The sequence below is a fragment of the Doryrhamphus excisus genome, linkage group LG11 (genome assembly GCF_037039965.1).
Source record: "Doryrhamphus excisus strain RoL-2023G ecotype Guam linkage group LG11, RoL_Dexc_Guam_v1.1, whole genome shotgun sequence".
Taxonomy (NCBI): domain Eukaryota; kingdom Metazoa; phylum Chordata; class Actinopteri; order Syngnathiformes; family Syngnathidae; genus Doryrhamphus; species Doryrhamphus excisus.
This window is the reverse complement of record NC_136367.1, coordinates 1,401,694-1,941,750: the sequence shown is the minus strand read 5'-3', so window position 1 is coordinate 1,941,750 and position 540,057 is coordinate 1,401,694. Positions and strand designations below refer to the sequence as shown.

Below are 540,057 nucleotides of genomic sequence, written 5' to 3'. Positions count from 1 at the left end.
AGTACAATGCCTTATTATGTAGAATCATTTTTATATACTGGGGATGTACAGTTAATATGGAAAGACGTACAAACCAAAAAAAGAGCAGTGCTATTTCTGTCCACTTGGTGGCAGCAGTGAGTCTCAAACAACAGAAATGATGATACATTATCTTGAAGCTATATTAGATTGCTATATTAGATTCATCCTTGATGGATATTGTATTACATTGATGGGGGGGGGGCTTTGACATTTGGCCAACCCCTACGAATGCCAGAAAACAATTCCCAAGCTTTTAATAAAGGTTTCTATATCTGTACAATGTTATGACCACTTCCTCCCACGGTTGCTATAAACCCTGTGAGTTTTCCAAGGTATGCCCGGAAGAACCGGACAATAATCTCCCTGAAGTGAGTGTTTCCTTTTGTTGCCAGGATTATTACACTCTTTCTCACTTTTTCCATAGAAATACAGTAAAACAACAGGATATGTGTGTGAAAGTGGAAAAATATTGCTCTTGTTGATTATTTGTATCCCGGAACACAAAGGTTAAGGATAAAGCTAAAATACACTATAATCATTCCAAGACTGGACGAAGGGAAAAACTGGCAATACGGAGTTATTCCAACAAGTGAAAGAAAAACTCAAGGAAGTCGGTATCACGTGATGTTGGTGTTTACGTTTTACTGGGCATGCCCCGTTGACTATTCTGGTTGATTATAGCGGCGCATGTAGACACGCGATTGGAATATTCCTTTCCATGGATACCATTACTTTCGGAAAGGTCATTCGGAAAGAGAAAAACTCATGTAAACGTGGCTAAAAAAACAGCATTTCCTGTTTTGACTGTGATGTAGTTTCACATGCCAAGACAACATGAATGTACATGTCTGCTGGTAGTGGTTCTTTTGCCCCCCCCCCCAAAAAAGACTGTGATGCAATGGTGATAAAACAGATGTGTCTTTACCCCCAAAGCTACAACAGCGATCCTAAGACCTTGTTGGAGTTAACATCTGCTTTGGTTTAACGGCGAGAGAACGGCTAACCTTGTTGTCAGTGGAAATCTGATAGATTAAACTACGTCAGTAGATTAATCAGTCCATATAACGTGGACATGATCTGCTTTGCATTACGCCAAAAACATTCCAGAGTAGATCTCCGAACACATAACACTTCTTCTCGACTACATGTGCATTTAATGAGACGGTCATGGTGCCTCATGCATTCCTTTTTCGTGTTCCTGGGTGGGTTGGTGGGTGGATCTCAATTGAGCTCATTCGCTGAAGTCAGTACCGCACTGTCAAAACACGCAACGTTCCTCCGTGTCCATGTGTGGTTTTGTAAAAGACTTCAAGACGGTAAATTAGGAATGACAAAAGATTCCGAGCCAATGAAAGTCCAGAATGGGTAAACAAAAGTGAAACTTATTACATAAACACGGCACACAATGGAAACACTAATATTTATACCAACGAACACAACACAAGCTGGTCCACGCCCCCTCCCAGAACATGAGATTGGGTACCTCTTTGTGGGGTTCTCATGTTCTCCCCGTGCATGCGTGGGTTTTATCCGGGTACTCCAGTTTCCTCCCACATTCCAAAAACATGCTAGGTTAATTAGCGACTCCAAATTGTCCATAGGTATGAATGTGAGTGTGAATGGTTGTTTGTCTATATGTGCCCTGTGATTGGCTGGCCACCAAGTCCAGGGTGTACCCCGCCTCCAGCACACACCCGCGACCTTAGAGAGGATATAAGTGTCATAGCAAATCTATATCTGTGTAACAGTCTGACTCACGCTGTCATCTTACTAAGAACACTATATTCATCACACAGCAACTTTACACTCAAAGGGTAGCTAAGAAATATTCACAAAACATTTTAATTTTCCCATAATGCATTTCATCCCAGAAAACTATTTCATTGGTTATGGCTGAGGCCTGCACAGTGGACGAGTGGTTAGCGTGCTAGGTTAATTAGCCACTCCAAATTGTCCATAGGTATGAATGTGAGTGTGAATGGTTGTTTGTCTATATGTGCCCTGTGATTGGCTGGCCACCAGTCCAGGGTGTACCCCGCCTCTCGCCATGAAGACAGCTGGGATAGGCTCCAGCACCCCCCCCGTGACCCTTGTGAGGATAAGCAGTAGAAAATGAATTAATGAATGAATTTTAGAGCCCTCTAGACATGAAGTAACACCCCTATAGTGAACTTTATACTCATATTACCCAATATAGTAGACATAAGAGAAAATTAGATGTTTTTACGCTGCATGGTGTGCGAGTGATTAGCATGAGAGCCTCACAGCTAGGAGACCCGAGTTCAATTCCATCCTCGGCCATCTCTGTGTGGAGTTTGCATGTTCTCCCCGTGTATGCGTGGGTTTTCTCCGGGTACTCCGGTTTCCTTATCCCACATTCCAAAAACATGCTAGGTTAATTAGCCACTCCAAATTGTCCATAGGTATGAATGTGAGTGTGAATGGTTGTTTGTCTATATGTGCAATGTGATTGGCTGGCCACCAGTCTAGTGTGAACCCTGCCTTTTTTCTGAAGTCAGCTGGGATAGGCTCCAGCATACCCTAGTGAGGATAAGCGGAATAGAAAAAAAAAAATCCCAGGAAGGTTCCCGTGTGGACAGGGCCTTAGTGGTTCCACGAGAGGTTGTGAAGCACATGAGTGGGTGACACGTGTATAACGACTGTAACTGAATGCTGCTTTAGCGAGGGAGCGTAGAGGTCCACATTTGGTCAGCTCAGCTTCGACAGCCACTTGAGCTGTTTTGTCAGGGTCTTGACGTTCACGTGGCGAGAAGTAAGTAAAAACAGATGAGAGCGTGCTGGTCATGTTCAAACGTCCCCATGTGACACCTTAGGCTGTCTTTCATGGCCGGGAAAACGCGGGCCTGTTCTGGTGCAGGGCTGTGTACACAGGGTGTCTGATAAGATTAGCGTTTGTGTCCCAACAAGGGATGACTTCACATAAAAAGTTGTTACCATAAGACTACTTCCAAGTCGCTTTAAATCAGGGGTCTCAAACACGCGGCCCGCGGGCCAAATGTGGCCCGCAGGACACCAGTTTGAGGCCCACGCCTTGATATGGAAGTTTAATGTTAGTTTGATACGGATGCTGTATGGTATCATGTACCCAGAAAAAATTATTACGTTTGATTAATGTTCATGTTAAAGGTTAAATAACTGTAAATAATTATCCTCCTATCCGTGTGGAAGTGGTAAATTTTTGGCTTTTTTAAGTTTAAAGGAAATAACTTGGAGGCTACCGTTTAGGTCGCTAGCGCTCTAGTTTGCGAGTTAGCATGTGTCTCAAGACCCTGCAGTTGCGCAATATGTTGTAAATAAAAAGATTGATTGATATTCTTGATTTGTTTTTTCATTCATTCATTTTCTACCGCTTTTTCCTCACGAGGGTTGCGGGGGTGCTGGAGCCTATCCCAGCTGTCTTTGAGCGAGAGGCGGGGTACACCCCGGACTGCTCGCCAGCCAATCACAGGGCACATATAGACAAACAACCATTCACACTCACATTCATACCTATGGACAATTTGGAGTGGCTAATTAACCTAGCATGTTTTTGGAATGTGGGAGGAAACCGGAGTACCCGGAGAAAACCCACGCATGCACGGGGAGAACATGCAAACTCCACACAGAGATGGCCGAGGGTGGAATTGAACCCTGGTTTCCTAGCTGTGAGGCATGCACGCTAACCACTCGACCACCGTGCCGCCTGATTTGTTTATTTTTCATCTTATTTTGTGCAGAAAAATAAAAATTACAATTTTTGAGAACAGTTGAATGTTTTATCAGAGCTTTTATTGTGGAAAATCGGAACCAAAGCACTGAAAAAGTTTGTATATTTTTCTCTTTTTAATAAATGCGTTTTTGTTTTGGTTTTTTTTTGGAAAACCTGATGTGGCCCAGTCTCACCCAGACCCTAGCTCCATTGGCCCCCCCAAGTAAATTGAGTTTGAGACCCCTGCATTAAATCATTCTTGAACCTTGCCAAGAATGTTTAGTGAAAGTCTTGCGGGGGGGGGGGGGGGGGGGGGGGGGGGGGGATCTGCGTGGGAGGTTAAATAGTTCACTCCTTTACAAATTCCAAAGTCCTTTGGAAGAAGATGAGGTTTGTAAACAAGGATTTCTGATCCGTTATCACAACTCACAGGGGAAGCCGTGTTTGATGATACGTTAACGAGTGACGCAAAAACCCAAAATGGTTCGATTTTGGAAACCGTGTGGGCTTTGTGGGTTTGTCTCAGGTTAGTGTTTCTCTGCAGGGTACGATTCCAAGCTTGTGTAACAGAAGCTCTACATCTGGTTGGTTGGTCTTTGGGATCCTACCCAAGAGGACTACAGGCTTCGTGCCATTAATGGACAGACAGCTGTAAGATGAAGAGCTGTTGAACTGTACCCGAGTTCTGTTCAGGCGCAGCGGAGAAGAATGTTTGGAACAAAATGGAGTGTGATTGATGGCGGTGGAGTAGGCTCCAGGAAGGATTGGTGGTGATGGGAAAAGGGGGGGAGGATGTTGGAGGAACATTGAAGACCAACACTTGAGGTTTAAAACCGTGTCCGAGTATTTTGAATATGACTTTTGTAATATTACCTCATAGCCTGTGCAATGAAATTACGTCTATCGGGACAAAAGCCATTTTCAGACATTGTTGCCAAGCTGGGTGTGTGGACAAAAGCAACATTTCCTTCTGAAATCATCAGCTAATAAAGACAAAAATCTACTTTGTTCAGAGCAGAGGACATTCCACATGTTGACAAACAAGCATTGAAAAATGATGACAAATCGCTTTTTGTTCAGATTACATCTGATAAAATTTCAAGGCTACTTCGAAGGAGCCACTGCTAAAGGGCAGGCACAGGCACACCCTACTTTTTCCTAATTTAGGGTTTCATTTGTTCACAAAACAAACAAAACAAAACGTCATGCATGTTGGAAACTTGTTTTTCAGTTATTCTCATTGAATAGTATAGCATATAGTATCATATATAGGGTTGGGCATCAGGTCTCTCGAACATTGTTTTTATTCCGATTCCTACTTCCTATGCTCATTTCGCCGACTGGAAGAAAGAGCCGCAAACACCAACAAAGAAGAAGCACTGAAAAAATGTGGTCTAACTTCATCGTTGCAGGGGGTCCTACATTCCAAAAACATGCTAGGTTAATTAGCCACTCCAAGTTGTCCATAGGTATGAATGTGAGTGTGAATGGTTGTTTGTCTATATGTGCCCTGTGATTGGCTGGCCACCAGTCCAGGGTGTACCTGACAGCTGGGATAGGCTCCAGCATACCCCACGACCCTCGTGAGGATAAGCGGTAGAAAACGAATGAATGAATGACTTTTGTTGCCTATGTGATCAACAATATGATGAATAAATTGTGTGTTAGCGCATATGGTCTTAGTTGGGTTTTGTGTTTCTGCATGATAAGTGAAGGATCTGGTGTGTGTGCAAAATTTATTGTGTTTCCACCATTGGTGGTTGTGGAAAAACTAAAACCCGGAAACTTGAAACAATAACACGGTGGAGTTTGAGTTGAAAAAAATTAATGTGTGTGTGTGTGTGTGTGTGTGCATACGACTTTCTGAAGGGTGTTTGTTGTTCGGGTCAATGCAAGTTCAGAAAACTCTTGTCAGCCAGCCAAGATTCCTTCCTCGAGGGACATATCTTATTTACCACTGAAGGAGAAAGAACAGCAAAGCAGCGTTCCTGTCCACGGATCCGTCTGTCAGTCGTTGGCAGTCGGTTTACAGGTGGGACTTCTGGAAAGCCAAAAGGGAAACATTACTATTCCTGGGTTTTGTAACGGGACACAAGGGAAGATCGTTTTATGCTACAGTTAACACAACAAAAAAGGAATTTGTCAACAACTATTTTCGAGACAAATATCGTACCAAGTACTGTGATCTTTCGGGATTTGGCTGAACTGCAAATGAAGAATATTTAAAGTTTTTTTACAATTTGGAATTCCACCAAATTTGATTACCACAATGTTTTTCTTAATTTGGAATTTCACCAAGCCCTTGTACTTAGCCTCTGGCCAAAAGTCAGCTGGGATAGGCTCCAGCTCACCCATGACCCTAATGAAGTAATTCAGAAAATGGATGCAATTCCACCCAATTTGATTGACCCAATAGTTTTCCCATTTGGAATTCCAACAACATTGATTTCACTTCAACCAAATTTTATTGCTAATTAACCTAGCATGTTTTTGGAATGTGGGAGGAAACTGGAGTACCCGGAGAAAACCCACGCATGCACGGGGAGAACATGCAAACTCCACACAGAGATGACCAAGGGTGGACTCGAACTCAGGTCTCCTTGCTGTGAGGCCCTCGCGCTAATCACTCGTTCGCCATGCAGCGTAAAAACATCTTATTTTCTCTTATTATGTCTACTATATTGGGTAATATGAGTATAAAGTTCACTATAGGGGTGTTACTTCATGTCTAGAGGCTCTAAAATTCATTCATTCATTTTCTACCGCTTATCCTCACCAGGGTCGTGGGGGGTGCTGGAGCCTATCCCAGCTGTCTTCGGGTGAGAGGCGGGGTACACCCCGGACTGGTGGCCAGCCAATCACAGGGCACATATAGACAAACAACCATTCACACTCACATTCATACCTATGGACAATTTGGAGTCGCTAATTAACCTAGCATGTTTTTGGAATGTAGGAGGAAACCGGAATACCCGGAGAAAACCCACAGAGAACATGCAAGCTCCACACAGAGATGGTGGGATTGAACTCGGGTCTCCTAGCTGTGAGGTCTGTGTGCTAACCACTCGCCCCAAATTTGATTACCAAATGTAAACATTTTTTTGTTAATTTATTTAAATTCTGGAAAAACTGATTGCATTTTTTTTCATTTAGAAATTCCAACAAATTTCAATACTCCAATTGGCTTTTAATTTGGAATTCCACTGAATGAGAACGGAATTTCACTAAACTGCATTGCACCAGTGTTTTTTCAGAATTCCTCTAGAATTGATTGTCGCCATGTAAATGTTAAATTTCACCAAATTTGGAATTGGAATTCCATCGAAACCTCCAGAAAAACTACTTTTTTTGTTTTTAATTCTGGTAAAAATTAATTGTACACTACCTTCTATCAAATTTCTAACAAATTTGAGTACTCCAATAGATTTTTTGATTTGAAATTCCACTAGATTTGATTACCCCAAATGGTTGTTCCACCAAAACCTCCAGAACATTTTGAAGTAAACTGCAAAGACCAACAGAAAGTCAAATCTATCCAGTTGACCGAAGGTAGCCATGAGTGAGCAGACTGAGAGAAGAACGTGGGGCTTAAGAGACTCGTTGTAACCCGAGGCACTAGTAATTAATGTAGCTACCGACTAGCTGGCCGCTACTGTATAAGCACCGGGACTTCTCATCCGAAGCAAAAGTGCTTTATTTACATTTTTTTATCCAAGTGCCTTGTAATTTACTGTTTGTTGTTTGGGTTGACATCCAGCTGCAATGACACAGCCCATCCCATCTGATTTGTATCTACACACACACTCAAGGTCTGATTTGGATCTGAGGATATCCTTTTCCATCTTATACCGTCATGACACATATCCCGATTGGCATGAGAAGCGGGGAGTACTTTCTTGCCAACGTGGACACATTTATCACACTCAACGTGCAATGGACTCTTGAATTTGCTTTATGTCATGTTCAGTTGGGTTCAGTCTGTACAGTACATATAAATAAGTAGCTATGATGAGTTTCTCAATAGTACTTCAAATCGTGGGGAGCCAAAACAAAGTATACAGTAGCGTTGATATGCACAGAACAGATTTAGTCCAAATAGTGGATGTGGGCCCAATCATTACATTACAACATGACAGCCGAGCATTAACTATTGATTTTCTGTTCTGTGCTATTGGTCCCTCGTTGTGGCTTTACTGTATCATGATATTTCAAAAACAGAGCAGGAGGGGATAGAAAAGGAGAAATAAAGGAAACAGAATATACAAACAAACAAATTATACACTAGCGTTGACATGCACAGAACAGATTTAGTCCAAATAGATGTGGGCTGGACGGATGTGGGCCCAACCATTACATTTTTGTAGTGTTCCTTCAATTTAATGGTAATGGTTTTTTTCATTTGAACATGCATCAGATTACAATTGAATGCATCACATAATCAGTTCACCGTTCCACATGTCCAAAAGGAGTAGGAAGAAGCAAAGCTTATTAAATCCTACCCCTCCATCTGGTACTTTTACAATCAGTAACTGTTACATTTGTTCACTTCCTGCTTTCCTTTTTTTTCCAGTTTTTTTAATTTTTCTATTTTTATGGGAACATTATTCATGTTGATCGTGCACCGTCCTTTCGCATGATATCATGTGTTGCAAATGTTGCATTGAGCATTTTTTTTCGGTGCTTCTTCTTCGTTGGTGTTTGCGGCTATTTCTTCCAGTCGGCGAAGTGAGCATCGGAACTAGGAATCGGAATAAAAACAATGTTTGAGAGACCTGATGCCCAACCCTATCCATGATACTATATGCTATGAGAATAACTGAAAAACTAGTTTCCAACATGTATGACGTTTTGTTTTGTTTGTTTTGAACAAATGAAACCCTAAATTAGGAAAAAATGTTTTTTTAAACTTAATTAAATTAAATTAAATGTCAATATAGTGATATATATAGCACCTCATGACTGGTTCAAGACTCTTCATCCTTGTATTTAGCAAACATCAACTGTTACATTTGTTCACTTCCTGCTTTCCGAATATAATTTTTTAATTAACTTTTTTTAAATGAATTTTTAGTTTTACTTTATGTTTTATTTTTTGTCACGTATCGAAGTACTCGGTGATATGAGCATCCAACACCATAGTGGGTACCATAGTAAGTGTCAATATAGTGATATATATAGCACATCATGACTGGTTCAAGACTCTTCATCCTTGTATTTAGCAAACATCAACTGCTTGTATTGTTTCTTGAATTGGCTCATCGTTGTGCATTGTTTGATTTCCTTACTCGATCCATTCCATAGTTTGATTCCACATACTGAAATGCTATGGCTAGCATAACGTAGTCCTAGCATAGAAGTGTTTCAAATGTACTTCTTCCCTGAGATCATATTTCTCCTCTCTTATAGAGAAATATTGGATGACATTTTTAGCTAATTGGTTATTTTTTAGCCTTATGCATTATTTTAGCTGTTTGAAGATGAACTATAATAGCAAGTTGAAGTATTTGTGATTTTAGAAATAAGGACTTAATATGTTCTCTGTAGGCGGCATTATGAATTATCCTTACAAGGAGGATTTAGATTACAATTGAGATCGTCCACATCAATTAACCCACACTACTAGGAGTGACAGTTTTATGTGTGTACTAGATTAGTTTTATTGTGGTTTTTTTATCTATCAGTTTTCTAATTTGGCTTATAATCTTTCTGACTGTGTTCATTACCTGCTGACTGATAAGCAACACAATGGCAGGAAGTGGAGCCCGCACTGACGTGCCAATAAATCCACTTTGTGTTCCTTGTGTCTGCGCGGTTCTCTCCAATGTTTACCGAGCAGCGAATAAAAACAGACAATATAATAAAACATTTTGCTGCTATTTCCTGTCAGAGGAGGCTAGAGGGACACAAACCAGAGGAGAGGAAAATAGAAGCATCCATTTGCCCCATCATTCTCGTGCCAAGACATACAAACGGTAAATGTGTTGGCTTAAGGGGAGACAAAGGAACCTCAATCCACAAAAATTCCTGAAATTAGTTGCGGCATGAAGAGAACGCGGCTTGTGTGCTTCTAGCAGTGATAGAAAATCACATGACAGCCGACCATTAAGTATTGATTTTCTGTTCTGTGCTATTGGTCCCTTGTCTTTACTGTATCATGATATTTCAAAAACAGAGCAGGAGGGGATAGAAAAGAAGAAATAAAGGAAACAGACGGTGGAGAACAGCAACAACCACAATTACAATAACGGAACAACAGAAACAAACAGTACTACATCAGAAAATGTCTATGATGGTTATCATAGTGATATTACTGAAATAGTCACACATATTACTGGTAATATTAGTATTGAGAATATTATTATGATTATAGGTTTGAATGATCTCACAACAGGTACAGTAATCCATATTTTATGTCTAGACTTCTCTAATAATGCTAAACACCATTTTCAGAAGGTTGTAATATGAGATTATAAATAAAGAATACTTCTTTGCAGAAATTAATTTATCACGGTTCGGTCTTGAACCAATTAATTGTGGTAAACGAGGGATTACTGTAGATTAGGGTTGGAAATTATTTGAATTTTTAACATTTTTAATATCAACATCACAACTTGAATAGTATGGCGTTTTTTTTTCAAAAATGATTTATGTATAATTTATAAATTGTCACAGTTTTGTGGTCGAATATGGCCTATAATTAGCAAAAAAATATGGAAATGCAAGTTATGGGGTCTGGCCACGAGGCGTCAGTAGTAACACAAAACATTGATGAGACATGACATTACATCACATCACAAGTTCTCCTATTCTGTGTGGAAGTGGTAATTATTTGGTTTCATTTTTTAAATTTATTTAATTATTTGGCTTCTTAAATTTACGTCTTTACCCCCCCCCACTCCATTTGAAAAACTTTCTGAAGTCTAGAAGAAATAAATTGGGCGCTAACGAGTCAGCTCGCTAGCATGCTATGCTGTCACCTTGTGTCCCTGCAGTGATCCCAAAGCCTGCAGCCTGCGCATTAGCAACTCAAAATAATAATAGGCGTGTAAAGGTGAATATAGGGGTGCTATTTTATGCCTACATGGCTCTAATAGTCGGAAAACTGTGTGAAACTGATGAACCCATTTTCCTTACATCTCTGGCTGATGTCACAAGCTTATGCTATCTACCGCTAAAAATAATAATAGGCGTGTAAAGGTGAATATAGGGGTGCTATTTCATGCCTACATGGCTCTAATAGTTGGAAAACTATTGTGAAACTGATGAACCCATTTTCCTTATGTCTCTGGCCAATGTCGCAAGCTTATGCTATCTACCGCTAAGGTCAAGTGCGTCGGTTAATCCAACGGATATTGACTTAGTAACATGAATTATGCAACATGAAAGATGTACCAAAAAGATTTTATATAATATTCCCAGATATTCTGATATTCTTCAACCTCACACGACGGAAGAACTCTTGGCCCGCTTTCACACTTGAACGATTCCCTTGAGATCCACTGATGGATATCTCATCTTTCATCCGATAGATGTTACGGGATTTACCCAAAACTACAATCCACAAAGCTGTCTTAGTTCTGGCAGGGATTGACACTGGAGGAATGAATTATTTGATCCCCTGCCGACTTTGGAAGTTTACCTTATCAAGACAAGAACAGTCCAGAATCCAAAGTTTTTGATCTCCAAAACAAAGCAAGGCTTAGTACGTGGTTCTTGGCAATCACAGAGGTCAGATGTTTTTTGGAATTGGTCATCAGGGTTTTTTGGTTACTCTTCTTTACATACAAGTCCAAATACTGAATGTTTAAAGCTTCTAAGACTAAGTTCCAAGACTGGCTAGCCCACTGCAGTATTCTCTCAAGCCTTGTCTGAGTTTCAGGTGCTTGCTGGTGTCTATGAGAAGGACATTGTGGGCACTCTAGGACCTCAATCTTGCTGACTGTTTTCCCAACTGAATGTAATTCTGGACTCGTCTTTACCCAAAAATCTTGCATGAGTTCCAGAGCAAAGGTGTGTTTTCGCATATTTTATAAATTTTTCAAATGATCGCTTTGGATTTTTTGTCATTAAGCTACAAACAATATTCATTCATCTTCTACCGCTTATCGTCACAAAGGTCGCGGGGGTGCTGGAGCCTATCCCAGCTGTCTTCAGGTGAAAGGCGGGGTACACCCTGGACTGGTGGCCAGCCAATCACAGGGCACATATAGACAAACAACCATTCACACTCACAATTTGGAGTGGCTAATTAACCTAGCATGTTTTTGGAATGTGGGAGGAAACCGGAGAAAACCCACGCATGTACGGGGAGAACATGCAAACTCCACACAGAGATACAAACAATATTCCTACCAGTAAGTCTCAGTAAGACTACAGAGTGTCTTTGAATGCCTCATTTCGGCAAAAATACATAAACGTAAGAAAAAAAATTTGGACTAAAAATCAGCAACTTAGTAGAAACCTACTTATCTTCCATCGTCAGACCCTCAGACAAATATTCAGTGTACATCACGCCCTGCTCTGAGGTGCAGGGGCGGGGACGTTAGATGTGGGGCCTCAATGGCAGGAAGTGCCCCCTCACGGCTCCTGAGCGATATCACAAGGTTTTAGGTTAAACAAGCAGAACATTTAAAAACTTTGTCCTTGATGATGTAAACATCCTTATCCACACTTTTTAGGACAGAAATATGTCATTTTTACTTTATATAAGGTTGTTATGCACCTTAACCTAGTAGTATGAAGTAATTAGAACCTCCAACAGATAGCAACAAATAGTATATTTATTTAGTATAAAAATATGCCATAGTTTTATATGTTTTTTAACATTAGAGCCCTCTCAACATGACATAACACCCCTATGTCACTTTTACACTTGTATTACCTAATATAATAGTCATAATAAGATAAACAACATAAATATAATTCATGTATGTTGCTGGAATTGTGTTCCGGTACTATGGCCGCTGAGTGGGGAGCGGACAGGAAGTGAGCCGGGGGTTCAGAGTTGAGTTTTAGCTTGACGTGGGTTACTAAAAATGCTATCCAATACTTCTCTACAAGAGAGGAGAAATATGTTCTCAGGGAAGAAGTACATTTGAAACACTTCTATGCTAGGACTACGTTATGCTAGCCATAGCATTTCAGTATGTGGAATCAAACTATGGAATGGATTGAGTAAGGAAATCAAACAATGCACAACGATGAGCTAATTCAAGAAACAATACAAGCAGTTGATGTTTGCTAAATACAAGGATGAAGAGTCTTGAACCAGTCATGATGTGCTATATATATCACTATATTGACACTTACTATGGTACCCATTGTGGCATTGGATGCTCATATCACCGAGTACTTCGGTACGTGACAAAAAATAAAATATAAAATAAAACTAAAAAAATAAAAATTCATTAAAAAATGTAATAAAAATTATATTAGGAAAGCAGGAAGTGAACAAATGCAACAGTTGATGTTTGCTAAATACAAGGATGAAGAGTCTTGAACCAGTCATGATGTGCTATATATATCACTATATTGACACTTACTATGGTACCCATTATGGCATTGGATGCTCATATCACCGAGTACTTCGGTACGTGACAAAAAATAAAAAATCAAATAAAACTAAAAAAAAAGAAAATTCATAAAATATATATTTTTTTAATTAAAAAATGATATTATGAAAGCAGGAAGTGAACAAATGCAACAGTTGATGTTTGCTAAATACAAGGATGAAGAGTCTTGAACCAGTCATGATGTGCTATATATATCACTATATTGACACTTACTATGGTACCCATTATGGCATTGGATGCTCATATCACCGAGTACTTCGTTACGTGACAAAAAATAAAAAATCAAATAAAACTAAAAAAAAAGAAAATTCATTTAAAAAAAATTAATAAAAAAAAATTAATTAAAAAAATTAATTAAAAAAATATATTATGAAAGCAGGAAGTGAACAAATGTAACAGTTACTGATTGTAAAAGTACCAGATGGAGGGGTAGGATTTAATAAGCTTTGCTTCTTCCTACTCCTTTTGGACATGTGGAACTGGGAACTGATTATGTGATGCATTCAATTGTAATCTGATGCATGTTCAAATGAAATAAAACCATTACCATTACCATAAATATGCAGATGTTTTATTCGTGAATCATCCCATCTGTAAAGCATATGTAGAGTTGTATGTATGTGCAACTATGAGTGAGAGGGTGCGCGCATCCTTTGATCCTCACACTCGACATGGAAAAAGCATTCTCTAGTTTTCCTGTACCATCGCTCTCACACTTTGAAATCTACGGCAGTATCTTCACGCTTTGGGAGTTGCCGTCGAGCCGACGGTGGAAGTGATGGGTTGAAGGTTAAGAAAACACTGCTTTCATGCCAGTAGAGTCACACACACGCACGGTCATGTTATTGTTGGACAGTCTGGTAGTGGTCGCCGGGTTAACATGTACGCCTATGTCAAAGACATCGAAAAAAATGGATAGAAGCACATTCATTTATTATATATATATATATATCGCTTGTGCTCACTAGGGTCGCCAGAGCCTATCCCAGGTTGACTTTAGGCAAGAGGTGGGTCCACTCTGGGCTGGTTGCCAGCCTTACTCTGTCTATAAGTCACATTTGGGCCTGGTCTTATGTCTCATTTCCATAATCCTGATTTATGAATGGAATATTTTCATAGAGCATAAATCTTTTTAACATTATTTGAGCCCTCTAGACATGAAATAAAACTCATTTTACCCAATATAGTAAACATAAGAGAAAATAAGACATAAACAAGACTTGTGTTGCTATAAATGTGTGCTGGTGTTGGAGAGGAAGTGACATCAGCGGTTCAGAGTGGAAGTTTGCCGTGGGTTATGGCCACAACAGTAGCATATGTTATGCTTATTAGAGCCCTCTCAACTTGACCTAACACCCCTATAGTCACCTTTACACTCGTATTACCCAATATAATAGACATAATAAGATAAAAAATACTTAAAAATAATATTGATGCTTGTGTATGTTGTTGAGAATGTGTTCCAGTGCTCGGGTGAGGGGCAGACAGGAAGTGACGTCGGGGGTTCAGAGTTGAGTTTTAGCTTGGCGTGGGTTATGGCCACAACAGTTGCTTATGTTATGCTTATTGAAATAATCATTTTAGTGCTTATAAAAATATAGTAACCAGCTGCCATAGTTATATAATATTATATTAGAGCCCTCTCAATGTGACCTAACACCCCTATAGTCACCTTTACACTCGTATTACTCAATATGATAGACATAATAAGATAAAAAAAATACTTAAAAATAAAATTGATGCTTGTGTATGTTGCTGAGAATGTGTTCCAGTGCTCGGGTGAGGGGCGGACAGGAAGTGACATCGGGGGTTCAGAGTTGAGTTTTAGCTTGCCGTGGGTTATGGCCACAACAGTTGCTTATGTTATGCTTATTGAAATAATCATTTTAGTGCTTATAAAAATATAGTAACCAGCTGCCATAGTTATATAATATTATATTAGAGCCCTCTCAATGTGACCTAACACCCCTATAGTCACCTTTACACTCGTATTACTCAATATGATAGACATAATAAGATAAAAAAAATACTTAAAAATAAAATTGATGCTTGTGTATGTTGCTGAGAATGTGTTCCAGCGCTCGGGTGAGGGGCGGACAGGAAGTGATGTCGGGGGTTCAGAGTTGAGTTTTAGCTTGGCGTGGGTTATGGCCACAACAGTTGCTTATGTTATGCTTATTGAAATAATCATTTTAGTGCTTATAAAAATATAGTAACCAGCTGCCATAGTTATATAATATTATATTAGAGCCCTCTCAATGTGACCTAACACCCCTATAGTCACCTTTACACTCGTATTACTCAATATGATAGACATAATAAGATAAAAAAAATACTTAAAAATAAAATTGATGCTTGTGTATGTTGCTGAGAATGTGTTCCAGTGCTCGGGTGAGGGGCGGACAGGAAGTGACGTCGGGGGTTCAGAGTTGAGTTTTAGCTTGGCGTGGGTTATGGCCACAACAGTTGCTTATGTTATGCTTATTGAAATAATCATTTTAGTGCTTATAAAAATATAGTAACCAGCTGCCATAGTTATATAATATTATATTAGAGCCCTCTCTATGTGACCTAACACCCCTATAGTCACCTTTACACTCGTATTACCCAATATGATAGACATAATAAGATAAAAAATACTTAAAAATAATATTGATGCTTGTGTATGTTGCTGAGAATGTGTTCCAGCGCTCGGGTGAGTGGCGGACAGGAAGTGACGTCGGGGGTTCAGAGTTGAGTTTTAGCTTGGCGTGGGTTACGCCCACAAAAGTAGCTCATATTATGTATTATTGCGCCGGTTGTTACATAACTCCAACTTGCAGTAAAAGCCTGTTGTCCCAGCGATCGAGGCTGGTGCTTGTGTGTCACTGAATAATTTTAATTTAAATGTGTCTTATTGCAAATGTTGATCGGAAATCACAGGAGAACAAGCTAGCGGGAGATGGGTGCGTCATTTATTCATGTTGATGTACTGCACCCGTTTTTGACTAGATACTTGCGTTTGTGTTTTGCTTGTTAGCTTTTAGCCAATTGTGGCTCCGTTGACATCCGTCACCTATTATGTTGGTTTGGCTCCATCCATGTTTTTTTTCCAAGTGGAAAAAAATACTCAGTTTTCTGTCTCTGCTGTCGTAGATTCACCAGTGCTGACACACAACAAGAATTCCACAGAATAACACGGTATCTGCCAAGTGTGGTCAATTTTCAACAGAACTTTATGTTTTTCTTGAAGCACCATGTGCTCCAGGATGTATAGCATTTTATCATTTTCTGATGAAAGTGTTATGGTGCCATATACTTAATATAAGCAGAGAACACATAACCTAAAGTGGAATATATGAATCACTGTAAAAACACATTACAGGCACAAGGTTTGGTGTGCGAATTTGGGAACGCCTGGAACTGGCAAAACTCAGTGTGGGTGTGGAACAAACGTCACGTTGAATCATTGCTTTTTTTCTGTTAGCACGTTACCGGTTCAAATTTTGAACTTTGTCATGATTAATACGACAACACACAGTGTTCTATACTGTCACGTATACTGTATAATGTATGGTTAGATTTAGTGATGAGTGAAGTATTTACTTGGCATATAACCGATTGTCGGGCTGCACGGTGGACGAGTGGTTAGCGCGCAGACTTCACAGCTAGGAGACCAGGGTTCAATTCCACCCTCGGCTATCTCTGTGTGGAGTTTGCATGTTCTCCCCGTGCATGCGTGGGTTTTCTCCGGGTACTCCGGTTGGAATTGAACTCGGGTCTCCACGCTGTGAGGCCCTCGTGCTAATCACTAATCTCTAATTATGTCTACTATATTGGGTAATATGAGTATAAAGTTCACTATAGGGGTGTTACTTCATGTCAAGAGGGCTCTAAAATTCATTAATTCATTTTCTACCGCTTATCCTCACGAGGGTCTGGAGCCTATCCCAGCTGTCTTCGGGCAAGAGGCAGGGTACACCCTGGACTGGTGGCCAGCCAATCACAGGGCACATATAGACAAACAACCATTCACACTCACATTCATACCTATGGACAATTTGGAGTGGCCAATTAACCTAGCATGTTTTTGGAATGTGGGAGGAAACCGGAGTACCCGGAGAAAACCCACGCATGCACGGGGAGAACATGCAAACTCCACACAGAGATGGCCGAGGGTGGAATTGAACTCGGGTTTCCTAGCTGTGAGGCTCTCGTGCTAATCACTCGTCCGCCGTGCAGCGTAAAAACATCTTATTTTCTCTTATTATGTCTACTATATCGGGTAATATGAGTATAAAGTTCACTATAGGGGTGTTACTTCATGTCTTGAGGGCTCTAAAATTCCGGTTATCCTCAAGAGGGTTGCGGGGGTGCTGGAGCCTATCCCATAGAATTGATTGTTGGTGAATTTAGCTTAAATGGACCAGCTCGCCATTGAGTTCTGTGTAATGGTAATGGGAATGGTTTTATTTCATTTGAACATGAACCAGATTGCAATTGAATGCATCACATAATCAGTTCACAGTTCCACATGTCCAAAAGGAGTAGGAAGAAGCAAAGCTTATTAAATCCTACCGCTCCATCTGGTACTTTTACAATCAGTAACTGTTACATTTGTTCACTTCCTGCTTTCCTAATATAGTTTAAGTATTTAAGTTTCCTACGTCTCAAAACTCAACACAATTTAACCATGGAATTTTTTTTGCTATGGAAACGGCGAACACAACACAGTGACGAGCCGAACTGCTGTCGAAACACAAGATAACGTTTGGCGTGGGCGATACCAACTCTGGTTACGCCTGGAACTGGCTAAGCTCAGCGTGGGCATTCACGATAGATATCGGTCAAAATATTTACCGAGACCAACCGGGTCTGCGTTTGTGTCGCCAGGCTGGTTTCCAGTTTAGATTCAAAACAGAGCCACTGGGGCTGCTGGGCAACGCTCCATTCAGCAGCCATGACTCGAATACAAACATTGAAGTGGTTATTTTGTTTGCGACGTGTGAACAAAGAATTCTCTTCCCTGCACGGCGGGGTCACATCCCCTCCACCCTATTGCATCCCACCACACCCACTTTTTACAACAGGGCGGCATTAAAATAGCATTGAGTCTCTTAGGGCGGGTACTGGTTCAGAATGACAGTCATGTTCCAAATATGTTTCAGGTATCTTAGCCAATCACATTTGGAGAATTAGTATGGAGAATGGCGGCCATCCAAAACATGTATACTATATTATTTTGTTCTCATCATATTGTCTTTCTATAACCTTCGGAATGTAGGAAGTGAGTCCATTGTATTTTTCTTACTTCCACTTCCAGGTTCAGTCACTTGAAGAAGGCTTCCTTCTCCAACCTTCACCGCAAAGACACAAAACACCCCAACAATGAAAAAAAATGACTCCCTGTTTCCCTGGTTATTAATATTACTACGGAAATAAGTGGTTACTGTAAATGTGTTATTCATGCTATAATTATCAGGAATTGAACAAAGAGCTATGTGAGAATACAAAAATAGAAATATCCTTTGAATTTCTGAAACTCTTAAAAAAATATAAATAAATCCTGCTGTGTTACAGGTGACTAGACTACTAAAATTTAAGCAAAAACATGTTTTTTTTTTGTAAAAATCAAATCCAAAATGACTAAATGAAGCAAAATACAAATAGAAGGCATGCAGAAGACGCATTCAAAGACCTTGTGATACAGTATGTAGTATTCTTAACGGGTCATTAGGTGCCAGTGAGACACACAAGCACCAGACCTGAGCGCCCAGAACAACAATCTTTTGTTGCGGGTTCGAATGAGCTCCCAAGAGTCGCAACAATCGGGCGATAACTCATGGCAAGCTAAAACCCAGGCGGTGACCCACAGCACCGGAAGAGATTTACGGCAACACACAAGTCTTATTTATGACTTATTTTTTCCTATTATATCTATTACATTTTCTAATATAATTTTAAAAGTGACTATAGGGATGTTATTTCATGCATAGAGAGCTCTAATAATATTTTTTTTAATTATCACAGTCATGTCTGGAACTAATTAGCAACATGAACGGATGTAAACAAGGTTACTGGCACACTAGAATACATGTCGTGTTTGCAGTTTTAGCATTTCCCATACGGTCATGTACTTAAATCTTAGTTACCTCAGGGATGGAAGACCACACTTCTTCTTTTAAATGTACCGAAACAATCTAAAAGGAATTTTCTTGAACAAAACCGGGTACAGTTTTATATTACAAAATACTCAGAGTGAGAATCTTTTTTATGCCGCTACAAGGACAAAGAGTTCCGCAGAATTGATTGTCCTACAAAAGGAATAGGAAGAAACAAAGCTTATTAAATCCTACCCCTCCATCTGGTACTTTTACAATCAGTAACTGTTACATTTGTTCACTTCCTGCTTTCCTAATATCATTTTTTAATTAAAAAATATATATTTTATGAATTTTTATTTTTTTAGTTTTAGTTGATTTTTTTTTTTTGTCACGTACCAAAGTAGGAGGTGATATGAGCATCCAGTGACATAATGGGTACCATAGTAAGTGTCAATATAGTGATATATATAGCACATCATGACTGGTTCAAGACTCTTCATCCTTGTATTTAGCAAACATCAACTGCTTGTATTGTTTCTTGAATTGGCTCATCGTTGTGCATTGTTTGATTTCCTTACTCGATCCATTCCGTAGTTTGATTCCACATACTGAAATGCTATGGCTAGCATAACGTAGTCCTAGCATAGAAATGTACTTCTTCCCTGAGATCATATTTCTCCTCTCTTCTAGAGAAGTATTGGATGCCATGTTTAGCTAATTGGTTATTTTTAGCCTTATGCATTATTTTAGCTGTTTGAAGATGAACTATAATCAGCAAGTTGAAGTATTTGTGATTTTAGAAATAAGGAGTTACTATGTTCTCTGTAGGCGGCATTATGAATTATCCTTACTGACCTTTTTTGCAGTACATTTGCATGGCTTGTTTAGCCAATCCCTAGCCAAGAATGGATCATTCCTATATTCTGATATGTGGAAATTGGTTCTCATTGTTTACTTGCCAAGGCCGGCCAAAACAGTTTATGAGCGAGTGGGTAGTAATATCGTATTGCTAACACGTGCCATATATATCTGGATTGCAAGAGAGTAAATGGGGAGGGATCAGTGTTGCTAAATTCATCAAGTATTCAGACCCCCGTTCAACAACCTTTTTTTGTCCTTGACCCTCGGTCCGGCTTGTGACATTTCAGCGTTTTACTCACCTTTTGTTCCTCCATAACAGCGTCCATAAAAACGGATAGATGCAAACAATTAGCTGGATGTGAAGAAGGAGGCTGTCCAGGAAGACGCTGAAAGCAAAAGGAAGTAGTAAAAACACAATACTTAAATACTACAAAAAAACAAGCTTGAAAAATAAGAATGACCTGGAAAAGCAGTGGGGGGGGGGGGGTTATATTACTCCTACCGTGGTCGCACCATTTATCAATGGAGTTGATATCCTCCACCTGCCTTGTGGCTCCGCCCACCACAGGTCACCAAACCAAGTTACCTGAAAAAAACAGAAGACCGAAAACAGGAAATTAACAAAATAAAAGCAACCCATGACATTTTTTTTTACGAACTTTACAAACTTTCTTCTCATAATTTTTTTATTGTAATACTATAGCTTTATTTTTATAATATTTTGACTTCATCTGCATTTTTTTCATATAAAAGTAAAACAATTACATACATATTTTAGTCCTTAATATTTATATTTTATGAATATTATGATTTTATTCTCCTAATATTTTGTGTTTATTCTTGTAAAATTAATGTTTTTTTTCCATTTTTTATGTGGATTTTAGTTTTCTTGTTTAATTGCCAAGGGTCCAAAAAGGTCTCTAACCTGACAACTGGCTACATGGGCCGCATATTGGACACCCTTTTTTTTTACATAGTGTAAAAATAAGAAGGCTAGTATTCTGATATTTTACTATCAGAATTTCAACTTTTTCTCCTTAAAGTACTGATTTTTTTTAGCTGTTTTTTTATTTTTGTGGAGATGCAGCCTCCAAATGGCCCCAGGGTCACACTTTGGACACCCTGGCTCTAGTGTCTATTTCTGTTGGCATGTGTGTGTGTGTGTGTGTGTGTGTGTGTTAATGAGCCTGAGTGTGATAAGCTTCAGAACATAGCTGGTGGGGGGAGGAGGGGGGAGGGTTGAGCAAGCGGACCCACCAGAACGGAACTTCCTTCCTGTGCTGATCCAACACGAGCTCCTAGTTTTTATAAATGGACGCTATGAGGAGCTTCCAGTCTCTTCTGCAGCTTCATATCGTCGATCCCAGCCTTCCATCCTCCTCATCATCTTCCTCGCCGTCATGATTGCCTTTTTCATTTGCGCACTTTGCTTGTGCGGGTTCCTGGAAAGTGTGCACTCTCAGCGCGGACGCTGCGTCGCTAATCAGTGCTTTGCGCTGCTTCTGGACACCAAAGACTACCAAGGGGCGCGGGAAAGCTGCCGAAACGCGAGTGGGGAACTGTCTTCGTCCGTGGATGTGAAGAATCAGGAGTATTTAATGAATGGCATCAGTGGGAGTTTTTGGGTGGGTTCGCCGGACCAGTGCACGTCGTTCACAGCGGGGATGGGAGGAATGACTCTCCGAAACACGCCATGCGGTCAGAAACTGGACGGATATGTTTGCCAGTATTCCATCGTGGAGCCTTGCAGCGCGGTCTCCACGGGAAGGGGCGCCGATGTGCGCTACACGGCGCCGATGGGGATTGCGCTAAATCACACATTTCCGCAAGGAACCGTTGCAGTGGTGGGAAAAACCGGTGCCGTCCACCCGGATGAGAAGTTCTTGTGCTTCGATCGACATTGGCTCCAAGCTCCGTGGATCTGCGAGGTCATGGAAGGCGGGTGCGAGCACTCCTGCAACAGAACATCCGGTTGCACGTGCCCGTTCGGACAGCATCTCCACGCCAACCGCATCACCTGCACGGAGCCGCAGCAGGAGTCGGACAACCGCACGGTGACTTGCCAGGCCGGGTACGAGCCGTCCCGGGACGGGAGCAGCTGCGTGGATGTGGATGAGTGCGCTCTGCGAGACGAGTGCGCGGAGGAAGGAGAGGAGTGCGTCAACACCCGCGGTGCGTTCGAGTGCGTGTGTAAAGACGGCTTCGTGGACGAAGACGGGGTGTGCGTGGATGTGAGGATCTGCGAGAAGTGCGAGCACATGATGTGTGACAAATCCGACGGGGTTTACGTGTGTGTGTGTCATAAGGGTTTTAGGGTGTCTGCGCGTGACCCCACTCGGTGCGAGATGCACTGTGACCAAGCGGACTGTCCGGCGAATTGCGTCACCAACACGGATGTGGACTCGCAGGACATGCATCAGTGTTTCTGCCCTGAAGGTTACATTCAAGACCTCCACAACAACACCCCGTATTGCACGGACATCAACGAGTGCGAGATTCAAATGCAGTGCGAGCACACGTGCACGAACCTCTTCGGGGGGTTCGAGTGTTCGTGCAATGAGGGGTACACGTTATTCGATGGGTACATGTGTGTCCACCCTGAGGAGGACTACGCGTGGGACGCGACCCGGCCGCAGCCTACGCCGGCTAAGTCGTACCCCGCCGCCGTGCCGTCGTACATAAAAACAGGCAGCGTTTTGGGCATCAGCGTGTTTGTGTTGCTGTGCCTGGTGATGCTCTACTTCCTGGTCAGGAACATGGCCAAACGCTGCGGGAGTCTCGACCTTTCCTCCATCAAAAGGCCCGATATGGATATTTTCTACCTGCAGCAGGTCACCACGGAGACGTACAAGAGGCTGTCTTTTGATAAACAGTTGAAAAGTGACTCGCAAAGATTTTAACCACAAGAGGAGGGTGTAGCGACAAGAGAGATGTCTTCATGGCTCTGCTGGAACTAAATTGAGCGACCATGGTTGCATGATAATTAAAATACTCATTTTTGATAACAATTCCTTTATAATGATCATCATGTAAGGCTAACTCCAACCCTGTTAAGGCAAAACCATAGTCCCGAAACCTTCATGAATTCATTCATTTTTCTACTGCTTATCCTCACAGGGGTCGGGGGTGATGGAGCCTATCCCAGCTGTCTTTGGGCGAGAGGCGGGGTACACCCTGGACTGGTCACCAGCCAATCACAGGGCACATGTAGACTAGGAATAACAGGAATCAGGTTTAGGGACTGATTCCTGTTATAAAGCAAACCCTAATCTTAAACCATGACAACAAACCAAGGCCTAATAGTTCATTCATTCATTTTCTATCGCTTATGGGGTAGAAAAACGCGAGGGTGCTGGAGCCTATCGCAGCTGTCTCCGGGCAAGAGGCGGGGTACACCTTAGACTGGTCGCCAGCCAATCACAGGTCACATATAGACAAACAACCATTCACACTCACATTCATACCTATGGACAATTTGGAGTGGCTAATTAAGCTAGCATGTTTTTTACCGCTAATCCTCACGAGGGTCGCGGGGGGTGCTGGAGCCTATCCCAGCTGTCTCCGGGCGAGAGGCGGGATACACCTTAGACTGGTCGCCAGCCAATCACAGGGCACATATAAGTCCCTAAACCTGATTCCTGTTATAAAGCAAACCCTAATCTTAAACCATGACAACAAACCAAGGCCTAATAGTTCATTCATTCATTTTCTTTCTACTGCTAATCCTCACAAGGGTCGTGGAGCCTATCCCAGCTGTCTTCGGGCGAGAGGCGGGGTACACCTTAGACTGGTCCCCAGCCAATCACAGGGCACATATAAGTCCTTAAACCTGATTCCTGTTATAAAGCAAACCCTAATCTTAAACCATGACAACAAACCACAAGGCCTAATAGTTATGGTACTTAAAAAAAGAGGCATTATCACAGTAAAATAACACTAAATGAAGTCTAGGCTGAGGAATTCTCATTAGGGTCGAGTTGTCGACAATGACAATGACAAAAAAACACACTCACACACAACCTGCACATACACAAACAACCCATTTCATCCATAAATTCTATAATATTTTTTTTATAAGTATGATCAATCATTTGTGACACACTGGACAAATGTATGAATGTCGTGTTTGAAGCTGAATCAGATTATTGATTCAACAAAATCATCACAACACTGCAAATATACCCGGGTCAGTATCAGCATCCTGTCAGATATACTGTGTTAATGCTGTGTTTACTGTAAAAAAAAAAAAAAAAAACCATATACTGATCACTTCATGGAGTTGTACACCACCGCAAAGTACAATACATATAAGCATATTTATGACCTGAAATCAAATCAGATCAACTGTACAGGTGTATCAATTGTCATGACCAGTGAGTGTTTTTTATACTGTATATTTATATTGAAGATATATAAAATATACATTCATTCACTGTAGGAAAGACCTTGAATGTAAAACCACTGTGTGCTGCTATGAGCTCATACGTACTAACAATGACGCCCCACTATTATTTTTACTAATAAGGGAACATTAAATATTGAATGAATTCATGTGCCATTTCTGATTTATTTTTTCTGAAAGATGAGTAATCTGCTCTGTTATGACTGCAAATTGTCGCTAGCGTCTCTGAGTCAGTGTGTGTGTGTGTGTGTGTGTGTGCGAACTGACAGTCAGTAACGCCGCTCCCACTTTTTTCAATAAAGGTAATGCTTTTAGTTTATCATTTTCATCGTATTATTAGTAAGAAACAATAATCATATTTAAACTAATATTCATTCATTTTCTACTGCTTGTCCTCACAAGGGTCATGGGGGGTGCTGGAGCCTATCCCAGCTGTCTACGGGCGAGAGGCAGGGTACACCCTGGACTGGTGGCCAGCCAATCACAGGGCACATATAGACAAACAACCATTCACACTCACATTCATACCTATGGACAATTTAGAGTGGCTAATTAACCTAGCGTGTTTTTTTGACACACAGAGATGGCCCAGGGTGGAATTGAACTCGGATCTTCTCCTGAGGATTCTAAGTGGGTTTCAAATAGAGGGTATGGGCATCTTAAAGAACCAAATCCTAGAATGAGAACCAGATTGTAGCTAATACAGACGTCCCGGCTTATTTGCAGTCCCTGTATGCCTTCAAGTAAGCAGGCTTTATGACAGCGCATCTGCAAAAAAAAGCACCCTTCCTTTCCCTGCCCGGCCTTTTTTTATACATCCAAGACTGTGGATCCAAGACTGGAGTCACAGACCAATCAGCTTTCGCCACTGCCCTTTCTTCAACCGCTTCTGCTGTCCTTTGTTTGCAAGTGCATCAAGGTGTCTGGAACATTCTGTGATTTACTTTGTTGCAAAGCTATGATACACACGCCGGATGTTTCCACCTTAACTGTCAGTTGTCACCTTAGTCCTTTTATCTGTATTTGTGAGACTATGTGTTTGTATTTAACCGAGTTCAAGCGATTAAGTGTGACAAAGAAAACCTTGTGCTTGTTTTAGCTTTTATCTTTAGCTAGCAAGAATGAGCAAACACCTTCAGTGGCCCGCATGAACCACACCGTGTAGCCTTTGAATTAATATTCATTCATTCATTCATTCATTTTCTACCGCTTATCCTCACATATAGACAAACAACCATTCACACTCACATTCATACCTATGGACAATTTGGAGTCGCTAATTAACCTAGCATGTTTTTGGAATGTGGGAGGAAACCGGAGTACCCGGAGAAAACCCACGCATGCACGGGGAGAACATGCAAACTCCACACTCTTGATGATCCCCAAGACCCATTACATCAAAATATGCAATACAGCAAAATATGGTGGTGGTAGTGTGGTGGTCTGTGGCTTTTCTGGAAGACTTGCTGTGATAAATAAATTCATTCATTCATTTTCAACAACTTATCCTCACGAGGGTCACAGGGGTGCGAGAGGTGAGCTAAACCCTGGACTGGTGGCCAGCCAATCACAGGGCACATATAGACAAACAACCATTCACACTCACATTCATACCTATGGACAATTTGGAGTCGCTAATTAACCTAGCATGTTTTTGGAATGTGGGAGGAAACCGGAGTACCCGGAGAAAACCTACGCAAACTCCACACAGAAGGTGGAATTGAACCCTGGGCTCCTAGAACCTTAGGTCTGCGCGCTAACCACTTGACTGCCTAAACTAATATAATTATTTGTATTATTATTAAATATATTGTGTTTTTTTTAATTTATTACTATACATAATACAAATAATGACAAATAATGTCATTATCTCAGAATTAGTTGTAATGTTAACGCCCCCAAATCCTGGCACGCAAATCCTCCTTTGTGATTGACAGCTAGGCCCCTCGTGGGAGGGGCTACTTCAACGCGTAGGCGTGCCTAGCGGGCGTTCGTGCATGGAACATCCTAACAATCCGAGGTTGTTGTTCTCCCTTGGAGAAGAAGTCATGTTTGGATGAACAAGAAGGCTGCTTAAGAGCCACTTCCTTCCTTACTCGGCGGGCCAGTATGGAATCAGAAGATTATAAATTCGCGCCGAGCACTTTGTCCAACAAACCCGCTTCAAGGCTGCAGGGACGCACGACCACTTGAACATGGAGGATGTTACCGGACTGCTTGTGGCTGTGCTGCTTGTCCTGGCGGGGAGGCTCGCTGGGACGGAGCCGAACGGCGGCTCCTGCTTTGGGAAGCAGTGTTACGCCGTGCATAGAACCGCGGGTGACTTTACGAGCGCGCAGAATCAATGCAAAGAACAAAACGGCCACTTAATGACCGTGGGCTCGCAATCGACACACGATGCGCTCGTTGCGCTTTTGGGGAACGCTTCTGGTCACTTTTGGATCGGTCTGCACCGCCCCATCAGGTGCCCCGATGCAACACTTGGCCTTAAGGGCTACGAGTGGGTGACGGAAGACGGTGAAAGTGTTTTTAACAACTGGGCTGAAACTTTTGACCGCAGCTGCTCCTCACCGCGATGCGTCACTGTATCCGCGGAGGATGGGTTCCGGTGGACGCAAAAGCGCTGCGACGCGAGGGTGAGCGGCTTTCTGTGCGCGTACAGCTTCGACTACGCGTGCACACGCCTGGACGAGGAGGCGTCGGCGGCGGGGGAGTATGTCATCTACACCAACCCCCTGGGGTTAGGGGAGGAGGGTCTGCATTCCCTGCCCCCCGGAAGCACCGCCATACGGATGCCGAGCGAGCTCAAGTACGTCTGCTTCTTCCAGAAGTGGCTGCAGGCTCCGTGGAGCTGCGAGATCTTCCAGGGGGGTTGCGAGCACAAGTGCATCGCCGGTCCGGACCACCAACCTTCCTGCTACTGCCCGCCCGGACTCTCCATACACCCCGTCAACAAAGTCACATGCGAGGAGGACCCGGATGGCCCGTGCACCCGTTTGGGGTGCGAGCACGCCTGCTTGGAGGACCCCAACGGCGCCCACTTGTGCATGTGCGGCCACGGGTTCGAATTGGCGTCGGACGGGCGGTCGTGCGTGGACTTCAACGACTGCTCAGACGAACGCCAGTGTCCCGGGGAGAACTTCCGCTGCGTGGACACGGCGGGCGGGTACAGGTGCGTCTGCGAGGATGGCTTCAAGCTGACCGGCGGCGTGTGCGTGGATCAGGACGAGTGCGCGTCCGCCCCTTGCGAGCACATTTGTCACAACACCCCGGGAAGCTACAGATGCTCATGTTATGAAGGTTACATAGAGGACACCCACTCTGCAAACACGTGTAAGCTGCATTGTGGCAAGGAGGAGTGCAAAGCAGAGTGTGACCCAAACGACCAGTACCAGTGCTTCTGTCCGGACGGTTACATCGCAGAGGAGCGGCTCGACGGCACCGTGTGCATCGACATGGACGAGTGCGCCTTCGCTTACTGTGAGCATCGCTGCAAGAACACCTACGGCAGCTTTAAGTGCTCCTGCCGCAAAGGTTTCGCTCTGGTGGATGAGGTCTTCTGCAAACGCAAAAGCGAGGACGAGGATGAAGAATGGGAGGGCTCGGGGGAGGCTTTGACGAGCCCGAGCGCCCCCACTCTAACCCCACACGTGGGTCCAACCGGGCAGCCCTCGGCGGTGACGGTGGGAGGCCTGGTGGGCATCATTGTGGGCTGCGTGTTTGTGGTGGTGCTGGTGGTCTTCCTGGCTCAGCACCTCCTCAAGAAAAGAGGGAAAATGGAGAGAGAAGCCACGTTGAAAGCCTCGGGAGGAGGCGGAGGGGAGGCGCACAGTTTACACAAGATGGAGGTTGTAATGTAACAAAACGACAACGGAAAGTTTTCAACACGAATAAATTATACAAGAAAACCGTGTTTGTTTTTCCTGCCACCCAGTGGAAATAAAGTGTATTGCAACTGAAAGGACAAGCTGACAAAGGTGATGATCGATAAAAGTATTATTCATAATACTAATATGAATTAATATCATTAAATGTTTATATTTATTAGTTAATACTAATGATGATGTTATTATATTATTATAATAATAAAATAATTTTATGAAATCAATAATCAACTAAACCCCAACATTTAATTAAATACATGAATCACAATATGAATGCTGATATTGATACCCATATTCATGTTATCCTGTAATATATCCAATCATATAAAAATATTGTATATACAACAAAATATCAATAGTGATATTTACAATAAATGATCAATGCAACTATTAATATGAATGATGAATAACGGAACAACAAATGCTGTAAGCGCAACACTCTTTAAGGCCCATTGTGCCACCAAGTGGAAGAAAAGTGTACTGCAACTTAAATTGACTCCTTTTAGAGGCAGACGTTATGAAGCAATACAATCACTATTACTAATACTGATTAAGAAATTAATATTATTCGATATTGATATGAATTAATTCATAGTATGAGTAATAGGTTTTATCAGTATACAAATTAATGCTAATGTTAATATATATACTATATATACACAATATGAATACATATTAATATACTAATCATTAATCATAATAGTAGTTCATCAGACTATTGATTGAAATGTATTATCGATATTACACTAAATATTACCATGTAATTCTAAATATTAATTTACATATTCATGTAATAATTCACTCATTCATTTTCTACCGCATTCTACCGCCTATCCCAGCTGTCTTATAGGCGCGATACACCCTGGACTGGTGGCCAGCCAATCACAGGGCACATATAGACAAACAACCATTCACACTCACATTCATACCTATGGACAATTTGGAGTGGCTAATTAACCTAGCATGTTTTTGGAATGTGGGAGGAAACCGGAGTACCCGGAGAAAACCCACGCATGCACGGGGAGAACATGCAAACTCCACACAGAGAGTGGAATTGAACCCTGGTCTCCTAGCTGTGAGGTCTGCACGCTAACCACTCGACCGCCGTGCCGCCCATTCATGTAACTAAAGTCATATAATTAAAAATAATAAAGTCTGTAAACTGATGCACAATGAACACCTCATCCAATGTACACAGAACATTTCCAATAAAACCATCAAAGGCTCGTCATTGGGAAGTGGGAGGCTGAAGTGTTGATGTGTAAAGTAGGATATTCCAAAACGTCACCGTTTGACTTCCAGTCGGGGGCAGAGGAAATCCCTGAAGGTTACTCCGAATATGAAAAGTGTTGCTTTCGCATCTCACGGTAACTACGGTGCGTTCATGAGCCGCCAAAGAACGTGGGAAGTATCAGCACCTAAGAAATAAACATCATCAGTGAAGCATAAAGACATCAACATGTGACAATAGTATAGTATAATAGAATAGTGTTATCATAATGTTGAAGTAATAACAGCATACATATGTAATATTTTTTCTCATCAGATGTCATATTAAATGTGCAATGAAATATTCAATGCTGACATAAAAAAGCCATGCAGCAGTCGGAACAACAGCGGTTATTACTGTAATTATGATACTTTGTTAGCTATCAGCTAGAAGCTCAAACATTGCTGAATGAAGCTTCATTAGAGGAAGTCATTGTTAGCCTCTACGGTGAACTATGTACCCGTGCAAAGCAAATAGCCTTACACAATTTCCTCCTGTGTTATATGTGCCGCTCATGCACCGTGCTTGTAGTTGCATTAACGCAGCAACTGCGACAGCATCAGCTTTTAGCGTCCACGGAGGCGCCCAACAGGATGTTCAATTGCAGGAAGAGCAGCATGTGGACCCCGGTTCTTCAGCTGGCTTCCGTGGGCATGTACGTGCAGGTAGGTCGGTGTAATGAGTGGATTTCATTAGAAGAACCGGTGTATGGTTCTGGAGAAGATGCTTATGTTTGTGTAGTGGAGATGTAAGAGAAATTAGTCATTCCTTACTCGGGAAATGGTAATGGTTTTATTTTATTTGAACGTGCATCAGATTACAATTGAATGCATCCCATAATCAGAAGAAGCAAAGCTCATTAAATCCTACCCCTCCATCTGGTACTTTTACAATCACTAACTGTTACATTTGTTCACTTCCTGCTTTCCTAATATAGTTTTTGGGTTTTTTTTTGTCAACAAATACAAATTGTTTCTAGGGCTGCACGGCGGTCGAATGGTTAGCGGGTTACCTCACAGCTAGGAGACCGGGATTCAATTCCACCCGCGGACATGTCTGTGTGGAGTTTGCATGTTCCCCCCGTGCACGTGTTTTCTCCGGGTACTCCGGGTTCCTCTCACATTCCAAAAACATGCTAGGTTAATTAGCGACTCCAAATTGTCCATAGGTATGAATGTGAGTGTGAATGGTTGTTTGTCTATATGTGTCCTGTGATTGGCTGGCGACCAGTCCAGGGTGTACCCCGCCTCCAGCACACACCCGCGACCTTAGAGAGGATAAGTGGCATAGCAAATCTATATCTGCATAACAGTCTGACTCACGCTGTCATCTTACTAAGAACACTATATTCATCACACAGCAACTTTACACTCAAAGGGTAGCTAAGAAATATATGAGTTAAAAAAAGAAACTATTTTATTTTTTTAACTCATGACCCTCATGAGGATAAGCGGTAGAAAATGAATGAATGAAATTTGTTTGTAGCTTGATGAAAAAATTACAATGCGATAATTTGAAAAATTGATAAAATATGCGGAAACACACCCTCGCTATGGAACTCATGCAAGATTCTTGGGTAAAGACGAGTCCAGCCCAGAATTACATTCAGTTGGGAAAACAGTCAGCAAAGAAAATGATTATTAAGCACTTTGTCGCAATGGATTGAGGTCCTAGAGTGCCCACAATGTCCTTCTCATCGACACCAAAAAGCACCTGAAACTCAGACAAGGTTTGGGAGAATACTGCATAGCTGTCATAGCTGGGATATAGAGAAATAAATAAAACTTAAATGTCTGTCAACTTCAATAGTTTTATGTAAAATATGTGCTACGGCTCAATAATTACATTAACATCAGTCAGCCAGTCCAAGGGGCTCAGACATAAGAGGGGTTCTACTGTACATGTAGTGAAGTTTGTTTCTCTACAGGTCCTCACATCTTGCAAAATATACGGCCCTGTTGCTGCTTGTCATGGACAGAATTACCAGTGGGTTCCCACTCTTCCTCCAACAATCACCTCCCTCTACTTGGAGAGGAACCGCATCAGTGAGATCAACAGCACATCATTCAAAAATCTGGAGCAGCTTCTGGAAATAGATCTCACTCAGCAGTACGTGCCGCTCATCATTCGGAACAACGCTTTTCTCAGGCAGACTAAGTTGGTTCGCTTGGTTCTGGGTAGCAATCTTGACCTTCAGCTGGAGCTAAGAGCATTTGCAGGGCTGGTCAATTTAAAACATCTCTTCATCGACCACTGCCGCTTGACAGACACAATAATGTCTCACAGCTATTTCGAACCACTCTTGTCCTTAGAATTGCTTAATCTTTTTGGAAACAATATACGAAGGCTCGAACCTGGATTTTTCTTTTTCAAACTGATAAAGCTGACACAGGTGAACCTGATGTTGAACAACATTGAACGACTATGTGAAGAGGATCTTATCGGTTTCAGGGGGAAGTACTTCACACATTTCAACTTGGACTCTAATGACTTGTACAAAATGGGAAATGTCCATTTTGATTGGGAAAAATGCGGAAACCCTTTTCGAGGAATGGCCTTCAATGTCCTCGACTTATCCACCAGCGGGTTCAACGTGAACACAACTGAACTGTTCTTCAAAGCGATACAAGGGACTCCCATTGTACACCTCATATTCTCCGGACACTTGGGGAAAGGTTTCTCACATGACAACCTACCCGATCCGGACAGGCACACATTTGAAGGTCTGGCAAAGAGTAACTTGAACATTTTCGATTTGTCGAACAATCGAATATTTGCCTTACAGCAGGCTGTTTTTAGTCCTCTAACCAATGCAATAATTATTGACGTTTCGAAAAACAAAATCAATCAAATTAACAACAACGCCTTCAGTGGTCTGCAGGGAAATGTAAGAATGGTTAACTTGTCATTCAACATACTCGGAGAAGTGTATTCCCACACATTTCGCAATCTGGCCGAACTTCGGGTTTTGGATTTGTCTTTTAATAACATCGGTGTACTGGGTGATTACGTTTTTGAAGGGCTTCCTAAATTACGAGCGTTATATCTGACAGGGAACTCCCTGCGGAACTTGGGTTTTCCGGCGGCATTACCAAACTTGGAATTTCTCCTTCTGGGTGATAATCGGTTGGTAGATGTTTACAATATAGATAAACTCGGCATCAACTCTACCCACGTGGATCTGACAAACAATAGATTAACAAACCTGGAGGATGTTTATCGCATTTTAACCGCTTTCAAGAATCTTCAGAATTTCTTCTTTGGTGGTAATTTTATCAAGTGGTGTATTCTTGGTCAAAATATATCAGTGCCTCTTAATCATAGCCTACAAGTTCTGGATCTTCATGATAGTTCCTTGCAGTTGGTTTGGGCTCGGGGGACATGCCTTGATGTATTTAATCATCTGAACAATCTGGTCGGTCTAAATTTAAGCTTCAACTCCCTCACGAGTCTCCCACAAGGGATTTTCAACGGTCTCAGCTCCATCATAGAGATTGACCTCTCATCCAATGCTTTGACTTATCTTGAACCCGATGTTTTTCCCAACAGCCTTAAAAGACTTGACATTTCCAGTAACTTCCTGGCCTACCCGGATCCCAGAAACTTTGAGTCCCTTCTCTTTCTCAATCTGATGGGAAATCGTTTTTACTGTGACTGTAATCTTGAGGGTTTCTTGAAGTGGATGGATGTGACAAATGTAACCTTCTTGAGCCCGGTCAAGGAGTACCGATGCAAATTTCCGGCTGTTCACTACGATCTTCCATTGCTGAACTATTCCCGGATTGTCGAGCCATGTGAGGTAGATGATGAGTTGGCGGTCCAAGAGCTAAAGTTTGCGCTGTTCATCGCCTCTGCCCTCCTTGTCCTCATTGTCATCCAGTGCGGAATTGCCTACGCCCGTCTCCGTGGCCGCGTCTACATCTTCTACAAAAAAATTGTTGGTAGGGTTCTTGAAGGTCCCAAAGCGCCGCCTCCTTTGGAGGACGTGCAGTACGATGCCTACCTCTGCTTCAGCAACATTGACTACAGGTGGGTGGAGGCGGCTTTACTCAAGAAGTTGGACAACAAGTTTTCAGAAGAGAACATCCTGCGCTGTTGTTTTGAGGCCAGAGACTTCCTGCCCGGTGAGGACTACCTCTCCAACATCAGAGATGCCATCTGGAGCAGTCGGAAGACTGTGTGCGTTGTCTCCAAGGAGTTCCTTAAAGGTATTTTTTTTTCTAAATTGCAATTTTGACTACCCTGATTGGTTGGGTTAAGGTTTTGAGTTGACTGTTAAAGAGAGAGGGTGTCTGCCTCCCCGGATTGAGTTCCATGAGTGTCCTCTACAAAATGTACAAGCAAGTGCTGGTTTCGGTTTTAGTTACGTTGACAAATGCTTTTGTTGACGCCAGTTGGCCAGTACAAGCGATTAAAAACCAAATGTTTCCTGTTCCCTCTTCAGATGGCTGGTGCTTGGAGGCATTCACTTTGGCTCAGGGTCGCATGCTGAACGAGCTCAAAAATGTTCTGATCATGCTGGTGGTTGGGAAGGTAAGTTCCTTGTCAAAATGTTAATTTTAGAAAGGAAAGAATGGAAAGAATACACCTAGGGGTGGGTGAAATGTTGGTATCCGGCCAATACCAAATAAATACACGGCCAGTTTTGCCAATGCCAATACGTTTTACATAGAATTATTCTGGGGTTTTTTCATGTAATATCTAATGCAGGGGTCTCAAACTCAAAAATCAATCAGTAATAAATAAATAAATATAATAATAAAACGGCAAATAATAAAAACTTAAGAAACCACATATAGTTGGTGGGTACACAAATAATTTTTTTCAGATTAAAATTAACAAAGCATTATTAGAGCCCTGTAGACATGACTAAACTCGACTATAGTCACATTTATACTCTTTTTATTTAAAAACATATTGCGCAACTGCAGGGTCTTGAGACACATGCTAACTCGCAAACTAGAGAGCTAGCGACCTAAACGGTAGCCTTCAAGTTATTTCCTTTAAACTTAAATCGCCAAAAACTTACCACTTCCACACGGATAGGGAGGATAACTATTAACGGTTATTTAACCTTTAACATGAACATTAATCAAACGTAATAATTTTTTCTGGGTACATGATACCATACAGCATCCATATCAAACTTGCGCGGGCGGCACTAACATTAAACTTTCATATCAAGGCGGGGTCCTCAAACTAGTGTCCTGCGGGCCAAAGGCCGCGTGTTTGAGACCCCTGATCTAATGAAAACTCTTGCCGCACCATGGACAACTTTACGGTGTTTCTTTTCAGGAATGTGTGACAGTAACAGTGAAAATTATTCTGTTACAGACGTGGATTCGGCTAGCCACGAATAATAACATTAATAATGACTATTCTGATGTCATCCAATCAAGGTGCCCCACTACCAGCTGATGAAGTACAACGCAGTCAGAGCGTTCGTCCAGAGGAAAGAATACCTGATCTGGCCAGAGGACCCTCAGGACCTGGAGTGGTTTTACGAGCGCCTTGTTTCGCAAATCCTCAAAGATACTGCAGTGAAGAAGATGGCCGACGTTCAGCCCGAGAATGGCATTCAACTTGAGAACATTGACGCACACTAGTGAACTCTGAAACCAGAAAAAAGGAAAAGTCCTCCACAAAGACGGCGGTGAGGTTACAGAAATTCTGTAAAAGATTATAGAAGTCAATGATTCGTGTACTTCATAGAGTGTAATCTGAGCTGGTTTCCTTCTTCCGTGAACCATATTGGATGTCAGTAAGCTTCGGTCTTTATTGTATTGTATATTGACTATACCAGTTGACTTTGGGAGAGAGGCGGGGTACACCCTGAACTGGTCGCCATTCAATCACAGGGCACATATAGACAAGCAACCATTCATTCACATTCATTTTGACAACAGTTCTCCTTGCTTATGGATTACTTGGGTGTAGCTTTCATGATCAAGAGCAAACTGTGTCTAGTAAAAGATAATGAAAATACACAACGTTATGAATCACATTAGTTGCACAGTTGTAGGAAATCTGAATGGAAAGGAGGACCAATAAGCATACTTTCACTTCCTCCTATGGAGGTAAATCTCCTCTCCTGCCACGTCCTCCTTTGCTGAGGTTGTGGGTATAAAAAAGAAGTGTGTGGTGAAAGGGACCCAAACGGACAGTATAAAAAAATATATGTAGAAAATACTAATAACATCAATAATAATTTGTTATAAATTTTTTAAATAATTAATTAATACATTGATCTTTTTCACAATTATATTTACATATTAATGTGGATTATATATTCCTTAATAAATGCGAATAAGAAAACCATTGTGATCATTCAAGTTTTGTCCACTAAGTGGCGACAGAAGACATATTTATTTTAAAGGTTTACAGTATGAAAATGTTCTGTATATTCTTTCTATTAATTACCAAATTTGGTCATCTCTATTCGACTTTATTCATAAATATACTACAACCTCATGGCGTTGCGACACTAACGGTGATGAAAAAGGTCCGGTTTGTGAGTTGCAAGCATATTGCTAGGGTCAATGTGTGTGTGTGTGTGTGTGTGTGTGAAAACAGGAAGCTACTGGGAAGAGGAAAGCTTCCTGTTGCCTATGCTGCTGCTTCCTGTGAGCTTTTACGAGGCGTGACATTATACAGCGCACTGACCCTGCTTCTGCTGACACGCTGCATTCAACAGAGAATAACACAAATCCAGCATTTGGACTATTTTTAGTTTTTTTTTTTCATAATTGGTACTCCTTCTGAAATTTTATTTTTATATTAACTACTTTTTTGTATTGTAAACAATTATTTTATATATATTAAAATATATATAATAAAATATTTAATTACTAAATGATATTTGACAAAAATAAAAATAGATTTACTAATTTAAATTATATTTTTAGAATGTTTAAATACAAAATATTAATTAAATATGCACTTAATATATATTTTTAAATGTTAATTACTTATATATCATATGTAATGTTAATTTAACATTTTAAAGTATTTTTTAATAATTGTTTAGTTAATTGTTTTTATTTTATTTTACTCAATATTTATTATTAATTTAATAGCATCTTGAGGAAAATAATACAACTTTTCTTTTTAAAGGCAAAAGATATAGTAGGATGTTTACATGATATGAAAGCGTAATGGCAATCAAACAGCAGTAAAGAACATCCTGTTTCATCTCCGTCGGTCTCGCCTCCACTAAGATCTAATTTGAAAAGTGCAGGCAAATGTTGACCAAGTCAACACGCTCTGCGTCTCTGTAACCTCTTCACAGTTATTTCCAGCTTGGTGGAATATACAACATGCTTCTGAGAAGACATCCTCGCAGGGAAATGTAATAACCCGCCCCGCCGCCCCCCCACCAGCCACAGCTAATATTTGACCTGTGTTTAAGTCAATATAATTACAGAGCTCATCTTCAGTACAGCTACTAAGTAGAGAAGAAAAGCAGTCATGGTGGAGCTGCCAAAATAAGATCTTGAATGCAAACGATGTGGGAGGTTTTGTGTGTTGAATGCAGCTTGTTTGGTGTAGTATGTGCACATGGTTAGAAAGGTTGGAGGGGGAATGTGAGGGAAGAGCCACATTTCCATGGCAAGTCATGGTACTCCATGATGTACTTCACTGGTGCATTTTACAGTGAAGTACAAACTGGCTATTCACATGGCTTACACTCCAACACCCCCCCCGGGGAGTAATGGATGCATCCATAAAATGTCTATTTTTAAACCTATAAACCCTATATGTCTCTCAGTCGTTAAACCAATTTTAAATAACTTTTACACATTGAGAAACAATTAGGAGCATACAAAAGTACTTACAGAAGTTGCAGTTACGCGGCATCCCATCTTGTCAAAGCATCTTCCTGCTGGAAATGGAAAATGTTGAGTGAATTGACTTGTAGAGACAGCACTCTCCTCGCAGACTTACCATTTTCTATTTAAGTTCCATAAAAAAAACGAATTAGTTACAATTTAAAGCAAAGGAAATAATGTAGTGTACCCAAAGGTTGGGGTGACAACTGTATTTTGTTGCTACTGTTACATTGTTAACAAATACGTTAGTTACAGTAAATACACCATGTATTTTTTTCGTCTAGAAACTTGGTTCTGTGCTGTAGCTATGCTGTTAATCATGGGGAACAAATTAAAGGTAGAATGACTACATCTTTCCATGATGTTAACACATTTCACGCAAAAACTTATTAATTTTGTATCAAATTGAGATCATATAAGTATTATTGCCTACCGCGACAAGCGAAGCCATCACTTCCTGTTTATTTTGGCGCCTCGTACAACCAACCAATCACTGACGTTTGTCTTTGGATCAATAGTTGTCAGACATCATAGTAACTCCCGCAGCCATTGGCTGCCGAAATAAACCGAAAAGTAACGAGTTAGCAACGATGCTCATTGGAAACCAGTCGAGTAGAAGTCACCATTTTATTTGGAAAATATCGTCAAATAAAAGTCGGTCCAGACATTAAACTTTAAAAAAATGACTTAAGTGCACGAATGAAGGACTGATAAACTGTGACTACTTCATTAACTGCAGTAAAATAGGACCAGAGCAATCACAGGTAGCGTTGTTAAATATGCATCCAATGTAAACACATCAACCAATATGGCGTCATACACAAAAAACGTTGCGCTTGAGTGTAAATCAGTGTAAATCAGAACCCCTGTTTGAATAATAACTAAATATCTGCTGCCAGCTTATCTGTACTGTGTTTACTGTGCAAGTATTGTAATTGTACAAGGCGGGTGGGCACTATGCACTGAATTATTTTACAACCACATTCGGACATGCTCCCTTATTGACTGAGCTGCTGTGATATAAAATCTGATGGTGTGTAAATCAACCTAAGTAAAGTGGAGCAACGCTCCTAATCCTGGCGATGACTTGAGGCCAGACACGTGGCAAAGAAGGCGCCGGCGTTTATGAGGCAATTTTATACTTATACTATGTATATTTTGAATTACAGAATCCAGCCGGGATGCATTTTATGGTCTGTGGTGTCTGCTGTAACTGTGAGTACATCAAAGTTATAAATTTCATTGACTGAAATAAGTGTTACCAAAGCAAAACAGGACTTTGGACTTGGTGTTGTCTTGTAGTTCCAGTCTTGTGTTGGGTCTACAGCATGGGTCTCTAACACACGGCCCGTGGGCCAAATGTGGCCCGCAGGACACTACTTTGAGGCCCCCGCCTTGATATGAAAGTTTAATGTTAGTTTGATATGGATGCTGTATGGTATCATGTACCCAGAAAAAATTATTACGTTTTAATTAATGTTCATGTTAAAGGTTAAATAACTGTTAATAGTTATCCTCCCTATCCGTGTGGAAGTGGTAAGTTTTTGGCTATTTAAGTTGAAAGGAAATAACTTGAAGGCTACCGTTTAGGTCGCTAGCTCTCTAGTTTGCGAGTTAGCATGTGTCTCAAGACCCTGCAGTTGCGCAATATGTTGTAAATAAAAAGAGTATAAATGTGACTATAGTCGTGTTTTGTCATGTCTACAGGTCACAATGCTTTCTGGTTGGTCAGGGATCAAATACTTCATTCCCTCAATCACATACAAAGTCCTTTATAACAAGGAGGCAACAGGGGATGAAATATTTCTTTTCAGCACATTACATATCTGTAATCGATGATTAGTTATTTCATTCAATCATTTATTGATATTTCATAGCAAAGAAGCTGTACAATGGTTTCCTGCCTGTGCAAATATCTGCAAAATATTGAACACTAGCCACGTATACACGGACCCAAATATTCCAATTCCATTCGGGTTATTTGCTCAAACGGAAAGAATGTAACCTTTTTATACACCTCATTCCGAAAAGTGCCAATCCGAATGAACATATAATGGGATTCCCAGGGCCAAATGTGGCCCGCAGGACACTACTTTGAGGCCCCCGCCTTGATATGAAAGTTTGATATGGATGATGGTATCATGTATCCAGAAAAAATTATTACGTTTGATTAATGTTCATGTTAAAGGTTAAATAACTGTTAATAGTTATCCTCCCTATCCGTGTGGAAGTGGTATGTTTTTGGCTATTTAAGTTTAAAGGAAATAACTTGAAGGCATGTAGACACGCGATTGGAATATTCCTTTCCATGCATACCAGGGGTCTCAAATATGCGGCCCGCTGGCCAAATGTGGCCCGCAGGACACTAGTTTGAGGCCCCCGCCTTGATATGAAAGTTTAATGTTAGTGCGGCCCGCACAAGTTTGATATGGATGCTGTATGGTATCATGTATCCAGAAAAAAATATTACGTTTGATTAATGTTCATGTTAAAGGTTAAATAACTGTTAATAGTTATCCTCCCTATCCGTGTGGAAGTGGTATGTTTTTGGCTATTTAAGTTTAAAGGAAATAACTTGAAGGCATGTAGACACGCGATTGGAATATTCCTTTGCATGCATACCAGGGGTCGCAAATATGCGGCCCGCTGGCCAAATGTGGCCCGCAGGACACTAGTTTGAGGCCCCCGCCTTGATATGAAAGTTTAATGTTAGTGCGGCCCACACAAGTTTGATATGGATGCTGTATGGTATCATGTACCCAGAAAAAGTTATTACGTTTGATTAATGTTCATGTTAAAGGTTAAATAACTGTTAATAGTTATCCTCCCTATCCGTGTGGAAGTGGTATGTTTTTGGCTATTTAAGTTTAAAGGAAATAACTTGAAGGCATGTACACACGTGATTGGAATATTCCTTTCCATGAATACCATTGTTTTCGGAAAGGTCCTTCGGAAAGATTCCATTCAGAAAGAGAAAAACTCGTCATGTAAACGTGGCTAATGTTAGCAAAAGTGTGTATGGGTCAATGAAAGTGAAAGTGAAACCATTATTGTGGATTTTTGTGCGTATTATCCTTAGCATAAGCTTTCAGAAGAGCGACTGTTGTTTATTGCAACTGGAGTCGTTTCACTTTTTGGGACGTTAAACTCCGAAACCGAGTTGCACTTGACTTTCAAGGCCCGGTTAAAACAGTAGAGTTTTTTCCCCCGTTTCAAGTTCTGCTTGTACTTTTTGAGACTTTCCCCCCGAGCGGCGGTGACGAGATCACAATCGCCAGGGGTTTGACTCTGTATTGTCGGGGTTTGCGGGGTAATAATGGATGTATGGTTACAGTGACCAGGGTCTGTGGGTTTTAGTCCTTGATGAGGGGAGTACAGAGTCCGTCTTGGGGTGCTTGGCACTTCTAGATTCTGATCTGTCTCTCGTGTTTTAGGCTCCGAGCCGTTCACAGAGCCAGGAGATTGGGTTGTGTGCTGGTTGGAGGTTAAGGGTCTATGTTCTGGAACGGTCTGCGTATTTGCGGTGTGGACGCAGTACTTCTTGATATGGCAGCAGAGTCCAGGTGCTTGTCTGGGGTACAGTTCTCTTCTCGGGGTGCAGCGGTGCAAATGTGGACAAGGAACGTAGTGCATGCAACAATTCATGTGCGCGCAAACCGGATCCGGGATTGTTGCTAAGAGTTTGTTTGGATGCTTTCCTGCAACCGGGACCGGGTTCGAGTCTTGTAGTGTCCACTGCGGAGGGGGTTCCCCGCATGAGCAGTTTGTGTTTTGTGGGTACCGGCACCTTGAGGTGACTAGACCGTTTTCAGTCTTTGTATTCCCGTTATTCTGAGTTTGTTGGGGTATTCCATTGCAAAGCTGGGAACAAACCTCGTGGTCCTCTTGAGTGTTATCTTCGGTTTTATCGCCCGACGCCAATGGCTCCAACTCGTAATGCTCAGCGTTCCCGTCCCTGCCGTCCAGCTGATATTTCCCCAGGCCGGAGTTCTTCCCTTGGGATGAAGGACCCGTGTTTTGGCCCTCAGAAAAAGCCTGACACTGCAGCTTTTTGGGTAGAGGAATCTGACCACAGGTGCCCTGCGGTCCCAGGCAGCGGCACAGGCACTGGAAAAAGAAAGTAGCGAAAGCCCAGCTAATGCACATGATCAGCATCATGAACGTACCCAGCTGGGTGTACGCTAGGACAGTTGACGGCATCATCATGGCCCCGGCAACGAATGTGGTCAGGGCGGCCATAGCGATGGCAGATCCCATTCGGCTGAGTGAGAAAATAACCTTCCCTTCACGATCCGGCTCCGGAGCGAGCCTGTAGGCTACGCCGTAATGGACGGCGAAGTCCACCGAGAGCCCGACTGCCACGGAAATAGTGACAGATTCCAAAACGTTCAACTCCCAACCAAGAAGCACCAGGGACCCCACGGTGACAAAAATGGTGCCGGCAATGGACAAGATGGCGTATAGACTGATGATCACGTTCCAGGTGGTCAGGAGCATGACGCTGAACGCCACAGCCACCGAAAGTGCCATGGCGATAAGAGTACCATCGGACAGACTGTCCTGAAGGTCGAAGAACTCCAGGTTGCTGACAAACCAGCCGTGACTTAGGCCGGCTGGGGCGTGGCGCAGTTCCTCTGCGATCCAAGCGTCCACCTGAAAAAAAATTATAATCATTGGAAAAACTCTACAAGGACAATTTGAACAGAAGCTTGGTTGGTTTGATTACTCAACTACAGTGATTAGTAGGGATCTAACAAGGTGAGCAGATCAAGGTCATGGTGGGAACGGCGGACCAGGACTCAATGAGTTGTTGACTTAACCCTTAGATGCATGAGTGGGTCAAAAATGACCCGGTCAGGTTGTTTTCTTGAAATATCTTTGTAATGAAAATTTTTTATCATTTCATATTCCAGGTATTCCGCGAAAAACATGTTTTTGATATCATACCATTCACATTTTTAACTTTTATACATTTTAAGAAATTTGTGTTCCTACCCCAACCTTCCATAAGTGGGTCAAAAATGACCCGGTCAGGTTGTTTTCTTGAAATATCTTTGTATGAAATTTTTTTTATCATTTCATATTCCAGGTATTCCTCAAAAAACATGTTTTTGATATCATGCCGTTCACATTCTTAACTTACCTTTTATACATTTTAAGAAATTTTAGTTTTTGTGTTACTACCCCAACCTTCCATAAGTGGGTCAAAAATGACCTGGTCAGGTTGTTTTCTTGAAATATCTTTGTAATGAAAATTTTTATAATTTCATATTCTCGGTATTCCTAAAAAAACATGTTTTTGATATCATGCCATTCACATTTTTAACTAACTTTTATACATTTTAAGAAATTTTAGTTTTTGTGTTACTACCCCAACCTTCCATAAGTGGGTCAAAAATGACCCAGTCAGGTTGTTTTCTTGAAATATCTTCATAATGAAATTTTTTTATCATTTCATATTCCAGGTATTCCGCGAAAAACATGTTTTTGATATCATGGCATTCACATTTTTAACTTTTATACATTTTAAGAAATTTGTGTTACTACCCCAACCTTCCATAAGTGGGTCAAAAATGACCTGCATGCATTTTCTATGGAATCCAATAGGAACTTTTGATTCTTATCAACTCCTAAATATAATACTAAATATCATACAAGTGATTATTCCTAACCAAAATTGCAAAATTGGCATAAAAACACATTGATTCTAGTATGGGTCATTTTTGACCCACTTATGGAAGACTGTAGGGTCCAGTCACTCGTGCATCTAAGGGTTAAATTAATTCCACTGTACATACAGTAATCCCTCATTTACCGCGATGAAGTCAAACAACCAGCACTGACCTCATAGTAGAACTGATGCATCTTCTCATAGGCCAACGTGAAGGGGAAGGTGCTCTGAAACTTCAAAACAATGGCCTTGATGGTGTCGTTGATGTCGAATCGGGGTCCTGGGGTGTTGCTGTCCAGGTGGTAGCTGGTACTGCGGTCCAGTTCCATGATGGCCCTCTTGATGCACAGCTCAAAGACGTCCTGCTTGTAAGGGAAGATGGACTGACTGCAGCAAGGGTAGACAGACGCTTCCTCGCAGTCTTGGTTTTCCATCCACTGTTGGGGAAAAAGGTTGACATAAGCGGTTGTCTGCATAACCAAAAAAACTTCCATTTTGTTTTATATTGATTTTGACATAACCACAAATCACAATACTACAACACGTCGATGTAAACAAAAGATTTTTCATAGAAATGACCCCATTGGGTGGCACGGTGGTCATGTGGTTAGCGCGCAGACCTCACAGCTAGGAGACCAGGGTTCAATTCCACCCTCGACCATCTCTGTGTAGAGTTTGCATGTTCTCCCCGTGCATGCGTGGCTTTTCTCCGGGTACTCCGGTTTCCTCCCACATTCCAAAAACATGCTAGGTTAATTAGCCACTCCAAATTGTCCATAGGTATGAATGTGAGTGTGAATGGTTGTTTGTCTATATGTGCCCTGTGATTGGCTGGCCACCAGTCCAGGGTCGCCAGTCGCCCGAAGACAGCTGGGATAGGCTCCAGCACCCCGCGACCCTTGCGAGGACAAGCAGTAGAAAATGAATGAATGAATGAATTTTAGAGCCCTCTAGACATGAAGTAACACCCCTATAGTGAGCTTTATACTCATATTACCCAATATAGTAGACATAATAAGAGAAAATAAGATGTTTTTACGCTGCATGGTGTACAAGTGATTAGCGCGAGAGCCTCACAGCTAGGAGACCCAAGTTCGATTCCACTCTCGGCCATCTCTGTGTGGAGTTTGCATGTTCTCCCCGTGCATGCGTGGGTTTTCTCCGGGTACTCCAGTTTCCTCCCACATTCCAAAAACATGCTAGGTTAATTAGCCACTCCAAATTGTCCATAGGTATGAATGTGAGTGTGAATGGTTGTTTGTCTATATGTGCCCTGTGATTGGCTGGCCACCAGTCCAGGGTGTACCCCGCCTCTCGCATGAAGACAGCTGGGATAGGCTCCAGCACCCTTTCCACCCTCGTGAGGATAAGCGGTAGAAAATGAATGAATGAATTTTAGAGCCCTCTAGACATGAAGTAACACCCCTATAGTGAACTTTATACTCATATTACCCAATATAGTTGACATAATAAGAGAAAATAAGATGTTTTTACGCTGCATGGTGTACGAGTGATTAGCGCGAGAGCCTCGCAGCTAGGAGACCCAAGTTCGATTCCACCCTCGGCCATCTCTGTGTAGAGTTTGCATGTTCTCCCCGTGCATGCGTGGGTTTTCTCCGGGTACTCCGGTTTCCTCCCACATTCCAAAAACATGCTAGGTTAATTAGCCACTCCAAATTGTCCATAGGTATGAATGTGAGTGTGAATGGTTGTTTGTCCAAATGTGCCCTGTGATTGGCTGGCCACCAGTCCAGGGTGTACCCCGCCTCTCGCATGAAGACAGCTGGGATAGGCTCCAGCACCCTTGCGACCCTCGTGAGGATAAGTGGTAGAAAACATAAACATGTCGACATATTTGATGAGTTAGTTGACTTAGATGTGTTCCCCTATCATAAATCGGACCATCGGTGTCCGAGAAGAACTGACCTGCTTGAACGTCTCAATGAAGCAGCTGGTGAAGTCCTGCTCGTCAGACTGAAAGACAAAACTCTGATTCCGAAGCTTCTGGCAGAAATTGAGGATCCACAGCTGAGATGCGGGACTGGCAATATTAAAGCTGCTGTCCAGCATCAACTTCCCCTTGTTTTTGGGATTCAACGGGTCCCCGTTGTCCACGGCCGTGACGCCCCAGATGATAGCGATCGGCATGTGGAGATCCTCTCCGTGATGCACCCTCTCAAACATGAAAAGTTTCTTGTACTCTGCGTCGTAGCGCTCAAAAGGATGCGATGAACGGAACACTTGAAACTCGGCCAGTTCCAGCGACGGCAGCTTCATTTTCGGGTTCACGCAAACCACATAGGCTCCGCCCACGGTCAGAGCGAGGAACCAAAAGAGCCAGAAGTAACGCAGCTTGATCACAATGCAGGGTAGAACTTTCTCAAAGAAGATTCTGGAAGCTTCCGAGATACTAAATAAACATTTGTTAATCTTCTCACAAAGACCCGCAACAAACATCTGGATCCCGTACCCAGTTTCCTGATGTGTCGGTTTGGCGCACGGTAACACGGTTGGTAGGTAGCGCTCATGTAGCACCACCACGGCCGGTAACCACGTCACCATTAGGATATAATTGACTAAGATGGCTGTTCCGGCGTATACGCCGAAACAACGTATGGCGGTGATATTGCTAACATAGTTAGCGTAAAAAGCAGCGGCGGTGGTGAAGCTAGTAACGAACATCGACAAAGCGGCGTGTTGCAAAGTCACACCGACCGTCTCCGCCAGTTCTGCGTGGGGTTTATCTAACTTGGCGTAATTCCATACATCGCAAAGCACGAATGCATCGTCGGCGCCGATACCAACTAGTATAATCAGAGCCGTGAGGTTCATGAAAGGGAAAAACTCAAAATCGAAAACCATGCGGTAAAGGAAATAGGAAACGATAAGCGAGCTAATGATGGCGATGATCGTCATGAGAGTGATGAAAACCGAACGCGTGTAAACGCACATGACTAGCAGTACTATCACAATAGCGATCGCAGGGTACACCGTATCCGTGAGGAGGTAGTCCTGAAAAAGGTCGTGCTTGATACCGAACTCGATACCGGACACCTTTGTGATACCGTCTGAGGAGTTCCAGTTCTCGAAATTATCCAAGTAAATATTCATCATGGATTCCCCTTTCTCAGTTGGCGAGAAGAGCATACTGTGCTTGAGCACGGGGGGCGGATACTCCAGGCTCTTGGCGCTGAGGAAGTCCTTATCCACCAAAAAGTGCATTATTTGGTAAACGGCGTTGTACTTGGTGCACTTCCGAGGCACGTTGCCGCACTTGAGTTGGTCCTTGCGTTTCAGCGTCATGTCCCAGCAATCCGGTCCCAGTGTGCCGTTGTGGTAGTACTTGGCACACGAGCGTAAGATCTTCAGCGTGTGCGATACGTCGCGTTCGGTGATCACCTGGCAGGACGACCGATTCGCTAGGACGGCGATGTAGTTACCCAGGGTCCAACTGGGGCAACATGAAGCGTCGTTGGTGCGCTGACAGAGGCTCCAGTAGTCACGGTGAGAGCGCACCTGCGGACGGGAAAAAGAAAAAAATTATTAAACATGTACTTGACACTTGTATTGTGGACATGAGGTGCAGTGACCGACCACAGCCACCAGAGGGAGTAGATGAGGTCTGTATTCTACCATTGCTATTGTTATGACACATACTGTATACCAGGGGTCTCAAATTCAATTTACTTGGGGGCCACTGGAGCTCGGGTCTGGGTGAGACTGGGCCGCATCAGGTTTTCCCAAAAAAAAAAAAAAATAAAAAAATTAAAAGCTTTTTTGTATCCACCACTAAAATATGGTGGTGGTAGTGTGATGGTCTGGGGTTGTTTTTCTGCTTCGAGAAGATAGGTCACAATAAATTAAGTGACTTGTGCATATTTAATTCCTCTGATTGTGGTTTATTCTGTCGCAGTCAGACTGTAGCTTTTGTTGTGTCCACCACTAAAATATGGTGGTGGTAGTGTGATGGTCTGGGGCTGTTTTGCTGCTTCAGGAAGATAGGACAAAAGAAATCAAGTGACTCGCGCATATTTAATTCCTATGACTGTGGCTTATCCTGCCGCATTTAGACTGTAGCTTTTAAAATATGGTGGTGGTAGTGTGATGGTCTGGGGCTGTTTTGCTGCTTTAAGAAGATAGGACACAAGAAATTAAGTGGCTCGCGCATATTTAATTCCTATGATTGTGCCTTATCCTGCCGTAGTTAGAACGCAGCTTTTGTGTATCCACCACTAAAATATGGTGGTGGTAGTGTGATGGTCTGGGGCTATTTTGCTGCTTCAAGAAGATAGGACACAAGAAATTAAGTGAATCACACATAATTCATTCCTATGATTGTGGTTTATCCTGCCGCAGTTAGACTGTAGCTTTTTTTGTAGCTTTTTTTGTATCCACCACTAAAATATGGTGGTGGTAGTGTGATGGTCTGAGGCTGTTTTGCTGCTTCAAGAAGATAGGACACAAGAAATTAAGTGAATCACGCATATTTCATTCCTATGATTGTGGTTTATCCTGCCACAGTCAGGCTGTAGCTTTTTTGTATCCACCACTAAAATATGGTGGTGGTAGTGTGATGGTCTGAGGCTGTTTTGCTGCTTCAAGAAGATAGGACAAAAGAAATTAAGTGAATCACGCATATTTCATTCCTATGATTGTGGTTTATCCTGCCGCAGTTAGACTGTACCTTTTTTTGTATCCACCACTAAAATATGGTGGTGGCAGTGTGATAGTCTGAGGCTGTTTTGCTGCTTCAAGAAGATAGGACACAAGAAATTAAGTGAATCACACATAATTCATTCCTATGATTGTGGTTTATCCTGCCGCAGTTAGACTGTAGCTTTTTTTGTAGCTTTTTTTGTATCCACCACTAAAATATGGTGGTGGTAGTGTGATGGTCTGAGGCTGTTTTGCTGCTTCAAGAAGATAGGACACAAGAAATTAAGTGAATCACGCATATTTCATTCCTATGATTGTGGTTTATCCTGCCACAGTCAGGCTGTAGCTTTTTTGTATCCACCACTAAAATATGGTGGTGGTAGTGTGATGGTCTGAGGCTGTTTTGCTGCTTCAAGAAGATAGGACACAAGAAATTCAGTGAATCACGCATATTTCATTCCTATGATTGTGGTTTATCCTGCCGCAGTTAGACTGTACCTTTTTTTGTATCCACCACTAAAATATGGTGGTGGTAGTGTGATAGTCTGAGGCTGTTTTGCTGCTTCAAGAAGATGGGACACAAGAAATTAAGTTAATCACACATATTTCATTCCTATGATTGTGGTTTATCCTGCCGCAGTTAGACTGTACCTTTTTTTGTATCCACCACTAAAATATGGTGGTGGTAGTGTGATAGTCTGAGGCTGTTTTGCTGCTTCAAGAAGATAGGACACAAGAAATTAAGTGAATCACGCATATTTCATTCCTATGATTGTGGTTTATCCTGCCGCAGTTAGACTGTAGCTTTTCCACTACTAAAATATGGTGGTGGTAGTGTGATGGTCTGGGACTGTTTTGCTGCTTCAGGACCATGGAAGATCCCGGAGGCGCTCATTGCAAGTTCTTTACACTTGTTCACACCAGTATATGAATTTGAAGACGGCGTCTTTAAGCATGCTGGTCTACCAGCTTGATGTCATCCACTTTTGCGGAGGAACTGCGGTGCACGTGCGGATCTTCGTAGTCTGGTTCGGTGCAATTATCTTTCAGTCAGACTCACCCAATAATTAAGACTCTCTCAAACAGTATGTAAAATATGTCATCCCTGCGAGGCACTCACTAATTACCAGTAGTTAAAAACAGAACTACCAGTAACAGAAACAAGACAAGAAAACCTTAAAATGACGACAGTGTCTCACAAACGTACCCGAGTGTTGTCCAGATTGCACATGGATTTGATGGCCTGAACATTCCACAGGTTCTTCCCTTCAGCTGAGGAGAACACCAGCCTCGCGTAGCTGGCACCTGCATGAAGCAAAATGGATCAATAAAACTGATTTATTTATATTTATTTATGATTAGGACTCCATAAAGATTAGGCTAAATAAAGGAAAATCTTACCAGGCACATCGCAGAAAAACTCCTTACTGAAGTCCCACTCTGCATTCCGTTTCTCTCGGTCAAAGTGGTCTTCGGGCCACTTGGGCTCTTGGTGACTAGAAGGAAAAACAAGTCATCACAATTATTGATTATTCAGTTGGACATCTGAAGAATTGGACAGTTGGACAGCCACGTTTTTTCTGAAAATTATACTTGAAATTTAGCTTTTCCCACAAAAAAAAGAAAAAAAAAAGTTTTTAGTTGGGAGCTGATATTTTCCTGAAACATACGTATGTTCTACTTCTGATTACTAAAGAACAGAGAAAGGCAGAAACATACTTTTTTTCATGAGAGAAAATTATGCTTGAAATGTAGCTTTTCCCACAAAAAAAAATTGTTTCTAGTTGGGAACTGATATTTTCCTTAATCATACGTATGTTCTACTTTTGATTACTAAAGAACAGAGAAAGGCAGAAACAAACTTTTTTTTTCATGAGAGAAAATGATGCTCGAAATGTAGCTTTTCTCTAAAAAAAAAAATTGTTTTTAGTTGGGAACTGATATTTTCCTGAAACGTACGTATGTTCTACTTCTGATTACTAAAGAACAGAGAAAGGCAGAAACAAACTTTTTTTTTCATGAGAGAAAATGATGCTCGAAATGTAGCTTTTCTCTAAAAAAAAAAATTGTTTTTAGTTGGGAACTGATATTTTCCTGAAACGTACGTATGTTCTACTTCTGATTACTAAAGAACAGAGAAAGGCAGAAACAAACTTTTTTTTTCATGAGAGAAAATGATGCTCGAAATGTAGCTTTTCTCTAAAAAAAAAAAATTGTTTTTAGTTGGGAACTGATATTTTCCTGAAACGTACGTATGTTCTACTTCTGATTACTAAAGAACAGAGAAAGGCAGAAACAAACTTTTTTTTTCATGAGAGAAAATGATGCTTGAAATGTAGCTTTTCTCTAAAAAAAAAAATGTTTTTAGTTGGGAACTGATATTTTCCTGAAACGTACGTATGTTCTACTTCTGATTACTAAAGAACAGAGAAAGGCAGAAACAAACTTTTTTTTCATGAGAGAAAATGATGCTTGAAATGTAGCTTTTCTCTAAAAAAAAAATGTTTTTAGTTGGGAACTGATATTTTCCTGAAACGTACGTATGTTCTACTTCTGATTACTAAAGAACAGAGAAAGGCAGAAACAAACTTTTTTTTTCATGAGAGAAAATGATGCTCGAAATGTAGCTTTTCTCTAAAAAAAAAAATTGTTTTTAGTTGGGAACTGATATTTTCCTGAAACGTACGTATGTTCTACTTCTGATTACTAAAGAACAGAGAAAGGCAGAAACAAACTTTTTTTTTCATGAGAGAAAATGATGCTTGAAATGTAGCTTTTCTCTAAAAAAAATTGTTTTTAGTTGGGAACTAATATTTTCCTGAAACATACGTATGTTCTACTTCTGATTACTAAAGAACAGAGAAAGGCAGAAACAAACTTTTTTTTCATGAGAGAAAATTATGCTTGAAATGTAGCTTTTCCCACAAAAAAAAAAGTTTTTAGTTGGGAACTGATATTTTCCTTAATCGTACGTATGTTCTACTTCTGATGACTAAAGAACAGAGAAAGGCAGAAACAAACTTTTTTTTCGCTAAAGAAAATTATGCTTGAAATGTAGATTTTCCCACAAAAAAAAAAAATTTAGTTGGGAACTGATATTTTCCTGAAACGTATGTATGTTCTACTTCTGATTACTGAAGAACAGAGAAAGGCAGAAACAAACTGTTTTTTTTTCATGAGAGAAAATTATGTAGCTTTTCCCACAAAAAAATGTTTTTAGTTGGGAACTGATATTTTCCTGAATCGTGGGTATGTTCTACTTCTGATTACTGAAGAACAGAGAAAGGCAGAAACAAACTTTTTTTTTCATGAGAGAAAATTATGCTTGAAATGTAGCTTTTCCCACAAAAAAAAATTGTTTTTAGTTGGGAACTGATATTTTCCTGAAAGGCAGAAACAAACTTTTTTTTTCACGAGAGAAAAGATTCTGGAAAATCTCGAAAGTTTTCTGTGCTGGTTATCGTGCGTAGTTGCTCTATCCGCAACTCAATACAAACGGCCGAAAAATGAGCATAATAAGTCCCCTTTAATGACAACATTTTTCTGCAGAAGTTACTTTTTCGCCTGCTCGTCAGCGTATTTGAAGGGGTAGTTGGCCAGTGTGGCTTTGTAGCCCGTGTTCTTCACCATATTGTTCCACGTGACCAACCGTTGGCCGATGGCGGTTCCTCGAGGCTCAAAACCCTTTGGAGACAAACAACAAAACCGGTTATAGACCGGGATAAATATGTAAACAATCACAATCTGTACTCACCAACAGCGGGTCAGAGAAATCCGGAAGGTCAGGAACCAGGATACCCACCAGGGCACACACCACAATTAGCACCGTGCAAACACCGAGCACCACCACCGGCCAATCAGCTATCAGCTCAGAATAACTGCAAAGAAGACGGATGCTCAAAATGAGGTCCATTCCGGCACCAACCAAACTGACTTTGACTATAAATGGAAATCATCTGAAAGCTAATTCTTCTGTAGACCAGATCCATTCTAACATGATTCATGTTAAGTACACACTGTTCATAAACTAAAAAAAACTGCATTTATTAAGCCAGAATGTGTTTCTGCATGAGAAATAATGAGATTGAAGTTGCTGCTTTCCAAAGGCCAGGTAGAGACAAACACGAGATAGCACTCCCACAAGATAACTCGTGACTCACTACTGAGGAATGACAGCAGTGATGGATGGATGACAGGAATAATGGAGGGAAGAGGAGGAGGAGGAAGAGAGCGCTTGGCAATCCAGAATATGAACAGGAGACAGGAGTTTTTGGCAGGCCTTACCTTTTGGGGAATCGAAAAGGCCGTGCTGGACTGGAAAAAACAAAACAAAAACAGATAAAGTTTACATTTTCATGTCAAAGCAGCAGCCAATCCAAAAAAATATTTAACTCGGGTTCATAGCGTAGTTATTTACCAGGCTGTGTGACCTTTTTTTTAAATGGCTGAATTCTAATTTGGTTTCAGGACTACCACTTCCACACTACTCGTTCTGCTCGCACTGCACTCACAACAAGCTTGTCAACCCATTGGAAATTGCAGGATGTATATAACAGAATAAAACAATAAAACAGTCTGACTCACGGTGTCTTACTATAACAACAAAAAAATTCATCAAACAGCAACTTAACACCCAAAAAGTGTAGCTCACAAATCTAAAAATATGTACCAAAATGAGTTTGAAATAGAAAACAAAAATTATCCTGTAAGCCATCGCATCTGAGAAATGCATTCACTGGAGCGCTGCAATGACGTCAGCCTCCCTCTGGGCTCTGGGTCCTATGACTCTCTGTGGTGGGCACAGGCAGCATTTCAGCGCCATCCACCATTTTCTATGCTGCTGTTTATTATCAACTACAACTAAATTGGGTTCGGCAGCTATCCGGAAGTCCTCGTGAGCACTTGGGAGTGTGACCAACCACAGCGGAGTGGGCGTGCCCGGAGGTGGGCCGTGGGTGGAATCAATTAAAATAGACCATTTTTGCAGGAAGCACAAAATCCAAACAAAATACAGCTGAATAGGTGCAGATTCTGGAAAATCTAGAAAGTTTTCTGTTAAAAAACATGTTTTATGCTAATATTTTTAGATTCCTGGAACTGATTAAATGGATTTACATGACTTCTTATGAGAGAAAATTGATTCGGTTAGGGTAGGTTTTGGTTAGAGTCCGACCTGGTACAAATGAATGACGCTAACCAAGGTTCCACTGTACTTTGGTACAGTAAAATCAATGATGGTGACATAACTTTGGCCTATTTAAACTGTTAGTAATGCATTGAGATTGCTGGAAGTCAGTCTCTCGGCCCAACCTGCTCTGATCCATGGCTAACCAGAAAACGCTAAAATGCTAAACGCTAATCACAATTCAGAGACGTCTTGAAGTACAGTAACCTCTTTTCTTGAGAAACTTCCGACTGTCCAGTCTCTACTTCCGGATCGGATTAAGGTTCCAACACATATGGCTGTATGTTAAAGGCGGACATTTTAAAAAAAGATTAATGGCTATCAACGACTAGTAAATTGGGTTCGGCAGCTATCCAGAAGTCCTCGTGAGCACTTGGGAGTGTGACCAACCACAGCGGAGTGGGCGTGCCCGGAGGTGGGCCGTGGGTGGAATCAATTAAAATAGACCATTTTTGCAGGAAGCACAAAATCCAAACAAAATACAGCTGAATAGGTGCAGATTCTGGAAAATCTAGAAAGTTTTCTGTTAAAAAACATGTTTTATGCTAATATTTTTAGATTCCTGGAACTGATTAAATGGATTTACATGACTTCTTATGAGAGAAAATTGATTCGGTTAGGGTAGGTTTTGGTTAGAGTCCGACCTGGTACAAATGAATGACGCTAACCAAGGTTCCACTGTACTTTGGTACAGTAAAATCATTGATGGTGACATAACTGACATAACCTGGAAGTCAGTCTCTCAGCCCAACCTGCTCTGATCCATGGCTAACCAGAAAACGCTAAAATGCTAAACGCTAATCACAATTCAGAGACGTCTTGAAGTACAGTAACCTCTTTTCTTGAGAAACTTCCGACTGTCCAGTCTCTACTTCCGGATCGGATTAAGGTTCCAACACATATGGCTGTATGTTAAAGGCGGACATTTTAAAAAAAGATTAATGGCTATCAACGACTAGTAAATTGGGTTCGGCAGCTATCCGGAAGTCCTCGTGAGCACTTGGGAGTGTGACCAACCACAGCGGAGTGGGCGTGCCCGGAGGTGGGCCGTGTGTGTAATAAATTAAAATAGACAATTTTTGCAGGAAGCACGGAATCCGAAGAAATACATCTGAATAGGTGCAGATTCTGGAAAATCTAGAAAGCTTTCTGTTTAAACTGTTAGTAATGCATTGAGATTGCTGGAAGTCAGTCTCTCGGCCCAACCTGCTACCTCTGACCGCCTATCCGTGGCTTCTGTCTTATTTTCTTTCCCCTACGTAACCTTTCACTGTTTTTCTATTTACCTGAGGGACCGGTTCTGGATCAGCGGCTTAATTAATAAGGTAAACACCAGCACCAGACCCTCACTCAACGCTGTGCTGACAGAGTAAAGAAACTAAAAACTGTTGGGGGAAGGGAGATCTTTCAGTGTGGGGGACTATGAGGGTGTGCAGGCTCACTGACAGCAGTGAGAGAATTGGATAGTAGGTAGTGACTGTGGTAGAATTCTGCTTAATAATCATTTTGAACCTTATTTTGCATTGAACAGGAAGTCAATACTGTGTAACTACACTGTGAAACTAAGTTTCTTAGTTGTGTTTATAAGTTGATACGTTATAAATATTCCATGAAACATGCCTTTCTTCAGTATAATGTCCGCCTCCGGGACAGGGCCGCATCAGGTTTTAAAAAAAAAACACAAAAAAAAACAAAAAAAACGCATTTATTAAAAACAAAAAAATTAAAAAAATTTGCTTTGGTTCCGATTTTCTACAAGAAAAGCTCTGATAAAACATTCCACTGTTCTCAAATATCTTACTTTTTATTTTTCTACACAAAATAAGATGAAAAATAAATAAACAAATCAAGAATAAAGAAAATCAATCAATCAGTAATAAATAAATAATATAATAATAATAATAAAACAGCAAATAATAAAAAATTAAGAAACCACATATAGTTGGTGGGTAGACAAATTATTTTTTTTCAGATTAAAATAAACAAAGCATTATTAGAGCCCTGTAGACATGACAAAACACGACTATAGTCACATTTATACTCTTTTTATTTACAACATATTGCGCAACTGCAGGGTCTCGAGACACATGCTAACTCGCAAACTAGAGAGCTAGCGACCTAAACGGTAGCCTTCAAGTTATTTCCTTTCAACTTAAATAGCCAAAAACTTACCACTTCCACACGGATAGGGAGGATAACTATTAACAGTTATTTAACCTTTAACATGAACATTAATCAAACGTAATAATTTTTTCTGGGTACATGATACCATACAGCATCCATATCAAACTAACATTAAACTTTCATATCAAGGCGGGAGCCTCAAACTAGTGTCCTGCGGGCCACATTTGGACCGCGGGCCGCGTGTTTGAGACCCCTGACCTAAACGGTAGCCTCCAAGTTATTTCCTTTCAACTTAAATAGCCAAAAACTTACCACTTCCACACGGATAGGGAGGATAACTATTAACAGTTATTTAACCTTTAACATGAACATTAATCAAACGTAATAATTTTTTCTGGGTACATGATACCATACAGCATCCATATCAAACTAACATTAAACTTTCATATCAAGGCGGGGTCCTCAAACTAGTGTCCTGCGGGCCACATTTGGCCCGCGGGGCCGCATGTTTGAGACCCCTGGTATAAGAGGTTAAATCATAATAAAGGTTTTATGACGGCAACAGTTTAACTCTGGATTATGACTTGTGCCTTTGCCTCGGCTTTATGTTCACCCCTACCAGCGGCGAGTGTTTACACTTTTGTCTGTTTTGACATTTTCCAGCATTCCTGACACCGTGATTCCTCTCCCTGTCTTAGCAGAGCCTGTAAAGATAGCGATCCGAGATTAAAGGCCCGGTGCTGTCCCGTAAATGCAGCATCAAAGCGTGATGTACGGCCAACATTCTCATCAGTTCTCAGCAGCTAGCCATGCCTCAGCGGGATTTAAAAAAAAAAAAAAAAAAAAAAAAGAGAGAGCTTGCAGCTTCTGGCTGTTTAAGACGGTTACTGCATTCCGGTGAGCATTTGGCACATAATGCGAGAAGTGACACCCTGCAATTAGCACTAAACCCACTTGGTTAGGGTAACTTTCATTTGATTTGACACATGCAGTATGGCTTACAGCGATAATTATCAGCATATATTTATATATATTGTGTGGAAATATGGGCTAATAACTATAAAAAAGCAATCTTCACTCACTAAATGTACTGCAAAAAAGGCCAGTAAGGATAATTCATAATGCTGCCTACAGAGAACATACTAACTCCTTATGTCTAAAAATGACAAATACTTCAACTTGCTGATATAGTTCATCTTCAAACAGCTAAAATAATGCATAAGGCTAAAAATAAACAATTAGCTAAAAAATGTCATCCAATACTTCTCTACAAGAGAGGAGAAATATGATCTCAGGGAAGAAGTACATTTGAAACACTTCTATGCTAGGACTAAAATTATGAATTATTGTGCCTGTTTTGATGAGGTCATCCGAAACCAAGTCTGGTGCTTGTGTGTCTCACAGAACATGTTTTTGGAATGAGGGAGGAAACCGGAGTACCCAGAGAAAACCCACGCATGCACAAGGAGAACATGCAAACTCCACACAGAGATGCCCGAGGGTGGAATCGAACTCGGGTCTCCTAGCTGTGAGGCCTGTGCGCTAGACGGTTAATCAGCTCTAGTATTTATAAATGTAATATTTCAGTAGTTAGAGCATAGAAAACCTGTTTACGACCTTCTAAATTGATTTTTTTTTTGCATTATTAGAGCCCTCTGGACAAGAAATAACACCCCTACAGTAACCTTTACACTCCTATTACCCAATATAGTCGCCATAATACAAAAAAAGGACGTCTCTGTTGCTGTAAATGTGTTCTGGAGCAGACAGGAAGTGACGTCAAGTTGAGTTTTAGCTTGCCGTGGGTGGGGAATTATTGTGCCTGTTTTGATGAGGTCATCCGAAACCAAGTCTGGTGCTTGTGTGTCTCACAGAACATGTTTTTGGAACGTGGGAGGAAACCGGAGTACCCAGAGAAAACCCACGCATGCACGGGGAGAACATGCAAACTCCACACAGACATGGCCGAGGGTGGAATCGAACTCGGGTCTTCTAGCTGTGAGGCCCCTCGCTAGGCGCATAATCAGCTCTAGTATTTATAAATGTAATATTTCAGTAGTTAGAGCATAGAAAAAACTGTTTACGACCTTCTAAAATGATTTTTTTTTGCATTATTAGAGCCTTCTGGACAAGAAATAACACCCCTACAGTAACCTTTACACTCCTATTACCCAATATAGTCGCCATAATACAAAAAAAGGACGTCTCTGTTGCTGTAAATGTGTTCTGGAAGAGACAGGAAGTGACGTCAAGTTGTGTTTTAGCTTGCCGTGGGTGGGGAATTATTGTGCCTGTTTTGATGAGGTCATCCGAAACCAAGTCTGGTGCTTGTGTGTCTCACAGAACATGTTTTTGGAACGTGGGAGGAAACCGTAGTACCCGGAGAAAACCCACGCATGCACGGGGAGAACATGCAAACTCCACACAGAGATGCCCGAGGGTGGAATCGAACTCGGGTCTCCTAGCTGTGAGACCCCTCGCTAGGCGCATAATCAGCTCTAGTATTTATAAATGTAATATTTCAGTAGTTAGAGCATAGAAAAAACTGTTTACGACCTTCTAAAATGAAATTTTTTTGCATTATTAGAGCCTTCTGGACAAGAAATAACACCCCTACAGTAACCTTTACACTCCTATTACCCAATATAGTCGCCATAATACAAAATGATTATGAATTATGAAATAGAAAAAAACCAGCACATTCCATACCTGATAACAGCCGGATGTGTTGAACTCTGGAGGTGCTCCTGCCAGGGCTGGTGATGACGATGCAGACAAAGTGCGGTGGGCGGATGCGAACAACGGGGGTGCGAGTAAGTGCAGGAAGGCGGGCAACAAGAGCAGGTCGGGGGGCTCCCCGTGTGAGCAACCACGCCAGGCCCGTGTCCCGTACCGGGGCCGGGGAAAAGAGGGCAGTCCTGCTGAACACACGGGCAGCACAAAGTGGAGCGGAAGTGACACTGCTGGCAGCAGAGTGGTGGGGGCTGAATGGGAGGGGCGGATGAGGGTGGGAGTTGGTGCGGCGTCCGGGTCCGGAGGGAACCGTTCTGTTTCACGACTCCACCGTTTTGAGTTGGTTTGTTTGCTTTCTGGGGGACATGTGATCTGGGCGTCTTGTGCAGCTGTCCACATTCGCCGTCTCGGGGGCCGGTAAGGCCTTCTTCCCCACAGGGGGCGGCTGTGGTAACTTCCTGGTTGTTGCTATCTGCTGGACCGGTGCTTGACGGTGCGTTTCCATGGGCGTTGACAGGATGATGTCCTTCACTGATGGGCGCCAGAAGGTCATCGCTGGCGTCGCTCAGGGCCATTGTCCCCTCTCAATGGACCTGGCTGGAACACTGCGGGACAAAAGGGACAAAAATATTATTCAGCTACTTAATAATATTAATAATAATATTAATTATTAATTATAATATTATTATTATATTATTCATTCATTTTCTACCGCTTTTCCTCACGAGGGTCGTGGAGGGTGCTGGAGCCTATCCCAGCTGTCTTCGGGCGAGAGGCGGGGTACACCAATCACACTCACATTCATGATATAATATTATTATTATTATATTATATAATAATATTATTATAATTATTATTGTTTTTCTGTGTTTACACAAGAACATCCGACCTAATAACTAATAATAATTATATTATATATATTATAATTATAATAAATAATACAATTAACAATAGTATTATTATAATAATATTATTATAAATAATAATAATTATTTTCCTGTGTTTTCCCAGACCACGCTAAAACGTCCGTGTTCGAGTCCAAATACTGTTTCTGTTGCCCATCTGCTTATTTGGCTTCGGTTTGATTCAGCCTTGACTTGCAGGGTCAGACGTCCAAGTTTAAAATATACAATGTATTTAAAAATTGTCATTAAAAATTATATTAAAAATATAATGCTTGTTATTTACATTTATTTACAAAATCTCCATGGAAACCAGATATGCATCATCATCCAGGACTCCAGTTGTTTACGCTATGGTTAAGATTCTCCACACCAATCATTTTAAACATAATTTTTCAAAAATATATGAATTAATGAATAATGGTTATCACCTCTTATTAGTTAAAAAATAAACTAAAATAAACTAAAATAAAAAATATATAAGGCATTCAGATGACCCATTCAAAGAAGTAGTGATATACAGTATGCGGTACTCTACAATGATCACTTGGTATCAGTGTTATGTTCGATGAGACGCACAAGCACCAGACTCGGTTTCGGATGACCTCATCAAAACAGGCACAATAATTCCCCACCCACGGCAAGCTAAAACTCAACTTGACGTCACTTCCTGTCTGCTCCAGAACACATTTACAGCAACAGAGATGTCCTTTTTTTGTATTATGGCTACAATATTGGGTAATAAGAGTGTAAAGGTTACTGTAGGGGTGTTATTTCTTGTCCAGAGGGCTCTAATAATGCAAAACAATTTAATTTAGAAGGTCGGTATTGGGTAATAGGAGTGTAAAGGTTACTGTAGGGGTGTTATTTCTTGTCCGGAGAGCTCTAATATTGCAAAAAAATTCAATTTAGAAGGTTTAAACAGGTTTTCTATGCTCTAACTACTGAAGTATTCAATTTATAAATACTAGAGCTGTTTAACCGCCTTGTGCGCAGGCCTCACAACTAGGAGACACAAGTTCAATTCCACCCTCGGCCATCTCTGTGTGGAGTTTGCATGTTCTCCCCGTACATGCGTGGGTTTTCTCCGGGTACTCCGGTTTCCTACCACATTCCAAAAACATGCTAGGTTAATTGGCGACTCCAAATTGTCCATAGGTATGAATGTGAGTGTGAATGGTTGTTTGTCTATATGTGCCCTGTGATTAGCTCATCAAATATCCCAATCTCTCAATAGCTCAATCAAATATATATATTATTTCAGGACAATTTCAACCCCCATAAAATAAATGGATGAGTGCTAAGTGAAACACGAGTACGACTGTCGGCCAATTTGGGGTAAAGGAGGGAAGAGAATTTGTTACTCTTGAGGAGCCTGAGGCTGGAAAAGCAGACGGTGAAGAGGGAAACCCAGATTAAGTCATTTGTCCGCCTTTCACAGCTGTCAAGAGTGAAATGTAGCTTTTCCCACAAAAAAAAAATGTTTTTAGTTGGGAACTGATATTTTCCTGAAACGTACGTATGTTCTACTTCTGATTACTAAAGAACGGAGAAGGGCAGAAACAAACTTTTTTTTTCATGAGAGAAAATGATGCTTGAAATGTAGCTTTTCCCACTAAAAAAAAAATTGTTTTTAGTTGGTAACTGATATTTTCCTGAATCGTACACATGTTCTACTTCTGATTACTAAAGAACGGAGAAAGGCAGAAACAAACTTTTTTTTTCATGAGAGAAAATTATGGTTGAAATGTAGCTTTCCCACAAAAAAAATAGTTTTTAGTTGGTAACTGATATTTTCCTGAATCGTACATATGTTCTACTTCTGATTACTAAAGAACGGAGAAAGGCAGAAACAAACTTTTTTTTTCATGAGAGAAAATTATGCTTGAAATGTAGCTTTTCCCACAAAAAAAATGTTTTTAGTTGGTAACTGATATTTTCCTGAATCGTACGTATGTTCTACTTCTGATTACTAAAGAACGGAGAAAGGCAGAAACAAACTTTTTTTTTCATGAGAGAAAATTATGCTTGAAATGTAGCTTTTCCCACAAAAAAAAAAAAAGTTTTTAGTTGGGAACTGATATTTTCCTGAAACGTATGTATGTTCTACTTCTGATTAGTAAAGAACGGAGAAAGGCAGAAACAAATTTTTTTTCCTGAGAGAAAATTATGCTTGAAATGTAGCTTTTCCCACAAAAAAATGTTTTTAGTTGGGAACTAATATTTTCCTGAAACGTACGTATGTTCTACTTCTGATTACTAAAGAACAGAAAAAAACAGATATACATACTCCTTGATGCACTCTTTGACATGTTTCTAGTTGTCAGGAGAGACTATAGACATATTTGACCCCCAACCCACCCCCAAGGGGTCTCCTCTCACAGCTGGGCCGCATACCGATCTGGCTGTGGCACTGACACTTAACGTAAACGAGGCACACAACCGCAACGCAATCATCTCTGTTTTCATTCCTCGTTTATAGATTATTTTGATTATTTTTTGCATGTAAAACTGTCATTATTTCTATGGAAGGTTGTTTACTTGCCGATTCTTAACGTAGCATCTCCCGTTTATCGTGTTTAATCGATTCCAGACCCAATCGTGAAAAATTAATTTCTGCAAAATAGGCTTCTGTATTCATAAACCACATATTTTCACATTTAGAGGATTTTACAACCTTCTAAATATGATATATTTATATATATTTATATATATATATAAATATGATAATTTTAGACATTAATAAGACCCCAATAGTCACATATTACCAAATATAGTAAGCAAAGTAATAGAAAATATGACATATTAGATTTAAATAAGCTAAATTGACGGCACTTACAACTTTCCTTGGCCCCGTGGCAGGTTATTTAGTAGTCACATGCAATAAAATTATACGGCAGCAACATATATAGAATACCTTCTGCACTAGATTTTAAAGGACAGGGGAAAATTCATTAGTTTGTTACGTGCAATAGTGTATGTAAAACAATGTGAATATTTTCAACATAAAATTATAAAATACAAAATAAAGTTTGAATGGCGTTAGCTTGGCGCCTTGCCTGAATAAAAGTTGTGTAGAGAAGCTTTGAAACAATGAAAAACCTCTGGGAAACCAGATATATAAATATGGGGATGGTTCAAAAGCCGCATAGATTTAAATGCAACATTGAGTCCTTCAAGTACTGTCGTTTTTCTTGATTTTCTTCAGGATTAAGAAAAAGTGTCCTTCCATCGTAATAACACACAAAGATAAATACAGTTTATAAAGCCACACTGCGCTTCTGAGCACAGTAACTAACTTAAAACTGAGCCGCGACACACTAAAAGCAGCCCCGGAGCAGACAAAACCGTTTCGTAGTATCCTACCGTGCGTGGTGCGTTTGCGTGTTTCCGATCTCCGTGCAACCGCGAAGCAGGCAGCAGCAGCAGCACAAACCACCGCAGACAAGACCGAACGACGACAGCAGCGAAACACACAAGCATGTCAGACGAGTCGGAGAAGCGTTTCCACACACGGACGCTCTCTCCGGAGGGACCGAGGTAAGGAGGCGGTGGGCTGGGGTGGGGTGGGCTGGACCTGCCCGGACCGCAACTCACTGATAGGACAGACACGGCGGCGGCTTTAACCCGCTCGCTGCCATTATACAGTATAGTGGCGGGTAAAAGCCGCCGCCATCTTGCTAGTTTACATTGTTCATATTGTTAGATTTATGTATTGTTTACAAACTCGGCAGCGTTTTTACCAAGTAATATAAAAGAGCCAATAGAAGTTTTTGCTTTTGTTTACTTGTTGTAAACTACAAACTTTATTTCGCCGCATAACTCGCTACCATCTTGCTAGTTTACCACAAACACATGCGCATTACATTGTTCATATTGTTACATTTATGTATTGTTTACAAACTCAGCAGAGTTTTTACCAAGTAATATAAAAGAGCCAATAACAGTTTTTGCTTTTGTTTACTTGTTGTACACTTTTTCTCATGTTTTAACTGTGTATTAACGAATTAATGTTGTATTTTAACGTATCTTTTACTCTGTTTACTTGCTTTTATTCAACTCCATTCTTCTGTAAAGTGTCTTTGAGTATTTTGAAAAGCACTATACAAATAAAAAGTATTATTATTATTATTATTATTATTATTATGAGCTTTATTTAGCTCAAAACAGCTGTATGTGATAAATAGGAATAATTGTATGACGTTAACATTGTTACATTGTCTTATATCAACTACTGTGTTTGTCGCAGCCCGCCAAGAATCCCATTGGACCGCCACAGATACATTGGTAACTACTTTTATTTTAATTTTTCAATATTTGTTTAAAAGCACAGTCATCTCTTGTCACGTTGCAGTTTGAATTTTCCAGCTTCATGCTAATTATGATTTTATATTAGCGTTTTGTGCCAAAATTAGTCATTTTCCAGCCTAAAAACGCATAATTAATAAACTACAGTGTATATACAGTATATAAGGCATTCATAAGATGCATTCAAAGTCGCTGTGACTATGTAGTATTCGCCACCGGTCACTAGGTGTCAGTAATGTGACTGTAAATGTTCGATGAAGAACCAGACTTGATTGATGGAACAACAGGCTTGACATCAGTATAATAAACACAACTCACGGCAAGCTAAAACTCAACTCTGAACCCCCAACATCACTTCCTGTCCGCCCGCTAGTCACATTTATAGCAACACACAAATACAAGTCTTATCTTAAAAGATTTGTTTTCTCTTAGTACACGTGTAAAAGTGACTATAGGGGTGTTATATCATGTGTAGAGGGCTCTAATAATGTTGTAAATAGTTTTTCTATGCTCTTACTATGGAAATATTCTATTTATAATTAAGAAATCTCACTCTCATGGAAATTCCCTTATCAGGGTTTGGTCTGAAACCAATTAATCACGATTGAAATAAATAACAAATAACACAAAATACAAGCATACCATGAATAGAAGGTTCAAGAGGACTACAAAAATATGATTATGACAATGCCAAAAACTGCAATAGATTATTTTTTTTTTGACTGGATACTTCAGGGCACGCTGCAGAAATCAAATTAAGCATAATCAGCACATTTCATCTTTCATTTCCGTCAGTGTCACACACACGTCTTTAAAAGAAACCTCATGGACTGTATACATGAATTTCAAAAAAGAAAAAAAACCCAGCAGGGGAGAGGTTTTATCACAGAGAATTCGGGGAAAGGCAGAGGGTCGTACCTGGCTTTAATTTCAGCTGTCTGCCAGGATTAAGGCGCAGTTCATATAGCAAAGCGGTAATCATCTGCAGTGGTGAGGCACTCGTGCACGGCTGGCTGGCTGGCCCCCGGGGGTTAAAAAAAAAAAAAAAAAACTCGAGTCATTTCGTGCTTTGTGATCTTCTCTAATAATTATTATTATAACAACCATGCATTTGCACTGATGCAACATCCAAAACATGTTCAAATGGAGTAGAAAGTCAGGACTAGTTTGCTGCATCGTGTACATTATTAAACCCACCACCTTCCAGCTGATTCCAAACCACTGGAGAAGCTTTTCAGCACGGAGGATATATGTGGAGGTTAGTCTGCATGGAGCCCAAGCTGCTAACCACATCAAAGCATGCACCACTGCGGTGGGGAGGAACCAAGCCCAAAAGGAAAGCCCAAAGTCCCTTGAGCGGACTGCACACACATGACAAGTTTAGTTGACAAAGACGAAATCTGTTTATCAGAAAGTAAAAGTGATCTATTGTGTGTTATAAATAATTAAGAAATAATTAATTGGAGCCAATATCTCGTCATAAATGGGGTTATATGTGCCGGGGCAACCGATCAATGGTTAAAATCCGCACAAAATCAAGTGTCTATTTTGATACTGAAACCAAAAACACGGGTGTCCCAGAAAAAGGCAGATTTGTACATATATAAGCCGTACCGGACACTCGCTATGACGATCTTTCAAAAAAACACTAAAATCATCGCACATAAACTTAACACTCAAAGGGTAGCTAAGAAACATACAGTACAAGTACCAATAGTTTGAAAGTAGTTTCTTCCCATAATGCATTTCATATACTGAAGACTTATTTAACGCCCGATGAAAGACAGAAATCGAAACTTTTTTTGGTAGATATAAATTTTATATAGACATAGAACACAATAATCTGTGTGCCTTGAAAGATCAGTCAAAATCGTCTAAAATGGCCGGTACTGAATGGGTTTTCTTTTGAAAAATGGCTTGGATTGAATGAGTTTTGGTCCAATATCAGACCAAAAACAGTATCGGATTATATCATCCGACATCTAAAATTTCCGATATTGGCACTCCAACATGAGCAGTCAAAATTTGCTTACAACCTACATACGATTTTACATTATTAGAAACCTCTAGATATGAAATAACACCCCTATAGTCATCTTTTATACTTGTCCTATACAATAACAAAAAATAATATACAGCGTTAGCAAGACATTATACAGTAGATCACATGTTAGCATCCTGAGTTTTTTTGGTTTTGTTTTTTACAACCTACATACGATTTTACAATATTAGAAACCTCTAGATATGAAATAACACCCCTATAGTCATTTTTTATACTCGTCCTATACAATAACAAAAAATAAGACATAGTATACAGTAGATCACATGTTAGCATCCAGAGTTTTTTGTTGTTTTTTTTAAACATTTAAATGCATCTTCAGAATAACTTTAGATTTTTGGTAATTTTGCCATTTTTATTGCTTAATTTAGGGGGAAAAAACATGTCAAATTGTCTTAAATATGCATATTTTCTTAATATATTTTTGAAAAACTGTGATAGAGTGAATCTGCGAAATTTGAAGTGCGAAGTGGCGTAGGATTACTGTATTGCGGAATAAAAACAAAGCTGATCCCAGGCAGCTTTGCTCACATTGCTCCCAGGCTTCTGGAGATCTAAGAGTCGGAAACTCAGGAAACCCGATCTCTTTGACACCTTGGCAGTGAGAACGGACGTCTGCCACCTTATTAATGCTAACACCCGCCGACAAGGACCCAAGGGGGGCAAAGGAGTGACTTAAGGTACATGAAGAAATAAGGGCTACGTTACACTGACACAGTTAGACCCGAGCATGGAAGCTGGTTCAGTTGTCTGCTTCTGATCAGGGTTTTATGCTGCCGATTACTCACAATTACTACTACTACTACTTACTCACTATTTTAACTTCTTCCCATAATGCATTTCATTCGGAGCATTACAAAGCTGATACATTGTACATGCTAATAACCGGCCTTTACTACCATCTCAGCGATACTGTATGGCTGTCCTCAGCTATGCCTGATAATCTATCATCATCTAGATTGACCAAATTGGTTACAAAAAACACTAAAATCGTCGCACAGAAACTTAACACTCAAAGGGTAGCTAAGAAACATACAATACAAGTACCAATACAAGTTTAAAATGAACTATTTTAACTTCTTCCGATACCAGTCATCCATGAGTGCGATCGTCTGATACCGAACTGTGCATTTTGCAATTTATTATGAGTGTTATTGGCCGGGGGGCGCCATCAGACAATTCCAAGTTTGCCAGTTGCAAATAGGTAAATATAAAAAAGTAAACATTTGTCTTTGGATTGTGTTTTTTTTATCGTTCTTTGTGTGATATGATTTTTGGACTATTTGACACAAGCTCTATACGAGACATGTCATTTTGGTCAGTTTTTGTTATCCGCCTACACCGATCACGATTTTTTTTACAGAAATCATCTGATATTGATCGGTGGACGATCAATCGGAGCATCCCCAGACAATATATCCAGGTGGTTGATATTAATAGATTTGATTACCATTTAAAAAAGCAAAACAGTCTGAAAAACACATCAGGTGTCCAGATGGTCCACCCGTCTGGTTCTTATCATTTTATACACAGCATACACAGATAAAAGAAAAAGACAGACGCGGGACGTGAAGACAGTTAAATCACTCGGCGCAGACTTGAAGAGATTAGCGGAGCAGCGGAACTTCTCGTCAACATTCTTCTCTCATGTGTTGACTGGCACCTGAGGGGTGACAATGACATCACATTCCCATATGGGCTGGCATGTGCAAAAGCCCAAGGCATGGCTATCATCATCGAGAATGACCAAATTGGTTATGATTTCAATAGAAGTCACAGTCGCGAGACCAATGCCGCTGCTCACTTCAAAACAGTCGAGTCCTACTATTTGTGGGGGTTACAGAAAAAGGACACCGGACACTTGATATGACTCATGGTGTCATCTTACAAAAAAAAACACTAAAATCATCACACAGAAACTTAACACTCAAAGGTTAGCTAAGAAACATACAGTACAAGTACCAATACGAGTTTAAAATGAACTATTTTAACTTCTTCCCATAATGCATTTCATTCAGAGCATTACTAACCTGATACATTGTGCATTAACACAAATGCTAATAAATGGCCATTGAAGAATAACGCTAATTCCCTTGACTACCATCTCAGTGATACTGTATGGCTGTCCTCGGTTATGCCTGCCCCAAAGTAGGAGCTCGTAACCCACATCTTAGCTTGCAGTTCATAGCAAAATAACAGCGAAGAGGCGGCTATATGCTAACGGATATGCATTCTCTCTTCTCCCTGATGTTTGAGTGCGACAGTCCGTGATTAGTCAACTCACAACTTCAGCAGATACAAATAACTTGGGTCTTTAGTCTTTCGTTATTTACCGGGGCTTTGAAATGAAACTTAACCATTCAAAATACATTTTTCTTCAACGTTAACAAAGTGTCACTAAGAAAACTATGAGTGAAAAGGTATCTTCTTGCTAATGTTTAGCATAACAACTTTCCTCAAAGACTCAAAATATGCTCAAAGTTACAGACCTCGCAACTGTCAAAAACAGGACGCTTACCAATATAAAGATTCATTTGATTAGCATAAAGAATCAATGGCTACCCTTTATTATTTTAGCAGCTGAACAACAGCATGCATAGAAACTAAAAACCAGACATGTCAGATTTTTTTTTACTTCAAGTCCTTGTAATTCCTTTCCCGCATCACTCCTGTCTTTCAGGGACCTGAGCAACTTCCTTGTCTGGGAAAGGACGTACTCTTCTTTCTGTTGTCTTCTAAAAAGGAGAGGAGTGCAGGAGGGGGGGGTGACCCAAAAGAGAACACAGAAGAGGTGGTATGCAAACAGAAGGTCCTTATCAAGTGGAAGCAGCACACCAAGAGCCTTGCAAATGAGGGCTGCTTGCAAACCACAGACCAAAGTGTGTGGGGGGGGGGGGGGTGAAGAGATCTTAATTTGTTTGAACAGAGTCCCGGGATTTGATCAAACTACAAACACGCCGATGGGGAAGTTTGGTAAAAATGAGACTGGAAAAAAAAAGACAAGCACTGCGGTATTGACTCACAGTCTTGTTTGATTTATTAGTTACAACGCCTCCCTGGGGACGTGTTCAAGACATGTCCCACCGTAGGAGGCATCGGGAAAGACCCAGAACACGTTGGAGAGACTATGTCTCTCAACTGGCCTGGGAATTATTAACAATTATTTTCTGTCATATCATACCCCCACTCGTGGACAAAAATTTGCCAATGAAACATAATTTATCTGTACTGTACAGACTGAATTTGAGACTGAATCAATGAAATGCAACAAAACGGAGAGCAGTGAAGTATACAAAATAAGATGAAATATAAATAAACAAATCAAGAATAAAGAAAATCAATCAGTAATAAATAAATATAATAATAATAATAATAAAACGGCAAATAATAAAAACTTAAGAAACCACATATAGTTGGTGGGTAAACAAATTATTTTTTTCAGATTAAAATTAACAACACATTATTAGAGCCCTGTAGACATGACAAAACACGACTATAGTCACATTTATACTTTTTTTATTTACATATTGCGCAACTGCAGGGTCTTGAGACACATGCTAACTCGCAAACTAGAGAGCTAGCGACCTGAACGGTAGCCTTCAGGTTATTTCCTTTCAACTTAAATAGCCAAAAACTTACCACTTCCACACGGATAGGGAGGATAACTATTAACAGTTATTTAACCTTTAACATGAACATTAATCAAACGTAATAATTTTTTCTGGGTACATGATACCATACAGCATCCATATCAAACTTTCATATCAAGGAGGGGGCCTCAAACTACTGTTCTGCGGGCCACATTTGGCCCGCGGGCCGCATGTTTGAGACCCCTGGTGTAGGGGTTAGCGTTCTTTGGAGCGGACGCCGGGTTCGGGTTCGAATCTCCACTAGTAAGCACCATCGGTATTCATCAGGAAGGGCATCCGGAATATAAAGGGCTCAAGCCAAAAATCAGTATGCGGATCATCTGTGGCGACTCCGTAATCAGGAAAAAGTCGAAAGAAACAAACAAGTAGTCTTTGTTTTTATACTTTCAGTGAGAAAACAGTATATAAAATATTAGAGAAGAGACAGAATAGGAAAGGTTGATCCCAGGAATATAATTTGGTTAGCACAGGATGTCCAACAATATGAATTGGCTAACATTGCACTGGAGGAAAAACTTGATAATACTTGAGAGATCGCATCCGCGTGTCAAATTTCTCTGCAGGCCTCTGAGGTTGGAGGACTGGACAGAGTTGGGAAGGACATTTTTTTGTGTGGTTGAAAATGTTGGAGGAAGTATGAGATCACATCCTGCTGTCAGAAAACCTTTCGGGTGTCTGACACTAAGGCATCGGTGAAAAACGTAAGCGAAAGGGAAGCGAGGGAAGTGTTTTGACGATTGAAAGGTCATTAGGGGTGACATGATGGGAGTGGAGGGGGGAAAAGATCACGGAAGAAGACTCAAAACATTCGAGCTAACGTGTTTCTGGAATATAGACACTTCAAAAGGTCTTTCTTCATCTGTTCTCGAAGGATCTCTTAGGTTCTCTAAGACCTCATTGTGGACACATGAGCTTAAAATACAACTTTACTTCACAGGATGTTTGGCCTGAGAATGAACATTCATGCCGTACTGACCACGACCAACAGGACTTATTAGCACTGTGGAACCTGTTTAAGTTGGACCCGTTTATGTTGACCAATTCATGGCTCCTTAAGTCAACATACACGCCTGAGACCATGGGCACTACCAGTCAAAAGTCCAAACCTTTGACTGGTAGCGTACATGGTTAGACGCTTCTGTCAAAAATGAGTCTATTCTATTTCAGTACATCACAATTTCAGTCATTTTGTCTTTTTACTTTTGTTTTTTACAGCCATGAACATGTCAGACTCGGCGTGTTGTGAGAACACAGCCTCTTCTAGCACACAACCGCAGCGTCTGAAACAAAATCTGACTTCATCGTGTGTCATTTCGCAGGAGGACAAGTGGGCTGTTAAGGGGCCCTCGGAGGGTTGGGTGAGTTGCAGAGTTGGCTGCACATTGAAAGCCTGATTGAATGTAAATGTGCTGAAAAATAATTACGGTATTTTCCACCCTCGTGTTACACAAAGACTAAACTTTACGATGCACAGTGGTCTTGCTTGTATCCTTAAAAGCTCAACATGAAGTTCATTTTGATTTTAAAATGTTTGCAATATTGAGCACCGGGTGTTATCTGACATCCATAGTTCTAAAAATAACATATTAAAGTGAACAGATGGAGGATAACAATTCTATGTGAATAGCAGTGTGGTATTGAATGCATTTATTTGTATATTGTTATGATTACTTTTCTGTTTTCCTTCTGTTTTGACCATAAAATTTAGAGTACTGATTCATCAATTTAGGAAATCCACCGACCAACTGCATACCAGTTCTATACACAGACATAGAGTACAAGAAGATACAAATAAGGGATACATACAGCTAAAGAGGACAGCGAAATGAGTGAAAACTACAGGGAGTGATGTAAACAGATAAAGAGGACGGCGAGATGGAAATGAGGGATAGACATGGCTAAAGAGTACAGTGAAAAAAGTGAAACTTATGTGGAAAGAAAACAGAAACGAGTGATAGATACGGCTAAAGAAGATAGCAAAAGAAGACAGCAGGGTAGTGATAGATACGGATAAAGAGGACAGCGAGACCAAAGGGATTTATGGGTAAACAACATAAAAATGAGTCATATGAAGCTAAAAAAAAAAGACAAGATGAGTGAAAGTTACAGGTAAAGAAGGCAGAAACTAGGGATAAAGAGGCTAAAGGGGAAAGCGAGAGGAGTCAAACTTCTGAAGGGAAACAGCAGAAACGAGAGATAAATACAGTTAAATAAGATAGCGAGATGAGTCAAAGTCACCAGAAGTGATAGATACGGATAAAGAGGACAGCGAGTCAAGAAAAAATTACAGGAAAAGAAGACGAGTGATAGATACGGCTAAAGAAGATAGCGAAAGAAGACAGCAGGGTCAGCCAAAGTTACGGGTAGTGACAGATAAGGATAAAGAAGTGATAGATATGGATAAAGAGGACAGTGAGTCGAGAGAAAATTCCGGGGAAAGAAGACAGAAACGAGTGATAGATACGGCTAAAGAAGACAGCGAAAGAAGACAGCGGGGTGAGCCAAAGTTACGGGCAGTTATACGTAGATACAGATAAAGAGGACAGCGAGACCAAAGGGCTTTATGGGTAAAGAAGATAAAAACGAGTGATATACAGCTAAAAAAAAGACAAGAAGAGTAAAAGTTCGAGAGATAAATACGGCAAAGTAAGATAGTGAGATGAGTCAAAGTCACCAGAAGTGATAGATACAGATAAAGAGGACAGCGAGACCAAAGGGATTTATGGGGAAAGAAGACAGCTAAACAGCTAAAAAAAAAGGGGATAAATACTGCTAAATAAGATAAAGTCACCAGGAGTGATAGATACGGATAAAGAGGACAGCGAGTCGAGAAAAAGTTACGGGGAAAGACGATCGAAATGAGGAATGGATACGGATAAAGAGGACAGCGAGAGTAGTGAATGTTATGGGGGAAAGACAATAGAGATTAAATTAATATTCCTTTATAAATATTTAGTGTACCACCTGTTACTAATGAGAAAATATATATTTTCAAATGATTTCCCCTGATTGGCGCATCCCTACATTTAACAACCGAGACTGCCTTAAAAGTACTGTACATCGTTTTCAGCGCCTTGTAGTGAAACTAACCCAAAATATTTATTTATGATGCAAAATGGCTGTAAAAGCAGGGTTCCACGCCATGAAAATCATGGAGCCAAAGTTATGGTCTGGCATTAATCTTAAGAGTCATTAAAAACGAGAGGGAAATTATTAGTGACAGGCTTAAGGCATTACATCATGCTTCGGGGTTCAAGAGCCTCTCCCCCCTGAAACTAATAATAAATGGTAGGAGCAAAACTGCTATTGGCAGTTTTAGTGCAGTCCCAACACTGGAATGTTAAACCTGGCAGTGAACCAGAGCTGAAATTAAAACTGATAGGTTTTTTGGTCACCAAAAAAAAAAAAAATCGGGCTATAAAGTAGTCGGGTTTACTCAATGCCGCATTGTGTGCAGCTGGGTAAAAACATTAGTTTGTGGTTTTTAAATCAAGGATTTGTTGGACATTTCCTGAGTACCTGTGCAGTGTTATTTCCACCATGGGGGAGGGGAGGAGGGGGAGGACTGTTTTCCAAATAAATTCCAGGAATCTAATGGCAAGATTCACAAGGTGAGGAGCGAGGTCAGTTGGCCCGCGACATGCAACTTGCAACTACTCCTCAGGCGATACAAGACTGAAGGAAATTGCACAAGCAACCTTACTAAGGATGTCAACATTAAATGTACTGCATTACTTTAACTATTACAACAAGTATCAATTTCAAACAGAACGCATTGACAAAAATGCACATTTCCAACCCACAACAAATGAAATTATATTGGTATGTTCCGATCCTGGCAATGTGCGTGCGGGGGAAGCCGGATAAAAGGAATACTTTTTACAAAAATGATTTAACCAGTTATTTTGGTTAAGATGGTTTTAAAGTTTTCAATACAATATACAATTGTTCAAAATTTCACAACAAATATTAAGAATGGGCTGCACGGTGGTCGAGTGGTTAGCGCACAGCTAGGAGACCCAAGTTCAATTCCACCCTCGGCTATCTCTGCATGTTCTCCCCGTGCATGCGTGGGTTTTCTCTGGGTACTCCGGTTTCCTCCCAATTGTCCATAGGTATGAATGTGAGTGTGAATGGTTGTTTGTCTATATGTGCCCTGTGATTGGCTGGCCACCAGTCCAGGGTGTACCCCTCCTCTCGACAGAAGACAGCTGGGATAGGCTCCAGCACCCCCCACGACCTTAGTGAATGTTTAATAAGTGGGTGAGGAAAATTTAGGGCTAGGTGATCGGGTTCCTATATTCGAAAAAAAAACAATCAATCAATTAAAAAAAATTTAAAAATTAAATATTCAAAATATTAAAAAAATTCAGACATGCCCACCACCCTCGTGAGGATTTTCTTCCAGAAAAGCCACAGACCATCACACTACCACCACCAACATGCTAGGTTAATTAGCCACTCCAAATTGTCCATAGGTATGAATGTGAGTGTGAATGGTTGTTTGTCTATATGTGCCCTGTGATTGGCTGGCCACCAGTCCAGGGTGTGCCCCACCTCTCGTCCGAAGACAGCTGGGATAGGCTCCAGCACCCCCACAACCCTTGTGAGTATAAGCGGTAGAGAACGAATGAATGAGTGAGTATTTTACTCCAATTATATATGTTAATGATGTACTATATTCATACTCTTGTGTAGGTTCTTTCTTAATTTGCCCAACTGTAATTTTGGGGTCTAGAATGTGATCTAACCCTTCCAACAAGCCATCCTCAGCCACTGACTGACGCCAGCTTTTGCATGAGCACTGGTCAAAGACTCTTTCCCCTTTGAGATGGTCATTGTTGTTGGGGGGGGCGGGGGGCTGATAAATATTTACTCTTCCCAGCTTGGCAGGGAAATGAGTGGGAGGGGACGGGGGTGGTCGGGGGAAAGGGACTTATTGTGACAAGAGGGGGTCAGAGACGCTGACAAGCCAGCGGGGTCTTTCCTTCCCCGCTGGCATCTAAAATCCCAATACACGACTGGCCCAGCACCAGTACACCCAATAGCGCTAACGGCTTAGAGTGGAAAGAAGCAGCCAGACGAGACTCTATCAAAAAGACAAGAAAAGAAAGAAAGGATCCTGAAAAAGAAAAGCAGGGATGCTAACCCTTATTTACTTGCGAGACCACCAGCGGAAATCAGAAGACAATTGTGCAAAGATGATCCACAACACTAAATGTAATTAAGTGTTTTGTGGTTAATGGCTGAAATTCCATGGAGGAAAACCATGTCAACAAAATGCCGTAGGTTGAGCAATCCTTTAGATGAGGAAACACATCATCAACATATCATAAACTTAAAACCAACATCTAATGACACAAACAACATGATTGCCAGAGGCACTTAGATGGGCATAAACATCCCCGACCATTCATTAGGCAAATAAAGCCTGGTGGAGAACCCGAGGCCTTGGAAGGCAGAGGTGCGTCGTTTATTAAGTCCACATGATCAAAGTTAAGGATGTGTTTTGTGTATATGTGTGTGTGTGTGTGTGTGTGTGTATGGTTGACGAACAATGAGCTGGCAACCCGGCTTACCGCAGTTGTACAGTCAGCCTAGTAATCAAGGGTTCACATGCACAAGGCAGACACACACAACACAGCTGCTAGCAGAGTACTGACAGGGTGGGGGGGGGGGTCCATGACTCGATAATACACATTCCAAAATACTATTTGAATCAGCAAACTTCATGACATACACACTACAATAGCCTAGATGCTGATAATCCGTGCAATTTACATGTAAATATACAGGACGGGTCAAAAGTTGGCTGCACGGTAGTGAGTGGTTAGCACGCAGGTCTCGCAGCTAGGAGACACAAGTTCAATTCCGGTCATCCCCATACATGCGGGGACTCCGGTTTACTCCCCCATTCCAAAAAAACATGCTAGGTTAATTGGCGACTCCATATTGTCCATAGGTATGAATGTGAGTGTGAATGGTTGTTTGTCTATATGTGCCCTGTGATTGGCTGGCCGAAGACAGCTGGGATAGGCTCCAGCACCCCCCCCCCCGCGACTCACGTGAGGATAAGCGTTAGAAAATGAATGAATGAATGGATTTGTTGCAAAGATATTTAGGGCAACATGGCTCAGGTGATTGAGTAGTCGTTGCTGGTTTGATTCCCGAGTCCCCCCCGTAAGCATGTTGAAGTATCCTTGGGTAAGATACTGAACCTCTGGCAGAGTACCTCCCATTGTCAAAGTCGAAAACCACTTGAATGATTGCCGTTTTAAGCTAGGAGAGCCGAGTTCAATTTTGCCATTCTTCAGTAATCAGCAACAGAACATAGGTAACTTTCAGGAAAATATCAGTTCCTAACTAAAAACGGGAGGAAAAACAACTTTTTGTGAAAATATTTCAAGCATAACTTTCACTTTAACACAAATATTGTTTAGTAACATAAACACAAAAATGGGTTATTTTACATTAAAAGTGCTCATGCTAAAAATATCCATATCATACTTTTTAATATCGATACAGTATCGTGGAACAAAGTATTGCGATATATCGCCGAAACGATATTTTCTTACACCCCTATTTGTTTCTACATTTTGCCATTCTTCAGTAATCAGCAATAGAACATAGGTAACTTTCAGGAAAATATCAGTTCCTAACTAAAAACGGGAGAAAAACTAATTTTTTGTGAAAATATTTCAAACATAACATTCACTTTAACACAAATATTGTTTAGTAACAATCACAAAAATGGGTTGTTTTACATTAAAAGTGCTCTGAAGTGTTAATGCATTAATGGAGAGTTGCATCATTACCTCTTTTTGCTTGTTGCGCAAAAAACATCAAAGTGTTTAAAAGTGTTTTTAAAGCCTGAATAATATTGTTTGAATGCGTTTACTTTCAGCATAGAGGATGATCAAACACAGCAGCTACCGGTTTTAGAAGACAAGGGCTGAGCGATATGGGTCAACATGACAAATTCCTACCTTTCCACAATTCCCTTTAAGTCTGGGAAGACACAAACAATCTGTTGATTCAATGGTGGAATCCTTTCCCTTAAGCCGCTATTTGCTTTAGCAGTAATGACACAAGGAGAGGAATTTGAGAAATGCCCGAGTATAGCAGACTCACTTCCTCCAGACAGACAAGACAGCAATGAAGTCTCCTTCAGCTGTGAAGCTCCGATTCCATCTAAGAGGACTACAGACGACATATTCTGGTCTTTGTTTACAGGTGATTTTCCTGAAATAAGAGACCATTGCTTTACCGTGTTTCTATTAATCAATAATAATATCAATCAAACATTGACCAAGTACATTCCCTCGTTTATCACAGTTAACTACTTCCAGGCCCGACCGTGATTAGTGAATTTTCATGAAGTACGCTTGGAATATTAATATTAGACAACTCAATTACAACCTTGTAAATATGGTTCTCAAAATTATTAGAGCACTCTAGACGGAATATAACACCCCCATAATCAACTTTACACCCATCGCTCAATATAGTAGTCATAATAAGAGAAAGTAAGACATAATATAGACTCACAGATACACAAACAAACCCTAGCCTAACCCCTAACCTGGACTGGTGGCCAGCCAATCACAGGGCACATATAGACAAACAACCATTCACACTCACATTCATACCTATGGACAATTTGGAGTGGCTAATTAACCTAGCATGTTTTTGGAATGTGGGAGGAAACCGGAGTACCCGGAGAAAACCCAGGAATGCACAGGGAGAACATGCAAACTCCACACAGAGATGGCCGAGGGTGGAATCGAACTCGGGTCTCCACGCTGTGTGGCCTGCGTACTAACCACTCGACCGCCGTGCAGCCTAATTAGGTACATTCATTCATTTTCTAATGCTTATCCTCACGAGGGTCGCGGGTGTGCTGGAGCCTATCCCAGCTGTCTTCGGGCGAGAGGCGGGGTACACCCTGGACTGGTGGCCAGCCAATCACAGGGCACATATAGGCAAACAACCATTCACACTCACATTCATACCTATGGACAATTTGGAGTCACCAAGCAGGAGTTCGATTCCACCCTCGGCCAATTTTGGAATTTGGATTTTTTGTTTTCTAAACAACAAAAAAACTAAAAAAAAAGAAAAAAAATGTTTTTAAAAAAGTAATCACAAAAGAAATGGTGCTCTTTAATGCAGCTGAAAAGCCAACATTTCACGAAATGCTGCAAATGTTCGACAGTAAGAATTGAATTAGAATTTTGGAATTTGTTCAATTCCACCCTGGTGGAGTTTGCATGTTCTCCCCGTGCATGCGTGGGTTTTCTCCGGGTACTCCGGTTTCCTCCCACATTCCATAATGACCTCCCATGCCAAAGCTTACTTAGGGAAAAGAAGGATGAGAGTGACCCTTACTTCCACTTATCCACATCATCCATCTTTGGGTTTCCCAAACATACATTCCCATTTAATTTGTATTCCATTCCATGGAACAAAAAAAAAAACCACAGTTCTCTCCTGTAACTTGTTAGACAGATTGGCATTTGTCACAAACTCGGTTGAATTCCTGTCCGTGGGTACAGGTCTTAGATCAGTGGAGCTCATTAGGTCTTGCCTGCTGTTGCACTCACTCAAACCAGACATGATGGGGTGGAAATTCAAAGAAACTGATACGTTTCCTTGGATAAGGCGGAGCATATTAATGACTTCCTGTATTTGCCTGGAAAACAGATGCACCGAGGAAAGAAAATCCGATCCACGAGGCAACAAAAGGCACGTTACACATGACACAGAGCTAGAACCGTTCTCGTCATACATCAGCGAAAACCAACCCAACCCAAACCCAGGCCTGCGTTTTAAGTTGAAATCTACGAACATCCTGTCCCTGTCAAACGTAATTATGCAGTGCAGACCACAGAGACCATATAATGGGGGACTGGGGATCTGCCAACACCACAGCAAGTGCCATTAGTAAATATACTCCAAGACAGAAGGCAGAACCTCATGCCAGGAGGCTCAACCTTCAGCTGCCAACCAGAGAGACGAGACATTACATTGTCCTCCTTTCTTTCTCTACGTGTATTTTAAGCTGGGTACTGGGTCCTCCACAGGCGGTCCTATATGTGCCACACAGCTAGAGGACCCGAGTTCAATTCCACCCTCGGCCATCTCTGTGTGGAGTTTGCATGTTCTCCCCGTGCATGCGTGGGTTTTCTCCCACATTCCAAAAACATGCTAGGTTAATTAGCTACTCCAAATTGTATTGTAATAGGTATGAATGTGAGTGTGAATGGTTGTTTGTCTATATGTGCCCTGTGATTGGCTGGCCACCAATCCAGGGTGTACCCCGCCTCTCGCCCCAAGACAGCTGGGATAGGCTCCAGCCCCCCCCCACGCGACCCTTGTGAGGATAAGCGGTAGAAAATGAATGAATGAATATTGGAAGGAAGCTAAATGTGACTATAGGGGTGTTATTTTATGTCTAGAGGGCTCTAATAATGTTTTACTGAAAAAAAAATCATTAATTCAACTTTTTTCTCTGAATATTTTGACTTTATTCTGTTAAAATTACAGCAGTTTTTATTTTCATTTATGCCTTTTTTAAACTATTTCAGCTTTTTTCTGGTAAATGGTCATGTCATGAATATAACTTTATTGCCATAATATTTTGACTTATTCGCTTTTTCAGCTAACTAATTTTCCCAAATTGACAACTTTCTCATAATATTACATCTTTGTAAAAATAATATTTAACCTACTAAAATACAGCTATTTTCCCTCATAATGTTAAACCATTATTCTCAAAAAAATAAAACCTTTTTTCTGAATATTTTAACTTTATTCTTGGAAATTTACTAGTGATTTTTTAAAAGGTTTTGTGGTTAAATTCTATTTTTAGAAGAGTGCCAATACCAAAACAACCATGGGCCACAAATAGCTCCTGGGCCACACTTTGGATAACCCCAGCTGAAACCCTTTTAACAAGGCACGCTTTAGTTGCGTAAGACAGTGAGAGTGTCAGCGAACTGGTTGCTTCGCTGCATCTTCCCTTGCTTGTTTAGCTCTTCAGATAAATCCCCAAAGATGGGGGCCTGTTCCCCCCATAGGGCGCAGCCTCATTAGGATGTGTTGTACAAACACTGGAATGTTGACTGGCTGAGGAAGGGGGGGGGGGGGGGGGGCAACAGGGGCTTTTCCTCCCGGGGACACATGTTCTTTGCTGCAGCCTGACCCTGGTAGTTCTGGACCTTGTCGAATTGCATTTGGCTCATTTGCCGCACTCCTGGACTAAAACCTAATGTTACCGAAATGAGGTCTGCAGGCGAGAGGTGCAGCTTTTAATAAAATTGAATGCGTGTTGAGGCAACACAGGGAACTTATGTTTCCAGACTTCCGCCTAGTGACATTGGTCCTTACTTATTGTGATTTACACCATATTTATTTTATCGACTTAGATTCCTTGACAATGGAAACATACAATAGAAGGGTTGGAATGACTAAAAAAATTATAACATTAGCATGCTAACACTTAGCATAATAGCACTAAGTGTTTACGGAAGTGTCTCACTCTGAAAATGCTAAAAATTTTACGCTAACATGCTAATGCTAGCATGCTAACACGCTACTGATAGCATGTTCACTTTACTTAACATAAAGCTAAGTGTCCGTTTAAGTTCATATTCATGAAAATCGCAAAAAAAAATGCTAGTATGCTCATGCCATGCTAACCTAATATAGTCGTGTCTACCTATGAAAATGGTTAAAAATGCTACGATGCTAATGTTGGCATGCTAGCAATGCTAACAGGCTAATGCTATACAAAAATATAGCATGATAGTGCCAAGTGTTCATATAGGTGTCTACCCATGAAAACAGCTAAAAATGCTACTATGCTAATATTAACATCCTAGCACTGTTAACATGCTAACACCTAGCATGATAAGTGGTATTAAACACTTACCACTTACATGGTACGTGTTTATATATGTGTCTACCCAAATAGCACAAAAATGCTAGTATGCTCCATTAGCATGCTAGCAATGCTATATAATGCTATATATATTAAAAAATTTTTCCCTTCTGTAAAACATTCAGAGACCTTTGTTATTATCCGTCCATGCAATCAAGATCCAACACAAGAGGAAAAAAAAAGTCTTTACATTTCACAATTAAAGTGTCAAAACAGTCAAAACATTTGGTTATGTTTTTAAACAATTTTTAAACTTCGAGGATTAAAAACAAAGCATGAGGAGGACCCACAGAGCTGATGTTGTGTTATACCAAGAGCAACACTGCCCTCTAGTGGCCTTTATGTATCATGTCAGCCAGTGGTGTCCAAACTTTCCCAGCTTAAGGCCCCATAGCGAAAAATGAAAGGATACAAATTATATCACATTCGCCTTAGTGGTAGACGCACACTGATGACGTCACAATCAAGCCTTCCTGTGTAATCACAGCTGGCCCCCTCAAAGCTAATGCTAGTCCGTGCTAACCCGGAACACTTTGCTGTCAGATAAATGCTTATCTTTAGTCACGTCACGTTTAAAACCGGTCTTAACACGCGTGTTATACGGGTAAAAAAAAAACAAACCGCTAACGGTGACGCTTTACCAGCCCGGCACCGCGTTAGCTTAGTGACGCTGCTAGCCAGTAAAACAGCTGGCTGAACAAGAGCGGATGTAACGTGTGCTTTGTTTTGGAACAGAAGAGGCTCACGTACTCACATTCATGAGGGGAAATCACATCTTAGGCTTGAATGTTGGATGATAAAAGCATCACCGGTCCTGCGATAAAAGTTGTTGCCGGATGATGAGGGACCGTATTCACTTTCCAGGAATCAAACCACCAACGCATGTTAGGGTGGGCGGATCGATCCAAGGATCGATATAATCGATACCAAATGTAATATTTGTATCGGACATGTGTTCATATTGTGTTTTTTTTATTTCCCTGTTATTTTGATAATTTTATTATTGTATGGATAGTCACATTGTCTTATATTGTTGCATTTATATATTGTTACATTGATGCATTATATTTACTTGGTATCAGATCGATACCAAAATGTACTAAATCACCCACAGTGCTACTGAGTTTGTTTCCCATACATCAGGGTTCTCAAAGCATTATTAGAGCCCTGTAGACATGACAAAACACGACTATAGTCACATTTATACTCTTTTTATTTACAACATATTGCGCAACTGCAGGGTCTTGAGAAACATGCTAACTCGCAAACCAGCGCGCTAGCGACCTAAACGGTAGCCTTCAAGTTATTTCCTTTAAACTTAAATAGACAAAAACTTACCACTTCCACACGGATAGGGAGGATAACTATTAACAGTTATTTAACCTTTAACATGAACATTAATCAAACGTAATAATTTTTTCTGGGTACATGATACCATACAGCATCCATATCAAACTAACATTAAACTTTCATATCAAGGCGGGGGCCTCAAACTAGTGTCCTAGTGTGCCACATTTGGCCCGCGGGCCGTGTGTTTGAGACCCCTGCCATACATAGTGACTTGTAAAAAGAGCAAAGTACCAAACTATTAATGAATAAACAAACACACACCAAAAGATACAATAAAAAAAACAATGATTTATTACAAAAAATATCACATTTAATGAATGACTCCATTGTATTGTTCCTTCTCGGTTGTGCATCACATCCATGCTTTGCCAAGCATGAGGCGTTCAAAAAATGTCCTCCATGATTCATCAGCGTTACAAAAGGCATGTCACATAAAAAAAACTATATTTTAGGTTTTACTTAGTTAGTGAATTACATTCTTTATATCACACAAACAAACGTACAAAAATACATATAAATATTATAAATCAGGGGGAGCCTATTCCAGCCGTCCTTCGGGCGAGAGGCGGGGCACGCCCTTGGACTGGTGGTCAGCCAATCACAGGGCACATATAGACAAACAACCATTCACACTCAAATCATTCGCCGTTCAATATCAACCACATCGAAAAGTGCATCGTTTGTCATTTAACCGGTATATGCTAAGCATTAGCATAAGCATAGCATAAGCACTGACCCACCAGGTTCAACAGAACAACATTGATACGCTAATAAACATTATATGTTATTAATATTGGTATTAATGTCAATAATTCAACTTTTTGTCATATATTTTGTGTTTTTTTTTTTTTTTGAAGGGCCAATAGAAAACAAACTGCAGGCAGTAAACAGAGCTAGTGCCTCACTTTGGACACCCCTGATGTAGATCTTTGGGACTTCGTCAAAAGTTTCAACATCAGAGTTGGACTAAATGGAGTATTTAAGTGCAATATGAGTAATAATTGATTTGATTCAGGTGTTGGAGAAGGACTGAGAGCTGCTTGAGTTTGCTGTGTTTGACACACGGTAGACATCTGAAGGACAAAAAAAAAAAAAAAAAAAAAAAAACGCAAAAAGAAGTGTTAATGACAAAACGTACTCAAATAAGCAAGTAATCGTTAAAAGTAAGTAAATCAAAACCTACTTCTTTTTCCACGCAGTCTGTAAAACCATTTTGGTCCACTGGAAGAAGTGCCGCCGCTTGTACTCTAATAGAAATAATAAAATAAAAAAAATACACGTAGAATTCAACCCGACTGAAATAACGTGACAACTTCAAACACACACAAAAAAAAGACTTACCGCAGTTTGATTGGAGCTGGAGCCGGTGCTGGTTGAGGGATGCTTCCTGGAAAGGATGGCTTGGATCTACAAGCGGAAGCAAATTCAACGTCAACTGGGGGTGCAATAAATGGTAATGGTAATGGTAATGGTTTTATTTCATTTGAACATGCATCAGATTACAATTGAATGCATCACATAATCAGTTCCCAGTTCCACATGTCCGAAAGGAGTAGGAAGAAGCAAAGCTTATTAAATCCTACCCCTCCATCTGGTACTTTTACAATCAGAAACTGTTACATTTGTTCACTTCCTGCTTTCATAATATAATTTAAGTTTGTTTTTTTTTTTTTACTTTATTTTATTAATTTTTTATTTTATTTTATTTTTTGTCACATACAGAAGTACTCGGTGATATGAGCATCCAATGCCATAATGGGTACCATAGTAAGTGTCAATATAGTGATATATATAGCACATCATGACTGGTTCAAGACTCTTCATCCTTGTGTTTAGCAAACATCAACTGTTACATTTGTTCACTTCCTGCTTTCGTAATATAATTTAATTTTTTTGTTTGTTTTTTAATTTTATTTAATTTAATTTTGTTTAATTTCGTTTAATTTAATTTAGTTTAATTTAATTTAATTTAATTAAAATTTATTTTATTTTATTCACGTACCGAAGTACTCGGTGATATGAGCATCCAATGCCATAATGGGTACCATAGTAAGTGTCAATATAGTGATATATATAGCACATCATGACTGGTTCAAGACTCTTCATCCTTGTATTTAGCAAACATCAACTGTTACATTTGTTCACTTCCTGCTTTCCTAATATAATTTATTTTTTTGTTTTTTTTTTTAAATTTAATTTAATTTAATTTAATTCACGTACCGAAGTACTCGGTGATATGAGCATCCAATGCCATAATGGGTACCATAGTAAGTGTCAATATAGTGATATATACGTATAGCACATCATGACTGGTTCAAGACTCTTCATCCTTGTATTTAGCAAACATCAACTGTTACATTTGTTCACTTCCTGCTTTCCTAATATAATTTATTTTTTTGTTTTTTTTTTTAATTTAATTTAATTTAATTTAATTCACGTACCGAAGTACTCGGTGATATGAGCATCCAATGCCATAATGGGTACCATAGTAAGTGTCAATATAGTGATATATACGTATAGCACATCATGACTGGTTCAAGACTCTTCATCCTTGTATTTAGCAAACATCAACTGCTACATTTGTTCACTTGAATACGCTTATGTGACGTTACGTGAAACCCAATAATATCAAAGTAGCCCAATTACTGCATGTGGTTCTCAGTGGTTTTAGGATAATTGAAGTCAAATTACCTTTGAATCCCAGAGTGTCCCAAACACTAAAATGAAGAATCCCTAAGAAATGGAAATCAAACACAGAATACATCACATAAAATGTATAAGCGTTAAAAAATAGAGTTGTTGGCAAATACCTGTAGTGAATTGAAGAAAGCAAACGCAATGTGGATGGCCTCATTCGTGGACGATACCATGGTCCCAACTCCCAAAGACCACGTCAGTCCGAACAATGGAGTCAAAATGATCACACATCTGGCAACGACAACCAGCGTGTGCTTTTCATCGGTCGGGTTCGCCTCCCTCACGCCTCTTTTCAGCATTTTAAACAAGACCACGATTATGATCAAAATGTTTATAAGGACGATGGTCAGAGCCGGTATCACTAAGGCCAGCAGGGCTTTGGTCTTCAACCAGTTCAGCCAACATGCGTCATTCTCCCTGATGTATCCATCCTGCGGGGCGGTGACGGCGACGGTGACGACCGCTATGATCAGAGGGCACACGTAGCCTAACATGAAGCCAATTGCCAACATGGCCGACTTGGACATATGGGAGAAGACCATAACGGTGCGGTACAGGAGTAGAAGTCCCGACACGAGCATCCAGAAGAATAAAGCCAGGTAGAAAAAGTGCATGAAAAAAGTAGCGGCGCTACATGGTCCTATCGGGACCTTGTGGTCCTCGTCCGGGTTTTCAAGCGGGTTCTTGGCATAGGAGGCGGCGATAATGAAGCAAATGTCGGCGATCAGCAAAGACAGGGCGGTGTTCACGATGGAAACATGGCGCATGAACGCCGTGCTGTTTCTGGTCACGGCTTTCCAAACGTATCCCTCGATGATGAGACAGATGACGAGACTCGCCAGAGATATTCCGACTCCGACGTATGTGATCACGTCCAACGCAACCCGAATCGACTCGGGGATGTCGATGGCCATGAGAATTGAGAACGAAGTCAGGTGGTCGCAGTTACAAGTCACCGTGTCGTTCATATCCGAAACTAATACGCAGCCATCATCGTCCCAGGCGCCCAAGTTATCGAAACGTGTAAAATTCCAGAAGACGCATTGTGCGCTCTCAGTCAGGGAGTCGTTTAGTTTTTGGAAACTCAGAGTAATATTTCGGATCTCTGCGTTTACCCTGACTAGCGCCACCGCGGCGTTGATTGTGTCGTTCGAGGACACAGATTGGTTGGTTCCGGGATCGCTGTTGTTAAAGCTGGAATTCCGTGATGGCAGGACATTATTAAGCGTGGCGAAGATAATAGTGGTGATGGAGACATTCTCGCTGTTGGTGTCGGGAATATCGATGACGACGCTGGAGTTGAGTTCTGCCACAAAGGAGTCGTTGAACGACGTTCTGTTGAGCAGAATCAACGCAGTCGTGATTGTGAACTCTCCGACCAAGACGTCAGAGAGAGTCTCCATGGAACCCAGCAGCTCTGAGCTAGCGTTGCGGGTGACATTTTCTCGAAGAATTTCCCAGGACTGTCTTGCGTCGTCGCCGATGATGACATCAACCGCCTCCAGGACATTCTGCAAAAAATAACCACAGACGTCAGAGCGAGGTTCGTTACTCGGGGTTTTATGGCGGCGATGACACTGCAGTACGGTGGAACCGGTTTAAAGCTGAATGATCGCTTGTCATTCACCGTTCAGTGTTCAAAGACTGTATACCAGGGGTCTCAAACTCAATTTACTTGGGGGGCCACTGGAGCTAGGGTCTAGGTGAGACTAGGCTGCATCAGGTCCCCCCCTCAGAACAGAACAGAAAAATATACAAACTTTTTCAGTGCTTTGGTTCCGATTTTCGACAATAAAAGCTCAGATAAAACATTCCACTGTTCTCAAATATCTTAATTATTATTTTTCTGCACAAAATAAGATGAAAAATAAATTAATCAAGAATAAAGAAAATCAATCAGTAATAAATAAATATAATAATAATAATAAAAAATTAAGAAACCACATATAGTTGGTGGGTAGACAAATTATTTTTTCAGATTAAAACGAACAAAGCATTATTAGAGCCCTGTAGACATGACAAAACACGACTATAGTCACACTTATACTCTTTTTATTTACAACATATTGCGCAACTGCAGGGTCTTGAGACACATGCTAACTCGCAAACTAGACAGCTAGCGACCTAAACGGTAGCCTTCAAGTTATTTCCTTTCAACTTAAATCGCCAAAAACTTACCACTTCCACACGGATAGGGAGGATAACTATTAACAGTTATTTAACCTTTAACATGAACATTAATCAAACGTAATAATTTTTTCTGGGTACATGATACCATACAGCATCCATATCAAACTAACATTAAACTTTCATATCAAGGCGGGGGCCTCAAACTAGTGTCCTGCGGGCCACATTTGGACCGCGGGCCGCGTGTTTGAGACCCCTGACCTAAACGGTAGCCTCCAAGTTATTTCCTTTCAACTTAAATAGCCAAAAACTTACCACTTCCACACGGATAGGGAGGATAACTATTAACAGTTATTTAACCTTTAACATGAACATTAATCAAACGTAATAATTTTTTCTGGGTACATGATACCATACAGCATCCATATCAAACTAACATTAAACTTTCATACCAAGGCGGGGGCCTCAAACTAGTGTCCTGCGGGCCACATATAGACAAGGGGGGGTTGTACTGTATAATATGTACGTTGATCTTACCTCCATGACCGCTTTATTCACTTCATTGGAAATGTTTGCAATGGTGCTCAGGATATCGACGATGGCTGATATGGTTGCGGATGAAGTCACAATGTCTTCTTTTTCTTCCTGGACAACTTCACTCAGGTTTGCAGCAAATTGTGACACATCCTCTTCAACTAAATCCTAGAAATGGAACATTTGGAAACTGTATTATTCAACCATGTTGTACTGTATCAATCGACAAGTTGATACAACCAGGGATTGCTATTGGATAATTCATATTTCATTGATTCATTTATTTCCAGGATCATGAGCAAGCATATCCTGGGTGACTATTGGTGATAATCTGGGTTCACCCTGGATTAGTTAGCGGTTAATCACAGGGAAAATACAGACAATCACCCACGGTATTATTTTGGATCGTGGGAGAAAACCCACGCTGGGTGGGACCGAATGTCGCAGATACAAAGGTCCTGAATCGAACTTCCGTCTCAGGGTGTCTGGGTTCAGTAGTCAAACCGTGCCTTGGTCCACTTCATTAGTGGTAGACAAAACTGTTCATTCCGGTTCATTCAGTAAAAAGATCCGTTCATTTCGGTCAATTGGTCGTTAGCCTGTGATCCCCCCCCCCCTGTGCATAGACCCGGTCAGTTGTGTCAAATCAGTCCGTTCACTCATGTTCATGTTCGTTCCGATTCAACAGCGCAACAACACACGATGACTACTGGTGTGTCAGTCATGAACGAACGAGTCAAAAGAACTAGTTCTTTTTTGTGAACAGAATGAAAGAGGTCATAGACAGTGTCGGTCAATGTCTCGGTCTCGGTCTTTCAGTCAGCTAACCCACCCGCCCACAGAGCGAGGCGCGATTTGCAACTGAACGGACTGAACGGGTATTTTAAGGGCGGTGACCTCGTTCATTCCGTTCGTTCATGACCGACACACCACTACGACTTCATGCTTTGGCTAATGCGAGTGCACTGATTCCCTGAGGCAAATTGACGTATGAATAACTACGGTACGTTCCAATTAGATCACCTACCTCCGAAACAAGTAGCAAGTCCTTGATTTCTGTAACAATGCAATTGTCTTCCAAAAGACTCCATTCTCCTGTATCTCTACATACTGCAGTGCGGCTCCCCTCTTGACCAGCATCGCACGCTATTGTTGACACGTCGTCCAGTCGTCCACTCCCGTAGAGCGGATCGGTACATAAAACATCTATAAGGTGAAATTAGAAGTTATTGTTACACAAACGACTATAAAACTAAAAAAAACTGATCTTACTGTCATTGAAAATGATCATTGTTGTCCTGTCTTCAAACCCAACTGGTTCATCGACTCGGCATATAAAACCTAACGTTAGTGTTTGGAAATCGCTGCAGTCATTTAGATTGTATCCGTGCGTGGCGCAGAAGCTTTCTCCGTCAAGACTGGTCTCTGTGAAGATTTCTTTTAAATATCATTTATAAAAATGGTAAAGACGTGAACTTCCCATTCCCAGGCTCGCACTTACCCGAAGTCAAAACAGTGTTATCCAGAAACCACCTGACAACATAGTCGGACTGCACACAGCACTGTATAGGCACCGTTAGTCCATCCGAACATTTAACGTTGAGTTGGCTCGGTAGTCGTATATTTGGAGCTTGGATGATGTTGGGTCGTCCCTTTTGCACAAAATTCAGAACGCTGCTCATCAGATTACATTCGTAAGAACCTGTTAAGAAGACAAACACTTTTAATACAGATTCAACTCCGGCATTTACGGTGGAACTCGTTTATGTCATTCATTCATTCATTTTCTGGAGCCTATCCCAGCTGTCGTCGGGCGAGAGGCGGGGTAAACCCTGGACTGGTTGCCAGCCAATCACAGATGTCAACAACCTTCTCATTACTATTAAGTTGCCAAAGTTCCACAAATACCATGGCCAAGTCATATACCCAGCTAAAGTAATAAGGCTGTGTACTTTTTCATAGACAAACTACCTGACATTAACACTAGCTTCAGCCAGGAAGTTGACCATTCCCCAATCGGAATCGGAACTGGAATGACTCAAATTCAAACGATGCCCAACCACACTCATGGGTATGCATTGTCACCAATATTTCCCGCATCCGTGAAGCAGCCACGGCAGGGAATGGTAGGGAATGTGCAAAGAGTAGGAATTAACTGCAAAACAGATAGCGACATGGATAACTGACCGGAAGACTTCTTTGGCCATTATTAGTTATTATTAGAAATTACTAAGAAATTACTAAGGAATTGCTCCGGTGGTCGAGTGTTCAGCCCGCAGGCCACACAGCTAGAGTACCCGAGTTCAATTCCACCCTCGGCCATCTCTGTGTGGAGTTTGCATGTTCTCCCCGTGCATGCGTGGGTTTTCTCCGGGTACTCCGGTTTCCTCCCACATTCCAAAGACATGCTAGGTTAATTAGCCACTCCAAATTGTCCATAGGTATGAATGTGAGTGTGAATGGTTGTTTGTCTATATGTGCCCTGTGATTGGCTGGCCACCAGTCCAGGTGTGTACCCCGCCTCTCGCCCGAAGACAGCTGGGATAGGCTCCAGCATACCCGTGACCCTCGTGAGGATAAGTAGTAGAAAATGAATGACTGACGCAGGTACTTCCCGCATTGTTTGCACATGTAAACAAGGCTTTAAACCGGTTCCACTGTATTATAATGAATCCATAAATGTCGCAAGTTTTGCTTACCTGCATCAGCTAAAATCACGTTCCCAATCGTCAGCTCAGAATGTCGAGCAAATGTAGTTATTTGAATTCGTCCGCCACTTTTAATCTCCTGTCCTTTTAATTTCCACTTAGACTCTGTGATCTCTCCCAGGTCGATGTTAGCTGGAGGAGCGCCACATCTCAGTGTCATGGACCTTCCGGTATACGTCACTGCCGGAGATGCGATTAGATTCCGGCCTGAGGTTGGACACGCATGAAGCGGGAGTTACTTGCATGATGACGCTAATAACAGTCTTATTATTAGTACTTACTATTGTAGCTTGCAGTAACGGGGCCATTGACAGGGGCGATTTCCTGCATTGCTTCAGGGAGTCTTTGATTTACCACGGCGAGTTCGTCAGGTTTCATTTGAGTCGCTCGCACAACAAAGTCTGCAATGACACTTCCTGGCCTGCAGGAAGAAACACAAACCACCATTGAGATGAATGATGCTGACCCGATGCCATCATGTTTACCTAAAAGCCTTCACAGCAACGTCCTGGAATCCTGTTATTTCTCCATACTGCTCTCTTAACTGTGGAGGAGACACAAAAGTAGGACTCGAACATCTAAAAATACTCGCGCCTATCGAACTTACCACGGGAAAGATCTGAGCTTTGAAGTCTTTGTAAGCAGTGCTCGTTGAATCCCCCAATTCTTCGGTGTACTCTTTATCAAATCTGATGGACATGTCGAAATCGAATACTGTTGAGACAAAAATAAAGATGGCATTCATTCATTTTCTACCGCTAATTACACTCCGATTATTCTTTGTTTACATCACATTGCAACTCTTATGCTGCAGAGACTCCAGATGGCCACTAGCTAGCAACCTAGAGAGCTGACCAGTTCGCCTCGCATTTATTTCTTCAGTCTACATCCAGTAAGACTTTTCACACGAGATGGGAGAAGAACTTCTTTTCAGTTTGACACTCTGTGGCTGAATTAATGCAGTGTTAAGGTAATGTAATATAAGGTAATATCTTAATGTTTTGTGTCATTACTGGTGGCTACTGACCGGAATACAACATATCACTTGTATTTCAATATGTTTTGACTAATAGATTAATTAATTATGAATTAATTCATTGTTACCTGTGTTTTTGCTTCACTGGTATTATTGTCCTGCTCGAGTGCATTGTTGTTTTTCCACCTCCCATGGTGACTTTACATTATGTTAGCCCCAGCAGTGCCTCCTAGCCTACTTTGTGTGTTACCATGTGCCGCGTTTCTCTCTGTGTGAGCTTTGAAATTGTAATATCAGGAAGCGGGCAAACACTTTTTCACACACTGTACTTGTTTCATGTGTGTAATAGCAGATATAGATATGAAGGCCTTTGACATAATATAAAAGACTTACTGTGACTAACAGTAATAACAAAATCCATAGTATGTAAAAATCAGTTCTTACTTGTTGGTGGAGTTGTCGTACTGTTCGTTACTGTTGTCGGTGCTGCTGTTGTACTGTTCGTTAGTGTCGTCGGTTCTGGAGTTGTCGTACCGTTTGTTGCTGTTGTCGGTTCTGGAGTTGTCGTACCGTTTGTTGCTGTCGTCGGTTCTGGAGTTGTCGTACCGTTTGTTGCTGTCGTCGGTTCTGGAGTTGTCGTACCGTTTGTTACTGTCGTCGGTTCTGGAGTTGTCGTACCGTTTGTTACTGTCGTCGGTTCTGGAGTTGTTGTAGTGTTTGTAACTGGAGGCGTCGTAGAAAGTGTTGTGTCTGAAAAAAAGATTCTGATTTTTTTCAGGTTTACTTTATTTATCAAAAAAATCAAAAATACAAGCTCCTGGATCCTGTATGTCAGTGGTACCCCTTTAGACATCTGACTGGAAGTCATGTACCCTCACACTTAAAAAACCTAAACCACACAGTCAGACGTGCTTTTCTGCACTATACAGGTGTCTGTCATTAGTCGCAGTACATTGCTGTGAATGAATGAATTCAGCATTGAGTCCTCACGCTAAATCTACCGCTAATTTCGAGACTGCGTCATTCATTCATTCAGGGTCCCTGGGGTGCTGGAGCCTACCCCAGCTGTCTTCGGGCGAGATGTGGGGTTCACCCTGGACTGGTGGCCAGCCAATCACAGGGCACATATAGACAAACAACCATTCACACTCACATTCATACCTATGGACAATTTGGAGTGGCTAATTAACCTAGCATGTTTTTGGAATGTGGGAGGAAACCGGAGTACCCGGAGAAAACCCACGCATGCATGGGGAGAACATGCAAACTCCACACAGAGATGGCCGAGGGTGGAATCGAACTCAGGTCTCCTAGCTGTGAGACTGTGTCACATTTCCTTTCATTTGGCTCGACTTGCTTTGCAGTGCATAATGCGAGCGCGGTTGACATTCACTGTGACATCATGAGTACATGTTGGAGGACATGTCCCAGGTATCTTTATCTTAACGGCCCGTCTCATAGCAATGACTGGTATGCTTTGTTGTGGCAACAGGTGCTGGATCTGAAAGATGGAATCTTGGAATCTTTCTTTCGACAACTTGAACTCCCATGATGTGGTGTGCGGAAACAAGTTCAGCGGTAAGTTTTAGTCAACCGTCATATCAGCTACACTGTATCAAAACAATACAGTAAATCCACACTTCTGCTTTAAATTCTAAATACAGTAATCCCTCGTTTATGGCAGTTCTTTGGTTCCAGACGCGAACGTGATCAGTCAATTTCTGTGAATATTTTTGCAGAGCATCAAAAACCTGTTTCCGACCTTCTAAATATATTTTTTTACATTATTAGAGACCCCCAGACATGAAATAGCACCCCTATAGTCACCTATATAGTACACTCATATTACCCAATATAGCCGACATGCATAGCAAAGATTCCGCATGCATCCATCCATTTACAATGCTGCTTATCCTCACTAGGTTTGCGGGTGTGCTGAAGCCTACCCCAGCTCACCCTGGACTGGTGGCCAGCCAATCACAGGGCACATATAGACCAACAACCATTCACACTCACATTCATACCTACGGACAATTTGGAGTGGCCAATTAACCTAGCATGTTTTTGGAATGTGGGAGGAAACCGGAGTACCCGGAGAAAACATGCAAACCCAAGCGGCGAATCGAACCCGGGTCTCCTGACTGTGTGGCCAACATGCAGGTTCCGCATACAGTCACCATTTAACAACTACAGTTCATCATTCAACTCATCCAAAAGCTGCGACAATAACCAAAACATATGAAAACCGAGTACATTTTTCCCATAAAAATGATGTAGATCCATTCCACAGCCCTAAAAATATGAACAAATTAAAGGAAAACCACACTTTGTTATGGAATTTTGCTCATCATCCACAATTCCCGATATGTAGCGATACTTTAAGGTAGTGGTCTGCACGGGGTGCTAGTAGCCAGCTAGTAGCTAGCTGGTGTGGTGTTGCGAGGTGTCACTACGCCTGTAAAGTAGTTCTTCGGTGTAACAATGTTAATTGCGATAGTATTAACAATGTCGCTGTAGTTTGGTAGACTTACTTGGTGTTGGGGTTACTGTTGTGTTTATTGTCGTACTGGAAAGTGTCGTATCTGAAAAGAAATTATGATTATTACATTTAAAAGGCTTTTTGTGAGAAGATAGATTTCAAGCATAACTTTCACTTTGACACAAATTTAGGCAAAATGTCTACACAATGAAGCAACAACATAAAGTAATGGTTGTTTCATGTGAAAAACGTGTTTGAGCATGCGTGTGAATGCATTCAAATTTCCTCTCCATGCTGTTTTTTGTGGGAAAGTCGCAGGTAGAGTTCTTATAAAATGCACTTTTGCAGTTTTTTTTTAAACACATGACATTAGGTACTTACTCGGTGTTGGGGTTACTGTTGTGTTTATTGTCGTACTGGCCGGTGTTGTATCTGAAAAGAACATATGATTACCGGTTTTAGTCATTTGCAAGAAAGCATCAAAAGCATCAAAGCCGAATTATTGTCATTATTAATATTATTGGACAAATGACCCTGCCTCTAACACAAAGTCAGCTGGGATAGACTCCAGCATACTCCCGCGACACTGAGGATAATGAGGATAGGTGTCAATGGATGGATTGATTATTGTACAAATTGGCCATCTTTTTTGAAAAAAACGAATACAAAAAGTACAAAAATTGCAACAATTTACATTTTTGGATCTAAAGGAGGTTCTAAATCGAGCTTGCAAAAAGAAGAAATAGGAGTGGGGGCTTGAAAGAACAAATAAATAACAAATAAATTGATTAATCAATCACATGATAAAGGAAAAATTTACTTGCAAATTTTGCCGGCTTCCATAAATTGCCATGTGCATGCGTGTCTGTTTTTGTTTTCGAAAAATTAATGTTAAAATATTTTCTCGATATCGCCACCCCAATCTCGTCCAGCAAGTTGTCTCTTGAGTTGAGTGTCTTGTGACAAATGTTCAAAAAAAGGACTCATGGAAGGATTCAAGATGGCTTCATGGAGGGCATCCACTGTCCAAAGAGTTCAGTCAGTAGGGATGCCCATTGCAACATCCACACATAGCTAACCACCGTTTGACGCCCCTGCACAACCTGACGTTCTATTAAAATGTTCATCGGGAGTGTAAGCAACTGTCAACTTAAAGCGCAATTTAATATTGATAAAAACAAATATATCTTCTTCACTCACATGTAGAAACGGTGCTGGTGGTGGGGCAAACAGCAGTGTCTTCAAATAATAAACAAAAAGCAGAACAGATGAGATTTCACAAGAACAGGTCAAAAAGACGTACAGCACCAGTCAAAAGTTTAGAGACACTGGCACTGTATCTGAAACACTTGGGGACAGCTTACTGTGTTGCTCAACGGACTGACAATATCGGCCATCAAGAGGAATGGCTTTGATGCATCCACATGTGTCATCCGTCATGCTGTCGCAGAATTCGTACAAGAAACACTGGTCACACGCCCAACGAAACTGGTCCTCACATATGCACTGATATTCATCGCTCTTTGGACTGCAAACTGGAGACAAAAATAAACCGTTACTGATTCATTTTAGTGCAGATTAGCTGACATTTTGCAGAGACAATAAATGAAATTCCAAAAAAGTTCACGAGCGCCTTCTTTAATACTTCATAGATGTCATACCGTTAATGACGAAGAAGCTTCAAAGATCGTATTTACCCGTAGTCATGTTGATGTCCAAGATTTGTGAGTAGCTGTTAATGCCGATGGGGTAACTGGTGTTTCTCAGGATGTTCCTCAGTAGGTTTACCACATTCATATCTGTGGTGTTCAGCTCAATAGAGATGATGTATTCATGAACAAATGGAGGAGCTGTTAAAAGGAAACACAATGAAAGATGTCAATTTCAATCAACAATGATAACCACTTATTTTTGTCTTGTGAATCTTACGTGTTGTAACGGGACACGGTGTAAAATCTGGAAGAAAGTCGTTCGAGGTTAGATGTTTTAACATAAAACCAACTGTGTGTGTGGATATCATTGGATGAAAGCTGGTTACCATGGTGATAAACAGATTGACAATATTGTCCATCAATGGGAATGGCATTGATGCATCCACACGTGTCATCTGTGATGGCGTCACATGATCCATAGAAGAAACACTGGTCACATGACCAACGATGCTGATCCTCACATATGCAATCAAAACCATCAGGGCTTGGATTGCAAACTACAAATAAAGCACAGAAAATACAACAGATTGATATCACACCTACGTCTAGGTCATACAGTTGCAACCCAACAATACAGCAGCAACATTAAAATAAACATTAGTAATATACCATAAGCATATTGTATTTACCTGTAGTCATGTTGATGTCCAAGATTTGTGAGTAGCTGTTAATGCCGATGGGGTAACTGGTGTTTCTCAGGATGTTCCTCAGTAGGTTTACCACATTCATATCTGTGGTGTTCAGCTCAATAGAGATGATGTATTCATGGACAAATGGAGGAGCTGTTAAAAGGAAACACAATGAAAGATGTCAACTTCAGTGAACAAAGATAACATTTATTGTTATCTTGTGATTCTTACGTGTTGTAACGGGACACGGTGTAAAATCTGGAAGAACGTCGGTAGAGGTTAGATGTTTTAACATAAAACCAACTGTGTGTGTGGATATCATTGGATGAAAGCTGGTTACCATGGTGATAAACAGATTGACAATATTGTCCATCCATGGGAATGGCATTGATGCATCCACATGTGTCATCTGTGATGACGTCACATGATCCATAGAAGAAACACTGGTCACATGACCAACGATGCTGATCCTCACATATGCAATCAAAACCATCAGGGCTTGGATTGCAAACTACAAATAAAGCACAGAAAATACAACAGATTGATATCACACCTACTTCTAGGTCATACAGTTGCAACCCAACAATACAGCAGCAACATTAAAATAAACATTAGTAATATACCATAAGCAAATTGTATTTACCTGTAGTCATGTTGATGTCCAAGATTTGTGAGTAGCTGTTAATGCCGATGGGGTAACTGGTGTTTCTCAGGATGTTCCTCAGTAGGTTTACCACATTCATATCTGTGGTGTTCAGCTCAATAGAGATGATGTATTCATGAACAAATGGAGGAGCTGTTAAAAGGAAACACAATGAAAGACGTCAACTTCAGTGAACAATGATAACTATTTATTTTTGTCGTGTGCCTCTTACGTGTTGTAACGGGACATGGTGTAAAATCTGGAAGAAAGTAATTCGAGGTTAGATGTTTTAACATAAAACCAACTGTGCATGTGGATATCATTGGATGAAGGCTGGTTACCATGGTGATAAACAGATTGACAATATTGTCCATCAATGGGAATGGCATTGATGCATCCACATGTGTCATTTGTGATGGCGTCACATGATCCATAGAAGAAACACAGGTCACATGACCAACGATGCTGATCCTCACATATGCAATCAAAACCATTAGGGCTTGGAGAGCAAACTACAAATGATAACATAGAAGATTAAACAGATTGATATCACATCTACTTCAAGATCACATGGTTGCAACCCAACAATACAGTAGCAACATTAAAATAAACATTAATAATATACCATAACCATATTGTATTTACCCGTAGTCATGTTGATGTCCAAGATTTGTGAGTAGCTGTTAATGCCGATGGGGTAACTGGTGTTTCTCAGGATGTTCCTCAGTAGGTTTACCACATTCATATCTGTGGTGTTCAGCTCAATAGAGATGATGTATTCATGAACAAATGGAGGAGCTGTTAAAAGGAAACACAATGAAAGATGTCAACTTCAGTGAACAAAGATAACCATTTATTGTTATCTTGTGATTCTTACGTGTTGTAACGGGACACGGCGTAAAATCTGGAAGAAAGTCGGTATAGATTAGATGTTTTAACATAAAACCAACTGTGCATGTGGATATCATTGGATGAAAGCTGGTTACCATGGTGATAAACAGATTGACAATATTGTCCATCAATGGGAATGGCATTGATGCATCCACACGTGTCAGCTGTGATGTCGTCACATGATCCATAGAAGAAACACTGGTCACATGACCAACGATGCTGATCCTCACATATGCAATCAAAACCATTAGGGCTTGGATTGCAAACTACAGGTAATAAGAGAGAAGATAAAACAGATTGATATCACATCTACTTCAAGATCACATGGTTGCAACCCAACAATACAGTAGCAACATTAAAATAAACATAATAATATACCATAACCATATTGTATTTACCTGTAGTCATGTTGATGTCCAAGATTTGTGAGTAGCTGTTAATGCCGATGGGGTAACTGGTGTTTCTCAGGATGTTCCTCAGTAGGTTAACCACATTCATATCTGTGGTGTTCAGCTCAATAGAGATGATGTATTCATGAACAAATGGAGGAGCTGTTAAAAGGAAACACAATGAAAGATGTCAATTTCAATCAACAATGATAACCATTTATTGTTATCTTGTGATTCTTACGTGTTGTAACGGGACATTGCGTAAAATCTGGAAGAAAGTCGGAAGGTAGAGGTTAGATGTTTTAACATAAAACCAACTGTGTGTGTGGATATCATTGGATGAAAGCTGGTTACCATGGTGATAAACAGATTGGCAATATTGTCCATCCATGGGAATGGCATTGATGCATCCACACGTGTCAGTTGTGATGTCGTCACATGATCCATAGAAGAAACACTGGTCACATGACCAACGATGCTGATCCTCACATATGCAATCATAACCATTAGGGCTTGGAGAGCAAACTACAAATAATAACACAGAAAATAAAAAAGATTGATATCACACCTACTTCTAGGTCACATGGTTGCAACCCAACAATATAGCAGCAACATTAAAATAAACATTAGTAATATACCATAACCATATTGTATTTACCTGTAGTCATGTTGATGTCCAAGATTTGTGAGTAGCTGTTAATGCCGATGGGATAACTGGTGTTTCTCAGGATGTTCCTCAGTAGGTTTACCACATTCATATCTGTGGTGTTCAGCTCAATAGAGATGATGTATTCATGAACAAATGGAGGAGCTGTTAAAAGGAAACACAATGAAAGATGTCAACTTCAGTGAACAAAGATAACATTTATTGTTATCTTGTGATTCTTACGTGTTGTAACGGGACACGGTGTAAAATCTGGAAGAAAGTCGGTAGAGGTTAGATGTTTTAACATAAAACCAACTGTGTGTGTGGATATCATTGGATGAAGGCTGGTTACCATGGTGATAAACAGATTGACAATATTGTCCATCAATGGGAATGGCATTGATGCATCCACACGTGTTATCTGTGATGGCGTCACATGATCCATAGAAGAAACACTGGTCACATGACCAACGATGCTGATCCTCACATATGCAATCAAAACCATCAGGGCTTGGATTGCAAACTACAAATAATAACACAGAAAATACAACAGATTGATATCACACCTACTTCTAGGTGACATGGTTGCAACCCAACAATACAGCAGCAACATTAAAATAAACATTAGTAATATACCATAACCATATTGTATTTACCTGTAGTCATGTTGATGTCCAAGATTTGTGAGTAGCTGTTAATGCCGATGGGGTAACTGGTATTTCTCAGGATGTTCCTCAGTAGGTTAACCACATTCATATCTGTGGTGTTCAGCTCAATAGAGATGATGTATTCATGAACAAATGGAGGAGCTGTTAAAAGGAAACACAATGAAAGATGTCAACTTCACTGAACAATGATAACCATTTATTGTTATCTTGTGATTCTTACGTGTTGTAACGGGACACGGTGCAAAATCTGGAAGAACGTCGGTAGAGGTTAGATGTTTTAACATAAAACCAACTGTGTGTGTGGATATCATTGGATGAAAGCTGGTTACCATGGTGATAAGCAGATTGACAATATTGTCCATCAATGGGAATGGCATTGATGCATCCACACGTGTCAGCTGTGATGTCGTCACATGATCCATAGAAGAAACACTGGTCACATGACCAACGATGCTGATTCTCACATATGCAATCAAAACCATTAGGGCTTGGAGAGCAAACTACAAATGATAACATAGAAGATTAAACACATTGATATCACATCCATTTCTAGGTCACACAGTGACTAGCAATATAGCAGCAACATCAATAATCAACATAGTAATATACCATAACCATATTGTATTTACCTGTAGTCATGTTGATGTCCAAGATTTGTGAGTAGCTGTTAATGCCGATGGGGTAACTGGTGTTTCTCAGGATGTTCCTCAGTAGGTTTACCACATTCATATCTGTGGTGTTCAGCTCAATAGAGATGATGTATTCATGAACAAATGGAGGAGCTGTTAAAAGGAAACACAATGAAAGATGTCAACTTCAGTGAACAAAGATAACATTTATTGTTATCTTGTGATTCTTACGTGTTGTAACGGGACACGGTGCAAAATCTGGAAGAACATCGGTAGAGGTTAGATGTTTTAACATAAAACCAACTGTGTGTGTGGATATCATTGGATGAAAGCTGGTTACCATGGTGATAAACAGATTGACAATATTGTCCATCAATGGGAATGGCATTGATGCATCCACACGTGTCAGCTGTGATGGCGTCACATGATCCATAGAAGAAACACTGGTCACATGACCAACGATGCTGATCCTCACATATGCAATCAAAACCATTAGGGCTTGGATTGCAAACTACAGGTAATAAGAGAAAAGATAAAACAGATTGATATCACATCTACTTCAAGATCACGTGGTTGCAACCCAGCAGCAACATTAATAATAAACATTAAAAACATACCATAACCATATTGTATTTACCTGTAGTCATGTTGATGTCCAAGATTTGTGAGTAGCTGTTAATGCCGATGGGGTAACTGGTGTTTCTCAGGATGTTCCTCAGTAGGTTTACCACATTCATATCTGTGGTGTTCAGCTCAATAGAGATGATGTATTCATGAACAAATGGAGGAGCTGTTAAAAGGAAACACAATGAAAGATGTCAACTTCACTGAACAATGATAACCATTTATTTTTGTATTGTTCCTCTTACGTGTTGTAACGGGACACGGTGCAAAATCTGGAAGAACGTCGGTAGAGGTTAGATGTTTTAACATAAAACCAACTGTGTGTGCGGATATCATTGGATGAAAGATGGTTACCATGGTGATAAGCAGATTGACAATATTGTCCATCAATGGGAATGGCATTGATGCATCCACACGTGTTATCTGTGATGGCGTCACATGATCCATAGAAGAAACACTGGTCACATGACCAACGATGCTGATTCTCACATATGCAATCAAAACCATCAGGGCTTGGAGAGCAAACTACAAATAATAACACAGAAAATACAACAAATTGATATTACACCTACTTCTAGGTCATACAGTTGCAACCCAACAATACAGCAGCAACATTAAAATAAACATTAGTAATATACCATAAGCATATTGTATTTACCTGTAGTCATGTTGATGTCCAAGATTTGTGAGTAGCTGTTAATGCCGATGGGGTAACTGGTGTTTCTCAGGATGTTCCTCAGTAGGTTTACCACATTCATATCTGTGGTGTTCAGCTCAATAGAGATGATGTATTCATGAACAAATGGAGGAGCTGTTAAAAGGAAACAATGAAAGATGTCAACTTCAGTGGGCAATGGTAACCATTTCTCTTTCATTAAAAAACCTTGTGCCTCTTACGTGTTGTAACGGGACATGGCGTAAAATCTGGAAGGAGGTCGGTAGAGGTTAGATGTTTTAACATAAAACCAACTGTGTGTGTGGATATCATTGGATGAAGGCTGGTTACCATGGTGATAAGCAGATTGACAATATTGTCCATCAATGGGAATGGCATTGATGCATCCACACGTGTCATCTGTGATGTAGTCACATGATCCATAGAATAAACACTGGTCACATGACCAACGATGCTGATCCTCACATATGCATTCAAAACCATCAGGGCTTGGAGAGCAAACTACAAATAATAAGAGACAAGTTAAAACACATTGATATCATTCCCAGTCATTTATCTTCCTGGATCCTGGGTTCTGTTGAAGGTTACAGGGAGTTTTCCCTTGCATCCGTCACCAAGTGCTTGACCTTACTGACACCGAGTGACCAGTTTTGAACACCACACGTCCTAACATGTCTTTGAATGCATCTTTTGAATGCCTTTTTTTTTTTTTTTTTAGATGAGATGATTAATAGCCAACACTGAACTGGCAGTGAGCTTTTCACACAGTAAAATGATCGGGAGAAAAGACAGCAAACACATACGATGAAGAATAATAAACAACAACTGTGTGAATAATAAATACAGAACGTATTTACCTGTAGTCATGCTGATTGCAGAGATTTCACTGAAGCTGTTGATCATAATGGGGTAGCTTGTGGACCACAGAATGTTCCTCAGTAGGTATACTACACTCGCATCCGTTGTATTCAGCTCAATAGACACGGTGTACTCATAACCAAATGGAGGCCGTGCTGAAATGTTTAATAGGAATAAAAGGCACAATAAATGAATTTGATGAATACTGTAGATACTTAATTCAGTCATTCGCTACCAAAGTCGAATTTATACGTTTTTTTTAAACCCCACCACTCACTCCCAAAAACATGTATTGATATGTCTTTTATGTTGACAAAACGTTTTATAAGAACTCAGCCTGCATCTCTTCCATTGAAATACAGGCTGCACAGCAACCAGGAAGTGAAAAGGTTTTTTTTTTATTTAATCAAAGTACCTTCAACATAGCAATATGCAGTACTGTCATTATTGGGTGGACTTACTTGTGGTTGATATTGGTGATTGACTTGTACTGCTGGTAAGCAGTGTTGTGTCTGTAAGAAAAAATAATGTCGTAGTATAATCACTCCACTGAACAAACATCATCGAGAAAAAAAAAATAAAAACGTTACAATTTTATTCTCGTAAAATTCCGACTTTATTTTTGTGAATTTACAACCTTATTCATGGAAAATTATTACTTTTTCTTTTGAAATAACGACTTCATTTGCGTACATTTACGACTTTTTTCTCTCTCATTTTTACTTGTAAATTTATGAGAAAAAGTTGTAATGTTATGGGAAAAATTTCATAACTTTATGAGACAAATTAACTCGTAAATTAGAAAAATTTAAAAAGCCAGAATTGTACACTCTTTTACGCTCATAAAATTAAGTTTTAATTTACTTTTTCTAATAAATTTACGATTCTCTGAAAGTTATGACTTTAGGGTTTTGTGTGTAGAATAAAAAAAAAAAAACATGAATATATTACATTTTGTGGGAAAAATACCTTACCTGTATTCTTACCTGTGGTTGATATCGGTGCTTCCATGGTACTGCCGGTAATCAGCGGTGTGCCTGAATAAAAATACACAAAAAAGGATTCATGTATTAATATAATCATTTCAAAAGGAGGACATTTGTGTAAAACATCTGCTGCAGTCCTAACATGCCCAACTGCAAGTTACCCAGCATACCTTGTGGGTTATACGTAGGTATAAAATAGCATTGTTTTGCATGTAAGCATTTATTTTGATAACCGTATACCCACGTGTTACTAGTTGTTATGATTTGGTTGCACCGTGAGCGAGGGAGGCGTTTGGTTTGAGTGATGTCACCATCACGTAAATGTACCTGTCCGAGCCAGGCAATATTGGCCATCGGAGGGAATACGGTTGATACAAGTGCAGGTGTCATTGACGATCTCATCGCAGGATCCGTATGTCTCACAGCGGTCCACCGACCAAAAGAAGTCCTCCTCGCACCTGCACTGGAAGTTGCTCTCGTCGGAGGAGCAAACTAAACAAGAAAGAGAATTGGGAGCAAAGTCAAGTCGAGGGTGTTTGCACAGGCACATGCCAGACGTGGTGATTCATGGAATGTCCTAAGAACTCTTTTATTACAATAATGTCATAAAATCAATCATTGACTACCCTAAGAAGCATTTCCACACTTTTTATTGAACGTTAATCCTTTCAAGGGCACTCATTTGTAAGCATTATGAACCCCTTCTAATACATTTAATTGTAATAATACTATAAAATGGCACACTACTATACATATACTACTCCTAATAATAGTAATAATGTAAGTACAGTGATTCCAAAAAGCCAGACATGTAATATTTCCACCCTTTGTATTGAGTTGTGGTCTCCTATAGAGCAGCTCCACACAATAACCCGCACAGGAAACTTTTTAGATTTTCCAGAATCTGCACCTATTCCACTGGGCATCCAGTGTGATGACATTTTACTTGAATAATACAATGTGTGTTTCATTCATTCATTCATTTTCAACCGGTTATCCTCACGAGGGTTGCCGGGGTGCTGGAGCCTATCCCAGCTGTCTTCGGGCGAGAGGCGGGGTACACCCTGGACTGGTCGCCAGCCAATCACAGGGCACATATAGACAAACAACCATTCACACTCACATTCATACCTATGGACAATTCGGAGTCAACAATTAACCTAGCATGTTTTTGGAATGTGGGAGGAAACCGGAGTACCCGGAGAAAACCCACGCATGCACGGGGAGAACATGCTATCTCCACACAGAGATGCCCGAGTGTGGAATTGAACTCGGGTCTCCTAGCTGTGAGGCCCTCGTGTTAATCACTCGTCCGCCATGCAGTGTAAAAACATCTGATTTGCTCTTATTATGTCTACTATATTGGGTAATATGAGTATAAAGTTCACTATAGGGGTGTTACTTCATGTCGAGAGGGCTCTAAAATTCATTCATTTTCTACCACTTATCCTAAAACTACAGCAGTCAGTCATCTTCCAAAGGTTGACAGAACTTGACAAGTGATTTAAAACATTGTCAGACAGATAAGATCTTGTGATTATATCATTTTCATGAGTATTTCTCCAAGCAAACGAAAGCGTTTGGAGACATACTTTTCTTTGTCAATCGCAGATTAAAATAAGCCAGTGGTTTTTGGTGAGGTATGCACTGATGGCGTCACGTGGAAGCGATGCCAAACGAGTCTGCAACATTGCAGACTGTGAATATTTGGGATGCAAAATAGGTTTTGGTTTTTTCCTGTATTATCATTTGGATTGGATCATTATTTATTAGCTGATTAATGTTGTTAATGCTGTCTGTTTTGTTCCATATCAATTATATATATGGACAGGATATGACGGCAGTACACAATGTACACAAACTTTGCTTAAGGCCAGGGGTCTCACAGTTCCCAACATGCCTTGCGGCACCTTTTTAAACATAATGCAGTAGTTGCTCTGTTATTATCCTCTGAGCGGGCCTTGGGTGGAATAAATTAAAACAGAAATTCTAGGAACTTTTCTGTGCGGGTTATTGTGTGTAGCTGCTCTATAGGGGACCACGACTCAATACAAAGGGTGGAAAAAAACCCATTCAAGGCTTAAGGCACCATGATTCTCAGTGGCAGACGTTCCAAAACATGATTCCAGTTGAGTGCCTACCTGTGGTGATGGAAATGCTCGTCACCTCCGCAGAGGGAGTCACAGCAATCACTAAGCTGTGGTTGGCCAGCAGGCTGCGAAGTAAGTCTACTGTCTGGAGACTGGTCACATTCAGCTCTATGGAGACGTCGTACTCATAGAATTCAAGCTGCGCTGTATGGGGAGAAACCAAATGTCAGCTAAAGCAATACACAAACAATAGTATACACATTTTTAAGTATTTACAGCACTATCATCTACAAAAAGTCTTACATGCATTCAAAGACATGTTGCAATATGTGGAATTCTACACTGGTAAGGTGTCAGTAATGTTACATTGATAAGAAAATAGCCACTGCAGGAAGTACTGTCCACAACAGGAAGTTTAAAAAAAAAGGAACTCTCCCAATGCTAACATGTGTGAGTCTTATTTTCTTTTATTATGTCTACAATATTGGGTAATAGGGGTGTAAAGGTTACTATAGGGGTGTTACTTCATGTCAAGAGGGCTCTAATCATGTCCAAAAAGCATGATTGTAAATGTAAAAAAAAAGAATACATTTTTAAATAAGGAATCCTACTTTACAGTCATGGTCGGCTCTGGAACCAATAAACAGTGTTAAACGCGGGATTACTGTTAATATTACCAACAGTAATGCACCCCCCCCCCGATATATGTATCATTTTTATCCACGGCGCAATTGTGAAAGATAAATCAGCGATGAAAGAGCAAATATTTTTCTTCAAAATCAAACACAATCGGTCTGAACCAAAAGCTACTCAAATATAATTGTGAACATGACCCCCCCCCACATACACTAAATAAAATGGTACCAAATACCACCCAGAAGTACATCCAATTTTACACAAGCACAGCACACAAAACATACATCTTTCCCCGAGTTGTCTTGAACGCTGCTTAATCGTAGGATTGGACAGTAGCGGTTTTGAGGGGGAGGGGCTTGGTAATGGCTGCGTCCGTTGGTCATATTGAAACGCCTGCAATTGGTAACCGGAATCGGGAATGCAAGACACTTGACCTCACATTCAAAGGTCATAGTGAAACGTGAAATAACATCAAAGTGCTTTTTTTTTTTTTTCCAGCAGCTTCTCTTTACAAGTGCATGACGTGTAAGAATGTTAACAAGCCAGATGCCTGAGATGCATCCGAGACCATGTCTGCACGAACATAGATGTGGAAAATATGCTCAAGAAATCTGCATATAGTATATTCATCTGTTTGTCCTCTCTAAATACACCGAGAGACTTCATCTTTTTGTCCTCCCTTCTTCTCCTCCCTGGCAACTCCACGTCCAGCATCCTTCTACCGATACCATCATAATCCCTGCAGTCCAGTTGGCAATTATTTGATTGGTTAAGATTGTGTTAAACTCTGTCAAGCCGTCTCTCTTTGCTCTTTGTCCCTGGGAGGGACGGAGGCGTGGGTGCGCCGAGGTGCGCTGCTCATGAAAATTTAAATGTGGGCGCCTCACACCTCGGCCTACAAAAATAGAGCCCTTATTGGTCAGAAAAGTGGAATAAGATTAATAGGTCCCCTTTAAAAAAAGATGACATTTAAAAACAATGTAAATGAGCATTGGTAAATATGAAATATTTTGCAAACCCCGGGGTGTAGACCATGTATTGTGGTTTTGATGGTACAGTTGATCGCCGTTATTTGCGTTCTGGGGCCCATTTGCGGACCTCAACATATTGTAGAAAGAAAATTAAACCATAAAAACTGCAAAGTGTACAAAGAAAAAACTAACGTTGATAAAAATAATAATGATAGATATTCATTAAATCATTTTCTACTGTGTCGCGGGGGTGCTGGAGCCTATCCCAGCTGTCTTCGGGCGAGAGGCGAGGTACACCCTGGACTGGTGACCAGCCAATCACAGGGCACATATAGACAAAGACTAACCTAGCATGTTTTTGGAATGTGGGAGGAAACCGGAGAAAACCCACGCATGCACGGGGAGAACATGCAAACTCCATACAGAGATGCTTGAATGCTCGGAATCGAACTTGGGTCTCCTAGCTATGTGAGTCACTCATCCAACCCTTACCACCATGCAGCCTACAAATAACTAATAATAACAAAAAACATTGTATGTACAAAGTATGTAACTTCTTTTTTTCCATCCAACTCACCAGCCCTTTTCACCCTCTTGACGTGTTCTTCTTCTGAACGGACCTGAGTATTTAAGAAATTTAAAAAAGACACATAAATGACACGTTTGTACATGGCGTGAAAAAGCACAGCGAGCCTACTTTGGTGACGTTCCCTGTTTTCAGGATACCGAGTGTCGCCAGAAGGAGAGTGATGATCAGGCCATTCTTCGATATTGCCATTCCTACAGTAGATATCAATCACAAAGAGAATTCATCATGTACCCTCTCAAGGAGCTGCTTCCTATATTAGTCCATTATCTGTTATCTGTATTACCAAAAGCAGCTTCGCTGGGGTCAAATGAGTCCCGTCAGCAATGCTTATCAACGCATTCACAGCAATGTTGACAATGACGACTATGTATGAAAATAATGTCTCTATTCTCTTTATAAGTATATTATAGAAGCTTTTTGTCAAGTCCACAATGGTAGACTAGCAGAACATAAAAATAACCGACATATTCAGACATCATTTGCATTTGTAATGTTTATGTTATATAAGACTAGCTGCTGCATGTTATCATCAATATTTGTATGCAAACCAAAATAATCCTTGGTTTGTAGTATTCTAAACTGTAATGTACACTCATGAAGACAATAACCACCACAAAAATGGTCTACATTTTCTATTATTATGTTGTTTTGGTGACTATAGGGGTGTTATTTCATGTCTAGAGGGCTCTAATAATGTTAAAGGGCCTATTTAGAAGATCGTAAACAGGCTTTCTAAGCTCCAAGTATGAAAACGTGTACCAACTGTGTATCAAAGTGAAAGTTATGCTTTAGTGGGGAACTGATATTTACCTGAAAGTCACCAATGGTCTACCGCTGATTTACTAAAGAGTACAGTACAAAAAGTACTGTACAGAAAGTCTATATTGTCTTATTTTCTATTATTATGTCTACAATATTAGGTAATAGGAGTGTTTAGGTGACTATAGGGGTGTTATTTCATGTCTACAGAGCTCTAATAATGTTAAAGGGCCTATTTAGAAGATCGTAAACAGGTTTTCTAAGCTCCATCTATGAAAACGTGTATCAACTGTGTTTCAAAGTGAAAGTTATGTTTTAGTGGGGAACTGCTATTTACCTGAAAGTCACATATGTTCTACCACTGATTTACTAAAGAATGAACAAACCTTTTGGTAGGTTCCATGTTTATATAGAAGACAATATTCTGTGTATCTACTTGTAAAATTATATGCATTACTATCTGTATTATATGTACATATGTCCTCTTTTCCAATGTACACACCTTTAACTTGTCTTTAAAATATTTTTCAACATCCAGAAAAGCGTCTGCATAGTGTCTGTAGTGCGGCCATGAACTCCAGCACAATGGAAGTGACGTCACCGGACTATAGATCTGCAGAAACAAGAAATAGACTCGTTAATTTGGGTAGTCATGAATACTGTAAAATACCATAAATACATTCATCATTTGAACCCTTGTACAAAGACATGTACTGCGTGTACTTTGGTTTCACATTGTCGCCTTCTGTTTGTCTTCTTGGTCTTCCACATTTTTCCCAACTAATGTACAGTAGTCCTCACTTTTGAACCTAAGCATCTTATGCAATACGATGCTACAAGGGGTTAATTGTTATGCAGTAACTTCTTATGAGTATGAACAGACTTTTTCACCTATATAATAATACATTTTATTTATTTTCACTATGTGTTCCTCAGCGGAGAAGGTTACAACCCCCCCCCACCGTTTAAAAGTATTCAAGCAGATAATGCTGTTCAACCCCAGCAACACCTTGTCTGTCATTTTAGAGACACAGTCATGGATCATTGCTTGAGAAGAATAAGATGTAGCAAGATAGCCAAGTGAGTCACTCCTCACCCAAACACCAAATCTATTGTAATGCTTTTAAAAGCACCAGTTAACCGCTCACTGATTAGCCAGCAAACATGCTGTCGACCGTGTAGTTTTCTGAGCTGAGCTACAACAAGTAGAAAAATGTCAGTACTCGAGCAGAATAGTAGTAGAAAAACAAAAACAAAGTCAGCCCCCAAAACCGTTGTCGACATCTGTACGCGTCCGCGTGGTCTTAAAGCTGTACAGCACGTTTAAACTCAGATGCAAGAAAGGCTAAGGCCATGACACTCTGTCTCCGCAACACACATCAGCTTCGCCCTGACATCATCATGCGTACAAATATACGCCTCCCTAAAATACACGCCGGGCATTCTGTGGTAAATAAACGCCCAAGGCCACTGTTTGAGATGTTCTCTTCGAGCGTGCGTGGGTTTCCTCCCACATTCCCTAATTGTCCATAGGTATGAATGTGAGTGTGAATGGTTGTTTGTCTATATGTGTCCTGTGATTGGCCGGTCCAGGGTGTACACTGCCTCTCCCCCCAAAGACAGCTGAGATAGGCTCCAGCATACCTGCGACCATATACTGTATGTATGCACTTTATACTCTGAAATATGAATATAAAAGTTATGAATTAGAGGTTAATTATCAGGATACTGTACAATGAATAATGTAAGTTAGCGAGTCACTTATTTGGATTAGTGTTTCAGATGCAATCCTGATGAGGGACCGGCACTGGGGAACTCAGATGCATACCCATCAACCCTCCCGTTTCCGCCAGATGGAATTTCCAATATCCATAAAATGAAAATTGCAAAAATATATTATGTAACTAAATTACAGAATGTAAGATCCATATGAACCAACTATACACTCAAATTCAACACAACCCCAATTATATCATCATTGTCACGGTGTAATATGGAAAAGATGTGTTCAGGAAATAGGTCATACCCACACAACCCGTGATACTGGTACTTACTGGTTTTCACAACATAAAGAAATATATCAAAAATGTCATTTTCTTACCGTAGTTCACATTTCATCCCTCCCCTGCTGATATTGCGCCTTCTGAGTCTGGCAGTGAACGCATCTCAAGGTAGAAGCTTTCAGCTTGTTAAAAGGCTGCCAAACCCGTATGCTGAACTATGGGAAACATGCTGCTTGAAATATGGTAAGGTTCTCTCTCTCTTTCTCTCACACACACACACACACACACGCAACATTTTCCACTCTACTTCCTTGAGTATTGTTTCTCGGTGTGAGCAAGTCCCCCCCCCCCTCAGATTAAAGATTAATCATTTAGCCATATACAATTCCATATTGACATAATAATAATTAGTACACTGGAAAGATCAAACACAAGTTTTGGCTCAAGCTGTAAACCTTTACTTCCTTTTAACAATCATAACCTGTGGCATTCAAAAATAATGACTAATACACACACGTAACCAAGTCCTTCATTTATAGTTGTCACTTAACAGGTCATCGACACACGACAAAATCTCAGACTATTTCGGTTGTGGACTCCTATAGAGCAGCTATACATGATAACCAGAACAGAGAACTTCCTAGATCTTCCAGAATCTGCACCTATTTCAGCTGTATTTCCTCGGACTTTGTGCTTCCTGTGAGTTTTAATATATTCCACCCATGGCCCGCCTCCAGGCACGCCCACTCTGCTGTGGTTGGTCAAATCGCTCATCTTGATGCATTGTTTCTCAATCCGTTAGTATATGTCATATACTCATTCATTCATTAAGGGGGCTGGAGTCTACCCCAGGTGTCTTCGGGCAGGACTGGTGGACTGGACTGGTGGCCAGCCAATCACAGGGCACATATAGACAAACAACCATTCACACTCACATTCATACCTATGGACAATTTAGAGTGGCTAATTAACCTAGCATGTTTTTGGAATGTGGGAGGAAACCGGAGTTTGCACGGGGACAACATGCAAACTCTGCAAAGAGATGGCCGAGGGTGGAATCGAACTCGGGTCTCCTAGCTGTGTGGCCACCGTGCTGCCCCGTTCAAAGCATTGTTTGAGAAATAGGTTACCAACGCCCGGTACTCAAAGCCCTTTGAATGCAACACTTATGCTACGTTTACTGTGCCATGTATGACAGACGCTAACATGGTCTTAGGGGAGGAATGTCTGAAATACAGGTCAAAAAAAGGGCAACAGGAAGGAAGAAGCCAGCTCTTGTATTTTTAATATGGGTGATAAACTCATAAGATAAGATATTGTCAAATTTCCGTGTACAATGAACTTCTTCCTTTGCGTTCCAAAATGAATGCCAGTTACAAAACGAGTAATATGATAGGTAAAAAAAAAAAAGTGTGCAAAGTATAACATGTCCGAAAAGTATTGTAATAGTGAGGTCAATTGCTTTATTTGTACTTTACATTGAAAACATTTGAAAGATGAATATGAAAGCTCATTGGCAACACTTGAGCTTTTATTTCCAGGCATTGTCATCAGGATGGGATCCACAAATTAGACCAGGAGTGTACAAAGTGTGGCCCAGGGACCATTTGTGGCCCAGGAACGCCTGGTCTACAAAAACAAAAGTGTTTTTTTTTTTTTATTCATATTGATTTGGTCCATCTAGGCTTAGGTCTAGATTCTAGGGCCTAACCCATTATTCAATTACTCAAAACAAGAAGAAAAAAAATCTTAGCAGTACAGTGGATTAGCATTTTTAGAAAATTAAACATATCCAAATTGCCCTTGTGTCCTTTGTAAAGTTTACTGTGTTTGATCGATCTGACTGAGTAGCAAAAAGACTGACATTGGGAACTGCCGCAAGAACACTTGCTCTGCAGGTTTCACAGCACTGGCGCTAAGAGCCTGTACTTTTAAGCCCCTCCAGATACCTTTTCAGTTTTTTGTTAGCTGAGAAATTTGAAACTGGTGTTTTAAAAGTCATCATGGCGGCTTTGGGGACTTTCGAGAAAATACCAGTTTGGTTGGGTTGATTTTTGAAGTAGCTCTTTCTTTGGCAGGAGCCAATCGCGAGCTACCGGTGAACTCATGAAGAGCTTGTCAGCCCACTGGTAATGGCAGGAGGTCATTATGCAGTATAGCAGTATGACAACGTTGACAGTTTGACTCGGGATGTCATCTTGCAAAGAACACAATGTATACCTAATAATGATACAAACATGTACCAATATGAAAACAAATATTTGAAAGTTTTTCGATAATGCATTACATCTGAGCAACACATTCATTGGTGCCTACCGGGGTGCTGCAATGACGTCAGCCTCCCGCTGGACTCCTTTGTCTGCCTATGGTGGACAGAGGCAGCATCCATTTTCTTTGCTGCTTGGCCTCAAATTAAATTCATTCATTTTCTACCGCTTATCCTCATGCTGGAGTCTATCCCAGAAGGTTTACTTTTTTATTAATTGGCAAAAACTAAGAATTTTCAAATGTATTACTCCCTACAAGAGAAAGGTGTCTCTACAATGTATGTTAAAAGTAGGAGGGGGAAAAGATGCCAGTGTTTGTCGGCACTGCTGCCGCCTGTCTGCCATGTGTTGCAGTACACTGTCGTTCCTGCTGGGGCGGAGCCACCGGTACACACCTACGAGCAATCCCATCACCTGTTGCATTTAAGCCAGGTGCCAGATCGTCCCCGCTCATGCTCATTCGTGTTTTCGATGCTGCCTCGTGCAGCTCTCACCTGTTTCCTTTTTGTCTGGGATGTATTTTCACTCTCACGTGTCATTTTCTGCTTTGGGATCCAACCCCGGCTTCGACTGTTTAATAACAGAAAATATGTAAGAGACTGTACACTACATCCAGCAGCACAGGGATTATGAGGGTATAAATACTCACATCAGGGGTGGTGCCAAAGTTTTGAATCTCGCCGCAGTGCATCGATACAGGTGTTGGCAACACTGCGTGACAAAGCAGACAAAAAATTTTAATATGAACAGAATAATAGAATAATAATAACGGCATGAGCAGAGTGAGACCTTTTGTCACTTGTACAGTCTCTGTCTCAATGGGTGCAGCAAGGCCGCTAGCATACAGAATACGCAGAAGAGCGTAGCCTCGTGAGGAGCAATGTAAGGTATCATAGTAGAAATTAATTTAGTCGATCACAATTTCATTGGTGCCTACCGGGGTGCTGCAATGACGTCAGCCTCCCTCTGGACTCCTTTGCCTGCCTATGGTGGACAGAGGCAGCATCCATTTTCTTTGCTGCTTGGCCTCAAATAAATTAATTATAACATATTTTGGTACATGTTTGTATATTTATTTGTCACTTGTACAGTCTCTGTCTCAATAGGTGGAGCAAGGCCGCTAGCATACAGAATATGCAGAAGAGTGTAGCCTCGTGAGGAGCAATGTAAGGTATCATATTAGAAATTAATTTAGTCGATCACAATATTTTGTCATACATTTGTTTACATTTCTTCATTGTTAAGTCAAAATCACCCCAACTGTATAGTAATAAAGACGTACAGGCTATACTGCATGATAAACAATACCTGAATAGTGAGTAATACCAAGATGGCTCACTGCATGAAAAATAAACACAGGCTCAATTAATTCATGCTTGCATTGACTGGCATTCAAATGATCCAATACAAGCAGCAACATTGCATTAGTGGCTTTATAATCACTATAAACAATAATGTGACTGGCTTTTCTTGCATGACAGGTTCACAGCTTGACATATCAAGAATGTCACAGAGTCAGAATGACGAGACCTGTTAGCTTTTGCAACTGTTTGTTTGGATCATCCCCAGACTGCTCATAGTCAGCATTAAATTAAGTCTACCATAGTTTTGATTGGCTGTCAGATTTGGAGAAAAGTTTCAACTTTATGGGATCGCTAGCATGTGCGCAAGGAGGAGCACTCATTGTCGCACACACTTTGTGAAAGGCACCGCCGTGGAGATGAGGAGAACCGGGCCATTTGGCCGCTACCTCGGACTCCACCTGACTGAGGAGGAGCACTCATTGTCGGATACACTTTGTCATAGTGTGTCTGACATGAATGCACCTTTCCTGTCGAGAGCGCTCTGCTTCTGGCTTCAGAAACAGTTTACTGGATATTTCACATTCATGTTCACAAAAACAGTCCCGTGTGAAATGGCGTTGACAGACGACCTTCTGCCTGAACTTGCCTGTAAACAAAGAAGCAGAGCTTGAAGGAGAGCTCATTTAAAAAATGGTGAAATCATAAAAGGAAACACAAACTACAAGAACTATTTATATTTAAGTTAATTTAGCCATTTTTATGCTTGAAAATGCTTAATTTAGGCAAAAATATGTATATTCGGGTAGATATTTTTGCAACTAATAGGCTGTATTCCATCACGAAACAGCATGATTTTTTAATGTATATTTATTACTTTTTTTTTGTAATAATTTGAGTCCGAAACACAGACTTGCCTTGCTCAAGAACCAAACCAAGTTCTGCTCTTGTGACTTAAGTGTTGTGCTTCCAACATGGCAGCATCGGCATCACTTCCAAAATGACACACCCTCTCTGTTCCACCCACTAAATTCTGTTGTGTAAATTCACAATTGTCTTTTGTGTGTTGTTGGGCAATCAAAGGCACCTTTGTGTTGGCAACTTTGAGCGGGTCCTTATTGTGGTGATGTTGACTAGCACACACCCACACATGCCCACAACAGTCTCATTGCAAAGCTCCACAATTGTGTAACTAGAGACACACAGACCCACACTGCTGCTCATTGTGGCTTTTGGAGGAGAACAAAAAGACGTTTAAAATCACATCAGACCAGTAGGATGATGAGATAAGAGACTACTATGAACTGAAACAGCTTAGAATCAGTCAAAATCATTGAAACCGTATTTATTAGCATTAGCAGTTTTGCTAACAGGCTGTCCGCAGCCATTTCATAATTATAAATATCTTCCAAGCATGTTCTACATGGAATAATTTCAGCTATAGTAAGAACAGATTAAGTTTAATACCGTATGTGGTACCCTACTACATTTTTAACGGCTTAATAATGAGCATTTGAATGAGCAAGCTTACCTGACACACCACACGCCATATTGGGATTGTCAATAAAATGAAAAAAAATCATCCAGGACAGCAACACGAGTAACCATAACATACACATTTTAACAAACATTGAGCTATAATTGGTTAATTTTGAAGGCTACAAAGTAAACATAGTGGTTATGCTTGTGAATTAATACCGTATGCGGCACCCTATGACATTATTAACGGCTTAATAATGAGCATTTGAATGAGCTAGCTTACCTGACACACTGCCACTTTGGTGACGTCATATTGGGATTGTCAATAAAATGAAAAAAAACAGCAACACGAGTAGGCCATAACATACACATTTTAACAAATATTGAGCTATAATTGGTTTATTTTGAAGGCTACATAGTAAACATAGTGGTTATGCTTGTGAATTAATACCGTATGTGGCACTCTTTTACATTTTTAACGGTTTAATAATGAGCATTTGAATGAGCTAGCTTACCTGACACCCTCCCATTTTGGTGACGTCATATTGGGATTGTCAATAAAATTGAAAAAAAAATTTTTCTCCAGGACAGCCACACGAGTAACCATAACACACACATTTTAACAAATATTGAGCTTTAATTTGTTTATTTTGAAGGTTACATAGTGGTTATGCTTGTGAATCAATAAACCCTTCCACATGTTTAACACATCACCTTCATTCTTTCAGACATTGCTTTACCGTCATTAAAAAAAAGGAGTCAGGATATCCTCTTTTTGTTGTGCTGCAGCTATAAATCCAGCAGAGGGTGCTGTTTCACAAGTCAATTAACTCAACTTTTTCCAGTAGGGAGACGATTCCTACAATACAGTATAATACTGTACACAGTGTGCCTATATTAGTGTATTAAATATGTAAGACTGACTCTAAATGTGCTTAATAGCCGTGAGAGGTGTATTATAGGTTTTTTTTTTACTGTTTTTCTGCACTTGAATAGCAGATATAACTGTATCTGGCATCCCAACTAGCATGTATGCAAGTCATGCCAAGCAGGGGTGAAATTACACAACAATGCCCATTCAGAAAAAAACACAATACAAAAAAATATGCTACACAAACTGAAGGAATTAAAAAAAAAAGTAGAAAACAGGAAGTTAACTTACTCACGTTCTCTGATTTCATTATCCCTGTCACAATCCAAGGAGTTTGACTCATGTTGACATTGTATATATTGTTTATAAACACATTAAATGTGAATATATGTGCTTCGGACATGCACAAAACCAGGAAATGAAGTCAATATTGCATTATAGCACGCTACATGTGTAGTGTGTACGGTGAATACATGGCTTTCATTCCACACAAAGCAGACTGGAGATGTTTTTAACATATTGTATATACCGGTCCTATACAAACAGCCAAAGCCACATAGTGCATGATATCATAATGCATGTATCCATGTATCGCAATGCTACATCCATCCAGGCAGCTAGCAGAGAGTGGAAACGATGAGTACATGGATGCGTTCAGGCACATAAGTTGAGTTGGTCAAACTACAACTGGGAAAAATGGATCCAGAAATGTTCAATTTGAAGCCAAAAAGTGCAGTATCATCCGTGAAAGGTGTCGTCTGTTTACGATAAAAGTGCTGTTGTTTATGTAGCAACAACGTGCAGTGGAACCTGCTTATGTCGACACCCCGAATGTCATCGAAGTAAGCGATTGTCGACATAACAAAACACTAAACCAGCAATTGTTTGCATATTTACTCATGACGCTGGTCAACATAAACGGGTTGTCGACATAAACGGTCCCATTTTTTATAGAGACGTCAACGAAATCAATCGGCTGTGTATGTCAAACGTAAGTAATCAATTTTTAGTCATAAAAAAAACACGGTGGACCAGGACTTGATTGGTTGTCATCTTTACTACTTTCACCTTTATTTTGGTGACCATCATCTAACATCTTTACTTCCTGCAATAATCTTTACTACTTTGACCTTTACTCTCCTCTTATTTTGGTGACCATCATCTAACATCTTTACTTCCTGCAATCATCTTTACTACTTTGACCTGTACTCTCCTCTTATTTTGGTGACCATCATCTAACATCTTTACTTCCTGCAATCATCTTTACTACTTTGACCTTTACTCTCCTTTTATTTTGGTGACCATCATCTAACATCTTTACTTCCTGCAATCATCTTTACTACTTTCACCTTTACTCTCCTCTTATTTTGGTGACCATTATTATTATTCATCCAACATCATACTAATGTAAAGATGATGGTCACCAAAATAAAGGTGAAAGTAGTAAAGATGATTGCAGGAAGTAAAGATGTTGGATGATGGTCACCAAAATAAGAGGAGAGTAAAGGTGAAAGTAGTAAAGATGATTGCATGATTGCAGGAAGTGAAGATGTTGGATGATGGTCACCAAAATAAGAGGAGAGTAAAGGTGAAAGTAGTAAAGATGATTGCAGGAAGTAAAGATGTTGGATGATGGTCACCAAAATAAGAGGAGAGTAAAGGTGAAAGTAGTAAAGATGATTGCATGATTGCAGGAAGTGAAGATGTTGGATGATGGTCACCAAAATAAGAGGCGAGTAAAGGTGAAAGTAGTAAAGATGATTGCAGGAAGTAAAGATGTTGGATGATGGTCACCAAAATAAGAGGAGAGTAAAGGTGAAAGTAGTAAAGATGATTGCAGGAAGTAAAGATGTTGGATGATGGTCACCAAAATAAGAGGAGAGTAAAGGTGAAAGTAGTAAAGATGATTGCAGGAAGTAAAGATGTTAGATGATGGTCACCAAAATAAAGGTGAAAGTAGTAAAGATGATTGCAGGAAGTAAAGATGTTGGATGATGGTCACCAAAATAAGAGAGTAAAGGTGAAAGTAGTAAAGATGATTGCAGGAAGTGAAGATGTGCCATCCTGTCAATCATACCTCTGACGTTACTTCATGACTTTGTGCTGCTTCTATCTTCTCCTTTTCATCTTCCTCTACAAAAGGTCTGGGAGGTGGCTGTAGACCGAGTCCAGCAGCGTCTGACTGGCCTCCTGACTTTTGACCCCCGCGATTTCAAAAAGCTGGTCCAGCTTGTCCTCGGCGTTGGGGATCTCCTCGATGACGTGGAGCTCTTCGGGGGTGAGAATGTGCAGCATGTCGTCAAAAATGGGCTGGAGGTCACATGGGTCGAGGCGGACTTGACGAAGCACCGTGTCTTTCTTCTCTGTGTTGGGGGGAGGGTGGGGGGTTGATGACACAGGTAAAACCAAAACCACAATTAGTATCCATGTCCCCATTCAGACTCCTTATCCTTGCAACCTGTATTGCCTGGATTACTACTACCCTCTAGTGGCCAACATGTGAAGTACAGGAGATTTACTGTTAAAACTGGTCTTGGTTTGAAGACCGCAGTCACCTTTGGTGATGAACGAGCCATTCCTGCTGAGGGCAGAGTCCTTGCTGGAGGTGGAGTCGCAACGGAGTAGTGGTTCCGATTCGTCGTGGAAGAAGCTTTTGGTGCGGTCCACGGGCGACTGCTCCACCGCACCCCCCACGCTGCCGGGAGACTCCGGAGGCTTGTGGATGGGACTTAGGCTTTGGCTTACGTTGACTGATGTCATCAGCTGGTTGATGTCAAACTGTGGGGGCACGTTAGGCATGGATGAAGGGATGAAGGATAAAAGATATCAGTCAGTGTGGCATTAATTCAATAATAATACATTGAGAATAAACACTGTAGTATTATGTAAATCATAAACAAATTAGTTCACAATAAATGATATCAGGCATGGTGGCATTATTAAATGAATGAATTAAGGACAAATGATATCAGAAACTAGCATTCAGTCAATCATCACTGAATACATAGAGAATAAACACTGTAGTATTATGTAAATCAGAAACAAATTAATTCAAAATAAATGATATCAGGCACGGTGGTATTATTAAATGAATGAATGAATGAAGGATAATTGATATCAGACACTAGTATTCAGTAAATCATCAATGAATACATAGAGAATAAACACTGTGGTATTATGTAAATCATAAACAAATTAATTCAAAATAAATGATATCAGGTATGGTGGTATTATTAAATGAATAAATGAAGGATAATGATATCAGACACCAGTATTCAGTAAATCATCACTGAATACATAGAGAATAAACACTGTAGTATTATGTAAATCATTAACAAATTAATTCAAAATAAATGATATCAGGCACGGTGGTATTATTAAATGAATAAATGAAGGATAATTGATATCAGAAACGAGTTTCAGTAAATCATCAATGAATACATAGAGAATAAACACTGTCATCATAAACAAATTAATTCAAAATAAATGATATCAGGTATGGTGGTATTATTAAATGAATGAATGATGGATAAATGATATCAGACACTAGTATTCAGTAAATCATCAATGAATACATTGAGAAAAAAAATGTATTATTATGTAAATCATGAACTAATTAATTCAAAATAAATGATATCAGGTACGGTGGTATTATTAAATGAATGAATTACGGATAAATGATATCAGACACTAGTATTCAGTAAATCATCAATGAATACATAGAGAATAAAAACTGTAGTATTATGTAAATCATAAAGAAATAAATTCCAAATAAATGATATCAGGTATGGTGGTATTATTAAATGAATGAATTACGGATAAATGATATCAGACACTGGAGTATTCAGTCAAATTCATACATGAATACATTGAGAATAAACTATATCAAGCACTGTGGTATCGTTAAATGAATGAATGAAGGATCAATGATATCAGACGATGGGGTTTCTTCCACATACCTTATAACAACCATATGTGTCTTAAACTGGTTGCTAGTGGTACGCCGCATTGCTAGCTAGCTTGTATATACTGTATGTAAATATGTAAATAGTATTATTGTAATACTATACACAATAAATAATACATTTTAGTTGAAGATGTTTTTCCTCGCTCTCTTCACTGTCCTCTGTCTCTTGTCCTTCTCCCCATGACCCCAACCCCCCCCCCCCCCTCACGTGTGTGTGTCTGTGGAGTGGTAATGAACGTGCAGTTGAAACCAGTAAGGACTGGTTTGGAGATGAGCTCATGAGAGGAGCTCTTGTTGTTCCCAGCGAGGGCCCTAAAGGTAGCAGCGGAGAGGCTCACTGTGAGGCAGATTGGAGATACGAGTGAAATGTACGCATCGATGATGTAACCGCTCAAAAAAAAAAAAAAACACACACGCATGCACCTCATTGGAGAGCAGATGCAGAAACCCTAACATTGACCCACAAGAGACGCAACACATTTACGAAGCTCAGGGGACAGGAAGTTAGTGGCTTCATCATTGGGGAGAATTATGCAGCATTAGCCACGTATACATGGACCCAGAAAACAGTTTATCCCGGGTGCGTTCTTTCAGGAAAATATCAGTTCCCAACTAAAAAAAATTTTTTTTGTGGGAAAAGCTACATTTCAAGCATAATTTTCTCTCATGACAAAAAAGTTTGTTTCTGCCTTTCTCCGTTCATTAGTAATCAGAAGTAGAACATACGTATGTTTCATGAAAATATCAGTTCCCAACTAAAAAAATTTTTTTTGTGGGAAAAGCTACACATCAAGCATGATTTTCTCACATGAAAAAAAAGTTTGTTTCTGCCTTTCTCTGTTCATTAGTAATCAGAAGTAGAACATACATAAGTTTCAGGAAAATATCAGTTCCCAACTAAAAGCATTTTTTTTGTGGGAAAAGCTACATTTCAAGCATAATTTTCTCTCATGAAAAAAAAAGTTTGTTTCTGCCTTTCTCCGTTCTTTAGTAATCAGAAGTAGAACATACGTACGTTTTCCGGAAAAAATCCGTTCCCAACTAAAAGCATTTTTTTTGTGGGAAAAGCTACATTTGAAGCATGATTTTCTCACATGAAAAAAAAAGTTTGTTTCTGCCTTTCTCCGTTATTTAGTAATCAGAAGTAGAACATACGTACGTTTTCCGGAAAAAATCAGTTCCCAAGTAAAAGCATTTTTTTTTGTGGGAAAAGCTACATTTCAAGCATAATTTTCTCTCATGAAAAAAAAAGTTTGTTTCTGCCTTTCTCCGTTCTCTAGTAATCAGAAGTAGAACATACGTACGTTTCAGGAAAATATCAGTTCCCAACTAAAAGCATTTTTATTGTGGGAAAAGCTACATTTCAAGCATGATTTTCTCACATGAAAAAAAAGTTTGTTTCTGCCTTTCTCCGTTCTTTAGTAATCAGAAGTAGAACATACGTACGTCTTCCGGAAAAAATCAGTTCCCAACTAAAAGCATTTTTTTGTGGGAAAAGCTACATTTCAAGCATAATTTTCTCTCATGAAAAAAAAAGTTTGTTTCTGCCTTTCTCCGTTCTTTAGTAATCAGAAGTAGAACATACGTACGTCTTCCGGAAAAAATCAGTTCCCAACTAAAAGCATTTTTTTGTGGGAAAAGCTACATTTCAAGCATAATTTTCTCTCATGAAAAAAAAAGTTTGTTTCTGCCTTTCTCCGTTCTTTAGTAATCAGAAGTAGAACATACGTACGTTTCAGGAGAATATCAGTTCCCAACTAAAAGCATTTTTATTGTGGGAAAAGCTACATTTCAAGCATAATTTTCTCTCATGAAAAAAAAAGTTTGTTTCTGCCTTTCTCCGTTCATTAGTAATCAGAAGTAGAACATACGTACGTTTCATGAAAATATCAGTTCCCAACTAAAAAAATTTTTTTTGTGGGAAAAGCTACATTTCAAGCATAATTTTCTCTCATGAAAAAAAGTTTGTTTCTGCCTTTCTCCGTTCATTAGTAATCAGAATTAGAACATACGTACGTTTCAGGAAAATATCAGTTCCCAACTAAAAGCATTTTTTTTGTGGGAAAAGCTACATTTCAAGCATAATTTTCTCTCATGAAAAAAAAAGTTTGTTTCTGCCTTTCTCCGTTCTTTAGTGATTAGCAGTAGAACATAGGTACGTTTCAGGAAAACATCAGTTCCTGACTAATTCCTGAATTAATTTCCTAAATTTGATCTTTTCCTGTTTAAATTTATCTCGGGTACGTTCTTTCAGCGAATGCTTTTTTAATTCTTCGATTAAAAAAAATGGAGGAGACCAATCGGCACTGGACTGCTGTGGAAAGTTTGTTTTTGATCCAAACTAAATTTCAAGACTGGACAAAAGAAAAACTGGCAATACGGAGATGCAGCCATGTCAAGTACCAATATTGTTAATACTGTGTCTTCATCCAATAGTGTAGTTTTCGGTATTGTACAACTCATCTTCATGCTGGAAAATGTTGACTGAATTGACTTCACAAACAGCATCAAACCACTTTTGGAAGACCATTAAAAGAATATAGAATTATCTTTCTTGAAAATGTATTATCTTGTTCACTTGTATTACCTTATTCACTTGCTGATACTGTAGTGTGTGTAGATTACGGCATAATATTCATATTACTATGATCAGTAATTCTTCATGTGTCATATTTTAGTCAAAATGTGATGATCAATTGTCCAGCTGACGGTTGTTCCATTGAAGCTGGGAAGCTTTTAAATAGTCAATAAGAGTTGGCTGTTATGTAACGAGCACATTCCTGTCAATCATATCGGCTTTGTTGAACTCATTCATGAACATGGAATCTATTGTACCTAAAAAACGATTCATCAGCAAAGTTTCTCAAAGGACTAATCACATTTGAGGTCAATTTGAGACTACAAATCTGCGTTCTCACTTAAGTTATCATATTACTACGACATCGGAATCGGAATGGATCTTATGTGAAACAGTTTTGTCTTTCCCTGAACCGAATCCCTCTGAAGTAGAGTAATTCCCTGGCTGGAAATATGCATTTGGCATTTGATGGTCATTCCTAGCAGCATGAATCCCTCAATGAATCATGTATGACCTTCAATAAAAGTCAGTGATGAATGAAACACTTGGAGAATGGAATGAACTGCTGATGATTAAGCTTTGATGAAAGGTCTGCACTGACGGAAAACGAGAACAAATCCTTTAACTGTGAGAGGTCTGACCTTGGATCAGTTGATCAGGGCTAGTCTTTTTTTAAGTGGATGGTGATAAAAGATGGAGACTGTACCTGGGCGGGTTGTGTTTACATGAGGAATTTTTCTTCTTTCTTAACGGAATCTTTCCAAATGGCTTTTCCAAACAATGGTATGCATGGAAAAGGAATATTCCAATCTCTTGTCTACATGCGCCGCTATAATCAACCAGAATAGTCAATGGGGCATGCCCAGTAAAACGTAAACCCCAACATCACGTGATACCGACTTCCTCCAGTTTTTCTTTCACTTGTTGGAATAACGAGAACGAAAAAAGGCAGAAACAAACTTTTTTTTTCTGATGAAAGAAAATTATGCTTGAAATGTAGCTTTTCCCACAAAAAAAAAGCTTTTAGTTGGGAGCTGATATTTCCCTGAAACGTACATATGTTCTACTTCTGATTAGTAAAGAAAGGAGAAAGGCAGAAACAAACTTTTTTTTTCAGGAGAGAAAATTGTGCTTCAAATGTAGCTTTTCCCACAAAAAAAATTTTTTAGTTGGGAACTGATATTTTCCTGAAACGTATGTATGTTCTACTGCTGATCACTAAAGAACGAAAAAAGGCAGAAACAAACAATTTTTTTCTGATTAAAGAAAATTATGCTTGAAATGTAGCTTTTCCCACAAAAAAAATGCTTTTAGTTGGGAACTGATATTTTCCTGAAACTTATGTATGTTCTACTTCTGATTACTAAAGAACAGAGAAAGGCAGAAACAAACTTTTTTTTTTCATGAGACAAAACGATGCTTGAAATGTAGCTTTTCCCACAAAAAAAATGCTTTTAGTTGGGAACTGATATTTTCCTGAAACGTATGTATGTTCTACTGCTGATCACTAAAGAACGAAAAAAGGCAGAAACAAACTTTTTTTTTCTGATTAAAGAAAATTATGCTTGAAATGTAGCTTTTCCCACAAAAAAAATGCTTTTAGTTGGGAACTGATATTTTCCTGAAACGTACATATGTTCTACTTCTGATTAGTAAAGAAAGGAGAAAGGCAGAAACAAACTTTTTTTTTTTCAGGAGAGAAAATTGTGCTTGAAATGTAGCTTTTCCCACAAAAAAAATGTTTTTAGTTGGGAACTGATATTTTCCTGAAACGTATGTATGTTCTACTGCTGATCACTAAAGAACGAAAAAAGGCAGAAACAAACAATTTTTTTCTGATTAAAGAAAATTATGCTTGAAATGTAGCTTTTCCCACAAAAAAAATGCTTTTAGTTGGGAACTGATATTTTCCTGAAATGTACATATGTTCTACTTCTGATTACTAAAGAACAGAGAAAGGCAGAAACAAACTTTTTTTTTTCATGACACAAAATTATGCTTGAAATGTAGCTTTTCCCACAAAAAAAATGCTTTTAGTTGGGAACTGATATTTTCCTGAAAGAACGTACCCGGGATAAACTGCCAAACGATACAATCTTACAGAAAAAGATCTAAGACAACTGATCACGCTCCATCTTTCCTACCTGTGGGTTGTCCTCCATGACCAGCCGGATCTTCTCCACCACGTCGATGCGGCGCTGCCGATGCAAGGCATTGATCAGTTTTGCCAGATTGGCGTCGCCGTCTCGAATGGTCCAGTGCTGCAGCGCGGCATACGCTCGCTCGTGATCCGACGAGTAGCCGTTGGAGAAGGCAGCCACTTCACGTTCAGTGGCGTTGGCTAGCGACTGGTAGATATCGATCCACAAGGGACCAATGTGTGCTGCGACTAGTTTTAAGATGTCCACCCCTAAAAAAAAAAAAAACGGAATTCATCATCTTTATAGTGGGTTTAATCCTTAATCATTGAAAGGGGACTTGAACAAGAAAACCAGGGCTAGTTTTCATCCTGAAGTCAAGTGTTATCACCAGTCAATTCAAAGAGTTCATTGAGTTTAAGTACAGCAAATGTGACAGACTAATGGATCTGTCGTCACCCGCCTCGGACAGAGCTGCCACTGCATGTTGTCAACATTTTATTTATAAATAGCATCCAGCTAACACCAGGCTTTGGGGTTCACCACTTTGTCCAGTTGTTGTTTTGACCACTTGGCAAATTCCTCGTGTTCGGTCACCGACTCTCCTTAGTATTTTTCAAGTGCCAGCATATGATGATATTCAAACAGAATTCTTTCCTGATACAAATAGCCTTGGGCGTCTGGGCATGTGAGTCTACCCTTCGTAGACCCTTCCTGAATAAGAAGACGGAGGACCAGGACTTGATGAGTTGGTCGACATTAACTATTCATTCATTCAGTTTCTATTGCTTATTTCTCACGAGGGTCGCAGGGGGTGCTGGAGCCTATCCCAGCTGTCTTTGTACGAGAGGCGGGGTACACCCTGGACTGGTGGCCAGCCAATCACAGGGCACATATAGACAAACAACCATTCACACTCACATTCATACCTATGGACAATTTGGAGTGGCTAATTAACCTAGCATGTTGGTGGTGGTAGTGTGATGGTCTGTGGCTTTTCTGGAAGAAAATCCTCACGAGGGTGGTCGGCATTTGAGAATTATTAAAAATTTTGGAATATTAATTTTAAATTTTAAATTTTAAATTTTAAATTTTAAATTTTAAATTTTAAATTTTAAATTTTAAATTTTAAATTTTAAATTTTAAATTTTAAATTTTTTTTATTGAATTTACAGATTCAATTGTGTTTTTTCAAATCTACAAACCCGATCACCTAGCCCTAAATTTTCCTCACCCACTTATTAAACATTCACTAGGGTCGTGTGGGGGTGCTGGAGCCTATCCCAGCTGTCTTCGGGGGCGACAGGCGGGGTACACCCTGGACTGGTGGCCAGCCAATCACAGGGCACATATAGACAAACAACCATTCACACTCACATTCATACCTATGGACAATTTGGAGTCACCATGCTAATTAACCTAGCATGTTTTTGGAACGTGGGAGGAAACCGGAGTACCCGTATAAAAAACCCACGCATGCACGAGGAGAACATGCAAACTCCACACAGAGATAACCGAGGGTGGAAATGAACCCCGGTCTCCTATCTGTGAGGTCTGCGCGCTAACCACTCGACCGCCGTGCAGCTGAGCAAAGAATTATTTCTCAACTTTGATGCACATCATGTTGATCCCTGATTGGTTTAAACGGTGGCAAACATGCTAAATGCACAAATCTCGGATGATTCTGAGAGATTAAATGGATAAGCCACTGCTGCGGGATATATGTCACACACACACACACACACACATAAACATGTACATGAAAATACACACAAACAGCACCAGAGGCTAATATAATCAGACACGTGAGTAGCGTGCACATGCTTACATTTGCATTAAAATCAATGCTTACTATGGGAACCTACATATCACAACTTTCCATAAGCAACCATGACTAATCCTGACCCCCCCAAAAAAAACACCATTTCTCAAACTCAATCCATTATTTACCCAAAGATTAATAAACTCGAGTGGATCCTGAAGGACCTCGCGTGCCAGCCTTGTGGGTCAAACGCCTGCCGCCTGGCCGGGAATAACATGCAGTGACAGCAGAACCCCCCCCCCCCCCCCCCCCCCCCCGCTCTGTATGCCTCACTGTCCCTGTTAGTCGGACACTTTTGGATGGCCTATATAAGTCTGGTGATGATTCAGCGTGCCAGTCAGCAGATGTGTTTATGTCTTTACATGAGGAAGTTTGTGTGTCACGCTATATATGATTTGTTGATGCAGAGTACTTTGTTCATGAAGCTCCCAGGAGGGGAAGCCGTCCCATGGGTAACAGCACAGATGGAGACATTTGTATTGTTGGTGAAAAAAGCAACGCTGGAGTGACAAAGTGTGTGTAGACAATGACTCATCGGCTCTTCAGTGCTAAGTCATTGCACACGGGACACTGGATGTGTTTTCATAGATTAAGAAAATGCACATGGCGTCACTTTTTTTAATATTAAGAAAACAAATGGCGTGCAAATATTTTACAGCTACACGGTGGTCTAGTGGTGAGCGCGCAGACCGACTCAACAGCGCAACAACACGTGATGACGTACCTTGAAATCTGAAGTCACTCGTAAGCCAGTCCGGCGTTACGACACCACAACCCGTCGCACCTCACCCGATGCTGTGACCGCTGCGCTAACCCCCCCCACCCCCACACACACATATTCACCATTCATTTTCTACCGCTTATCCTCCGAGGGTGGAATTGAACCCTGGTCTCCTAGCTGTGAGGTCTGAGCGCTAATCACTCGTCCGCCACGCAGCGTAAAAACATCTTATTTTCTCTTATTATGTCTACTATATTGGGTAATATGAGTATAAAGTTCACTATAGGGGTGTTACTTCATGTCTAGAGGGCTCTAAAATTAATTAATTAATTCATTCGTTTTCTACCGCTTATCCTCACGAGGGTCGCGGGGGTGCTGGAGCCTATCCCAGCTGTCTTCAAGGGCGAGAGGCGGGGTACAGTCTGGACTGGGGGCCAGCCAATCACAGGGCACATATAGACAAACAACCATTCACACTCACATTCATACCTATGGACAATTTGGAGTCGCTAATTAACCTAGCATGTTTTTGGAATGTGGGAGGAAACCGGAGTACCCGGAGAAAACCCACGCATGCACGAGGAGAACATGGAAACTCCACACAAAAATGGCCGAGGGTGGAATTGAACTCGGGTCTCCTAGCTGTGAGGCCCTTGTGCTAACCACTCACCCACCATGCAGCGTAAAAACATCTATTTTCTCTTATTATGTCTACTATATTGGGTAATATGAGTATAAAGTTCACTATAGGGGTGTTACTTCATGTCGAGAGGGCTCTAAAATTCATTCATTAATTTTCTACCACTTATCCTCACGAGGGTCGCCGGGTTGCTGGAGCCTATCCCAGCTGTCTTCAAGGGCGAGAGGTGGGGTACACCTTGGTCTGGTGGCCAGCCAATCACAGGGCACATATAGACAAACAACCATTCACACTCACATTCATACCTATGGACAATTTGGAGTGGCTAATTAACCTAGCATGTTTTTGGAATGGGAGGAAACCGGAGTACCCGGAGAAAAAACCCACGCATGCACGGGGAAAACATGCAAACTCCACACAGAGATGCCCGAGGATGGAATTGAACCCTGGTCTGTTATCATTTTATCATATATCATTTTATACATTTTAGACATACTTTTTCATGTTGTTCAGCATGATGTCCACACGTATGTCACATTTTGTGAATTCCACTGCATTTATACCCAAGTGGAGAACACATAACTTTAAATGTGAGAGTGTGTGGGTGTACCACCCAATGGAAACCTGCTCTAAACACCGGCCCACCCTGGTACTGCAGCCCGCAAGAGTTTCTAACACTTGGCACCCTGCTGTGCCCCAGTACAGAACTTGGCATTATTAAGCGTGTTTAACAAGGAAGAATGGCGGGCAGGTACTATTTGTTTATCGGAATTTCTGCATCTCACTTTGGAAATACAGTATATGTTGTGAGTTATATGAGCGAGCATGGAATACTACTTGTGTGGTTCTTTTCCCATGTTTTCCTCACGCGTGTACATGACGTCATAGACATGCATTTTCGTTAAGACTGTAACATTTTTCTTGAAATAACTTCTCGGCAGGGCTGTACGGTGGTCTAGTGGTTAGCACGCAGGCCTTACAGCTAGGAGACCCATGTTCGATTCCAGCCTCGGCCATCTCTGTGTGGAGTTTGCATGTTCTCCCCGTGCATGCGTGGGTTTTCTCCGGGTACTCCGGTTTCCTCCCACATTCCAAAAACATGCTAGGTTAATTAGCCACTCCAAATTGTCCATAGGTATCAATGTGAGTGTGAATGGTTGTTTGTCTATATGTGCCCTGTGATTGGCTGGCCACCAGTCCAGGGTGCCTGAAGACAGCTGGGATAGGCTCCAGCACCCCTGCGACCCTTGTGAGGATAAGCGGTAGAAAATGAATGAATGAATGAATGAATGTTTAGACCATAGAAAACCTGTTTTAATGTCATTAGAGACCTCTAGTCATGAAATAACACCCCTACAGTCACTTTTACATTCGTATTCCCCAACATAGTTGACCTAATAACAAAAAATAAGCCATTCTGAGGGCTGCACGGTGAGCAGGTGGTTAGCGCGCAGGCCTCACAGCTAGGACACTCGAGTTCAATTCCACCCTCGGCCATTTCTGCATGGAGTTTGCATGTTCTCCCTGTGCATGCGACAGCAGGGATAGGCTCCAGCACCCGCCGCAACCCTAATGAGAATAAGCGATATAGAAAATGGTTGATGTATTTACAATTCTCACATTTAGAACTAGCTGCACGGTGGTACAGTGGTTAGCGTGCTGGGCTCACAGCTAGGAGACCCAAGTTCAATTCCACTCTCGGCATGTTTTCCCCGTGCATGCGTGGGTTTTCTCCGGGTACTCCGGTTTCCTCCCACATTCCAAAAACATGCTAGGTTAATTAGCGACTCCAAATTGTCCATAGGTATGAATGTGAGTGTGAATGGTTGTTTGTCTATATGTGCCCTGTGATTGGCTGGCCACCAGTCCAGGGCGTACCCCGCCTCTCGCACGATTTTTTTTTTAACCCAAAAATGTTTAAATTAATGTGTTCAGATACAGTGCTGCACGGCGGTCGAGTGGTTAGCGCGCAGACCTCACAGCTAGGAGACCAGGGTTCTCAAGGATGAAGAGTCTTGAACCAGTCGTTGCATCCACCGCCATCAACTGAAAACTGTACAGAAGCTTACTGATCCAAGTCTGGGAACACATGCCTACATCCCAATAAGTCAGGGGTTACTTAGCAATACGGAGAATTCCTGATTTTTCCCGATCAGCGAAGCACCGGCCATCCCTAATGGCTAGTGTCCGGGCCCCGGCCGGGCATGGAACTTGCAGCTAGCATACAAAGGGAATAACTTAATTGGCTCTCAACTAAATGCTAAGCTATGCACGTGGGAGCTCTTTTCTCTTCCCCTTTCTTTCGCCCTTTATTGTTTTTGTTGTAAACAGGTATTACAACCTCCAAGGGGAGTCGGCCACGCACACTGAAAGGATTAAAAAGCTGTTGTATTTATTGTTCCACAAGGTAAATGGCAGTGTAAAATGTCTTTTTGCGTGTATCTCCAATTTAAATGCATACACATGGGCGCAAGCAGTAGTCATAAAGTCGGAAGAACATCCGTGCACACAATGTACCAACGCTGGAAAGTACCTTTTATATATTTCAGGGATTTGGCAAGTTGACCTCGATAAGGAATCACTTTTACTGAATGTGAATTCAGTCCATAGGTATGAATGTGAGTGTGAATGGTTGTTTGTCTATATGTGCCCTGTGATTGGCTGGCCACCAGTCCACAGGGTGTACCCCGCCTCTCGCCCAAAGACAGCTGGGATAGGCTCCAGCACCCCCGCGACCCTTGTGAGGATAAGCGGTAGAAAATGAATAAATTTTAGAGCCCTCTAGACATGAAGTAACACCCCTATAGTGAACTTTATACTCATATTACCCAATATAGTAGACATAATAAGAGAAAATAAGATGTTTTTACACTGCATGGTGTGCAAGGGATTAGCGCGAAGGACTCACAGCTAGGAGACCCGAGTTCGATTCCACCCTCGGCCATCTCTGAGTGGAGTTTGCATGTTCTCCCTGTGCATGCGTGGGTTTTTCTCCGGGTACTCCGGTTTCCTCCCACATTCCAAAAACATGCTAGGTTAATTAGCCACTCCAAATTGTCCATAGGTATGAATGTGAGTGTGAATGGTTGTTTGTCTATATGTGTCCTGTGATTGGCTGGCCACCAGTCCACAGGGTGTACCCCGCCTCTCGCCCAAAGACAGCTGGGATAGGCTCCAGCACCCCCGCAACCCTCGTGAGGATAAGCGGTAGAAAATGAATGAATTTTAGAGCCCTCTAGACATGAAGTAACACCCCTATAGTGAACTTTATACTCATATTACCCAATATAGTAGACATAATAAGAGAAAATAAGATGTTTTTACACTGCATGGTGTGCAAGGGATTAGCACGAGGGACTCACAGCTAGGAGACCCGAGTTCGATTCCATGTTTTTAGTTGGGAACTGATATTTACCTTTACTTCTCTACAAGAGAGGAGAAATATGATCTCAGGGAAGAAGTACATTTGAAGAAGTACATTGGGTATTATGAGCATAAAGTTCACTATAGGGGTGTTACTTCATGTGTAGAGGGCTCTAAAATTCATTTTCAACCGCTTATCCTCACGAGGGTTGCTGGGGGTGCTGGAGCCTATCCCAGCTGTCTTCAGGACAGAGGCAGGGTACACCCTGAACTGGTGGCCAGCCAATCATAGGGCACATATAGACAGAGATAGATTATTTTTTTAATAATATTTCATTCATTCATTCATTTTCTACCGCTTTTTCCTCATGAGGGTCGCGGGGGTGCTGGAGCCTATCCCAGCTGTCTTTGAGGTGGGGTACACCCTGGACTGGTCAGAGATAGATTATTTTTTGAATAATATTTTAAATTTTAAATTTTAAATTTTAAATTTTAAATTTTAAATTTTAAATTTTAAATTTTAAATTTTAAATTTTAAATTTTAAATTTTAAATTTTAAATTTTAAATTTTAAATTTTAAATTTTAAATTAAAAATTTAATTTTTTTTTTAAATTGAACCCGGAGAAAAACCCATGCATGCACGGGGAAAACATGTAGAGGGTGGAATTGAACTCGGGTCTCCTAGCTGTGAGCCCAGCACACTAACCTCTGGTCCACCGTGCAGGTAGCTCTAAATGTGAGAATTGTAAATACATCAACCATTTTCTATATCGCTTATTCTCATTAGGGTCGCGGTGGGTGCTGGGATAGGCTCCAGCACCCGCCAGCTGTCTTCCGGCCAGAGGCGGGGTACACCCTGGACTGGTGGCCAGCCAATCACAGGGCACATATAGACAAACAACCATTCACACTCACATTCATACCTATGGACAATTTGGAGTGGCTAATTAACCTAGCATGCTATTTTATATACTTTCATCGTAAACAATCATTTTGCATGAAAAAACAAAGACAATATAAAACAATATAAAACCCTCGGATGTGTTGAACTGTCAATCAAATGTCACCAGTATGTATTCCGTAAAGTAACTTATTCATAAATACTACATCAATCTATTTCACTTGATTCCGTCCATCTCCCGTTTGACCCCGTGAATGCTGCATGCAGCTGAAACCAGATCATTCCAGTTCCCTGGTGGTCGATCCCGGAGCTTCACTGCAGCGAACACGCAACCTGCTTTAAAGTTCAACGTGTCTTTGGTTGGTTCCGTGTGAAACTGAACTCTCCACCTGTTACTTCTTGTTACTTCTTGCTATTGTGTCAACAGGAATGAGACACAGAGAGAAAGAAAAGCTCACCCAGAAACAGGAAGTTATTGCTGCAAACGTAAGAATTGATAAGAGACACAATGCAAAGAAAGAAAGCAGAAACAGGAATGCTTAAGAAAACAGCATGAAGAAGGGGGGGGTGGGGGGGGTTGAACATAGGAGGCGAGAATAGAAGACAGGCAGAAAGGCATGACTGCTGAAACTTGAGAATTGTGTATGTGGTGCCGTGACGGGTCCTTCTTGTGTAACCGCTGCTCTCCTCACCTCGGGGACGGTATTGATCAACGGTTCTACAGTGGTGACGTCACTCAAAACACTAAAAACACCCTGGACTGGTGGCCAGCCAATCACAGGGCACATATAGACAAACAACCATTCACACTCACATTCATACCTATGGACAATTTGGAGTGGCTAATTAACCTAGCATGTTTTTGGAATGTGGGAGGAAACCGGAGTACCCGGAGAAAACCCACGCATGCACGAGGAGAACATGCAAACTCCACACATAGATGCCCGAGGGTGGAATTGAACTCGAGTGGCCGAGCTGTGAGGCCTGCGCGCTAACCACCCGCTCACCGTGCAGCCCTCAGGATGGCTTATTTTTTCGTTATTAGGTCAACTATGTTGGGGAATACAAATGTAAAAGTGACTGTAGGGGTGTTATTTCATGACTAGAGGTCTCTAATGACATTACAACAGGTTTTTTATGGTCTAAACATTCATTCATTCATTCATTTTCTATTGCTTATCCTCATAAGGGTCGCAAGGGTGCTGGAGCCTATCCCAGCTGTCTTCAGGGTGAGTCGCCAATTAACCTAGCATGTTTTTGGAATGTGGGAGGAAACCGGAGTACCAGAGAAAACCCACGCATGCACGGGGAGAACATGCAAACTCCACACAGAGATGGCCGAATGTGGAATTGAACTCGGGTCTCCTCGCTGTGAGGCCCTTGTGCTAATCACTCGTCTGCCATGCAAAAAACATCTTATTTTCTCTTATTATGTCTACTATATTGGGTAATATGAGTATAAAGTTCACTATAGGGGTGTTACTTTTTGTCGAGAGGGCTCTAAAATTCATTCATTTTCTACCGCTTATCCTCACGAGGGTCGCCGGGGCGCTGGAGCCTATCCCAGCTGTCTTCGGGTGAGAGGCGGGGTACACCCTGGACTGGTGGCCAGCCAATCACAGGGCACATATAGACAAACAACCATTCACACTCACATTCATACCTATGGACAATTTGGAGTGGCTAATTAACCTAGCATGTTTTTGGAATGTGGGAGGAAACCGGAGTACCCGGAGAAAACCCAAGCATGCACGGGGAGAACATGCTAACTCCACACATAGATGCCCGAGGGTGGAATTGAACTCGAGTCTCCTAGCTGTGAGGCCCTTGTGCTCATCACTCATCCACCATGCAGCATAAAAACATCTTATTTTCTCTTATTATGTCTACTATATTGGGTAATATGAGTATAAAGTTCACTATAGGGGTGTTACTTTTTGTCGAGAGGGCTCTAAAATGCGGAGTAATATGGTGTAACGCACTAACCTTGTCCATTGGAGTAGTACAGCCACTTCTCTTTGACCGGAACCGGAGGCACAGACGGTTTCTTGTGGAGCGCTTTCTCCATGATGCTACTCGGGTCCTGCATCGGGCCTTTCTTGAGCACACGGGAACTCTGCTTCACGCTGCACATCACAATCACCACCAGGACGAGCAGAAGCAGCAGAACGATCATCCAGGGTAGGTGCTCGTTGATGTCGAAGGTATCGTGGGTGCTCGGCCGCGGGGATCCTCTTCGAATGTTTCTGTTGTAGTTGGACACCCAAGCTCCACCGCCTCTGTTCAACTCCACAGCGATCTTACTGATACCCGTACCGACCCTGATGTCTGAACCTTCTAATCCTTCTGCGGTCCTCTTTTTAGGTCCATGCAAAAGGTTAGGATCTGTTTGGTCCCATTGGTGAGTATGATCCACGTGTTGTTTGAGAGCCGTGGGAGGAAATGACGTCGGCTCCCGAGTGGGTGGAATAGTGTGGATGTCTGGTTTCCCATCTTGGCTTTTTCTCAGTTGAATGGCTGCTGAGTGACTCTTGAAACCTTGAATGAGATATTCATGAAAAGGAAACAGATGTATGATAAAGATCATGGGTCTCAAACATGCGGCCCGCGGGCCACATTTGACACTAGTTTCAGGCCCCCGCCTTGATATGAAAGTCTAATGTTAGTTTGATATGGATGCTGTATGGTATCATGTACCCAGAAAAAATGATTACGTTTGATTCATGTTCATGTTAAAGGTTAAATAACTGTTAATAGTTATCCTCCCTATCCGTGTGGAAGTGGTAAGTTTTTGGCTATTTAAGTTTAAAGGAAATAACTTGAAGGCTACCGTTTAGGTCGCTAGCTTGATTTGACTAATAAATAAACAAATCAAGAATAAAGAAAATCAATCAGTAATAAATAAATAAATATAATAATAATAATAAAACGGCAAATAATAAAAACTTAAGAAACCACATATAGTTGGTGGGTAGACAAATTATTATTTCATATTAAAATGAACAAAGCATTATTAGAGCCCTGTAGACATGACAAAACACGACTATAGTCACATTTATACTCTTTTTATTTACAACATATTGCGCAACTGCAGGGTCTTGAGACACATGCTAACTCGCAAACTAGAGAGCTAGCGACCTAAACGGTAGCCTTCGAGTTATTTCCTTTCAACTTAAACAGCCAAAAACTTACCACTTCCACACGGATAGGGAGGATAACTATTAACAGTTATTTAACCTTTAACGTGAACATTAATCAAACGTAATAATTTTTTCTGGGTACATGATACCATACAGCATCCATATCAAACTTGCGCGGGCCGCATGTTTGAGACCCCTGTGTTAAAGGTTAAATAACTGTTAATAGTTAACCTCCCTATCTGTGTGGAAGTGGTACGTTTTTGGCTATTTAAGTTGAAGGTTTTTCATCTTATTTTGTGCAGAAAAATACAAATTAAGATATTTGATAACAGTGGAATGTTTTATCAGAGCTTTTCTTGTAGAAAATCGAAACCAAAGCAAAGTTTATTCATTTTTTTGTTTTTTTTTTGAAAACCTGATACGGCCCAGTCTCGTCCAGACCCTAGCTCCAGTGGCCCCCAAGTAAATTGAGTTTGAGATAATGTATACTATACTATATACTATAATGTATACTATTGACATAATGGCTATTGACATAATATTTACAAATGATTTTTAATAAATGTTAATTATAAAAAGTGATATTGGATAATTCCTCACGGCACACCAGACGGTTTCTCAAGGTACACTAGTGTGCTGCGGCACAGTGGTTGAAAATCACTCATGTAAATGACCATTGTGTTTTTTTTTTTACCAAAAATACCACCAATTTTATCCATATATTGTGTGACATTTTAAAAAGCCTATCAAAATTTAATGCATGACATTCATCTTTTTCCTGGTATGATTCCATGCTTTAGTTGTTGTTGAATGTTAAGATCTACAACCACTCTTTGTTGGACATGACGTGAGATTTATGACGCTTTAAAAACTGCAATACATTCTTAAAATAGCAATAACTATAAAATATATTTTGACTTTTAACACAATTCAATTCTTTGTTGTTGAGTCTTTACTCTTTCCCACCGAAATGTGATGACGTAACAGAGTCATCGATCCCATGCCAACACAAATAGTAGTGACAGTATTATAGGTGTGAGGGTCCGCGGAGGGGCGCGGGGGTGGAGTGGATACCAGGCACAGACGGTTGATTCCCAGAAATGACCCGCTGACTAACAAGAGAAATGACGAGGAGGGTGACGGATAGAGAAAATAAAAATGGAGAGGGTAGAATTGCTCATGTTTCCCCATCCAACGTGAAACTGAGGATGACCTCCTAATGACCGCTAGTAGTAGCATTCCTGAAGCTAGGAGAAGCTAACAGCTTGTTACCATGCCGAAGAATGTTATTCCCTTGAAAGAGTGTTTGGGTTGAAGTAGTTTCATGAATGGATGGAGTGTTCCTCACCTTTGTGATGTTCCGGTACCAGCAATGAAGATGTAGATGGAGTGGGGGAAGATGTAAACGGGGGTCCACAGATGTTATCAGTTTCTCTTGTCCCCGCTGTGAGCAACGTGAGCCCCCGCGCTCGGCAGTCCACGTGGGCTTGGCATTTGAGTGCGCTCGATTCCCCCCCCCCACGGGAGAAAGTTCCTTTGGTGCACGGTTTGCAAAGCACATCTTCTGTTTCGCTACCCCGTTTTTTCACTCTTGTACCCGGGGGGCACTTGGAGTGGGGTTTACACTCTGTGTTTCCTTCCCCAGACAGGAAGCTATCAGAGGGGCATGTACACACACGGTCCTGGGTGGCACTGCAGGGTTCTTTCTCAATGAGGCCTTCAGGACATGGAGTCCGGCAACGATGGCATTGGGCGACACCGTTTTCACCGCGTGTGAAGGTGCCAGCTGGGCACGGGTTGCATTCCCGAATAGACGTTGGGGAACAGTGGATAGACACATAAGTACCGGCCGGGCATTTGTCGCAGACCAGCTGGGCGCCCGAGTCTGGGTCTATGTACTGATAGTGACGAGGGGAGAGGATGGGCGGGTCAGCTGTAGTCAAAACCCGGGTTGAGATTTCAACTACCAACGTCCACAGGACCTGAAGAAGAGAGAAGGATATCACCAATTAGAGATGTTGTTGATGTGGACAGTAAAACCTCAGTTTATCAATATTTTTATTTTTTTATATATGTAAATTTATATTATTTTTATATTTATATTTGTATATTTTTATATTTATATAAATTTATATTTAGATTTTTATATTTTTATATTTATATTTGTATATTTTTATATTTATATAAATTTATTTTTATATTTTTATATTTTTATATTTTTATATTTTTATATTTTTATATTTTTATATTTTTATATTTTTATATTTTTATATTTTTTATATTTTTATATTTTTATATTTTTATATTTTTATATTTTTATATTTATTCCCCCCCCCTAAACTTGAACAAAAACTGACCATGGTCACGGATTGGGTAATATGAGTATAAAGTTCACTATAGGGGTGTTACTTCATGTCCAGAGGGCTCTAAAATTCATTCATTCATTCATTTTCTACCGCTTATCCTCACGACGGTCGCGGGGGTGCTGGAGCCTATCCCAGCTGTCTTCAGGGTTGCTGGAGCCTATCCCAGCTGTCTTGTGGGGTTGCAGGAGCCTATCCCAACTGTCTTTGTGGCTGCTGGAGGCTATCCCAGCTGTCTTGAGGGGTTGCTGGAACCTATCCCAGCTGTCTTCCGGGGTTGCTGGAGCCTATCCCAGCTGTCTTCGGGGGGCGAGAGGCGGGGTACACCCTGGACTGGTGGCCAGCCAATCACAGGGCACATAAAGACAAACAACCATTCACACTCACATTCATACCTATGGACAATTTGGAGTGGCTAATTAACCTAGCATGTTTTTGGAATGTGGAAGGAAACCGGAGTACCCGGATAAAAAAACACACGCATGCAAACTCCACATGGACGAGGGTGGAATTGAGCTTGGGTCTTCTAGCTGTGAGACATGCGCGCTCACCACTCGTCCACCGTGCAGCCCTGACATTAATTAATTTATTCATTTTCCGCTGCTTATCTTATATATTCCTTTCCATGTATACCATTGCTTTCGGAAAGGTCATTCGGAAAGATTCAATTCGGAAAGAGAAAAACTCATGTAAACGTGGCTAGTGTCTGGATTAGTTCGGGACACCCCTAAACAAAAATTTGTGAAATGTATAAAAAAATAATCTTATCGGCGTCTAATGGATCCTCCCCAATGCAGCCCTGGTCTGATGTTATAATGTCAATAATTGATATCGGGGTGGTAGACAAAAGCTGTGCTGGTATCAAACAGGATGTCTCTTTCAGAACACAACAGGTATTCCCACACATAGCGCCAACACTTTTGGAGCTAGTTCAACATGGATGCATTTTTGCATGACACAACCTGTCCAAATAAAGGGACCGCACCTCTTGTGGGTTCACTTGCAGTTCGATATTTTTAACACCAATTGCTGGACAGCCTGTCCATCCGGGAAGCTCAACGGGAGCAGACAGACCTCAGACAGTCTGGTTCTGTCTGCAGCCATGGTTTTAAGGTAATGAGGTTACTGTGACAGCTGTCCAGTATGTCATGAAGGGAGTTCTGTATTCAGTCTAGAAAAAATAGCGCATGGAAGCCACCGTCCTTGCTTTTCAAGATTCACATTGCAAACTTTCGAACCGCTGAAAAAGATGACTGATCCGTCGAATCATCAACGTAATTGGTTCACTATGTCATCACTGAGCTAGTAAAATTAATAAGCTCAACCACAGAGTATTTTTTAGTATATTTCACCTTCCACTGTCAGAAGTTGTAAAGGTAACAAAACCAAAAACATTCATTCATTCATTCATTTTCTACCGCTTATCCTCACGAGGGTCACGAAGCCTATCCCAACTGTCTTCGGGCAAGAGGTGGGGTACACCCTTGGACTGGACTGGTGTCCAGCCAATCACAGGGCACATATAGACAAACAACCATTCACACTCACATTCATACCTATGGACAATTTGGAGAGGCTAATTAACCTAGCATGTTTTTGGAATGTGGGAGGAAACCCATGCATGAGAACATGCCAACTCCACAAATTAAATTAAATTAAATTAAATTAAATTAAATTAAATTAAATTAAATTAAATTAAATTAAATTAAATTAAATTAAATTAAATTAAATTAAATTAAATTAAATTAAATTAAATTAAATTAAATTAAATTAAATTAAATTAAATTAAAAATTAAAAATTAAAAAATGAAAATAAAAAATTAAAAATTAAAAATTAAAAATTAAAAATTAAAAATTAAAAATTAAAAATTAAAAATAATTAAATTAAATTAAATTAAATTAAATTAAATTAAATTAAATTAAATTAAATTAAATTAAATTAAATTAAATTAAATTAAATTAAATTAAAATTAAAATTAAAATTAAAATTAAAATTAAAATTAAAATTAAAATTAAAATTAAAATTAATTGAATTGAATTGAATTGATTTGAATTAAATTGAATTGAATTAAATTAAATTAAATTAAATTAAATTAAATTAAATTAAATTAAATTAAATTAAATTAAATTAAATTAAATTAAATTAAATTAAATTAAATTAAATTAAATTAAATTAAATTAAATTAAATTACGGGGAACCAGGGTTTGATTCCACCCTCGGCCATCTCTGTGTGGAGTTTGCATGTTCTCCCCGTGCATGTGTGGGTTTTCTCCGGGTACTCCGGTTTCCTCCCACATTCCAAAAAACATGCTAGGTTAATTAGCCACTCCAAATTGTCCATAGGTATGAACAATAGACAAACCTATCAGAAAGGCAGCCAGCCTTCATCAGCAGAAATGTCTGCTGATATTGTGACTCACTAACAGGAAGGACGAATGGGGAAGCGAGACGTCTGAGGGTGTGGTCAACGAACAGTCCAGCGGATCATGTGGGCACCACAGAGACACTCTTCATACCCCTGAACCTGGGATTCACAGACAAGATGGTTGGGCAGAGTGGCCTGTAAGCGGATCTCTGGCGCCGGCTATTAAACATATCCCTAAATCAATGTACTTTCACTTAAAACTGCTTTGCATGTACAGTACTTTGTTTTGTTATCAGACACCGTTTGCTTGCCCAAACACAGGACCAGGTCTTTGGTTGGTCAACATTTTTCTTTCCAAAAAGCCCAAACCCTATAGCCCTAAAAATCAAGTGCATATTATATTAAATATTAAATGTGTTTTTTTCAATAAAAAAATAAAATACTCAACTTCAGTGCAAAAAAATATGAAAAAAACATTTGCAACTGAACGAACTGAACGGATATTTTAGGGGCGGTTGTTCATTCCGTTCACAAAAAAGAACCATTTCTTTTGACCCGTTCATTCATTTTACCAGCCAATTTTTCAGCCATTTTACCACTGCGCAGGATGCGCTTCACCTGCGCCAAAAATAGACCGGGTCGGAGCTGGTGAGTTTTGAGCGCACCATCTGCAAATTATTTTGTCATGAAGTCGTCACTGCGCCAAGCTGGTGATGGTGCGCCGCCACGCCCATCTCGGCGCAGCCCAGCCTACCAAATTGGTTGCGCATAGAAGTGCACTGTGTGGGATGCGCCTTAGAGCCCTTTATGTCAAAACTCTAGACACTCAATACAACAGTGTCATCTCGTGGTGTAATCTTACAAAGAACAGTAAACTCATCACATCAAAAGGTATAACTTTGAAATATACAAACATGTACCAATACGAGCTATTACAACCCCGACTATTTTTAAGTTTTTTCATAACTACATCAAATTATAGGCAGAAAATGAATACAGACTCACTCGTGGTACAAGCTAGGAGTTTGTTTTTCTTGAGAGTTTGTTACCGAACAAAATACCGACACTAGCGCTCAACAAAGAAATGTGCAATGCATGTATCCATGTATCAATCCATGTTATGTACATGTAGCGACTTCGGAGCCATGCGCCTGAGGCCGTGAGAAATGTCGACAAAGCCTTTTGAAGTCTTTTAAGAGCATTTTAAAGTGTTTAGGGTGTGTTGTGAATGCAAACAATCTGTTTTGTGTTTACCTAATGAGGTGTGTGCATATGAATGTGTGGGGGTGGGGGTGGGGGTGGGGGTGACACCCAAACATAACATTATTAAAGCAAGGTTTAGGATGAAGCTAGAATACACAGTCACGTGTGACACTACCCCCCCCAATGGTTACTGGCGCAACCGCCCAACACACTTGTTCACGCCAAGAAGCACCTGTTGTTGCCCCCCCCCCCCCCCCAGACACTGTTTGGATTCACTGGGGGTGAATTTATCACTGACAAAAGCTAATGATGACTATTTGCTTGGTCACATCAGAGCTGGGTCATCTGAGTTTCAACAAGTTACCCAGCACAGTGACTTCCTGTTCAGTGCAAAAGAAGCTTCAAAATAAAAAAAATAAAACAATGGCAGTATTACCACTTATTATCCTGGCAACTCTTCTACGTGTTTTAGTATTGCTAACGTCATCATTATCGCAAAGCAGCATGAAACCACAACAGCAACCAAATTACCCAGCACAGTGACTTCCTGTTCAGTGCAAAAGAAGCTTCAAAATAAAATAAAACAACGGCAGTATTACCACCTATTATCCTAGCAACTGTTCTACGTGTTTTAGTATTGCTAACTTCATCATTATCGCAAAGCAGCATGAAAGCAAAACAGCAACCAAATTACCCAGCACAGTGACTTCCTGTTCAGTGCAAAAGAAGCTTCAAAATAAAATAAAACAACGGCAGTATTACCACTCATTATTCTGGCAACTCTTCTACATGTTTTAGTATTGCTAATGTCATCATTATCGCTTAGCAGCATGAAACCAAAACAGCAACCAAATTCCCCAGCACAGTGACTTCCTGTTCAGTGCAAAAAAATCTTAAAAATAAAACGGCAGTATTACCACCCATTATCCTGGCAACTCTTCTACATGTTTTAGTATTGCTAACGTCATCATTATCGCAAAGCAGCATGAAACCACAACAGCAACCTAATTACCCAGCACAGTGACTTCCTGTTCAGTGCAAAAGAAGCTTCAAAATAAAATAAAACAACGGCAGTATTACCACTCATTATTCTGGCAACTCTTCTACATGTTTTAGTATTGCTAATGTCATCATTATCGCTTAGCAGCATGAAACCAAAACAGCAACCAAATTCCCCAGCACAGTGACTTCCTGTTCAGTGCAAAAAAATCTTAAAAATAAAACGGCAGTATTACCACCCATTATCCTGGCAACTCTTCTACATGTTTTAGTATTGCTAACGTCATCATTATCGCAAAGCAGCATGAAACCACAACAGCAACCTAATTACCCAGCACAGTGACTTCCTGTTCAGTGCAAAAGAAGCTTCAAAATAAAATAAAACAACGGCAGTATTACCACTCATTATTCTGGCAACTCTTCTACATGTTTTAGTATTGCTAATGTCATCATTATCGCTTAGCAGCATGAAACCAAAACAGCAACCAAATTCCCCAGCACAGTGACTTCCTGTTCAGTGCAAAAAAATCTTAAAAATAAAACGGCAGTATTACCACCCATTATCCTGGCAACTCTTCTACATGTTTTAGTATTGCTAACGTCATCATTATCGCAAAGCAGCATGAAACCAAAACAGCAACCTAATTACCCAGCACAGTGACTTCCTGTTCAGTGCAAAAAAAGCTTCAAAATAAAACAACGGCAGTATTACCACCCATTATTATCGCCCGTATGGCTAGTTTTGGATATATCGACAACAGCTTTTGTCAACAACGGTCCAATGGGCGTCAACATAAGCGGGTTCCACTGTACAAAAACAACTGAAATGTGAATTAATGGCCTCAGAGACCATTCTAGATGGTTTAACTCTACAGTCAGCATCATACAAGCGCACCAACAACAACATATGTATTATACTGAGGCCGTGCTGCTTTGTGAGGAGACAAAGAAAAACAACACACTCGTATCCTAAAATCACTGACCATAATACAGTGTGTATGTGTGTTTTTCAGGAAGTAATATTTCATTGCAGAATACATTTCCTGGACTCATATTGTTTTTTTTATGTGTGGACAGTCTTTGTTGTGACAGGAATCTAATGATAACAATATGACTGACTTGTTTAGTCAGCACAAGTGCAACATAGTCAACAAATATGAATAACTAGATACTATATATAACATAGAGCGTTGTAATAAACATTCATTGTGATTGAAAATGTATGAAAACTGGAGCTGAAGTTCAGTCTGGGACGGACTGAAGAGGATGTAATTAAAAAAAAAGGACACTGCCCCTTTAAATCTGCTGAAGGAATCCATAGAATAAACAAAAAAGCCAATCCATGACAATCGAATAACAGCACTCACCACTGAAGAAACAAACATGGCGGACATTGTGTGTGGATGAGTTCAATAACAATAAATGTCCTTGTCCAAGTTGACAGGACCAACACGTCTCATCTCTGGATGTGTCATCCTCTTCCTCAGTTTACTGGAGGAGAGACGCGGGCTCAGATGGAGGTCTCCAGATGGAAAGGTTTAAGGCAGTACGGGATAAGGGCTTGTCTCACAAAAGAACCTTATGCTAGTTCCCATCGGCGGTGATGACTGAGGACGACGCCGGGACCACCGCCTCGTCCCGGGCACGCTTGTTGAGTGAGCGGAGCGACCTCGCTGCGGAGACTAGCACTGACGCTGTGACGTTGACACGAGGGCGGGGCTACTGTGGGGCCTCAGCCAATCGCTGCCCACATGGAGACATGCACGTGCACTGAGCTGTGTGTAAAGGATGATTGTTGAGTCAATGCTGATGCAAGCGTTCATGCTTTTATGTATTTAAAAATTGATTTTTTTTTTCATTCGTTTTAAATTTGAAAATTGTATTCCCGTTCTTAATAACGCCATTTGTCAGCCATTTTCCGTGATTCAGTCACATTTTAGTAATATAGTGGCTATAATGGATTACAGTCAGTTGAACTCAAGTCTTTTTGGAGTACCCATGAGTCATTGAGTCAGTGAAACTCATTGAAAACTCATTCACCCATGAATCATGAATCAGTAAAACTCAAGTATTTCTTGAACACCCATGAGTATTTTGTCGAGCACAGGTGAGTCAGTGAAACTCGAGTCTTCATCCAGTACCCGTGAGTCACAGAATAATGAGTCATTGTCAAGCACCTGTGAGTCAATCAAACCCCGGTCTTTGTCGAAAACACCTGTGAGTCACTGAAACTCAAGTTTTGATCAAGTACCTGTGAGTCAGTGAAACTCGAGTCTTGTCGAGCACCCGTGAGTCAGTGAAATTTGAGTTTTCGTCGAGCATCTATGAGTCGGTGAAACTGGAGTTTTCATTGATCATCCGTCAGTTGATCCTGAGCCTTTGTCGAGCACTCGTGAGTCGGTGAAACTCGAGTCTTCATCCAGTACCCGTGAGTCATTGTCAAGCACCCGTGAGTCAGTTGAACTCCGGTCTTTGTCGAAACACCGGCGAGTCACTGAAACTCAAGTTTTCATCAAGTACCCGTGAGTCAGTGAAACTCGAGTCTTTGTCAAGCACAGGTGAGTCAGTGAAAATCAAGCGTTCATCAAGAACCTTTGCGTCAGTGAAACTGGAGTTTTCATTGATCATCGGTCAGTTGACCCTGAGCCTTTGTCGGGCACTCATGAGTTAGTAAAACTCAAGTTTTCATCCAGTACCCATGAGTCACAGAAGCATGAGTCATTGTCAAGCACTGTGGGTCAGTTGAACCCGGGTCTTTGTCGAAACAGCTGTGAGACAGTGAAACTCGAGTCTTCGGCGAGCACTCGTGAGTCAGTGAAACTCGAGTCTTGTCAAGCACCCGTGAGTCAGTGAAACTCGAGTCTTCATCAAGAACCTTTGAGTCAGTGAAACTGGAGTTTTCATTGATCATCTGTCGGTTGATCCTGAGCATTTTGTCGAGCACCCGTGAGTCAGTTGATCCCTGGTCTCGGTCGAAACACCCGTGAGTCACTGAAACTCTAGTTTTAATCAAGTACTTGTGAATCAGTGAAACGCGAGTCTTGTCAAGCACCCGTGAGTCGGTGAAACTCGAGTCTTTGTCAAGCACAGGTGAGTCAGTGAAAATCAAGCGTTGATCAAGAACCTTTGCGTCAGTGAAACTGGAGTTTTCATTGATCATCGGTCAGTTGATCCTGAGCCTTTGTCGGGCACTCATGAGTCAGTAAAACTCAAGTTTTCATCCAGTACCCATGAGTCACAGAAGCATGAGTCATTTTCAAGCACTGTGGGTCAGTTGAACCCGGGTCTTTGTCGAAACACCTGTGAGTCAGTGAAACTCGAGTCTTGTCAAGCACCTGTGAGTCAGTGAAACTCGAGTCTTCGTCGAGCACCGGTGAGTCAGTGAAACTCGAGTCTTTGTCAAGCACAGGTGAGTCAGTGAAACTCGAGTCTTCATCAAGAACCTTTGAGTCAGTGAAACTGGAGTTTTCATTGATCATCTGTCGGTTGATCCTGAGCCTTTTGTCGAGCACCCGTGAGTCAGTTGATGCCTGGTCTTGGTCGAAACACCCGTGAGTCACTGAAACTCAAGTTTTAATCAAGTACCCGTGAGTCAGTGAAACTCGAGTCTTGTCAAGCACCCGTGAGTCGGTGAAACTCGAGTCTTTGTCGAGCACCCATGAGTCAGTGAAACTCAAGCCTTTGTCCATTAAGTTGAAGTCTTTGTTGAGCACCCTTGAGTCAGTGAAACTTGAGTCTTCACTGAGCACCCGTGAGTCAGCAAAACTCATAAGTCTACACATACAGATACCCTTGAGTCCTGATTCAGTAAAAAAAAAAACAAGTAACTCACACATCTCTAGCTGGTTGTTTATTGTTATTGTGTAACATTTATGTTACAATAAGTAAGAATATAAAAAAAACTCTGTACTCAGTATAATAAATTTATAATGACAGAATATAAAAATTGGAACAAATCAACTGAAATTGTTGATGGTTAGAGTGGGCACATTTTGATATAAATATTGTCATAATCCATACAAAATGATGGATTTAGTGCATTGAGAGGAAGGCTAAAGCAAAGGTCCGATATGTGTCAGTAGAGCAAACATGCCGGCTTGATCCAGCCACTCATCTGTTCCGTGCAGCCTGCCATCCAGCTACCATCCTGCTGCCTCGTATCCAAACATGACTCGTGCAGCATATTAGCCCCGTGGCTAACAACTGTCAGCACACACACAAGCTGCAGTGCCTAAAGCCCTTGGGCATTACTGCAAATAGCAGCAGCTGATAAGAGTCCAGCACCATCTGCCCTACACGTGGAGGCAAAGCGAGTGGACGCAGGATGGATGCATGGGGTGGGGGGGGGGGGTTGGAGATCAGGGGATGAAGCGTAATTCTTTGCTTCTGTTCGTGAGGGAAGAAGTGGCTGGAAAGTAGGTCAAATTCAAAAAATTAAGGAATAATACTATAGCCCAAACTTCTTCCAGCGAGAGCCATAGACTGAAAAATGAAAGGATATCACTTTTATATTTTGTTCAGATATGCTTAAAAGTGTTTGTTTTCATGAGTATTTGTTCTAAATACAGAGTATGGTTAGTATATGAGGCCTTGGATCTATTTTTGGGTGTACTAAATGTAGTGTGTGAGCCTTTGGAGCTCTTATGTGTAATTTTTCTCAAAGGAGCTTTTGACAAGAAACACAAGTGAAACACAGAGTGGAACGACACCAAGGCATACTTCCAGGTTTCCCAGCATACCTTGCGGGTTAATAATGACTGTAAAATAGTATATAGCATCACACATCCCGACTGCATTGGCCTCATCACAAGCCAGCAATGTTAATGAACAGCCAGGGATTTTAGGTAAGTGCGACATCTGCTGGTGAAATGATGTCATTACATGTATTCTCTTGTCCTGTGAATGGTCGAAACAGCGAATTGGCTGAAATAGTACACAGTATTCGAAGTATTTTAAGGTTTTGAAGTGTTTGGTGTCCATGTACGGCTTTATGTATGTTCATATTTCAGCCACAAGATGGCAGTCACATTCTTTACCCATTAGAAGTTTATTTATAAATGATGGCCAGATCCATCCGATTAGGATAGTGTTGATATCAATGGTATCATCAATATCAGATTGATACAAGGTATTTTTTTTTATCAAATACTGTAAAACTACAAAGTGGTATTTGATTGGTTGGATTTAAATATGGATCGCATCGATACCTTGGGTAGTATCGAACTGATCCTCAGTTGTTATTGTTTTAAAATACAACTATAAACTGTGAAGGAGCAATTCAAATATTGATAGAATTGATACCAAGGGTAGTGTCAATATAGGATCGATACCCAATTGGTATTTTTTTCCCAAATAAAACTATAAAATGGGGAGATTCATTCATTTTCTACCGCTTATCCTCACAAGGGTCGTGGAGGTGCTGGAGCCTATCCCAGCTGAGAGAAGGTGATGTAGCAAGGTAAGGTACCATAACAAAGTACTAGGATGCCATTCTTCTGATACTAATGCGTTTTACTTGAAAATGCCTTGAAAATGTCATTGACTGATTTTGTAATTTGGCCTTTAATTTATTGATTATGATTATAGTCATAAGTAAAAAAAAATACTGTAAAAAGATTTTTATGTGCCAGTGACATAATGTTTATTTCAATGTGTTTAATTGGGTGTAAAAAAAAACATGATTATTTTTGCTGAGTGGATCAAAAATACTGTATAAACTCGCTGAAATCCCAACGTTTGATCTCAACGTTTGATCTCAACGTTCATCTCGCGATAACCTCCCGCCCACAGCTTTGAAACCTCGCGAAGTTTCCCGTTGTTTTGTAGTTTTTTGGTGGCAACCGGTAGCCTCTAGCGAGCAACCCAAGAAAGGTGGAGACTCCTGCCCAACTTCCTGCACAATACTCTTAAAGCACCGCCAGGAGAGAAGAAGGACGGACGAATGGATCTACGGCTCACTTGACCGCTCTCTTTTTTCCCCCCTCCTGAAAAAAAAATCACCTTGTCGTCGTTAATCTGCCATCCGCCATATCTACCTGGCTTTTAGCTAGCTAACTGGATCAACCATTGGCGACATTCGATTAGTAAAGGACGGGCGAAAGACAGGAATGGGTGAGTTTTCCATGATGTGGCGTTTATGTGTGTGTGTTTTCTCCCTTTTTTAAAAAAAATTATTTCCCTCACAACGTACACAAGTCAACAGCTTCATAGAGCATTCTTAACGAGCGTGGGTGTGTTAAATAACGCAGCGGGCGTCTGTCGGAAGTTGAAAGTTAGCAATCCACTTTGGTTAGCTTAGCCTACCTTGCTAGCGCACCCAGGCTAACTGGATGAACGTCTCCGCCTCCTTTACTGGAGTTGTTGCTCGTGTTGACGGAAATAATGTCAATGAATACTGTCACTATATAACCAATGATATAATACGTACTTTTATTCGACACTCTTTAATCACGAGTGCGTGTGAAATAACTTTAAAACTCTTAACACCGGAAGTGAAAAACGTTTTTCAAAACAAAATCTTGACATTGACTTATATACATGTCAACACACGGTGTGATTGATTTATTAATAACCGACAAGGAGAAAATGTCCGGATAAATTATCCCTGCTCCTTTTCGGGGCTGTGCTTGTTAGAGTTAGTGTGTTTTTATAAGCAGTTTTTATTGTCATTTACCACACAACTCGTAAATTTCCTGAACGGTTCGGTCGGAAGACTTCCCATCGAGGGGGCGTGTCTGTGCAGCTCTGAGGACTGACAGGGGCTCGTGGGGGCTGGACAACTGACCAATCAGAACAGAATAGGCGTGGTGATTGACATGTTTACTGTACTTACTATAGTGCTTCACTGGGATCCAATATAATTTTGAAAGGTTGTCAATTAAATTGATCAGTTATTGAGATGGTGTGTTTTGGTGTGGCTACGTAACAATGGCAGGTATATAGAATAACGTACCTGACGATGAACCAACCAAATTTGGGGAATAAGTACCCTGTTGTTTAATGTGAGTATTCTAACTTAAACAGGCCTTGTTTCTAATGCACTGCATTATGAAACCTACCTGCTGCATCTCTTGAGGTGTGTTGTGTTTGTGTGCTTCGGCGCATGTGGTGGTGTGCGGTTCAAGATCTCTGCTATGTTGCAAAACAGGTTAGAAACCTGACATGGCAGGCAATGGGGACTTGCTTCATTTCAGGTATTCTTGGTAACTTTGTGAGTGATTGCATGCATCTTTGTGCTACTGGTATGTTAAAATGTGGTAATTAATCACTGTATGTTAGTAATACCATGTTTAATTTTGATTTATAAATGCAAACACTTTATATGGGTAACCATAATGGCGCTAACATAACAGCGCTGTAGTAGCAGCTGTACGTCTGTAAAGCGTACTTTGCTTAAGTAGCTCATTATTTAGTATAAGTCTTTATACTAAAATCCCATATAAGGTGATACAGGGTGTTCAAGCCAGTTGCAGTAGCCACGTATACATGGACCTAAATAGTCCAATTCCATTCGGGTTATTTGCTCAAACGGAAAGAATGTAACCTTTTTATACACCTCATTCCGAAAGAAAAGTGCCAATCCGAATGAATATATAACGGGATTCCCAGGGGTGGAATATTCCTTTCCCCAATCCGATTGAGGTATCGTGTACCTGCTCAATCGGAAAGTTGTCAGACTGCGTTCTTCTTCGTGGTGTTTTTCTTCTTCTGTTGTTTATATGACATAACACGCAGATCGAGACGTTCTTTGATTTAAAAAAAAAAAAAAAAAATGGAGGCGAGCAATCGGCACTGGACTGCTAAGGAAAGTTTGTTTTTGATTCAAACTAAATTTCAAGACCGGACAAAGGAAAAACTGGCAATACGGAGTTATTCCAACAAGTGAAAGAAAAACCAAAGGAAGTCTGTATCACGTGATGTTGGTGTTTACGTTTTACTGGGCATGCCCCATTGACTATTCTGGTTGATTATAGCGGCGCATGTAGACACGCGATTGGAATATTCCTTTCCATGTATACCATTGCTTTCGGAAAGAGAAAAAACTCCTCGTGTAAATGTGGCTATTTGTTGTGTACGAGTGTAGTGTTGTCACTTCCTACTGACCGGGTACGCATCGCTGTTTTTGTACAGTACTTCTTGTGAACGATTGCCGTTTTGACAACGTCTGTGCTTTTCAAAAACATAATATACTACAGTAGTTGTAGTGTTGTGTTCCTACCAGCCTAGATTTCTAGATTGCACTTCCCGCTGAGGTATGCCTTTACTCAGTTTGCAAATGGCCGAGGATGTTTCAGCTGTGTTTGAACATGTCTGAGGTGTACATGTATGTGTGGCTGTCTTGTATTGTGCGCTGTGTGCAGACAGCATTCCTTCCACTAATGTCTACAATGTAGTCAACTGCAGTGTGGCTTTGTTGCAAAATGATCACGTTTACAGTGAAAATACTTTTAATTTGTGTCATCGGTATGTGATTTTTCTTTTTAACACACAAAGGAAACATGAAAAAGTGTCTCCTCTGTGGACTGAACTGGTTTAGTTTGCGTTTTAAATAGTATTATTAAACACACTGGATAGTATGTAGAACTAAATGTCAACCTAACTCACCTCAAGCTGCTCCGTGGGAAACAAAAACAAGGAAAGCTTTGTTGTCTTTGACAACAAGGGTTTGAGTGCTTCTTTGGCAAAACAATTCTTAAGGCTGTAAGGAAAATAGTATTGCAATCCTAATGGTAGTATATAACTATTATTCTTGTGAACTGTCCAAATTACTCCACACTCTTTATTGCTCTCCGGTTCTACCATATCTTACTTATTGTGTGGAAATATATGGGCTAATAACTATAAAAGCAATCTTAACTCGCTAAATGTACTGCAAAAAAGGCCAGTAAGGATAATTCATAATGCCGCCTACAGAGAACATACTAACTCCTTATTTCTAAAATCACAAATACTTCAACTTGCTGATATAGTTCATCTTCAAACAGCTATAATAATGCATAAGGCTAAAAACAACCAATTAGCTAAAAATGTCATCCAATACTTCTCTACAAGAGAGGAGAAATATTATCTCAGGGAAGAAGTACATTTGAAGAAGTACATTGGGTAATATGAGTATAAAGTTCACTATAGGGGTGTTACTTCAAGTCTAGAGGGCTCTAAAATTCATTAATTCATTCATTTTCTACCGCTTATCCTCATGACGGTCGCGGGGGGTGCTGGAGCCTATCCCAGCTGTCTTTGCGCGAGAGGCGGGGTGCACCCTGGACTGGTGGCCAGCCAATCACAGGGCACATATAGACAAACAACCATTCACACTCACATTCATACCTATGGACAATTTGGAGTCGCTAATTAACCTAGCATGTTTTTTGGAATGTGGGAGGAAACCGGAGTACAAACTCCACACAGAGATGGCCGATTGTGGGATTGAACCCCGATCTCCTAGCTGTGAGGTCTGCGCGCTAACCACACGACCACCGTGCAGCCCGGCAAATATTTTATTGAAATGTAAACACGAACACAGTAGGATTGAGCTTTCTTAAACACGCATACGCCGATACCGATTCAAGTAAAGAACGCAAATATCGTCCCGATATATTCCGGCCGGCCCTGAGTAGAAACACATACAGCAAACTTCATTTCTGTACACACACAGAAAATTATACTTGTGTAATTAGTTTGTCAGAACAATTACCGAAGGTCACAAATAACCCCAAGGTAACTCGAGATGAGGTGAGATTGCTATTTTTGGTCGGCAGTCCCAAGTTGCTGCCGGGTATATTTAATTAGTGCCATCGACTGTCACATTTAGTAATTAGCTAAACATATCATGATAATAGCTTTGATTGGAAGTTGAATGAATCGTTGTTACTTGATGAGATCGACTGTGGAGCACCTTCGTTTTTCCACAGCACCGTTTCCGCTTATCGTGCTGGTGTTTGCTCTGCAAAGCAGCGTAAATGGGATGCCGTTCACTCATTGTGTGTGTGTGTGTGTGTGTGTGTGTGTGTGAGCTTTCAGTCAAAGCCCTGAAGTTGTTTTGTGGGATATCTGCCAGCGCTAATGCGCAAAGTAATCCTCTAACTTTCCAAGCCACCAGTGGGTAAACTTGTAATTAAAGCCTTTTGTGTCATCAGACCTTGAATAGTCCCTGTTGCTATAGGGAGGGTTTTTTTTCATTGTGGGTTCAAAAACATATTTGGGGTCAAAGCGTCCCGTCTGCCACCTGACTGCCGTAAGCTGGCAGGAAACGTGCCTCAGACCGTTGTCGGCTGTGTTTAATGTATTTCCAGAGGTATTTCCTCCTGAAGAACAAATACCTGGCACGGGGAGAACATGCAATCTCCACACAGAATCGAATCAGAATATGGAATCGAACTTGGGTCACCTACTCACTAACACCGTGCAGCCCCTTTGCAATGTGTTGCAAGCTCAAATACCTACTATGTGTGTGTAGCTGTTTTAAAAAAAAAAAAAAAACAATTTTTTTTTTTTTTTTAATTTGCTGGACTTTATCCCTTTTCTCTTTCTACCCTCGACCCCCTTTGTGTCCGGAGCAGAGGTTTTGGTGGAGTATGACTACGAAGCGCTCCATGAAGATGAGCTGACCTTGCGGCAGGGTGACATCATCAAGAACGTGTGCTGCATTCAAGAAGATGGCTGGATGGAAGGAGATCTCAACGGTAAAAGAGGACTCTTCCCTGACAACTTTGTAAAGGTGAGAGCGGGTATTTTTGTTTTGTTTTATAAATAAAAATATATATATACATATATAATATGTATATGAATACAATTATCTTTTGGATTTGAGGTAGATACTGGGATAGTATAGATCAGGGGTCTCAAACTCAATTTACCTGGGGGCCACTGGAGCTAGGGTCTGGGTGAGACTGGGCCGCATCAGGTTTTCCAAAAAAAAACAACGCATATATTAAAAACAGAAAAATGAATAAACTTTGCGTTGGTTCCGATTTTCTACAATAAAAGCTCTGTTCACTGAATAAGATTAAAAATAAATAAACAAATAAAAAATAAAGAAAATCAATGAATCAGTAATAAATAAATATAATAATAATAATAAAAACTTAAGAAACCACATATAGTTGGTGGGTAGACAAATTTTTTTTTCGAATTAAAATGAACAAAGCATTATTAGAGCCCTGTAGACATGACAAAACACGACTATAGTCACATTTATACTCTTTATTGCGCAACTGCAGGGTCTTGAGACACATGCTAACTCGCAAACTGGAGCGCTAGCGACCTAAACGGTAGCCTCCAAGTTATTTCCTTTAAACTTAAATAGCCAAAAACTTACCACTTCCACACGGATAGGGAGGAAAACTATTAACAGTTATTTAACCTTTAACATGAACATTAATCAAACGTAATAATTTTTTCCGGGTACATGATACCATACAGCATCCATATCAAACTTGCACGGGCCGCACTAACATTAAACTTTCATATCAAGGCGGGGGCCTCAAACTAGTGTCCTGCGGACCACATTTGGCCCGCGGGCCGCGTGTTTGAGACCCCTGGTATAGATGATTCTCTGCTACAGTAGAAAGCCATCAAGCAGTTTTTGCGATGGGTTCTGTCGATGACTATTAGAAAAGAGTGGCACTAATGCAGGTGGCTGTCGCCAACACCGACAAAATCAGCCGCCTGTTTTTCAGGTTTGTTAGGAACCAGATAAATTGCTAAAAATAGAAACAGTAGCTGGTACCAGATTTAGAATTCCCCCTTCGCCGACTGTGATCTCTTCTCGTTGAAACCCACGCAAGTCAAACCTCACCCCCAGCACAATTTAACGATGCCTTCAGTGTAGAACCGTGCGTCCTTTTCGTAAACCCCAAAAGGCCTCTGCCGTTTCGGTGAGGGAGTCCTCGCGTTATCTCGATTTTCGATGGGTGAGGTGTATTCAGCTCAAAGTTCAAACGCCAACAGTCTTTCCCCGCTAACTCGCGCGCGACATCCGTGTCCTTTTGTATTGTTTGCAGTTGACTGATGGGAGGCCTTTTACGACTTAATCACTGTTGTCACCTGACAAAGCAAAGTACAGTAAACGCACCATCCTCTCCTACCGGGTGTTCCGTCTCTCTACCTAAGCCTCTAAAACCCCCATGATAGCAAGATGGGTAATCGTCTCACCAAAAGCGGGTCTGTCACAGGGATCGGGTCGTTAATACACTTAAGAGCAGCGCCGGTTCTTGAACTTTGATCTGAACATGTGCTCGCGTCCCCTGATAAACAACACGAGCCATGCCTTGGATTGAAATGGTGCAACCGACCAGGATGAGTTGACGGTAGCCTTCCTAAGGTATCCTCTCGGGGAATGGGACTGCTGCCCCTTGAGAGCATGGCGGACAAGTCATTGACCGATTATTTATGCACGCAATACATTCATGTGCTATCTAATCAATATCTAATGTGCATCATATACAATATGTACTGTATATAGACAACCTGGCGGACTTGAACTCTCTGTATCAACTCACTAGCAGCCAGCCCCGCCTCCACCTAGTGGGGACAAAGAGGCTCAATGGCTACATTACAACTTTTTTTTCTCATAATATGTTGACTTTAATCTGGTAAAATTACTTAAAAAAAAAAAAAGTTTTCTTAAATATATTTTTAGAATATGCCGGGGGCCCAAAAAAAATCCAGCCATGGGCCTTAAATGGCCCCTTGGCTGCAGTTTGGACACCCCTGCTGTAATCATTGCATTGCATTGCAACTGTCACTCTAAAATACCAGTGGAAACTAACACAGGAGGTCACCAAGCCAAACACCAACCTCACTCACGGTGCGGACAACAATAACAAAATAAACGCAAAACACAAATACACGCTAAATTACACCCCATCAATACACCACAAGGCATGCTGAGTAATCTGCGGTACTCTTTCCCAACATACTACCCTATATTTAGCAAGTCTTCAGACCCCTCTTTGTTTTTTTTATGCTCGGTTTCACGTGACTTCACATCCAAGTTGTCAGCCCTGCTTCAAAGAGATGGGGGGGGGCAAGAAGCTTATTTATAACTAGACGTCAGAACAGAAAACGGTTCAAGAGTGGGGTTGACTAAACACGCTCCACAACAACAAACGCATTGTTGAAACTTGAAAATGGGAAATGGAGCCACCTGGAAGAACGTCCAGCGATGCTCCACGGCTGGCATGGAAGTGGGACTCGCTAGCTCTTGGTAGCTAGCAGCTAGCTGCTAGAACTTTTTCACACCATAACCAATGGTATAACCACCATAACGAGCAGCTGGCTAGCTCCTAGAAGCTAGCTACCAAGAGATAGCTTCTAGCAGCTAGCTACCTAGAGCTTGCTACCTAGCTAGCGAGCCACAATAGCTAGCTTCTAGCAGCCCAGAAATCGTGCGTGAAATACGACTAACAATTGGTTATGGTGTGAAAAAGTTCTAGCTAGCTAGCTAGCTAGCTAGCTATTGTGGCTCACTAGCTTGGTAGCTAGCAGCTGCCTACCAAGCTAGCAAGCCGGGCTGCTAGAAGCTAGCTAGTGTGGCTTGCTAGCTTGGTAGGAGCCACACTAGCTAGCTTCTAGCAGCCCGGAAATCGCTAGCTAGTTCTTGGTAGCTAGCTGCTCGAACCTTTTCACACCATAACCAATTGTTAGCTGTATTTCACTGCTAGAAGCTAGCTAGTGTGGCTCGCTAGCTTGGTAGCTAGCTCTTGGTAGCTTAGCTGCTAGAAGCTAGCTCTTGGTAGCTTAGCTGCTAAAAGCTAGCTAGCTCTTGGTAGCTTAGCTGCTAGAAGCTAGCTAGCTCTTGGTAGCTTGGCTGCTAGAAGCTAGCTAGCTCTTGGTAGCTTGGCTGCTAGAAGCTAGCTAGCTCTTGGTAGCTTGGCTGCTAGAAGCTAGCTAGCTCTTGGTAGCTTAGCTGCTAGAAGCTAGCTAGCTCTTGGTAGCTTAGCTGCTAGAAGCTAGCTAGCTCTTGGTAGCTTAGCTGCTACAAGCTAGTAATGAATATATTTTCCTCACAAAAATGTTTATTCCCACTTTTGTTCTCAAAGGAAGTAAAAAAGGAGGCCAAGGAAGCAAAACATGAACCCAAGGAGGAATCTTCTCAGCCCGTGAAGAGAGAGAAATCTGCAGGCACGGTGGCCAACTTGGTTCAGAGGATGAGCACCATCGGCATCCCCACTGGGGGCTTCCAGCCACGACCCGCAGCACCCATAAAGAGTAAGCAATATCATTCATCAAACGATGAATTCCGGAATCAATCAGCACATAATTATCACACGTTGCAGTGCATCGGGACTACCTAATGTTTTTTTTTTTTAATGACTTTGTTTTTTATTGAGAGTAATTGGTCATTGGTGTGTGCATGTTTTACACACCCATGTCGCACCACGTAGAATGTTGCCATGTCCTGGGGGGGGGATACAGAGTATTGGCTAACTGACAAATGTGAGTACACCCTTCACATTTCTACTAATATTTTATTATGTCTGACTTACTCAAGAAATGACATTAATGTGTTTTTTTTCATTTTCCTTTGTTCATGTTAGACTTTACTTTCTGTATCACATCCTGGTCCTCATCCCGCCCTCTTTTTTTTTTTTATTTAATCCCAGAGGATGTACCTGCGCGTATGAACATGTAAAGCGCATACAACCTGAAGCCATAGAGCCGGTTGGTTGACAAACATAATCTTTTTTTTTTTTTTTTTACCACAGAACCGAAGAAGAGACAGTGCAGAGTGTTGTTTGACTACCAGCCGCAGAACGAAGATGAGCTGGAGCTGAAAGTCGGCGACATCGTCGACATCACCGAAGAGGTATTGTCAACTTCCGACGTAGTCTATAGGATTCAGGCGGGAGTCGTATGCAACGTACCCGATCATATACGCTTCACCGGGAAAGGCTGACTGAAACAATTTAGATGAACTACCAAAGTCTCTAAAAATGTTGTTTATTTCCGTCTTTACTTGCCTTTTTAGTATTCTGACTAAACCAGGTAGAGTGACAGTTCTGGAGAATATTGGCTGTTGACATAATTCGTTGTCAAAGGGGTCACTGACATGATTTATCGACTTTGCTTAACTTTGTTCTATACGTTGTTTGTTTTCTGAAAGCGAACAGTAAAGTCACAAAAACGATCTTTAATTGTTCATAATCAGCCAGCAGCCGCAACGAACTCCAGGCGTGTTTCCCAAGTGACGTCAGCGCAGTCGAACTTCACGAGTAAATATTAGTTTTTAGAGGAGCAAGAAACATTTGGAGATGAAATCCAGAAGTTGCAGAGCAGGGGATTAAGCCGTGTTTATTCAAACCACCGACGGTGAAACTAGCGTGTCTGATGCGGAGGCGTTCAATGACCAAGACATGGAGATGAAGACTTGGTCGGCTTCAGAACACAGAATGGTAAACGTAAAATTACATTGGTGTTGCTTATTGTTTTAAATCGGCATCTTAATGACCGTAAAGCGGTTTTTAGAGAATTTAGCATTTCGTCACTTTTGGCCCCCAGCCCACTGTTATGCTTTGAATGCTTGTCGCTATGGTGGCATAGTGTTTACAATACAGTGTGTAAATAAGACATGACTTACTCTGTTCTGTGGCAACTTTGATGTTGATTTTAGCATCCTAAAAGCAAGCCAAAAGTCAGTGTGCATCTGTCTCTGCACTTGCGTCGTCCATTGTCGTCTTCAACCTTCATCACTTGCAAAAGAAAACAAACTTAGTGTCACCAGAAGATAGTGAACATCCAGCAGCAACACAATGTTTTGGCATGGCTATTTTGATGAGAAATATACCGAACCAAGTGGTGATCTACCTCTGAGAAGCGTTTATTTACTCTGCTTTAGCTTTAGCTGCTTTACCCTGATGACATCACACCTGGAAATGGGGCTGAGCACCATGAACGTGTTGAACGTCATGAGGCGGGGGCCTCAAACTAGTGTCCTGCGGGCCACACTTGGCCCGCGGGCCGCTTGTTTGAGACCCCTGATTTATAGGATACAAAATAACAGCTTGTTTGCTTAGTGAAATGATCCATTTTTTTGTCAGCCGCAGTTGTAATGTTTGTGTGTGTGTGTGTGTGTGTGTGTGTGTGTGCAGGTTGAAGAGGGCTGGTGGAGCGGAGCCTTAAACGGCAAATCGGGGCTCTTCCCGTCCAACTTTGTCAAAGAAATGGATGCCACGAAAGACGAGGGAGACTCAAACGACACCACACCAGATGAGGCTGGTACGGGTCCGACAGCAGTTGTTTATGTTCTATTAGGCCTCTAGCAGTAGGTCTCAGTAGAGTGTTCATCTCAGTAATGTATTCAAATGGTTCATTCCTAATTGTCGACCATTCTTAGTGGCATCACGGAAGGAAAGCAGGAAGACATGCCGCATTTATGAATAAATTTTGTCATGTCTCTTATCCTCCACAGATGGAAACGGTGTCGAAACGACCCAGTCGTCTCCCCAATCTGCCTCAGGCAACGGCGCCATCGTCCAGCCCAAGAAAGTCCAGCGCATCGGTTACGGAAATATTTTCAAGGAAGGGTCGGTCAAATCAAGGATCCGAATTCCCAACCTGGAAACGGAAGAGAAAAAGGACAACGTGAGTGCGATGACAAAATCCCTTGAGATATTGCCGATATTGGTTTCTTTTTGTGTGGCCGCACGAGTGCTGCCAGCAGCACTGCGGTTCATTGAGGGGAAACATGCACTGAGACATACATGATGAAAGCTCTCACTATGCGCCGAATACGATAAAAGAAGACCACATGAATGCGCTTTACCATTACGAAGACGAGTCAAAGTAGAAGTAGTTTCTATCGGAGGCCTGTTCTGACACGCCGCCCTCTTTTTCTGTCTCTTCTTCACAACAGCTCTCACAATATGTTTCACCACTAACTCAGCTTCTGTCACTCTCTGCTCCTCACATACCACCGCCTCCCCTCATCGTGCACCTCTTTATGTTTGTTTTTAGCCAAGGAGTCGTACTTTATTTCAGAACTTTCTGGCATTATTTCCTGTTCGGTGCTTTTATTTTGTTACATCCGGTTACTGTTTGGACTGTCGTGAATTGGTAATTAGGGTTCCATTGAGTTCAGTGGATGCCAGCGAAGTGCGGCTACGCTAAATCTCACTTGGCTTGCAGCACCGCGCCGGGTGACGAGTTAACAGCTAGTGCTGCTCAACTCATCTGCGGACCCATGATCGATCCCCGGTCTCATGTGGAGCGGAACTGGTCCTTTTTTTTTCCACCTCCACAACTACCAACTTTGAATGTTAAAAAATAACAACAACAAACCCTTGTTATACAAGGTCAGGCAAAATGATCGGACACATTTGTAGGTTAAATAAAAGGCAAATAAAGTAAAAGTGTTTATATTTTCGAAAAGTACAAATAATGCCATTCTGTTTCATGATATTTAAAAAAATTAAATCAGTTCTGGCGGTGCGAGGTCGGCCGCTTGATTTTGGCCGGGTGACGAGTTAACAGCTAGTGCTGCTCAACTCATTTGCGGACCCATGATCGATCCCCGGTCTCGTGTGGAGCGGAACTGTTCCTTTTTTTTCCCACCTCCACAACTACCAACTTTATCTCCCAGCCTTGTAATTAATGTGAATGTTAAAAAAATAACAACAACAAACCCTTGTCATTCAGGGTCAGGCAAATAAAGCAAAATGATCGGACACATTTGTAGGTTAAATAAAAGGCAAATAAAGTAAAAGTGTTTTTATTTTTGAAAAGTACATATAATGCCATTCTGTTTCATGATATTTGAAAAATTAAATCAGTTCTGGCGGTGCGAGGTCGGCCGCTTGATTTTGGTTTCAATATAGATCCAGTAGCTCTGAATTTGGTAACCCATAACAAGATGGCGTTTGGATCTGGTACGGGATCATGTCTACCAAGATCGAAGTCCAAACGGAACGCTCGTTGTGTTGCAGTTACACATTTCTTTGTTTTGATAAACGTTTCCGCAACGAAAGCACCATACTCACCAGTCCAATTCATGGCAGCAACTGAAAAAGAAAAGTAAAAAAAAAAAAGGCATTATAAAGAAACAAAGCAAAATGGCATTATATGTACTTTTAAAAAATAAAAACACTTTTTTTGTTTCTTTGCTTTATTTGCCTTTTATTTAACCTACAAATGTGTCAGCTCATTTTGCTTTATTTGCCTTTTATTTAACCTACAAATGTGTCAGATCATTTTTGCTTTATTTGCCTTTTATTTAACCTACAAATGTGTCAGCTCATTTTTGCTTTATTTGCCTTTTATTTAACCTACAAATGTGTCAGATAATTTTTGCTTTATTTGCCTTTTATTTAACCTACAAATTTGTCAGATCATTTTTGCTTCATTTGCCTTTTATTTAACCTACAAATGTGTCAGATCATTTTTGCTTTATTTGCCTTTTATTTAACCTACAAATGTGTCAGCTCATTTTTGCTTTATTTGCCTTTTATTTAACCTACAAATGTGTCAGATAATTTTTGCTTTATTTGCCTTTTATTTAACCTACAAATGTGTCAGATCATTTTTGCTTTATTTGCCTTTTATTTAACCTACAAATGCGTCAGATCATTTTTGCTTTATTTGCCTTTTATTTAACCTACAAATGCGTCAGATAATTTTTGCTTTATTTGCCTTTTATTTAACCTACAAATGCGTCAGATCATTTTTGCTTTATTTGCCTTTTATTTAACCTACAAATGTGTCAGATCATTTTACCCGACCCGCTGCTACTTTATAGGACTTCTCCGCATGGAACCACGTGTCCATCCGTGTCCTATAAATCATTTCCATCTTTTTGTTTTGCTTCATTTCAGCCAACCCCTTCATTCCCATCAGTCGCAAAGCCCGCCTTTCCCAACATCACAGACTTGCAGCGAGGAGACGGAGAGAGCAACGTCAAAGGTAAACAACGTCGTCGGTTGTAGGAACCTCAAAAAATAACACATTCTGCTTCCACTTCCAAATAACAACATTCATTCTGAAGTGCCCATTATTGTATGTTTACTGTTTGAATGGCATATAATAAATACTTCTGATTCTCCATTGTTTTTTTTTTTCATTTTATCCAAAGCTAAAGAGCTCTGTAAAGTCACCTTTGCGTTTGAGTCCACCAATGAGGATGAGCTGACCTTGCACGAGGACGACATCATCACTATTATAAGCAAGGTAAGGTAAATATTACTACCACTGAGGCCCACACGGTGAAATATGAAAGGATGCAAGGGCCACTTTGATGTTTTGTAAAGCAATACTGGGCATGCTCTGATCTAGGTTTTATGCTGCCGATACCATGGAAATGATTATATGTACTATTACTACTATTACCATTATTTTTTGTAGTTTTATTGTTACACTACATTTTGGGGCCGCATTTTGGACACCCCTGATCTCTGTCATCTATTAACTTTTCTTCTGATTGACTCGGTAAATAAGTTGAGGGCGCGCAGGCCTCACAGCTAGGAGACCCGAGTTCGATTCCACCCTCTGCCATCTCTGTGTGGAGTTTCCATGTTCTCTCCGAGCATGCGTGGGTTTTCTCCGGGTACTCCAAATTGTCCATAGGTTTGAATGTGAGTGTGAGTGTGAACCTACTTAAACTGGTTTGGTCAACCTTTGCAGGTTATGCAAGTAAAATATGACGCAAATGTTCCAAGTGTGTCACAGGACAGGTCTAGTGACAAAAAGATGATACATGTTCATCATACAAAGTCATATTTGAAACCTTATGAGGTCGAAAAGGTCATTTATCGTCATTGTCAATCAAGTCCCCTCAAAGATTTGACTCTATTTGTCCATTTTTATGTTATTTATTTATTTAGTTAGTTATTTTTTCTTCCTTAATTGTATCTTTAGAATGTGCCACAGGTCCTAAATGCCCCCCCCCCCTGGCTGCGCTTTGGACACCCCAGTTTAGATTGAATAATAAGGCTTAGTTTGGAAAGGTGCTGCCACCAAGTGGAGATTTTTATATTTTTCTGGACTACATTCAACTCCTATTGTTTATGGTTGGTTTAATCTGCAGTGAGATATTTATTTGGTAAAAGTGTTCATATTGCATTTCTTAAATCACATAATTACAAATATTTTTGACAAAAAGTTAAAAAGTAAAAATAAAATTAAAATTTGAATTTTAATTAAATCATTATAATTATATTATATATATATATATATATATATAATAGTAATTATATAATAATAATAATTTATATTTAAAATTAAAATAATTAAGTAAACAATTAAATAATCAAATAATCAAATAATTAAATTATTATAATTAAAATTAAAAAGTGACTGTTTTTCCAGCATCATGTAGACAATTAAATACAAAAACTGAAATCATTTCCACATTTGAGCGGTGACTCTAACATCCTCCCCCCACATCTTACTAATAGGACACAGGAGAGCCCGGGTGGTGGCGAGGGGAGATCGCAGGCAGAGAAGGCGTCTTTCCTGACAATTTTGTCGTCATGCTATCTGAGTCAGAGAAAGAGGTGAGATCACAACACCAGTTTTTTTTGGTAAGAACTTGTCGACAAACCCGAGTACCAATTTAACAACACACAGAACATCCTTGATCAGTGTGTCGCCCGATATCAATATTTGTCAATATGTCTAAAACACAAAGATAATAGGTTTGCTTTTTGTGGATGACAAATATTTCACAATATTCACAATGTAGAGTCTGAAAGCAGTATATTTATACTTTATAGTTGTCAATTACATTATGGATCAGTTGTTGCAGCATTAGATTACACAACACAAGCTACATTCACTCCCAGTATGTCTATCTATATAAGACAGCTTCAAATGTATCTGTGGCGGTCCTACATTATGGATCAGTTGTTGCAGCGTTAGATGACACAACACAAGCTACATTCACTCCCAGTATGTCTATCTATATAAGACAGCTTCAAATGTATCTGTGGCAGTCCTACATTATGGATCAGTTGTTGCAGCGTTAGATGACACAACACAAGCTACATTCACTCCCAGTATGTCTATCTATATAAGACAGCTTCAAATGTATCTGTGGCAGTCCTACATTATGGATCAGTTGTTGCAGCATTAGCTGACACAACACAAGCTACATTCACTCCCAGTATGTCTATCTATATAAGACAGCTTCAAATGTATCTGTGGCGGTCCTACATTATGGATCAGTTGTTGCAGCGTTAGATGACACAACACAAGCTACATTCACTCCCGGTATGTCTATCTATATAAGACAGTTTCAAATGTATCTGTGGCGGTCCTACATTATGGATCAGTTGTTGCAGCGTTAGATGACACAACACAAGCTACATTCACTCCCAGTATGTCTATCTATATAAGACAGCTTCAAATGTATCTGTGGCGGTCCTACATTATGGATCAGTTGTTGCAGCGTTAGATGACACAACACAAGCTACATTCACTCCTAGTATGTCTGTCTATATAAGACAGTTTCAAATGTATCTGTGGCGGTCCTACATTATGGATCAGTTGTTGCAGCGTTAGATGACACAACACAAGCTACATTCACTCCCAGTATGTCTATCTATATAAGACAGCTTCAAATGTATCTGTGGCGGTCCTACATTATGGATCAGTTGTTGCAGCGTTAGATGACACAACACAAGCTACATTCACTCCCAGTATGTCTATCTATATAAGACAGCTTCAAATGTATCTGTGGCGGTCCTACATTATGGATCAGTTGTTGCAGCGTTAGATGACACAACACAAGCTACATTCACTCCCGGTATGTCTATCTATATAAGACAGCTTCAAATGTATCTGTGGCGGTCCTACATTATGGATCAGTTGTTGCAGCATTAGATGACACAACATAAGCTACATTCACTCCCAGTATGTCTATCTATATAAGACAGCTTCAAATGTATCTGTGGCGGTCCTACATTATGGATCAGTTGTTGCAGCGTTAGATGACACAACAGAAGCTACATTCACTCCCAGTATGTCTATCTATATAAGACAGTTTCAAATGTATCTGTGGCGGTCCTACATTATGGATCAGTTGTTGCAACGTTAGATGACACAACACAAGCTACATTCACTCCCAGTATGTCTATCTATATAAGACAGCTTCAAATGTATCTGTGGCGGTCCTACATTATGGATCAGTTGTTGCAGCGTTAGATGACACAACAGAAACTACATTCACTCCCAGTATGTCTATCTATATAAGACAGTTTCAAATGTATCTGTGGCGGTCCTACATTATGGATCAGTTGTTGCAACGTTAGATGACACAACACAAGCTACATTCACTCCCAGTATGTCTATCTATATAAGACAGCTTCAAATGTATCTGTGGCGGTCCTACATTATGGATCAGTTGTTGCAGCATTAGATGACACAACATAAGCTACATTCACTCCCAGTATGTCTATCTATATAAGACAGCTTCAAATGTATCTGTGGCGGTCCTAATGCATCCATGGCGGGCTGCCACAAATAGATAGATAAATAGTTTAATAACAATAAACCCACCATGAAAAATTCCGTACTGTCAGGGTTAAAATATAAAATACGTGTTCTCCATCGCTGTACCTAATGAAAATGAGGATCAGCAATCGTCAAGATCTATTCTGGACTAAAGCGCTTACGAGCTTGCAAAAAAAAGACGAGATCCAGATCATCCATGTTTGAAAAGGATATGCCGGCCCTTTAATTGGATTGGTGTGTGGTATTACACTGCGTTGATTGCGCCGCTTGTGTTTTAGGCTCACATCGGGAGAGGGTCACGTAAATCCTCACTGAAGCAAGACTCTGAAGACGTAAGTTACCACCCCGCCACGTCCCTCATGAAATATAATCAAGTAAGTTTTTTGTGATGGCGCATGAAATCACGTAACTAGACGTCGTTAACATCATTTCCCACAAAATCTAATGTGCTGTTTTGGCATTTATGGTAGGAGTCTGCATCGCCTAATGAGTGGCCGTGACCTTTTTAAACACTCTTGCTTACCTTTTCACCTTTTTTTTTCCCCCCATTTCAGAAACCCAAGAAACCTCCTCCACCATCAAAAACCATCGGTAAGGAAGTCATCACTTTATATTATAAATCCCTACTTCATTATACACTAGAATGTGCTCGTCTTTCCACTTGTCGGACCTCTGACCACACGGTTCTTTTGCAGCTCTCAAACCAGAGGTCCCCAGTGCTGACAAAAAGCCACATATCAGGCCCGAGGACAAAGGTAACACTCGTATATATGCACCGCCTTGGGATTTTAACACGACACAAGGCATTGCGTTTGAGAAATCGATTCGATGTTTGCACTGCAATGACGTCAGCTTCCCTCTTTTTAACACGGTTTTTTCAATCTGTATTATTAATCTTCATGAAAAGCCCTGCATTAAAGTAACACCAATTACTCGACAGTAACGATGGCAATAATAAGCGGAGGTGAAGGTGTGTTCTGACATCAGTGGGATTTTTAATTAGCAGGAGACCATTTGTTCTGCTTACCTATTGTAATTTCATGCACGGTTAAATTAAGATAAAAACGTTCAGGTTATTCCATCCATCCATTTTCTATGACGCGTATCCTCACTGGGGTTGTTTGGGGTATGCCGCTTACCTCAGCTAACTTCGGGCGAGAGGCAGGGTACACCCCTTTATGGCCTTCCAGTCAATTTCTCCGCCATTAGCGCCGTCTTTCAATGTTTTTTCTCCGTCGCAGTCGACAAGCCGCTGCCAGACCCAAAACCATCCAAGCCTGTGGCGCCACTCCCGCCCAAAAAGCCGGTGCCCCTTCCGGTCAAAGGCAAACAGGCAAACCTCCCACCAAAGAGGCCGGACAAACCTCTCACGCCATCTCCAAATCTCAAGTGAGTCTTCCGTGGGGTCTCTCGGGTTGTCTCCTACCACGACCACTAAGCATTTCCATTCTGTATAAATGCATTCCTCGTTCGTTCTTCATTTCAGACACAATGGAGAGGTGCCTTCGTCTCGTCCAAAGCCAGACTTGGAGCTATCGCTTCACCCCAAACCCAAACCCTCGGGGGACACCGGAGACAAAGAGTCAAGTATGTATAACTTTATTTGCAACTAGTGGGGATTCATTCAGTCATTCATTTTCTACCGCTTATCCTCACAAGGGGTGCGAGAGGCGGCGTACACCCTGGACTGGTGGCCAGCCAATCACAGGGCACATATAGACAAACAACCATTCACACTCACATTCATACCTGTGGACAATTAAACTAGCATGTTTTTGGAATGTGGGAGGAAACCGGAGTACCCGGAGAAAACCCACGCATGCACGGGGAGAACATGCAAACTCCACACAGAGATAGCCGAGGGTGGAATTGAACCTGGGTCTCCTAGCTGTGAGGTCTGTGCGCTAACCACTCGACCACCGTGCAGCCCGTCTATAAAATTAAATTTAAAAAAAATCCTAAATTTATTACAACTATCATGATGAAAATGGTAATATTAATGATGATTATAATAATAGTAATAATGATAAAGATTATAACAATAATAATAATATTAATAATATAAATAAAATAATAATAAAATGTAATAATATTACAATGATAATAATAACGGGAAAACAAGACTATGGCATGAACATGATTATATCTTGCAAAAAGGGGTAAACATATATAAGCTTTTGCTTCAGCCTACTTCTTTTGGGCTTGTGATCAGATAGTTGAATACAAATGTAAATAACGGAAAGTTATATTTTGATTGATGTAAAAAATGCACTGTAATGTTTCATATATTTGCCCAAATAAAATAAAAAATAAAAAATTGCAATTTTCACACAGAGATGGCCGTGAGTGGAATTGAACTCGGGTCTCCTAGCTGTGAGTCCTCTGTGCTAACCACTCGTCCGCCGTGCAGCCCTCCAGGGGGGGCTAGACAATCCAAATTCCACTGTCATATATTAGCGCCTGCCTCTTCAGGCGCCACTCGGCTAAGACGGAGAGTTATTTAATCGGCTGGTCTGCCTCTTCATGGTGTGGTGATTGTGGCAGCAGCACAAGTGCTAAAAAGTCCACGGCCTCTCGTCTGACACGTCGCCCCCGATGCACGAAAAATGCAATCTTTTTCGACAATCACAGCCCATCCTCATTTGAACAAATAAAGCAATTTAGTGCGATGCAAAGTGCTGTTACACAACACTTGCCAAAGTCGCACACTACGTTTCATTGCCATCCATTTCCTCATGTTCTCCATCTATACAGACGGTACAGGTCAGTCATTCTTACTTACAGCTGTTCTTACTTTCTCAACAGACCTTATGAGTTTTGATGAGGTGTCGTCCAGCTCGGAAAAGCTCTCTCACCCCACCGTTAACAGACCAAAGATTATCGGCCGGAGGTTGCCTGCCCAATTTGGCGGAGGACAGTCGGTGAGCATCTTCAAGTACTTTGTGTGTGTGTGTGTGTGTGTCAGTAGAGTAGCCACGTTTACGTGAGGAGTTTTTATCTTTCCGATTGGAATCTTTCCGAATGACCTTCCCGAAAGCAATGGTATACATGGAAAGGAATATTCCAATCGCGTGACTACATGCGCAGAATAGTCAATGGGGTATGCCCAGTAAAACGTAAACATCAACATCACGTGATACCGATTTTTTTTATTAAATTTATTACATTTATTAAAAACAGAAAAATGAATAAACTTTGCTTTGGTTTCGATTTTCTACAAGAAAAGCTCTGATAAAACATTCCACTGTTCTCAAATATCTTAATTTTTATTTTTCTGCGCAAAATAAGATGAAAAATAAATAAACAAATCAAGAATAAAGACAATCAATCAGTAATAAATAAATATAATAATAATAATAAAACGGCAAATAATAAAAATAAACCACATATAGTTGGTGGGTAGACAAATTTTTCAGATTAAAATGAACAAAGCATTATTAGAGCCCTGTAGACATGACAAAACACGACTATAGTCACATTTATACTCTTTTTATTTACAACATATTGCGCAACTGCAGGGTCTTGAGACACATGCTAACTCGCAAACTAGAGAGCTAGCGGCCTAAACGGTAGCCTTCAAGTTATTTCCTTTCAACTTAAATCGCCAAAAACTTACCACTTCCACACGGATAGGGAGGATAACTATTAACAGTTATTTAACCTTTAACGTGAACATTAATCAAACGTAATAATTTTTTCTGGGTACACGATACCATACAGCATCCATATCAAACTTGCGCGGGCCGCACTAACGTTAAACTTTCATATCAAGGCGGAGGGCCTCAAACTAGTGTCCTGCGGGCCACATTTGAGCAAATAACCCGAATGGAATTGGAATATTTGGGTCCATGTATACGTGGCTAATGACAACAACATTGCCGGTGCTCATTGTGTAGTTGTATTTTATTGTGTGAAGTCAGTATTAGTTACCACTGGAAGAAGAAGAAGAAGTCATTGATTGTCAATGACTTCCACTCTGTGGCCCCGTTGTGAACCACCCGCTCAATGGCAGCCATCTTTCAGTCATCTTTCATTCAGAGCACATAATTGCGTCTAGACTAGATTCGTCACTTCAGTTTTTTAGACGGCCGACGTCTCGGCCAGCCTTTTATCACTGTCATTTGACGTTCCAGTTGCGTCTGCTGCCACTTTGCACGTAAACTCCCACTGATTCAACAGAGAATGAGACGTATAATAAAAGCAATCTTCCTCTGCAGCCCAACAAGGATGTCGTTGCGGAGAAATCCTTCAAGATGGATGAGGAAGACTCCGCCAAACTAAAGCCCGCAGAATCCAGGAAGGTAATATTGATCGCAGCTCCGACTTTTAATGACTACAAATACTACAAATTCCTCTCTTTGCACAACAAAGTTTTTTTTTAATCAACAAATGTTCTGTAGGGTAGGTAATCTGAAATAGTCTTATCTCGTCTCGTTTTATTTCCTTTTACTGAGGCTATGTCAACATTATATTTAACACAGATGTGTTCCAAAACACACACCCCCCCACCTCTGGTGTCATTTGCATTTTGGCCAATCACAAGCTTGGAAAACGCTGTACACAGAACACATGACCGGCATATAAAATAGTCATAGAAAATACAAGAATGAAATGAAATGCTTCCTTCCTTATCTCTCATGATGGTCGCCGCGTTCCAGCCGCTTGGAAACGGGGCCTTCAGCGAGCATCCTATGATGTCTAATTTTACTTTCACTTTCACTTGGATCTGGATCTGCAGCCAAAGTTTCTCCAGAAGTTCAATATAAGACAAAAGCCTCTATGTGGATGAGACGCATGGAATATAGAGATTGATAATATCTGTAAGGGGGGGGGGGCGGCACGGCGGTCGAGTGGTTAGCGCGCAGACCTCACAGCTAGGAGACCAGCGTTCAATTCCACCCTCGGCCATCTCTGTGTGGAGTTTCCCGTGCATGCGTCGGTTTCCTCCCACATTCCAAAAACATGCTAGGTTAATTAGCCACTCCAAATTGTCCATAGGTATGAATGTGAGTGTGAATGGTTGTTTGTCTATATGTGCCCTGTGATTGGCTGGCCACCAGTCCAGGGTGTACCCCGCCTCTCGCCCGAAGACAGCTGGGATAGGCTCCAGCATACACCGCGACCCTCATGAGGATAAGCGGTACAAAATGAATGAATGAGCGAATGAATTTTAGAGCCCTCTAGACATGAAGTAACACCCCTATAGTGAACTTTATACTCATATTACCCAATATAGTTGACATAATAAGAGAAAATAAGATGTTTTTACGCTGCATGGTGTACGAGTGATTAGCGCAAGGGCCTCACAGCTAGGAGACCCAAGTTCGATTCCACCCTCGGCCATCTCTGTGTGGAGTTTGCATGTGGAGTTTCTTGTGCATGCATGGGTTTTCTCCGGGTACTCCGGTTTCCTCCCACATTCCAAAAACATGCTAGGTTAATTAGCCACTCCAAATTGTCCATAGGTATGAATGTGAGTGTGAATGGTTGTTTGTCTATATGTGCCCTGTGATTGGCTGGCCACCAGTCCAGGGTGTCTTCCGCCTCTCGCCCCAAGACAGCTGGGATAGGCTCCAGCGTACCTCCCGACCCTCCTTGAGGGAAAGCGGTAGAAAATGAATGAATGTCACCTTCATGCAAGTTCCTCTTCCTGAGGAACAACTTCTGTCCTGTTTAAAGTCCTAACTGTCGTGGTGGAACCTCTCAGACGAGTTCTTTCCAGACTCTTTTCATGCCTCGTTGTCACCATCCGCCGGCCAGTCCACTTTGCAGTTCTTTCCTGACAGTGAAGCGACCGTCGTGTACTCTTTCATACCCCTTTCGTCACACTCGCACGACTCCTGAAATGGATGCATCTTCTGGTGACAGATGCTCCCTTAAAGGTGATAAAAGGATGGGAGCAACTGGAGTTTCTTCCGGCATGGCCCGTTGGACGGGTGTCAGGTCTAGTTTTGTCAAATTCTGACATTGCGGTTGGGAAAAGGCTGTGAAGTTAGAACTGGGGTGTCCAAAGTGAGGCCCGGGGCATATTTTGTACGGCGAGCTGAGACCTACCTAAGTCTGAAGAGTTTTGCTGTATTTTTTAAAATCAATGTTATGTTATATATCACAAAAAAATAAAATAAAATTAAAAGTGTTAAACAACACTGGACTTTTGCGCTTTTGGTTAACATCACATAGCCTGCAGCCATACTTGCTAACACGGCGACAAGTCCCAATTAACACATACGACTTCCTGGAACAATTAGGCGCATACAATTTGATGCATCACAATTACAAGCCGCTTTGGTTCCAGCCTTTTCCCAATTCACTCCCAATTACACCAATAAACCACGTCATGATGTCGACGGAAATCTTTAATCTTTAATTTCTATTCTATTCTACTATGGTGCTCGATGTCACAAGAGACTTAAGTGTTCCGCCCCGCGGGCTGGCATGTTGGTCGTAAGATGCTATCTCTTACAGATTGGTCATGGTCAACCATAACTAATTGCACTTGCTTATTTAGTCCGGGGGGGCTCCACACCACACCACACCACCTGACTGTAGCGTAGAAGCCTCTACACGGGGTAAATGTAACCCTCTACAATGTAACATTGTTTACCCTTCACACACACTTGTGAATCATTCATCATTACCGCATGCTGCATTGATCGCACTTGTCCCCTGAAAGCATCACAATAAGTTTTTCACATGTACTGTGCATTTATTTCAGTTTAAGATCGTATCAAGAATGCGATCACAATCACACGCAGTACTTCTATTACTGCATATTAGGATCGGGTGGTGTTTTCATGTAATCTGATATAATATAATTTTGAGGTAGTTCACAGCATCTCATAAAAAAAAAATTATACTGCTTCACACTCGTTTAATTGGTCTTTGTCTTTGAATTGAACCCAAATCAAATACATTTTACACAATAAAATGTGGAAATATGGGCTAATAACTATAAAAGCAATCTTCACTCGCTAAATGTACTGCAAAAAAAGGTCAGTCAGGATAATTCATAATGCCGCCTACAGAGAACATACTAACTCCTTTTTTCTAAAATCACAAATACTTCAACTCGCTGATTATAGTTCATCTTCAAACAGCTAAAATAATGCATAAGGCTAAAAATAAACAATTAGCTAAAAAATGTCATCCAATACTTCTCTACAAGAGAGGAGAAATATGATCGCAGGGAAGAAGTACATTTGAAACACTTCTATGCTAGGACTACGTTATGCTAGCCATAGCATTTCAGTATGTGGAATCAAACTATGGAATGGATTGAGTAAGGGAATCAAACAATGCACAACGATGAGCCAATTCAAGAAACAATACAAGCAGTTGATGTTTGCTAAATACAAGGATGAAGAGTCTTGAACCAGTCATGATGTGCTATATATATATCACTATATTGACACTTACTATGGTACCCATTATGGCATTGGATGCTCATATCACCGAGTACTTCGGTACGTGACAAAAAATAAAAAATCAAATAAAACTAAAAAAAATAAAAATTCATAAAATATTTTTTTTTTTATTAAAAAATTATATTAGGAAAGCAGGAAGTGAACAAATGTAACAGTGACTGATTGTAAAAGTACCAGATGGAGGGGTAGGATTTAATAAGCTTTGCTTCTTCCTACTCCTTTTGGACATGTGGAACTGGGAACTGATTACGTGATGCGTTCAATTGTAATCTGATGCATGTTCAAATGAAATAACACCATTACATTACAATATTCAAATTTGGTTTTCTGTGTTAGTGTTTCTGTTTCTCACCCCCCCCCCCCCCCCCCCCCCACACACTTTTCTCTTCACAGCCTTCCACACACCTCTCCCCTTCGCCGTCATTCCATAAGCCCAACGTTGAGTCCAAACCCAGCCCATCATCCTCCACCTTAAATTCGGACAGCGGTGCTCCGGGAAAAGAGGATCCAAAATCCCAGATGGAAGATCTTCGGAGCCAGATGAAGGACCTGCTGTTGTCAGTGGAGCTGTTCAAGGCCCAGCAAATGTAAAATGGAAAACACACCGTTTCATAACCTTGAACACTTTTGGAATGTTTTGGAATCTCATACACATTCATTTGTGCGTGTTTCCAGGAAAGAGATAGCCGAGCTGCGTGGGGAGCTGGATGAGGAGAAGCTAAAGCGTCTGGCTCTGCAGGTAATATGCTAGGCTGTCTCCGTGCATCCCTTCAGAATGGAAAGGGACCGTTTTGGATTATTGATGTATTTTTCTAATTGGGTGTTTTATGTGCGCTTGAACCTCAGCGGTGGTTCCTTCCTTCGATTGTTACATGCGGTCTCCCGGCTCTCTTGTGACCTGTAATTAGTGTCGTGACAGTAAGATGTGTACCGCTTCAGTCAGCTGCCACTGATGTCCTTCACGGAAGGTCCCCTGCGGGCGGTTTCGAGCTTATATGCTGTAAATAGAACCACTTGGGAGCGAAAAATAGTACCGTATAGTCATGCAAGTATTAATAATATTAAATATAGTAATGAACTGGCTGCACGGCGGGCGAGTGGTTAGCACGCAGGCCTCACAGCTAGGTGAGCCGAGTTCAATTCCACCCTCGGCTATGGAGTTTGCATGTTCACGTGTGGATTCTCTCCGGTTACTCCGGCTTCCTCCCACATTCCAAAAACATGCTAGGTTAATTGGCGACTCCAAATTGTCCATAGGTATGAATGTGAGTGTGAATGGTTGTTTGTCTAGGCTCCAGCACACCCCGCGAGCCTCGTGAGGAAAAGCGGTAGAAAATGAATGAAGGAATTATAAATTAAATTTGAAATTAAATTTAAATTTAAATTAAATTTTAAATTAAATTTTAAATTAAATAATAAATTACATTAAATTAAAAAACAAACAAAAAATTAAATTATATTAGGAAAGCAGGAAGTGAACAAATGTAGCAAAATGTTGCTAAATACAAGGATGAAGAGTCTTGAACCAGTCATGATGCGCTATATATATCACTATATTGACACTTACTATGGTACCCATTATGGCATTGGATGCTCATATCACCGAGTACTTTGGTACGTGACAAAAAATAAAAACTAAAATAAAACTAAAAAAAAAAAAAATTCATAAAATATATATTTTTTGAATTAAAAAATTATATTAGGAAAGCAGGAAGTGAACAAATGTTACAGTTACTGATTGTATAAGTACCAGATGGAGGGGTAGGATTTAATAAGCTTTGCTTCTTCCTACTCCTTTCGGACATGTGGAACTGGGAACTGATTACGTGATGCGTTCAATTGTAATCTGATGCATGTTCAAAAATAACAACTATTTATATCTTCAACGCTGGCAACATAAGTGAGCACACCCTTATGTTAAACTGTACTAATCAGGCCCAATTAGGCACCCCCCCCCTTCCCCCGGGTCAAGTGTTAGGTGTGAATGGGGAGCTTTCACTCTCATGCACTCTCTCGCTCCCTCGTACCGGCCACTCGAAGTCCGACATGGCACTCTTGAACGCACACCGTGTAACCTTGACTCTGCGTGTTGCATCATCGTGTGTCCTTGCAGATGGAGCTCGATAAATTAAAGATGGCCGTCCACTCGACGTGAATATGAGCGCACAAAGCGGAGCGCCTCGAGGCGAGGGGCGGGGAGATGACCAGCGGACAGTTGAATGGACAAGAGGGTGCAATCGTTTTTCACATCTATGAAATTAAACTCCCCCTCGTAAGTTTTTTTTTTTTTTTGCACATATATATTTTTGTTTCATGTAATTAAATTACAGATGTATATGATTTTTTTTTTTTTTTTTTTTTTTTTTGCCAACACACAAACGAAAACAGAGGCCTTACTTCAAACTGCTGTGCTGCGTCTTCACGCTCTCAAACGCCTCACGGCGGAGGGCCGCTCTCTCAGTACTACTGACTTACTACAAACTTTCATGCTGTTATTTTAAGACGAAACTTTTAAAAAAAAATGTCTGTCATTTCACCCGGCATCTTAACTTTTTTTTTTTTTTTTTTCTTTGCTGCAAAAGGCGTTGCTGCTTTAGCTGTAATTGAAACATTCCTTGCAGCGCCTCCGAGTAAGCTCGACTTGTTTATTATTATTTTTTTATACGTGTTTTCTAGCATTCCTATCCAGGGAAACACTACTGTGCCTGTTTAAAAAGTTCTATTAAATGTTCTTCGGGGAAGGAAGTTCTAACATTTTTACCACAATGGTGTCTGAAAGTATCTTTTTGTATTTAGCGTAGCTAGATTTTCAAGCGCTACTGACGTAATTCTCACTCGGGAAGTTCAAAACGGGAAGATGAATTGCAGCCGTTGCGTTTCTAAGAAAGGCAGTCCGGTCTCTCCGAGTCCGGCCACAATCCATCAAATCCTCCATAATGGCCTTCCTCCGCTATTGCATTGTTACGTTTAGAGCAGAAAAAAAAAATGTCATCTCGCTGGAACGTACCAACCAAGGAGTCACGGGGCCAAACCATTGAAGGACAAAAGGCGTAAAATGACTAAAAATGCAAGAAATTTGCATGATTTTAACTTCCGACGATGGAACCCGCGGAAATCCGCCAAGTTTGTCGGCATAAAATTCGAGGGTCATTTTCTCGATGTCGATATGTACCGTGGAATACGCTTTACATTAGCATGTAAGAACGGCAACAAAAAAAAAAAAAAAACTGCATTAAAACATGCGCACAGTGACTTAGCATAGCAGCACGGGCAAATGCACAAGCGAAGGCTAGTTTTGGCTCCCGGTTTTATTTAAATTACCACTTGTACGATTTATAAATTTAACACGTCGACATTGCTGGGAAAATTATCGGAAATTCAAGATCCGCGACAGTCATAGCATAACATAGGGTATCCAAAGGGCAGCCCGGGGGCCATTCGCAGCCTCGTAGCAAATTATACATGAAATATTCTTGGAGGTGGGTTTTGTAGTTGAAATATTTCATATTCGAAGATTGACACGAGTGGTTTTAGCAGAATTTTTGTTGCTCCCGATGCTAAAAATTTGGACACCTTTCACGTAACATAAAATGTTTACGCCTGTTTGTGTGGCCGTCGATTTTTTTTTTTTTTTTTTAAATCTCACATTCCAAGTCACATGTTTAACGCAACTGGAAAAGAAACGGAAAGTAGCAATAAAAAAAAAAAATTTTTACTTGTTTGTCGGGGAATCGCTGCGATATTTTACGCCGTTTATAGCGTAAAATCTTTTTTGAAGACAATCCATTTGACCACTCCACGTGCAATCCTTTTTTTCAGTGCTTGTTGAATATTCTCTTTAGCTTTGGCTAGCGCTAACCACGTTAGCACACAAACAACACCCTGCTAATCTGCTAATGTGTACGTTCCACATATGCAGGTACTTTATTATTATTATTATTATTATTATCACACATATGTCACCAGTGTCTTAAAAAAAAGTGACTTCCAGGTGATGTGTGTTGCTAGCATACACTTGTACGCGCACACACACTTTTAAAAATCAATAATAAATTCTGTTTTGTAAATGTGAAAGCATTAGCATTGCATGCTATACAATTATTTTGAAGCCTTTGGACAACATGGCTGCTCTATTTAATAATCACATTGTGTGTGTGTGTGTTGGGGTGGGGGGGTAATGAGGTTATTTTTTTTTTTTTTCACATCTGTAATGTGGCTTTACTTTTATATACTGTACATTCCGGAGATTGACACACCCAGAAAAAAAAAAGAAGAAATCTGTGCACATTTATTGATTTGAATTTGTAAATGGTTTTGTTTACAAAAGCTGTATCCTTGCATGAGCTGAGATTCTTTAAGAAAGAAAGAATAAATATCTTTATTTACTGTCAAAGTGTGTTTGCTCGGAAGATGTTAGCTTCCAGTTCGTCATGCTAGGAGCGTGTCGTTAACAACACAAATACTTAATGGGATCTTTATTAGCGTGACAGCTGATTTAAATCTACATCGTTTTTTTTTTATTTTTTTTTTTATCATTCGCCGTCACACGTGTCATGCTGAGATGCGCGACTCGCCTTTCTAAATGTGATTGTTGTTGGTTACCATGGAAACACTTAAGGACCGACAATGACTCTATGAGGATTCGGTTGAGAATACCCAGGTGGACTAGTCCAAGTGAAATGTCATGCAGGTGTCGACACTATCCAGAAATCTGATGTCGAAATTTATTGGCTGTCTGACTATCGCTCCAAAATCTTATATATAATACTTATATTAATACTTATATACTGTATTTTTTATTTGGACCCTGTGTATGCAAATAAAGTTGAATAATTATGACTATTATTAGCATATTTTTCCTTGTAAACCTGATTCTTGTAAATTTACGACTTTATTGCTGTAATATTTTGACTTAAGTCGGAAATTTACAAGAAAATAAACTTACAAGAGAAAAGTACATTTTTACGACTTTGTTGTCGTAATGTAAATTCATATATTTACATACTCGAGAATTGTTTTTTTTCTCATTTGTCAACTTTTTCTCGTAAATTTGATTCTCGTAAATTTACAACTTTATTCCTGTGATATTTTGACTTAAGTTGTAAATTTACAAGAAAATAAATTTATAAGTGAAAAGTACATTTTTACGACTTTGTTGTCGTAATGTAAACTCATACATTTACATACTCGAGAATTGTTTTTTTCTCATAATTTGTCAACTTTTCTCGTAAATTTACAACTTTATTCCTGTAATATTTTGACTTCAGTCGTAAATTTACAAGAAAATAAATTTACAAGAGAAAAGTACATTTTTACGACTTTATCGTAATGTAAACTCATACATTTACATACTCGAGAATAGTATTTTTTCTCATAATTTGTCAACTATTCTCGTAAATTTGATTCTCGTAAATTTACAACTTTATTCCTGTAATATTTTCACTTCAGTCGTAAATTTACAAGAAAATAAATTTACAAGAGAAAAGTACATTTTTACAACTTTATCGTAATGTAAACTCATACATTTCCATACTCGAGAATAGTTTTTTTTCTCATAATTTGTCAACTTTTTCTCGTAAATTTGATTCTCGTAAATTTACAACTTTATTCCTGTGATATTTTGACTTCAGTCGTAAATTTACAAGAGAAAAGTACATTTTTACGACTTTATCGTAATGTAACCTCATACATTTCCATACTCGAGAATTGTTTTTTCCTCATGATTTGTCAGCTTTTCTCGTAAATTTGATTCTCGTGAATTTACAACTTTATTCCTGTGATATTTTGACTTCAGTTGTAAATTTACAAGAAAATAAATTTACTTTATCGTAATGTAAACTCATACATTTACATAGTCGAGAATAGTTTTTTTTCTCATAATTTGTCAACTTTTCTCGTAAATTTGATTCTCGTAAATTTCCAACTTTATTCCTGTGATATTTTGACTTAAGTTGTAAATTTACAAGAAAATAAATTTATAAGAGAAAAGTACATTTTTACGACTTCGTTGTCGTAATGTAAACTCATACATTTACATACTCGAGAATAGTTTTTTTTCTCATAATTTGTCAACTTTTCTCGTAAATTTCCAACTTTATTCCTGTGATATTTTGACTTAAGTCGTAAAATTTACAAGAAAATAAATTTACAAGAGAAAAGTACATTTTTACGACTTTATCGTAATGTAAACTCATACATTTACATAGTCGAGAATAGTTTTTTTTCTCATAATTTGTCAACTTTTCTCGTAAATTTGATTCTCGTAAATTTCCAACTTTATTCCTGTGATATTTTGACTTAAGTTGTAAATTTACAAGAAAATAAATTTATAAGAGAAAAGTACATTTTTACGACTTCGTTGTCGTAATGTAAACTCATACATTTACATACTCGAGAATAGTTTTTTTTCTCATAATTTGTCAACTTTTCTCGTAAATTTCCAACTTTATTCCTGTGATATTTTGACTTAAGTCGTAAAATTTACAAGAAAATAAATTTACAAGAGAAAAGTACATTTTTACGACTTTATCGTAATGTAAACTCATACATTTACATAGTCGAGAATAGTTTTTTTTCTCATAATTTGTCAACTTTTCTCGTAAATTTGATTCTCGTAAATTTCCAACTTTATTCCTGTGATATTTTGACTTAAGTTGTAAATTTACAAGAAAATAAATTTATAAGAGAAAAGTACATTTTTACGACTTCGTTGTCGTAATGTAAACTCATACATTTACATACTCGAGAATAGTTTTTTTCTCATAATTTGTCAACTTTTCTCGTAAATTTCCAACTTTATTCCTGTGATATTTTGACTTAAGTCGTAAAATTTACAAGAAAATAAATTTACAAGAGAAAAGTACATTTTTACGACTTTATCGTAATGTAAACTCATACATTTACATACTCGAGAATAGTTTTTTTTTCTCATAATTTGTCAACTTTTCTTGTAAATTTGATTCTCGTAAATTTCCAACTTTATTCCTGTAATATTTTGACTTAAGTTGAAAATTTACAAGAGAAAAGTACATTTTTACGACTTTGTTGTCGTTATGTAACCTCATACATTTACATACTCGAGAATAGTATTTTTTCTCATAATTTGTCAACTATTCTCGTAAATTTACGACTTTATTCCCATAATATTACAAGTTTTGTCGTACATTTACAAGAAGAAAGTACATTTCGGAGAGGGGGGAAAAAAACGCAAGAAGAAGAAAGGAAATTTCTGAGAAAAAAAGTTTTTATGACTTTGTCGTAGTGTTACGACTTTAGTCATGAATTTACGAGAAATGAATACAGTCAAGAATAGTCGTGGATTGACTTTTTTTTCTCGTAAATGTACAACTTTTTTTTCTCATAAATTGCCGACTTTTTTTTTTCTCTGAAACTTGTTACGACTTTAGTTGAACATTTACAGGAAGAAAGGAAATTTCCGAGAGAAAAAAAAAGTTTTTATAAATTTGTTGTAATGTTATGACTTTAGTCGAGTATACATTCACAAGAAAATAGAATAGTCAAGAATAGACGAATTTTTTTTTTCCCGTAAATCGATGATTATTATAAATTAAAAACAATTTTCCTCATAAATTACTGACGTTACAAGCAAAAATGTACGACTTGTCATTTTTTTTCTCTAAAACTTTGGCAAGCGTTGGTTACGCTTACCAATGCATCACCTGTCTTAGTCATCGCTCAATTCCAATGATTCTAATCAACCGTTGTACTGTAAGCGATTGTTTGTTAGTATTCACACCGTGTGTGTACATCCTCTTCCATCTCGTGTCACCCAGACTTCCGTGTCAATACACACGTGTCCCAGCCTACCGTGCTTCACATCAGGGGTGACGCCCCGAGGAATAATGAGTCTCAGGTATTGATGACAAAGATCAGGGTCTCGCAGATGAGAATCCAAGCAACCGTTGCTAACGTAACCTCGGGTATATTTCAGGCCACAGCACACTCACTTTCATTCCCAGAATCTCAGAACATTCCGAGGAGTGTTGCCTTCGTGTTTGCTAAAAGGAACTGAATCGACATCTCTGGTGAGTACATCCATTCATTCATTCATTCATTCATTCATTCATTCATTCATTCATTTTCTATCACTTATCCTCACCAGGGTCGCAGGGATGCACATATAGACAAACAACCATTCACACTCACATTCATACCTATGGACAATTTGGAGTGGCTAATTAACTTAGCATGTTTTTGGAATGTGGGAGGAAACCGGAGTACCCGGAGAAAACCCACGCATGCACGGGGAGAACATGCAAACTCCACACAGAGATGCCCCGAGAGTGGAATCGAACTCGGGTCTCCTAGCTGTGAGTCCTGCGTGCTAACTGGTGAGTACCTATACATTTTAATATTTTGAATTTGTTTACTAAGTGGGCTACACGGTAGTTGAGTGGTTAGGTGACCCCAAGTTCAATTCCACCCTCGGCCATCTCTGTGTGGAGTTTGCATGTTCTCCCTGCCGTGCATGCGTGGGTTTTCTCCGGGTACTCCGGTTTCCTCATCCCACATTCCAAAAACATGCTAGGTTAATTAGCGACTCCAAATTGTCCATAGGTATGAATGTGAGTGTGAATGGTTGTTTGTCTATATGTGCCCTGTGATTGGCTGGCCACCAGTCCAGGGTGTACCCCGCCTCTCGGTCGAAGACAGCTGGGATAGGCTCCAGCAGCCCCACGATCCTAGTGAATGTTTAATAAGTGGGTGAGGAAAATTTAGTGCTAGGTGATGGGGTTTGTATATTCGAAAAAACACAATTGAATCTGTAAATTCAATAAAAAAAAATTAAAATGAAAAAAAAAACTCGACACTAACTTGACACTTTGGTATGTGACAAAAAATAAAAAATAAAATAAAAGTAAAAAAATAAAAATTCATAATTTTTTTTTATTAAAAATTATATTATGAAAGCAGGAAGTGAACAAATGTAACAGTTACTGATTGTAAAAGTACCAGATGGAGGGGTAGGATTTAATAAGCTTTGCTTCTTCCTACTCCTTTTGGACATGTGGAACTGGGAACTGATTATGTGATGCATTCAATTGTAATCTGATGCATGTTCAAATGAAATAAAACCATTACCATAAATTCTTGTTGAATTCGGAAAATTATATCAGCCTATTGAAAATAAAAAAATAAGTGCACAAAAAACCAAGTGAGGTGTGGGTGTGGAATCATGACACATCTGAACACCTGACCCTATAATGGTACTTTCAGGGAGCGTAGGAATTGACAAAATCGGTACTTGGGTTTTTCCAACGGTCCTTTCGGCCAATTGTCCAATTTGTCGTGCCAGACATATTTTTTCGACGCCACCTGCAAAAATTCCATTTTCTGTTGGAAGTGGACCAGGCAGATTAGGAGTCTAGGAAATGGAGTAGCAAAAGTCATCATTTACTTTACGTTAATGTTCAGGAAATTGCCATTGTCAACCCAGTAGTACTTTCCATAGGTTCTCAAACCAATCATCTTTTTTTTTATGACACTCCACTCTAGCCAAGACATTTTGGATAATATGTGAATGTCTCTCGACTGGAAATCTCTGATTAGACCGGCATGAAAGTTGCTTCAGGGTTTACACGGATGAAAAGGACTTCTTTCAAACCGTGTCAGATTGAAAAGTAATTACATTTTCTTTTCTTATTTATCTTCATTTTCCGTTCCAGCAAGGATTCAGGGTTTCTTTGAGAATGAAATGGATCTAACCTGTTCTATCAACAGGCGTGTCATGCACACTGGACAGTTCACAAAGTCAATCAAAAAATATCAGTTCCCAACTAAAAACTTATTTGTGGGAAAAGCTTCATTTCAAGCATCATTTTTTTTCATCAAAAAAAAAGTTTGTTTTTGCCTTTCTTCGTTCTTTAGTAATCAGCAGTAGAACATACATACGTTTCAGGAAAATATTAGCTCCCAACTAAAAACGTATTTGTGGGGAATGCTACATTTCAAGCATCATTTTTTTCTCATCAAAAAAACGTTTGTTTTTGCCTTTCTTCGTTCTTTAGTAATCAGCAGTAGAACATACATACGTTTCAGGAAAATATCAGTTCCCAACTAAAATCTTATTTGTGGGAAAAGCTTCATTTCAAGCATCATTTTTTCTCATCAAAAAAAAAGTTTGTTTTTGCCTTTCTTCGTTCTTTAGTAATCAGCAGTAGAACATACATACGTTTCAGGAAAATATTAGCTCCCAACTAAAAACGTATTTGTGGGAAAAGCTACATTTCAAGCATCATTTTTTTCTCATCAAAAAGTTTGTTTCTGCCTTTCTTCGTTCTTTAGTAAACATCAGTAGAACATACATACGTTTCAGGAAAATATCAGTTCCCAGCTAAAAACTTATTTGTGGGAAAAGCTACATTTCAAGCATCTTTTTTTCTCATCAAAAAAAAAGTTTGTTTCTGCCTTTCTTTGTTCTTTAGTAATCAGCAGTAGAACATACATACGTTTCAGGAAAATATCAGTTCCCAACTAAAAACGTATTTGTGGGAAAAGCTACATTTCAAGCATCATTTTTTTCTCATCAAAAAGTTTTTTTCTGCCTTTCTTCGTTCTTTAGTAAACATCAGGAGAACATACATACGTTTCAGGAAAATATCAGTTCCCAACTAAAAAACTTATTTGTGGGAAAAACTACATTTCAAGCATCTTTTTTTCTCATCAAAAAAAAAGTTTGTTTCTGCCTTTCTTCGTTCTTTAGTAATCAGCAGTAGAACATACATATGTTTCAGGAAAATATCAGTTCCCAACTAAAAACGTATTTGTGGGAAAAGCTACATTTCAAGCATCATTTTTTTCTCATCAAAAAAAAAAGTTTGTTTCTGCCTTTCTTCGTTCTTTAGTAAACATCAGTAGAACATACATACGTTTCAGGAAAATATCAGTTCCCAACTAAAAAACTTATTTGTGGGAAAAACTACATTTCAAGCATCTTTTTTTCTCATCAAAAAAAAAGTTTGTTTCTGCCTTTCTTCGTTCTTTAGTAATCAGCAGTAGAACATACATATGTTTCAGGAAAATATCAGTTCCCAACTAAAAACGTATTTGTGGGAAAAGCTACATTTCAAGCATCATTTTTTCTCATCAAAAAAAAAGTTTGTTTCTGCCTTTCTTTGTTTTTTAGTAATCAGCAGTAGAACATATGTATGTTTCAGGAAAATATCAGTTCCCAACTAAAAACTTATTTGTGGACAATGTGTCAAATAGTGTTATTTTGTATGGGAACATAGTTGATACAAACATTTGCTGCTATAATTAGGCATCTATTTCTGTAAACAATAATCAGGCTTCACACTTTCCCACTTATTAGTTTTTAAAGTCACGGTGTTATTGTGTTAATCTGCAAGCAACACTTTGTCACAGGCAATCTGTTCTCTTCCACCCTGGACTGGTGGCCAGCCAATCACGGGGCGCATATAGACAAACAACCATTCACACTCACATTCATACCTATGGACAATTTGGAGTCGCTAATTAGCCTAGCATGTTTTTGGAATCATTTGAAATCATCACACAGCAACCTAACACTGAAAAGGTAGACATTACAAATACATAAACATAAAAAAAACAAGTATTTAAATATTTTCCGACAATGGATTGCGTCTGAGCAATGTATTCATTGGGCTGCTGCAATGACGTCAGCCTCCCTCTGGGTTAGTAAATTGATTACATTTTTTCTTTATTTATGTAACGGTGATCGGTTTTGACTCTAGAGCCACGTCTTAGTCCCGGTCCCATCCCATGTCTTAGCCTGTGGCTCCACTGGGACTTCACGTCATCCTGGTCATGAAGAATCGTTTCTGTCATGTGCGTTCATACATGAAATAATCTCCGTTCTTTAATTAATAGCTTGTTCTGCCGCAAGGAAAGCAAAACATCTGTAAGAAGCAGGAAACTGCATTAGAGAACATTTCCCCGCAAGGAAGGACAACAAGGGATAACTGGAGGACATGACGGCTCCTCTTTGCCATCTTGGAAAAAGAAAAAAAAAAAAAATTCATCCCTTAAGTCCGTCTGTGATGTTTTTAGTCAGCCAATAAATCTCAGCGCAAACTCATTGGTCTCAAGGCGAAAGCTAATCTGGATCTGATAGAACCGAAGCCGCAAATCCGTTGCCGCAAAGCGCCGTTTTGTCAATACAAATAAAAGTGGTTGTAAACACAGGAAATGTAAACAAAGGCAATTGTGTTTGGGATTGATATTTGTTTTCCTCTTAATCCGCCTTCTTGTTGTCGCAGGATTCCAACACGGGATTCAATCCAAGGTTGGTTACAAGTGAGAAAACATAGGAAAAAAAATAGAGATGTTGAGAAAATGACGTTTTTTTTTTTTATTATCCTCCTGTCAAAAACATCGAATGCTATCATGCTGCTGGGAGTTGGAAACCGGAAACGGTATTTTGTGAACGGAACCGATCAGAATCAGTTTTAGCGGTTTCAGGATAGGCAGTTTTGCGTAAGACTCGAGTTCAGGGTTGAATCGAGGTTCAGATCCGGGGAAGGAGATTTTAGTGGGTGACATCCAGAATTGTAAAGGTCAAGCAAGCCATTAGCAGCCATTAGCCATTAGCAACTGTCAAGAGTATGACAGTTGGTTAATGATGTGTCAACAAGATATTTACGTACGTTTGGGGACACATTTGACTACCGAAAATGATGATGATGATGATGATGATTTACCGAAATTTGATTGGTATGACGTCAACGTTGCAAAATCCTAGATCAGGGGTCTCAAACTCAATTTACTTGGGGGCCACTGGAGCTCGGGTCTGGGTGAGACTGGGCCGCATCAGGTTTTCCAAAAAAAACAAACAAAAAAAAAACGCATTTATTTAAAAGAAAAATTTAAAAAAAAATTTAAAAGAAAAGCTCTGATAAAACATTCCACTGTTCTCAAATATCTTACTTTTTATTTTTCTGCACAAAATAAGATGAAAAATAAATAAATCAAGAATAAAGAAAATCAATCAGTAATAAATAAATATAATAATAATAATAAAACAGCAAATAATAAAAACTTAAGAAACCACATATAGTTGGTGGGTAGACAAATTATTTTTTTTCAGATTAAAATAAACAAAGCATTATTAGAGCCCTGTAGACATGACAAAACACAACTATAGTCACATTTATACTCTTTTTATTTACAACATATTGCGCAACTGCAGGGTCTTGAGGCACATGCTAACTCGCAAACTAGAGCGCTAGCGACCTAAACGGTAGCCTTTGAGTTATTTCCTTTCAACTTAAATAGCCAAAAACTTACCACTTCCACACTAATAGGGAGGATAACTATTAACAGTTATTTAACCTTTAACATGAACATTAATTAAAACGTAATAATTTTTTTCCGGGTACATGATACCATACAGCATCCATATCATACTTTAAACATTAAACTTTCATATAAAGGCGGGGGCCTCAAACTAGTGTCCTGCGGGCCACATTTGGCCCGCGGGCCGCGTGTTTGAGACCCCTGCTCTAAGCCACAACTCTCCCTTCCAATGAAAATTGATGCATTATCAGTACCAATTGTTTCTCAAGTTCTCTTCAATCCTTATTACTGCTTTGGTAACTTCTCGCCTCCATTATACTGCAATACCTTTTAGTGTATTTTTTCAAAATATTTCTTCACAGTGAATGAATAAGCGGCCGAGCGTTTTTCTTGTGTTAAACATCAGAGGCTGCAGACATTCTTATTAGGACTAAAGTCCATTTTCATCCAGGTCACCTTCCTTCTTATGCATGGCTGAGGCTGTAAATGAGGGGGCATCATGCTGGGAAGCTTAGACGGGGATCGCCCTCCATCTTGTGACTGTATCGGCCTTCATCATGATGAGCCGCTTCACTCGTGATGATGGGAAAAGTCATCCCTCACCTCAGTGGGCTTCGTTGCACTTTCCTCCTCTCACGTTGCCTCCTAAAATGAATCCAGTCTCTTCCCTAATCCTGATATTTATGGGAGTACTTTACTGTTCATCACGTGTATGACTCAGTACCGACGCTTCGAAGCTAATGATACCAAGTTTAGAATAGAAACGGTGTGAAACATGTTTACACATAAAGGTACCACGTAGAGTTGCCCGCTAACGGCAGGCCATATGTTTGGTATGCTAAGCGAACGCAACATCTGTGCTTCCCTTTTTCAGGTGCTTTGTTGACGTCACGTTGAATAGAAGTCGTCGGCAACTCGACCACCAAGTAAAAATAGACGGCAACGGCATGTAACGGGGACGTCGTGTGAGCAGGTAAGCGCTAACACCAAAACGTGTCAACTTTTGCTGTGTTTTCGAGCGCCCGCAAGGTATGCTGGGTCATGCAGCAACTCCCTCTATCAGGGGTCCCCAACGACGGGGCTAAAAACAAAACGTTAAGTGCAGGGAAAATATAACTCACCCGCTGAATCAGTGAGAGGCTTGAGCTTGTTTTGTTGTTTTGACGAGATGGTCCCATCTACGTAGGTGTGATTATTTTTATTTTTATTTTTATTTTTATTTTTATTTTTATTTTTAGTTTTAGTTTTATTTTTATTTTTATTTTTATTTTTATTTTTATTTTTATTTTTATTTTTATTTTTATTTTTATTTTTATTTTTAGTTTTAGTTTTAGTTTTATTTTTATTTTTATTTTTATTTTTATTTTTATTTTAGATACTAAAATTTTAAATACTAATAAATTACAAATTTTAATTTTAGAGACTAATAAATTTTAGATACTAAAATTTTAAATACTAATTTAAATACTAATAAATTACAAATTTTAATTTTAGATACTAATAAATTTTAAATACTAATTTAAATACTAATAAATTATTTTTTTTAATTTTAGATACTAATAAATTTTAAATACTAATTTAAATACAAATTAATTTTAATTTTAATTTTAATTTTAATTTTAATTTTAATTTTAATTTTAATTTTAATTTTAATTTTAATAAATTTTAGATACTAATAAATTTTAAATACTAATTTGAATACTAAATAAAAAAAATTATTTTAATTTTAAGTTACATTTTAATTAAATTTAAATTTAAATTAACATTCACGGTGTCCCTCAAGGTTCAGTCTTCGGTCCCCTACTTTTTTATTATTTAGCTTTTTCCCCTTAAATTAACATGAACATTAACATTCCAAAAACATGCTAGGTTAATTAGCCACTCCAAATTGTCCATAGGTATGAATGTGAGTGTGAATGGTTGTTTGTCTATATGTGCCCTGTGATTGGCTGGCCACCAGTCCAGGGTGTACCCCGCCTCTCGCCCCAAGACAGCTGGGATAGGCTCCAGCACCCCCCGCGACCCTCGTGAGGATAAGCGGTAGAAAATGAATAATTATGTCTGCATCATTGATAATATTTTTTTAATAAGAAATTCCTCCATTTGCATTGTACGGTCCTTGAACGCACCACAGTTGCTGTGAGATGCGAAGCGTGAAACCAGTACTTTAAAAGGTGTCACGAGTGAACTCTGACAAACGAAGAGGTCTGGCAAAGAATCTAATCTCATAATTACAACAATCCGGCTCGGGAATGTGTGGAAAACGTCAATATGAAGCTAGGAAGAGGATTTGGACCTGAAAATCCATCCAGCTGACCCTTGACTGTACCTCTGTAGACCGCCATTAAAGACGCCATTAAAGGCGTTAAAGCTTTCACGCGCGTGAGGTGACGGCAACAAATGCTATGAGTTGCTTCCAGCGCTAAGCATCTGGTGAAGGAAATGGCTGGGTGATGTAACACTTTGCTGTGGTGGCATCGAACCCTGCAACCGTGTCAACACTCAACAAAACTGTCACATTGAACTCATTCACCACCATTTCATCAGAAACAACTCAATGTTTTCTACCTTTTTCAGTTCTTTAGTTAAAAAAAAGCAGTTTAACATAGGTAAGTTTCAGGGAAAAATCAGTTCCCAACTACAAAACAACTTTTTGTGAAGATACATTTGAAGTATATGAAGTTCATTTGGAGACAAATATTCAATATTTCACTGCTGAGTTATGGTGCAATCACAATAAAGGAAGTCTTTTATTCTCTCTATCCATCCATCTATCCATCCATCCATCCATCCATCTCTCTATCCATCTTGCTCAATCTCTCTATCCATCTCTCTCTCTATCCATCTCTCTCTATTTCTCTCTCTATCCATCTCTCTCTTTCTCTCTATCATCTCTCTCTAGCTCTCTCTCTATCCATCACTCTCTTTCTCTCTATCCATCTCTCTCTATCTCTCTTTCTCTCTATCCATCTCTATCCATCTCTTTTTCTCTCTATCCATCTCTCTCTATGCATCTCTCTATCCATCTCTCTCTCCATCCATCTCTCTCTCTATCCATCTCGCTCTATCTTTCTCTATCCATCTCTTTCTCTCTCTATCTCTCTCTCTATCCATCTCTCTCTAACTCTCTCTCTCTCTATCACTCTCTCTATCTATCTCTCTCTGTCACTCTCTCTACCCATTGCTCTCTCTCTCTCTAACATCTCTCTCTCTATCCATCTCTCTCTCTATCTCTCTATCCATCTCTCTCTAACTCTCTCTCTCTCTATCACTCTCTCTCTCTGTCTATCCATCTCTCTCTCTCTATATCTCTCTCACTATCATCTCTCTCTCGATCCATCTCTCTCTCGATCCATCTCTCTCTCTATCTCTCTCTCTATCCATCGCTCTCTATCATCTCTCTCTGTCTCTGTCTATCCATCTCTCTCTCTCTCTCTATCTCTCTCTCTATCATCTCTCTCTCGATCCATCTCTCTCTCTATCTCTCTCTCTATCATCTCTCTCTCGATCCATCTCTCTCTCTATCTCTCTATCCATCGCTCTTTCTCTCTATCCATCTCTCTCTAACTCTCTCTCTTTCTATCACTCTCTCTATCTATCTCTCTCTGTCACTCTCTCTATCCATTGCTCTCTCTCTCTCTCTATCCATCTCTCTCTCTATCCATCGCTCTCTATCCATCGCTCTCTCTCTAACTCTCTCTCTCTATCACTCTCTCTATCTATCTCTCTCTATCACTCTCTCTATCCATTGCTCTCTCTCTCTATCATCTCTCTCTATCCATCTCTTTCTATCTCTCTCTCTATCCATATCTCTATCATCTCTCTCTATCATCTCTCTCTATCCATCTCTCTCTATCATCTCTCTCTCTATCCATCTTTCTCTATGCATCTCTCTATGTCTCTGTCATCTCTCTATCTATCTCTCTGTCTATCTGTCTATCTGTTGCTTTTGTCACAGGTCTAAAATGTAAAGAAGTATACCAACATGAACAACAACAAAATGGTCGTTTTACATCAAAAATAATCATTCATTTACAACTTTCACATTTGGGACTTAATTGTTTGCATTGAAATTTATATTTTCTATTTTTATGTTTTAAAATTGCCCTGCAAATATATCCATTAGTGGGGAGTTGTTCGCCTTAAAACCGTACTACTTTGTTGGAATCGTCCGTATGTGGAAATACGACTTTGGCATTGATTCCGTGTAAGGGAGCCCCCAACACCCCCACACTGAACCCTTTTATTTGATTGAATTCCTCTTAAAGGGAATGAACGCCCCTTTGGCAAACACAGATCTTGACCACAATTACAGGATTGCTTGCTGATACCCTCGGAATATTGTCTCCTGTCAAGGAGCCATTGGTTGAAAATAAAGGAGTTAGCCAAGCAAAGCAATTGCCAAGACATTATTTGTTCTAGCACCGAGGAACCGAAGGTGTTTCAGACAAAACCTTCTAATAAATGGAGATGCTTGAGATGTTGATGGAACAACCATGAGAAGACCATCAGAACAACGGACACAGAATTTGGGAGCAGTGAAAGGAAATGGATTAATGGAAGGAGAATCAAACACATTCATTCGTTTTCTACCGCTTATCCTCACGAGGGAGCCTCACCCTGGACTGGTGGCCAGCCAATCACAGGGCACATATAGACAAACAACCATTCACACTCACATTCATACCTATGGACAATTTGGAGTGGCTAATTAACCTAGCATGTTGGTGGTGGTAGTGTGATGGTCTGTGGCTTTTCTGGAAGAAAATCCTCACGAGGGTGGCGGGCATGTGAGAATTATTTAAATTTTTTAATTTTTTTTTATTTTTTAATTTTTTTTTAATTTTTTTTTTTTAATTCTTAATTTTTGAATTTTTTAAATAGAATTTACAGATTCAATTGTGTTTTTTTTTTGAATATACGAACCCGATCACCTAGCCCTAAATTTTCCTCACCCACTTATTAAACATTCAATGGGGTCGTGGGGGGGGGCTGGAGCCTATCCCAGCTGTCTTCAAGGGCAAGAGGTGGGGTACACCCTGGACTGGTGGCCAGCCAATCACAGGGCACATATAGACAAACAACCATTCACACTCACATTCATACCTATGGACAATTTGGAGTGGCTAATTAACCTAGCATGTTTTTGGAATGTTAATGTTCATGTTAATTTAAGGGGAAAAAGCTAAATAATAAAAAAGTAGGGGACCGAAGACTGAACCTTGAGGGACACCGTGAATGTTAATTTAAATTAAAATTTAGTTAAAATGTAATTTAAAATTAATTTTTTTTTATTTATTAGTATTCAAATTAGTATTTAAAATTTATTAGTATCTAAAATTTATTAAAATTAAAAGTGGCTAATTAACGTAGCATGTTTTTGGAATGTGGGAGGAAACCGGAGTACCCGGAGAAAACCCACGCATGCACGGGGAGAACATGCAAACTCCACACAGAGATGGCCGAAGGTGGAATTGAACCCTGGTCTCCTAGCTGTGAGGTCTGCGCGCTAACCACTCGTCCGCCGTGCCACCCGCATATGTATCTCCATGCCCGAGTCGAGAATCAAACCCAGGTCTTCCAAACCAACACTGCAATAGTTGTTCTTTACTGTGACTTTAAATTGGGAGCTCCACAGAGACTCCATGAAATCAAATCTCCACAAAGCAACTTGAATCAGTCTAATTGGCAATTAAAGCGCCGCTGAAACGTATTGAAAGCAGATTCTTCAAAGGTCACTTCAATCAGGAACAAAGTGTAAGGCCAGCGTTGCCAAATCTAATCAAGATGACGTACCTGAGAGAAGCACAAGCGGGCAATGACTAGATGACTCATTCTCCACTATAGACCGGATAAACCTCAAGACATGCTAGGTAGCCTCCTGTTGGGGAAGTGTGTGTATATGGTGTTGGGGGTTAGAAATGCTAATTTGCATGTTCTCCCCGTGCATGCGTGGGTTTTTATTCCGGGTACTCCGGTTTCCTCCCACATTCCAAAAACATGCTAGGTTAATTAGCCACTCCAAATTGTCCATAGGTATGAATGTGAGTGTGAATGGTTGTTTGTCTATATGTGCCCTGTGATTGGCTGGCCACCAGTCCACGGTGTACCCCGCCTCTCGCCCGAAGACAGCTGGGATAGGCTCCAGCACCCCCGACCCTCGTGAGGAAAAGCGGTAGAAAATGAATGAATGAATTAAAAAAAATTAAAATTTCAAAAAAATTCAAAATTCAAAAAAATTAAAAATAATAATAATAATTCTCACATGCCCGCCACCCTTGAGAGGATTTTCTTCCAGAAAAGCCACAGACCATCACACTACCACCACCAACATGCTAGGTTAATTAGCCACTCCAAATTGTCCATAGGTATAGATGTGAGTGTGAATGGTTGTTTGTCTATATGTGCCCTGTGATTGGCTGGCCACCAGTCCAGGGTGTACCCCGCCTCTCGACCCCGAAGACAGCTGGGATAGGCTCCAGCACCCCCCCGACCCTCGTGAGGAAAAGCGGTAGAAAATGAATGAATGAATTAAAAAAATTAAAAATTCAAAAAAATTAAAAATTCAAAAAAAATTAAAATACAAAAAAAATAAATAATTCTCACATGCCCGTCACCCTCGTGAGGATTTTCTTCCAGAAAAGCCACAGACCATCACACTACCACCACCAACATGCTAGGTTAATTAGCCGCTCCAAATTGTCCATAGGTATGAATGTGAGTGTGAATGGTTGTTTGTCTATATGTGTCCTGTGATTGGCTGGCCACCAGTCCAGGGTGTACCCCGCCTCTCGCCCCCCAAAGACAGCTGGGATAGGCTCCAGCACCCCCTCCATCCTATATTTAATAAGTTGGTGAGGAAAAATGTAGGGCTAGGTGATCGGGTTCGTATATTCGAAAAAAACACAATCAAAAATTCAAAAAAATTCAAAAAGTACAAAATAAAATATTCAAAAATTTAAAATAATTCTCGCACACCCGCCACCCTCGTGAGGACAAGTGATAGAAAATTAATTAATGAATTTATCACAGCAATTCTTCCAGAAAAGCCACAGACCACCACACTACCACCACCATATTTTACTGTATTGCATATTTTGATGTAATGGGTCTTGGGGATCATCAAGATGTTTTCTGGCAAAATGGAATCGAACCTTAATGTTTTTTTTTTTTTTGTTCAGCAGTGGTTTTGGTCTTGGAACTCTGCCATGCAGGCCATTTTTGCCCCATTGTCATGAACACTGAGGCCTGCAGTTTTTTGACATGTTGTTGTGGGGTCTTTTGCGACCCTCTTGGATGAATCTTCGCTTCGTTATTGGGATCATTTTGATTGGCCGGCAACTCTTGGAAAGTTTCACCACTTTTCCATGTTTTCGGCATTTGTGTATAATGGCTCTCACTGTGGTTGGCTGGAGTCCCAAAGCTTTAGAAATAGCTTTTTCATAACGATAGATTTTTAACAGGTTTTATGTTTATGTCTTATTGTTTTGTTTGTACTTTGTGGGAAATGTGGGCTGCAAAATGTGTACAGTATTTTTTATTTTTTATGCGGTAGTAAACTAATAGTACTTACTAATGGTAGTAAACCTTTGCTCTCTGTTGTGTCCAGCACACACACACACACATAGTTCGGCCTTAGGCTTAAATACTTCACAGCCTCTAATCAGTGTGTCATTGCTGGCTTTAAGAGATTTATATATATTTCCTGTACGGGAAAAAAAAAAAAACATTTTTCAGCCATCCACTATCACTTTCCGTGTATTTATTGCGGAGTGTCCTTATTTGTTCCACATTCGTTTTTACAGTTTTCTACCCACAAATTAGTATCTTTAGTAGTGTGAGCCGACGTGAATGAAAGCGTTGTTGCTGTGCTGGTTTGGTGTGTGTGTGACGCAGAATGCAGTTTTATAACACAAACACCCCCTCACCCCCCCCGGGGATGCACCACCACCACCACCACCACCACCACCACCTCGACATAGATTTTCTCTTCTTGAGCTGAGTTAGGAAAAAAAATGACATTTGATCAGACTTTCTAGCATACATCTTTCAGGAATATACATTTTTTTCATAATATTTGTAACATATTACTGTTATTCTATCTTGTCACATTTATACTGTGCATACTGTTTATAATGTGCAATAGCCATACTATAGTCATTTATATTCCTGTATATATCCACAGTGCCTGTTATAGTTTGTACATATATCTGTCCATTTACAGCTCTATTCTATTTCTACGTTTACTTACTAATAAGGTATTTATACATTTGCACTTCTGGTTGGATGCTAACTGCATTTTGTTGCCCTGTACCAGTGACACCAGCAATAACAATAACATTGAATCTAATCTAATCTAATATTGTATATATGTGTGTAATGTTTGTATGTTTATGTATATATGTGTGTGTATTTATATAGATAAATATGTAATATTATATAATTATAATAATATAATATGTATAATAATTTTTTTAATTAAATTTACAGATTCTGATTCAATTTACAGATACAGAATATTTATATAATATTATATAAACAATTATATACAATAAATAAATATATTAATATAATGTAAAGATATCAACAGAATGATTTCATTTAATTCAAATCATCCTGTGTACAATAATTAAAATTATTAAAATAAAAGAATTAAAAAAGATTTTGTAAACATGAAGATATAATTAATAATACCAACACTGTAATAAACAGCATAAAAACACAGACTGTGAAATCTAATATTTCTAATATAATCTAATATTGTATATATGTGTATAATGTTTGTATGTTTATGTATATATGTGTGTGTATTTATATATAGATAAATATATAATATTATATAATTATAATAATATAATATTTTTTTATTTACAGATTCAGATTAAATTTACAGATATAATAATATTATAATATTATATAATGTTATATATAACAATTATATACAATAAATAAATATATTAATACAATATTATATAATTATTATAATATAATATTTTTTTTTAATTTACAGATTCAGATTAAATTTACAGATATAATCATATTATAATATTATATAATGTTATATATATAACAATTCTATACAATAAATAAATATATTAATACAATGTAAAAATATCAACAGAATGATTTCATTCAATTCAAATCATCCTGTGTCCAATAATTAAAATTATTAAAATAAAAGAATGAAAAAAAGATTTTGTAAACAACATGAATATATAATTAATAATACCAACACTGTAATAAACCAACATAAAAACACAGACTGAGAAAATAAACAATTAATATAACTGAGAAGTAAACAAAATTACTTACACGCACCGGAATATGATTTACTTTGAAAGTACCAACCGGAAGTAGTTGCGTCGCCCTCCCCCCACGCGCTAACTTAACAGCTGGAAGAAGAAGCTGCCGATCCGCTGCGGGGATTCAGAGCAGACTTCAGATGAGGGGAGAGAAACGTCACGGGACTATTTGACTTTTATCCGCAACACCGCTGCCCCTTTTTATTCTAGAACTTTCCCACTTTAATTGTAGTTCCGTAAAAAAACTAACAGGGATTTAACTCCGGAGTGACTGATGTTCAAAAAGGTAAGGAATCTGGAATCGTCACTTTTGTTATGATGTCGAGTGTTCGAAGTCACTTTCTTTTGAAGCGTAATTCATGTGTGTGTATTTTTTAAAGGGTAGTAGCTACTATTGTTATTTTTTTAGTGATAATTTACATTTTAGTTTTAGTTTTAGTTAAATAGATTCTCAATTTTAATCTGAATCTAATGAGACTGTGGTACTATGGTATTGAATGGCAGCCTATGCGATGGTAATAATGCTATGTTTTGGTATGAATGTAAACATATTGTTGTTGTATTGGTTTAAAACCACAGTTAAAGACATCCTGGCAAAAACATAGTAAACAAAATACCATATTTTTTATGGCAATAGTGATATTTTTGTTTGGGGCAGATAGTATAATTGAGCTAAATACCCTTATATGCTAAACAGATTGTAATATATGGAGTATTATTTGGCTTTATTTGATGTTTGGTTGTTCCCGGAGCAGGAGGGGATAGAAAAGAAGAAAAAAGAAAAGGGGACAAAAACAACAACAATAGATACTTTTACGTGTACTATGTAACTGGCTGTGTCCTGAAAGCTAACAGTTCGTAGAAACGATCCTCCGCCGACAAATTTCAAAATGGCCAATAAGATAAAAAAAAAAAAAAAGATGCCATCATCAGGTTGGCCAATTCCCATCACATGGATACACAACTGTGCATGCCTCGCTTTATTTACGTAATGTCCACTTGTAGCTTACTCGTGGGACAAAAACGAGCTCAGAACTAACCGCATTGTTTGTTTGTTTTGCTGAGTTAGGAATAAATGACTTTTTATAAGATATATCTTTTAGGAATATACATTTTTCATAATAATATTTGGAATATACTGTATATATGTGTGTAATATTTGTATGTTTATGTATATATGTGTGTGTATTTATATATAGATGTATAAATGTTTTGGTTTTAGTGAGTGACATGTTAAGACATCTGGCAAAAACATAGTAAACAAAATACCATATTTATTATGGCAATAGTGATATTTTTGTTTGGGGCAGATAGTATAATTGAGCTAAATACCCTTACATGCTAATCAGATTGCTAGCTACACCTTCCCTGTTATATGGAGTATTATTTGGCTTTATTTGATGTTTGGTTGTTATGCAAATTTGGAGCGGCTGGACCGGAGCAGGAGGGGATAGAAAAGGAAAAAAAAAGAAAAGGGGACAAGAACAACAATAGATACTTTTACATGTACTATGAAGCTGGCTGTGTACTACAAGAGTGCTGAAAGCTAACAGCTCGTAGAAACGATTCTCCGCCTACAAATTTCAAAATGGCCAATAAGATTTAAAAAAAAAAAAAGTAATAGGAAGATGCCGTCATCAGGTCAGCCAATTCCCATCAAATGGATACACAACTGTGCAGGCCTCAGTTTATTTACTTGTAGATTACTCGTGGGACAAAAACGAGCTCAGAACTAACCGCATTGTTTGTTTGTTTTGTGGTAAACAAAGTCACATTCGGAGTCCAAAGACCAGAGGCATGTTCTAGGAATCATGTTTAACTTATCCAAGATCTTGTCTGTTGTTTTCGGGCTTAACAAATTCAAACATTGCATAGTGCTTACTTCACTCGGAAGCACGATCTATTATGTTAAAGTATGAAAATTATGAAGATATTAATAATTGATCAAGGAAACACAGGAACACAAAAAACTGATTTATAGATGTTAATTTTTGTTTACTTCTTTCATTTGCAACTTGAGCTGCAACAATTAATCGATTAATCCATGACCCAGTTAATTTTTTAACATTTAAATATGCGTCTCAATTGTGAATATTTTTTAATTTAGTCATCCATGACTTCATGTTTTAGCCAAAAGACGATATTCACACATATTAGCTTTGATTTTGGAAAATATTCATGAGAATTTTTGCCTTTTTTTTGATACAGTACATTACGGACCCAACCACTGCCTATGCTATGGTGGAACCGGCTAACTCTGTTAGCTTATTCAAAATACATCAAGCTATTTTTGACGATTTTTGCTGAATTTTTCAAAGCACACAGAATATTTTTTTCTACCTTTTTCCGTTCTTTAGTAATCAGCAGGTAAGTTTCGGGGAAATATCAGTTTTCAACAAAAAATAAAATTTAGCTATGTATATGTATGTTTTGCCAAAAATCTACACAATGGTGACACAACATTAACTAAAATCATTGTTTGGCATGAAAATACCCATGCAGTTATACTCGCGTAGTATTTGAAATACTGTGTTCATATGTGAAATGTAGCATTTGTTGCCATTTGTTAAGTCTCTATCAATTGTAATTACCGAATCTCCGCAAAACTACAAAAGCCAGAACCACAATATGTATTCATTTACGTGTTAAAAACGCCAAAAAAAACATAATTTTGCATTTCTATTATTAATATATTGTGATTGATTGCACTCACGTGGCTTTTTTTATTCAACAGATCTCAATTTTCTTTCCTCTTATTTGCATTTTTTGCGCTCCCAACAGCACCATCATAGCAATAATAACTTATTCACACCACCAACAATTATCTTGACTCATACATTTGCAATGTAATGATCTATCCGTGCACGGCCAGGGATAATAGATTCACCGTAGTCGTGTTTTCTTGTGTGTAATGACGTGATGGCATTGTTGTTCTAACAAGCCTCTTCATTTCACATGTCGCTAGCTCATCCTGTTGACAATTAGCTAGCTTCATTTTCATATCTCTGCATTTCTGAACGCCGCATGTTTTCCCCCAGAGGTGAACTTGAAATTATTATTATTTAGTCCAAATTATTTAAATTATTTGACCAAATTACTGTTTACGATGTACGTTGTTCAGATTTGATGTCATCTGTTTATTCTCCACGTTATTATTATGATTATTTATTATTATGCTGGAGCCAGGCAACGACGTCTATCCGTCTATCTATCCGTCTATCTATCCGTATGTCTATCCGTATGTCTATCCGTCTATCTGTCCGTCTGTCTATCCATCTGTCTATCCGTCCGTCTATCCGTCCGTCTATCTGTCCGTCTATCTGTCCGTCTATCCGTATGTCTATCCGTATGTCTATCCGTCCGTCTATCCGTCCGTCTATCCGTCCGTGTATCCGTCCGTCTATCCGTCCGTCTATCCGTCCGTCTATCCGTCCGTCTATCCGTCCGTCTATCCGTCCGTCTATCCATCCGTCTATCCATCCGTCTATCCGTCCGTCTATCCGTCCGTCTATCCGTCCGTCTATCCGTCCGTCTATCCGTCCGTCTATCCGTCCGTCTATCCGTCCGTCTATCCGTCCGTCTATCCGTCCGTCTATCCGTCCGTCTATCCGTCCGTCTATCCGTCCGTCTGTCCGTCCGTCTGTCCGTCCGTCTGTCCGTCCGTCTGTCCGTCCGTCTGTCCGTCTGTCCGTCTATCTGTCCGTCTATCTGTCCGTCTATCTGTCCGTCTATCTGTCCGTCTGTCTGTCCGTCTGTCTGTCAGTCTGTCTGTCAGTCTGTCTGTCAGTCTGTCTGTCAGTCTGTCTGTCAGTCTGTCTGTCAGTCTGTCTGTCAGTCTGTCTGTCAGTCCGTCTGTCAGTCCGTCTGTCCGTCCGTCTGTCCGTCCGTCTGTCCGTCCGTCTGTCTGTCCGTCTGTCTGTCCGTCTGTCTGTCCGTCCGTCTGTCCGTCCGTCTGTCCGTCCGTCTGTCCGTCCGTCTATCCGTCCGTCTATCCGTCCGTCTATCCGTCCGTCTATCCGTCCGTCTATCCGTCCGTCTATCCGTCCGTCTATCCGTCCGTCTATCCGTCCGTCTATCCGTCCGTCTATCCGTCAGTCTGTCAGTCTGTCTGTCTGTCTGTCAGTCTGTCTGTCCGTCTGTCCGTCCGTCTATCCGTCCGTCTATCCGTCCGTCTATCCGTCCGTCTATCCGTCCGTCTATCCGTCCGTCTATCCGTCCGTCTGTCCGTCCGTCTGTCCGTCCGTCTGTCCGTCCGTCTGTCCGTCTATCTGTCCATCTATCTGTCCGTCTATCTGTCCGTCTATCTGTCCGTCCGTCTATCCGTCCGTCTATCTGTCTATCTTGACATATTGGACAACAATTAAGATTAATTCATTCATTAATTTTATGCCACGTTTCCCCTGGTAGTTCTTCCGATTTCATTCTTTCTTCCGGACGAAAACATTTCATTTCAAGATGGTGTCGGATGCTCACTACTAATTAATTTAATTTAACACGACACCTCGCTAACCCGTTCGTTGATACCTAGCTCTCAATTTGAACACTTTGAACGCCTTTGGTGGAGGTATTTGTTTGTTACATAAAACGTCACAAATGACACTCATAAGATTCCCGTGCAGATTCATTCATACTGTGACTCGATCCCCTGCTGGGAGGGAAATCTTCCATTTTAGGCAAAAGGCACGCACGGCAGTAGATGGGAGAATTCCTTGCCATTCTATCTGAAACTGTAAGAAGTGATTATGACTGTGTCCCTTTGGCTTTCATGGCGTTACATTTTTGTTTAGTTGATCAGTTGAAGAGCAAAGAGCATAGAATAAAACCTGTTTAGGACCATCTAAGTACATTATTAGAGCTCTCTACACATGAAATAACACCCCTATAGTCACTTTTTATACTAATAAAATTTGTGTGTATTGCTGTAAATATATTCAAGTAGCCCGTGTTAGTTGCTGTTCCTTTTGAGAGATTGTTCAAACCCATAATAAATGCCTGTTATCTGGTGCTTGTGTGTCTCGCTGAACATGAAGGTAGAATTACTGAGCATTAGTGAACACTACATGTTATCACAAAGTTCCTGAAAGCATCTTCTGAATGTCTTATATTTATATTCTAGTTCATTTATTATTAACTATTTTTTATGCTTGAAGATGATTAATATAATTAATTTAATTAATTAAAAAATTAATAGTCCGTATTCAACCACAAAACAGCATGATTTATTGACTAATATATTAGATTAAAATTAAAACAATATAAATTCAAGTCTTCAGTCTTCGGAATGCTTGAAGATGTACGTAATATAATTAATTAAATTAATTTTAAAAAATATGTACAATTAATAGTCCGTATTCAAACACAAAACAGCACGATTTATTGACTAATATATTAGATTAAAATTAAAACAATATAAATTCAAGTCTTCAGTCTTCGGAATGCTTGAAGATGTACGTAATATAATTAATTCAATTAATTTAAAAAAATATGTACAATTAATAGTCCGTATTCAAACACAAAACAGCACGATTTATTGACTAATATATTAGATTAAAATTAAAACAATATAAATGAAAATATCAAAATGACAGGGGGGTGGGTACTTTCTTGCACAGGTTGGCAGGTCAGAGTTTTACAGTGAAGGAACGCCAAATATGTAAGCGTGTGCACTGATTTGAACGCTATGTATGACGTAACAGCACCGACGCGTTATAATCAGTTTGTCCAGCTAATCAGCAAGTTGCCTTTTTTTCAGGTTTCTGATTGTCCAAAATGGGCATGAGAGTCTGTGGATGTGTTTTAATGTGGAAAACACATTCCGATAGAGTACTGAACAGTAGCCTTTACTGACATTGATCCTTTGCATCATGGCGGCGGGGGGGGGGGGGGGGATACAGTATGATTAGAACGCTAGACTTAAAGGGCATGAGTTGTAATTATCTGTCAACAAGTAATTTTCCGGGAAATGGTTTTCCCTTTGGAGTGGTGCGATAATAACCGAAAGGGGAATGATCGCAAACAGCCTAGTCGTTGTTCTCTCAGGGTGAAGTATTCTCACTGACCATTTGTTCTAGTACATGGTGCTATATATACCATAAAAATAGATAGTACTTGGTTAATCATGCTAGTATATCCTTATACAAATTATGCTTTCATTCATTCATTTTCTACCGCTTTTCCTCACGAGGGTCGCCGAGGGGGGTATGCTGGAGCCTATCCCAGCTGTCTTCGGGCGAGAGGCGGCGTACACCCTGGACTGGTGGCCAGCCAATCACAGGGCACATATAGACAAACAACCATTCACACTCGCATTCATACCTATGGACAATTATGTTGGTGGTGGTAGTGTGATGGTCTGTGGCTTTTTGTTGTCAGAGGGTTTGTGGAGGAGGTTCTAGTCCCATTCATGTAAGTGAATTTCTGTGATTGCTTAGTTAGAAATTGAAAATTTTTTGTAGTGAGAACATTGAAAATCTGTTTACAACCTTTTAATTATGTTTTTTTTTATTATCATTGGAGCCGTCGAGATATGAAATAACACCCATATAGTCACATAAGACTTGTACCATTATTATTACAGTAAAGTCTCGTTATATCGAGATCGGTTATATTGAAGTACTGCTTATTATGATACTATTTTCATTTCCCGGCAAATTTCTAGTCTTTTATAATATAATTAGTTCAGTTAGTACGATACCTGGTTATTATGATAATCCGGTTACTACGATGCCCTTTTCATCTCCCGCCAGCCAATTTGGTCTGCTTATATCGTTATATCGACTCCCGACAATATCGATATAACGAGACTTTACTGTATTTTAATGCATCGTTTACATTGTTTTTTACTCTGTAAAGCGTCTTTGAGTACTCTGAAAAGCGTTATACAAATAAAATATATTATTATTATTCATTCATTCATTTTCTACCGCTTAACCTCACGCGGGTCGTGGGGGTTGCTGGAGCCTATCCCAGCTGTCTTCGGGCGAGAATCGGGGTACACCCTGGAGATGGTGGCCAGCCAATCACAGGGCACATATAGACAAACAACCATTCACACTCACATTCATACCTATGGACAATTTGGAGTCGCTAATTAACCTAGCATGTTTTTGGAATGTGGGAGGAAACCGGAGTACCCGGAGAAAACCCACAGGGAGAACATGCAAACTCCACACAGAGGGTGGAATTGAACCCTGGTCTCCTAGCTGTGAGGTCCGCGCGCTAACCACTCGACCACCGTGCCGCCCACTATGTTTTCAAATATCATAATATCATCCTTTCCCTTGTTTTCCCACAGAAAAGTCCCCACAGCTGGCAGTGATGGTGAATGCGACGTGGCCATATTCCTCCTACGTGCCCCATTATCTCCTCCGTGGCGATCCGTTTGCTTCGAGACTCTCTAAGGAGGCAGACATTGTTGCAGCTTTTTACATCTGCATCATAGGTCAGTGATGTTATTGTGGCACATAAAAGCATATTAGCAAAGTGTTTGATTAAAACAAAAATTATGTATGTCCTGCATTTATGGTATAGTACAGGGGTGGGCAAACTACGGCCCGGGGGCCACATCCGGCCCGCCAAGTGTTTGAATACGGCCCGCCCAATCTTTCCAAAGTATTTCGTTTAAACTCAACATACAACCTGGCATCATGGCCTGAGCCAACCTTTTGATGGTTTTATCAATTTCGTTTTTTGACATGGTCTGTTGTTTACAAAGTGCTCCTGAAAACAGGGACACAAGCACATAATAATAATAATAATAATAATAATAATAATAATAATAATAATTATTATTATTATTATTATTATTATTATTATTATTATAATAATTATTTGAACTATTATGATTATTATAATTATTATATTAATGACAATTTTACAGATACAATAATACCAGGTGGACTGTTACGTGTAAATATATAGTCTGCCCCCCCCCCCCCCGTGAATTTTGTCATATCAATGCGGCCTGCAAGTCAAAAAGTTTGCCCACCCCTGGTATAGTATGATATAGGGGTATAAGAAAATATCATTTCGGCGATATATATTGCGATACTTTGTTCCACGATACTGTATCGACAAGATATTTATCATAATGTTGGTTTGAGTGGATGCTTATGCAACATTTATCACTCTTTCTCTTTTATAGGTATTATGTCTGCAACAGGGAACGGATACGTTTTGTACATGACCATCAAACGCAAAACCAAACTGAAGCCTCCGGAGCTCATGACTGTCAACTTAGCCATCTTTGACTTTGGCATATCAGGTACCTTTTATAACTTTTATCAAAACACACAGTTTTATTTAAAAAAAAACAATGAGAAATATTTCCAACTCCACCAATTGTTCATGATAAAACACTGGTAGATTATATTACAGTAGATGCGAGACTCGAGAAAGTATAAGTACAAATAAACGTCACACAAAATTTTTTTATCGATAAATACAACGTTAAAATGACCGATATCTGCTGATGTTAGATTAGCATCTACTGGTAACACGTTTGGTAGCATTTACTATAACAAATCATGTACAGTACCGAATGCTGCATTAGTTTACTGTCAATTTTACGCTGTATTATAAATTCTTTTGAGTTAACTTTATGAGTGAATAAGGTGGGTTTTCTGGAAGAAAAAAAAATTAACTCTACTTTAGATAAGAAAATCTGTAAAAATCTGTAAAAAAAATATAGAAAACTAATTAGCTCAAAATGCTCGGTTTGAGAAGGTGTGGTAAAACTGGTCCTTTGTGATGTCACAGAGGAGCGGACTGGGCGTGGCTGTAGGCTTCTGTTTACTAGGCAAGCTCAGGCAAGTGAAATATATTTTCTGTCAAAACTGGACGGTTAATAAAACACACAGTTTTATTAAAAAAAAAAACAAGAAATATTTCCAACTCCAACGCTGGTAGATTATATTACAACAGATGCGAGACTCGAGAAAGTATAGGTACAGATAAACGAGCTCTACTTTACACCAAAAATTGCAGTACTGTATTTCATCGATAAATACAACATAAAAATGACTAATTATTAATTAAAACTAATTAGCTCGAAAATGCTCGGTTTGAGAAGGCAAGGTAAATCCTTGCTAAAGCTAGAAGCGGCGCCATCACGTCCGGCATCTGAGCTACACGGAACAAACGGTGGCCCTGACAAAGTGTGTCCGACAATGAGTGCTGACAATCTCGGGCAGATATTTATCTTCTCCTGAGCTCCACCGCAACATCGGCGCTACGTTACCACTCTTGAGTTCATACACAGGAAGTCAGGGGTCTCCACCCAGTAGCTCCTAAACACTTAGCTACTTCAATTAGCTCTCCGAAGACTTTTTCAACTGGCCTTAAAATTTTGGTAAGGGTTATCTAATGCAATTAAACTTCTGCAATTAAAAACAAATAATGTTTAGAATATAAACATACCAATCTACTGTACATTTTTGTGGGCCATTAAAAATGATAAAATGTATAGCTTATTTTTTATAAACTGGCTCGGAATGCCTCAAAGCCATATTTTCATTTACGGTTCTGTTCATGTGCCCTGAATCTGTGAGAGAAAAATATTGAAAAGCTAATAACAATTACATTCCCGCAGGCGTTGACACTCAAATAATGAGCTTTGCATTAATTGTCCTTTGCTTTTCCGTTTTACCTATCGTACTTTGACTCATTAATTCATTCCCTACGAGCACGTCCGTGTTTTACTGATGAGCATCCGTGTTTTCGATTAAACGTGGACTAGCGTCATGAGTTTGTAGTACTCACTTATGAGGACAATGTTTGCATGACCTTGTTGTAAATATGCTAACCCACTTGGCCACCGTATGGCCGTAGAACACGACAGAGAAATGATGCTGAAATTCCCAAAGAGGGTTAGAGTCCGGGGTCACTAATGAATGCCAAAATTGGGATACCCATTAAATTTTGTTTTATTTTGATATTTTTCTACTGTTGGCTTGGCCTTGAGAGGAGTTTAAGTACCTTTTGGTTTTGTTCACGATTGAGCGAAGCCTGGAATTCAAGATAAACGGGCGAATTGTTGCGATGTCTGCATCGGTCCCTTACCTATAGTCGTGAACTTTGGGTTGTGACTGAAAGGACAAGGTCGCGGGTACAAGGCTGAAATTTGGTTTTCTCCATAGTGTGGCTCTGGCATCTGGTCAAGATGCTTCCCTGAGTGAGGTGTTCAGAGAACATCCGACTGATAGACGACCCAGAATATGTTGGAGAGACTATGGCTGTGTTCGATACCGCATACTTACATACTAACTCTTTGAGTATGCAGTGTGTCTACACTGGCAGTATGCGAGAAGTTGCCGGATGCGTACTGTATTCACCAGAGATGTTGATTATGTATCATCAGCTTACTACTCACACTAACTTGAAGGCTACCGTTTAGGTCGCTAGCTCTCTAGTTTGCGAGTTAGCATGTGTCTCAAGACCCCGCAGTTGCGCAATATGTTGTAAATAAAAAGAGTATAAATGTGACTATAGTCGTGTTTTGTCATGTCTACAGGGCTCTAATAATGCTTTGTTCATTTTAATCTGAAAAAAATCATTTGTCTACCCACCAACTATATGTGGTTTCTTAAGTTTTTATTATTATTATTATATTTATTTATTACTGATTGATTGATTTTCTTTATTCTTGATTTGTTTATTTATTTTTCATCTTATTTTTGTCGAACAAAGCCAATGTCTCTCAAATGGCCTGGGACAAAGTAGCTTTGGAGAGGAATGTCTGGGCTTCCCTGCTTAGGGTGACGTCGCCATGACCCGACTTCCTGGTCTGATGACAGTCAGGCAGCGGCACACGTGGCGTTCAGTAGAATAATAATAATATTCATCACATTTCATCAGAAAACAAAAGCCCATGTGTGTGCCCCCGGAGATGTTTTTGCAGAAATGAGTTTAAGCAGTAAACAGTTCTCCTGTCGTTCCATGTGACTGAATTTTAATGTCAGTATAGCCAAAATAACAATAATAATAACCATTAACAGAAGAACCAGTTATAAAAACATAAGGGATTTAGTGTCGTACCATGTCTCCCTCTAATTGACGAGTTCTCCCCAATCTCATCATCAATATAAGCTGAGGGAAGAAAATTGACCACATCCTATCCAGACATGGGCTGCAGCATATTTCCCCACAGCCGCAGCCTGAGATGGTATCAGTCAGGCAATCACTGTCACTGATTGGCAACGATGAAGACTCTACTTTCATGCAGCCTATGACAGGTGACCAAGCCAAATGTCGACGTGTCAATCGTCTGTGTACCCGCATTGTTTTTATAGCTTTAGTGTTCTCTAAAAGTGCGTTCCTATGTACTTTAAAAAAAATAATAAAAAATTGTGGCCTGTCTGGTTGATAAGATCGCGATGTGACCCAGACGCACAAATAAAGAAAGATACTGTTTCCGACCACCAGTTTGCCCCACGGATACTTTCCTAGTACTTCCTGCTGACAATGAACGCCTTTCAAACGTTTTACCTTGTGACTTAATGACAGAAGAAATCATAATTGTTTGTTGTCTGTAAAATCAAGGCCAAAAATGCATAATTAGGTAGAAAAAAATATATACATAAGTCGCACTGGAGTATAAGTCGCATTTTTTGCAGGTAATTTATTTTAACTACTTGACCAAAACAGACATTACGTCATCTTGGAAGGCAAGTACTAACAATAAAAAATAAGAGAACAGGCTGAATAGGTGTAAGATATGCTAACATAATGTTTTTTTTTATGGTAACACAACAGTTTTTTCATTTATAAGTCACTCTGGAGTATAAGTGGCAGAAACAGCCAACCTATGAAAAAAGTGTGAATTATAGTCTCGAAAATACGGTAATTACGTAGAAAAAAAACATACATAAGTCGCACTGGAGTATAAGTCGCATTTTTCGCAGGTAATTTATTTTAACTACTTGACCAAAACAGACATTACGTCATCTTGGAAGGCAAGTACTAACAATAAAAAATAAGAGAACAGGCTGAATAGGTGTAAGATATGCTAACATAATGTTTTTTTTTATGGTAACACAACAGTTTTTTCATTTATAAGTCACTCTGGAGTATAAGTGGCAGAAACAGCCAACCTATGAAAAAAGTGCGAGTTATAGTCTGGAAAATACGGTAATTACGTAGAAAAAAAAAAACATTACATAAGTCGCACTGGAGTATAAGTTGCAGGAACAGCCAACCTATGAAAAAAAGTGTGACTTATAGTCCGGAAAATACGGTAGGAAAATGAATGAATGGTTTCACACCCAACCATGATAAATGAATTAAGGACTTTTAGAGCCCTCCAGACATCAACTAACACCCCTATAGTCTCCTTTACACTCGTATTACCCAATATAATCGACATAATAAGAGTAAACAAGCCATACTAGTGCTGACGTGTGTTGAAATAAAAGTCTTCTCGATGGGGAGATCAGTGACGGTCGGACAGGAAGTGACATCAGGGGTTGCGTTTAGCTTGGCGTGGGTTAGTGTAGCAACTGTAGCATGTATTTTCATTAGGGATTATTGTTTCCAGTGTGAGATATTTCAAACCTGCAATAAAAACCTGTTGTTTTGGCGATCAAGTCTGGTGCTTGTGTGTGCTTATGTTGGTATTTTAGTTTATTAAGTCACTTTAATGGAAAAAAGTGAGCTTCTGTAAACTCCTCAAATGCAGAGCGGAGTGGCTAATGTTTGAGCCCCCTGCTCCCCTAAGGCTCTAAACCCCAGGGAAAACACTCATGTTGTTCTCATTCATATTATAAAAAACTGGAAACTAATCTTATTTCCCGCATTTTTTATTCTGTCCCACCCTACTCCCCTTTTGTCCTCTTGCATTATACCGCCATTATCCTCATCAAAACACCTTTCTATCCTTTCTCCCCATTACCTTTTTTTGTGTTTGTTTGTGATCTTCTGTTATTCTGTTGCGTCCCTTATTCCGCTACCCCCCTGTCCTTAGTGACAGGAAAGCCCTTTTTTGTTGTTTCTAGCTTTTCCCATCGCTGGTTGTTTGGTTGGGAGGGCTGTCAGTTCTACGGTTGGGCAGGCTTCTTCTTTGGATGCGGGAGCCTCACCACGATGACTGTGGTCAGCCTGGACAGATACCTCAAAATCTGTCATCTGAGATATGGTACGTAAAGTTACTCTTAAACCTTTGGTACAGGTTTGGACTTATTCAACGTGCACACACAAAATGACGATAATTTATAGGATCTGGAATCTGTCTATAGTGTCCCAACTCTCAAAGAACCACTCTCAGTTCAGTCACCAACATGTGGACGGTTTGTTTGGACACTCTTTGACCGAATGATAACTCAGACAGTGTACAAAAATGTTCAACAGTATGAGTCAATCGCAATTCGTTGTTTTACCCCTTAGCTTGCGGGTACAAAACCCTAGAAATCAAGACAAACCCTGTACCTCACTTGAAAGGGTATGACGATTCAGTGAGTTTTAATAGTACATTTAAATGATTATGGGTTATTTTTGGTTTTGTTGGGCTTTTGGCTGAAGTTCTTTCGGGGTAATAACTATAAAAGCAATCTTCATTCGCTAAATGTACTGCAAAAAAAGGTCAGTAAGGATAATTCATAATGCCGCCTCTAGAGAACATACTAACTCCTTATTTCTAAAATCACCTAACTTGCTGATATAGTTAATTTTAAAACAGTTAAAATAATGCATAAGGCTAAAAATAACCAATTCGCTAAAAATGTCATCCAATACTTCTCTACAAGAAAGCACTTGATGTTTGCTAAATACAAGGATGAAGAGTCTTGAACCAGTCATGATGTGCTATATATATCACTATATTGACACTTACTATGGTACACATTATGTCGTTGGATGCTCATATCACCTCCTACTTCGGTATGTGACAAAAAATGAAAAATTAAATAAAACTAAAAAAATAAAAATTCATAAAATATTCTTTTTAATTAAAAAAATATATTGGGAAAGCAGGAAGTGAACAAATGTAACAGTTACTGATTGTAAAAGTACCAGATGGAGGGGTAGGATTTAATAAGCTTTGCTTCTTCCTACTCCTTTCGGACATGTGGAACTGGGAACTGATTATGTGATGCATTCAATTGTAATCTGATGCATGTTCAAATGAAATATTACCATTACCATTACGTGGATGTACAGCATGTGTGTATTACCACAGCAACACAAATGCAACCAGTCAGTACCACAGTCCAGCGATTTTACAAGGTTAACTAGTACCAATATCGGTAATACAGTATTTTTGGTATTGTCCCTTGACACGTTCTTCTTTCTTTCATTCTTAGGAACGTGGTTAAAACGGCACCACGCCTTCTTGTGCTTATGCTTTGTGTGGATGTATGCAGCCTTCTGGGCCACCATGCCCCTGGTAGGTTGGGGAAGCTACGCCCCAGAACCATTTGGGACCTCCTGCACGCTGGACTGGTGGTTGGCACAAGCTTCTGTATCGGGCCAGACCTTTGTCATGGCTATCCTCTTCTTCTGTCTTGTCCTACCGACTGGCATCATAGTCTTTTCCTATGTGATGATCATCTATAAAGTCAAGTCTTCTGCAAAAGAAATCTCGCACTTTGATGCCCGAATCAATAACAACCAAAACCTGGAGATGAAACTCACAAAGGTGTGTAAATGAAATCGTAAAATATCATTATGTATTTGGTTTTATCACATAAAGACTGAGAAAGTTGTATTTGTTCACATTTAGGTGGCGATGCTGATCTGCGCAGGCTTCTTGATAGCCTGGATCCCGTATGCAGTCGTGTCGGTGATATCCGCATTCGGGGAGCCGGATTCGGTTCCCATCCCTGTGTCTGTTATTCCTACCCTGCTTGCCAAGTCCTCAGCGATGTACAACCCAATCATCTACCAGGTGGCCGACCTGAAGAACTCCTGTTCGTCTGCCTGTTTGAAGGTCATGGGGAAACGCAAGCATTTTCGGAAGTCCAGGTATGGTGGCTATGATTGATGGATTTGAAGGCTGTTTTACCCCTTAGCTTGGGGGTACAAAACCCTAGAAATGAAGACAAACCCTTGACCTCACTTGAAAGGGTATGACGATTTAGCGAGTTTTAATAGTACATTTAAAAGATTATGGGTTATTTTTGGTTTTGTTGGGCTTTTGGCAGAAGTTCTTTCGGGGTAATAACTATAAAAGCAATCTTCACTTGCTAAATGTACTGCAAAAAAAGTCAGTAAGGATAATTCATAATGCCGCCTACGGAGAACATACTAACTCCTTATTTCTAAAATCACAAATACTTCAACTTGCTGATATACAGTAAAGTCTCGTTATATCGATATTCTCGGGAGTCGGAAAAAATACCGATATAACCGGACTATCCATATATCCGATCCTGCGCCGAACTGCATTAAAAGTGGGCGGATCTTTGATATGGCATGTAATTTTCTTTTCTTTGCTAAGAAAGGTACCGCTACTTAAATTCCACGTATGACAGAAATTAAATGGGTTCCAGTACGGAACTCTGTGGAATTCCATACACTAAATAGGATTTTTATCCAGATGATAACTTTAGCAAAGACATAAAAATATATCAGTTCAGCAAGTCATTTCAAAAATTCAAATTGCTATTATTGAAGTCATGAATTATATTTTGCGATTTTATCTTGACAAAAACGGTCATGTCGACCCCCCCAACCCCCCAAAGTAAAACGTTCAAACAGAACCTGGCCTTTCGGCAATCACAGCCGTTAAATGGAAAAATGACATGCCAATAAGCACTTGTGTTTGACAAATTAATTCCACTTGTCATAAAATGTCAAGCATGTCCATCCTTGGCCACTGGATTGCAATCTATTTGTAGATTGTGGGTACATTATGTTAGCATGTCATTTGCATGTCATTTTTTATGAACGCTGTCGGAGACAAGTGAGCAGAAAACATGAAAAGCAAAACAAATGTGTTCAGAAATACAAATGAACTTTATTCTGTTTTCTTTTTGTTGTTTTTTTATGTCAAAAACAAGACAGGCGATGGGTGTCCTTACAAGTCCTTCCTTTTATCCCTGTCGTTGTTTTGGATGCTGGAAAGGGGAGTTGCTGTTGTTGATGTTTGCTAAATACAAGGATGAAGAGTCTTGAACCAGTCATGATGTGCTATATATATCACTATATTGACACTTACTATGGTACCCATTATGTCATTGGATGCTCATATCACCGAGTACTTCGGTACGTAAATTAAATTAAATTAAATTAAATTAAATTAAATTAAATTAAATTAAATTAAATTAAATTAAATTAAATTAAATTAAATTAAATTAAAAACAAAAAAACTTAAATTATATTAGGAAAGCAGGAAGTGAACAAATGTAGCAGTTGATGTTTGCTAAATACAAGGATGAAGAGTCTTGAACCAGTCATGATGTGCTATATATATCACTATATTGACACTTACTATGGTACCCATTATGTCGATACTAGATAGGTACTAGATCGGTACTAGATAGGTACTAGATAGATTGATAGATAGATGCTAGATAGATTGATACTAGATACTACATAGATACTACATACTACATACTAGATTAGATAGATAGATGGATACTCAATGGATACTCAATGGATACTAGATGGATACTAGATGGATACTAGATGGATACTAGATGGATAGATACTACATAGATACTAGATGGATAGATAGATACTAGATGGATAGATAGATAGATACTACTACATAGATACTACTACATAGATACTAGATGGATAGATAGATAGATACTACATAGATACTAGATGGATAGATAGATACTACATAGATACTAGATCCTGTATAATAATAATAATAATGTGGAGAATAAATAGATGGCATTAAATATGAACAACAAAAATAATTTAAATAAATAATAATAAAATAATGTGAGAGTAATTTAATGAAATAATAATTAAATAAGTAATTTAAAGCCAGACTTTTAATTTTTTTTTTAATTTTTTAAATTTTAATTTTTTTAATTTTTTTAATTTTTTTAATTTTTTTAAAATTACTGGAAGATGTGGGTTTTTTGGGGTTTTTTTTTGCCCATCATATTACTTATCAATCAATACGCTCAGTTTAAAACTATGTTTTGTCTGTGTAGACCGTATTTAGATTTTTACCGTTTATTGTTCCTGCAGGTTGTACGCAATCTCTGGCACGTTAAAGGACACGCCAGCAACCAAAGAAACTCGCATGGAGATGTGAGACAAGACTGTTTCCTGCTTGCCTCTTTGACTTGGACCGTTTGCCTTCTCCCCTTTCCCGATCACACGCTGCCTCGCCATCTACGTTGACACCACCGACTGCTTGACAACCTATACTCAATCTCTTCCTGCAACTCCTCACCTTCCAACTTCCGAAGTGGTTTCAGTGTTGTACAATGTTTGACTCCGTTTTTTTTTTCCCCGATTGTAGGCGTGTTGAGTCCTTAAATTATTATTCTTGAACAAATCATGACTCAGGTTGGAAAAAGTTTAGCAAATATCAGAACGTTTCACCTAAAGTGTGAATTCAAATGAAAAGTAAGTGTATATAAATATATGGTTTCCCTTTTGTTACACCAAAACTGTACTTTAAATGGTTTGTACAGGCTATTGTCTTTATGTGGCTTCTGTACCAGCGTATATTTTAAAACGCCACTGCATGCCAGCAGATGAATGTGAGTCCAATCGGTGAAACCGAGACTTCTCGACTTGAGAGGGTACCGGGGGGTTATTGTCCCAATGCAGCACTGATGAGACTGAGAGAGCGCGACAGTACCGGTAAACGGCCTTCACCGGGAAACCAACATGTGAGTGCACTTTATTTGCAAAACCACTTAGTATGCATTGGAAACTGTCTGGTTTCACCCGTAGATGTTGTGGGTTGTCACGGTGACTGACAAAACAACTCGACGACGGCACGCTACAAAAAGTGGAAATCTAAACAAGATTGGATATCTGAAATCAAAGCAAGGTAAGCTAATGTGTAGTATGTATAGTAGTTGATCCATTTTATAGCAAATGGTAATTGATATACCAACCTTCAAGCTTCCGCATCAACGTTTGCAATAGAAGCGACTGTCGGAATTATTAACCTTTCCCGTCTCCGCTAATCATTAGCCACGTTTACATGAGGAGTTTTTCTCTTTCCGAATGACCTTTCCGAAAGCAATGGTATACATTCATTCATTTTCTACCGCTTTTCCTCACAAGGGTCGCAGGGGGTGCTGGAGCCTATCCCAGCTGTCTTTGGGCGAGAGGCAGAGGGTCGCCAGCCAATCACAGGGCACATATAGACAAACAACCATTCACACTCACATTCATACCTATGGACAATTTGGAGTGGCCAATTAACCTAGCATGTTTTTGGAATGTGGGAGGAAACCGGAGAATACCGGGGAGAACATGCAAACTCCACACAGAGGGTGGAATCGAACCCTCGTCTCCTAGCTGTGAGGTCTGCGCGCTAACCACTCGACCGCCGGGCTGCCAATGGTATATGGAAACACATGGAAAGGAATATTCCAATCGCGTGTCTACGTTTGCCGCTATTATCAACCAGAATAGTCAATGGGGGCATGCCCAGTAAAACGCAAACACCAATAGTTTTTCTTCTTTACGAATGGAATCTTTCCGAATGACTTTTCCTAAAACAATGTTATACATGGAAAGGAATATTCCAATCTCTTGTCTACATGCGTCGCTATGATCAAACTGAATAGTCAATGGGGCATGCCCAGTAAAACGTAAACACCAATAGTTTTTCTTCTTTACGAATGGAATCTTTCCGAATGACTTTTCCTAAAACAATGTTATACATGGAAAGGAATATTCCAATCTCTTGTCTACATGCGTCGCTATGATCAAACTGAATAGTCAATGGGGCATGCCCAGTAAAACGTGAACACCAACAGTTTTTCTTCTTTCCCAATGGAATCTTTCGCTGAAAAACGCACCCGGGAACAGGAAAAGATAAAGTTCAATCTTGCTAATATTTTATAATTAAGCTCGGCACATGTTTTATATTGATATGTATTTTCTTTTTTGAATAAAAGTGGACTTGTGAATGGCGTATAGAAGGGTTTAGATTCTGTTCCACAGATGGCGCTAATGCACACTGAAAGCTGCTTGCCAACCGCCAATAAACAACAAAAGAAGAAGAACGCAGTCGGACAACTTTCCGTTTGAGCGGGTACAAGATACCTCAATCGGATTGGGGAAAGGAATATTCCACCCCTGGGAATCCCATTATATATTCATTCGGATTGGCACTTTTCTTTGGGAATCAGGTGTATACAAAGGTTACATTCTTTCCGTTTGAGCAAATAACCCAAATGGAATTGGAATATTTGGGTCCATGTAAACGTGGCTAATGTCGGGTCTAGAACCAATTAACCGCAATAAGCTAGAAATGACCGTCAAATCAAACTTGTTCATACGAGTGTAAAATAGAAAGTGCCTGATATAAACACGGGGACCTTGATAGCAGATATTTAATTTAGTTTACATTTCCACTTCAGTACCTGTTTCATTTCACGGGAATGGGTACAATTGTCACTTTACTTTCCTATGTGGATCACATACGTTTGTTTGTATCATGTTTATTCAATGTATGTGCTTAATTGCTTTTCTTTGTGATGTTTTTAGCCTAACGTCGGTGTGTTACGCATTAGGGCTAAAGCCTGCAAAACAAATGGAATCCCTAAAAAAAATTGGGATTGAGAAGTTGGTAATACATTAAAGTCTCGTTATATCGATATCGTTTAAAACGAATTACTACTTATTACGATACTATTTTCATTTCCCGGCAAATTTCTAGTCTTTTGTGATATAATTAGCTCCGTTAGTACGATACACGGTTATTATGATAATCCGGTTACTAGGATGCCCTTTTCATCTCCCGCCAGCCAATTTGGTCTGCTTATATCGATACAAAAGCAGCTTAAATCAATCTTTGCTTAAGGATTTCAATACCAAAAAAGAACACGGCGAACGGCTGCTTCCAGTCAACTTTATTTTTCACACTTCCACCACCAGAGTGCAGCACACACAGCGGAAAACACCCGTCCCTCGCGCCTACCCCTCCGGGTGGCAACACCTTCCCTATCGATAGTTCCGGGGTGAATTATGTCCCGGTAACCGGTAATCACTACAGCGTAAGTTTATTTTTATTTACTGTAGTACAAAATTTATTGTAGTACAAAAGCATGCTAGATACGCAATCCATGAACTCAAGGAGAAAATTACATCCATATCAAAGATCCGCCCACTTTTAATGCAGTTCGGCGCAGGATCGGATATATGGATAGTCCGGTTATATCGGTATTTTTTCCGACTCCCGAGAATATCGATATAACGAGACTTTACTGTATTTACATTATTCTTACAGTTGCACAAGTGCAATGATCAAACCTTCAGGAAAAAAAAAAAAGTCTGAAGGATAATCGACAGATATTTTATATGACAGATGCATTCCGGTATGTTGCATTGAAACGTGTTTTTTTTTTTTGTCTATACAGTACTTACATGCACTGACAATCATTGAGGCCAAACATTTTAATGTAGATATTTATGAAAGAAATATAAAGTATGGGCACATTTGAAGCTGCGAAATTGAATTACTATGTTGAGTAAGCAATAACTGGACTGCAATGTTTATAAATCATTGTCATCCGCAACACATACAGTATGATTCATGTTGGCGTGACAAACTGGATAATAAATGAATTATCGTGTAAAATAAGACGGATGACCTTATTAAATAAAACAGGGTAGCTGCTTTTAATGCTGATTGTGTAAATAAAAATGTTACTTTAGCAGGGCTGCTTGTTTTTCTCGTCATAAAATGCTCGTGATGAAGATACACGAGGATGGAGATGTTCTCCCCTCCCTTGTTGGTTTGTTAACTTGCATGCCCATGATGCGTTTACTGTCTGTATGGAACAATATACGCTTTTGTGCTGTTACGGTGAGGCTTGGGTTAGGGTTCAGGGAAAGGCTATGGGCGAGAGTTATGGATTTGGGTTTAGGTTGCAAAATGTCGCTGTTATACTACCTAGTTGATCTTAAGGTACAAGGTTAGGGTTACCAAATGTCACTGTTATACTACCTAGTTGATCTTAAGGTACATGGTTAGGATTACCAAATGTCACTGTTATACTACCTAGTTGATCTTAAGGTACATGGTTAGGATTACCAAATGTCGCTGTTATACTACCTAGTTGATCTTAAGGTACATGGTTAGGATTACCAAATGTCGCTGTTATACTACTTAGTTGATCTTAAGGTACATGGTTAGGATTACCAAATGTCGCTGTTATACTACCTAGTTGATCTTAAGGTACATGGTTAGGATTACCAAATGTCGCTGTTATACTACCTAGTTGATCTTAAGGTACATGGTTAGGATTACCAAATGTCACTGTTATACTACCTAGTTGATCTTAAGGTACATGGTTAGGATTACCAAATGTCACTGTTATACTACCTAGTTGATCTTAAGGTACATGGTTAGGGTTACCAAATGTCACTGTTATACTACAGTAAAGTCTCGTTATATCGATATTGTCGGGAGTCGGAAAAAATATCGATATAACCGGACTGTCGATATATGGTTAGGATTACCAAATGTCACTGTTATACTACCTAGTTGATCTTAAGGTACAAGGTTAGGATTACCAAACGTCACTGTTATACTACCTAGTTGATCTTAAGGTACAAGGTTAGGATTACCAAATGTCACTGTTATACTACCTAGTTGATCTTAAGGTACATGGTTAGGATTACCAAACGTCACTGTTATACTACCTAGTTGATCTTAAGGTACATGGTTAGGATTACCAAATGTCACTGTTATACTACCTAGTTGATCTTAAGGTACATGGTTAGGATTACCAAATGTCACTGTTATACTACCTAGTTGATCTTAAGGTACAAGGTTAGGATTACCAAATGTCACTGTTATACTACCTAGTTGATCTTAAGGTACATGGTTAGGATTACCAAATGTCGCTGTTATACTACCTAGTTGATCTTCAGGTACATGGTTAGGATTACCAAATGTCACTGTTATACTACCTAGTTGATCTTAAGGTACATGGTTAGGATTACCAAATGTCGCTGTTATACTACCTAGTTGATCTTAAGGTACATGGTTAGGATTACCAAATGTCACTGTTATACTACCTAGTTGATCTTAAGGTACATGGTTAGGATTACCAAATGTCGCTGTTATACTACCTAGTTGATCTTAAGGTACAGGGTTAGGATTACCTAATGTCATTCAATGCTTAAATCTCCTGAGAGGAAAAAAAACACCAAAGGGAGAAGTCATTGAAAAGGTTAAAAATCCTCTCAGCTATTGTTAACCTTAATTCCTGGCTCGGCTGAGTAATTGATCAGGGTATATAGCCAATCAATATGGGCCATTGGAGACACAATCCCGATTGTTAATTGAATACACTGAATGACCAAGTATTTAACTGTAATCTACCTAATGTCACACTTCCAGTTTTGCTTTTCTCTGTCTCTTGTTGGGCCTGGAATGCTTAAATGTGTGTACTGTGACGTGGAGCCGAAAGAGGGTGGCATTTAAACGTCCCCCTCGTGGCTACGTACCGGAAGAGGAGGGACTAACTTGAAATAATGGCGGCTGAGGAGCAACCACAGAAATCAAAACAAGTAAGCTAACACCCGGACACAACACAAACAGAGCTCGGTGTCGCCGCCATCTTGTGTAGCACAACTTTGCAGCTTGTGTATAGGCATATATATGTATATGTAGATATGTATGTAGTTTACAGCCGCATTTTAATGCCTTATAATTTCATAAACCATCAGTAAAAACGTATACAGTCGCAAACAAACAAGGTAAGTGCTACACAAGATGGCGGGCTCGCGGCGACAAAAACGTACCTAGTTTTCTACGTAATGTAGTTCTGTGGGAGCAACTGGTGACGGATGTAATACGTAAACTACATTTATAATTTCCGCTAACTTTACACAGGATACCTGTTGAAATGTTACGGACGACACACGACACACCGGAAGTGTAGAGCTCGAATTGAAATAGCCATTGCTTTACTAAGGTAACGCTTTCTTTTAACCGCTAGAGGGCGACATTACTCCGTTTTTACATTTGGACACCACTATGCAGCTCTGACGTGAATTTATTAATTATAATTACATAAGTTAATCTGTTTTTTTTTATTAGTTAAATGTTTTACTTGTGAATGTATTATATACTGATTGTAATACTTCAAAGGCACGCCATGCTCTATACTTTTATACTAAAACCCTCTTTGCACAACAAGCTCCTTAACTAAATAGTGTGAAGGGGCGATGCAGGCACCGCTAGTGGGGGATTGTGTCTATGGTGATGATGGTAGCTTCACTGCTGTGGAGGTGAAGATAACACCAGCAGCAACGCGGCCGCAGGCTGGCAGGGCGATAGCATACGTGTCGGCGAGAGCTTCGTTTTCTTGAAAAAGGCATTGATTTTTCCACAACAACGCTTGATTTTGTGTTTTGTCACCCTTTTCTCAATCAGGTTTTTTTCTAAATATATTCATTCATAAATTATTGTTTATGGTTGACTATAACCTATTGTACCTAATGTACACATTTTGGACCTATATTTGTGTCTTATTTTCTTCAGTTATGTCTACTATATTTGGTAATGGCAGTGTCAAGGTGATATAGGGGTGTTACGTCATGCACAGAGGGCTCTAATAATGTTAAAAACATAATTAGAAGGTTGCAAAATTCCCTGACGCAGAAAATATTTTTATACTTTTATAAATAAGGAATCCTACTTCATGGAAATTCGCTTATCACAGCCCGGTCTGGAAGCAATTACCCGTGATAAACGAGGGATTACTATAGACTGGAACCTGTGAAGCCTAATTTACTAACATTTATTCTATTAGTGCAGATATTTTTTTCTTCTTTCGGTATTTTTGCACTGAATCCCGTTAAGCTAAAGTGTGCAAGTTTTAAGGTCATGTTACTACAACAAAAAAAAAAGGATTTATTTATGAAAATAAACTGGAAAAACGTCGATCTGGTCGCATTTGTATCGATCCGACACTGACACTTTATTTATATTCTAGCACCCCCTCATCGAGATTCCAGTAGTTTAGCTTCTTTTTCTGTATTGTTCATGTATATATTCATTACCATAAGACTCCAAAACTCATTTAAGGTGCAGAAAGAGTGAAAGAAGTAGTTCAATGGAAGTAATTATCGCAGCAGCCCCCCCCCAGCAGGGAATCAATGAAGAGAAGAAAAGGACGAGAGCAGCGAGGAAACACATTGGAGGGTGATTAGGTTCTTTTCTACTTGTATACACGGAGGATGTGTGCAGAAGAAGGCAGATGCTCTGATTAGGTACATCTTTGCGTTACTATGGCATAAAAGAAACGTGGAAAAAAGATTGAGCCGAAGCGGCATAGACAATAAAGAGGGAGGAAGCACCGATAATCCATCGCAGCGCCACGACAGGATTAAGAAGCGGTGGGAGCTAAAAATATTTCCTGGCCAAGATGTGTTGGCGCAATAACCAAGCAACAGAAAAACAACATGACAGCAGCTACTCCTGCTGACAGTCTGTGTCTGCACAGGAAGTTCAACAGAATGCAGCATCTACATTATTAACACTTGCAGCTAGGGGAGGATGAATCTTTCCAAATATCCATAGGGTATCAATCGGGCTGCATCTAACCATTATATTCTTAGTCGGTTAATCTGAAGCCTGCAGTTTCCATTAATAGATTAATTGCTTAGGCTCTAGATGGATCAAATCGATATGAAGCAAACACCAACAGTTAGTGATCCTCCTAAGATCCTCCCATATTGTGATTCACAACATACTAAATAATAATCTTACATTTATTTTACCTACATATTTACCTACATATACAAGGGTTTCAATGACTTCACAGGAATGCCGACAATGTTAGCATGCTAACACCTAGCGCCATAGCGTTAAATGTTTGTATAAGTGCCTACCTTTTGAGAATGCTAAAATTGTTATGCTAACATGCCGATGTTAGCATGCTAACACCTAAGTATATTAGTGTCTACTTATTCATGAAAATTGCAAAAAATGTTAGTATGCTAATTTTAACAATGCTAACATTTGGCATGATAGTACTAAGTGTTCATATAAGTGTCTACCTATGAAAATGGCAGAAAATGCTACTATGCTAATATAAGCATGCTAGCAATGCTAATGTTAGCATGTTAACACCGAGCATAATAGTACAATATACCAGGAAGGAAAAATGAGAATGCTAAAATTGTTATGCTAACATGCCGATGTTAGCATGCTAACACCTAAGTATAATAGTGTCTACTTATTCATGAAAATTGCAAAAAATGTTAGTATGCTAATTTTAACAATGCTAACATTTAGCATGATAGTGCTAAGTGTTCATAAGTGTCTACCTATGAAAATGGCACAAAATGCTACTATGCTAATATAAGCATGCTAGCAATGCTAATGTTAGCATGTTAACACCGAGCATAATAGTACAATATACCAGGAAGGAAAAATGAGAATGCTAAAATTGTTATGCTAACATGCCGGTGTTAGCATGCTAACACTTAAGTATAATAGTGTCTGCTTATTCATGAAAATTGCAAAAAATGCTAGTATGCTCATTTTAACGATAACATTTAGCATGATAGTGCTAAGTGTTCATATAAGTGTCTACCTTTGAAAATGTCAGAAAATGCTACTATGCTAATATAAGCATGCTAGCAATGCTAATATGCTAATGTTAGCATGTTAACACCAAGCATAATAGTACAATATACCAGGAAGGAAAAATGAGAATGCTAAAATTGTTATGCTAACATGCCGATGTTAGCATGCTAACACCTAAGTATAAAAGTGTCTGCTTATTCATGAAAATTGCAAAAAATGCTAGTATGCTCATTTGAGCAAAGCTAACATGGTAAGCATGCTAACATTTAACATGATAGTGCTAAGTATTCATATAAGTGTCTACCCATGAAAATGGAAAAAATGCTGCTATGCTAATGTAAGCATGCTAGCAACGTTAACATGCTAAAGTTAGCATACTAACACCCAGCATGATAGCGCAATGTACCTTGAAGGCTAAATGACAACGCTCGGCAAAAATATAACTTTAACACTGTGCTTTCAAGGTTGATGTGATTATTACTAGCAACAAGCTAGCTAAGCTAAATGTGCTACCAAACAAACAGGACACCACCATCTTGCACTGACTGTACATGGTTTAACATATAGGCTGTCAATGTTATGATGTATTATCACGTATTTCTTTGACATAGATGAGTTATTTACATAAGCTGGACCGACTCAATGGAAAAATAAAAAAATAAGCTAACTTTGGGTAATTATCGAACCAATGAATTGGGTACTCACCTGAATTGGTACATTCCAGTCTTGTACTTGATGTTGACACGTTGCTGTTTTTGCCTAAGCTTCGAAAAAAAGTAACATTTTCAGTTCTAGTCACGGAAAACAAAGGATTGAAATCCTTGAATCCTTCTGGTATTGTGTGGTGTACCTTGCTTATATTCCATTCTGAGGTTGTTCCACTTGTGTTGCTCGTATTTGATGAATGGGTCCAATTCCCGAGTGTCCGTGATGGATGGAAGTGGATCGTAACAGATTAATCAAAAAGCTCAATTCTTTTTGTTTAATTTTGTTTCTGATTTTGGGTTGTGGGTTCAATATCACTAATTAGGTAACCGGGTCCAATCAGATGAGGTTATTGATTATTAGGTTATTGAATATTGTTGTGTTCATCAAACACACTCATTTTGCAACCCATGTACGTGGTTAGCACTGGTAATGCTACATTTGGGTTCTTAGTTCAGACCTTTAGGGTTCCGGGTTGGGGTAGGGTAAGGTTTGGGGTCAGATTTAGGGTTAGAGGATTAGGTGTTGGGTGAACACTTCTGGTAAATTGGTTAGCACTGGTAATGCTACATTTGGGTTCTTAGTTCAGGCCTTTAAGGTTCGGTGTTGGGGTTGTAGGATAGGTTTAAGGTTAGATCAGGGTAAGGTTTGGCTCAGGTTTAGGGTTGGAAGGTTGGGTGAGCACTTCTGGTAAATTGGTTAGCACTGGTAATGCTACATTTGGATTCTCAGTTCAGGCCTTTAAAGTTCGGTGTTTGGGGTAGGTTTGGGGTTGTAGGATAGGTTTAAGGTTAGATTAGGGTACGGTAAGGTTTGGGTCAGGTTTAGGGTTGGGTGAACACTTCTGGTAAATTGGTTAGCACTGGTAATGCTACATTTGGATTCTCAGTTCAGGCCTTTAAAGTTCGGTGTTTGGGGTAGGTTTGGGGTTGTAGGATAGGTTTAAGGTTAGATTAGGGTACGGTAAGGTTTGGGTCAGGTTTAGGGTTGGGTGAACACTTCTGGTAAATTGGTTAGCACTGGTAATGCTACATTTGGATTCTCAGTTCAGGCCTTTAAGGTTCGGTGTTGGGGTTGTAGGATAGGTTTAAGGTTAGATCAGGGTAAGGTTTGGCTCAGGTTTAGGGTTGGAAGGTTGGGTGAGCACTTCTGGTAAATTGGTTAGCACTGGTAATGCTACATTTGGATTCTCAGTTCAGGCCTTTAAAGTTCGGTGTTTGGGTTTGGGGTAGGTTTGGGGTTGTAGGATAGGTTTAAGGTTAGATTAGGGTACGGTAAGGTTTGGGTCAGGTTTAGGGTTGGGTGAACACTTCTGGTAAATTGGTTAGCACTGGTAATGCTACATTTGGATTCTCAGTTCAGGCCTTTAAGGTTCGGTGTTGGGGTTGTAGGATAGGTTTAAGGTTAGATCAGGGTAAGGTTTGGCTCAGGTTTAGGGTTGGAAGGTTGGGTGAGCACTTCTGGTAAATTGGTTAGCACTGGTAATGCTACATTTGGATTCTCAGTTCAGGCCTTTAAAGTTCGGTGTTTGGGGTAGGTTTGGGGTTGTAGGATAGGTTTAAGGTTAGATTAGGGTACGGTAAGGTTTGGGTCAGGTTTAGGGTTGGGTGAACACTTCTGGTAAATTGGTTAGCACTGGTAATGCTACATTTGGATTCTCACTGCAGGCCTTTAAAGTTCGGTGTTTGGGTTTGGGGTAGGTTTGGGGTTTTAGGATAGGTTTAAGGTTAGATTAGGGTACGGTAAGGTTTGGGTCAGGTTTAGGGTTGGATGAACACTTCTGTTAAATTGGTTAGCCCTGGTAATGCTACATTTGGATTTTCAGTTCAGGCCTTTAAGGGTCGGTGTTGGGGTTAGGGTAGGTTTGGGGTTGTAGGATAGGTTTAAGGTTAGATTAGGGTAGGGTAAGGTTTGGGTCGGGTTTAGGGTTGGATGAACACTTCTGTTAAATTGGTTAGCACTGGTAATGCTACATTTGGATTTTCAGTTCAGGCCTTTAAGGGTCGGTGTTGGGGTAGGTTTGGGGTTGTAGGATAGGTTTAAGGTTAGATTAGGGTAGGGTAAGGTTTGGGTCAGGTTTAGGGTTGGGTGAACACTTCTGTTAAATTGGTTAGCCCTGGTAATGCTACATTTGGATTTTCAGTTCAGGCCTTTAAGGGTCGGTGTTGGGGTAGGTTTGGGGTTGTAGGATAGGTTTAAGGTTAGATTAGGGTAGGGTAAGGTTTGGGTCAGGTTTAGGGTTGGGTGAACACTTCTGGTGAATTGGTTAGCACTGGTAATGCTACATTTGGATTCTCAGTTCAGGCCTTTTAGGGTCGGGATTGGGGTAGGGGGTAAGTTTGGGGTTGCAGGATAGGTTTAAGGTTAGATTAGGGTAGGGTAAGGTTTGGGTCAGGTTTAGGGTTGGGTGAACACTTCTGGTAAATTGGTTAGCACTAGTAATGCTACATTTGGATTCTCAGTTCAGGCCTTTAAGGGTCGGGATTGGGGTAGGGGTAAGTTTGGGGTTGCAGGATAGGTTTAAGGTTAGATTAGGGTAAGGTTTGGGTCAGGTTTAGGGTTGGATTGTTAGGTGAACACTTCTGGTACATTGATTAGCACCACTGATTCTACATTTGGGTAGTATAGGTTTTGGGGTACGGGTTAGTAGTTGGAGCTTAGGGTCCGGTTTAGGATTAGGGGGTTAGAGGTAGGGCTTTGTAAAGCGAACCAGGACCGAATGTGAGATTTAGAACAGTACGGTACTATGGTGTCTTTCTATTGATCTGTAGAGTCTGGATTACTCCCAAAAAACCCCAAAACCGTTACTCTAGTTCCGTTAGCTAACAGATAAAGAACAAAATGGAGTCAAGACACACAAACAAACAAAAACGTTGGCCACTGTTTCCCATTTAAATGTGAATGAACAACAAACATTGACAGTGCACTGTGTAAGGAATAAGATCTAGTATACTGGTAACATTCCACTGTTTATTACTGCTCTACTTTTTCCCCGTTTTCATTCACTTATTATTATTATTATTTTTTTTAAGAAAATCCAGTCAATAAAAATCTTTCTCTAGTATATATATTTTCTTAGAAAATATACAAAAAAGTATTGTACAGTTATTTTACACATGAAACATCCTCCGGCTTTCGATTTGGATCGTACATGATTCATGTTGTCGTTTACTTCGTGATGTTACAGAATATGCATCGAAACAACAAACATACGCCAAAAAAGAGATTTTTGCAAAAAAATATAAAAAAGTGCCATACATGCATACATACAATGCAGTGCCATGCAAACACAGTCAATTTGGGGAAGTCATTGATTTCAGATTTCTTTCCTGTTGTTGTTATTATTATTATTATTATTATTTTTTTTTAAACTAACATTTCATGCCTTCTTGGTATACATACATGGGGCGTTGCGTCGTTGCGTCGTCGCGTCGTTGCATGGCAAGGTTTGCCTCGTTATTGACGTAGGGGGTCGGAGATCTGACACTTAGAAATTGACTTGACTCGTCCGACTTTGCGATATAGCGGCGCTGTCATTCGGAACTCCAGAACAAATAGTTGTTAAACTCGCACCTCGGCACATATTTCACACAATCTCATCCCTCGTGAGCGGCGTAATCCATCCTAGCTGACGCACACACACACACACACACACACACACTGACGCATGAGAATCATTCAGTTTGTCGGTTTCGTCATGACAAACCTGCAACAATAACGTATAATAATATGTAATAATAATAATAAAAAACAAAATACAACTAATGCAATGGTCGCTTTTGTTCATTCGAGTAGAGATTATAGCGAGTTAGGGTTTTAGTGTTGGGATTAACTAGGATTAACTTTCATTTCCAAAGTTAGGCCGAACCTTCTGGTGGTTAAAGTGAAATTAGACCTCGTAAAAAAAAAAAAAGCTCTGAAAATGGAGAAGCGGCGATCAACATTGGTTGGATTCCCGGTCATGTAGGATAAAGTTTGTATCCTTGAACATCTGAAAGGATCTGCTCCTATGAAATGGACGGTGATAGTTAAATTTGACTGTCTTTTAATTCTTGTACTGAATATTTTTGTTTTAGTTTTAGTTATTTTAGGCACAAGTTTCAACCAAAAAGTCAATATTGCCAATACTGCAATACTATTACATTATCATAGTGATAAAAGGTTTTCCAAATATGATGCACATGTGAAATTTCACTTTAATGTCAAAAATTGCTTTTTAAGCTAACATAAACATGCGCTTTATTTTGTCATTTCTAGTATTTCAGTAACCAGGAGGTTGCGGGTTTTGGATTTTTATCGTCAGTCTGTGAAAAATAAAAACCTCTAAACCGAGTTTTCAAATAAAGCATTGGATTTGAAAAAAAAAAAACGCATTCATTGATTTCATACTGCAATGACATCAGCCTCCTTCTGGTGGTCAAAGGCAACATCGCAGCACCAGCCGTCACTTTGTATGTTCCGTTTTCATCCAAAGAAGTTCCGTTCTGGCAGTAATGCATAAATGGGTAACTGCTGTTTGTTATTTTAAACTCTTACTTCTAGTACCTTTTGAGTGTTAAGTTGCTGTGTGATGAGTTTAATGTTTGTAAGATGACGTGAGTCAGACTGTTGTATTGAGTAACGACCTCCGGCAGTTTCCAGAGGGTTAACACGCTCGTTGTTGATTTTTTTCCAGAGCTCACGATTGACAAAATGTAAATTGTACAAACACAATCAACAATCAACCTTCCTTATCTGGTTGTCTGAATGCTATCTGTTCTTTGATTCAATTCTAATGCAAGCAAATGTTTGTTTTAAATCAATGAAAGAGTACACTATAACATACCGTTTACCATTTAGAGCCACTTTTTGGGACTATTTTTGTGGTTAGAATATGGAAAAGTTGTTTATGACCTTCTAAATACGGGTTTTTAACATTTAAAGCCGACACAAATTTAGAGCCCTGTACACATTAAATAACACCCCTATAGTCACCTTTACACTCGTATTACCCAATAGTAGACATAAACAAAAAATAAAACATAATATAGACTCACAGGGTTACTTCCTGTTGGTTGACACCTAGCGACCGGTGTAGAATACTACATATCATCGCAATGTCTTTGAATGCGTCTTCTGAATGCCTGATATTTGAAATTGAGTTATGTGGTATCTTAGTCACAATTTTTATTTTTATGATGGCCCTAATCTTCCTTTGTAATATTTAATGTTTAATTTAATGTCATTTTTATTGGACTGCGCAAAAGACCCTCAGGCTTCACTTGGGACACCTCGCCTTAGCGATTTATAACCCGGTGCCGCCGCTGCAAACTAAATAATACATCCTTCAACTACTTCAGGGTTTGGTGATTGGTTGATTTTTTTTTGTTGTTGCTATTTTTAAAATGCTAATTAATATGCGTAAATAAACATATCATACTTTTGTGTGAATGTCTGACATCCTGTTTCAGCCCAAGGCCTCAAAATGTGGGATTTTGAGGCCTTGTACACATGCGTTAAAGATTTTAATCAAATTAATCATGCTAAATTCCAAGACTGGACGAACTAAAAACTGGCAATATGGAGTTATTCCAACAAGTGAAGGAAAAACTGGAGGAAGTCGGTATCACGTGATGTTGGTGTTTACGTTTTACTGGGCATGCCCCCATTGACTATTCTGGTTATAGCGGCGCATGTAGACAAGAGATTGGAAATATTCCTTTCCATGGATACCATTGTTTTCGGAAAAGTCATTCGGAAAGATTCCATTCGGAAAGAAGAAAAACTGTTGGTGTTTACGTTTTACTGGGCATGCCCCCATTGACTATTCTGGTTGATTATAGCGCCGCATGTAGACAAGGGATTGGAATATTCCTTTCCATGGATACCATTGTTTTCGGAAATGTCATTCGGAAAGATTCCATTCGGAAAGAAGAAAAACTGTTGGTGTTTACGTTTTACTGGGCATGCCCCCATTGACTATTCAGTTTGATCATAGCGACGCATGTAGACGAGATTGGAATATTCTTTTCCATGTATAACATTGTTTTAGGAAAAGTCATTCGGAAAGAAGAAAAACTGTTGGTGTTTACGTTTTACTGGGCATGCCCCATTGACTATTCTGGTTGATTATAGCGCCGCATGTAGACAAGGGATTGGAATATTCCTTTCCATGTATACCATTGTTTTCGGAAATGTCATTCGGAAAGATTCCATTCGGAAAGAAGAAAAACTGTTGGTGTTTACGTTTTACTGGGCATGCCCCATTGACTATTCTAGTTGATTATAGCGCCACATGTAGACAAGAGATTGGAATATTCCTTTCCATGTATAACATTGTTTTAGGAAAAGTCATTCGGAAAGAAGAAAAACTGTTGGTGTTTACGTTTTACTGGGCATGCCCCATTGACTATTCTGGTTATAGCGGCGCATGTAGACAAGGGATTGGAATATTCCCTTCCATGTATACCATTGTTTTCGGAAATGTCATTCGGAAAGATTCCATTCGGAAAGAAGAAAAACTGTTGGTGTTTACGTTTTACTGGGCATGCCCCCATTGACTATTCTGGTTGATTATAGCGGCGCATGTAGACAAGAGATTGGAATGTTCCTTTCCATGGATACCATTGTTTTCGGAAATGTCATTCAGAAAGATTCCATTCGGAAAGAAGAAAAACTGTTGGTGTTTACGTTTTACTGGGCATGCCCCCATTGACTATTCTGGTTGATTATAGCGGCGCATGTAGACAAGAGATTGGAATATTCCTTTCCATGGATACCATTGTTTTCGGAAATGTCATTCGGAAAGATGAAAAACTGTTGGTGTTTACGTTTTACTGGGCATGCCCCATTGACTATTCTGGTTGATTATAGCGGCGCATGTAGACAAGGGATTGGAATATTCCTTTCCATGGATACCATTGTTTTCGAAAATGTCATTCGGAAAGATTCCATTCGGAAAGAAGAAAAACTGTTGGTGTTTACGTTTTACTGGGCATGCCCCCATTGACTATTCTGGTTGATTATAGCGGCGCATGTAGACAAGAGATTGGAAATATTCCTTTCCGTGGATACCATTGTTTTCGGAAAGACCCCTCATGTATACGTGGCTACTGTTTCTGTTGATGGAACGCAGACAAGTCATCGGTCGGCATTACACAATTCCACGCACGACGAGTCCAGTTTCATTGGTAGCTTCTTCCATTTTCACTAACCTACGTGGGCTTTCTTGGCTTAATAAGACTGCTTTGCTCCTCACGCTAGTGGAGATAAGGGCTGCTGGAGATACAGTTGGAGTTACTAATATTTTTTAGCGCAAGCTACTGTACTGTTCTGGTAAGCTAGTTTCACGTATGCGTAGTCGCTGAACCAACCACAAGACTGGTTGGCTGAATGGGCTGGACTCTACTCCGGACTGCTTAGCTGCTATTGGCTAGGAGCGGACCAGGGTTGACCAACCCGGAACCTTGTCTTACCGGCGTTACATCACATCCCGATTAATATCCGATTAACATCCGATTAACCCGACTCAGACATTAGTCACATGATCGGGATTCTCTCTGACTTCAATGCATTCTATCTCTTCCCGTTCCCGTTCTCTCTCCCGTTCCCGTTCCCTCTCCCGCTCTTTCCGCTTGGCTCGCTTCTTTTTCTTGTGTCTTTTCTTAGACGGCGGGAAGAAAGTGAGGAAGACCGGGAGAATGACAAAGCAATGGAGGACGGTGCATCCGGCGGTGAGGAGCGAGCACTTGAACAGCGTGTAGGTCAGATTGGAAGGCACGAACACTAAAGGTATGATCCCAATCACAAAGCAAGAAGTGTTCTGCAAAATGGCCGCCCCGTGCTCCTCGAGCGCCAGCTTGATGCACTGCGTCCTCGTGTGCTCGGTGGCGAGCACAAACGTGTAGAGATGCGGCGCACAGTGATCCATGGCGAAGTTCAGGGTATAAATAAGGCACAGGATTGAGATGCTGTCCATGCCAACATTCCAAAGAGTCATCAAACCTAACACGCCCAATTCCACCGACGTCACGGTGAGGATGAGCCAGAAGTTCCCTAAGGGGTTGATGACGAGGAAGAGCGTCAGGATAAGGATGGTGAGGACGCTGAAGCCTGAGGTCAGGATCGGAGAAATGACCGAAGAACTGTAGCGGTCCATGAAAACAAACGTCGGATTGAAGGCAATGAATTTGATGCTGTTGATCAACATCAACGGACGAAGTTTCTCCAGAAGCTCCACCACCTCCTCGCGTTTTTTTTCCGTGATCCGTGCCACCAAGTACATACGCGAGGCGATAATATCATACTCGCTGGTGTCGCGGTTTTTGGAGAATATGATATCCTCTGTGAAGTGCCGGTACTCGAGGCTCTGCAGGAAGGAACCTTTGAGAATACCGATGAAGTCGCTCTTGGTCGAGGCGCTCACGTTGACCACGCGTAGATAATGGAAGAAGTTATCCATCCAGGAGATCTTGTTGAAGCCGTGACTCAGCATCTTGAGGTGGTCCTGAACCGTTGAGTTCCAGTACTCGATGGGTTCGTAAATGTAAAAACCGATCACCGGACTGTAGTTGCTGAAGTACTTTTGCTGAGTTAGCGCGTACGAGACACTCGGGGAATTACTCGCCAGGAGGTTGACAATATTCGAACCGTCGCTGATTTGTAAACATCCCATAAACGAGAACGAAGCGTAGATGAGATAGAGAATAACCACAAAGGGTTTGACGTAGGTGTTGGTAATCCACTCCGTGTAATGTTCACGCAGGAAGTGCTGGATGAAATGGTTCTGGTACGGGACGCTGTCGTGATGCGTCGAAAGATCGTGACCGTCGCTCATCATTGTTTTAAACCACGTCGGTTGCCGGTCCAAGTACTCCACCGAAGGGATTTTACAGCAGAAAACACTATGGTAGCGGTTCTGCTCCAGCTGTCCGGCAAACACCAAGCAGGAACCGTAGAAGGAGAAAACGTAGAAGTAGTTGACCAAGATGGCGACGCACATGCTCTGGCAGAAAATCTTCACCGATTCGATGTTGGTGAAAGGACTCGCGCCCATGCCGAACGTGATGATGTAGAGCGAGCTGGTCATGGTGTAGCACACCATCACGTCTGCGAACGCGTCAGCCACCCTCTCCTTGAAAGGCAGGTTTTCCCTCGTTCTCCTCCATCCTGCCAGAAGCTCGAACACGCCTTTGGTTCCGTGGCCTGCAGAACGTAAAAAGACATGAAACGGTAAATCGTTTTGGACACACGCCTGGTCTGGGGCGTACCTTGACTTTTCCCCCAAACCACCTATTGATTACTCTGCTACCGATTCTGTCATTGAACATTCTGTTTATTCTACGGTTATGGCTCGGGAGGTCGAGTGGTCATTTCGCCTGCATTTCCCATTCCAAACATTTTAACGTCAAAATGTCTAGGACATCTATCAGGACTTTTCTAAAAATTCCCAAATTTTCCATAATTCAACTTTTTCTGTGATTTATCCCATATTCTACCATCGCCCCTTATGGAAATGGTAATATATGATTTGAACATGCATCAGATTACAATTGAATGCATCACATAATCAGTTCATAATCAGGAAGAAGCAAAGCTTATTAAATCCTACCCCTCCGTCTGGTACTTTTACAATCAGTAACTGTTACATTTGTTCACTTCCTGCTTTCCTAATATAGTTTAATATAGTCAATATAGTGATATATATAGCACATCATGACTGGTTCAAGACTCTTCATCCTTGTATTTAGCAAACATCAACTGCTTGTATTGTTTCTTGAATTGGCTCATCGAATGTAAACATGCTAATGCTAACGACGCGTTCATTAATGCTACATTTTCAGTTGTCTTGCTGATGGGTTTTGGATCAGAACCCAAGTTGGTTTCAGGTCCTCCTTCGGGATTTTTTTTTTTTGGTAGACTTTAAACCCCCGTCCATCACACTACCACCACCATATTTTACTGTTGGTGTGAGATGTAATGGTAATGGTTTTATTTCATTTGAACATGCATCAGATTACAATTGAGTGCATCCCATAATCAGTTCCCAGTTCCACATGTCCAAAAGGAGTAGGAAGAAGCAAAGCTTATTAAATCCTACCCTCCATCTGCTACTTTTACAATCAGTAACTGTTACATTTGTTCACTTCCTGCTTTCCTAATATAGTTTAATATAGTCAATATAGTGATACATATATATAGCACATCATTGTATTTAGCAAACATCAACTGCTTGTATTGTTTCTTGAATTGGCTCATCGAATGTAAACATGCTAATGCTAACGACGCGTTCATTAATGCTACATTTTCAGTTGTCTTGCTGATGGGTTTTGAATCAGAACCCAAGTTGGTTTCAGGTTCTCCTTCGGGATTTTTTTTTTTGGTAGACTTAAAACCCCCGTCCATCACACTACCACCACCATATTTTACTGTTGGTGTGAGATGTAATGGTAATGGTTTTATTTCATTGGAACATGCATCAGATTACAATTGAATGCATCCCATAATCAGTTCCCAGTTCCACGTTTCCAAAAGGAGCAAATAAATGACATCACATTTGACTATTTTCACGATGACATTGTCGCAATTAAAACGGTTAAATCGATCACTTTGCAACTTCCCCCCCAAACATTTGTAGCTGGTGGTTAAAAATCCTAAATAGCACGTACACATAAAAAAAAACAGTGAGGAAGGAGAGAAAGATGTTTCCAGTAAAGAGATGAAGCTGAAGCAAAATGAGGAGAGGAGTAGCGTAGATGCCTGGAAGCGTTGCTGCGGCTCAATGCTAATCAGCTTTGCAGCTCTCACAGAAATTCTGTGAATGTATGAATGCTGAATGATGTACGAACCAGAATAGAAAAAAAAGACTACTGGGGGGGGGGGCAGATAGAAGTTAGCTGAGGTGATAGCAATTACTGTATACGAGCTGTACCTTCTAATAACACATACAGTCCTGATTTCTTATTTGTTAGCATGTTTGTCACACTTGAATGTTTCAGATCATCAAATACATTTAGATATTAGTCAATTAACGCAACTGAACACCAAATGCAGATTTTAAGTTTTTATGATGATAATAATAAAAAAAAAACTATTAAAACATAACTTAACTGAGACCTCTCAGTCCAGAAAAAGTTATAAAGCCATTTCTAAAGCTTTAGGACTCTAGCAAACCGCTGTGAGAGCCATTATCCACAAAGTGCATGGTGAACCTTCCCAGGAGTGGGAACCAAGAGGTCACAAAAGACCCCACAACAACATGCAAAGAACCGCAAGCCTCAGTTAAGGTCAGTGGTCATGACTCCACCATAAGAAAGACACTGGCCAAAAAATAAAATTAATTAAAAAAAAACCTTAAACTATATTATGAAAGCAGGAAGTGAACAAATATAACAGTTACTGAAATCCCGAAAGAGAACCTGAAACCAACTTGGGCTCTGATCCAAAACCCAACAGCAAGACAACTGAAACATGGATGTGAAGGGAAATGTAGCATTAATGAACGCATCATTAGCATTAGCATGTTTACATTCGATGATCCAATTCAAGAAACAATACAAGCAGTTGATGTTTGCTAAATACAAGGATGAAGATGCTATATATATCACTATATTGGCTATATTAAACTATATTAGGAAAGCAGGAAGTGAACAAATGTAACAGTTACTGATTGTAAAAGTACCAGATGGAGGGGTAGGATTTAATAAGCTTTGCTTCTTCCTACTCCTTTTTGGACATGTGGAACTGGGAACTGATTATGTGATGCATTCAATTGTAATCTGATGCATGTTCAAATGAAATAAAACCATTACCATAAGGTAATGAACAGTAAAATATGGTGGTAGTAGTGTGATGGACGGGGGTTTCAAGTCTACCAAAAAACAATCCCAAAGGAGAACCTGAAACCAACTTGGGTTCTGATCCAAAACCCATCAGCAAGACAACTGAAAATGTAGCATTAATGAACGCATCATTAGCATTAGCATGTTTACATTCGATGAAACAATACAAGCAGTTGATGTTTGCTAAATACAAGGATGAAGAGTCTTGAACCAGCCATGATGTGCTATATATATCACTATATTGACTATATTAAACTAAATTAAGAAAGCAGGAAGTGAACAAATGTAACAGTTAGTGATTGTAAAAGTACCAGATGGAGGGGTAGGATTTAATAAGCTTTGCTTCTTCCTACTCCTTTTTGGACATGCGGAACTGGGAACTGATTATGTGATGCATTCAATTGTAATCTGATGCATGTTCAAATGAAATAAAACCATTACCATTACATCTCACACTAACAGTAAAATATAGTGGTGGTAGTGTGATGGACGGGGGTTTCAAGTCCTACCGAAAGGAACTGAAACCAACTTGGGTTCTGATCCAAAACCCATCATTTTTTTTTTAAGCTATTTGTCGGCACTGACTTAGCGTTTCCTGTTTTCCGCATGATGATGCATTGAGTAATAATGGCGGCATGGCGGCGAAACGGCCATCAGCCGTTACCCACTTCTGGTGGAAGGTAAAGGACAGCCCGTGCTGTCTGGCGGCCGCTGCGGCAGTTAGTCAGCAAGGAGGCTCGGCTGAAGAGCGAGAGAAAAAGATGAGAGACTATAGCTCAGCATGAACGCACGCACCGACGTCGGCCATTGTATCTCAAGCCTGTCCCACTTGCTGGTTCGGGGGCTCAGTGGATTATAGGAGGGCACTTTGTCAACGGCTGTCCGGCAGGCTATTTTATCTTGCGACAAGGTGTGTGTATGTGTGTGTATGTGTGTGTGTGTGTTCAATAATACCACCGTCTGATCACGCCACTCTAATAATGGAAGCCTTGGCTGCGTTTGCCCTCTCGTTCTCCCTTGGCCCACTCCAAAATGCCACTGAGTCATTAAAGTAAATCACTTCGCTGGAACCCGTGTGGCCCAAAAACACATCCATCACGTAGCGTCCGCCCCCCCGCCCCCCGCCCCTCTTCCTCCTTCCCATACGCCATACATTGTTCTAATCAGGATGACAGTGGGAATGACAGAGGGGACAATACCGCAAGGTTCCACTGCAGACCGGATCGAAACTCAATAAAAAAAAAAAAAACACAGAAGGAATGTGAACATTGCGGGAGGACAAAATCCATCTTTAAATCGAAATCGATATTCCGGATACTTCCTGACTCTTCTGGACCGTTGCCACAATGAACCGGTCTTCAATTTTAATGTTTAACTCTTGATTGTATTACCAAACAGGCTGCACGGTGCACGAGTGGTTAGCACGCAGAACTCACTGCTAGGAGACCCGAGTTCAATCCCACCCTCCGTTTGCATGTTCTCCCCGTGCATGCGTGGATTTTTTTTTATCCGGGTACTCCGGTTTCCTCCCACATTCCAAAAACATGCTAGGTTAATTTTATGTCTAGAGGGCTCTAATAATCTTTAAAAAAATATTCAAAAATTATAATTTTATCATGGCTACTACATTGGTTGATAGGAGTGTAAAGTTGACTATAGGGGTGTTATTTTATGTCTAGAGAACTCTAATAATCTTTAAAAAAAATATTCAAAAATTATAATTTTATCATGGCTACTACATTGGTTGATAGGAGTGTAAAGTTGACTATAGGGGTGTTATTTTATGTCTAGAGGGCTCTAATAATCTAAAAAAAAACTATTCCAAAGTTATAATTTTATCATGGCTACTACATTGGTTGATAGGAGTGTAAAGTTGACTATAGGGGTGTTATTTTATGTCTAGAGGGCTCTAATAATCTTTAAAAAAATATTCAAAAATTATAATTTTATCATGGCTACTACATTGGTTGATAGGAGTGTAAAGTTGACTATAGGGGTGTTATTTTATGTCTAGAGGGCTCTAATAATCTTTAAAAAAAATATTCAAAAATTATAATTTTATCATGGCTACTACATTGGTTGATAGGAGTGTAAAGTTGACTATAGGGGTGTTATTTTATGTCTAGAGAACTCTAATAATCTTTAAAAAAAATATTCAAAAATTATAATTTTATCATGGCTACTACATTGGTTGATAGGAGTGTAAAGTTGACTATAGGGGTGTTATTTTATGTCTAGAGGGCTCTAATAATCTAAAAAAAAACTATTCCAAAGTTATAATTTTATCATGGCTACTACATTGGTTGATAGGAGTGTAAAGTTGACTATAGGGGTGTTATTTTATGTCTAGAGGGCTCTAATAATCTTTAAAAAAATATTCAAAAATTATAATTTTATCATGGCTACTACATTGGTTGATAGGAGTGTAAAGTTGACTATAGGGGTGTTATTTTATGTCTAGAGGGCTCTAATAATCTTTAAAAAAAATATTCAAAAATTATAATTTTATCATGGCTACTACATTGGTTGATAGCAGTGTAAAGTTGACTATAGGGGTGTTATTTTATGTCTAGAGGGCTCTAATAATCTTTAAAAAAAATATTCAAAAATTATAGTTTTATCATGGCTACTACATTGGTTGATAGGAGTGTAAAGTTGACTATAGGGGTGTTATTTTATGTCTAGAGGGCTCTAATAATCTAAAAAAAAATATTCCAAAGTTATAATTTTATCATGGCTACTACATTGGTTGATAGGAGTGTAAAGTTGACTATAGGGGTGTTATTTTATGTCTAGAGGGCTCTAATAATCTAAAAAAAAACTATTCCAAAGTTATAATTTTATCATGGCTACTACATGGCTACTACATTGGTTGATAGGAGTGTAAAGTTGACTATAGGGGTGTTATTTTATGTCTAGAGGGCTCTAATAATCTTAAAAAAAATATTCCAAAATTATAATTTTATCATGGCTACTACATTGGTTGATAGGAGTGTAAAGTTGACTATAGGGGTGTTATTTTATGTCTAAAGGGCTCTAATAATCTTAAAAAAAATATTCAAAAATTATAATTTTATCATGGCTACTACATTGGTTGATAGCAGTGTAAAGTTGACTATAGGGGTGTTATTTTATGTCTAGAGGGCTCTAATAATCTTTAAAAAAAATATTCAAAAATTATAGTTTTATCATGGCTACTACATTGGTTGATAGGAGTGTAAAGTTGACTATAGGGGTGTTATTTTATGTCTAGAGGGCTCTAATAATCTAAAAAAAAATATTCCAAAGTTATAATTTTATCATGGCTACTACATTGGTTGATAGGAGTGTAAAGTTGACTATAGGGGTGTTATTTTATGTCTAGAGGGCTCTAATAATCTAAAAAAAAACTATTCCAAAGTTATAATTTTATCATGGCTACTACATGGCTACTACATTGGTTGATAGGAGTGTAAAGTTGACTATAGGGGTGTTATTTTATGTCTAGAGGGCTCTAATAATCTTAAAAAAAATATTCCAAAATTATAATTTTATCATGGCTACTACATTGGTTGATAGGAGTGTAAAGTTGACTATAGGGGTGTTATTTTATGTCTAGAGGGCTCTAATAATCTTAAAAAAATATTCCAAAATTATAATTTTATCATGGCTACTACATTGGTTGATAGGAGTGTAAAGTTGACTATAGGGGTGTTATTTTATGTCTAGAGGGCTCTAATAATCTTTAAAAAAATATTCAAAAATTATAATTTTATCATGGCTACTACATTGGTTGATAGGAGTGTAAAGTTGACTATAAGGGTGTTATTTTATGTCTAGAGGGCTCTAATAATCTAAAAAAAAAACTATTCCAAAATTATAATTTTATCATGGCTACTACATTGGTTGATAGGAGTGTAAAGTTGACTATAGGGGTGTTATTTTATGTCTAAAGGGCTCTAATAATCTAAAAAAAAAACTATTCCAAAGTTATAATTTTATCATGGCTACTACATTGGTTGATAGGAGTGTAAAGTTGACTATAGGGGTGTTATTTTATGTCTAGAGGGCTCTAATAATCTTTAAAAAAATATTCCAAAATTATAATTTTATCATGGCTACTACATTGGTTGATAGGAGTGTAAAGTTGACTATAGGGGTGTTATTTTATGTCTAGAGGGCTCTACTAATCTTAAAAAAACACCCCTATAGTCAACTTTACACTCCTATCACCTAACTGAGAGAGATTATAACTTTTGAATTTTTTTTTAGATTATTAGAGCCCTCTAGACATTAAATAACACCCCTACAGGCAGTAATGTCTCATACAGTGTTTGTATTTTCATTCATTTAGACATTTTTATGTTTGAAAATACGTACTTTAGTACAAAAAATACATACAATTTGATTAAGAATGCATATTTTTGATAATTTTGAAAAAAAAAAAAAAAAAAAACAGCAATAAAACCATGACAGTGCTTGTGTAGGATTCAATGGATTTGGTCATGGAGAATGAGATCGGGAGTTTGGTGTATTTACATGCCGATAACTTGCTTGTTGGATTCGCAGGATTGTTATGATAAATTAGCTTATTTAGCCTTGTACTTCTTATAATCCCGCCTCCACTACCAAGGGGCTGTGTATTTGACTTTTAATGTGAATGTGAAGAAACATGGATGCTTTCTCTTGAGTACACAGAAAAGTACACCAACGCACTGAAAAACAGAACAACCAATCTAAAGCCTTTTTTTTTTTTAAATCTAACCGAAAACCGCAAAAAAAAAAAAAATTCTGCCAATCACCGTCTTTAAAACCACGAGACTTCACAAGCAAATGTTGACACCGACATATTAAAAATAGCAACTAAGACGTTTGATTGGCAATGAATATTCCCCGGACTTTACAAATGCGCCGCCTTGTCATTCCTAGACGCTATTTTCAGCCATCTTTAATCCTTCTGAGACCCCACTTCCTGCAGAATGTCCCATTAAAAATAGATTATCCTCAGTACACCTTTTTTTTTTTTTATTGACTTCCTCGGGTGAACGTGGATCACATCCTGATATGGAATGAAATGAGATGTTTAAATGTAGGAGGAAAATAAAACGACACGCTGCTTGTTCTTTGTCCAATGATCAAATATCCCCGCGGAAATTTGAAGGTGGAGAGGCAGCACAGCGGGAATAAACAGCGAAAAAGACGGTATAAAGGTTGCTGTATATAGCAACCAATCAACCATGTTTACCAGTCTGTTGTCATGGGGAACGTGAAATGGAAGCGCTAATGGCGCTAACCCCGTCATAAAAAAACAGAACAGTGTAACATTTTGGCGTCGTTTAACACGAGAATACGACATTCTAACTACATTTATACGTCAGAAAAGTAGAAAAAAAACATATAAGGTCCCCTTTATGTCCCCTTTAGGGCCCCTTTTATCCCCTTAATGTTCATCTTATTACATTTGTAGCTTGACACTCGGGAGCAGCTGTTAGCATCTGTTAGCATCCTTTCGCTAATGTCGAATGATCAAATATCCCCGCTGAAATTTGAAGGTGGAGAGGCTGCATAGCGGGAATAAACTGCGAAAAAGACGGTATAAAGGTTGTTGTGTATATAGCAACCAATCAACCATGTTTACAGTCTGTTGTCATGGGGAACGTGAAATGGAAGCGCTAACGGCGCTAACCCCATCATAAAAAAACAGAACAGTGTAACATTTTGGCGTCGTTTAACACGAGAATACGACATTATAACTACATTTATACGTCAGAAAAGTAGAAAAAGTTATATTTATGTCCCCTTTTATCCTCTTAATGTTCACCTTATTACGTTTGTAGCTTGACACTCGGGAGCAGCTGTTAGCATCTGTTAGCATCCTTTCGCTAATGTCGAATGATGAAATATCCCAGCGGAAATTTGAAGGTGGAGAGGCAGCACAGCGGGAATAAACAGCGAAAAAGACGGTATAAAGGTTGCTGGATATAGCAATAAAATGACACGCTGCTTGTTCTTTAGGGCCGAGAACGACAAAACGTGTACGGCGAGTACACACGTCGTCATCGAAAATTGTTGTAAACTCCGCCCGTGCAATTTTAACGCTTCGTTGTCTCGTGACACAACACATGATAAATAATGTTGATCGTGATTTCATATTTGCCATTTGTATGGGAGTCGGATTTAAAGCGAAAGTAAACGGGCCAAAAAAGGCCAATTCAGGCCTGACACATTTATTTGTTGGATACGTAATTAGGAAATTGGAACTGCCTGAGGCCTCGCCTGGTTTTGGAGGTTAATAATTAGCATAATAACCATTCGACTACATTATTATCCTTGTTTTTTTTTTGCAAATTTTGCAGAAAAACAACCCCTTCAGTGTCGTCACATAATGTTCATCTTATTGCATTTGTAGCTTGACACTCGGGAGCAACCGTTAGCATCTGTTAGCATCTGTTAGCATCCTTTCACTGATGTCGAATGATCAAAAATCCCAGCGGAAATTTGAAGGTGGAGAGGCAGCACAGCGGGAATAAACAGCGGAAAAGACGGTATAAAGGTTGCTGTATATAGGAACCAATCAACCATGTTTACCGTCTAACAGTCTGAAGTCTGAAGAACCTGGACAGATTATATTGATATGGTAAAACAGAGAAGCTGATCTGATTGGACAAAAAAAAACAAAAACTAGTGGAAGCAGTGCAATAATAATAATAATAATAATAAACTGTCGGGAATAAATGAATACAATTTCATGAAACAAACGCTACATTTTAAGTTATAAACGTAGTTCAGTGTGTGTTTTTTGATAGCGTTCGGTGGAATCGTGGACTGCACACCGCTCCTCCCTCCTGACCAAAGGAGTAATGCGAACATCAATATCGCCTGACATTGTGAGAAGCAGCCAGAAGTGTGTAAATCTTCCCACTTAAAAATGCACAATTCCGCATATACAAAAAGGTACTTTCACAGATTGCATCGATTTTCGGCACCACTCACTCTCCAGGATTTTACAATGACTGATGTCCTCCGTGTTGCAAGGAGCTGTGCCTGTGAATATTTTGGATGGTCTTCCAAAAGAGGTTTCTAACACATTTATTTGTGGACTGATAAGACGTAGTAGGTCAGATTAGAAATATTTTAAAACGGACGCAATCCCAAAAGATGACCATGCTGCTAAATTGATAACACAGATATCGGCTACAGTTGAGTTACTCTCAAAATATTGTCACCCAGAAATACACTAGATATGAATCCTGTTATAATAAATGTTTTTTCATTTTTTCAACTTGCTGAAAATGCACTTTTTTGGTAAACAAAAAAAAAAAAAAACAGGGGAAACCTCACACACACTCACCAGGGGGCCCAGAGGCACCCAAAAAGCGCATAAAACGCCAGTATTTCAGGGCGTTGATTTTTGAAAAAAAACGTAAGGGGTTAGTATGTCGTTTTTTTTCATTTTTTCAACTTGCTGAAAATGCACTTTTCTGGTCAAAAAAACACCAGAAACCTCACACACACTCACCAGGGGGCCCAGGAGCACCCAAAAAGCACATAAAACGCAAGAGTTTGAGGGCGTTGATTTTTGGAAAAAAACGTAAGGGGTTAGTATGTCGTTTTTTTTCATTTTTTCAACTTGCAGAAAATGCACTTTTCTGGTCAAAAAAACACCAGAAACCTCACACACATTCACCAGGGGGCCCAGAGGCACCCAAAAAGCGCATAAAACGCCAGTATTTCAGGGCGTTGATTTTTTAAAAAAAACGTAAGGGGTTAGTATGTCGTTTTTTTTCATTTTTTCAACTTGCTGAAAATGCACTTTTCTGGTCAAAAAAACACCAGAAACCTCACACACACTCACCAGGGGGCCCAGAGGCACCCAAAAAGCGCATAAAACGCCAGAGTTTGAGGGCGTTGATTTTTGGAAAAAAACAAAAGGGGTTAGTATGTCGTTTTTTTTCATTTTTTCAACTTGCTGAAAATGCACTTTTCTGGTCAAAAAAACACCAGAAACCTCACACACACTCACCAGGGGGCCCAGGAGCACCCAAAAAGCGCATAAAACGCCAGAGTTTGAGGGCGTTGATTTTTGAAAAAAAAAACGTAAGGGGTTAGTATGTCGTTTTTTGTCATATTTTCAACTTGCTGAAAATGCACTTTTCTGGTCAAAAAACCACCAGAAACCTCACACACGCTCACCAGGGACCCCAGACGCACCCAAAAAGTGCATAAAACGCCAGTATTTCAGGGCGTTGATTTTTGAAAAAAAATGTAAGGGGTTAGTATGTCGTTTTTTTTCATTTTTTCAACTTGCTGAAAATGCACTTTTCTGGTCAAAAAAACTGGGGAAACCTCTCACACACGCACCAGGGGGCCCAGGAGCACCCAAAAAGCGCATAAAACGCCAGAGTTTGAGGGCGTTGATTTTTGAAAAAAAAAACGTAAGGGGTTAGTATGTCGTTTTTTGTCATATTTTCAACTTGCTGAAAATGCACTTTTCTGGTCAAAAAACCACCAGAAACCTCTCACACACTCACCAGGGGGCCCAGAAGCACCCAAAAAGCGCATAAAACGCCAGTATTTCAGGGCGTTGATTTTTGAAAAAAAACGTAAGGGGTTAGTATGTCGTTTTTTTTCATTTTTTCCACTTGCTGAAAATGCACTTTTCTGGTCAAAAAAACTGGGGAAACCTCTCACACACTCACCAGGGGGCCCAGGAGCACCCAAAAAGCGCATAAAACGCCAGAGTTTGAGGGCGTTGATTTTTGAAAAAAAAAACGTAAGGGGTTAGTATGTCGTTTTTTGTCATATTTTCAACTTGCTGAAAATGCACTTTTCTGGTCAAAAAAACACCAGAAACCTCACACACGCTCACCAGGGACCCCAGACGCACCCAAAAAGTGCATAAAACGCCAGTATTTCAGGGCGTTGATTTTTGAAAAAAATCGTAAGGGGTTAGTATGTTGTTTTTTTTCATTTTTTCAACTTGCTGAAAATGCACTTTTCTGGTCAAAAAAACTGGGGAAACCTCTCACACACTCACCAGGGGGCCCAGGAGCACCCAAAAAGCGCATAAAACGCCAGAGTTTGAGGGCGTTGATTTTTGAAAAAAAACATAAGGGGTTAGTATGTCGTTTTTTTTCATTTTTTTCAACTTGTTGAAAATGCACTTTTCTGGTCAAAAAAACACCAGAAACCTCACACACACTCACCAGGGGGCCCAGAAGCACCCAAAAAGTGCATAAAACACCAGTATTTCAGGGCGTTGATTTTTGAAAAAAAACGTAAGGGGTTAGTATGTCGTTTTTTGTCATATTTTCAACTTGCTGAAAATGCACTTTTCTGGTCAAAAAAACTGGGGAAACCTCTCACACACTCAACAGGGGGCCCAGAAGCACCCAAAAAGCGCATAAAACGCCAGTATTTCAGGGCGTTGATTTTTGAAAAAAAACGTAAGGGGTTAGTATGTCGTTTTTTTTTCATTTTTTCCACTTGCTGAAAATGCACTTTTCTGGTCAAAAAACCACCAGAAACCTCACACACACTCACCAGGGGGCCCAGGAGCACCCAAAAAGCGCATAAAACGCCAGAGTTTGAGGGCGTTGATTTTTGAAAAAAAAAAAACGTAAGGGGTTAGTATGTCGTTTTTTGTCATATTTTCAACTTGCTGAAAATGCACTTTTCTGGTCAAAAAACCACCAGAAACCTCTCACACACTCACCAGGGGGCCCAGAAGCACCCAAAAAGCGCATAAAACGCCAGTATTTCAGGGTGTTGATTTTTGAAAAAAAACGTAAGGGGTTAGTATGTCGTTTTTTTTCATTTTTTTCAACTTGTTGAAAATGCACTTTTCTGGTCAAAAAAACACCAGAAACCTCACACACACTCACCAGGGGGCCCAGAAGCACCCAAAAAGTGCATAAAACACCAGTATTTCAGGGCGTTGATTTTTGAAAAAAAACGTAAGGGGTTAGTATGTCGTTTTTTGTCATATTTTCAACTTGCTGAAAATGCACTTTTCTGGTCAAAAAAACTGGGGAAACCTCTCACACACTCACCAGGGGGCCCAGGAGCATCCAAAAAGCGCATAAAACGCCAGTATTTCAGGGCGTTGATTTTTGAAAAAAAACGTAAGGGGTTAGTATGTCGTTTTTTGTCATATTTTCAACTTGCTGAAAATGCACTTTTCTGGTCAAAAAAACTGGGGAAACCTCTCACACACTCAACAGGGGGCCCAGAAGCACCCAAAAAGCGCATAAAACGCCAGTATTTCAGGGCGTTGATTTTTGAAAAAAAACGTAAGGGGTTAGTATGTCGTTTTTTTTCATTTTTTCCACTTGCTGAAAATGCACTTTTCTGGTCAAAAAAACACCAGAAACCTCACACACACTCACCAGGGGGCCCAGAAGCACCCAAAAAGCGCATAAAACGCCAGTATTTCAGGGCGTTGATTTTTGAAAAAAAACGTAAGGGGTTAGTATGTCGTTTTTTTTCATTTTTTCCACTTGCTGAAAATGCACTTTTCTGGTCAAAAAAACTGGGGAAACCTCTCACACACTCACCAGGGGGCCCAGGAGCACCCAAAAAGCGCATAAAACGCCAGAGTTTGAGGGCGTTGATTTTTGAAAAAAAAAACGTAAGGGGTTAGTATGTCGTTTTTTGTCATATTTTCAACTTGCTGAAAATGCACTTTTCTGGTCAAAAAACCACCAGAAACCTCTCACACACTCACCAGGGGGCCCAGAAGCACCCAAAAAGCGCATAAAACGCCAGTATTTCAGGGTGTTGATTTTTGAAAAAAAACGTAAGGGGTTAGTATGTCGTTTTTTTTCATTTTTTTCAACTTGTTGAAAATGCACTTTTCTGGTCAAAAAAACACCAGAAACCTCACACACACTCACCAGGGGGCCCAGAAGCACCCAAAAAGTGCATAAAACACCAGTATTTCAGGGCGTTGATTTTTGAAAAAAAAACGTAAGGGGTTAGTATGTCGTTTTTTGTCATATTTTCAACTTGCTGAAAATGCACTTTTCTGGTCAAAAAAACTGGGGAAACCTCTCACACACTCAACAGGGGGCCCAGAAGCACCCAAAAAGCGCATAAAACGCCAGTATTTCAGGGCGTTGATTTTTGAAAAAAAACGTAAGGGGTTAGTATGTCGTTTTTTTTCATTTTTTCCACTTGCTGAAAATGCACTTTTCTGGTCAAAAAACCACCAGAAACCTCACACACACTCACCAGGGGGCCCAGGAGCACCCAAAAAGCGCATAAAACGCCAGAGTTTGAGGGCGTTGATTTTTGAAAAAAAAAAACGTAAGGGGTTAGTATGTCGTTTTTTGTCATATTTTCAACTTGCTGAAAATGCACTTTTCTGGTCAAAAAACCACCAGAAACCTCTCACACACTCACCAGGGGGCCCAGAAGCACCCAAAAAGCGCATAAAACGCCAGTATTTCAGGGTGTTGATTTTTGAAAAAAAACGTAAGGGGTTAGTATGTCGTTTTTTTTCATTTTTTTCAACTTGTTGAAAATGCACTTTTCTGGTCAAAAAAACACCAGAAACCTCACACACACTCACCAGGGGGCCCAGAAGCACCCAAAAAGTGCATAAAACACCAGTATTTCAGGGCGTTGATTTTTGAAAAAAAACGTAAGGGGTTAGTATGTCGTTTTTTGTCATATTTTCAACTTGCTGAAAATGCACTTTTCTGGTCAAAAAAACTGGGGAAACCTCTCACACACTCAACAGGGGGCCCAGAAGCACCCAAAAAGCGCATAAAACGCCAGTATTTCAGGGCGTTGATTTTTGAAAAAAAACGTAAGGGGTTAGTATGTCATTTTTTTTCATTTTTTCAACTTGCTGAAAATGCACTTTTCTGGTCAAAAAAACTGGGGAAACCTCTCACACACTCACCAGGGGGCCCAGGAGCATCCAAAAAGCGCATAAAACGCCAGTATTTCAGGGCGTTGATTTTTGAAAAAAAACGTAAGGGGTTAGTATGTCGTTTTTTTTCCTTTTTTTCCACTTGCTGAAAATGCACTTTTCTGGTCAAAAAAACACCAGAAACCTCACACACACTCACCAGGGGGCCCAGGAGCACCCAAAAAGCGCATAAAACGCCAGAGTTTGAGGGCGTTGATTTTTGAAAAAAAAAACGTAAGGTGTTAGTATGTCGTTTTTTGTCATATTTTCAACTTGCTGAAAATGCACTTTTCTGGTCAAAAAACCACCAGAAACCTCACACACGCTCACCAGGGACCCCAGACGCACCCAAAAAGTGCATAAAACGCCAGTATTTCAGGGCGTTGATTTTTGAAAAAAAACGTAAGGGGTTAGTATGTCGTTTTTTTTCATTTTTTCCACTTGCTGAAAATGCACTTTTCTGGTCAAAAAAACACCAGAAACCTCACACACACTCACCAGGGGGCCCAGGAGCACCCAAAAAGCGCATAAAACGCCAGAGTTTGAGGGCGTTGATTTTTGAAAAAAAAACGTAAGGGGTTAGTATGTCGTTTTTTGTCATATTTTCAACTTGCTGAAAATGCACTTTTCTGGTCAAAAAACCACCAGAAACCTCACACACGCTCACCAGGGACCCCAGACGCACCCAAAAAGTGCATAAAACGCCAGTATTTCAGGGCGTTGATTTTTGAAAAAAAATGTAAGGGGTTAGTATGTCGTTTTTTGTCATATTTTCAACTTGCTGAAAATGCACTTTTCTGGTCAAAAAACCACCAGAAACCTCTCACACACTCACCAGGGGGCCCAGAAGCACCCAAAAAGCGCATAAAACGCCAGTATTTCAGGGTGTTGATTTTTGAAAAAAAACGTAAGGGGTTAGTATGTCGTTTTTTTTCATTTTTTTCAACTTGTTGAAAATGCACTTTTCTGGTCAAAAAAACACCAGAAACCTCACACACACTCACCAGGGGGCCCAGAAGCACCCAAAAAGTGCATAAAACACCAGTATTTCAGGGCGTTGATTTTTGAAAAAAAACGTAAGGGGTTAGTATGTCGTTTTTTGTCATATTTTCAACTTGCTGAAAATGCACTTTTCTGGTCAAAAAAACTGGGGAAACCTCTCACACACTCAACAGGGGGCCCAGAAGCACCCAAAAAGCGCATAAAACGCCAGTATTTCAGGGCGTTGATTTTTGAAAAAAAACGTAAGGGGTTAGTATGTCGTTTTTTTTCATTTTTTCCACTTGCTGAAAATGCACTTTTCTGGTCAAAAAAACACCAGAAACCTCACACACACTCACCAGGGGGCCCAGAAGCACCCAAAAAGCGCATAAAACGCCAGTATTTCAGGGCGTTGATTTTTGAAAAAAAACGTAAGGGGTTAGTATGTCGTTTTTTTTCATTTTTTCCACTTGCTGAAAATGCACTTTTCTGGTCAAAAAAACACCAGAAACCTCACACACACTCACCAGGGGGCCCAGGAGCACCCAAAAAGCGCATAAAACGCCAGAGTTTGAGGGCGTTGATTTTTGAAAAAAAACAACGTAAGGTGTTAGTATGTCGTTTTTTGTCATATTTTCAACTTGCTGAAAATGCACTTTTCTGGTCAAAAAACCACCAGAAACCTCACACACGCTCACCAGGGACCCCAGACGCACCCAAAAAGTGCATAAAACGCCAGTATTTCAGGGCGTTGATTTTTGAAAAAAAACGTAAGGGGTTAGTATGTCGTTTTTTTTCATTTTTTCCACTTGCTGAAAATGCACTTTTCTGGTCAAAAAAACACCAGAAACCTCACACACACTCACCAGGGGGCCCAGAAGCACCCAAAAAGCGCATAAAACGCCAGTATTTCAGGGCGTTGATTTTTGAAAAAAAACGTAAGGGGTTAGTATGTCGTTTTTTTTCATTTTTTCCACTTGCTGAAAATGCACTTTTCTGGTCAAAAAAACACCAGAAACCTCACACACACTCACCAGGGGGCCCAGGAGCACCCAAAAAGCGCATAAAACGCCAGAGTTTGAGGGCGTTGATTTTTGAAAAAAAAAACGTAAGGGGTTAGTATGTCGTTTTTTGTCATATTTTCAACTTGCTGAAAATGCACTTTTCTGGTCAAAAAACCACCAGAAACCTCACACACGCTCACCAGGGACCCCAGACGCACCCAAAAAGTGCATAAAACGCCAGTATTTCAGGGCGTTGATTTTTGAAAAAAAATGTAAGGGGTTAGTATGTCGTTTTTTTTCATTTTTTCAACTTGCTGAAAATGCACTTTTCTGGTCAAAAAAACTGGGGAAACCTCTCACACACGCACCAGGGGGCCCAGAAGCACCCAAAAAGCGCATAAAACGCCAGAGTTTGAGGGCGTTGATTTTTGAAAAAAAAAACGTAAGGGGTTAGTATGTCGTTTTTTGTCATATTTTCAACTTGCTGAAAATGCACTTTTCTGGTCAAAAAACCACCAGAAACCTCTCACACACTCACCAGGGGGCCCAGAAGCACCCAAAAAGCGCATAAAACGCCAGTATTTCAGGGCGTTGATTTTTGAAAAAAAACGTAAGGGGTTAGTATGTCGTTTTTTTTCATTTTTTCCACTTGCTGAAAATGCACTTTTCTGGTCAAAAAAACTGGGGAAACCTCTCACACACTCACCAGGGGGCCCAGGAGCACCCAAAAAGCGCATAAAACGCCAGAGTTTGAGGGCGTTGATTTTTGAAAAAAAAAACGTAAGGGGTTAGTATGTCGTTTTTTGTCATATTTTCAACTTGCTGAAAATGCACTTTTCTGGTCAAAAAAACACCAGAAACCTCACACACGCTCACCAGGGACCCCAGACGCACCCAAAAAGTGCATAAAACGCCAGTATTTCAGGGCGTTGATTTTTGAAAAAAATCGTAAGGGGTTAGTATGTTGTTTTTTTTCATTTTTTCAACTTGCTGAAAATGCACTTTTCTGGTCAAAAAAACTGGGGAAACCTCTCACACACTCACCAGGGGGCCCAGGAGCACCCAAAAAGCGCATAAAACGCCAGAGTTTGAGGGCGTTGATTTTTGAAAAAAAACATAAGGGGTTAGTATGTCGTTTTTTTTCATTTTTTTCAACTTGTTGAAAATGCACTTTTCTGGTCAAAAAAACACCAGAAACCTCACACACACTCACCAGGGGGCCCAGAAGCACCCAAAAAGTGCATAAAACACCAGTATTTCAGGGCGTTGATTTTTGAAAAAAAACGTAAGGGGTTAGTATGTCGTTTTTTGTCATATTTTCAACTTGCTGAAAATGCACTTTTCTGGTCAAAAAAACTGGGGAAACCTCTCACACACTCAACAGGGGGCCCAGAAGCACCCAAAAAGCGCATAAAACGCCAGTATTTCAGGGCGTTGATTTTTGAAAAAAAACGTAAGGGGTTAGTATGTCGTTTTTTTTTCATTTTTTCCACTTGCTGAAAATGCACTTTTCTGGTCAAAAAACCACCAGAAACCTCACACACACTCACCAGGGGGCCCAGGAGCACCCAAAAAGCGCATAAAACGCCAGAGTTTGAGGGCGTTGATTTTTGAAAAAAAAAAAACGTAAGGGGTTAGTATGTCGTTTTTTGTCATATTTTCAACTTGCTGAAAATGCACTTTTCTGGTCAAAAAACCACCAGAAACCTCTCACACACTCACCAGGGGGCCCAGAAGCACCCAAAAAGCGCATAAAACGCCAGTATTTCAGGGTGTTGATTTTTGAAAAAAAACGTAAGGGGTTAGTATGTCGTTTTTTTTCATTTTTTTCAACTTGTTGAAAATGCACTTTTCTGGTCAAAAAAACACCAGAAACCTCACACACACTCACCAGGGGGCCCAGAAGCACCCAAAAAGTGCATAAAACACCAGTATTTCAGGGCGTTGATTTTTGAAAAAAAACGTAAGGGGTTAGTATGTCGTTTTTTGTCATATTTTCAACTTGCTGAAAATGCACTTTTCTGGTCAAAAAAACTGGGGAAACCTCTCACACACTCACCAGGGGGCCCAGGAGCATCCAAAAAGCGCATAAAACGCCAGTATTTCAGGGCGTTGATTTTTGAAAAAAAACGTAAGGGGTTAGTATGTCGTTTTTTGTCATATTTTCAACTTGCTGAAAATGCACTTTTCTGGTCAAAAAAACTGGGGAAACCTCTCACACACTCAACAGGGGGCCCAGAAGCACCCAAAAAGCGCATAAAACGCCAGTATTTCAGGGCGTTGATTTTTGAAAAAAAACGTAAGGGGTTAGTATGTCGTTTTTTTTCATTTTTTCCACTTGCTGAAAATGCACTTTTCTGGTCAAAAAAACACCAGAAACCTCACACACACTCACCAGGGGGCCCAGAAGCACCCAAAAAGCGCATAAAACGCCAGTATTTCAGGGCGTTGATTTTTGAAAAAAAACGTAAGGGGTTAGTATGTCGTTTTTTTTCATTTTTTCCACTTGCTGAAAATGCACTTTTCTGGTCAAAAAAACTGGGGAAACCTCTCACACACTCACCAGGGGGCCCAGGAGCACCCAAAAAGCGCATAAAACGCCAGAGTTTGAGGGCGTTGATTTTTGAAAAAAAAAACGTAAGGGGTTAGTATGTCGTTTTTTGTCATATTTTCAACTTGCTGAAAATGCACTTTTCTGGTCAAAAAACCACCAGAAACCTCTCACACACTCACCAGGGGGCCCAGAAGCACCCAAAAAGCGCATAAAACGCCAGTATTTCAGGGTGTTGATTTTTGAAAAAAAACGTAAGGGGTTAGTATGTCGTTTTTTTTCATTTTTTTCAACTTGTTGAAAATGCACTTTTCTGGTCAAAAAAACACCAGAAACCTCACACACACTCACCAGGGGGCCCAGAAGCACCCAAAAAGTGCATAAAACACCAGTATTTCAGGGCGTTGATTTTTGAAAAAAAACGTAAGGGGTTAGTATGTCGTTTTTTGTCATATTTTCAACTTGCTGAAAATGCACTTTTCTGGTCAAAAAAACTGGGGAAACCTCTCACACACTCAACAGGGGGCCCAGAAGCACCCAAAAAGCGCATAAAACGCCAGTATTTCAGGGCGTTGATTTTTGAAAAAAAACGTAAGGGGTTAGTATGTCGTTTTTTTTCATTTTTTCCACTTGCTGAAAATGCACTTTTCTGGTCAAAAAACCACCAGAAACCTCACACACACTCACCAGGGGGCCCAGGAGCACCCAAAAAGCGCATAAAACGCCAGAGTTTGAGGGCGTTGATTTTTGAAAAAAAAAAACGTAAGGGGTTAGTATGTCGTTTTTTGTCATATTTTCAACTTGCTGAAAATGCACTTTTCTGGTCAAAAAACCACCAGAAACCTCTCACACACTCACCAGGGGGCCCAGAAGCACCCAAAAAGCGCATAAAACGCCAGTATTTCAGGGTGTTGATTTTTGAAAAAAAACGTAAGGGGTTAGTATGTCGTTTTTTTTCATTTTTTTCAACTTGTTGAAAATGCACTTTTCTGGTCAAAAAAACACCAGAAACCTCACACACACTCACCAGGGGGCCCAGAAGCACCCAAAAAGTGCATAAAACACCAGTATTTCAGGGCGTTGATTTTTGAAAAAAAACGTAAGGGGTTAGTATGTCGTTTTTTGTCATATTTTCAACTTGCTGAAAATGCACTTTTCTGGTCAAAAAAACTGGGGAAACCTCTCACACAATCAACAGGGGGCCCAGAAGCACCCAAAAAGCGCATAAAACGCCAGTATTTCAGGGCGTTGATTTTTGAAAAAAAACGTAAGGGGTTAGTATGTCATTTTTTTTCATTTTTTCAACTTGCTGAAAATGCACTTTTCTGGTCAAAAAAACTGGGGAAACCTCTCACACACTCACCAGGGGGCCCAGGAGCATCCAAAAAGCGCATAAAACGCCAGTATTTCAGGGCGTTGATTTTTGAAAAAAAACGTAAGGGGTTAGTATGTCGTTTTTTTTCCTTTTTTTCCACTTGCTGAAAATGCACTTTTCTGGTCAAAAAAACACCAGAAACCTCACACACACTCACCAGGGGGCCCAGGAGCACCCAAAAAGCGCATAAAACGCCAGAGTTTGAGGGCGTTGATTTTTGAAAAAAAAAACGTAAGGTGTTAGTATGTCGTTTTTTGTCATATTTTCAACTTGCTGAAAATGCACTTTTCTGGTCAAAAAACCACCAGAAACCTCACACACGCTCACCAGGGACCCCAGACGCACCCAAAAAGTGCATAAAACGCCAGTATTTCAGGGCGTTGATTTTTGAAAAAAAACGTAAGGGGTTAGTATGTCGTTTTTTTTCATTTTTTCCACTTGCTGAAAATGCACTTTTCTGGTCAAAAAAACACCAGAAACCTCACACACACTCACCAGGGGGCCCAGGAGCACCCAAAAAGCGCATAAAACGCCAGAGTTTGAGGGCGTTGATTTTTGAAAAAAAAACGTAAGGGGTTAGTATGTCGTTTTTTGTCATATTTTCAACTTGCTGAAAATGCACTTTTCTGGTCAAAAAACCACCAGAAACCTCACACACGCTCACCAGGGACCCCAGACGCACCCAAAAAGTGCATAAAACGCCAGTATTTCAGGGCGTTGATTTTTGAAAAAAAATGTAAGGGGTTAGTATGTCGTTTTTTGTCATATTTTCAACTTGCTGAAAATGCACTTTTCTGGTCAAAAAACCACCAGAAACCTCTCACACACTCACCAGGGGGCCCAGAAGCACCCAAAAAGCGCATAAAACGCCAGTATTTCAGGGTGTTGATTTTTGAAAAAAAACGTAAGGGGTTAGTATGTCGTTTTTTTTCATTTTTTTCAACTTGTTGAAAATGCACTTTTCTGGTCAAAAAAACACCAGAAACCTCACACACACTCACCAGGGGGCCCAGAAGCACCCAAAAAGTGCATAAAACACCAGTATTTCAGGGCGTTGATTTTTGAAAAAAAACGTAAGGGGTTAGTATGTCGTTTTTTGTCATATTTTCAACTTGCTGAAAATGCACTTTTCTGGTCAAAAAAACTGGGGAAACCTCTCACACACTCAACAGGGGGCCCAGAAGCACCCAAAAAGCGCATAAAACGCCAGTATTTCAGGGCGTTGATTTTTGAAAAAAAACGTAAGGGGTTAGTATGTCGTTTTTTTTCATTTTTTCCACTTGCTGAAAATGCACTTTTCTGGTCAAAAAAACACCAGAAACCTCACACACACTCACCAGGGGGCCCAGAAGCACCCAAAAAGCGCATAAAACGCCAGTATTTCAGGGCGTTGATTTTTGAAAAAAAACGTAAGGGGTTAGTATGTCGTTTTTTTTCATTTTTTCCACTTGCTGAAAATGCACTTTTCTGGTCAAAAAAACACCAGAAACCTCACACACACTCACCAGGGGGCCCAGGAGCACCCAAAAAGCGCATAAAACGCCAGAGTTTGAGGGCGTTGATTTTTGAAAAAAAACAACGTAAGGTGTTAGTATGTCGTTTTTTGTCATATTTTCAACTTGCTGAAAATGCACTTTTCTGGTCAAAAAACCACCAGAAACCTCACACACGCTCACCAGGGACCCCAGACGCACCCAAAAAGTGCATAAAACGCCAGTATTTCAGGGCGTTGATTTTTGAAAAAAAACGTAAGGGGTTAGTATGTCGTTTTTTTTCATTTTTTCCACTTGCTGAAAATGCACTTTTCTGGTCAAAAAACCACCAGAAACCTCACACACACTCACCAGGGGGCCCAGAAGCACCCAAAAAGCGCATAAAACGCCAGTATTTCAGGGCGTTGATTTTTGAAAAAAAACGTAAGGGGTTAGTATGTCGTTTTTTTTCATTTTTTCCACTTGCTGAAAATGCACTTTTCTGGTCAAAAAAACACCAGAAACCTCACACACACTCACCAGGGGGCCCAGGAGCACCCAAAAAGCGCATAAAACGCCAGAGTTTGAGGGCGTTGATTTTTGAAAAAAAAAACGTAAGGGGTTAGTATGTCGTTTTTTGTCATATTTTCAACTTGCTGAAAATGCACTTTTCTGGTCAAAAAAACACCAGAAACCTCACACACGCTCACCAGGGACCCCAGACGCACCCAAAAAGTGCATAAAACGCAAGTATTTCAGGGCGTTGATTTTTGAAAAAAATCGTAAGGGGTTAGTATGTTGTTTTTTTTCATTTTTTCAACTTGCTGAAAATGCACTTTTCTGGTCAAAAAAACTGGGGAAACCTCTCACACACTCACCAGGGGGCCCAGGAGCACCCAAAAAGCGCATAAAACGCCAGAGTTTGAGGGCGTTGATTTTTGAAAAAAAACATAAGGGGTTAGTATGTCGTTTTTTTTCATTTTTTTCAACTTGTTGAAAATGCACTTTTCTGGTCAAAAAAACACCAGAAACCTCACACACACTCACCAGGGGGCCCAGAAGCACCCAAAAAGTGCATAAAACACCAGTATTTCAGGGCGTTGATTTTTGAAAAAAAACGTAAGGGGTTAGTATGTCGTTTTTTGTCATATTTTCAACTTGCTGAAAATGCACTTTTCTGGTCAAAAAAACACCAGAAACCTCACACACACTCACCAGGGGGTCCAGAAGCACCCAAAAAGCGCATAAAACGCCAGTATTTCAGGGCGTTGATTTTTGAAAAAAAACGTAAGGGGTTAGTATGTCGTTTTTTTTCATTTTTTCAACTTGCTGAAAATGCACTTTTCTGGTCAAAAAACCACCAGAAACCTCACACACACTCAGCAGGGGGCCCAGAAGCACCCAAAAAGCGCATAAAACGCCAGTATTTCAGGGCGTTGATTTTTGAAAAAAAACGTAAGGGGTTAGTATGTCGTTTTTTTTCATTTTTTTCAACTTGCTGAAAATGCACTTTACTGGTCAATAAAACACCAGAAACCTCACACACACTCACCAGGGGGCCCAGGAGCACCCAAAAAGCGCATAAAACGCCAGTATTTCAGGGCGTTGATTTTTGAAAAAAAACATAAGGGGTTAGTATGTCGTTTTTTTCATTTTTTCAACTTGCTGAAAATGCACTTTTCTGGTCAAAAAACCACCAGAAACCTCACACACACTCACCAGGGGGCCCAGAAGCACCCAAAAAGTGCATAAAACGCCAGAGTTTGAGGGCGTTGATTTTTGAAAAAAAAACGTAAGGGGTTAGTATGTCGTTTTTTTCATTTTTTCAACTTGCTGAAAATGCACTTTTCTGGTCAAAAAAACACCAGAAACCTCACACACACTCACCAGGGGGCCCAGAGGCACCCAAAAAGCGCATAAAACGCCTGAGTTTGAGGGCGTTGAATTTTGAAAAAAAACGTAAGGGGTTAGTATGTCGTTTTTTTTCATTTTTTCAACTTGCTGAAAATGCACTTTTCTGGTCAAAAAACCACCAGAAACCTCACACACACTCAGCAGGGGGCCCAGAAGCACCCAAAAAGCGCATAAAACGCCAGTATTTCAGGGCGTTGATTTTTGAAAAAAAACGTAAGGGGTTAGTATGTCGTTTTTTTTCATTTTTTTCAACTTGCTGAAAATGCACTTTACTGGTCAATAAAACACCAGAAACCTCACACACACTCACCAGGGGGCCCAGGAGCACCCAAAAAGCGCATAAAACGCCAGTATTTCAGGGCGTTGATTTTTGAAAAAAAACATAAGGGGTTAGTATGTCGTTTTTTTCATTTTTTCAACTTGCTGAAAATGCACTTTTCTGGTCAAAAAACCACCAGAAACCTCACACACACTCACCAGGGGGCCCAGAAGCACCCAAAAAGTGCATAAAACGCCAGAGTTTGAGGGCGTTGATTTTTGAAAAAAAAACGTAAGGGGTTAGTATGTCGTTTTTTTCATTTTTTCAACTTGCTGAAAATGCACTTTTCTGGTCAAAAAAACACCAGAAACCTCACACACACTCACCAGGGGGCCCAGAGGCACCCAAAAAGCGCATAAAACGCCTGAGTTTGAGGGCGTTGAATTTTGAAAAAAAACGTAAGGGGTTAGTATGTCGTTTTTTTTCATTTTTTAAACTTGCTGAAAATCACTTTTCTGGTCAAAAAACCACCAGAAACCTCACACACACTCACCAGGGGGCCCAGAAGCACCCAAAAAGCGCATAAAACGCCAGTATTTCAGGGTGTTGATTTTTGAAAAAAAACGTAAGGGGTTAGTATGTCGTTTTTTATCATTTTTTCAACTTGCTGAAAATGCACTTTTCTGGTCAAAAAAAATGGGGAAACCTCTCACACACTCACCAGGGGCCCCAGAAGCACCCAAAAAGCGCATAAAACGCCAGTATTTCAGGGCGTTGATTTTTGAAAAAAAACCTAAGGGGTTAGTATGTCGTTTTTTTTCATTTTTTTCAACTTGCTGAAAATGCACTTTTCTGGTCAAAAAAAACACCAGAAACCTCACACACACTCACCAGGGGGCCCAGAGGCACCCACAAAGTGCATAAAACGCCAGAGTTTGAGGGCGTTGATTTTTGAAAAAAAACGTAAGGGGTTAGTATGTCGTTTTTTTTTCATTTTTTCAACTTGCTGAAAATGCACTTTTCTGGTCAAAAAACCACCAGAAACCTCACACACACTCACCAGGGGGCCCAGAGGTACCCAAAAAGCGCATAAAACGCCAGTATTTCAGGGCGTTGATTTTTGAAAAAAAATGTAAAAATTTCGGTTTTTTTCATTTTTTTCAACTTGCTGAAAATGCACTTTTCTGGTCAAAAAAACACCAGAAACCTCACACACACTCACCAGGGGGCCCAGAAGCTCCCGCCAAGATTCATATCATTTGTGCTGTTCGCATTAGGAGGTTATATAATGGAATCTGCAAGGCAAAGTACTTCAAGGAGTATACAATATATCAAGGGGTCATATTAATTGATGAGCAGGCTTAGTTTATGACTGGAACTCTCAATCCTGAATAACGACCCTGAGGCTGACATAAGACTGTCACCAAACAGCCACTCACGGCAATAACATCCATGGATTGATCATCAGTCATCCAAACTGGGGGATAAAAACAGGCAGGAATTCCCACAAGGCTTTTCTCCACATCAGCAGAAATTGTCACAGAGTGTGACTGAATGACTCAGCGTCACCGTACACCGCATTGTATAGACGGGTGAGTCCTTGTCCTGATACTTTCATGGGGACGGGCAAGTATTCAAAAGTTAGGATCTGGGCTGCATGGTGGAGAAGTGGTTAGCGTGCAGACCTCATTGCTAGAAGACCAGGGTTCAATTCCACCCTCAGCCATTTCTATGTGGAGTTTGCATGTTCTCACTGTGAACACGTGGGTTTTCACCGGGTACTCCGGTTTCCTCCCACATTCCAAAAACATGCTAGGTTAATTAGCCACTCCAAATTGTCCATAGGTATGAATGTGAGTGTGAATGGTTGTTTGTCTATATGTGCCCTGTGATTGGCTGGACACCAGTCCAGGGTGTACCCTGCCTCTCGCCCGAAAACAGCTGGGATAGGCTCCAGCAACCCGGCGACCCTCGTGAGGATAAGCGGTAGAAAATGAATGAATGAATGAATGAATTTTAGAGCCCTCTAGACATGAAGTAACACCCCTATAGTCAACTTTATACTCATATTACCCAATATAGTAGACATAATAAGAGAAAATAAGATGTTTTTACGCTGCATGGTATACGAGTGATTAGCACGAGGGCCTCACAGATAGGAGACCAGGGTTCAATTCCACGCTCGGGCATTTCTATGTGGAGTCTGCATGTTCTCCCCGTGCATGCGTGGGTTTTCTCCAACATGCTAGGTTAATTAGCAACTCCAATTTATCCATAGGTATGAATGTGAGTGTGAATGGTTGTTTGTCTATATATGTGCCCTGTGATTGGCTGGCCACCAGTCCAGGGTGTACCCCGCCTCTCGACCCCGAAGACAGCTGGGATAGGCTCCAGCACCCTCCACGCGACCCTCGTGAGGATAAGCAGTAGAAAATTAATTTTTCAAAAATTTTTTTTTTATTATTTTTTAAAAAATTTTCAACTCTCCTGCTAGCTTGACGTTGACATTCTTCTACAATTTCATATCAACATTTGCAATAAAGGTGACTCTTGTAATTCCATTCATCCAACAATGAATTTTCAATGCTGCGTATCCTCAATAAGCGGCAAGAGGAGGGGGTACTGTTGTATCTTTGTGTTAAACAATGCCAAAGTTTCAGATAATGAGGTTTGCGCATTTAGAAGTGTGTGTGTGGGGAGCGGGGGGAATTATGGGTGGGGTATGGGGGGGGGGTCCTCGAGTAAAAAAAAAAAAAAAAAAAAAAAGTCGGTATCCGTTTCAGTTCTCAGTTGTGACATTGATGCAGCGATAGGAGTCTCAGTCAGGGCCTCCAGGGAGGAGGGCGGACATCTGCCGTCTCAGAGGTTCTGTCACATGAAATTACAGACTTAATCAAGCCCTCGCCATCTCTTTGCCCGTCTCCCTCTTCGTTTCCTCCTCTCACCTTTTACTTATTTATGTATCTCATTCTAACTCCTGTGTTTTTGTTCCCTAAACATCACATCGGATTTTTCAGACTCGTTCTTCCTGACTTCTTCTTCATGCTTTGGCTTTGATCGGAAGAGGCGATCCAGGGCACGGAACGCCAGTATTTCAGGGCGTTGATTTTTGAAAAAAAACGTACGTTTTTTTTCATTTTTTTTCACACACTCACCAGGGGGCCCAGAGGCACCCAAAAAGCGCATAAAACGCCAGTATTTCAGGGCGTTGATTTTTGAAAAAAAACGTAAGGGGTTAGTATGTCGTTTTTTTTTTCATTTTTTCAACTTGCAGAAAATGCATTTTTCTGGTCAAAAAAACACCAGAAACCTCACACACACTCACCAGGGGGCCCAGGAGCACCCAAAAAGCGCATAAAACGCCAGTATTTCAGGGCATTGATTTTTGAAAAAAAACGTAAGGGGTTAGTATGTCGTTTTTTTTCATTTTTTCCACTTACTGAAAATGCACTTTTCTGGTCAAAAAAACACCAGAAACCTCACACACACTCACCAGGGGGCCCAGAGGCACCCAAAAAGCGCATAAAACGCCAGTATTTCAGGGCGTTGATTTTTGAAAAAAAACGTAAGGGGTTAGTATGTCGTTTTTTTTCATTTTTTCAACTTGCTGAAAATGCATTTTTCTGGTCAAAAAACCACCAGAAACCTCACACACACTAACCAGGGGGCCCAGGAGCACCCAAAAAGTGCATAAAACGCCAGTATTTCAGGGTGTTGATTTTTGAAAAAAAACGTAAGGGGTTAGTATGTCGTTTTTTTTTTCATTTTTTCAACTTGCAGAAAATGCATTTTTCTGGTCAAAAAACAGGGGGAAACCTCTCACACACTCACCAGGGGGCCCAGAAGCACCCAAAAAGCGCATAAAACGCCAGTATTTCAGGGCGTTGATTTTTGAAAAAAAACGTAAGAGGTTAGTATGTCGTTTTTTGTCATATTTTCAACTTGCTGAAAATGCACTTTTCTGGTCAAAAAACCACCAGAAACCTCACACACACTCACCAGGGGGCCCAGGAGCACCCAAAAAGCGCATAAAACGCCAGTATTTCAGGGCGTTGATTTTTGAAAAAAAACGTAAGGGGTTAGTATGTCGTTTTTTGTCATATTTTCAACTTGCTGAAAATGCACTTTTCTGGTCAAAAAAACACCAGAAACCTCACACACACTCACTAGGGGGCTTTGCCCGTCTCCCTCTTTGTTTCCTCCTCTCACCTTTTACTTATTTATGTATCTTATTCTAACTCCCGTGTTTTTGTTCCCTAAACATCACATCGGATTTTTCAGACTCGTTCTTCCTGACTTCTTCTTCATGCTTTGGCTTTGATCGGAAGAGGCGATCCAGGGCACGGAACGACTGCATGCACACTCATAGTCGAGTCACAGTTAACTCGTCACACTTAACTCATTCAATCCCAGACATTTTTCAAAAGCAGTCGCTCTCGTCTCATCTTCGGCCATTTTGGATGATTTTTGCAGATTTTTAAGATGCACGGAATATTGTGTCCTCAGGTTAGATTGATATGATATAGAATTTTCTCGTTCTTCAGTAATCATCAGCAAATTATCAGTTCAACAAAAAAAAAAAAGAGAGAAATATTTTTTAAATCAAATACAGCGTCAGGACCTTAAATAAAAGGCAAATAAAGTAAAGAAACTAAATTGTACATACGTATAATGCCATTTTTTTCTTTTTACGTTTCATTTTCAGTTGCTGCCATGAATTGGACTGGTGAGCATGGCGCTTTCGCCGTGGAAACGTTTATCAAAACAAAAGGAATCTGTAACCGCAACGTCCCGTTTGCACTTCCATCTCGGTAGACATGATCCCGTACCAGATCCAAAATCTTGTTATGGGTTACCAAGTTCACAGCTACTGGATCTGCATTGAAACCAAAATCAAACGGCCGACCTCGCACCGCCAGAACTGATTTAATTTTTAAAACATAATGAAACATTATATGTACTTTTCGAAAATACTTGACTTTAGTTTTACTTTATTTGCGTTTTACTTAATAACTATAAAAGCAATCTTTACTGCAAAAAAAGGCCAGTAAGGATAATTCAGAGAACATACTAACTCCTTATTTCTAAAATCACAAATACTTCAACTTGCTGATATAGTTCATCTTCAAACAGCTAAAATAATGCATAAGGCTAAAAATAACCAATTAGCTAAAAATGCTAACCAATACTTCTCTACAAGAGAGGAGAAATATGATGTACATTTGAAACACTTCTATGCTAGGACTACGTTATGCTAGCCATAGCATTTCAGTATGTGGAATCAAACTATGGAATGGATGGAGTAAGGGAATCAAACAATGCACAACGATGAGCCAATTCAAGAAACAATACAAGCAGTTGATGTTTGCTAAATCTCGAAGCAGCCAAAAAAACACTCACCCATGGCGAAGAATGGAATCCCCAGCAGCGTGGAATTGAACTTCCCATCTGATATGAAAAAGATCCCTGCGGCCGTCACATTGGCAATGCAGATGGTCAGCACCCCCAGGAGGCCCAGGAAGGGTTTCCCCCTCAAACAGTCCCGCATGGAGCTGGAAATGGTGGCTGCCAGGAGCACCAACACCAGGCTAACCAACACCTCCCCTTTGGCTAGCACGCCGGTCTGATGAAAGTCCCGCCACAGGCTGAAGGAGGTGAGGGACTGGATGTGGAGTTGGTCGGGTCCGTGGGGAGCTTCGGCAGTCGAGAGTCGACTGACCAGGGCGCAGAATTCGTTCTCCCAGCGCTCCGCGATGGCATCCTGTACCGCTGGTCCGTTGTTGCGGAGGTAGTACGTAATCTGGACGGCACGGGCGAACTTGACCTGCTGATCCCGGCTATTGGGCAGGAAGGACACGCCTCCCAACTGGTGGCCAATGAAGGACACCCGGCCATCCTGCAAGAGATAGAAACCACATAGAATGTGAGGGTAATTAGCGAGAGGCTTTCATTTCAATGCAGACCTACCAACGTGTACACATTTATGGTACTCAACATTTAATTAGTACATTAGTACAGATAAATGAATACATACTTTGGGGGGGAGGGGTTAAAAATTGTCTGTCCCATGAGAGAAAATAATTTCTCGTAAAATTTCTCATTGGATATATATTTCAGGAGAAAAATGCATTCCAGCATCTTGATGAAAAAAATATTATTTGTATCAATTTTGCTCTTTTTTTCAATTTTTGCTGGTGGTTTTTTTTGGTTGCATTTGACAAATATTTAACTTTCTTGTAGTTTATTTTCTTATCATAAATATCAACTATTCCCCAACAAATTTTTCTTTATTATTATATTATTTTTTATTATTTATATTATATTATTTTTTATTATTTATATTATATTATATTATTTTTATTATTTATATTATATTATTTTTTATTATTTATATTATATATTATTTTTTATTATTTATATTATATTATATTATTTTTTATTATTTATATTATATTATTTTTTATTATTTATATTATATTATATATTTTTTATTATTTATATTATATTATATTATTTTTTATTATTTATATTATATTATATTTTTTTATTTATATTATGTTATATATTTTTTATTATTTAGATTATATTATATTATTTTTTATTATTTATATTATATTATATTATATTATATTATATTATATTATACACAATCATCACAAAAAAAATAATATTTTAGATAGGACAACATGAACAGGGCTGCACGGCGGACGAGTGGTTAGCGCCCAGACCCCACAGCTAGGAGACCAGGGTTCAATTTGCAACCCGGCAACCCTCGTGAGAATAAGTGGTAGAAAATTAATGAATGAATAAATTAATTTTAGAGCCCTCTAGACATGAAGTAACACCCCTATAGTAAACTTTATACTCATATTACCCAATATAGTAGACATAATAAGGCAAAATATGATGTTTTTGCGTTGCATGGCGGATGAGTGATTAGCACAAGGGCCTCACAACTAGGAGACCCGAGTTCGATTCCACCCTCAGCCATCTCTTGTGTGGAGTGTGCATGTTCTCCCCGTGCATGCGTGGGTTTTCTCCGGGTACTCCGGTTTCCTCCCACATTCCAAAAACATGCTAGGTTAATTAGCCACTCCAAATTGTCCATAAGTATGAATGTGAGTGTGAATGGTTGTTTGTCTATATGTGCCCTGTGATTGGCTGATGATGAAAACTTAAAGTGATGAAGCCATGTTTGCCTGGCATGGGAATGGAAAATACTCCAATGGCTACCGACACATAATCACATATGATTATTGCCGTATGTTCACGTCGTTGCCGGGACAATTCTGGCACTTGAGCAAGCAATCAGCGAGCTTTAATTAACCAAAGACGGGCGGCGAGGCAAGATGGTTGCTTGTGGTGTGCGAGCGGGATGAAACCACAGACCAGCGCTTTCATTGTGGTTGCGTCATTGTGTTTCCTGATTATATTTACATTCAGCATGTCGGCTAAAGCAGAAGGCTGTACTTCATTTCTATTGTTTGATAGCAGACGGGGGGCAACTCTTTGGGGGACTGTTGGGTCCCCCAAAGAGAGAAAGGTTCGGTGGGGCCGATACATGCAGGCTAACTGAATTTATGATCATATTTCCCAGAATATAAGTCGCATCAGTAGAAAAATGTGCCATGAAGAGGAAAAAAAAACACAAAAAAAAGAAGATGAATCCAATTTTCATTGGCTGTTTTTTCCACTCTAAAAATATAAACTAAAATTTGAAAAATAAACAACAGAAATATTACAAAAATAAAGTCAAAATATTACATGGTTGATTGGTTAAAAGTTATAATCTAGCCTTCATTTTGAGGAAAGATGAAAAATAACATTAAAACAGAAATATGCTGTTTTTAAATGAGTATAATTTCAAAATATTTAGAAAAAATGATTGTATTCTTAAAAAGAAAAAAGCAGCAATTTTACTAAAATAACATCATCAACTGAATTTATGATCATAGTTCCCATATTACAAAAATAAAGTCAAAATATTACATGGAAAAAACGTTATAATCTGGCCTTAATTTTACAATAAGAGGAAAAATAACATTAAAGAAAGATGCTATTTTTAAATGAGTATAATTTCAAAATATTTAGATAAAATGGTTGTATTCTTAAAAAGAAAAAAAAGCAGCAATTTTACTAGAATAACATCATCAACCGAATTTATGATCATATTTCAGTAGAAAACTGAATATCAGTAGAAAAATATGCCACGAAGAGGAAAAAAAACACAAAAATTTCTTCATTTTCATTGGCTGTTTTTTTCACTCTAAAAATATAAACAAAAATTTGAAAAAAAACAACAGAAATATTACAAAAATAAAGCCAAAATATTACATGGAAAAAGTTATAATCTGGCCTTAATTTTACAATAAGAGGAAAAATAACTTTAAAGTTGAAATATTAAAGAAATATGCTATTTTTAAATGAAGATAATTTCCAAATATTTAATTAAAATGGTTGTATTCTAAAAAGAAAAAAAGCAGCAATTTTACTAGAATAACATCATAATATTATGAGGAAAAATAACATTAGGTCCATAGGTATGAATGTGAGTGTGAATGGTTGTTTGTCTATATGTGCCCTGTGATTGGCTGGCCACCAGTCCAGGGTGTACCCCGCCTCTCGCCCATAGACAGCTGGGATAGGCTCCAGCAACCCGGTGACCCTTGTGAGGATAAGCGGTACAAAATGAATGAATTAATGAATGAATGAATTTTAGAGCCCTCTAGACATGAAGTAACACCCCTATAGTGAACTTTCTACTCATATTACCCAATATAGTAGACATAATAAGAGAAAATAAGATGTTTTTACGCTGCATGGCGGACGAGTGATTAGCTGGAGGGCCTCACAGCTAGGAGACCAGGGTTCAATTCCACCCTCGGGCATTTCTATGTGGAGTCTGCATGTTCTCCTCGTGCATGCGTGGGTTTTCTCCGGGTACTCCGGTTTCCTCCCACATTCCAAAAACATGCTAGGTTAATTAGCCACTCCAAATTATCCACAGCACCCCCCCGCGACCCTCGTGAGAAAAAAATCGGTAGAAAATGAATGAATTCATGCTTCTTCCTACTTCCTTCTTCCTCCTTTTTGGACATGTGGAACTGGGAACTGATTATGTGATGCGTTCAATTGCAATCTGATGCATGTTCAAATGAGATAAAACCATTACCATAAATTATATTAGGAAAGCAGGAAGTGAACAAATGCAACAGTTAGTGATTGTAAAAGTACCAGATGGAGGGGTAGGATTTAATAAGCTTTGCTTCTTCCTACTCCTTTTTGGACATGTGGAACTGGGAACTGATTATGTGATGCGTTCAATTGCAATCTGATGCATGTTCAAATGAAATAAAACCATTACCATAAATTATATTAGGAAAGCAGGAAGTGAACAAATGCAACAGTTACTGATTGTAAAAGTACCAGATGGAGGGGTAGGATTTAATAAGCTTTGCTTCTTCCTACTCCTTTTGGACATGTGGAACTGGGAATTTATTATGTGATGCGTTCAATTGCAATCTGATGCATGTTCAAATGAAATAAAACCATTACCATTACCATAAATTATATTAGGAAAGCAGGAAGTGAACAAATGCAACAGTTACTGATTGTAAAAGTACCAGATGGAGGGGTAGGATTTAATAAGCTTTGCTTCTTCCTACTCCTTTTTGGACATGTGGAACTGGGAACTGATTATGTGATGCGTTCAATTGTAATCGGATGCATGTTCAATTACCACGGTACCTATTGTAAATTCTTAGGAGAAAAATAATAATAATAATGTGTTGCAGCATCAAATGTATGACAACAAAAGCATCTGTTAGCTTTTAGCTGTAGCCATGTCATGCTGCGTGTGTTGCCAGGAGATGGCTAGAGGGAACCACTGCATAAAAAAGGAGGATATCCCTATGTGTGTGTGTGTGTGTGTGTGTGTGTGTATTTGTATATGTGTGTGTGTAGCTGAACAGCCAATCAATTCACCTGCACTGGTACAATTTAGAAACCTAGAAATACTATTGCAGATGTCAGGGTTGCCATATCTGTTTAAAAAAGCCCCCATTGAGGAAATACTGCATTCATTCAGAAATAATGGATAAGAATATTGTATTCTGCGCCATGGAGGGGGGGTTCTATATGTATATATATATATATATATTTTTTTTTTTTTTGAAGGGGGGGGTGGTTAGGTTAGGTTAACGGCGGGCCTCAACTCACCTTTAAGGTGGTGTTGGGGTATCCGACGGGCACCTTGTGGAAAGTGCTGTTGGCCAGCACCGCCTGTCTGATGTCCTCGAAGACGGTGACGATATCATCCACCCGGCATCGCTTGTCCCGGTGGCTGAGGACGCAGAGGTGGGCGAAGGTGTAGTTGAATCCTTTGTAGCCCACCCGCAAATCCAACACCTGCTTGTGAACTCGCAGCACCTGATCCGCCAACTCCAGGATGTTCCCGCCGGACTTGGCGAGCAGGATGAGCCTCCCGTATCTTCCGGGGGTGTGCAGGTCCGAGTAGAGCTTGTGTTTGGATTGGTCGATGTGGAACAAGCTGTTCGCCAGACTCCGTTCTATCTTAGCCAGGCTGTGAGTCGGGGCCACCAGCAACTCGAGGTCGGTCTCCGGTTTGAATCGGCTGAGCACCGTGGAGCCGAAGATGATGGTGAGGACGGCGGGCACGGTGAGGAAGAACACGGGGTGTCTGCTAACGAACAAGCCCAGCCAGTAGAAGGAAGCCTTGAGCCCTCTGTGGATCACTTGCCGCAGCATCCTCCACGCACAAAAAAAAAAAAAAAAAAAATCCAGCTTGCAGATGCCCCCCCGTCTCCTTCCGATGTGAAGCACATGTGACATGAAGACTTACCCGAGGATTCGCACTCGCACGCACACGCACGCACACCTGGAAAAGACGGCACTGCAGCAAGACGCGCAGTGACTAATCCGTCCGGAAAGAATCCGTCTTGTCTCCTTTCGAGCCATTCCGTCCGCTCGGCTGCGGCGGCTGGACGACGACGGCGGCGGCGGCGGTGGTGGTGGTGGTGGTGGCGACATGGCGTGCGCGTGCGTGCGTGCGCGTGCCTCCAGACATCTCACGCCAGCGGTGACGCCTGATTTATGGCGCTTAATTGTAAAGCGTGTGGATGCGAGGCTGCAGAATTAGAGGTGGGGGGGTGGGGTGAGGGGGGGGGGGTGATGCCAGTCAGTGATGGTGGCAACAGGCAATACAGTCGTTTGTAAAAAAAAAAAAAAAAAAAAATTAAATAAAAATAATAATTTTTCCGGGTATTCCGGGTTTCCTCCCACATTCCAAAAACAAATCGTGAGGATAAGCGGTAGAAAATTAATTAATTAATTAATCTCCAACATTTTTGCACAAAACATGCATATGCTACATGGGACGTATATGTGAACGCCATCCGGGGGTTGCTATAATATGCTGTGATGTATCAACCTTGCATTCCAGTGCAAAGATATGGAGTATGATTATAAAGTATAATTATTTAATTCATTTTCTACCACTTATCATCACGATTTGTTTTTGGAATGTGGGAGGAAACCGGAATACCCGGAGAAAACCCGGAAAAAACCCAGAGAGAACATGCAAACTCCACACAGAGATGCCCGAGGGTGGAATTGAACTCGGGTCTCCTACCTGTGAGGCCCTTGTGCTAATCACTCGTCCGCCATGCAGCGTAAAAACATCTTATTTGCTCTTATTATGTCTACTATATTGGGTAATATGAGTATAAAGTTCACTATAGGGGTGTTACTTCATGTCTAGAGGGCTCTAAAATTCATTCATTTTCTACCGCTTATCCTCACGAGGGTCGTGTGGGGGGGTTGCTGGAGCCTATCCCAGCTGTCTTCTGTCGAGAGGCGGGGTACACCCTGGACTGGTGGCCAGCCAATCACAGGGCACATATAGACAAACAACCATTCACACTCACATTCATACCTATGGACAATTTGGAGTGGCTAATTAACCTAGCATGTTTTTGGAATGTGGGAGGAAACCGGAGTACCCGGAGAAAACCCACAGGGAGAACATGCGAACATGGAATCAAACTCAGGTCTCCTAGCTGTGTGGCCTGCGCGCTAACCACTCTTTCGCCGTGCAACCTGTGCTCTAACCAGTTTCTTCAAAATCTAAGAAACCATATCTTACCACTTCCACACGATACGGGAGGATAACTTTATTCGCTCTTCACACAGTGTTCAGGTAATCACAGGGCACATATAGACAAACAACCATTCACACTCACATTCATACCTATGGACAATTTGGAGTCGGCAATTAGCCTAGCATGTTTTTGAAGGGAACCGGAGTACACGGAGAAAACCCACGCATGCACGGGGAGAACATGCAAACTCCACACAGAGAGATGGCCGAGGGTGGAATCGAACTCAGGTCTCATAGCTGCCGGGCAGCCTGTGTACCAAACAGTTTCTTCAAAATGTAAGAACCCAAATCTTACCACTTCCACACGATACGAGAGGATAACTTTATTCTCTCTTCATGCAGTGTTCAGGTAATGTAATGTAAGGTAATGTCTCAATGTTTTGTGTCATTACTGCCCCCTAGTGACCATAATACTACATATGACTGAGTAATAATATACCATAGTCTACCATGAAACAGTGGTAATTAAAAAAACACAATATAGCAAGGTAGCTACAATCGAACCACGATATTACACGTACGACATGTACGCAAAGTACATTCCCGTATTTTCCGGACTATAAGTCACACTTTTTTTCATAAGTTGATGTTCTTGCGACTTATAAATGAAAATATATATACCGTATTTTCCGAAGTATAAGTCACACTTTTTTTGCATAGGTTGGCCATTATGACTTATACGCCGGACCGATTAATAAATGAAGATATCTACTCTAAACCCTATAATATTCCGATACGGTAACAGTTATTAAAACCATTTGAAATGAAGTTTTACACATTGAGACCGAAGTACAGGTCGTATTAACAACATCATGTCTTGTTCAAACATCTTCCTGCTATAAAATGTTGAGTGAATTGACTTGCGAGACACCAATCGCTGCGGTACTCTTTCTCCCCTGCAGATAACGCCACCAAATCACTCCCTAAAATTTCAAACCGGATGGGGATCTACTGCATACAATCGGAATGTTTTTTTCGGAGAAAGTCTTTCCAGGAGCGTGAAAGCAGTAATACAGTAAAGTCTCGTTATATCGATATCGGTTAAAACGAATTACTACTTATTACGATACTATTTTCATTTCCCGGCAAATTTCTAGTCTTTTATGATATAATTAGCTCCGTTAGTACGATACACGGTTATTATGATAATCCGGTTACTAGGATGCCCTTTTCATCTCCCGCCAGCCAATTTGGTCTGCTTATATCGATACAAAAGCAGCTTAAATCAATCTTTGCTTAAGGATTTCAATACCAATACCATTTACTGTAGTACAAAATGTATTGTAGTACAAAAGCATGCTAGATACGCAATCCATGAACTCAAGGAGAAAATTACATACCATATCAAAGATCCGCCCACTTTTAATGCAGTTCGGCGCAGGATCGGATATATGGATAGTCCGGTTATATCGATATAACGAGACTTTACTGTATTTAGCCCATGTCTGTTTTGCTAGCACTGTAAGATAATAAAACGCCACACACACACATTGCAGGTTGTAGTGCAGCAAATGACAGTATTCACAATGTGTGTGTGTGTGTGTGTGTGTCACTATCTGAAAGTGATTTTCTGCCTCAGTGGTTGTTTCCCTAATGCTGGCGATGCCGTGTAATCCTGTGGGATGCTGCAAAGTTACCCTCACCGCTAATCAGAGCCATTCATCAGCTCCTCGGCAAAACGCAAGCGCACACACTCGGGTGTATTCTTTACACAATGACACACTGACAAAAGCACATGGAGACGTTTAGAAAAGTAGCTCGAAATTTCCATTTGGACCAAAGCTCAGCGTCATGTGACAACTGCTGCGGGAGCCTTGAGGTAAGAACGTTGTGTGGGTCAACACAAATAGCGATGGACACCTTTGGAGATGAAAGTGTGTCAGTGAAATAATGGAAGTTATATTTAACTTTGATTACATTTTGATCAGGAATGTACTGTTATAACAAAATTCAATACCAAAGTTATACATTTTTATAAACCCAAACGCCCATATTTTTACATTTTTTTTGCATGAGAGGCAAAAAGAGGTGATGATGCAACACTCCAGGGCAATTTTAACCCTGCTCACACACACATCGGTTAAATGTAAAAATTGTACATAGTTGTGGTGTTATATTTGTAAATAAATGTTTTTTTCTGATGTAAAACTTGTGCTAAAGTTAGCTATTTGCGCTGTCACAAATGCAAAACATAAGTGAAAGTTATGCTTGAAATACATTTTTAGTTGGGAACTGACATTTTCCCGAAACTTACCTATGTTCTACTGCTGATTAGTAAAGAACGGAAAAAGGTAGAAACAGTGGAGGAGTGTAGCATGCAGAAGGTTGTATGGAATTTTAACACATGCTCACACACACTTCAGTTAAATGTAAAAATTTTACATATTCCTGGTGTTATATTTGTAAATACATGTTTTTTCTGATGTAAAACTTGTGCTAAAGTTAGCTATTTGCACTGTCACAAATGCAAAACATAAGTGAAAGTTGTGCTTGAAATACATTTTTAGTTGGGAACTGACATTTTCCCGAAACTTACCTATGTTCTACTGCTGATTAGTAAAGAACGGAAAAAGGTAGAAACAGTGGAGGAGTGTAGCATGCAGAAGGTTGTATGGAATTTTAACACATGCTCACACACACTTCAGTTAAATGTAAAAAATTTACATATTCCTGGTGTTATATTTGTAAATAAATGATTTTTCTGATGTAAAACTTGTGCTAAAGTTAGCTATTTGCGCTGTCACAAATGCAAAACATAAGTGAAAGTTATGCTTGAAATACATTTTTAGTTGGGAACTGACATTTTCCCGAAACTTACCTATGTTCTACTGCTGATTAGTAAAGAACGGAAAAAGGTAGAAACAGTGGAGGAGTGTAGCATGCAGAAGGTTGTATGGAATTTTAACACATGCACACACACACACACACACACATCGGTTAAATGTGAAAATTATACATAGTTCCTGGTGTTATATTTGTAAATAAATGTTTTTTCTGTAAAACGTGTGCTAAAGTTAGCTATTTGTGCTGTCACAAATGCAAAACACAAGTGAAAGTTGGGCTTGAAATACCTTTTTAGTTGGGAACTGACATTTTCCCGAAACTTACCTACTTAATTTCAAGATACTCAAATAATGTTTTTATTCGTAATGTTAGGACGCTATGGTAACCTTCCTTGTTAAATTATAAACTTCTATTCTTCATATTTTGACTTTATTCTTGTAAAATTACTGCTAATTTTAGATTTTTTTACTGTTTATTTTAATATACTTTTTAGAAAGTTTAAATTAAATTTGAGTTTAAATGAAATTAAATTTAAAAAAAACTAAAAAAAATGATATTAGGAAAGCAGGAGGTGAACAAATTACAGTTACTGATTGTAAAAGTACCAGATGGAGGGGTAGGATTTAATAAGCTTTGCTTCTTCCTACTCCTTTCGGACATGTGGAACTGTGAACTGATTATGTGATGCATTCAATTGTAATCTGATGCATGTTCAAATGAAATAAAACCATTACCATTACCATTACCATTACGTTTGACTTTGATTGTGTTGCCTTTCATTCAGAAGTGCACAAGCACAGGGTTAATAATTGATGTAGGAGGCTTGTGCACAGAAGTAGCGCTAACACCTCAGCACTATGCACAGAATCTTTTAAGAATCTGCAGATGCGGTGCATAACAACCCCCCCCCCCCCCCACACACACACACACACTGCCCTTCTGGGTTTCTTCCACCACTCACCCACATGAAAAGATTTCATTCCTGAGAGAGAAAGCACAAGTGCAAAAGAGGAGAGAAACATAATCTTAGAAGGTACAGTAGCTGGTACACAAACGCCGTGTGTGTGGGTGATGGGGGGGAGGACACTGAGAAGTTGGGAAAGGGGTGAATTTGAATTTACTGGCCGTCCTCGTGGGACGTTTCACGGTTACTTATGCACTCCGCTGAATTATTAATACTGTACAAAAAAAAGTATCGTGATTTTTAAAAAATGAATGCATACACACGATGGCTGTTTTTGTGGTTGACCATGGGCTATTATTAGTCAACAAATATTGTAATAATAATTTATATGTGGTATTGTGGTCACTAGGCATCAGGAATGTTGACTGCCTACTGACCAACTTGGCAATTTTATCGCTAGCTCTGGCGACATTCCCAACCCCCGGATAAACAGCGGTATGAAAAAGTTGGGCACCCCGGATAACTTTCAAGATTGTTGAAATCAGAAAATTACCGTGCAGCCTGTGTGCTAACCAGTTTCTTCAAAATCTAAGAACCCACATCTTACCACTTCCACACGATACGGGAGGATAACTTTATTCGCTCTTCATGCGGTGTTCAGGTAATCACAGGGCACATATAGACAAACAACCATTCACACTCACATTCATACCTGTGGACAATTTGGAGTCGGCAATTAGCCTAGCATGTTTTTGAAGGAAACCGAACAGAGAGAACATGCAAACTCCACACAGAGAGATGGCCGAGGGTGGAATCGAACTCGGGTCTCATAGCTATGTGGCCTAACCACTCGGCTGCCGTGCAGCCTGTGTGCTAACCAGTTTCTTCAAAATGTATAAACCAAATCTTACCACTTCCACACGATACGGGAGGATAACTTTATTCGCTCTTCATGCGGTGTTCAGGTAATCACAGGGCACATATAGACAAACAACCATTCACACTCACATTCATACCTGTGGACAATTTGGAGTCGGCAATTAGCCTAGCATGTTTTTGAAGGAAACCGAACAGAGAGAACATGCAAATTCCACACAGAGAGATGGCCGAGGGTGGAATCGAACTCGGGTCTCATAGCTGTGTGGCCTATGTGCTAACCAGTTTCTTCAAAATGTATAAACCAAATCTTACCACTTCCACACGATACGGGAGGATAACTTTACTCACTCTTCATGCAGTGTTCAGGTAATGTAATGTAAGGTAATATCTCTATTATTGTGTCATTATTGTGACCATAATACTACATATGACTGAGTAATAATATACCATAGTCTACCATGAAACAGCGGTAATTAAAAAAAAAACGCAATATAGCAAGGTAGCTACAATCGAACCACGATATTGCAAGCGACGACAGTACACGTACGACATGTACGCAAAGTAATACAATACCTCGAAATTTTGGATTTCGAATGTTTTATTTGCACGGGCTGCAATCAATGCTAATACGATTGGGTGCTAACACGTCTGCCAATCATGTTGCTGATTGTTCATGGATTGTTCAAGTTAGCCGAGGATGGGATTGAACTCTGGGCACTAATTATTTGAAGACAAAATTAGTTTGGTAAGATCACAGACCCTTGACCTAGTATATGTACTTTGTCTCGAGATGGTTCAACATCATGGTTTAGGGGCAGGATACAATAAGCTAGGTTAGAGATTTCAGCAGTTCCACTCTGAGGAACCTAGTGAGGAACATGGAAGAGTCCTAGTTAAGGCCCAAAAACATCTCAGGAGGTGAGGCTTTTTCCTATCCGGGTCTTCAGTTGGCACGTCCTCGTGGTCTCATCATCACTTCTGCAGAATGTACTGATTGATGAACTCGTTTTGTTCCGATTCCACTTTGGACAGGGTTTCGTACTCAACGCGATATCGCTCCAGTTGCATCATTTTCTCGACAATAAGAACCTGCAACTGCTGCTGTTGGGCCTCCCTTTGCTTCGCCACAAACTTCAGCAGGTTCCTCGTCCCGAGGGCCTTCAGTTTTTCTCTCTCCGTCTCGTTTGCCAGCTTGTCCACCAACTCCATGAGACCGCTGACTATCTTCAGAAACTGCACGATTTTGTCCACGAAATCTTTGCAGTCTTCTTTGAGCTCCGACGTCTTTTGACTGACGTCTGGTTCCAGCGCACGTAGCTTGTTGAGTTCATCGAAATAACAGCCTGCCTCTGCCAACGCGTCTTTGGCCATGGTGGGGACGCCTGTGGCGAAACAAAATGGAGTGCAACCGTGACTAAAGCATCATAATGGTGGCCAGCCAATCACAGGGCACATATAGACAAACAACCATTCACACTCACATTCATACCTATGGACTATTTGGAGTCGCTAATTAACCTAGCATGTTTTTGGAATGTGGGAGGAAACCGGAGTACCCGGAGAAAACCCACGCATGCACGGGGAGAACATGCAAACTCCACACAGAAATGCCCGAGGGTGGAATTGAACCCTGGTCTCCTAGCTGTGAGGCTCTCACGCTAATCACTCGTATACCATGCAGCGTAAAAACATCTTATTTTCTCTTATTATGTCTACTATATTGGGTAATATGAGTATAAAGTTTACTATAGGGGTGTTACTTCATGTCTAGAGAGCTCTAAAATTAATTAATTCCACTTAGCCTCACGAGGGTTGCCGGGTTGCTGGAGCCTATCCCAGCTGTCTTCAGACGAGAGGCGGGGTACACTCTGGACTGGTGGCCGGCCAATCACAGGGCACATATAGACAAACAACCATTCACACTCACATTCATACCTATGGACAATTTGGAGTGGCTAATTAACCTAGCATGTTTTTGGAATGTGGGAGGAAACCGGAGTACCCGGAGAAAACCCACGCATGCACGGGGAGAACATGCAAACTCCACACAGAGAGGGTGGAATTGAACCCCGGTCTCCTAGCTGAGAGGTCTGCGCGCTAACCACTCGATATAAATATAAATAAGAATAGTTGTCAGAATACAGTCTATATTCCAATCTCTTGTCTACATGCGCCGCTATAATCAACCAGAATAGTCAATGGGGCATGCCCAGTAAAACCTAAACATCAACATCACGTGATACCACGTAATGACAAATCACAACAGGCATTATACTCTCTAGCATGGACTACAGTTGCGGCCTTAATCCATGCCAAGATAATCTGCTAGCAACTCCCCTAGCATCTTTCTGTCTGCTATATTGGGTAATAAGAGTATAAATGTGACTATAGGGGTGTTATTTCAGGTCTAGAGGGCTCTAATAATATTAAAATGCATATTCACAACATCATTTCTATGCTCCAACTATGAAAATATTCCATTTATAAATTACAGAAATTCACTCGGGTCTACCGTAGAAGCAATTAACTGCGATTAATTATTGCATAATGAGGGAAAAAACAAACTTTGATACTTTGTACCATCCTATCACCGCATTACACTTGAATGTATTTGCTAGTATCAACATAATACAAGCTTACCTTCTGTCGCCGCCTCTGTTAATCCGTATCTAAGGTAGCAAGCGGAATTAGAATCAGTAAACAAGCTCAAATGTTTGTTTTTTTTTAATGACACAAAGGATCAAAGCTCCAACATCATGTGACTAAAAGCTGACTTTGTAAGACGCGTTCATCACCGCACATCATTCAGTGACAGCATGCATACTTACATACGTGATTATGTACTACAACAAAAATGTATCACCAAATGATTCATCAAGAACATAGTAAGATAAATAAAATTCCAACAAATTCCAATTTCCACATTCCAAAAACATGCTAGGTTAATTAGCCACTCCAAATTGTCCATAGGTATGAATGTGAGTGTGAATGGTTGTTTGTCTATATGTGCCCTGTGATTGGCTGGCCACCAGTCCAGGGTGTACCCCGCCTCTCGCCCTTGAAGACAGCTGGGATAGGCTCCAGCACCCCCGCAACCCTTGTGAGGATAAGCAGTAGAAAATGAATTAATTAATTTTAGAGCCCTCTAGACATGAAGTAACACCCCTATAGTGAACTTTATACTCACATTACCAAATATAGTAGACATAATAAGAGAAAATAAGATGTTTTTACACTGCATGGTATACGAGTGATTAGCTCGAGAGCCTCATAGTTAGGAGACCCGAGTTCGATTCCACCCTCGGCCATCTCTGTGTGGCGTTTGAATGTTCTCCCCGTGCATGCGTGGGTTTTCTCCGGGTACTCCGGTTTCCTCCCACATTCCAAAAACATGCTAGGTTAATTAGCCACTCCAAATTGTCCATAGGTATGAATGTGAGTGTGAATGGTTGTTTGTCTATATGTGCCCTGTGATTGGCTGGCCACCAGTGCAGGGTGTACCCCGCCTCTCGCCCGGAGACAGCTGGGATAGGCTCCAAATGAATGAATGAATGACTACAATTCCCTTGCCTTCCCCCATCCAAGAAAGCCACCCCACTCCACATTGTCGCCGGTTCCCATGTGAAATGACGATAGAGCATGTTTCTGTTTCTCGCCAATGTGTCCTCTATCAGCAATTTACAAGGAATAAAGAATGCTACAGCGTTTAATTAGGCAAATCAAATTTCCAAATGATAAACCAGTCTGACATGATCTACTTGCCCTCATGTCCCAAAGCACCAACACAATTAAAACCTGAAAAAAAAAGGATTAATGGATTACTGCAAGACACAAGATCAGCTTGGGTGCATGGGGAGTTCATCTTGAATCCATTTTCACGCCCTTTGTCCAATAGTGTGTATTTATATGTGTGTGTGTGTGTGTGTGAGACAAAGTATCAGCTGTCTTCGAGTTCATGATGTGTTCATGTGTTTTTTCGAGGATCTGTAAAATGGAACAATATTCCTAGCATAGCTACTCACCAAGAATTAATGATAATGTAAGATGATCCACCATCAGTTTTTCTCTTTCCGAAAGCAATGGTATCCATGGAAAGGAATATTCCAATCGCGTGTCTACATGCGCCGCTATAATCAACCAGAATAGTCAATGGGGCATGCCCAGTAAAACGTAAACATCAACATCACGTGATACCGACTTCCTCCAGTTTTTCTTTCACTTGTTGGAATAACTCCGTATTGCCAGTTTTTCCTTCGTTGGAGTCGCCAATTAATTATTAAGTTTTTGGAATGTGGGAGGAAACCGGAGTACCCGGAGAAAACCCACGCATGCACAGAAAGAACATGCAAACTCCATACAGAGATAGCCGAGGGTGGAATTGAACCCAGGTCTCCTAGCTGTGAGGTTTGCGCACTAACCACTCGATCACTGTGCAGCCTTCAGGCAAATGCATTATGGGAAAATTAAAAAAAAAATTAACTCATATATTTCTTAGCTAACCTTAGAGGGTAAAGTTGCTGTGTGATGAATATAGTGTTCTTAGTAAGATGATATTGTGAGTCAGACTGTTATAAAGATATAGATTCGCTATGCCACTTATCCACTCTAGGGTCGCGGGGGTGTGCTGGAGGCGGGGTTCACCCTGGACTGGTGGCCAGCCAATCACAGGGCACATATAGCCAAACAACCATTCACACTCACATTCATACCTATGGACAATTTGGAGTCGCTAATTAACCTAGCATGTTTTTGGAATGTGACAGCAAACCCACGCATGCACGAGGGGAGAACTCCACACAGAGATGGCAGAGGATGGAATCGAACTCTGGTCTTCTAGATGTGTGGCATGTGTGCTAACCACTCAAGCGCTGTGCAGCCGTCTTGCAAAGTTAACCCAGACAATGATTTCATTGACAAACTGATGTTTGTTGTTTTTCATATTAATGAAACACATAATATTATAGAGGAGACCCAGGTTCAATTCCACCCTCGGACATCTCTGTGTGGAGTTTGCATGTTCTAATCACATGTAGACAAACAACCATTCACACTCACATTCATACCTATGGACAATTTGGAGTCGCTAATTAACCTAGCATGTTTTTGGAATGTGGGAGGAAACCCACCAGGGTGGGATCGAACTCGGGTCTCCTAGGTGTGAGGTCTGCGCGCTAACCACTCCCCACCATGCAGCCCCTTAAGATATATATTTAGCCCAACATAAACAACACAAAAATTGTTGTTTTACATGAAAATATTTGTCAGTTCTGCACGGTTATCGCGCAGGACACTCAGCTAGGAGACCCGTGTTCGATTCCACCCTCGGCTATCTCTGTGTAGCGTTTGCATGTTTTATTTTTTCTTGGAATTTTCTTAGAATTCCACCATCAATGCCAGGACTATACAATCTGCGTCATGTGCACCAACCAGGAAAAAGAACCAGCAGTCTCCTCAAAATAGCTAAATCAATAGATCTGTAATGAGCGGCCATGGCGACACATCGTGATGGCGAAGAGCATATTACAAAGCATGGACATGAATGACATTTCTCCTTCATGTGGCCTTGCCTTTACTTCCGAGCTGTCCCCCACTTCCACACTCCCTAGTGAGTTATCTCCTCCATCTTGACAGGGCTGGGTCCATATTCATACACAAGGTCTGCCAATGTGACAGGAGGGCTGCAAGCTTCGAGACGTGTCCTTCGCCGCTTGGCTCGCCCCTCTCAGAGGGCGCCTTGTTCATGCACCTTCACCTCAGCGTCACCCATCTACGCTCCCACTCTCTTGGAGTGAACGCAGACGATTTGAATAAAGCTGTGATCATCACAACGCAATAACCGCCTACCCTCGTGTCCGACTTCATTACATCCATAAACCTCGTCTTTGGTCTTCCTGGACGCCTCCTACCTGGCCGCATCCTCTGAACCATCTCAGTCTGGCCTCTCTGACTTTATCTCCAAGGCCTAACACATGTAATATCCCCCTGATGTACTTGTTCCTGATCCTATCCATCGTGGTCACTCCCAATCCTCATCTCTGCTTCCTGTCCTTTCCTCAGTGGAACTGTCTCTAGACCAAACAACATCACTGGTCTCTTAGGAAAGCAGGAAGTGAACAAATGTTACTGTAAAAGTACCAGATGGAGGGGTGGGATATAATAAGCTCTGCTTCTTCCTACTACCTTTTTAGTTGGGAAGTGACATTTTCCCGAAACGCATCTACTTAATTTCAAGATACTCAATGTTTTTATTCGTAATGTTAGGACGTTATCATAGCCTTCCTTGTTAAATTACAAACTTTTATTCTTCATATTTTGACTTTATTCTTGTAAAATTACTGCTAATTTTTCATTTTTTTACTCTTTATTTTAATATACTTTTTAGAAAGTTTAAACTAAATTAAATTTGAGTTTGAGTTAAATTTAAAAAAACTAAAAAAAATGATATTAGGAAAGCAGGAAGTGAACAAATGTAACAGTTACTGATTGTAAAAGTACCAGATGGAGGGGTAGGATTTAATAAGCTTTGCTTCTTCCTACTCCTTTCGGACATGTGGAACTGGGAACTGATTATGGGATGCATTCAATTGTAATCTGATGCATGTTCAAATGAAATAAAACCGAACCATAAACCAGGGGTCTCAAACTTGCGGCCCGTGGGCCAAATGCGTTCCGCGGGACGCTAGTTAAGCTGTGTGCACACCGGACGCAATTAACATGATTTTGCCCCGCTCGTACTGTTACCCTACCCTGTTACCCCGCCCTGTTTTGCTTTGGATTAGCAATGAAGCTAAAGGCTTATGACGCTGGGTACAAATAAATGCAGGAAATGATTTGGAATAAAACGGAAAATACACGTCAAGATAAAGCATCGGATTGATTGATTTATTGTCTTTATTCCTAATTTGTTTTTGTTTTTTAATCTTATTTTGTGTATAGAAAAATAAAAATTAAGATATCTGAGAACAGTGGAATGTTTTATCACATATCGGTCGATATCGGATTTAAATTACATTTTTAGAATGTGTCAATAAAAAAACAGCCGCAGGCCGCAAATGACCTTGGGCCACACATTGGACACTTGGCGGGGGGGGGTTGTTTGGGCACACCTTTCTGCTGAATCATACAATACATATTAGCACAATATTGTACGATAACCAAGACAGTGTATGAAAACCAGGGCAATGTTTTGGTATACTGTATTAATTAGGTGTCTGATAATTATCAGTTCCGATATTAGTATCAAAATATGATATCGGTCGATATCAGATTTTATGAAATGAAAAACTAGCAGATATGTGTTCATTACGCCACAGGAGATTGTGTTACATGTATCTTTATCGGTATCGGCTGATATTGGCATTGGAAATTGAGTGTTGGACAATATCGGTTTTCAGCAAAAAGCCAATATCAGACATCCATAGTATTAATAATTTATGAGAGTGCATGATGACCGTGTGCATAGATGCAAAAGTGCCTCCCTCAAGACAATGTTGTATTATTGTTTTAGTATTTTCTTCTGGTGACTGGCATGAATCATGGTAGTCATCTGAAGGGAGATGGGGTTAAATGTTGCGTCCGTAAAAGTGACACGCTACCAAGAGAGATAAGCGTTGCTGAAATGCAAACATTCATTCCGTCTGCCCTTGACACTGCAAGGCCAATAAAAAATGACACCCACTAACTTTCATCCATATTTTCTATATGACATCACTGCTCTCCGGGTGATGCACTTACGCAAATAAGCCCTCATGGTGACACTTAACACTGGAGGAAGCATACAGAAACCTGAAACCTCTGAAGCTGAAACTCCAGCTGTAGCGTTTCTTTCTCCGTAATACGGGGGGTCTCAAAAACATGCGGCCCGCGGGCCAAATGTGGCCCGCAGGACACCAGTTTGAGGCCCTCCGCCTTGATATGAAAGTTTAATGTTAGTTTGATATGGATGCTGTATGGTATCATGTTCCCAGAAAAAAATTATTACGTTTTAATTAATGTTCATGTTAAAGGTTAAATAACTGTTAATAGTTATCCTCCCTATCCGTGTGGAAGTGGTAAGTTTTTGGCGATTTAAGTTTAAAGGAAATAACTTGGAGGCTACCGTTTAGGTCGCTAGCTGTCTAGTTTGCGAGTTAGCATGTGTCTCGAGACCCTGCAGTTGCGCAATATGTTGTAAATAAAAAGTATAAATGTGACTATAGTCGTGTTTTGTCATTTCTACAGGGCTCTAATAATGCTTTGTTTTAAGTGGTTTCTTAAGTTTTTATTATTTGGTGTTTTATTATTATTATTATATTTATTTATTACTGATTGATTGATTTTCTTTATTCTTGATTTGTTTATTTTTCATCTTATTTTGTGCAGAAAAATAAAAATTAAGATATTTGAGAACAGTGGAATGTTTTATCAGAGCTTTTCTTGTAGAAAATCGAAACCAAAGCAAAGTTTATAAATTTTTTTGTTTTTAATAAATGCGTTTTTTTTTGGGGGAAACCTGATATGGCTCAGTCTCGCCCACACCCTAGCTCCAGTGGCCCTCCAAGTAAATTGAGTTTGAGACCCCTGCCGTAATAATATCATCACAATAATTGATAAGATTAACTTCCGAAATTGGGGGGGTCCTTGAAGCTATCGTCGTCACTCAGTCTTTTCTGCATAGCAACAAGAAGACCACAGTACTTAAATAAATGAATATGCTGATACATGCAATAATGATTATTCCATAGACTATATGACACCCCAGCTGTATGTTATCTGTGCCTGGGTCTGGGTCTTGTTGGTCAGCCCCCTCCCTCTCCGTTTCCCATTTAAATATCTGCAGGAGTCCCGGGTACTGTTGTCGGTCTCATTTTCTCTGTGGGTTTCCGACAGCTTATGTCCGCGGGGTTGTTGCTGGACCATTACCCAAATCCTTGTCACCGGCATCGCATGTGAGCGCTAACCGACAGCAGGTGCTCGCACATGAAAACAGCATGTTAGTCCTCACGGCGTAGAGAAGCTTATGTATGTTGCTAGGAATAAAAAAATAAATAAATAAATAAGCGACACAGTCAGCGGAGTCCAAATTGCTCTTCATTGTCAGGGAGCAATAACCGTTACCTTTTTAGCCGTCAGGACCGCAGTCAACAATCCGTACCTAAGCAGCTTCAAAGCATCTAAATTTAGAGACCCAACAACCCATAATGAGACCAAAGATGCCGTTGGAGTTACATTGACTGCTTTTACAAACGGTTCTCAGTATGTCACCAAGGGATGAGCGAGCGACATCGGATGAGAACGGAATCACAATCTCATTTAAGACAGCAGTTGTGTGACCAAACGGAATTAGAACGAGCGGACAAGGGAATCATTGGCGACGGAACAATGGGACCATTACTACTGTAAATTGCTTATTTCATACACTCAATTTCACAGCCGGGCGTAACATTACGATGGTGGATTATCCTATAAATGCGAGCTACAGCTGAAGCCGTTTAAGTCGACGTTCCTCGGATTGGCTGACTTAAGCGGTCGGGAGGAAACCGGTTGGTTTCTAATATAATTTAATGTTTTTTATTTTATTTTTTAAATTTAATAAAAAACATTTAATTTTTTATTTTTTTCTATGGTTTTATTTCATATACTTTCTAATATAATAAAAAAAAATTAATTTAATTTTTTTAATTTAATAAAAATGGTTTTATTTCATTTGCACAATGCATCAGATTACAATTGAACGCATCACATAATCAGTTCCCAGTTCCACATGTCCGAAAGGAGTAGGAAGAAGCAAAGCTTATTAAATCCTACCCCTCCATCTGGTACATTTACAATCAGTAACTGTTACATTTGTTCACTTCCTGCTTTCTAATATAATTTAATTTATTTTTTTTTTTTTATTTAATAATAAAAAAATAATAATTTTAAAATGTTTTCTATAGTTTTATTTCATTTGAACATGCATCAGATTACAATTGAATGCATCCCATAATCAGTTCCCAGTTCCACATGTCTGAAAGGAGTAGGAAGAAGCAAAGCTTATTAAATCCTACCCCTCCATCTGGTACTTTTACAATCAGTAACTGTTACATTTGTTCACTTCCTGCTTTCTAATATAATTTAATTTATTTTATTTTTTAAATTTAATAATAAAAAAAATAATAATGTTCAATTTTTTTCTATAGTTTTATTTAATTTGAACATGCATCAGATTACAATTGAATGCATCCCATAATCAGTTCCCAGTTCCACATGTCCGAAAGGAGTAGGAAGAAGCAAAGCTTATTAAATCCTACCCCTCCATCTGGTACTTTTACAATCAGTAACTGTTACATTTGTTCACTTCCTGCTTTCCTGATATAATTTAAGTTTTTTTTTTTGTTTTGTCACGTACCAAAGTACGAGGTGATATGACCATACAATGACATAATGGGTACATAATAGTAAATAGTGATATGTATAACACATATATTGACAGTAGATTAACTGAAAGGAGATTAACTGAAAAGATTAACCGAGTAGGATCTTGGATCAATTGACATTTTCTCTGCACTTGCTTCCTACTTGACTGGCCCAAAGTTTTCTCGTGTCGCATTTTCATCTCAAGTCTTCTCTTCCCTCCATCCCTCCTGGTCAGTAATTTCCCATTTGCTGCAAAGTCACAAGAGATAAAACCCCAAACAATGACCCACCATCTGTCCTTCTCATTAAAGTAGAACATATGTTAATGTGTCCAATCTGCAGTTCCCCTGCCTTCCCGTTAAGTCAAGGACGAACCCAAATTCCTCCTAGCGATTGTGTCATCCTATATTCTTGGCAATGTTTTAGCTTCTAACAGCGTATGAAGTTATTGTAGCAGTACTTTTGTGCCAGATTGTTACTTTCCGATTGGATCATCCCTCGCTATGATTGCTAATTATTTTCTAGAATCATCAGTTATATTTGATACACTAATTTCAACTCATTCACACTCCGAAGGCTAATAGTTTGTGTCTTAAAAGAGCGAGCTTAAACTTGTTGTTCAGATTAAGGTTTTTATCATAAATACAGAATTCATTCATTCATTTATTTCCTATGAAGATTTGATCTTGTGTTTTGTGCCCAACTAAAAACATTTTTTTGTGGGAAAAGCTACATTTCAAGCATAATTTTCTATCATGAAAAAAAAAGTTTGTTTCTGCCTTTCTCCGTTCTTTAGTAATCAGAAGTAGAACATACTTACATATCAGGAAAATATCAGTTCCCAACTAAAAACATTTTTTTTGTGGGACAAGCTACATTTCAAGCATAATTTTCTTTCATGAGAAAAAAAAAGTTTGTTTCCGCCTTTCTCCGTTCTTTAGTAATCAGAAGTAGAACATACGTACGTTTCAGGAAAATATCAGTTCCCAACTAAAAACTTTTTTTTTTTTTTTTTGTGTGGGAAAAGCTACATTTCAAGCATAATTTTCTCTCATGAAAAAAAAGTTTGTTTCTGCCTTTCTCCGTTCTTTAGTAATCAGAAGTAGAACATGATTACGTTTCAGGAAAATATCAGTTCCCAACTAAAAACATTTTTTTTGTGGGAAAAGCTACATTTCAAGCATAATTTTCTTTCATCAGAAAAAAAAAGTTTGTTTCCGCCTTTCTCCGTTCTTTAGTAATCAGAAGTAGAACATACTTGCGTTTCAGGAAAATATCAGTTCCCAACTAAAAACATTTTTTTTGTGGGAAAAGCTACATTTCAAGCATAATTTTCTTTCATCAGAAAAAAAAAGTTTGTTTCCGCCTTTCTCCGTTCTTTAGTAATCAGAAGTAGAACATACTTGCGTTTCAGGAAAATATCAGTTCCCAACTAAAAACATTTTTTTTGTGGGAAAAGCTACATTTCAAGCATAATTTTCTTTCATCAGAAAAAAAAAGTTTGTTTCCGCCTTTCTCCGTTCTTTAGTAATCAGAAGTAGAACATGATTACGTTTCAGGAAAATATCAGTTCCCAACTAAAAACATTTTTTTGTGGGAAAAGCTACATTTCAAGCATAATTTTCTCTCATGAAAAAAAAAAAGTTTGTTTCTGCCTTTTTCCATTCTTTAGTAATCAGCAGTAGAACATAGGTAAGTTTCAGGAAAATATCAGTTCCCAACTAAAAACATACTGTCCTCAAGCAGCAAAACAGACCCTTTTTTGGATACAAAAAAGCTGCAGCCTAACTGTGTTCGGATAAGCCACAATCAGACGAATGAATGAAATATGCGCGAGTCAGTTAATTTCTTGTGTCCTATCTTTGTTAATAAGTTGATCATTAAAATTCAAATAAAATGTGATTTTTGAGAGTTTTTTTGAGGGGTTTAACAGAATTAAAAACATAAAAATTATTTTGGGAACCGGCGATAAACGAGAGCATTCACAACCCAGCAAATTCATGGATTTCTGATAAATGTATTTTATTTTATTTTGTATTTTATTTATTTAGACAAGAGTATTTAGTATAAGAGTATAGACAAGAGATTGGAATACTCCTTTCGGAAAGAGTAAAAGCTCCTCATGTAAACGTGGCTACTGATACCAGATGATGTTGATATGCGAAATGACGAATCATTGTGTCAATCTACAGATGACATCAATCTGTTTACGTGAACGGACAGATGGACTCCAGCTGTGATCCTGAACAAGATCAGCATCCGAAGCCTCCAAATATGTAAATCACATTCTCCCAATGCATGAGTAACTCTCTGTTCCGTGGTTCTGAAAAGCCCCCCCAAGAGGCACCCCCCCCCTTTCTAGAACCGCATGTGTGGGTTGGAGGTTGATGAACTGATACTGCGTGTACAAAGTGTCTGTCTGCCTTCTTTTCTCAAATCCCCCCCCCCAAAAGAGCTTGAACCAAACGGTTCCTGCAGCTAAGCTTTAAATCTCAGCCCATCCTCAGATTCAAAGACGGGGGTGATATAAAGTATTGTGTGTGTACTGTGGAATGTACACACACACACATAAACACACACGCACATTGATCTTCAGTACCTAACAACTTCTTTGTAAAAAAAAAAAACAAACGTCAATGTTATGTTTCTATTTATTGTAAGTGAGATATAATAATTGGTTGTGCAATGAAAGCAATGATTTGTTTTTTCCAACATTCTCGCGTACACGTTTAAAAATGGAAAACACAGCTGTGGGAAGTGACAAAGCAATTAACTCTCTAATAAGCCCATCTGTGAACCCTGCACCTTTCATAAATCCTACTGTAGGTATAATAATCTATTGTGACTGATGCAGTTTTTTCCAAGTTGGAGGACATTTAACACATTTAAAGAAGTATAGTTATTGCATAAATAAACACAAATTCATGTCACTTAATTATTACATGTTGTGAGGTGGACGATGACGCATAAAGTACAGGAAGGTCAATTCCAGAAATTGACAAGCTCTACTTTCTTGTATTAAAATAGTAAAATGATTGATATTAATTAATAGTATAATGATTGAATGATGAGGATACTGTTTTAGGCTGCACGGTGGACGAGTGGTTAGCGCGCAGACCAGGCTGGCGACCAGTCCAGGGTGAACCCCGCCTCCAGCACACACCCCCATGACCCTAGAGAGGATTTGTGTAACAGTCTGACTCACAATGTCATCTCTAAGAACACTATATTCATCACACAGCAACTTTACACTCTAAGGGTAGCTAAGAAATATAGTTAAAAAAGTTTAAAAAAATAAACTATTTTAATTTTCCCATAATGCATTTGGCTGAAGGCTGCACAGCTGTCGAGTGGTTAGCGCGCTGGCCTCACAGCTAGGAGACCAAGGTTCAATTACACCCTCGGCCATCTCTGTGTGGAGTTTGCATGTTCTCCCCGTGCATGCGTGGGTTTTTTATCCGGGGACCCCGATTTCCTCCCACATTCCAAAAACATGCTAGGTTAATTAGCCACTCCAAATTGTCCATAGGTATGAATGTGAGTGTGAATGGTTGTTTGTCTATATGTGTCTTGTGATTGGCTGGCCACCAGCTGGGATAGACTCCACACCCCCCCACCCTGCCCTTACCCTTGTGAGGATAAATGGTAGAAAATGAATGAATGTAAATTGAATTATAGGGGTGCTATCTCATGCCTAGAGGGCTCTAATAATGGTAAAAACATTCATAAAGTCAGAAACAGGTTTCTGTGCTCAAACTATAAAAAAATATTGCATTTCTTACTATTGTTCCTTTATCGTGTCCATGTCTGGAACCAATTAACCGCGGCGACTTTATCCGGAAATATTCCGAAGGCCGCTTATTGTAAATTTAGTTGCATTTGTCTCGGAGCGGACTCATTCACCAGTCAAGGGCGACAGTCAAACGTACCTTTCGAAGGAAGAGCCAATCTCTTCAAGATTCATCATAATTATAACAAGAGGCAACTTAATCCTTCAAATGTCTTCATTAAAAAAAAAAAAGGGATTCCCACGGACTTAGTGGTGAGAGGAAACCAGTGACTGTGTCCACTTAAGGGCTATAAGCTCAGGGGAACAAGAGGTACTTATGTCTGAGAGCCACTGAGAGGGAGTACTTTACTGACGGAAGCTAGGATGTTTGCATGGACAGTGTGAGTGTGTGAGGGAGTCTACTAGAAAAATACTGTGTTTCAATATGGTACTACTGCCATCCAATATACAGTCGTTCATTGTTTATAGGTAAATATAGTCTTCATCTATACTCATTTTTTTCCCCCTTTTTCACTCTTCCCAGATAACACATGATGAAAATGAATGTTACATGCGGAGTTCCCCAGGGGTCAATACTGGGGCCAAAACTGTTCAACTATGAAAGACTTAAAGCTGGTATTATTTGCGGATGATACCACTGCTTTTCGTTCTGGAGGGAGTACAGATGAAATCATTAGAAAGGTCAGAGAAGATATGGTCGCAATAAAAATCTGGTTTGATGATAAACCTTGAAGCTAAATAAAACTAAAATCATGCTGTTTGCTAACAGCAGAAAGGACACGTACCAGCAAATACAAATAGACGGTGTAGACATTGAAAGGGTGAACAAAAATACATTTCTGCGGATCACAATAGATGAAAATATGAGCTGGAAACCTCATATTACAAATATACAACATAAGGTGGCCGGAAATATTTCAATATTGAACAAAGCAAAATTTGTTCTCAATCAGAAAAATCACTCCACACTCTTTATTGCTCTCTGGTTCTACCATATCTTACTTATTGTGTGGAAATATGGGCTAATAACTATAAAAAGCAATCTTCACTCGCTAAATGTACTGCAAAAAAAGGCCAGTAAGGATAATTCATAATGCCGCCTACAGAGAACATACTAACTCCTTATTTCTAAAATCACAAATACTTCAACTTGCTGACATAGTTCATCTTCAAACAGCTAAAATAATGCATGAGGCTAAAAATAAGCAATTAGCTAAAAATGCTATCCAATACTTCTCTACAAGAGAGGAGAAATATGATCTCAGGGAAAAAGTACATTTGAAACACTTCTATGCTAGGACTACGTTATGCTAGCCATAGCATTTCAGTATGTGGAATCAAACTATGGAATGGATTGAGTAAAGAAATCAAACAACACTTACTATGGTACCCATTATGGCATTGGATGCTCATATCACCGAGTACTTCGGTACGTGACAAAAAATAAAAAATAAAATAAAACTAAAAAAATAAAAATTCATAAAATATTTTTTTTTATTAAAAATATATATTATGAAAGCAGGAAGTGAACAAATGTAACAGTTCCTGATTGTAAAAGTACCAGATGGAGGGGTAGGATTTAATAAGCTTTGCTTCTTCCTACTCCTTTCGGACATGTGGAACTGGGAACTGATTATGGGATGCATTCAATTGTAATCTGATGCATGTTCAAATGAAATAAAAGCATTACCATTACCAAAGTAAAACATGGATAAGGAAAAACTTGGAAAAGTAACCATATGAAACGGCAGTCGGTATTGAGAATTGACAATAACAGACAACCAGTCACAGGTGACTGCTGAGATATTTTTTTCTGATCCCTGCTAACATAAAGGAAGACAGATTTGTTTCTCCATTGGATCAATGGCTGACTCTCCCCTGGCAGTTTCTCCCTCATTTATCTTCTTGACTTTGATTGCTTCGTTGGAGCGGAGTGGATGATGCCTCACTGTGAATGCTGGAGCTCAGCAGTTCCAGTCGTCATCCATCTCTGTTGGATTCTGTTGTGCTTATCCTTTCATCTTGGTCAAAGTGACGTTATTTAACGCTGCTTCCAAAAGGCGCCCGTACCCTTAAGATTGGTCATCCTTGTCCACAAGCAGTAAATGAACTAAATTACGTATGGGTCGTTTTATGAACGGTAGGCTGATAACCATCTTGACCAAGGCGAGCGAAAAAAATTAATTAATACTGTAACCAATGTTCCGTGTCTATTATGAAGTGGGGCTGCACGGCGGTCGAGTGGTTAGCGTGCAGACCTCACAGCTAGGAGACCCGGGTTCAATGTGGGTTTTCTCCCACATGCTAACTGAATAAATTGTTGCCATAAAACATAAAAAAGTAAATCTCTTCCAGAGAGGCAAAAATGACAAAGTGATTGTTGACAAAGACACAACACAGAAACCACCTTTGTATTTTGATGAACCTTGGTTTGCATCATTAGTCTGATTAGAAGCTTCAACTCTAACCAAAACGTATGCTAACTAAATAAATTGTTGCAATAAGTAAATCGAATTAATCTCTTCTAGAGGGGCAAAAATGTCAACATGATTGTTGACAAAGACACAACACGGAAACCACCTTTGTGTTTTGATTAACCTTGGTTTGCATCATTAGTCTGAGTAAAAGCTTCGACTATAACCAAAACGTATGCTAACTAGTAAATCGAATTAATCTCTTCTCCAGAGGAGCAAAACTGTCAACATGATTGTTGACAAAGACACAACACGGAAACCATCTTTGTGTTTTGATGAACCTTGGTTTGCATCATTAGTCTGAGTAGAAGGTTCGACTCTAACCAAAACGTATGCTAACTAGTAAATCGAATTAATCTCTTCTCCAGAGGAGCAAAAATGTCAACATGATTGTTGACAAAGACACAACACGGAAACCATCTTTGTGTTTTGATGAACCTTGGTTTGCATCATTAGTCTGAGTAGAAGGTTCGACTCTAACCAAAACGTATGCTAACTAGTAAATCGAATTAATCTCTTCCAGAGCAGCAAAAATGTCATAGCGATTGTTGACAAAGACACAACACGGAAACCACCTTTGTGTTTTGATGAACCTTGGTTTGCATCATTAGTCTTAGTAGAAGGTTCGACTCTAACCAAAACGTATGCTAACTAGTAAATCGAATGAATCTCTTCCAGAGGAGCAAAAATGTCAACATGATTGTTGACAAAGATGCAACATGGAAACCACCTTTATGTTTTGATGAACCTTGGTTTGCATCATTAGTCTGAGTAGAAGCTTCGACTCTAACCAAAACGTATGCTAACTAGTAAATCGAATTAATCTCTTCCAGAGGAGCAAAAATCTCAACATGATTGTTGACAAAGACACAACACGGAAACCACCTTTGTGTTTTGATGAACCTTGGTTTGCATCATTAGTCTGAGTAGAAGGTTTGACTCTAACCAAAACCTATGCTAACTAGTAAATTGAATTATCTCTTCCAGAGGAGCAAAAATGATTGTTGACAAAGACAACACGGAAACCACCTTTGTGTTTTGATGAACCTTGGTTTGCATCATTAGTCTGAGTAGAAGCTTCGACTCTAACCAAAACGTACTAACTGAATAAATTGTTGGCATAAGAAATCAAAGTAAATCTATTTAATCTATTCCAGAAAGGCAAAAAATGTGCATAAAAAGGCAAAAATACTGCTCAGTCAGTTAAGTCCCCTCCAATAGAAATGATCATGGCACTCATTCTCTGCAACCAAATGGTTGTTCATACACGATGACAAGAGGGTGTCATATTCCATTGCGGGTGTACTTTTGCTTTCAACACGCTTACAAATGTGGAAATAACGTGAAGACACATCTTTGATCATAAAAGTGGTTTCACTCCACCGATTTTCAACATTTAATGACAGATTGAAGTCTGCACTTTTGGAGTTTGAGTTATGAGTCTGCGTCACGCTACGGCACCTTTTATGCTGCGCTTGCATTTTTACACGTCCGTGAGGTGAAAAAGACTCCTAAGAGCCGGGACTAAGTAGGGGAAAAAAAACTCTTCATGCAATAGTTTTGACTTATTGCTAAGGAGTCGGTAATGACCGGTGAGCTCATTGTGCCAAGTATTACCTGCCAGCGGGCTCCTACACAATAAAAGTCATTACATGAGCAATATTAATCGGAATGCTCACGAGAGGCTGCAAAGGAGGTCATCATTTACAAAACGGACTAGGTTAGGGACTTGAACATTGCTCCTGCATTCCTTTAATTCATAATGTGTGCAATTTGCCGTCCACTTGATCAAGGTCTGAAAATATTTTGAAAGGCAACAGAGGCTTTAGGATGGCAGAAATAAAAAGGAAGCCATTAGGTTTTGCGCTACCTCATAGCAAGAGGATACTCGCAGGATAATAATGTATTATTTACTCGTTTCAAAGAAAGAGCTGCACCCTCAAAAGAGATGAATCTCGAGCGCGGCTGTAGTGAACATTCAGTGCATGACACAGAAGCCTGGTGAAGGAAGATGCAGTAGATACGATGCTGTGTGAAATTGGAGGAAGTCAGTGTAGCATAGCAGCTTTTCACGTGTCCGTGTCAGGGGAGCAGGTGCAATCAGTGAGGCTCAAAAGAAAAAAAAACAAACCTGTGCCAGATTGTTGCCGTGCCTTTTGTTGTTACAAGTTACAGTAATCCCTTGCACTTTGAATTCTGCAGATTCAATCAGTTTTTTTTTAAATATATCACATTTGTGTTTGAATACAGCCTATTATTAATGAAAAATATGCATATTTAAGGGAAATGTAATTTTTTTTAAAACCTAAATTAGCATGTTTTCCCACTTAATAATAAAATAATGAAACATTTTATTTTGAAATGCTTCTCTGAACACTCAAAATACCTCATAAAACACCTAACAATGACTAAAATGAAGCATCGGACAAGACCACTTCCACACACAAAGTGAGGAGGACTTTTATTTTTACTCTATCATGTCAGAAATGCGTTGGCTGACTCAATTTTTACTGTTTTATATTGTATAGGTTATGTTTTGCCGCCGTCTGTTTGTCTGTTAAAAATTAGCAGTGGTTAGCATGGAGGCCGCTCAGTATTAACATGTCAAAGCTAGCATGTTAGCTAATATTAACAAACTAAATATATAGATAAAGTAAATGTAGGAGTAATATTTATGTTGTAATTCACTGTTGTATTGTGATTTTTATGTTCTTTTTCAGGATTTTTTTTATATTTCAACTTTCTTGAAAAATTATGACTATTTCAACTTCATTCTGGTAAAATTACTGGGAATTTTTTCCCATTGTTGATTAATTTTTTTGGTATTTTATTGGTTCATTGTATTTTTAGAATGTTCCTTCATCCACTGAGTTTTTACATTGAATCTAATATATTGTGATTTTTCTGTTCTTTTTCAGGAATTTTTTTTATATTTCAACTTTCTTGAAAAAATATGACTATTTCATCTTTATTCTGGTAAAATTACTGGTAATTTTTCCCATTGTTGTGTAATTTTATTTGGCATTTTGTTGGTTCATTGTATTTTTAGAATATTCCGTCATCCACTGAGCTTTTACATTGAATCTAATATATTGTGATTTTTTTGTTCTTTTTCATTAATTTTTTTAATATTTCAACTTTCTTGAAAAAATATGACTATTTCAACTTAATTCTGGTAAAATTACCAAGTTTTTTGGCATTTTGTTGGTTCATTGTATATATTATGATTTTTCTGTTCTTTTTCAGGCCTCGAGTGTAAATAAATAAAAAAAAATCTACTTTCATATTGTGCTTTTAGTGTAACTATTTCGTGGGGAAAGCTCCTTCTATCTCTTTCACTTTTCTTTTCATCTCAGAGTTATCATCCCCTAGTTGTCCTTTGGATTATTTAACGGTGAGAGTTCACTGTGCGGCCACTAAGTTTTTTGTTGTTGTTCTTTTTAAAAGCGGTGTGTAGAAAAAGTCAACAAGAGCTCTTATGTAGGACTTGTTGATGCATGCATCCAGAACCTTTCTCTAAAAGCTTCAAACCCGGTTCTTTCATCAATGTTTAAACATTCAAGATGTATTTTCTTGTGCTTTGCAAAAAGCACATTTTATTATTGTTACAGTATTGAAATAAACTCAGTTTAAACTCAGTCTTCTCTTACTGTAAAATGAACACACAATGGCTACCACATAGAGGGGGGGGGGGGGGGGATTCTGGGATAGTCCTGTCAGGTTCAAGCTAAATTATGAAGAGACATTTTATATGTACTGGGACTGTGGTGAATTATTTATTTTTACCAAGCTTTAGCCGGGCCTCCATTTAGCAGTGGCTGCTGAAACAATACATTTTTAGCGACATAGTCATTGCATCACTGCCTTTTAAATGGGGACGGGTCGGTGACGGTGACGGTGATACAATAAGCACCGCTACTAAAATGACAGACCGATTCCATTCAATGTTTTTATAAAACCGCATGATAAAATCCGATGCATCTCTTTGCACACGCAGCTTTGGGAAAGAACACCGTTTTTCCTCCAGGGTCATTTATTTTTAAATTCTTTCACTCTCCCTTTTTAGTATCCACAGCACGGGGGAAAAAAGGCAGAGAAATGAAGGGGAGGGAGCAGCCATCTTGGACGTGGTTAAAAGCATAATCCTGGTCACGCTGCATCAGCAGCAAAAGAGAGATAAGAGAGCGAGGGAATGCCTGAGCTGGGAAACCCCTTTGCAGCGAGAGCGTGCTTGCTGCAGATACTGCGAGGTCCAATAAAACGCCCGAGTACGAGGTGGAATAGAATAGAAGAGAATATAGTGGATGGTGAGATGTTAGTCTGTAGAATTGGGAGGGGGGGGGGGGGGGGGGAGGAGTAAATCGGAGCAGATAGCCAAAGAGTTTAACGCATAAGAACCCATTGACCAAGTGGAGCACATAGAATACCTTTTATGATACTTTTTTCCCCCCTAAAATACTACTCCACTTGACATTTTTTATGTGCTTGGTTCCGTAAACGTACTGATTTTAAATACAACCCTCCGTAATTTCCTCTGTAGAACCCACTCTAAAATCTGAGGGTGAGGAACACTAGTCACTTTTACACGATTAATCACAATCGCACCGCTATACGCAAAATAATACACATAATAACTCCAAATAAAAGTAGGAAATACATGCATTTTTAATTATTGAATTGCGATTATTGAATTACCCTGTACTGTATAATGCTAAAAAAATAACAATAATAATAATTCTGTGATTAATCATGATTAGTTATTCCGAAAATTCCTTCATTATTTCCAAAAGTAATGTAATTACCGTATTTTCTGGACTATAAGACGGCCCGGAGTATAAGTCCCACAAGGCCAAAAATGCATAATTAAGTAGAAAAAAAAAACATACATAATTCGCACAATTCGAAAGTCACATTTTTTGGGGGTAATTTATTTTATAAACTACTTGACCAAAAAAAACATACGTATAAATGTGACTTTGGGAACCCTTACAATTTCCTGAGTTTCCTCCGTAGAACCCACTCTAAAATCTGAGTGTGAGGAACACTAGTTATCTGGGAGGAGCCAGGTTGCCTCTTGGAATCTGTAAATTCTCACTTTCACACGATTAATCGCAATCGCATCGCTATGCGTGAAATAATACACATAATAACTCCAAATAAAAGTAGGAAATACATGCATTTTTAATTGATTATTGAATTGCGCATACCCTGTACTGTATAATGCTAAAAAAAAAATAATAATAATTATGTGATTAATCATGATTAGTTATTCCGAAAATTCCTTCATTATTTCCAAAAGTAATGTAATTATCGTATTTTCTGGACTATAAGACGCCCCGGAGTATAAATCGCACAAAGGCCAAAAATGCATAATTAGGTAGAAAAAAAAACATACATAATTCGCAAGTCGCATTTTTTGCGTGTAATTTATTTTATAAACTACTTAACCAAAACAGACAAAAAAAAACGTACGTATAAATGCGACTTCGGGAACCCTTACAATTTCCTGAGTTTCCTCCATAGAACCCACTCTAAAATCTGAGGGTGAGGAACACTAGTTATCTGTAAATCCTCACTTTCACACGATTAATCACAATCGCACAATCGCTATGCACGAAATAATACACATAATAACTCCAAATAAAAGTAGGAAATACATGCATTTTTAATTGATTATTGAATTGCGCATACCCAGTACTGTATAATGCTAAAAAAATAACAATAATAATGATTATGTGATTAATCATGCGATTAGTTATTCCGAAAATTCCTTAATTATTTCCAAAAGTAATGTAATTACCGTATTTTCTGGACTATAAGACGCCCCGGAGTATAAGTCGCACAAGGCTAAAAATGCATAATTAGGTAGAAAAAAAACATACACAATTTGCAAGTCGCATTTTTTCCGGGTAATTTATTTTATAAACTACTTGACCAAAACAGACAAAAAAAAACGTACATATAAATGCGACTTTGGGCTTGGGCGTTCAAACATATCTTATTAATCGTTAATCATTCATGCAAACTCCACACAGAGATGGCTGAGGGTGGAATTGAACCCTAGTCTCCTAGCTGTGAGGTCTGTACGATAACCACTCGACCGCCATGCAGCCCATATTCGCATATTAACAATAATTCATGGTTCCATTTATCACAGTGAGTCTTCCAAGGCCCTGATGCAGCAAAACAGTCCCAGACCATCACACTACCACCGCCATATTTTACTGTTGGAATCATGTTTATTCATTTTCTACCGCTTATCGTCACGAGGGTCATCACCGGCTGTCTTGGGGCGAGAGGCGGGGTCCACCCTGGACTGGTGGCCAGCCAATCACAGGGCACATATAGACAAACAACCATTCACACTCACATTCATACCTATGGACAATTTGGAGTCGCTAATTAACCTAGCGTGTTTTTGGAATGTGGGAGGAAACCGGAGTACCCGGAGAAAACCCACGCATGCACGGGGAGAACATGGAAACTCCACACAAAAATGTCCGAGGGTGGAATCGAACACGGATCTCCTAGCTGTGAGCTCTGCGCGCTAATCACTCGTCCGCCATTCAGCATAAAAACATCTTATTTTCTCTTATTATGTCTACTATATTGGGTAATATGAGTATAAAGTTCACTATAGGGGTGTTACTTCATGTCTAGAGGGCTCTAAAATTCATTCATTCATTTTCTACCGCTTATCCTCACAAAGGTTGCAGGGGTGCTGGAGCCTATCCCAGCTGTCTTCATGCAAAAGGCGGGGTACACTTTGGACTGGTGGCCAGCCAATCACAGGGCACATATAGACAAACAACCATTCACACTCACATTCATACCTATGGACAATTTGGAGTGGCTAATTAACCTAGCATGTTTTTGGAATGTGGGAGGAAACCGGAGTACCCGGAGAAAACCCACGCATGCACGAGGAGAACATGGAAACTCCACACAAAAATGGCCGAGGGTGGAATCGAACCCTGGTCTCCTCACCAGATTATTATTACGCGGAGAAAACCCGGGGAGAACACGCAAACTCCACACAGAAACAGCCGAGTGTGGAATCGAACACGAGTCTCCTAGCTGTATCTCGATTAATCTCGATTAATCAAGTTGTTTTGCACAAAATTGTTGTGTATTTTTCACTTTTATTGGAACACGGGCTACTGACCGCCTGTAAGGTTGATCCCGGAGTTGAATCGGTGTGTTTTGCCGAACAGGACCAAAGAATACGTTTAAAAAAAAAAAAAAACAAGACAGCTGTGGAAACAAAGCTGGTAATGAGTGATGATTTGATTTCAGATGCAGCATTCGGTGCACATATTACATATTATTACTTGTGTAATAATCTCATCAAAGGTGGCGTTCTCGGAAAAAAAAACACAACCGTGTCCCGCCGTCGGTCGGTTGCTAGTGATGGACGAAGTGTTGTTATTACTCTTGAAAGGTATCAACGTCACCGTCGGAAAAACGGCGTGACAAGGCGCCTGTGATCATTACAGTTTCCTTTGGTTCTATTTCAGGGTTTTTGAGGCACGTCTCTTGTGATCCATTTTTGTCCTCTTTCATCTTCCCGCTGCTATTTTTACTTCCTGTCACCGCGTGCAGACTTGCAAACCGATGCTTGGCGTGTGACGGTGAGATGAGATAATAGCAGAAGGCATCGTTTCCCGACGCAGCCGCCATCATTTGCATTGCGGGTTGCCATTTAGCCTTTATTCAAAAGGCAGTTACCAGCGAGCGGTCTGATTAATGGATTACTGCCGTAAAGAACGGTCAAAGCAGCAAGGTTGTCGGAATCTTTTTTTTTTTTCCTCGAGGGATGTTGTTAGCGTATTAAAAATGACCTCTGCCCTCCCGGTAGCGCAAATTGAATTCATCTTATAATCAGATACTCAAAATGTAGTGCACGTTGGCAAAAAATATGTCTGACTTCTAGGGGTATAACGGATCTATACGAATATCAATACCAAGTACCTGGTATCTGTCGGCGATATTCCGGGTTCGGAAATTCACAAATTTTTGCCCAAAACACAATTTTTATGTTTATGACTTTATGCTTCACTAGCCACGTTTACATTTGGAGTTTTTCTCTTTCCGAATGGAATCTTTCCGAAAACTATGCTATACATGTAAAGGAAGCTGAAAGGTCTGTGTGCTAACCACTCAACCACCGTGCTACCGAGCGATTACATATAAATAAGAATTGTTCTCAAAATATAGTCTATATTCCAATCTCTTGTCTACATGCGCCGCTATAAATCAACCAGAATAGTCAATGGGGCATGCCCAGTAAAACATAAACACCAACATCACGTGATACCGACTTCCTTGAGTTTTTCTTTCACTTGTTGGAATAACTCCGTATTCCCAGTTTTTCCTTTGTCCAGTCTTGAAATTTTGTGATGGTTTTATTTCATTTGAACATGCATCAAATTACAATTGAATGCATCCCATAATCAGTTCCCAGTTCCACATCTCCAAAAGGAGTAGGAAGAAGCAAAGCTTATTAAATCCTACCCCTCCGTCTGGTACTTTTACAATCACTAACTGTTACATTTGTTCACTTCCTGCTTTCATAATATAAATTTAATATAGTCAATATAGTGATATATATAGCAGATCATGACTGGTTCAAGACTCTTCATCAGGGGTCTCAAACACGTGGCCCGCGGGCCAAATGTGGCTCGCAGGACACTAGTTTGAGGCCCCCCGCCTTGATATGAAAGTTTAATGTTAGTTTGATATGGATGCTGTATGGTATCATGTACCCGGAAAAAATTATTACGTTTGATTCATGTTCATGTTAAAGGTTAAATAACTGTTAATAGTTATCCTCACTATCCGTGCGGAAGTGGTAAGTTTTTGGCTATTTAAGTTGAAAGGAAATAACTTGAAGGCTACCGTTTAGGTCGCTAGCGCTCTAGTTTGCGAGTTAGCATGTGTCTCGAGACCCTGCAGTTGCGCAATATGTTGTAAATAAAAAAAAGAGTATAAATGTGACTATAGTCATGTTTTGTCATGTCTACAGGGCTCTAATAATGCTTTGTTCATTTTAATATGAAAAAAATAATTTGTCTACCCACCAACTATATGTGGTTTCTTAAGTTTTTATTATTTGCTGTTTTATTGTTATTTATTACTGATTGGTTGATTTTCTTTATTCTTGATTTGTTTATTTATTTTTCATCTTATTTTGTGCAGAAAAATAAAAATTAAGATATTTGAGAACAGTGGAATGTTTTATCAGAGCTTTTATTGTAGAAAATCAGAACCAAAGCATTGAAAAAGTTTTTTTGTTTTGTGCAAATTTTCTGTTTGTGTTAAAGGTGAAATGACAAAATCCTTCAAGGGTCATGATGAATTACCAGTATAAAGTATCGGTATCAATGTATTACCAGCATTGGAAGTACGGCCCACCTCTAGTTAACATGGGTCCAGCCTCTCGCCCTTTCTTTCCTCACACATTCATGCTTTAAGTACACAATCAATTATTCAACATGCATTTTTCAGCAGCCATACCACCCACTCTGACTGAACACACACTCCGGTTCACACACACTGGAGACAAAAGACCTAGCGCCCACATGCTCGCATGTAAACGCCCCATTAGAAACCTACTAAACCATCAAGCGGCGTTTGATTCTTCTTTATTTAAAGGCGGAATACAAATAACAGTTGGCTTGCATGTCAAAGAGTACGTAGTTCAAGATCTCTACAGCCTTATTGTGGTCGTTGTGGATGTGCTACAATCAAAAAAAAAGTACCATAGTTTGTGGACCTTTGTGAATGAACGGAAGGAAACCGGAAATACCCGGAGAAAACACACGCATGAACGGGGAGAACATGCAAACTCGGGATTGAACTCGGGTCTCGTAGCTGTGAGGTCTGCGCGCTAACCACTAGACCACCGTGCAGCCTAAAACCTAATCACGAGGTTAGACATTCTGCGGAAATCAAAAACATCAGCAGGTTTTTACCACCTAAAAAACATTGCCAATATCAAGGGAATTGATGCAGCGGTCTCAAACATGCGGCCCGCGGGCCAAATGTGGCCCGCAGGACACTAGTTTGAGGCCCCCGCCTTGACATGAAAGTTTAATGACATGTCCAAAAGGAGTAGGAAGAAGCAAAGCTTATTAAATCCTACCCCTCCATCTGGTACTTTTACAATCAGTAACTGTTATATTTGTTCACTTCCTGCTTTCCTAATATAGTGATATATATATATATATATATATATATATATATATATATAGCACATCATGACTGGTTCAAGACTCTTCATCAGGGGTCTCAAACACATGGCCCGCAGGACACTAGTTTGAGGCCCCCCGCCTTGATATGAAAGTTTAATGTTAGTTTGATATGGATGCTGTATGGTATCATGTACCCAGAAAAAATTATTACTTTTGATTAATGTTCATGTTAAAGGTTAAATAACTGTTAATAGTTATACTCCCTATCCGTGTGGAAGTGGTAAGTTTTTGGCTATTTAAGTTTAAAGGAAATAACTTGAAGCCTACCGTTTAGGTCGCTAGCTCTCTAGTTTGCGAGTTAGCATGTGTCTCAAGACCCTGCAGTTGCGCAATATGTTGTAAATAAAGAGTGTAAATGTGACTATAGACCCTAGCTCCAGTGGTCCCCCAAGTAAATTGAGTTTGAGACCCCTGGAATAGTGCCTTTGTCTCCACAGCAGGCTAAACTGCCTTCTCAGCGGGCTCTCTAAATAAGCAGTACATCCAGAATGCTGCTGCTCGAGCCCTGACTAGAACTAGGAAAGATGACCATATTAGGCCGGTACTCGGGTTTCTTTTCATAATCTTGCGCCAAAGCAATCGCTGACATGTTAAAGCCACACGGTCGGGATGTATTTCAGTTTTATCCAACCAAAATCTGGAAAAGTCATCCGGAAGATGTGCGACAATCCTCAACGTTGGCGATGTTGAAATCCAAGCACTTCTTTCAACTGTGCGTTTGACAACTGAAAGTAAGTATTTTATCTGCGCTCTTTGATTCTAATTCATTTTTACTTTATTTTGTTTTATGGAATGATTTCCTGAAGTGATTTTACCCTTTTTTTTTCTGTAAAGCACTTTAAATTACCTTGCCTAGAAATAAACTCGCCTTGCCTTGCAATTTCTGACAAAGACTCGGCCAACACTGAACGGGTGCCAGTTCCTCACTGACAGCAATCAACTCCAACCCCTAACTTCCATTTCCCTAAAAGGCTATGTTGGGTCTGATAAAAGGTACATCAAAGCCACGCTCATCCGTTACAGGTATGACATAAAAGTAATGTACACCATAAATACAGTCAGAGTACTGACAGTAAACAACCAATGGGCTTCAGTTTGGGGATTATCCAAGATTCTTCCCTTGAGAGGGAAACAGCAGGCAATCATCTATCATTACACTCAGGAAACAGGCCTGTATATCACAACAAGCTCTCATTACCTTTACTCCCGACACCAGGAGCAGGAGCACCCTTTGCTGAAAATACTCAGTATTACTCAGTACAGTTGATGTACTTGATGTTTGCTAAATACAAGGATGAAGAGTCTTGAACCAGTCATGATGTGCTATATATATCACTATATTGACACTTACTATGGTACCCATTATGGCATTGGATGCTCATATCACCAAGTACTTTGGTACGGGACAAAAATAAAATAAAATAAAAAAACAAACAAAAAAAATAAATTAATAAAGCAGGAAGTGAACAAATGTAACAGTTGATGTTTGCTAAATACAAGGATGTATATATGATATACTATATCACTATATTGACACTTACTATGGTACCCATTATGTCATTGGATGGTCATATCACCTTGTACTTCGGTACGATTATTAAAAAAATAAATAAAATACTTAAATTAGGAAAGCAGGAAGTGAACAAATGTAAAATAAAATAAAAACAAACAAAAAAAATTTAAATTAGGAAAGCAGGAAGTGAACAAATGTGCTATATATATCACTATATTGACACTTACTATGGTACCCATTATGTCATTTGATGGTCATATCACCTTGTACTTCGGTACGGTTATTAAATAAATAAATAAATACTTCAATTAGGAAAGCAGGAAGTGGACAAATGTAAAATAAAATAAAATTAAAAAACAAACAAAAAAATTAAATTAGGAAAGCAGGAAGTGAACAAATGTGCTATATATATATCACTATATTGACACTATGGTACTCATTATGTCATTGGATGCTCATATCACCTTGTACTTCGGTACGAGGCACATTATTAAAAAAATAAATAAATAAATAAAAATCTTAAATTAGGAAAGCAGGAAGTGAACAAATGTAAAATAAAATAAAATAAAAACCAAACAAAAAATGTAAATTAGGAAAGCAGGAAGTGAACAAATGTGCTATATATATATAGTATATATATATATCACTATATTCACTTACTATGGTACCCATTATGTCATTGGATGCTCATATCACCTCCTACTTCGATACGAGTCAAGAAAAAAATGAAAAAAGAAAAAAGTTATTAGGAAAGCAGGAAGTGAACAAATGTAACAGTTACTGATTGTAAAAGTACCAGATGGAGGGGTAGGATTTAATATGCTTTGCTTCTTCCTACTCCTTTTTGGACATGTGGAACTGGGAACTGATTATGGGATGCATTCAATTGTAATCTGATGCATGTTCAAATGAAATAAAACCATTACCAACAGTAAAATATGGTGGTAGTAGTGTGATGGACGGGGGTTTCAAGTCTACCAAAAAAAAAAAAAAAAAAATCCCGAAGGAGAACCTGAAACCAACTTGGGTTCTGATCCAAAACCCATCAGCAAGACAACTGAAACATGGATGTGAAGGGAAATGTAGCATTAACGAACGCATCATTAGCGCTTCCTTTATTTTGTGTATATCGTAATCGTCGGCTAATCCTTACAGAGGGTTTCTGGTACTACACATACATGACTACATTCGCTAATACGTGACGATATAATTATAATCTCACAAGGAGTGTAGGTTCATAGAATACTCATCCCTCTCTACTACACACATACACACACATACACACACATACACACACATAGTACTGCTTTACTCATGTGTCACATCTTTCAAACGAATCGACCCGTGTGCCAGAGCCATTCTTGAGAAATGATACGTGTCATGGCCCAGACACACACACACACACACCCAGGGGCCGTTGGTGCCTATTTTCTGGGTCATTGTGATTGGTAAATCATTAATAAACTAACATGGGAAGCCATTTTCATTGAGTGCACTTGGAAGTACGTCCCTTGACGGTGACAAATTTCACTATATTTCTTGACTCGGTGAAGAGACCGATAGGGATGGTTCCACCACCCAACCGGCATATGTACAGGACGCCGGAATTGAACTGTGCCAACACATTTAAGTACGCTTAACAGTACATACTGTAATCCCTCATTTATCATGGTTAATTGGTTCCAAACCTGACCATGATAAGTGAATTTTTGAGACACATGCTAACTCGCAAACTAGAGAGCTAGCGACCTAAACGGTAGCCTTTAAGTCATTTCCCTTAAACTTAAATAGCCAAAAACTTACCACTTCCACACGGATAGGGAGGATAACTATTAACAGTTATTTAACCTTTAACATGAACATGAATCAAACGTAATAATTTTTTCTGGGTACATGATACCATACAGCATCCATATCAAACTAACATTAAACTTTCATATCAAGGCGGGGGCCTCAAACTAGGCCGCGTGTTTGAGACCCCTGATTTACAACATATTGCGCAACTGCAGGGTCTTGAGACACATGCTAACTCGCAAACTAGAGAGCTAGCGACCTAAACGGTAGCCTTCAAGTCATTTCCCTTCAACTTAAATAGCCAAAAACTTACCACTTCCACACGGACAGGGAGGATAACTATTAACAGTTATTTAACCTTTAACATGAACATTAATCAAACATAATAATTTTTTCTGGGTACATGATACCATACAGCATCCATATCAAACTAACATTAAACTTTCATATCACGGCGGGGGCCTCAAACTAGGCCGCGTGTTTGAGACCCCTGATTTACAACATATTGCGCAACTGCAGGGTCTTGAGACACATGCTAACTCGCAAACTAGACAGCTAGCGACCTAAACGGTAGCCTTCAAGTTATTTCCTTTAAACTTAAATAGCCAAAAACTTACCACTTCCACACGGACAGGGAGGATAACTATTAACAGTTATTCAACCTTTAACATGAACATGAATCAAAGGTAATATTTTTTTCTGGGTACATGATACCATACAGCATCCATATCAAACTAACATTAAATTTTCATATCAAGGCGGGGGCCTCAAACTAGTGTCCTGTGGGCCACATTTGGCCCGCGGGCCGCGTGTTTGAGACCCTTGCTCTAACCCAAAGACAGCTGGGATAGGCTCCAGCATACCCACGACAAATAGCATCACCGTCTGACAGCTTTCTTGGTACACTTGATGACTTTTTCCCCTTCAATAATAATAATAATAATAATAATAATATTAATATTACAAAAACACACAGTCAATACAGTGTTTATGTGTGTGTGTCATTCCTTGACTAATCTGTCTTCATTAGTCGAGTGGGTCCTGAGTGACTGCCGTCCTTTTTGCCCTTTAGAATGAGCGTTGAGAATAAACACCCCTGACAAATGAAACCGCCTCACAAATGAAAAACAAGTCAAATTAGAAAGGTGAGTCAAAGTCAACGCCCTACTCCGCGTAAAAGGCAGAGCTTTAGCGTAATGGCGCAGTGGAATCTAAAAAAAAACACATATATACGTTTTTTTTTTCCCCCCTCGGTCAAAACCTTCAAATGAATCTCTGGCAGCAATCGAGCTCCGTTGAACGAACACGATTCCCTGGTGTGCCTTAAAGGGCCAATTTCCTGAGCCTATTGTTACCAAATCCAATGTCGCTTATTGATTATCTGCACATTTACATCAAGGTGATCTGACAGAGTAAAGCTGCGGAAGACGGAGTCGCTCAGCCGACATCCTGACTTTGCTGCCATCTCAGGCTGAATGTAGAAAGCATCGTGATGTCTCTCAAAAATGGTACAAAAAAGTAGCTGTAATAGAAACAAATAAAGTCAGAATAATATTGGAATAAAGTCATAAAATTATGGGGAAAAAAATTCCCAGAAAAGAGTTTAAATAGTTGGAATAATAAATGTAGAAAAGGAAAAAAAAACAGCTGAATTTTTAAAGTAAAAAAAATATTGGCTATGATAATGCATCAAAGAAAAGTGAAAAGTTAAGAAATTGGACCTTGTAAAATGCTGAGACATCGCAATCATCCTGATTAGTATCATTATGTTTTGTTTTTTATTATTTTACTTTTTTTTCCTTCCATAATTATTTATCTGCACCGATAATTACCGGCTTGATATCTGTGTAAAAATGTGATAAGGTTGATATCGGTATCAGATTTTTTCCCCAATCATTCCCGATGGAATGTGGGAGGAAAACCCACACATGCACAGGGATTGTGTTGGGATTTCGCATTTTGTTTGGCAGTCCTTGAATGCACCATAGTTGTGTGTTCACGAGTGGTGACTAACTATACATTTTATACTTTTAATATGTTTAATAGTCAAATCAATCTAATCAAAAAATTACTTTTATTGCAAATGATGATCCAAAATCAGAAAAGGATTTCGGGGTTATAGTGTGTCAAAAATTGAGATTTTATATCAATTACTAGTGGAAAAAATGAGTCTACTGTATAGCAATATCAACATGATAACAATATAAACAATTCAATCACACAGAAATGGCCAAGGGTGGAATTGAACTTGGGTCTCCTACCTGTGTGGCCTGCGCGCCAACCACTCGAAATGAAAACCGATATGTTAAAAATGCTGTATACAACACATACAGGAGATATGCTATGTTACATATAACCGTATCGGCTGATATCGGTTTGGACGATATCGGTTTTCGGCAAAAAAGCCAATTTCGGACATGCCAAATTTTATTATCCATTATGGTTTCAACATCGTGCATCTTACTTTATCGTTTTGTTTTTTTTATATAATAAATGGTTTTGTGTTTCATGGCCGACAATGACCCAATTACTACTCAAAAACTAAGACATATGTATGTAGTATTCTATTCTATTAGTAAAAAAAAAGTTCTCCTCCCATTCCGTGTGGAAGTGGTAAGTTTCTGACTTATTAGAGTCTCTTGTGTCCCTGCATTTGATTTGTCCATGTGTTATTTGGGTATAATTTATACAGTGCATATAACTTTGACTTACATCACATAAATAATTATACAGGTCATCACAGTGGTATCAACCTGATACTGATACTACCCTTGTTATCAATGCTAATATTTAGATTAATCACGGTGTGTATAAAAAACGGTTGGTGTGTGATCTAGAACATTTGCATGCATGTAGAGAAATTTCATAAATAATTTGCTTGCAGATGATTATAAGCAGCTGGTGGCAAATCTACAAAGCCATTGGCTGCAATATAAAAAATAAATGAATTTTAGCCACTTTTAAGTATCTTGGAAGCGAGTCCCAAAAGTTGACTAGTGTTATTTGGTGTTGTTTATACTTGACAGACACATGTTGCAGTGCACGATTCCCTGTTGATTAACACATTTAAAAAAAAGGCAATAAAACAAAAAGCCACTTCAGTGTCAGAGGCCGCCGGTCTATACGTGTTTGTGCCTGCAGCGATGTCAGCCTTCGTTTGACTTGTATCCAGGGAGCAAAAAGCGAAGAAGACGATAACTGCCGCTTGAGACCACTACGTATTGATCGGTGACTCATCTTAAAAACATACAGTAGACTGAAGACTGAAGCTATGAAACTGAACTGTTGGGATAAATGAAGCAATGAGATATTAACAGCGCAGAATGCTGCCATCTGGTGGCGAGACAATGAAACACCATGCAGCAGCCACTCTTTCCCATTGACACATTATCATTCATTCATTCATTCATTCATTTTCTACCGCTTATCCTCACGAGGGTCACAAGGGTGCTGGAGCCTATCCCAGCTGTCTTCGGGTGAGAGGCGGGGTACATTGGAATACATTAGGACAAAAAAAAACACTAAGGAGACACTTTTTACATCGCTACCCTGTACAGAAGAGTCCATGTTTTGTTGTTTACGTAAAAAGTGTGTTACGTCACTAATTTAGATTGCCAAGAGAGAAAATTCTCACATTTTTTCCTTTTCACATAGACGATAATATAGTAAATACTACAAAGATATTTAATTTGATGCAGTTTTAAGTGTTTTAAGTGAACGCCACAATGCAGCAGAAACGTAAACCTCAAACTTTGAGTTCGGTCTAAACAAGGCACACACATATATAACATCCTGTTGAGTTCCCTTCACAATAAAGGCACATCCGGTCTAGCAAAAAACAAAACAAAACACTCAACTTAGACATCTTTCCATAGCATTTCTCACAATTAATACGGACTATTTCTGAAATCGGTGTAGCATTAATACAGAAAAAGTATTAATGCACTTAATACACTTCAAATAACGTGAACTGCTTACCTGGGTCACGAAGACTTTCAATGCCGGCAAAGTAGTCCTTTACACAGCTGTGCTGATTTGAAGTCATTAAGTCCGGAAGTGACGGAACGGAAACATTTTGGAGAGGTTGGCACGTGACAGTCACGTGACTGTCCCAATACAGTTTTTAAAGTGATCGTTTCAACGTGATAGTTATTAAAAGTGACAGTTTAAATAGTGATAGTGATTTCTTCAATATCATTTTTATATTAATTGTATGATAAATATTGGATAAAAATGAATTCATATTCAAGGTGGGGGAATTTCGCTATGAATTAGCCTGCTTATGATTAGCATAAATGCTAATATGTCACTGAATACATTTTGTGTGTATCGCAGCACTTTCCTTTTTTTTCAATAAAAATGTCCATAATAAAAGGATAATTGCACCATCTACTGGACAAACCTCACATTGCAGATATAAAATACACTTACATCGTTTACCCATCTTCAAATGGTAATAAATGCTAATAAAACTAATACTAACTAATAAAACCACAGCTCAATTTTTGTTGTCCTCGGTACATGGGAAAAAGAAAATCTACTAAAATACCAAAAAGATCGAAAAACTGGGTGAAAAAAGAGCAAATCTGTGTAATTTAAGCAGAAAAAGTTGAAATGTTGATATTATGAGTATTAATATTAATATGATTTGTCTGCAAACTCTTCACTTTTAACCCTCGAAAGGTTTACCTAAGAAATACCCAAACATGTAGCAATACAAGTTTAAAATAATTTTAAAAAATAATAAAAAATGTATAGAATGCATATAAAATGGATGCTGCTGCAATGCTGCCTCTGTCCACCAGAGGAAGCCACAGCCCACAGGGAGGCTGACGTCATTGCAGCTCCCCCAATGAATGTTTTGATCAATCCGATCTCCTGACTGTGTGACCAACATGCCACTACACTGTCATTTTTATATAGTTTTATTTTTAATATATATATTTTACATTTGTATTGGTATCTAGTACTTTTGTGTATATATATATTTTTGTTGTTGTTGCACCAGACCACCAGACACGGATGCGTTCTGACTTGTTGAATAATATCTTGTTAAGTAATACAAACAAATTTAACAAAAAATATATTCTATATATTTTAAATTCTGCATATCATCTGTCAAGAAAATATGCAGCAACAAAAGCCCGAAAAACTTGTACTTGTATAGTGTAACTAGTACTACACAATACCAGTGATTAAATCCTGTGTGATAATAATGTACTCCAGTGTGAGATCACATAAAAAAAACACTCAATGCTGTCCCTCAGGTATATAACATCTAGACAACAGTGCAGAAATAGTACTACGATTAGACAAAAAGGATGATTAGTTGCTATGCAACACAATTTGCAACACCCGCTGAGATTATGAAATAATGGCCTTGGCCGCTTTCCAAAGAAAGAAATGGGAAACGATTTAAAAAAAAAAAACAAAGTCTGGCATCATAAATATAAATAGCTGTAGGAAAGGCAAAAACAGTCACGTTTAGCATGAGCTACCAACATTCATTTATTATTTTGGGGGATTTTGGGGGCATTTTGATCAGTAGAACCGTCGCTGGATGACACAACGAAAGTGGAAACCGAAAGTAGCAATTGTTTTTTGGTATATGTAAACATAAACACAGACTGTATGGGAAAATGTCAGTTTTTCACAATATATTTTGACTTATTTTGATATTTTTTTTCTCTAAATTATTGAAATTTTCTTCTTGGAAATGTCTTTTTTTTAATCTTCTTTTAAATTTTACAATATTTTGACTTGATCCTAATAAGTTTACTATTGTTGTTAGATTTTTAGATTTTTTTTTTTTGACTGAATTCGAAAATTACGGCTTTTTTTCCCATTTCAATGTTTTTTTTTTCCTCAAATTTTTTAATTTTCTTCCTGGACATGGTCTTCCTGTAACATTATGACTTTATTCCAATAATATTTTTACATTATTGTTTTTTTTATTTTTAACAGCTATTTGTTATAATTATTTCCCATTTCTATTTCTTTCTTTTTTATTATTATTTATTTCTTCCTGGAAATGTTCATCCGGTAATATTATTTCTTTATTCCAATAATATTTTGACTTCGACTTTAAAATTGTAGTTGTTTTTTTTCCTTTTCTACATTTTTTTATTCCAACTATTTAAACTTTTTCTGGGAAATTTTCTTCCCATAATATTACCTCATTTGTTTTTATTACAGTTGTTTTTTTTCCCATTTGTACTGCTTTTTAAAAATTATTTAAATCTTCTTACTGGAAATGTTCCTCCTGTAATATTATGACTTTATTCCAATAATATTATTACTTTATTTTTTTTTAAATTACAGCTTTTTTTCCCCCTATTTCTACTTCTTTTTTAAAAATGTATTTAAACTTTCTTCCTGGAAATGTTCTTGCCGTAACGTTATAACTTTATTAATATAAAATATTATATATTATATAATAGTATATAAATATTTTATAATATTTAGACTTTATCCTTGTAAAATTACAACTGTTTTTTCCATTTTCTACTGTTTTTATTCCTACTATTTAAACTTTTTTATTGGAATGTTCCTCCCATAATATTATGATTTTATTCTTGTAAAATTAAAGCAAATTTTTCCTTTTCTACTTTTTAAAAATTGTTCAATAATAAATAATAAGAAATCGAAATTTTCTTATTGTAATATCCAATTAAAATTCCACCCATTTCTACAATTTTTTGTAGAATTATTCGAAAAAATATATTTCCAAAAATATTTTGACTTTATTCTGATAATATTATATATTTTTTCCAAACCTCATTTTCCACCGCTGCAATACAGAATCAAATCCCCAACCACAGAATATGCAAACAACAAACAAAAAAAAGAGCTGGACACCAACTGCTGATACTGTTTATTTGAAGTAGGCACTGTACTGTAAATAAAGTAGCAGAAATATTATAAATAGTATAATGTGCAGTAAAAAAAGTGGTAGATATGATATTTCAAACAATCCAAATAGTGAAGATGTACCTACCTAATACAGGAAGTGCTGGAGTTGAGTCCATCCATTTGAATGCTAAACCTCTCAGAGGGTTGAACCTGCTTTACTCAATTCCTACCAGTAGATGGGGGAAGAGTCTCAGACAAATGTTTTGTGTGGCCCGGTCAGGAAACACTTAGGCACGTGACCATTCCAGTATGGCTTCCCCTAAATGGCAGCATAAATTGGCATATTTCCACCAAATTATTTGTAGCCATTAAAGTTCATTTTAAAACCATAACAGGGTGGTAAATATTACAATATTAATCTTACAATAATAATAATAATAATCTTACAATATTAATCTGTATTTCTTCTATGAATTCATATCAAAACTAACTAGGGAAATACTGTTAATAATTTTTTTAAATGGCATGAAAATCGCAATAGCAAAAATAATGAGAGAATCAATAAATTTTAATAATTTTGAATTAATACATGGAATTTATAGATTTCAAAAAAGTAATACAGTAACAATGAATAATTGAATATACTGTATATGTAGCATGACACATCATTGATATTAATTAGGAGTATTTTACAAAAAAAATATCACAAATACACTTAAAAGGTTACCTAAGAAATATACAAACATGTACCAATATGAGGCTAAAAGGCAAAAAAAAAAACACATTTATAAAAAACAATATTTTCTCTCGTACTTTCATTGGCAGTCAAGCAGCATTGAAACAGATACTGCCTCTGTCCACCAGAGGAGCCCAGAGTCCAGAGGGAGGCTGACGTCTTTGCAGCGTCCCACTGAATTTATTCATTCATTCATTTTTTTTCGCTTTTCCTCACAAAGGTAGCAGGGGGTGCTGGAGCCTATCCCAGCTGTCTTCGGGGCGAGAGGCGGGGTACACCCTGGACTGGTGGCCAGCCAATCACAGGGCACATATAGACAAATTTAACGTAGCATGTTTTTGCTTTTATGGAATTCAGTTTTTACTTTTATTTCTTTATATTTCGGATTACTTTTTTTTTTTTTACACTTTTTAAAAAGTCATTTTAATTTTCATTATTTGAGCCTTTATGGAAGGTATTTTTTAAAATTTTAACTATTTGTATTATTTTTTATTTAAAGCATTGTTATTTTGAATTATTTGAATTATTTTCTTCCCGTAATATTCTAACTTTATTACAATAATATTTTGACTTAATCATTATAAGTCTACTATTGTTGTTAGATTTTTAGAATTTTTTTCTTTTTTGACTGAATTCGAAAATTTTTTTCTCATAATATTTTAATTTTCTTTCTGGACATGGTCTTCCTGTAATATTATGACTTTATTCCAATAATATTTTTACATTATTGTTTTTATTTAGAACAGCTATTTGTTATAATTATTTCCCATTTATATTTCTTTTTTTTTTATTATTTAAGCTTTCTTCCTGGAAATGTTCATCCGGTAATATTATTTCTTTATTACAATAATATTTTGACTTTAAAAATTCAGCTGTTTTTTTTTCTTTTCTACATTTTTTAAACATTTTCATAATTTGTTTTTATTACAGCTATTTTTCCCCCATTTCTACTGCTTTTTAAAAAAATATTAAAATCTTCTTACTGGAAATGTTCTTCCTGTAATATTTTTATCCTTCAGTTTATGTGATTGCAGCAATGTATACGGCATATGAAGGTGTCATAATAATAATAATAATAATAATAATAATAATAATAATAATAATAATAATAATAATAATAATAATAATAATAATAATAATACTGATCATCTATTAACTATGGAGTGTTCCAAGACGCCATAATCCCTCCATAAATATAATGCAAAAAATATCTCTACATATAGCCTTATTTGCTGTGCGCGTGCACCAATCTCACGTGCACACGCTGTGGGTGTTGCTCCTATAGATCCACCTGTTCACGCGCGTGCCTTTCATCTTCTCTCCCCCCCCCCCCCCCCCCCCCGAGCCAGACGAATGGATCCGGCATCGGCGCGCATCCTCTGCATTGTGTTGCGCATCAACTCCTCCACGTTGCGGCTTGTTTCGTTTGTATTTTGCTATTTTTAAAAAAAAGGGACATGATTCCGGCGGTGGAGGCAGTCATCACAGCCGCCGAACATCAACCCGGGTTGGGATTCTGACTCACAACACCACCGCTGCTTCACAGACGCAGTGGACGTTTTTTTTATTTTTATTTTTTATATTATTTTATTTTTATTATTATTATTGACATAAGAGAAGTCATGGTACCGGTACCGTGTCGTGTTCTTGTGGCAGCGTGACAACTTTATTGTTTAAACCGCAGCCCCCCTATCTTTTTTTTTTTTTTTTTTTTTTTGGGGGGGGGGGGGGTATTTTATAAATGGGATCGAGCTTTTTGTGGGAAATTCCCCGCCGTTTTGTGTCCCAATTATGTTCACTTTTGCTGCCTTCTGCTACATGCTGTCTCTGGTCCTCTGCGTGTCACTCATCTTCTTCGCTATATGGCATGTAAGTACTTCTTGTACCTTATTATTACGCGGTAAATACTACACAATTCTGGCAAGGTCTGTTTGATGTTCAAAGAGGGGGGGAGGTGGGCGATACTGCATATTTTGGTATCGATTCGATACCAACACGACCGGATACTGATACCGATACTGTTTTTGGTGTTTGTTAAGATTCTGTGACTTTGCCATTATGATTGTGTAATATATTAAATATACAATAATATATAGAATATAATCATATATTAAATTGTTTTATTGCACACAATATGTTTTATGTAAAATTAATTAAGAAAATAAAAAAAGGACTGTCACCAGGTCTTGCAAGATTCAAACATGAATAAATAATAAATAATTTATTAATAAAAAATTCATTAATAAAAAATGTATTAATAAATAAGTTATTAATAAATAAGTTCATTAAGAAACTAAATATATACAGGACTGTCACCAGGTCTTGCAAAATTCAAACATGAATAAATAAAAAAATATATTAATAAATAATTCATTAATAAATAATTTATTAATAAATAAGTTCATTAAGAAACAAAAAAATAGGACTGTCACCAGGTCTTGCAAGATTCAAACATGAATAAATAATGAATAATTTCTTAATAAATAATTCATTAATAAATAATTTATTAATAAATAAGTTATTAATAAATAAGTTCATTAAGAAACTAAAAATATATATAGGGCTGTCACCAGGTCTTGCAAGATTCACACATGAATAAATAAAAAAATATATTAATAAATAATACATTAATAAATAATTTATTAATAAATAATTATTAATAAATAAGTTCATTAAGAAACTAAAAAATATAGGACTGTCACCAGGTCTTGCAAGATGTAAAACATGAATAAATAGTAAATTATAAATAATTTATTAATAAATAATTTATTAAGAAATTATATATTAATACATATTTTATTAATAATTAATTTATTAAGAAAAGATTTATTAAGAAATAACTTATTAATACATTATTTAATAATAAATTGTGATGATTCAATTAATCATTTATTAATCATTTATTAATAAATAACTTATTAATAAATGATTTATTAATAAATAACTTATTAATAAATTATTTTTTAATACATTATTTATTAATGTAATGTTCATTGAGACACACAAGCACCAGACTGTGTTCTCGACATCATGTCAAGCACCGTGCACATTATGTCTACTCCATTGGGTATTAGGAGTATAATGGTGACTATAGGGGTGTTATTTTATATCTAGAGGGCTCTAATAATAGGTTTATTCATTCATTCATTTTCTACTGGTTATCCTCACGAGGGTCGCGGGGGGTGCTGGAGCCTATCCCAGCTGTCTTCAGGCGAGAGGCGGGGTACACCCTGTGGACTGGTGGCCAGCCAATCACAGGGCACATATAGACAAACAACCATTCACACTCACATTCATACCTATGGACAATTTGGAGTGGCTAATTAACCTAGCATGTTTTTGGAATGTGGGAGGAAACCGGAGTACCCGGATGAAAACCCACGCATGCACGGGGAGAACATGCAAACTCCACACAGAGATGGCCGAGGGTGGAATCGAACTCGGGTCTAAACAGGTTTAACTAAAAGCAATTATTTGAGCAAAATCAATGAGCTGTCATTCAAATCCTCTGAAGTCCTCTTGTGTCAAATAAGTTGAAACACTGATAAAGAACACTTCTGTTGATCTGATATTAAACTGGGTATTGATATTGCCCATATTAGCCTCCGCCCACCCTTAACTGCTGAACCCAATGGCGTGCACGCCTGTGTCAGATGTCACTGCTGCATCTCGCTAATTTGTCTCATGCTTTTTTTTTTTGCACTGCCGGCTGCCTTCATGCATGCTGCACTGCCACGGTGCAGCATCCTAAATCAATTAAGCAGTCATTTTCACACAAGTGATTGGGAATCCAGCAGCTGTTTTTCTCCAGCCATTCACACCTCCATCATCAAAAAACATCATACAGTATGAATGGATATACAATATATACAATATATGTACCCATCATCAGTTCCCAGTTCCACACGTCCAAAAGGAGTAGGAAGAAGCACAGCTTATTAAATCCTACCCCTCCATCTGGCACTTTTACAATCAGTAACTGTGACATTTGTTCACTTCCTGCTTTCCTAATATAGTTTAAGGTTTTTTTTTGTGTTTTTTAATTGAGTGCATCCCATAATCAGTTCCCAGTTCCACATGTCCAAAAGGAGTAGGAAGAAGCAAAGCTTATTAAATCCTACCCCTCCATCTGGCACTTTTACAATCAGTAACTGTTACATTTGTTCACTTCCTGCTTTCATAATATAGTTTAAGTTTTTTTTGTGTTTTTTTTTAATTGAGTGCATCCCATAATCAGTTCCCGGTTCCACACGTCCAAAAGGAGTAGGAAGAAGCAAAGCTTATTAAATCCTACCCCTCCATCTGGTACTTTTACAATCAGTAACTGTTACATTTGTTCACTTCCTGCTTTCCTAATATAATTAAAATTTTTTTAATTGTATTATTTTTTTAAAAATTATTATTATTTATTTTTCGTCAGGTATTTTCCAAATATAAATATTATTTTTAAGCAAAAATGCCTAAATCTATTGTATAAACAGATGCGATTATGATATTAAACAATATTATTAAATATCTTAAATACATTAGCTAACCATATAATATCTAATATAATTTATTTTTTTTGTTTTTTTATTCATTTTTTAATTTAATTAATTTTATTATTATTAGTAGTATTCTTTTAATTTATTATTTTTATTATTTTTAAACATCCTGAGTACTCAGACTTGTTAGGTATGAAAAAAAAAACATAATTTGAACATAATTAATTTCAACTGCTCATGACACATTTTTACCAATATTAATTTCAATATTAATTATATGCGAGTCTGCTAATTACAAGGTAGTCTATCCTTGACATCCTGATTGTTTGGGGGGGGGGTGGTGGGGTTGCAAGTTGAGATCTCCGAAGCGTCGCTACTGTTTTATAAATAACAAATATCAAAATAAAGCATCCCTTTTTAGCAGTTGTATGAATGATATTTGTTTACAGTTGAATGCACTATTCTGACGCCTCAGCAATAATCCACCTTGCGACGGGGGTGGGGGTTGGGGGTTGGGGGCGCTTGATTGTGTTTTCTGCTTAAGACAGCAGAAAGAGTGGCGATGCCTCGGCGGATTCCCACTCTCACACACGCTGACATGTAGACACGCGGCGTAATAAGCTCATTCACGTCTTTGTGTTTTTTGTTCCGAGTCGTTGAAATTAGACCGTTCAATAACCTTCAGGCGTGTTTTCTGTTTGCGTCGACTTACTGGGAAATTGAATCGAACTTGGGTAAAAAAAAAAAAAAAAACTATAAATAATAGCAAAGTCGTGTAAATGAACATAAATAGAAAAAGAGGGCAGAGATGAAAAGTGAAATGAGTCATGAACTTGTGCAACACTGAAAACAAGATGAGTCCGCCATGACTCTTATTTTTCACACACACAAGATGGACCCATTAGCATAATTTATGTCATACAAGAAGCCTGCGCATGGACCAGCTATTACAGCTATTATAGAGAAGAAAACGAACCTCATTGATCAATCATAAAGGCTTCTGTGATGCCATACGGGCGGAGATATGGACAAATTATTAACAAATAAACACAGCATGGGAACACAGAAGGGAGGAGTTAAGGACAAGTGTGCTAGGGAATTAAATCATAAAACATTGAAAAAAAAATAATAAATACAATTAAAAAATTAAAGCCTATTTGCTCATATTTGTTAAGTATTAAATATAATTAAATATAGTTATTTTCCCCCAAAAATAATTGATTGAGTAACAGAATTCTCACAATGAGGAACCACAACTCTTGTGGGCTAGCTGTTTAGCTTCCTGTTCAGTAACTAGGCGTGTCACGAGACGCTCGGATACACGAGATTCGGTGTACAAGAACGGAATGAGACAGGATTTAAACATTACATTTAAGAAAAGTGCATTAAAATTAATTATTTATTAATTAATAATAATAAATTAATTACACAATAAAAAAATTCTACCCTAATAACTCATATTTGTTGTGTATTAAATATAATTAAATATAGTTATTTTCCCCCAAAAATAATTGATTGAGTAACAGAATTCTCACAATGAGTAACCACAACTCTAGTGGACTAGCTGTTTAGCTTCCTGTGCAGTAACTAGGCGTGTCACGAGACGCTCGGATACACGAGATTCGGTGTACAAGAACGGGATGAGACAGGATTTAAACATTACATTTAAGAAAAGTGCATTAAAATTAATTATTTATTAATTAATAATAATAAATTAATTACACAATAAAAAAAATTCTACCCTAATAACTCATATTTGTTGTGTAATAAATATAATTAAATATAGTTATTTTCCCCCAAAAATAATTGATTGAGTAACAGAATTCTCACAATGAGGAACCACAACTCTTGTGGGCTAGCTGTTTAGCTTCCTGTTCAGTAACTAGGCGTGTCACAAGACGCTCAGATACACGAGATTCGACTGCTAATGCGCAGAATTTAGAAAATCGGATGAAATCTGCCCCGGGGGCTTTTCCCGACTGGTCATGCCTGGAACACCTCACCAGGGAGGCGTCCGGGTCCATGTCCCAAGAACCAGATTTGGCCGTCGAAGACCGGGTCGTCCAGGCACCCACCCTTGACCGCCACCCAACACACAACCCACCGGACCCTTATGCTCGCCGAAGACTGGGTCGCCCAGGCACCCGCCCTTGACCGCCACCCAACACACAATGCACCGGACCCTTATGTTTGCCCCCGTAGGTGGTGGGTCTACAAGGGGGAGATCCCGTATGGCTTCTTCGGGCCACGGGTGAAGGCCCAACCACCAGGTGCTCGCCTGCGAGCCCCATCCCAGGGTGAGTCCCCGGTATCCCACATCCGGGCGAGGTGCGGTTCCTTGGGAGACCCTACCAGGGGGCATATAGCCCCAGACAACATACCTCCTCAGATCACTCCTGCACTCAAACCCCTCAAGGTGGTGATTCACAGTGGAGATTTTCGAGTAGTGACTGAGGAACTAATGAAGAACCGCAGAGGAACCCAGGGTGCGAGTGTCAACAGTAAAGGTGCTGCAATCGACCATGAACTCTTCGGCATAAAACCAAAGACGTCATGTCATGTTAGCGGTGAACATCCAAGAAAATGCATTCGTTGGGAGAACCTGTCGGTTCCTCGCACAAGGAACAAGACCACATCTCCCAGAAGCCATTATGAAGTCACTGTAATTAACATACAAGGTGAACTGCAACCTCCCTTGAGCTGCAACGCTGTAATTCTCTTCCCATGTAACGGGAGTCTCTAATGTCCTCCATGTGTCATTAAAGCTGGAAGCGTGCCAAATGCCTACGAGAGACGGGGAAGTCTTCTGGTGCAGACATGATGGAGAGACCGTCTAGCCAAGTGGTGCACAGGGCGCAATGGGAGAACCACATCATTTACTCTCAATTACTGGAGGTTTCCTCCGTATATTTCATCATTTCTCGACAGGCGGAAGAGTCAACTGGGTAAAGTAGGCCCAAGAACATTTGGAGTGCAGATTCTGGAAGATCTAGAAAGCTTTCTGTGCTGGTTATTGCGCGTAGCTGCTCTTTAGGAGTCCCAAGAACATTTGGAACTCCCCCCGACTGATAACTGGTTGAGCCAACTTTAGTAGCAACACTCATGTTATGGCATGCCCGACATTCTCCTCCCATTCCATGTGGAAGTGGTACATGAGTACCTTCAGTAAAGGCCCATTCTCATGACTTTAGAGTACTTACTGAGGAACTAATGACAAAGTATAATGATAAATATGATATGATAAAAAGTGATAAATGATAAAAGTACCTCAATATGCTTTTTTTCACTACCTATAAATGTAGTTAGAATGTTGAATTCTCGTGTTAAACGATGCCAAAGTTTCAGATAATGAGTTTTCCGCATTTGGAAGGGAGCCCTGAAATAATTTGGGATGGCTCAAAATGCTCGGTTTCAGAGGGTGGTGTAAAACTGGAGTTGTGTGATGTCACACATGGACGGGCTTCCTTATATGGGCATGCCCTGTAAGCCAGATATGCCTAATGGCTTGTAGAAAGTGGTTTTCCGGGTCTAAAGGAAAACTATATTTGGAGTTCCTGATTCCCTAGCAGATAAAGAAAAAGATTTTTTGTCAATGGCATTTCACACTGGCATAAGTGCAGATTCTGGAAGATCTAGAAAGCTTTCTGTGCTGGTTATTGTGCGTCGCTGCTCTATAGGGGTCCCAAGAACATTTTGAACTCCCCCCAACTGATAACTGGTTGAGCCAACCTTAGCAGCAACACTCTTCTAGAACAGTCGTGATCCGTAAGGTTCTGGAATTCATGTTAGGGCATGCCCGACATTCTCCTCCCACTCCATGTGGAAGTGGTACATGTGAAAGGTACATGAGTACCTTCAGTAAAGGCCCATTCTGATGACTTTAGAGTAAAAGAAAAATATTTTCATCTGTCAACGGCATTTCACACTGGAATAAGTGCAGATTCTGGAAGATCTAGAAAGCTTTCTGTGCTGGTTATTGTGCGTCGCTGCTCTTTAGGAGTCTCAAAAACATTTGGAACCCCCCCCCCCCCCCCCCTCAACTGATAACTGGTTGAGCCAACCTAAGCAGCAACACTCTTCTAGAACAGTCGCGATCCGTAAGGTTCTGGAATTCATGTTAGGGCATGCCCGACATTCTCCTCCCATTCCATGTGGAAGTGGTACGCACATGTGGAAGGTACCATTCTGATGAATTTAGAGTACTTTAGAGTAAAAGAAAAATATTTTAATCTGTCAACGGCATTTCACACTGGAATAAGTGCAGATTCTGGAAGATCTAGAAAGCTTTCTGTGCTGGTTATTGTGCGTAGCGGCTCTTTAGGAGTCCACAACTCAATACAAAGGGCCCCAAAATGAGCGTAATGGGTCCCCTTTAAGTAAAAGGCCAATTCTGATTCAGATAAATTTCGAGTAGTGACTGAGGAACTAATGAGGAACCACCGAGGAACATTTGGAACTCTGCCTACACTTCATGTAGGTTGTCTATGCATCTCATTGCACAAAATCAGAGTGTCGCAGGGCTCGATACCAAAGAGGATGACCTACCGTGATTGAATGTGATTTAGAGTAGCAGACATATTTCCTATTTCCGACTTTTGATGATAAAACTATGTCCGTATCTCCGAGTTTTGCGCAATGACGAATTGGCACACAGGATTGGAGGGAATCTAACAATATGCATGTCGAAGATGACTTTTTAAACACCCGGAGAGTTTGACGAGTACAGGGCATTTGTCAGTTTAACGGCGTGAATAATCGTTCGCACTTAACAAGCATAACACTCTCTCAGCTGTTACCGCGTTTGTGGCGTTCCGATGACGATGCAGAAATGTGTTTATCTGTCAACCAAGCACAGCCTTGCTAAAAGTCATCGCCGAGTGTATTTTCAAAGGCTTGAGCAAAGAGTGCTCACCTTGCATAAAATGTGGAGGAAAAGCTTTTATTACACTTAGGCCTGTCACGATAACACATTTTCCTGGACGATAATTGTCCTGTAAATTGTCCGACATAATAAGCAACCAATGTAATTCCAATTGTTCATTCATTTATTCATTTTGTATCGCTTATCCTCACAGAGCCTATCCCAGCTGTCTTCAGGCGAGACACCCTGGACTGGTGGCCAGCCAATCACAGGGCACATATAGACAAACAACCATTCACACTCACATTCATACCTATGGACAATTTGGAGTGGCTAATTAACCTAGCATGTTTTTGGAATGTGGGAGGAAACCGGAGTACGCGGAGAAAACCCACGCATGCACGAGGAGAACATGGAAACTCCACACAAAAATGGCCGAGGATGGAATCGAACTCGGGTCTCCTAGCTGTGAGGCCCTCGCGCTAATCACTCGTCCACCATGCAGCATAAAAACATCTTAGTTTCTCTTATTATGTCTACTATATTGGGTAATATGAGTATAAAGTTCACTATAGGGGTGTTACTTCATGTCTAGAGGGCTCTAAAATTCATTCATTCATTTTCTACCGCTTATCCTCACAAAGGTTGCAGGGGTGCTGGAGCCTATCCCAGCTGTCTTCATGCAAAAGGCGGGGTACACTTTGGACTGGTGGCCAGCCAATCACAGGGCACATATAGACAAACAACCATTCACACTCACATTCATACCTATGGACAATTTGGAGTCGCTAATTAACCTAGCATGTTTTTGGAATGTGGGAGGAAACCGGAGTACCCGGAGAAAACCCACGCCTACACGGGGAGAACATGCAAACTTCCACACAGAGATGCCCGAGTGTGGAATTGAACTCGGGTCTCCTAGCTGTGAGGCCCTCATGCTAATCACTCGTGCGCCATGCAGCGTAAAAACATCTTATTTTCTCTTATTATGTCTACTATATTGGGTAATATGAGTATAAAGTTCACTATAGGGGTGTTACTTCATGTCTAGAGGGCTCTAAAATTCATTCATTTTCTACCGCTTATCCTCACGAGGGTCGCGAGGGTTGCTGGAGCCTATCCCAGCTGTCTTTGGGCGAGAGGCGGGGTACACCCTGTGGACTGGTGGCCAGCCAATCACAGGGCACATATAGACAAACAACCATTCACACTCACATTCATACCTATGGACATTTTGGAGTGGCTAATTAACCTAGCATGTTTTTGGAATGTGGGAGGAAACCGGAGTACCCGGAGAAAACCCACGCATGCACGGGGAGAACATGCAAACTTCCACACAGAAATGGCTGAGGGTGGAATCGAACACAAGTCTCATTAAGATTATAGCAGCAATGGTATTCATGAATAACTTGCATATGAATAATCATTTAGCGACCAGTGTGTTATGAAAAAAATCCACCTTAAAAATCCTAAAACCCAGCTTGTGTTCACTGAATGGAAAGGTCAAAGACTTATTTTCCCACAGATGTTGGTTGAATACCAAATTTGATGGCCTCCAATTAGATTTTAATGCAAGGGCAAAGTTGTCTTTTATCCAGGGAAAAACCCCGAATGGGGAAATAGAGCGAACCCATAAAAGACGAATGGAGACCATAATAATTAAGTGACCAGAACAACGGAGGAGTTCAGCGCCAGAAAACTCAGCTCTGAGTTGCGGCGAGTCTGCACTCAGTCTGCACTGCCTTCATGTGGATTATTCATGACTTAATAACATTAATGAAATAAAGATGAAGTACAATCTGCTTTCCTCATAATGTCCCAGTTACATCTGTTTCTGGAGGTGTCAGAAATAATTACCACATCCAGTATGAATCACCATGCAGGGACCAGGACGGAGAAAGGCCAGGTAGTGTGAACCCTGGACTGGATACTACATGAATCAGAATCAGAATCAGAATGTTTATGGTCATATCACCTCATACTTTGGTACGGGACAAAAATAAAATAAAATAAAATAAAATAAAATAAAATAAAATAAAATAAAATAAAATAAAATAAAATAAAATAAAATAAAATAAAATAAAATAAAATAAAATAAAATAAAATAAAATAAAATAAAATAAAATAAAATAAAATAAAATAAAATATTTTTTAAATTTTTTCATTCATTCGTTTTCTACCGCTTTTTCCTCACAAGTGTCACAGGGGTGCTGGAACCTATCCCAGCTGTCTTTGGGTGAGAGGCGGGGTACACCCTGGACTGATGGCCAGCCAATCACAGGGCACATATAGACAAACACATTCATACCTATGGACAATTTTTTTAATTTAAAAAAAACTAATTTAATTTAATTTAATTTAATTTAATTTAATTTAATTTAATTTAATTTAATTTAATTTAATTTAATTTAATTTAATTTACTTTAATTTAATTTAATTTAATTTAATTTAATCATTCATTCATTCATTTTCTACCGCTTTTTCCTCACAAGGGTCGCGGGGGGTGCTGGAGCCTATCCCAGCTGTCTTCGGGCGAGAGGCGGGGTACACCCTGGACTGGTGGCCAGCCAATCACCGGGCACATATAGACAAACAACCATTCACACTCACATTCATACCTGTGGACATTTTTTTAATTTAATTTAATTTAATTTAATTTAATTTAATTTAATTTAATTTAATTTAATTTAATTTAATTTAATTTAATTTAATTTAATTTAATTTAATTTAATTTAATTTAATCATTCATTCATTTTCTACCGCTTTTTCCTCACGAGGGTCGCGGGGGGTGCTGGAGCCTATCCCAGCTGTCTTCAGGCAAGAGGCGGGGTACACCCTGGACTGGTGGCCAGCCAATCACCGGGCACATATAGACAAACAACCATTCACACTCACATTCATACCTGTGGACATTTTTTTAATTTAATTTAATTTAATTTAATTTAAAACTATATTATGGAAAGCAGGAAGTGAACAAATGTACCAGTTACTGATTGTAAAAGTACCAGATGTTAGAATCGGTAAGAATTGCCAGATTGTTGCCAATCCACCCCCCTAGAAACAAACAGTCAACAGGGTTTGTGGCACCAGGCAATGGAGGTTAATGGAGGTGGCGTTCAGGGCGTAACTGGCTTGGCTCAGCATTGATCCACGTGTTCATTAACCCCCGCTGGCTCCTCATCCATCATCCTGACTCCGCCGTTTCCATTGTTTCATTGCACAATGCACACACGCACGGATTATAAGGGTGATCCCCATCCTTCCGCCTCCTCTCACTTCTATTTTTTTTTCGTCTTTTTGAACTGACTGACACTCCTGGTGTTCACTTTTGAATATGGAAAGGATAGATGCTCATTTCACCAAGAGGAATATATCTTCATTCAGCTACTATGAACCGATGCTGAACCAGCTTTGGTTTTTACAACAACAACAAAAAAAACTATTTCTATGATAATTTCTCTGTGGAGTTCCATAACTATCAGATAATAGCCAAAATCGATGATTAATTAACGTAGCCTTACTAAACTCCTTGCTAGCTTGACATTGATCTACTTCTTGATTTCAGCTCAGCATTTCCAATAACCTTCCCTGTCTGTCTTCAATATGTCTCACACACATAATTTAATTTAATACCATTTTTTACGTCTAAAAATTAAATAATTAATATTTTATTTATTTTATTTTGATTTTTTACGTCTCACAGCAACTATGATGAGTTAAAGGACCACGAAAAAGTACGGAATCTCAACACTTGATAAAAAAATAATTAGCAGTGAAGCACAAAAATATTAATTCATTCATTCATTTTTCATTTTCTACCGCTTATCCTCACGGGGGTGCTGGAGCCTATCCCAGCTGTCTTGGGGCGAGAAGCTGGAAACACCCTGGACTGGTGGCCAGCCAATCACAGGGCACATATAGACAAACAACCATTCACACTCACATTCATACCTATGGACAATTTGGAGTGGCTAATTAACCTAGCATGTTTTTGGAATGTGGGAGGAAACCGGAATACCCGGAGAAAACCCACGCATGCACGGGGAGAACATGCAAACTCCACACAAAAATGTCCGAGGGTGGAATCGAACACGGATCTCCTAGCTGTGAGCTCTGCGCGCTAATCACTCGTCCGCCATTCAGCATAAAAACATCTTATTTTCTCTTATTATATCAACTATATTGGGTAATATGAGTATAAAGTTCACTATAGGGGTGTTACTTCATGTCTAGAGGGCTCTAAAATTCATTCATTCATTTTCTACCGCTTATCCTCACAAAAGTTGCAGGGGTGCTGGAGCCTATCCCAGCTGTCTTCATGCAAAAGGCGGGGTACACTTTGGACTGGTGGCCAGCCAATCACAGGGCACATATAGACAAACAACCATTCACACTCACATTCATACCTATGGACAATTTGGAGTGGCTAATTAACCTAGCATGTTTTTGGAATGTGGGAGGAAACCGGAGTACGCATGCACAAGGAGAACATGGAAACTCCACACAAAAATGTCCGAGGGTGGAATCGAACCCTTGTCTCCTCAACGGATTATTATTTAAAATTAATTACAAAGTCTGTTTCTTGCTTCGGTTGTGTTTGACGCATACACGCACGTGTAAAAGCGTACGTAGTATTGATATTCCGCCTGATAAGTGCTTCCCGGTTTTCCCTTTGGCCTCATAGAAAGACTCTGACTCAGACTCGAAGGAGAAATCTGCAAGGAACAGATTTGTTTCCTTTGATTTCCTCCGAGTGAAGTAAAGGGTTAACGGTGCCAACACTATTTATCAACATCAGGGAAACTGGCTTCTCCAGCTGTCTGCCTCCGCCAAGGTGTCCTGCACAGATACAGGCCCTGAAGGGAGCGTGTGAGCAATTAAAACAGAAGCCAAACTCCCAGCTCATGGGCGGCCGTTGACCTCTGGGAAAGTCTGCGGCACAGATTTGGATGTTCTTTCCTAAATCCTCGTAAGGATTAGGGAAGTGCTATAAAACGAAGTTAAAAAAAAAAAAATCTCTGTTACTTAATTTGTTTAGTTTTCCGTGCTTTTTAAGCCAATTTGAAGCCGGTGATGACTTCCCGAGGAAGACTCTCTGAGCAATTCATTCAAATGGAGTTAAACCCGAACAACCCTTTGGTGTACACAGTCAGTCATTTTTACAGTGGAATTCGTTAAGTCGACATCCGTCCGATTGGCTGGCTAACATCGACATTTATTAAAAACAGAAAAATATACAAACTTTTTCAGTGCTTTGCTTCCGATTTTTTTCTACAATAAAAGCTCTGATAAAACATTCCACTGTTCTCAAATTAATTTTTAATTTTTATTTTTCTGCACAAAATAATTTGAAAAATAAATAAACAAATCAAGAATAAAGAAAATCAATCAATCAGTAATAAATAAATATAATAATAATAATAAAAAATTAAGAAACCACATAAAGTTGGTGGGAAGACAAATGATTTTTTTCAGATTAAAATGAACAAAGCATTATTAGAGCCCTGTAGACATGACAAAACACGACTATAGTCACATTTATACTCTTTTTATTTACAACATATTGCGCAACTGCAGGGTCTCGAGACACATGCTAACTCGCAAACTAGACAGCTAGCGACCTAAACGGTAGCCTTCAAGTTATTTCCTTTCAACTTAAATCACCAAAAACTTACCACTTCCACACGGATAGTGAGGATAACTATTAACAGTTATTTAACCTTTAACATGAACATTAATCAAACGTAATATTTTTTTCTAGGTACATGATACCATACAGCATCCATATCAAACTAACATTAAACTTTCATATCAAGGCGGGGGGCCTCAAACTAGTGTCCTGCGGGCCGCGTGTTTGAGACCCCTGCTGTAGAGGTTACTGTGATTGCTGTTCATTTGAAAGAAAATGCGTTATTTCCATATGAATGCGTGTATTTACTAGTGTTTGACGGATCCTTGTTTCAACCCACTAAAAGTAAAAGTAAAAGGAACCCCCCCCCCCCCTGCAAATTTGCATCCACACATTAAAGCACAAGGCATTGGACCACAACCGTCTCATTCCATCTCCATGTTGAAGCATACTGTGCACATTTTGATGTGCCAAAAGAAGAGGAGGCGCCAGCCAAGTTAGTTTGGGCTGCCAGCCAACCGTGACTTCAAAGTCTTATAATAAAACATTCACAGCAAAAAAAATGAAAAAAAATAAAAAATAAAACCCTGCTTACAGAAATTCAGCGGCGTTGACAGAAGTCCTTCTGCATGAATCACCCACTGAGCTCCGTCACTCACACTGGACACAGAACACATGAAGGACAACAAATCCAGTTCTAAAAGTCACGAGGGTCGAGGAGAACATGGAAACTCCACACAAAAATGGCCGAGGGTGGAATCGAACTCGGGTCTCCTAGCTGTGAGGCCCTCGTGCTAATCACTCGTCCGCCATGCAGAGTAAAAACATCTTATTTTCTCTTATTATGTCTACTATATTGGGTAATATGAGTATAAAGTTCACTATAGGGGTGTTACTTCATGTCTAGAGGGCTCTAAAATTCATTCATTCATTCATTTTCTACCGCTTATCCTCACAAAGGTTGCAGGGGTGCTGGAGCCTATTCCAGCTGTCTTCATGCAAAAGGCGGGGTACACTTTGGACTGGTGGCCAGCCAATCCCAGGGCACATATAGACAAACAACCATTCACACTCACATTCATACCTATGGACAATTTGGAGTGGCTAATTAACCTAGCATGTTTTTGGAATGTGGGAGGAAACCGGAGTACCCGGAGAAAACCCACGCATGCACGGCGGGGAGAACATGCAAACTCCACACAGAGATGCCCGAGGGTGGAATCGAACTCGGGTCTCCTAGCTGTGAGGCCCTCGCGCTAATCACTCGTCCGCCATGCAGCGTAAAAACATCTTATTTTCTCTTATTATGTCTACTATATTGAATAATATGAGTATAAAGTTCACTATAGGGGTGTTACTTCATGTCTAGAGGGCTCTAAAATTCATTCATTCATTCATTTTCTACCGCTTAGCTTCACAAGGGTCGCGGGGGGTGCTGGAACCTATCCCAGCTGTCTTCGGGCGAGAGGCGGGGTACACCCTGGACTGGTGGCCAGCCAATCACAGGACACATATAGACAAACAACCATTCACACTCACATTCATACCTATGGACAATTTGGAGTGGCTAATTAACCTAGCATGTTTTTGGAATGTGGGAGGAAACCGGAGTACCCGGAAAAAACCCACGCATGCACGGCGGGGAGAACATGCAAATTCCCGAGGGTGGAATCGAACCCTAGTCTCCTAGCTGTGAGGTCTGCGCGCTAACCACTAGACCGCCGTGCCGCCCGAAGTCTCACAAATCCTTCAAAATCAACTGGTTGAAGAACTAAAAGACTGAAACTGCCCAACAAAAGGAAGTCGGTGAAGCAAGTTGCCATGGCGAATTGCCGTGATGTTGACTGAAGTTTGAAATATGAGCTAACATACATTAAAAAACAAAAAAAAAAATAATCGATGTATCTCCCAAATACGCGTAGCTTTAAAGCAGTCATGATAACGCTTCGTATGTAATCTCATCAGCCACCAAGACAGCCTGGGGGGAATCTAACACTGTAACAGAGAGAAGCAATGGCCCAGGATCACAGTTTGGATCCAGTGGGAAATAACATGTAAAGAGCTGCCTGTCAGGTGTGGAGCCAAGGGAAATAACCCGGATTGGAGAGAAGCTTCTGCTGTGTCTATGAAGATAACATATCAGTCACGTCCAAAGTAAAACACGTTTTGTGCATTATATCGATTTTATGATTACACACAAACACAAAGCAACGGATACCGATGTACATCTTACAGATGCACACGACTCATGGACTGACACAACCGTTGTTGATAAAAAGTCAGTCCTGCGACTGAACGATTCTGGGATTTTTTTAGGCTTGGAAATGAGATTGGAATTTTTCCCAGAGACTATGACTTCCTCGAAGAAATAAAGACGGAAAGAAAACAGCGTGGATCGTTGATAGAAATAGTTTTCCTTGTGATGCAGTTCATTTGGTAAAATCGGAAAAATCCCAACAAATATTTGTCTGCAGCCTGAATATGAAGGGTTGTTTATCTGTACACAGTATTTTGTGTATTTACTATATGTATACAGGGTCAGGCAAAATCATCTGACACATTTGGAGGTTAAATAAAAGGCAAATAAAGTAAAAGTAAAGCATTTTCAAAAAGTACATTTAATGCCATTCTGTTTTAAAAATTAAATTCAGTTCAGGTCGGCCGCTTGATTTTGGTTTCGATGCAGATCCAGTAGCTCCGAAGTTGGTAACCCATAACAAGATGGTGTATGATCTATATATGTTTATGCTACTCGGCTAACCCACACTGAATCGAAGTTTCTGTTTAAGGTTTTTTTTCCTTCGAGGGAGAATTTCATTGCGACTGCATGATTCTGGGATTCTGGGATTTTCGTAAAATCGGAAAAATCCAAACAAATTCTGAATATGAAGGGTTTTCAATCTGTACACAGTATTTGCCTCGTAATACCGTGGTATACTTTAGAGTCGTATAGAAGTATAGATTTGCTGCCCACTGAAAATAAGTCCACAGTAACTCACCCTGGCTGGGGTTTTCGTTTTATGTGTACTTACTATGTACAGGGTCAGGTAAAATGATCTGATACATTTGGAGGTTAAATAAAAGGCAAATAAAGTAAAAGTAAAGTATGTTCATTATGTTTTAAAAATTAAATCAGTTCTGGCGATGCGATGTCGGCCGCTTGATTTTGGTTTCAATGCAGATCCAGTAGCTTTGAAGTCGGTAACCCATAACAAGATGGTGTTTGGATCTGGTACGGGATCATGTCTACCAAGATCGAAGTCCAAACGGAACGCTGGTTGTGTTGCAGTCCTTTGTTTTGATAAACGTTTCTACAACGAAAGCTCCCTGCTCACCAGTCCAATTTGTGGCAGCAACTGAAAAAGAAACCAAAAACTATGTCATTATATGTACTTTTCGAAAATAAAAACACTTTTTTTGTTTCTTTACTTTATTTGCCTTTTATTTAACCTACAAATGTGTCAGATTTTGCCTGACCTTGAGATAAAGTTGAGATCATTGACACAATTTGGTTGCAAACTTCGACTGAATCTCTCCCAAGCTCGATGACTGACAAGGGACCACAGTCAAGGGTCTAACCCCAGCTAAGCCGGGATAGACTCTGGCTTCCCAGAGATCCTGAACAGTCCAAACAATGGAAATCTGATAAATTGAGTTTTATTTTTAATTTGGGGTTAACTCATGCCTCCAACTCTCTTCAGTCATCCAGTGATCACACGGTGATGAATGTTTGTTTTTCCACTTCTCAGATAACAGCGTTTGATGAGCTCCAGGCTGACTTCAAGGTGCCAATCGATCAAGGCAATCCACTTCATGCGGTAGGTTTGCTTTTGCAGATGCAACCAACGTGACGCTCAAAATTCCTACAGTGAAACACTTCTATGCTAGGGCTACGTTTAAAAAAATTATAAATATGTCTTTGGTAGCTAATGAGTTCCGGAGTATAAGTCGCACAAGGCCAAAAATGCATCATTGGGTAGAAAAAAAACATACATAAGTCGCAACTCTTTTTACCTCATGCAAATAAAAAAAAAAACGTACGTATAAATATGACTTTGGGATTGGGAGTTTGGGCGAAAAAAACGTATAAATATGTCTTTGGTAGCTAATGAGTTACCGTATTTTCTGGACTATAAGTCGCTCTGGATTATACGTAAGTCGCACAAGGCCAAAAATGCATCATTGGGTAGCAAAAAAAAAATACATAAGTCGCTCCGGAGTATAAGTCGCACAAGGCCAAAAATGCATCATTAGGTAGAAAAAAAACATACATAAGTCGCATTTTTTGCTGCACCAAACATGATCTGTTCTATTGTGCAGTTGCATCATCAACTCTTTTTACCTCATGCAAATAAAAAAAAACGTACGTATAAATGTGACTTTGGGATTGGGAGTTTGGGCGAAAAAAACTTATAAATATTTCTTTGGTAGCTAATGAGTTACCGTATTTTCTGGACTATAAGTCGCTCTGGATTATAAGTCACACAAGGCCAAAAATGCATCATTAGGTAGAAAAAAAACATACATAAGTCGCATTTTTTGCTGCACCAAACATGATCTGTTCTATTGTGCAGTTGCATCATCAACTCTTTTTAACTCATGCAAATAAAAAAAAAAAACGTACGTATAAATGTGACTTTGGGATTGGGAGTTTGGGCGAAAAAAAACTTATAAATATGTCTTTGGTAGCTAATGAGTTACCGTATTTTCTGGACTATAAGTCGCTCTGGATTATAAGTCGCACAAGGCCAAAAATGCATCATTGGGTAGAAAAAAAAAATACATAAGTCGCTCCGGAGTATAAGTCGCACAAGGCCAAAAATGCATCATTAGGTAGAAAAAAAACATACATAAGTCGCATTTTTTGCTGCACCAAACATGATCTGTTCTATTGTGCAGTTGCATCATCAACTCTTTTTACCTCATGCAAATAAAAAAAAAAACGTACGTATAAATGTGACTTTGGGATTGGGAGTTTGGGCGAAAAAAAAACTTATAAATATGTCTTTGGTAGCTAATGAGTACCGTATTTTCTGGACTATAAGTCGCTCCGGAGTATAAGTCGCACAAGGCCAAAAATGCATCATTAGGTAGAAAAAAAACATACATAAGTCGCATTTTTTGCTGCACCAAACATGATCTGTTCTATTGTGCAGTTGCATCATCAACTCTTTTTACCTCATGCAAATAAAAAAAAAAACATACGTATAAATATGACTTTGGGATTTGGGCGTTCGGGCGAAAAAAACGTATAAATTTGTGTTTGGTAGCTAATGAGTTACCGTATTTTCTGGACTATAAGTCGCACAAGGCCAAAAATGCATCATTGGGTAGAAAAAAAACATACATAAGTCGCACTGGAGTATAAGTCGCACAAGGCCAAAAATGCATCATTAGGTGGAAAAAAAAACATACATAAGTCGCACTGGAGTATAAGTAGCATTTTTTTGCTGCACCAAACATGATCTGTTCTATTGTGCAGTTGCATCATCGACTCTTTTTGCCTCATGCAAAAAAAAAAAACGTACGTATAAATGCGACTTTGGGATTGGGTGATCGGGCGAAAAAAACTTATAAATATGTTTTAGGTAGCTAATGAGTTTTTGCTGGACTATAAGTCGCTCTGGAGTATAAGTCGCACAAGGACAAAAATGCATCATTAGGTAGAAAAAACATACATAAGTCGCACTGGAGTATAAGTTATATAAGTATTATGTATAGTATAAGTATTATAAGGTTTTTTTTAATAATGTACCTCGTACCGAAGTATGAGGTGATATGAGCATCATACCTTGTAGAGAAGTATTGGATGACATTTTTAGCTAGTTGGTTATTTTTAGCCTTATGCATTATTTTAGCTGTTTGAAGATGAACTATATCAGCAAGTTGAAGTATTTGTGATTTTAGAAATAAGGAGTTAGTATGTTCTCTGTAGGCGGCATTATGAATTATCCTTACTGGCCTTTTTTTTGCAGTACATTTAGCGAGTGAAGATTGCTTTTATAGTTATTAGCCCATATTTTCCGCACAATCTACGTGCTTTATTGCTGTAGTTTAGAGCTCTGAAACTGAACTGACGTCTCTAGTTCTAGACCAGTTCTTTATCTCCAGTGAAAGCCCCTAGCTAATAATGAGTTGCGGAGATAAAGTCATCAGATCCTCACAAGAACAACTTGGACACAAACAGAAATATTCAGCTCTCACGAAGCCAAAGTTGTACACCCTCATTCTTTCTAACACTGGCGGAAAAAAAACTCGGAATGTGACGCTCTGGGAATTTGTTGAATTTTTGATGAGGACTTTAAAAGCTTAAGCGCAATCGTGGCTGCTCGAGTCAGCAGTTTGGCGAGCGCCAATTTGTGCTGCTGAAGCTTTTTACGCGCTATTATACAAGCGGAGAAGCCAACACATTATTAATACGGAGGTGCTGTGTTTTTCCTCAAGTCTCCGTCAGTGACTTCCTGTGGCGCCTCGCGACGACTTAAACTGGTGCGGCGACGTTCGTGATGTGGAGTGATGAGGGTTTCACTCTGTTGTATTTGAATTCTATATCGCTCCAACTTGGTATTGAATGATATTTCATAACACATAACACACATTGACCGTTACTATGGTAACCATTATGTCATTGGATGCTCATATCACTGAGTACTTCGGTACGGGACAAAAAATAAATAAAAAATATAAAATAAAAAATAAAAAAAACTTAAAAGGGACCTGTTATGCTCATTTTCCGGCCCTTTGTATTGTGGACTCTTATAGAGCAGCTACACACAATAACCTGCACAGAAAGCTTTCTCGATCTTCCAGAATCTGGAATTCCAGCTGTATTTCCTTGGATTTCCAAAATGGTCTGTTTTGATTTATTATCCTCCATGCACGCCCACTCCACTTTGATTGAAATAAAATAAAATAAAATAAAATAAAATAAAATAAAATAAAATAAAATAAAATAAAATAAAATAAAATAAAATAAAATAAAATAAAATAAAATAAAATAAAATAAAATAAAATAAAATAAAATAAAATAAAATAAAATAAAATCTTTATAACAGTCTGAGTCACATTGTCATCTAGAGCACTATATTACTATGAACACTATATTCACCACACAGCAACTTTACACTCAAAGGGTAGCTAAGAAATATACGAGTTAAAAAAAACTATTTTAATTTTCCCATAATGCATTTCATCCCAGAAAACCATTTCATTGGTTATGGCTGAGGGCTGCACAGCGTTCGAGTGGTTAGCGCGCAGACCTCACAGCCAGGAGACCTGGGTTCAATTTCACCAAATAAAATAAAATAAAATAAAATAAAATAAAATAAAATAAAATAAAATAAAATAAAATAAAATAAAATAAAATAAAATAAAAAAGCAGGAAGTGAACAAATGTAACAGTTTCTGTTTTTTTCAATTTCTGTGATTGTTGCTCATTTTTTTTTTGCATTTTCCTCTTACAGAGGGAGAGACTGCGAAACATCGAGAGAATTTGTAACCTGCTGAGAAAGGTGAGCAGCTTCCAGGCCGTTTACCAAATAATATATTTGCTTTGATTCTTACGGAAACTTTTCAAATTGCGTTATTATTTCTTATGGCTCTAATGTTGAAGTTCTTGGAATGCATATTAATCGTTAACAGGTGTGGTTTGGGATGTTTTATTTATTTACGCGTTGCTGCTTCCTTTGTCTCCTTTCGTCATATTGGACTGACATCAAGGGCGTGAGATTGAGAGCTGATGTGTGTGTGTGTGTGTGTGTGTGCGAGTGTGTGTGTGTGTGTGCTGACAGTTTGCCTTGAGGATGCAGTGCGAGAATGAAATGAGGCCCCCCTCCAAGCTTCAATGTGACATTTCTCTCTCTCTCTCTCTCTCTTTCCCGCTCTGAAACTCACACTTTGGTGCATGCCGCGTGCTCGTGCGTCGACTCGTGCGCGCGTGTGCTTGTTTACGCGTCAGTTTATCCTGAAGGGTCATTGGTTCAACAGCTGATCTAGCTGATCAACAGCTTCATGTTACCATCCATGAAAACATCTCACCCAAACACACACAGTAATGACCTTGGAGTTGTGAATATGTACATTTGAAACATTTTGCATAAAATATTTTTTATTTTTAACGCTGCGCTTAAATATTTGTAGTGTGTTGCCGAGCGGATTTTTTGTTTGTTTGTTTTCTCTTGAAAGTAAAAATACGGGAGTTGCCCGGTGACAACGAAATGTTGTCCGTGTTTATTCGTTTAGACTTGCAGTAATTGATTTTAATATAAAAATGATATGGATATTGTATCAAAATGCTGCATAGATGTACAATACAGACAGCATTTCCATCTACATATACACCCCGGGGTGTCAAATGTGACTGTTTTTTAATTGTTCTGCAGCATAGGAATAAAAATAATAGCAAAAATTGTTAAATCAGCGGTAATTTTGCAAGAATTATGCCAAAATATTAAGACAGAAATGTCATGAGAACAACTTGAAATTTTACGACCTGTCCGATCTATTCATGTCTAAAGATTTAAGCCGCAAAAAAATAATAAAAATATAAAAATAGAATGTTACGAAAATAAAGCCTTAATAATCTGGGAATAATGTCCTAATTATGAGAAGAAAATTTTTACATTGATGGAAAATTTTGGGGGGAAAATTTTGTTGTTGTTGTAATTTTATGAGAATAAAGTCAAAATATTAAGGCAAAAAAGTTGTATTTTAACATGAAAAAGACAAATGTCATTTTAGTAGCATAGTTAGCATATTAATGAAAAAATACACTATTTAATTTCAGTTGTAATATTATGAAAAATAAGGTTGGGGAAAAAGTTATAATATGGGAATATGAGAAGAAATTGTATGGAGATTATTTTGGACGAAAATTTAAATAAAAAAAAACATTCGAATGAGAAAAAGACCCAAGTTGATACTAATAATAGTCAAAATATATATATATTCATAAGCTCTTAGCATATCGACCTTACATTATATAAAAGTGTCCATTGCATTCCTTCATGTGGTCTATGCTGGAAAAAGACACCCTTGATATGTACCGAAGAACCCGCTTATGTTGACAACCCGTCCATGTTGGCCAACTCAAGAAGACCCCCAGGCTGCTTCCTTGCAGGGGTGAGATGACTAATTACGGAAAGACGTTTATTTAAAGTACAATTAAAGTGATTTCATTTGACCTTGAACCGACATGAATGGTTATTTGAAATAAAGTGGTTCGGAAAAAAGCGCTAGACACTAGACTGACTTTTTGGAAGGACCATGTGTCCCATTACATCTGATGTAAAAGTAACGCCGCATTTCAGAAAAAGAACACCCTCGCAACAGTAAAATATGGTGGTGGTAGTGTGATGGTCTGATGCTGTTTTGCTGCTTCAGGACCTGGAAGATTGAGATGCTGTGGCATGACCTTAAAGGGGACCTGTTATGCTAATTTTTCGGCCCTTTGTATTGAGTTGTGGACTCTTATAGAGCAGCTACACACAATAACCCGCACAGAACGCTTTCTAGATCTTCCAGGATCTGCACCTATTCCAGCTGTATTTCCTTGGATTTCCAAAATGGTCTGTTTTTATTTATTATCCTCCATGCACGTCCACTCCACTTTGATTAAATTAAATTAAATTAAATTAAATTAAATTAAATTAAATTAAATTAAATTAAATTAAATTAAATTAAATTAAATTAAATTAAATTAAATTAAATTAAATTAAATTAAATTAAATTAAATTAAATTAAATTAAATTACATTAAATTATTCTATTAACTCTATTAGGAAAGCAGGAAGTGAACAAATGTAACAGTTACTGATGTGGAACTGGGAACTGATTATGGGATGCATTCAATTGTAATCTGATGCATGTTCAAATGAAATAAAACCATTACCATTACCCCCATTCAGCTTGTACAGTTTGTAGAGCTTGTACCCAGGCACGCCCATATATTCCTTATACTTCCTTACTGTAAGAGACTCATTGCAAGTTATCACAAACGCTTGATTGCAGTTGTTGCCGCTAAGGGTGGCCTAACCAATTATTAGCTTTAGTGGGCAATCACTTTTTCCCACTACAGTATATCAAATGCATATACGCACATTGTACAGTATGTACATTCAAGCGGTACAGTATGGGGGGGGGGTATGGCTCCTCTTGTGTCATCCCTCACGTGGGAACCGTGTAAATCTCGGTCAGTCAAGAATAATGAGCTTATGTGCAAACGACAGCAATGCTTTGGTCCCACACAGTGTTAGCAGGAAGGAAGTCGTCAGATGTGGAGAACACTGGAGGAGGAAGGGCGTCGGAGGGGAGGGAAGGGGGTAGGGAGGAAGGGAAGGACACGAGGGAACCAGGCAGCCAAGAGGATAATAATGAGAGGAGAAAAAATGGGGGAAGGGAAACCCATCTTTGACAGGAAAATAGCAGCCACTAGGGGATCTGTAATAAAATTAATATTAATATTAATAGTGTCGTGACTCACGGTGGAAACAGCGGACATTGATTTAATCTGATATTGGCCTGCTGTCAATCACATTTCATATTTAAAGCATAATAGCCACGTTTACATGACGAGCTTTTCTCTTTCCGAATGACCTTTCCGAAAGTAATGGTATACATGGAAAGGAATATTCCAATCGCGTGTCTACATGCGCCGCTATAATCAACCAGAATAGTCAATGGGGCATGCCCAGTAAAGCGTAAACACCAACATCACGTGATACCGACTTCCTAGAGTTTGTCTTTTCTGATGAAAGAAAATTATGCTTGAAATGTAGCTTTTTTTTTTTTTTTAGTTGGGAACTGATGTTTTCCTGAAACGTACGTATGTTCTATTGCTGATCATTAAAGAACTGAAAAAGGCAGAAACAGACTTTTTATTCTGATGAAAGAAAATTATGCTTGAAATGTAGCTTTTCCCACAAAAAATAATTTTTAGTTGGGAACTGATATTTTCCTGAAACGTATGTATGTTCTACTGCTGATTACTGAAGAACGGAGAGAGGCGGAAACAAACTTTTTTTTTTCACGAGAGAAAATTATGCTTCAAATGTAGCTTTTCCCACAAAAAAATGTTTTTAGTTGGGAACTGATGTTTTCCTGAAACGTACGTATGTTCTATTGCTGATCACTAAAGAACTGAAAAAGGCAGAAACAAAGTTTTTTTTTCTGATGTAAGAAAATTATGCTTGAAATGAAGCTTTTCCCACAAAAAAAAGTTTTTAGTTGGGAACTGATGTTTTCCTGAAACGTACGTATGTTCTATTGCTGATCACTAAAGAACGTAAAAAGGCAGAAAGAAACTTTTTTTTCGAATGAAAGAAAATTATGCTTGAAATGTAGCTTTTCCCACAAAAAAAATTTGTTTTTAGTTGGGAACTGATATTTTCCTGAAACGTATGTATGTTCTACTGCTGATTACTGAAGAACAGAGAGAGGCGGAAACAAACTTTTTTTTTCATGAGAGAAAATTATGCTTGAAATGTAGCTTTTCCCAGAAAAAAAAAAAAAAAGTTTTTAGTTGGGAACTGATATTTTCCTGAAACGTACGTATGTTCTACTGCTGATTACTGAAGAACAGAGAGAGGCGGAAACAAACTTTTTTTTTTCATGAGAGAAAATTGGGCTTGAAATGTAGCTTTTCCCACAAAAAAAAATTTAGTTGGGAACTGATATTTTCCTGAAAATATCCTGCACCCGGGATAAATTTAAACTAATTTAACAAATTAAATCTTAAACTAATTACTTAAACTGTTAAGTGTTATGTTTTATATAGATATACATATTCTTTTGAAAGAAAAACTGGACTTATGAATGGCGCATAAAACTTCAAACTACACCCACCATGATCTCTTCAATTGTGTAGTTGCATCATCACATCTTCTTGCCTGTCGCGCTAAAAAGGTGAAAGACGTATAAATGTCTTGGGTGTTGGCTTTGAAAAAACACATATAAGTAGGTCTTTGGTGGCGAGTGAGTTAATTAATAAATAATCGCTACTTTGACCGCTAACGCTAAAAGGTTAGCATCGTAGCTGTCTTCATTTGTGCATGTAAACACTGTGGAACACATACACAACAAGGACAAAAAACAGTGATTAAGAGGTTTAACTTTTATGTGGGCAAAAAATGTATTACTCTTTGGAATGAATATTGTTGTCATATTGTTGGGACTACTTTTTTTTCCCACAATGAAAACCAACCAGAACTCCGCTCACGGAAAAGTCACTATTGATGCACTCCACCACTGATGGGGATGTCATCCAACTTCAAATCAGAACTCTCCAGATGCAGTATTTGGGAATAAATAAGCTTTCAACAAGCAGTTTTTCTATCAAGATTCCCCAGCTGCCGGCGATGCTACGTACATTTCACATCTCGCATCTGCAAGCAAGCGTATGAAAGCGTTTAGAGTGAGCCTGGAGGCAGCTGTCTTTGCAACTCCATTGCAAAGAGAAGGCTCCAATTTCATGCCCATCATTGCAGCCGGCTGGGGTGAAAGGGCATCAGTGAAGTGCTGCTGAATGCTGAAGTTGTGCTGCACGAGGACTCAGATGTTTCAGCTCAAAGTCAAAGCAAAAAAAAAATATATATATATATATATATATATATATATATAAAAATATATATATGCGAGGGATGTGCAAACTTTTTCCACCGAGGGACACATACTCAAAAATGTTATCTCAGCTTTGAGAAAAAGCATATAATTATTATCTTATTTTCCAATTTTTGCTGTTTTTTCAAGTATTTTAAATTTCTTCTTAAATAATAATTATATAATTATAATAATTTATAATTAAAATTATAATTAAATAATTATTTTCTTCTTTATTCCTACAATATTGTAATTATATTATATTATTTTTCACCCAGTCAATTTTCCAAAATGTGCTAAACTTTTGTTTCTCATTATATACTGACTTATAAATATATATTTTAGATATTATATTCAAATCTATGTTACAAAAATGAAAGTTTTTCTTATCAGGATATTATATTACATTATTATAATATTATTACAATATTAATTATATAATAATTATAATGCTAGGAGACCTGGGTTCAATTCCACTTTACACTCAAAGGGTAGCTAAGAAATATATGAGTAAAAAAAAACAAAATATTTTAATTTCCCATAATGCATTTCATCCCAGAAAACCATTTAATTGGTTATGGCTGAGGGCTGCACAGTGTTCGAGTGGTTAGCACGCAGACATCACAGCCAGGAGACCCGGGTTCAATTCCACCCTCGGCCATTTCTGTGTGGAGTTTGCATGTTCTCCCCGTGCATGTGTAGGTTTTCTCCGGGTACTCCGGTTTCCTCCCACATTCCAAAAAACATGCTAGGTTAATTAGCCACTCCAAATTGCCCATAGGTATGAATGTGAGTGTGAATGGTTGTTTGTCTATATGTGCCCTGTGATTGGCTTGCGCCTTTTGCCCGAAGACAGCTGGCATACCCTCGTGAGAATAAGCGGTAGAAAACGAATGAATGAATGAGGATAGGACGGGAGTCATGGTGTAGCCCAGGGGTGGGCAAACTACGGCCCGGGGGCCACATCCGGCCCGCCAAGTGTTTGAATACGGCCCGCCCAATCTTTCCAAAGTATTTCGATTAAACTCAACATACAACCTGGCATCATGGCCTGAGCCAACCTTTTGATGGTTTTATCAATTTCGGTTTTTGACATGGTCTGTTGTTTATAAAGTGCTCCTGAAAAAAGGGACACAAGCACATAATAATAATAATAATAATAATTATTATTATTATTAGATTATTATAATTATTATTAGAACTATTATTATTAATTATATCTAATATTATTGTTATATTTTACATAATAATAATATAATAATTATTATTTTAATTTTATTGTAATTATTATAGTATTTTATTATTTTTAAAATATTTAAATATAAATATAAAATAATAAATAATAACAGCAGATTGCATGACAATTTTACAGATACAATAATACCAGGTGGACTGTTACGTGTAAAATATATAGTCTGCCCCCCCCCCCCGTAAATTTTGTCATATCAATGCGGCCCGCGAGTCAAAAAGTTTGCCCACCCCTGGTGTAGCCAGTCACACAGTATACAACTATGGTGCGTTCAAGGACTGTCGAACATATTGCAAAATCTCAACGCTAACACATGGAAGCAGATGCAAAATCTGCAGTTTTCTCCGGGTATTCCGGTTTCCTCCCACATTCCAAAAAACATGCTAGGTTAATTAGCCACTCCAAATTGTCCATAGGTACTATGAATGTGAGTGTGAATGGTTGTTTGTCTATATGTGCCCTGTGATTGGCTGGCCACCAGTCCAGGGTGTAACCGAAGTCTCGCCCGAAGTTGGATCAGGAATGAAAGGCTAAGAGGATTGTATGTGGGAAGAAGAGTGATGGATATGGAGGAACAGGGAAAGAAGAAGGGAGGAGGAAAACTGAAGCGTCGGTGGATTTACTCCATGAGGGAGGAATTCAGGGAAAAACAGCTGTCAATGACAGTTGATCCGAAATCGGAAGAGAACGTTAACAAGCTAGCAGTAGCGGAGTGTCAAAAATAGACATTTTCATGGACGTCTTAATTATTGCATTTTTTTTTTTATCCATTGACAGCTTTGCTTGGTATGCAGTACTATATACAGTACGTATATAACATTGCTTGGTATGCATACAGTACTATATACAGTACGTATATAGCAGGTACGTATGCTGCAGATGACTAGAGACACATCCACCCTCTCTTTCACCCGACCGACAAGTTTCTCTGATGTGCAATGCAGGTACATCCACTGAATATGGATGACACTGATTCATAATTCCATTTACCGCTATAGGAAATCGTGCCTGCGGCACTCGTGAACTGAGTCAGTGTTTACGCCATTTTAAGTCCAGGATATGCATCAGCTAGCGTAAAAAAAAATATATCATAATAACTGACTCAAGTAACAAAACTGCAGATTTCTCATCTGCTTCCTGTTCGGCATGCATGTACCACTGTTAGCGTTGAGATTTTGCAATATGTTCGATAGTCCTTGAACGCACCATAGTTGTATATACTGTGACTGGCTATACAATGACTCCCATTCTAACTCTTCATGGATGCTCATTCATTCATTCGTTTTCTACCGCTTATTCTCACGAGGTTTGCGGGGGGGGGGGGGGGGGGGGTGCTGGAGCCTATGTCAGCTGTCTTCGGGCAAGAAGCGCCAGCCAATCACAGGGCACATATAGACAAACAACCATTCACACTCACATTGATACCTATGGACAATTTAGAGTGGCTAATTAACCTAGCATGTTTTTGGAATGTGGGAGGAAACCGGAGTTGAACCCAGGTCTCCTGGCTGTGAGGTCTGCGCGCTAACCACTCGAACACTGTGCAGCCCTCAGCCATAACCAATGAAATGGTTTTCTGGGATGAAATGCATTATGGGAAAATTTAAATAGTTTGGGGTTTTTTTAACTTGTATATTTCTTAGCTACCCTTTGAGTGTAAAGTTGCTGTGTGATGAATATAGTGTTCATAGTAATATAGTGTTCTAGATATAGATACAGATACAGATATAGCTTTGCTCTCTTGGGTCGTGGGGGTATGCTGTGCTGGTTCACCCTGGACCGGTGGCCAGCCAATCACAGGGCACATATAGACAAACAACCATTCACACTCACATTCATACCTATGGACAATTTGGAGTGGCTAATTAACCTAGCATGTTTTTGGAATGTGGGAGGAAACCGGAGTACCCGGAAAAAAAAACCCACGCATGCACGGGGAGAACATGCAAACTCCACACAGAGATGGCCGAGGGTGGAATTGAACCCGGGTGTCCGAGCTGTGAGGTCTGCGTGCTAACCACTCGTCCACCGTACTGCCATAGTAAACCCAAATTAATCAGTTACTTTACATTGAACATTGATCTGTGTAGAAAAATAAAAAGTAAGATATTTGAGAACAGTGGAATTTTTTTATCAGAGCTTTTCTTGTAGAAAATCGGAACAAAAGCAAAGTTTATTCATTTTTCTGTTTTTAATAAATTGTTTTGTTTTTGTTTTTTTTTGAAAACCTGATGCTCGCCCAGACCCTAGCTCCAGTGGCCCCCAGGTAAATTGAGTTTGAGACCTCTGATGTAGAGTGTAACATCCCAATACGGGTGGGAACTACGGTGCTTGGCGCTCTTCGAGTTCTTTTGTAGTTATTATAGCAATAATAATAATAATTATTATTATTATGAAATAAAGCAGTAAAGCAGAATATCACATTCTTATTTCAAGCTGTCATACCATTAAAACTTATACTGCAGTACAGTTTGCTACTTTAAGCTGAATCCCATGAAATTCCCAACGGTCCAAAGCCAAGTATTCAGCAATAGCCTGAGATGAATCACAAAGGAGAATGGTTGGCGATGGAAAGGAGGAACCTTGTAGAAGGCCGGAAGGCAAGTGAGTAGCCTGCAGCAAGGCGAGAGAGCGAGCTGAAGGTGAAAAAGATATCGAGAAGTCGGAGTAAAGATAATTACTCCCCAAAGTCAAAAAAAGCCAAACTTATGAATTTGCATGCCCTTTTTTCCAAACATATCTGTCAAACAATAAATAACACACTAGTCTGAGATTGACGGAAATCGAGTTTTAAGAATAAAAAAATATCTTTTTTCAGATTTTTCAGTTAATCTTCCAGTGAAGGTTTATTCCCGGGACGGATTCGCATGTACAGTAAAGTCTCGTTATATCGATATAACCGGACTATCCATATATCCGATCCTGCGCCAAACTGCATTAAAAGTGGGCGGATCTTTGATATGGCATGTAATTTTCTCCTTGAGTTCATGGATTGCGTATCTAGCATGCTTTTGTACTACAATACATTTTGTACTACAGTAAATAAAAATAAACTTACGCTGTAGTGATTACCGGTTGCCGTGTTCTTTTTTGGTATTGAAATCCTTAAGCAAAGATTGATTTAAGCTGCTTTTGTATCGATATAAGCAGACCAAATTGGCTGGCGGGAGATGAAAAGGGCATCCTAGTAACCGGATTATCATAATAACCGTGTATTGTACTAACGGAGCTAATTATATCATAAAAGACTAGAAATTTGCCGGGAAATGAAAATAGTATCGTAATAAGTAGTAATTCGTTTTAACCGATATCGATATAACGAGACTTTACTGTATTTATTTGTTTATGCTTTGTGGCGTTTTTATTCTGCCCACCGCACATTCAAAACATGTATGACCTAGTAACATTATATGTGCCACAGGAAGCAACACCATATAAGGTCAACGGTAGATTCAACACCCACTCAGCTTTGAATCCGAATGAGAAGTCCCTTTTTCAGCTTTTTATCCTTGTTACGAGTAAACATTTAGTCAAGGTTGAGCATGTAAACAAAATGCTGGGTTTTTTCTAATATATGAAATAATATTTCAGGCTCTGAATGATGGCATCGTACGCAGCAAACGTGTTGACGACAGCAGATGTGGGTGTCTGGGTGTACTGGAGCGTATTGTCCATGTTCCTTTTCATTGCAAAGCCGCTCGTTTCAGTGAGTGAGCACCTGAGTGTTGACAGAGGCGCCCATCTGGGATTTGGTCCTGTGTCCCTTGCTGTAGTGTTACAGTGCCTTTCTCACAGCATTTTATCATAACAGGGCGCGTGTTTGAGTCCCCTGCTCTACATATTAGTTCTACATTTATTTTATCTACATATTTCGATTTCTTGACCATTAAAAAAAAACATGTCATGGAAGGGTTTCAATGACTTAAAGAAGTGTCTACCTCTGAAAATGCTATAAATTATGTTAGCATAGCATGGTAGTGCTATCTGTGTGCTTAAGTTAATATTTATGAAAATCGCAAAAAAAAAAATGCTAGTATGCTCATGTTAGCATGTTAGCAACACCAAGCATAATAGTGTCTACCCATGAAAATGGCTAAAAGCGCTACCATGCTAATGTATAATCATGCTAACACCTGATAGCATGATGGTGCTAAGTGTCTATATAACTGTCTGCCCGTGAAAATGACTGAAAATGCTAATATTTTGTAAATATTACCATGCTAGCAATGGTAACATGCTAACACCTAGCATGAGTGTCGGTGTGGTAAGCTGTGATTATCGTGATTATGAGTGTCTACTAATGAAAAGAGCTAAAATGCTACTATGTCAATATTAGCATGTAGATGTTAGCGTGTTACCATTGTTAGCATGCTAACACCGAGCATAATAGTTGTAAGTGTTTATATATCTACCCGTGAAAATAGAAATAAAAGGCTAGTCTGCTAACATTAGCCTGCCAGCAATGGTACCATGCTAACACGTAGCATAGTAACGCAATATGCCCGGAAGGCTTTCAAATCAAATGGGGATTAAGGTGTTAAGATCGGACTTTTTGTTGTTGCTAAGCTTTTTTTTTCTCACAGCATTTTATCATAACAGGGCGCGTGTTTGAGACCCCTGCTCTACATATTAGTTCTACATTTATTTTATCTACATATTTCGATTTCTTGACCATTAAAAAAAACATGTCATGGAAGGGTTTCAATGACTTAAAGAAGTGTCTACCTCTGAAAATGCTATAAATTATGTTAGCATACTAAAACCTAGCATGGTAGTGCTAACTGTGTGCTTAAGTTAATATTTATGAAAATCGCAAAAAAAAAAAATGCTAGTATGCTCATGTTAGCATGTTAGCAACACCAAGCATAATAGTGTCTACCCATGAAAATGGCTAAAAGCGCTACCATGCTAATGTATAATCATGCTAACACCTGATAGCATGATGGTGCTAAGTGTCTATAGAACTGTCTGCCCGTGAAAATGACTGAAAATGCTAATATTTTGTAAATATTACCATGCTAGCAATGGTAACATGCTAACACCTAGCATGAGTGTCGGTGTGGTAAGCTGTAAGTGATTATATGAGTGTCTACTAATGAAAAGAGCTAAAATGCTACTATGTCAATATTAGCATGTAGATGTTAGCGTGTTACCATTGTTAGCATGCTAACACTGAGCATGATAGTGGTAAGTGTTTATATATCTACCTGTGAAAATAGCAATAAAAGGCTAGTCTGCTAACATTAGCCTGCCAGCAATGCTACCATGCTAACACGTAGCATAGTAACGCAATATGCCCGGAAGGCTTTCAAATCAAATGGGGATTAAGGTGTTAAGATCGGACTTTTTGTTGTTGCTAAGTGTTTTTTTTCTCACAGCATTTTATCATAACAGGGCGCGTGTTTGAGACCCCTGCTCTACATATTAGTTCTACATTTATTTTATCTACATATTTCGATTTCTTGACCATTAAAAAAAACATGTCATGGAAGGGTTTCAATGACTTAAAGAAGTGTCTACCTCTGAAAATGCTATAAATTATGTTAGCATACTAAAACCTAGCATGGTAGTGCTATCTGTGTGCTTAAGTTAATATTTATGAAAATCGCAAAAAAAAAAAATGCTAGTATGGTCATGTTAGCATGTTAGCAACACCAAGCATAATAGTGTCTACCCATGAAAATGGCTAAAAGCGCTACCATGCTAATGTATAATCATGCTAACACCTGATAGCATGATGGTGCTAAGTGTCTATATAACTGTCTGCCCGTGAAAATGACTGAAAATGCTAATATTTTGTAAATATTACCATGCTAGCAATGGTAACATGCTAACACCTAGCATGAGTGTCGGTGTGGTAAGCTGTGATTATCGTGATTATGAGTGTCTACTAATGAAAAGAGCTAAAATGCTACTATGTCAATATTAGCATGTAGATGTTAGCGTGTTACCATTGTTAGCATGCTAACACCAAGCATGATAGTGGTAAGTGTTTATATATCTACTTGTGAAAATAGCAATAAAAGGCTATTCTGCTAACATTAGCCTGCCAGCAATGCTACTATGCTAACATGTAGCATAGTAACGCAATATGCCCGGAAGGCTACACTTCTTGTATTTTTGTTCTTTTAGTCATTTTAATATTTGAACATACTTCATTTAGGCCAAGTATACGTAAAATTGTACACAAATATGTATAATGTAATAATAATAATAATAATGTATTAATTGCTTTGTACTTTAAAACTGCATGTATTAGTATGTGTTTCCAACCTGGTTCCAGTTTAAGACAAAGACTAAGATTGTCACATGACTGATGAGAGATTCAAAGTCTCAATAATCTCTACTGGCACTTTTATCCGTGAGGAATAAATCCATGCAGATAAATATGTTGCGCTTTAAAAATCTAAAAATGAAAAGCTAAGGCTTTTCATTTTAATTATGCGGCTTCCTTGCAGGCATTAAATGAGATTGTTTGGCATCCTCGAACCAACTGCCCCTAAGATGTGTTTAAATATAGTTGCTGTTTATTATTAATATAGTTGTTATTTTTCACAGCGATGTGCTTAACGTAATTCAATCAAAACACTAAGCGCTACCGATTGCGGGAATAAGACTTTGTAGGTCTTTTTATTACGTGGGGGCATCTTAAGAGTTTAAACCAAGGTGGGGTTTATTTTAATTTGTATATCATATATACAAATGAATTCATTCTGCGGTTTTTGTTTTCTGTGTCTCTCCATTTTGTAGTTGGTGCTACCGGAGTACTCGATCCATGTACTCTTTTGTATCATGTTCCTGTGTGCCCAGGAATGGCTGACTGTGGGCCTCAACATCCCCCTGCTCTTCTACAACACTTGGAGGTGAATAGGAACAATCTATTGTCTTTTTTAAACGTGTGTGTGTGTGTGCGATTATTTGATACAAAGTTCATGTAAGATTAGCAAGGACTAAACAAAACGAAAATCACAAAAACACGTCAAATAACTCGGAATTTTCTCCCTTTTTTTTAGTCGGTAACCGATATTTTCCTGAAACTTACCTATGCTCTACTGCTCCAGCCGACTGCCTGATGCTAGCTTAGTAAGCCTGGGTTCATATGGCGTTGGAGATGCTACTTTTTAGTATAAAAATTCACGAAAATGTTGACTTGTTGTCATACAGTATGGTTTTCTCCCTTTTTTAGTCGGTAACCGATATTTTCCTGAAACTTACCTATGCTCTACTGCTGTTTACTAAAGAAATATACTTGTTTATGTATAATCTTCGGGAGCTGAGCTGCCTTACAACTAAGCCGACTTAGTCAAAAAAGTTGTATCTGTGAGTTCACTCCATTCATTCTGCTATAGAACCAACACGCCCAGGTGTTAAGAGTGAAACCTCTGGTCATCCAGCCTGTTTGGCACAGGGAGAGGAAGAAAACAAACACGCATGCACATGTCAATATATCGAGGTCTGCAAAAAGAACTGCAAAGTAACATAAAATTAGAAAAATAACAAAACAAAAAAATATCAGTGAGTTCACTCTGCTATAGAACCAACGCGCCCAGGTGTTAAGACAGATGCACGAGTGAACCCTCTGGTCTTCCAGCCTGTTTGGAAGAGGGAGAGGAGGAAAACAAAAACGCAAAATAACAAAACCAAAAAGTTGTATCTGTGAGTTCACGCCATTCATTCTGCTATAGAACCAACACGCCCAGGTGTTAAGAGTGAACCCTCTGGTCATCCAGCCATTTTGGCAGAGGGAGAGGAGGAAAACAAACAGGCATGCACATGTCAATATATCGAGGTCTGCAAAAAGAACTGTAAAGTTCTGCTATAGAACCAACGCGCCCAGGTGTTAAGACAAATACATGAGTGAACCCTCTGGTCATCCAGCCTCTTTGGCAGAGGGAGAGGAGGAAAACAAACACGCAAAAATAACAAAACAAAAAACTTGTATCCGTGAGTTCACTCCGTTCATTCTGCTATAGAACCAACACGCCCAGGTGTTAAGAGTGAGCCCTCTGGTCATCCAGCCTGTTTGGCAGAGGGAGAGGTGGAAAACAAAGGTCTGCAAAAAGAACTGTAAAGTAACATAAAATTAGAAAAATAACAAAACAAAAAAATATCCGTTCATTCTGCTATAGAACCAACGCGCCCAGGTGTTAAGACAGATACACGAGTGAACCCTCTGGTCATCCAGCCTCTTTGGCAGAGGGAGAGGAGGAAAACAAACACGCAAAAATAACAAAACAAAAAACTTGTATCCGTGAGTTCACTCCGTTCATTCTGCTATAGAACCAACACGCCCAGGTGTTAAGAGTGAGCCCTCTGGTCATCCAGCCTGTTTGGCAGAGGGAGAAGTGGAAAACAAAGGTCTGCAAAAAGAACTGTAAAGTAACATAAAATTAGAAAAATAACAAAACAAAAAAATATCCGTTCATTCTGCTATAGAACCAACGCGCCCAGGTGTTAAGACAGATACATGAGTGAACCCTCTGGTCATCCAGCCTGTTTGGCAGAGGGAGAGGAGGAAAACAAAGGTCTGCAAAAAGAACTGTAAAGTAACATAAAATTAGAAAAATAACAAAACAAAAAAATATCCGTTCATTCTGCTATAGAACCAACGCGTCCAGGTGTTAAGACAGATACACGAGTGAACCCTCTGGTCATCCAGCCTCTTTGGCAGAGGGAGAGGAGGAAAACAAACACGCAAAAATAACAAAACAAAAAACTTGTATCCGTGAGTTCACTCCGTTCATTCTGCTATAGAACCAACACGCCCGCAGAGGCCCACACCTTGAGTTGACATGAATAGGGCCATTCACATGGCATGCCCTTGCACATGGGGGCAAAAGTAAAATCAAAATTGCTCCAACAAAGTGTTAAATGAAAGGTGGTGCACGGCTCTTTATTTAACTTCCGTTTGTGCGTTCGTGTAAATGTAAATGCCTGGAACTAATCGCTCCGGATGAATTTAATCAAAGCACATGCTGAAATGAATACAGAGATTAAAATCAAGTATAGGCTATCAGTGTTTCAGATAACTGTATATTACGTTTTTCTGTAGTCCCCTGCAAGGCATGGCGGAAAAATGGGTCAGCATTAATTTGTCTTTTTCTGTCATTACAACAGTTTTTCCCATCAGTACGGGATGCCTGATGCTAGCATCTTGATGGGTTTGAGCTCAGCTGGTTGTTGTTGCAGAGGAAAAGGAGAGAGAAAACACATCAGTACTTCATTAATTGGCGACTGTGCCAAATGCCTGCCAGCTACAGATGCTGCTTCCTATGCAGCTCAGAGATGAGCTGACAAGGAAATGAGGGAAAGAGAGCAAAAAAAAGCCTCTTTTCCACTAAAATGTTCAACTTCTTAGTTCTGGGTAATTGTAGTTCCTGGAACTAAACAAAGGTTCATGTGGTGTTTAGCACATTTGTATCGAGGTCATTAAGCTAAATAGTGATGCTTGGCCTAATGCAGGGGTCTCAAACTCAATTTACCTGGGGGGCCACTGGAGCTAGGGTCTGGGCGAGGCTGGGCCGCATCAGGTTTTCCAAAAAAAACCCAAAAAAAAACGCATTTATTAAAAACAGAAAAATGAATAAACTTTGCTTTGGTTCTGATTTTCTACAAGAAAAGCTCTGATAAAACATTCCACTGTTCTCAAATATCTTACTTTTTATTTTTCTACACAAAATAAGACGAAAAATAAATAAACAAATCAATAATAAAGAAAATCAATCAATCAGTAATAAATAAATATAATAATAAAACGGCAAATAATAAAAATTAAGAAACCACATATAGTTGGTGGGTAGACAAATGATTTTTTTCAGATTAAAATGAACAAAGCATTATTAGAGCCCTGTAGACATGACAAAACACGACTATAGTCACATTTATACTCTTTTTATTTACAACATATTGCGCAACTGCAGGGTCTTCAGACACATGCTAACTCGCAAACTAGAGAGCTAGCGACCTAAACGGTAGCCTTCAAGTTATTTCCTTTCAACTTAAATAGCCAAAAACTTACCACTTCCACACGGATAGGGAGGATAACTATTAACAGTTATTTAACCTTTAACATGAACATTAATCAAACGTAATAATTTTTTCTGGGTACATGATACCATACAGCATCCATATCAAACTAACATTAAACTTTCATATCAAGGCGGGGGCCTCAAACTAGTGTCCTGCGGGCCACATTTGGCCCGCGGGCCGCATGTTTGAAACCCCTGTTTTAAAGTAATGACGTATGAAATAAGCGACACCTGTCACTTGATAACTAAATGTGTTGTGTAAACACTCATGAACACACAACCATGGTGCATTCAAGGACTGCTAAACAAAATGCGAAATCCCAACACAACGAGCGAGGAGACCCGAGCTCAATTCCACCTTCAGCCGTCTCTGTTTGCATGCTCTCCGGGTTTTCTCCGGGTACTCCGGTTTCCTCCCACATTCCAAAAACATGCTAGGTTAATTAGCCACTCCAAATTGTCCATAGGTATGAATGTGAGTGTGAATGGTTGTTTGTCTATATGTGCCCTGTGATTGGCTGGCCACCAGTCCAGGGTGTACCCCACCTCTCGCATGAAGACAGCTGGGATAGGCTCCAGCACCCCCGCGACCATCGTGAGGATAAGCGGCAGAAAATGAATTAATTAATTCACTTTAGAGCCCTCTAGACATGAAGTAACACCCCTATAGTGAACTTTATACTCATATTACCCAATATAGTAGATATAATAAGACAAAATAAGATGTTTTTACGCTGCATGGATGAGGAGTGATTAGCACGAGGGCCTCACAACTAGGAGACCCGAGTTCGATTCCACCCTCGGCCATCTCTTGTGTGGAGTGTGCATGTTCTCCCCGTGCATGCGTGGGTTTTTCTCCGGGTACTCCGGTTTCCTCCCACATTCCAAAAACATGCTAGGTTAATTAGCCACTCCAAATTGTCCATAGGTATGAATGTGAGTGTGAATGGTTGTTTGTCTATGTATATGTGCCCTGTGATTGGCTGGCCACCAGTCCAGGGTTTACCCCCGCCTCTCTCCCGAAGACATTTTCATCCATGATCAACATTCTTTCCCCGTGTTGTTTTCTTCCCCCCACCCTCTCAACACCCCCCCCCATTTAACCTCCATTCCCCAACACCCCCACCGCTATCTCGTGGCGTGGAACGGGTCAACTACCCGTGGTGTGGTCTTTGCCCTCTGCGGTAGGTACTTCCATTCCCCGACGGACACCAAGGAGTTGCTCTACGACCCGGCATCGGTGATGAACGGCGACACGCTCAAGTTCTGCCTGAAGGAGGCCTGGTGCAAGCTGTCCTTCTTTGTCCTGTCCTTCTTCTACTATCTCTACTGGTGAGCGTCCAGCACACATCATGGAAGCCGTACGCGTATCATAGGCTAACACGAAAAAGCGAATCTAGACCTAGCATCCACGGGACACATGAAGGTCAAGGTCAGATGAAGTGCAACTCTCTGAATAAAGTAACCATTTCTCTAGCAGTCACATGCAAGCTCAGGTGTGCTACACTAGTTAGCGTTTTACTTTTAGCCTCGTCGTTTGCTAATGCATGTGATGTTGAGAGAATTTGATTCTTTACTTCATTGACAAGCACTTGGAGAACCGACATGATGACGAGTCCTTTCACGCATGTTTTAAATGAAATGTGTTGATGTCATGTGACTATTTGCTGTGCTTGTCTGTTCGTGTCTGATAATAATCACTACGGATCTTGTTCCATGTGTCATGTGGGGGCCGCAGTGTGTGGAACCTGGAAATATCCCTCTAATAGGTCTAATCAGTGGGAACACTCACAAGGTACCATCCTTATATTTTTAACCGTATATATATATATATATTTGACTTCGATTTACGTTTATTCACAGCACGGTAGTACTAGTAGCGCACTCGTTTTACAAGTGTTTTTCCGTTGCCAATAAACACCGCTAATGCACTAACGCTAGCCGCAATGTTAGGTAAACCTGCACCAACAAAATGTATGAATCCTTCAGTTCAGCGATTCCCAACCGCTGTTCTTAGCAATTTACTACTATTTTATTGCATTAAATTATATCTTTTATATGGTTTAAATTGTAACTTTAAAGAAAAAAAATAATATTTTTTTCCATTATTATTTTATTAAATTATTATTATTAAATTAAATGTAACTTTTTAAATTATAAGTTATTATTATTTTATTATTATTATTATTTATTTTTATTTATTATTATTAATGACTAATAATTATTATTACTAATTATTATTTTATTAAATTGTTATTAAATTAAATTTTACTTTTTAATTATAAATTATTATTAAATTATTATTATTTATTATTATTAAATACTATTAATTATTGTTATTAATTATTAATTACATTAATAAATTATAAATTACTTTAACTTGTTAGATCACAGCTTTTTTCTTTCACAATTTTTTGACTTTATGATTTATTATTATTAAATATTATTAATTATTATTAATTATTAATTAAATTATTAAATTATAAATTACTTTAACTTGTTGTTAGATCACAGCTTTTTTCTTTCACAATTTTTTGACTTTATGATTTATTATTTATTGTTATTAAATACTATTAATTATTATTAATTATTAATTTAATTATTAAACTATAAATTACTTTAACTTGTTGTTAGATCACAGCTTTTTTCTTTCACAATTTTTTGACTTTATGATTTATTATTTATTATTATTAAATACTATTATTATTAATTATTAATTAAATTATTAAATTATAAATTACTTTAACTTGTTGTTAGATCACAGCTTTTTTCTTTCATTTTTTTGACTTTATGATTTATTATTTATTATTATTAAATACTATTAATTGTTATTAATTATCAATTAAATTATTAAATTATAAATTACTTTAACTTGTTGTTAGATCACAGCTTTTTTCTTTCACAATTTTTTGACTTTATGATTTATTATTATTAAATACTATTAATTATTATTAATTATTAATTAAATTATTAAATTATAAATTACTTTAACTTGTTGTTAGATCACAGCTTTTTTCTTTCACAATTTTTTGACTTTATGGTTGTAAAATTGCCTATGAATTTATTTTTCGGAATGTGCCACAAACCACATTTTAGACATCACTGCTTTAAAGGGGAACTGCACTTTTGGGGAATTTTACCCATCATTCCCAAGAAACATTCCCAGAACACTTATTTTCTCACTTCAAATACTGTATGTGCTGCGACTCGGTCAAGGTTGGGAAACGCTGCTTGACATTGTCCCGCCTCTAATTAACCAATGGGATGCGCTCGTCATTATGACACTAATTGTGCAGGTGCACCTAATGTTGCGGCCGGTAAATCTATTTATACTTTTGTGTAGAAGTATGGCTTCTAGCTGTAAAGTGGTCATGTGGTTTTTTTTTTCACATTTGTTTTGATTTTCTTCTTTCCACGACATTTTGTCTCAAAGTAGCCCTCGAAAAAAAAATGTGACATTTAATATGGAGTTGTTGTGTGTGTGTGTGTGTGTGTGTGATAATGCTGTGCTTTAATATTTGCATATGGTTTGTCAACATGATGAAACATATTGTAGTGGGATATGCAACACCACTAGTGTGGTAACGATGACGTTGGAAGGACATTTTCAAGAGTTGGATCCCTTACGATAGGGGTCTCAAACACGCGGCCCGCGGGCCAAATGTGGTCCGCAGGACACTAGTTTGAGGCCCCCCGCCTTGATATGAAAGTTTAATGTTAGTTTGATATGGATGCTGTATGGTATCATGTACCCAGAAAAAATTATTACGTTTGATTAATGTTCATGTTAAAGGTTAAATAACTGTTAATAGTTATCCTCCCTATCCGCGTGGAAGTGGTAAGTTTTTGACTATTTAAGTTGAAAGGAAATAACTTGAAGGCTACCGTTTAGGTCGCTAGCTCTCTAGTTTGCGAGTTAGCATGTGTCTCAAGACCCTGCAGTTGCGCAATATGTTGTAAATAAAAAGAGTATAAATGTGACTATAGTCGTGTTTTGTCGTGTCTACAGGGCTCTAATAATGCTTTGTTCATTTTAATCTGAAAAAAAATAATTTGTCTACCCACCAACTATATATATATACCATATAGCATCCATATCAAAGTTGCGCGGATAGGCTCCAGCACCCCCCGCGACCCTCATGAGGAAAAGCGGTTGGTAACGTTGGCTGTACGTTATGTACCAAAAGCCGATTATTTTGTAGGCGCATGTCAGGTAAACACAAACATAAACCAGACTTTCAGGGCAAACGATTGTCCCCCATATCACAAGATCAGATACCCCTGCAGCGTATTTGTCAAGGGATTGGTATTATTGGGGGTCGTGAGTTGAACTCCAAAATGCAGACACCTTAGTCTGAGCAAAAACAAGAATTTACTGATACTAGCAAACGAAGCAGTAGGGTAAAGCAGGGGAGAAAGGGAATCAAGATTTGATAACAATCTGGTGATGTTTCCACCTACGGGCTAACCCTGAAGGAGTTATACATCAGGATGCTGCAATCCGGGGATCAAACGTAGGGAAGGGATGGAGGGATCCTGAGAATATTCTTCTGGGAATCTCAATTTTGGGTTCAATTCTTGTGTAGAAGCAACTTGACAGTTGAGATGTCGGTCTATTAGGGACATTTCTGGTTGAGAATCGGCATCTCCGTCGTTCAGTTTCTTTGGTCAAATGTGAACACTGTACACTAAACCTTGGACCGGACCAAAGAAGTGGACTGAGACCACCAGAGATGGGTTTTGGTGAGTGTACAAGTGAACACCCAAACCCCAGAAACTGTATGAGGTCAGCAAATGCCAACAAAACCAGATGATTGCTAGCAAAACCCCAACTAAGGTACTACTTTATGCATATGTTTTACTGAGCATTGGACAAAAACTACAGATATGAAAGCTCATCGCAGTACCAGAGTATGTACCAGAGTATCGGAGTGAAGTTTTTAACATGTGTTTTGCCTCTGAGTACTTTTCATTTGTTATTTCCGTTACAAATTGGAACAAAACAGCATAGCTTAAAGTTTTGTAGACACAAAAACTACAGGTATGAAGGCTAATTGCAGTACACATCAAGTATTTCTTGAAAATTTTGATATGTACCAGAGTATCGGAGTGAAGTTTTTAACATGTGTTTTGCCTTTGAGTACTTTTCATTCGTTATTTCCGCTACAAACCGTGTTCAAATTGAAACAAAACAGCATAGCTTAAATTTTGGTAGACACACTATTGGCAAAACGGAGACAAATGATCGAATGGTTGATGTTGTGTACTACCAAATTGGAGTATAGTAATACTTTCTCATGGTACTGAATAAGGATCGACCGATAAATCGGCCGGCCGATATTTGCGTTCTTTATTTGAATCGGTATCGGCCGATACGTGCATTGTTTGGTCTGGACAAAAACTACAGATATGAAGGCTAATCGCAGTACACATCAAGTATTTCCTGAAATTTTAATATATATTATTTGTTTTAATATATAATATTTGTTATCGTTGTTATTTTTTACAGTGTCAAATTGAAACAAAACAGCATAGCTTAAAGTTTGGTAGACACACTATTGGCAAAACGGAGACAAATGATTGAATGGTTGATGTTGTGTACTACCAAATTGGAGTATAGTAATACTTTCTCATGGTACTGAATAAGGATCGATCGATAAATCGGCCGACCGAAATTTGTGAAATTGAGACAAAACAGCATAGCTTCAAGTTTTGTAGACACAAAAACTACAGATATGAAGGCTAATCACAGTACACATCAAGTATTTCCTGAAAATTTTGACATGTACCAGAGTATCGGAGTCATGTTTTTAACATGTGTTTTGCCTCATTTCAATAAATATTTGTATAAATTTGAGACCGGTAATATTTGTTATTTTTGTTATTTTTTCATGTAAATTGAGGCAGCAAAAACAGTATCGGTCACAAATATCGGCCCAAGCAAAATCGGCAAAATCGGCTAAGGGTGAAATTGAAACAAAACAGCATAGCTTCAAGTTTTGGAGACACAAAAACTAGAAATATGAATGCTAATCAGTACACATCAAGTATTTCCTGAAAATTTTGACATGTACCAGAGTATCGGAGTCATGTTTTTAACATGTGTTTTGCCTCGGCTAAGGGTGATGGGAAAAAATCGGCATCGGCTCAAAAAAAAAAAAATCAGTCGATCCCTAGTACTGAATGAGAAAAATATCAACCCTAACCCCCCCAACCATTACATTTTTTCAACTCACTCACTTTGTTTTGTTTTTTTTTTTTCTTATGTTTCAGTATGATCTACTCCCTGGTTACCTCGTAACAACCGACTTCTGGAGAGACCTCTGGATACACAAACTGCCATATTTACTACAGTTCTTTTTTTGTACGAGAGACAAAACAATGATTTGTTCTTTTGGGGACATACTTCCTGCTCGACGACATACTGTATATATATATATATACAGTATATATATGTATGAACTCAATCTGTCATTTACAGTTTGATTGGTCGTCGTGAGTCCATCACTGCCTGGAAAACATTTATGACATGAACACACACACACACACACACACACACACACACACACATTGTTCCGGAGTGGTACAGTCACTTAAACGTACCGGTAGCAGCGATGGTAGCACCCAGGTTGAAGAGCACAGTAACGTTTGCACAGTTTGTCTCAGGCACAGCAGGGGTGAAGAACCCGAGTACTGCCCGCCCCCCCCCCGGCACAGCATAGCTCCGCTTCGGAGCCTCACCCGTCGTAGCAACAGTGAGTCAGAAACGGGTGGGATGGGTGGATGAGTTGGAGCGCACTGCTAAAAGAAAAAAAAAACGTAATTTTAATGTACTCTTTGACATTTGAACTCAAAACACTGAGTTTGTGTACAGCAGCAAATGCCTTCTTATTGTTGTTTTCGGTGTTGTTCCACCATGAGAATCATTTCCAAAAGACACAATTACACACGTATTGTTTGCACAAACGTTGTATTTCATCTTTCACAATGTCAACGGCTGCGTTTTCTCGAGATCTTGTATGATAATCCAGCTACACAGGTGAAGGTCTTCCAGTGTGTACTATGTACTTAAAACAGGGAAGCACATGTTGTATCTTTTCCAGCTCTGGTGAAGCAAGGGACCAAATTGCCTACTTCTTCTTCTTCTTCTTCTTTGGTAAAGGGATTTCTTCCAATGTAAACGACGAAGAAGAACGAATGAAGCACAAAGAGACATTGTCGACTACAGTGAGTCTTTTCTTCATCCAGTAAATGTAACAGTGATTATAGGCGTCACCTTCACGGACACGTTACACTGTTACACTGTACAGAACCAATGCTTGTTAAAATACGTCAAAGTGAGATATTACAATAACAGGACAAGTGTACTAGTAATTACTGCATTTGGGATATATACACTCCTAAACACAATCTCAAGACCTAGGAAAACATTTGATTAATGTTCATGTTAAAGGTTAAATAACTGTTAATAGTTATCCTCCCTATCCGTGTGGAAGTGGTAAGTTTTTGGCGATTTAAGTTGAAAGGAAATAACCTGGAGGCTACCGTTTAGGTCGCTAGCTCTCTAGTTTGCGAGTTAGCATGTGTCTCAAGACCCCGCAATTGCGCAATATGTTGTAAATAAAAAGAGTATAAATGTGACTATAGTCGTGTTTTGTCATGTCTACAGGGCTCTAATAATGCTTTGTTCATTTTAATCTGAAAAAAATCATTTGTCTACCCACCGACTATATGTGGTTTCTTAAGTTTTTATTATTTGCCGTTTTATTATTATTATTATATTTATTTATAATAATTATTACTATTATTTTTTATCTTATTTTGTGCAGAAAAATAAAAATTAAGATATTTGAGAACAGTGGAACATTTTATCAGAGCTTTTATTGTAGAAAATCGGAACCAAAGCACTGAAAAATTTGTATATTTTTCTGTTTTTAATAAATGCGTTTTTTTTTTTTGTTTTTTTTTTAAAACCTGATGCGGCCCAGCCTTGCCCAGACCCTAGCTCCAGTGGCCCCCAGGTAAATTGAGTTTGAGACCCCTGGTATACGGTATAAATACAGTTCGATGTCGATGAAATGACCTATAGTCACCTTTACATTCCTATTATGCATTGCTTACATCACATTACGAAAACCAGTTAGTCGACTTCATGCAATGTTAAGGTAATATAATGTCAGGTAATGTCATGCCGCCTAGTGACCATCATACTAACTATTACTATTATTTCAGTATGTTTTAACTAATAAACCATAGTTTACTACGAAATAATTTCTGGAAAACGCGATATTCCCAATGACAATTTAAGACCCAGTCTTAAGTTTATGTTCAGGAGTGTATGTCTTTGTCTCACAGGTACCTTAAACACGACAAATTTATCCTTTACGTGTTGTAGCACTGTCCTAGTTTTACCCACATACCCATTCCCACCACCATCCTGACGGAGGAGATACAGTATGAAGCCCTGCATTTTCTACCCTTACTGTGTATGTGAATTTAGATATTGTTCATGAAATAAACTATTTTAAAGTCAATAGTATGTTTTGTGTTCATTATATTAGCAACAAAAAAAAAGGCCAGTAAGGATAATTCATAATGCCGCCTACAGAGAACATACTAAAATGACAAATACTTCAACTTGCTGATATAGTTCATCTGCAAACAGCTAAAATAATGCATAAGGCTAAAAATTGAAACTGAAAAAAACATGCTTGTCACTTTGACTGACATGTTGAAAATATGTACATGATTCGTATCAGGTGCTGAAATGTACCTGACAGGCACAAATCAGGTCACAGCGTGTCGGGCATTTTAATTTCATGCCCTCTGTTGACATGATTGACATGCTGATGCCAACTAATGCCAGGGCGGACAAACAACTTGATTCATCATTGATAATTTATTCTCCGGAAAAGCATTCCCGTTTTTTGTTTTTTTTTCCCCCTAAATATCACTTCCATGCCGAGGAGGGGGGGGGATTACAGTTGGCTCGTATGCTGCGGAGACAGACGAGTTCTACATAAATGACCTGAGCGTAGTGTTTTCCGGAGCTGCAGGACAAGAGCTCAGTGTCATTCCGCAGCTTTAAGACGAAGGCTGCATGCTGGCAAGAAGAGAAGGGAACGAGAGGACTGATTTAAATGCACGCACACACACACACACACACACACACACGTATGCATGTGATGAGAGGTCAGAAGGTAAGCAGTGTCTGTCTGGTATAATTATGAAGACATGCATGGAATGGTTATAGAGAGCATACAGGGAAGACAGGCTGTCACCAATCTGTCACCTTGTGTCTACCACGGCCTGGACACACACTTACTCACCTGCTCACACACATCGGCAAATTTAGATGTCTTCCAGCTGCGTTAACGCAGGGAAGTCTACTGAAAGTAGGCTACAAGTCGTTGAAATGAGTTCTAAAAGTGTGAGTGTGCATGGTGTGTTGAATAAAAAAAGAAATAGTCGAAAACTAGGCAACCGCTTATCTTCCACATTAATACCAAAATATGTGAAAGCAAAGAATGGAAATAAATTCTACATCAAAATTTCTTCTAAAAGTGTGAGTGTGCATGGTGTGTTGAATAAAAAAAGAAATAGTCGAAAACTAGGCAACCGCTTATCTTCCACATTAATACCAAAATATGTGAAAGCAAAGAATGAAAATAAATTCTACATCAAAATTTCTTCTAAAAGTGTGAGTGTGCATGGTGTGTTGAATAAAAAAAGAAATAGTCAAAAACTAGGCAACCGCTTATCTTCCACATTAATACCAAAATATGTGAAAGCAAAGAATGAAAATAAATTCTACATCAAAATTTCTTCTAAAAGTGTGAGTCTGCATGGTGTGTTGAATAAAAAAAGAAATAGTCGAAAACTAGGCAACCGCTTATCTTCCACATTAATACCAAAATATGTGAAAGCAAAGAATGAAAATAAATTCTACATCAAAATTTGTGCTAAAAGTGTGAGTGTGCATGGTGTGTTGAATAAAAAAAGAAATAGTCGAAAACTAGGCAACCGCTTATCTTCCACATTAATACCAAAATATGTGAAAGCAAAGAATGAAAATAAATTCTACATCAAAATTTGTGCTAAAAGTGAGTGTGCATGGTGTGTTGAATAAAAAAAGAAATAGTCGAAAACTAGGCAACCGCTTATCTTCCACATTAATACCAAAATATGTGAAAGCAAAGAATGAAAATAAATTCTACATCAAAATTTGTGCTAAAAGTGAGTGTGCATGGTGTGTTGAATAAAAAAAGAAATAGTCGAAAACTAGGCAACCGCTTATCTTCCACATTAATACCAAAATATGTGAAAGCAAAGAATGAAAATAAATTAGACATCAAAATTTGTGCTAAAAGTGTGAGTGTGCATGGTGTGTTGAATAAAAAAGAAATAGTCGAAAACTAGGCAACCGCTTATCTTCCACATTAATACCAAAATATGTGAAAGCAAAGAATGAAAATAAATTCTACATCAAAATTTGTGCTAAAAGTGTGAGTGTGCATGGTGTGTTGAATCAAAATTTGAATTGTCAGTTTCTAATTGCATTTTATTCAATATATCTAGCATACAATGTGGTGTGTGTCATCTTGTTAGCGTTAGCCCAGCTATGTTTGTAATGTATTTTTTTGGATAAAACCTCCTTGTTAGCCTGTTAGCATGAAACTAGCACAGCTACACCACAAAAATCTCAGTTTTTCTTTTGATCACGGCTGCAAAATAAGCCACAACGGAGCCAGCATTTTCATAAAGAAAGTAAGAAACGCTATTGAAGTTATTAGTTCTTCATTAATTCCTCAGTAACTACTATATTTTTGCGTACTTCATTGTTAAGTGATAAGCTAACTTTTACCTTCCTTGAAGATACTGGCAACTTTCTTTAGCTAACCGAGGTTCCGCTGTATTACAAAAATATTAGAGTGGAATTCCGTTCCGGTAAAACGCTGGTATTGTCGCCCCCACACAATCTCGACACCATCTTGAGCTCCGTGCTTGAAGCAGATGGAGACGAGGGGCCGAGCTAACGGCGTTCTTCCAGGATAGTAGGCGAGTAACAGTATGATTTAGCAACATGTGTGTCGGAGAATGTGCGGGGGCTTCCTTAATAGAACAATGTTGAAGGTCAGCCCGGCGTTAAGAAGATGAGCATATCTTGGCTAATTAGCACTCCCACAGAGAGCCAACCCAGCATCTGTGACCGTCTATGCTATCCTGATTACTCTTACTGTAGCTTTTTACAATTCTTACAATTGAAGTCACACGTGAAGACATACAGTGAAGGCCAAACATATTAGCATGCCAAAGTGGCTAACGTTAGCCACAATGTAGCCACAATTAGCCTATATATAATAAATAAAAATTACTAAAAATATATAAAATTTTATTTGTATTATTTTTTGTAAATAAATAAATAAATAATAAATAAAAACAATTATATATATAATAATAATAATAATAATAATAATAATAATAATAACAATAATAATAATAATAATATATATATATATATATATATATATATAACTATATAACTCATTCAATCCCAGACATTTTTCAACACTGTGAACTATTTAGGAATAAAGTCAAAATATTATAGAAAATAAATTTAGATTATTAAGATTAATTATGAATAAAAAATATTTGAAAAATTAAGTGTATCTATATTATACTGGTCTACAAGCAAAATGCTTCCATAACAAAAATAATAAATTTTTCTTGGTTTAGGTTACTAATAAAGAAAAAGTGGCTATTTTTTCGAAGATACATTATTGAGTCAAAAAAGGTCTACATGGTGACGTGGATTGTGGCTTCTGATGCGCAGTCCAGTGGTCCCTTTGCATTTAAAGCCTTTGAGAGGAGTTCATTTAATTGGTTCATATTTTGGCAATATTGAAAAGTTTGGTTAGCGCACAGACCTCAAAGCTAGGAGACCAGGGTTCGATTCCACCCTCGGCCATCTCTGTGTGGAGTTTGCATGTTCTCCTTGCCGTGCATGCGTGGGTTTTCTCCGGGTACTCCGGTTTCCTCCCACATTCCAAAAACATGCTAGGTTAATTAGCGACTCCAAATTGTCCATAGGTATGAATGTGAGTGTGAATGGTTGTTTGTCTATATGTGCCCTGTGATTGGCCGGCGACCAGTCCAGGGTGTACAGTCTAGATTTAGCCACTTTTATCTGAGAAAAAAAATTGTTGAGCAGTGTTACCTGTCACATGAAACCACGTTGTGTTTAAAAAGCTAATAAAAACCTACAGATTGTAGAGATTGTCCACTCATCCACTGTGCAGCCGATGCTTGAAGATATGCTCTCATCCCCTCTGACCTGACTCTGTCACAGCACATGTTCTCATCTTTGTGCTGCATGTCACCTTTTACGCCTACAGGAAAGCACGAATGCGCTGTACCTTACAGCCCCATCGTGCTGTAATATTTTATACATAAAGGCTGGCTACTGTACAGCAGACACGTAGTACTGTTAAATAACCACATGTGTTTTTTGTTACTAGACCTTGAATCACAGGAATTCTCCAAGCGCAACATGTATGTAAAGTCAAGGTTATTTTGTGATATAAATTTATTTATAAGCTGAAGCTTGACTGAAATGCTGTGGAAATTTGCTAAAAGGTATAATGAAAGTAAATTAGTTCAAATCAGGAATTGAACCAACTATCTGTGGGTCTGGATCTAAGCAGCTGTGCTTTACTAATTTGCCACAATTGGGGTAGAAAGCCTTTGTATTGTTAAATAGGAAGTCTCCAAGCGCAACACGTATGTAAAGTCAAGGTTATTTTGTGATATAAATTTATTTTATGAACTAGTTGATGTAACGTCAGCAGACATTGCGTGTGAATCCTGAAAAGCTGACGCGAAACTGAAATGCATTGAATAGGTACGAAAATCTAAATTTTTAGAATGAACACAGGAGTCGTTCGGAAGCTGAAGCTTGACTGAAATGCTGTGGAAATTTGCTAAAAGTTAGTCAGTTAATTTCTTGTGTCCTATCTTGGAAGTTCATCATAAAAATTCAAATAAAATCTGAATTTTTAGATTTTGAGATGAGTTTGCCGAGGGGTTTTACAGCCTTAAAAATATTTTAAAAAAAATTTTTTTTAATTATTTTGGGAACCTATTCCCGGCGATAAACGAGAGCATTCACAACCCAGCAAATTTATGGATTTCTGATAAATTGATTTTATTTTTCATACAGTTCACAACACGGGAAAATTCACAAATTTTCCAGAGGAATGAGCTGTGTGTCAGGAACGTTTTTACGAGCGTCTCAATCACTCAAAGAATTTAACACGGATAGATAAGTCCTGCCAAAAGACTCTACTGTAGCAGGCGAAATGTTTTATTGCATTGCAAACGATGTTACATTCATTAACTCGCTTAAAAACAGACATCGATCCTCCCACTCGGTATTTTTCCAACCCACTCGGACGGCATCCTTCTCTCGTTTCTATCGCCATTTCCTCTCATCTGCTTCAAACACGGGGAAGACGCTAACAAAGGCTCCTGTGGGAGCTTCACATCAATTTCTCTGCCCTTTTCGGTTATTGAGTGGTGTTTTTTGTGTTGGGGTAATATATCACGTTCAGCGACCTCCATTCTCCTGCTGGACTCGACGTTTTACAGGAAGCTATCAACACTAACCAGGCCTCTGCCGTCTCTCACGTTCTCGCCTTGATCAGTCCGACAGCGCCGAGGCATTGTTGCTTGGGATTTACTCTTTCATAATTGGATAGATGCTTTGAGGTCTAAAGGAGGAACGATAGTATCTCCGGGGATCCATACAGTATCTACTGTAGCACCCGACGCCTCGTCTAGCTCCACAGAGACTTTTAACGTGCCGTAAAGCCGGCAGCAAGCAGCAAGATCATGTGATTTAGTGTATAAAAATGCACTCAATGCAACCGGCAATTTGCTCGTGAATGTGAAAATAGCCTTAAATGTTCAGTTTTCCCTTTCATTCTTCATTTATATGTACTTAGAATTGTTCTATGAGCAAGTGGAATTATTTGTGATTTTAGAAATAAAGAGTTAGTATGTTCTCTGTAGGCGGCATTATGAATTATCCTTACTGGCCTTTTTTGCAGTATATTTAGCGAGTGAAGATTGCTTTTACAGTTATTAACCCATATTTCCACACAATAAGTAAGAACCAGAGAGCAATAAAGAGCAATAAACAAATTTTGCTTTGTTCAATATTGAAATATTTCCGGCCACCTTATGTTGTATATTTGTAATATGAGGTTTCCAAGCTCATATTTTCATCTATTGTGATCCCCAGAAATGTATTTTCCTTCACCCTTTCAATGTCTACACCGTCTTTTTGTATTTGCTGGTGCGTGTCCTTTCTGCTGTTAGCAAACAGCATGATTTTAGTTTTATTTAGGTTCATTTTTCTGTCAAAAGAAAATATATATCTATATAAAACATGTCCCCAGTTTAATTAATTCGTTTAAATTGAATTTGATCTTTTCCGGTTTAAATTTATCCCCGGTGCGTTCTTTCAGGAAAATATTAGTTCCCAACTAAAAACATTTTTTTTTGTGGGAAAAGCTACATTTCAAGCATAATTTTCTCTCATGGAAAAAAAAAAGTTTGTTTCTGCCTTTCTCTGTTCTTTAGTAGTCAGAAGTAGAACATAAGTATGTTTCAGAAAAATATCAGTTCCCAACTAAAAAAAAAATTTTTTTGTGGGAAAAGCTACATTTGAAGCATCATTTTTTTTCATCAGCTGGGATAGGCTCCATCACCCCCGCAACCCTTGTGAGGATAAGCGGTAGAAAATGAATGAATGAATGAATGAATGAATTTGATCTTTTCCGGTTTAAATTTATCCCGGGTGCGTTCTTTCAGGAAAATATTAGTTCCCAACTAAAAACATTTTTTTTTTGTGGGAAAAGCTACATTTCAAGCATAATTTTCTCTCATGAAAAAAAAAAGTTTGTTTCTGCCTTTCTCTGTTCTTTAGTAGTAAGAAGTAGAACATAAGTATGTTTCAGGAAAATATCAGTTCCCAACTAAAAAAATTTTTTTTTTGTGGGAAAAGCTACATTTCAAGCATCATTTTTTTTCATCAGCTGGGATAGGCTCCATCACCCCCGCGACCCTTGTGAGGATAAGCGGTAGAAAATGAACGGGTTCACGATGGCAACAGCTATGATATGTACATTTCTGCTTAATAATGCAAAAATGCTGCATGCGCAGTGAGAAGAATTAAAATAATACGACTTCTGTTCTGTTTTATTCGACCTTCCCTGTGGGTTCCTGTTCATTCATGCATGAGTTTGTGTGTGTATTCATTCAGCTAATATCTGATTACATATGCAGAGCTCATGCAGTTTGCCCCTGAAGGTATACACTCGAAAACAAACACAAATAATGCAGAAAAAGAACATATTGTACTAAGTATTGACATGTAAACATTATATTTTTGACCAATATCATGACATTATTATGACATCAATCATTTTTGTGTTGCTCTTTATGTTTTTGCAGAAAAATGCAATCCTTCTTAAACATATTTAAAGTATAAAATGTGCAGTTAATCACCACAAAATGTATTTTAAATAAAATTATAAAATGTAAAAATAAAAATAATTAAAATAAAATTGACTTTAAAATGTAAATAAATGTAATAAATACATTTAAATAAAAATAAAATGTATTTTAAATAAAATTAAATAAAAATGATTATTTTATTTTATTTATTTTAAATGATTTTGATTTTAAACAATATTACCCTTTGCTGGCCTATATGTGTTCCAATATGACACCCCATGACGCCCCTTTAGCTGCTTTCACCTTTCACTTCCACTGCCATTGTGGAGGATGTGAGCGCCTCTGTGTGTGTGTGTGTTTGTGTGTGTTTGTGGCAGTGTGTTTTTTGTCTGCTTTCTCTGCAGGATCTCCATTTTGCTCCCAGTGTGTACGTCCGGTGTTGGAGGAAGACCTTCAGATGAGCTTTAAACCAGCGCCACATGGTTCCACTGGATAAATATTAACAACCCCAGCATGAGAAGCACACACACACACATCTATAGGGGGAGGGGGTGGATCCAATCCAAATATTGATAGTATTGATACTAAGAGTTGTATTAGTACTCATTATGTCATTGGATGCTCATATCACCTTGTACGTATGTGACAAAAAATAAATAAAAATACAAAAAATTTCCAAAAAAATTCTATAAAAAAAAACAATAAAAAAATAAAATAAAATAAAAAACCTTAAATTATATTAGGAAAGCAGGAAGTGAACAAATGTAACAGTTGATGTTTGCTAAATACAAGGATGAAGAGTCTTGAACCAGTCATGATGTGTAATAATAATGATGTGAAATAAACTAAAATAAAATAAACTAAAATAAACTAAACTAAAATTAAATTAAATAAAATTAAATAAAATTAAAAACAAACAAAAAACCTTAAATTATATTAGGAAAGCAGTGAACAAATGTAACAGTTGATGTTTGCTAAATACAAGGATGGAGAGTCTTGAACCAGTCATGATGTGTAATAATAATGATGTGAAATAAACTAAAATAAACTAAAATAAACTAAAATTAAATTGATAAAATTAAATTAAATTAAATTAAAAACAAACAAAAAAACTTAAATTATATTAGGAAAGCAGCAAGTGAACAAATGTAACAGTTGATGTTTGCTAAATACAAGGATGAAGAGTCTTGAACCAGTCATGATGTGCTATATATATCACTATATTGACACTTACTATGGTACCCATTATGGCATTGGATGCTCATATCACCGAGTACTTCGGTACTTGACAAAAACAAAAACAAACAAAAAAAAAACTAAACTATATTAGGAAAGCAGGAAGTGAACAAATGTAACAGTTACTGATTGTAAAAGTACCAGATGGAGGGGTAGGATTTAATAAGCTTTGCTTCTTCCTACTCCTTTTGGACATGTGGAACTGGGAACTGATTATGTGATGCATTCAATTGTAATCTGATGCATGTTCAAATGAAATAAAACCAATGCATCCCACGAGTCGAAATATTTACCCACCCCTGATATAGGCTACTGTTGTTTGTATGTGATGACAATTGTTTTAGTGCCCATTGTTGATTATTGTTGTTTAGTACATACGGCCTCCTGGAAATAGCCACCGACTCCATGCTGAGTCTGACACATTGTGCCTCACTACTCCTACTAAGTCCTTATTAGCACACGAACAATCTGCCTGCACCTGAAATAGAAACCATCCAAACACTTCAATTCAGTTTCAGCTTGGAGCGGGTTTCAGGTAGTCATTTACAAGTGCAGTTTATTGTTTGTGTTGACTTTACGTTGACTTAAACGATCCCTTAAAACTTGGCGGGTACGCAGTTTTTCTTACATTGGTGAATTCCTTATATTTGTCCTAAATAACCGTACCTTCAGTTGTGGCCCTTATCTTTGTGACGATGGTGCAGCTTAGCCAGGCAGAAGGTCTCTAACATGGATGATCATCCCCTTCACTGGTCAGGAAAACGCCATGTGTATATATATATATATATATATATATATATATATATATATGAATGTGTGTGTCCTCATCATGCTCACTTCAAGGTCATGCTCCTCATGAATGGGCGGCTCACTCCAACTGAAATGGCACATCGTGAACAATGCTCAATTTATAGCCCGAATAAATGCAATTAATGCTTGAGGGTTAGAAAAAAGAAAAGAAAAATGGGTGCGGGAGGGCATCATTCATCCCTAACGAGCAGCAAGGTTAGAAATGTCATTAAGGCTGGAAAAAGATGCCATTTTGAAGTCATTCATAAGCAAGGGGACATAGATCCATTTGGTAGTGGTTCTGTGACCTGTCTTGTATCGTTTTGTTGTTGTTTATTCGTTAACAGAGCATCGAACTCACAACCTGACTATATGATTACAATATTGTTATTGTTTTTACTCATATTATTATAATGTTCATTCATTCATTTTCTATCGCTTATCCTCACGAGGGTCGCGGGGGATGCTGGAGCCTATCCCAGCTGTCTTCAGGCGAGAGGCGGGGTACACCCTGGACTGGTGGCCAGCCAATCTCAGGGCACATATAGACAAACAACCATTCACACTCACATTCATACCTATGGAAAAATTTGGAGTGGCTAATTAACCTAGCATGTTTTTGGAATGTGGGAGGAAACCGGAGTACCCGAGATGGCCGAGGGTGGGATCGAACTCGGATCTCCTTGCTGTGTGGCCTGCACACTAACCACTCATCCGCCGTGCAGCCTACTTAGTTATATTCATTCATTCATTTTCTACCGCTTATCCTCACAAGGGTCGCGGGGGTGATGGAGCCTATCCCAGCTGATGAAAATAAATTATGCTTGAAATGTAGCTTTTCCCACAAAAAAAAAAAAATTTTAGTTGGGAACTGATATTTTCCTGAAACATATGTATGTTTTTTTTCATGAGAGAAAATTATGCTTGAAATGTTATGCTTTTCCCACAAACAACCATTCACACTCACATTCATAACCAAGACCTCACAGCTAGGAGACTCGAGTTCAATTCCACTTTCGGCCATCTCTGCGTGGAGTTTGCATGTTCTCCCCGGGTACTCCGGTTTCCTCCCACATTCCAAAAACATGCTAGGTTAATTAGCCACTCCAAATTGTCCATAGGTATGAATGTGAGTGTGAATGGTTGTTTGTCTATATGTGCCCTGTGATTGGCTGGCCACCAGTCCAGGGTGTTACCCGCCTCTCGCCAGAAGACAACTGGGATAGGCTCCAGCACCTCCACAAAACCTTGTTAGGATAAGCGGTAGAAAATGAATGAATGAATGAACAGAAGGTGCTGAATGCCGAAAACGGATGCAGCTGTGTTTATAGTCTTAATGATACCACAGTGGGAGTGTATCCAATCACAATTAAATCACTCATGCAGCTGGGGACTGTTTACATTTTAAATATGATAATATGTTTGTAGTGTTTTCAACAAGGATGCTGGTGACACCAAGCTAAAACCACAAACGAAGACCCTGGAGTTCCACTAAAATGTTTAATTGTCTTCCTGTTTAATATGTCTGTATGTGTGGTGAAAAGTGCAACAGAAAAGGTGCATCTCAACATCTTGAGCGGCTGCTACATTATCAAATGTCCCAAGTCTAATCAATCACACCAACTAATATCCAAATATATAAAAAATAAACCAAAATACAGTCAAACTCACGGCATTCCTGCGTGACAACTCAACGTGGGTGGCATCCACCACGTTCTCCTGCAGTCTTCATTAGCGATCCCCGCCCCGGCGAGATCCGGAAGTGAACCGGAAGTGCATCTCCGGAAACCGGAAGTGAATCGGAAGTACATCTCCGGAAACCGGAAGTGAACCCCAGCGATAACATATTTTAATACAAATTTGTATAAATCATGAATTACTTATTTAAACAACTTTTAGTCACTTCTAGCAAAATGCACACCCTTAGCGTTGCTTTTTCAAACACATTAACTTATTTATTCGGAAAATTGCCTTAAGGGCAGCACAGTGTTATATTAGCATTCTTAGTATTAGATTATTTTAAACAAGCTACACATAACAGGGGGATTATTCTTAAGGAATTAGGTCTACTTAGTGAGCAGCTACTTTTGTCGAGTGGGAATGGGGAGAGAAATGTGACATTTTCTACTGGGTTACACCCTGGACTAGCGGCCAGCCAATCACAGGGCACATATAGACAAACAACCATTCACACTCACATTCATACCTATGGACAATTTGGAGTGGTCAATTAACCTAGCATGTTTTTGGAATGTGGGAGGAAACCCGGCATGCACGGGGAAAACATGCAAACTCCACACAGAGATAGCCGAGAGTGGAATTGAACTCAGGTCTCCGAGCTGTGAGGCCTGCGTTTTAACCACTCAGTCAGCATCTATTTAACAGCCTCTGTCCTTAAACCGCTTCACTCGTTGCTACGTGACATTTACACTACACCCCTGAGCAACCAATGGCACTAAAAAATACCACTGCTTATATAAAGGGTTTTTCCAGACAGGAATAATTATACCAGGAGGTCAACTTATGTATTTTTAGTCATCAATAATAGCTTGTTTTTGTATCAATGTATCATATATGTGTGGTTTAGTGCAGGCATACAGTATACACAGTAGCTTCCAGTTCACTTAAGACAGGGGTCTCAAACATGCGGCCAAAATGTGGCCCGCAGGACACTAGTTTGATTCCCCCGCCTTGATATGAAAGTTTAATGTTAGTGCGGCCCGCTTAAGTTTGATATGGATGCTGTATGGTATCATGTACCCAGAAAAAAATATTACGTTTGATTAATGTTCATGTTAAAGGTTAAATAACTGTTAATAGTTATCCTCTCGATCCGTGTGGAAGTGGTAAGTTTTTGGCTGTTTAAGTTTAAAGGAAATAACTTGCAATAACTCGCATGTTTTACACAAAATAAACACAGTTAGGACACTAATAAATTCTTACTTGACAAATTAAAATGCATTTTTTTTGCTGGTCGGGAATCCAACCACTTGTGCCTGATGGTGGCGTCTTTAGGAATTGTAAACAAATGTGGCTTTGCTAGCAATTAAACAGAGGAGTAGCGCTTGGGGAAAGGCAGAGACCTTATCTGCTAACAGATACGCCCATATAAGGAATTCCGCCCTCTGTGACATCACAAAGGAATAGTTTTACCACACCTGTTGAAACCTAGCATTTTGAGCCATCACAAATTTCATGCCATCAATCACTGTGATTGGTTACTCCCCCTACTTTTGCTGCATGCACACTCTATCGGCACACAGCATGGGCCTGGGCATGCCCATATAAGGAAGTCTGGGTTGTTTTACCTGCAACACTGACTACTACAATTTAGCAGTGTAAAGTTATCTAGAGGACACCGGATGTCACCGAAATGGAGAGATAAAATACAAAGCAGATTTAAGAGTCTATTTAAATTTTTTTTCCTGTTGGAGTTGGTGCCATTGACCTTCATGAAGGTGACGTGCAAAGTGGCTTCCCTGTTCATTTCCATCCCTATCAGCCTTCCAGGATACGGCAACATAACATCGCTATCAGACATCTCCAGCGCTATCAGGTTCCTGAAAGTCTTATTATAGGGCTTGTAATGCTGATCTGCTGTTCTCTTTGTGACACTGCATTCCGGGGGGGGGGGGTGTTTTTTTTTTAATCCATATGAGCATATGCAGTAAGAGACAATACATATGTAAATATTCATATTTATAACAATATGCTATAGTTTTACTCATTCATTCATTTTCTACCGCTTATCCTCACAAAGGTCGCAGAGATGCTGGAGCCTATCCCAGCTGGCCACCAGTCCAGAGTGTACCGCCCAAAGACAGCTGGGATAGGCTCCAGCACCCCCATCACCCTCGTAAATTGATGAGACATTACATTCTATGGCATGTCCAACATGGCGTAGTGGGAAAAAAAGTTTCTCCTCCCAGTTCGTGTGGAAGTGGTTTATGGCTTCATTTCGCCGCAATGCTCAAGACAGTGCCTTATTCCAAAATGTCACCCACAGTACCCATTGAAGGACTGGGCTAAGACTTGTCGAACATGAGCAGCATTTCTCCAAACATTTGGACTTGCGGTGCTTACACGATGGACAATGCATTCGTTATAGTTACACATAACTATAGCATATCGCATCCACTATGTAAGAAGTCAAAATAATGTATGTAACATTGAAGCCTGTCTGCTAAAATATCCAGTACACAGTCAGTATATATATATATATATATATATAGCCTGGGAAATAAATACCCCGGGTGTTGTGTAGTACAATGCCATGGTAGTGATACACACTCACACACAAGTTCTATTTATGCTGAAGGTGCACTGGATGCCTCTGAGCTCCGCTCTAATTATTTGTCTGTGACAAGAGCACAGTGAGAGGCTAATGAACTGATCTAATGATGCACCCCCCCCCCCACCATTCCCTCTTGGATTCCGTCCCTGGGAAGAAACCTCAAATTTCATTTGCACTGAACATTTATTTACACAGTAGCATCGAATGTCTGAAATAAGAACGCCCAAGTCCGCCATTTCCACTGTCGGATGAATGTTGGTCAAGTCCGCTGTTATCTCACTCCACAGATGGTAATGGTAATGGTAATGGTAATGGTAATGGTAATGGTAAAGGTAATGGTAATGGTAATGGTAATGGTAATGGTAATGGTAATGGTAATGGTAAAGGTAATGGTAATGGTAATGGTAATGGTAAAGGTAAAGGTAATGGTAATGGTAATGGTAATGGTAAAGGTAATGGTAATGGTAATGGTAATGGTAATGGTAATGGTAATGGTAATGGTAAAGGTAAAGGTAATGGTAATGGTAATGGTAATGGTAATGGTAAAGGTAATGGTAATGGTAATGGTAATGGTAATGGTAATGGTAATGGTAATGGTAAAGGTAATGGTAATGGTAATGGTAATGGTAATGGTAATGGTAAAGGTAATGGTAATGGTAATGGTAATGGTAATGGTAAAGGTAAAGGTAAAGGTAATGGTAATGGTAATGGTAATGGTAATGGTAAAGGTAATGGTAATGGTAATGGTAATGGTAATGGTAATGGTAAAGGTAAAGGTAAAGGTAATGGTAATGGTAATGGTAAAGGTAATGGTAATGGTAATGGTAATGGTAAAGGTAAAGGTAAAGGTAATGGTAATGGTAAAGGTAATGGTAATGGTAATGGTAATGGTAATGGTAATGGTAATGGTAAAGGTAAAGGTAATGGTAATGGTAATGGTAATGGTAATGGTAATGGTAATGGTAAAGGTAATGGTAATGGTAATGGTAATGGTAATGGTAAAGGTAATGGTAATGGTAATGGTAATGGTAATGGTAATGGTAATGGTAATGGTAATGGTAAAGGTAATGGTAATGGTAATGGTAATGGTAAAGGTAAAGGTAATGGTAATGGTAATGGTAATGGTAATGGTAATGGTAAAGGTAATGGTAATGGTAATGGTAATGGTAATGGTAATGGTAATGGTAATGGTTTTATTTCATTTGAACATGCATCAGATTACAATTGAATCCATCCCATAATCAGTTCCCAGTTCCACATGTCCAAAAGGAGTAGGAAGAAGCAAAGCTTATTAAATCCTACCCCTCCAGTTAGTACTTTTACAATCAGTAACTGTTACATTTGTTCACTTCCTGCTTTCCTAAAATAAAATTTGGGTCTCAAAGTTTTTGGAATGTGGGAATAAACCGGAGTACCCGGAGAAAACCCACGCATGCACGGGGAGAACATGCAAACTCCACACAGAGATGTCCGAGGGTGGAATTGAACCCTGGTCTCCTAGCTGTGAGGTCTAACCACTCATCCGCCATGCAGCCCCTAAACTTGTATATACCAAAAAAAGATTAGTCTCCCATCTTTTATAAGATGAGAGAAGATGAGAATCAAACCCAGGTCTTCCCGATCTCCTGACTGTGTGGCTTACATGTTAACCACTCAACCACCGTTCGGCCCACGTTTATCCATATATATTTAGCTAAAATGTCAAAACTAAACCACAACATTCATTCATTTTCTACCGCTTTTCCTCACGAGGGTCGCGGGGGTGCTGGAGCCTATCCCAGTTGTCTTCAGGCGAAAGGCGGGGTACACCCTGGACTGGTGGCCAGCCAATCACAGGGCACATATAGACAAACAACCATTCACACTCACATTCATACCTATGGACAATTTGGAGTGGCTAATTAACCTAGCATGTTTTTGGAATGTGGGAGGAAACCGGAGTACCCGGAGAAAACCCACACAGAGATGCCCAAATGTGGAATTGAACCCTGGTCTCCTAGCTGTGAGGTCTGCGCGCTAACCACTCGACCACCGTGCCGCCCAAACCACAACATAAACAACACAAAAAATTTTAGTTTTAGCAAAATTTAGCATGAAAGTAACCTTTTTTAAACGAACATAACATCCCAAACTATTGCCGAATTGTCCATAGGTATGAATGTGAGTGTGAATGGTTGTTTGTCTATATGTGCCCTGTGATTGGCTGGCCACCAGTCCAGAGTCAGGGCCGCGCGGTGGACATTTTTGATGATTTTTGACATATTTTCCAAGCCACACGGAATATTGTCGACTTGACGACTATGTGACTTAGGAGTTAATTCAAGTGTAAGTTTGGACTTAAACTAAAACTCAATTTATATAGGAAGCAAATTTGTTCACATCCTGAAGCTGGACGCCATTTTTAGTCAGCAGTGCATCCGATTTTTGTTTCATGTTATATTTGATTTTGCTTTTGCACGTGATTGCACATGACCACCTGATGATAAATAATCCAACCGTTCCGCAGCAAAAGCAAACATAAGAAAAATGGTGGGGGGGGGGCAACAACATTGGAGCAAAGGACAGGAAGGCATCAGGACAACGTGAGCATGAGAAGGTTGGCAGTGGGGAACATTGAAAACAGCCAAGAGGCACAATAACGGAGGATCCTACCACAGCAGGCACAGCATATGCTGCACACCATTAGCATACTCGGTCAACATTGGAATATCAGCGCTCTGACCCCAGAAAAGTGGCGAGGAGGGTGGATTAGCTGCAGGATCACCTCCTCCGGGGGAATGTGCGCTCTGAATAACAAGCTTTGTACTACGTATGTGAAGGCCAGTATGAGCCAGTATGAGCCAGTATGAACCAGTATGAACGTACACGAGGCAGTATTGTACATATGGTACGTATAGAAACAAAAACACAGGCAGCTACGACGATCCTTTTGATGCATTTGATATCATGCCCTCAAAGGAAGCGCCTTGGGAAGCTCCAAGGTGAGGAGGTAGAGACGGGAAGAAAAAAAAGTACATTTCTTTTGAGTGAGGGGGGGTACTTACGCGTATCATTATTCATTCATTCATTTTCAACGACTTATCCTGGGTGCTGGAGCCTATCCCAGCTGTCTTCAGGCAAGAGAGGCGGGGTACACCCTGGACTGGTGGCCAGCCAATCACAGGGCACATATAGACAAACAACCATTCACACTCACATTCATACCTATGGACAATTTGGAGTGGCTAATTAACCTAGCATGTTTTTGGAATGTGGGAGGAAACCGGAGTACCCGGAGAAAACCCACGCATGCACGGGGAGAACATGCAAACTCCACACAGAGATGGCGGGGATCGAACTCAGGTCTCCTTGCTGTGTGGCCTGCGTACTAACCACTGCAGCCTACTTAGGTACATTCATTCATTCATTTTCTACCGCTTATCCTCACGAGGGTCGCGGGGGTGCTGGAGCCTATCCCAGCTGACATCAACAGCAGCAGCAAACATCAACTGTTACATTTGTTCACTTCCTGCTTTCCTAATATAATTTAAGTTTTTTTAAATTTTATTTAATTTTAGTTTAGTTTAGTTTAGTTTAGTTTAGTTTAGTTTAGTTTAGTTTAGTTTAGTTTAGTTTAGTTTAGTTTAGTTTAGTTTAGTTTAGTTTAGTTTAGTTTAGTTTAGTTTAGTTTAGTTTAGTTTAGTTCACATCATTATTATTACACATCATGACTGGTTCAAGACTCTTCATCCTTGTATTTAGCAAACATCAACTGTTACATTTGATCACTTCCTGCTTTCCTAATATAATTTAAGGTTTTTTGTTTTTATTTTATTTTATTTTATTTTATTTTATTTTATTTTATTTTATTTTATTTTATTTTATTTTATTTTATTTTATTTTATTTTATTTTATTTTATTTTATTTTATTTTATTTTATTTCACATCATTATTATTACACATCATGACTGGTTCAAAACTCTTTATCCTTGTATTTAGCAAACATCAACTGTTACATTTGATCACTTCCTTTTTTCCTAATATAATTTAAGGTTTTTTGTTTTTATTTTATTTTATTTTTATTTTATTTTATTTTATTTTATTTTATTTTATTTTATTTTATTTTATTTTATTTTATTTTATTTTATTTTATTTTATTTTATTTCACATCATTATTATTACACATCATGACTGGTTCAAAACTCTTTATCCTTGTATTTAGCAAACATCAACTGTTACATTTGATCACTTCCTGCTTTCCTAATATAATTTAAGGTTTTTTATTTTATTTTATTTTATTTTATTTTATTTTATTTTATTTTATTTTATTTTATTTTATTTTATTTTATTTTATTTTATTTTATTTTATTTTATTTTATTTTATTTTATTTCACATCATTATTATTACACATCATGACTGGTTCAAGACTCTTCATCCTTGTATTTAGCAAACATCAACTGCTTGTATCGTATTTCGTATCGTATTTTCCTTACTCAATCCATCCCATAGTTTGATTCCACATACTGAAATGCTATGGCTAACATAACATAGTCCTAGCATAGAAGTGTTTCAGATTACGTTGTTTTATATAGATATTAAAACGCTAAAACTGTTTCATATCAATTCAAGGCAAAATAGCTCGGTTTCTGCGTTGGGCGTAAACCGAACACACTCGCCTTGCTCATTTTCCTGCTTCCTGAACGACCTCGCGATAGCGTTAATTACTTGAGCGGTGCTGGAGAATAACAAGAGAAAAGATAAGAGGTAGAACGCGCTGACACCAGCTGATATCGTTAATAGTTCAGCTTTGAGACCCGAATCCTCCAAAGCATCATTATCGTTACTTTCCACTTTTGCTTCCACTTTTTGTTTTTTTCAGTTCAGCCTGAATTTGAACATTTTCTATGAGGGAACATATATATTTAGTTTGTGTATTCTTCGAGTTCTACCATTACTAGCGTCTTTTTCCCCGAGGGCTACAAACCATTGGTTTCTCATTAAAAAGATCTATGCGGTGTCCTGACTGGGAATATTTCGCTATATGTCATCACTCGGCATGCAAATCATGATCAGGATGCGTGGTTGCATCTGTGACCCCGCTGTGAAGTAATCAGGTTTGAACGACGGAGAGGGACGGAGGGGGGTGTGGGGGGGGGGTGGAGCACATGAATGATGCTCATTACTGTGGAGAGTCCACTGTTTGTTCTCCCTTGAGTGTTCCATCCACGCTATCCCCCCACTTACTTCTACTTTAAGTCACTCTCTCCTAATTTCATGGGATTGTGTGTTCCTGGTTGAAAACCAGAGTCCACTCACTCCATATAACCAGCGTCTGATTCCTCAGTCTGTGCACTGTTCCCGTCGCGGATCGGATGTGTCAATGTCAACTTTTTTTTTTTTTTTTTTTTTTTTTTTTTTGCTAAGGAATTCAGAATCAAATCCTGAGACGACGAATGTAACTGTTCTACTTTTCAATGCGGACTATGGATTGTTTGGACCAATCAGGATCAGTGTTGGACCGCAATGACTGAACATCTGTTTATATCAGGGGTCTCAAACTCAATTTACCTGGGGACCACACTGGAGCTAAGGTCTGGGTCAGGTTTAAAAAAAAAAAAAAAAAAAAAAAAATATTATTAAAAACAGAAAAATATACAAACTTTTTCAGTGCTGATAAAACATTCCACTGTTCTCAAATATCTTAATTTTTATTTTTCTGCACAAAATAATTTGAAAAATAAATAAACAAATCAAGAATAAAGAAAATCAATCAGTAATAAATAAATATAATAATAATAATAATAAAACGGCAAATAATAAAAACTTAATAAACCACATATAGTTGGTGGGTAGACAAATTATTATTTCATATTAAAATGAACAAAGCATTATTAGAGCCCTGTAGACATGACAAAACACGACTATAGTCACATTTATACTTTTTTTTTATTTACAACATATTGCGCAACTGCAGGGTCTTGAGACACATGCTAACTAGAGCGCTAGCGACCTAAACGGTAGCCTCCAAATTATTTCCTTTCAACTTAAATAGCCAAAAACTTACCACTTCCACACGGATAGGGAGGATAACTATTAACAGTTATTTAACCTTTAACATGAACATGAATCAAACGTAATAATTTTTTCTGGGTACATGATACCATACAGCATCCATATCAAACTAACATTAAACTTTCATATCAAGGCGGGGGCCTCAAAGTAGTGTCCTGCGGGCCACATTTGGCCCCGCGGGCCGCGTGTTTGAGACCCCTAACCTAAACTGTAGCCTTCAAGTTATTTCCTTTCAACTTAAATAGCCAAAAACTTACCACTTCCACACGGATAGGGAGGATAACTATTAACAGTTATTTAACCTTTAACATGAACATGAATCAAACGTAATAATTTTTTCTGGGTACATGATACCATACAGCATCCATATCAAACTAACATTAAACTTTCATATCAAGGCGGGGGGCCTCAAACTAGTGTCCTGCGAGCCACGTTTGTTCTTGTAATGCTTATAAAGGACCAAAATACATCATTATCCTGAACGTGCTTGTTACGACATGCATGGCTACAACAGCATGGATCTAAAACGACTACAAACTAGAAAATGACGCGTATACTCGGTAAGGCAAACAGTGAAGGCATGTAGTCGGAGTGCAAACACAGACTGCAGCACAGCAAGCGTATGCACGCTAAACCACAAGGTGCTAAAATCCCGTTCGGACATCAACCACAGTGTGTACTCGTCTTCTTTTCTGACGTGCAGCTCAAGGTGAAACATTTCACACGTTATTGTTTGTCCGAGGCTGGCAAGGTCTCAAACAGGGGTACTTAGAATGTTGTATTCTCATGTCAAATGATCCCAAGTGAGCTCCGAAAGAAGTTCAGGATGGCTCAAAAGGCTCGGTTTCAGAGGGCGTGGTAAAACTGCCCCTTTGTGATGTCACAGAGAGACGGACTTCCTTATATGGTTCATAGTTAGGAAGCACTTTGGGTGTGGGACCACTGATGGTTGGAATGAATTAAAAGAAACTGTTTTGGAAAAATTCTTATATATAATCTTATATATAAATATATTATATATATATTTTTTTAAAATATATAAATCTTATATATAAATAAATACAACCGGAATAGGAGCAGATTCTGGAAAATCTAAAATGTTTTCTGAGCGGGTTATTGTGTGTAGCGGCTCTATCGGAGAAACCACAACTCAATACAAAGGGTTTAAAAAATTAGCATAATAACACCCCTTTAAACAAAACCAAATAAAGTTTGTAATTTTGGGAAAATTGTATTGGGAAAAAGTTATTATATTGCGGGAATAAATTCAAAATATTCTGGGAATAAAAAGTATTTTAAAGACAGTTAAAAATAAAAAAGCACTATACTTATATACTTATATAATATATATATTATATATAATAATTATATAAAAAATATATAATATTATATAAAATTATATATACACGCAGTAGTTACCCAGCATACATTAGTATAGCATAATAGGACTCCTTTAAACAAAACAAAATAAAGTTTGTAATTTTGGGAAAATTGTATTGACAAAAAGTTATTATATTGTGGGAATAAATTCAAAATATTATGGGAATAAAAAGTATTTTAAAGTCAGTTAAAAATAAAAATGTTGTATACTTATATTATATATTATATATAATAATTATATAAAAAATATATTATATAAAATTATATATAATTTTATATTTATATATATACACACAGTAGTTACCCAGCATATTAGTATAGCATAGTATTGTCTTTCATATTAGTGTTCATATCTATACCTACCTACAGTACTCCTTATGAGTGGATGGATCCAAAATATCAATATCCAAATATCAATAATAATACCAAGAGTATCGGTTATGATATCAGTTTAAGAAAGCGCACAAGCATATGATTTATGACTGCATTCATACATTGTTTCATGTATTTAGTTATTATTTATTGTATGTGTATTCATTCCTTTATTTCCGTGTTTATTCTTTATCCTTTGTTTCTGTTTCTTTTCCAGACAGGAAATGCACACATTAATTAGTTAAATGATCTTTGTTTTTTTTTTTTATGAAATTACTACCTGGTCATCACGATACTTTCCAAAGCAAGTACATCCCAAGTGGATCTGCTTCAGAGGCTCATTATGTTGCTAACTACTTCAAGTCGTTAGCCGTTCCATAACATGCAAATTCATTGGAAAAACTAAAGAAGCCCCAAGAAGTGCTTTGTCAGCTATCATTGCTTCAGAAGCATTTGATGGCCAAAACATCAAATTAAGCTTTTTTTCTGGGTCAAGATGAATAATGATGGTCTCATAAAGTTACTACTGAGTGTCCTAGTTAGCACAGCTAGATTGGTTTCTATGGACCGTACCAAAATATACAATATTTATAGTACATGGTACTTCACAAAAATGAAAAAAATACACCAAATATTTTTGTATATTTTTTTCATGGACTAACACTTTGGTCCGATGTAAAGTAGTCAGTGTAAAGCTTGTATAACAGTTTAAAATTGACTCCACCCGGACAAATCACACATGACAGGAAACAGGAAGTGAGAAAGTACAAAGGAGTGTTCAGAAGCTAACGCACTGTAGGGCTATTTTAACGCGTCCACACAAATGCACACAATTTATTTGAGCTGTCATAAAAGCAAAACATATTTGTGTCAATATTTTTTTATTTTTTTTTTAGTCAGGGACTGATATTTTCCTTAAACATACTTATGTTCTACTGCTGATTACTAAAGAATGGAAAAAAACAGAAACAACTTATTTCTGATAAAAAAAAAATATTCTTGAAATGTATCTTTTTACAAAAAAATGTTGGTTTTTTTTAGTCAGGAACTGATATTTTCATGAAACGTAGTTATGTTCTAATGCTGATTACTGAAGAACAGAAAAAGGCAGAAATTTTTTTTTCTGATGAAAGAAAAAATATTCTTCAAATGTATCTTTTCACACAAAAATGTGTTTTGTTTTTTTTTAGTCAGGAACTGATGTTTTCCTGAAACGTACCTATGTTCTACTGCTAATCACTAAAGAATGGACAAAGGCAGAAACTAACTTTTTTTTCGGATGAAAGAAAATTATGCTGGGAAAGTAGCTTTCCCCACACAAAAAAATTGTTTTTAGTTGGGAACTGATATTTTCCTGAAACGTACATATGTTCTACTGCTGATTACTAAAGAACAGAGAAAGCCAGAAAGTAACTTTTTTTTAATGAGAGAAAATTATGATTGAAATGTAGCTTTTCCCACACAAAAAAAATGTTTTTAGTTGGGAACTGATATTTTCCTTAAACCTACCTATGTTCTAATGCTGATTACTAAAAAACAGAAAAAGGCAGAAACAATTTTTTTTCTGATGAAAGAAAAAATATTCTTCAAATGTATCTTTTCACACAAAAATGTGTTGTTTTTTTTTAGTCAGGAACTGATGTTTTCCTGAAACGTACCTATGTTCTACTGCTAATCACTAAAGAATGGACAAAGGCAGAAACTAACTTTTTTTTCGGATGAAAGAAAATCATGCTGGGAAAGTAGCTTTCCCCACACAAAAAAATTGTTTTTAGTTGGGAACTGATATTTTCCTGAAACGTACATATGTTCTACTGCTGATTACTAAAGAACAGAGAAAAGTAACTTTTTTTAATGAGAGAAAATTATGATTGAAATGTAGCTTTTCCCACACAAAAAAAATGTTTTTAGTTGGGAACTGATATTTTCCTTAAACGTACCTATCTTCTACTGCTGATTACTAAACAACGGAAAAAGGCAGAAACAACTTTTTTTCTGATAAAGGAAAAAATATTCTTCAAATGTATCTTTTTTCACAAAAAAAAAATTTTTAGTCAGGAACTGATATTTTCATGAAACTTAGTTATGTTCTGATGCTGATTACTGAAGAACAGAAAAAGGCAGAAACAATTTTTTTTCTGATGAAAGAAAAAATATTCTTCAAATGTATCTTTTCACACAAAAATGTGTTTTTTTTTTTTTGTCAGGAACTGATGTTTTCCTGAAACGTACCTATGTTCTACTGCTAATCACTAAAGAATGGACAAATGCAGAAACTAACTTTTTTTTCTGATGAAAGAAAATTATGCTGGGAAAGTAGCTTTCCCCACACAAAAAAAATTGTTTTTAGTTGGGAACTGATATTTTCCTGAAACTTACCTATGTTTGACCACTGATTACTGAAGAACGGAAAAAGGTAGAAACTAACTTTTTTTTCCTGACGAAGGATGAGAGTCTGATCTATCTTTTTTTATGAAGACACAATATTCTGAAAATTGTCCTATCTAGTTATCTAGCATGAAGTGCTAGGAGTCATGAATGCAAATATTCATATAGTATAGTGCCGTCCCAAATGAATTGATCAACTGCTACTACGGTTGCATTGTCTTAATGCAGTATCTGAGTGTAGTATAACTTAAAAAGATTATAAAAGGAAACTGCTGGACTTGAAATTGGATTAATGTAATCCCTCTGCAAGTAATCTTTCACTTTCCAAACCTGCGCAGCTTTTGGATGACAAGCAATATACGATTAGGAGAATAATCTCAGACTTAGCTGAATGGAAGACGGTATTTTTTTTTGACTTATTTTCCTCCGTGCTAAAAATGCCAAAGCGACATTCTGTAGTACTACGATGAGGAAAACACGTCAGTGAAAAATAATAACAATCATGATACGTTGGGTTTCTGAAGTCAGGCATAGCACAGCAGCTTGGATTCTTGGAGGCTGCTTAAGGTCTTCTTCCGGACCTCAGGAGGACCCTCACACTTCAGGGCCTCCCGAGGCGACAGGGTTACGTTGGTTTGTCTCATCCACTGCACCAACTGGACGATATTGCAGTCACACTGCCATGGATTGTCGTGGAGGTGCAGCTTCTTCAGGGCTAGGAAGCGCGTGAAAGACGGAGAACATCAGGTAAGCATTTTCAACATCGGGGTGACACTCTGAGTCTTACCAGGAATTCGGGCCAACGTGTTTCCAGCCACTGTTTTAAGACGGTTTCCGCTGACGGCCAATTGAGAGAGCTTGGGCATGTCCTTGAACGCATCAGGTGGTAGGTGTTCCAGATCGTTGTTCCTCAAGTAGAGTTCCTATTTTACAAAAATTGTACAAAATTTTACAAAAAATGTAGTCAAAAATATGAAAGAAAAAAGTAATTTAACAAGAATAATTATTCAATAAACAAAAAAAACAACAAATAATGTTTAATGAAATTTTGGAATGTTACGTTGGGGAAATTAATAATAATTAAATTAAAAAAATAATAATATGAAAAGAAGACAAAATTGGAACAGTTGGAAAACTAAGCAGAATTGGGGGAAAAAGCTGTAATTTTTGGAGAATAAAGTCAAAATATTACAAGAAAAAAGTTGTCTTCCACCGTGAAAAAACATTTTAGTAGCATAGCAATGAAATATTAAAGGAGGGTTTTTTTAAATCGCAAAAAAGCAAAACAAAACAAATTATGTAGGATAAGATGTGTTAATAAAATGGGAATAATGTCATAATATTATGAGGAGAAAATCTAAGGAGAAGGTTTTGAAATTTTTTAAGGTGAAATTTTGGAACTTTACATTGGAAAAAACATCATAATATCACTAGAACAAAGTCAATATTTATTTATTAATTAAGTCATAATATTATGAATAGAAAATTTACTAAACAAAAATTTAAACAGTTGGAAAACTGAGCAGAATTGGAAAAAAAGCTGGGATTTTTGGAGAATAAAGTCAAAATATTCCAAGAAGAAAGTTGTCTTCCACCGAGAAAAAACTCGAAAAAACATTTTAGTAGCATAGCGATGAAATATTAAAAAAGCGTTGTTTTTTTTAGTCACAAAAAAAACAAAATGAATTATGTTGGAGAAAAAGTGTTAATAATATGGGAATAAGGTCGTAATATTATGAGAAAAAAAATCCAAGGAGAAGGTTTAAATATTGGAAAAAAATTCCAGCAAAAATTGGGAAAAAATATAATTTCTTAGCACTCACACTAGAACAATATGCCGTTTTTTGGATGAGTCTTTGATATCTGTCGGAAACTATTCGTATTTTTCCCCCAAATGCTTTGACCATTTCAAGCAGACGGCGATCCGGATCAGTTCTTCAATGTCCCATTTCTGACAATTCCCAAAAATGTCATCCAAATCCAATTGAGAACGTTTCAAGTTAGCTTTTTAACACCCCTGCGTTACACAGCGGAACCCGTTTATGTCGACAACCCGTCTACGTGGAACAGCAACGTTACCTGCAGCACCCCCAGGCCAGTCAGCGTCAACGGGCTCAGGGTCGACAAAAGGTTGTTGTCAAGAACCAGCATCTCCAGAGAGCTCAATGGCTTGAAACCTCCAGCAGGAAGGCTTTTCAAACTGGACGCAGGGAAGAAACAATCAGAATATTCACTCAACAAAACGACCGACGCGACGCTTCTTCTTGATCCCGTCTTTCCTGAGCTGAACTCAAAGATGTAGAGATGTACGCAAAAGGTCTATCTCTCAAAAAATGGGTTCAGTTGCCTTTATTAAATCCTACCCCTCCATCTGGTACTTTTTACAATCACTAACTGTTACATTTGTTCACTTCCTGCTTTCAATTTGGTAATTTGAAAGACCGGACTGCGTCGAGATGGGCGTGGCGGCGCACCATAGGAGGCGTCCACATTTTCAACTTGGCACAATGATAATTTCGTGACAAAACAGCCCGGTAAAGGTGTGGAGAAAGGTTACCAGCTCTGATCTAGTCTATTCGGAGCGCAGTCGAAGCGCAGCCTGCTTTATTGTAAATTGGCTGACAGACCTGTCCTACAAAATTTTAACATTTTAGAGGCGAAAAAAAAGACAGATCCACTCATTGCTCATCTCCGAGATCGCCCTTCTCGCCCCTCCCCTTGGCGTATGTGGTGACAGTTTAAGGTTTTTTTTTTAAATAATGTACCTCGTACTGAAGTACTCGGTGATATGAGCATCCAATGCCATAATGGGTACCATAGTAAGTGTCAATATAGTGATATATATAGCACATCATGACTGGTTCAAGACTCTTCATCCTTGTATTTAGCAAACATCAACTGTTACATTTGTTCACTTCCTGCTTTCCTAATTTAATTTTTTTGTTTTTTTTAATTTTATTTTTTTAATTTAATTAATAATTTAATTTAATTTAATTTAATTTAATTTAATTTAATTTAATTTAATTTAATTTAATTTAATTTAATTTAATTTTATTTATTATTTTATTGGATGACATTTTTAGCTAATTGGTTATTTTTAGCCTTATGCATTATTTCAGCTGTTTGAAGATGAACTATATCAGCAGGTTGAAGTATTTGTGATTTTAGAAATAAGGAGTTAGTATGTTCTCTGTAGGCGGCATAATGAATTATCCTTACTGGCCTTTTTTTGCAGTACATTTAGCGAGTGAAGATTGCTTTTATAGTTATTAGCCCATATTTCCACACAATAAGTAAGATATGGTAGAACCAGAGAGCTATAAAGAGTGTGGAGTGGTTTCTGATTCGGTTTGTACCAGCGCTGAAGTCTTCACCGTTACCTGTTATTGTCCAGGTTGAGGAACATGAGTTGTCGTAATCCGGTGAAAGCCTTTGGAGACATCTTCTGGATGCGATTCAGGGAAAGATCTAAGACTTTGAGCGCGATCAAAGGTTTGAAGGTATTGGGTGATAGCACCGTCAAGGCGTTTTCGGGAAGATCCAGCTCTGAAAGGTTCCTCATGCCGATGAACATGTTGGCTTTGAGGGAGCCTATCTGGTTCTGCCCCAACATGAGGAATCGAAGGTTTAAGAGATCCTACATAGAAGAAGCAACATTAAGATCGTGACACAATTGTCTTTTGATTCTGGTTGTCGTTACCTTGAACGCCCTTGGTGGGAGGTATTTGACGTGATTGCCATGAAGACTAAGAAGCGTCAGCGTCTTGGCGCTAGAAAAAGCTTGGCGGTGGATGGACTTGATGGCGTTATGTTCCAAGATTACACTTTCGATCCTCGGAACCGCTCCCAAAATGTTAGCCTGCAGGTCTGTGATGCCATTCTCACCTTTAAAGTACCAGGAATTAATGACATTAGAACAACTTCACAGATATAATGGGGTGTCATTTTGTGGCGCAGCGCAAAGTGGCGCAGGGTGACGGAGCGTGGCGCATTTGCCCGCGCAGTCGTAATTTGGTCCAGTAAACTACTATGCACAGCCAATTTGGTAATTTAGTAGACTGGACTGCGCCGAGATGGGCGTGGCGGCGCACCATGGGAGGCGTTCACATTTTCAACTTGGCACAATGACAATTTTGTGACCAAACAACGCGGCAAAGGTGTGGAGAAAGCTTACCAGCTTTGATCCGGTCTATTCGGGGCGCAGGTGAAGCGCAGCCTGCTTTATTGTAAATTGGCTGACGGACTTGTCCTACAAAATCAACATTTTAGAGTAAAAAACTCCACACAAAAAAAGCATGACAGATCCACTGGTTGCTCATCTCCGAGATCACCCTTCTCGCCCCTCCCCCCCCCCCCCCCCTTGGCGTATGTGGTGAATTTCGGCCATGTTGGCATCAGAAGCGCAGTCCAGGCAAAGAGAGGTGTTTATTTAATTGGTTAAGATTACACTCGGGTGTCTTAAACCCTTTCACGCGTTCTCTCTTCCCTCTTTGCCACTTGCGGCGGCGGAAGGGACGGAGGCGCGGGTGCGCTGCGCTGCGCCAGACTGCGCCGCTCACAAAATTTGCGATGATCTATGTTGTTGTTTCGTGCTTAGAGCCTTAGATAAATTAATGTACGATAAACTAAGGACCCGTTATTCCACCAGGAATAACGAAGGACCCGTTATGTACCACAGGCCCCGTGTGTTTACCCAGTTTGAGGACCCAAGCATCAGACGGCAGTCGGGAAGGAAAGGAGCGAAGGCCTCTCTTATGACAGTTGACCTCCGTCTTTTCTTGCCCGGACTTCTTGGAACACTTGCAGGAATCGGGACAGACCTCAGCTCCAGCCTTGGCCATCCAGATGATCGAGACCAGGATCAAGTAGGTCAAGCGTTTCATCATTCAGTCTGGATCAACAACGGGTTTCGTTGTCCTTTACGTTTTTTTTGGCGAGAGAGGAAGAAGGTGATGGCAGAGGTGATGATGTAACTCTACAATAGGAGAGAGCAAATTTGGGGCAGTTTTAAGCAAAAAAAGGAAAATTTTAACACATGCAAATGTGAAATTTGTCAAAAAAAATTTTGTCAAAAAACAATTTTTGTGTTTTTTATGTTGTGGCATCATTGTTTTGTTTTTTTTTGTTGAGAACTGATATTTTGCAGAAATTTACTTATGTTAATGAGTGCAATCTGAGTGCAGTTGTTAAAATTTTAAAGTACATTTTAAAAAGTAATACCGTATTTTCCGGACTATAGGTCGCACTTTTTTTTCATGGTCAACGATGGGATTGAACTCGGGTCGGTATAACATTTTTTTTTGGATTACATTTTAACTTTGTGACTAAAGTGACAATATTTTCCCTCATAATATTACAAAATTTCAACTCGAAATTTCAACTCGAAATTTCAACTCGAAATTTCAACTCGAAATGTCAACTCGAAATGTCAACTCGAAATGTCAACTCGAAATGTCAACTCGAAATGTCAACTCGAAATGTCAACTCGAAATGTCAACTCGAAATTTCAACTCGAAATTTCAACTCGAAATTTCAACTCGAAATTTCAACTCGAAATTTCAACTCGAAATTTCAACTCGAAATTTCAACTCGAAATTTCAACTCGAAATTTCAACTCGAAATTTCAACTCGAAATGTCAACTCGAAATGTCAACTCGAAATGTCAACTCGAAATGACAACTCGAAATTTCAACTCGAAATTTCAACTCGAAATTTCAACTCGAAATTTCAACTCGAAATTTCAACTCGAAATTTCAACTCGAAATTTCAACTCGAAATTTCAACTCGAAATTTCAACTCGAAATTTCAACTCGAAATTTCAACTCGAAATTTCAACTCGAAATTTCAACTCGAAATTTCAACTCGAAATTTCAACTCAAAAATTTCAACTCAAAAATTTCAACTCGAAATTTCAACTCGAAATTTCAACTCGAAATTTCAACTCGAAATTTCAACTCGAAATTTCAACTCGAAATTTCAACTCAAAAATTTCAACTCAGAAATTTCAACTCGAAATTTCAACTCGAAATTTCAACTCGAAATTTCAACTCGAAATTTCAACTCGAAATTTCAACTCGAAATTTCAACTCAAAAATTTCAACTCAAAATTTCAACTCGAAATTTCAACTCGAAATTTCAACTCGAAATGTCAACTCGAAATGTCAACTCAAAATTTCAACTCAAAATTTCAACTCAAAATTTCAACTCAAAATTTCAACGTTATTCCTGAAATCAAATTTTCAGAATGTCTCTTGGGCCAACAATAAAAAACAGCCCATGGGCCTCAGTTTGGACACCCAAGTTGTACATCCACGTAATCAAAATAACATCAACTCAAAGCGTTACAGAACCACTTTTTGACAAACATTCATTCATTTTCTACCGCTTATCCTCACGAGGGTTGCGGGGGGTGCTGGAGCCTATCCCAGCTGTCTTGGGGTGAGAGGCGGGGTACACCCTGGACTGGTGGCCAACCAATCACAGGGCACATATAGACAAACAACCATTCACACTCACATTCATACCTATGGAGAAAACAGTGCAAATTTCACACACAGATCGCCGAGAGTGGAATTGAACTCTGGTCTAACTGTGAGGCCGGCGCGCTAACCACTCATCCACCATGCAGTCGTCTTTCCATTATTTTGAATAAAAAAAATATAAAAAAATATATCTGAATGTACTACTTTGTGGACGTCTCTTGTAAATAATACATCATGTAGTTTTATCAAGAGGCTACAAGAACCAGAGTCAGTACTTCATATTTTATATGATTTTGAAGTTCATATGGTGAGTAGCGGCTTTTTAACACATCCGGCTTTCATTCGGAGACGTGCTTCTATCCGCCTGTTCGGAGCTCTTCATTCCATAAACTTTCCAAGTGTTTTGAAAGTTCTTTCTCTAAAAGCAGCAGCCTGATGTACTCCATGTCCATTAACCAAGTCCATGTCCATTAACCAAGTACAAGACTTTAGTAACATTTTCTGTGCTCCATGAACTAAATATTGTACATCAGTGGCTTTTGGACTACTTTGACACCCCGGCATTGAACATATGTGGTGCTGATTCCTTAAAATGACTGAATTAAAGAGACGTGAGTCTGCTGCTAGCAAGTGAAGAGAAGAGTAGGATGGATAAGTTGGAGAAGAACCCTCACATGAAGGATGTAGAGAACATCCAGTACATCATCACGCTCGTATTGCTCAAAACCAGGACAAAGAAATACCTTTGGAACAATATATACTCTGTTTCAATGTACCTTACTTGGTAGTATACCAAAAATATATACTCTGTTTCAATGTACCTTACTTGGTAGTATACCAAAAATATATACTCTGTTTCAATGTACCTTACTTGGTAGTATACCAAAAATATATACTCTGTTTCAATGTACCTTACTTGGTAGTATACCAAAAATATATACTCTGTTTCAATGTACCTTACTTGGTAGTATACCAAAAATATATACTCTGTTTCAATGTACCTTACTTGGTAGTATACCAAAAATATATACTCTGTTTCAATGTACCTTACTTGGTAGTATACCAATCTGAGTGCAGTTGTTAAAGTTTTAAAGTACATTTTGAAAAGTAATACTTATTTTTATTACAAATAAAAATGAACATGTAAAAATAATTTATAAATGGAAATATATAATATATAATGTATAATGTATAAATAACATAATTTATTAATTTAATAAATGTAATACATTTATTTAATAAAAACAGTAATGATTCTTTTTGTTACTAAATAATACAAAAATATGAAAATATTTTGTACAAGAAATACTTTTTATTAAAATTAAATATAGAATTAAAAAGTATTATAGAATAACAAAGAATTAAAAAATATTATAGAATAACATATTAATCAAATGTTACTATTACATATGAAATATCAAAAAATGCCTTGCCCAGCATTGAAGGTACATTTTATTACAATTAAAGCTATAGAAATATATATATATATCACATATTAATACTATATTATATATATAATACATAATATATAACATATACTGTATAAATAACATAATTTATTAATTTAATAAATTTAATAAAAACAGTAATTTTTGTTTTTGTTATTACAAAAATATGAAAATATTTTGTACAAGAAATACTTTTTAAAATTAAATCTAGAATTAAAAAATATTACAGAGTAACATACAATATTAATCAAATGTTACTATTACATATGAAATATCAAAAAATGCCTTGCCCAGCATTGAAGGAAAATTTTAATTATAGGTATAGAAATATACATAGATCATATATATAATAAATTATATAAAAAAATATATTTGCATGATTTTAAATAGAAATATATCATACATAAAATAACTTTTATATTATATTTATTTATACCTATTAGTTTTATATACAGTATATACCTGTACTTTAAAACTGCATTTGGATTAAAATACAATATACTAGATATATTCACATTTGTACTTCTGTAATACTTGTCAGTATCAGCTTAAACAATCCTCTTTTTCATGAATGTCTGATTACCCCCCCCCCCCCCCCAAAAAAAAACCCCGACACTTACCCGAGCAAACGTCTGTGAAATTAGCCCAATGTTTCAGATCCACCACGGTGACACCAGACAACATCTGAGGTCCTGCAAATGAATTAGGACACTTTCTGTCAGAGTACACACAAGAGTACTCAAGGTGTTGCGTAAGAGATGCATGTGCATGTAGTGTGCAATCGAACACAGGAAGAACAGTCGCCAGTGTGCTGGTGTTTGAGAACGCACCTTCAGCCTCGGCAAACCGTGAAAAATGGGTGTGAAGTTCTGCAGTATGGCAGCATCCAGAGAAATGTGTCAGCCGCAGATTATGGCATTGGTCCAAGTTCCCGTGTGTGTAGTGTGTAGTGTGTAGTGTGTACTGTGAAGTGTGTACAGGCCTGAGTGTGTGTCTTTTTTTATGGCATCAATAATGTTGGTCTAGATCCAATAGCAGGTACACACGGCGAGTTCATTGATTGATTTTGGGGATTTGCATTTAATTATTTTCATCATACTTTTTCCATTTTTCTGCCCTATAAATGTAGTTAATGTTGTATTTTTATGTTAAATGATGCCAAAGTTTCAGATAATGAGCTCTGCGCATTTGGAAGTGAGCCCTGAAAAAAGTTTGGGATGGCTCAAAAACGCTCGGTTTCAAAAGGCGTGGTAAAATCTGCTCCTTTGTGATGTCACAAAGGGGTGGACTTCCTTATATGGTTCATAGCGAGGAAGCACTTTGGGCGTGTGACCAACCACAGCAGAGTGGGCGGGTTGTGGGTGGGATGAATTAAAACAAACAGGAAGCACAAATTAAAGGGAATAGGTGCAGATTCTGGAAAATCTAGTTATTGTGTGTAGCTGCTCTATAGAGTCCACAACTCAATACAAAGGTTGGAAAAATTAGCATAAAAGGTCCCCTTTAATATTTGGATCCGGGTACTCCGGTTTCCTCCCACATTCCAAAAACATGCTAGGTTAATTAGCCACTCCAAATTGTCCATAGGTATGAATGTGAGTGTGAATGGTTGTTTGTCTATATGTGCCCTGTGATTGGCTGGCCACCAGTCCAGGGTGTACCCCGCCTCTCGCCCAAAAACAGCTGGGATAGGCTCCAGCACTTTGTTATTTAGGTTACGTGGATGTACAACTTGGGTGTCCAAAGTGAGGCCCATGGGCTGTTTTTGGCTGTTTTTTTTAATTATCGGCCCACGGGATGTTCTGAAAGAAAACTGTCACGCACGCCCTGTGTGACCCCCGCACGACCCTCTTGAGGATAAGCGGTAAAAAATGAATGAATTATTATTATTATATTATCTTATTATTAATATTATTATTAATTTAATATATTAAATATAATATATAATATAAATATAAATATATTATTTATATATTAATTAAATATTAAATAATAAATATTTAATATTTTAAATATTAATATTAAATATTAATATTAAATATTAATATTAAATATTAAATATTAAATATTAAATATTAAATATTAAATATTAAATATTAAATATTAAATATTAAATATTAAATATTTAAATATTTAAATATTAAATATTTAATATTAATATTGTTTTGTTATTTTTATTATTTTTATTATATTATTACTATTACTATTGTTATTATAAAAAGGCTTCATGCTGGAAAAGCCTCCATTGTGGCCGAATGACAACAATTCTGCAAAGATGAGTGGGACACAATTCCTCCACAGCCCAGTAAGAAACTCATTGCAAGTTATCACAAACTCTTGATTGCAGTTGTTGCTGCTCAGGGTTTCCTTTTGCCACCTGGTAGTAAATAGAAAAGGAAACAGTAAAATGTTTTCTTGGCCGTCTACTGTATTGTTTCTCACGGTTGCATTAGCAACCCAAAGTGTTGCCATTAAGTGCATGTGAAATTGGGTCAGGACTAAAGTAATTCCCTGTGAGAGAAGAACACAGAGAAGCTGCCAAAACATGTCACCCTCCATTACACCGCGGTGAAAGGACTGAGGGTTTTGACGACAGAGAAGGAATGTCAGAGAGGGAAAAAAAATCCTAAAAGACAAAGGAAGTAACTCAACTCACCACTTTTTGACATTCATTCATTTTCTACCGCTTATCCTCACCAGAGTCGCTAATTAACCTAGCATGTTTTTGGTATGAGATGGCATGATATGTGCCCTGTGATTGGCTGGCCACCAGTCCAGGGTGTACCCCGCCTCTCGCTGGAAGATACCTGGGATAGGCTCCAGCACACCCCACGACCCTCGTGAGGATAATCTAGAAAAATGAATATTAGAGATTCAGGGGAACTAAGCGGTCTAGCCCCACCCTGATTGTTTTTCATGGTTCTCTAGCAGCATCTGCTGGTGGGCCGTGGGTGAGACGTGAGGTACTATATATTCAAGCAGCACATATAGACAAACAACCATTCACACTCACATTCATACCTATGGACAATTTGGAGTGGCTAATTAACCTAGCATGTTTTTGGAATGTGGGAGGAAACCGGAGTACCCGAAGAAAACCCACACATGCACGGGGAGAACATGCAAACTCCACACGGAGATGGCCAAGGGTGGGATTGAACCCGGGTTTCCTTGCTGTAAGGCGTGCTAACCACTCAACCGCCGTGCAGCCAGATGTAATTTGCAGCCAGATGTAATTTTACAATAATAAGTCCAAATATTAAAGGGGATCTTTTATGCTAATTTTTCCAACCTTTACATTGGAGTTGTGGACTCCTATAGAGCAGCTACACACAATAACTTGGCACAGAAAACTTTTTAGATTTTCCAGAATCTGCACCTATTCCAGCTGCATTCCCTTTCATTCAGTACCATGTGGGAGGAAACCGAAGTACCCGGAGAAAACCCACACATGCACGGGGAGAACATGCAAAACTCCACACAGGGTGGAATTGAACTCAGGTCTCCTAGCTGTGACGCCTGCGTGCTAACCACTCATTCACCGTGCAGTCAGAAGCAATTTTACAATAATAAAAGTCCAAATATTAAAGGGGATCTTTTATGCTAATTTTTCCAACCTTTACATTGGAGTTGTGGACTCCTATAGAGCAGCTACACACAATAACTTGGCACAGAAAACTTTTTAGATTTTCCAGAATCTGCACCTATTCCAGCTGCATTCCCTTTCATTCAATACCATGTGGGAGGAAACCGGAGTACCCGGAGAAAACCCACACATGCACGGGGAGAACATGCAAAACTCCACACAGGGTGGAATTGAACTCAGGTCTCCTAGCTGCGAGACTTGCGTGCTAGCCACTCATTCACCTTGCAGACAGAAGTAATTTTACAATAATAAAAGTCCAAATATTAAAGGGGACCTTTTATGCTAATTTTTCCAACCTTTACATTGAGTTGTGGACTCCTATAGAGCAGCTACACACAATAACTTGCACAGAAAACTTTTTAGATTTTCCAGAATCTGCACCTATTCCACCTTTCATTCAGTACCATGTGGGAGGAAACCGGAGTGCCATGGAGAAAACCCACGCATGCACAGGGAGAACATGCAAAGTCCACACAGAGATGGCTGAGGGTGGAATTGAACACGAGTTTCCTAGCTGTGAGGTCTGCGCGCTAACCACTTGACACCCGTGCAGCCAGCATAAATATGGAGAAAAAAAAAACATGAAAGGACAAACAGAATCGAAAATGGATGTTGTTGCCGTTTGGAGTCCTGGTCCTCCGCAAAGACCGCCCCTGAGAGATGTCCCTGTTGGGAGCAAAAACTTCACTCATCAGTAAGTGATGGTGGACATGGATGGACGTCAAAAACGTGTCCCCTCACCTTGTTTTGAATCCCGAGTCGGCGCTCTGGGTCTCCTTTGTGGTCAGCTAGTTAGAATCCGGTGGCACCACGTCCTCCATTTCATTGGGGAAATACATTCGATTCCTTCTGCGCCAATAATAGACAACAACCACAGCGCAGACGACGGCTAGCAAAATCACGACGCTCGTCACGGCCGCCACTGTTACTGGACCCCCGTTACTGGGGGCATCCGGGGGCAAGGATTCAACTTCGACGATCAGTTCTGCGTCTGGATTCTTGAGTAGGACCAGACAGCTTTTGGAAGAACTGGGACCGATGACTGTGCAGCGATACTGTCCGTAGTCGTCGTTTGTGACCTCCTTTACGAACAAGTCTCCTTTGGTGTCTACATATGCTTCAGGAGGCAACATCTTGTTTCCGTTCATCTTTTTCCATGTGAATTTCAGCGGCGTGACTCGGGCGTCATTTGATCGGCATTTGAGGGTCACGTTCTTCCCCTCCGTAGGATCCCCTTCCACGGTACACACCGGTTTACTCAGCTCCTCAACGACCGTCAGTAACACTCGCTTCTTGACTATTTGAGATGACTTTTGAACACTGCACACGTAGGTCCCCGAGTCTGAGGGACGCAAGTCGCGGATGATGATGGAAGCATCGCTGTTTCGGGGGTCACGAGACGTGAAGGAGACCCTGCCCGTCATTTCTTGGTCCAGGTCAGCGTACAGCTGGCCGCTGGTAAACCAAATAATGGGGCGGTCTTGGTCGCGTATGTTGGAAAAGCGCTTCATCCACTCGATATCGTAATAGCCCTTGAGAGGGGAAATCGGGTATCTGCAGTTAAGAGTGGCGTTTGATCCGACGGGTTCGTGAACTGATGAAGGAGCGGAAGATGAGCTGCAAAAGCTCAGGGTTATCACCAAAGACAACTGCACCCGCACCATGGTTGGACGGCGTGCTGTAAAATACAATAACATCAAAAATCAATTATATAATAACCAGTGTTGGACGTGTTACTTTAAAGACATAAAAAGTTAGTTACTAGTTACTTCTCAAAATAAGTAACTGAGTTACTGCACTACAAAAGTTACCAGTAAAAGTAACTACCCACACACACACACACACAGCAAAGACGGGTACCATTACAGAGGTTTACATTTATTGCAGGTGTTTCTGTGGGTTTGAGTTGCTCACACAAGACGTGGACAAAGTTTTTTTTCGGGGACATAAAGTACATTTTACCTTTGACATCAACGAGGTTAAAGTAGTGTCTGTACTTCCATTTGGCAAACGTTGTTTGGACTTGCTCTAAACACCCGCCCACCTACGTTCTCTGATTGGCTGAATAAGCAATCTTACTAAACCTTAGCCAATCATTGCTGCTAGTTCTCTAAACACCCGCCCACCAAAGTTCTCTGATTGGCTGAAAACGCAATTGTACTAAACCTTAGCCAATCCTCTTTGCTAATGTGCTCTAAACACCCGCCCATCCAAGTTCTCTGATTGGCTGAAAACGCAATCGTACTAAACCTTTGCCAATCCTCGCTGCTAATGTGCTCTAAACACCCGCCCCCCACCAACTTCTGATTGGCTGAAAACGCAATCGTACTAAACCTTAGCCAAACCTCGTTGCTAATGTGCTCGAAACACCCGCCCACCCACGTTCTGATTGGCTGAAAACGCAATCTTACTAAACCTTAGCCAATCCTCGTTGCTAATGTGTTCTAAACACCTGCTCACCCAACTTCTGATTGGCTGAAAACGCAATCGCACTAAACCTTAGCCAAACCTCGTTGCTATAATGTGCTCGAAACACCCGCCCACCCACGTTCTGATTGGCTGAATACGCAATCTTACTAAACCTTGGCCAATCCTCGTTATGGATTAGTTATGAAGTCGGTGATATATTTTTGGGCGGCTTCAGTAACGACGTTATGCTGACAGTAAAAGTAATTAGATTACCCGTTACTGAAAAAAGTAACGATGAACGGCGTTATTCCAGTTACTGATAACAAGCTTTTTCCTATCATACAGGCCACATAGGTTTTCAACATGTCACATGAACATCAAGGTTTGGCATCATCATCATGAGAGGATAGACTTCCTGTCTTTGATCCTCCCAGTCCCCAAAGCAGTTTTCAAGTATCAACACTTCTCTACTACTTTATATATATATACACACATATAATCTTTCTATAACTATCAATGCCATTATCTGGTGTTTAATATTTAATAGCATATTATATAACATTTAAAATTTCAGAACATGTAAAATTTCAGAACATGAATAGAGTATAAAAAGGTGAGCTTTACTTGCACTTTTCGAATGCTGAAGGAAACCTCGGTTGGATTCTCTTGACCCTGCAGCAGCAAATAGAGTTAATTCACAGTAAATCAAAAACCCTGCGTCTCCCCTCACGTTATATTTATATAGGCACCACTTCAAACCACAATACATAAAAGTTGTCATAAAGGACAAAGGCGCTTTCATCTTACTTTTTATGATGACATTTTTTGTTTGTTTGTTTTGTTTATGATGAAATTCACAACCGTCCTATTAGAAAGTTCCAAGAGCTGTCATGGTTTCCTTTTTAGTTTGACAGTGGAAAATTCCATCCATCCATTTACTATGACCCTTATCTTCACTAGGATTGCGGGTATGCTGGAGCCTATCCCAGCTGTCTTTGGGGGAGAGGCGGGGTACACCCCTGGACTGGTGGCCACCCAATCATTTGACACACATAAACAAACCATCATCCACACTCAGATATCATACATATGGACAACTTGAGACTTAAATTGATAATATGTATGTATTTATCTGTACTGTACAGACTGACCTCAAAACCTAAACCAGGAAAATGCAACTCACTGACCTATAAATGTTGTTATAATATTGAATTCTCGTGTTTTGGTACACAAATTAGCAGTATAGTATCGTCCCATATGGTATCGCACACTTTTAGGTAGTTTATTTTGAAAATCATACCCGGATAAATAAGGCTGGTTTTCTGAACTCACTTCCGGTTGTCAAACGTATTCAACAGCATCATTTCTCTTTACAAAAATAACAATACAGATACTAACTTGGTTGCGCTATAGAACATAATATCAACCATACTGGTGTATTTGCTCGATTGTTAACTGTTATTGCAGCTTCAGCGTTTCCGGGATGTGATCACGTGACGAGCTAAGGCGGTACGGATGCCTCGCAGCTCTCCCGGAAGCGGCGCTGTAGTTAACTTCCGTGTAGTCTATCACAACTGGACTCTATGTGGACCAGATAAGTGTTTTTTTTAACGTCATCGCGTATTTAAACTGCTGCAGCGGAACTCGTCACATCTGCGGCTGCCAGAATTCTACGTGGGCTCATTTAAAAAGTTGAGTATTTGTTTGTGTGTATTTGAATATAATGTTTGAGTATCATGTTTGTTCGGTTTCGAGCGGTATAAACTTAGTTGGACGTGAAAACTTGAAAAACAGCCGTATGACTGAATTCCTAAAAACAACAAACCGTCGTCGAAAGTGTTAAAATACATGTACTTGTTCGGACTCGAACGTGTACATGTGAGACGTTTTGCCAGAAACATCTCGTACTTTCTCTTTCAAACAGCGACTAACTCCCGTCAAACACACCAGGGTGTCCAAAGTGTGGCCAGCGAGTCATTATGGGCACGTGCCTTGTTTTTGATAGACGCTCGCACGTTGATATTATGTAAAGCAACACATGTAGACATGCAAAGAAGTTATATATATTTCAAGTATCATTTTTCCCTCAATTTTGCTGTTATTTTTTCTTTATTCTTCTTATAAGACAACTTTATTACCATAATATTATACTTTATTCATTTATTAATTTATTTAACATTTTCATCCACCCTAATTTTCTAAAAATGACAACTTTATTTTGTTTTGTTTTTCATATTAGGAGTATTATGTTTTTAATATGTCAACGCTATGCTAGTAAAATGCCATTTTCCCTCATAACATTCTGAGTTTATTATTGTAAAATTGTCACTTTTTTCTCTTAATATTTTTTAGCTTAGTCTTATAAAATTACAGCTTTTTCCATTTCTGCTGTTTTTTGTTTTTTTCTTCTTGGATTATGACTTTATGACTTTTAACCTTTTTCACATAACCTTTTCCGCAACCTAAATTTCCAAAACTTTATTCATTGTACATGTGTTAAGATTTTGGGAAGCATGAAATCCAAAGAAATACGGTTGGAATAGGTGCAGATTCTGGAAGAACTAGATAGCTTTGTGTGCTGGTTATCCGGTGTAGCTGCTCTATAGGAGTCCACAACTCAATATTTATATGTGTGTATATATGTATATCAATAATTAGCATAATAGGTCCCTTTTAATATTTTGATTTTATTCTTGTAAAATTATTGCAGATTTTCCATTTTTGCTGCTGTTGTTTTTATTTTTCTTGTTAAATTACATTTTTAAAATGCATTTCAGGCTGCGCTTTGTACACCCCTGGTCTACATAGAACTGTTGTTTACATTGGCGTGTATGTTTTCCAAACCTCTGTAATACTTTGAGGCCTTTTGAGAAGGATCATGAAAATCCTGTTCTTTCCTGATCCGGATTAACTCCCACACTTCAGTTTATAAAAGAGGTGATGCTAGAAGTTTTGTGCTGTGTTTTGTTCTAAAGTATAACTCTTTGCGTTCACAATTTGCAGTATGAGTTTACGTGAGATCAACGAGAACGTGAAATTGGCCCGTGAATACGCTCTGCTGGGAAACTACAACTCCGCAAGTGTTCTCTACCAAGGCTTGCTGGAACAAATCAATAAGTATGTGTACACCACACGAGACGGCAGTCTTCAGCAGAGATGGCAGAAGGTAAAATGTGGATCACATGGGATCCGCTCAGATTTGATGCTGATGCTGACCTTTCTCTCTCTCCAGTTGTGGCAGGAATTGAGCGAGGAGAACAGACAGGTTCAGATGATCGTGGGCACCCTGGAGAGCTTTCGTCTAGACGCGGCACCCGCTAAACCAATTGACCCGTATGATTGGGAAGTACGGCCTGTGCATGTTGAACCCAGGTATGGAAGCTGTGGGATAGTTTTACGCTTTGCAAAGACTGTGCAGTGATTTATACAAGCACAGATTAAAGACTGTGTTGAATGTGCTCTTTGTGTGTGGGTTGTTGACCTAGATTAGTAAACTAGAGTCCCTGTTGTGAGTTTGATCTTTTTAATGGTCTGAGTTAAATTGTAAAACACATTTGTTTTCATTATTTTCCCTTTCACTTGTGCCTGTATCTTATTCAGTCTGTCCCCTCGCATTATTTACATTTACAGCAGACCATACTTCCCTCCATATTGTGATTGACACCTAGCAAAGCTAACACCAGCATGCTAACACCTAGCATGAATAGTGCTGTCATAATAGTAGTAACGGTTTAGACAGTATAAGTGACTAGCTATGAAAATGGCTAAAAATGGTACTATGCTAATGTTAGCATGCTAACACCTAGCATGAATAAGGATGTCATAATAGTAGTAACAGTTTAGACAGTATAAATGACTAGCTATGAAAATGACTAAGAATGGTACTATGCTAATGTTAGCATGCTAGCAATGCTAACACCCAGCATGAATAAGGATATCAATATAGTAGTAACGGTTTAGACAGTATAAATGCCTAGCTATGAAAATGACTAAGAATGGTACTATGCTAATGTTAGCATGCTAGCAATGTTAACACCCAGCATGAATAAAGGATATCATAATAGTAGTAACGGTTTAGACAGTATAAATGACTAACTATGAAAATGACTAAGAATGGTACTATGCTAATGTTAGCATGCTAGCAATGCTAACACCCAGCATGAATAAGGATATCATAATAGTAGTAACAGTTTAGACAGTATAAATGATTAGCTCTGAAAATGGCTAAAAATGGTACTATGCTAATGTTAGCATGCTAGCAATGCTAACACCTAGCATGAATAAGGATATGATAATAGTAGTAACAGTTTAGACAGTATAAATGATTAGCTCTGAAAATGGCTAAAAATGGTACTATGCTAATGTTAGCATGCTAGCAATGCTAACACCTAGCATGAATAAGGATATGATAATAGTAGTAACGGTTTAGACAGTACAAATGACTAGCTATGAAAATGGCTAAAAATGGTACTACGCTAATGTTAGCATGCTAGCAATGCTAACACCCAGCATGAATAAGGATAACATAATAGTAGAAACGGTTTAGACGGTATGAATGGCTAAAAATGGTACTATGCTAGCCAGCTAGTCGTTGATGGAGTACCTTCCCCTCATTTTACAGACATCCAAGCCCCATCAGGCCAGCTGCAAACCCTTATAAAGACAACAAACCTCCCAACAACCGCCTCAGCGCGGCAGTGAGGGCCCAGCAAAGACATTCACCCCGAGGGGCCAACGGGGACAGAAACAAACCCACCAAGGGCAAAGAGAAAAAGGAAACAAAAGAGGCTGCTGGCAAAGCAAAGGGAGACAAGGTGAAGTTTTTACTTAAAACAATGCTCCTTTGGTCGGGGGGGGGGGGGGGGGATCTATAAGTTTCTATTCACTCTGTAAAAACCACCAAAATAATCCATGATAATAATACTTGCAAGGGTCTGAGCTCCCCTAAGCTGTATTAGTTGTTCATGTTTACCGTTTTTCTTCTGCTGTTTGGTGTCCTAGAGCAAAGGAGAAGGACAGGAAAAGGAAGTGAAAAAGTTTGACGGGGCAGGATATGACAAAGACCTGGTGGAGGCCCTGGAGAGAGATATCATATCTCAGAATCCAAACATTAAATGGTATGTGTTCATCTGTTTTGCTTTCTGCTTCTTGTTATCCGCATTTTATTAGAATGTGGCTGGGATACTTGTGACTGATTTACCTTGGGGTCATTATTATTATTATTATTGTTATCATTATCATTACTATTATTATCATTATCATTACTATTACTACTACCATTACTATTACTACTACTATTACTACTGTGCTGGGATACTTGTGACTGATTTACCTTGGGGGTCATTATTATTATTATTATTATTGTTGTTGTTATCATTACTATTATTATCATTATCATTACTACTACTATTACTAGTGTGCTGGGATACTTGTGACTGATTTACCTTGGGGGTCATTATTATTATTATCATTACTATTATTACTATTATTACTACCATTACTATTATTACTACCATTACTACTACTACTATTACTATTAATACTACTACTATTACTACTGTGCTGGGATACTTGTGACTGATTTACCTTGGGGGTCATTATTATTATTATTATTACTATCATTACTACCATTACTATTATTACTGCTATTACTATTACTACTACTACTACTACTATTACTACTACTACTATTACTACTACTACTACTATTACTATTATTATTTTTATTTTATTATTATTATTATTATTTTTTAGGGATGACATTGCAGACCTGGGCGATGCAAAAAAACTCCTGAAAGAAGCGGTGGTGCTGCCAATGTGGATGCCAGCCTTTTTCAAAGGCATACGAAGACCGTGGAAGGTATTTGGAGACGACAGTACAAAGTGTTGCTTTTGCGTACGCCAGGGCTGTCCAAACTTTGGTGGCCAGCCAATCACAGGGCACGTATAGACAAACAACCATTCACACTCGCATTCATACCTATGGACAATTTGGAGTGGCTAATTAACCTAGCATGTTTTTGGAATGTGGGAGGAAACCGGAGTACCCGGAGAAAACCCACGCATGTACGGGGAGAACATGCTAACTCCACACAGAGATAGTTATATTATATAAATATATAATTATAATATTATATATAATATTTTGAATGATATATTTCCAAATGTGCCACCGGCTGCCCCTTTATGTAATAATAAATGTAATGTATGTCATGTTACTGACTGGGGGAAATAAACGTCTCTTTTAAGGGAGTGCTCATGGTGGGACCTCCCGGCACAGGGAAAACCCTTTTAGCCAAAGCGGTGGCCACCGAATGCAGGACCACGTTTTTCAACGTCTCCTCCTCGACTCTGTCCTCCAAGTACCGAGGAGAGTCGGAAAAATTAGTGCGGCTGCTTTTTGAAATGGTAAGACTTAGTTTTTTTCCCGGGTTGGGTATGGTGTAGCTAATATCAGACATCTCCTCGTGCAGGCACGCTTTTACGCTCCCACCACCATCTTCATCGATGAGATAGACTCCATGTGCAGTCGAAGGGGAACCTCCGAGGAGCACGAGGCCAGTCGGAGGGTCAAGGCGGAGCTCCTGGTGCAGATGGACGGTACACCAACCGCTTTTGCCTTAACGCTCGACGTTACCAGGTTTTAAATGTGAATTCCCTCCACGTAGGCGTGGGGTGCGTGTCGGAAAGCGATGACCCTTCCAAGATGGTGATGGTGCTGGCCGCCACCAACTTCCCGTGGGACATAGATGAGGCTCTGAGAAGACGTCTGGAAAAGAGGATCTACATTCCCTTGCCCTCTGGTACATCTCTTCTTCTTCTTCTTCTTCATGGTCCTGCATGTATCACCCCCCCCCTTAGCTCCACATTCCTATCATTCCCAATCAAGCTTTTAGCGCATGTCCTTTTTCCTAATCAGCCCCGGTAATCCTAATGGAATTACTGCCTGCTTCTTAAGGGGCCATTTAAGGAGGCACCCTAGGGGCACCCCTTTTTGGATGTTATCCATTGTTATTCATTTCATGGACTTTAACACACGATCTAGACCTGGGGTGTCCAAAGTGCGATTTTTTTTTTTAATTAAATAAAAAATAAAATACAAAAATTAAATTAACAATAATAATAATAAAATCAATATAAATAATAATATAAATTACATTTAGAATAAAATTACTAATAATAAATAATCATAATATAAGTAATAATAATAACAATAACCATAGTAATCATAAAATAATATAATAATAATCACAATATAAATAACAATAATAATAGAACTAATAATAATAATATAAATAATAATAGAATTGATAATAATAATAGAACTAATAATAGAATTAATAATATAATTACTAATCATCATTGTAATCATGATAATGATAATAGTGATGATAATCATAATAATCATCATCATGATAATGATAATAGAATTAATGATAATAATAGAATTAATAATCATCATCATAATCATGATAATGATAATAGTGATGATAATGATCATCATGATAATGATAATAGTGCTAATAATCATAATTATAATAGTGATGATAATAACAATAGAATTAATGATGATAATAGAATTAATAATAATAATCATCATCATGAAAATGATAATAGTGATGATAATCATCATGATAATGATAATAGTGATGATAATAATAATAATAATCATGATAATTATAATAGTGATGATAATAATAATAATAATCATGATAATTAATAGTGATGCTAATAATGATAATGATGATAATAATAATGAGGCAGGGCGTAGACCTATCAGTGCAAACCATCCTTGTGCTTCCAGGCAAAGGACGTGTGGAGCTGCTAAGGATTAACCTGAAGGAGTTGGAGCTGGCCGATGACGTGGACTTGGACAAGATCGCCCAGCAGATGGAAGGATACTCGGGAGCGGACATCACAAACGTCTGCAGGTCGGACCACGTCCGCGTACGATAATTTAGTCCGACATACCAGCTACAACACGGATTACAACAGTCAAGCCATACAATGTTTTAACTAGGGGTGGCTCCATTACACTTATCCATGTTCGATTCCGTTGTGTGTGTGTATATGCCGATCTGCGCTAGTCGCTGGCTATCGCTTTCAAATTGAAAAGTGTTTATGAAATAATCAGCTGTTTATTCTTTCATACCGCAGGGACGCTTCGCTGATGGCCATGAGGCGACGAATTGAAGGCCTCACGCCGGAGGAAATCCGCAACATCTCCCGGGACGAGATGCACATGCCCACGACCATGGAGGATTTCGAAGCGGCCCTGAAGAAAGTTTCCAAGTCGGTGTCTGCAGCCGACCTGGAGAAGTACGACAAGTGGATTGAGGAGTTTGGCTCCTGTTAAGGCGCCAAACCCGATTTTTTTAAAAATCAGTTACAGAACAAAATAGCGCAAAGGAAAAATAAGCCAATCAGCTCATGGTTGTTTTACGGTCAAAGAAGTGACTAGCACGGCGTTCCTGTGCCTTCATATTCGCCTTCAATCTTGGATCTATCAAACACTAAAAGGTCAATCTTGACATTGTTTTTATAAGAACTTATGTAATATCTATGCCAATTCTACATTATATAGAACTATATTTCTATAAATAAAGTCACTATATTTTAAAGAACACTGTTGATATGAATATTAATCGGCAGTCGGGTGGTGCGTTTTGTGGGTTTGATGATCGCAATCATTTGTGATATTTTCTTGACTAAAAATGTCTGAATTAGCACATTTCTTGATCAAATAAAACCAAAAATGAGGCAGCATGTGGCCAATAATATGTTGCCAAAGCATTTTTTCAATTATTTTTTTTTATTATGCAGAAGCATTTCTTTGATTATTATTTTTTGATTATGCAGAAGCGTTTCTTTATTATTTTTAATTTTTGATTATGCAGAAGCATTTCTTTTATTATTATTATTATCATTTTTTTGATTATGCAGAAGCATTTCTTTATTATTCTTGATTATTCAGAAGCATTTCTTTGTTTATTTTTTGATTATGCAGATGCATTTCTTTGTTATTAATATTCTTTTTTGATTTTGCAAAAGCGTTTTTGTTTATTATTATTTTTATTATTTTTTGATTATACAGAAGCATTTCTTTGTTATTATTTTTTGATTATGCAGAAGCATTTTTTGTTTATTATTTTTATTTGTTTTGATTATGCAGAAGCATTTCTTTATTATTTTTCTTTTTTGATTATGCAGAAGTGTTTGTTTTGTTTTTTTTTATTATGCAGAAGCATTTTTTTGTTTATTATTTTTTATTTTTGATTATGCAGAAGCATTTCTAATACACCATGACTTTCTGAAGTCTTAAAATAAGAAACAACCCCACCAGTCGTCCAAAAGTGTTCAGTGTGTTTTATGCTAGAAAAATCAAGACAGCGATTGGGTCCAGCTGTAACCAATGAAATTTATGCACACGTTTTGATATTTCATGGGTCAAACAGCATTCAAACAGAAATGTCGGTCATCTTAGTGCACGTGTCTTCCGGGCATATTTACATCATCGGTACAAAAAGTAGCAAATCAATGTAGAATTCCACATCCAGGGAGCTTATCTTGTAGAAACAACAGTTTGAGTACACATGCAGTACATCATGCTTTGCGTGGCTAAAGTGGATGTACTCTCAAGATGTACAGAACTGCATTTGAAAGAAGTACCCGTGAGTACGTGCACATGCTCTCAGCGCTACAGTAGGTATGAATCAAGAGCGTCGTTCACATGCATGGAGCTAATAAGACGTTTTATCACACCGCTTTAAGAAGGTGATGTACATTTTGGTACTTCATTAGAGTATAGTACTGATACCCCGATTTGGGTCTGTGCAAAGAATACCTGCTAAGCGAAGCAAGGATACGTCATGAAAAATGAAAGTACGCCATTTAGATACTGTCTGGAGAAAAAAAAACTGCATCTGTGCTTTGTAACACAGGTGAAAAATCCTACTTATTGTATTAATTTTGCCAAAATATTCAACTTTTTCTTTTTTAATTGACATGGTTTTCCTCCATTTCTTGATTGCGGTTAATTGGTTAAATTTTCCTAAGGATTCCTTATTGATAGATGGAATATTTTTGTAGTTATGGAGCATAAAAAAAAACCTGTTTACGACCTTCCACAAATATCATTAGAGCCCTCTAGGCATGAAATAACACCCCTATAGCGGCTTTTCCACTCCTATTACCCAATATAGTAGACATGAGAGAAAATAAGACATAATATAGACTCACACTTCCTGTTTCTGCACAGTATTTCTGTGGTGTCTGATCAATTTAAGCTAAAAACATGGAAAATTTGCTTAAATATGCTTTTTTTTTTTACTAATAGTCGGCCACAAAAATGCAATGATTAATATTTTGGAAAAATCTAAAAAAAACTAATATTTCTGAATTGCTGTAGTCGAATCCAGAGTAATACCGCCATGCCTTTACTGTGAGGTTTACTTTACACTGAACAGGAAGTGACTGTGTGCAGGTTTTAATGCTGTGTAACTAGACAGTAGTTATACGTACGGCGACAATAATGAAGTTAGTGATGCTACAATACATGTCAACATTTTATGTCGACATAAGCGGTCAACCGTGTATGTCCACGTCGACTTAAGCGTGCACGGGGCGGACCGGGTCTTGACGCGAGCGGCCCTCACTTGAATGGGTTGAAAAAAAAAAAAACATGGCCGCGTTCCAGATGGAAATGATCATGGATAATATGTTGTAGTTATGGGAGGTGTGTGTGCCAACGAGTGCCAATGAGTGCCAACATGCCGCTTTAAAGCTATGTGCTCGGGTTGCTAGCTACAGACAGCGTTGGTGTTGACGCAAACAAAACAGTAATAAGACAAAAAAAAAAGTCTTCATTCAAGGCTTTTTCTCTCGTCGTCTTCTTCTACGCCCTCCAGCAGAGTGTGCTTCTCATCCTCGGGCACCGCACTCAAAGAATTGAGGCGAAAAATGTGCCTGAGGGGGGGAAGGAGGTGACTTATTATAACGTGTCACTGTTTATCGGTAAGTATTTTACTATGTAGGTGTGTGTGCGCTAAATAGTGCTTACTTTTGTTCACACACTGGGAAGAACAAGTCCAGTATTTTGACAATGACCGCCGATCCCGCCACGCCAATGACGACCACCCACATGACCAGGAAGAAGAGGGGCAACGACTCGGAGCAGAAGTGTCGGAGACGCTCCCTGAAGTCGTCCACCCAGCGGCATATGGCCTATGGTCAAAATGTGCGGACATATTTGGTCATGGTCGGTTTTTAAAGAACGATCCCAAAGAAGAAACGAAATGTCCGGAATGAGTTTGTATTGGCTACGAAATGTGGGAGTATCATTAAGTCATCATTCAACATGAGGAGAATTGCTAAATTACATCACTGAAAATATCAGTTCCCAACTAAAAACTGTGGGAAAAGCTACATTTCAAGCATAATTTTCTCTCATCAAAAAAAAAGTTTGTTTCTGCCTTTCTCTGTTCTTTAGTAATCAGCAGTAGAACATACATACGTTTCAGGAAAATATCAGTTCCCAACTAATAACTATTTTTTTGTGGGAAAAGCTTCATTTCAAGCATAATTTTCTCTCATAAAAAAAAAGTTTGTTTCTGCCTTTCTCTGTTCTTTAGTAATCAGCAGTAGAACATACATACGTTTCAGGAAAATATCAGTTCCCAACTAATAACTATTTTTTTGGGGGAAAAGCTTCATTTCAAGCATAATTGTCTCTCATAAAAAAAAAAGTTTGTTTCTGCCTTTCTCTGTTCTTTAGTAATCAGCAGTAGAACATACGTACGTTTCAGGAAAATATCAGTTCCCAACTAAAAACTATTCTTTTGTGGAAAAAGCTACATTTCAAGCATAATTTTCTCTCATCAAAAAAAAAGTTTGTTTCTGCCTTTCTCTGTTCTTTAGTAATCAGCAGTAGAACATATGTACGTTTCAGGAAAATATCAGTTCCCAACTAAAAACTATTTTTTTTGTGGGAAAAGCTTCATTTCAAGCATAATTTTCTCTCATAAAAAAAAAAGTTTGTTTCTGCCTTTCTCTGTTCTTTAGTAATCAGCAGTAGAACATACGTACGTTTCAGGAAAATATCAGTTCCCAACTAATAACTACTTTTTTTGTGGGAAAAGCTACATTTCAAGCAGAATTTTCTCTCATAAAAAAAAAGTTTGTTTCTGCCTTTCTCCGTTCTTTAGTAATCAGAAGTAGAACATACATACGTTTCAGGAAAATATCAGTTCCCAACTAAAAACTATTTTTTGTGGGAAGAGCTTCATTTCAAGCATAATTTTCTCTCATCAAAAAAAAAAAAAGTTTGTTTCTGCCTTTCTCTGTTCTTTAGTAATCAGCAGTAGAACATATGTACGTTTCAGGAAAATGTCAGTTCCCAACTAAAAACAATTTGTGGGAAAAGCTACATTTATAGCAAGCCAGAGTTCGATTTACTCACCGAATAGGACAGGAATTCTTTGGGTGACGTCTCCATCGGAATCTGGTCATGCTGGTCATGTTGGTCCATATCTGAGTCTTCTGTTTCTTCATATCTTACCTCATTCAAGACATCTGGGTCCATGCGGAGTGGAGTCTCCGGGAGTTTTCCCGGAGCTGCAAATTCTTCTTGCGTCGTCTCGGACTGTTTAAAAGGGTACTGGCTGGTCGTCTGGGACATCATTTGCTCTTCTGAGGATTCAAATTCAGTATAAAATCATTTGATGTTCATAAGGAACTGCAGTAAACAAAAGTTTTACAATCTTACTTATTGTGTGGAAATATGGGCTAATAACTATAAAAGCAATCTTCACTCGCTGAATGTACTGCAAAAAAGGTCAGTAAGGATAATTCATTATGCCGCCGACAGAGAACATACTTCTATGCTAGGACTACGTTATGCTAGCCATAGCATTTCAGTATGTGGAATCAAACTATGGGATGGATTGAGTAAGGAAATCAAACAATGCACAACGATGAGCCAATTCAAGAAACAATACAAGCAGTTGATGTTTGCTAAATACAAGGATGAAGAGTCTTGAACCAGACTTTGTATTTTAATAAAAATATAAAAAATGCCCAAAAAAATTCAATAAAAAAAAACAATAAAAAAACTAGGAAAGCAGGAAGTGAACAAATGTAACAGTTACTGATTGTAAAAGTACCAGATGGAGGGGTGGGATTTAATAAGCTTTGCTTCTTCCTACTCCTTTTGGACATGTGGAACTGGGAACTGATTATGGGATGCATTCAACTGTAATCTGATGCATGTTCAAATGAAATAAAACCATTACCTTTTTTATGATTGGTTGGATCCGTGACGACCACGTCGTTTTCTCTGGAAGCCCTGAAGATCTCGCTGTGTCCGATGGGGTAAATGTTGGTAAATTGTGCCAGCTTCTGGAAATCTGGGCTCATCAGTATTTTCACCTCACACATATCAGGCTGCTGCACCTGCACAACAAAAAACATTCTTATGTTTTGATCCTTTTCTCCGGTTTCCTCCCACATTCCAAAAACATGCTAGGTTAATTAGCGACTCCAAATTGTCCATAGGTATGAATGTGAGTGTGAATGGTTGTTTGTCTATATGTGACCTGTGATTGGCTGACCGCCCTTTGCATTTTGCCATACTTCGGAGTGTGAAGTACGCAAGCGTACGTCAACAAGTATGTGAATTTTGTTTACCAAAAAGTGTGTTTACCATTTTGCCCTCCAACTGGATGACTTCGCTGAACACCTGCAGAGCCACCACTTCTTCGGCGTCACCGTACAGCCGGTTCTGAGTCACCATCACTCGGGTGACAGTAGATACCAAGTCGCCGCCTCCATAGTCGCTTCCATTTGTACCGTCCACTGACAAAAACACATCATTTCCTTTAGGAGTATTACAAATGAAGAAAAAAAACATAATTTCATTGCAAAATACTCACAAAGAAGTGCTTGGCAGTTTAATCTGGTCACCGCTGACAGCTCAACAGGGATATTGTTTACCAATACTTGCTCTTCGCCAATTGTCAGGTTTAAATTGATCTAAAAACATATAGAAAGAATAACTTTGAAGTTTGTCAGATTTGTCGTGTACGATAAAACCACAATAAAAACCATAAATGGGATACTGTACCTGCAAGTTATAAGGCTCCTGTGTATCTGGTGTCCCGGCTATCACGTTAATCAGGATATTTTCCTAGAATTATCAAGAGAATAACAGTCAGATTTCTTTTCTTGGATTTAAATTTTAAGTATTTTTTTAAATATACTGTATATACAATTCCTATTATTAGTTAAAGGTGTGCCTATTTAAGAAAAAAATATGTATTTTTATCCCAAATTAAAATATAAAAATGACTAAATGAACTAAAACACAATAAGGCATTGAAAAAATGGTGGTCACAAAGTGTCAGTAATGTTATATTATCCTGGAAGTACTTTCCAGAAACAGTAAGTAAACCAAAACAGGGAACTCTCCCAATGCTAACGTGTATGAGTCTATATTATGACTTATTTTCTTCTAATTATGTGTACTATATTGAGTAATACAAGCGTAAAGGTGACTATAGGGGTGTTATTTAATGTCTACGGGGCTCTAATAATGTTAATCATATTTAGGTCATTGGCAGGTTTTCTATGCTATAATATTGTTAAAGAATCATATTTAGGTAATTGGTAGGTTTTCTATGCTCTGCAAAAATGTTGCATTCGTAAATAAGGAACCCTATTTGGCGGAAATTCACTTATCACTGTCAGATCTGGAAACTTAAATCCATGATCATCATCGATGATGATGCTCATACAATATTGATGTTAATTGACCAATCATAAAAGTTTACCTACTCGTCCTTTTCTTCGGGTTTCTAGGGTTCAAGGGAGTCCCTTCCCCTTTTGTTACGTAGCCAAGATGGCGACTTATTGAGGGCACTCACATCCGGGCACTCACAGTGCACTGCATTTGTACCCTACTTTTCAGTGTGAACGCACCTGCGCACTCAAGAGAGTACGGAAGTGCGCGAATTGAGACAATATATTCCACACTGTTAAGTCCTGATTTAGTCAGATGACAAAATAGCTTTACTCGAGTCAAGCTTTTTTGGTGTTTACTTTTTGTTAAACATTGTTTCACAGTGGTGTTTGGCAGACTTTTGATACTGACGCAGATGTCTTAATAGCTTCCATACACTTCAGTCTTATTCATGCTGAACGATAGAACGTAAGCATCAGCACATCCCCACAAAATTAAGCCATAAAATACGTTTGCACGAAGTGCTAGCTTAAGTAAGCTAACACAGTAACATCAGTGTTATCTATTTTATGGCGTTCAAAACGTCAAATAGCCACGGTGAGTCTTACCGTAGTCAGCGTTGTCTCTGTAAGCGTTATTGAGGCAAAAAGTACATACATTACAAAAACAGTTGACGTTGCCATTTTGTAATTCTGAGTCACCTACAACAGTTAGCAAGTAACCTACACACAAAAACATTGATAAGAAATGCATGCGCATGCGCGTGAAACTGACAAACTGGTGTCTTATCGCGAGATCAACAAACGTCGGCATGGCGGTCCTCCTTGAAACGACGTTGGGCGATATTGTGATTGATCTATTCACGGAAGAGAGGCCGAAAAGTAAGAACACTGCAGTCGGACTTTAGTTAAGTTAATTATGGTGGCAGAATGTTTACAGGAAGCTCTACCAGCTTTAGGAATACCTACATGCTAGCTGTAGCTGTTAGCTTGCTAGCTTCTTTGTAGCTAAATAATGTGACGTACAAAAACGTTACATTCATGTCACACTAACCCCGTTTTGTTTTTGTTTTTTTTTACAGCTTGCCTCAACTTTCTGAAATTATGCAAGATAAAATACTACAACTATTGTCTTATCCACAATGTACAGGTAAGTCAGTACCATGAGTCATATTGTTGCCCATATATTAATTTCTCAGTAGTGGCAAGCCACTGATACATTTGAACCGCCACAGAAATATAGTGATTTTTTTTTCTCAATGAGACAGATCCATTTTATTTTCATTGGGATGCTTTGGTCTTTTTTTGTTTATTTTATGTAAAAGCTCTTGACATTCCCTGTTCCCATTTTTTACAGAGAGACTTCATTGTCCAAACAGGTGACCCCACTGGTACAGGTCGTGGTGGAGAATCAGTCTATTGGTGAGTCATTTTCATCAATATACAGTAATTCCTACTTTATCGCTGTTAATTGGTCCCAGACCTGACCGTGACATGTGAATGACACCAAAGTAGAAAATAGCATCTTTTCATAATTGGAACATAGGAAAAACAATGTCCTTTCTTGTGTCGTCAGCAAATTGTACGGGGACCAGGCGTGCTATTTCGATGCAGAGAAAGCACCACGTATTAAACACAGAAAAAAGGGGACAGTGTCCATGGTTAACAATGGGAGTGACCAACACGGTTCACAGGTGAGTACTGATGTAAAAAAAAACTGTCAGTGCAGTAACTCAATGCTTAATCTGTGTTTAAAATTCTTCTTTCTAGTTCCTTATTACCGCTGCCGAGAACCTGGACTACCTGGATGGCGTCCATACTGTTTTTGGCGAGGTTTCGGAGGGTTTGGACGTCTTGGCTAAAATCAATGAGACCTTTGTCGATACAGACTTTGTCCCGTTTCAGGATATCAGGTGTGTTGGGATTTTGATTTAAATGAAGCATTTGTTTAACACAAAGCTTTACAATACAAATAAAACCATGTCACTTCAGGATAAACCACACAGTCATCCTTGATGACCCGTTTGACGATCCTCCCGATCTACCAGTGCCCGATCGATCCCCTGATCCTACCCTTGAGCAGCTAGATGTGAGTGCACGTTGTCTGCTTTGTAATGTAAATTCATACATTTGCATAATTGGCATTGATGCAAAACTCTGGCTTAAAAAAAAGGGAGTGTCACATCTTTCTGTGTGCAGTACAAATATAATTGTGGCGGGATACCACAAGTAAATGAATGTATTGCAAACACTGTAACAAGATCTTGCGAGACTAAAATGTGACAGTATTTCTCTTTAAGAGAGGAAAGGCATTGACAATTTATTAGAAACTTAAAGGTTAAGTGGGTGTCTTGTTTCATTAATAATGGTACGGTAGCGACCACAATGCCGCTTATAAAGCACCTCATAAGTAGAAGAGAATCTGTGTTGACAATTTAGCTACATGGTCGCTGTATACTGTATAGCGAGTAGGCATGCACAATTAAAGTGGGAAAACATGAATACATTTCTGGGGATCACAATAGATGAAAATATGAGCTGGAAACCTCATATTACAAATATACAACATAAGGTGGCCGGAAATATTTCAATATTGAACAAAGCAAAAAATCACTCCACACTCTTTATTGCTCTCTGGTTCTGCCATATCTTACTTATTGTGTGGAAATATGGGCTAATATCTATAAAAGCAATCTTCACTCGCTAAATGTACTGCAAAAAAGGTCAGTAAGGATAATTCATAATGCCGCCTATCAGAGAACATACTAACTCCTTATTTCTAAAATCACAAATACTTCAACTTGCTGATATAGTTCATCTTCAAACAGCTAAAATCATGCATAAGGCTAAAAATAACCAATTAGCTAAAAATGTCATGCAATACTTCTGTATTTATATATCATATTTTATTGAATGTGATTGCAGAGTGGACGTATCGGAGCAGATGAAGTCATAGATGATGCAGACGGGAAAGCAGCTGAGGAAGTGGAGGAGAGGCTAAACGCAAAAGAAGCCAAAACTCGAGCTATCCTCCTGGAGATGGTGAGAAAGTCCTCAAACCCTCAAGTGACGTCACCAAGCCTGCTTCCTTATGCATGTGTGTGTGTGTGTGTGGTTCTTCTAGGTGGGCGACCTCCCCGATGCAGACATAAAGCCTCCAGAGAATGTGCTGTTTGTATGCAAACTGAACCCGGTCACCACCGACGAAGACCTGGAAATCATCTTTTCCCGCTTCGGACACATTAAAAGGTTAAGTAGAGTTATGGAAAAGTTGCCGTCGTCATGCTTTTCCTGTTGCTCTAACGTGCTGATTTTGGTTTGGTGCAGCTGTGAGATCATTCGAGACTGGAAAAGCGGAGACTCCCTCTGCTATGCTTTCATTGAATTTGAAAAGGTGAGTTGGATATCCACACCCAGGGGGTGTGACGCTGACTATTAAGGCTGTGATTGGCCGGATTGTCGTGCATTATTTTGTGTGTATACAGGCCACATCAAGAAACGCCTTCTCCAGTATTACAGTTGCAAAGTAATGGTAATGGTTTTATTTCATTTGAACATGCATCAGATTACATTTGAGTGCATCCCATAATCAGTTCCCAGTTCCACATGTCCAAAAGGAGTAGGAAGAAGCAAAGCTTATTAAATCCTACCCCTCCATCTGGTACTTTTACAATCAGTTAGTTACATTTGTTCACTTCCTGCTTTCCATAATACAGTTTAAGTTTTTTTTTGTTTTTTTTTTAATAATGTACCTCATACCGAAGTACTCAGTGATATGAGCATCCAATGCCATAATGGGTACCATAGTAAGTGTCAATATAGTGATATATATAGCACATCATGACTGGTTCAAGACTCTTCATCCTTGTATTTAGCAAACATCAACTGCTTGTATTGTTTCTTGAATTGGCTCATCGTTGTGCATTGTTTGATTCCCTTACTCAATCCATTCCATAGTTTGATTCCACATACTGAAATGCTATGGCTAGCATAACGTAGTCCTAGCATAGAAGTGTTTCAAATGTACTTCTTTCCCTGAGATCATATTTCTCCTCTCTTGTAGAGAAGTATTGGATGACATTTTTAGCTAATTGATTATTTTTAGCCTCATGCGTTATTTTAGCTGTTTGAAGATGAACTATATCAGCAAGTTGAAGTATTTGTGATTTTAGAAATAAGGAGTTAGTATGTTCTCTGTAGGCGGCATTATGAATTATCCTTACTGACCTTTTTTGCAGTACATTCAGCGAGTGAAGTTTCTGGATGAAACAACTAAAGTGAGATTGTTTTCCCAACTGTTCATCCTCCTGGTTGATCATTTGTATTCCCCCCCCCCCACCCGTTGTCTTGACAGCAAGAAGACTGCGAAAAGGCCTATTTCAAAATGGACAACGTGCTCATCGACGACAGACGCATTCATGTAGACTTCAGCCAGTCGGTGGCAAAGGTCCAATGGAAAGGAAAAGGTCATCTCGACGCACGGGCGACGCGGCGTTTTATTAGCCATGTGAATGTTTTGTACTAAACATCTATCGTCCTCTTCCTCCTTGTGTGCTTTAGGTGGGAAATACACCAAGGAGGACTTCAAAGCCTATGAGAACGACTTGGAGAAGCGATCCAAATTGGCGCTGAAGGATCAAGTAAAGCCCAAACAAGAGTATCCTCACATTTACGACCTACTGTACATGTACTGCAGCACAGGGTGGTTTTGTCCCAAATCTATCTGTGGTGGTCTGAAACACTGCTGTACCGCGAAGTGCTCTCATCTTTACTTAACCCTTCGTAAAGTTCCAGATATGATCTGCTCATGGAGGAGGAGGAAGCGACAGGCCATCGACGCTCTGAGAAAAAACACAAAGACAAGAGACATCATCATCATCATCACAGTCATTCAGATGATGAGGAAGAGACGAGGAAGTCCAAAAAACACAAAGTATGGGGACTATAAAAACTGCATGTTTGTCACACAGCTCATTTTGAATATCAGTCAATGACAACACAATTTTTAACCCTCCTCTTGTGTTGGGGTCGGCACCGACCCGTTTTACATTTTAATACATAAAAAAACATTTGTTTATTGCATTAAGGCTTTTTGAATTTGTCAGGAAACTTTATTTCAACAAAATAAAACAAAAAAAAAATCATTGGATCATGGAAAAAAAATGGCAAGAAGTACAGTAAAGTTCTGCTTTTTGATTTTAGTTTATACTAAAGTTCTGTAGCTGAAAACTAACTTTTTCTTGACATTAATATATATTCATTAATTAATATATATTCATTATGGGTCAAAATTGACCCCAACACCATAGATGTTTCTTTAGTGATTAATACTAAAATGAGAAAATAAATAAAACTAATTGATTTAACAGATATGTTAACGAAAGAACCTTCAATTTATTAATATGATTCTTTTGAGGTTCATTTTACCATTTTTGGAAATTAAAATCGAGGGGTATAGTGACAAAAAAAAGCCTACATGCCCACACCATAAGTATTAAAACCAATATTTTCATAGAAGAGGAAGCCTAAGAAGGTAACCAAGACATGAGAAGCAAATTTGATGGTAACTTATTGTTTTTAGTGTATTTTATAGCTGATTTAATACATGGGTCAAAACCGACCCGTTTACATAAGAGGAAGGTTAAATGGGAAAAAAAAATTCCAAAACTACATGTGACCCCCCCCCCCCCCCCCCAACCTAATAACTGGTCGGGCCACACTTAGCAGCAGCAACAACTGCAAACAAGCATTTGTGATAGGTTGCACTTTTGCAGAATTGTTGTCATTCGGTCGCACTGGAGGGTTTTCTAGCATAGGGATTATCAAGATGTTTTCTGGCATTACGGTGGTTTTGGTCTTGGAACTTGCGCACATTATCATGTCTTTTGTGAGTGAGGGCGAACACGACGCACCAAATATCATTTATTTGTGGTGGGCTGGCATGAATGAACGTATGCATGGTAACACTGGACTGCGACGAGTCTCTCTCGCTCTCTCATCATCCATCTTCTCCCCCCTTTCCAGGACAGCGAGGACAGCCGACGAGACAGGAAAACCGTCCGCCAGCGCTCACGCTCCCGAGACCGAGACCACAAGCACAAGTCTTCGGACAAATATCGGAGAGATAGCCGAGACAGAGGTCGCAGAAGTCGCAGCCACTCGCCCAGGAAGTCCAAGACGGACAAAGATAGAAGCAGATACAGGTGAAGGACACATTCTATGACGCGTTGTCCGCATTTGATAGCATCAAGACATCAATTCCACTCTCTTAGCTGTTTGTCATGCTTTTTCTAGAACACACACTTTATTTTTTTTTTTAACCCAAAAAACTTGGGTCACTCATGCTGGGACAGGAGGGAAACATTCCAGTGTACTGTTTAGTTGACAGTGTAGTATCCTTAATAAACTAGTCTGTAAAGGAATAATATGAAATTTTAGTATGTCTGACCATCTGGCATTTGCCCTTCATGTGATGTGAAAGTACCGAAAGCTAAAATCTTGCCTGGGTGATAGTCGGTCATGCAAGTCTACATGCATACAGTGTACAACAGGGGTCTCAAACTCAATTTACCTGGGGGCCACCAGAGCTAGGTTCTGGGTGAAGCCGGGCCGCATCAGGTTTTAAAAAAAAAACACATTTATTAAAAACTGAAAAAAAAATCAATAAAAAAAATCTTCAATGCTTTTGCTTCTGCTATACCCTACACTTTTTCAGTACTTTGGTTCTGGTTTTCCACACCAAAATATCTGATAAAACATTCCACTGTTCTCAAATATCTTCATTTTTATTTTTCTATACTCAAAATAAGATAAAAAAAATAAACAAATTAAGAATAAAGACAATAAATCAATCAATCAGTAATAAATAAGTAAAATAATAATAAAACAGCAAATAAGAAAAACGTAAGAAACCACATACAGCTGGAAGAGAAATTATTTTTTTCAGATTCAAATGTACAGTATTAAGTTATTTAACCGTTAACATGAACATTAATGAAACTTAATAATTTGACCCAATTAGCAAGTTAGCATCGTACTCGGTTCCATCTGGGAGCAGCGTCGTAACTTTAACATGTTTGATGAGATGCTTTATCTCGACGTGTATTTTCCCTTTTATTCCAAATCATTTATTTGTACCCAGCGTCATAAGCCTTTAGCTTCATTGCTAATCCAAAGCAAAACAAGGGTAGGGTAACAGTATGGGCGGGGCAAAATCATGTTAATTGTGTCTGGTGTGCACACAGCTTTAAGGTGTCATTTCAACATTAAACTTTGCTATCAAGGTGGGGGCCTCAAACTAGCGTCTCGCGGGCCGCATGTTTGAGACCCCTGGTGTACAACATGCACTGTTAAACAGAGCCGTGTTGACATATTCCTAGTCTGGTAACACACACAGCCAGTAAAGCTGATGCTTGCTAAGTTAAAGGGGACATATTGTGCTTTTCTTTGTGATATTAAACTGTTCTTTGTGATGTCACAGAGGAGTGGGCTTCCTTATGGGCGTGGCTCTAGGCCAGATACCCTCCCTGCCGAGCTGTGCTTCTGTGTTGACGTTACTAGCAATGGCTCGTAAAAAGTGTTTCTTCGGATGTAAGGGAAAGCCACATTTGTTTACAATCCCCAAAGACGCCACCATCAGGCACAAGTGGTTGGAGTTCCTGATTCCCTACCAGCAAAAGAAATGTATTTTGATCTGTCAACGGCATTTCACAATGGACTGTTTCGGGAACATGGGCCAGTACGCAGCTGGACTAGCTGACAAACTTTTGCTGAAGCCTGACGCCTTTCCGACGTTAATTGGTCGTGGAGAAGAGTCAGATGAGCAAGCAGTAAGTCACAATTTCAGTATCCTGTTTATTTTGTGTAAGTCATGGAACAAAAGCGCTTGTCTGTGTAGCATTATAGAGTGTGCATACAGGGAGCTGGGTTGTTGTTAATCCTATTTTATCCTATATTAATCCTATTTATTACGCCACAAATATTTTTGGGTTTTGGTGACTGCAGTGAAGTCAGTACAACTCAGAGTTAAAAAGTAGTAAATTAAGACAGTCAGCATAAACAATCAGGGCATAATATTTGTTAGAAGTTCAAGCTATTAAAATTAATTAGCTAATTTTAGTTGTATATTGTCGATATACTGAAAGCCATAGGGATCATTCACATCCGGAGGGTGGCGGTAGTGCACCAATATAGCTTGCATCCACCGTTAAACGAAGAAGAAGATGCGGAAGAAGAAACGACAACGAAGAAGTTGTAGGCCTGCCCTCCCCAAGCTCAGCTTCATTCTCTCCACCGTGTTAGCAATGGGTCCCAGGAAATGTTTTTTCCGTTGTGAGGGCAAGCTAGCTATGTTTAGCCTTCCGACCGAAGAAACCATCAGGAAGAAGTGGTTTAAGATGATTATTCCCGAGCAGCAAGAAGAGAAAAATATGTTCGTCTGTCAACGGCACTTCACAAGGGACTGTTTTTTGAACATGGGCCAGTTCGAAGCTGGACTGTCCGTCAAATTGTTACTTAAACCCGACGCCTTTCCCACTATACTTGGCCGTCGTGAAGATCAACCCGTAAGTGTCGTAACTTGTGTAATGGAACAAAAGCTGTTTTCTGTGTAACATTAAACCGGAAGAAGTGTTACCTGTATGCATGCAAATTACAAGCTCGCCGAAAACTCAGTTTTAAACAAGGGCAGTTCATTATAAAAATTGTGGAATTAACCAATTTTACGACAGTAAATGCTGACGTACGTTACCACTCTTTGATTTCATATATTCATCTTCAGCCAGTCGCTCGTGAGCTAGCATAAAACTCATTACCGCTTTTCAAGCTCTATAAAGTGTTTATTCATTTTACAACAGGACTAAACCAAGTCTAAATAAGAAGTAAACCAGGACTAAAATAGTTCTAAAACAAAAACTGAACCCGTTAGAAACCAGGACTAAAATGTTGAGTTTTAAGGAGGTGGGTGGCACCATTGTGGCATAATACCTGAAAGAAGTCCCCATAGAAACCTAGCAACGTATGGAGTGGATAATGTATTCAAGTTGTTGTTGTTGTGCCAACTAACAAGATTTTATAAACTTGTGTCAAAATGTTTTTCATTATTATTTAACAATGTTATTAAGTTAATGTGGCCACTGTCTTCACTGTCCTTTGAATTAGGGTGCATCACAACGGGCTCCGCCGAGGCCAAAACACAGACACGTGGGCTGCCAAACGGACACTATACATACCGCCACGCAGATCACACAGATCAGCCCTTACATGCAATCTGTCGGCACCATGATGTTGTCCTATCCGTCGACAAAATCTGTCGCCACCCAGCTGTCTTACAGTACGCTGAAACCACACGTGAGAAGCAAAGGTAAGTAGTAACAATAACTTTATATGACAATCTCATAAAGTAATTCTCTTAATTCTTTCTCGTCAGGGGTGCAGGCAAGCGTTTTAGTCAAAAATGTCGCCACAGGGACAAAAAAGCTGAACACAGCGGTTCAGGTTTCTTCCGAGCCGGCGAGGGGGTTTGCACCTTTGGAGGGTGCCAGACGAGCAAAGCGACCGCGTGTTGATTATGAAGAGAAGGAGTACGAGGAAGAAGAGTTTTTCGAAGAGAGCGAGGACGAGGAAGAGAAAAATGAAGAGAGCGAGTACGAGGTGGAAGAATTTGACGAGAGCGAGGACGAGGAAGAAGAAGAAATGATGGTTGTACGCGACTCAACGTACGAATCTGTTGACTCCTTCAAGGAGCCGTCAAAAATGAAGTAAGATGCCAATACACACCATTTTCTACATTAGCTTTTGCCATAAATAACTCAGAAATGTTTTTTTTCCTCTCTCCTGATAGTGAAAACGAGTCAAGGAGAGAATACAATGACAGAAAGTACATTGTATTTGAGAGCTGTCTTCTAGATCTATTCCAAACCTGTCCTGTGTGCGGTTCCGACTGCCAACTGCAACCACAGAGGCGGGGGACATTTGTAGCCTATGTTCAGCTTTGCCTCAACTGCAAGTATACCAGAAAATGGCAGAGCCAGCCACTGAGAGGAAACACTCCTGTGGGAAACCTCCAAATGTCTGCAGCTATTTATTTTACCGGTGGATGCTTCAGTCAGGTGGACAAGGTATTGGAGCAACTGTAGCATGTAGGGGAAAAAAACGGCGTCATTAGGCCTATTTAGATGTTATTTTACTTTATATGTCGAAATGACAACTACGCTTTTTGGGGAAGCCTTCTAAGAAAAAAAACTCTTAACAACAACGTACATTGATGATAACATGTAATACTTGCAGCATTTTGCAGTATTTGGATGATTTACTACATTACATTTACGACATAGCCCATACAGCTAACATGACGTCCGTCAACAACAGCATGCATTGACGACAATTACAATTGCGATGGCTGTGTCTTCCAGCACAAGACCTGCGCTCCAGTCTTCGGGTTAAAAAATGCTAACAGAAAAACAGCATTTTATCCACGCTAACATCTGTGATTGACGTTCAGACGAGCGTCCAGCTCCAGCTATTTTTTTTTCATGCTAGCTACTACAATAACAATATGGCTGTAGCTTGGTTAATGTAAATGGAACACTGTTTATAAAAAAATGAAAATTTTATGGGGGTTTCATGACCCCTAAAATATTCTTAAGCCCCCTAAATAATTTGATATATTTTTTTTATTTAAATTTTTTTTTTTTTTTTTTTTTTTTACAAAAAAATCTCAAATTTCATATAATAGGGCAAAAGCATTCTAATAAGCAAGCCAATAAGCAGGCTAATACTAGCCTACTAGTAGTAGTATTACTCAGAAGAAGAATAATGATGATAGTAATAATAATAAGCTAATGAATATATATATATATATAATTATTATTATTATATAATTCTCCACTGGACAGAATGATTTTGCACTGTAGATTGTGTGTACTTGTGTAAACTTATGTAAATTTAATTTCCAAAAGTGGGAAAGTTATATCCCGGTTGGATTTTTTTTTTTTTTTTTTTTTTAAATGTCTACTATATTCATTCATATCCTGTACATCTCCAGGGGGCTAAGCCCCCTAGTGACGCGCCTGGTCTATGTTTTTCCAGATATTCAAAGCCATGAATGTCCAGATGTATCCATATGACACCTTTAGGAGGCATGGCCGGAATCTTCTGGAACCTACAATAAACCACAAATGGAAACGGGATCAGCAGACTCGGATTGATTCTCTGAAACAGGAAAGCGGTATCGCAGTGAGTGGAGATATGAGAGTAGACTCGGCAGGTGAGGGGGGTCATTCAATATCAATATCTATGCAGACAACTAATGTACCCCATGTTTATTCATTTTATTTATGTATACTTTTCTCATACATAAAAGGACACGCTGAAAAATATGGCTGCTACTCTCTGATGCACCTGGACAGCAACAACATCATCGACATCCAGCTTGTGCAGGTACCCTTACGTTTACGTTGTGCTGAGACTCAACAAGACCCGCGTGTGCGTTTCCTTTCTTTTGTAATGTCAACGAGATCCATAAACGTTTATGCATCAACAGAGCAACGGGGCGGGTGGCGGTGTACACATGGAGAAAGAAGGACTCAAGAGAGGACTTGATCACCTGGAGAAAAATGACGTCAAAGTGGATTACATCCTGACTGACCGCCACACACAGGTGCAGACACTTCTGAGGGAGCGCGGGATCACCCAGTATTATGATGTTTGGCACCTTGAGAAAGGTAGGATAATATGGATAATATTAATCTTACCTGAGACATATGGCGGTGATTCAAACCTGCATGTATTGAAATGAGAACTGCACTTTTTGGGGAAGCGCTCTAATAAAAAAAATAACAACATACATTGATGATAACATGTAATACTTGCAGTATCTTGGCGTATTTTGATGATTTACTACATTACCGGAACTTCTTTTTAAAAAAGAAGACTTGTATGACTTGCATTGTTAGCTAGCTCATGCTAACTCTTGTCGGAACGCATAGAAAAGGGAAAAAAATAATCCTGGAGTTTCAGAAGAATAGTTTTTCATGCTAGCTGCTACAATAACAATATGGCTGTAGCTAGCTTGGTTAATATACAAGGCGGTTATGTAAATGGAACACTCTTGGTCTTTTTTTTTTTTGCACGCGTCACATCCCATGACTTGCATTGTTAGCTAGCTCATGCTAACCCTTGGAACGCACAGAAAAGGGAAAAAAATAATTCTGGCGTTTCAGAAGAATAGTTTTTCATGCTAGCTGCTACAATAACAATATGGTTGTAGCTAACTGTATCTTTTTTTTTTTTTAGCGCGTCACGTCCCATGACTTGCATTGTTAGCTAGCTCATGCTAACCCTTGGAATGCACAGAAAAGGGAAAAAAATAATTCTGGAGTTTCAGAAGAATAGTTTTTCATGCTAGCTGCTACAATAACAATATGGTTGTAGCTAACTGTATCTTTTTTTTTTTTTTAGCGCGTCACGTCCCATGACTTACATTGTTAGCTAGCTCATGCTAACCCTTGGAATGCACAGAAAAGGGAAAAAAATAATTCTGGCGTTTCAGAAGAATAGTTTTTCATGCTAGCTGCTACAATAACAATATGGTTGTAGTTAACTGTATCTTTTTTTTTTTTAGCGCGTCACGTCCCATGACTTACATTGTTAGCTAGCTCATGCTAACTCTTGTTGTATTGTTGTATATGTTGTGTAAATTATTATCTTTAATCTATTGTACTATTCTGTCCTTGTCAGCGCTGTCTAAAAAGTTGCAAGCGCTAGCAAAAGGCAAGAACTGCGCAGTGTTACAGCGGTTGTTGCTTGCGATTAGACACCACATCTACTGGACCGCCATGTCTTCAACATCGGGGCCGGAGAAGGCAGAAAAATGGAAGTCCATCGTAAATCACATTCAGGATATCCACTCGCATGACGATCCACTTTACCCCAAGTGTCTTCACGCTAAAAAACAATTTCAGCCATGTATGTATCAAGTATTTTGGACTTGATGATTTCTTACTAATACTAAGAATATGCAATAGCAATTGTAATGAGGACTTTGTGCCTTGCTGCCATTTTAGGTACACTGCCTTTGTACAAAGTGGAAAAATTATTGGTCAACAAAAGAGTTCTCCGGGATGTGGAAAAACTCAGTGATGACCATCAGACGTCTTCACTGGAGTCTTTCCATCGTGATATTTTACAATTTGCACCAAAGAATGTTGTTTTGCCCTACATTGGGATGCTGTGCAGGTAATTGTTATGACTATGCATTTCTATGATAGACTCAGGCTTTATTTTTATTATTATTTTTTTTTTTAGGTTGTACTTGGCTGCCATGCATTTTAACGAAAACGCACCATGGCAACAAACAACTTTGGAGCTCAAGGAACAAGCGACTGCGAAGCCAGTTAAAACCAAACCAACTTCCAGTGAGTAAAGTACAATACAAACAACTTTTATTTGTCAAGTATTATTATATTTGTAGACGTGTTTGTGTGATAAAAAATGTATCCAGGTTATGTCAGTGACCTGATGAGGCTGCTTTTTGAGGTCGTGTTGGAGGACCCAACCAAGTACACACAGGAACTCAAAGAAACCCCCGTCCCAGACGACCTTTGTGTACAGTTTGAAAGACTCTCCGAAGACGAGGTCATCGCCACATACGTCTCTAGATTCAGTAGAGGGACGAATAGCGGAAGCGAAGTCAGCGGCCACAGGGATCAGGAACGTCCTGGTGTATCTGGGACACAACACACCACGGGGTGGGGAACCTGACACGCCCACCCGGGTATCCCCCGACATCAGCTTACAAAGCAGCGGCATGCAAGACGCCTGCAACATCTGAAGGACGGAGAAGAAGACACCAAATTGAATTAGTCTTTTTCTCTTTGCGTTACAGATGTTGCTGTATCAGCACCTTTACATACAACTTATGAATCTTAGGTATCATAAGTATTTTTTATGCAAACATGGGTACAATGCATTTTATATTGTAAATAAATTATTTACTTCTCTTGATTGTTTTGAACTTTGGTGTCATCAAATTCATCCACAGTCCGTTCTGTATATATTTGGTAAGGTTTATGGATTTAAGAGAAAAAAGGCATTCTATCACCATGTAAAATGGTTTTATTTTCTGCTGTTTCTTTCTCTTTTCTTTTTGTAAATGTTCTTTTCATAATTCTAACTTTAATTGCATAATATAGATAAATTGTTATACTATTTTAATATGTTATAGTCGTAAAATTACAACCTTTTTTCATGTGAAATTATAAGGAGAAGTGGCATAGAAGATGGATGGATGTTAAATTATACTTTTAATACAATTAAAAATGGCTCCCGGACACCCCTGATTAAGAGCCACAAAAAGATCCCAATCCTCAATGCGCAATTTCAATGCGTCAAAATGTGACTGTCATCTCCGAACCCGAACAAAGCCGGGGTCGGCGGGAAGACAGGAAGGCGGCTCCAATCGAAGAGTCGTCTCAAACAGCCGATTCGTTCGCAACCGACACGTCATTCATATCACTCAGTCACTTCCTGTTTACATTCCCAGATTCGGGCGAAATCGAAACAAACTCCTTAAATATTAAATTGTGGCGTCTGGATTCAGATAGTAAAGTCTCGCAGCTACGAAGCAGAAGGCTGAAACGGCGAAGTCGACCATACTTCCAGCTAGAATGTTTAAACGCGAGGACTGAGCCATATTAGCTTAAAGAGCTAGCTCAAGCTAACGTCGGTGACTGTTAACGTCGAATTAATATCACGAATACAGTAGGATAGTTTGTCTTTCGAGGCCCTTATGGAGAATAAATATAATCTCAAGAGTCCGGGTAAGTTGAACACCATTATTTTTACTTTTAGTAATTGACTTTTAGATGATTAAATGATGTCGACAGTGAATGAAAGACGATTTCCCTTTTGACGTTGTGATCAGGTTTTGCATAACATTTGGATAGCGTCGAGTGTGTCTCGAGTGAAAATGCGTTGTTTTCATAATATTCACGTTTAAACTGCGGTCTTGTGTTAAATGTTACATGAAATGCAACCAAGTGGCAATGGGGGTTCTGGTTTGGATAAACCTGGGCGGACTGCGTCGATAAAGGGACTCGCTAGCATGTAGCTGGTCCATGTTTAATCACAGTTGCGCATGCGTAGATATCAATTGAGTAGCACTATATTATTACATTATATTATTTTTATACATATTCATAAATGTTACAATTCTGTTTTAGGATGTTTTGTGGTTACAACACGTTTCTATAATTCAATTATAAACATAACATTGGTTTGCGAACACGAGACTCATTCAGATCTCGCGATAGCTACACGAGGACGCATGGCGTACAAACACAAGGCTGCAGTGTTTCGCTGATTTGTTAGCTTTTTGGACTTTGTGTTGTCTCCTAAGCGTTAATGGAGACAAATACCCATAAGTACCGATTATGTGAAAAGACAACAATGCCCACCGGAACTGACTTCCGTGTTTTGTTTAATATTCCCAGCGGTAAAGAGGTTAATGAAAGAAGCTGCTGAACTGAGAGATCCTACGGAGCACTACCATGCCCAGCCATTGGAAGTAAGTAAGTTAGTTTGGTGTCCACAAATGAGTTTACAGTAACGCTACCATCTTTCTAATACCCTTTCAGGATAACCTATTTGAGTGGCACTTCTCCGTACGCGGACCCCCAGATTCAGATTTTGATGGCGGGGTTTACCATGGCAGGATTGTTCTTCCCCCGGAATACCCCATGAAGCCACCTAGCATCATTCTTCTTACGGTAAGATAAACCACACAAAATCAAAATGTGGAGTAATACTACTACTACTAATAATAATTGTCATATTTGTGTGTCCCCATCCAGCCAAATGGAAGATTTGAAGTTGGGAAGAAGATTTGTCTGAGCATTTCTGGCCACCACCCAGAGACCTGGCAACCTTCATGGAGCAGTAGGTTCCCCTCCGAGTCTAGCTTGTGTTTAGAAAGCATCACTACGACCTATGGGTGAACGTTTTCCTTTTATTTTTTTGTAAATATTCACCCAAACTCCGAAATGTGGCACCCTACTAACATTTTACCATTAGCATCGATGCTATTACGGTACCCTGATACTGCAAACTCATCCTTTAAAGCTACCATTTACTCTTTATTGCTCTCTGGTTCTACCATATCTTACTTATTGTGTGGAAATATGGGCTAATAACTATAAAAGCAATCTTCACTCGCTAAATGTACTGCAAAAAAGGTCAGTAAGGATAATTCATAATGCCGCCTACAGAGAACATACTAACTCCTTATTTCTAAAATGACAAATACTTCAACTTGCTAATATAGTTCATCTTCAAACAGCTAAAATAATGCATAAGGCTAAAAATAAGCAATTAGCTAAAAATGTCATCCAATACTTCTCTACAAGAGAGGAGAAATATGATCTCAGGGAAGAAGTACATTTGAAACACTTCTATGCTAGGACTACGTTATGCTAGCCATAGCATTTCAGTATGTGGAATCAAACTACGGAATGGATTGAGTAAGGGAATCAAACAATGCACAACGATGAGCCAATTCAAGAAACAATACAAGCAGTTGATGTTTGCTAAATACAAGGATGAAGAGTCTTGAACCAGTCATGATGTGCTATATATATCACTATATTGACACTTACTATGGTACCCATTATGGCATTGGATGCTCATATCACCGAGTACTTTGGTACGTGACAAATACAATAAAAAATCATAAAATTAAGTTTAAAAAAAAGCTTAAACTATATTATGAAAGCAGGAAGTGAACAAATGTAACAGTTACTGATTGTAAAAGTACCAGATGGAGGGGTAGGATTTAATAAGCTTTGCTTCTTCCTACTCCTTTTGGACATGTGGAACTGGGAACTGATTATGGGATGCACTCAATTGGAAAAAAAAAAAACTATATTAGGAAAGCAGGAAGTGAACAAATGTAACAGTTACTGTTTTATTTTAATTGAGGCCTTCAACAGTAGAGTAGAGTAGAGTGTGTGAGTAAAGTACAGATGCAAGAGGGATGTCCTGGTATAAATCTCAGCTTACGCAGCTAAAAAAAACCAAAAAAAAAAACCGTATTTACTGTTATGTAACAAAGTTCTGAGAAGGCCCGTGTGCACAGCTGCAGTGTGCTGTAACCTTGGCTGTCTTTCCCAGCATTTTAAAGTACAACTCTTGACAAATGTGTGTATGAGCGACGTCGACATCATTTCACTTACAATACACTTCATGCAACACTTTTTTTTTTTAAATGATCTGTTAGTTAGAATCCATTGTGAATGTGCATGGACTGGATCTCCGTCACCCCCCCCGCCTCCACCAACGACTTGCACAAACATATTTATTTTGATGATGCACTGAATATTTTGTCTGTTTTTCAGTACGAACCGCTCTAATTGCCATAATTGGATTCATGCCAACCAAAGGAGAGGGTGCCATTGGATCCCTTGATTACACACCAGAGGAGAGGAGGGTCCTTGCAAAAAAGTAAGATTTCTAGTTCATTCATTCATTTTTATACCGCTTACCGGTGCTGGAGTCTATCCCAGCTGTCTTCATTGCGACAGGCGGGGTACACCCTGGACGGGTGGTGGCCAGCCAATCACAGGGCACATATAGACAAACAACCATTCACACTCACATTCATACCTATGGACAATTTGGAGTGGCTAATTAACCTAGCATGTTTTTGGAATGTGGGAGGAAACCGGAGTACCCGGATTAAAAAAAAAAAAAAAAACACGCATGCACGGGGAGAACATGCAAACTCCACACAGAGATGCCCGAGGGTGGAATTGAAATTGTAACCACTTGGACGCCGTGCAGCCCTTGATTTGTAGTTCAAAATTTTAATATTTATTTACCACCTTGTATACATTATGTTTAGAAATGTGTGGGGGGTAAACAAACAACAGTACAGTAGTAGCTAGCGTTCATGCATGCTGTGTAATATGCATGTAGGCTTCCCAGCATGCCTTGCGGGTTATGAAGCATTTATTTCAGTACAGGCGCTTGTTATTTTATGATTGGGGTAGGTGTTGAATTTGGGTTATGATGTGTAAGGATGTAAATATAATATCATATATATCATCTATAATGTCCAAAATAGTTAAAGCTATATTATATTTGTCATGATGGCGTTACAACAATGACGCTGGATGCAGTTCTTCCGTATGGAAACTGAAATCTGAACATCTAAGTCTCAAAGCTATTGTTCTCTGGAGGCATCATGAGCGGGCTTGCCCTTCATCGGAACTGGGGGGGTCCTCCAGGGACACGATCCTCACTTCAAATGAGATGGAACAATTTATTTCAGAGCCCAATATTGAGAGAGAAAAAAAATGCAATAATATTACTAGAACAAAGAAAATCTAATTCAGAAAATGTGTAAAAAGTTATTATGATAATTAAGTCAGATTATTACTGTAAGCTTAACTGTATCTTAAACTGCAGTGTGGCTAATCTATAGCTAAATTCACCCGCAACTAGCTTGTCCAACCCATAAGAAACAGCAGATCATTATACAGTAGATACAGTAGATAGATATACTCAATTCATCACACTCCGAACCTCCACATCACAAATATACAAACATGTACAAATACGAGTTTAAGATAAGGCGTTTCTTTTGATCAAGCCATTAATTGGGTCGTTGCGATGACGTCAGCCACCTTGTGGGATCTGGGCTCCAGGCATCATTGCAGCTCCATCCATGTATGTTGCTTGTCCTCCAATGAACTGTTCTTCTGGCAGTAATGCATGATGGGTAGATGCTGGTTGTTATTTACATGTAATATATACAGTATTGGGTGGCACAGTGGTCGAGTGGTTAGCGCGCAGACCTCACAGCTAGGAGACCAGTGTTCAATTCCACCCTCGGGCATTTCTGTGTGGAGTTTGCATGTTCTCGCCGTGCGTGCGTGGGTTTTCTCCGGGTACTCCGGTTTCCTCCCACATTCCAAAAACATGCTAGGTTAATTAGCCACTCCAAATTGTCCATAGGTATGAATGTGAGTGTGAATGGTTGTTTGTCTATATGTGCCCTGTGATTGGCTGGCCACCAGTCCAGGGTGTACCCTGCCTCTCGCCTGAAGACAGCTGGGATAGGCTCCAGCACCCCCCGCAACCCTTGTGAGGAAAAAGCAGTAGAAAAAAATATATACTGTATTTCCTAGATACCTGTTGAGTATCAAGTTGCTGCGTGATGAACTTAAATGTTTGAAGGGAAAAAGCTAACTTTAAAACAAGAACAGTGATGTTTACCTCCCATCTGTGTCTTCATGTACACTGGAGTGCGTACTTAGCCGCGGAATGTGGCTACACCGAACATCGTAACACGAGGACCACCGTAACGAATACCGTGTTCTTTATGCAACCCTGCAGGTCCCAGGACTTTTGCTGCGAGACGTGCAACTGCTCAATGCACTCGGCGCTCTTGGCTTTGACCCCAAACAGCAACCCCAGCCCAGGGGACCACAAGGCGAAGGAGCTAGCTCAACAAATCAACTTCAAGGTAGGAATCTAACCCAAACAACCATGATAGAGTAGGTTTGGTCGGGATGTTAGGTGGTATTTGTGTATAATAATAATAATAATATATAATATACACTATTAAAGGGACCAATGACAGAGCCTTGAGGTACTCCTATCCTTAGTAAATTGATTGTGATGGTTCTGTGGGTTTACTGGGTGTATTATTAAGTATTATTATTATTATTATTATTTGTGTATGTATAAGCAAGAACATGGAGACCATTTGCAACTTGTGGCTAGTTTTTTATTGACATAGTTCACAGGGAAAATGATTTTTTTGTCCTGTAAAAACAATGAAAAAAATCACTTAATACTATTTCAAAAGGTTGTAGCATGAAAAAGCTAATAGACAAATGCGATTATGTTCAATTATTAGTGGTCTTGTCTAACAAAATCTTTAAATATTAAAAATTATATAAAATTAAAATAGTTCCAAAATAGTCACAATAATAAATGAAAATAAACTTAATACATTGCCATGTGCATGCGAGTCTATTCCTCAGTGGGTGGAGGCGGGGCCACTAGCATACACACAGAGTGTGCATACATGCAATATCTTGTTTTGGCTAAACCACAAACATAATACTGTTTGAAACCAGAGGATATTTACATTTTTTTAAAAATAAAAGATAATATATCAGTTAATCGGATAATGGGTTAACCCTTGATTAATTAATAACTGACAGCAAAAGTACATGTACCACTGTGTAAACATGTAAACATTTTCCCGTGTATCCATGCAGACTGAGTCGACTTCATCAAGTCAACAAGCAAGAGGGAGTGAAGGTACCAACAGTGAAGGTTCTACCCAGGAAGACACGCCCACTTCTGACGGACCCCTGCCTGAGCCTGAGCAGGTAGGCTCATTCCCTCACGTTGGTTATGTGATCTTTGCAACTATGGTGCGTTCAAAGACCATAGAAACAGAGACAAAAGTGGTATTATTATCCTCCTCCACAGGCAGAGGCGTCACCCGCTACCGACGAGGAGAGCCCACCGTCTCCTCCCCCCGTCAGCCCGCGCCAGCGCCCCACGCCGCACGCCCAAAGAACCCCAGCAGACGCCCCAAACCGGCCGGCCTTCATGGCGGCCACTCACCAGCCCCGGGATGAAAGTCACACCGGCTCCGTCGTGCTCATCGTGGTGCTCACGTTTGCTCTGGCTGCTCTGATCTTCCGTCGGATTTACCTGGCGCACGAGTACAAGTTCGATTACGAGCTGTGACGGGCGCCGTCGGTTCCCTCCGTGTCCACTGGAAAGTGACGTTGCGTCGTCCCACCTTTTTTTTTTTTTTTTTTTGCCGCTTAACCCACAACACCTTCTCTGTGATTTTTAATCAGCGTCATTTGGTTCTTATATTTTTAAGAGGAGCGTTTGTGTTTACCAAGCACTCAAACGCCTCATCTTTTTAATGATATGACCTAATTTAATTAAATGGAAACACCAACAAGAGTAGAGGTTGTATGATGTGTTCACACCAGAAATATTCAAAAGTACGTACTTTGTTTGCCGCAGTTTAGCGTTCCTGTTGGTATTTTTGTTCTGGGACCAAAGAGTACACAGTACAAGACGTATTACGTAACGTAAGTCTAATACTACAAACCAAAATTAGACAAGTTTAGATTTCGCCAAAAGCTTCTAAAATATACTTTTAAAGACCGTTTTTGTTACAAACGTTCAGATTTCAAACAGGATCCACAAAGGTTGTGCGGTTCAAGAAACTGATTGGTTTAAGCTTTTGCGACCGATCACATGACGTAACGCAAATATTCCCAAGCTAAATACAGTAGGAACTTTAGGGGTACTTTGTGGGATCGATAGCGAGTGGCGGAATTGATATGCCCAAAAATGTCCGATTTCGGAGTCACGGCTAGTAACCGCTATTCCAGATTAAGCTAAATATTCAACGACGATGCAACCTGGGAAACCATCGTCTTCATCGGATGTCAACGTCGACCTAAGCGGACATTTTTTTTTTTTTTTAGCAAGTCCAGGACTTGATGAGTCGGGACAATAGAGACTGGTTGCCGACGTCCTCGTCTGCACGGCGGAGGACGGTAAAAGGTCTGACCAAAGATCATAAAGTGGCATTTAGGGTTGTGATAGAGCATCTGTCACTGTTGTTCGAGTCCCTGCTTGTTTACGTCGAAGCAAATACTTCACCACTTCCTGTATGTCCACTCCAGGGACTCTCAGGGAATTGGGAGATTAGTTTTTTTTTTTAAATTAATTTTTCACACATCTTACCCTCTTTTAACAAGTACATAAACGACAGCATATAAATAGCAGTCCCATTACGTGTATATAGGGGGGGGGGGTAGGTTCAGCCACTTAAAGATATGAACATCTATGGAGGACACTGAAGACGGGTCAAGGGTGGGTCCTCCACAATGACAATAAAAGGAAACATATGGCCAAGGCAACAAGAGTGGTCTAGTCAATCTCCAGACCATAATCCTGGAGAACATCTATGGAGAACATTGAAGATGGGTCATGCTTCGATCCTCCAGAATGACAATAAACCAAAACGTATGGCCAATCTCCAGACCAAAACAAATGGCTGAGGCAACAAGAGTGGTTCAAGAAGACACACATTAATCCCATAGAACATCTATGGAGAACACTGTAGATGGGTCAAGGGTGGGTCCTCCAGAATGGCAATAAACCAAAACAAATGGCCGAGGCAACAAAAGAGTGGTTCAAGAAGTTAAAACATTAATCCCAGAGAACATCTATGGAGAACACTGAACATGGGTCATGGTTCAGTCCTCCAGAATGACAATAAACCAAAACGTATGGCCAAGGCAACAAGAGTGGATCAAGAAGACACACAGTAAGATCCTGGAGTGGCCTAGTCAATCTCCAGATCATAATCCTGGAGAACATCTATGGAGAAAACTGAAGATGGGTCATGCTTCGGTCCTCCAGAATGACAATAAACCAAAACGTATGGCCGATCTCCAGACCAAAACAAATGGCTGAGAGTGGCCCAAGAAGATACATATCAATCCCAAGAACATCTATGGAGAACACTGACGATGGGTCATGGTTTGGTCCTCCAGAATGACAAACCAAAACATATGGCCAAGGTAACAATAGTGGCTCAAGAAGACGCATAGTAAACTCCTGGAGTGGCCTAGTCAATCTCCAGACCATAATCCCATAGAACATCTATGGAGAACACTGTAGATGGGTCATGGTTCGGTCCTCCAGAATGACAAACCAAAACAAATGGTTGAGGCAACAAGAGTGGCCCAAGAAGATACACATTAATCCCATAGAACATCTATGGAGAACACTGAAGACGGGTCAAGAGTGGGTCCTCCAGAATGACAATAACCCAAAACAAATGGCTGAGGACACACGGTAAGCTCTTGGAGTGGCCTAGTCAATCTCCAGACCATAATCCTGGAAGACATCAATGGAGAACATTGAAAATGGGTCATGGTTTGGTCCTCCAGAATGACAATAAACCAAAACAAATGGCCGAGGCAACAAAAGAGTGGTTCAAGAAGTTAAAACATTAATCCCAGAGAACATCTATGGAAAACACTGAACATGGGTCATGGTTCGGTCCTCCAGAATGACAACAACCCAAAACAAATGGCTAAGGCAACAAGAGTGGCTCAAGAGGACACACAGTAAGGTCTTGGAGTGGTCTAGTCAATCTCCAGACCATAATCCTGGAAGACATCGATGGAGAACATTGAAGATGGGTCATGGTTTCAGTCCTCCAGAATGACAATAAACCAAAACGTATTGCCAAGGCAACAAGAGTAGCCCAAGAAGATACACATTAATCCCATAGAACATCTATGGAGAAAACTGAAGATGGGTCATGGTTGGGTCCTCCAGAATGACAATAAACCGAAACGTATTGCCAAGGTAACAAAAGAGTAGCCCAAGAAGATACACATTAATCCCATAGAACATCTATGGAGAAAACTGAAGATGGGTCATGGTTGGGTCCTCCAGAATGACAATAAACCAAAACGTATTGCCAAGGTAACAAAAGAGTGTCCCAAGAAGATACACATTAATCCCATAGAACATCTATGGAGAACACTGAAGATGGGTCATGGTTGGGTCCTCCAGAATGACAATAAACTGAAACGTATTGCCAAGGTAACAAAAGAGTGTCCCAAGAAGATACACATTAATCCCATAGAACATCTATGGAGAACACTGAAGATGGGTCACGGTTGGGTCCTCCAGAATGACAACAAACCAACAAGCATGGCCTCGGCAACAAAGCATTGGTTCAAGAAGAAGGCCATTCGTACCATGTGACACTTTGGCTATGATTTCCCATCCAAGCCTGGCCCCAATAAAAGACAACATAGGTGCTGTTATTGTTTTCTATCCATGTATAAACATGTATAATGTATTCTATTCTATGCTCAATGATAACAGCCCTGTTTTGCTTTGTGTTGAGTGGCTGTATGATTGAGGTCTAGGCTCTAGGGTGTTTATTTGCTTCATTAAAATGTTCCAAAATGCGTCCTTTTACAGCTTTGACTTAAGGGGGGGGGTTAGAAAAGCTTATCCGGTTATTCTAGAACCAGGATGAAAACCCATTGTAGCTGATGTTCAATTCATTGGAAGGCTGAGATTGTGGACCCCTGCAGTCGGAACCGAGAGGTAGCACTAACCCGGGTCCGCCAATCCAAAAAGGTACTGCGTTCAATTCCCAGACTATGTAACGACCGAGTTGTGAAAGTCATACCTTTTCAACGCCAACCACGACTTCACCAAACTCCTCACACACCAAACACTTCTGGTACCTGGAAAAATAATAACAATCATTAAAGTTGTCACAATAGCAAAAAAATGCTAATAAGACGGTAAATACATTTTTATTTACAGTTTCAGTTATCTGGCATGAATAAAACGTTCCGTAGCACATTTTTGGTATTAAGCACAAACAAGCCAAAGTGTCATCTCCCATCTGGACTAAGCCCCGGATGTGCTGCCATCCTAAATCCGCCCCTGCTGGGTGCAGATGCTGCTGAAGTGCAAACAGCAAACCTTCCAGCCACACTTGCTCTCTCTATCTATCTATCTATCTATCTCTCTCTCGCTCGCTCTCTCGCTCCCTTTCTTGGCCAAGAAATGTAGACGACACGGAAAGGATGTGGTAAAGCAGACGTAGATCGTATCGCTGTATGACTTTCCCACGACTATGCGTTGTTTTGCAAGGATTTTGCTATTGTTGTTGTGCCTGCTTGTAATCGGGGACTGTCGGAGACAGAAAAGCCGGAAAAAACGATGGCCGACAGAGAATCACACGTTGGGCACGTAAGTGTGGAAAGTTCATTCACATTTTTTTATTTATTTATTTATTTATTTTTTTAAAAGAAAAAACACAAATATTTACCTCATTAATAAGATATATAATCAGTATAATTACACTCTTGTGTTGGGAATTTGGTGATTTTTGAGTTCTATTACTTAAATACGGGGCGGAGTCTATGTAGCAAATGTCCCTCAAGTCGGGACACGTGCATAGATTATATAATTATTTTTATTTTCTATAATAAAATCAATTTAATTTATATTATGTATCATATTTTTTTTAATAAAAATGCAATTATATTCAAATATTTTAATTTATTCGTTTGTATGTAATTAACTTTTTTGTATAATACATATATAAATATAATGTGTACATACAGTATTATTTTTATTTTCTATAATCAAATCAATTTAATTTATATTATGTATCATATTTATTTTTAAATAAAAAATTGTAACATTGCAGTTATATTCAAATATTTTAATTTATTAGTTTGTATGTAATAAACTTTTTTGTATAATACATATATAAATATGTGTACATACAGTATTATTTTTATTTTCTATAATCAAATACAGTATTTTTATTTTCTATAATCAAATCAATGTAATTTATATTATGTATCATTTATTTTTAAATAAAAAATGGTAACATTGCAATTATATTCAAATATTTTAATTTATTCGTTTGTATGTAATAATTTTTTTTGTATAATACATATATAAATATAATGTGTACATACAGTATTATTTTTATTTTCTATAATCAAATCAAATACAGTATTATTTTTATTTTCTATAATCAAATCAATTTAATTTATATTATGTATCATGTTTATTTTTAAATAAAAAAATGGTAACATTGCAGTTATATTCAAATATTTTAATTTATTAGTTTGTATGTAATAAACTTTTTTGTATAATACATATATAAATATAATGTGTACATACAGTATTATTTTTATTTTCTATAATCAAATCAAATACAGTATTTTTATTTTCTATAATCAAATCAATTTAATTTATATTATGTATCATATTTATTTTTAAATAAAAAAATGGTAACATTGCAATTATATTCAAATATTTTAATTTATTAGTTTGTATGTAATAAACTTTTTTGTATAATACATATATAAATATAATGTGTACATACAGCATTATTTTTATTTTCTATAATCAAATCAAATACAGTATTATTTTTATTTTCTATAATCAAATCAATGTAATTTATATTATGTATCATATTTATTTTTAAATAAAAAAATGGTAACATTGCAATTATATTCAAATATTTTAATTTATTCGTTTGTATGTAATAAACTTTTTTGTATAATACATATATAAATATAATGTGTACATACAGTATTATACTGTCAAAAATGCATTATACAATTTAATTAGTAATATTACCATTTTTAATGTTAGATATGTATCAAGTTGAATACACATTTGAATATAATTTATTTACATTATATATAATTTTAGTATATATTAGTTATTTTTCATGAATATATATTTTCATTATGAATTTATATTTTACATTATAATACATTATTGTATATTTTATTTAATGTTTGACACAATATAAAAGTAATTATAAATACTGTATAATTAATGTATTTTGTTAGTTGATTAATTATTGAACGCTACTTTTTTCTTCATGTGTGTATATCAGAGATGAGTCAGAGATATGGGACTATAGCAGACCCCCCCGGCAACACGGAATCCGAGTAAACACTGAAATCCCTCCTGTCTGCTTTGTCAGTCCAAAGTCAAAGAAAGCCGCAGATGGAACCAAAACCAGGAGGCTGAAGAACGCCCACCTTCTCCAAATCGACGATCACGACTTCACCATGAGACCCGCCTTTGCAGGTACGGTTTTTTTTCATCGTCTTGTTATCGTCATTGGCAATTGAACGGGGAAAGCAAAAACTTCTACGTCAAGCTAGCAGGAGGGTTTGGAGGCTTTGGAACGAGCCAATAATGTCAATAGTTGACATTTCCATATCTTCTACTCGCGCATTTTCGTTATCGGGGTGGTCGGCGTGGAACGTACCCCCCGTGAAACGCTACTGTATTCAGGTCAATATGGTATTTTTGCAGCTGGCACTGAAAGTTTAGCGTGGCACGTGATGCGTGCCATATGGCGGGAGGAAGTGTAGGCACTACACTAACTCTGCTAACAGCTGCTACGAGTGAGGCACGAGTTAAGCCTGGAACACGCGTCCAAAAATAATCAGGCTGATTTGGAGCCCGAGTCCCCTCTTTTGTGTAACGTCACCGAAGATTATCTCCACCAATCACTTTGTGGTGGGAGGTGATTCCCTTCGCTCTGCGTGGAAAAGCATGTTCGATGGAAATAACACAACTTTCAGAAAATGTCCTGTTAGCATACATAGCTTGCTAACAAAATGCTAACTGGAAGTCATCCGTCTATGATGTCATTAGCGGATGACTCATTATTTTTAGGGCTTGAGTACCGACCAGTATTGTAATCGTAATGTTTATTATTATTATTATTATTATTATGGCTCGAGCACTGACCAGTGCGAAAGCCCTATTGTAATCGTAATGTTTATTATTATTATTATTATTATTATTATTATGGCTCGAGCACTGACCAGTGCGAAAGCCCTATTGTAATCGTAATGTTTATTATTATTATTATTATTATGGCTCTAGCACTGACCAGTGCAAAAGCCCTATTGTAATCGTAATGTTTATTATTATTATTATTATTATTATTATTAGGGCTCTAGCACTGACCAGTGCGAAAGCCCTATTGTAATCGTAATGTTTATTATTATTACTATTATTATTATTATTATTATGGCTCTAGAACTGACCAGTGCAAAAGCCCTATTGTAATCGTAATGTTTATTATTATTATTCTCCACCGATGGTCGCCTTCTTTACCACCTTCTTTATCAAAATAGAAGCAAAAATCTGTTTTTTGGCTGTTTGGAACGGATGGATTGGATTTACATTAATTATTATGGACAAAATAGATTCAGTTAGCATACATTTTGGTTAAGAGTCAGACCTCCTGGAATAGATTAATGATGCTAACGAAGGTTCTACTGTACCTTCCTCCAACGGCAGACAATAGTGATTTACAGAGAACTAAACCAAGAACTAAATACTGGGCTTGTGGGAAAGAGCTACTACCCGAGTACGCTACGAGTCGCTGTGACATTCATCTTTTGAATCCAATGTGTCTTCAGGTCCAGCCGTTCCTGTCGGCGTGGATGTTCAGGTGGAGAGTTTGGACAGCATATCAGAAGTAGATATGGTGAGTGGTTGGCAGATCATTTAGAAATATATATTTTTATTAACCTGGGCATGTGTTTGTGGTTTATGTTTTCAGGGACTTTCAGGGATTAATCGAAGCATCGAAAAACTATTTTCTAGGGACTAATCAGGGACTTTCAGGGATTAATCGATGCATCGAAAAAGTTTTTTCTAGATTAATCAATTACAGAAACTATCGTTTAACCCAGCCCTAATGCGAACCGTTTTTTTCATTTTGTCGAGCCAAATTTGCTGTGTTTTCCACGGGGCTCATACATTTGTACAAAAGCAGTTAGAGTAACAGTTGCACTAACTATGAACCCCGTCAATGAGTTTAAATCCAATAAAGCTAGCATTAAACGGATGGAGTGTTTTTATAACGGGATAAACGACAGGATAAATGTAGAAACTCAGCAGGGGTTTCAATGGTATCACCCCTTGAATAGATTTGTTAGACAGACAGATGTCCGTGTCTTTGCAACAAGACAAACAAAAGTGAAATAAACGCTGCTGGCCGCCGTGACGGCATAAGAAGGAAGCTTAAAAGATTGGATTACGGGGAATCATTTCAGATGTTGTCATTGAACGGCTGTTTTTCGGAAAGATCGCCAGAATTAAAGTTTTGTTTTGCTCCATGTTGAGTAACGTAATTAAAGCCTCCATCTGTTGTGTTAGCATAAGCGGAATGTAAAAACCCGCCATCCTGATGTTACGTAAGCTCAGTAGGCACAGCAGACAGAGATCGCTTGATGTGACACAGGACGACTGTTAATCTCTCCTGATGACATTATCTCATGTCTTAAAGCTGCGGCGTACACCGGCTGGATTACATTTTGGTATCGATCCAATAATTTGTTGTTCGTGATTAAAAACAAAACGGAAAAAAAAGCGGATATAGTTTAGGCAAATTTTTTTTTTTTCATCAACTTGCGAACATTAGCGCTGCAAATAACGATTATTATTATTATTATTATTGAGACCCTATAAAATGTCTAAATCAATACGACACCCATAAATATGAACAAAAACTATATTATATTGAGAATAATTACAGTTTTAGTTATGTCCTCCGAGCATGGAAAAAAGAACATTCCTTCAAATAATATGGAACCTCAGTTAGCTTATGCCAAGTTAGCATGTTAGCAATTTTTTTTTAGCCAAAATGTCGCTACGGCTTGTGTACATTTTCAGGTAACTGATAATAAAACGCTCATCTTGTCGTGGAACTGTATTTTTTTTTTTTTTTTTTTAATCACAAAACGTGTGTTTTAGCTTGCTAATACATGCAAATAGAAAGCAGACGTCATCGCCGTCACATCTATGATGTCATCAGCGGTTGACTTTGTAGTTCTTAGCTCGCTAACACAGTTAGGCCGCAGTTGGACAGTAAACAATTCTAAATCCATAGTATTGGCGAATTAAAAAAAGGGATAAATTAAGATTTTAGGTTAATTTTAGATGTTGACAAAGACACGAGATCAACACGGACACCACCTTTGTGTTTTGCCATGACTTATTTCGTGAATTCAACAGTCTCTCTCAACTTCGCTAACATTTGCAACCTTATTTAGATACATTTTGGGTTCTTTTGCAGCCGTGATCAAAATAAAAAGTAGAAGCTGAAGGTGAGAAACGATTGAATTCATGAAACGACTCATGGCAAAACAATCACGGACACGCTTTGTTGGCTTCAATCTTCTGTTATTATTTTTTTCCCAGGACTTCACTATGACCCTGTATCTGCGTCACTACTGGAAGGATGAGAGGTTGGCCTTCCCCAGTTCCACCAACAAGAGCATGACCTTTGACGGACGCCTGGTCAAGAAAATCTGGGTGCCTGACGTGTTCTTTGTCCACTCCAAGAGATCTTTCATTCATGACACCACCACTGAGAACATCATGCTGAGGGTCTTCCCTGATGGTCACGTCCTCTACAGTCTGAGGTGACGACAGGATGGCTTATTTTATATTATGATGTCGACTGTATCGGCTAATATTAGGGGTGGAAGAAAATATCATTTCGGCGATTTGTCATTCCATGATACTGTATCGATATTAAAAAGTATGATATGGATATTTTTAGGTATTTATCATAGACTGTATATGGTATTTATTCAAGTGCAGACACAGCAAAGGTTCATTTCTGATTGGAATTGAAACCTCCGATGGTTAGGTGGCAGCACTTACATAGTCAATGTAGGGGTGTCCAAAGTGTGGCCGAGGGCCATTTGCTGTAAAAATAGCGACGGAGTTAGCGAAAGCCGATAGGCATTGCTGTACCGCTCATTTCGTCAAAATAAAATAAACTTAGTATGAACTTTTACATCCTTTTTACAATTTTTTTACAAATAATGTTTAATCTTAATGCTATTTTGTCTCTTGCATTATGACTTTAATATGAACTTTTATTGTCATTTTTTTATATGATGACTTTATTCTCATAAGATTTGATGTAATTTGAATTTTGACACTTTTCCCCAACTTAATATTCCAAAAATTGCAACTTTTTCTTAGTTTTTCCCCTCATATTTTCCTTATATACATAAATCTGCGAGTCCACTTAGCGAGACACCATGAGGACCTGCCGCTAGCAAGCAATGCTAATGTCCTTTTGTATACTACAATGTTATTTCATATTTACAGGACTCTAGTAATGTTAAAAAGCATAATTAGAAAGTCATAAACAGGTTTCCTATGCTCTAACTACCAACATATTCAATTTATTAATATTGAATCCTACTTGGTGGAAATTCACTTATCACTGTCAATTAACCGCGCTAACCAAGGGACGACTGTACTTATTTGTCTTAAGAGTAATTAATACCATCCAACATGATTCCCCACTCCCATGAAAAATGTATGTTTCCCATTCTGCAGGGTTACAGTGACGGCCGCGTGCAACATGGATTTCAGTCGTTTTCCGTTGGATTCCCAGACATGCTCCCTGGAGCTGGAGAGCTGTAAGTATTCATGGAGTGACTTGCAATTCTCTAGCAAAACGCCAGGGGGCAGTGTTTTTCTTCCTGATTGAGCTTACTTTGGTAAGTGAAAAAAATAACATTAAAAAAAACTTATTAGGAAAGCAGGAAGTGAACAAACGTAACAGTTACTGATTGTAAAAGTACCAGATGGAGGGGTAGGATTTAATAAGCTTTGCTTCTTCCTACTCCTTTTGGACATGTGGAACTGGGAACTGATGATGGGGTGCACTCAATTGTCATCTGATGCATGTTCAAATGAAATAAAACCATTACCATTACCAATCTTGTTGACTAGCGGTTTGGCTAGTAGTAGTAGTAGTAGTACTGAACAAAAGGTCAATGAGCGAGTACAGCAGCCGTGCTTATTACGACGTTGTATGTTATGTAAGATATTATGTGTTTGTAATCCAATTGCCGTTACTGGAATGGCTAGCATCCAAAGTGTTGTGTTTTTGCAGATGCTTACACAGATGAAGACCTGATGCTGTACTGGAAAAGCGGCGACGAGTCCCTGAGTACCGACGACAGGATTTCTCTGTCTCAGTTCCTCATCCAGAAGTTTCACACAACGTCCAGATTAGCGTTCTACAGCAGCACAGGTACCCCGAAGAACAAGATGGGAACATGTGATCAGATCCAGGGTTATAGCATCTGTGTTTAAAAAAAAAAGAATGCTAACATTTTGTTTACTCACTCTGTCCCCAGGCTGGTACAACCGCCTGTACATCAACTTCACATTGCGGCGTTACATCTTCTTTTTCCTGCTGCAGACGTACTTCCCCGCCACGCTCATGGTCATGCTGTCCTGGGTGTCCTTCTGGATCGACCGCAGGGCCGTCCCTGCTCGGGTGTCATTAGGTATGTTGTCAAACAAATCAAGAATAAAGAAAATCAATCAATCAGTAATAAATAAATATAATAATAATAAAACGGCAAATAATAAAAACTTAAGAAACCATATATAGTTGGTGGGTAGACAAATTATTTTTTTCAGATTAAAATTAAAGCATTATTAGAGCCCTGCAGACATGACAAAACACAACTATAGTCACATTTATACTCTTTTTATTTACAACATATTGCGCAACTGCAGGGTCTTGAGACACATGCTAACTCGCAAACCAGAGAGCTAGCGACCTAAACGGTAGCCTCCAAGTTATTTCCTTTAAACTTAAAAAAAGCCAAAAACTTACCACTTCCACACGGATAAGGAGGATAACTATTAACAGTTATTTAACCTTTAACATGAACATTAATTAAAACGTAATAATTTTTTCTGGGTACATGATATCATACAGCATCCATATCAAACTTGCGCGGGCCGCACCGACATTAAACTTTCATATCAAGGCGGGGGGCCTCAAACTGGTGTCCTGCCGGCCACATTTGGCCCGCGGGCCGCGTGTTTGAGACCCCTGACTTACACAAATGAAGTCATGCATACTCTTAAAAGCTCTTAAAAAAAAAGTTCTGACTTAATTATGTCAAGTTCATTTAACATGTTCCATTTTTGAGTGCTTTTAATATGTTTTGACTAAATTGAGCTATGACTATATTAAGTAATATTAACGTAAAAACAACTTAAGACACTGTAAATCCGAATGCTCAAAATTATTAAATTCAGTTATTTTCAGTTGATTTAACTTGTCATTTTTGATTAATATGAACTTTTTGCGGGCGGCACGGTGGTCGAGTGGTTTGCGCGCAGACTGTATTCTTGAGACATAATTTAATTTATTTGTTTTTTATGTTTTTTTAAATTATTCTAGAATACGGTGTGGGAGTAAATAAATGGACAGGATTAGAAACGACTAGATCGGGTGGTAGGACGGATACGAGCATGACATGGGCTGAAGTTCCACTATTTTGCCATCCATCTTAGGTATAACCACGGTGCTGACCATGTCCACCATCATCACCGGAGTCAATGCGTCCATGCCCAGGGTGTCCTACATCAAAGCGGTGGACATTTACCTCTGGGTCAGTTTTGTCTTTGTCTTCCTGTCCGTCCTTCAATATGCTGCCGTTAACTACCTGACAACCGTACGAGACGGCAAGGACCGCAAGCTCCGGGAATCGGCTCAAGAACAGGTACAGAGAGGCACTCTCTGGAATTTTCCGTACGATTTGGATCTTAATATTAACGGTCCCGTTCCAGACACTCCCCTGCACCTGCGGCATGCCCCACGCAAAGACAATGATGATGGACGGGACGTATAGCGACGCCAACAGCCTGGCAGGCTACACCAGGGCCTCCATGGCGGTTGAGGACGCAGAAGACAAACACGAGCAGATGATGGTGCATCTCTCCCTGGATGAGTCCACGCTAAGCAAGCGGAAGAGCGTCCGCAGTTTCCGGATAATCCAAAACACCCACACCATCGACACGTACTCTCGCATCATCTTCCCCGGCGCCTACACCCTATTTAACCTCATATACTGGTGTGTGTACTGCTGAGAGACTGGATCTTCCGTATACGATATCTAGAGCAGATATTTGTTCCCATTTACTGTATGACCGGTGAACAATATGGAGTCGTCGCTAATAATCGACTGGACTGTTTGTTGGAGTTTCTTGAGGAAAAAAAATGAATAAGAAAAAATAAAATTGCTTGTGGGATCGTCCAATTTCGTTGATACTTGGATATCGATACTTGGATAGGCCCGCCCAGGGATCACACATATTTGTGGGTCCAGCCAAAATGGCAGCGGGGTGTGTCTTTTAAAAGAATTACATCTTTCATTAATATTTCATCTTTATGTTGATAAAATTGTATTTTTATTATATAATAAATTATTATTTTTTAAAAATAATATTACATTATTCTCATAAAATGATTACTTTTTCTTGTTAATTTTTTTTTAAATAACATTAATTAATAAAAATAAATAATTAAATTGAAAATTAAAAAATATTAATTTAAATTAAAATCTTTACAAAAATATCCATTTCATTTTTCAACCCTGGTTTGAATGGAAATTCATGGAGAAACATACCTCCAAGAGACTGAGGCCTCCTTGGCCTGGACCCCCCCGACATCCTGACCTCGCTTTGGGTGGTTGCGTGGTTGAGCGTCACATGTTCAGCCTTCTGTAGTTGTGTTTGTCCCCCTTTTAGCCTTCATCATGCTCCGTTTGCCTCCTCCACCAGATGAGCACATGGTCCATCTGGCACTCGACGCCTTCCAGGCCCTTCCTTCCAGGATGCTCCACGTGGTTTCTGGGAATGTTGGGGGTTCTGAACATAGAACGGTTCCAGCAGTATCAGCCGAAGGGCGTTAAAAAGGGAAGGTTCTGGCACCTCCAAGTTACTAACGGCGTTATTGTTTTGCAGTATTGGCAGGTATGATGATCTTCACAGAGAGGAGAAACATAGCACATTATTATTATTATTATGCACGGTTCCTCACCAGGGTCAGGCAAGAGGCCTTCTACACCCTGCATGGTCACTGGTAAATGGCAGGGCACATATAGACAAAACATTGACATGCACACATATGTATGTGCATATATATATATATATATATACATACATACACGTATTTATATATACACTCACAAATATGTATACATATATACACACATACATACATAGTATATATATACACACACTATAGTACATTTGTATATTACTTCATTTAGCCACTTTTGTTTGAAAAATAACTAACATTTGCTTAAATATGAATATACGCTTTCACTAATAACCAAACTATCATGTGTTCCATAAATCATGCCGAGTGAAGCGGTGAAAGTACACGGTTACGTTAAGTAGTCACTGTGCTGTGATGTAATGTTTTATTGCTTTTGGTCACGAATACTGTAGAATGTATTTTAATACAGAGTAGAAATATGGCAGATCTAGCTGTAAACACAACTACAATGGTCCAAATTAAATAATAATAATAAAAAAAAAACACAAGAAAAGCAACATTAAATATGCGTATGGAATCGGTACTACCACTAGAATAGCATCTAAAAGAGCAAAAAAATATTTACATGGCAAACTGAAAGGTCCTCGGGGTTGCTGCTAATACTGGCGAGTTGGCTAACAAGTTAGCATGGCGTCACCGTGCTAACCTCACGACTGACATGTAAAGCCTCAACAGGAGAAAAACTCACTGAGGAGGCAGTAACAGCAAGACTACGAGAGACTGCCACTAAAAGCTAATCATGCGCTGGAAGACATGTTCATCATCATTATTGGCCTACAAATTGGGAATGGAGTGGGCGGAGCTACAGGACTGCAAGTGAACCGGAGGCTCTAAATCAAATCAAGTACACCAAGGAATTATATATATATATATATATAAAAAAAAAACTCAAGTCAAACACGACACATCTATAAAATTCCTACAGGAATGAGTCCTGAGAAAGGTGTGGTTGCACAGTACAGCTTATTTCCATCCCATCCTTCACAATATATATCATCACATTATAACAATCATTGAAAACAAGCCAAAATTGTGTTTAAAAATATCAATACACTCCTGATCAAAATGTAAACATTTTTTAAGAATTTATATTTTGAGCTGTTGGACCTAAAGGAGGCTCTTTGGGTGAGAGGCGGGGTACACCCTGGACTGGTGGCCAGCCAATCACAGGGCACATATAGACAAACAACCATTCACACTCACATTCATACCTATGGACAATTTGGAGTGGCTAATTAACCTAGCATGTTTTTGGAACGTGGGAGGAAACCCACGCGTGCACGAGGGGAGAACTCCACACAGAGATGGCAGAGGATGGAATTGAACTCAGGTCTCCTAGCTGTGTGGCCTGTGCGCTAACCACTCATGCGCTGTGCAGCCGTCTTGCAAACTTAACCCCTACAATGATTTCATTGACAAAGTGAGGTTTGTTGTAATTCATATTAATGAAACACATAATATTATGGAGGAGACCCGGGTTCAATTCCAACCTCGGCATGTTCTCCCCGTGCATGCGTGGGTTTTCTCCGGGTACTCCGCTTTCCTCCCACATTCCAAAAACATGCTAGGTTAATTAGCCACTCCAAATTGTCCATAGGTATGAATGTGAGTGTGAATGGTTGTTTGTCTATATGTGCCCTGTGATTGGCTGGCCACCAGTCCAGGGTGTACCCCGCCTCTCCTTAGGATCCAACAGTGCAAAATGTCAATTCTTGCAATTTTTCAACTGATTTTAACATTTGGATGAGGAGCGTGTTGTGTTGGAGCTAAAAAAAAATAAAAATAAAAAAAAACACAAGTGGTTTCATTCCACCCTAAGTATAAAAAGAAATGTGTATGTACAAAAATATACATCCTTAATGTCCAATTCTTCTTTCATTCTCTTGCATTAAGAAGTCTCATGAGGCCAACAAAAGTCCTTATTGGTTCCTATGTAAAACTTGAAATGCACGGCGGTACGTCCACAATCAAGCGTTCCAATTCTTCTTGGTTTTGAAAAGCGAATCATTAAAAACTTTCGCGGAGATCACTCACGAGTGTCCAGCCCCGAGCTCCTCAGTAGACACGCGGGATGATTCGGTAGCGCACCGTTCGGCAGTACTCGTCCCAGGCCGAGCCGTACTTCCTCCTGCACTCGCTCATGTCGCGGGAGTCCCGGTGCACCAGCAGGATGATGAAGTAGATCATGTAATACCACGGCAGCAGATGACTGAATCCTGCGCATGGACCACAACAACGTTTTGAAGCAAACAACCGCCGTCTTGTTTACTCGGCGTACCGTACCGTAACGTATACGAGAGTAGCGCTGTACTTGTACGCGTCCCGTGGCAAATGGACTCACCACAGGGTAGAGACCAGGCCAGAGCCATGATGAGGTCTCCAAGATAGTTGGGGTGACGGACCACCCCCCACCAGCCGGACACCAGAAGACTCTTCCCGGTTGCCGTTGGGATGGTCTTCAGGTCTGGAGGGAAACGCAAAAGAAAAGCGATGCCAATGTTGCATGCTAGAATGCCCGCAAGGCATGCTGGGAAGCTCATGTGCGCACTCCAGTGGTGTCTAGGATCTAGTCGATTACCGGATTCATCGATACAACAATCTTAAGATCACGTAATCAACTAAAAACAATAGTGGCTACTTTCAGCCCCATTGTACCGGTTTCGAACACCCCCCTGTAATAAATTTAATATATTTAATAAATAATATTTGGGTTAAAGAGCCCTCTTTACACAAAACAAATAGAAATGCTTCCTGAGCCACATCAGGAACCTGACACACAACAACGTACGCGACAGTTTGGGGTCTGACGGGCTTCTCCTGAAGGTGTTTTTCTCAGAGTTGGATTTCCGGAAGATGTAGAAGCCAACGACTGAAAAAGAGAAAAGCAAAATGTAGGAACGTGCGAGTTAGGAAATTCTGTAAAAACGTCAACAATATTGATTTTGCTCACGTTTCAGCAAGACGATGGCGGCCACAGCTGGGAGGCTGAGTGCATTCGGGTGGCTAACCAGGTAATAGGCCTGCAGGGTGTACGTAAAAGGGACCCACACCAGATCTCCGAAGGCCAGCATGAAGCCGAAGCCATCGTGCATCAGGTCCATGGTGGTCAGGATGGCCTCCTGAGAAGTTGTGGTTTCAGTAGTCAGTTTGTGGAAATCAGAAGATAAGAACGTGGCTTCTGTTGTACCTCGTTCCAGAGGCCGTCCACCACATAGAGAAGCTGGAAGACGTTGACCAGTATCATGGCGTAGGATGGAGAGGCCAGACCCTGTTGCTTCATCTCGGCCAGTGCAAGTGCAAAGTTGATCAAGCACTAAAAAAAAAAAAAAAATACATCCACAATCATCAGGACACAAAGGACACACAATTCAGAGTGGCCGTGGATTCAACCTTTAGGATGACTAAATGATGCTCTCTATGAGGCTCAAGTTTAGTATTGCAGTTATGGGGGTCCCAGACCATGTTGATGTTTCTGACCAAACTAACTAAATGGTCACACACACACGCCAGTACATGAAATATTTACTCTAATATCTCAATATTTACTCGCAAAAGCTGACCATTCCATTCCAGCCTGGAGCGCCAAACTCAAATATTTATGAGTGTAATATCTAATAGTACAGTCAGGTCTCGGTTTTCAAACTCCTCAGTTTTCATTTTTAGTAATGGTTTTATTTCATTTCAACATGCATCAGATTACAATTGAATGCATCCCATAACCAGTTCCCAGTTCCACATGTCCAAAAGGAGTAGGAAGAAGCAAAGCTTATTAAATCCTACCCCTCCATCTGGTACTTTTACAATCAGTAACTGTTACATTTGTTCACTTCCTGCTTTCCATAATACAGTTTAAGGTTTTTTTTTAATATAATGCACCTCGTAGCGAAGTAGGAGGTGATATGAGTTTCAATGTAGTTTGACAGTTCGGTGTTGCAAATGAATCTTAGCTAATGCACGTTTTGGGCCAACAGGGGGCGCCAACTATTGTCCTAGGACAGGGGTGGGCAAATATTTTGACTCGTGGGCCGCATTGAGTTAACAAAATTGTCCAGGGGGCCAGAACATGTATTTAACACACACATTTTCCTTGAATGATTTGTCTAATTGTAGCTGTATGTTCTCATGTGGCTTTTTTCAGGAGCACTTTAAACATCAAACTATGTCACTAAATTTTACATTAAAAAAAAAAAAAATGACTAAATAAGACATGTTGCCAGTTTGTATGTTAAAAGTTGAAATACTGAAAAAGCAACTGGCGGGCCGGATTCAAACACTTGGTGGGCCGCATGTGGCCCCCGGGCCGTAGTTTGCCCACCCCTGTCCTAGGATGATGACTGTTTTGGCCACCTTGACACCTGCACAAATTTTGCCTCTGCATTGTTGTGCAGTTTGGGGTGGAACTGTGTGATGTATATCAGGGCTTCTCATTGGTCATTAGGTTGCAACCCACTTTCATTTTAGTCATTTTTAAAATGTAATTTATTTTTGACGCTTTGTCACTTTTATTTTTTATATTATTATTATTTTCTTGAATACTGTTATTGAAGTCAAATTGAAGAGACGCGTGATTTTAAGCACTGCTTTATGATTTTGCACCAAATGCTGGAAAAGACTGTATGCACTCACCCAGCCAATCAATCCCGGACGCATCTCACAGAAGAATTTCAAATCAAAGTTTTTGATGCGGGGGTTGAGCTCATGTCCCTTGAAGAAGTCATAAACCACATTACCTGGAAAGATACACGCAGGGAAGTGAGCAGATAATCCCGTAGGATGCAAAGCAACATCTGCAAGCTTTTCTTCTTCTTCTTCTTCTTGCCCTTACCAGAGCTTCCCCCAAGTGCCAGCTGGTCCGGGGCGGCATAGAGAGACCTGACATACAGGTAGACGCTGAGCAGGACGGAGATGAGGAAGGTGGCTGCGGAGAGTTGTAAGAAGTGGCTGTGGATGTAGGTGAGGTCAACGCCCTGATTGACTGCAGCTGCAACCACTGCAGCACTCGTTACGATGGCAAAGAAACCTGAATGGGCACACAAAAGATGACTTCAATTTCTAGCCCTCCAACAAAATAAAAACACAGTAACACAAATATGACAGCACTTTATGTAGTATTTTCACATAGAAATGATTGTAATGGAATGGCTTGTAATAAGAAGAGAACCAAACCATTGATTAGGTCCTGTAGTGGCCAATAACTAAAGGACTTGTTCTTAGTCGGTTGAAACTCCATCCACGCCACGGGAACCTCAAGCCACATTTCTGAGTAACTGTCGTACTGCACAACCATAAAATAGTGTCACATGGAAAAGCTCACCATTGGTTCTGTACTTGAGCCTCTCGCCGGACCTCAGCGGCATGCCCTCGCTCAGCTGGAAGGACAGAGGGAGCAGAGAATTAACGGCTTCGCTCACCATGGGAGGAAATAGTAGTCATTTTTTTTAATTTTTATCTTCTAGGTCAGGGGTCAGCAACCTGCGGCTCCAGAGCCGCATGTGGCTCTTCAGCCTCTTTGTTGTGGCTCCCTTTGCAATGTTTAAATATTTTTTAACACCCGAGTGGGGAAAATGCATGTGTTTGTAATGAGTTTAAAAAAATCCAACTTTGTGTGAGACCATGAATGCATCCTGACTGAGTTCTGACAGCAGACAGGATGCTATTCAGTTCTCTCTCACACAAGTAAACATGAAGGAAAATAAGTAATACTTTACCATGGGCTGCACGGCGTTCGAGTGGTTAGCGTGCAGGCCTCACAACTAGAAGACCCGAGTTCAATTCCACCCTGTGTTTGCATGTTCTCCCCGTGCATGTGTGGGTTTTTTTCCGGGTACTCCGGTTTCCTCCCATATTCCAAAAACATGCTAGGTTAATTAGCCACTCCAAATTGTCCATAGGTATGAATGTGAGTGTGAATGGTTGTTTGTCTATATGTGCCCTGTGATTGGCTGGCCACCACTGAATGGTGAAGTAATACTTTCCCAGAACTACTTGATAATTCCAAAAAGATCATTAAAAAAAAAACTGGTGCATGGGAACTTGTTTGCGCCAGAGTAAACAAATCAGGTAAGTTTACTGTACTTTACACATATATTTATGTAAGTTTATCTCCAATACTAGCAAGAGTACTCCAACTCGTCTTTTGTTATCTGAACTACTTTGATACTCCCTAATTGTTTTAAACATATGTTTTGCGGCTCCAGGTTATTTTTCTTTAGTGTGCAAGAGGGTAAAATGGCTCTTTTCATAGTAAAGGTTGCCGACCACTGTTCTAGGTGTATAAAAGCTTCATTGAAGATAAACAAAGGGATACTGTATCCCTTGCTGCCATTTCATTACTTTACCCTGGCCTGTAATCTAATTCCTGGACCCCGAAAGGGAGTCATAAAGTCATGTGCACGTTCACGTGCCTTTCAAGAACGACGGAATGTACCAATTTGGAGCAGCGCAGTTCTATGCTGCCGGTATTGGTTGTCCGTACCGCACACGTCTGCCTACTCACCTTTCCCACGGGCAGGATGTAGAGGATGGCCTGGAATAAGATCCACAGTACAACAAAGCCCAGGGCCTGCGCATCCCAGAAAGCTTCAAGGGGAGGCACAGGGGGAGGGAAGTTGGCCAAGCTGGGGTCCTTTAAATTAACTTGGAGAACCACGAAGAGAACCCAGGACGGCAGGAAGAGCAGCCAGAAGTACGCTCCTGAAGGGAGAGGAAACACTTACACTAAACTTCTGGTCCACAGTTTGAGATCCCTGGTGTGGTGTGACTACGGTAATGCTTATCTGGCAACCTACCGATCTTGCCGCCAAAGTCCAGCGTGCTGGACACCATTGGTGTGGGTGCAGGAACCACGTTGGCATCCTCCTTCTTCTCCTCAAGTCTGGCCTCGTCCTTCCTGCGCCGTAGATTGTAGCGGCCAACGTTCCTCTCAGGCTCCGAATCCCTCTTTGTCTCAGATTTCTTAAGATAAAAGCAACGTTTGTTCATCATTTAAGAAGCTGATCTAAAAAGTTGACCCGCAGACTTAATTTTATAGAACTTGCTACATTGATTTGCCCTAAAAACACACAAAAAAAAGTCCCACTGTGCAGTGAGCCACTCTTCTCTAATGTTGACTGGAAAGATGTATTTGTTCTCCATCTGACATTTTCCTTTGACTTCACACTTTCCAAGTTTGTGGAATATACCAAGATACGTATCGTAGGGGTGAACGAGGTTGGTTGTCTTACTCATATCTAAGGATCGGCAGATATATCGGGCCGATACGCACATGGGTCATTATATTGACAATTTATATTTACAATCAGTAACTGTAACATTTGTTCACTTCCTGCTTTCCGTAATACAAAATATTTTTTATTAACATTTTTTCATGTAAATTGAGGGAGCAAAAGCAAAATTGGCCATCGGCTAAGGGTGATGGAAAAAAAAAATCGGTATTGGCATCCGCCCCGAAAAAAATCCTATCGGTCGATCCCTACTCATATCTCAAGAGCTCACGTAGATGGTCCTCTCTGGGGTAATGACTATTGAAAGAGGTGCTGTAAATGTAAAGAGTTCTCCCCGATGTGCTATTGAGCCCTAGTAACTTATCACCCAGCCGTAGTGGCTCTCTAAGCTGGAAGCACTCGGCCCCCACTAACATGCATGCCTCATGACATTCCATTAGCTCTGCCTTACCTCAAAGCCCATTCACAGGCAGGAAAGCAGCCATGGGGAACAGAGCTTTGGGTGATCATACTGTCTGGACTGATGCTATAAGAAGGAAGTTCCTTCTCATGTCATTCATGCCCCCCCCCCACATTGTGTTTACGAGGTGGAGAGGGCAAGTAAGCAGAACAGAACATCAGAACATAAGCCAAGGCAACTCACCTCATTTGCTTTAGTAGCCGTATTGTTCTCCTCTTTCTTTTCATGCTTATTGTTGCTGTTGTTCTCAATAGCCTTTGGAGGTTGCCATCAAAACCAGTGGAGTGAAAGTGATGGAGATGGACAGGGACAAAGAGAACGAGAATGTAACACAGAACAAAATAGTTGACTATTTTTCATGATTGACAGAATTGTTCATTCCCACGATGAGAGCATGTGGACTTCTGAGCCGAACCCCATGTGACAAGAGAGCCAAGAAGCCAGCTGGACTGCTCACCAGAGGAACGAGTCGGACTTCAACCATGTCCTTCAATTTTGTTTCCTTGCGCGACGACGGTGCGCTCTCGGTTATCGCTGCGGCAGCGGCGGCCGCCGCCGCGCGCGAGGAGGAGCGGCGTGTGGTTCTCGCCGGGGAACGCGAGCGGCTGCGGCGGCGGCCCGGTGATTGGGAGCGAGAACGAGAGCGGGCACGGAGCTGGAAGCCGGAAGAACTCTGGTTGGAGAAAGGAAAGAGATGAGAGTGGCATTGTTGACATAGAAATGCTGGAGTCTCATTGCAAGCCATGATTAATGATGGTTATTCCACAAAAACAGCGTGATCCTACCCTGATGTCCTGTTCCTTGAGCTCCAGTTCTGTTCCATCCTTGTAGATGACCGTGTAGAGCTGACTCGTGGCATCAAAACCCAACACCTTGACCTCATAGTACAGGTTGCTACCCGGCCAGCGGCCCATCACGATGTCCCCTTTCTGGTACTTTACACCTGGCATTGTCTTCCACCTAACATGCACAGATAATAACCAAGACAAAATATGTGACATATTTAAACCAAGGGTGTCCAAAGAGCGGCCTGGGGGCAATTCGCAGACTGTGGCTTTTTTTTTGGACCTGTAGTACATTGTAAAAATTAATTCATCAACAAAAAATAAAGAGAAATACTTCTACACCACTATGTACATCTGTGTAATACTTGGTTTTTATATTCAGTATAAGTACTCCAGACTCAATTCACTGTGCAATATTAAGGCTCTGAATGCAATATTAAGTTCTATGTGAAGTATTTCTATAATGCCTCATATTAATTCACTAGCAAGATCTCAGTGTATAGACTGATGTCATATATTTCATCTGATTTCATATTATCTGCAGACTATTTGTATATAACTCTGGGTAAAATTGTTGATTTGTTAATACTTGGGTTGTTTATATTGTTTATTTTTATGTTGTACTTGTACTTTTGTACTTGTACCGCTTAACTGATTCTGTACTCTTGCTGCTGTGCAATGCAAATTTCCTACTGAGACGAATAAAGGCATATCATATCTTATATATATATATATATATATACACACACACACACATATATATATATATATACATATACACATACATACATGCATATTCACATAACACATATACACATATATATATGTATATTTTGGATGATATATCGGTTATCACTATAATGGATACCGGTGCTTTTCAGCCACCAATACCGGTTTCCGCATCAGCCCCCAAAATCCCATATGGGTCTGGTTCTGTGTGTCATAAAGAGGTACACATCCTGAGATTCCAGACACAGACGCCAACTAAGTGGCGAGTTAGACAGCAGCCTATAATCTACACGGGCAACAGCGTTGTCGGTCTGCATAATGGAGGTGGGCCCGGGCAAGGTCAGCCATTATGGAACACGTGTGTGAGCAGGGAGGCTCAGCGAGTAGAAAGCCACTGTGCTAATGCAGAACTGCTGACGGGTCTGTCGCTGCTAGGTTTAACCAGAGCCACGTGTCATTCAAGTAAGGCCAATCCAGGCACTTCTGGACAACAATTGTTTACACTATAGCTGTCAGTTGTGGTATCCAGTAGGAATACAGTAGAATATATGAGTGAAATCACGCAATCAGGTTCTCAGCAGTTCTCTTTGAACAAAAAAAATTTAAATTTGTGGGAAATTTGACTGTGGTCTCGACTCCTGTGAGGGTTTTGACTTTGTATTCTTTCTAGTGGTTCTATCAAAACCACCACATTATAGTTATTCTAGGACTTATTCAACTGCCAATGTCATTTTGGGAGAATTAGCTGCCACTGAACAAAACCGCTTTCACCTGATCTGACATGAGGAGTTTTTCTCTTTCCGAAAGCAATGGTATCCATGGAAAGGAATATTCCAATCGCGTGTCTACATGCGCCGCTATAATCAACCAGAATAGTCAATGGGGCATGCCCAGTAAAACGTAAACACCAACATCACGTGATACCGACTTCCTCCAGTTTTTCTTTCACTTGTTGGAATAACTCCATAATGCCAGTTTTTCCTTCGTCCAGTCTTGGAATTTAGTTTGAATCAAAAACAAACTTTCCGCAGCAGTCCAATGCCGATTGCTCGCCTCCATTTTTTTTTTTAATGGAAGAACGTCTGGATCTGCGTGTTACGTCATATCTCAGCATTCGCTGAAAGAACGCACCCGGGAACAGGAAAAGATAAAGTTCCATCTTGCTAATATTTTATAATTAAGCTCGGCACATGTTTTATATAAATATGTATTTTCTTTTTTTAATAAAACTGTACTTGTGAATGGCGTATAGAAGGGTTTAGATTCTGTTCCACAGATGGCGCTAATGCACACCAAAGCTGCTTGCCAACCGCCAATAAACAACAGAAGAAGAAGAACACCAAAAGATACCTCAATCGGATTGGGGAAAGGAATATTCCACCCCTGGGAATCCCATTATATGTTCATTCGGATTGGCACTTTTCTTTGGGAATGAGGTGTATACAAAGGTTACATTCTTTCCGTTTGAGCAAATAACCCGAATGGAATTGGAATATTTAGGTCCATGTAAACGTGGCTACTGCTGATTTATCGCAAATACTCACTGACACGTTGGCTTGCCAGGATGACTGAATCAGGCAGGGGGACTCAAACATGCAAAAACCACGGTAAAAATTCCGAGAATTACAGGACACACCCAAAAGTTGGTGCTTGTGATCCGCTCCTGTGCATACGGGATGTCAGGGATGGACCAGGAATGCACAGTTTCCCATGGGATCAGTCAGTGCTAAAGATGGATCGTCAGTGTGTGTGTGTGTGTGTGTGAGTGAGTTGGAAGAGGGGGCTTTAAACACACCACGCTCAATCTGGTATGCAGGGCCCCTTTGAAACGCACCATGTGAATCACATCAAAACAGTCTTTACTACTCGGGATGCATACCGGAACTAAGGAAAAGTAACTCTCTGCATCACAACACTTCCTCATTATCCATCACTAAGAAACCGGTGCATTCAAAAACACCGGATTTATGAGCATCAACACAAACAGGAGGCTCCATTAACTTCATTTTACTCAAACACCATTGAAAATGAAGTCTTAACATCGCTACAATTTAAATGAATCATCAATTTCAGCTTATATTGTATGGAATGGATGAACTTAAAGTACTTTTCGCCCACAACTTATGAATTCTATTTTTGTTAAACCATACAATGTGTGTTTCGAATTTATTTGGCACCGGAATCTGATAAAATACAAAAGATAACAAATCCCAATTGTTACCATAGCAACTATTTAAGCGTCTTTTATGTACTTTGGAGTTTTTTTTTTTTACTAAACATAATCGATACTAATTCGATCATAAAACGACCCCAAAACACATCATAAACGGTATCGTACACAACTCACAGAAGACGACACAGTTTGCTACGTTAAGCCCGGGAAGGATCCCACATTTCAACATGATAAAAGTATTAATAAGATGTAGTATATTAATGACATGTACCTGTTATATCACACTGGTTGGCAGGCAAAAAAAAAAAAAGCTGAAAAAATGTTGACTTCTTGTTAAAAAAAAAAAACAAACAGTCAGCCTTGTCGTGTTTCTTTAACGTTAGCTTGGCTAGCATAGATCAGCTACGAGTGACAGAAAGGAGGGAAAACGTCATGCATTCAAATGGCGCTGGAGCAAAACAACAAAAGCGTTGTGCAGAGTACCCGGCCATGAGTGAGCAAAGCAAAACAACATCCCCGCTTTTTTCCCCCACACTTTACAACCGAGCTAAGCACCAAGCACCAGTCAATGCTACCGTCGGCGGTTTAGCTATGTCTTACTTAGTCGACTCTGCGGTCGCCGTCTAATTCCTGATCTTCGTGCTGGGTGTTGTGTACGTACGTTAACGCAGCGGTGACGTTATAAAGTTGAGACAAACGCAACGACGGAGCGCCGAACAGACACGCATTACGAGGCCATTGCCCAGCCACACACACAAAAAAAACGGCAAATAAACTATTAATTCGAGGCTTCAGTGAAACTAAAGGACACAAGTGAAAGCTCCAGGAAATAGTCCCACTCTCCACCTTTAGCTAGGTTCAGCTAAAGCAGCAAACTCTGAACAAAGACAAACAGGAAACGTTTTTTTACATCCCACATATGTGCGTGGGTGTCCCTGTACTTACCCAAATTATACGGTAAATCGAACCTGGGGTAAAAACGGATTAAAAACTCCTCGCAGCAAAGTTTGGACTTAAATTAATCTTAATATTTACAAAAAAGCCACTCCGACAGCGTCTGACGTAGCCGTGTTATCGCCCGCCTTCTCTTCAAAATACTGGTGCCTTTGGAAGGCGCGAAGGTCTCTCATTGGCCAGTTGGGCGTCATTTCAAACCGTTCTGTGATCTGATTGGTTGTCACTTACTTTTTAAGCGTAGAGAGGCGCGGGTGCTGTAATATCTCGACACTGAACTGAATGACAGGGATAGGCGATGCTGTAAAGTAAACAGTATGCAGCACTATAGTAGCTACATTAGACATTATATTAATGTATTAATATATTCTTAATATTCTCAACATTTTTTCATTTATTTTCCAATTATTATTTTTTAATGATTTTATTATATTTTTATATATTTTTATTTGTTTAATATAACTTCTTCCGCAACTTAATTTTCCGAATTTTTAAATATTTAAAGTTTATGCTTCAAAATTACACCTCATAATGTTATTCTTGTAAGATTTTTCTTCATTAATTACCATTTTTTCCTCAATATTATTGCTCTAGTTTTGTAACAATGCCGATTCTGTGGATAATTATTGGTGATTTTATTGCCAGACATTTTTCCTCATATTTATTTATTCTTGTAAAATTTAAAAATTTGTTTTTATTTTCTCTATTTAAAAATGTATTTTCCCAACTATTTATATTTTCTTGTTGTATTTATGATTTTATTATATTTTTATTTTTCATTATAACTTCTTCCACAACCTAATTTTCTAAAGTTTTTAATATTTTAAGTTTATGCTTTAAAATGACGATTTGTCCTCAATTACCTTTTTTGGTCAGTATTATGCATCTAGTTTTGTAAAATTAATTCCGATACTGCCCATTATTTATGATTTTATTGCCAAACATTTTTCCTTAATTTAGTAAAATTACTAAATTTGTTCTTATTTTCTCTATTCAAAAAAATATATATTTTCCAACTATTTAAATTTTCTTGTTGTATTTATAATGTAATTATATTTTTATATATTTTTATTTTTGATTATAACTTCTTCTGCAACCAAATTTTCTGGAGTTTTTAATATTTAAAGTTTACGCTTTAAATTTACACTTTTTAAGCCTCAGATTTTTCCCTGTTAATTGTTAATTGTTTCTCAATATTATGCCTCTAATTTTGTAAAGTTAATGTAAATTCTGTCCATTATTGATGATTTTATTACCCCACCGTGAGTCACCAGAAAAAAAATGACTTTCCCGTCTTGTATTGCAATTTTTATTCATCTTGCTCAAACAAAACAATGTTAGCATATAAGAAAAGACTAACATGAAAACGGTACAGTACACAATATGGATGTCAAACGAGCACGTCTGGAAACCATCCTTCTCACTTACGGTGCCTTCAAACTCCAAAAACCTTGCAACTTCACAATTCACCCCCCCCCCCACTGTTAAACATGACGTGTTTCCATCATTCCCACTGACAACAGACGAGTCTCTACACTCCATTCCAAACTAATCCAAGATTCTTGTTAAATACACTGAAATGTCATGAGGGAAATCGATCACCTGCGAACCGTTGTAGGCCTCACGTGTCCGATGATTGTACTCCGTAGCAGTAAAAACAACAAAAACAGTCACAACTTGGTGGAAAAGGAATTTTTTCAAAAAAAAAAAAGTGTATTTTGTTGCACAGATGTTTCCTGATTGGGAACAGTACTGAGGTCATTGAGCGCTCGCTTCAATTGAACATTTGATGGACACTTGCTATTATTACTAGTAGTATTACTAGTAGTATTACTAGTAGTCATCTGTTAAATGCAACTTCGGAACAAGGCACGAACCACATGGATCAAAAAAATGTTTCTGCTTTGAAATCTCTTGACACCGATGATAGAAAAATAAGGAAGGCGACTTGATTGAGTATGATTGTTGAATCCTTTGGTGAGCTGTGACGTGTGTGTGACGTGTGTGTGACATGTGTGTGTGTGATGTGTGTGTGTGTGTCTAAAGTGCAATCAAAGCAGGCTTAAGTACAGGTAGCCTCTCGGTTGGATGTTTGAATAACATAGTGGATGTAAGGATGACACGACTACTTCAAAGGACGGGAGAAATACACAAATTGGATAACTTTTTTGTAGCCCAAAATGATAAATACCTAAGTGTATTTGTACTGATTTGAAGTGAGTATCATTTCTAGTGGGCGGGTACGACTAGCATCGTGTACAACAGGGTGTCCAAAGTGCAGTTCAGGGGTCGCATACTGGAAATAGCACGCTAGCTACCATCATGGGCTTTCCAGTGATGCAACATCGTGGAGCTTATTCGCACCATTTGTCCTGCATTAGTAGATAAATATTAAACATTAGCGGTAATAGAATGGGCCGCTATGCTTTGCAGGCCCATAATAATATACAGTCTCTCATTGATGATGAATAATTATTTTTATATAATAATTCATAATTATATTTTTTATTTTAAATAATTAATAAGTTAAAAAATAATTATAAATTTTTATTAACATTTTCTGTTTTTTATAAATACTAAACATTAGTGGTAATAGAATGGGCTGCTATGCTTCGCAGGCCCATAATAATATACAGTATCTCATTGATGCTGAATAATTATTTTTTATATAATAATTAATTTTATTTTTATTTTAAATAATAATTAATATTTTTTAATAATTATTTTTTATTAAAATGTTCTGATTTTATTCATATTGTTTTTTCCAAAACCTATTTTCCAACTTTATTTGTAGTTTAGTTTGTTTCTCCTAATACTACAATTTTAAAAAGTGTTTTTTTTCTTTAAAATGTCAACTTTATGCAATTAAAATTATGTTATTTTCCTCATAATATTCCATTATTCTCTGTAACTTTTTTTATTTTAGACATTTTTTTCCCCATTTTTTTTTACATTATGCTTGGTAATTTTTTTCAGATTAAAAATATATTTTTTTTAATTTCTTTGCACCATTTGTCCTGCATTAGTAGATAAATATTAAACATTAGCCATAATCGAATGGGCCCATAATAATATACAGTATCTCATTGATGATGAATAATTATATTATTTTGACTTTATTCTTTCTTAGAGTACTTTTTTCTACTTTTTTGACTTTTTTATTCTAGACATTTTTCCCTCTTAATATTTTGACTTTATGCTTGGTAAATATCTTTTTTTTTATGTCATAATTTTTTTTTGCTCAGTTATGTTTTTAGCATGTGCCATGGGCCAATAAAAACGTCCCCTGGGCTGCACTTTGGACACCCTGGGTTTAAAGTCTTGCATCCATGATATTAATTTTACTACTAAAAAGTACTAAAAAATAAATAAATAGAGTGTTTGGGCATGTTTTAAATCTTGTACTAGTATACATACCGTATATATTTTTACTTTAAGGCAAAAAAAGAAAAAAAAAGCACTGTAGTGAATGGCACCTGGACACCCCCATGGAGACCCTCACAGTATCTTTTTACCCCTCTGGTAGTCGTTTTGTAATCCAAATAAAAAGCAAATGGACTAAAATCAATTTCAATGATCCAGTTTGAAAACGCTTCACGGTTCATCCATGAAAATGACGCCCTTTCCTTTGCAAACAGGCAGTGACATCATTATCGTTTCCTGTGGAAACGGTCGTACAGAAACACCTTTGAAGGGTCGGGAAGGGCGATTTAAACAGCGATGCTACACTTATTGCTTGTCATCAACGTGCTAATGGATGCTATTTCTTGGCAGACGTGAGACCCCCCCCCCCACCCCACCCACGCCAAAGAACAACACGAGGAGGACGTCCACGGACATCCAGCCATTCTCACGTTCCATGAGAAGTGTTAGCAAAATAGCACTTTTGTCATTGCTAGAGCGCTACGATGGCTGCCTAAAATAACTTCAAAGATGATTATGGAGCTACTTGATATGACCGTTGATGTATGCGCTTAAAACTGTTTTGTTTTTTTTTTAAATGAGCGTTCTTTTTTTTGAGGAAGACGAGTGGCGGACCGCCGCATACGCACGCATTCACGCACATGACGCTACCCCTATGGCATTATGGGGAGGGGGAAGTATAGCATTTTTCCATTCAACGCTCTTAATAAACATGCCTTATGATAGAAAAATCAGCATCCATCTTTACAGTATCTTTGATCAGTTCCTTTTTTGTATTTTTATCAGGATGAAAAAAAGAGTAATTGTTTTGTTTTTTGTTTGCATAAAAGACATGCGCTTTTTCTTCCAGAATGCCGAGTCGTCCGGGATGCGATGTCCTCAGCAGAAAAGAGGAGGAAGAAGAAGAAGAAGAAGAAAAAGAGAAGGAGGAGGAGGGGTCCCGTGACTGAGGGTGTATGAACACCACCTACTGAAGGGACGATGCTGCGTCGTCCCAGAAAGTCCTCCCCTCTCAAGTATGCATGGTTTTTTTTTTTTTTTGTCTTCATTGTCATCACCGCTACCGTGCCCGTGTCCGAGACTGACCAAAGTCGGGTCATGTGGGCGTGGATGTGGAGAACAGGGACCCAGGGATGCTTCTTCTATGCTGTACTGGACCTGCCCAGTTCCTCCCTGATGGCTGAAGAAACACAAGACGCCGGTGACTGCAAACTCCGGTCCAATTTCTGCATTTGTTGTGTTATTTGTTGTGTTGTTGTGTTAATGCTGACATCATTACAGCGTCGAGGCAGCCGTAACCAATGAAATGCTTTTCTGGGATTAAAAGGATTATGGAAAAATTAAAGTAGTTTTTTTAACTTGTATATTTCTTAGCTTCCCTTTGAGTGTAAAGATGCTGTGTGATGAATATAGTGGTGTGCTGGAGGCGGGGTTCACCCTGGACTGGTCGCCAGCCAATCACATCACACAATCTTTCATATCCTCACAAGGGTCGCAACCAGCCAATCACAGAGCACATGTAGACAAACAACCATTCACACTCACATTCATACCTATGGACAATTTGGAGTGGCTAATTAACCTAGCATGTTTTTGGAATGTGGGAGGAAACCGGAGTACCCGGAGAAAAGCCACGCATGCACGGGGAGAACATGCAAACTCCACACAGAGATGGCCGCAGGGTGGAATTGAACCCTTGTCCTCCTAGCTGTGAGGTCTGTGCGCTAACCACTCGACCCTCAGCCATAACCAATGAAATGCTTTTCTGGGATGAAATGCATTATGGGGAAATTAACATAGTTAGTTTTTTTTACTTGTATATTTCTTAGCTACCCTTTGTAAAGTTGCTGTGTGATGAATATAGTGTTCTTAGTGAAAAGGCAAAATCTCCAAGTCAAGTGTCTTGAAAAATATAATTATCGGCCTACTTGGTATCGGATCAGTACCAAAATTTCAGCCAGACCTTATTACAAGTTCTACTTCAACAAAATATTTTCTTTTGTTTTGGGGGTTTTGTGACCCCCCCCCCAAAATGGCACTAATATTGTGGAATTAATACTTTTGAGAACTGTAATTGTTGTGCTTTAAAGCGGAACATAAAAGAGCATTTACCATCGATGAGCTCTGCTTTTAGCTTCGTCAGCTCCTTCCGCATCTCATCCAGAATGTCCTAAAGCCACAAAACAAATGTTAGACATTGAAAACCACCCGAGTGACGAAATTGTAGCCGTTTGCTGCCAGCGGTGACAAATAACATGCGTCAAAATAAGACATTCTTAGGAATATTCATATGTCAGTCTAAGCCTATCAAGACACACACGATGCGTCACCTGTTTCAATCGGTCGTAGTCAACACTTTCCGTTGGGACGCCGTTGGCACTTAGAGATGCGGGTGTTGGAGTGGATTTAGGTCTGCAAGGAGAGTTGGAGTGAGTACATTCAATGCAAAATGAAGAGAATATAAACACAGAGGTCCTAAGGGCAACGTAGTATTTTTTTCCCATGCGTGTACGGTGTGTGTACTTAGTGAAGTTACACAACAAATGGTCCACAGAAGAAATGGCCACACTAAAAAGATGCTTTGATGATAATAGATTGTCCTTGAACCTAAGTAAAACTAAAATCATGCTGTTTGCTAACAGCAGAAAGGACACGTACCAGCAAATACAAATAGACTTCTCCGGACTTCTCAGAGTGCACGCATTTATGCACTGAAGAGTACGGAAGTGCGCAAAAAAAAAAAACCCCAAAAGGAAGTTAGACAGGAAGGAGAGGTGCAATGACAGGAAATGAGTCTGTTGGTGTGTTTACAGTAGATTGGAACACAGCAACTTTACCCTTCAAAGGGTAGCTAAGAAATATACAAGTAAAAAAAAAAACTACTATAATTTTCCCATAATGCATTTCATCCCAGAAAACAATTTCATTGGTTATGGCTGAGGGCTGCACAGACCTCACAGCTAGGAGACCTGGGTTCAATTCCACCCTCGGCCATCTCTGTGTGGAGTTTGCATGTTCTCCGCACTTCCATACTAAAACGGTCAACACGGACACGTACCACCCTAGATAGTCCCCATCTGGGTGACTATCCTTCGACTAAATGGTTCAAATATCATGGTTTAGGATGGATGAGACCATATTAAGTGATTTGTTATTATACAGAGATACAGTACCTTCCTATAACGGGAGATTTGCTACCGTTCATCGTGCTGTTTGTTCTTTCCCATGGCTTCCTGGGCATGTCTGGAAAAGGCACAAAACAAGAGTTGCAATGTGATGTTAAATGTTAACGTTTGACTCTTCCAAGGCTCACCTGGCGTGCTACATGCAGACACTTTGGGGGTCGTGGTCATCTCGCCGTCCTCCTGTTGGACGGAAAAAGAGAGTCAAATGTGAGTCATCTCGTGTTAGGTTCATTCTGCCAAAAATACCGTCTCTCCTGCCTTTGCAACGCCCCTTCCATTGGATGCTCATATCACCTCGTACTTCGGTACGAGGTGCATTATTTAAAAAAAACAACAACCCTAAACTGTATTTTAGAAAGCAGGAAGTGAACAAATGTAACAGTTACTGATTGTAAAAGTACCAGATGGAGGGGTAGGATTTAATAAGCTTTGCTTCTTTCTACTCCTTTTGGACACGTGGAACTGGGAACTGATTATGAAATAAAACCATTACCATTACATAAACACAAGGACACTGACGAGTTAACTCAAACAGGAATGTACCTCACTGCAGTAATGGACAGCATGAAAACACACGACTTACCGATTTCAGATCTGGTTCAGGTGAGGACCCCTTCTCTGCAATTCTTCTCCTGTTAAAAAAAACCAAAACAGACGTAGCATCGAGGTTGGCTTATTTGTCAATTTTTTTCAAATTTTTTCAAAATTTAAATAGTTTTTTTTTAACTCGTATATTTCTTAGCTACCCTTGTGTGTAAAGTTGCTGTGTGATGAATATAGTGTTTTTAGTAGTAAGATGACAGCATGCCAATTCAATGTGAATTCTAAAAAGAGAAAAACAGTTAGCATGAGGTAGCTAACAAGCTAACAATGAATGTCATGGGACACATTTATTCAACTATGAAGCCCTCCAGCAACTTCCTCGTGTTACCTTCAACAATGTCGCTGTAGCTTGTATTATATACAGCTCAATTAGGAAAATACTTTGTTGCCGTTTTTTTAGATCTTTGTGTCCCATTACATGCATTGTTAGCTCCCACATGCTAGCTGTTTTTTCTCTCTTTAAACATGTGTGCTCATGTTTCACAGACGGATTGTAGATGATGGGCAAAACTCCCAAAACGTGTTTTCCTTGAAGGACTCTTACCTTCTGGCCAGTAGGGCGCTCATCTCTTCCATGAGCCCGCCTCCACCAGGAAGGGGGCCGTTACCCCTGGACTCCGGTTTGGCCCCCACAGCCCCAGCGGCCCCTGACAAGGCTGCTGCCAGAGCTGCCCCTGCATCATCACTCTGGAGAGTACAAGAAGTTTGTATAGTTTTCCAGATGAGATCAAATATACTGAGGTAGAAATACTATATGCATCGTTGTACTTGGGTTGGGATTTATGGTTGACTTAGTACTCGGGTAGTTGAGATAATGATCTGTGTCTTACCCTTGGCACTTTGCGTAGCTTTGCCCCCGCAAGGGCGGCAGCCAGGCCTGAGAGGGGACGGTCCTCCGCAGGAGAGAAGAGACCAGAGGGAAGAGGAGGCGCCGGCGGAGGGGGCGGCGCCCCTGGAGGAGGAGGTGGGCCTGGTGGTGTCGTCGGGGTCCCGGCTGGAGTCAATGTAGGGGGCAGAGGTGGAGCCGGAGGTGGGGGAGGGTGTCCGGATGGTGTGGTGGGGGTTATAGCCGGCGTGGCGACTCCAGTGGTCACGGTGGCGGACCCGGGTGGTAGGGGTGGGGGTGGAGGAGGGGCGGGTGCATTCGACTCCGCCGTCTGCACAATGTCTGTTTATGGGTGGGACGGGGGTGGAGACACAAAAAAATGCCACAAATTATTTTTTTTGATTTTCCAGAATCTGCACCTGTTGTGGTCTCCTATAGAGCAGCTACACACAATAACCTGCACAGAATTTTTTTTTTAATTTTCCAGAATCTGCACCTGTTGTGGTCTCCTATAGAGCAGCTACACACAATAACCTGTGCAGAATTTTTTTTAGATTTTCCAGAATCTGCACCAGTTGTGGTCTCCTATAGAGCAGCTACACACAATAACCTGCACAGAAAAAAAAAGATTTTCCAGAATCGGCACCTATCTGCATCACACTATGAACCATATAAGGAAGCCCACTCCTCTGTGACATCCCAAAGGGGCATTTTTACCACGCCTTTTGCAACCGAGCGTTTTGAGCCATCCCAAACTTTTTTCAGGGCTCACTTCCAAATGTGCCAACCTCATTATCTGAAACTTTGGCATTGAGAATACAACATTCTAACTACATTTATAGGTCAGAAAAGTAGAAAAAGCATAATAGGTCCCCTTTAACCAAATTGTTTTGTGCAGGAGATACATACAGGTCGGAGATACGTGACCATACAAAAAATGCCTGGGTTGCATTTGAAAAAAAAATTGGAAATGAACTGTATTGGGAACGTAGTCAATTGTTCAGTTTGTCGCCATAAGCGGGACCGATTCCAGCGGGACCTTAAGTTTTCAGCAACAAACATCTACACACTTAGAGAGACAAATGGAGAACCGGAGAACCGGGATGAAGAAAGTGACTTCATTGATTGATCTGGAAAGATTTCCGCAATCACCACAAGCGGCCTTGAATAATCTTTGACATGAGTTTGAAATCCGACTGTTAGTATGTGAGTCCAAGGCAGTGAAAGACAGAAGGGAGAAGGAAGAAGAATGCAGACCGGAGACCTTACCCTGGGGCTGATTGTAGGACCCCGCTAGGAGTTGGTGGGTCTCTAGGCTTGCTGCCGGGTCAGAGTCCCCTTGCCCTGGTAGGCCCTGGCCCACGGGGAGGGAGAGGTGCTCAGCGGAAGCAACTGCGGCAGCAGAGGTCACTGTGGAGGGAGAGGGCAAACCAGGAGCATGGGATGAGGAGGGGGGAGACGAGACGCACAAAGAAGTATGGGGTGCCACGGAAGAAGCAAATGGCGGCGGGGTGGGCGGCGGTGGCGGCGTGGGGCATACTGTGCCGACCGGGTGGTTGTGTGGCAGGATGGTGACCGGGGACGGGGCAGGAAACATGGGTGGGCCGTTGGACGACGGCGAGGGGGGCTTCTGGGTGAGAGGAGATGGGGCCGCTATGGGGATGAGTGGCCGTGGGCCCGTGGCCTTCCCTGGGGGGCTGCTTATCATGACCGGGGGTGATGGAGGCAAGGGAGTGAAGTTGTATGCCGAACACACCGCAGACTTGGGTGCCGAGACGGGGTTGGGGACCGGAGCAGGAGCCGGAACCGGAACCGGAGGTGGTGCCTGGGAAAATGCCTGCTGTCTCCTTGGGACGGTGGCGTAGTGCGGAAGAACTGGATGGAAGGCAGAGCCGAGCGAGGTGGCGAATCGGGATGCCGAGTGCCTGAGGGGCGGCGTGGGGGGTGTTGCGGATGAGGACGAAAGTGCACCAGGAGCCTGGTAAGTGGGTGTGGATGGAGACGAGGGCGTGGAGGATGCTCGGTTGTACTCCTGAGGAGTGGGGCTGTACAGGGTGCTTTCGAAAGCTAGTTGCACCGACGGACAAGGTGAAGGACAACACGGGACAGAAGGGAAGGCAAGAACCAAGGAAAGAGGCGGCCATTGTGACAGAAGACAGAAGGTCAGGAGAGATGGGAGGAAGGTGGAGGGGGGGAAAAAGAGAAAGGAGCAGATGAAGCAGGAAAAACCAGCGAACAGCTAAACCACAGTTCTATTCCAGGACAAGTACGGTCTTAAGTACTGACTTAAATCAGCTAAGGTGATGCGGCTTTGTTAGTACGTAGGTGTTACGGTTTTTACAGACTCACAGAGAGAATGGAACAAAAAGTAACAGGACTGAGCCGCACAACGACAAAGACACAAAGATCCAAAGATCCGAAGACCAAAGTAAAGCAAAGCAAGAGAAGCAGGCTCGTGTTGGCCCATAACGGCGGCAAAAATTGAATTTGGTGGCAAAAAAAATTCAAAATATTTAAAATCTTTGTCAAGCCGATTGCTTGATGCAAGTGGCGCCAAGTGGAACCAAATGTCGCAAACAAGCCGCCTATTGGAATCCACTGGAATGTAATGGCGCGAGCCAAGTTGCGGCAATGATGCTAGGAGTCTATTGGGCCGACGCCAGTCGGTGCCAGTTCGCTCCAGTTTGCACCAATGCAATTTGCTGTGGCGCCAAGTGTCACCAATAAGGTGCCTGGTGGCGTGCAGTGGCTCAAATTGCCTCCCAACTGGCTCGTGTTGGCCCGTAACGGCGGCAAAAATTGAATTTGGTGGCAAAAAAATTAAAAATATTTAAAATCTTTGTCACGCCGATTGCTTGATGCAAGTGGAACCAAAAGTCGCAAACAAGCCGCCTATTGGAATCGACTGGAATGTAATGGCGCGAGCCAAGTTGCGGCAATGATGCTTGGAGTCCTCTGGGCCGGCGCCAGTTGGTGCCAATTCACGCCAACGATTATGTGATTGGCGCGTAGAGGTTCGCTGTGGCGCCGAATAACGGCAACATGGTAACATGCCGAGGGAATGCTATCTGGCACCAACTGGCGCCGGCCCAGTGGGCTCCTAGCATAAGATACAATGGTTCTTCCAGCCATTTGGGTGGTAGTCCCCTGAAACCAAAGGTCATGTTTGGATAACCCCCCCCCCCCCCCCAACCTCCCGTCCATTTCCTCCGCCCAGAATATGTACAAACACACAGTACACACCACACCTGATTCCCATTGGTCCCTGAACGTCTCATTTGCGCCACGGGCTAATGAGACAGCAAAACGGGTTCACCGCCTTTCAGGGCGCCATGACTGCTCTGACATCTCATGCCTAGCTGCACAGCGTTCATGGTGACACACACACACAAACCATTCCCTCCACGGTCTTCCATTAGATAGATTACCATACATCCGACAAGATCCCGCCATCGTACTCCCAAAAAAGAAAGAGCGTATATTCCTGCATCCTCGTGAACTCACCCCACCCCCCCATTATCTAAGGGATTTTACAAACACACACATTCACCCTCGGGGGTCTTACCACCACCACCACCACCACCACCACGATGATGTATTTTTAGCTTGTGAACTGTGTCAGCCTTCATGTGTTGTCATGCGTGCATATGCTAATATGTGGAACGTTGCATTCAAGCGTGCCATAAGTCATAGTAAACCAGGATGAAATAGTCATTAGCATCTTCTACCGACTCATTTCAGCTGCTCTACCACTCCAATCGCAGGCTGAAGTTGTGAAGATAAGATATCATTTGGACATGAATGAATGGTAGTATCGGGAATCTCTGGGACTCCTATTGAGCACAGACTCAAATGAAGTACATTAAATATTAAAATCATGAACTCATTTACCAGTTCATTGAAAAAAGTATTCTAACTTGGGGAAAAAATGTACAATTTTACAGGAATAATCTTGGAATATTAAGAAAAATATTATGAGGAAAATTATTTAATAATTAATTAAATATTAAAGTTTAAAAAATATTTTAAAAACTTGTGAAAAAGTTGCCATTTTTGGAACATTAGTTTGGGGGAAAAGTGATAAAAAAACAGGGATAAATTCCAAACATAGGAATAAATTCATAATATTACAAGAAGAAAATTTACAAAACTTCGGGAAAAAAATAGCAATTTTACAGGAATAATCTTGTAATATTAAGAAAAATATTATGAGGGTTAAGTTAGGGAAGAAGTTATAAAAAAATCAAGGATAAATTCCAAACATAGGAATAAATTCACAATATTACAAGAAGAAAATTTACAAAATAAAATAAAAACAATAAAAATATTATATTAAATATTAAAGTTTAAAAAATATTTTAAAAACATGTGAAAAAGTTGCCATTTTTGGAACATTAGGTTGGGGAAGAAGTTCCAACACAAATTTACAAAACTTGTTTTTTATATCGTGCTTAAAAGAAATAGTATCGATATGTATCCCCCAGCTCTAAGACCAGGGCTCCAGATTTCGAGTGTTAAGTTGCTGTGTGATGAGTTTAATGTCTAAGATGAAACCGTGAGTCAGACTGTTCACCTCCTCCAATGGGTTGGATACAAACGTGTTTTTCCTCTAAATTTTGGTGTCCGCTGAGTAAAAAAAAAAAAGTTCAAATTTGGGCGCACGCTGACAAAAAGTCTGCATCCTGCACGGAATCGACCTGCAACCCAACAATACAAATAATGAAATTAAGAATTTAAAAAATGAAGTTTTAAATGCAGAAGTGTCGATCACGATGTACAGTATGTAAGCCTAACATATCCCAGATGACAAGACACGCAATTTGAAATGCATTATGGATTTTTTTAAACGCATTTTGGCAAATTTTGTAAATTTTTAATCTACTCACGCGTGTGCAACCAGAAAAAAAAATACGCCAGATGACATGAGACGCAATTTGAAATGCATTATGGATTTTTTAAAACACATTTTGGCATGCATTTGTATACCTTTTGAGTGTTAAGTTGCTGTGTGATGAGTTTAATGTCTAAGATGAAACCATGAGTCGGACTGTTATAATGAAAAATCATACAAACATGTTTTTCCTCTAAATTTCGGTGCCCGCCGAGTAAAAAAAAGTCTGGAGCCCTGATAGGTTAGAAAAGGATTAGATTAAAGGATTAATTTCCGTATAACGGTCGCAGTAAAGGGCCAAGAGAAGCTGCAAAGCCAGCGTCGCTGGAGATGTTGAGCAAGGTGCATCACTCACCAGCGTTGGAGACGCGTCTCCCTCTCTCCCAGTCTTGCTGCTCTCTGTCCAACTGCTCCTGCTGCTCCTTGTCCTGCCGCTCTCTCTCCACCTTCTCCCTCTCCATCCTCTCACGCTCCAGTCGCTCCCTCTCCGCCTGCGCCTCCCTTTCTTGAAGCTCCCGCTCTTGACGTTCACGTTCTTGACGTTCACGCTCCTGACGTTCCTGGCGCTCTTGCATCTCTCGCTCCAGGCGCTCCCGCTCTTGACACTCGCGCTCCTGTCGCTCCCGTTCCATCTCCTTCTGCCTTTGCAGCTCCTGAAGCTGCCTGGATGGACACAGAAGAACATAACTCACTTTGGTGATATTTCTATGTATTGTCTGCAGATTAACTCAACATTAATTAAAGATTAACTAAGTGAGGAGTGTGTCTGTGGAAAGAAAAAATGAAAACCGATGAAAGAAAAGTAGTTTAGGACAGGTCTTGACCTCCGTGACCCACAGGCAAGTCCTGTTTTGATTACATCACACATTATTATATAAGGCTAGCTACCAGGCATTAGCCGCCGTGTTATGCAACCTCAAATTTGGGCGCACGCTGACAAAAAAATCTGCATCCTGCACGGAATCGACCTGAAACACAACAATACAAATAATGAAATTAAGAATTTTAAAAAATGAAGTTTTAAATGCAGAAGTGTCAATCATGATATACAGTATGTAAGCCTAACATATCCTGTACTGTAATGTATGGATTTAGTTTAGCTGTTTGTGTGAAGTTCAACATTTGGTCAGTAGGTGTCAGCATAAGGCAGGAGGAGGTAAAGGACATGCAGTACATGTACTACATGTACATGGAAGATGTTGGTATTGAAGTAAAGACTTGCTAGTGGGTAATATTAACCCTTAGATGCATAAGTGGGTCAAAAATGACCCGGTCAGGTTGTTTTCTTGAAATATCTTTATAATGAATATTTTTCATCATTTCATATTCCAGGTATTCCTAAAAAAACATGTTTTTGCTATCATACCATTCATGTTTTTAACTTACCTTTTATACATTTTAAGAATTTTTTGTTTTTGTGTTACTACCCCAACCTTCTATAAGTGGGTCAAAAATGACCCGGTCAGGTTGTTTTCTTGAAATATCTTCATAATGAAAATTTTTCATCATTTCATATTCCAGGTATTCTTCAAAAAACATGTTTTTGATATCATGCCTTTCACATTTTTAACTTATCTTTTATATATTTTAAGAATTTTTTGTTTTTGTGTTACTACCCCAACCTTCTATAAGTGGGTCAAAAATGACCCGGTCAGGTTGTTTTCTTGAAATATCTTCGTAATGAAAAATGTTATCATTTCATATTCCAGGTATTCCTCGAAAATCATATTTTTATTCACATTTTTAACTTACCTTTATGCAACACACAATGGATCCTCCCATTTTCTATTGTTGTACGGGGTCATTTTCTTTTTCAAAGATGGAAAAAAGTGAAAAATGAAGATGTTTCTAACATGAAATCATTCTTGTGTGGTCCTAAATATAATACTAAATATCATACAAGTGATTATATCCTGTTTTTATCGTCTACTTCAGCTTTTATCTAAAATTAAATCATTTTTATCTTTGCGACATTTCCAACAGGTTATGAAGGTTTTATTTCATCACGTCTGGACTACTGTAATGTACTTCAGGGAACTAAAACAATTCATCTCAACACATTATGACGGCTACATGTCCCGGAAAGGATGCTTTCTAAACATGTGAGTGTGCATGGTGTGTTGAATAAATGAGTATATTCACCACTGAATATATTCATAAATGATTCATTCCGTTTATTCCATTTATACGGATACATGTATATTGATATAAGCGTCAAGCAGTTACCATAACAACTCAAATAGTACCACGCTGCCCCCCCCATCCCCCATATGATGCGTTTCTATGTATTTCCTCTGTTCCGCTGTAAATTGGTGGGAAAACATCGCAGTATCCCAAGCTGCGAAAAGCCCTCTGCTCTGTTTAACTGGCGTCTCACTCGCCCCCCCTGACAAGAGTTGCCGAGGAAACGGTTGCCAAGGGAGTGTGGGTGGCGACGTAGTCTGAATTCCTATGTATACGTACGAGTACATGCACCTGCATACATGTTCATCTACGCAACTAAAAAACACCATGTATTGCGTATATTCATTATAACAGTTTGTTTGATTTATATACTGCGTTGTTATTGTTATAAGTTAGTGGACACATAAAGCTGCAAGGATTTGAATGAGAGCCAATGCTATTTGTTTACTTATTTTGTAATGACTTTTGTATGGAATAAATGGGACTCTTATTTTTTTTTGGTACATGGTCTTATATTGCTGTATTTATTCATTCCACTTATTCATTAAGGGATAAATCCAGAGTTACGCTAAAACAGGACTTAATGTTTGTAACTCGAGGAGAAGTGAAAAAGGTTTGCCAGAGACCCCCCCCATTGTGTCCCACCGGTTGCTCGGAGCATGTGCCCGAATACAGTACACCCTGCCGGGCTCCATCCGCTCTATACTATTCTCCTGATAGTAGTGATGTAGTAGGAGTAATGTCATGATATTTCATTAGGACAAATTGAGTCCTTCTTACGGGCGACACGGCGGTAGAGTGGTTAGTGCGTAGACCTCGCAGTTCGGAGACCAGGGTTCAATTCTGCGTGGGTTTTCTCCGGGTACTCGGGTTTCCTCCCACATTCCAAAAACATGCTAGGTTAATTGGCGACTCCCATTCCATAGGTATGAATGTGAGTGTGAATGGTTGTTTGTCTATATGTGCCCTGTGATTGGCTGGCTACCAGTCCAGGGTGTACCCCGCCTCTCGCCCGAAAACAGCTGGGATAGGCTCCAGCACCCCCGCAAAACTCGTGAGGAAAAAGCGGTAGAAAATAAATGAATGAATGAATGATTTCTCACAGTATTATGTTTGTGTTTTAGCCAAAACAAGATATTGCATGTATGCACACTCTGTGTGTATGCTAGTGTATGCCCCGCCTCCACCCACTGAGGAATAGACTCGCATGCACATGGTGATGTATTAAGTTTATTTTCATTTATTGTGTGATTAATCGATTTATTATTGTGACCGCAAGACTTTTTGTCGAGTGGTTAGCGCGCAGACCTCACAGTTAGGAGGGTTCAATTCCAATCTCGGCCATCTCTGTGTGGAGTTTGCATGTTCTCCGTGGGTTTTCTCCGGGTACTCCGGTTTCCTCCCACATTCTAAAAACATGCTAGGTTAATTAGCCACTTCAAATTGTCCATAGGTATGAATGTGAGTGTGAATGGTTGTTTGTCTATATGTGCCCTGTGATTGGCTGGCCACCGGTCCAGGGTGTACCCCGCCTCTCGCCCGAAGACAGCTGGGATAGGCTCCAGCACCCCCGCGACCCTTGTGAGGAAAAACCCTCACGCTAAAGGAAATGTTGATCAGACGTCGGAAGAGAACGTCAAACATCAAGCTAGCCAGAAGGTATGGAGGGAGCGTCAAAAATAGACATATTTAAGAGCGTGTTAATTACTTGTGGTTTTTTCCACCCTTCGCCGGTGGTCCCACAATCGGGGTTTTCTCACAGTTAACAACTGTTGTGTATCTTGTGTGACATGGAAGTCTGGCAGAATCTGTCGGCCAGCTGGCTCGGAGAGGCAGGGAAAAGTCAGCTGAGTGGTTACCAGTGCAGATGGACCATATGGGCCAGATCCAGTGGTACACCAAGACGCTTAGTCCATGTGGCGTGCGCCCTATCAAGAAAATGCCCTCAAAGCCGTCAAAGCCAAAAGCAAGCAGATTGCAGTGAGAGTAATGAGTGTGTGTGTGTGTGTGTGTGTGTGTGTTCAAGTCCAAGTGTGACTGATTCCTTCTCTTCATTCAACACATTTTCTCAACCCTTCTCCAACAGGCTTGCACCCCCCCCGCCACCCCAACCCATCACACCCTCCCACGTGCTATGCTGCTATTTATACCACAGTCTATTATTTACGGCTCACGTCTTTATAATGTGAGGGTAGCACCCCGATGCAAGTGGTTTATCTTTCCACCGTCAGCCTTTCATTCATGCACGCATGCAGGAGATGGAAATGTCCGTCAGACATTCAGTCATCCTTCTGCCTCTGCAGCGTCTCGGTGAAAAGGAGGATTATAAGAGCAGAGAAAGGAAGACGGGTAGAGGACTGCAGTGGAAAAACATTTTCAGGCTATCATGTGATCACGCAGAGACAAAGATGAATTGATGCATTGTTTACCCCCCCTCCTACAAGCGTGTTTTTGGGAGGGAACCGGAGTACCCGGAGAAAACCCACGCATGCACGGGGAGAACATGCAAACTGGCCGACGGTGGAATTGAACCCTGGTCTCCTAGCTGTGTGAGGCATATTGAAGGCTTATACTTAGATTGGACATTTAGCTTGATAGCTTGTGTCATAAGTGAACAATGGCAATTGAAGAGAGAAGGAGAGGATTGTGGAGATGAATCAAATCTAAAAAGCTTAGCACTGGTGGATTTTTCTCATTTACGGATAGCGGTCCAACCTGAGTAGAGTAGAGAAAAAAATAAAATAAAATAAAATAAAATAAAATAAAATGAAATAAAATAAAATAAAATAAAATAAAATAAAATAAAATAAAATAAAATAAAATAAAATAAAATAAAATAAAATAAAATAAAATAACATTTAAATTAAATAAAATTAAATGATGCATCATGCTGAGTCAAAGGTCAAGGAGAATACGCAGGGTTTCAGATTAGTTTTAGAACCCAAACCTGGCTGTCATAGGTAAACAAGGTGAAAAAAGCAGGGGTTCTAAAAATAATCCCTGAGGGACCCCCATGATCACATGATAGCCTGAAAATAGGTGTGAGGCCTGCGCGCTAACCACACGTCCGTCGTGCAGCCGTCACTCACAGTTTTGTCTCAAATTTAATACAATTTAATGAATTGAAATTGAATGAAACTGAGATGGGGGCTGAAAATGCTCCCCAGGCCGCGCTTTGGACACCCCTGTTTTACACTGTACATGTGGTCATGTATGGTGTGTGTGTGTGTGTGTGTGTGTGTGTGTACTAGGAAAAGAAAGAAAAATGACACCATGAGGTCCTTTCATAGCAACACATACTTTCAACTTCCTGGCCGACCGCCTCACAAAAAACGAGTCCAATGGCTGACTCACACCTCAAAAATGCATTACTACTAAGACATTTCATAGTATTATGATTGTACTGATAGTCTGCATGTAGGTTTAGTACTACATTGACTGTGTTTCATCAGGAGGATGAGATCACTGAATGATTAATGAACAGGGGGGTGTTGGGGGCAGTATGGGCTATGTGGGGGACGTCAGGACTCGTTCAACAAGTCCATATGGCTAATCACACGGAGGGACCGCATGACCTTCCAAAGTCCATGAATCCACTTCAAGGAGTCGGGAGTGTTTTACATAAGATTACATTACATGTGCTCTTGACAATGTGGGTGGGGGGGAAAGGGGGGGGGGGTGATGCAACATCCTCAGGAGGAATCATCATGGGTTTATTGTCTTCTCAGTGGAAATAACAATATCAAGCATTCAGTTGGGTGTCAATATAGAAAAACAAGAACAATGAAAAAGAAAGACTGAAGGTTACCTCCTTTGGAGATCCATTTCTTCTGGTGTGGGGCCGTTCTGAACATGGGGGGCCTGCCTGGGCAATGTGGGACCTGTTGGAAGCACACAGATGGGACAATTATTGCATATTGTTTTTTATTTATGGGTTACACACATTTATCCCGTAGATTTTTGATCCAAAAAATAATTTCGAACTAATTCAAACCCATTAACATAGGTAAGTTTCAGGAAAATATCAGTTGCCGACTAGAAAAGAAAACATAAAAGACAGAAAATACGTCTTTGGGAGTGAGCGCTTGGGTTAAAAAATAATCATACAAATACGTATTTGGTTTTTGAATGAGTTAATAAGTGTGTGAGGCATATAGAAGGCTTAAACTTAGACTGTACATTTACCATTTAGCTTGATAGCTTCCGTCACAAGTGAACAATGGCAATTGAAGAGAGAAGGAGAGGATTCTGGAGATGAATTGAATCTAAACATTTTTGCCATTTACAGATAGCGGTCCAACATAACCTGCACGAAAAACTGGGCTCCAGTGTAAAATAATAAAAATAATAAAAATAATAAAAATAATAAAAATAATAAAAATAATAAAAATAATAAAAATAATAAAAATAATAAAAATAATAAAAATAATAAAAATAATAAAAATAATAAAAATAAAATAAAATAAAATGTAATGATGCATCATGCTTGGTCAAAGGTCAAGGAGAATACGCATGGTTTAGTTTTAGTTTCCTCATTAATGCAACCCAATAAGTAAACAAGAAGAAAAAAGCAGGGCTTCTAAAATTGATCCCTGAGGGACCCCACACCATAATGGAGCGGCGGTTGATTCGGCACCGGCAGACCTTACACAACAAGCTTTGTCTGCCAGATGAACCATTTTAGAGCAGTACAACAAAAGCCCACAGCCCCAAGACACTTCACAATGCTGACTCAGGCCTTAAAAAACCCTGATAAAAAAAAACCTACAGAATGCTTTGCTAATCCAAAAAAGACACAAAAAGGCTGCACATAAAACATACACAACACACACTCACGTACTGTTTGGCAGGGAGGAAGACCCCCTGACAACGTTACCTAATTTCCAGTTGCTAATGAGGTAAGCTTTCGGCTAAACCTGAGCAGCAGCAGGACCAACACGCTCACAAACCCACTAGCTAGCGCCACTAGCCTGGCAGCCCCACTGCAATCTCGGGAGCTCACATCCAAAAACCACAGCTGAGCTGTCAATTTCCTGTGTGGCTCAACTCTGTATGAACTCCACCAAAAAATAAGAGAGGGTCTCTACGTTTGCTCGCTGAATGTGTTCAGTGGCAGAGAAAGCGCAGGGTATAAAGCAGGCCACAGTCAAATATTTTACGACAACAAATCGCTGCTGTTCTTTCTCAACTGATCCCCAAAAATCCCCAACACATTTCCAGTGGGTTAGTGGGGACCTCACGCCATCTCTGAAGGATGTGTCTTGAAGGTTATATCACTATAAAGTAATCCCTCGTTCATCACAGTTAATTGGCTCGCAGGGGTGCTGGAGCCTATCCCAGCTGTCTTCGGGCAAGAGGCGGGGTACACCGTAGACCGGTCGCCAGACGGTAAACATGGTTGATGATGTCTTTATACAGCAACCTTTATACAGTCTTTTTCGCTGTTCACTCCCGCTATGCAGCCTCACTACCATTTCTCCAATTCTCCAACGTAGCGAACGGATGCTTAAAGCTAGCAGCTGCTCCCGAGTGTTAAAAATAGAGCAAGCGGCAAGCTATAAACATGACAAGATGAACATTCATTCATTCATTTTTACGTTTGAAAATGCTTCATTGTGTAAAAAAAAAATTAACATTACGAGTGAAGCCGTGAAATTCAAAGCACCGTACAGTCAAAAATCAGTTTTCGATTACTCTGGTTTTCCAAAAAAATGTTTTTTGGCCCATTTTTTTTGACACTGTCTTTGTACAATCTTTATCTCTGTATCTTTCACATTGTTTTCTGCATGTAAAACTGTTTTTATTCTCTACAAAATACATTTTTGTTAATATTTTTTTTGTGTCCGGAAATGATTGACTGGATTTACATTATTTGTGATGTGACAAAATTCTTTGGTTATTGTGTCTTTCGGCGTGGAACGAATGATCAAAAAACGAGGTACCATTGTATTTATTTACGGATGAGCTAAGGAATAAAATTTGCAAATGAAATAATTGTAATCACAGTGTACCGTAGAGAAAGAAATTATTATTGATCGCAAGGGTCAGTAATGTTATTATAGGTGGGTAATATTATTAATGCTATTGTTTCTAAATTCCTGAAGTCAGTGAAGGCATTTTAGGAATGACTGGGGGTGGAAGAGCTGTGTTGAGTGTTGTTGGACATTTAGAAATAATGTTATAATAATGTTCCCCCTGGTATACTTAAGTGGAAGCACACATGTTACACAGCCCATAGTATTGCAATATAAATCACAAATCCTGTGCACAATTGCTGTGTATTTGTTTAAAAAAAGTACAGAAATACAAAGTCAAAGTCATTCAGTCAACACCAAGGGAAAGATTGAGTGTCTGTGAGGGACACGTGGGGGCAAAGGACAAGGTCACTGACTTTCCATTTACCTGGCAACACATCCATCTAATCAGCAGACGGGCAATCTGTCATCAAGTCTGTCATCCAGCTATATGTTAGGATAAGTGATGTCTGGGTATATATGCAGTGTGTGTGTCATAGCAAGTGTATTGGAAACAGACATACTATATATGGTAATGGTATTGGTTTTATTTCATTTGAACATGCATCAAATTACAATTGAATGCATCACATAATCAGTTCCCAGTTCCACATGTCCGAAAGGAGTAGGAAGAAGCAAAGCTTATTAAATCCTACCCCTCCATCTGGTACTTTTACAATCAGTAACTGTTACATTTGTTCACTTCCTGCTTTCCTAATATAATTTTTTAATAATTTTTTTTAATTAATTTTTATTTTTTTAGTTTTATTTTATTTTTTATTTTTCGTCACGTACCGAAGTACTCGGTGATATGAGCATCCAATGCCATAATGGGTACCATAGTAAGTGTCAATATAGTGATATATATAGCACATCATGGCTGGTTCAAGACTCTCTCATCCTTGTATTTAGCAAACATCAACTGCTTGTATTGTTTCTTGAATTGGCTCATCGTTGTGCATTGTTTGATTCCCTTACTCAATCCATTCCATAGTTTGATTCCACATACTGAAATGCTATGGCTAGCATAACGTAGTCCTAGCATAGAAGTGTTTCAAATGTACTTCTTCCCTGAGATCATATTTCTCCTCTCTTGTAGAGAAGTATTGGATGACATTTTTAGCTAATTGGTTGTTTTTAGCTTTATGCATTATTTTAGCTGTTTGAAGATTAACTATATCAGCAAGTTGAAGTATTTGTGATTTTAGAAATATACTTCATTTTTCTCCGAATGCTTTGATCCAAACTCATTTTAAACATCGTCACGATGGATTCTCACATGCAGGTTTATTTAGAGCTGCAGCCTAAGACAGCTGGATTATAGAGTAACCTTCCAAACATATACGATATATTTACCTCATGACATCATCGCATCCGAGACGTGTTGTTGGGTAAAAGCATCTACTGAAGTTAAGGTGACGTGTTTGACATGTGGTGAAATAATAGAGGCAAACATATCTGACTGATGACTTTGCGACCTCTCTTAACTGAACCGTTTAGCTTATTTTGATAGAAACGGACAAATCCACGATAAATATCTTCTTCTACTGCTGCTTCACTGTAACCTCACAGTTGCCCCCTGCAGAGCAGACGAAGTACTACAAAAACAGCTTTAAAAGGATGATGAAACGTGACTTTTTATGGTCTACCAATAACCATTATTTTAGGATGCTCCTTAGTCTGACTCTCACCTCCGTCATTCTTTATCGCTCCTCCTGATGACTTTCAAATAACCTTGGTATTAAAAGCAGAGATAGTCTATAAATTCATATATATCTTAATGACTTTCCTTAACGGAATTTGGCGAGCCATGCCTGAGATAACTCAACTGGCACCGGAAATCATGTACGTCTTGAAGCGAGCCGATAAAGACGGGGAGGAAAATAATTACCGAAAATAACGTCATCAGTCGGGAGGGTTTTCATAAGGTTTTCAAAAATTAACAAGATTAGAAATAAATTGCAGCCACATCTCAAAACCTCTTGTTATAATTACAATAAGATTAAGCACTTTCAGTTAATTAGGACTGAACTGTGATCCTATTATTATCACGTTTCCTTTTATGGCGGCACACGGCAGAATTGTTATTTTATTATTGCTATTTCTAGTCATTTCCCTTCTGAAAATGAGGTTTTTACAATGAAAAACAAGTCACGTTCATCTTGCACTTTTGTTTGGCAGTCCTTGAATGCACCGTAGTTGTTTGCTGTGGTTGGCTACACTCGTTAGTAGTGAGTAACGATATAAATTTTCAACCTTAAAAGTGTGTGAGGCTTAATGTTGTGGAGCTCAAACAAACACAACTGTCACTTTTATTGCAAATGTTGATCCGAAATTGGAGAAAGTGTCCGAAATTGCTATTTTTAAATGGGTGCTCTTGAGTTTGTGAAAAAAAGAAAAGTCAGTGGACGATGCCCCTCACATGCAAGAATGCCATCCACATCAACAGTCCTGGAACTTTTCTGACACATTTCATATGTGCAACCCTCTCATTCACGGCGTTTAAGAGAATTTTAGGTGCTGCTGTTTTGGGCAGCGACGAGTTCAAGTCTGTCTGTACTAACAAACTTAACTGGAGGCCGCTATTTGAGTACGAATAAGATATTTACTTCATCACCTTCTCCTTGTCCTGTATTCTCGAATGTTATTTTGAGTGCCAGGGCCGTCTGGGTGTCTAGAAATGCGTCAGATGCCTACATCGACACCTCTTCCCAACGCCGTATGGATGGCATCGCCTGGTGAGAATGACTGCATGATGTTGAGAGCAATGAGGCTAAAAGTAGAGTCAGAAAAGAGGGCAACGTGTCAGTGTCACAACCTAAAAAGAAAAAAAAGGACTTAGAGTCGTAGATCTGCCAGGCAACAAATGTGCCAGCCAGTCAGATGTCTAATAGAGGTTCATGTCAACACTGGTTTGTTGGTATTGGGTGTCACGGCTTCTGGGACTGAAGCAACAGAGCCATGGTCATACCGTACTGTAAATACTGTACACGTTTCAAATGTTGCCCCTTCTAAAAACGTATTAAATGTATTGGTGCTGTTCAATTATTTTTATGAGGAAACTTTAGCATCTGAGATCCCATTGTTCCATCATTCAATGGAACAATGGAGCTTCAGGTTGTGCAGGGGCGTAAAACGGCTACAACACGATGCCCGTCTGCCAAACATCTTCTTCCAGAGGAATAAGCTCACTCTTTTGGACCATCATGTGTGTTCAACCTCATCTAAATCCAATGGAGAATATTTGGGGATTGATGACAGGGGGTGCTGGAGCCTATCCCAGCTGTCTTCAGGCGAGAGGCGGGGTACACCCTGGACTGGTGGCCAGCCAATCACAGGGCACATATAGACAAACAACCATTCACACTCACATTCATACCTATGGACAATTTGGAGTGGCCAATTAGCCTAGCATGTTGGTGGTGGTAGTGTGATGGTCTGTGGCTTTCCTGCAAGCCTCAGCCATAACCAATGAAATGGTTTTCTGGGATGAAATGCATTATGGGAAAATTAAAATAGTTTGTTTTCTTTAACTCGTATATTTCTTAGCTACCCTTTGAGTGTAAAGTTGTTGTGTGATGAATATAGTGTTCATAGTAATATAGTGTTCTAGAGGACAGCGTGAGTCAGACTGTTAGACAGATATAGATTTGCTATGCCACTTATCCTGATCCTATCCATCCTGGTCACTCCCAATGAGATCCTCAGCATCCTCATCTCTGCTACCTCCAGTTCTGCTTCCTATCTTTTCCTCAGTGGTACTGTCTCTAGACCAAACAATAGTACAAAATGTAAATTATGGCAATTTTTCAGCTGGTCTTTAAATTTTGATCAGGAGTATATATTTACACAAAGACAATTGTTGATGTATAAGGTAGCTGACAGACTTCCTATCAATTTCAGTCTCATGTTACCTGACCTTCAGCATGATTCTTATCTTGTCATGCATTATGACGCAGATATCCGCATGAAGCACAAACATAATACGCCATCCTGCTTTAGTCGCGAGCAAACCGAAACAGTCCCATCCAATCATTCTTACTCACTTCTGAGGAAGATTTGAGCACGGCTGATCTTTTGATGCTCCTGGGAGAATCTGGGAAGTCTGGCTACAGCAGGCATTTTTGTGGACGCCTCCCAGAACAAGACTCTACAATTCCTGACAGCGATTAAGCAGAATAAAATGAAAATTGGTAGTGACTTCTATTAAATGTCCTTCAGTCCGTTTGTCCAGCAATGTCGCTCTTTGGGGTGTTGATGCCACAGACTATATGCTCAAGAAAAAAAAAAAAAAACTAGGGCAAAAGGGGAGGAGGGGGGCTATTGGGTGTCCTCTGATTTAAGTGCAGTCACATGATGTCATGATGCAAACTCTAAAAATGTTTACTCCGTTTATTTCTAAGGATATGACCTGTAAAATTAAACGAGTAGGCTGTTTCTATGGGCCTGAAGCTCTCTCTCAGGTTTCAACCCCCCCAGCCCCCCCCTGTAGAAAGACGGATGGCTCAATGGAGTGCTGTTGCCAGAGACGTTTATGATGAAACCCAAAATAAAAGATGATCCCCGGTTAGTAACTTGTCACGCTGACATGGCGACACACGACTGCCAAGTCTGTCAAGCCAGCTGTCAAAGTCGAATGTTTGATTCGGTTTGTCGAGGCCAACTAAATATCTGAACAACTACTATACCGGTCTTTTGAAATATCACAGAATTTTTACATGTTTATGTCTTTGTGGAGCCGCACGTTAGACGAGTGGTTAGAATGTTAGCCACACAGTCCGGAAATCAGAGAGACCCGGGTTCGATTCTCCGTTTGGGAATCTCTGTGTGGAGTTTGCGTGTCCTACTCTAGAGAGGATAAGTGGCATAGCAAATCGAAATCTGTATAACAGTCTGACTCACGCTGTCATCTTACTAAGAACACTATATTCATCACACAGCAGCTTTACACTCAAAGGGTAGCTAAGAAATATACAAGTTAAAAAAAAACTACTATAATGCACTTCATCCCAGAAAACCATTTCATTGGTTATGGCTGAGGGCTGCACAGACCTCACAGCAAGGAGACCCGGGTTCAATTCCACCCTCGGCCATCTCTGTGTGGAGTTATGCTGACAGTAAAAGTAATTACTTAGATTACCCGTTACTGAAAAAAGTAACGGCGTTAGTAACACTTAGTTAGTAACATCACTTTTGAGCACCAGAAGCTTGGTTAGCGTCCGCCCCTGGTTAGCGTGTTTTACTGCCTCAGTTTGCGTGCAAAGCGCTAGCTCGGCTATGTTTGTGACATATGAATGTTTGACATTGTATTTAATAAGTATCCAATCAGAATGTGCAGGACACTTTGCTTTAAAAACGCAAAATGGCACCGGTCCACAAGCAGAAACAATAAATGGAAGTCTAAAGTTAGATATCTGATTGTGACAGCCATCATGTGGCAGGATTTAGCACCCACTGAGTGACGGAAGGGAGGGTGACGCCGGGGCGTTGGGAGGATTGTCAGCTCCACAGAGGACCGTGACTGGAGCCGGCGCCACTGAGAACAGCTGTCATGACAGAAATACGGTAGCAAAACAGTGGGGGTGAGAGGCGAAACACCGCTGCTTCACTGCTGCTTGTGTATCCCTCCCCGAACAGAGCAAAGAGGGGATAAAACGGAATGGCAACAAGGCGGCGAGGAAGAAAGCTGAAGTGTGAGCAGAGTCAAAATGAAGGCGCTGGGGGAGGATCAAGCGAGGGGGACGTGGAATTGCGGGGAAAGGAGGGAGTTTGAATCTCATGTGTTGAGCAGTTTGTTGCCGTTCCTCAGGCTCCCTGATGAACACTACGGGGTATTTAAACTGGTCGTGTAAAAAAATAAGGCCGGGCAAATAAGAGTTACAGGCTAGAAGAGACTATCTACTGTTTCCCAGCGTGCTTTGTTAGAGCTCACATAGTAATTGGTTAATATTCTGCATTATACGTTGGTAGTGTATTGTCTGTTTTTATCCAACTATTGCGTTAGTGCACTTACTTGAGTTCCATCTAGTGGCTCAAACATCACATGACACAATGATCTTTGAATGATAATCTTAATAATCATTGTTTTGTTTTTTATTTTAAAAAAAGGCAGAAATGATCGAATATCGGTCGCTAATTAATAGCACAATTATCGACCAGCAAAATTTGTTATGACACATTATAAATACAAAGTCAATCCAAATAAGATAATAGTTCATTGACATCAGGACTTAGTCTTGGGATGATCGTCAGTCATTTACATAATTTTTTTTTTACTTTTTTTGCCCCATTAAAATATCACGTTTCTCACATTTTTTCCAATTTCTGGCGTTTTAAAATTTTCCAACTATTTTAACTTTCTTCTTGTAAATTTCTCATAATTATTTTTGGGCCCTGTAGACATGACAAAACACGACTATAGTCACATTTATACTCTTTTTATTTACAACATATTGCGCAACTGCAGGGTCTTGAGACACATGCTAACTCGCAAACTGGAGAGCTAGCCACCTAAACGGTAGCCTTCAAGTTATTTCCTTTAATCTTAAATAGCCAAAAACTTACCACTTCCACACGGATAGGGATGATAACTATTAACAGTTATTTAACCTTTAACATGAACATTAATCAAACGTAATAATTTTTTCTAGGTACACGATACCATACAGCATCCATATCAAACTTGCGCGGGCCGCACTAACATTAAGCTTTCATATCAAGGCGGGGGCCTCAAACTAGTGTCCTGCGGGCCACATTTGGGTTGCGCGTCACACTGCGGAGGAGCAGTGCTTAAACTACGACAGAAATGTTTTGCACATGGTTGAATATTTATTCCTTTTAATGCTGATAATGCCGTTTGAATGTGTGTTTAAGAAAGCTGAATCCTACTGTGTTCAGTGTTTACATTTCAATAAATATTTGTTATCATGGTCATTTCTTCATGTAAATTGAGGGATCAAAAGCAGTATCGGCCACAAATATCGGCCCAAGCAAAATCGCCCATCAGCTAAGGGTGATGGAAAAAAAATCGGTATTGGCATCGGCCCCCAAAAAAACCATATCGGTCGATCCCTAATACGTATATACACTCTTCTGGGTTCTCTTTCAGCCTGCTGGTTTCAACTCGCGTACGTGCCAGTAAACGCATGCATGCTGCCAGACAATGGAACCATGCAATGGTGCAGCATGAAGGTCACAGTGCAGCAAGTACAGCTATGACCACCAGCATCATTTGTTCCACTTTAACATTCCCCCGTCCATCTTTCAGAAAATAATCAACCCATTTGTGACAATGGTACAGATAGTTGGTCATACACACGTGACCCTACCTGTTTCCTGCGAGTTGAGCACCTCCAGGGCATGCATCATGGCACTGGCAAACACATTGGCATCCTCCTTGCTGCCAAAGTTCAGGCCATAAACCTGTCGGGCGTCCCGCCATTGGTGGAAGGTCTGTGTGGCCTGGTTGTACTTCAGCCCCTTGGGTATGGCACAGTTTATCACCACCTAAAAAATGATGGGGAACATCAAAATGGCTCATTAGATCACACATGTTCATATCACGGGGATGCATGACGGTCGAGTGGTTAGCGTGCAGATCTCACAGCTAGGAGACCGGGGTTCAATTCCACCCTAGGAGTTTTGCATGTTCTCCCCGTGCATGCGTGGGTTTTCTCCGGGTATTGCAAGCCTCAGCCATAACCAATGAAATGGTTTTCTGGGATGAACTTGTATATTTCTTAGCTACCCTTTGAGTGTAAAGTTGTTGTGTGATGAATATAGTGTTCATAGTAATATAGTGTTCTAGAGGACAGCGTGAGTCAGACTGTTATACAGATATAGATTTGCTATATTTTTGGAATGTGGGAGGAAACCACAGACCATCACACTACCACCACCAACATGCTAGGTTAATTGGCCACTCCAAATTGTCCATAGGTATGAATGTGAGTGTGAATGGTTGTTTGTCTATATGTGCCCTGTGATTGGCTGGCCACCAGTCCAGGGTGTACCCCGCCTCTCGCCCGAAGATAGCTGGGATAGGCTCCAGCACGCCCCCCCGGCAGAAAATGAATTAATTAATGTTCATATCACCCAATTAGTTCAAGGTTTACCATACATTCATTTATTTGTAAATTCAATTACGACCGATTTCATACTACTGCAAAAATTTACAGCCCAGCAGTATACTATCAATTCTTCAAATCTATACAAGGATAAAAATGGTTGCTGAAACGTGAAGGGTGTGTTTACTAGCTGGGAAACTGACGAGTCAACGCAAACACATACGTCCTGCTTAAAATGCATGAACCAAAAATTGAGGATTAGGCTTTCCATCAAGCAGTCAGCCACATGTCGTTACGCACGTCGTCCATCTTCCCGAGTTGTGCTGTGCATGTGTGGGTAAGAATATGTGAGCAGTGTGTGTGCAGAAAGCTAATATGCACCCAGACATCGGAGCTTAGTTGCCATGGGAAGTGCTGACATCCTCCACTTTTTCAGTCCAAAGGAAAAAAATTGGTCAAGACTGGAAAGAAAGGTTTAGTGCTGTTTTTGTGTTTTGGACAGTTTACACGGGTAAGCCACAATATTTCATGAGGAAGGAACAGCATTGGAGTATGTTTCCGCAAGTTAATCGAATTTTTATTTTATTTTCAATATAGTGCCAGATTAATTTTTTTTATGTAAATGCTGCTGAGGCAGTTTTTCCCAGCAGAAAACATCTCATTCACTGCAAGTCATCGTCCGTGTTACAACTCACGATTATTTTCGTAGTGTATCAATTTCGATTAATCGAACCATTGGCTAGGCTCTAGACCACACATTAGCCAAGTATACATGGACCCAAATATTCCAATTGCATTCAGTTTATTTGCTCAAACGGAAAGAATGTAACCTTTGTATACACCTCATTCCCAAAGAAAAGTGCCAATCCGAATGAATATAGGAATATGAATATAGGAAAATATCAGTTCCCAACTAAAAACTAGGCCCGGGACGATAATAAATCAATTAATCCCACAATAAATGAAAATAAACTTAATACATTGCCATGCGCATGCGAGTCTATTCCTTAGTGGGTGGAGGCGGGGCCACTAGCATACACACAGAGTGTGCATACATGCAATATCCTGTTTTGGCTAAAACACAAACATAATACTGTTGGTCTCCATTTGAGAGGATAAAATCAGACTATATATTTTTTTTTTATAAAAGATATTAATTAAATGCCAAAATAGTTGTCAGTTAATCAGATAATGGGTTAATCCTTGATTAATTAATAATTGACAGCATACAGTACAAAAAAAATAAAAAGGCAACCAAGTCTTCATGCTTCGTTGATAATATTTTTTATGAAGTGTTGTAATTTGTTTGGAGGGGGAGGAGCCAGAAATGTGTCAAAAATAGACATTTTTATGGGCTTAGCAACTACGAGGCCACGTTTGTGTTTTTTTTTTTTAACAAAATGATTCATGACAAGTGCTGGCCTCGGGCTGTTTGCTCGTTTTTGTGGTTCTGGTTTGAGTTGTCTGTTTTTGTTTAAGTTTTAGCTGACGTTTGAGTTATGTGCATGTGTGCTTGTTGATATGGAGCAGTTACCATAGCGACACACTCATCAGCCCCCGCCCCCCAGTTTTAAAAGGTTAAAAGATCCACTGACCTGGTGATCTTGGATCTTGCGCCCGACTACACGGAAGGCATTGCTTCCCGTGTGGTGGTAGATGTGGACTCTGCTGAAACCAGTGGAACCGCCCGCTGGGACCCACTTCTTGTTGGCATCGTCGTAGACCATAACAGCCGCCCGTGCCTGGCAGATGCTCTGTTCACTGACGGGGACACACAAGCACAGAAAATGTCATTCCATTTTGTTGACATTAGAGGCATCCAAACTTTTCCACATTCCGACAAACCAAATCTCGACACATTGAGACATTACATTACCTTAACACTACATGAAGTCAGCCATGACATGTCCGCCATGATAAACTGAAAAAAAATCTTGTGTGGAAGTAGTTTTTGGCTAATTAAATTTAAAATGTCTCCACGCATCTTGTGATGTTAGTAGTTTTTGGCTAATTAAGTTTAGAAGAAAAACATTTGAGGCTAACCGGTTAGCTTGCTAGCTTATTAAAAATGTCTCCACCCACCTTGTGATGTTAGTAGTTTTTGGCTTCTCAAGTTTAGAAAAAAAACATTTGAGGTTAACCGGTTAGCTTGCTAGCTTATTAAAAATATATCCACCTATCTTGTGTGAAAGTAGTTTTTGGCTAATTAAGTTTAGAAGAAAAACATTTGAGGTTAACCGGTTAGCTTGCTAGCTTATTAAAAATGTCTCCACCCACTCATTTTGTGGAAATAGTTTTTGGCTTCTTAAATTTAGAAGAAAAACATTTGGGGCTAACCGGTTAGCTTGCTAGCTTATTAAAAATGTATCCACCCACCTTGTGATGTTAGTAGTTTTTGGCTTCTTAAGTTTAAAAGAAAAACATTTGAGGCTAACCAGTTAGCTTGCTAGCGTATTAAAAATGTCTCCACCCACCTTGTGGTGTTAGTAGTTTTTGGCTTTTCAAGTTTAGAAGAAAAACATTTGAGGCTAACCGGCTAGCTTGCTAGCTTATTAAAAATGTCTCCACCCATCTTGTGATGTTAGTAGTTTTTGGCTTCTCAAGTTTAGAAGAAAAACATTTGAGGCTAACCGGCTAGCTTGCTAGCTTATTAAAAATGTCTCCACTCATCTTGTGTGGAAGTAGTTTTTGGCTTCTGAAATTTAGAAGAAAAACATTTGAGGCTAACCAGTTAGCTTGCTAGCTTATTAAAAATGTCTACACTCATCTTGTGATGTTAGTAGTTTTTGGCTTCTGAAATTTAGAAGAAAAACATTTGAGGCTAACCAGTTAGCTTGCTAGCTTATTACAAATGTATCCACCCATCTTGTGATGTTAGTAGTTTTTGGCTTCTTAAGTTTAGAAGAAAAACATTTGAGGCTAATGGGTTAGCTTGCTAGCTTATTAAAAATGTCTCCACCCATCTTGTGTGGTAGTTTTTGGCTAATTAAGTTTAGAAAACCAACTGGTCTTAAAATCACTTCATACTACATCCCTCCAACATTAGCTGTTGCAATGATCGACATAATAATCACTTGTTGAAAAAAACGACTCAGGAGCCAATCCAAGCTTTCATGTCGGTGATGAAGCAAAGGCTGACACACACACACACACACACACACACACACGTGCGTGCAATACGCAGGTCGGACGAGAATAGTCATGGAAATGGATGATGGGATGAAAATTGTCATCTTCTTCATTAATGTTAATGAGGCTTTGGGAAATGGTTCTGACTTCAGAGAGGAAAAGAGCAGCTTGAGGGGCTTGGCCAGCATGCATGATGTCGTACGGCAGGATTAGTGGGTGCGCTCGCTACTGTTGTGTTCAGGGAGCAACAGATTTATGGAAACTGGGAAGACAGGGTGGCAAGAAGGAAGACCGACAGGAACGGTTCAATTGCAGGGATGAATGTGTTGGTTAAAAAGCATACAAAAGAAGCAGGAGTGGACAAGTTGAATTGTTGGCTGAATGGAAAATCATGACTCATTTCTCTACCGATAGGTTCAGGTTACATAACTAGCCAACAGACTTTTCTAAAAATAGACGCACCAAAAAAAAAAAAGGAGTAGCAGAAATTCCAGTCATATCTTTTTTACATGAAGCCAAAAAAAATGATACTCCGTCATTCCATATTCCACCACGTATACATTCCACCAGGGAGGCGGAGCCTATCCAAGATGAATTCGGCCAATGGATGAGTTTAGGTCTGCAACTAACGATTATTTTCTAAAACGGCTAAAGTACGTCACACCGGAACGACATTCTGGGTGCCCTGAAACTGAAAACGCCCGCTCATTTTTTCATTTTTTATAAACTAGCAATCCACTTCTTTTTAAGAACGATGACATCAGCGACCTGTCACGGCTTTGATGGGAAGCCATATTTCCATATTTCGACATTCTGATATTTTCTTGTCTTATACTCCCAAAATTACAAACAAGATCAGGACTCACTTCCAAATGCGCAAAAAAACCCAACAAATTTTCTGAAACTTTAGCAAGCTGCACGGCGGTCAAGTGGTTAGCGTGCAGACCTCACAGCTAGGAGACCAGGGTTCAATTCCACCCTCGGCCATCTAATGTGTGGCGTTTGCATGTTCTCCCCGTGAATGCGTGGGTTTTCTCCGGGTACTCCGGTTTCCTCCCACATTCCAAAAACATGCTAGGTTAATTAGCGACTCCAAATTCCATAGGTATGAATGCGAGTGTGAATGGTTGTTTGTCTATATGTGCCCTGTGATTGGCTGGCCACCTCTCGCCTGAAGACAGCTGGGATAGGCTCCAGCACCCCCCGCGACCCTCGTGAGGATAAGCGGTAGAAAATGAATGAATTCACAAATTGTACTGCTGCATGGAACCATGTAAAGACCTAACAGTACTGGTCAAGGCACGGATCCCTGTGGGACACCATGACCAATTTTTGCTACACATTATTACCAATAGATACAAACTTTAAGCAACCAGACAAATAGGACTTCAACCAGTTGAAAGCAGTTCCTCCAGCTGGGGTAGGCTCCAGCATAAACCCACGCATGCAAACTCCACACAGAGGGTGGAATTGAACTCGGGTCTCCTAGTTGTGTGCCGCGCGCTTTAACCATTCTTCCACCGTGCAGCCGGATAATACAACACCCTGACTACATTTATAGGTCTCTAAAGTGATATGCAAAACAAATTACATAATTCAGTTTTGACCGAGGTATTCCTGATGGAGTATTTTAGTCTTTTTAGTCTTTGCATGAAGCAAAAGCGGCTACAAATCTAAAAAAAAAAAAAAAAAAAAATGTTCTGATGCTATGAAGGTACATAGATTTTCATAAAAACACGGTTAAGGCTGCCAATTTTTGAATCAGTCGGAAGACATTTGATGAGAAAATACCCTCCACTCTCAAGTATGAGTCATCGCCTCATTCAGATGGCAGGAAGGAAAAAGACGAACACATGATTGCATGATCCAGGGGGGGTGGGTTGGGGGGCGGGGGGGGGGCACTTCAGGTGTGACAACAACTCACCAGAAGTGGCTAAATATAATATAGTGGCTAAGAATATGAACAACAGCCACGGTGTGGGAATGAATAAGTGTGTGTGTGGCGGGACAATAAACACATAAACGCAACACGGGCTCTCCGGCGACACACAAACACACACACACGGTGATCACAGTTTGAGTGCCGTTTTTTTTCTAAATGATTGACATCGCAGCCTAGTGATTACCTGATGACCGTAAACCGCTTTATTTAAGCAGGAGGCTTGTTAAATAAGTCGATAGCGCTAATTTAAAGAATCCCCGTGGATTGAATGAAGTGAAGCATTAGCTCAATCAAGAGATTGCTCCCCAGACAAATCAGCCCCCAGGTTTGTGTGGATTTTATGGCCTCCACTGCAACAAGTAGTCATGGTATCACCTCCCGCAGAGCACAACCTTTCACTGATAATAACACTTTGTCCAACTATTGGAAGTGTAATGTTGACTTACTGGTGCAAACTGCAACACATGTCACTCGCTAAATGTGCTGCAAAAAAGGTCAGTAAGGATAATTCAGAGAACATACTCCTCATTTCTAAAATCACAAATACTTCAACTTGCTGATATAGTTCATCTTCAAACAGCTAAAATAATACATAAGGCTAAAAACAACCAATTAGCTAAAAATGTCATGCAATACTTCTCTACAAGAGAGGAGAAATATGATCTCAGGGAAGAAGTACATTTGAAACACTTCTATGCTAGGACTACGTTATGCTAGCCATAGCATTTCAGTATGCGGAATCAAACTACGGAATGGAGTGAGTAAGGAAATCAAACAATGCACAACGATGAGCCAATTCAAGAAACAATACAAGCAGTTGATGTTTGCTAAATACAAGGATGAAGAGTCGGCATCGGATGCTCATATCACCGAGTACTTTGGTACGTGACAAAAAATTAAATAAAACTAAAAAAAATAAAAATTCATATTTTTTTTTATTAAAAAATTATATTAGGAAAGCAGGAAGTGAACAAATATAACAGTTAGTGATTGTAAAAGTACCAGATGGAGGGGTAGGATTTAATAAGCTTTGCTTCTTCCTACTCCTTTCGGACATGTGGAACTGGGAACTGATTATGTGATGCATTCAATTGTAATCTGATGCATGTTCAAATGAAATAAAACCATTACCATAGATAAATGTTGCCAAAAAACTACGGGGTCCGATTATGCAAAGCCCACGTCAGCAGAACAAAGTCCACATTATGAGCTCACAAAAGGTGTCGGGTCACGGTGCGTGTTAACGATGCAATGGCACCGCGCACAGAAGTCAGTCTTTGGAGGGCGTTTCAGAGGTTGAGAGTAGAGGTTGTGTGTTAAGCGGCGGACTGGTAGCTTTAACGAGGGTGAAACCACGTTTACCTTTCACACAGGCACAGGAGGCACATTCACAAACATGAGGGGTCTGGACTACATGAAACTGAAATCCTTGTGTCGAACTGAACCGAACCAACAATTACTGCTTTCAAATGCTGTAATGATAATAGTGGAATAAGCCCGTCAGGTCTCCCCGATGGCAGTGCAAGAAACTGAAAGGGGAGACCAACACTGGCAGCATCAAGGACACTGGTATCCTTGAACATGTTAAAGGATCTGCTTATATCAAACCGACTATGATAAACAGTATTTTATTATTATCATATATTGCCATTAAATTTTCTAGTGTGCTGTAATGTACACTTACCACCATCAATAGTGACTGTGTTGCAAGAACAAATTATGAATTTAGACATTTTTAACCATTTATGAGGAATATGTGTGGGGTTTTTTTCCCCTTTCCTGACCCTAACTTTTTTTTTCTTGACTGAGGTAATATTTCAATCATTCCGCTTTCAATAAAAAAAAATTTTTAATAAATAAAAAAGAATCAAATTAATCATTTAGTGGATATAAAATGACAACAATAACAGGCTGTGGTGGCATTTTAGCAAATACACCCTCGAAACATGTTGGCGAACAAACACTTCTCACTCTGAGGTGTGACACACTAACGAGCATGCACACACACACACACACACACACACACACACAAAGCTGGTGTTTGGAAAACATTTTATGAAAAGAAAAAATGGCTCAAGAAGGTCACAACATAAATATATAGATTTTTTTTAAACTTAGAATGTTGGGTTATTATATCAGTAGTTACATCACTTTGCCACAAACTATGTGTTCTTCCTTATATGGGCGTGGCTGTAAGCCAGATAAGTTCTCTACCCTTCCGCAAGCTCTCAAGCTCAGTGTCCTAACTGTGTTTATTTTGTGTCATGGAACAAAAGTATGCTAACCGGGGCGTATGCTAACCAAGGTTCCACTGTGCATCGTTGTATTCCAGGAGAGGCACGAGAGTGATTTGTTTGTCATGTTCTGAAGATGTATCTTAATAATGAACAAGCTAACGTTGCAGCTGATAAATGTGGAAGTCAGCAATGTAGGTAATCTGTATCTAAACCAAGCCCTCAGGGAGAACCACCAACAGAAGACAAATCCCTGGGAAGCTCGTAGAGGAACAACTTCCAGGATAAAATTTTTTTTTCTTACTAAGAATGCAACGGCACGCCATAATCATGGTTCGGTACATACTTTGGCTTTAACGTCACAGTTTGGGAACAAAGTGCAGAACATAAAACCGCTTAGCATTTGTGTAAACAATGGCGACACATTGCTTTCATATTATCCTCTTATTTGTCTATTTACATATTTTAACCAGGAGAGCTAGACTGTTATTGTCCTAAAAAAAATATCTTAAAAATTGTGCCAACTTGTAATTTATCTGGGCTGAACCAACAAAAACGTTTCTGCATCATCCTGTCACGGACATTTTTGCCATATTGGCTATAAATTTGGAACGGAATTTGCCAGAAAATATGGAGGATTACATTCCTACATGCACAAGACAGAGGAAAAATATTTTTGAAGACTTCTGCTGATGAGGTCTGACTTTTCTGTATTACTCTTTTGAATGCATATTGTTTTGATAAGCAAATCCGAAGCAATCCCACTGAACATATAATGGGATTTTCCCAGGGGTGGAATATTCCTTTCCCCAATCCGATTGAGGTATCTTGTACCCGCTCAAACGGAAAGTTGTCAGACTGCGTTCTTCTTCGTGGTGTTTTTCTTCTTCTGTTTTTTATTGGCGGTTGGCAAGCAAGCTTTCGGTGTGCATTAGCGCCTAAACCCTTTGTGAAATTGTGTAAATATTTCCAAGTTATCTCATAAGCATGTCTGAATCATATGAACTGTAACATAATACAGTACATACCCACTTTTCATGGGGGTTGCACTCCAGGACCACCGGCAACTGGTAAAAATATGCCCGTAAAAATGTCTGTTTTTATGAACATGAACCTGAAATATTCGTCAAACTGTTGCTGGCCCAGAAGCAACATGCTCTTGCCGGGAAAGATACATGAATTTCAGACACAATTTGCGTCCAACGTGGTGCTCCCATGTCCGACTTCTGAGCTCCACCGCATCAATTGTGCCTCTGACATAGCGTGCCCGACAATGAGCACTTTGTGCCTGTCACACAAGAAAACGTAAAAGATGTCTTTTTTTCAAAAAAAACGCAGCGTTTAAAGACAGTCAAACAAAGTGCGAAATATCAACGCTTGTCAAAAAACATCCAATTGTAGAGTGGTGTAAACAGCGGTACGTTTATGCTAGCACATATTAGCAATATTAGCATGTCTTCAATGTTTTTTGCGGAATAGCAAATGTGAAAGAATCCACTGTAGTCATTCAAACCGGAATAAACTCGAAAGTAGTACAAAAGAAGAGTTTCGTTTTGTCAATTTTTTTGGTCCCCAAAAAAACCAAACCCACAGAAGAGCAGCGTGAAAGGACATTGTACGCAAAATAATAGCAAATACACAAATATTTCTGATGACAACAGGTACATACCGATGAATTTCCATTTTAGACGCCAGTGCACATCTTTGGTTGTGGACGCTTGCGGAGGCTTTGCAAAGTAGACCCGACGACTGGATCTGCATGGCTCCACACCGCGACCTTCCACTTTCTGCTTCACCCACTCCTCGCCCGTCCTCCCCCAGCTTCGGTTGCTAATACACGACAAACCTCGCTCCCGATGGCGACCCCCGTCATGGACAGACCTTCCCCTTTGCGTCGGGTGTGCGGGGTAATCTGTGGATTCCCCTCCCTCCTACCAAAGTCTCCTCTTCATCATTAATGCCGGGCGCCGCTGTTATCAGGGGGAATTCCTTGCATATTCATACGTGCCGTGTCAGCGGCGTCAAGCCAGCGAGTGAGGAATCAAAGCGAGCCAAGAGTCGGCCGGCGATGCTTTTTTTTTTTTTTCCCGGTGGCAGCAGAAGACAGTTAAATCCTGGCTTTCTCACTGCAGCCGCTACAGCAGACGGGTATCCAGGCAACAGGCTCTGGTGCTCTCGGGGGCTCCCTGACAAGAGGGAAGCTGTTACAGGGAAATCACCGCAGGTTGAACCACACCGCCCAGGGGAAGATCCAAAAAAAAGGGCGATGGGGAGCGACTGTGTCTTGTGTTTTCTTCTTCTGCTAAGCTAAGTCGCGTTGCGTCCGTTCACTGCTACCCCCCCACCCCTCTTCCCCATGCATCTCTAACTCAGTTCTTTCTCTCTCTCTCTCTCTCTCTTGCTGGATCAATCCAAATATAGTATTGACACCGAGGGTAGATCTTCTGTGCTTATTTGACTTTGTTCATATATCCCTTTCATTGTTGATTAAAGTCAAGAGAAATCATGTTTGGTCAATGTTGAGATCTTGAAAAAAAACAACCATAAAATCGAATATGATCTGAACAAAACCGTGATCAATGTTCTGAATCCCTTTGGACGGTGGACAGACGACAATGAAACCATAGGTCAAAGGGTCCAATTGATCCAATGGGTCCAAGGACAACTCGGTCGCTGTAAAGGATAACCTTAACCCTCTATCTGTAAACCCAACAACCGACCCTAACCTTACCGCCTAACCGAACACCAAACCAAAACACTGACCCATAACCTCTCGCCCTAATCCTAACACCTACCACAAACCCCAACTCTAACCTCGAACTCCTAGCTCTAACACAAACCCAAGCCTGACCCAAAACACTAACCCCAACCCATAACCTCTTGTCCTAGCCCTAAACAGTAACCCTAATCCTAACACCTAACACAAACCCCAACTCTAACCTCTAACTCCTAGCCCTAACACAAACCCAAGCCTGACCCAAAACACTAACCTCAACCGATAACCTCTTGTCTTAGACCTAGACAGTAACCTTAATCCTAAAAACTAACACAAACCCCAACCCCAACTCTACCCTCGAACTCCTAGCCCTAACACAAACCTAAGCCTGACCCAAAACACTAACCCCAACCCATAACCTCTTGTCCTAGCCCTAAACAGTAACCCTAATCCTAACACCTAACACAAACCCCAACTCTAACCTCTAACTCCTAGCCCTAACACAAACCCAAGCCTGACCCAAAACACTAACCTCAACCGATAACCTCTTGTCTTAGACCTAGACAGTAACCTTAATCCTAAAAACTAACACAAACCCCAACCCCAACTCTACCCTCAAACTCCTAGCCCTAACACAAACCTAAGCCTGACCCAAAACACTAACCCCAACCCATAACCTCTTGTCCTAGCCTTACACAGTAACCTTAATCCTAACACCAAACACAAACCCCAACTCTAACCTCGAACTCCTAGCCCTAACACAAACCTAAGCCTGACCCAAAACACTAACCCCAACCTCTTGTCCGAGCCCTAGACAGTAACCTTAATCCTAAAACCTAACACAAACCCCAACTCTAACCTCTAACTCCTTGCCCTACCACAAACCTAAGCCTGACCCAAAACACTAACCCCAACCCACAACCTCTTGTCCTAGCCCTAGACAGTAACCCTAATCTTAACACCTACCACAAAACCCTAACCTGCCTCAAAACCCTCGACCTCAACGCAAACCCCTAACCAGTATAACATATCAGACCCCACCACAGACCTGTTGCTGAAAGCGACAGTAGATACCCAAATGTACCACACGTCTCTAGGGGTGAGCTCAACAAATAGGTTGCGTATTAAGTAACAAGCAGGTGCACCAAAACTGCAGACCTATTGTTCTCACACAACAGGTGGCATGTGAATAGACACTTCTTTTTGGAATATTGTTTTGACAGATACATCAATCAAAATATAAAAGCACAAACAAGTCAACCATTGTGTACTTCCATCAACTGTTGGATAATAAAATGGACGTTATTATACATGATCCAGCTGGGAACTACTGATCACTGACTGCTGACAAAGCTCACGTGGGCGGGATCTCTGCTTCATCCTAAAAAGTATTCCTGATCATTCCGTTTCATTGCTAATAATAAATCTGAAATATCCGACTTGCAGGCCTCGGAGCATGCAAGCAGCATGACTCTTCAATTCTCGATATCAGCGCTCGCTCTGTGTTGCTGTCATATGACCTGCCTGTTCTCTGCTGTCCCGTCTGGACAATTATGTCATTGTTGCCGGGTGAATTGGCCCTGCAGGGCGAGTTTGACAGATGCACAGTACAGGACTTAGTATGGTGCCATTTCTGGCTCCATATATAAGTTGGGTTTCCTGGATGGATATATAGATGATGGACGGATAGGAAGGATTGATTTTAAAAATGTGTTTAAAAGTGATATATCAAATGATAAAATGTTTTTTTTTTGATGTGCATTGTGAGCTAGCTCACACGGAGTCAATTCTCTTGTTATAATGCACAGAAAAGGAAAGAAATTGGCAGTTCCCCTTTTAAAAAATGTGTTTAAAAGTGATATATCAATTGATAAAATGTTAGAGGTTTTTTTTAGTAAATCCCAATGAAGTGCATTGTGAGCTAGCTCATACAAAGTCAATTCTCTTCTTATAATGCACAGAAAAAGAAATAAATTGGCAGTTCCCCTTTTAAAAAATGTGTTTAAAAGTGATATATCAATTGATAAAATCTTTGATTTTTTTTTTTTAGTAAATCCCAATGATGTGCATTGTGAGCTAGCTGATACCAAGTCAATTCTCTTGTTATAATGCACAGAAAAGGAAAGAAATTGGCAGTTCCCCTTTTAAAAAATGTGTTTAAAAGTGATATATCAATTGATAAAATGTTAGAGGTTTTTTTTTTAGTAAATCCCAATGAAGTGCATTGTGAGCTAGCTCATACAAAGTCAATTCTCTTCTTATAAATGCACAGAAAAAGAAATAAATTGGCAGTTCCCCTTTTTAAAAAAATGTGTTTAAAAGTGATATATCAATTGATAAAATCTTGGTTTTTTTTAAATTTAGTAAATCCTAATGATGTGCATTGTGAGCTAGCTCACACCGAGTCAATTCTCTTGTTATAATGCAGAGAAAAGGAAAGAAATTGGCAGTTCCCCTTTTAAAAAATGTCTTTAAAAGTGATATATCAAATGATAAAATCTTAGAAGTTTTTTTTTAATAAATCCCAATGATGTGCATTGTGAGCTAGCTCATACCAAGTCAATTCTCTTGTTATAATGCACAGAAAAGGAAAGAAATATGCAGTTCCCCTTTAAAAAATTTAAAAGTGATATATAAATACATGTTTGAGAAACATCACCTCCCATTCTGTGTGGAAGTGGTAAGTTTGGACTTCTTATTTTGTCCTTCATCTAAATTGGAAAGGCTAACTAGTTAGCTCAGCAGCTCGCTATGCTAGTTGTGTCACTGCTGTGATCCCGTATCCTGCACAATATGGCGTAAAGGTGACTTATTGGGTGTTATTTCATATCTACAGGGCTCTAATGATGTTTAAATGTATTTAATGAAGTCTTACACAGGTTTTCTATGTTCTAACTACAAAAATATTTAATTTATTTATATTGAATCCTACTTCACGGATATTACTTCAATTAAAAAATGATTGTGAAATGATGTTCTTTGTAGCCGTTTTCCATCTGCAATTTTATTTAAACCATCCTTGAGCATCCAAATGGAGGCCAGGCGCTGTGAAAAATATTTTGGCTCCGCCAAAAGAAGCAAAGGACGGTGCGCTTGTGTGAAAGCTTATTCGCAACACTGGGCCTGCAGCGTGATGTTTAACACCCGAGACTCATTTCTCCCCACACTGCAGTACATACTGTACTGCAAAGCACACAAGTATAAATGCTCAAGTCATGTGAAAAAGACTGTGAAAGTGTCAAAGGAGAAATAGTCCAAAAGTAAAAAAAAAAAAAAAAGCACCATCACGGAGGCCAACACAGCATACGCTTCCACCGTAACCTGAGGGAACGAGTCTAAAAACGAAGAACGCTTTAATGTTTTCTCTGCTCCACAGCTCCTTTAGGAAATTACAGCCACTTTGGAGGCAATGAAGGAGAAAAACAGCCCATCACCACATGGTGTGTGATGACTGCTGTCGTGTACCCAAGTAAGAAGCTCCTTCTGATTGGACTGGGAGGACTAGGAGAGTCACAGCTGTTCTATAAATATAACAGCTCCTCATCTGGTGAAAGAAATAGCCCTTGAAAAGAGGTGCTGCAAATAATGAATGAATGAGATGTTACTTCAGGTCTGGGGTGGGGGGGGGCATGAGAGGCGGGGACTACTTTCAACGCTAGTCCAGACCCGCCAACATGTACACATTAATTGTACTCAACATGCAGTTTGACTCGGGGCTGCATATAACAATATAACGGTCTGACTCACAATGTCATCTTACTAAGAACACTATATTCATCACACAGCAACTTTACACTCTAAGGGTAGCTAAGAAATATACGAGTTAAAAAAAACTATTTAAATTTTCCCATAGTACATTTGGCTGAAGGCTGCACAGCGGTCGAGTGGTTAGCGCCCAGACCTCACAGCTAGGAGACCAGGGTTCAATTCCAACCTCGGCCATTTGTCCCCTGTGGGGGTATGACAGAAGATAACTGAAAACCACTGCGTTACCCTAAAATTACCCCCTCCGGGTAAAGGAGGCTGATGTCATTGCAGCGCCCCAATCAATGTGTTGCTAATACGCAATGGGAAAACTTTAAAAAAATATATTTCAATTTGAAACTTGTATCTCTATGTGCTTGTACATTTCTTTTGGAGTGTTAAGATGCTGTGTGATGAATTTAGTGTTCTCAGTAAGTCATGACACAGTGACTGTTATATTGTTATACTGTTATATATAATGAACTCCTGAGATTTCCTGTGGGTTGACAAGCTCTTATAGCTTGTGATTGGCGCCATAAAACTGGAAAAAGTTCATATAAATAATACAAAGCTAAGATGCAGGCCCTTGTGGTGTTAGTTCATGGACTTGCTAATTCTAGTCCTGTCATCTTGGCTTCTGAAACGGACACAAAATGAAAATAGTCGCCTGAGATGGGCGTAGTTTAATGTGAGGTATACTTTGGGAGTGTTAAGATGCTGTGTGATGAATTTAGTGTTCTCAGTAAGCGAGATGGGCGTAGTTTAATGCATCTATATCAGATTTACCGCTGAAATTTAAGATTTAGAGAGTTAAAACAAAACAAATTGCGCCGATTCTGCGGAACAGGACTAGAGTTGATTGACCTAAACGGATAATTGTCATAAACCGGCCTTTAATATACATCGGTGTTCTAAACTGTAAACCTAATACTCAATACTGTAAATAGGGACCCGTTTGATTTATAGCAGATTAAGCAGTTCCTCCATTTGTGACCTACATCACTCGATCCCGCCATCCGATAATAACTCCAAGTGAGCAACCAGAAACTTACGAGTCACGAGTCATCTTGGCAACGTCCACGGGCGAATCCACCACCTCCGCTTACAACTAAATTGTGTCGTCGAAAGTGTTTGTCCGGATTCTTTGAGGCCTCCACTTCGTCGACAGACTCCTTGGCAGGGTGGACGACCGACTGGCGGACTTCAGACGAAGGGAGGGGTGGGGGGAGAAAGCGAGTGGCCTTTAGGCCGACAGTGATAGTGGGAGGGCGCACAGTCGCACACCCACCCACCGGGGCTAAAAGTGGAGTGGGGGGTGGGGGGTGGGGGGATGTAACTCTCCTCTTCACCAAAAATAGATATTGTGACCTGCATGCATCATCAGCCAGGATTATCCGGAGGGATTTGTCGGGAGCCACCAGGACCAAGTCTGTTCATTCCATCCAGATGATACAATCGTTAACAACACAAGGAAACAATTGATGATGCCACAGACTCCATAAAAGTTCTTGGGGAACTTTTCTTCCTCAAGCACATTAAACATTAAAGACGGGCAAGTACATTAAAGGCAACTTATTATGCTTTTTCCGCTTTTTCTGCCCTATAAATGTAGTTAGAATGTTGTATTCTCATGTTAAATGATGCCAAAGTTTCAGATAATGAGGTTCACGCATTTGGAAGTGAGCCCTGAAAGAAGGTTTTGGGAAGCTTCTCTGTTTTACGAGGCAAGTTCAGGAAAAAGTTATCGGAGAAAAAAAAAGAAAAAAAAAATATTTCCATCTGTCAAAAAGCATTTCACGCGGAACTGTTTTTGCAAACAACCCTCAAAATTGTGTAATGACCACATTTCCATTACCAATGTGTCAAGATGACAAAGTGTGTCCGACAACGAGTGCTCCTCCTCAGGTAGGCGAGTTTCTCCTGAGCTCCCTTTTGCTTTCGCCGCTTTATTCTTTTATTTTATTCCAATACCCACCAAAGTAGAACTTGTTATTCGCAATAGTCAGGAAGTAGTACTTGGGAGTGTGACCAATCACAGCAAAGTGGCCATGCCCGTGCCCGGAGGCGGGTCGTGGGTAGAATAAATTAAAAGAGACCCGTTTTGCCGGGAAGCACAAATCCAAGGAAATACAGCTGGAATAGGTGCAGATTCTGGACGATCTACAAAGTTTTCTGTGCAGGTTATTGTGTGTAGCTGCTCTATAGGACTCCACAATTCAATACAAAGGGTCGAAAAACGAGCATGATAGTTCCCCCTTAAACGATAAAATAGCACAAATAGCACAAATCCAAGGAAATACAGCTGGAATAGGTGCAGATTCTGGACGACCTACAAAGTTTTCTGTGCAGGTTATTGTGTGTAGCTGCTCTATAGGACTCCACAATTCAATACAAAGGGTCGAAAAACGAGCATGACAGTTCCCCCTTAAACGATAAAAAAGCACAAATAGCACAAATCCAAGGAAATACAGCTGGAATAGGTGCAGGTTCTGGACGATCTACAAAGTTTTCTGTGCAGGTTATTGTGTGTAGCTGCTCTATAGGAGTCCACAATTCAATACAAAGGGTCGAAAAACGAGCATGATAGTTCCCCCTTAAGCGATAAAATAGCACAAATAGCACAAATCCAAGGAAATACAGCTGGAATAGGTGCAGATTCTGGACGATCTACAAAGTTTTCTGTGCAGGTTATTGTGTGTAGCTGCTCTATAGGACTCCACAATTCAATACAAAGGGTCGAAAAACGAGCATGATAGTTCCCCCTTAAACAATAAAATAGCACAAATAGCACAAATCCAAGGAAATACAGCTGGAATAGGTGCAGGTTCTGGACGATCTACAAAGTTTTCTGTGCAGGTTATTGTGTGTAGCTGCTCTATAGGACTCCACAATTCAATACAAAGGGTCGAAAAACGAGCATGATAGTTCCCCCTTAAACGATAAAATAGCACAAATAGCACAAATCCAAGGAAATACAGCTGGAATAGGTGCAGATTCTGGACGATCTACAAAGTTTTCTGTGCAGGTTATTGTGTGTAGCTGCTCTATAGGAGTCCACAATTCAATACAAAGGGTCGAAAAACGAGCATGATAGTTCCCCCTTAAACGATAAAATAGCACAAATAGCACAAATCCAAGGAAATACAGCTGGAATAGGTGCAGGTTCTGGACGATCTACAAAGTTTTCTGTGCAGGTTATTGTGTGTAGCTGCTCTATAGGAGTCCACAACTCAATACAAAGGGTCAAAAAATGAGCATGATAGGTCCCCCTTTGAGACCAGGGGTCTCAAACACGCAGCCCGTGGGCCAAATGTGGCCCGCAGGACACTAGTTTGAGGCCCCCCGCCTTGATATGAAAGTTTAATGTTAGTTTGATATGGATGCTGTATGGTATCATGTACCCAGAAAAAATTATTACGTTTGATTAAAGTTCATGTTAAAGGTTAAATAACTGTTAATAGTTATCCTCCCTATCCGTGTGGAAGTGGTAAGTTTTTGGCTATTTAAGTTGAAAGGAAACAACTTGAAGGCTACCGTTTAGGTCGCTAGCTCTCTAGTTTGCGAGTTAGCATGTGTCTCAAGACCCTGCAGTTGCGCAATATGTTGTAAATAAAAAGTATAAATGTGACTATAGTCGTGTTTTGTCATGTCTACAGGGCTCTAATAATGCTTTGTTCATTTTAATATGAAAAAAATAATTTGTCTACTCACCAATTATATGTGGTTTCTTAAGTTTTTATGATTTGCTGTTTTATTGTTATTATTATATTTATTTATTACTGATTGATTGATTTTCTTTATTCTTGATTTGTTTATTTTTCATCTTATTTTGTGCAGAAAAATAAAAATGAACATATTTGAGAACAGTGGAATGTTTTACAGTTTTTGTTTTTAATAAATGCGTTTTTTTGGAAAACCTGATGTGGCCCAGTCTCACCCAGACCCTAGCTCCAGTGGCCCCCAGGTAAATTGAGTTTGAGACCCCTGTCTTAAAACCTATTGGCAATAGTGGCTTTGTATGGGATCAATACCAAACAGTATCGCCCAGTATCGTTTTTAAGTGAAAAGCTTGCATAATCCGTCCCCTTTAAAGCACTCTCCCACAGCCCACACACTCCATCCATTCACCAACTTCCCTCCAGCCCATCCTCTCCATCATCTCCTCCATTCCCACACTGTGCATCCTTTCTCCGTCCCTCCCCCCTCCCTTCATTCAGTGTCCCCTTTCTCCTCTCCTCAGCTCACCTCTCATGCTAATAGGTCTTAAGTGGGGTCTCTATGGTGATGTCCTTTTTTATTCCCGTAAGGAGAAACAGGCCATTGGTCCTGACGGGATTACTCTTCTGTCTGAAGCCGAGCACATGACTGTTCGTGAGCTAGCATTTCTATCAAACGATGAAAATGACAGAGAAGCTTGCATAAACGTGACGATCTTTAGAGTATTTGCATCAAAACAATGTTCAGTATCATAATAGAAGATTTTTTTTAGCACAGTCCTGTCTGATAATGCGGTGTCAACGTGATAAAGCTGGCAGCGTTGGTTCCTTTCTCCCTTATCTACATATTGGAATGACCGCCTCGCCGCCCAAGATGAGTAATTAAGGTCAGAACCGTAAAAAGAGGATTGAATATTCTCTCTGGGAGCGCTGATAAAACACATCACCTGTTGATAAAGTGCAGCACCATCCCCGTGTTACACACCACCACCAAAAAAGCACATTAACATTAGAGCCCTCTACAACTGGCATAACACCCCTATAGCAAACTTTACACTCATTTTACCCAACATTGTAGATATAATCAAAGCTACTTATGATATAAATAAAACTTATGCTCATGTATGTTGCGGTAAATAGTGCCCAGTGCTGGTATGGGTGACAGGAAGTTACATTATGTAACGTTACATTGACATTACATAACATTACCTTAACAATGCATGTATGAAAACATGAAAAAAAATCATAAAACTAATGACAAGCTTGCCAAGCTGCAAGAAATCATGACTCAATTCCCACGACTCACAGTGTCATCTTACAAACAACATTAAACTCATCACGCAGCCACTTAACACTCAAAAGGTACTGTACCTAGGAAATACACATTACATTACATTACAATACGGGTTTGCATTACTGCTTGAGAAGTAGTTCATTGGAGGTCAAGGAGCCACAGGAGTGGCGCACAGTGCCTAGAGGGAGGCTGACGTCACTGCAGCATATGCCAATGAATGCAATGGTATATGGGATTTTTTTTTTTTTTTTTTTTACTGGTACAGGTTTGCGTATTTCTGAGGTATACTTGCGGCTTGTTAAGTTGCTGTGTGATGATTTTAGTGTTCTCTGTAAGATGACACCAGGGTGGCAAAGGTTAGCATCTTATATTTCCTCATTTTCCACTTTCCCAGTCATATTCGAAGCAGTGAAAGACACCTTCCATGAAAGGAAGCTAACATAAATGTTTACAAGGAGCGGAGCGGTCTGTCATGACAACAAATAACAGGAACTGTCATTTGCCATCCGCCTGCTTTGTTTCAGTGGTGGCGGTTCCACAAATCTGCAATACAAGAAACACAACCAACTTGAATTCAGATCACACTCCCAAAAAATGTGCCCCACATTACAGCTCAGACGGGAGCAGGGACTTTGGCACAATGTCATCCTTTATTGTCCGCTACAGATGGCAACCTTACACGCTTGGACTGAATCCGGACGGGACTCTTTAAAAAAAGTTCTCTACAGCTCATTCTGCACTCATGATCACAGAACGCATCAGACAGTCTACAGTGCAAAGTGCAAAGTAATCATTTTAGTAGCATAATGGTGGAATATTAAAGAAAAAAGTATGAATAAAATATGATAATATTATGAGAAACAAAAATTAAAGCTGTCATTTTTTATTTTTTTTAATATACTGTGAATAAAGTCATGTTATTGTAAAAATGAAAAACAAAACAAAAACAAACAAGAAAAAAATTAATTTCAAGGAGAATAAACCCGTAATATTGTGAATAAAACTAATGTATTTTTTGTAGTATATAGTTAAAAAGCAATATCATCCATCGGTTTTCTATGCCGCTTATCCTCATTAGGCTCGCGGGGGTATGCTGGAGCCTATCCCAGCTGTCTTCGGGGCAAGAGGAGGCGGGGTACACCCTGGACTGGTGGCCGGCCAATCACAGATCACATATAGACAAACAACCATTCACACTCACATTCGTACCTATGGACAATTTGGAGTCGCCGATTTACCCAACATTTTTGAAAAATAAAATTTCCAAGAACAAAAAAAAAAAACAACAGAATTGAAAAAAAATGCTGTAATTTTGTGAGAATAAAGTCAAAATACTAAGAAAAAAAAAATCACAATTTTACAAAAATAAACTCACGACAAAATGTTTCTATTTTAAATAGCATATAGGTTATTTTGAAAGAGTAATATAAGAAACAAACAAAACAAAATATAGTACATTTTGGGAAGATTATGTTAATAATACTATTATGGGAAATAGACTTTGATGCTATTTTTTTGTCTTGAAATATATACAGTATAACTTCTTAACATATCTATGTACATGTGTTGCTTTACAAAATATCAAAGTGGGCCTTGCATCATCATTTTTCACCATGTGGCCCTAGCTGGAAAACGTTTGGACACCCTTGGCTTAGACCAAGAAATGCCAATGTTGGTGTGTCAAAAAAAACCCACTAATTTATTTATTGTTAAATTGTTCATAGATGCATTTTCCTATGTTTCCGTGTTCTATTTTAATTCCAACCACAAACGGCAAATTGAAGCCAATATCATCCAATGCTTTGTTCATGTGAAATGTATCAAGATCAGCAATGACAATCTGCTTCCAGTTCCTCAGAGAAACAGGACCAAATGTATTATTTTCTGCTTTGGTCGAGGTAAACAAGCGTAAAGCTGTTATCAGTAGCACCGTGCATGGTAAAATGTACGACAAAAAGTCTCCACATAAGCAAAAAAAAACAAAAAAAAAAAAAACAGCAGATGGACAGCTGCTGTGGACAAGGAGAGACAGATGGACAAACAGAGTAGCCACCTGTTTTCGTACCCTCACACACATGTCCAATCTAGTCTCCAAATTGACACCTCCGAAGAGATTTCTATGAAAAAATATATAAAAAATATGAAAATCATATGGACAATATGCTTATGTATAATATAATATACCGTACGCATAATTTGCAGATCATATCACTTTACTCTGAACCCGGATAGCCTCAGTTAGTCTGTTATTTTCTGACACAAATGTTTTCACCTAGCATGTTTTTGGAATGTGGGAGGAAACCGGAGTACCCGGAGAAAACCCACGCATGCATGGGGAGAACATGCAAACTCCACACAGAGATGGAATTGAACTCTGGTCTCCTAGCTGTGAGGCCTGTGCGCTAACCACTCATCCAGGTTGGTTAAGTAGGTTTCCTTATTTTTAAATGGAACAGTTTCATAGTTTTAGCAGAGAAAACCCATCTATTACCTTCTAAATAAGAAAAAAAAATACATTATTAGAGACCTATAGACATAAAATAACACCCCTATAGTCACATTTAGCTTCCATCCAATATTCATTCATTCATTTTCTACCGCTTTTCCTCACGAGGGTCACAGGGGGCGTTGGAGCCTATCCCAGCTGTCTTGGGGCGAGAGGCGGGGTACACCCTGGACTGGTGGCCAGCCAATCACAAGGCACATATAGACAAACAACCATTCACACTCACATTCATACCTATGGACAATTTGGAGTGGCTAATTAACCTAGCATGTTGTTGGAATGTGGGAAGAAACCGGAGTACCGTTCCAGGGTGTATCCCCAGCTGGGATAGGCTCCGGCATCATACCACCATACCCCGTAAGCGAGTATGCAGCTATGAATGTTCATCTTGTTATGTTTATAGCCTGCCGCTTGCTTTATTGTTAACAGCTGTTAGCTAGCCGCTAGCTAGGAAAAATGGAGGTGAGGCTGCATAGCGGGAGCGAAACAGCGGAAAAGACTGTATAAAGGTTGCTGTATAAAGACGTCATCAACCATGTTTACCATCTGGCCACCAGTCCAGGGTGTACCCCGCCTTTTGTCCTAAGACAGCTGGGATAGGCTCCAGCTTTCATTAGTAATATGCATGATTGCAGAAAGTTAGCCACCTGTTGCTCCGCCCGAAGCAACGTTATCTTGTTCTTCCTTGTTACGAGCTAGCCAGGCAGAACGTGCATGTAATGTGGAGCCCAGCTATCATCACCATCACCACCACCGTGATGTTCACGCTGGTCTTCTTTTCCTTTTCATTGGGAAGTAGAATAAAAATAAAGTTCTAAAATATTAACAAGAGGGTGTGATTGTCCCAGAAAATGACAAATTATTATACGCTAATTGATTTAGCTCCAAATAAGACATGTAACACCCCCCCCCCCCCCCCCGCCCCAGTAGAAGTGACATCCAGCACTGCGTGTGCTGAATAATTCATTATAACCGGCTGAGGGATTATTTTGCAACTTCCATCAGCTGGGTTTGTTTACTTTGAATTTTCCGACTACATTTTTAGCTTTTGTAATTTATGGAAGGAGAAAATAATTTTTTTTTTTAATTTCAATATGTTGTAGTTCAGTTCTGTGCAACCTATCTTAGCTGAATTTGGGCCAAAAGGTACATGATACCCAGTTATGATGCATTCACTGTCATACCGAGTTTGCATGTTCTCCCCGTGCATGCGTGGGTTTTCTCCGGGTACTCCGGTTTCCTCCCACATTCCAAAAAACATGCTAGGTTAATTAGCCACTCCAAATTGTCCATAGGTATGAATGTGAGTGTGAATGGTTGTTTGTCTATGTTTGGGGTTTTTTTACATTAGAGCCCTCTAGGCATGAAATAACACCCCTATAGTCACTTTTACACTCCTGTTACCCAATATAGTAGACATAGTAAGAGAAAATAAGACATAATTTAATCTCACACAGCTGCACAGTGGTCGAGTGGTTAGCCAGAGTTCGATTCCACCCTTGTGTGGAGTTTGCATGTTCTCCCCGTGCATGTGTGGGTTTTCTCCGGTTACTCCGGTTTCCTCCCACATTCCAAAAAACATGCTAGGTTAATTAGCCACTCCAAATTGTCCATAGGTATGAATGTGAGTGTGAATGGTTGTTTGTCTATGTTTGGGTTTTTTTTACATTAGAGCCCTCTAGGCATGAAATAACACCCCTATAGTCACTTTTACACTCCTGTTACCCAATATAGTAGACATAGTAAGAGAAAATAAGACATAATTTAATCTCACACAGCTGCACAGTGGTCGAGTGGTTAGCCAGAGTTCGATTCCACCCTTGTGTGGAGTTTGCATGTTCTTCCCGTGCATGCGTGGGTTTTCTCCGGGTACTCCGGTTTCCTCCCACATTCCAAAAACATGCTAGGTTAATTAGCCACTCCAAATTGTCCATAGGTATGAATGTGAGTGTGAATGGTTGTTTGTCTATGTTTGGGTTTTTTTTTACATTAGAGCCCTCCAGGCATGAAATAACACCCCTATAGTCACTTTTACACTCCTGTTACCCAATATAGTAGACATAGTAAGAGAAAATAAGACATAATTTCATCTCACACAGCTGCACAGTGGTCGAGTGGTTAGCCAGAGTTCGATTCCACCCTCGGCCATTTCTGTGTGGAGTTTGCATGTTCTCCCCGTGCATGCGTGGGTTTTCTTTGGGTACTCCGGTTTCCTCCCACATTCCAAAAACATGCTAGGTTAATTAGCCACTCCAAATTGTCCATAGGTATGAATGTGAGTGTGAATGGTTGTTTGTCTATATGTGCCCTGTGATTGGCTGGCCACCACCAGTCCAGTTTATACCCCGCCTCTCGTTCTAAGACAGCTGGGATAGGCTCCAGCACCCCCATGCGACCCTCGTGAGGATAAGCGGTAGAAAATGAATGAATGAACTGAACCAACTTAAGCAGAAATTCAGTTATCACTGTTGGGTCATTTATCATTAACCATGATAAATGAGGGATTAGTTTATACTTTAATTACAACTGAACAAATGGAATTGTACTACTTTTCGGATATTTTTAAATAGTGCAAACATAACCAAGTACCTTGTTAAGCTAGTCTGAAACAGATAAACCATAGCGACGGGATGTGGAGTACTTTGAATTGTGAACCGTTGGCTGGTTCTGCCGGGCTAGGCTGACCCCTCCGTAGTCAATCACACACAGATGAGCGCACCGTGGGCATGCGGCTCGTCAGAGTGGTGCAGCACGACGACCAACCTGGACTGTTTACCGCAACACAGACACGTACCCGAAACAGAAATGGTGTATCAGTCGGTTTGTCTTTAGGATCTGTAATTTATACTACGACTTCACCAAACGTGAAGTTCCATAGACTAACCAAGTGCGAACACGCTGAAACATTAGATTTCTTTGAATGTTCCCAACCGGACAGAACCAAATGGTCTTCTGCAACATTCATTCATGTTGCCAGGTCTGACCATGTCCTAGACACCAAACTGCAAGTTCACAGCATTCCGGTGTCTCATTCCCGGAAGGTGATGTCATTGGCAAGAGCTCTCCAAAAAAACCACAGGATGAAAAGGATGCAGACTCAAAGGTTGAACAAACAAGCTTTCTGTCAATCAAACACACAGAAGGAAATATTCAGACCTGTTTCTATCAGTAACACTTTTGTTTGTTATCATAATGGTAATGGTAATGGTAATGGTAATGGTTTTATTTCATTTGAACATGCATCAGATTACAATTGAATGCATCACATAATCAGTTCCCAGTTCCACATGTCCAAAAGGAGTAGGAAGAAGCAAAGCTTATTAAATCCTACCCCTCCATTTAGTACTTTTACAATCAGTAACTGTTACATTTGTTCACTTCCTGCTTTCCTAAAATTAAATTAAATTAAATTAAATTAAATTAAATTAAATTAAATTAAATTAAATTAAATTAAATTAAATTAAATTAAATTAAATTAAATTAAATTAAATTAATTCTCCTCTCCTGTTGATAAGTATTGGATGACATTTTTAGCTAATTGGTTGTTTTTAGCCTTATGTATCTCAGGGAAGGAAAGCTCGTTCTACCCACGACCTTTCGACCACGACAGATTTGGGGATGCCGAGTGCCATCCCAGAAGCCGCCCCGGTAAACGCCTGAAGGTCACAGCGTTCTTTTAAGAAAATATATATTTTACCAGCCTGATATTGTCATATGGATACCATCACCTTCGACGAGCTAGCTAGGAAACATACTGTATGTGACCAGAAACTAGCAACTATGGCCGACTACGTCGACGCCGCCCAGCGCAAGATGTCACTGTTGATCAACTCAAAAGTGGCGGTGACGACAACGGTTGTGGAAGCGGCTGTCAGCACCCAAAATGTTTTCGCTTACACAAGCCAACCTCACAGACGAAATTTGTTTGGAATTCCTATCAGCCGCTAGCTGACCTCATTAAAGCGTCCTTGCAATCGGCGACCGCCTTGCCGCTTGCAGGCCGAAGACTCAAGACTCCAAGCGTCAAGTGAAGCCGTCCGCCATTCTGTCTTTCATCTGTGGTGTGGACTTCAGTCCACGGCTGTCAAAGTCTGTTACGGGAACGTTTCACAGCTCCGTCACCCTGACGACGCCGCTTATCTTCCTCGCCTCTATCAGCGTTACGTGCCGCTGGAAATAAAACAACTGACTGCAATCCTACGCATGTTAAGGAATGTGGTCCGTCCAAGGACCTTTCACCTTGAGAAGGGCACCAAGTCCAGCACGGATTTTTTAATTTGGAGCAGCATCAACTATTAGTCCTTAAAGCAGGAAGAACACTAATCGCCTTTTTTTTTAATCGTTCGAACGACACCAAAACATTCAAAAATTTCCTTCCCATTCCAGGATCAAAACATTCAGGCAAACTTCCCACTTTTCCAAGTTGGCGGACTCAAATTAATTCATTTTCTAACGCTTATCCTCACGAGGGTCGCTGGAGCCTATTCCAGCTGTCTTCGGGCGAGAGGCAGGGTCCAGCCAATCACAGGGCGCATATAGACAAACAACCATTCACACTCACATTCATACCTATGGACAATTTGGAGTGGCTAATTAACCTAGCATGTTTTTGGAATGTGGGAGGAAAGCGGAGTACCCGGAGAAAACCCACGAGCAAACTCCACACAGAGATGGCCGAGGGTGGAATTGAACCCTTGTTTCCTAGCTGTGAGGTCTGCGCGCTAACCACTCGACCGCCGTGCAGCGCTTGGACTGAAATTCTATTTGCCTTAATTGCAACACCTTTTTCCAATAAAAATGTGTGAAAAATCACCGGAATTGCCAGTTCCGAAAAAAAAAACAAATCGGAAAATTTTGCATTGTTGCTGCTCATGAGGACGTAAATTGCAGTATTACCTTAAACAGACGTCAGTATTACCTTAAACAGACGTCAGTATTACCTTAAACGGACGTCAGTATTACCTTAAACGGACGTCAGTATTACCTTAAACAGACGTCAGTATTACCTTAAACAGACGTCAGTATTACCTTAAACAGACGTCAGTATTACCTTAAACGGACGTCAGTATTACCTTAAACGGACGTCAGTATTACCTTAAACGGACGTCAGTATTACCTTAAACGGACGTCAGTATTACCTTAAACGGACGTCAGTATTACCTTAAACAGACGTCAGTATTACCTTAAACAGACGTCAGTATTACCTTAAACGGACGTCAGTATTACCTTAAACGGACGTCAGTATTACCTTAAACGGACGTCAGTATTACCTTAAACGGACGTCAGTATTACCTTAAACGGACGTCAGTATTACCTTAAACGGACGTCAGTATTACCTTAAACGGACGTCAGTATTACCTTAAACGGACGTCAGTATTACCTTAAACGGACGTCAGTATTACCTTAAACGGACGTCAGTATTACCTTAAACGGACGTCAGTATTACCTTAAACGGACGTCAGTATTACCTTAAACGGACGTCAGTATTACCTTAAACGGACGTCAGTATTACCTTAAACGGACGTCAGTATTACCTTAAACGGACGTCAGTATTACCTTAAACGGACGTCAGTATTACCTTAAACGGACGTCAGTATTACCTTAAACGGACGTCAGTATTACCTTAAACGGACGTCAGTATTACCTTAAACGGACGTCAGTATTACCTTAAACGGACGTCAGTATTACCTTAAACGGACGTCAGTATTACCTTAAACGGACGTCAGTATTACCTTAAACGGACGTCAGTATTACCTTAAACGGACGTCAGTATTACCTTAAACGGACGTCAGTATTACCTTAAACGGACGTCAGTATTACCTTAAACGGACGTCAGTATTACCTTAAACGGACGTCAGTATTACCTTAAACGGACGTCAGTATTACCTTAAACGGACGTCAGTATTACCTTAAACGGACGTCAGTATTACCTTAAACGGACGTCAGTATTACCTTAAACGGACGTCAGTATTACCTTAAACGGACGTCAGTATTACCTTAAACGGACGTCAGTATTACCTTAAACGGACGTCAGTATTACCTTAAACGGACGTCAGTATTACCTTAAACGGACGTCAGTATTACCTTAAACGGACGTCAGTATTACCTTAAACGGACGTCAGTATTACCTTAAACGGACGTCAGTATTACCTTAAACGGACGTCAGTATTACCTTAAACGGACGTCAGTATTACCTTAAACGGACGTCAGTATTACCTTAAACGGACGTCAGTATTACCTTAAACGGACGTGGTAAAGCGGTGTCCGATGTTCCCACTCTTCTTTTGTTGTTTTGTCTTATGTAAGATTCTGTGATTATATGTTTGGGAAAAAAATCACTTATTGAAGGGGAGAAGGGGTAGGATTTAATAAGCTTTGCTTCTTCCTGCTCCTTTTCAGACATGTGTAGCAATGAGGTGTTGTGTGTGTGTATGTATGTATATAAAAAATAGATATTGTATTGTAAGTGTATATGTAAGAAACAATTATGTAACACGGTATGCACGTCTGAAATAAATGAAGAAGAAGAAGAAGAAACAAGGCTGTGAAATACAACGAGGCTCCTCACATCTTCGGTTCAAAGGGGACCAGTTGGGCTGGCGATGGGAGGGGGGTTGAGCCTTTACACAAACGCGGGGCAGGGGTGTGCTGTCCATATGTTCCCCCCGTCCCCCCCAAATCCCCCAGTGTCCTGCACGAGTCAGCTGGGAACAGCTGGGATGGCATTGGTTCACACACCTGTTACTCAACACACACAAAGTGTGTCTCTGTCCCTTTAAGAGCAGGGAAGACAACAACTAGCTTAGCCGAGTCATTCCATGGATTCATTCTATGGACAAATTCGGCAAAGTCGGCTAAGCATTTCCAAAGCTAAAAGGAAACAGCAAAAGAAAGCAAGTTGTGTTTTCTCCAAGCACAAACATCTGCTCTTCAAACTCCAAATCAAGCTTTTGTTCACCTTAGCTTGGCTTCCAGCTGGAGTCAATTAAGGCCTTTCTTTTTAACAAAGAAGCAGCCTTTGTCTCGTATTTAACGGCAATTCACAACAACAACAACAACAACAAAAAACACTGAAGGAGATGACATGAAATAGAGCAGATGCATTCCTGCAGCTTGGGATCATTATTGTCCAAAGAGACAACCGGCGTCATGTTCTCCGTGTTCTCCGTGTTCTCCGTGTTCTCCGTGTTCTCAAGGAAACAAACCGTTCCATCCGTGTTACACAACACATGTATTTCACGCAAACATGTCAGGGTTCTACAAGCTCCAAGAGGAAACATCGGGATTTCACGGTGAACACATTATATTGCAGAAAACTACTACTAATAAACACACAATTCATAAAGAAAAATTTTACATAAAACATAGAAATTATAAATAAATATTAAATACTTTAAGTGATTTTACTTATTAAATTAAAATATAAAAAGGTTATTTTTTAATATATTTTCCCCTAATAAATAAACATTTTAAAGCATTTTACTTATTTAAAACTAAATACACACATACTAATAAATTTAATAAATAATAAAATTTTTTAATGTGTCAAATAAATACAATGACATTTTATCCTAATAAATACATTTTAAAAATTATTAAAAATAATTTATAATTTTATTTTTTATAATTTTTAAAAAATATATATATATAAATAATATAAAATACAATCTAATAAATACTTTATTTTTAAAGCAATATACACATATTCTAATAAGTAGCCCAATTTTGTTGTTAAATAAAAAAATGTATATAAAAATAATTTACATATAAATATTTTTTACATTTTTGCCTGATACACATTAAAAATGTTACATTAAAATAAATTAATACAATCAAAAAATTATTATTACATTTAATTCTTATACAATAAATAAAAAATATAAATATTTTAATATTACCCGAGGGTTAGGTTATATTTTAATTTGCGCATAAAAAATAAAACATACTAAAATCTCTTAAAAATTAAAATAAATATAATATAAAGGTAATATAATATATAATAATTATAATAGAAAAATAGATATGACATTTTTTATGCATTTGACATTTTTGTAAATAAATTTTTAAAAAAATTAAAGGTTAATTTTTTAATCAATCAATATAGATTTTGGACATTTTTTATTACATAAAAATAGTAAAATAAATGGTGTGAAACTAATGCTTAGTTTGACTGGTGACGCCGCTGGGATGAGCTTCACTCAACCATCATACTTATACTTATACTTATATTATATTCTATTGCTTGATATTCCTCCCAAACGCAACACAAGCAAGTTATTGTTCGTCAAGGCGATCAACGTCCAAAAAAAAGTGACATTGCGGCTCCATTTGTGCACCAAGCAATACGTTTGACAATACATGTGCCCCCCCCCCCTCTCCACACATTCATCACGTTGTCGATGACCATCAAGTGTGGCTTCTTACCTCATGGTGAAGGTCCTAATAAGTCTTTCACAGACGGGCTGCTGTTTCGACGACGTGCGGACTTTGTGGCTAGTTTTCACCAAAGTTCACAGCTAGCTTCAAGTCCACACGGACTACGATCTCAAAGGTGACAATTGAAGAAAAGTAGAAAAGAAGAAAAAAAGAAAAAACGTAACCCAGAAGAGGCTAATCCTACATGGTCTAACCCGGTGCTGCTCCACTTCTGCTGACTGGTGGACTGGAAGGAAAGTAAGGGGGGAATTCGGCTTTTCGTGACGTACTTGAAGCGAACTGATGCGGCGCTGAGCCGCTGGGATGCCAAACTGCTGCAGCTGATTGGGGTGGGCGGGTCGAGACAGATGTCGATGGTGTCGATACCAATGATGTGCCAGCACGGAGTCGATATGAGCGTAATTGTATCACTAGTTAAGTTTTTTTTTATTTTCACAGATATTATACATATTTTTACATTTGTCTCATATTGTTGAATTTATGTGTGGTTCAATTGTTCACAACTTTATTGATTTATTTATTTCCCCCAAAATTTGTGGGAATCAAATCTTTATCGTGTTTATAATTAATCAACAAATCATGCCATTGTCTTCAAAATGTCCAATTAAAAATAATCGGCAATACCGACTCGTTATTTATTGATATCGAATTGATACCGAAATGTGCAGTATCGCCCAGCCTGTCAGCTGAGCGTTCAGTGGAACAAGTGCTGCGTTCAGGGAAGCATGGCGAAAGAAAACGCTCATATATTGCAAATTAAACAAACAAGACCGCAATTAAACGCACGAGCAATTGTTTTAAGACAATCTAAGCTAACTTTTTAGATTAAAAAGGAGGGATGAAGCTTCCGCTAGTGTTTTTGTGCGTTATTCATTTTCGTTTTGGGAATTGTTCCAGATCTCCCATCGTACCTGAAGGCAGCGAATGACATCTCACGTACGTGTTACCCTGACAACAACACTGAGGCTGTCGAGAGCTTTTAAATGCCATTGAAGACAACACAAGACGATTAAAAGTGTGTATGGGTGTAAACAAAAACATAGATAACAACACACATAAACGCTGATGCTATTTTGAAGCTTTATTGCCACGTTTTTGTACATAGTACAGTACTTACAGGCCCTCGCACAAGTTTTCCAACAACCACACAAACACTTCCTGGCTATCCGCCAATCACGCCAAAGTGCATTCATGAACACCCGGAATTCCAAAATCAACATGTACGCCGTTAAATTACAATATATTACAGTTGTTTTGTCTTTGTTTTTAACTATGCAGAAGGTTAGTATTTATCGTATTTTCATTTTATAATGTATGTCTATAATATGGCCAGACTTTGTGGGCATGGCTCTGGGATGCCTTTGACTTGTCTGACATCTAGTGGACAAACTATGAACTACAACTAAAAAGGACGAGTGTTTTTTGTGGATTAAAAGAAGCTAAAATGCCATCGTTCAGCACGCTTTATGTGTATTTCTGCTCCACAACTATGCAACATTTGTGTCTATGCGCAAATTTGAATTTAAACTACACTGGATACGTGACGAATAGTTATTTCCTTTCACTTAGAGTACTTCCTGTTCGATTTATATGTGGTGTGATGTGGTGTCAAAATAAAAAAATACCCACTCGGTAATTGTTGTTACTCGAAAATATTGTTTGTTTCTACTTTTATCGCAGTCTTGACAGTACTTTTGTCCGTGTATGTTTACAAGCAAGATTTATTTATTCAGTGTCGTGGTTGGAAAATGCACGAAAAGTGCACGAAAACATATAATTCATGCTTTTGTTTAGAAAGATGTAACCCGGAACTACTTGTCGCGTCATACACTCTTCTTCTTCCTGATTGGTTGAGTTCACGTTGCTGCTGATGTGGTCTTCTGAAGTTACCGTAGCTGTTTCTCCGTCTCACGGCGATTTATTTTGATATCATATTGATTTAACGTAACCATAAATCATCATAAATAATGCCTTACTTTCAAACTTGGGAGGAGTTTGCTTGTGCGGCGGAAAAACTGTATCTAACAGACCCCATGAAGGTAAAAGCTATTTAGAAACGGCTAGCAGTGTAGCATATTAGCTTGGAAGCTCGTTAGCACTTGGAAAACATCTGCTGCATGTTTTTCTAATTCTCTTCTTTTTCAGGCCAGAGTGGTCATCAAGTACAGACACTGCGACGGAAACATCCGCATCAAAGTGACTGACAACGCTGTGGTAAGTTTGAGTTTTGTATTTCATAGGTAATTGTGTCGCATTGTTGAATTTCTACGGTTTTGCAACATTGAATGTATTAAATGTGTATGTGAACCAGGATGTGGGACATTAAGAGTTAGGTTGAAACCTTTTTTTTTGGATGGACATAATTTTGGGCGGACATAAGTCACAAAAGCTATAAAGAAGTTATAGTTGAAAAAAATGTATACAATTTGGGTTGCTGCTTGTTGCATACCCAAACCACTGCCAAAGAACCACTGCCATAGGGAACACATTTCTACCAGCACACACGTCTTATTTATGTCTTAAATGGCTCATATGATCTTTTTATGTCCACTAGATTAGATTAGATTTGATTCAACTTTATTGCTCTTGCTCATGTCACTGGTACAGGGCAACAAAATGCAGTTTGCATCCAACCAGAAGTGCAAATTTATAAATACCTTATTAGTAAGTAAATGTAGAAATAGAATAGAGCTGTAAATTGACAGATATATGTACAAACTATAACAGGCTGTGACTATGATACAGTGTGGATATATACAGGGATATAAATGACTATAATATGGCTATTGAAGATTATAAACAGTATGCACAGTATGAATGTGACAAGCTATAATAACAGTAATATGTACAGTAGTGCAATGAAGTGATTGGGGGGCAGAGTTCAGCAGGTGGGTGTGAGTAGTGGAAGGGGTGGGCAATGGGGGGCAGAGTTCAACAAGGAAAAAGCTGTTCCTGAACCTGGTGGTTCTTGTTCGTAAGCTATATTGGGTAATAGGAGTGTAAAGTTGACTACAGGGGTGTTATTTCATGTCTAGAGGGCTCTAATAATGCTCACAGTCGAGCCTGGAACCAAAACAAGGCATTATTGTATGTTTTAGACATAAATGAATGAATGTCCGTGGATACTGTGTTAGCGGCTGTCACCATGTGTTCTCTCTTCATCCTTACAGTGTTTACAGTACAAGACAGACCAGGCCCAGGATGTGAAGAAGATCGAGAAGCTGCACGGAAAATTGATGAGACTGATGGTGTCCAAGGAGACGCACAGTGGCGCTATGGAGACGGACTAAAGCGCTCTTGAGGAAAACACGGATAGGACTGACGTTCACGGTGGCGGCGGTGTTTGCTGCTATTGCAGAACCACCAGATTGATGGGGAGTGAAGATGGTGGAGATCCGGATGTGTACACGCTTTCGATTACAGTCAGAGATGTGCTATTTATATACGCTGAACATCATTCTCAGGAGGTTTTTAAATACACTCATCCTGCTTCTCCGCCGTCACATCTCTGATCGTGTTAAAAAAAATCTAAAGTCAAATCAAAGTCTCTGAGGGAAGATGGGTCAAATGTACGAAACGGACAAACATGCTGCTGGTTTTCTTTGGAAGACCTCCATTGTTTTCATTTTCAAGTGAGGTGAAAAAAGATGAGCATTCAAGTATTTTATTTGGACCCATCTCTCACTTTATTTTTTTTTTCTTTTCTGGACATGTCCGACATAACTTGAAGCAGGACCTTCTTATTTTCTAACAGCTGAACGACTTTAATACCATGAGTTGAAAACAGTTATGTTATGTATTCAATAAATATTTACTCCAGTACATAGTTTTTTTTGTGGTGCTGATAATATATACACTTTTATATTTAATTTTTTTCACATTTGTCACCATTTATAAATGAGCTAGTTTACCTGACATGGGACAACCACGCTGAGGGATGTATTTCTCCGACGTTGCCCGAGTGTTGCCGAATAAACCGGAAGCTTCGCTTCTCCCGAAGAGGATTTTCGTGAAAGCTAAAAAACGAGAGGAAACTGTGAAAGAAGGGCAAAATAACGTTTTCACATGAGGAAAACTAACTTGTAAAAACATCATCATTGCTGACTTGTCAAGGATTGAACAAATCACCCAGAGAAACAATACAGCTCGAATATATATACTATACATTGTGTGGACTACACTTTCAGACTTGGCCACTATCCGGTTTGTTTACACTTAGCGTTTACAGTTTAGCAACGTTTTCATTCACATACTTGTGATTATTTTGGGGAAACGTGAAAAATGAGGTGAGGTCTTTTGGGCTGTATATTCCAGTAATTAATAGCTGAACAGTGTGCGATTATGGCACACTTCTCATACAATCAATGGCGGCCAAACCCAAACTACGAAAGTTTGAGGTGCTTTACCAAGCTAATCTAAGGTCTTTGGTTATGTATTCAATAAATATTTACTCCAGTACATAGTTTTTTTGTGGTGCTGATAATCTATACACTTTTATATTTCATTTTTTTCACATTGGAAATGAGCTAGTTTACCTGATATGGGATCGCCATTTTCTGGGATAGTCACGTGACAATCACGCTGAGGGATGTATTTCTCCGACGTTGCCCGAGTGTTGCCGAATAAACCGGAAGCTTCGTTTCTCCCGAAGAGGATTTTCGTGAAAGCTAAAAAAAACGAGAGGAAACAGGGAAAGAAGGGCAAAATAAGGTTTTCACGTGATGAAAATTAACTTGTAAAAACGTCACAAAACATGAAAAATGAGGTCAGGTCTTTTGGACTGTATATTCCAGTAATTAATAGCTGAACAGTGGCGATTAACATGGCACACTGCTCATACAAACAATGGCGGCCAAACCCGCCCACCGCGTACTACGGAAGTGAAGGTTTTCTATCTTGGTAATCTAAGGTCTTTGGTACTAGTAGGACTACTACTACCACGCAGCAGGACTACAACAGGTACGTCAAGTTTACAGTTTCAAGTTCCCATAAAGTAATATGTAGCAATAATACTTCAATGTCGAACGGTGCTTACTATGTCAGAAGGTTCATAGCTGCCTGATAAAAACTTTACAATTACGTAACCGTTTTTTTTTATTGTTTGCTTATGTCAGTTAAACTCCGTATTTAACTCTGCTTACATTTTGTCATGTAAAATTTGTTCCCTTTTTGTGTTTGAGTGGCACCATTTGATGAAAATATGTGTAGCAATGGATGGAGGAATTAATTGTCAATAATAAATAAAAGTTTGAATAATTCATTTGAATGTGAATAAGTTAAAATAAAGCAAATATTTTATATGCACGTAAATATCGGAGTAAAAATGATGACTATATCACACACTGCATATCAATTGAGCAATAACCTATTAGTGAGGCTCAATGATTGACATGTTTATGTCAGATGTTAAGATTTCGCAATTTGTTGGAGGTCCTTGACCACACCATAGCTGCTGCAAGACTGGAAACTAAAACATATGTATATTATTTAGGCACCGTTAATATTCAAAATATAAAAGCGTCCAGTTTGTTCTTGAATTTTTCTGTATAGCATAAAAAGTATGATGAAGTTTGTTTACAAATATTATGATATTTGTGCTGCCATGCACATTTCATTGCAGTCAACGAGGGGCCTGGTGGGTCACGTCTCTTCTGTACATAATCCTCTCAGCTGAACCACAAACACAACAGTCACTCTTTTGTTGGACCGACTGCTTCCGCATTTTTCTGCTAACTCTTGGCTGGCGGAATACATGTCAATTCAAAGTGCATCATTGTGAAGGCCTGCGTACCAATAAGCTCCCGTGGACGTGCTATTGTAGCCCACACTCTGCTATGACTTTTGCCAAGTCCACAACATTGGCCACGCAGTAACAGTCGAAATGCAGGGGTGACTAAAGTACAGTACAAGAGAGAGAGTCCATATTGTGATTATTATTTTATAACTCATTCTACATTTATTTTATCCATATATCTAGATTCCTTGACCGTAAAAACATACAATGGAAGGGTTTGAGTGACTTAAAGAATGCTAATATGTTAACATTAGCATGCTAACACCTAGCATATTAGTGCTAAGTGTCTGCATAAGTGCTTACCTCTGAAAATGTTTTAAAATGTTAGCATGATAATATGCTAACACCTAGCATGACAACGGTAAGTGTCTGCCTAAGTTTTATGTATATATGAAAAACACAAAAAAAATTGTGTACTCATCATTGCATGCTAACACTTCGCACGAACATGCCTAAAACTGCTACAATGCTAACATTATGCTAATGCTTAGCATGATAGTGCTAAGTATTTACCCATGAAAATTGATAAAAAAAATGCTACTATGCTAATATTAGCATGCTAACAATGCTAACATTATCATGCTAACACCTAGCATGGTAGCATAATGAACCAGGAACATAGAACTATGAACATGCCTGAAACTGCTACAATGCTAACATTATGCTAACACTTAGCATGATAGTGCTAAGTGTTCATATAAGTATTTACCCATGAAAATTGATACAAATACTACTATGCTAATATTAGCATGTTAGCAATGCTAACATTAGCAGGCTTCCACCTAGCATGGTAGCACAATGAACCAGGAAGGCTAAATGTCCTGAACAATTCATTCAACAATTCACTAAAGCGAAAGATACTTTTTTCTAGATATGAACACTATATTATTGATTTGTAGTCATTATTTTCTGGTGTGAAATGTATGGTCCATGTACGAGTAAGCGCACCTCTGTATGTGTCTCCGGCCCCAAACAGGAAGCATGTTCACAGAGGTGTTAATTGGTCTGGTGCTTGGAGGGGTCATCATCGTGCTGCTTCTTAGAAGGAGGAGCCATGTTTTGAAGTCAGAGGATGGATGGTGGGGCGTGGGTCCAGTCCCGGATGGCGAGGAGGACACCAGGATCCAGCCCTTCACGGTGACCACCAGTGATGAAGAGTTGGAGGTAGCCATCTTTCCTCAAATGACGTTTTTAGGTTTCCCCCCCCAAAAGACACTTTCATTCACTCTAAGTTGGTAATAATAATAAGAATCAAAGGTAATAATAATAATAATAATCAAAGGTGATAATACAGGAGTTTAAACCTGGTTTATAGAGCTAGTGAACAATGGCAATTGAAGAGAGAAGGAGCAGGTTCTGGAGTTGAATTGAATCATTCATTCATTCATTTTCTAACGATTATCCTCACAAGGGTCGCGGGGGTGCTGGAGCCTATCCCAGCTATCTTCGGGCCAATTAACCTAGCATGTTTTTGGAATGTGGGAGGAAACCACGGGGAGAACATGCTAACTCCACACAGAGATTGCAAAGAGTGAAATCGAACTCTGTGTGCTAAAAATATTAGTATAATTTTGTTAGCATGCTAATATGCTAACATTAGCATGCTAACACCAAGCATGACAGCGCTAAGTACTTAAGTTCATATTCATGAAAATCACAAAAAATGCTAATTTGACGGCTGCACGGCGTTCGAGTGGTTAGCACACAGACCTCACAGCTTGGAGACCAGGGTTCAATTCCATCTCTGTGTGGAGTTTGCATGTTCTCCCCGTGCATGCGTGGGTTTTCTCCGGGTACTCCGGTTTCCTCTCACATTCCAAAAACATGCTAGGTTAATTAGCCACTCCAAATTGTCCATAGGTATGAATGTGAGTGTGAATGGTTGTTTGTCTATATGTGCCCTGTGATTGGCTGGCCACCAGTCCAGGGTGTACCCCGCCTCTCAGCGCTAGAAAATGAATGAATGAATGAATGTGATTTCCTATCAGGACTTACACAGGAGAATAGAGCAGACGCGTCCAGTTCCGTCCTTGGAAGACAGCCAGTTCCATTACGGTTTCAACTCCAAGTACCTGGAGGAGGTGGTCTCCTACTGGAGGCGTGACTTTGACTGGAGGACACAAGTGGACAAACTGAACCAGTACCCACACTTTAAAACCAACATCGAAGGTCAGCTAACACAATGAGGTGCTCTACCTTGCTTGTGGCTTGCTCGTCACGTCTTTGTACTCTTTTCCATTCCCCGTGCAGGTATCGACGTTCATTACGTGCACGTGAAACCCAAGCGGGTGCCACAGGGAAGCGGTGCGATTCCTCTCATAATGGTGCACGGCTGGCCTGGATCCTTTTATGAGTTCTACGGGATGATCCCACTCCTAACCGAGCCGTCAGACCCCCAGGGACTTGTGTTTGAGGTGGTGTGCCCGTCCATACCCGGATACGGCTTCTCGGAAGCGCCACATAAGAAAGGTTTGTCTGGGAAAACATCCCAATATCAGATATACATACGCACATATATACGCACGTGCCATTGCTGCTGAAGTTGGACACAGTAGGAAAGATCAAATAAAAAAGTCAATTATTTATATTATCTACTATATTAGATAATAGGAGCGTAAAGGTGACTATAGGGGTGTTATTTCATGTCTAGAGGGCTCTAATCATTTTAAAAACAGTATTTAGAATGTCAGAAACACCTTTACTGTGCTCTAACTCCGAAAATATTCCATGTATAAATAAGGAATCTTACTTCATGGAAATTCACGATCAGTCATGATTATATTGTCAGTTACTATGGTACCCGTTATGTCATTGTATGGTCATATCACCTCCTACTTTGGTACGTGACAAAAATAAATAAATACTATATTTATTTTATTTTATTTTATTTTATTTTATTTTATTTTATTTTATTTTATTTTATTTTATTTTATTTTATTTTATTTTATGAAAGCAGGAAGTGAACAAATGTAACAGTTACTGATTGTAAAAGTACCAGATGGAGGGGTAGGATTTAATAAGCTTTGCTTCTTCCTACTCCTTTTGGACATGTGGAACTGGGAACTGATTATGGGATGCATTCAATTGTAATCTGATGCATGTTCAAATGAAATAAAACCATTACCATTACTTTAACAAAGTGCTGGCACTTTCCTTGGCCCCATGGCAGGTTATTTAGCCGCCATGCTCAATACAAAAAAAAAACACCAACACGCATTACTTTGTTTTGTGCGATGACTTTAAATGTACTCCCCTGACTTACGACTATTCTTACATTTTCCGCCTGTGAACAGGTTTCGATTCGATGTGTGCCGCTCGCATCTTCCACAAACTGATGCGGCGTCTTGGCTTTCAGCAGTTCTACGCCCACGGAGGAGACTGGGGGTTTCTCATCACGACCAACATGGCTCAGCTGGAGCCCAAGTAAGACTTATCTCAACAGATAAGTTACTGAGACATGGTGGTTTTATAGGGGACCACTTCAGCCCTGAGTCTGTAATAATTGCGCCGGTCATTTGTTGACCATAATTATAAATTAGAGTAAAACACAGGAATTTTATTTTATTTTATTTTATTTTATTTTATTTTATTTTATTTTATTTTATTTTATTTTATTTTATTTTATTTTATTTTATTTTATTTTATTTTATTTTATTTTATTTTATTTTATTTTATTTTATTTTATGAAAGCAGGAAGTGAACAAATGTAACAGTTACTGATTGTAAAAATGGAGGGGTAGGATTTAATAAGCTTTGCTTCTTCCTACTCTTTTTGGACATGTGGAACTGGGAACTGATTATGGGATGCACTCAATTGTAATCTGATGCATGTTCAAATGAAATAAAACCATTAGCAATATAATTGAGTTTTCTCTATGGCCTTATTTTTCCCCAGGATAGTCAAAGGCCTACACATCAACTTTGCCGCGGCTGCCAAGCCTGGGCTGATCGTGACTTCATCAATCCTCCTCGGCCGCCTCTTCCCCAACCTGTTTGGATTCACCAGCCTGGACCTTGAGCGTATTTACCCCTGCATTCAGAAACTGTTTGTGGAGTTAATCAAAGAAACTGGCTACATGCACATCCAGTCCACCAAGCCCGACACTGCAGGTGGGAAGCCACCGCATGAAGGAAACATTGCATTATTTCTATTAGTGATTGTTTTCGTCCATCTTTTCCCTGTGAGGTCGTGGACTGAATGACTCGCCAGTGGGTCTGGCAGCGTACATCCTGGAGAAGTTCTCCACATGGACAAGTCCGAACTTTAGAAACATGGAAGATGGAGGACTCACCAGGTACGGTAAAACCCCTTTATCTCACTGCTACGAGTGTGGTACTATTGTCATTAACATAATATGAATGATTGTGTGATGTGATTGGCTGGCGACCAATTCAGGGTGAACCCCGCCTCCAGCACCCCCCCCCCCGTGACCCTAGAGAGGATAAGTGGCAAATCGAAATCTGTATAACAGTCTGACTCATGCTGTCATCTTACTAAGAACACTATATTCATCACACAGCAACTTTACACTCAAAGGGTAGCTAAGAAATATACAAGTTAAAAAAAACTACTATAATGCATTTCATCCCAGAAAACCATTTCATTGGTTATGGCTCAGGGCTGCACAGACCTCACAGCTAGGAGACCTGGGTTCAATTCCACCCTCGGCCATCTCTGTGTGGAGTTTGCATGTTCTCCCCGTGCATGTGTGGGTTTTTTTCCGGGTACTCCGGTTTCCTCCCACATTCCAAAAACATGCTAGGTTAATTAGCCACTTCAAATTGTCCATAGGTATGAATGTGAGTGTGAATGGTTGTTTGTCTATATATGTGCCCTGTGATTGGCTGGCCACCAGTCCAGGGTGTACCCCGCCTCTCGCCCGAAAACAGCTAGGATAGGCACCAGCACCCCCGCGACCCTCGTGAGGAAAAAGCAGTAGAAAATGAACGAATGCTAATATGCTAACATTAGCATGCTAACACCTAACATGCTAAGTGTCTGCTTCAGTTCATATTCATGAAAATCACAATAATCCCAAGTTTATATGTGTGTGTTGAAGGAAGTTCTCTCTGGACGACCTGTTGACGAACGTAATGATCTACTGGACGTCAGGCTGCATTATTCCCTCAATGAGGTTCTACAGGGAAAACTTCAGCAATGGCCTCAATCAGCCACACATGAAGTAAGTCCACAATTCCTTCACCGAAGAAGGATGTTAGCATGTAATGCAGAATACCGTGACATACTGTAATAAGTCAAAATAACTCACCATCTTCTTGTCCCAGGATCCCGGTGTACGTGCCCACTGGATTTGCCAGCTTCCCTAACGAGCTGATACACACCCCCAAGTTGTGGGTCCAACAGAAGTTCCGTAACCTCGTTACCTACACACCCATGGCTCGTGGGGGTCACTTTGCAGCCATGGAGGAACCCCGGTTGATGGCGGAAGACGTCAACAACTTCATCAGCAAAGTGGAGAAGATGAAGGCACATTAGAGGTTAGTCTGAGGATGTGGTCAATGTGAAGGAATACCGTCTTTTCTGGAGTATAAGTCGCTTTGGAGTATAAGTCGCACAAGGCCAAAAATGCATAATTAGGTAGAAAAAAACATACATAAGTCGCACTGCAGTATAAGTCGCATTTTTTGCGGGTAATTTATTTTGTGTGACTCGAGTCTTTGCACAGGGTCCGTGAATCAGTAAAACTCAAGCCTACTTCAATGACCAATGAGTCAGTGAGACTCGAGTCTCTGCGTAGTACCTAAGAATTAGTGAAACTCACGACTTTGTCGATGTCAATAACCAATGAGTTAGTGATACTCGAGTCTTCATTCAGTTCCAGTTCATTAGCGAAACTCGAGTCTTCGACATTGATGACCATTGAGTCAGTGAGACTCGAGTCTCTGCGTAGTACCTAAGAATTAATGAAACTCAAAACTTTGTCGATGTCAATAACCAATGAGTTAGTGATACGCGAGTCGTCATTGAGTACTTGCGAATTAGCGAAACTCAAGTCTTCATTGACATTGATGACCAATGAGTCAGTGTGAGTCAAGTCTCTGCGTAGTACCTAAGAATTAGTGAAACTCACGACTTTGTCGATATCAATAACCAATGAGTTAGTGATACTCGAGTCTTCATTGAGTACCCCCGAATTAGCGAAACTCGAGTCATCATTGACATTGATGACCATTGAGTCAGTGAGACTCGAGTCTCTGCGTAGTACCTAAGAATTAGTGAAACTCACGACTTTGTCGATGTCAATAACCAATGAGTTAGTGATACGCGAGTCATCATTGAGTACTTGCGAATTAGCGAAACTCAAGTCTTCATTGACATTGATGACCAATGAGTCAGTGAGACTCGAGTCTCTGCGTAGTACCTAAGAATTAGTGAAACTCACGACTTTGTCGATGTCAATAACCAATGAGTTAGTGATACTCGAGTCTTCATTCAGTTCCAGTTCATTAGCGAAACTCGAGTCTTCGACATTGATGACCATTGAGTCAGTGAGACTCGAGTCTCTGCGTAGTACCTAAGAATTAATGAAACTCAAAACTTTGTCGATGTCAATAACCAATGAGTTAGTGATACTCGAGTCGTCATTGAGTACTTACGAATTAGCGAAACTCAAGTCTTCATTGACATTGATGACCAATGAGTCAGTGAGACTTGAGTCTCTGCGTAGTACCTAAGAATTAATGAAATTCAAGACTTTGTCGATGTCAATAACCAATGAGTTAGTGATACGCGAGTCGTCATTGAGTACTTGCGAATTAGCGAAACTCAAGTCTTCATTGACATTGATGACCATTGAGTCAGTGAGACTCGAGTCTCTGCGTAGTACCTAAGAATTAGTGAAACTCACAACTTTGTCGATATCAATAACCAATGAGTTAGTGATACTCGAGTCTTCATTGAGTACTTGCGAATTAGCGAAACTCAAGTCTTCATTGGCATTGATGACCAATGAGTCAGTGAGACTCGAGTCTCTGCGTAGTACCTAAGAATTAGTGAAACTCACGACTTTGTCGATGTCAATAACCAATGAGTTAGTGATACTCGAGTCTTCATTCAGTACCCCCGAATTATCGAAACTCGAATCTTCTTTCACGTCAATGAGCAATGAGTCAGCAAGATTTCTGCAATCATTAACGTGTCTTAGCATGAAGTGTTCATGCATAAAAGACAACACTTCTTTAAGCGGAATTTTAATTTAGTAATAAAATGTAATACCAATAAGAACTGCGTAAGTCCTAGTCGAGACAGCACTAATATAAGTTTTGCTCTTCCAACTGTAAAAGTGTTTGAAGATGCAAAAGCCCAGCATCTGTTTATGCTTCCCCCTGCTGGTATTTATAGTTTGTGCCTTCCTCCGAGCCTCCCATCAGCCTTGCAGGCCAGCAGCTGCAGGTGGAAGGTCAGTGGGGCTTTTGGTGTTATTGTGTTGACAGCACAGAGAAGACACCGGGCATTCCTCCAATTGATAACACCGTGCGGCACCTCTGCCAGTCATACCTTTTGGAAACTTTCAAATAAATTGCTGATGATAATTCTAATTAGTCACAACAAAAAAAATCACAGATTCGCATTCCCGATTCAGGATTCACGGCATAGTCTTGGATTATGCTCACATTTTGGTTTCTTTCTTTTCATAATTAACATTTAAAACCAGTCATTTCAAACTCTGTCCTTTTTTAAGGTTGAAGTGATGTGAATGTTTATCCACATGGTATTTCCAAATATGATATATTTTCTGTGTTGAATGACCAAATATGTGGAACATTTTGGCACAATTACTGCGTGATAATGATACAAATACAATAAAATTATTGCACAATGAGGAACTTTGTGTGTGTGGGTCACTTCAGTTCTGATTCAGCCATTAATTAATACGATTCCTTTGACAGCCATAATATTTCCTCTGTATGTCCATTTTTTGTTTCATTTTCTGAAGTATACAATGACCTGGATCAATGAGAACATTCACAAGCGCTGTGATTAATCTGATTAATTAATCTGATTTGTTTGACAGCCATATTATATACTCTGTATGTGCACTAGTTGTTTCATTAACTGAAGGATAGATCAATGAGAACATTCACAGGCACTGTGATTAATCTGATTAATTAATCCGATTCATTTGACAGCCATATTACATCCTCTGTATGTGCACTAGTTGTTTCATTTTCTGACGAATACAATGACCTGGATCAGTGAGAACATTCAGAGGCATTGTGATTAATCTGATTAATTAATCTGATTCCTTTGACAGCCATATTATATCCTCTGTATGTGCACTAGTTGTTTCATTTTCTGACGAATACAATGACCTGGATCAGTGAGAACATTCAGAGGCATTGTGATTAATCTGATTAATTAATCTGATTCCTTTGACAGCCATATTATATCCTCTGTATGTGCACTAGTTGTTTCATTAACTGAAGGATAGATCAATGATAACATTCAGAGGCATTGTGATTAATCTGATTAATTGATCTGATTCCTTTGACAGCCATATTACATCCTCCGTATGTGCACTAGTTGTTTCATTAACTGAAGGACAGATCAATGAGAACATTCACAGGCACTGTGATTAATCTGATTAATTAATCTGATTCATTTGACAGCCATACTACATCCTCTGTATGTGCATTGGTTCTTTCATTTTCTGATGAATACAATGACCTGGATCAATGAGAACATTCACAGGCACTGTGATTAATCTGATTAATTAATCTGATTCATTTCATAATACTGCATATCCTCTATATATGCACTAATTGTTTTATTAACTGTCAATTTGAGTGTAAAACGGTAAAACTCAGAGAGATACAGTAAGCGGGATTTCGCAAAAAAACCCAAAAACAGAACTTTGTTGAGGGGCCAAGGAAAGAAACCGTTAAAATCCAGATAAAAGGTGCAGATCCAGGAATGTCTTTTCATTATCTGTCCAGTCTCTGGACTCATAATGGTACCTCCTGCTTGTTACATAAGCCTCCATAAATCAGGAAGTAGTAGTACTTGCTAACAACCAAACGAGTGACATGGCGGTTATGTAAAGTCATGACTGTATTGATAAAACGACTGACTTTTGCACATGGAATCGTGAACCTATTAAAACTGTACGATGAATAGTCTTCCTGGTCATCACGGTCAATGTCGCACTGTCCCTGACCCTCCAATCCCACCCTAGTCCAGATGTTACGTCAGCTTCCCAGTTTCCCAAGCCCCCAGAATGCCCTGACTCGGGACCCCTCTCTGGTCCAGCACTCCCCCTGGCCCGACTGCCTGCCCGCCTGCTCCTCTTGGCAGCCAAACAACCAGGGGAGGATCAGGACAACCGGACAGCCCAGATAAGTACCACATGAAGTTTCCCACATTACCTCACTTGAAGAAGCTGGTCCTTGTGCGCTTTTTCGCTTTGACAACAATCGAAGAACACGCGTTTATTGCAACTTACTGGATGACGGGGCCAAGGAAGTGTCCGGCCGATGGGCGTAGACCAAAGCCATTCAGGACCGTTCGCTCATCTCAGGATTAGCTTCTTCTTCAAGAGCACACATGGCGGGAAATCCTCGGGAGAGTTTCATGTCGGTCACTTTGAGCCACCAGCCGGCAGAACCCCCGATGCAGCGACCCCCCACGAGTGGCAGCCCTCGATACCTGCACAAACGTAGGCAGAGCACACGCAGCAGTCGGGAGTGGGTGAGTTCAGTTCAGACGTGCGGTGGGAATCGATTTTGGTGTCGTATATATAAAATATGAAATAAATATGAAACCATGTGCTTTTGGTGTGTTGAGGACCAAGCACGTGTCCATCAATCCATCTGTCACTCACCTTTAACCCTCACGCAAGAGCTGGAACGATATTCTTGTTGTTCCTCAGGGGTGTCCAAACTTTTTCCACAGAGTACGGCAAACTGAAAAACCAAAGGATCCTGTTGATTTTTTAATTTTGTAAAAAAAAAAAAATATGATATCAATATGCCAAACACAGTTTTTTTACACAGAGTATTATTTAAAGAGTGTAGATCAGGTGTCTCAAACTCAATTTACCTGGGGGGCCACTGGAGCTAGAGTCTGGGCGAGGTTGGGCCGCATCAAAAAATAAAAAAAACCCATTTATTAAAAACAGAAAAATTAATAAACTTTGCTTTGGTTCCGATTTTCTACAATAAAAGCTCTGATAAAACATTCCACTGTTCTCAAATATCTTACTTTTTATTTTTCTACACAAAATAAGATGAAAAATAAATAAACAAATCAAGAATAAAGAAAATCAATCAGTAATAAATAAATTTAATAATAATAATAAAACAGCAAATAATAAAAACTTAAGAAACCACATATAGTTGGTGGGTAGACAAATTATTATTTTCATATTAAAATGAACAAAGCATTATTAGAGCCCTGTAGACATGACAAAACACGACTATAGTCACATTTATACTCTTTTTATTTACAACATATTGCGCAACTGCAGGGTCTTGAGACACATGCTAACTCGCAAACTAGAGAGCTAGCGACCTAAACGGTAGCCTCCAAGTTATTTCCTTTAAACTTAAAAAGCCAAAAACTTACCACTTCCACACGGATAGGGAGGATAACTATTAACAGTTATTTAACCTTTAACATGAACATTAATCAAACGTAATAATTTTTTCTGGGTACATGATACCATACAGCATCCATATCAAACTAACATTAAACTTTCATATCAAGGTGAGGGCCTCAAACTAGTGTCCTGCGGGCCACATTTGGCCTGAGCTAACCACGAGCTAACCACTCGTCTGCCACGCAGCCCTCGGTATTATTATGACTTGTTATTATTACTTACTCATCCCTCGCTATATTGCATTTTTTTCAGAGATTAATCCACTAATGATCGCTGTTTTGTGGTAGACTATAGTCTATTAGTCAAAACATATGGAAATACAAGTAATACGTAGTATTCCTGTCACTCGGCGGCGGTAATGACACGAAACATGAAGACATTATCTTACATTACATTACCTTAACAGTGCAATAACTGTGTCTAACTGACAGTAAGTATTTACATATATCTAAGAAGCTAAAGCTAGTTCTCTTTGTGTGTATTTCAGCTGCCCTCTGTGTATGGGCCCAGATCAACCTCCAGCTCCGACTGTGGGTCTGAGGTCCCGATCAGCACCGCACGCGCTCATTACTCCCCAGAAAGCGCAGCACGGGAGAGAAGTCGCGTACGAAACCTGCGCCAGGCCTTCCACAGCCTGCAGGTACTGCAAATGATTGATTTTCATTGCTTGTGTGTACTTTCTGGTGGTTCTAGGTGGTACTGGCCCTGTATCGTACCCGGTATCGGATCAGTATTACAACATTCGCAGTATCGCCCAACGCTAATCTTGTCTTTCTGGGTTTAGGCTGCTCTTCCATCGGTCCCTCGTGACACAAAGCTGTCCAAACTGGATGTTCTTCTTCTGGCTACCAACTACATCGCGTACCTGACGCAGACCTTGGACCAGGGAAGAACTCTGTCTGAGCATACCGTGCCATCAAGACCAGGTGGATACCTCCATCCTGTTAAGGTGAGGACAAGAATTCACGACAAGAGTTAGTCTTAGTTTATGACATGTCTCAAATCAGACTGGAAATGTTTACCCCTCCAGAAATGGCCGATGCGTTCCCTGCTGTACTGCGGCAGTGTGGGGGAAGCGCTTTCGGGAGTCCCAGCCAATCAGAGGCCTCCGTCCGGACAGGCCGAAGCACACCTTCTTGGCCGTGTAGCGGAAGGAGACAAGGACTGTTAGGAACTTTCGGGACCTAGCGTTCATCGTGATGAATGTTCTTTTATCTGAGGGGTGAGGATTTGGTAATACTTGGAGGGAACACAAAGTACCGCACTAAAAATGGAAGAAAAAGTAACAGCTTCGGCAAAGGGACGGCTCGGGTAAAAAAGCAACGAGGCGAGCAGGAAACCAAAGTAGGAAGATAAGCCAGCAGTTCAAAACTAGCAAGTATATAAAAAGCTAATTAAATACTGAAAGTTTTCACAGAAGTAGTAGTAGCAGTAGTAGTATAGTCAAACTGATTAATTAATTAACTAATTAACACGTGGCTGCTAGTGTGCCTCATTGCTCCACTCTGCACAGGAAATAATAGAATCTGTGGACAGGAAACAAACAAGTTGGACAAAAAATACAATGGAAGCAGACTCTGATAATTCTAATATGTTCTTTTCAAATATTATACTTTAGTTATGTTGCCGCCGGAATAATAATCATAAGAATTGACATTTTGATGAATTGCATGCAGATAAAATTGGTTGATGATGACATTAAAAGGTCATTTGTACAAGGTTACCACAGTGTCTGTCAGTGTACTGCACCACTTCCTGTAGTGTTCGCTACACTATGCTGCACACTAAAGTCACCTACAGTACAAAATACAATGAACCGCAGCCCCTCGCTAGTGCTGGCACCATTCATGCACACTAGCACCGTTTCTCATTGATGTAATATTGTCCCTTGAGAAGATATACTGTCATAAATAGTTACTAAAATGTGAAGGTTGTACTCACTGTGTATGTGTGTGTTTTTGTGTGTGTGTGTGTGAAGGGATGTTCAGGCAGATAAGCAATAAAGGAGGGATTGTTTAGGGAACACAGCAGCTGTGTGACCACCTCCTATCAGAGAACTGATTTAGTAGCATTTAGTCATCATTACAACCATGCAATGGAATATAACCAACATAATCAACGGAATCATTCGTTCATTCATTTTCTACCTCTTATCCTCACCAGGGTCGGTGTACACCCTGGACTGGTGGCCAGCCAATCACAGGGCACATATAGACAAACAACCATTCACACTCACATTCATACCTATGGACAATTTGGAGTGGCTAATTAACCTAGCATGTTTTTGGAATGTGGGAGGAAACCGGAGTACCCGGATAAAAAAAAAAAACCCACGCATGCACAGGAAGAACATGCAAACTCCGAGGGTGGAATTGAACCCAGGTCTCCTAGCTGTGAGGTCTGTGCAGTGCTCAGCCATAACCAATGAAATGGTTTTCTGGGTTGAAATGCATTATAGTAGTTTTTTTTTTAACTTGTATATTTCTTAGCTACCCTTTGGGTGTAAAGTTGCTGTGTGATGAATATAGTGTTCTTAGTAAGATGACAGCGTGAGTCAGACTGTTATACAGATTTCGATTTGCTATGCCACTTATCCTCTCTAGGGTTTCTTAGCTACCCTTTAAGTGTTAAGTTGCTGCGTGATGAATATAGTGTTCTTAGTAAGATGACATTGTGAGTCAGACTGTTATACAGATTTCGATTTGCTATGCCACTTATCCTCTCTAGGGTCACCGGGGGGTGTGCTGGAGGCGGGGTTCACCCTGAATTGGTCGCCAGCCAATCACGTCACACAATCATTCATATCCTGGGAGGAATGTGGGAGGAAACTGGAGTACCCGGAGAAAACCCAAATTCACTCGGGTGGCCGAGGGTGGAATTGAACCCTGGTCTCCTAGCTGTGAGGTCTGCGTGCTAACCACTCGACCGCCGTGCCGCCCTTTCAAGAGAAATGTGGACGTCAATATGCAATTTGTTGTGATTGACCACACAGAGATGTCTGAAGGTGGACTTGAACCCAGGTCTTCTAGCAGTGAGGTCAGCATGCTAACCACTCCTCCACCGTGCAGCCTGTAGAAGCATAATACGTGTCTCTAAATGTACCTGCAGCTTATTTTTAACATAAAAAAACCTGCTGTTAGAATAATGTCAAAAATAAACATTAATAAAAGTGTACGAGCACCACAGAAATAAGTACTACAAAAAGTAACTCGTAAGTCATCATGATAAGTACGACACCAGACTACATCCTCCGTATCGCTGACCATCCCAGACGCCCTCGACTCCCCACAGAACACGGCGGGCTTCCATCCATGAGCGACAGGCCAGCATTCAAGGCTACTTGCATAAATCTGCCAGGGAAGCATGGAGGACATCATCATCATCATTTCCAGCGAGATGATTCATTTGGAGATCTTGGCTAAACAACTCCACTCTGCACTGCTGAGGACGGCCAGAAGATAGTTACATTACCAGGAAGTTTGCAAGACTATCACAAAGCTAGCCAGGCTATCACCAGGCTAACAGGAAGCTTGACAGCCTCCGAAGACGCTAGCAAGGCTACAAAGAAGATAGTTAGCCACCAAGAAGACTGGGAGGCTACCAGGAAGCTAGCCAGACAACCAGGAAGCTAATTAAGCTACTAGGAAGTTAGGCTGAAAATTAATCAGGCTACCAGGAAGCTTACCAGGCTACCAGGAAGTTCGCAAGACTACCACGAAGCTATTGCCAGACAACCAGGAAGCTAGTTAAGCTACTAGGAAGTTGGGCTGAAAATTAATCAGGCCACCAGGAAGCTTACCAGGAAGTTAGCAAGGCTACAAGAAGATAGTTACACCACCAGGAAGTTCGCAAGACTACCACGAAGCGATAGCCAGACAACCAGGAAGCTAGTTAAGCTACTAGGAAGTTGGGCTGTAAATTAATCAGGCCACCAGGAAGCTTACCAGGAAGTTAGCAAGGCTACAAGAAGATAGTTACACCACCAGGAAGTTTGCAAGACTACCATGAAGCGATAGCCAGACAACCAGGAAGCTAGTTAAGCTACTAGGAAGTTGGGCTGAAAATTAATCAGGCCACCAGGAAGCTTACCAGGAAGTTTGCAAGACTATCACAAAGCTAGCCAGGCTATCAGCAGGTTTGCCAGGCTAACAGGAAGCTTGACAGCCTCCGAAGACGCTAGCGAGGCTACAAAGAAGATAGTTAGCCACCAAGAAGCCTGGGAGGCTACCAGGAAGCTAGCCAGACAACCAGGAAGCTAATTAAGCTACTAGGAAGTTAGGCTGAAAATTAATCAGGCTACCAGGAAGCTTACCAGGCTACCAGGAAGTTCGCAAGACTACCACGAAGCTATTGCCAGACAACCAGGAAGCTAGTTAAGCTACTAGGAAGTTGGGCTGAAAATTAATCAGGCCACCAGGAAGCTTACCAGGAAGTTAGCAAGGCTACAAGAAGATAGTTACACCACCAGGAAGTTTGCAAGACTACCACGAAGCGATAGCCAGACAACCAGGAAGCTAGTTAAGCTACTAGGAAGTTGGGCTGAAAATTAATCAGGCCACCAGGAAGCTTACCAGGAAGTTAGCAAGGCTACAAGAAGATAGTTACACCACCAGGAAGTTTGCAAGACTACCGCAAAGCTATATCCAGGCTACCAGGAAGCTTGACAGGCTACCAGGAAGTTAGCAAAGCTACAAGAAGATAGTTACATTACCAGGAAGTTTGCAAGACTATCACAAAGCTAACCAGGCTATCAGCAGGCTAACAGGAAGCTTGACAGCCTTCGAAGACGCTAGCGAGGCTACAAAGAAGATAGTTAGCCACCAAGAAGCCTGGCAGGCTACCAGGAAGCTAGCAAAGCTACAAGAAGATAGTTACATTACCAGGAAGTTTGCAAGACTATCACAAAGCTAGCCAGGCTATCACCAGGTTTGCCAGGCTAACAGGAAGCTTGACAGCCTCCGAAGACGCTAGCGAGGCTACAAAGAAGATAGTTAGCCACCAAGAAGCCTGGGAGGCTACCAGGAAGCTAGCCAGACAACCAGGAAGCTAATTAAGCTGCTAGGAAGTTAGCCTGAAAATTAATCAGACCACCAGGAAGCTTACCAGGCTACCAGGAAGTTCGCAAGACTACCATGAAGCTATTGCCAGACAACCAGGAAGCTAGTTAAGCTACTAGGAAGTTGGGCTGAAAATTAATCAGGCCACCAGGAAGCTTACCAGGAAGTTAGCAAGGCTACAAGAAGATAGTTACACCACCAGGAAGTTCGCAAGACTACCACGAAGCGATAGCCAGACAACCAGGAAGCTAGTTAAGCTACTAGGAAGTTGGGCTGAAAATTAATCAGGCCACCAGGAAGCTTACCAGGAAGTTAGCAAGGCTACAAGAAGATAGTTACACCACCAGGAAGTTTGCAAGACTACCATGAAGCGATAGCCAGACAACCAGGAAGCTAGTTAAGCTACTAGGAAGTTGGGCTGAAAATTAATCAGGCCACCAGGAAGCTTACCAGGAAGTTTGCAAGACTATCACAAAGCTAGCCAGGCTATCAGCAGGTTTGCCAGGCTAACAGGAAGCTTGACAGCCTCCGAAGACGCTAGCGAGGCTACAAAGAAGATAGTTAGCCACCAAGAAGCCTGGGAGGCTACCAGGAAGCTAGCCAGACAACCAGGAAGCTAATTAAGCTACTAGGAAGTTAGGCTGAAAATTAATCAGGCTACCAGGAAGCTTACCAGGCTACCAGGAAGTTCGCAAGACTACCACGAAGCTATTGCCAGACAACCAGGAAGCTAGTTAAGCTACTAGGAAGTTGGGCTGAAAATTAATCAGGCCACCAGGAAGCTTACCAGGAAGTTAACAAGGCTACAAGAAGATAGTTACACCACCAGGAAGTTTGCAAGACTACCACGAAGCGATAGCCAGACAACCAGGAAGCTAGTTAAGCTACTAGGAAGTTGGGCTGAAAATTAATCAGGCCACCAGGAAGCTTACCAGGAAGTTAGCAAGGCTACAAGAAGATAGTTACACCACCAGGAAGTTTGCAAGACTACCGCAAAGCTATATCCAGGCTACCAGGAAGCTTGACAGGCTACCAGGAAGTTAGCAAAGCTACAAGAAGATAGTTACATTACCAGGAAGTTTGCAAGACTATCACAAAGCTAGCCAGGCTATCAGCAGGCTAACAGGAAGCTTGACAGCCTTCGAAGACGCTAGCGAGGCTACAAAGAAGATAGTTAGCCACCAAGAAGCCTGGCAGGCTACCAGGAAGCTAGTTAAGCTACTAGGAAGTTGGGCTGAAAATTAATCAGGCCACCAGGAAGCTTACCAGGAAGTTAGCAAGGCTACAAGAAGATAGTTACACCACCAGGAAGTTTGCAAGACTACCATGAAGCGATAGCCAGACAACCAGGAAGCTAGTTAAGCTACTAGGAAGTTGGGCTGAAAATTAATCAGGCCACCAGGAAGCTTACCAGGAAGTTTGCAAGACTATCACAAAGCTAGCCAGGCTATCAGCAGGTTTGCCAGGCTAACAGGAAGCTTGACAGCCTCCGAAGACGCTAGCGAGGCTACAAAGAAGATAGTTAGCCACCAAGAAGCCTGGGAGGCTACCAGGAAGCTAGCCAGACAACCAGGAAGCTAATTAAGCTACTAGGAAGTTAGGCTGAAAATTAATCAGGCTACCAGGAAGCTTACCAGGCTACCAGGAAGTTCGCAAGACTACCACGAAGCTATTGCCAGACAACCAGGAAGCTAGTTAAGCTACTAGGAAGTTGGGCTGAAAATTAATCAGGCCACCAGGAAGCTTACCAGGAAGTTAACAAGGCTACAAGAAGATAGTTACACCACCAGGAAGTTTGCAAGACTACCACGAAGCGATAGCCAGACAACCAGGAAGCTAGTTAAGCTACTAGGAAGTTGGGCTGAAAATTAATCAGGCCACCAGGAAGCTTACCAGGAAGTTAGCAAGGCTACAAGAAGATAGTTACACCACCAGGAAGTTTGCAAGACTACCGCAAAGCTATATCCAGGCTACCAGGAAGCTTGACAGGCTACCAGGAAGTTAGCAAAGCTACAAGAAGATAGTTACATTACCAGGAAGTTTGCAAGACTATCACAAAGCTAGCCAGGCTATCAGCAGGCTAACAGGAAGCTTGACAGCCTTCGAAGACGCTAGCGAGGCTACAAAGAAGATAGTTAGCCACCAAGAAGCCTGGCAGGCTACCAGGAAGCTAGTTAAGCTACTAGGAAGTTGGGCCTGAATACCAGGAAAGCACCTTTGTCCTAAAAAAACCAGCAAAGTGTGTATTCTTTCATCCATCCACATCCAAGAATGTGTGGAGCTAATAAGCACATTTCTTCCTCCGTGTGCTCATTACGGCCTCAACCTGCTGATTCCAGGCTGGATTTATGGATCTTCCAGCCTACACTCAATCTGTGTTGGCGGGACACAACTTAGTGGGAGCGGATGAAGGAAGGAGGGACCGAGGAGAAGAAAGGAATCAAGAGGGGAGGATATGGCGGAGAGCTGTGAGGAAATAACTGAACAACAACAAAGAAGACACGGCAGTAAATCAATGAAGACTCCAGCGATTTAATTCGAAGTGTTTTCAACTCGTCAAGGCAATCTGGGAACGCTGAACACAACTGAAATGTTTGGAAAATGGAACATTTCTGGAAAAATGCAAATGTTAAGGATGTGGGAAATTTTTTGCCTGAACATTTTTAATGGATTGAGACATAAAAAAAAAGAAAGTGGTAAAATTATTAGTACTGGAATGTTTTGAATGGGTTGAGAAATGTGGGAAAATAACATTCATTTCAATGGGAATATTTGACTAGAAAATGTGACATTCCTGAAAAATTAGGAATTTTTGGAATGTGGAAAATAGCCCGAATTAATGTCCTGAAAAAGTTGAATATTCTGCTGGAACGTTGTGAATAAAGTCAAGAAATGTGGAAGTAGTCACAAGGAATTTGTGTTTGGAAAATGTGGAATTTTGGAAAAAGCAGGCATTTTTATGGGATGTGGCAAATTTCAGACAAATGAGACAAATTTCCGGACATTGTGGACTTTGTAACAATCACTTTAATATTTAATTTCAAGTAAATAAAACTTACAAATGTATTATGACATCAATCCTAAACACATTTCTAAAAATTGAATCCAGTAATCATTTTTGCCCGTTCATTATCACAGGATAACATTTGTTTCTCAGCTTAAAATCTTCATGAATTATTTTTTTTTTTTTTAAATGGCAATATCTCATACTTGTGAAATAATGAGATGCTCAGAAGAAAATAAGTCCCATCCATAGCGGAGGAACATCAGTGCTTGAAGTTGTTTTTGGAATGCGTAAGTTAGAATTCTTGCGAGATGCGACATAGAGCCCAGGGTGCCCGTAAAGTCTGGATATACATACATTATACCAAAATAATTGAATTTAAATACAATAAAAACTCATAAATAAACATCAAATAATACATATAAATGCTAAATATTTTGTATTACATTAGGACATTTTAAAAATAAGTGTATAATATATGTATTTTCTTTCTTCCCCAGACAAGGCCAGACTTTAAGGGCATCCTGTAATAATAAATATTGTTCACAACAATATTTATAAAAAGGCAGAAATTACCAAGTGTTGTGCCTTTCTTGCACAAAATGTTTCTTTTTTGTGCAGCTCAGCCTGTAATGTAGTAGAAAAGCCCCAACTACTCACATCTTAACAGTAATAGAAACAAAAAAGGAGAAAATAGTGTTCCGCTTTGCTTTCACAGTGAAAAAGGAGCTTGATCTTTAATAAGTATTATTAAAGTATAAGATCTTTAATAATAATAATAATAACACTACAGGCACACACACACACTTCAAGTAATTTCAGGTACTAATTGAAGGATTCACCACTATGCCATCGTAAAGAAAGAAAAATAATGCCCCGAATGTGGGATGTAGCACTGAGAAAACAAATAAAAAGCTAAATAATGTTCACAAAATGAATAAAATAAGTGCGGTTTTCTCAGGCTATGCCGACGGACGCTACACTCCCAATTCGGACGCTCAATCACAACCAATTGCATATTGAAAGTCCACATTTCTCTCGAAAATGTGCAGAGGCTTCCGTGTGAAATTACAAAAATATACAAATATGATCTGAATGATGCTATCTGTTAGTAAAAATCGACTTAGGCTTCATGTTCTATTTGTAAATTGAGGTATTTCAAGAGTATATTTGTCGCTGCTGCTAACCGGGGATCTAAAGAGTCAAATCCTTTGAGGAAAAATGTCTCTCTCCTGTTGTCACATGATTGTCTGGACTTTCAACCCCCCAGCCTACCCCCGCCCCCACAGCAGCTTCATCTAAACCAGGGGTGTCCAAAGTGGAGGCCATTTTGAAACTGTAAAAATACTATTTAATTTTGAATGACGGGCTGCTAACCGAGTGGTTAGCGCGCAGACCTCACAGCTAGGAGACTAGGGTTCAATTCCATCTCTGTGTGGAGTTTGCATGTTCTCCCCGTGCATGCGTGGGTTTTCTCCGGGTATTCCGGTTTCCTCCCACATTCCAAAAACATGCTAGGTTAATTAGCCACTCCATATTGTCCATAGGTATGAATGTGAGTGTGAATGGTTGTTTGTCTATATGTGCCCTGTGATTGGCTGGCCACCAGTCCAGGGTGTACCCCGCCTCTCGCCCGAAATCAACCGGGATAGTCTCCAGCGTACCCCCACGATCCTAGTGAAGATAAGCGCCATAGAAAATGGATGAAAGGATGCCGTAGAAAGGATCCTACACATTGTTGACTGCTGAATAACCTGCCATGGGGCCAAAGAAAGTATAACAAATGGCAGCAATTTGATGAAGAAAGTGGGAAACATATGGCGTCAATACCGTTCCAAAATCTATCTATTATCTAATTATTATTAATAGCTTTGTTCAGATAGCTTAGCATTAGCATCTTTTATGTCCAAAATGTATCAAAGCAGCCACCATTGTCCTTAATTTTTCCGAGTGTGTAAAGCTTGGACACCCCTGGTGTAAACAGAAGCACAGAACATACAAGGCAACTAAGGCACGGGGCTTCATCACCCCCAACTTATTCTGATAAATCAGACTCCTTCGACATAACAAATCAACATTTTTGTCTCTCTAAAAAGGAAAAGGAAGTGTTAGAAGCAAGTACTGTAAGGCTTATGACCAGTGCAGGAAGTAGTACAGTTACGTTTTAAAAGTAATTACTAGGGATGTCCTATATTGACAATTTCCAATACCGATATCAGCCGATACGGATATGTGTAACATATGTGCCTTATACAGCATTTTAATATCGGTTTTCATGATGGGGGAAAAAAAAAAATCAGAT

General features: G+C 39.5%; 24 protein-coding genes and 5 long non-coding RNA genes across 45 annotated transcripts; 16 read left to right on the top strand and 13 right to left on the bottom strand.

The window, feature by feature from the left end:
* The first annotated feature begins 21,486 nt into the window (after window positions 1–21,486).
* Window positions 21,487–24,944, top strand: LOC131140292 (thrombomodulin-like). The gene has a single exon (XM_058090569.2). It carries the CDS (start codon window positions 21,647–21,649, stop codon window positions 23,144–23,146), a length of 1,500 nt encoding a protein of 499 aa, XP_057946552.2. The 5' UTR covers window positions 21,487–21,646; the 3' UTR covers window positions 23,147–24,944.
* Window positions 24,945–26,636: 1,692 nt separating this feature from the next.
* LOC131140285 (thrombomodulin-like) lies at window positions 26,637–28,579 on the top strand. Its single transcript, XM_058090560.2, has one exon. The coding sequence runs from the start codon at window positions 26,844–26,846 to the stop codon at window positions 28,506–28,508; it is 1,665 nt and encodes a 554-aa protein (XP_057946543.2). The 5' UTR covers window positions 26,637–26,843; the 3' UTR covers window positions 28,509–28,579.
* A 1,763-nt stretch (window positions 28,580–30,342) lies between these two features.
* LOC131140267 (toll-like receptor 5) lies at window positions 30,343–36,101 on the top strand. Its single transcript, XM_058090535.2, has 4 exons — window positions 30,343–30,467; window positions 31,730–34,010; window positions 34,247–34,335; window positions 35,202–36,101. The coding sequence occupies exons 1-4, from the start codon at window positions 30,396–30,398 to the stop codon at window positions 35,406–35,408; spliced, it is 2,649 nt and encodes an 882-aa protein (XP_057946518.2). The 5' UTR covers window positions 30,343–30,395; the 3' UTR covers window positions 35,409–36,101.
* Window positions 36,102–39,702: 3,601 nt separating this feature from the next.
* disp1 (dispatched homolog 1 (Drosophila)) lies at window positions 39,703–80,783 on the bottom strand. Of its 2 annotated transcripts, none has more exons than XM_078794501.1 (10): window positions 80,616–80,783; window positions 57,977–58,605; window positions 52,243–52,272; window positions 51,713–51,836; window positions 51,515–51,642; window positions 49,360–49,454; window positions 49,166–49,263; window positions 45,229–46,818; window positions 43,476–43,739; window positions 39,703–42,284 (listed from the first exon to the last, which is right to left on the bottom strand). In XM_078794501.1, the coding sequence occupies exons 2-10, from the start codon at window positions 58,573–58,575 to the stop codon at window positions 40,707–40,709; spliced, it is 4,506 nt and encodes a 1,501-aa protein (XP_078650627.1). In that variant the 5' UTR covers window positions 58,576–58,605; window positions 80,616–80,783; the 3' UTR covers window positions 39,703–40,706. The 2 variants fall into 2 exon arrangements, with proteins under 2 accessions (XP_078650627.1, XP_078650626.1); XM_078794500.1 differs by lacking the exon at window positions 80,616–80,783 and adding an exon at window positions 62,269–62,699.
* On the top strand, window positions 63,164–70,144 carry LOC144901235 (uncharacterized). The gene is made up of 3 exons (XR_013629386.1): window positions 63,164–63,189; window positions 67,950–68,063; window positions 70,135–70,144. It is a non-coding gene; the product is annotated as an uncharacterized LOC144901235 (long non-coding RNA).
* Window positions 80,784–81,479: 696 nt separating the features above from the next.
* On the bottom strand, window positions 81,480–109,343 carry adgrf8 (adhesion G protein-coupled receptor F8). Of its 2 annotated transcripts, XM_078794493.1 has the most exons (48): window positions 109,230–109,343; window positions 107,631–107,741; window positions 106,478–106,560; window positions 106,358–106,400; window positions 104,225–104,377; window positions 102,411–102,575; window positions 102,084–102,134; window positions 101,559–101,609; window positions 101,097–101,252; window positions 100,570–100,740; window positions 100,461–100,487; window positions 100,222–100,374; window positions 99,918–100,088; window positions 99,809–99,835; window positions 99,577–99,729; window positions 99,280–99,450; window positions 99,171–99,197; window positions 98,940–99,092; window positions 98,640–98,810; window positions 98,531–98,557; window positions 98,299–98,451; window positions 97,995–98,165; window positions 97,886–97,912; window positions 97,655–97,807; window positions 97,351–97,521; window positions 95,305–95,331; window positions 95,074–95,226; window positions 94,771–94,941; window positions 94,662–94,688; window positions 94,430–94,582; window positions 94,097–94,267; window positions 93,933–93,971; window positions 93,114–93,164; window positions 92,785–92,835; window positions 90,698–91,003; window positions 89,885–89,991; window positions 89,763–89,821; window positions 89,559–89,698; window positions 89,269–89,484; window positions 88,071–88,271; window positions 87,842–87,994; window positions 87,597–87,775; window positions 86,573–86,737; window positions 84,022–85,419; window positions 83,903–83,944; window positions 82,553–82,618; window positions 82,395–82,458; window positions 81,480–82,284 (listed from the first exon to the last, which is right to left on the bottom strand). In XM_078794493.1, exons 3-48 carry the CDS (start codon window positions 106,556–106,558, stop codon window positions 82,223–82,225), a joined length of 6,627 nt encoding a protein of 2,208 aa, XP_078650619.1. In that variant the 5' UTR covers window positions 106,559–106,560; window positions 107,631–107,741; window positions 109,230–109,343; the 3' UTR covers window positions 81,480–82,222. The 2 variants fall into 2 exon arrangements, with proteins under 2 accessions (XP_078650619.1, XP_078650620.1); XM_078794494.1 differs by lacking the exon at window positions 92,785–92,835 and having other exon boundaries at window positions 81,481–82,284; window positions 102,072–102,134.
* Window positions 109,344–116,467: 7,124 nt separating this feature from the next.
* tnfrsf21 (tumor necrosis factor receptor superfamily, member 21) lies at window positions 116,468–142,920 on the bottom strand. Its single transcript, XM_058090546.2, has 6 exons — window positions 142,619–142,920; window positions 135,669–136,302; window positions 133,167–133,718; window positions 123,739–124,004; window positions 117,605–117,827; window positions 116,468–117,412 (listed from the first exon to the last, which is right to left on the bottom strand). Exons 1-6 carry the CDS (start codon window positions 142,643–142,645, stop codon window positions 117,183–117,185), a joined length of 1,932 nt encoding a protein of 643 aa, XP_057946529.2. The 5' UTR covers window positions 142,646–142,920; the 3' UTR covers window positions 116,468–117,182.
* Window positions 142,921–147,059: 4,139 nt separating this feature from the next.
* cd2ap (CD2-associated protein) lies at window positions 147,060–175,511 on the top strand. Of its 2 annotated transcripts, XR_009131420.2 has the most exons (20): window positions 147,060–147,362; window positions 151,811–151,968; window positions 155,294–155,462; window positions 155,960–156,060; window positions 157,343–157,469; window positions 157,663–157,835; window positions 160,061–160,148; window positions 160,318–160,412; window positions 161,639–161,737; window positions 163,973–164,026; window positions 164,249–164,285; window positions 164,390–164,449; window positions 164,936–165,083; window positions 165,181–165,281; window positions 166,500–166,615; window positions 167,912–167,995; window positions 171,512–171,705; window positions 171,794–171,857; window positions 173,232–173,390; window positions 173,507–175,511. XR_009131420.2 is itself a non-coding variant. In XM_058080011.2 (19 exons), exons 1-19 carry the CDS (start codon window positions 147,359–147,361, stop codon window positions 173,271–173,273), a joined length of 1,914 nt encoding a protein of 637 aa, XP_057935994.2. In that variant the 5' UTR covers window positions 147,060–147,358; the 3' UTR covers window positions 173,274–173,480. The 2 variants fall into 2 exon arrangements, 1 of the variants encoding a protein (XP_057935994.2); XM_058080011.2 differs by lacking the exon at window positions 173,507–175,511 and having other exon boundaries at window positions 173,232–173,480.
* Window positions 175,512–193,640: 18,129 nt separating this feature from the next.
* opn5 (opsin 5) lies at window positions 193,641–213,925 on the top strand. Its single transcript, XM_058088529.2, has 7 exons — window positions 193,641–194,002; window positions 201,011–201,157; window positions 201,860–201,979; window positions 206,675–206,845; window positions 208,008–208,342; window positions 208,427–208,668; window positions 210,853–213,925. Exons 2-7 carry the CDS (start codon window positions 201,034–201,036, stop codon window positions 210,917–210,919), a joined length of 1,059 nt encoding a protein of 352 aa, XP_057944512.2. The 5' UTR covers window positions 193,641–194,002; window positions 201,011–201,033; the 3' UTR covers window positions 210,920–213,925.
* Window positions 213,926–226,520: 12,595 nt separating this feature from the next.
* On the bottom strand, window positions 226,521–264,416 carry ptchd4 (patched domain containing 4). The gene is made up of 3 exons (XM_058088445.2): window positions 263,598–264,416; window positions 258,780–259,275; window positions 226,521–229,291 (listed from the first exon to the last, which is right to left on the bottom strand). Exons 1-3 carry the CDS (start codon window positions 264,228–264,230, stop codon window positions 227,616–227,618), a joined length of 2,805 nt encoding a protein of 934 aa, XP_057944428.2. The 5' UTR covers window positions 264,231–264,416; the 3' UTR covers window positions 226,521–227,615.
* Window positions 264,417–270,519: 6,103 nt separating this feature from the next.
* On the bottom strand, window positions 270,520–304,350 carry LOC131134308 (intraflagellar transport protein 20 homolog). Its single transcript, XM_058079446.2, has 2 exons — window positions 304,304–304,350; window positions 270,520–271,506 (listed from the first exon to the last, which is right to left on the bottom strand). Exon 2 carries the CDS (start codon window positions 271,493–271,495, stop codon window positions 271,097–271,099), a length of 399 nt encoding a protein of 132 aa, XP_057935429.1. The 5' UTR covers window positions 271,496–271,506; window positions 304,304–304,350; the 3' UTR covers window positions 270,520–271,096.
* Window positions 304,351–309,252: 4,902 nt separating this feature from the next.
* Window positions 309,253–355,309, top strand: cnih3 (cornichon family AMPA receptor auxiliary protein 3). Of its 3 annotated transcripts, XM_078794512.1 has the most exons (7): window positions 309,253–309,782; window positions 326,637–326,705; window positions 330,351–330,398; window positions 343,480–343,592; window positions 347,943–348,089; window positions 348,496–348,552; window positions 353,031–355,309. In XM_078794512.1, exons 1-6 carry the CDS (start codon window positions 309,705–309,707, stop codon window positions 348,521–348,523), a joined length of 483 nt encoding a protein of 160 aa, XP_078650638.1. In that variant the 5' UTR covers window positions 309,253–309,704; the 3' UTR covers window positions 348,524–348,552; window positions 353,031–355,309. The 3 variants fall into 3 exon arrangements, with proteins under 3 accessions (XP_078650638.1, XP_057928429.1, XP_078650637.1); XM_058072446.2 differs by lacking the exon at window positions 348,496–348,552 and having other exon boundaries at window positions 347,946–348,089; XM_078794511.1 differs by lacking the exon at window positions 348,496–348,552.
* Window positions 343,636–346,436, top strand: LOC144901237 (uncharacterized). Its single transcript, XR_013629389.1, has 2 exons — window positions 343,636–344,518; window positions 344,781–346,436. It is a non-coding gene; the product is annotated as an uncharacterized LOC144901237 (long non-coding RNA).
* On the bottom strand, window positions 353,298–366,040 carry LOC131129197 (uncharacterized). Of its 3 annotated transcripts, none has more exons than XR_013629390.1 (4): window positions 365,973–366,040; window positions 364,350–364,389; window positions 364,179–364,261; window positions 353,298–353,558 (listed from the first exon to the last, which is right to left on the bottom strand). It is a non-coding gene; the product is annotated as an uncharacterized LOC131129197 (long non-coding RNA). The 3 variants fall into 3 exon arrangements; XR_013629391.1 differs by having other exon boundaries at window positions 353,298–353,555; XR_013629392.1 differs by having other exon boundaries at window positions 364,179–364,236; window positions 365,973–366,017.
* A 12,420-nt stretch (window positions 366,041–378,460) lies between these two features.
* Window positions 378,461–387,667, bottom strand: LOC131134581 (uncharacterized). 2 transcript variants are annotated; one of them, XM_078794517.1, is made up of 7 exons: window positions 387,338–387,667; window positions 383,481–383,762; window positions 382,488–382,672; window positions 382,168–382,424; window positions 380,867–380,987; window positions 379,575–379,710; window positions 378,461–379,502 (listed from the first exon to the last, which is right to left on the bottom strand). In XM_078794517.1, exons 2-7 carry the CDS (start codon window positions 383,671–383,673, stop codon window positions 379,312–379,314), a joined length of 1,083 nt encoding a protein of 360 aa, XP_078650643.1. In that variant the 5' UTR covers window positions 383,674–383,762; window positions 387,338–387,667; the 3' UTR covers window positions 378,461–379,311. The 2 variants fall into 2 exon arrangements, with proteins under 2 accessions (XP_078650643.1, XP_057936020.2); XM_058080037.2 differs by lacking the exon at window positions 387,338–387,667 and having other exon boundaries at window positions 383,481–383,842.
* Window positions 387,668–390,626: 2,959 nt separating this feature from the next.
* On the bottom strand, window positions 390,627–392,081 carry LOC131129320 (coxsackievirus and adenovirus receptor homolog). The gene has a single exon (XM_078794509.1). The coding sequence runs from the start codon at window positions 392,058–392,060 to the stop codon at window positions 391,152–391,154; it is 909 nt and encodes a 302-aa protein (XP_078650635.1). The 5' UTR covers window positions 392,061–392,081; the 3' UTR covers window positions 390,627–391,151.
* Window positions 392,082–394,300: 2,219 nt separating this feature from the next.
* On the top strand, window positions 394,301–401,397 carry katna1 (katanin p60 (ATPase containing) subunit A 1). Its single transcript, XM_058072724.2, has 11 exons — window positions 394,301–394,463; window positions 395,776–395,938; window positions 396,005–396,144; window positions 397,394–397,586; window positions 397,774–397,889; window positions 398,527–398,632; window positions 399,022–399,180; window positions 399,246–399,372; window positions 399,441–399,575; window positions 400,577–400,703; window positions 400,930–401,397. Exons 2-11 carry the CDS (start codon window positions 395,777–395,779, stop codon window positions 401,126–401,128), a joined length of 1,464 nt encoding a protein of 487 aa, XP_057928707.2. The 5' UTR covers window positions 394,301–394,463; window position 395,776; the 3' UTR covers window positions 401,129–401,397.
* Window positions 401,398–402,170: 773 nt separating this feature from the next.
* On the bottom strand, window positions 402,171–408,278 carry ginm1 (glycoprotein integral membrane 1). The gene is made up of 8 exons (XM_058072777.2): window positions 408,115–408,278; window positions 406,892–406,954; window positions 406,701–406,800; window positions 406,472–406,623; window positions 406,062–406,221; window positions 405,230–405,459; window positions 403,832–403,995; window positions 402,171–403,737 (listed from the first exon to the last, which is right to left on the bottom strand). Exons 1-8 carry the CDS (start codon window positions 408,187–408,189, stop codon window positions 403,635–403,637), a joined length of 1,047 nt encoding a protein of 348 aa, XP_057928760.2. The 5' UTR covers window positions 408,190–408,278; the 3' UTR covers window positions 402,171–403,634.
* On the top strand, window positions 408,086–413,820 carry ppil4 (peptidylprolyl isomerase (cyclophilin)-like 4). Its single transcript, XM_058072739.2, has 13 exons — window positions 408,086–408,387; window positions 408,588–408,655; window positions 408,863–408,927; window positions 409,082–409,199; window positions 409,276–409,418; window positions 409,498–409,594; window positions 410,431–410,547; window positions 410,630–410,754; window positions 410,833–410,899; window positions 411,860–411,971; window positions 412,066–412,162; window positions 412,294–412,438; window positions 413,530–413,820. The coding sequence occupies exons 1-13, from the start codon at window positions 408,258–408,260 to the stop codon at window positions 413,710–413,712; spliced, it is 1,467 nt and encodes a 488-aa protein (XP_057928722.2). The 5' UTR covers window positions 408,086–408,257; the 3' UTR covers window positions 413,713–413,820.
* Window positions 413,821–415,712: 1,892 nt separating this feature from the next.
* LOC131127981 (uncharacterized) lies at window positions 415,713–421,502 on the top strand. Its single transcript, XM_058070424.2, has 11 exons — window positions 415,713–416,069; window positions 416,665–416,866; window positions 416,933–417,263; window positions 417,347–417,623; window positions 418,594–418,771; window positions 418,868–418,944; window positions 419,048–419,228; window positions 420,244–420,471; window positions 420,570–420,741; window positions 420,811–420,920; window positions 421,007–421,502. Exons 1-11 carry the CDS (start codon window positions 415,728–415,730, stop codon window positions 421,264–421,266), a joined length of 2,358 nt encoding a protein of 785 aa, XP_057926407.2. The 5' UTR covers window positions 415,713–415,727; the 3' UTR covers window positions 421,267–421,502.
* A 481-nt stretch (window positions 421,503–421,983) lies between these two features.
* ube2j1 (ubiquitin-conjugating enzyme E2, J1) lies at window positions 421,984–429,478 on the top strand. The gene is made up of 8 exons (XM_058070457.2): window positions 421,984–422,324; window positions 422,997–423,070; window positions 423,141–423,272; window positions 423,357–423,441; window positions 424,896–425,001; window positions 426,898–427,027; window positions 427,791–427,904; window positions 428,008–429,478. Exons 1-8 carry the CDS (start codon window positions 422,294–422,296, stop codon window positions 428,269–428,271), a joined length of 936 nt encoding a protein of 311 aa, XP_057926440.2. The 5' UTR covers window positions 421,984–422,293; the 3' UTR covers window positions 428,272–429,478.
* Window positions 429,479–432,058: 2,580 nt separating this feature from the next.
* Window positions 432,059–441,253, top strand: LOC131127990 (gamma-aminobutyric acid receptor subunit rho-2-like). Of its 2 annotated transcripts, none has more exons than XM_058070438.2 (9): window positions 432,059–432,345; window positions 434,021–434,217; window positions 435,570–435,637; window positions 437,356–437,579; window positions 438,514–438,596; window positions 439,076–439,216; window positions 439,323–439,475; window positions 440,500–440,708; window positions 440,776–441,253. In XM_058070438.2, exons 1-9 carry the CDS (start codon window positions 432,230–432,232, stop codon window positions 441,073–441,075), a joined length of 1,491 nt encoding a protein of 496 aa, XP_057926421.2. In that variant the 5' UTR covers window positions 432,059–432,229; the 3' UTR covers window positions 441,076–441,253. The 2 variants fall into 2 exon arrangements, with proteins under 2 accessions (XP_057926421.2, XP_057926431.2); XM_058070448.2 differs by having other exon boundaries at window positions 432,061–432,345; window positions 434,111–434,217; window positions 440,776–441,252.
* Window positions 441,254–443,216: 1,963 nt separating this feature from the next.
* Window positions 443,217–454,510, bottom strand: lbr (lamin B receptor). Of its 3 annotated transcripts, none has more exons than XM_058090898.2 (14): window positions 454,364–454,510; window positions 450,517–450,691; window positions 450,189–450,404; window positions 449,915–449,986; window positions 448,837–449,002; window positions 448,545–448,741; window positions 447,363–447,417; window positions 446,874–447,068; window positions 446,675–446,778; window positions 445,236–445,361; window positions 444,999–445,167; window positions 444,837–444,917; window positions 444,390–444,512; window positions 443,217–444,264 (listed from the first exon to the last, which is right to left on the bottom strand). In XM_058090898.2, the coding sequence occupies exons 2-14, from the start codon at window positions 450,679–450,681 to the stop codon at window positions 444,104–444,106; spliced, it is 1,830 nt and encodes a 609-aa protein (XP_057946881.2). In that variant the 5' UTR covers window positions 450,682–450,691; window positions 454,364–454,510; the 3' UTR covers window positions 443,217–444,103. The 3 variants fall into 3 exon arrangements, with proteins under 3 accessions (XP_057946881.2, XP_057946903.2, XP_057946894.2); XM_058090920.2 differs by lacking the exon at window positions 454,364–454,510 and adding an exon at window positions 454,019–454,126; XM_058090911.2 differs by lacking the exon at window positions 454,364–454,510 and adding an exon at window positions 453,690–454,001.
* A 1,568-nt stretch (window positions 454,511–456,078) lies between these two features.
* Window positions 456,079–513,560, bottom strand: enah (ENAH actin regulator). Of its 5 annotated transcripts, none has more exons than XM_058045866.2 (14): window positions 513,270–513,560; window positions 485,160–485,325; window positions 482,827–483,004; window positions 473,293–473,365; window positions 467,656–467,963; window positions 463,679–464,476; window positions 462,414–462,751; window positions 462,128–462,270; window positions 461,564–461,612; window positions 461,109–461,160; window positions 460,969–461,038; window positions 460,126–460,207; window positions 459,908–459,965; window positions 456,079–458,975 (listed from the first exon to the last, which is right to left on the bottom strand). In XM_058045866.2, exons 1-14 carry the CDS (start codon window positions 513,272–513,274, stop codon window positions 458,938–458,940), a joined length of 2,358 nt encoding a protein of 785 aa, XP_057901849.2. In that variant the 5' UTR covers window positions 513,275–513,560; the 3' UTR covers window positions 456,079–458,937. The 5 variants fall into 5 exon arrangements, with proteins under 5 accessions (XP_057901849.2, XP_057901848.2, XP_057901847.2 ...); XM_058045865.2 differs by lacking the exon at window positions 513,270–513,560 and adding an exon at window positions 498,382–498,535; XM_058045864.2 differs by lacking the exon at window positions 513,270–513,560 and adding an exon at window positions 492,539–493,170.
* Window positions 513,561–515,123: 1,563 nt separating this feature from the next.
* Window positions 515,124–517,105, top strand: srp9 (signal recognition particle 9). Its single transcript, XM_058045880.2, has 3 exons — window positions 515,124–515,320; window positions 515,427–515,495; window positions 516,452–517,105. Exons 1-3 carry the CDS (start codon window positions 515,249–515,251, stop codon window positions 516,569–516,571), a joined length of 261 nt encoding a protein of 86 aa, XP_057901863.1. The 5' UTR covers window positions 515,124–515,248; the 3' UTR covers window positions 516,572–517,105.
* Window positions 515,669–520,242, bottom strand: LOC144901233 (uncharacterized). The gene is made up of 3 exons (XR_013629384.1): window positions 520,024–520,242; window positions 517,817–517,948; window positions 515,669–517,297 (listed from the first exon to the last, which is right to left on the bottom strand). It is a non-coding gene; the product is annotated as an uncharacterized LOC144901233 (long non-coding RNA).
* ephx1 (epoxide hydrolase 1, microsomal (xenobiotic)) lies at window positions 517,904–525,323 on the top strand. 2 transcript variants are annotated; one of them, XM_058045878.2, is made up of 9 exons: window positions 517,904–518,240; window positions 520,052–520,239; window positions 521,064–521,244; window positions 521,326–521,544; window positions 522,369–522,498; window positions 522,971–523,185; window positions 523,262–523,370; window positions 524,136–524,258; window positions 524,362–525,322. In XM_058045878.2, exons 2-9 carry the CDS (start codon window positions 520,057–520,059, stop codon window positions 524,570–524,572), a joined length of 1,371 nt encoding a protein of 456 aa, XP_057901861.2. In that variant the 5' UTR covers window positions 517,904–518,240; window positions 520,052–520,056; the 3' UTR covers window positions 524,573–525,322. The 2 variants fall into 2 exon arrangements, with proteins under 2 accessions (XP_057901861.2, XP_057901859.2); XM_058045876.2 differs by lacking the exon at window positions 517,904–518,240 and having other exon boundaries at window positions 519,999–520,239; window positions 524,362–525,323.
* LOC144901232 (uncharacterized) lies at window positions 520,695–531,006 on the bottom strand. Its single transcript, XR_013629383.1, has 7 exons — window positions 530,717–531,006; window positions 530,560–530,635; window positions 528,918–528,999; window positions 528,540–528,742; window positions 524,346–524,535; window positions 521,272–521,550; window positions 520,695–521,185 (listed from the first exon to the last, which is right to left on the bottom strand). It is a non-coding gene; the product is annotated as an uncharacterized LOC144901232 (long non-coding RNA).
* On the top strand, window positions 528,250–531,599 carry tcf23 (transcription factor 23). Its single transcript, XM_078794496.1, has 4 exons — window positions 528,250–528,784; window positions 530,182–530,334; window positions 530,479–530,643; window positions 530,725–531,599. Exons 1-4 carry the CDS (start codon window positions 528,641–528,643, stop codon window positions 530,863–530,865), a joined length of 603 nt encoding a protein of 200 aa, XP_078650622.1. The 5' UTR covers window positions 528,250–528,640; the 3' UTR covers window positions 530,866–531,599.
* The last annotated feature ends 8,458 nt before the right edge of the window (window positions 531,600–540,057 follow it).

What these genes read in the sequence shown, in the direction of transcription:
- enah (XM_058045864.2), bottom strand. Translation starts at nt 492,630, where the DNA reads ATGCAGATCCAGTCGTCGGGTCTACTTTGCAAAGCCTCCGCAAGCGTC. An exon ending in GAAATGGATCTCCAAAGGAG is followed by an intron (nt 467,964 to 473,292) that starts GTAACCTTCAGT and finishes GTGTCCATCCAG; the next exon opens with GCAGCTTCAGGAGCTGCAAA. An exon ending in AGCTACGCAAAGTGCCAAGG is followed by an intron (nt 462,271 to 462,413) that starts GTAAGACACAGA and finishes TGTACTCTCCAG; the next exon opens with AGTGATGATGCAGGGGCAGC.
- tcf23 (XM_078794496.1), top strand. Translation starts at nt 528,641, where the DNA reads ATGGCGGGAAATCCTCGGGAGAGTTTCATGTCGGTCACTTTGAGCCAC. An exon ending in AGGCCTTCCACAGCCTGCAG is followed by an intron (nt 530,335 to 530,478) that starts GTACTGCAAATG and finishes TTCTGGGTTTAG; the next exon opens with GCTGCTCTTCCATCGGTCCC. An exon ending in GATACCTCCATCCTGTTAAG is followed by an intron (nt 530,644 to 530,724) that starts GTGAGGACAAGA and finishes TTACCCCTCCAG; the next exon opens with AAATGGCCGATGCGTTCCCT.
- LOC131134581 (XM_078794517.1), bottom strand. Translation starts at nt 383,673, where the DNA reads ATGATGAAACGCTTGACCTACTTGATCCTGGTCTCGATCATCTGGATG. An exon ending in TGCTTGGGTCCTCAAACTGG is followed by an intron (nt 382,673 to 383,480) that starts GTAAACACACGG and finishes GGTACTTTAAAG; the next exon opens with GTGAGAATGGCATCACAGAC. An exon ending in CTCAACCTGGACAATAACAG is followed by an intron (nt 380,988 to 382,167) that starts GTAACGGTGAAG and finishes CCCTGCGTCCAG; the next exon opens with TTTGAAAAGCCTTCCTGCTG.
- LOC131140285 (XM_058090560.2), top strand. Translation starts at nt 26,844, where the DNA reads ATGGAGGATGTTACCGGACTGCTTGTGGCTGTGCTGCTTGTCCTGGCG.
- opn5 (XM_058088529.2), top strand. Translation starts at nt 201,034, where the DNA reads ATGGTGAATGCGACGTGGCCATATTCCTCCTACGTGCCCCATTATCTC. An exon ending in CTTTGACTTTGGCATATCAG is followed by an intron (nt 201,980 to 206,674) that starts GTACCTTTTATA and finishes CCCTGTCCTTAG; the next exon opens with TGACAGGAAAGCCCTTTTTT. An exon ending in TGGAGATGAAACTCACAAAG is followed by an intron (nt 208,343 to 208,426) that starts GTGTGTAAATGA and finishes GTTCACATTTAG; the next exon opens with GTGGCGATGCTGATCTGCGC.
- ptchd4 (XM_058088445.2), bottom strand. Translation starts at nt 264,230, where the DNA reads ATGTCACATGTGCTTCACATCGGAAGGAGACGGGGGGGCATCTGCAAG. An exon ending in ACCCCAACACCACCTTAAAG is followed by an intron (nt 259,276 to 263,597) that starts GTGAGTTGAGGC and finishes TATCTCTTGCAG; the next exon opens with GATGGCCGGGTGTCCTTCAT. An exon ending in GATTCCATTCTTCGCCATGG is followed by an intron (nt 229,292 to 258,779) that starts GTGAGTGTTTTT and finishes TACGTTCTGCAG; the next exon opens with GCCACGGAACCAAAGGCGTG.
- LOC131127990 (XM_058070438.2), top strand. Translation starts at nt 432,230, where the DNA reads ATGCGTTGTTTTGCAAGGATTTTGCTATTGTTGTTGTGCCTGCTTGTA. An exon ending in CTCCCTGGAGCTGGAGAGCT is followed by an intron (nt 438,597 to 439,075) that starts GTAAGTATTCAT and finishes GTGTTTTTGCAG; the next exon opens with ATGCTTACACAGATGAAGAC. An exon ending in GGGAATCGGCTCAAGAACAG is followed by an intron (nt 440,709 to 440,775) that starts GTACAGAGAGGC and finishes GTCCCGTTCCAG; the next exon opens with ACACTCCCCTGCACCTGCGG.
- ephx1 (XM_058045876.2), top strand. Translation starts at nt 520,030, where the DNA reads ATGTGTCTCCGGCCCCAAACAGGAAGCATGTTCACAGAGGTGTTAATT. An exon ending in GGAAGCGCCACATAAGAAAG is followed by an intron (nt 521,545 to 522,368) that starts GTTTGTCTGGGA and finishes GCCTGTGAACAG; the next exon opens with GTTTCGATTCGATGTGTGCC. An exon ending in ATGGCTCAGCTGGAGCCCAA is followed by an intron (nt 522,499 to 522,970) that starts GTAAGACTTATC and finishes ATTTTTCCCCAG; the next exon opens with GATAGTCAAAGGCCTACACA.
- LOC131127981 (XM_058070424.2), top strand. Translation starts at nt 415,728, where the DNA reads ATGCGGAAGAAGAAACGACAACGAAGAAGTTGTAGGCCTGCCCTCCCC. An exon ending in ACCACACGTGAGAAGCAAAG is followed by an intron (nt 416,867 to 416,932) that starts GTAAGTAGTAAC and finishes CTTTCTCGTCAG; the next exon opens with GGGTGCAGGCAAGCGTTTTA. An exon ending in TAAAACCAAACCAACTTCCA is followed by an intron (nt 420,921 to 421,006) that starts GTGAGTAAAGTA and finishes AAATGTATCCAG; the next exon opens with GTTATGTCAGTGACCTGATG.
- adgrf8 (XM_078794493.1), bottom strand. Translation starts at nt 106,558, where the DNA reads ATGGCAATATCGAAGAATGGCCTGATCATCACTCTCCTTCTGGCGACA. An exon ending in AAACAGGGAACGTCACCAAA is followed by an intron (nt 106,401 to 106,477) that starts GTAGGCTCGCTG and finishes TTAAATACTCAG; the next exon opens with GTCCGTTCAGAAGAAGAACA. An exon ending in CACCAGCACCGTTTCTACAT is followed by an intron (nt 93,165 to 93,932) that starts GTGAGTGAAGAA and finishes TGTTCTTTTCAG; the next exon opens with ATACAACACCGGCCAGTACG.
- katna1 (XM_058072724.2), top strand. Translation starts at nt 395,777, where the DNA reads ATGAGTTTACGTGAGATCAACGAGAACGTGAAATTGGCCCGTGAATAC. An exon ending in GCTCCTGGTGCAGATGGACG is followed by an intron (nt 399,373 to 399,440) that starts GTACACCAACCG and finishes CCCTCCACGTAG; the next exon opens with GCGTGGGGTGCGTGTCGGAA. An exon ending in GACATCACAAACGTCTGCAG is followed by an intron (nt 400,704 to 400,929) that starts GTCGGACCACGT and finishes TTCATACCGCAG; the next exon opens with GGACGCTTCGCTGATGGCCA.
- ppil4 (XM_058072739.2), top strand. Translation starts at nt 408,258, where the DNA reads ATGCGCATGCGCGTGAAACTGACAAACTGGTGTCTTATCGCGAGATCA. An exon ending in GTCTTATCCACAATGTACAG is followed by an intron (nt 408,656 to 408,862) that starts GTAAGTCAGTAC and finishes CATTTTTTACAG; the next exon opens with AGAGACTTCATTGTCCAAAC. An exon ending in GTCCCGTTTCAGGATATCAG is followed by an intron (nt 409,419 to 409,497) that starts GTGTGTTGGGAT and finishes ATGTCACTTCAG; the next exon opens with GATAAACCACACAGTCATCC.
- ube2j1 (XM_058070457.2), top strand. Translation starts at nt 422,294, where the DNA reads ATGGAGAATAAATATAATCTCAAGAGTCCGG. An exon ending in CTAGCATCATTCTTCTTACG is followed by an intron (nt 423,273 to 423,356) that starts GTAAGATAAACC and finishes GTCCCCATCCAG; the next exon opens with CCAAATGGAAGATTTGAAGT. An exon ending in CCCTGCCTGAGCCTGAGCAG is followed by an intron (nt 427,905 to 428,007) that starts GTAGGCTCATTC and finishes CCTCCTCCACAG; the next exon opens with GCAGAGGCGTCACCCGCTAC.
- LOC131129320 (XM_078794509.1), bottom strand. Translation starts at nt 392,060, where the DNA reads ATGTTATTGTATTTTACAGCACGCCGTCCAACCATGGTGCGGGTGCAG.
- LOC131140292 (XM_058090569.2), top strand. Translation starts at nt 21,647, where the DNA reads ATGATTGCCTTTTTCATTTGCGCACTTTGCTTGTGCGGGTTCCTGGAA.
- srp9 (XM_058045880.2), top strand. Translation starts at nt 515,249, where the DNA reads ATGCCTTACTTTCAAACTTGGGAGGAGTTTGCTTGTGCGGCGGAAAAA. An exon ending in ATCTAACAGACCCCATGAAG is followed by an intron (nt 515,321 to 515,426) that starts GTAAAAGCTATT and finishes CTTCTTTTTCAG; the next exon opens with GCCAGAGTGGTCATCAAGTA. An exon ending in AAGTGACTGACAACGCTGTG is followed by an intron (nt 515,496 to 516,451) that starts GTAAGTTTGAGT and finishes TCATCCTTACAG; the next exon opens with TGTTTACAGTACAAGACAGA.
- disp1 (XM_078794501.1), bottom strand. Translation starts at nt 58,575, where the DNA reads ATGGCCCTGAGCGACGCCAGCGATGACCTTCTGGCGCCCATCAGTGAA. An exon ending in GCAATCTGGACAACACTCGG is followed by an intron (nt 46,819 to 49,165) that starts GTACGTTTGTGA and finishes TCCCGTCCGCAG; the next exon opens with GTGCGCTCTCACCGTGACTA. An exon ending in TCATTGAGACGTTCAAGCAG is followed by an intron (nt 43,740 to 45,228) that starts GTCAGTTCTTCT and finishes TTTCCCCAACAG; the next exon opens with TGGATGGAAAACCAAGACTG.
- LOC131140267 (XM_058090535.2), top strand. Translation starts at nt 30,396, where the DNA reads ATGTTCAATTGCAGGAAGAGCAGCATGTGGACCCCGGTTCTTCAGCTG. An exon ending in CCGTGGGCATGTACGTGCAG is followed by an intron (nt 30,468 to 31,729) that starts GTAGGTCGGTGT and finishes GTTTCTCTACAG; the next exon opens with GTCCTCACATCTTGCAAAAT. An exon ending in CTCCAAGGAGTTCCTTAAAG is followed by an intron (nt 34,011 to 34,246) that starts GTATTTTTTTTT and finishes TTCCCTCTTCAG; the next exon opens with ATGGCTGGTGCTTGGAGGCA.
- lbr (XM_058090898.2), bottom strand. Translation starts at nt 450,681, where the DNA reads ATGCCAGGTGTAAAGTACCAGAAAGGGGACATCGTGATGGGCCGCTGG. An exon ending in TCAAGGAACAGGACATCAGG is followed by an intron (nt 450,405 to 450,516) that starts GTAGGATCACGC and finishes TTCTCCAACCAG; the next exon opens with AGTTCTTCCGGCTTCCAGCT. An exon ending in AAGTCCGACTCGTTCCTCTG is followed by an intron (nt 449,987 to 450,188) that starts GTGAGCAGTCCA and finishes CAACCTCCAAAG; the next exon opens with GCTATTGAGAACAACAGCAA.
- ginm1 (XM_058072777.2), bottom strand. Translation starts at nt 408,189, where the DNA reads ATGGCAACGTCAACTGTTTTTGTAATGTATGTACTTTTTGCCTCAATA. An exon ending in TCCAGTTGGAGGGCAAAATG is followed by an intron (nt 406,222 to 406,471) that starts GTAAACACACTT and finishes TTTGTTGTGCAG; the next exon opens with GTGCAGCAGCCTGATATGTG. An exon ending in TTCCCAGTGTGTGAACAAAA is followed by an intron (nt 403,738 to 403,831) that starts GTAAGCACTATT and finishes TCCCCCCCTCAG; the next exon opens with GCACATTTTTCGCCTCAATT.
- cnih3 (XM_078794511.1), top strand. Translation starts at nt 309,705, where the DNA reads ATGTTCACTTTTGCTGCCTTCTGCTACATGCTGTCTCTGGTCCTCTGC. An exon ending in TCTTCTTCGCTATATGGCAT is followed by an intron (nt 309,783 to 326,636) that starts GTAAGTACTTCT and finishes TCCACTTCTCAG; the next exon opens with ATAACAGCGTTTGATGAGCT. An exon ending in TTTGTAACCTGCTGAGAAAG is followed by an intron (nt 330,399 to 343,479) that starts GTGAGCAGCTTC and finishes TCCATTTTGTAG; the next exon opens with TTGGTGCTACCGGAGTACTC.
- tnfrsf21 (XM_058090546.2), bottom strand. Translation starts at nt 142,645, where the DNA reads ATGTCCGCCATGTTTGTTTCTTCAGTG. An exon ending in GGTACCGGAACATCACAAAG is followed by an intron (nt 133,719 to 135,668) that starts GTGAGGAACACT and finishes ATCTCATTCAAG; the next exon opens with GTTTCAAGAGTCACTCAGCA. An exon ending in TGGCTCGTTCATCACCAAAG is followed by an intron (nt 117,413 to 117,604) that starts GTGACTGCGGTC and finishes CCCCCAACACAG; the next exon opens with AGAAGAAAGACACGGTGCTT.
- cd2ap (XM_058080011.2), top strand. An exon ending in TCCACCATCAAAAACCATCG is followed by an intron (nt 164,286 to 164,389) that starts GTAAGGAAGTCA and finishes GTTCTTTTGCAG; the next exon opens with CTCTCAAACCAGAGGTCCCC. An exon ending in AATTTGGCGGAGGACAGTCG is followed by an intron (nt 166,616 to 167,911) that starts GTGAGCATCTTC and finishes CTTCCTCTGCAG; the next exon opens with CCCAACAAGGATGTCGTTGC.
- LOC131134308 (XM_058079446.2), bottom strand. Translation starts at nt 271,495, where the DNA reads ATGGCCAAAGACGCGTTGGCAGAGGCAGGCTGTTATTTCGATGAACTC.